We start from the raw sequence: 576,716 nt of genomic DNA on the forward strand, positions 1-576,716 counted from the left end.
GTGATGTTTCTAATCAAGTCTTCTGTACATATCTAGGCTGCAGAGGCCATTGTAAATGCATTTTTGGATACATATTTTAACTGCAGTGACAGTTCTTTATTTTCTATGTGAGACCTTACTGGCTGTTTATAGAAGTGCATGTGCATGTGTTTGAGATTTTGCTGCTGTTTCGCACCAAACAGTTGTATGATGAACTGTTGCCAACCTCAGATATTTATTTTTTAAAAAAGCTTCAAGTAGCCTTTCTGCTCTCCTCAAGTTTTACTGCTTCTTCATAACCTTTGCCAAAGCTCTCTAGAGCTCTTATAATTTTCTTTATCCCATTTCTCTCTTTCAAGTGTTTAATTATTTTTGCTCGTCTTTTCTACTTATCATAGTTTCCTTTCTCCTGAGGGTACAGGTTAGGGATGAGTTGCCAGATGGCCGTGCTTACACTTGAGCATATACTAATTAACCCTAAACTCTTCCCATTTCCCTTCTGAATCCTTTCCCTCTGCTGCCTTTTCTAATCAGATTTTATGCGACACCTCCGGCATGTTTCCCAAACACATTTGGTTGCAGACCCCATGGCCATTTTCCCCTGCGATACTTTCACTTTCTGAATCCCGTTATAATTGCAATTAGATGCCAGAGTGTATGTATTTCTCTCATGGTGTTGTCCATTCACTCTCAATATTTCTACTGATGTGGTCTGAATTACTTATATTTCAATTAAATATTACTCCCTCCTGAAGTATCATAGAACAGAATAGATCTGGAAGGGTTTAGTCAAGTGAAGTTTTTCTGGAAGAAGGAAGATATAGAAAATGAGGAGCAATATGATATCTCTCACTAGTATTTTTTAAAACATAAAATTACTCTGTGTACAGGTAGAGTTTATGATGTGATTCATTAACTTTTTTTCTCTCTCAGACATTCTCAGGATGTTTTATAATGTTCGGCTCATTTTTGTTCCTCTGTTCACAATATTGTGAATTGGCAGAATTTCAAGGAAAAAGAATTTTATTCTAATCACATAGTACGGAACATTTACATTGGTTAATGCCAAATCTTCCTCTATGCTGAAATGAAATAACTAGTTAAGGGAAAAGAAACCCAGAAGGTACAAAATTGCATACAATTGTGCGATTACTAGAGAGAATTCACAGAATTGTGATAGTCCAGTATTTTAATTTCTTTAAAAGTATTCCCAAGGGAAAAATTATTGATAAAGCTCTTCACTAAAACATTGTAAATGAAGAAAATCAGCATAAGGCTTATTGCTAATTCATTTTCATGGGAATCAATGAACATGAACATCTTAAACAAGAGCCCCAAAAAGATGAATATGTTTTTGTTGTTTGGAATAAAAAAATCTCTATGTAATAAATACTTGAGAATGTGGGAAAGACATAAAATAAACCAAAATATTCAATTTAAGGATCAGAACACAATAGCAAATTCCATTTTCAGATTTCTTTTCCAGGGAGGAGGGGGCAAAACAAACCTGGAAAATTATAAAATCACAGATGATTTTATACTACATTAATTAAAAGTCAGAGACATTTTTGCTTTTTCAAGGTAAGATATTTTATACCTAATTTCACTATTTGATTCTAGAGTATAATCTGTAAATATGGCATCATTTCAAAGTTGAAAAATGAAAAATACTGATGTTTTAATATGTTTTTAAAGCAAGTGTTTAACCCCACATTAGAGAAATTGACACTTAATATAGAATCTTATGTTAGCACTAAGTTCTCAGTTGTAGTAAAAATTTTAAGCACAAAAACCTTTTTCACTTTTTGCTCCCCAAGAACACGCACTGTTCCTGCACTTTCAAAACTGTACTTTTGATACTTCATAGGTAATGAGCACAAACTCTACCAATGACAGTCCAAATCCTCAGCTGTGCCATGCTTATCCTGTAGGTTTCCAAAACAATCAGATTAATAATATTATTAGTGATAATATCAACACTGGTGTTCTCTCATCCATCAGGGAAAATTTAGAGCAGTTTAGTGCTGTGGGATACTCAAGAGTAGCTCTGAACTGTCACCAAGGCTTTTTGGCAGGTGTGGTCCTGATGAGTCTCTTGTACATCAACAAGGTCCCAAGAGCCCAGTTGCACTCCCCAACTCCTCTTTTTCACGGCAGAAACTAGATATCCCTTTAGGATAACTTTTAAATTCCTTCAAGCATTTGAAGAAGTCAAGAAGCAGAACCCAGATTAACTGTGTTTGTATAAAAGTAGCTTTTCTGTTTGTATAAAAGGTTTTCTGCTTAAATGTTTTTGCACTGGAAACCATAACATGGGACAGGTGATGATCTGCTTCGTTCAATTTTACTGTGTTGATAACATCCTGAAGCACAAGTTAAAAAATGAAAAACCTAGCCTTTGAAATCATGGTTTCCATTAAATTTGACCTTGAGTCCTTGCAAACATGGAGAGATCAGACTGTGCCAGCGGCAGCAACATTGGTACGGCACCAATACTGTGAATTTTTGTAGTTAGCAGCCAGTCTGTCCTAAAGCATCCCACTATGTGTTCTGGGCCTAAAAGTCAACATCTCAAAACATTGTTCTGAATCTGGCTTGGTTTTGGCCTTCCTTCCTGCCTGAAGCCACTCTGTAAACAGTGTTATCACTGGATCAATCTTGTCTAAAGCCCATCTGCTTGGAGATGCTGATGTGATGCCAGTGCTCTTGTAGTTATCAGCTGAAGCAAACTGGCTGAAGGTGAACTTTCCAGAAGTACTTTAAATCTCAAAATAAAAAAAATAAAATCAGGACTAGCCATTTAAGATACTTCAAAACCAAAAATGTTGTTAGAAACCATTCACAAGTAGTTGCTCCTGGAAATAGCACAGTATGATCAGCAACATTTGAGAGTAAGGAGTAAGCCTTCCTTTTGGCTTTGAGACAGTCACAGAGATAATTGGCTCAAGCACAGATCAATCTCCCTATCTGAAGGAATAATAATAACTTACAATTTCATCCAGGAGAATGAAGTTCCTCTCAGCAACCTCTAGAGTCAACAGGAGGGGTAACGCAATCCAGATTAAACACTGAAAGTGGATGAGTGAAAGGTTTATTAACTGCACCAAATTTAGCCTGGAGGAATCCCATGCATTTGTTTGACATAATATGTCTACACATTGATTGAACAAAAGAGAAAATTAACAGAGATGACAGCTTAGTTCACAAAACCACTAATAAATTCCTTGTCCACAGGATGTTGAATGAAATCAACAGACTCCACACGCTGTATTTATTTAATTTGATCCTTCTTTGATCTTCCATCCCGAACACTTTAATCCCTAACAGATTTTCTTTCTTTATATAAAATCCACAAGAGACAGGCTATTCTGTGCAACATTGTACTGCATTTATCATGAAGCTTAGATTTGTGAGTACCTCATATTCTTCTGTGCTTTTTCAGCACAGAAGAAAAGATGTAGGAAAAAAATATCTGAAACAAATATTTTGTGTGTGTGTATGTGACTTAGTGGTTTTAGCAAAATCTGTGTTAATGTCATCTTTTTTGTGCTATGAAATATGATTGGCATAGTAGAATAATTAAAATATTAAAAAATGCAAAATAAATTAAAAAAAAAAAAAAACTTAAGAAACTAAAACTAGATCTCAACAGTATTTCAAAGAGTGCCCCAATTTGATACTTGTGTTAAATGAACATAATAGTAGAAAACAGATGCCAAAGTGGAACCTGCCTATGGATAAATCCCAGTAATGTCATCTGAGTGTCTTCCAAGTAACCAATGGTCATAAATTGTTTGCAGAAAATAGATAATTGCTAAGCCTTCAGAAGTACCTTAATAAAGAATATCCAGGTCATGCCAGCCAGACTGCGAGCTTCAGATGTGCCTAACAAAGTCCTTACTTTCAGTGATAAAAAATCAGCCAGAGTGACATGTTACAGATAGGCATATCTCTGAGCATATTCTCTAATTCAGTAAAGTCTGGTTTTCTTCCGAGGACAAGTTTATTTGTTCAGTAAGATAACCTCATATCTGTTCAAAAAATACCCACAGAATGAAGGTATTACATAAACATTCATCTGGAGACTAATTGAAATAGTTATCAGTATTTGATGTGTGATACCTGGTTTTCAACATTTAATTCTATTATATGCTGTAAAAAGAATACGACAGATAATAAACCCACATCAGATTGTTTTTGAAGGCTAACAGTCAATGACTTGCCTTAAATGCCTATTACCAGTTTGGCCACTGCATTTGCTTCCTCCTGGATAAGAAAAACTCAAGAAAAAAGCAGGTTTTATTCCTTTAGCTCAGTTTTCGTACTGTATACCAATACTTCAATTATATGAGATTTCTCTTATCACTCCCAGTGCAGTCCCTGACATATGAAGTGAGCTCAGTGATAGGAGTTTTAAACTGACCATGAGTTTTGATATTTGGATTAAGTTGCAGTCTTAATCAGAACAGACTTTATCAGAAGTCTCAATCTTTCTTCCAGCCTTTGCAAGCCAAGCCTGCACCCAGAAATGCCATGCCCTGCAGTATTCATATTGCCATCTCCATTTCTCATCACTGGTGGACTCTGCACAGGCAATGTGGAGTATGTACTTGGAGCACAAATCCCAGTATGGCACGGAGATGGGAAGTGTCAGACTCAGCACAGGAAGTTATTCAGCTCAAATGTAACGTAACGCAACGTAATGTAACACAATGGTTCAGAAACTATATGGAACTTCTCTAGTCAGGAATATTAGGTGAGGCATTTTACAATTCCATAGAGTCAGGATCAGCTACACACTGGTATTTTCACTGGGACTGTTGTTTGGTACCAAGCAAATCAAAGACATAACAGCCCCTCAGAATCTATTTAGCAACTTTGTGACTGAGAGGTTTAATGCTGCAAATTCCTTCAACATCAGTTCAAAAGAGGACAGATGTAACCCAAGTACTATTACAGTAAATCAGTGTGTGCCAATTGTCTTTAAATAACTTTCTGTTTCATTGCATTATACTATCCCTGATCTACTTTGTTTTCTTCATGTGCCTACAGCACATATTTAGTGCTCTTTACTACACCATAAAATTACTTTTTTTGAAAGAGCATTTGATATGCACTTCATTTTAAAGTCAGCAGCATTTGAGCATTCTTGAAACCACATACTTGTTTCATGATGAAAACAAAATGTCGATAGTGTCATCTTTGAAAGGCAGGGAAATAGGTCTTTCATTTCACCTTGTTGAGTATATTTGTAAGTGATTTAAAGCTACACTTGATATATTCCTATTTTGCAAGGAAGGTTGCAAGAAAACAGGATTTATGAACAACAGATACATGATACGTTATCACAAGAAAGCAGTAAAATCTTAACATACTTTTCAAACAATGCTGAAAGACTTGGAAATCTCTTCTGCCTTTTACATTCTGAATTTCATGTCAAATTTTTGTGAATCTAACTGGTATGATAAACACCTCATGTTTATATTCTCATTTTAATCTATGCAATAATTAATGGTGACATTTAAGAAACTTGCATCAGGTGACTGAGTATTGAGCAGTTTGATCTCCATTGTTGGTAGATAAAAATACACAAATATTCCAGCAAAAGAGGATCAACTATGACACTAAAATTTTTTGCAAACATCATTACTAAAGCATTCTGCATATAAGGCAATATAAAAGAGCACACTGAACCTGCAGAGCCGGTTTCTTTCTGGAACACATCTGTGGTTATTTAATATCTCTGCTCCACATAACCTTCCCTGTCCTTCAGAAAGGGATGGTACCAGCTCCAAGACTATGGTAGGAGAACATTCTCTTCTCTTTTTGATTAGGGATTTACTTAGGAGCAAAAATGTGATCATTGAAATAGTGGTGGAAAGTAGGTTCATTCTTTTCTCCTTTCTCATGCTGTTCAGCTTGGACTCAGGTATCAGAGAACTATTTATTCTTCAAACAGTGCCACAACTACCCAAGTAGGTTAGAGGAATATAAGCCAAACTGGCTAGAAGCAATGACTGGTATTTAAAAAAAAATCATCATTTCAAAAGTTTTCACTGAAAAACTGGTGCACACTTTGTCAGACTGTCATCTGCCCAACCTGTGTATGAGTACAAGGAATCTCCTTTCACTTTTTCCTATCCTTACCACCTATGGATCCATCCTCTAACCTACTTTGTTTTGATTATATATGAGCTTTCTCATTAGACTCCAGAATCTAATTTCTCCTCAAATTAAAGCAAAGCTCAAAGAGTGGAATAAATAGCATCACACATACTTCATATGCACAATGTTCTTCCCAAACATCAGTATGCCAGCCTGGGAGCATTCTTATGCTATGTATTGTTCTCAAAACCCTTCAGATCACATTTTAGGTATATTTTTTGTCTTCACTTTGGGCTTAAAACCAAAAGTTTTCCTGAAGAGGCCTTTCCTAATCATTGAGGAGAACAGTCGTGGTAAGAATCCCCTTTCCTCCCCAGCCTGATGCCACTGCTGACTGCAGTTACTGCACAATTCACACTCATTAACGTAAACAGCCCACTTACCTGTCAGAGTTTGTACTATTTGCTCCCCTCCTTTATTTACTGTTCAAGAGAAGCAATCAAGGGAAGCTATGAATGATGAGGTTTAATTAAGCTGCAACTCCATTAACTGAGATCCCGCAGGAATTACCCAGCAATTACTCACCTGCAGCCGGTCATCCTTCCTTCTGTTGTTTCCACTCAATGAAGGGAGCTTCCATTGATCCCCCACAACTCAGTCTGAGCTTTGCTTTTCCATATGTTTCCTTCTACATGAGAAGCTTGTTGCTGTAGCAAATCTCTGCCTCTTTTCTGTACCTCCTGGGGGTGGGATTTCTCTTACCTGGCATTAGGGGTTTACAGAGAAAGGATATAATGGGAGTCTGAACTGGGTATACGTTTTCTTTGCCGTCAAAGGAAAGAATTGATCACTCCCAGGATGAGATGTGTTTTGTTTAGATGCCTTAAATTTATTCCCAGCATACGTCTTCTCCTCTTGGCAAGACATTAATGTAGACAATGATTGAAGGTATAGTTACAGACATCTGAGTCAAAGAGGACAAATCCCCCTTTTAAAGAAACTAGTCATTATTCATTAAATACCTAACCTGTAGTAGATGAGGCTCAGACTGAGCACTTGCCATGAGGTGATTCTCACGTGCATCCATCCAAAAACAATCCTGAATTTGGAGAGTTAACAGCTGACTAACTTCAGAAATAAATTTATTTACCAGATGAGGACATCTTTCATCTTCCTTAACCTCAGAACACAATATTTAGGGGTTTTGAATAATTTCTAAATTTCTTTCAAAAGAAATGGCTAGATAATTTATAGCCTACCTAGCCTATTGTCTTCTTGACCCAAGTCAAACCTGACCCAAATTTGGATTTGGAGACTCCTTTTTGCCTTGGCTTTTGTTCCAAACCCTTAGATTTGTTTAGAAGCCTTTGTCTGAAATATTATCACCCTAAATCTTTCTCTGTCCTGATACTGCACTTTAAACCTCAAACTGATTTCAGTCCTTTTTAGAGCCAGCAGTCAATGACCCATCACCTTTAAATTCTTCTTTCAAGCTCAGCCAAAAAATTGCAGTCTCAGCTCAAGAAAAGTGACACCAAACTGCATGAGCATGAAACCTGATTGTTCTAACTCTCTTTTTATGCCAGCCAGCAACAAATCTGTATTTTGCAAATAAATTGTCTGGGTAGATGTCTGCTGTGCAAATGCATTACCTGAAAATATTAGCCAAATATAATTACTGCGGATTCTGCACTTGCAGTTGAGCTTGCACAGCTTAATGAATAACACATGATGGTCCATGCTTTATCTATTATCGTGATTTCACAGTGGTGATTGGAATAAAGATTATTAAATGAAAATACTTTTAATAATGATCATTTAAACAAATACAGAGGTCAGATCTTCTCGATCTTTACAAGGCTTGTTTGTGCTTTTTCTGGAATCAGCAGGAGTTTTGTGACAAAATCCCTGAGATTCAGTAAAGTTTCGAATGAAGCCAGATTAATTTTTCTATCTTCTGCTAATCACACACCAATTGAGCATTATTGGGGTACCATGCATAACCTGATGGTATGACACAGGCTTTAGTCTGGCACACCCCAACGTGCCACTGTAGGGACAAGAGCCAATGCTTCATGGAGGAAAAAATGAGTCTTTGTTGCTCTTGGAGTTATCATCATAGACCTGTACTGAGTCATTTCTGGAAAACAGTGTCAACCATGTCAGCAACACCACTACAAAATGCTGATTTCATCAGTGGTGTAATTTTCAAATCATCACAATGTTTATGAGGTGCTTCATTGTACTAAGACAAAGCTTGTGGCCAAGAATCATATAATTTATTATTAAACAAATAATCTATCTATCTATCATCACTTTTATTTGTTAACATCTGTGCATCTTAAAACAGTGGAAAAAGAATGTTCTGTAAACCTTTGCCATATGCATTCTGTCCACAACCAACCTTAACAACCAATTAAAAACCCCTTATCTCCCCAAAACACAAGTAGACAGTCTTGTCAATAAGAGACGATTCATGAAAGCCATTTGCCTTACACTGTTCTTCAGAGAAACTTGGAAGGATGAAAAGATGCATCTTACAAAGATTTATCTGGGTGATAATGGGAGAAGAGAGAAATCTTTCTTTTTCAACGTTCTAATGGAAATCCAGCACCATTTCCTTCATCAGTTCAGAATTTTAAGAGAGTACTCAAGGGTTTGTCCATCTGTGCAGAGCACACAGTAGACTGGAACCCAGGGGTCTATTTAGCAGAATCTCTGGCTCAGTGGCACTGGTAAATGACCAAAGGTCTAAAGTAAAACTAAACCCAGTAAGCATAAAGAGCACTGAGTTTACAGGGCTTCCCTTGAGGCTGATTACCCACAGCACATCCAGATATTGTGAATGATGCGCCTCTTGAAGCTTTCCTGTCCGTCTTTTTCTCATAAATAAAGATGCTGAGTTGATAACTGGAGACAGATTTATGTATTTTGGTTCACATTTACAACAAGTGCAAATTTTTAAAATGTGTTTTCATCCTTGTTTTGAAAAAGGCTAACCATGGGCAGAGCCTAATGCTTCCTCTGCTGAAAGGTTTCCATGGAAAGATTTAGAAGGTAGCACTGAAGGTCATGTCAGGCTCACATTGAGGAAATGCCTTTTCAAAACCCTTTTCTAAAGAGTTTTCTTTCAGTAAATGGGAGCATTTTTAGCTAAACCAACCTGAGTAATTTGTACAGACAGAGGTCACTGCAGCCACTTTATGCTTTCAGATTTATTTCAGTTTTGAGCAACTGTGCAAAACACCTGCTTCTCTAGTCTGCTGCTTTAACTATGAGATGCCCTTACTCACTTTGAATACTGAATTAAACAAGGAAGATCTGCCTGCTTTGTTCACAATAAATCTTTCAAATACTAATGTTTGCAGAAATAAAGAAGAGTAATTATTCTTTATACAAATGCAAAGACTGTAAGATTGCTTTAGTCTGTCAAAACCTAAAATAAAAAAAGTTTTAAAGAGAGATGTTTTTGCAGCATGGGCAAAATCCTTGTTACATCAAATGTGAGTCTGTTAGTCGTAAGGTGGCTGCCAAGCCAGTTTCTGTCTTTAAGCAGAAATCCTGAGCAAACATCCCTATCAGCTTGTCTGTGTACTTCATCTTGCTACACAGAACAGGGAATCTAACCTATCACTACTCCAGCTTCATTATTGCTGGGGACAGACCAGAGCACTGCAGGGCTCACCATGTTGGGTACAGAACCCTCTCTTCCCCTACTGAAAGTGATGCCTTGGAGATGCTACCCAGAACAGACGCTAGACAAGGTTAAGAGAATAAAATGAGTATTTATTAAAGGTCTTCCACAGGTGCACCTTGGGCAGTCAAAAGCCTCACAGAGTCTATACCCAAGATGGAAATGGTCATGAGTTTTTCAGACAGAAAAAAAGTTTGCTCTATTTACAAGCAGGGTTTAATCCTCCAATTACAACTTCAGGTAATGAAGTCATAGTCCCCCAGTTTGCTTCCCCTAATTCACTTTTGTTTATACTTTTTGGGGCCTGAGGCAATAGTGTCCTTGGATTTCAGGCCTAGAGGAATTGTTTTGTCTGATCAAAATGTGAAGACAGTTAACCAGCATGTTATGTGGAGTTTAGAGTTATTCACTAGTGCAGTACAGTATTTAAAAAATATAAAAGCTAAAACCTTAAGGCACAAGAACAACACAATATTTACCACAAGACTGGAGTCAAACCTGTGTAGGCACAAACATCAGAATGCATTTTCCAGGTATGGCAGCTTGGTGATGTTTTGCTCTGAAATTATTTTCTAAAATGACCAGAAAATAAATCAAACACGAGGGTTTTTTTGGGTGGTTTTTTTGGAGATTGAAGGGAAATTCACAGCTGCAGCCCCTTGTAATCCTAGTGGGAAAACAAGTTCCATATAAACTGAGGGGTGGATAATTATGTGCTGCCTAAGAAAAAGAAAACTGCTCCCTCCTCGAGCTTATTTTGTTAAGAACTTAGGTACTGCTAGTGGATTTCTATCGAGGCAAAATTATGGGAAACTGGGAAAGAGAAACTAGAAGGGAGAAGCTACACAGGGGTTTGTATATAGGAGCAAGAAAATATGTCAAATGAATTTCATAGAATCATAAAATGTTTTGAAGGGACCTTATAGATCACCTGGTTCCAACCCCCCCCAGTATGGGCAGGAAATCTGGCTTTTTTCATTTCAAAACAGGTGTTTTGGAGCTTGTGAACTAGTTATTTAATGAAAGAGAAAACAATATGCCTATTAAAGAGGGATTTAGAGTGATACAGGAGAGTCAACGGATTTCTTAAGAAGAAAAACTGAAGTGCTTTAAGAGAAAAAATAGTTTCCTAATTATGTTTCAGTAGATAAATATATGGAACATAGATGATCATTGTTGTTCCTATAAAGCAACAGCAGCAGACACAGAGATGAGGTAAAACTGCAGGGGACTTCTTAATGGTGCTTGAGACTAAGAAAAAAAAAAACAACAGCAAAACAAAAAGAAAGAATCCATTTGAAAACATGCAGTGATTGGAAAGAATATGAAAATCAGATTCCTCTTAAACTGTGATTACAGTGACAAGAGGGTTTTTTCTAGGACATGCTCCCCCATGGTCTGCTCTGGAGGTGGTCAGAAGTGCACGAGTCATGCTGAGGACAAAATCAAGCTGGCTTCAGGTTTGAAAACCCTGAGATATTCCAGGGCAGAAAACTCACATTAACAGTTCAGCCCCAGCCTGGATGGAAAGTAAAGAAATTTCTTGGCTGAACAAAAAATGAGGCAAGACACAAACTCAAGACAGTCTAGTCACAACAGCTATGCAATTAATGAAAGAAATTTTAACAAAGGTTACTGTGCTCATTTTAGGTTATACATTTTGAATTCACAGAATAAAAGGCTGGTTGAGGTTAGCAAGGACATCTGGAGCTCATGTGGTCCAAGCCCCAATTTAAGCAGGGCCACCCAGAGCCAGCAGTGCCCAGGACTGTTTCCAGACAGCTTTCCAGCATCTCTAAGGGTGCAGAACCCCCAGCTTCCCTGTGCAACCTGTGCCAGTTCTCGGTCACCTTCACAGCAAAAACTCATTTCCTTGTGCATTACCAGCTCTTGTAGGTGGTTTGGCACTGGACATGTCTTTAATTCCAGTGGTGTGATATACTACCTTCAATCAACTCTCCATGCATTTTCCTTCCAGAACTGAGTTTTCACACCTGTAAATCTCAACAGCAAGTCCTACACATAGCTTTAAAATTGGGTCGTGGGTAGGGCCTACTGCTTTTAATTGTCTTTTAACCTTTGTTGAGCTGCTTCATTTAAACTGATGTCACTTAATTTGCCTCTCCAGCATTACCAGTTGGTGGGATTTTATTTAGCTTGCATGTTTTGGCTTTTTTTGGGTTTTCTCAGAGTTGTTTGGGTGTTTATTGTAACTTAGTTGTTCTCTTTTGTGTGGTGAAAGAAAACATCCACATCACAGTGATGCAGCACAAATGATGGGCACTGGCCTTGAGGATATCCTGGCTGTGCCAAAGCAGGCAGGATGTTGGCTGTGGCTGTGTCACAGGGGGCTGGTGACAGAGATGGGCCAGGACAGATATAAGAAGGCTGCTAGCACTGCTAATGGCACAAAATCAGCTCTCTGCTCCAGAAAATAAGCTTTCTCACAGGACAGACAAATGCAGCATGCTGGGAAGTTGCGTGTGAGGACTTGTGCTTTTACAGAAAAGGAACAGACTCACAGCAGGCAGCTGACCTACATTTACAGCTGAAGAGGTAGAGCTGACCCACAGGGAGTTGCATCTAACCTACCAACACAGAGGGAGTGCTACTCAAATGGACTGTGCCTTTTAAAGTGCCAAACGGAGCTGGAGCAGCTGCATGGGGACAGGCTTTGTTCCTGCTGCCATACATAAAAAGCAAACAAGATCAATACTTAATTACTAAGGATTATCTGTAATTGACAATACCCTTTATGTAAGATGAAGTTTGCACAGTTTCCTGTGCAATACACACTCCTTAGTGACTAACAAAGTTTTGTTTTCCTTTCCCGATCTCATCTAAGCAACGCCAGCTCCACTTTTGTCCTGGTCCCAGAAAATGGATCAGCTGCTCCAAGGTAAAAATTCTGTTCAGAACCAAAAAAGCTCTGCTCTATTCACAATTTCAAAACAAGACTATTTTCATAAGCATTATGTTTAGTGCCTGTTTAGAGGTTTGATGTGTTATTGACAGCCGTACAAGTCAGGTTATGCAGATGGAAGAGATGCTGCCTTTTTTAGGTACAATCAGCAGTTCATTTCCTATCAAACCATTTTCCCATCATGTTGAGCACCACCAGAGCATTACAGATATTCAAAAGAATGCTTCATTGCAGATTTTTGCTATTAAAAAACCCCCAACTAAAAACCAGAAAAATGTAAGCAATTTCTGAACCAAGGGGTATTTTGTGGTCTTTTTTGTTGTTGTTTTTTTGTGGGGTTTTTGTGCACTGTAATTAATTCAGTGTCCTGGTTTGGAGGACGGGTAAGAAAAAGAAAGAAAAAGGCAGGAACTCCTCCTGAAATGGAGAGTGAAAATCTCCTCCCTCCAATTTATTATCATTTGGAAAGTAAGGGGCTCAGGCAAAGATACGGGTTTAGGAATAACAGTTCTTTACTGATATATCTAAAAGACAAACAAAAAAATCAACTGTGGAATTCAGCGACAAAACAGAACAAAAACTCAGTCCCAGTTCCTTTTCCAATCACAGACACTCTTCTCCTCCACACGGTCCCATGAGGACCAGGGCAGGGCCCTCACCAGGGCAGGGCCCTCGCAGCCGCGGCAGCAGGAGCAGGAGGCGGAGGTGGAGGCGGCAGGGCCGTGTCCCAGGTGGGAGAAGGGTGAAGGAAAGCTCCGCTCACCGTTCGGGTCCCGGTGCTCAGCGGTGTTCTGTAGGAGGCTGCAGCAGAGCAGGGCTCTCTCCTCAGCGTTCAGACGGTGAGTGTCCCAAGGGAAAAACAACCAGCCTCTGAGCCCCCAGACCCTGCCAGAGATTGAGGGAGGGAGACAGCCCCCACCCATCCCTTTGTCTTCAGCAATCAAAAGCTTGGAGAGCCCCCAGCAGACTTCCTTAGTATGATAATGGGAAAAGTTCTCCAGAGGAGGAAGATTAAACCGCCCCCAATCCCCAACATTCAGTAATTACTGAATCAATACCAGGTACCACATCTAAAGCTTTAGGAAGGTTCGAACTCTGTATTTTCTAGTGTTATTTAGTTTCTCTTATGGATTTAAAAGTTACCTTATGAAAACTCTTCTTGCAGAAGGAAAGTTTGTAGTGAATAGCATAATGGACAGGAGACCAGTAATTTCCTTGGCTTTTCCCAAACCACTAGGGATGATTTCCTATCCTCCCATCTCCTTGCTGCGTGTGTACAACAGCACTGTTGAGCTTCTGAGGGGCGAGAAAGGGGAGCTGTACCTTCCCTTAGACCCATGCATGACCCATGCATGACCCATGTTAGACCTGTGTCGGGATTTGGGTGGGCTGCTGAGGAAAGGGCTGAGGGTCAGCAGCTCATCGTGTCACAAATCCAACCCCAAAGAGTTTGAATCTCTCACACTTCTGGAGGATTATTGTAGGCAACTGTTAGCCACATCTCCTTGTTTTGAGAAAATTTCCTAGGGAATTCCAGTCAAAATTGATGCATCTCTGTAAGAAGTTTGGGATTTTGTAGGAGGTTTTCTTCCAGCTGATCTGTGAGCTGAGATCCTGCAGGCTCTGCCTGATTAAAGACAGAAGATGACATCTCTCTGTCACAAGGTTACATGATCATTACAGTGCTTTTCTGATTATTGGGTGGCTCTCTGAGGATGTAAAAGGACAAACAGCCTGATTCCTGCTGAATCCAAGCCCAAAATTCATGATTCATAGGAGGTTTTAGCATGGTAAAAGAGACCAACACCTGGCATTGTAATTTATAAAGCTTCTCCCTGACAGGATTTAACTACAGTTTGCCACCAGCATCAGCTACCTGCTTTAATAGACTTGATGTGTCATTTTTGCCCACACAATTTCTGCAAATCATGAGCAATGTTCATTTTGCCATTTGACGGCAGAAAGCCCCAACCACACTGTCTGCTGTGTGTCAGTCTAGTCACAGCAGAAAAGCAGGTTTTTCTGTAATGGTGACATTTGGTGCTTGACAGAGGTGTGTTACCACACAGTGGAACTACAGGATCCTCACCTTGTCATAAAAACTGAAACAGGCTACATTGTAAACCCCAGAGGTGCTTTCTGTGCTAAAACAAAAGTTTCTAAAAAGTCATCGTGTAACCTCAGCTATCCTTTGCAGAGGGAATATAAAATAAAAAGAAGGCCTGTTGATACCTCTAAGCATAATATTTCTACTTTTAAAATATATTAACCACTTTGCAATTTAGATTTTCTGGTCATGCTTTGATTAGAAGAGAGGTGAGTGGCAGGTGTCCCCTGGTAAACAGGAATGTCCACACCTGATGTCCACAACAGGGCAGTTTTAATACTCTGTACACAGTGAATGAGAATCTGCAAGAAATGAGCTGTAAATACTGTCCTGTAGTAGAAAGTGGCTTTAGAAATTTTGCAAAGTGACCAGTTACTTTCTAATTTAGTAGTATTGCTGATTTTTTGCTGTTATGGGCACTCAGGCACATGCTGTGATTCTTGGGGTGGTCCTGTGCAGGCTCAGTCGGGCTTCAGTGATCCTTGAGGATCCCTTCCAGCTCAGGATATTCTGTCATTCTGTGCTTGTATGTAATCACTGGAAAGAAGTTTTAAAGAGACAATTTAATACCACTTGAAGAACACGAATTCATAGTGTATTAAGTTGAAAAATGAGCTGTGAAAGGTTCTAACAGCAGGGGTTTGGTTTCCATAGTAATTGGATGTACACAATAGAATTGTACTTTAAGAAATTACCCATAAGATTGTCGTTTCTGTGTTAGCTACATCGCTGAGACTCACTAGGCTTCTTTAGGAAAAAGAACAAAAAAACCTCAGAGGATTTCCAGGCTTACTTGTCACCCTGAGATAAAAAAAAAAAATTCAAGTAATTTCAAAGGGAGCTTGAAGAATGCAGCAATAAAATGAGAAGTATTGGGCAACCATTCATATTTATTGTAAGCATAAAAAAGATTTATTTTCTGTATAATCAAATTCACACATAAGCATCTGTTTCTACTATTGTGTTCCAATAAAAGTAAATTAAATGATGTCAGAATTGATGGCTTTTCCTTCCGAAACAGATAACAGCCACAAATGAGTCTATGGAAAGGAATCAAACTATGGGTTCAATTTATGTTGTTTAAAGAGAGCAGGAAAATCAAGCAGCCATGTAAGGACAGACTGTGATGGTAACTTTCCTTCATTCCTTTTACACTAAAAACATCTTTAATTATCTTCTTTATGATTTTTTTCTGAGTCTTAAAAGATTAGGAACGATAATGTAAGCCAGTGGCAGCCAAAGAATAGAGAAAAAAAGATCTCTTGTGAAGGGAAAGTTTCAGACATTGACAAATCTCCAGCAGCTCCACGTATGAAAGCATTTTTAATCTGGGCTGCTTCTTTGTGCTGCGCTGCCAGATGAGTCATGGATAGATGGAGGAGTTTGTAGTGCAGCAGACATGAAAACTGTTTCTTATAAACTAATATAGGAAATTGCATACAGAAATACTTTATTTAAAGAGAGACACACAAAAGATTTGCAAGAAGCTGTTCCTGCTATCTCACTTCAGCCTCCCCAGGCTCAGACACTCCTGCACTCCCCGCAGCACCCCAGTGATGCACTGACACAACCAGCACAGGAACACCTTTTGGGGCTCTGCACCCAGTGACTGAATCCTGAGAGAAGACTTTGTTTTCCTTTTTTAAAGATTCCTGCCTTCATTTCTATTCAGCCTGTACGTGAAAGGACACAGTGGCATCCCTCAAAAATCCCTGGGCTTGCGAAGAATATGGTTTTGTCTCATAGCATTTACTAAACTTGTTGTTTGACTTTGCAACCAAATGTTATCAAACTGGAAGTTAAGCATTTCTGCACCTTGTTTTTTTCAAAGAGAAAAAGGCTTAAACTTTTTAGCATGTGTGGCCCAGTCAGATATTTATTGGCTCCGTAAGAAAAGATGAAGTTCAAGCTCTAACCAAGTCAGCAACAGACCTTTCTTGAATCAATAAAGTCAGACTTTTCCTTGGACTCCAGTTCAAAGTCCATTATCGTGTGAGAGTTGAAGGAGCAGGTGGAATCAATGACTTGGGGCTTGGGACTCCAGACCACAGGGATCCAGAAGATTCTGTTTCAGGTATCTGTCCTTGATATTTGGCTCAGTAGAATGTCCTGCAAAGGGCAGAGAAGGAACAGTAGTCTGGAAGAGCCAAGGTGGGATCAAAACCCTGGGACAAGGTTGAAAGACAAGAGCTGCTGCTGGCTGCCTCTGCCACTGCTGGGACCCCAGCAGGAAGACAGAAACCAAGATCGCTTAGACAAATAATTTAAGATGTTAGAATGAGTTAAAATATCAACATATTATAGCTGTTATTTTCAGAAGGACTTGGCCCCTGTGCAAAATGAGTTGACCTAGGATAAAGCATGAGGCTGTGTAGTGCTACTTTTCTCCTGCTGGTTAGGAATCAGAGGCAGAAAAGACACAGGGGATCTCTCAGCTCTCCCAAAGTGTCTCAAATGACCTCAGAGATCTGCTGAAAGGACATTGCTTATATTTTGATCAGATTAGGCCTGATTACCTCTTTTTGGCAAACTTTATAATTTAGAAGTACACCAGCATTTGTTTACCCTGTCTGTGGCCTCTAATACAAAAGAAATTCTGACAATTCTGTTCTATTTATCAGACAGTAGCAACAGCAAGAACTGAAACTGAAATTAGGAGTCAAGTAAAACCCCATATTTTTATGCAATGCCAAAATGTGTCTCCTTAAATTTTTAATTCGTTCTACTGCCATGTTGGAAGCTAACATTGAATAAAATAAAACAAAACAACCTGCAGTAAATTATTTGCAAATGAAAGATCCAAAGTATTTTTTTCTTCCCAACAAAAGGCAATAAATGGAACAGCTGCACTAAGTAATAAAGAACAAGATACTTCTAATTTATGGAATGTTATAAAAACTGTATTCATCCGGTTACTCTGGGGAAATGGACTGTAGTAATAAATATTCTTTAAATATAGCCAGGAAGGAAATAGAAACTGACTTAAAATAGAAAGCCTCACTATATAAACAGTGCTGAATGATGGTGTCTAGATCCAAAACAAAACGTTCCAGTCCCTGTGAGACAAATGTAAGACTGACTCATCCAAACCACTGATGTAAGAACAGTTCTATGCCACATGTGGGAGAACACTACAGCATTGTGTAGTCTCCACCTGTAATTTCTGGATGTTTAAGATGTCACACACATTTCTCTTTCTTCAGTACTTTTATTAGTACTAAAGGTTACTTGAAGTATTTTTGACATTTGACTCACAAGACAAAAAGACACTCCCCAGGTCACAACCCAACTCTGGCAGAGGTAGAAATAAAAGTCACACTTTACACATAATCCCCATATCAGCAGTTTTCCATAGCTGACTGAGATGATCTTTCTCAAGGACACCAAATCTTTCAGCTCCTGAACAATTTGAAGTGCATGGCTTGAGTCCTCAGGAAGGGCTGTTTCACTGTAGAAATCTGTCCTTGTAGACCTCTTAATGTAAACAATCTCTTCCTAAGCTGGGGACAAAGAGCTCATTCTACAGAAAACAAAACTAGAGTCAGTAAGTTGCTATTCATTTCTCATCCCTTCTCTAACACCATGAGATCCCTGCTGCAAAGCCTGGTGATGGTGTTTTGGGACAGGGACACACACATTGTTTTATGCTGAAAGAGAAAACTCATTGAGATGGCTTGCGGGCAGTAGCCTTAAATACTCTAGAGAGTTTGAATAGTTTTGGAAATTTTTCTGCATAGGTAAATACAGGGAGAGAAAGGACCATGGAATTAAAGAAGAGATAGCTGTGCAACAGGGAAATGAAAGCACAAGAATATATACATTTATATACACAAACTAAATTTAGCTTTTAATAATAACAGAAATTTAAAATAACTTTTAGGTACTTAAAACAGTAACACAAATGTATTTTCCTGTTCATCAAGCAAGGCAGCACATTGTACCTGTGAAGGAGGAACCTGTAGACAGAAAGTTGATCCAGTTCCCAAAAATGAGAAAATTTAGCTATTTAAGTAATTGCTGTTTCTCTAAAACATCATAGTGATCATTGTGGAATCTTCATTTGATGGCTTTTATCTACTGTTTCAAGGTCAGTATAGTTAACTCCAGAAATTTCCATAATCTTCCCAAATCTTCTTTTCTCTCACTGTAGACAACAGCCATGCAGTCCTATTTCCCAGGCAATACCTTCATTTCCCCTTCTAGGTCACAGAGATTTTTATGCACCTTAATTCCAAAACTGAAATTTTGCCGGAAAATGGAGCTTTTCCTAGATTTCCCAAGGCAAAAAACCCTTTTCCAGGTTTTTATCTCTTTACTACAATTTTTTTCCCTTTCTTCACTCTGAATTCTGCTGCAGGATTGTTTTCCTTGCATGGCCTGTTGGTGTGACATCTGTCTCCACATGTTTTACTGCCTTTCCCACTACAATCTCTGCTGGCATATACTGGGTGTCTAGCCTTTCCTGGTCCCTCCCAGGCCAGCTCATCCCTCCAGCACAGCACACTCGGCACAGCTCTGAACCATCCACACTCCCTCCCTCCATCTCCATATCAGATTTTGAAAGACACATCACCACCTTGTTTATCATCCTTCTTCCTTACTGAGCTCCCCAAAATTTTGCTAGATCACCTCATTGTTTATTCTCAACTGCCCCATTTTTACCACTCATACAGATTCAAGATTTTTTGCTCTTGATAGGAGTCTGCCTTCAGGCATGCGAAGATCAGCCCCTGTCTTATTGACAAATATCTTCCTATTATCTTGTTTACTCTCATCTATCTGTCAACATCCATCATATTCAGCACTCATATTCTTAGAAAATTATATTTTTCAGCAGGTATTGTCTTCTTCTGCTCAAGAGATCAGTACAGTTGTGTATTTTAGGTGTTCTTCCCCTTCCCAGAAGAGCTGGATGAGTTCACAGTAGGTCACATAAGTTGAATTTAATTTCTCTCGTTAGGAAAGGGATCAAGGAGCTTTAGCACAGGATTTTTCCAACTGAGGACTACAGAAACAGGGATAAGAAAAATGTAAGAGAAATTGAAAAACTATTCATGCTAAATATTGATTATTTTATAATCTGAAAGCAACATGCATTTGTTCAGGTTGAGAAAAAAAAAAGATGATCAAGCTGAACAGGGCTTGGAGCAACCCGGTCTAGAGGAAGGTGTCCCTGCCCATGGCAGGGGGTAGAAACTGGGTGAGCTTTCAATCCATTCAAACCCAAACCATTCTGTGATTCTGTGGAAGGTGAAGGAACGTGGTCTAGTTTAGAGCTGAGGAGCAAGGATTGCTCTTGTACCAGGAAGTTTTGTGTCAGCCCAGTGCCACTCACAACAGGGAAATACAGATCAGGCACAGCCTGCAAAGCTACACTTTCATGAGCATGGTTTCCCTCCGTCCTTTACCTATAGTATGCAATTAACATTTCAAGCTAGACAAAGCACTATCATTTTGATAAGAAGGCTAGATAAAAAAGGGATAAAATATTTATTTTAAATCTGGATTTTGTTCCAGTTATGTTTTTATTCATGACTTGTGTTTTTTAATTACTTTGGATTACTATCTCAAGAAAATGTCATACATCAATCCCTAGAGTCTTCCAGCTAGAAATCTGAGGGCGTATCTTGAAGGCAAAGAATTGAAATCCACACTTGCTGTACTATGCTCTGTTCAATATTCACGCTGAAGAAAAATCATCAAACAAGAAACCTGATTGTAAAGGGGCAGATAAATATGTATTCCCAAAAGAACAGAAATAATAATACAAATTTGAGCTTCCTTTAGCAGCAATTTCCTAGGAGACATTTCCTAAAACGTCCTAGGATTTTCCATCTCTGTAAACTCATAGGGAGTCACCATCAGGCAAAGGCTGCAGAACTAAACCTGTACATTGTAATCTTAAGTAGCACAAAAACACAGTGAGATGCCAGTTCTTTCCAAATGCAATCCCTCCATACAGCCAGCTGTGAGAGTGAGAAACCTTCACTTTATGGAATTTAGAGTGCTCTTTGTGCTCTTCAGGAAGGTCCAGCAGAGAAAGGCACACTCAGTACTAAATCACTGAAACCAAGTGCTGAAAATACATAGTTTTCAGTAGATGAGAGCTAAGCACAACTGCATAATCATCCAGGAGACCTCTAACACCTATATTTAATCTTTTTCATTCAGGCATAAAGCTGTAAAGCTATATATCTAGATCCAACATGAGCCCTTAGTAGTTACAGTCAAAACTACACACAAAATACTAATCATGAAAATCACTTGAGTTTTCCAACTAGTTATTATTTCCATATTTCACTATGAGATGTTTCAAGTGAATGTGATTTTTTCTTCTCCTCCCCAGGTCTAGATATTAGATATGAATTCCTCACAAAACCCCAGAGACATAATTAATTTTATAAGAAAAGAAGTAATAATACAAGTAATAAAACCATTAGTGAAAGAAAAGGAACGTTATAATTATTGTTTACAATATAGGTGCTCTTCACACACAGGAGTCCTCTCAACTTCTCTACAAAGAGAGCTATTTTTTATACTTTGCTTTTGAGAAAATATCAATTTAGTTGCATAAATGTAATGTTCAGGTCTTGCAAATACTTATTTGGATTTTGAAGAGATGGAAAGCAGAAAAAGGCAGGCACTCCTGGGAAAAAAGCTCAGCTTGAGGCTTGATCTTTTAAATATATCATCAAAAAGATTGTGGTAACAAAATACGGGGGAAAGAGGCCGATGACTAGTGTCAAATGCTGTCCACAAATCCTGAACTTCTCAAAACTTACCCGGAATTTTAAGAGACTTGTTAATGTCTTTGGTTAAACTCTCCTCATATGATTTCTCCAAGCATCTTGCTACCAGATAGTTTCACTGAATATTGAAGACTTTCTGTACTTACCAGCTGAATCTCTTGGTACTATGATGCTCAATTACTCCTACTAGTGATTTGTCGCCCACTTCTACATCAGGCCTCCCACACAGACATTCCCAAAACAAGCTAATAAGTGCAATGAAGAAAAGCACCTTATGCCTTCATATTTGTGTATCAGTTTGATTGCACACAGTAGAATGTTCAGCCCCAGAGCTTAAGGATTTTATAATCACCACAGGCATTCTATTCAGTGCAGATGGAACTCCTCACTTAAACCAGACAGGTCCTGTGCAACGTTATAGAACTGAACCTTTGCTCTCTGGCGGGGGGAAGCACTGAAAACCATTTTTCCTGCAAGGGCTCTCTCCCACCACCTTGCCTGCACTCCCTGGAGAAGGCACATCCACTGCAATAGGGTTGCCCTGACAGCCTCTGCCAGGTGAGTGAACATTCAGGAAGGAACCAATTTATATTCAAACACCTGCTACAGATTGCATTCTGGAAATGCACCATCCAGAACAAACAACTGGATTGTTCATTAAAGTCATCTGATTGCAAGCACTTACCTTTGTGTTCACAACAAAAGAGAGAAAAATAAAGAAAAGCTGTTTTTTTCAGTCCTTTGTACCATCATCTCTTTCTATTAGAGTCTGCCTATTGCACAGGGATTTTACCATTATTGGTTTCTTTGACAGGTATTTCTATTGCTTTTCATTTGAAAGGAGAAGGTGGCTAAAAATTAAATGAGTTGTTCATTTGATAGTCACCCCTGCTTTGAGGAAAGGTTATGCTTTCTTTGGATTCTTTGATGCTATGTTAACGATGCCTTTTCTTCCATAGGATTTGTGCATAAAAGCCAAGCTCTTGGAGAAAAAAACTGGAAAATAAACCTTCTCCAGTCCACCCCTCCCATGACAGTAATTTAAGAAATAACAGTTTTAAGATAAAGTTGATTTCTGATAACAAAAGACCCACTGTTTAAAATTGGAGTCTGAAACTCTTAGCAGATGATTGACAAGAAAAATGCTTCAGAAGAAGGATTGGTCATATTGGTTGATGGGGACTTACAACAACGAGAAATAAAGGTGCAATCATAAATCAAAATTACTCCACTAAGCTCTTTCTGGGCTAGAACCATGTTTTCTTTGTTTGTATTTTGTTTTAGCTATTGGGGCATTTAGACACAGCAGGAATGTAGGCCATCTCATATGAAATTGCATCCTAAAAAGGAAAAAAATCAGCCAGCTCCTTACTTCACTCATCCTCCGTCTGTGATGTAGATGTTCTGAGTTGTGGTCTGTGTTATATGGGTTGTGTAATGGTTTTCCCCTCTCTTATCTTTCATCTATTGCTGCTAATAGAATCAAGTTTACTTGTGCTTAAAAGAAAATAAGTTAGAGGAATGTACAAAGGGCAACAGAAATAAAGATATGCTTGGGATTAGCATTTATTATTTCTTGAATGTTGCCTTATTCAGGAATATGTTTATAAGAATTTGTAGGTAATAACCCAAGAACAATGTTTTAGATTCATATTATTTTTTTTGCTAAGGGATGATTTCATACTCAACAAATTACAGAGCAAAATATCTAACGACTCAAAGGTGTCAGTACCTACAATCTCATGACAGATGTAGAATTAAGATGCATGATTAAGTTCCTTGCCTAGAGAGAAAGGACATATGCTAGTTGCTTTTTAATTTTTCTGCAGCACTGTTCACCAACTATGAATATATTGATCAGAGAAGAGGCAATAAATGTCACCCAAATTCTCCCATTAATTTTCATTGCTCTTTCTCTACTCAATTGTTATTCAAAATATTAATATGCTGCATGCATCCCCTACCAGAGTATGGTGGGTGGAAGACCACTGAGTAATAGAGATGAAAAATAGGTGAAAAAATAAACCAAAGAAGTCAGAAGGTGTTAATACCAACAGGCTGGACAAGAGGCTCTGGAAAAGTCTCTTCAGGAATAGTTTGGGTGCAGTGCAGCAGCAGCATGCACAGAGTTACACACCAGGTAAAGGCCCTGCAGTCTTCTGCCTGGGGAGCTGACCCTTGCACTGACTCCATTCAAGCTATGTTTGCTTTTTTACTGATAAATGAATGTTTGGATTCACTACAGATTTCAAAACGCTTGCCAAGAAATATCTTTATTTTAGGAGGTAAAAGTACATTTTTATAGTTCTTTGTATGAATAACTCCTAGAAAATTTCGCTCAAAAATACTTTTGGGGGGAAATCAACAATGACTGAAGAATTATGCGGTACTCAATCCCTGTCCCATCAGCCCATAACTAGCTATATAACTAGCTCTGAGACCTCCAACTTGCACTAGCACAGCTTAGTGGTGATCAGTGTGTAGGATGTGTTTAGGCTCTTGAGGATACTGCAGAGAAAAGTCTCTCCTTTGGCAGGACCTTCCAGAGTGTTCCAATCACAGCACAAGGACAATGAGTTGAAGCCAGCAGGAAGTCAAACTCCTGGAGCATATTTTTATTTAATCAACACCCTCTTCCCCTGGAGCCGAGCAAAGCTGGATGCTGCTCCACATGTACTTCTGAGCCTCAGAGACATCTGGAGAGCACATCTGCTGCAGAAGACAGGAACAGCTGTGTGTCTTCAGCACACCGGAGCAAGGAGACCCCCAGAGGTCTTAAATAAGTGTTGAAAAGCAGACCAAAAAGGCCAGTTCTCAGGGCAGTCCATATGCCAGGGTCACAGGGGACAGGAGCAGCAGATGTTTCTCATGCTCCTTTGGGATCTCCCTGTCCTCTCTCCTCCCTTCCAAAATACTGACACTGCTGGAGAGACAGGAATCTGCAGCTGCATGTTGTCCTGTAGTTTGTGGTTTGGATAATCAACATTCATTGACTTTTTCCTCCAAACTCATTTGGTCTCCTGGTTCTGATCATCCTTTCCTCCAGTTATGTTCTGCCAAGGGTGCTGACATGGAAGGTGCTGATTGTTCCTGAGCCTGTTGTAGTCCTTACAGTTTTGAGAAGGACTGGATGTACTTCCAGTGCCTGTCCTAAGCTGTGAGCCCAGACACTACACATATGGTCCTGTGTGATTATTGATGAATTCTAGATAGGTCTGGAAAGCTACAGCTTCAGCTTAAACCTGAAATATAATTCTGATAGCTGTTTACAGAAATAATCAACAAACATAACAAGCTTTTTCCTTAGCAGAAAAAAAACAAAACAAAACAAAAAAACCCCCACCCATTCTATTTCATCCAGTTTTGACCAGGAGTTAAAGCTGTAGTTGTTTGAAAATTATTGTTTCATCTTTCTCAGTTCTTTAAAATTAAAATGAAAAGGGTGGATGACTGTAGGAGCAGAAAACATGGCCTGCAGCAGATCTGAAGTAATTGAAACCATCTAGCCTTGAATATAAGAGATTTGAAGGAAAACAATGATAGCTGTAAGATAAAGAAAGCAAATTATACACCATGACATGCTCCACAGCCATAATATATGTTTGTTTTGATAAACATTTTTTAATGTATGATTACAGTGACTTTTATTAAAATAAGAAAACTACCATTTGGGAGGGAAGAGGGGAGGAAATTGATTAATTGTATCTTATTTTCTCCCAAATATCTAGATTTAAGAATCAGAAGCTGCATATAGCACAATGCTGACACATTTGTTTGGAAATTATTTCATAACTGCTCATCTCACCTGAGGTGGGGAAGGGGTAGATTTTATCACTTAATTGTATGCATGAAACATCACTCAAAAAGGCTGCAAAGATGCAATAAAAGCAACAGAATGTTGAGAAGTGAAGGGAATAAGCTGCAGAAGCCCAGAGATTATTGTGAGCCCTCTTCTAGTGGTACCTAACAGTACCTCTTTAGAAGTGAGGAAAATCTCACTAATATAAGTAGGGTGTTGCATGACAGTCAGGCCTATCACTCAACATGACTGATATTTTTTTGTTACCTATTCAATTGCCATCATTTTCAGAAAGGACCTGGAAGGGGGAAGCAAAAAAAAAAGAAAACTAAGATTCAATATATTCAAAAGTTAATCTATATCTCGTGCACATCCAGTCATCTTCACCTCTATATAAAGGTGCATTTTTAGTAGGTTGTTCACCATTCTAAGGAATCATAGAGAAACATATGATCATTAATCAACTGAAGATACACCTTCCATTTGAGACAGACATTCAACAAGCCTTCTTCAAGCCAAGCAAGCATATTTTATCACTTTATCAGTAAAGTACTTTGTTATTCCTATGAAGTTTTTAAATTATTGCATTTCAAGTTCTTTTTCACCAAGAGAAGCTGAGTTAATATCACCACTGCAACTACAGAAGTATTTAGTAGCTTTATACTTCCACTTGTAAAAAAAAATGAAGGAATAAAGAAACTGTAAGTGAACCAGTCATTTTAGCTCCAAAATGGAAAATTTAGGTACTTACCTTGAATAAAATCTTCACGCTTGTACATGTCAGTTAAGTCCCTAAAATCTGGAAGAAAAAAGACCACAGTGATATTTTCAAAACACTTGCAAAGAAATGTAAGGATAATATTTCATTGCTATAAAATCAGCAGCTTTTCAGTTACTTAGAAAATACTAGCACAAGTAAAGGTAGCTGAATAATCATGAGAACCTGAGAAGTAGCTGGGTTCTACACACCTCTTTTGTTCACTAAGGTGAAGTTCAAATAAAGTAGGGGAGAATTACAGCAATTTCATGACTATAAGGTGCACCCTTTTGACTAAAACTTTGATCGAAACTCAGAAGTGCGGCTTATAGTCTGGTGTGCCTTATATATGGACAAAGTTCGAAATTTGCTGACACCCAGAAGTGTGCCTTATAATCCAGTGTGCCTTATAGTCGTGAAATTACTGTAATTTACCTGGAGCGTACATACAAAGCTGAACATTCCTAAATATAAGAAGGTGATGGTGTCTGCTGTATTTCAGGCTTGAATCAAGGCTTAATGCCCCACTGGCATTCATGGAACTTCCCTGATGATTGCCCTGTCTGCAGCTGTAGAATGTTGCCTGCATCAGGATCCCAACGTTTCTGTCCTTACCTGGCAGCTCTCAGTGCGTGACAAATATAAATTAGCTTTAAGGGCACTTTCTATTTATCTTATTTCTAGTAAAGAACAGAGCATACATGGAAAGTTCAATCACCTCCTCTTTTCAGTAACAGCAATATTTTAATGCAGTATTTGCCAAAGGACATTCCCACAGACACTTTGCACATGAGCAATCCCACTTAGCTACTCTCTCAAATGCACCAGCACTTCCTCTCAGCCTAAGTGATGGATGCGGTGCAATCTTTGTTCCCTCCAGTGTGTTGCACAGGAGAGGGAAAATGTAGGAAAGGGGATGATACTCACTCAGCAGTACAAGGTGGATTGTGTTTTTATAACTGATTAGTATTGCTCTGCCATTGCATTTCTCATTAAAATCCTTTTCTTGAAGCTAGGTACAATTTGCAGCATGTTTTCCACTTGTTTGAGCTTCAAGCTGTCACTCAAAAAATTAATTTTAGCTGGGTTCATCTTTCCATCACAATTTTTTTGTCACAGTGGTTGATTAATTCTATGTCATTGTTTGCTCTTTTGCAAGATTAATTGCAGGATGGGAGAATAGATGACTTTCTGGTGAGGGAATATATGAAGTGATTGTAATTCCACAATGCTGGAAAGCAAGTTTTTCCTCATCTGACTTCAGGCAGCAAGCAAATGATATCATGAAACTGGTTTGGTCTGTTACTGGATCAATAACTGACCCAAGGAAAGACTTTGTCAAGCTTTTTGTTTAAGTTCCATTTAAAGTCTCCAAGCTCTAAAAGTGTGAAAAATATATCCTGAGCCCTGGAAGGAGACAAACCATGTTCACAGCCCAGACAGACTGACCAATGACGGACAGGTCTAGCATTTAAACAAGTATTTCCTCTGGAGTTGTGTCGGATTTTATGGTAGGAAACACTGTGACAGAGGTTTCCCCAAGTGGGGCTTCTGCCATTCCAGCCCAGGTGAGGTGGCATCTCCAGCTGTAATACACTTAGGACATAGAAGACTTACCTGAAGTAAGGACAGGAAGATGGTTTTGGGATGCTTCTTTCAGTCTGTAAGGACACAAAATAGACATTATTTTGTATTCAGTCAACTTTTCATTGGCTCCTTTTAGTATACATTTATCTCCCCACAGAGCACATCTTCAATGCTGTATGATACCCTCATGGAGCTCTTTTCTGTACAAATTTATTTATTCAGCTCTTATTCCATTTATTCTGCTTACTGATCTTTTCCAAAAAAATACTACCCACTTCTTAGACATCTGAATTCATATTTCTCTACTAGTTTTTCATTTAAGTTTGAATATAGTCTTTTTGGTCCTCATTTACTCCTTTGTATAGAGAAATAAAAAGTTTTCCAGAAATGTCTCTGTTTCCCAGATGTATAATATTGCAACTGCTTTTCCTCTCCTTGAAGGCAAGGAGAACATTCCTCCAGTTTCTATGAGAGCAAGTTTAGGCACTGCTTGTATAAATTAATTTCATGAATAACGAAGAATGAATTGCTTTGCATCATAAGGCATCTAACCCAAAAATTCATGGTGCTGCATAAATGCAGTCTATTGTCCATAGTCTGTGAGATTTTTACTATTTGAATTAAATCTATAAATACAGATTGAAAGTGGGTTTTCAGTGTTCAGCAGAACTGTATAAAAAAGGAAAATGATTGATATTTTAAGCTTTTGTCAATATTCCCCAGTCAGCTCTAGTTTTTTGAAAAAACAAAGTTGGGTGTGCATTGCCAGGAATACTCTTTTTGGTCCCATGACACTTGTGAGCAAATCCAGTAAGACCGGTGGGGACAGTTCAGGTAAGAGAAAGCTATAAAGTGCATCACTTCACTGGTGTTAAACCCTCTAACGGAAGTCACAAACAACCTGGAAACAGCATCTACTCAAAACTGCCTTGAACTGCATGAATATATGAATATAACCTGAATGTTAATCTGAATTTTGCAAGTCTCATCAAAATAGATAATGAACACTAAAAATACCTATCGCTCTGCAAAGACAGAGCTTTGTCTATAGTAATTATCCTTTTTTCTGAATTTAACCAGAAAAAAATTAACTTAATTTTTTAAAGAATGCACTTCAATCTTGTACTTTCAATTTTTAGTCTTAGAAAATTGAGTTGCACATTTTATTCTGAAAAAGACCTTCACTATCCAAGAAAAATACAGTGCACTGTTGGAAGCATGTGCTAGTCTTTTATAGTAAAAGCTGACTGTAAACAAAATCCACCCCTTCCCAGAGGATAAACATAATAAAATATTTAGGGTTTCGGTAAACAGCATCAAACTACTCATGCAGCAATGAGGGAAATGCACTGGAGTGACTCGATTGAGCTACTGGAACAAGTGTTTTGCATTGGCTGTGTCAAAAGTCTTCCCTCCATGAATCCTGCTAGGGGAGGATCCCTGTGCAGGAAGAAATGATAACTGATCACATGAGATTTGTGTGCCCAGAACACAGGGAGGAATAAAAACCTAGAAATAAGCATTGTAGAAGTGTAGTCACCTCCCTACCATGCAATTGCTTCCTGATTTATGTGTCGGGATTGCTTTAGGAGTAGGGAATGCAAGCGCCAGATCAAAACCCTGCAGTCTGTCAAGTTATTTGGTTTACTGTTTTCCATATTCAAACTTTTCCAATGTATTCTGTTGTATCTTGTGAGACAAATCTGCCTCCTAAAATCCAGCCTATAGAGGAAAGTAAACCTGGTTTGACTTTTCCAGGTAATAAAAATATGTGTTCTGTGGGGAACTGATGTACCCATTTGAGTGAAATCATCACTGACGTTACAGCATCAGGCCTATGATTTTGAAAGTCTGGCTCTGGGGACTTCAGAATTTAACAGGAACTACATGACTCAATCCCATCAGGAAAACCCCACAAGTAACTGGAAAATTTCAGTATGTCCTGGTTTGGAGGACAGGTAAGAAAAAGAAAGAAAAAGGCAGGAGCTCCTCCTGAAATGGAGAGTGAAAATCTCCTCCCTCCAATTTATTATAATTTGGAAAGTAAGGGGCTCTCAGGCAAAGATACGGGTTTAGGAATAACAGTTCTTTACCGATATATCTACAAGACAAACAAAAAAAAATTAGCTATGAAAATCAGCGACAAAACAGAACAAAAACTTAGTCCCAGTCCCTTTTCCAGTGGCAGACACTCTTCTCCTCTGCACGGTCCCATGAGGACCAGGGCAGGGCCCTCGCAGCCGCGGCAGCAGGAGCAGGAGGCGGAGGTGGAGGCGGCAGGGCCGTGCCCCGGGTGGGAGAAGGGTGAAGGAAAGCTCCGCTCACCGTTTGGGTCCCGGTGCTCAGTGCTGCTCTCAGAGCAGGAGGCTGTAGCAGAGCAGGGTGCAGGGCAAATCCAACCACAGAGAAACCTCTCTCCTTGGCGTTCGGACAGCGAGTGTCCCAAGGAAAAAACAACCAGCCTCTGAGCCACCAGACCCTGCCAGAGATTGAGGGAGGGAGACAGCCCCCACCCATCCCTTTGTCTTCAGCAATCAAAAGCTTGGAGAGCCCCCAGCAGACTTCCTTAGTATGATAATGGGAAAAGTTCTCCAGAGGAGGGAAGAGTAAGAGAACAAAGCCCCCCCAACCTCCAACACAGTATTAAAAGTGAAATACTGCGGGAGTAATCTCTATGTTCCTTATGTCCAGTAGCAATGGTGAAATCACATCCTGTGTGGAAGAGGTCAAAGAAATATGTGAGATGTTCTAATTTACAAAGAATACTCCTTTCAAAGCTGCTTTACCCGTAGGAATATTTAACACATCCCTCTCCATCATGAGCACTCCAACGCCACACTGCAATGCTCGAGGAGGCTGAGTAATTTCTGCAATTTCTCTTCAGTCCCAGTTCTTTCAGCTTTCCCGCACCACAGCAACGTGTCTGGGGGAGAATTTGCAATTTGTTGTCACAAGGCAGCATCTGATAATCAAAATGTCATCTTTGCTGTAGTCAGCAAGTCAGGAGATGAATTAATGAGGCATATCATATGAATAAAGAAGAATGCATAGCTTAAAAAAACTTACAGTTTTCTTTTCAATTAAAAGCTTTTAAGTATTTATCAAGGCATCAGGATTTCAAGAGAATTACTCAGATGTTTAAAGCTTGTTATTTGTTTAAATATCTCACAGCATGAGGAAACTAAACTTAATGAGCAAATTTTACTCGTTCAAAATATGCAAATTTTTTGTATTCATGGGACTCATGGGCATTACACTCAACAATGTTAGAAAGCAGTAATAATGAGGTAGAATTGCATCCAGAAAGAAAATCTCTCTATATATAGCAGTGTAATATTTTACAGGACTCCAGACCATGTAAAAATTAGTATCATTCAGTAAAAATGCAAAAGGAAAATATGCATCAGTAAATGAACAAAGGCTCAAAACAATTTACATTTTTACATACCTGCAAGGAAGTAGGACAGCTTTATTAGCTGCTATAAGGTAGCAGAAATAACTGCAGATTCAACTGCCTGGTTTTCTGAAACTTGTCAAAGAGCTTAATAGAAAGATAAATGAGAACTTCAAGCTTTAGGCTTCAAATCCTTGGGATATGTCAAGCTACATACTAGACTTCATCCCTAATACAGTCTCCAAATTCAAAATGAAGCCATAGAGTGTGATTAAAGGCATTTATTTTGCATCCTAAATTGAATTCTGGTGTTCTGTTCAACATACTTGACTTCTGGGAAATCCTTTGTGCTTTGAAATAATATTGCACCTCATATCAGACCAAGCTGCCTTACTTTTCCCAAAAATGTTTTTAATTTTTTTTTGCAGCAGCATAGCGGTGCTGACATTTCATAGTTTTCTTTCTTGTCAGAAATTGGGATGACCAGATTATTTTTCTTCTGCAAAGGACTGTTTGGAGATTTTAATTCCTCCGTTGGCTCATTTATCAGGGAAGGCATCACCTGCTTCAAATTGCAAGACTGTGATCTCTTGCCAGGAATTGAAGATGTGCAGTACACGGTTTGTTTGGAGACAGCAAATTCCTGGAGTTACATAAACAACATGGATATATTATTTTTCTCTCAAGAAGGCAGTGTGTGTGTGCACACTAATACACATCCCCACACATACATTTGCCCCCATGTTATCTGTATTTGCTGTTAGAATGAGAATTCTGCATTTGTGTAATTGAACTTTCAAAAAGGTCAATGTCTAACAAGAAAACAGAGATCTGCAGTAACCCAGCTCTTGCTCTGCATGGCCACAATATTTGAAGCCACTGCAGCATACATTTTCAAATATCCCATTACCCAGGAAATTGCTGTTTGACTTACATGCTTTTAATCATAACACTTTTTTTTATTGGAAAAAGTCACCACCGTTTGCTTGCTTAAAGGAAAAAGATTCCCAAGCTGAGTCGAACACCTTAAAAATAACCGTGTGCCCCTGGCATTTCAGGGAAAGAAAAGAAGGCAAGTGTGAGACAGAATATCAAGGTTTCAAGTTTTATAAATAATTTTTAAATATGCTCTCCATGATCTATTTTAGAAATGCCAAAAATCCTTCTAAGTAAAAAATGGTTTATATGTATTAGTAAATGCATGTATATTTATATCAACTTTTTAAAATGCTATATTTTGGTTCATCCAGAAGATATCCTTTCCTTCCTTTCCCTGCTAAGAAAATACTCAGTGCACACCTTCTTCTTATGGAGGAAATGAGGGCAACTGACTTCTCTATCCTGCATGTGTCATCCAGGAATTGTTTTTTCCCTGCAGATAGCAATAATTGGTAGTCGTGATTTGGTTTTCTCAGAAAAAAAACCAACTTAATAGCTCTTTATCACAGCTGTTAAGAGCAAGGCTTTTTTCTCCAAACCTTTTGCTTTTTCCTACCTGTGTATAATTATCCACACACTCAGATCAATTTATTACCCCATGCATAAGCACATTCACTCTCGTTTTCCTTTCCCTTGGGACCTTTACATTAGATGACGACTCAGACTGCTCAAATAGCCCAGTTGAAAATGCCCTTTGATCGAATGATGACTCAAGGAGACTCAAAGATTACTTCTGCAGGGAAAGTCAAGGCAAATTGATCAGTGCTGTCACTGGAGAGCAACAGCTCCTGAAGGACTAGATTTAAAATGCATTATCTTTAATGTAATCAAAGGAGCATTTAATTTAATTTTAAAATGCCTTGCAATATTTGTTAGTGCTATCATTTTAGGGTGTTGCAGGGACAAAAGTTAATCACACTGACTAGACAAACACTAATTTCTTTAATTAAGGCTATCTGGCTTTCTTTGTGCAATATTTTTCCAACTTGTTCTGCCCATAAATTTTTTTTTAAATAGTAGGAGCAGAGATGTAAATAATCTTTCATGGTAGAGCTTCTGAACTAATGAGGCATGATGGAGAAACTAAAGAAAGCAAAGAAAAGTAAGGAAACTAAAGAATAGAAATATCTTTTTCTTACCACCTCATGACAAATTTTAGATTTAAATGAGAAGATATTAAACATGTCCATGGCATGGATTTTCCTGAAGCAGATCATAATCCACCCATGGATTACCCAGGCAGCATGAGTGAAATTTTGGTTTGCTGCCTAGCCACTGCTCCCAGAGCCAGTGATTAGGGGGAGTTTGCATCCTTCTGCTGTTTTCCTGTCTTGGCTTTAGCCCCTTCATAGGAGTGCAGCAGGGATGGTGGGGAAGGTCTCCAGAGGCAAAGCCCTTCCCTTGCCAAGTAACAGGAGGAATATGCTAAGAGAGGAGGCTTAGAGCCCTTAAACCCAAACAATCTCCATCCCAGAGCTCCCCAGGCCACAGAGCCCCACACCCACACAGGGCACAGGACACACAAACTCCAGCTGGCTTTTATCAGGCAGGCTTTGAATGCTTGGACTGAGCTAAGACCATGCATTCCCTCTTTTCTTAGGTATTCCCACAGACTCTGGAAAGCATGTTAGCATTAAGCTGGCTCTTTCTTATGACTTTCATTTCTGTGACAGAAACTCATTATCCTTCTGGTTTATCCACTCTTAGATGATAGCATTAAAGAAAAGGAGAAATTTAGGAACTGGTGGAAAGTGGACAACTGGATTTAAATAACTATAAGACAGATGAGGACAGGAAAGGAGAAACAGGGAAAGGATGTCTTGAAAAGTGGAGTTTTGAAGTGAAAGACAATGAGTAAGATTAATGTTATTTTAAGGACCCTCCAGTGGTTTTTTCCCATGTAACAATCCACAGGCATAAAATGAAAATCAAACCTTTAAAACCTTTAAAAGGGAAAGAGATGGAGTCTGAAGAGCTTCTGTACTTTCCAGATATCACAGGCCATTAGACAGAAATCAGGAAGCAACCTGGAGAAAAGATCATAATAATTATAGAGGAGAACTAGGATTGCATCAAGGAAATAATGAATTAAACAACCGAGAGCCCTGACTAATGAGGCCAGGCCAGCTGGCTGTAAGCCAGGTGAGGACACATCTTCCCTGCCCATCTGTAGGATATGTGGTTCCCTAGAAAAATCATTTGCCCCTGTGTTCTGTCTTTCAGTGCAAGAACATGGTGTCCCCTGTGCACATGTAAAACCAGAATAAGCACAGGGAGCTTTGCAGCATGACTTTAGATTTACAGTTGTTATATAAAAGAAGAATCTTTGTGGTTTTTCTTCACCCATATTTTTCAGATGCATTTTTTTCCAAGAAAATTCATTGTCAGTAATACATTTGCAGTACTCTGACTTTAAACAAGTTCTACAGCAATAAATTTTGTTCAGAGACAGACTTAATTTTTTTCTTATTTATTTTCTGTGAAATCTACACTGCATCCCACAAGAACCAGGCTTAAACATAGTAAATTTTAGTGAAAAATACCTATTAAATAAAGCATTTATGCACTAACAAAACATTATCAAACCATTGGCAAGACCCAAGATTTAAGAGATCAATATAAACATTTTCTGGTATTTATACATCTACTTCCCCATAATAATGTTGTGTTTGAAAGTTTTCTCTTCAGTAGCATGGGCACAGAAGCAGTTCTTTTTCCAGGGTGTCAGTCCTTGCTCCACCATTGCTCACCTTCACACCAGCCATCTTCTCAGTCAAGCAGAAAAGTGAAAATGGAAGTAACACTTTGAGTCAAGAAAACAATAAAACAAAAGTTCTCTGAACATGACCATTTGGGTAAAAGCATTTCTGTGCATCCTCCCTCTTTGTTGCAAAAACAACAAAGAGGACATGTTTGGCCTGCTTTTCATTTAGAGCTCCAGCTGTGGGTACAGCTGCAAGAGCTGCTCCCAGAAAATGCACTTGCACAGGATAAAGAGTAGAAAAGGTATCATTTTTAGATAAATTCTTAAAAATGCAGAATCAGTCTCTGGTGTATGTGGAGTACTAGTGCCCCAAGGATAGTTGACTACCAAGAAATATTTAGTCCACTCCCAAAATATGTTACAGAGAAATGTTTTTGGTTTTTTTACTGATTCACCTATATGTAGCTCTAAAATTTCTCAGGAACTTCAGCTATAATGGATTTCTTCTGTCAAAAAGCATTAAAAAGGTTCAACCTGAACTAGTTCTTGGGGTCACTGAGGTGGAAAAAGCATAGACTACCCCAATTTGCTTGGGTTTTATTATAGGTTTGTAGCTAGTCATGCCACTCACTTGACTTGCAATGCTGTTTCACCACACAGTCTGAGTAATGAAAAAGGGATTCAGTCTTCCTATTTCACACAACTGCATAATACTATGAGAAAATAAGGTTAGCATTAAAAAATAAAAAAAAAAGAGAGAAAGGCAGGTTTTCACTAATTTTCCTGCAAGATTTCATTAAATTACACAGTAGTTTCATTTTGAGTACAGTAAATTCACGAATACAAGCCGCACTGAGTATAAGCCGCATCTCTGGGTGTTGGCAAATATTTCGGTTTTTGTCCATAGATAAGCCACACACGAATATAAGCCGCTCTGTCGTTCGCAGCGAGGACCCGCGTGCAATTAGTAACAGAACCGCGGGAGGGCGGGGTTTACTGGCTGAGCTAAGGCTGTGCAGGCTCGGCCCGCTAGGGGCCGCTGACGGGGCCAGGTGGCCCAGCCCGGTGCTGCCGCTCGGGGCCGGCCGCCGCTGCCCCTGGGCTCGGTCACCCCGGGTCGGCGCTGCCCCGCGGTGGCAGGCAGGGACGGAGCTTCCCCCGCTCCTACGGCAGCGGCGGCGGGTGGGGACGGAGCTTTCCCGCGCCCATGGCGCCAGCGGCGGGCGTGGACAAAGCAGCCCGCCTCCTCCCCGAGCCGCGGCAACGGCGGCGCGCACTTCCCGCCCCCCCCCCCGGGCCGCGGCAATGGCTGCGCAGGGCTCCCGTCGGCTCCCGGAGCCGCGGCAATGACGGCGCGGCCCCCTCGCATCCTCCCCGGGCCACGGCAATGGCGGCGCCCCCCCCCCCGTCGGCTCCCGGGGCCGCGGCAATGGCGGCGCCCCCCCCCCCCCCCGTCGGCTCCCCGAGCCGCGGCAATGGCGGCGCCCCCCGCCCCGCCCCCCCCCCCCCTCCTCCCCTGGGCTGCGGCAGAGGAGGGAAGAGAGCTCTCCCGCCTCTCTCCCCGCCCCCCGTGCTGCCTGCAGGGAGCCAGGGCAACACGGTAACACTGTAACAATTGCGAAATGCCGGCTTTTACTGGCCGGTGCTTGGCTCGGCACTCTGGCTGGCACGTCTGGGGTTGTAAATGTCAGAAAATTATTAATATATTAGCCGCACCCGACTATTAGCCGCACTTCTGGGTTTCCACCAAAATTTTTGTCAAATTGCTGCAGCTTGTATTCGTGAAATTACTGTAAAATGATTTCAAGGCTCCTCTTCTTGGGTTGGAAGGAAAACAAAAAGAAATAACTTATATAAGCAACATTTTTTCTCCCTTTTAAATTGCATAAAGCACCTTAACTCTTATCCTGATCTTTTGCAAGTATCTTGAATGTGATGTCACAGAAAAAAAGTGAAAACACATTCATTCTGTACTCTGCAGGCTACTCTGTGGCCTGTAGCCACAGGCAAGTAATAAGCAACAAGGTTGCAGGATTTATTTGCAATAATCCTGTTTCCGTGCCATTAATCACCAAAAAAACTCCTCTCCCCAAAAATCCCAAACAACCCAAAATGCTATCTGAAGTCTGTATTTCATGTACTCAAAGCAAGTACATTGCACCTGATAAGCTGAAAGGAGAACCAGAGGAAATTATTTCTGGAGGCTGATGATTTACAGGTGAGCAACAGCAAGGCTGTCCAAGGGAATGGAAACAAGAAATGTGTTGAGGACTTTAAAACAGAGAAACTGAAAGGTAAGAAGAGGAAAACAGGACATCTCCTCAGTGGGAGCAGACAGAATCTCAGCCAAAGTGGTCTCCTGTGTGCCAGTGGGAAAAAACCTTGTCAGAGTGAGGCAACAAGACCTCAAGGCATATAAATTGCTGGCTTCAATTTGATTGCAAACTCCCTCCACAGCCTGGAGCAAGTCACTCCAGAGGAGGAAAGCTGCACAGGTTCAAATGGCACCTTGGCAGAAAGCCTGAAAACCTCTGTGCAGGCTTCCACTGGATCATTTCTCCTGCTTCCTATGGAAAGTTTTCAGTCCAGACCACAGCCAGATTTAATGTTCAGGTTAGCTGATTATGACTTATTGTGCCCATCACAGACCTGCTCCCTGCCACCAGCTCACCCCAGCGGGCAGTGCCATGAGGTACTTTGGAAAAATAAGATGGATGGCAGCAGGAGAGCAAGCTCTGAGCCAGGAGTAAGAGCAGAGCTCATTTAAGTCTCTCTTGCAGTGTGCTGCAAAATGTGGGAGGGAAGAAGAGAAGGGGTAGTGGTTTAAACTTATGTAAATTTATATTAAATAGAAGGAAGAATTTTTTCACAGTGAGGGTGGTAAAACACTGGCACCCAGAGAAGTGATGGGTGCTGCATCCCTGTAAACATTCAGGGTCAGGTCAGACATGGATCTGAGCAACCAGACTGAGTTGGAGATGTCCCTGCTCTTTGCAGGGCAATTGGTCTAGGTGAGGTCACTCTGATTTACCAAAATATGAGTATTGGTCTAATATCAATACTCAACTGTGAAGGACAAAAGACTCTCTAACAATTTAAAGTTACAAAGTGTGTGTTTATTCAGCACTGGGCAGCAGTGTGGGGTAGCCCCCTAATACCCACTGCAAAATGACAGGTGATTACAGAGTCTATTTATTGACAAAAGGTTCAAACAAATACATATTCATAATACCAGCCCCTCCTATCCCCTGCTTCCTGTGGTAATTAGCTTGAATAGCTGTTAAGCAGCGTGGTTGGCTTCTTGAATTAAGTCTGGGGTCGTTTTTGTGGGGAGGGGTCTCAAAAGGAGGAAGTAAGGTGAGTCTTCCTCCTCTTAACCTTTTCTATTAATGACAATACAAATGGCTTTTGGGGCAACTCCAGTTGTGCAAAGAATGAGTTTCTGGTTGCAATTGTTTGTGTTCTTTGGACCTAACTACTAGTTTCATCTTTTCCCATTGCAAGCACAGCTAAGCAAGCATAAATTGACAGGCAATCAATTATTTAAGTTTCAGGTAACTATCTCAAGCCCAGTTTCTTCTACCTTTTAACTAAACTCCTAATTTCTCTAAGATTAGTGTTTCAACTCCCAGCCCAAGCTATTCTATGATTGCATGATTAACTTGTCCTCAGAAGAACATGGGACAAGCTTGACCTACAGAGGTCAGATTGGAGGAATCTGAACAGAACTTCCTAAATAAAGGTAGTTTATGGTTAAAAAATATTTAAAAAATACAGAAAATCATGAGACAAAAAGGAACAGTGGGAAAGGATTTTAAGAAAGTCACAGGCAAGTAAAATATTTCTTCAGTATTGGACCATACCTAATTGTTTTTTGTACTACACTCTCTTGGGCTTCTGCTGAGAATCCCTGGCTATGTTAAGAAGCAGAGCCTCTGAAAGTCCATAAAATTGGCCTCTGCAATGCAATGTAGAAAATAAAGGAATATATAAAAACAGTAAAGTGAGGAAACCTTCCTTTGGATAGGTAAATACTTTTCCATTTATTGAAACTGATAATCCACTAGCACTCATGGAAGAACATTTCTATCACAAACAAATAATTGAAACAAGGAATTATTTCTGCCATATGGACTGGTCCCCTTTGCTTGGGATCTGTTACACTCTAGGATTAAAAGCAGAACTTCTGTTGAAGCTTTTTCCACTTGCTTTACACACATTTTCTAACACAACAACAGGAAGACCTAGGATGCTTGGTGTTTATTCCAGCTTTAATTTTCTTCACAAATTCTTCATCTCTGTGGCAAATTAAAGGAGCAGATGCCTCCCTGGGAAGGTTTCCAGACTGATTTTGAAGAAAGTGAGATATCCAATACTTGCTGAGCTGAGCTGGGGTTTCTGATCAATGGTAATACCACACACAGGATCAAAGAAGAGCTTGCAGTAAAAAACTGATGTGTAGAGTTGTATTACATGGTTAGGGTGCAGCTGGTTTATGTATCTCCCCATGGAATGCTGCTGAAGATACAAACTGCTGATCACCATCTTTGATTTTCACTCAGATCATCTATATTGCCTTATCTTTCGATACAGCTGAATGTTCTGCTTTATTATATGGGTAAATGATGAAAGCCTTTCCAAAAAATGAACATTTACACATGTAAATGTTGTATGTATAATATTATTAAACTACTGTGTTATAATCCAGAGTCTTTTATACAAAGACACAACTTTTATTTCAGATTTATGGCATGCAAATAACAAATCCAGATAATTCCTCTCTGCTTCCCTGGGCACTGCAAATAAAAAGGAAAATATCAGCTCTTTATTTTGCTTTTAGTGCAGGTCCAAACTAAATGTTGCAGAGCATTTCAAACACAGTAATCTTCATCTATACAGTTTATTGTATGTGAACTCCCACTGATTTTCATGAGGTAATGACCATAAATAATGCATTTGAGGAAATTCAGTTACAAAATTAAACTGATCACTGTTCATCTGATGAAATAAATTCTATCCCTTAAGCACAGGCAAACAAGAGGTTTGGGGATGTGGTTTAATCTCAGCAGGGCTATGTGAAAGCGGATGGAGATGGCACAATTTTTCTGCATAATCAGAGTTTTCAGAACAAAGCTGAGTTTTATTGGGTACTTCAGGCAGAACTACAAATAGATGCTTCAAATGCTACTAAATGACCATTTAACTAACACAAAAAAGCAAAAGTTTGCTGTAAGAAGCCAAAAACCTATTATTTCTAATACCAATAGAAATCTCTTACTTCAATGGCCAATTGCCTTTTCAACACATGAATCCTTTCTATTTCTTGGGAAAAGACATTTCTTGAGGAGACTGTTTTGGTTTTAATCATGTGGGCAAAGCCTGAGGGGAAATTGTAATATAAATTGTAATCATTAATTTTCTTTCAGCTCTAGAATTTGTTACAGTGTGAGATTGGCCAAGAGAGCTTTTATTTCGTCATCTTAACTTTATATTATGGATTAAAGAGACATTTTTTTTGTTGCTTTTGTTGAAGTTATTATTCCTGTGTTCAGGTCAAAATTGCAAATGTGAAGAAAATTATTTATAACAAAATAAACGTTAGAAAAGTTATATTAATTATTATACTTGAAATGTGTATTTTTTTCTCTCAGAAGTACAGTTCTTTATACAATATGAAGCAAGAATTCTGAACTGCATAGCTAGGCTTTCAGCAGAGCCCTAACGGTCAGAATTTGCAGTTCTATAATGTGCTGCTGTATTGAAAGAAAAAAATGAAGCTGCACTTTCATTAGCAAAAATAAGGGACTACCAAGTTCTTGTGCACTACACTTACACCCAGAAAGTGCAGTTCAGGCCCAAGGAAACACTTTCAATGCTGGCTTTTGGAAAGAGCTATCTGATAAATTCAATTTGTAGAAGTGAGAGCTCTCATACCTTCTGAGAAGAACTCTGCTGATCATGGAATTTGAGATCTATAGTTTAATGTAAAAAGTAATTTCAATATAACCAGATTTCCCAATTAAAAAAAGGTATTGTCAAGAAGCTATTTTTGTCTACCAAACTCAAGCAGTTTTTCCATTTTTACTTCCCTGTTATGCCCACTTTTTAATTTGGCATCTGAACTGACACATCTGGCTAGCCCTGGAAAAGAGAAAGTATAAAGTGGGGATGAAGCAGAAGGACACAGCACAGCCAAGAAATCCCATCACTTTTCTCAGGGGCGCACACTGATGCCAAGATGGAAAAAAAAAATCTATCCCATAATAAAATTCTGTCTGTCTTGTCAGCTCAAAAATACTTCTTAAAACATTATCCACTGCCATTGCCATTCTGTACTGCAGGACCCAGGATAATCAAGGGAACCTGAGTGTTAGAGTGAAATTATAGTATCCTCATGTAGCTCTTTTATGCATTATTTGAGGGAAAACTTAATGAAGGACTTCCTATCAATGCAGAAGACCAGGAGGTACTTTCAGAAGTGCACTTCATTTCTGAGATCATGTACTGAGCCCCAGAATCAGATATTTTACAAGATTAGCACTCAGTGACTGTACTTACCTTCGTTTTAGTGGCATTCCTAATGTGATTGAAGCTATTTGTTAAGCATTAGTGAAGCAGCACTCCAGTGCTGTTGCCCCAATGGGATTCTGGCTCTGGGGACACTGTCTCACGCTACCTCCTCCCTTGCTGCACCAAGGAGCCACTGCCTTTCCCAGAGCTCAGCCATCTGCTCTCCCACTGCTCCAGCAGCAGTGGAAAATTCCTTTTTGTCTGAAAGGGGAACTGCATGGTAAATCTCAGTGACAGGATCAGGAAACATCTTAAACCAAATTAGCACGAAGCAAAGCAGAGTGAACAAGTTATAAATTGTATTACCCATCCTAAGTGTCTCTCTGGTCTCAACTCTTGCTCTTTGCTTTTAATCTTACAAAAGAATAGTTTGTGCTATTAGTTTCCACAGGTTGCTTCTGCTCCTTTTAGGAGGAGAAATTCAGAAGCAGAGGAATTGTAAGGAAAATTGTCTCCAACCAGATACCATTGTGTGACCTATTCCAAACTGCAGTACAACCCTCAGCATTGAAATTATTTGCAGAAATAAATCAAATAAATACAGTTACCAACCTCGGGTAGCAATTTCTTCCAGAAAACACATGCCCATCTGCCAGGAGATGGATATCAAATCCTTTGCAAACCTAGAGGAACAAAAACATGAGCCCACTAATGCCATACAGCTCTTTTGAACATGTGTGGTTTTGTTTCTATTTGCTGCAGGACCTCTTCCTCTCGTCCCTTACTCAAACTATTTTTCCTCCTTAATTTACTAGACACAAAATTCCTTCCCAATATATTTTAAATACAGAAAACCCCAACACAGATTCAATGGTGTATCCAATACAATGGGATCACACAAAGACAAGAACTTCATTTACAATCACTGCTTAACACCCAACCATCAACACAACAGGGGGACAGTGCAACACAATGAAATCCATGATAATTACTTGGAATCTGGTAATGTGATCTTTCACTGCCATCCACTTCACAAGATAGGATGACTTTTTGAGATTCCTCGTGTCCTGGGACTGCAGAGGGACTTGTGGAATCGTTCCTCCTTGTCTAACTCAGGCTTTACTGCAGCAAGAATGATGTTGAAAAGATTGGAAGAAACTTCTTGTTACTTGAGTTTAACTTGTACTTTCTCAGCAGGTGTATAAAGGCATCAAAGACACTTTATTCATTAAAAAAATAATCCCAAACTGCAGCTATCAGTGTATTTGAAAATATTTTTTGTTGTTCAGCCTGAAATCCTATTTTCAACTAACTTCTAAAGGGTGTTCTCAGAACTGTCCCTAATGTTCTCCAAGCTATAAATCTAAACACTTGATAACTGAAAAAGAAGATTCTTGGAAATCTGAGAAACACAAAAATGGTGCTACACAAATTAAATTTTCCATGTTAAATCGATGATGGAAAACGCTCACATCCTGCTTGCTATCCTAATTGCCAGGCTGTACAGCTGTGAATAGTGGTGGGAATAATAAGCAAGAGGCACAACCAGTTGGATATTCTTCTTAAGGATCAACCTGTTTCTTCCCCAAGAGGCATCCAACCATTTCTGCTAGCAATACAGAACTATGATGAGCTAGGGAGTTAACATTACTGGGACAGCTTGGAAGGACTTTGAAATAATTTTCAAGAAACACTTTACAACTAATATGAGATAGAAGATGCAGCAAGGGCAGCCTTGTGAGAGGGGAAGCTTTTGGTCTCAATCAGAGGAAGGAGTGAGGGAGCTGTAGTGCTATGCCACACTAAGGAAAGTGTGCAAAAACAGGGTCTCCAAAATGCACAATATGACACTGCTCATCATTATTAATAAGGAACTTTGTCTTTTAGAAACATGTTAACAGTTCAACTTCCCAATACCCACAGTTCAGCTGAGTCCAATTACTGAGGCAGTGAATTAATCTCCTTATGGTCCATTTGCTTTCCTTCTGTAAAAACTGCCTTGGAATTCAATGTTTAAGACAAGATTTGTCTTTTCAGAAACACCCACCCACCACACACTGAGTTTGCCAACAATTAACCAGACAATCTGTCTGTAAAATAGCTAAACATGTTCAAAAGAAAAAAAACATTTCTATTTAAATAAATAAATAAAAAATATAGAACTAAGCAGCATGATTTTTGCCATGTACCATTTTTTTAAGATAACACAGCCTATGTCTTGTGTGTACCAATTGTATGAAAGTTGTGGTTCAGACTCAACAGCAGAGCTTGATCTCACAGTCTCTCTTATATCTTCCTCAAATTAATATTCTTTTTAAAAGTTGTTCAGCAAGTCTGAATAACCTCACGCTTCTATTGATCGCAACCTGAAATGTGAGCTTTCAAATATGGATCTGTGGTTTTTAATTCTGTCCATTCACTTTGGTGTGAATCTCCCAAATACTTAATTTCAAGAACTGATTAAAATTAAGTAATAAAATGAAAATTAAATTCCAACTCACTCATCAGCTATCATGCAAACTGAGCTAAGACATTTTCCTCAATACATTTTCCATTACAGATTTCCTCTGCAACACAGTTACAGAGAAAGCAGCTTATGGATCCATACCAGATTCCAGAAGGTATCACCACACAGGACAGTGTTTGCAGAATTGAGTGGTTTTACATCTTACTGTAAACTAGTCACCATGGCTGCTCTATTTTGGATTGTTCTCGCATTTAATTTCTTCAACTTCTTTTTTTGACATTTGCACTTCTTAAAACTATGCCTGAATAAATCTTCATGCCCTTTCCACTTGCTATAATTAATCACTTTCTTGAACAACTGTAGAAGAGAGCTTGAAAGTATTGAAAAATCTTCCAAACTAGACATTTTGTGAATACCAAAGTTTAAAAGAAAAAGCAACAAACCAAAAAAAGACACAGTTGAGCATGTTTGCAATTCTGTGCTGTAGATATCCCCGGGATGAAGGGCTTGGTCCCTTGAGGTGTTGAGCATGTTGGTCATAAATTAGCATTTCACAGCCTCGGGGTTCAGCAGGTAAACACAGAGTTCAGTCTCACTTGTCCCCAAACAGGTTGTTCAGGAAATGAGGTGGACTGGAACGAAATTTAAAAATTGTTATGCACTTCAGCAATACTAGCTCAAATGATTGCTAAAAAGAGCATAAAGGAATGTATCTTTTTTTAGCTTGGACACCATAGAATTTCTTCAATTAAAATTAATTTCTGTGTTTATTTCAACTCCTGAATTATTGACAAGTGTTATATTTAAAAATATTTTACTTCTGCAGAAGCATATGTGCACAAATCTGCTAGACAGATGATGCCTGCAACATTGCCAAGCAGAATTTTGCCTGGTACAGCATATTTTATTTCTGAAGACTGAAATGTACTGGTCTAAGAGAAGATCAGTTCCAAAATTCAGGGTAACACCACATCATAAACTAATGGCTCATCATAGCATACCATGGAGGCTTCATTTTTCATCTTTCTCCCTCCATATGATATCTATCTGGTTAAAAAAAGTGAAAGAAGAAAAACATTCAAGCCGAGAGTTGTGTAGTTTGGCAACCTGTCATGACCTCTCCCATTGAAATTTACATACAAATAAATGTTTTTGATACTTTTAAATTAAATTGAGAAAATAAATTTATATTTTCCCAGGAAATACAATTTTTCTGGAAAACGACCCCAAAGAAAGAAAAAAAGTAAACCCCACTATTTGTGATGGAGAGAGGAGGACATCTGAGTTTGGATCAAAAGCTGATTTTATTGACTATACAAGGTGTTTACACAGGGTTTTACTTGTATGGCACTTATGTAGGCTTCTGGTTTTGGTAACAATTTCCCTTTGGTTACACATCCTTCATGACATCATGCCACCTGGTAACCTTATCTTATCACAAAGTTTCACAACATTATTTCTTGGCCACTTCTTGCCCAGGGAGCATTTATCTGTGTCCTGTCTCTTCCACAGTTTTTGCTCGATCAGGTCCAAGATACCAGGCCCCTTTACTAATTCCATTGTACTCTCTGTTTTATTCCCTATACCCCACTGCTAAAATTTTATAATCAAAATTACATTTGGAATGCAGTATTCATTTCTGTAGTTTACCTTTCCTGAAACTCAGATCTTCCATGTAATGAACACAGCAACACAAGCAACAAGACAAAGAGATGCAAATTCACTGTACAACAAAAGTTTCCATTAAGGTACCTAAATTCTGAATGAAGCCAATTGGCACATCTTAGGAGAAGGGAAATGTTATACGGAACTCAGAGCGAAATGGTGTGAAAGCAGTGAGTCAAAGGCCCAGTTTGATCCATCTTTCAGAAAACTTAAATACTTTAGGTAAATCAGATACCATTTAATATCATGTAACATTTTTTTGTTTTCCTTTCAAGCCCTGTTTATGTTGTATTTAAGCTTTTTACACATTTTAAAAGTCATCCAGGTGTGAAAGCTTTTCTGTTAATGTTACAAACCATTTAAAACAAGCCAGCCCGAGCCAGCAGCACTGGGTGTTCAGGTGGGCACAATAAACCTTTTGCTCAGCTCACTCTGCACCTCAGCAAAGGGAATGGTTGGGAGCTGCCCAGTGATACCTCCCTGGGGCTGATCCAGGATTCCTGCTCCGAGGGTCAGTCAGGCAAACACATTATCCTGGGGCAGCAGAGCTGTGGCTTCCACCAAATCCACTCAGGCTTCTCATTTACAGCACCCAGATCCCCCCCAAACACTGCTGGATTCACACACCAGAAGTATTTGCTTTACACCAGTGCCTGCTTCCCAGTGTCCCCACCAAAACAGCCTCCAGTAAAATGCATAATAGTCTCATTCTCCATGAAAGAAAAACTATTCCTTAGTCTAACAGGCTCACAGATTTTGCAAACCAGAGCAATCTCTCTGAAGCCAGGGGGGATGAGTGACCTCACACCACTTCCACGGCTGCTGAGGCACCTGGATGATCCTACACCACCCTGCATCGAGTTACCTGCTTCCCCACAGCTGGAGCGTTCCCTGGTGGGGTTTTTGTTGTTTGCTTTTGTTTTGCTTGTGCCTTTTTTGTGAGGTTCTGGTTTGGTTTTGTAAAGACAGTGCTCCTCTTTAAATCCCTCCATTATCATACCTGAAGAGATTAATAATTTCTCCACTAGGTGCAAAATACACTGACCATCTAAATGTTTGTGCCAGCTCCATCCTACCAAGATCCATGCTAACCAAGTGGGAAGGAGAAAGCTCTAGTGGAGAAATTAACAACTTCCATATTGAATGAATGTGTCTCACAACACTTATCAAAGAGGTTGCTCATTAATTTGCTTTCACTTGAATACCCAGATCCTTTAAAACTTCCACAATCTAGTTTTTATGCGTGTCCTGATTACATTTTCAAGTTCTGAGAAGGTAACCTACAGTTTGATGAATTTTAGCTCAACTTGAAGATTTTCAAGAGGTTTGATGCATTATCAGTCTTGATTTCCTCTGTCTTTGATACCAATAGGAGGCAAAAGGGCTTAAGTAGCCAGAGGTACTTGATTTCTGGAGACCATAACCCACAAATGTGCCCATCTCACAGGCAGTGCAGTGAAACTTGACTACCAGCCATGCACATTGCTTTAGGAATATGAGGTGGAAGTGTCTTTGATCAAAAATGCAGTCAGAGTGGGATTTTCAAAATATTCAGCTCTCACTGAAATTCAAACTCTACCCACTAGCTTTAAAGAAAAAAGATTTAGACCAGAACTGAACACCTTTAAAACTCCAAACCTGAAGTGGAAGAATGCCATGTGGTCACTGCTCCCTAAAGTAAAAAGATGCAGGTAAACCAGATTTGACTGGATCTGGAACTACTGGAATTTATCTAAACCCATGCTTGAATCTTTGCTGAGTTTCAAAGAGTTTGTTTTCAATTAATTTGTGATTTTTCCTTACTTCCCAAACGATGAGTTCTGGGAGCAGCTGGGAGTTGGACTGTCATAAGTGTTGTTTCCATAGCATTTCCAGTCTGACTGGAAGCCAAAAACATTAGAAAGCTCATGAGACAGCCTGTTTTCAATAGTTCTCAGGCAAATTTTGGCTGATCCACTATGTTTTGATGACTTTAGAAAAGCATCCAAACTGAGGCATATCTCATAGCCAAGCTAAGACCAAACACTAAAGAAATTTGACTGCAACAAGATGTGATTTCAGAAAGAAAAGGATGGCCAAATATCTTTTGTGGTTTATTAGAAGCATTTAAAGGTAGGAAGAGCAGGGATAATAAAAACAAGGAAATTCTGAAATATAAGATTGACCAATTGTTTTCCAGTTCAAGCATTCAAACATTACCAAAATCCAGACCCCTTACCACACAACAACATTGCTTTGGGCAAAATTAATTCAGGTTTGAAGATGGGGAACTGTGTGCTGGGATCTCTGCTCTGGACAGGATATGTTTGTATTTACAAAAGAAGAACAATTGCTGTTTTCCCCATTTTACCCCAGGAAAGGGTGAACTCCAAGTTACTGACATGATACCAATAACATAGAAAAGGCTTTTCCAGCCATGTACTAGCAAGAGCAAAGTTGAAAATCGACACTCAGGCTTTCTATCAGTAATTCACATTTTCATTCCAGTGATAGAGCCTTTCCTTCAGCAAGTTGGATATGAGCTTGTTATCAGGTTTTCCTTGAGTGCCAAATTGAAGCCATACAAAAATAATAGTTCATTCCTCCAGAACACTTCTAGCCAAGGTGTCAAGTGAAGAGAAATTCATTATGGTGAGAGCTTGAAGCTTGAGCAGTCAGGGAAGTAATGGAATTTCCTGGAGTTGGAATGGTATTGAAGACCTGACTAGAGAGATGAACTGAGAGAAAACTACAAGTTCAGCCTATCTTTGGTCATTGTGAAGCCCTTCTATTTTTTTGTAAGAAGTTTAGAGCACCGGCTCTCTGTCTGCCAGCCAGAGGAACATATGGAAACATGCACCTTTCATACCTCACTTCATGTCATGGACAGACACACACAGCCCTCCTTCAGCAGCACCTTCTGAGAGCCCTGGTCCATCAGGAAGGTCAGAGGGACACTGCTGGGGAGGAGCTTCCAGCAGCTTTACCTCACTGCTCTCCTTGGTGCCTGGCCAGGGATGCATCAAAGGCTGGCAAGAGCCTGTAGCCTTCAGCTCCTCCCCAAATCCCCAAAACGCCTGACCTGCAGTGTGATGTGTGCTCTACTTTTCAGACCCCCAAGACTGCTTTCTCTTCTTTCTGAACAGAAAGGACACAGCTTCAAATAGAGACCTTGCTGCATGTTGTTGGTGGAAGCAGAGCTGCTAGTGCCTCAATAAACAGAGGGAGAATAGCTACAAACAAATAAAAAATTGGATGCATTAATTTACCATGCTCTCCATGAAGTACTGAGTACATCATTTTCTGTAAATCAAAGAGAAGATGAATGCTAAGTGTAATTCCAACTTTGCAGCACAGATATAACAAACTATTTTCTGGCTCCAAATCTCAACCAGCCACCATGCAAAAAAATACATATGCATGTTAGTATTTCTTGTTTGATCAGTGTCAAGATTACTTCCATTTTTTATTTCAAAAGAAACTAAGAAAATGCATTTTTAAAATTCACTGCCAAGCATAGATTCAGTTAGAAGATCAAAGTCCCAATTGATTGCATCCTTCATGGTCACTGCAGCAAATTCAGGGTAGCAGCTGTGTTTGTCACCCTCTCAGAAAGCAGACACGGTGTATTACCAGATTTTAGTTTTATTAGCTGCACCACAGGTCCCGGAGAGACTTCAGCTCAGTTTGTTTTTCTTTCTGCTGCATATAATGCCTCTGGCTTCTGCTGTATGTGCTACTTCATTCTGCATTTGAATTTCTTATTTTAAGTTCAGAAATGTGGTGCTCATTCCCCTGAATGGACTTCAAAGCTCACAAAACAGGACAATCCTTGCACATAAATATATTGATTTTAAGAGCACACTTGTATTTAGGAAGAACACTTGGCTTTCAGGCAATAGCCCCTGCTAATGTCTCATGATCCAAGTAGTGACAGGAATTTTTCCCCATCGAGTATGTGGTTACTCATCACAAGTTGTAGCTGCAAATTTCACACAGCAGGACTCTTTTGTCAAAACAATCCTCTGCTGCAGAAGTCTCTTCTGTGGGAACTCCACAGGGCTCTGAGTACTCTGACATTTCAATCAAACTCTCTCAGCTCACAACTGATTTTGAGCTCTCTGTGCTGAGCAGATTTGCTCTGGAATGGCACAAGGAGAACATTCCTTACTGCTCCAGCAGCTCTCATGGACTGCTGCTCCCAGTTCCCCATCAACACACTCCATGGAAAGCAGTAAGGAGATCAGTACAGATCCAAAGGCAGCTTGGAAAATACTTCAAAGAAATAATTCAACAATTTGCCTGAGCCCACTTGCTTTTCTTCGAATATAAAATATATCCATAAAGTGTATTCAGTGATTTGTAATCTGTGTGCAAGAATTACTGAGGAAATGTACTTTCAGTCTGAAATCAAGGTAATTCCTCTGTTTCATAAAGAATTTCATTCCTATTTATATTTTCTTTACTCCCTCCTGTTATCAAGTCCTAAAATGGATGAACTAACTACATGTCTCTTATTTTATTTAAAGCTGTATTTAATACTATGTCAAACTAGAGTCTAGTTTTAACCAGGCTGGTTAAAACCCTGGAAAATTCAATCCATCTGATTGAGTCTTCCTTTTCTTGTCTCTGCAGATCAGTGGTGTTTCTAGTACAGTTTTTTAACTTTGCAAACTGAAGTGGCATAAAAAATGAGAGTGCAGTTGCCAGTTCTGTGACTTGCTGCAGAGCCACGGTTGTGGAAACAAGCCACTATCAAAAACTGAGATTGGGAGTACTGATTTAATTTGGTCCTGAAGACTTCTTTTTTGCTTTTGATTTTTAGATATTGTAACAGTTATTTTTACAAGGAAAAGAGAAAAGTCTTCAATCTCATAGGCATATACAGGATTGTAGCAGAATAAGGCTTGAAACATGGATTAAAACCTGGAAAATGTATTCCAACATGTTTATTTGGACAGGAGAGATTACTGGAAGTAGCAATGAGATCTTGTATTAGTTTATTTCAACAGAAAAATGTGAGAAAAATGAAGAGGAAAGGAGCCTTAACTTTGCCCATGAAAACAACCTGTATAATTAGTAGGTCTTTTAACACAAAGAACAGCTGAGACAATACCAGAAGGCCAAATACCATATTTTCAGGGGAAATACAATTCACTTTCATTTTTCAAAAGGTTTTTTTTTTAAAAAAAAAAGTGTTACCACAAAAGAGATGAAAGTTACATCAGACCCAGACGTTTTCTTGTAATCACTGGAGAAGTTTTTATAGAAGGCAATACAGCAAGAGTACAGTAATTTCACGAATACAAGCCGCACCAATTTGACCAAAATTTTGGTGGAAACCCGGAAGTGCGGCTAATATTCCGGGGCGGCTAATCTATTAACAAAATTCTAAAAGCTGCCAACACGGAAGTGAGAGCCCGCGGCAGCCCCAAGCCAAGCTGGAGCCCGGCCGGCCCCGGCTGAGGTGGGAAAGCCTGGCAGAGGCGGGGCCAGCAGTGTGGGGGCGGGCGGCAGAGCCTGAGCCAGCAGGGCGGGGCAGGGAGGGCGGCAGAGCCTGAGCCAGCAGGGCGGGGGAGCCCGGGAGAATAAGGGCTAGCAGTGCAGGGGAGCATGGCAGAAGCAGGAAGGCCGGCGGGTGGGGCTGCCTGGCAGCGGGGGAAGCCCAGCATAATCGGGGCCAGCAGCGTGGGGGAGCCCGGCGGTGCGGGGGCCTGCAGTGCCAGCCAGGGCGAGGAAACGCGGCGGCGGTGCAGACGGGAGGGGGCGGCCGGCGAGCCTGGTGGCGGCGGCGGCAGCCCTGCCGGCGGGGCGAGCGAAAGCGGCGCTCGCGAAGCGCCGCCGCCGCGAGCGAAAGCGCCGCCGCGAGCGAAAGCGCCGCCGCCGCGAGCGAAGCGCCGCCGCCGCTCGCGGAAGCGCCGCCGCCGCGAGCGAAAGCGCCGCCGCGAGCGAAAGCGCCGCCGCCGCGAGCGAAGCGCCGCCGCCGCTCGCGGAAGCGCCGCCGCCGCGAGCAAAGCGCCGCCGCCGCGAGCGAAAGCGCCGCCGCGAGCGAAAGCGCCGCGGGGCGGGCGCGGCGCTCGCGAGGCGCGGCGCTCGCGAGGCGCGGCGCAGGGCGAGCGAAAGCGGCAGCGGGGCGGGCGGCGAGCCCGGCGGCGGCAGCCCTGCCAGCCGGGCGAGCGAACGCGGCAGCGGGGCGGTGCTGACGGGAGAGGGGGGCCAGCGAGCCCGGCGGCGGCGGCAGCACCACCCGGCCAGCCCCGCCGAGCCGTGGCGCTGAGCTGGGCCACCCGGCCCCGTCGGCAACCATGAGCGGGCCGAGCCTTCCTGGCCCCGCCCCGAGCCAGTAAAGCCCGCTATGCCGCGATCCTGTTACTAATTGGCCAATTTGTGAAAGCTGCGCACGGATTCTCGCGACGAACGAAAGTGCGGCTAATATTCGGGGTGCGGCTTATCTATTGACAAAGACAGCAACATTGTCGAGGCACCGGGGGTGCGGCTTATAATCCGTGCGGCTTGTATTCGTGAAACTACTGTAGTTTGAATTAAGGTGAAGAAAATCCCAATGCAAATTGACCAAGAACGAGGGAATTGAGATGAACACACCTGATTGTCTTAGAATAAACAGCTCATTATAAATATAATTTCTGACAACTCACTGAGTTATCAAATTGCTTTAAGGATGGCAATGGATATTGTGAGGCATAATACTTAAAAAACAAGTAGTACAAAATAATCTGATTATCAGGCTATCTGGCAGCATAATGACACATGGAGCTCAAATGAAGGAAGAATACTTTTTTTCAGATGAATTTACAAGATGAGTGGCAAGGTCACTGTAAAAGTAAGAGTTCTTTAAATATATAAAGTGCAGCACTTCACCTGAGTTCACAGTTTATAACTCAAGGTTGAAAATCATATAATATTAAGACCTTTAGAATCTTCTATCAGTATCTTGTCTTTTTTTTTATTACTCCTTTTGTCAAGCTGGATTCTTAACGTAGTATTTTACAATAGCTGAGCAAATACAGGCAAGTAATAAAGTGGATTAATTTGGTAATAAGATTTTTTTTGGATTTTCAGCATTGATTATTCAGCACTATCATTAGCAAGCACTTCTTTTCCCTCACTAAAAAGATCATGCAACTCACTGTGTTAAACATAATTTTGTTCCAGTTATTCAATTAATGTCTGCACATATGCAAAGATTAGAACTTCAGACTAATCCACTTTACTGTAAGATTTTCCTCTTTTCATCCATCACCCTTGCAAAATGGGAATCCATATATATCCCATGTCTTCTAAGTAAAATAAATGTGTTTGAAACAGGAAAGTTAATTCAGTTACTGGGATTCAGTCTTCATTCACATTTAGTGATAAACAACATCAAACAACACTGTACTTGAAGCCATCTATATTGTCCTTCATTACTTTTATCATCCTTCAGACACAGGCCAGATCCTCCTAGAACCCACAAAAGCAAATATTGGCAGGTGGGATCACTCATTACCCAAGTGAGCACCATCTCCTGTTCCATACAGGGTGTTTGTTATACAACCCAGCAGCTGCTCACTCGGTGGCTACAGGGAGAACCAAGAGCAAGGAACAGGGATGGATGAATCCTTACGACCACCTACAGATCTTGGAAGATCAAAGCTCATCCAGGCCTGCTTCACCAAAGCTGTCAGTCACTCCACACTTTCCAGAGGCAGATTTGCATTTTAGGATGATTTATTAAGATTTTTTTTATGTTGAAACACATGTCTACTTGAAATCTGAAGATAAGAGAGTTTGCCCCACAATATAGGAATTGTTTTTCCTTGATGAGAAACAGTGCAAAACTCAGGGCAGCCTCTTTGTTAAAATGAAATTAACCAAATTCACATTCCAAAAACTGATACTGAAAGCCTTTAGTTTGAAGTTCTTAATAAGAAATTATCCTTTTCTGATAGTGGAAGCCTATTTCTGAGTACATAGCTCTTTTCCAGTTTCTTCTGTAGAACTCAAGCATTAATAGTTCTTGAGTATATCTTTTATATAACGAGCTTATACATTTTGTACATTTGTTTAAGTTCTAGACTTATTTACATGAATAGAGATGCAGTAAAATGAGATTGAGAAATAAATGAAAGATGGAAAAGATAAGCTATTGGTACAAAGCCTCCATGCAGCCTTCATTTCCTTTTAATTTTCTATGGGTACAATGGCTGCATCCTCTGTTAGTGTTTTTCTCTGCTTTCCACTCCCACTTTATCACATTCTGCACAATAATGTGAGAGTTTTTGTCTTAACTGTGCTCTGAGACAACTGACAGCATGGCAAGTAAATTCCAAAATGGAATGGGTTTGAATATTGGAACATGAGATTATTTCAAAAGAAAGAAATAGGATTACTTTTCTTCTCCCTTCTGACCATTGCTTGTTTTTCACTGCCAGCCTTGGGGTGAGGCTTCTGAATGGAAAATCCCTAGTTCATGTGATGATCTGTTTTTCCACTCTTTCCCTTGTTTGTCAAAGCCCTGAGTGTTCTGCAGTGTTATGTCTCTTTTACGTAAGATCTAGGATGCTCCTAAGTAAGACAGATAGTCTGTTTTCAGTGCTGTGGCATGTGTCTGTTAATGAATAATGACTATGACAGACAGACTGATTAGTAGGTATTTTCTATGTGGGAAGAGGCTGGAAAGGAGGACATTGTGTGGAATAATTATTAATGAAGTACAGTCAGCACCATGCAATGGATAAGGACTGTGCAGGGAAGAAAGGATGGAACATTAAGGGAAAACTGCCCAAAATCTCCAGAAAGTCTGGAAAATAGGTGGTCAAGGAGGACAGATCAAAAAAGGAATAACATGAATGGAAGGCAGTGAAACGTGAGCCAGAGTCACATAAACGTAATTCATGAGCACAAAGAGCCTCTCTTAGATTCTCTGATGCAGGTAAATAACAGAGATGCCAGCAGTACCTCACTGGAAAAATTGTATTTTATGTTTTATCCTGACTGAATTAACGAGCTCACTGTCAGTAGAACCAAAGCCTGAGTCTCATTCAGTCACTCAAATCTGCCACTCAAATACTAAATCACAGTTCTCAGATTAAAGATCTGCCAAAGTGAGCACCTGCTGGCATTTCCCCACTGCTGGTATCAGCATCTCACAGCATCTGCCAAAAAGTCCCAGGCTGAACTACCCTGTCTCAGACAGACCATACAAGAACTCCAATAACTGTAGATAGAGAACAAATATTTGCAGCTTACCAGGAGCAACCTTTCCTATCAATTTAGTCATTCCCAACAAAGAAAATAGAAGAATTTTTCAAGATTCAAAATAACCCTAAGACAGTCAGGTTTGCATCACCTGACACTTGTTTTTTCATGTTTAAGAACCAGAGCATGAAGTAGCTCACCTCTAGTGACAAACACTCATCATGTTATTGTGGCTAATTGTGTTTGCTGTTGTGACCAAGGGACCCCCAGAGCTCTGTGAGGGGCTCTGAGCCCTCGCTGCCCTGGCACCCTGAGCATCCTCACCCAGCCCTGCCAGCACAGGGTCAGTCCAGCAGTGCCAGCACACCCAGGGCACTTGGATCACAGTTGCTGAAAGGCAACTTTTTATTTAAAATGCATGAATACCCCAAAAGAACCTGTGAGCATGTTTACTCATTGAACATCTGGATCATAAATAAAAGATGGCCGGAGAATGGGATTTCTTTGGAGAGGAGGGAGCTAAATGCCTTGCCACTAACCCATTTTAGCATTTCTCTGGGCTGTAATTTCCAGCTCATTTGGTTATCAGCAATCCTCATTGCATCATGTTGAAGAGGCGATTTCAGTGCCTGGTGAAGTTTGATCCTTTTAGATCTGATTTGTGCTGGTTTGAACTGTCTTTGTCTGGTTGGATGCAGTGGGATCTGGTTTGGACTGGTTTGGTCTGGTTTTATCCAGTTTGATCCAGCTGGAATATGTTGCCTGTATATTGATCCTCACTCTATGGAGATCTGCAGAGCTCAGCTGGAAAGAGCTGCAATGGGTTTTACCCATCTGTTTTCAAATTTATTTGTTTTTCTGCTTACATCGCTCACAGTTTTTTCTGTTCCATTTCCTCTTGGTCCCCATGCCCAAATTCTAGGATTATTTTGTTTAATTCAATGAATACATACCTCAGTGATATGTGGAGCCAGGCAAAAACCTCATTTGCAGGACGTAATTTCTGTTTCCAGTGCCCAGTCCTGTCAATCAACTAGTCTCAGGCTTCCACAAAACTCTGTCAGATGATACATTTTTCATGCTATCCCTTCTAATCAATGCGAAAGGAAAAATAATTTTATTTCATCTACAGTGATTCCATATTAAATAAAAAGTTTGTTAAACCTCACTGAGATTCAGCAGGCACAGATAAGACAAAGCCTTAATTAATTTTTCAGCATCAAGTCTTTCTACATCAGATTTATTTTAACTCTTTACCAGTTGAAAACTACCAATGCAGATGATCAAGGAGGCCATAATGCAGTGACTGGTCCTACAAGTAGATGAAATATGATGGGAGCAAAGGAAACTATTTCCCCTCCTTGTCCTATCCCTCCTTCTCCAGACCAAGCTGTTTGGTCCTTTGTGCAATAAAGGATGTTCTTCCTGAAAACTTTCTCACATTCAGCCCCAGCTTCTTATGAAGACTTTTCCTTCCCTGGGTAAGGACCTTCTCTCCTGCAGTGCAGAACACTGTTAATACAACTTTTGTAAGATGCCCTGATATAGTCAATTACATATCAACTTTTCTTTGTTAGATACAGAAAGTTGTCCATTTTAGGATAGTTTTAGAAAAGCCCATGCCACCCCAGAGGGCTTATTGGGGGACCAGAGTGGCATGGGAGAGGAATGAAATGGTGTCTAAAACACCCATAAAATGCTCACTTGTGTAGTCATTCCCCAGTACCTGAATGTGCTGGTTCAGCACATGAGGGCCAAGTGCTTGTGAGGTGGAAGGGAACCTACTCCTGATGTTTTTGCCCCTTTCCCTTTCCATTTCCATTTCCTCTTCTTTTTTCCTCCTTATTCATTTAATCATGCATATAAATTGAAACAATGAAATTCAGTTGTTTAAAGAGCAAAAAGCTGGAAACCCCACTGATCTGGTGGTGTTTTAGTTTATTTGTTAGAACAATATTCTGTCTGTGAGAAAGGGGTATGTAGATAAAGAGGATGGCATGTTCTCTGGAAGAATAGCTTGCTCAGAAACATGGAGTATTCACTGTTTATATTTCATCTGTATATCAAAATCATAAAGTAACTCCCTTCTAGACTTTTAAACATATCATTCTGCCCATTTCAATTTATATCTTTGTCCTAGAAAATGTAAAAGCTTCTGAAAATTGCTGGAAAAAGGACCATATTACAAATAAAAACATCACAAAACAAGATGAGCTGTATTTCTTTTTAACAGCTAATCATCAGTTCTCTCAAGAGAATACTTATGTCTCTGGAAAGAAATCCACTTCAGCTGAAGTAATTCCTCAGCTTTTTAATTAGTACATTCCTCTTCAGGAGTCATCTTTTAACTGCTAATTACTTCACCTGTCCCTCTTGCTTAATTCTTGAAAACAAACCCCTCAGAACTTCCAGCAGTGATGTGCTTTGCTCAGTGACATTTAAAGATAAATCATAAGAGAAATAATAAAACTGACCAGCTCAAAGATTAATTTTAGAATTAATGTAAAATAAATCCCAGCTAATTTTTAGCTCTAATTTTATTTATGTTAATGCAAACAGAAAAGAATAGACACAATATTTCCCTGCAACATAGACTCACTGAATGGTTTGGGTTGGAAGGGACTTTGAAGATCATCTGCTTCCAACCCTTTGCCATGGGCAGGGACACTTTCCACCAGACCAGGTTGGTCCAAGTTCCATCCAACCCAGCCCAGAGCACTCACAGCTGAAGATGGGCTGGCACAGCCTGAGAACCCATGAGAGGCCCCAGGTACTCCAGGACTCTCCTGCTTTTGAGTGCAGCTTCTACCACAAAACTGATGGTCTTTTCAGGACAGTGTTTTGTGCCACTAATTGCTCTCTCTCCTCTACAGCAGGTCCCATGAGGAAGCCTTGCTGCTCCTGGCACGTAGCCTGTGACCTTCCCAGGAGCAGAAAGTGCCTGTACATTCACTAGAAATTTGGCTCGCCCGTGGTTTTCACAGATAAAACATCATTTTAAGTTATCATTTGGGAAACATGAGAAAATTAAGTTAGAACAATATTAATATTTTATGTCTTGTAATTATTCCATTCAATACTGGACAACTCTCAAACACTCTTCACACTGTGCCTTCATATCTACAAGCAAAACAGTAAAGAGTTCTTACACACAAACATGTATGTCATGTTTGAGTAAATATTGTGCTTTGAAAGTATGAGAACTGTAAGCAGCAGGGAAAATAAATTACTTAGAGAAAATGTATATTCCTCTTTTGAACTCCTATATAGGCTGCTTTTTGGAAGACCTAAAATTTGTCTTCCAAAAACTGATTTCTTATTTCTGCACAATAGGCTGCCTGGCCTACTGCTGCTCAATGATTATTTTTATGTGAACTTCAAGAGCATCTGCTTTATTTAAAAACACATATTTTATTTTCTCCTTCATGCAGGAGTTTGCTTTTTTCTCAGCAGTAATTCCATTTGTCTGGTTGCCAGTATCACTGAACCCAAACAAGGCTGTTTATTCTTCTGCAATTTGAGTCACAAGAAGGATAAACCCAAACACCAAAGTGTTTCTGAGCACTGCCACACTAAAAGCTGCCACTTGAGGTATTGTGCACACTCACACAGGTTGTAAGATAAAAATTAGAAACCCTTCAAATCTCTACTCAGAGACACAAGTCTGTGCAATTTCATCTCCATATCTGTATTTGGAGTTATTGTTACAGATTCATTCTTTATACTTTCATTTATACTTTAAAAATATTTTTCTACTTTAAAAATATATGTATCTTTTTACAAGAAAAGTGACTGGACGAGGCTTTCAATTGAAAGAGTATAAATTTAGATCAGACATTAAGAAAAACTTCTTTCCTGTGAGGGTGGTGAGGCCCTGGCACAGGTTGCCCAGAGAAGCTGTGGGTGCCCCATCCCTGGAAGTGTTCAAGGCCAGGTTGGATGGAGCTTGGAGCACCCTGGGATAGTGGAAGGCATTCCTGTCAATGGCAGGGGGTTGGATCTGGATGATTTTTTAAGGTTTCTTCTAACCTAAACCATTCTATAATTCTGTGCTTCTAGGGAAGAGCACATGGCTTCAACTCCAGGGCAATCACCTTTGTTGTAGGATCAGAACAACTTCACTGACTTCACCAATTTTCATCTGAATGACAGAATCACATATCAGGAAATCTGGATAATCAGCCTGATGCAGTGGTATAGAAGGACTTTCAAGCAGAGTGATTCATCCCAGGACTGATTCCCAGGGCTGTGCTGTGTGAAAGGCTTGGCTGGATATGTGCCAAAAGAGAGAAGGAGATAAAAATAATGGACATATTCAATGAGTGTCCTTTTATTTTTTTAAGTCACCAAAAAATACAATAAATATTTATGCTAAAACAATGTTTTAACGGCTTCTGAAAAATGAGAAAATTCCAGTGTTGGGTAACAGCTGACTGCTTCAAATCTAATACAGCTGATCAAGTAAGTTGATGAAATTGAGGAAAACTGTGAAGATTGGTCTCACAGACACACAAATACAAATACAAAAAAAAGAAAGAGGGTCTGTGAAGGAGAATTTCTGACAAAGAAAGTTTGATTTTGAGAGGGTAGAAAAAGAAAATACTACTTGAAACAACTCCTTACTGCAAAGAGGCAACAGCAAATCAAGTGTCTGGTTGATGAAAAATTTGCTGTAGATGTAAGGGATGAGTGGAAGGTATAGAGTCTCCGGCTACCTGGTTTTGTCTGTAACTGCTGATGGAATTTGGTCTTGATCATGGGAGCCTTTGGGGATTCAAGGTGGGCAGGAGCTGCCTCTGGCAATGGATCAGTGATGATTTGAGACACCTCCAAGAGCAGCAGGTGAGGCTGAAGAGGGGTGGATGAGGGTGAGACTTGATCTCAGGGCACGGATCTTTAAGTGTGGCTGCAACAGTGAAACAGCTCCTTGCACCTTGAAAACTGTGAATTTTAACTTTTCTTCAGTCTCTGTGCTCCCAAGAAGTTGGAAACATTGGTAACACCCAACACATTTTCATATATCACAGCTAAGGAATTAACACTACTTAGTAAAAGTGGGTTTTTTTGAAAATTACAGTAATTTCATGACTATACGGTGCACCGGATTATAAGGCGCGCTTCAGGGTGTCGGAAAATGTCCGAACTTTGTCCATGTATAAGGTGCACCGGCGTATAAGGCGCACTTTGTTTTTGGCAGCGAAGATCCGTGCACAACAAAGTAACGAATTAGTAACAGAATCATGCGATCGCGGGGTTTACTGGCAGGTGCTCAATTTGCAAAATTTTTCACAGATTAGCGTGGCCTTTAAACGCAGCCCCAGGTGCCCTCCCCGTGCGCAGGCCCCAGCATTCTCGCCCACCCCTGGCGCTGGCTGGCATGGCTTGGCTTGTGGCTCACACTTCCTGGTGGCCGCGGCTCGCAGCTTGGGGCTGCCGTGGAGCAGGGCTGCCACAGTGTGGGGCTGCCGCGGTGCGACCATGGCTCACAGCTCACACTTCCAGGTTGGCTCAGGGTGGCTGCGGCTCGCGGCTCAGGGCTCCTCCAGCCGCCTGCTCCCGCCCTCCCTGCACAGTAGCCACTGGCCAGGGCTACCTGCAGCCACTTGCTCCCGCCCCACTTCGCAGCTCGGCGCTCCCACAGCGCCGCCCCCTCTCATGGCTCGGCTTGTGGCTCGCACTTCCGGGTTGGCAAATTTCTGAACTTTGTCCATATATAAGGCGCACTGGATTATAAGGCGCACTTCTGGGTTTCGATCAAAATTTTAGTCAAAAGGGTGCGCCTTATAGTCATGAAATTACTGTTCCTTTTTTTCTACTTCTGCTTGACATGGAGCCAAACTGCTCAGTGTCTAATAAAATACAAGCTCTATAACTTCATATAGTTGAAAGAGAAAAAAAAATTAAAAATGTATCAGTACAGATTTTTAGTAGCCTTGCTTTTGAAAGTGAAGCTTTTACATTAATTAGTGTCTCCACATGCTTACAGATTTGGAGATGTCCCAGAAGAGTTTCTAGGAATTGGAAGCCTCTGGCAGACTTTAGCAAAATATAATAGGTCAGAGTAGAAAAGTCCATTAATACCCTGCCCATCCCATTGTGAAAAGAAAAATCACTTCTGTAAATGAATATTAAATCAAGACCCTAAGCAAGGGAAAAATTACATTACCTTCTGATTTCAAATCTTTATAAACAGCATAGAAAGAGGGATAACAAATATCTTTGGCTCAGAGGCATCTCACTCCCTTTCAAACCTTCAAATTTGCATTTTCCAGTCAGAGCCCTTTGCACTTCAATGGCATCCACAGAGGAAATGAACCCGGGAACTGACATACAATAAGTTTCATCTGAATATGTGGAAAAAACTTCTTTACTGTGAGGGTGACAGAGCACTGGAAGAGACTGAGAAGGATTGTGGAGTTTCCTTCCCTGGAGACATTCAAAAGTCATGTGGGGATGATCCTGGGTGCCCTGTGCCAGATGAACCTGCTTTGGCAGTGGGGTTGGGCTGGATGGTCTCCAGAGGTCCCTTCCAGCTCCACCTCTCCTGTGGTTAAGGGACTTAAAAAGCTGGCAGGAGCAGGACACAGAGCACGTTGGGGCAGTAGGTTCCATTACTGTTTGCCAAGTAATTTTCAAAGCCTATGGTGACCATTCTGCTATAGCAGGGGTTTTGAAGAGATTAATGTATCTTCTAAACTAAAATACTGGTTTGTTACCATCCACCTTACCTACCGTGGAAATGAAAATCAGAAAATAATCAAGTACATGGAGACTAATCATCAAGTAAAAGGAAAATGGAATCTGGACAAACCAAAGTGCTCTGGGGCAGGACAAGATAAGTATTTGTCCCCAGAGAGATAACAAGTTGTACTTTGCTTGGTAGCCAGGAAAAACACCAATATACACCAGAGGAAAGAGCCCAATTAAAGCAATTAAAGAAACACTGATCAGGAGTTGACCAAGTTGAAAGCTCTTCAAAATGCAAGCAGTTATGTTCATGACTGATGACATTCCTGTGTGCTGGGGTATTTCCTACATTTTCTCTCTTGATACAGCTTCTCTTTGATCAGTCAGGGAATCGTATTTAAGCATAAATGTTGCTGTAATATACTCCATGCTCCATTAGAAGTTAGACAAGTATTTCTATAGTGAATTTGGGTTAAGAGAATAAATTAGAATCCTATTTCTATGTCTTGTACCTTTCTTACTAATAATTTAATAGTTTTGTTACTAAAACCATAAATCTGGTTGAGTTCATCATAAAGGCAATGTGCGAAAAATCAAAACTAACTACTCACTCAGTTTTGAATTATTTTTAATTTAGGAGAAGGAATTATTCCCTTCCCAGAAACAGGACTGGCTGGATTGATTACCTGTAGTTGCCTCAGGGTGATAGCCTCAGTGCAACCACAATGAGAAAATCCTTGAAAACTCTGCAAACAAGTCTGATTTTGCAATGTTCCAATTTTTCCTTTTGCTTCTGCACACAGAAGCAAAACTTAGCTTGGATGGAAGTTGTTTACATCTTGCTCTAGTACATTTACCATGGCACAGCCATCTGTTTCCAGCCTGCTGGCTCTAATAGTACATCAGGAAAGCACTGACCCCACAGGTTCCCTGCATCAGTCGGGGACAGAGTGGGCTCGGGCTTTGTGCGCTCTGTGTGCCATTTGAGCTTTATGGCATTGGCAGTACTGGGAGGACACACTGTGAAAAAGCCCAGAACTGAATATCCTGCCTTGCTTCAATAAGTAAGGAAAGGGAAGTCAGTATTATAGACTCTAAACATGCCATAAACTCAGTGGGAAAAACCCTTCTGGTGATTTCCCAGGAGGTACGGAAAGGTTGATGCAATTATTCACTTATATTCACTACTGATTTTATTGCAGCTTCTCGTCCTCCTCCTGACTCCACCAAACCTCTCTCTACCCCAATATGAGCCAACCACCAAACCTATAACAAATCCTTCACAACACACCACAGTTTTGAGAGGGATAGTCAGGCATCCCAAATTAGACAACAGAATCCTTAAGCACATGCTTAATTAAAACACTGAGTATTGGGACTTAAATATGTCTTTAAATGCTTTGTTCAGTTGTGCCACAAAGCGGAATGTCACTTTCCAGACCAAATTTCAGCTATCATTTTCTTCCCTACAGCCTTGTGAGCAGTCTCCAGCCAAGCTGCTACACAGGTTCCTTGGAGCACATCAGGGCTTGATTCCCTGCCAGCTGCAGCTGCTGCAGCTTGGAAAATGCCTCTGACTCACATGCCAGCCCCCAAATAGCTTTTCCTGCTCCAGGGCCCTCTTCCACTAATAAACATAAATTACAGGGGTTTGCCTTTAGATTTAAATTTTGCTTATCAGCCTTAAGGAACCATAGAAACACCATCTAAAATTTCCATTTTGGAGCAGTCATTTTCAACATGGAGGTGTTTCTATATCAAACATTGTGCCATGGAGTTTTAAAAGTTAAACAATGCAAATTTTATTACAAATTTATATGTTCTAATGTTTTTTGTAAGCTTCCCTTAAAGCACCAGCCCTTCTGCAGATTAGCTGGGTTTTAACTATCTCTCAGTGTACCAGTGAGTAGTCCTATGTTCCTTAACCCCAGTGCAGCTCCAGTACTAGGGAAAGGGAGGAGTAAACTCGCCAATATTCAACAGTTTGGGGGTTTCTTCTTCCCTGGAAAGAGCACTTTTCTTTTTCAAAATAACCCCTCTGCCTATCCTTCTGCTTGACAAACCTTCTGAAGCCTCAGCGTGAGCAGACTGAGAAGCACAGCTATATCCTCTACACATGGCACGGGTACTGCAAAGTTTCAATAACAAATCCCAAGGCAACTTTCAACTTCTCTTTGAGTATACTACACACAGCTTTTAAGGATTTCCATTAAGCTCATCTAGCAAGAAACAATCTACAAAACATCAGTCACCCACAAGATAAAAACAAAATCAACATAAGTACATTGTGGGAAGCATAATACTGAAATTTGTTTTTTAATATTGTGAATCAGAAGTTGTAAAAGGGAAAAAAAAGGAATAAAAAAAAATTTTAAAAAAAAGACTCAGAAAATGTCCTTTAGCTGTTAAGAAACACCTGTGATTAATTCTGTCAAGGCAGAATTAAGAATTAAGTCCTGGGGAGGGCTTGTGGGATTTTTCTGGTTGCTGGCAGCTCTTGGTGATGCTTTAGGTGGTTCAGGATGGGACTGGGCTCAATACTCCCTTGGATGCTCAGCATGGCACAAAGCCTGGAGGCACTGACCTGCTTGCATGGATGAGGTGAGCTGGCTGAAACTGGTGGGAATGTTTTAAATTCTGATTTAGACATTCTTGAGTTTCCTTTACCTAAAAAGTGAATTATCCTGATTTGTATTCTAATAAAGCCTTGGTTCAGTCTGAGAGAATGCTGATCGTTGCAGGGAGCTGCTGTTGCACAAGGCAGAGTGCTGGCCTGGAGTCTGCTCCCATTAGGAAGCAGTGATGGAGTGAGTGTTGCTTTTAAACAAATATCTTACTAAACCTGATTTAAAACGTTGTGGGAGGACAGTAAGTAAATGTGATCCTGTAATGTGACAAATTTTCAAACTAAATACAAAGTTCTTAGCTCTGCAGGTTCTTATGGGTGTTTATGTATTGTATGCTCTGGAACTACAATATTTCTGAATTATTGCAAGGGCCAACAGGAGAACAAAAGTAATTTTCATGCAAAAAATTACTTCAGTTGGTACTTTGTTCCTTTTCCTGTCATTTGGAAATGATAGTATTGCTGAAAACTGCAACAAATTAATGTGTATTTCTAAGGTGGATGCATGTTTTTAACCATAATAAGGAATGTTGGTTAGTTATTAAAATGGAGGTTTATCAAACTTTATTATATTTAGTATATTTAATCTGTATGAATGTTTGGGTTTCTTAAGGGAGCGAATGAAGATACTGGAGGGTGACTTAATTTTAGGTTTTCACTTTGTTTACTGAAAATATAACTTGAAAGAAACAAAGAATAGTGTTAGGGAAGAACATGGCAGCAAAGGCACCTGTACAGCTGCACCTGTGTGATTGAGCACCTGGAAGTTGCTGCTGAACAAGCAGAGGTTTGATGGCTCAAAATCAACACCAGCTTTGACTCGAAGGAAAGGGCTGGAGCAGGGAGGAGAATGCTGCCTTCCCCCTCTGGGCAATGGCAGGAACCTTCCATGGAGCTCTCAGCACATTATCATCACTTAAAGGGAATTTGAGGTTTTCGAAAGAAGAAACAGGTTTTGGAAAATGGGGTTCTGGAATTAGGCTTTCCAACAGGAATTTTAATGTAAGTTTAATTTATAGCAGCAGTAACACAAGTTGGCTGCTTGAGGCCTGGATTCCAGGGCCTTGGAGATACCACTTGGTTCTGTGTTCCTATGTTGCTTTTTCCAGGTGCAGGGCAATGAAAGATCCTGACTACAGCAAAATAAGGAGAAAATTAAATAGAATAATATTCCTCTAATTGCCTATTTTAACAGGCTCATGTAAAATGAGAGTTACAAAAAACACTGTTTTCTTTTTTACTAACTTTGTTGGATCAGTGTGGGAATTATTCATAATTGTAGATTAATTTATTAAACCCTCCAAGTAATATGTTGTAGCATTCATTGATAATGCTCAGATGAGTGAGTAAATCAGAGGGTTAACAGCCTGAGAAATGTTACAGCGTTTGCAATGCATAGCTGGTGCTAAAAGCTACTTCACAAAGCAGCTGGTGAGGATACAATGATGCTGCACAAGAAAAAGATTGCTATCCAGCTGTCAACTGTCTTACATGTTTTCATCCATCAAGAGCTTTAAAGGGGCACCTTCCTACGCAGCTGTAATTTAAGCCTCATAGCTGTGACATCCTTGGTCCATTTTATGCAAATATGAATTATCTATATGCCAAAAAACTCTCTTGATCTCTCTAGTGTGATCTTGAAAATTGAAAAATTCAATAGATCTTTCTATCCCAACTACACAGATGCATATAGGAGAGCATTTCCTGGCTAAAGAGTTCCCCTGAGTAGTAAATATCTACCATTCTTTTCTTGGGTTTTGTTCCTTGCTTTTGCTTTTATAGATTTTATCACAGTTCTTACAATAAATCTTGTGTGCATTTGCAACAATAGCTCTGCAGAGAGATTGGTTGCTCCCTCTTTTCCAGCTATTCCAATACTCAGGATTAGATTGTTCACAGTTAAGAATATATAAAATGCGCTTGCTTATTTTTCGTACTGTTGCTTTCATTAAAAAGTCTTCCTGTTTCATTTTCTCAAAGCTTATCTCTGAAAGGCATATTTTAAGAGTATGTCTACTGTCATTAAAATAATACTTTTTGCAGTTAAACATAAATCTGTAAGTCTGAAAATATAAGACTATTAAGACTAAAAAAGCTTGTTTTATCTCTCACAGCTTGTGATGTTCAGTTAACCTGCAAAGGCTTCAATAGCAATCAGGGAATAGTCCTAAGCCAATTTTTGGTTACTCTTGCAAGTGTTTTTAGCTGTATTTAAGTATTTAGATAATTTAATATGTGATGTTGAACAGCCATAATATCTGACTGAGGCCTGCCAAATATTTATTGAACATACTGACTTCCTTGATGGTAAATATTCATGAAGTAGTGGTAACTTGGATTCATGTTTTAAGATTAAAATGAGTATTAAAAGCCAGATGTTGCCTTTCAGTGAGCTGTTCTCTGCACCTTCCAAGGAGAGTGATGGAGCAGAACCGAGGCAGCAGGAGCAGGGCTGATCTCTGCTCTGGCATTTTGAAGCTCTTGCCATGAGTCTGGATGGCATTTTAAAACATGAATTAGCTGCAGAAACATGAGCTGGATTGGGAATAAGTGTGTAATGCAAGTTAAACGTTATTGCCACTGCATTCCTAGCCTTTATGCCGATGCTTTTCTGGAATGTGCTGAATCTCTGCCACTGTTGGGTGTGCTGGGACCCTTGGCTGGAAAGGAAGAGAACAGGAGGCTGGTCCCAGCCCATCCTGGCTCATTGAGGTGATGATGTTCATGCCAGTATGCACAGGGGCTCCACCACAGTCTTCTGTGGCTTAGTCTGATGTCCACAGGAGCTGGAATGCTGAGATAGACACTGAACTTTGGCTTATGGTCAGCCCTAATAATTGACTTTACTTTGAAGGGCCACAGTAAATACTACCGAGTTTATTAGTATTGACCTGGCTGCAAGATCAGTGCCTGTGGTTCAGCTGGGAATGGTTTTGAACAAATCTGTGTGGCCCTGCATGTATTTTATAATACCATGTTTAATGAGCTGTTCATTCTGTTTGTTGCAACTATATAAAACCAAATATATTGTCTGCTCACAGAACAGATAAATCCTAGTGCTGTTTTCTCTATTTAGTTGACGCTGCCTAATAGCAACACTCGGCCCTTGCTGTCCAGGTGTGTGTAGGAGTCATTCAGCCAAATTTTGCATTCTGTTAACATCATGTTTCTTGTAAATGTTTTCTGTCATTGTTGCAGCTCTTGTTTTGTGGACTTGTGTCCATGCTGATACAGCCTGGTGCAAGGAACACCAATTTACCTCTGTTTTGTGTTCATTAGTTTCTAGATCTCTACTGCAATTCGCAAATGCATTCCAACATCACTTTTCCACAGTCAGTAGTTCCCAGGTTCTCTTGCCACTTAATTGGAAGCACTCTTGACAGGAAGGACAGATATGCCTGAGGAAGAAGTAGTGTGTAGGGGAGAGTGTTCAGATAAAACTGAAATTAATAAGCAGATGAGTTTATGATGCTCTTGAATAAAGTGGCTAATCAATAAAACACACTTTAACAAAAACACTCATCCTTTTTAAGTGCAGGGACTTGTCTGTGGCGGGAAGACAGAAAATGTGTGAGAAAATTGCTTTTGTGGTGTTAACAGGGCTCTTACAGTAAAAGTTAAGGTTTTAAAGCAATCTTTGAGACGTATTTTCCAGAAATGTGTTGTAAATATTTTGCACTTAGAACAAGAAAAATAAGTAGGGATGGTTATAGGATGTGTTGTTTGGAAGAATGTTTCTTTTCCACTACTGGTTTGGGGTACTTTTATGCTTTGGGTTTTTTTATTTTATGCAAAACAGCCTAAGGGGCCACAGCTGCTACCAATTTACCAATTGGACAGGCTGGCATTAGGAAGGGTACACTGCTACAATGACTTTTTTCTTTTTTTTTTTTCCTCTCTTTTTAAAAACAAATATATTTTCCTGACTCTACATTCAATACCATTTCTGAGACCCCCAAGCAGTCTCTTTCTCCATGCAGAGACTTCCTTACAGCTATGCTATCAATGAAAAATGTGACTTCTTAAGTGCTCATCAAGTGCAGTGGATGTGAGTCCATGCAGGCTGTGCCATAATTCTTAAATGCCATTTTGCAGTCTTTATTTCCCTTGGTATTTATATTCTAATCTTTTTATTCCTTGCAGCCAAGCAAGGCAGGTTACTTGTTATTCCAAAGTTATCCAAAAAACTAACCCCTTCTGTGTATCTATCCTTCATTCTGTCTGTCCTGGGTTTTTCTTTGCAGTGAGACAGATTCTGTTTCCTTTTTACATTGTTGACTTTGTTATTGGCTATGAGATTCAACCCCAAACTGTAGATAGCCACTATAAAATAATATCCTTAAGCAGCTGTAAGCGAAGTGTGATTTCATTGCTTGCCTGTGGTGCATGCTGCTCTCCCCATGGGGTTTTCCTGGTATTGAGAGAAAGTTCCCTCACAAAAATGAATTTCCTTTGCAATCTCCTTGCCTGTTACACTCATAGCCATAGAATTGTTTAGATTGGAAACGATCTCCAAGATGCTCAAGTCCAACCATTAACCTAACACTGCTAGGTACAGCACTACCCCATGTCCCTAAGCACAAAACCTGCTTGTTTTTTAAATTGCTCCAGGAATGGTGAACCCAGCACTGCCCTGGGCAGCCTCACTTGACCTCACTTTCAGTGAAGAAATGCTTCCTAACTTCCAATCTAAACCTTCCCTAGTGGAGCATGAGGCTGTGTCCTCTTGTCCTATGAACACCCAGTTGTTCAAACCCCAGTTTTCATGGAACTACAAGGGTAAATCATGCAGAGTCATGCATGTGTTGTTCACTGATAACTTCTGCCAGGAAACACATTCTCCATCATTTTTTTTTTTTAAATTTCCATATACTTCCTGAAGTGGGCTTTTTATCAAGTATGGAGAATGTGGACAATAGTTCCAAAGTGTGAGTTTATGGTAGCAAGGACACATTTGTCAGACTACGTACTGTGACATGTGGCCATGGCAAGCAAATGCTTGGGATTTGGAGAAGCATTGCTATGGGTTTTACACTTGATCTCATTTCTGATCTTCCTGTGTAATCAGTATCATGGCCTGCAACTCTGAAATCAGCATTCCCAGGAAGGAATTCTCTTCACTGAGGCATCTGGTGGTTTTTATCTGCAAGCAGGAAGCTGGCCAAACTCATAAAGCATCTGCCTTGTTAGTCCTGCTCCTCTGCCTCCATGGTTAGTTTTATTGTTGTCTGATGCCTTTCCAGATTGGTTTAAATTTAAAATATTACATGGAACACGTTTCAAAACAAGATTAAAATGACAGTATGGTTTGGACTTCATCCTAAAAATACTTGTTTTCCCTGGTCCTTAAGGACACAGACTCTGCTCTGATTTGTTTGCTGCCCTGGGTTTCAGATCCAACCTGGGCATGAGAATACCTCACGTGGATACAACTCAGCAGCAGGAGATCCCTCTAGGCTGAGACAGTTTGGCCCCAAAGTAACATGAGGCAGTGCAGAACCAAAGCTGGAAAACAGTTTCTTCTGTCATAATGTGTATTTTGCTGTACCTTTTGTTTATACTTTAAACAATAAACCACCAATAACAGTGAGACGGACCCATTTCCTCTGCCACTTTCCTAATCATTAATGAATATTATCCAAGGAGCTTTTATTCCTGTCAAAAATATTTAATTTCTCATGTATGGCTTGGGACATAGTCAAAATGGGAAGAAGTGGAAAAACTACCCCAATGCCTCCCCAAACTACATAGACGTCATTTGTGCCTTAGTGGAATAATGCAAATATTTGGGTGACCTTGTTTTTCCTTTATTTTGTTGAGGGAGTGGATCCCTGCAGCAGCATAAGTGTTATTCCACAAATCTTACCTGTTGGAAAGACCCATTAGAAAAATCAGCTCTATATAAGCATAGTAAATTTTGAAGCAAGAGAATAAAAGTGACTGCAGTAGTGTCAGATGGCAAAACTCCCATTGTTTCAGAAGGATCAATATTTCAGTAATTGGTCCTCCTTCTCCATAGAATGAGAATGGAGGGAAAACATGCCCATGTGGGAGAAGTGGTATATATGCATAGTATAGGTGTTACTCATCAAATTTATTTAAAACTTCTGATGAGCATCTTCCTATTTCCAAAAGTGTAGTCTTGGTAAAAGCAGGAATTTTTTGTAGGAATTTTGTCAGTTTTAACTTGACATTATCCAAACAGGTAATTTCTAGTATTTTTCAAATTGTGTGGGAGCATAAGCTCAGCAAATCTGTACAATGCTAACATTTTATACACCTAACTTTTATGTGCTGAATATTGGAGATTTAAATTTATTGCTGCTATTTCAGTGTTTGGGTTTTTATTTTTTTTTTAAATGCATCCAGTCTGAGGCTACCTTGCATGGACTAAAGTAATTCCACTTGTTTTGCTGCTGGGACTGAGAGGGAGACCCGTGGATCTGGTGCAGTCAAGCCTGTCTCTGTGTCACTTGCTCCTGAGCCCCTGCTGGTAAAGGGAACATTTTTTCCTTTGCTGCAATGTCTAAAATGGCTTTTCTCAGCCTCTTATAAAAGGAGCAGGCTTTTATCACATCTCTTCTTGACCCTGCACATTCCCAGAGGGAAGCAGTTTCTTCTCATGGATGGCTGTTACACAGAGCTATAAAATCACATATGGCCACATTCTGCTACCACAGCAATGTGTGCTTCCACCATGGGGTGCGTTTACATGAGACTGGCAAATTTCTACTAAATCATCACCTTTGCTTAATCCAAACCTGCTTCCAATTCCAGTAATTAATGTGTGTGCACTGAGCTGAGGAATACAGGGGGCTGTGTAAATGAATGTAAGGCATTTGCAGAGCACCCATTCCAGCAGGTTAAATGGAATGTGTGTAGGAAATATTCCCTTACACCTGCTGCATGGGAATGTGGTGTTCAGGCAGATAAAGCAGGATGACTGCAATCACCCCTTTGACTGCCAGGAGCATGTTATAGATGGATCTGTCTTGGGAGTTTAAGCACAAAAATGAGACCGACTTTTGTGGCTATTGATTTTGCTATTTGCTTCACCAGTCATTTAAATGAGTGTGGAAGGGAACTCTTGGGTGTTACACCGCCAAGAAATAATTTCCATAAAGTAATTCTGGTTTGTGTCATTACTAGGCATCCTGACTGCATTTCCTACATAGGAATTCAGGACAGAGAGAGGTACAGGATCAGTGTGCTTATTAACCTTCTGGCTTTCTAGTCTATTATTTTCTGAACACTGTTTTATAACATACTTTATGTAATTAGTGCAAATCCTCTTATAAAGACTGCTCTCCTTGCAACAAGATAATCCGAGCCTGGAAGAAACACTTAGGGTTCTGGCTTCTTAAGCCATTACACCTTGGATAAAGAAATTGCTAGAATTTGATGGGTCCAACTGATGACAAACAGTCTTCATTTCCATTCCTTTTTTCTCCTCTTCATAAAAACTATTTTACTTTATCACCAGAGCGGGATTGGAGATGCTTGACCACACCTGGCACTTCTGAGGCTTGTGTCAGGAAAATGGTCTGCCACTGTAAAAAGCACAAATTTGCAGGATCTGTGCTAAGGCCAAACCTTTCACAAAGAGAAACCTCTCTACCTGCCTGGTGATGTGCAGCATAGAATACAGAAATAACATAGGTGAGACTTTAAAGAATAAACCTGCTGAGCCAGAGAGGTACTGAAAACTTTGACAGAAATCTATTCTGTCCCAGTAGGTCACAGTGCACTTGTAGAGTTTGTAGTGTGCAGAGACAAACAAATAACCTGGAGCAACCAATTGCCTAACCTTCCCACTCCCTCAAAAAACCTCCTCTTCATTCAACCAAAATTACAGTAATTTCACGATTATAAGCCGCACTGAGTATAAGCCGCACTTCCAGGTGCCAGCAACTTTTCATTCTTTGTCCATACATAAGCTGCACCTGATTATAAGCCGCACATTACAATACAGAGTGTGATAAAAGGTATCTGTTCTATCACCATCTGTTGAGGGTGGGGGCAGTGATCCTTATCTCAACAGCAGATACTCTGCTAATGGGCCATCCATTGAAACCAGGTAGGGCATTGTTCTTTATCTTTTCACAACCCATCCTTCCTCCAGCCAGTCATTTTCTGCTCATGGCCATTGAGTCCCACTGTGTGACTGATAAAATTACTGCATCCCATTGGGAGTTGCTCCAGTCAGGGGGAAGAGCCCAACATCTCTTACCAAGATAAAAACAGAGGTTTTGGGACACTAAGGGAGCCCCTTTCTCCCCTGGACTCCAGAGGAAAACCGGATTTCTCCACATCACCACTGGAGCTCCGGAGGGAAACTGCACCTTGTACAGGAGCACTGCTCCAACTGAGCCACATCTGTCACTGCAGGAGGATGCAGCCACCATGGAATGGGACCGCTACCAACACCCTGCCTGACGGGTGTCAGGTTGTACTCTGACTTTGTCAGGGTTTGCAGTTTGTTTCTTTGCAGTACAGTGTTTCTATTTTAATTTCCCTAGAAGGAACTGTTATTCCTAATTCCCATATTTTTGCCTGAAAGACCCTTGATTTCAAAATTATGATAATTTGGAGGGAGGGGGTTTACATTCTCCATTTCAAAGAGAAGTTCCTGCCTTTCTCAGTAGACACCTGTCCTCCAAATGAAAACAGCAACTTTTTGTTCTTTGTCCACATATAAACTGCACCAGATTATAAACTGCACTTTGGGTTCGGACCAAAATTTTAGTCAAAATGGTGCGGCTTATAATCACGAAATTACTGTAATTCTGGTGAACACGGTTCATGCGGCAATGTACTCGTAATTGCGGTGATTACCGTAATGTAACGTATATTGCCGCGGTTACCGTAAATATACTGCTGCTGTCACCCGAATTACCGTAATTACCCAAATTACTGCAATTACAAAAATCGAGTGCCCCCACAACCCCTCCCAGTCCATTTCAGTGCCCCCATAGAGGTAATTATGGTGATAGCGGTAATTGCGGTAATTACGGTAATTTTTGGACTTACGGCTAAATACGGTAATAACAGTCATTACGGCGGTTTTGGTAATTAGGGTAATTCAGGTAATTAAGGTAATTCCAGTAAACACGGTAGCTGCGGCAATATAACTAGAATTACGGTAATTGCTGTAATTTACAGTATATTGCCGCAGCTACCGTAATTTGCCAACTATATTGCCGTAGCTACCATAATTAGCTGTATATTGCCACAGCTACTGTAAATGCGTGTACACTGCCTCAGCTACCGTAAGTCACTGTATATATATGCGCACTCTACCGTAATTACCCTAATAGAAGCGCACTCTACCATAATTACCCTGATATACGTGCACTCTACCACAATTACCGTAATAGATGCGCATTACCGTAATTAACCGTATATAGGCACATTGCCGTAATTACCCTAAGATACGCGCTCTCTATCATAATTACTGTACGATACGCTCACTACCGTATATACCAGCATATATGCGGACTACCATAACTACCCTAATATAAGCACACTACAGTATTTACCAGTATATATGTGCACTACCTTGATTACCCGTGTATATGCACCGTACCGTAATTTACCGTGTATATACGTGCTGCCGTAATTTACAGTATATAACCGCAGCTACCCTAACTCACAGCATGTTGTCACTGCTACCGTAATTTACAGTATATTGCCGCAGCTACCGTAATTGTGCGTATACTGCTGCTACCATAATTTACCGTGTATTGCTACAGCTGGAGTCATTTACCATGTATACCGCTGCTGCCACCCAAATTACTGTAATTACCCAAATTACTGTAATTACCAAAATTACCATAAATACAAAAATTGAGTGCCCCCACAACCCCTCCCGGTGCCCCCATAGCGGTAATTGCGGTAATAGTGGTAATTACCTTTAATTTTTGTAATTACGGCTAAATATGGTAATAGCAGTCATTACGGTGATTTCAGTAATTATGGCCATTAGCAGAAAATGACTGGCTGGAGGAAGGATGGGTTGTGAAAAGATAAAGAACAATGCCCTGCCTGGTTTCAATGGATGGCCCATTAGCAGAATATCTGCCGTGGAGATCAGGATCACTGCCCCCACCCTCAACAGATGGTGATAGAACAGATACCTTTTATCACACTCTGTATTGTAATGTGAGGCTTATAATCAGGTGCAGCTTATGTATGGACAAAGAATGAAAAGTTGCTGGCACCCGGAAGTGCGGCTTATACTCAGTGCGGCTTATAATCGTGAAATTACTGTATGTACAATTCTGAGGCAGTTAGAGAATATTTTCACCTATTTAGTAAAAGACTAATTAAATTCTTTTCGTAAACGAGTGGTTTCTGCATATCTGTGTAGAATGAAAGGATACCTTGACTCAGGTGGGTATGATAGCAGCAAAATAAACATGTGCTTATTTACTCAATAAAATTGCTGGCAGGGATTTTAAATTCAAAGGCTCTGTCCCTTTTGACTCCATCTTCAAAAGAGCATTAAATTGCATTGTCTCAAAAATATGTGATTACAGTTTCTGGACTAGTTTTCAGGTCTTTTTAAGATCACAAGGATGCAAAGAAGTACCTAGAATGTTAATTTTCCTATTACTTGGGGAGCTACAACAAGGCCACATTGGGAGATGTAGAATTTAAGTGCATCAGAGGCTCTTTATGAAAAATTTTCATTGATTTTTAGCTACATATTCAAATATATTAAAATTAATATCCTGGACTGCCTTGCTGTATTTTACTTGCCTAACTTCTACACAGTCTGAAAGTAGACTTTTTCCTACCTCTACATCTTTTTTCCTGTTATTGCAGGAGATAGTCTTGATGTTTTTCCTGCAGTTCAAAAGCATGCAGGGTATGATCTTGCATTTATTTTGTGAACAAAATGTATTTGAATGGTAGAGGAAGGCCAAGTCTTGTTTATTTAATCACATTGTGTAAATGGATTTCAGAAAAGCTGAATGAGTATCAGTGTAAGTAGCATAAGCCTTATTATCAAAGTTTCATCCACCTCACAGGACTAATTTATCTATTCATCCAGGTTTTTGCCTGAGGAGGGAAGATTAGAAGAAAAGAAAATTTAGTAGGAGCTAGTCTCCTTTGATCACACATTTTATGATATATCATATATGCTACAGCATTTTAATGCCCTAGGTTTGCTAAAACTCAATAAATGGCTTCAATTTACAGGTGGCAAAGCAGGCAACCTTTCTGTGGAAAAGATCAGTGAATTGAGTGTATGGTCATATGCTTAAATATAACAGATGCAGTAAAAATGCACCTCTGATTATGGTAGGCTTATCACGAATCTGACTTGTAATCACTTCAGAATAATTTGCCTGAGATTTTAATGTTAAAATTGAGGTGTCCTGACCTGCAGGGTAAAGAACAACAGGTAAATGACTCTGGTAGTCACTCCGGATTGTTAGATTGGATGTGAAAAATGGCCTTATAGCCCAACCCAAGCTTCTTCTTTTCTGTTAAGCCCTTGAATATTGTACAGGAAATTCTTGGAATGGAGCCAGCTACAATTTATTTGGGTTTTTTTAATGACCAGCTCAGCTACTGAAATAAAACCATAGAAGTGGACAGGAAGACATTAAACCAAACTTCAGCTGTGAGGTAAACTGTTGGGTCTGCCAGGAAACCAGAAATTTCTTTAGGATGGATACCTGATGATATATATGTACAATATTGTCTTCTTTTCCCAGAAAAGAGATCTGTATTTCCAGGTTCAGCTACTCTTTTAATAATTAACATAAAAACATGCCTTTTATGCATGTTAAAATTGTCCTTCGTTGTATCTTTTCTGAAGGCCAAATTCATCAGCATACTGAGATGTAATTGGCAAAAAATATCTGTAATAGATGCAAACCTTGTTTTGCATAAATTAACTCATACTGATAAAGCAATTTCTTGAGTGTCTTGAGTCCCTTTCTATTAGGTCGAGTTCCACACATTCTTCTTAGGGTCTAAAGTCCACTGTTAATTTTTATTCCCTAGAAGCTTTTGTAGTCACTGTCTGTCACTGGACCTAGCTATACAGAATTAGCTCTTTTAACCTTCTCTAATCAGTCAGTCTGGCTCCATCTACCCCGGTACTCTCTGAGTACCTCCAGAGTGTCCATCTCCTGTTAATGAGGTGAACTACCACCAAAACTCTTGGGAATGACACTAATTCCTTCCTGATTGCTAGCATGACTGTCTCAGTTTGAAAGACAGGTATCTGCTAAGGAAGGTAGCATAGCAGTTTCTCTTGCAATGGAAAATGCACACCACCTCCCTATGAATTATTATAATTTTGAAATTAAGGGTTTCTCAGGCAAAGATATGAGGATATGAATAACAGTTCTTTACTAGTATGTATAAATACTAAAAAAAAAACAACCTACAATTTAATAGGAAAATTTGAAATAAAATGCAGTGGTACAAAAAAACCACTGACAGAGTCAGAATACAACCTGACCTTGTCAGTCAGGGTGTTGGTAGCAGTTTGATTAAATGGTGATTCCAGTCCTCTTGCAGATAAAGCAGTGGTTCTGTAGAAGGGTGCAGTTTTCCTCTGAAGGTCCAGTTGTAGGCCTGGTCTTCCTCTGGGAATCCAGTGGAAAAAGTCTACCTTGATGTTCCAAATCTCAGTTTTATGTAAGTAGGAAATGTTTGGCTCCTTCCCACCCCTGGGTGGGTCATCTCCCAATGCGATGATGTAATTTTATCAGTCATTCAGTGGGACTCAATGGCCCTTTAACAGAAGATATCTCCCTGGAGGAAGCATGGGTTGTGGAAGAGACAAAGAACACTGCCCCACCTGGTTTAACAGTTGGTAGTAGAATACATACTGCTGGTTACATCTTGTATTGCAACCAAAGACAATAACCCTTTGTGATGTGTTGTACTGGTACACAAAATGACTGTGAGGAGTAGACAAGTGGGAAATTCACACACAGCAAAAGGTGTGTTACTTGTGATAGATCTGAGATGGGAGAGCTGATAATTCTGACTGAATGATGATCAAGTGTCTCTTGAACCATTAGGCAGTCTTTTTTTTAATCTACTCTAGAGACCAGTCCTAGAGGCACCTGCAAGATAGAGAGCATCAACATATTAAGTTTAACTTAATAATTAATTGAGAAGCCAGCCACAAGGAAAGAGAAGTCCTTACAGTCCTTGGTGCTCAGGAGATCTTTGATTGTGCCTGAACATACAAAGTTTTCCTAGGGATGGAAATGAAATTTCAGTAATTGAAGAAAAGTGGTTTTAAATTTGCCACTGGCAAAATTTTAGTTACACTAAATTTAAAACTACTTCCTTGCTTGTCTTATATTTGGGGTTTGGTAGACTACTCACCAGTAGTTTCCAGTAATTTGTTAAAGTCTCCATTATATTGTATGTATTAATGTCCATTGTCTTTTCCATAACATGTTTTGAGTGAGCTTGGAAGAGTAAGGGTTCAAGGCCAGGCTGGATGTGAGCAGCCTGGCCTAGCAGAAGATGTGCCTGCCCATGACAGGGGGTTGGGAGGGGATAGTCTTTAAGGTCTCTTTCAACCCAAGGCATTTTATGATTCTATGATATGGTTACATTTAGATGTTAAATGAGCCTGTTCTTGTTTGGTGGCAATTTAGCTGAATCCCTTCTCTTGTGCTGGGACAGTTCAATCTCAGGGTATATGTTCAGCTGGCGCCTACTATGGCACGTGCTGAGTGCCTGTTGATCCATCAGCATGTCAGCTCAGGTAAGAGTGAGACAGCTGTACTCTGCAATCCACAGAATTCATAAAAAATTGTAAGGAAAAATGAAACTGCTGAAAAACCCTGACATCTCCCTCTGAACTTTCACGGTTCACACTGAAGGCTTGGGGATTCGTCCATATATATATATATATATTTATAAAGGGGAGAAGGGGAAAAAAAGTAATCTGAAGCTCTTCTGGCGTGCTGGCACTGTCTGTTCCTGCGTTAGCACAGCCCTGATGGGTTGGCGAGGTGCCTGGAAGGAGCAGGCAGCTGCCTGATCCTCCACAGGCTCCGTGCTGGGCAGGGGCCATGCCTGCAGCACAACCTCAGCTGCTCTGGCACCCCAGCACAGCAGCTGAAGCAGAGTTCATGTTTAAAAAATATTTTACTGTCGAATTACAGTTAATTTAAATAAAGTCTAGCTGATCTTCTTTTGTCCCTGCTAGTCTGGGGAAGGAAGATCATGAGCCATTGAATGGTGCTCTGTGCAGCAGAGCTCAGCTCAGGACAAAGGTTGTGGAATCTGTCTCTTTTCCTGCAGTTTGGATCATGCTACAACTTTTTTTTTACCCATATCATTTTAGAGATTCACTTGTATATCAGTGAGATTTTGCTGTATGAAGGCAAAGCACATGCCTATTTAATTTTTGTTATCTAAATTCCTAGCACTAGTATTCTCAAGACATTTTGCCTAGACAAAACAAAGATTTAAAGCATAAAGCAGCATTTATGGCCTATTTTCCAGTATTTATAAAATTTAGTAAGCATACATGCACGATGAATCATGGTAGTGTCTTCTACAGACAAAGCTCCCTTGAATAAATACTTGATGCATAGTCAAGCAGAGCTCTGTTTATGCAAAGCAGAAAATACAGGTACAATGGTTTCTGTCTTAAAAGGTAATCCTGACGTAAGACATTTTAGCTGGCTGTTTGTTTTTAATAGCAGGAGGGAGAAAAGAGGTAGGATTTTTAAGGAACACAAAGCAGGGTTTGTGTTTACATTCAATAACACTGATTTTATATTTTGGGGTTGGGAAAGGCTTGTCTTGCAAAAGTAAACATTGCATACAAAGCTGTAATAACACCTGAAATAACACTTGATGTGGCTTACATCAGGCTGGCTTGAAGAGTACATGCTTCATTGATTTTCAGAGCTTATTGCTTGTAATATTTCTGCACCACACTCATTACAACTCCTGGCTGTTATCGGAGCAGGCAGCTGTGAGCTGACAATAACATCTGATGCTGCAAACCCCGGCTTGAGAGAGATTTACCCTTTTCAAAGTGATTATGTAGATCAAACCAGCACTTTTTCCGTTTGGAATTCTCTAGCAGTGCTCTCATATAACATTTCTACAGTATCTTATTGCTCATCTGAAAGGCAGCTTGTTCCAGGCATAAAGGTTCACATCTGTGCTGCTTTAGTAAGAAAAGAATTGTGGGGAGGTTGATAATAAAATTAGTACTGCCAAGAACATTTTAGAGTATTACCTGCAACCTAAACCAGTTACCTGGATGTTTATTTATTCTGCAGGTAAATACTAGCAGGGTCTGGGTTTTTTCTCTTCTGGACAGTGATTGACATATTTTTCTACATCAACAGAATCTGGATTATGATCTAGTTGGAAATTGAGCTGAACTCCTCTTTTCTATAAGAAAAAACTTTCCCTGTAAGTACAGCTACCACTTCAGTTCAATCAGCAATCTGGAGGAGTGAACTGAATTCTTGTGACCTAATTAATAAGAAAATGTATGTTAATATAGGGATAGCCCCATAAATCTGTGTTGGTCTGCTGCTGTGAGTTATCTGGCCTTTGAAGGAAAACAGATACATATTTAAAACTCTAATATAAATAATACATATTTGTGTAATACATAATTATGATCACATACACGACATGTAAAAATTTATAAAAAGTATATGAACTCTATTATTTCTGAAGCATGGGTGCAACTCTTGTTTTTACTGATTGAGGTTCTGGTATTATTCAGCTTGGAAAATGAAGGCAGGCTGGTTTAGATTGCCTTGAATCAATATAATGGAGAGTTATGTATTCTAAGAGTAACAAAGAAAAATAATCAGTCAAAAATTTCTCTGTTTCTTTTTCCACTATTGCAGGTACAATATTTTCCATTAAATTAAAATTGTCACTAACAAATTGCTGTTTAGATTTAAGATGCCAGAGAATGTATCTGACACAAACAGCAAGAAGGAAAACAATGCCCACATCAGGAAATCTATAATGAAGTGAAAACTCCAGAAGGGCTGTCATGGGCAGCCTCAGTCCTGAGCACACTTATGCAGAACCACCAGAATCAGTCCTTAGAGCTTGGTAAAGCATGTGGCACCTTTATGCTGAGAGGCTTGTGCAGACAACATCCCAAGGCTGCCAGTCCCAGGCTGTGCTATCTGCATGAGAGGGAAAGGATTTTTAGCCCTGGATAGAAATCTCTCATACCTCCTCTCACAAAAACGCTTCTGTCATTCACTGTGCCTTGCAGTGATGTGTGGTGAGAAGCAGCAGTAATTCATCAGGCAGGAGCTGCCTGTGGGACACAACACTGAGTTGTCATTGTTTTCCCAGCTCTTAAAAACCTGTTTTTGTTGTTAAAAAAGTGGTAAAGATTGATACCAGCTGTCAAGTCAAGGTGATGTAAAAGCAGATATTTTGCCTAATTCTCTCAGGTTGTTCAGTTACTGAATTTCAACCATGGCCCTTTGCTTTCCTACTTGTGAATTTCTCTTATTGCAGCACAGAGTTCTTTGACACTCCCAGTTCATACCTGTGCTAGTCCCTAGTGACACAGTCCTGCCTTCTCACCTCGTTGTTTGGCAGTGACTGTAAATTTGAGTTAATACCTAAGGGGGGACAGCCATGAGCTAATTGGCTTTATACTTTGCTGCCAAGGTCTTGCCAAACTCCTCTTAACACAGGAATTTCTGACTGCAGCCATCAGTGAAGACCCACCTCGCCCTGGCTGTGGTCAGTGATGGGCAGTCACCAAGTGGGTAGCATTTCCCTAATTCTGCACTGGTTAGGATTTGACAAACCCTCTTGTGTGGATGGTACAATTCCTCCAAAGTCATCTTCTCCTGGTCCCTGGAACTTGCTATAATAGATAAGGTATCCTAGATACCAAGGTTGAGCCAAATTCCTTAAGATTTTGGTCACTCTCCTAACACTTTGGAAGATAATTGGTCAGAAATTAGTTTGTGTAATTGGTCAGTTCACCTTTAGAACTTCTCACTTAGATTGGATGCTGCTCTTTGTATAAACTTTTATTGGTTGTAGTTTGAATCCCCCCTGAACTTATAAATATGGCTGTCTGCCCTTTGTTCTGAGAGAATCCTGCCTGACTCCCTTCCCATGAAATAAAGGTTCTTGTGGAACTCGTCAAGTAAGACCTCCGGTCTTTCTCTGCTGGCTAATGTGAGCTTTCTGAGGGATAGCTAAACGATATTAGCACTCTCTGGTCCTGGCAAATACTACCAGAGACCAAAAGAAAGTCACATGCTTAGATGTTCCAAAACTTCCTCATTTCCATTAGCTTCTTGAAGGGAAGAAGATGTGTGTTCAGTTTACCCTGTATATACATCACTGTTCTAGAGAAGTTGAGCAATTTTAAAGTCTTTTTTGTAGCTTAGCTGTACAAGATAAAGGGTTTTATTGTACCCTCACAAATATTCACATATCTCTGTTTATACACATGCATGTATGCATGCTTTGAAAGGGTAGTGTTGAGGACCTACCCATTTATACTGGAAGCCTTTTGCTATTAAACTTGATTTCTTTAAGGGAGAGGGGAACTGAAATGTGGTCGACATGGTTGCTAAATATAACTGCTTCTCAGAGGCACAGTTGTGCCTCTAGTTTGTAATACCAAGGAAAAGCTCCATGTCAGACTCCAGAGCAGCAAATTACTGCAATCATTTAGGTAAATAGGCTGGTTCTTTCATTATAGACAGTTTCCTTGCTGAGCTAGATGTACAATATATTTATTTTTTCATGAATATAAATGTCTGCTACTGATGGAAACAGTCAGCTGTCACTACACCACAAATGTAAATTGCAAACTGATGGTTGAACAATTAAGATCTAGTGCACAGAGCTTATTGCCACTGGAGAACTGTAATTGAATTCCTATTGCTGTCAGACAGGTTGAAAATGACTGTAATGAAGAGCATCAGTTTTCTACTTTACATCTTGTTGTTTCCCAGCCAAGGAGCATTGGTGTCACAGAGATTCCCACAAACAAGTAATTGAACAGAGAGCAACAACTGACAGAGGAATGCTACCTGTCATTAAAGAGGAAAGTACAGTAAATTCACGAATACAAGCCGCACTGAGTATAAGCCGCATCTCTGGGTGTTGGCAAATATTTCGGTTTTTGTCCATAGATAAGCCGCACCCGAATATAAGCCACTCTGTCGTTCGCAGCGAGGACCCACGTGCAATTAGTAACAGAACCGCGGGAGGGCGGGGTTTACTGGCTGAGCTAAGGCTGTGCAGGCTCGGCCCGCTAGGGGCCGCTGACGGGGCCAGGTGGCCCAGCTTGGTGCTGCCGCTCGGGGCCGGCCGCCGCTGCCACTGGGCTCGGTCACCCCGGGTCGGCGCTGCCCCGCGGTGGCAGGCAGGGACGGAGCCCCCCCCGCTCCCACGGCAGCGGCGGCGGGCAGGGACGGAGCTTTCCCGTGCCCGTGGCGCTGGCGGCGGGCGCAGACAAAGCACCCCGCCTCCTCCCCGGGCCGCGGCAATGGCGGCGCGCGCTTCCCGCCCCCCCTCCTCCCCTGGGCTGCAGCAGAGGAGGGAAGAAGAGAGCTCTCCCGCCTCTCTCCCCGCCCCCCGTGCTGCCTGCAGGGAGCCAGGGCAACACAGTAACACTGTAACAATCGCGGATTGCCGGCTTTTACTGGCCGGTGCTTGGCTCGGCACCCTGGCTGGCACGTCTGGGGTTGTAAATGTCAGAAAATTATTCACATATTAACCGTCCCCGACTATTAGCCGCACTTCCGGGTTTCCACCAAAATTTTTGTCAAATTGCTGCGGCTTGTATTCGTGAAATTATTGTAATTAAAGCTCTTTAGCTTGATTCCTGCATGTCCATGGAATCCAGGGATCTAAAGTCCTTATCTTTCCCTCAGTGTTCCTGGCTGTGCTGGTTTGTATGCAGAGTGCAATTAGTGATCAGCCAGCCATGTACCCAATACTGGGTGATACTGTAGATAATTGGATAACTTGATACGGTTCCTCTTAATACAGAGCAAGGTTATGGTTGTGTGACATATGAAAGAGGTTTTGAAGCAATCTTTGTTGATGTGTGTGAAGGTGGAGGGTTTTTTACTAGTGACTTCTTTAAAATATTCAAGGTGTGCACATACACATGTTCATGGCATCTTAATGATAAGAAATCTGAGTAATCTCTGAAGTGAGCTATTAAGGAAGATTAAATCATTACTTACAACATGCATTAGTTGGTGCAAAACTCCTGCTTCTTACATGGATATTTCTGCTTCTGATATTGCAGGAAAAAGTATGAAATGGGGAGTTGTCTAATATTTGTTTCTCTGAGTTTCCTTTTTGGGGAGGTTATAGCCTGTAATGAGAGTGTTCTGTGCTGCTCTGTGGAGGCTTCCCTGCCATCTCAAACCTGAAATGGGTTTTGTAGTCACCACTGAAGGTGCCTGGGATGTCCCAGCACTCCTCCTTTAGCCATGTCTGAAAGCAGAATGTTTGCATCAGCTGGGCTGTTCCCTGTGTCAGGAGCTGGAAAGGGATGGGCTTCTGCAAGGCCTCCAAAAAGTTTGGGAGTGCAAAACAACTCACTGCAAGCTGTAGCACATGTATTGGACAGCTAAGGTTAGGCTGTAGAAGTGTTCTCTGTGTTGAATGTTTGGAGCTTAAGCTCTCTGACAACTCAGTAAATATCACCATCAGAAATGCTCAAGAGGTGCTGCACCCTGTAAGAAAAAGGGAAATTTGGTCCAACAGGGTCACTCATACCACGTCTTCTTGATCTGTACCAGCCTTGATCCATCTTGACCTAAAGTGATTAAACAGATGCATGTATGAAGATCTTGTCAGCTGCTGTAATTTCAGAGAACAATTGACTTTGGAGAAGTCAGCTTTCCTGTAAAAAGGGACTTTAAAATTTTTTGGCATCTAAAATGGATCAGAGAGTCTATCAAGGGGATAGGGCTATTGACGAAGCATTTTGCTGTGAAATCTGTTTGGCCAGGCCTGTCCCTGATGTGGCAGCAGCCTGGAGTTGTGCCTCACACAATACAGGTGAGGATCCAGCAGTATAAAAGGAAGCACCTGCTCCATCTAAGCAGCTATAAAATTTTTGTTAGACTGTGTTATAAAGGCCATATGTTGTGAAACTTATTTGAATTTAAAATATTGCTGCTGTAATTCTCTGTTTAATTTTCAATTACCCCGCTCAGCATGATTGTGCACATATTCCAGTGTATTAAATGTGAAAAGAAAATGAACATTCTGGAATATGAGCAAGAACATGCTGCAATCATCTGAATAGACATTTTACGATTCAAAATAGTGCAGTAGAAAAATAAAATTGAGGGTTCTGCACAGCTTTTATACCTATTTTAGGGTCTTCAGAGGTACTGCATATATTCTATATGTGAGTGTACATACCCCACAATAAAAATGAAGACAAAACAGCAATTTTTCTGCCTAGTCTGTAAGCTGCGTAGCTCAGATGATGATGAAGGAAAAGGAAGCTTAGCCAGTCCAACAGAAATTATTCCTGAGTTTGTTATTTTCAGTCTCACGTAACACGAATTTCTTGCTCTTGTGATCATCAGTGCTCAGAGCTCATTAGTACCCTGGTTGTGGCTGATTCACGCACTTAGTACAGCAGTGAATCCTGAAAAGAAAATTGCCTGATGTTTACTTCAGTTTCCATAGTGGAAGTGTAAATCCATCTGGATGTTGTAGGGGAATTCTATTGTTACATTGAATATTTAGTACTCCTTAATAGAATTCTATGCAGTATTTATTATTTCTCTAGATACCAGCAGTTGGTGGGACAGTGCAGCTCTTATTGCTTCAAGAACCATTAAATCAAAGCAGAAGAACAGCAGCTCAAGACAGATATAGTTTTCTTTAAGGGACTCCAGTGCTGTAAACATTGTGCTAATGCAGAGATGGCAGTGACAAACAGCTGCCTTTTGGCAAAACCAAGCCAATTGCAAGCTAATAAATGTTACACCCCAGAAGCTAAATAATTCATGGTATTGACAGAAATTTTCTGTTCCATGAGTCTTTTCAGTCCAATGGAGTGAGATGTGAATAGATCTGAGGAGCAAGATCCATCTCCTCTCCTATTAAGAGGTTATTGTATATTAATAGAAAAATGTTCCCACATACAGGGTTTCCTAGTGCATTGTATTATGTGCTTGAAAACCACATAATGTAGTCCTCGAAAATTAAAACGTTCTTTCTTTCATGGAATGGTTTCATCCCTGATGAATACTAAAAGTCTAAGCTTTGCTTCAAGTAACAAAGACCATTTTCTGTACAATGATGAACGATTTCTGTACAATGATGAACGTACTCAGAGTGGGTCATTTAACAACAAGTTACACACAGACTGTACACTTTTCCAGGCTAATAGTTTTATAACCAGTAATTGCTTGATTTTGGTGCCTGACATCTCTCATTGAAAAAGATCTTTGCTCACGCTGAAAGAATACCAGGATATCTGGAAAGCTCAGCTCTTTCTGGGCTCCTGTCAGCTGTGCAATATATTCCAGGCTGGTGACACCTACCTTGGCAGCTATGGCTGGGGAATTTGAAGCATGTTGGGAGGACTGAGCCCATTTGACAAGTGATCATGTTATCCTTTACCTAATGGTATTCTATACCAAAATTAGAATAGACCACATAGAGTAGGAAAGAGTTATTGAGTAAGAAACCCACTTATTCCAAAAATACTCATTCTTGCTTAGACTGGTGATTTTTCAGTAAAAATCAGAGCAGACAGCTTGTGCTTGCTTTCTCACTGGGCATCTGCACTCACCTATAACCTTCTGCTTCCATGGACACTTCTGTATTTTCTGGTGTCTTTTCCTAATTCTGAGCCCTCCAATGATGCACGGAGGGGATATATGGGTGAAATTGTCTGGTAACACCAGAGGGAAGGTTTGGTATGGAAAGTATTTAAAATGGCTGATTGTTGTGCTCTTCATTCTACTTTTAGCACTAAAAGCTGTTTTGTGCCAGCCAGCCTTCCTGCTTTATGCTCCTGTGTTGCTTTTTTTCTGGAGAACACCAGAAAACCAAAGCAGTAGCAGCTGGGGGGTAATTGGTGCAACCTGAAGAGTGTCCATTTCCCATGGTGTGGCCCAATCTCTGTGAATAAAATAAGAAAATAATTCCTGTTATGAAAGGATTTGTTTTAACTCCCAGTTCATTGGATTTGTTCCACATTGAAATGACATTTCATGTGGCCAATTTCCAGAAGCACTAAGCCAAGCTTGCCTGCACACTGCCTAACCAGGAAAGATCTGTGTGATGAGGTGTGTTGATCAGATGCATTGCTGGCTGCTATGTCAGGAAAAAAAAAATCTAGCACAGAAAGAAATGAGAGCTCCTTCCTGAAAATGATATCTTGAATGTCAAAATCATGTGTTTAAATTCAGGTGGTTTTTGTTCTAGGCCTAATGACAGATAATCATCCATTTTATTTTCTCATAATAATTCATAAAAAGGCTTCAGAATTGCCAGAGGTGAGGTTTTTTTTCTCTTGAATATATATAGATGGCTCTAAGAAGGGAGAAAAAAATCTACTTTTGGAGCATTTCTCTACAAAGACGAAGACAAAATCTTGTGGATTATCCTTACTTCAGTCAGAAAAAAAGCCATTAATACTTCCCATGCTCTTTTTCTTTTCCTCACCAGATCTTTTTTCTCTAAAGGGAACTCCAACACTTGAAAACAAGAATAACAGTAGTTTTCAACTTCCATGGTGCAATTTTTCTATAAAACTAAAAAAATAAAAATTCCTGAGCTGTTTTTGTGGTTAGACTACAGCTAGAGCCACATTTACGAGATAAAACTGCCAGATCAAACAAACAGATTCAGCTGTTGGTGCTGGATGAGCTCAAATGCTTATTGACATAACTTGATATTGACCCCAGGAGAACAATTAATTAAATGGCCTCAGCAGTGAGTGCTGAAAACATTATCTGCAATGGATATGTCCTTGTTCTGTGTTTGGTCTAATCAGCACAGAGAGCAGCTAAGTAAATATTGTTATCTTCACCACCTCCATCTTAGTTTAAAAACATGTGAAAAGCTTGCTGTCGTTTTTGTCACCACTGATTTTTCTGAGAAAGGTTTTCAAATTCATATTTAGAGCCAAATTTTCTTTTGCCATATGTGCAAAACCACTGACATCACTGCAAGATTGATATGAAGGAATGAGCGAGATCCCTGCTTGTAGTAAATTTGTTTATTGGTTTTGTGACCAGGAAAACTAACATTCAACTTGACTGCCATGACAAATTCAATCCACTTTTATGTTTTACCAAATATTTTAATTCTGATTCTTTCTGCTGTAATTTGAGTGACTGGCTCAGGTAGGCTCACAGTTGCTAGAAGAATCTGTTGCATGCAGGTGATGTTTTTTTGTGAGATGAAAAGTGCTGTTATCCCATGGAACATTTTCCCCTGAACAGTCAAAAATGCTCCCCAGGGAGACTGGATACACTGGGTTCCTATGGATGGAAGCATGTTAAGTGCTTCCTCAGCTGTGGTGACAATCCTGCAGCTGTTGAATGAAGCATGCAGAAGGTACTATCCCTTATTTATAACCATTTTTAAATACAAGGCCTTTAAAAACAAACTCTGCAGAGTTTCTAGTCATCTGTCTGATCACTTTCCCCTTTTTCAAAGGTTTCTGGATGTTTTAGAGTCTTTTCTAGCAGCAACAGCAATGGAAGCACAGCAGTGACCTCAGACAGGTTTAGAAGTGGGAGGGCACAAATTCCTAAAATTTACTGGAAAAAAAATAAAGAAAAAAAAAACAACAACACCACAACCCTAACCCTAGATCTGTTACCCACGAATGAGATGAGAACACTGTTTATTGTAAGATAGGCTGGCATGTCCTGAGTGCCTGTGCTGTGCCTGCAGTACTGAATGGAGCTGTGCCCACTGTCCCAGGCACAAGGCATCTTTAGACATTCACCAGCCAGTGGAGCTACTTGGGGTTCTGCAGGGGGCAGGGATGCTGTGTCAGTCCTGCTGTGAGCACTCAGAGATGTTGGGATGCTTCTGTCACTGGTAATTAACCTGGAAATTCAGAGGCTGGTGGTAAAAGCAGTTACTTGTCCTGGCACTGAGCTGCCCAAGTGTTTTAGAGGCAAAAAAGAACTTATGCTCGAAGTCACTACAGCAACCCTGCAGCCCCATCCTTCCCCAGAGGGAGGCAGGGCTGGAGTGTGTGCAATGCATCGCCTCCTCTGTTCCAGGGGTGACAGTAAAGCATCCTGTGCCAACAGCACGGGCATCCTTTGGGGAGGGATAATGGAGGGGGCTGTGCTTCTTTCAGCTGCTAATCTCTCTCTGCCCTGCCAGTCTCTGTTCGTTGCTGTCTCTGCCAGCAGGCAGTCCTATGTCTTTGCCCCAGCAATAGCTGCAAAATTAACTTTCACATATCCAAAACAGCTTGCAGGGATTTATTCTTGTAATTTCTTCTGACATTATTGGAAGATGCATGATTGAAACTTAGCTCAGTGGCCTGAAATTGTCCCTGTGGTGTTTTCACCTTATCCTGGCACCAGTGATGGCTCAGCAGAGCCAGGGCTGTCGGAGGCAGATGGGCTTGAGGGCAGGGAAGTGACCTGCTACTTCTGCTCATCGCAGACATTTCTCATCCTGCTTGCTCTGGACACACTGAACATGAGAACCTCTTTGCAAAATGATAATTAACAAAGCAGGAGGAGGAGTGAGAAGGAAGATGGATGAAAGGGAAGGTGGAGGAGGAAGGACTGGCAGAGCTTGAACTGTGGTTCCTTGATTTTATTCTGTCCCAGCTTAGTTCTGTATTTTCTAGTATAAATTGCCAGTGAACTGCAGCACATGCTGTGTGGCCACCTCCCCAAACAGCTGTGGCTAGCTAGAGAAAAGTTGCATAATTTCTAAGGCTTTAGCCTTTCATCTATATTTTTGTAAATATAGAGTCAGGAGTCAACAGGGAATTCAGAAGCACCAGGACAACTCTTAAGAAAGATAAAATAATTGTCTCAAAACAACTCTGCTCCTCTGCCCACTCACATGAAGTGCTTGTATACTTCTTTGGGGGAAAATAATATTCTTTCAGCTACCTCCTCTGCCTGGGAAATATGTGCTGCTGCTGCCTCAGGGGTTGTTCACAGGAGTTTTCTGTCATTGCAAAGAACAGGCAACACAACTCTGAGGAAAGCTCAGAGAGGATGGATAATCTTTGCTCTCTTGAAATAAAAAAAAATAAAGGACTTTGAAATACCTCATTCCCAAGAATCATTTCCATTTAAAATTTGGCTTTTTGATGTAATTAAGATTTCAGGAAGAATTTTTTTTCCCAAAAAGAACATAAGAAAAAAAATTCCAAGTAGTTTCTTTCCCTTCGCTCAGTAATAAAGATGAACATTATCATTGTTTCTAATTTTGAAGCTGAATTATAAAACAGTACTTATATGACTGTTACAAGCACTGTGTACATTATTAACCATCTATACTATAACCAGTCTATATTTTTGTAAGGCAATCCCTTTGCTCCCATCACATCATCATAGCAAAAGTAATTTCAGACTTAATATTTGCAATTGTAGAACAAGAAATAAGAGGGTTTCCCTCGTGGCTTTAAACTCTACACCATCCCTTCCAGAAGAAAAGGCACTTTGTGCCTGGAGCAGCTCGGGAGGGGTCAGCTAAGATACATTCAAGAATTGTTTTGGGATTTCTCCCATCCTGAGGAGCATTCAGCTGCTCCCTGTCTAAAAGGGTCTCTGTGTTACCTGCCTGGTGACAAATGCCTGTCACCTGTATGTGACAAATTTCCGTATGTCCTGAGGACATAAAGGTGCCCTTGCCATCCCCATCTAAACTGCAGTGGAGGTGTCACCTCCAGTTCCCTCCTGCCACCATCCAGGGCTGTCACATTCCTGTCTGTTCTGGCTGGTTCCTGTCACATACTGGCGGAAATGGGAGGATGTGGAGTGCAGTTGGTGATGCAAAGTTAGGCATTCACTTTTAGGATAAAACTTGAGAATATTTTCAGTCAATTGATTCTTCTATTCTTCCTCTATGAAATCTTTCACTAATTTATCAGGGAACCAAGGAAAAGTGGTAAAAATGCATTAAAAAAGTGAGACAAACCACAAAGTAATGAATCATAACATTAATCTAAGGACACAATAGATTCCATAAGTTAGAGACAGATATTCTTCTCAGAATATCTTGCTGCTATTTTTCCCTTAATATAATAGAATATTTGTGTTTAATTATCTGTGGTGATAAGTGAGATCTGTGAGAGCTATTAGAGAGACATTATTCAATTTTGCATTTACCCAGAAAGAAGATAATGATACCAATTTCATGTACATGTTCCTGTTTTGTAGCCCTTTTTCAGGGCTATTTCAGAGTTTTCCTTTGGCTTTACACCATCCACTGTAACATAAAGAGCAATCATTTCCAGAGATAAGAAATTATCAAGCATAAAGCACTGGAGCAGAACAAGGCAGTGGCAGTGGTGTTCTGGCTGGTTAAACAAAGAACAGATTAAGATGTTGGAGTGGAATGATGTATTTTAAATGTATTCACAGCATCATAGCTTTCATGGACTGATAACTGTTTGTGGTCACTTCACTTCCAGAAGTCACTTCTTGCTTCTTTCTCACAGATTGCAGCCTGATTTAGTTTTTTTTTTTTTTTTTTTTTTTTTTTTTACTGTGTGGTGGCTCAGGCAGCTCTGGGCTATAGTTGGTTCCTTCACTTGGAAGTAAAAAAAACATCCTAATTATTTTCTAGGTCTGCACAGGGTGGAATGGAAACTTTAAAGAATTTGGCATGTTCCAAAGCAGAAGATGAGGTATGCAGTGCTGCAGGTGCCTAGTGGGTCTTGAAGGTCAGGATCTCATTTGTGCTGTTGTATCTTAGCACAGTTAACAAACAATGTGTTTGGAGTGAGAGCAGGTCAGGGATCACAGTTCTGATACCGAGTGTTCTCAGACTGGATTTTTTTCACTAGTTAAGGCACATCCAGTTCTGTGACAGCTACTCCTTGGAATACAACACAGCCTAATTTTCTAAGCTGTGAAGCAAACTGTCACAGTTTGGGTTCCTCCCACCCTTCCAATCACAACACATATTGTATTAGCTCAGGCATGATTCACACACTGAATGTTTATGAGCTCCCTCTGAGTGTGTTTTACTGAAACAAGCTTTGACAGTTGCTAAAGATTTTCAGTGGTAAAAATATATTCTTTGTGATTCAGGCTGTCCCTAGGCTTATTAGAACAGCAGAGCAATATGTGTGTCTTGAGATTTCCCGGGCAAGAGGTGTCTTCCTCTGAAGAAACAGCTCAATCTGCTAAAACTTCTTTTACAGAAATACCCAAACAATTAATATGTTTGTTTATTACCATAATTCCCACAGTAAACAGAACCAAGATGTTTTAGTTGACTTAGTTACTGCTCTGGAAATGCTAAACAAAACCAAAAGTCTGACTCAAACCTTAAGGTTGGAGTTAAACCTCTCTGAATCCTGGGAGCCCACAGCAAGGTTTGCTCTTGTTTGGGAAACTCTCCAAGCAGGAGGCTTTCAGCCTAATACAAGGGCTTGTTTCCATTTTCTTTTGCTCCTTCTGTCATGAACTTCTGTATTTGCTCACACTGTATTATATCTGGCCCCAGGAGGAGCTGCCCAGGCCATCTGGAAAGCAGCTTCAGTTTCACTTTTCATTTTAATAGCAAAATGTGAAGGTATTGCAAGTTATGTGATTCCTGTGCCCGAGTTCTGTTTGTGAATATCTCTGTATACAAAATCTACAGCAGTACATAAACCACTTCTAGTCTTACCTATAGCCCCAGCACCCTCTGTGGAGAGCTTGTGTCAATCTCCCTCTTATCTTAAACTAGGAGATCTTTGGGGCAATGATTTTTCTCACTCTGGCATCATTTGTTCCCAAGTATAACACAGTTTTCGGGCAAAAGTTATAGGATAATGAAGATAACAGCCTTAGAAGGAAAACAAAATTTCTTCTCATCCCTTTTTCACCATCCTGTGAGGTTATTATGGCCACCCATTGCACTGATTTTCCTGAGTTTTTACTGGCAGAAGTGCCAGCTTTGCATCACTGCTCTGCCCCAGCAGCTCCTCTGGCTTTGCAGATCCACCCCCCAGAGCAGTGAGATGTGGATCCAAGCAGGATCAGTCTTTTGTAGACAATGGCTCACCTGAATTTGAAGGAAAATGTGCATAAGTGTAAGATCAGATATCTGTAAAACTCTTCCACAGTCTGACTGTCAGTGCTGTGGAGCTTTTTATATATTAATCAGTGTCAGAGGAGATGATCTCCTGGTCTCAGGAGAGTGAATGCAAGTGTGAAATTCAGTGATGCCCTCTCAACACATTACAGAATATTGTACAGAATATGGGTAGGAAATTAATTTGGCATAAACTGAAAAGTTAATCAACTGGTCTTGTGATTTTGTGATGTGAATTTTCCCCTGTGGTAATTCTGGCCAGTTACTTAAGAGATGGACTCAATGGTCCTTGTGAGTCCCTTCCAACTCAATATTCTGTGAACTGTGCCCACCCAAAATAGGTAACAAGACCTGCAGGACTGAGATTACTGTTCTAGCATGGATTCTGTAATGCACCTCTTGCTATGCACAAAGGATCCCACAGATCTTTATCTCAGTGGCCAACCCCAATTCCTGACTTCTGTAATGGGATAAGCTTCCACAGAAAAAGGTTTTCTTTGTCAAAAACGATTTTTTGACTCTGTACATCTACCTGTTATAAACTGTCACTCTGACAAGAATAAAATTCCTTTAAATCCCAAATGCTGTTGGATTACTGACAGCCTGAACTCCTAATTTACCTGTCACCCAAGAAGAATTTCGTTTCAAGATGAATGTCTGTCACTCCTGTGTACTATTTCATGTATGAAAATCAGGGCAAAATTTCAAAAATAGCTGTTAAATCACAGATTAATAAATTTCCACTTCTCTCTGCAGTGTTACAATTAATGCTCTTTCTGGACTTATAAGAGGCTGAGCTCTGCATGTTTCTGTAGAAAGGGGCACTTCCAGGTGATCAAGGTTTAATTTTAACCAACATGATGCTAATGAGCTGTTACCCCTGAATGGGGAATAGGAAATAGAAGAGAGAATAAGGAAAAGCAATAAAGGATCCTTCAGCTAAATATAGTGTGGATTTAGTCCATTGAACTGAAGAGTGCAAACAATTAGTACAGACATTCAGAATATGTGACAGCTTCTTTTCTGTGCAGTATTAACACCAACAGCTTTATCTTAGCAACATATGAAATTTAGTGTTAACAGCAAATGTGTCACTGAAGTAATGTATTCTAGAACTAAAGAAATTTTAAAATGTAGATTTTCAACAGAGGGGTAACACAATAGAAGATGTGTCAGGGAAGCAGCGCAGCAAAGTACTGCTGCACACATCCCATATTCTGAAATCACATATGCTAGATAACATAATTTTATTTTCATGCATGTATCTAAAAACTAGCAAAATAAAACAGACTTATAGATACATGGGGGTAAACGGGGCATAAAATTCAAGCACCAGTCTGGGACAAGAAATTCTGCTTTGTACTACTTCAAGTATTTTTAATAAATGCTTGTGTTGAGGCTGAAAGATCTATAACTTTGTATACTTGGTAAAAATCCCATGTCATGATATAGAGGCCACCAGAGAATGAATAAAGACAATACAACTAGGCCTTTTTCAGACCAGATGATCTTGCTACTGATAACACAATAATTAGCAAGTGGATAATTATTATTAATTAATTTCAATAGGATTAATTGTGTTGTAACATCATCTTATCTCCAGATCTAAAGATGAGGTTGTGAATATGATCTGCTGAACTCATCAGTCTCTTTTAAAAGCTGAAATGTCCTCTGTGCTTGCAGAAGACAACAGTTAATTTTCAAATCACACAGCTGGACTTCTCATACCAACAATATCCTTACCAGACCTTTTATAAACCTTTTTGGTCCAGGGAGCTGCTGTGAGTTTCTGACCTGCACTGCCCCTGCCAGCCTTATCAAATAAGAAAGTGTCTGGGACAGAAGAGCTTACCTTTCCTATTCTTTCAATTATAAGATGCAGAAAGCAAGTTAAATGAGGTGGGGGAAGGAAATAGGGTTTGTTGGCACCTTCTTGTGTAGGTTTGAACCTGCTTTGGTAAGAAGTCATTTGGGAAATGATTGCTGGTGGCTGCATAAACATTGCACGGGCTGCTCTGCTCAGAGGCTTCACAAACTGCTCCCCAGAGCTCCTCTGCTCTGTTCTTCCACTTCAGAGCTGAGTCACCCTGTTAGTGCCCTGAAGGAAGGTGTTCACCATTCAGGAAAACAGAGACTCTGTTGGAGGAATGATGCAGATCTTCATCTTGCCTTTGTAGTCTGCAAAGTCTGTGCTGTATCTGGAGACTGCAGTAGCTGCTCTTCCTCAGAGGGAGCTGAAACCACCAGTGCCTGTGTTGCCCTGAAGATGTGGGTGTTATGAAGCAGAGAGCTTTGCATTTGCACCTTATTTTGGAGTGTGATGGAGAGTGATGAAGTGTCTTCTGTTCTTTCATTTCAGTGAATCTTCTTTTCCTTGTGGGAACTTACAGAATATTCTGCACTGACTTATAAGCCTTGTCCTTGCTTGGCTTTCTTCTGCTGGAAATGTCCTTAGTCATAAAAGATAAAAGCTTCTCTGAAATATATTAAACTATTCAAATCTTATTACCTGTTTTCATCCCTCTAGCAGTAGATTTTTAGTACTGAATATACTAAGCATCACCACATGTAGATCTATAGACTCTTGCTGATGGTGAGAATGAATTGAATTGTCTTTTCTTGGCAAAGTGAGAGAAAAACAGGACACCTAAAGGCCCAGCCCAGAGTGAGTATGCTGTGCTGATAGAGTCACTGATTTCTGTGAAAATGAGAATTATTTCTGTGTATATAAAAAAACCTGGTCAATGTGAAGGAAGATTCTGCACTTTGCAGTGAGGATGTCTCCACTGAGAGGTCTGTGTGCTTTGCTGGCTATTCCCTGGGTGATTACAAGCCCTGAGACAAGCTCACCCCGGTGAAAATCCCACGTCTTTCAGACCCAGCACTCAGTGCAGTACGTTGTCACAACTTCCCTGCCAGCACAGGAGGGGTCCCATGTGCTTCCCATGCAAGCAGGATGCCCACAAGAATGAGGGCACACAACAAAAAACACCACTGGGAATCTGTCTAACGAGTCCTGCTGGTCTTCTGCTGGCCTGAAAAGCAATGGTGCCAAAAGAGTGGTACAGTCAGGAGAATTGTCCTGGGTGGAAGAACATGTTGTTCAATGCAAATGTTCCTGCATGAGGGAAGCAGTGGGAAGAAATGAGCCCACTGTGTACAGAGGATTGGAAGGAACTCCCTGTTAAAAAACATTGCAGTAGAGGCAGGGAGAGAAATTCCTTTCTGCCCAGGTAGGTAAGGACAAGTGCATGCCACCTTGAGCAGCTCAAAAGCTAATGAGCACCCCAACTCACCTAAAAAGACCCCAAACCAACCCCCCCCAAACAAAAACCCCAACTATTCAGCTTTAAGCATTACTCACTGCTCAGGAGCAATCTGGCAGACCACAGGCTGGTTTCATCCCTTGCCATCCAATGTGAACCTGCTCTCCTGGAAGGCTCATACACATCCTAGGTAACTTTCTTATTAAATAAAACGTAATTTTTGCTGAGTTTCTTCTTTGTGCCCTAGTTTTCACTGAAGAGTACCAGCCATTCTGAAGGAAAAGCCTCTGTATTTTCCCCCCTTGAAGGTCATATCATTATATCCAGATATTTTGTGCTCTTTGACATTTTTAATGAGTAATGCTTGAAAAGGCTGCTGGCTCTGGCTATTGTGTGAAGCAGGATCTGAGACTGACATTAGCAGAAAAGCTCTCAGTCCAACTCAGGAGTGATATTGCTGATGTGCCTTCCACATAAGGTGTTTTATGCCTTATTCTTACATTCAGATTGATGAATTTTCTGAGATTATTCCCTCTGGGCTAATAGCTACAATTTCTTTGTACATAGAAAATTTAAAAGGAGTAGTGCATTTGATTGATTTGTTCAGGAACTAGGTGTGATTTTTGGGAATACATTTGAAGTGTCAGATGTTGAAAGCTAATTGCATATTTAACTGCTGAGCTGCACTGGGGTTTAACTTTAGGACTGAGGGCCAGATGAATCACTAGGTTCACATGACTGGCTAAATGCTAGCAAAGCAATTCAGCCATTTGTTTAACTTCCACCTGATTTTGTTCATGGTTGCATTTTTACCTTCTTCCTGCCCCCAGACATTCTTCCCTGTGAACAACCTTGCTAACATCTCAAACTGAACTTTGAGATGAACCAAGTTGTCTTGAGAAATTGTGCCTGCCACATCTCTGGATGGGGCTTTGAGCAACCTTATCTAGTGGAAGGTTCCCCCTCCCATTGTCAGAAGAGTTGGAATAGGTGGTCCTTGAAGATACTTTAAAACCCAAACCAATCCCTGAGCCCATGCAACTTAAGATTTTACAGAAAAGTTGTTATCTCCCCAGACTTGATCTCCTTGTTAACATGGTACCCAGGATGCACACTGTCATGGCCTGCCTATTGACTGTACAAAAATCTTGGTAAGAACTTTGTTTTGGTAGAAATTTAGTTTTAGTAGGCTTATGAGTTGGGGTGGCAAGTAAATTGTGAGCCTTGAGGGGACACTGCATATCTTCTGTCCCACAGTGTGTGGAGGCAATGGACTCGAGGTTGATTTTCTCCTGGTGAGATCTGGCCTAGGATTGTTTATTCACCTGCTTGTCTTCCCATCTTTCCATGACAGCCTTTCTGTTCCCTGATTGGTTTTCTTTCTAATTTTTCCCTGGGTAATTTTTCACTGTTGTTTTTATCACTTAACCTGAATGTTAAAGGAAAGACTTTCAAGGATTGATATAGCATACTTGACTGTGTTTGGGGACAGAAGAATAGGCTAAACATAGTTTGAGAAATACTTTCTTGTCCCATCTTTCATCATTCTATGAGTTTAAGACAAAACTGCAATTTCAGTGAGACTTTTCATGGGTCAATAAAAAATGAATTGAATTCCCCATCTTTCCCTGCAAGAAAAAGCATTAAGCTGTAAAATGTCACATCCTGATTAGAATGCCAAGACCACTACTGTCCGTTTCAATATTTGCATGAAATATAGCCCACTGTAATTATTTTCCAGAACAAATACTTGTTAAAAAAACGCCCTCCACCCTTAACGCAAGAAATTCTGCAGCAATTCACCCAGTTACCAGTGGCTTTATGTTAAATAATTCTCAATTATATTCCAGTATTACCAAATGTATCATACTCTTTTATATGTGAGGAAAGTGAGGAAAGCATTGCAAGTGAAGCTGGATGAAAATACTTTTCAGTTTATGTTGCAAATCTGTAGCTGGTGACATAGGTGTGGCTATGTGCCTACACACATCATGTCATTAAAAAATTGCATTATTTAGTATATTTGGTATTGATAAATAGATCTGCAATTAATCACATTCTATTTCATGCAGTTACTTGTTTGTCCTTTGTTACAGGCACATTATGCCTATATCACATATTTTTAGCTTTCACATGGCCCATTTTATGCATGTAATGGCAGAACAGCTTAGGAACTGCAGAGCTGTGCAGAAGGGTCAAGTGTAGAACTAACACCATGGCAGTTTTCTGTCACTGCCATGTTTTTGTCCCTACACTTCTCTTTCAGGGTTGTACCAGATCAACCTGTCTTGAGGAATCTGTTTTCTTTTGAGCTGAATGTGATCAGTGCTTTCAGGCAATTGTCCTACAATTTTTAGTGCTCTTTCTGCATTTTTTGCTTTGATTTGCTTTCTGAATTAAAGCCACTTTAAATACCTGTGATTCAACTATTTGTTATTTAGCAGTAATATTCATTCTAACTTTTGCAAATCTTTTTACTTGTCTTTTGAAGCACTTCCCTTCAATTCTAGACTTCTACAGTATCAATCTTTCAGACAAGGCAATGCCTGTCTCCATGGAAGGAATGCCTGTTTTCACTCCAAGAATCCAGCTAGGGAGATCAAAAAAGGATTTAGCAGTTTTTGGCAAGAAGTCTTGAGAGCATCCAGCTAAGAACCCCTGTGCTATTGCAGAATTGGGAAGACAGGTTCACCTGACAGTGTTGTGGGGAGCTGAGCAGAAGAGGGGAGAGGAGGAATCTCCTCCTCCTGGCTGGCTGCTGTGAGTTGCAGATAATCAAGAACATTCACATTCACAGCACTGGTTAACATGAAGAAAAGGATGTTTCAAGAATCAGTCCTGTCTGCCACTAACATTTGCTCTCTCCAAATTCCAGGAAATAGATTAATTCAACCTTTGCTGATAGATAGCACGAGCCAAGTCTGTTATGACACATGGAATAGGGGAGCAGATGCCATGCTCCCATTTATAGCAAGGAGAAGAATAAAAAAACAATCTCCACAAATTAAAAAAAGTGGAAGAAAGACCATAGCAAACACAAGCTCCTCTAATCCTGGACCAGCCCAGAGCAAAAGAGCTATGGGTTTGTCTTCTTGCTGAGGATCCCCGGAGCCAGAGGGACAAGAGCAGGAACAGGAAGGGAGCTGCAGGGCTGTCTGAAGGTGACATTCCCCAGGGATGAAGAGTTGCTAAGTGTGACAGCATCAGAGCATTGCCCTTGTGAGCTGAATCCCATCCCCTCTAAACAAGGAGTAACATTTCAGCTCTGGGTTGAGGAAAAGTTCAGTTCTCTTATTGCGTGAGAAAACTGGACCCAAAAATATTTCTAGTCAGGCAGTCACTTTCCTCAGCCCACCTTCCTTCAGGGGCACCCTGGTCATGGAAAACTGAATTGATGCAGAGCCCATAGTAATGAGCTGTGATTGTTGCTACTTGTTCTCTTGCCTTGTGCTGGCTCTTCAACTCACTGTGTATCCTGACTGTCATCCCTGAGCTTTGCTTCTGTTTTCTTGGCAATCATCATGATAATTATTCATCTCTTTCATGCACATTGCACAGACTCCTGAAATCTCAAAATAAGACACCTCAGTGATATGAATAGGAGGCATGTAGGTAGGTCCTGTTCTGCATCACGCTCCTGAATATTTACAAGGTAATTTCAAAATGAAAAATAAGTGCAGCTCACTAATGAGTTATAGCTCAGTGTTTCCTTGTGGATGTACACTTATAGATACATATTCTGCCTGTTGATCACTCAGGAAACATGCCATGTGCAGGGAGGATCAGCACAGCAAGGTTCAAATGTAAATAAGAAAGGCAATGTTTAATAATCTTTATTTATTTGTAAAAAAATAGAAGAAAAACTGCTCATTAGGAAAAAAAATCCAAACCAAACCACACCAAACAGTCTTTTCCCTGCTGATGAGTTTTCTTCTTAGTTTCAAGCTTTTCTGATGGAAAAATAAAATAAGAGGGAAGATTTTGTAGGCATTACTCTCTCCAGGGGAGAGTGGTTCAGAGTAGTTTTACCAGAATGATCTACTAATGAGACTTTTGCCTCAAATTCCCTTTCCTGAAGAGACTTTATTCTCTCATCCTGAGCCCTATGAAAAGGGACAAAACACAATTACAAATAAAAGATAAAAATCACAGCAATAATAATCCAGGAACTGCCTCAATCATGACAAAGCTCTGCTGGCAGACGCAGAGTGACTTCAGTGACCTCTTGAGCCATGTGTGCATTGGAGGTGTGTGGGAGCTGCTCCTTCATTATGGAGCAGATCAGAGAGGTGATGTGAAAAACTCCCCAGCAGCAGCTGTCTGCTTAAAGAGTGGGAGATGAAGTAAGAACTATCTGGCCTGTATCTTCCCTTTTAGACTTCTTAATGGTGCTGAATTCAGTGTTGTGGAAAACCTCTAGGCACCCTTCACTCTGCATTACGTTTCTTGTCACTGAGTTACACAGCTCCTTGATCTGCAGCCCTGTCAGGATTTCGTGAGGAAATCTGGGACTCTGCCAGCTGCCCCCTGAGGCCACCCTGCCGTGGAGCAGCTGAGGTAACACACCTTGGGGCAGAAACTTGTCCTCTCTGACTCTGGCACTGGCATGGAGCAACACTAGGGGCTGGGTGGTTTGGGAAGATATTCCTGACCATCTACCCAACTTTGTACCAAGAATCACTTTCAAGGGTGTGTGGCCTGGTTTTGGTATAGAAACAGAGAGGCAGTGTCTAAATTAAAGGTGAGCTAAAGGGCAGGTCCTCTCCCCACAGCAGCCCAACACTGAGTGGGATGAGCTTGTTTGAAGTTGCATCTGCCAGTCCATGGGCTCTGCTACAGCTCCCTCTGCCAAGACAGCACCGTCCTTCCTGGCCAGAGATGTGGTTTGGGCAGTGCACAGGTGCCCCTGCAAAATGAATGATTCACTGCTTGTGAGAGGGTGTTGGGAGTTAAACCAGCCTGGTGAAGCCTCGTCCAAAGCAGATGCCTGCCAAGGGTGGAGTGGAAATCATTTGTGTCTGGAAACAGCCGCCTCTGTGTCCAGGGCCAATTTGTTTCAGATATCAGGGGTTTGCCTTGCCAGTGACTCAGCCTCTCCCTCACTCCTAGCTACTCCTTGTATTTTCTCATGGCTCTGTTCTTTCCCTCTAATAGAGAAGTGGACCACCTCCCCAAGATGATAAATAAATAAATTTATTGTGCACTCTACCTGTGTAGCAGCAGCAGCAGCACTGTGGGAGATGCTATTTACATGAACTTCATTAATATTTATAATCACATTTATAGAGTTGTTCAGCAGGAGGCTTGATCAAGTCAGTAGTATGTCTGGAGATCAGTCTTTGGTATACTACTTTTAATGAGAATAATTTGCATTTTATAAAGTACTTGAGGCAGCAAGTTTCAATGCTTTTTCTTGGTGTTTGGGGAAATACTTGGATTAGTGGTTTGATTCCATGTCCATTTTCACTTGCAGTGACAATGAAAACATCCAAATCCAAAGAATCAGGTTGACAGGGATAATATAAGAATATGCCAAAAAATAAAAGGGACATTTTCCTTGTAATCTCTGTAACGTGGGTAATGCAGAATTAGAGTTGGACCCTGATTCTTTTGAGTGTCTGCCTTTCTCTTTGTCATAATCCCTGGGGATAACTAGGAGGGGTAGTTGGAAAAGCCTGGGGGTTTTCCTCTTGTGCATTTAAAATAAATTTTCCCTGTTAAATCCACTTTTCCCTCCTCACAAAGATTCGTGCTCAGGCTGCTCTGGTCTCTAAATGTTCTAATTTCACCTGCCTCCGTTTGTGTGACTTCATGGACCCACTGTTCAGAACCAGGAAGTTTTCAGGCCCATCAAAGGCATCCTTCTGCCACTGCAAAAAGCACCACATTCACTTGGCTGTGGTTATTCATAGGCCCAGCCTCTCCATAAAAAGTTGAAAGGCCAAGGAGTTAATAGATGCAGAGCGACTTCAGCTGAAAATGGTGAACAGAAATAGATCCAGGAAAAAAGCACATCAGAAACCTCTCTCAGTCATCTTGACCTCTGGGTAATTTGAGGGAAGGGATTTATAATCTTTCTGTTCTCTTCTACTGGCAAAGACATAGAAATATGCTATATTTAGTTATATGCCCCACTGTTTCTCATTATTTTGTAGCTTTGCGATTTATTTTAGCCTCAAAATACTTTTTCTCCAAAAGAATTACCATTCTACCAGCAACAGTATTTTACCTGGGCAGCTGGCTTGGCCAGGCCATGTCTGCAGTGGGATCACCCTGATGGTAGTGGTTGGCAGCTCAGAGAATGGCCTCTCTGTAAGTGGTGTTACTGAGGAATTAACAACCAGGTGTTACCAGCGACACCAAATCCCTGCTCACCTGGAATCCTTTGTGCTACCTGTGCTTCTTGTGTATCCTTTGAATGTTGTGGCACATTTCACAGAGCAATCTGCTGCCCAGGTCCAGCTCCTGCTTTGGCTACATCATTTCATGTTTTGAGTTTTGAGCCAGCTGCTTTGCCATAAAGTAGGATATGACAAGGGCTTGTATCTTTTCTTATACTTAGTGTGAGCCATGAACTTTTGGAGGTACAGTTACCTGAAGCCATTCTCAAAAGGTCACTGAGCTGCCATCTCATAGCATAAATGTTACAATGACTTCACTATTTACTAATAGCAAAATTACAGCCAAATTCAGTGTGTATGTTTATGGTTTTAAAGTTCTTGACCAAAAAATCATGGAGATAAGGGTTACCTTATATTGCTGTTTATATAATCTGGTCTTTTAGAATGTGTGTCAATCTATGGCAAAGACATTGCAATGAAATGATCTTTCTTTAATTTCCTTCCCACTCAAACCCTTCTAGGATTCTGTGATATTGTGGAGACTAGAATTGTTTCAAACAGCTGTTGTAATAACTCTTTTCCGGATAGGCATTTTCTGCTCAGTTTCTTTGTACATTTTGCAGTCATTTCAACAATTGTTCAGCAAAAATAAACGAAGGACTCATTGAGGGATGACCTTTCAGAGAAGAAAGGAGGAGGAATAAACAGAGGATCTGTGCCTGTAGGTGCTTGCAAACACTGAAACCTTGACCAAGGATGATTTAGAGCCTGGTCAGGGTTTATGTAAATGCTACAATTCCTTTGCATTCATACCTCAGTGCTTCTTCCCTTCCTCAGGAAGATATTTTTCTGCCCAAGGTCATTAATCTCCCCACACAGTGTACTGTAATGCTCAAGATTTGTTAATACTTTTGGCAGATTTGCTTGTTGTTCATAAGCATATATTGAATTTTTACATAGCAGCTATTTGTATAATTTCTGTAACATGCCAGAACAGCTTCCAGTTAGTGTCCATAATTTTCTGACTACCTGGAAGAATTTTTTAAAAGAAGGAAAGATTGAAAAGGTCTAACCAAAACATCATCTACAATTTCCTTCTCTCTTGCATTGAAATTTATCCTCTTGCTATTTTGGGCAACTACTAATGTACATACTAAATATTTATCTTCATGATTTGGATAGTTTGTTTTGAAGTTTGGAGTCTGTTAGATATATTGGGGTAAAACCTAGAGCGTAATTTTAATGGCACTCGGGATGATCATTCCAAGGACTTTCCAACCTAACACAGAACTTTTCCCATTACATTTGCTGCACTATTTTGTGTTCACTCCTCTTCCCTTCCTGCCTTTGGTGCTGAAAGGCCACTGGCTATTGAGAATCCCAAGGGAAAGTTGATATCTAGTGTGGGTTTAGTCCTGCAGCTAACTGAACCTGCACTGAGGAACCAAACTGCTGCCCAACAGGAGGGACATCTGTGTCCCTCAGCCAGACTCTTCACTAATTAACCCATACTCCCTGTTGATAGCCTTTGTAAGAGGCTTCCAAATCTCCCTTTTAATTGCATATTTTCCTCTATTTCTATTATTGATTTATCTCAGTTTATACTTCATAAAACAATTGGGTATTAATGGATACTCTGCATTTCCAGCCATACTGCAGGCAGTCCCTGTGCAACAGAGAGGGGATGTATTCTAGGCTTTGAATTCCAGTGTGGAATCACACTTACTGTATTCTGGAAACACATTTAATGTGAGAAATTCCAGTTTCTATGTGATCTTGTGGGAACCACCTCTATTCACTAGTAAAATATGATTAATGACATTACCATTCCAAATGCAAAATGTGGGCATTTTCTAACAGTAAAGAGTCATCAGAAGGAAAGTTTTAGACTTTCTTGTGATGATAAACAAAAATGAGCTGTCCACAGGAAGGGAATTATGATAACAGAAACAAATGTGTGTTTATAGTTGAAATGGAAAAATTAAGGCAAGTCTTAATATTTTATTTATTTTCAGGGTTTCACAAACGCAAATTACTAAGGGACAGTGGAAAATCATAGATGCACCTCATTAGGACAAAAAAATTGTATGTAAATGTGAACTAAGACTTACTGTGAAATAAGGTAGATTTTGACTGCAATGCATTGCAGTGCTGTTGTCCACATTGTTAATAGGATGATTGAACAGTAGTCACAGGAAAGAGTTTCAAGATCAAGGTTTTTTGGACAAAACTTCTAGAAAAGCTCTTTCCATTAATACAGCAAGATGAGAGAGGATATTATCACCAAAGTTACTTCTGCACTAGTACAGTAGTTTCACGAATACAAGCCGCACGGATTATAAGCCGCACCCCCGGTGCCTCGACAATGTTGCTGTCTTTGTCAATAGATAAGCCGCACCCCGAATATTAGCCGCACTTTCGTTCGTCGTGAGAATCCGTGCGCAGCTTTCACAAATTGGCCAATTAGTAACAGGATCGCGGCATAGCGGGCTTTACTGGCTCGGGGCGGGGCCAGGAAGGCTCGGCCCGCTCATGGTTGCCGACGGGGCCGGGTGGCCCAGCTCAGCGCCACGGCTCGGCGGGGCTGGCCGGCTGGTGCTGCCGCCGCCGCCGGGCTCGCTGGCCCCCCTCTCCCGTCAGCACCGCCCCGCTGCCGCGTTCGCTCGCCCGGCTGGCAGGGCTGCCGCCGCCAGGCTCGCCGCTCACCCCGCTGCCGCTTTCGCTCGCCCTGCGCCGCGCCTCGCGAGCGCCGCGCCTCGCGAGCGCCGCGCCCGCCCCGCGGCGGCGGCGCTTCGCGAGCGGCGGCGGCGCTTCCGCGAGCGGCGGCGGCGCTTCGCTCGCGGCGGCGGCGCTTCGCGAGCGCCGCTTTCGCTCGCCCCGCCGGCAGGGCTGCCGCCGCCGCCACCAGGCTCGCCGGCCGCCCCCTCCCGTCTGCACCGCCGCCGCGTTTCCTCGCCCTGGCCGGCACTGCAGGCCCCCGCACCGCCGGGCTCCCCCACGCTGCTGGCCCCGATTATGCTGGGCTTCCCCCGCTGCCAGGCAGCCCCACCCGCCGGCCTTCCTGCTTCTGCCATGCTCCCCTGCACTGCTAGCCCCAGTTCTCCCGGGCTCCCCCGCCATGCTGGCTCAGGCTCTGCCGCCCTCCCTGCCCCGCCCTGCTGGCTCAGGCTCTGCCGCCCGCCCCCACACTGCTGGCCCCGCCTCTGCCAGGCTTTCCCACCTCTGCCGGGGCCGGCCGGGCTCCAGCTTGGCTTGGGGCTGCCGCGGGCTCTCACTTCCGTGTTGGCAGCTTTTAGAATTTTGTTAATAGATTAGCCGCCCCGGAATATTAGCCGCACTTCCGGGTTTCCACCAAATTTTTGGTCAAATTGGTGCGGCTTGTATTCGTGAAATTACTGTACTCCTTAAAGTAGGAGAAAAGGGTCAGAGGCAGTGATTGGGAAACTTAACAAACCCAGCCTAGAAATGTGATGGGTGTTTTTATCAGTGTGCACCATCAGCTCCTGGAACAACATGCTGAGGTTGTTAATGCCATCTCCTTTTTAGCAGGGTTTTGTCTACAACATTTCAGCTCTTTACCAAACCATTATATGACAATAAGTAAATATTTTGGTTGCTAATCTATTAATACCATCTACTGTGACCTAAGTGAAGGGAAATGAGAGCCTTCACTGCTCAGATTTGAAGGAGGTGTATGTTGGGAAGGGGGTGAAAAGTCTAGGATTCATCTGGGAGAAACAAATGGGGAGATACCAATTAATATTGTCATCTGCTGTTTGGCAATATGGGGGTTTTTGTTCCTTTAATCATTAACCTGTAAATCTACAAATCAGAATGAGAAACAACATCAGTGCAATTAGAAAGTAGTTCCAATGGAGTCAGCAGTGCTAAATTGGCTTGCCTAAATGCTGAGGAAACGTGGCCCTTGGGGCAGGGCTGAGAAGAGCTCAGCTCAGGGTTTTCACTGTCAGAGTGGGTGTTTTGTGTCTGCTTTGCATGGAGAGGTCACAGCAGAAAGGCATTGTGATACAACACCATAAGTTAAGGAACATTTAAAGGTATCTGAAAATGAAAGCAGCAAAGCTGCAGAGAAATTTGGGTGAATGTTTCATTTGATTCTCATCACATTCATCTAGTTAACACAAATAAGTATTTTTATAATCAGGGTTCAAAGGTGACAAAAGAGAAGCAAATTGCAGTCAAAATGGGATCATTTCACTGGTGACACACAAAACCTTGAAATGCTGCTTGACTTTTATAGGAAGCTGTAAATCAGGTCTGGATTACTTGAAAAGTTCAAGAGCCCTAGAAAATATTTTAGCTAAATGCAGCTGAGTTTTATGATTTGTGCTTTTATGCACTGAGCTCCGAAAATGAGCAGTGCCATGAAGTTATTTCAGAATCTCCCTAAAGCACAACACTGTACCTGCCAAAAAGAAAAGTAGGAACCGATGATGTTTCATTTGTCATCTTTGTAGATGTAGCTGTACTGTTCACCAGGGTGAATGCATGCAAAAGACACAGCATTGTAAGGGCTGCATAGGTATTCCCTATGAAATTTTAAAAGAAGAATCACAGAACAGATATTTGTCACAAATTTGTCACAGGTTTTCATCACAACTGTAGAGTTTTTAAGGGCATTGTGTACTTGGTCCTATATAGAAAAGCAAAATAAGTAGCAATACCCTTGAAATACTGGTATTATTACTTATTTGCAATTCGATAATATAACATTAACCATTCCATGTCAAAAGGGGGTCAGGGAGTCTAGAAACTTAGCCTGCAATACAAATATGCTGCAGTGTTTCTTGACTGCTTTTTCTACTTTCTATAGCAGAGGAAAAAGGGAAGTGTTATATCATTTATTTACTTTGATCTATTAAGAAAAAGGCCTGCCATAAGAAAATTCAGATTTCATTTTACAGAGAAACAAGCATTGCTACTGAACCACAAATAAAAACCCTATAGCAATGCCCTGATTAACCTTTAATACTTTTTAAACAAACCAGCTTGGTTTGGAGCAAAGGGCAGTTTCTTTTGCTGCTGTCCTATTTATAAACTTTAAAGGCTTGCAAAGCAACTGACAAGCAGAGATGAAAATCTGAAATGTGCCTGTTACAACCTGGCAGTATTCTCTCTTAGGTTTTAGGAAATTTGAACAAGAACCAATTTTAAGTGCTGAAACATTTTGTGAATTGATACACAGCAGTGATGTGCTGCCTGGTAAAGAATGCAAAAGAAGGAACAGGTTTCCATGCCAGCAAATGTGTCTTTGGCTGTACCAGAGAACGAAGTGTACAGACCTTGACTATAATTTATATTTGCCACGAGACCTAGAGATGTCAGAAGACATCAGGTTAGTCAGGACAATTCAAATTGAAGCATTCATACTATGCTTCTTTAGCCAGAATGTCTCAAGTGGGAGAAGACGTGTTGAACACTTCAAAAAGGAGTAAAATTTGGTTTTATTTCACTGGCAGCTGTACATATCATTTGCAGAAAAATCACCAGCAATGTCTTTGTTAGCTTTATGTATTATTTGCAAACAGAAATTCCTTTAAAAATCCTTCATATTTTCTAGATCATCATTTATGCCAACAAGATTCCCCCTTGACTTAAATACATGCTCAGTCTGGAGGAGAGAAGACTCAGGGGGAGCCTTCTAGGTTTGCACAACCCCTTGAAAGGTGGGGACTGGTCTCTTCTCCAAAGACATATGACAGGAGGAAATTGCCTCAGACTGTGCCAAGAGAAGTTTAGATTAGATAATTCAGAAGATTTCTTCACTGAAAGGGTCATTAAGCATTGGCACAGACTGCCAAGGGCTGGAGGGAGTCTGTGTAACAGATGTGTAAATGTGGCACTTGGGACATGGTTTAGTGGTGGCATTGGGAGTGCTGGGGGCACAGCTGGACTCATGATCTTAAGGGCTTTTCCAGCCTAAACAATTCTGTGATTCTCAGATATCCTCAGCTGTACACAAGCATTTGGTCAAGAGCCCTCTGGGCTGCTGCATGAGGCACAGAACCCAGGGTGGGGATGAGTGCAGCGATGGGCTGCAAGGCAACAGAAAGCTGTGCAGCCTCTAGCACAGAGATTTATAAAGTCAAACTTTGGTTTAACAGGTTATAACGGCAATTACCTCTGTGGCAGGGAATGACAGGGCCTATATAGAGAACTAATCAAATAAACAGCACGCGCATTTCACAGCAATAACTGATTCGATTTACAGATGTGTTTCAGGAAACTGAACTGAAAGGTTGAAATTACAGTGTCAGTCATTATTGACTTTGGCATTAACTTGCTGGGATGCAGAAATTTGCTTTGTAGGAAGTAAATTAAAACCCACAAATGAAATTAATTTAATTTGTACTACCTGACCAGTAGACTTTATACTCTGTCAAGATGTGATACAGTGTGTACTTAGAGGTAATTTTTCACATGGTCATTTGAAGGAAGGGGAGCAGCAAGCAGAGACTGGAGTCAGTATTATTTTGAACCATGGTGCTTTGGCTTTAAGTTCTAGCCACAGGACAGTTCCAGCTTATAGGAACTTGTGCTGGGCCATGAAATTTTGGTATGGAAATAAAGAGTTTGAATAAGAGCAGATGTGATTCTGTTATGGAAGCGTTCATGGCTGAGCAGAGCACACTGCCAGGATCCTGTGTCTGGGAGCTGCAGCCTCTCCCATCACCAAGGTCTCCCTAAGCCTCCCCCAGGAGGGGCTCAGGAGAGCTGACCTTTAGACACAGTGTTTCAGAGGTCACTTCCACCCCTTTCTTTCTGTGATTTTATAAGGAACTTGCCTTTATGAAGAAAAAACAGCTACTTTATTCTGGGAGACAGACATCCATATCCTGGGGTGGAGACGAAATGTAATGTCAGATTTGCTGTTTCTCTTGGTGCATATTCTGCCTGTGTATCTGCTAAGGCAGACAGTGAGGCTTCTGATGAAAATCCAATCCAATCAGCTTTGTGACAATTTCCTTTTTTCCTTCTCACTCCTTGCATGTCTCTCTGTCTCCTTTCAATACTCTGGCAGCCCTCCAGACTAGAAATTTGATGAAAGAGCAGAGATGTGTTGAGTATTGGCAAGGTTTCTCATCTTTTCCTTCTTGTTCTCTGCTTGCTTACCTTCACATGAGCAATGTAAAACCATGTCTCTGATTGGGGTAATGAGGATGTGATATCCTGTCAGAAAAAGTGGATGTTATTCAAAGCTTCAAACCATAAGGGTATCTAATGAACAAAGAGCAGTAATAAGTGAGTCTTCAGACACCTCTGAGCCTGTCACACGAGTAAAGCTCTGGATATCATCATCAGTTTCCAGTACTGAAATAAATGGAATTATTGGACATGTCCCTGGTTCCTCATTATAGGTTATGTCCTTTTACTTCTCAGGAATTAAAACATCCCTTGGAATCTGAAACCTGCTCTGAAAGTTGACTGCTTAGTGCTGTCAAACCTTGCAAAATCCAAGACAGGTTTGTAAGTATTTTTGTAAGCCCTGGGATTTATGTAAGGTAGACATGAGTAAGTCAAGTGCACTTGCTCCCTAGGCAAGTGTATCAAATTCTTTCAGGTCTTGGCCTCTTATCCTCTGTTTCTGACATCTTACCTTGGACAGTTTTCTCTGCCAGATATGAGTTTGAGAAATAACTCAGATGTGCAGAAAAGCAGAAATGTGCTGCTCCCTGCTTCCACAGAGTAAGAGGCAGCTCTTGTAAGCCAGTTCCAGGTGGTGAAATGCAAGAATGCCCAGCTTTGCTGTAATCTTCCCAAAAGAGAACACAAATGAGAACAGGACCAGTAGGCCACCCTAACCCTCTGCAAATCAGTTGGAGAGTGAGTTCCTCCAGATAAATTCTTCACCTCTACAGACTCAAATGTCTTACAAAGCCTATAGAATTTAAACCTAAGCTGTGTGGAATAGCTGCTGATATTGAAATACTTCACAGAGGGGAACATTTTTAGTTGCAACTTGCTCTCTGTCCAGGTACATTCAGCAAATGGGTCAGCTATGCTTTTGGCTGTACAGGTGGGGAGATCCAGGCAGTGGTGAGGGGCTGAGAGAAGACCTGGGGGATGATGACTCAGTTTTGAAAACCTATAATTTCCTTCCTGAAGCTCAGAAGTGGAAATTCCCTTTCCTTAGTGGTGATGGATGTCATAGCTGTGCCAAGGAGACAGCCCTGGTAATCAGAATATGGGGAAAGTCTGTGTTAAAGAGCTTTCCCTCAGGTCAGCTATTGATTGCTGAGCAGGGAGGGCTTCAGCATTCTGCCAGGCTGACATAGGCAGACCAAGTCTTTTCTTCTTAGCACAATTTAAATAAAGCTTCAACATCCTTTCAGACCCTCTTTAGGTATCAGAGACATTATCCAGCAGAAAACAAAAGCTGCCCATGCCTGAGCAGTGAGATCTCTCACATAAACTCCAAAAGGAACGGCTGATTGTCTCAGTATTTAGTTTTCTAGTCCCTCATTTGGGCTTTCTGGTGCCCAAGAAGAGTTGTTCCTGCTGCAGCCATTCCATAGCAGAGGCATTAAAAAGTCTCTTTGTTTCTTGGCTCTCCATGTGTACAAAACTTGCAGAGACTTTTTCTCTCTGGGATAGCAACATCTCTGTCACACATCATTCAAGGGAGAAGAAAGCAAAGCGTAAAGGCTAAAAGGCATAAAAAAGTGAAGTATAAGCAGGATTTCATTTAACAATAAGACAGCTATTTGGATTTTGTTTTGTGGGCTCATTGAAAAAAAAAGTTCTTGGTTAATTAATGCCAGCAACAACAAAAACTGGTCTAAGCATCACAATGATAGAAATTACAGATGAGCTTTCCAAGAATAGAGATCTTCAATTTTATTGATAGAAGACAAGATTGACTTTTTCATAAATGACAGAAAAATTAGGATTGACTTAAAGATTAGTTGTGCTCTCTAGGTATGCTTCTTCTCAAAAGAGAACCAAAAAAACCAAATTACTCTATTTTTCATGTTTCTCTTGGTCTTGTTGTCCCTTAAATACCCTGTTCCTCCAAACCTGGGCAGCTTTAACCTTTCTAATTCATGATCTCCTCAGCAAGCCTTGTCCTCAAAAGTTATCAAGTGAAATGTCACATCATATGATGTATCTGAGATTTTGGTATTCAAAGCTTTCATGAGATCTGGGAACCTTGAAGAAGGAGGAAAATCTCATCAAGAAGTAAACAACATATGTAAGAATAGAAACATTTCTGGTTTAAAATTTATACTTTAAATTACTTCATTATTATTATTGTTGTTGTTGTTGTTGTTTTTGTTACTATTATATTGTATTATTATAATAACCAGTATGTTGATCTCTCTCAGAAGTTTATTTGTAACTTTCTGACACCCAAGAAAAGGCAGGCTGGTTGACTATTATACATTTAAAAGTTTAGTGTCATCTATGCAAGTTTCTATGTTTTCCCTCTAGTAGGGACTATCTCTTTGGAAGTATTGCTCATCTTTCCCAGATCTTCAGTGTAGTGTGATACAGTATGAGGTTATATGGTTAATATTTTGCTCTGGTGCTCTGTTAAACCTAAAATTCACCTTAATGAGACATCCCCACAGCGTGGCTTATAAACAACCTACTTGCCCTTTTTTAGTGTGGCTGGCACACAGTAGAGCCACCTGCACTAAAATACAGGAAAGGCAATAATTATAACTGAGCAAAAGCAAACATCCTTGACAATCCCGTAAATCTGAGAAGTCTCATGAGGATAACAGAAGGCAATGAAATGAAAGGGTAGCTCAAAGCTGGAATGAAATTTGGAAGTTTCTGAAAATGTGTATAGGCAGGCTCAGAGCTGGGATATAAATAGATTTGCTGTCTGCCTTTCTAGAAACCCAAGGGAAGGTGCAGCTATACTTTCCCTTACTGCCAACTCTAGAGCTTCTGCAAAGATGGAAATATTTCTGTGTGTCCCTCCCAGATAAAATATTGCAGAAATAAAGTAGAACTGTAGATTTCCAGGCTGAAACACATGTGTAAGATCCTGAGGCCCATCCTCTGCCTTTCTGGATGCCCATGCTGCATCTCAAGGCATCATTGCTCCTTCAGAAAAATAGGGATTTTCCTTATCACACAGCTCCCCATCTCCCAAGCAGCTGTGTCCCAGAAAGCTTTGGCGAACACTGGCAGGAGATAAACCTTTCCAGTTGATCCCTGTCTGAGCAACCTGCCCAAAGGAAATCCAGAGTTCATCTGTGCTGCAGAAATTGCTGTCCCCAAACTGCTGGAGTTTGACCTAAAACCCTTCTGGCCCCAGGCTCCCTGCTCTTGGCACAATGCTGCTGTAACTGTGTAGTCTCAGAGGGGCCCCAGATCAATTCTGGCTTCACACAGCAGAATTGGAGAGTCTGAATATGAATTATCTGTTCTGGACCTGAAACCACAAAGGTTTTATTTCCTGAATTACAGGCCCCTTATGGAACATGGGAGAGGGCATTTCATTGCTGTGGAATCTAGAAAAAGGAGGAGAAAAATACTGTAGTCAAACTTCTGAAACCAGGGCAAGGAGTAGAAAAAGCCAAGTAGAAAATGTTGTCTTGCCTTTATGATTGTTACTAACAACTGTGGGATCACCAGTTCCATGTTCACTGGCAAGAGTGAAAACCATTAGCTAAAGCATCCCACACCATTTTGTCACTGCCCCTTCCAGGCCTAAGACAGGAGCAACATTTATATCCAAAAATTGAAAGATTCACTTGCTAGCAGTATTAGTGTGTGCCAAAAACTATGAGATACAAAAAAATTGATTCAGGGATATTCTGCCAGGAACCCACTTATTCAGGGTTCAAAACCAGTTTAAACTGTAGTCTCAGGCATTGTTGTGGAAACAAAAATCATTATCAATGCTTTATACACACTCATGGGATTTTGCTTAACTGAGGTATGGTCATGGGCATTCAAAGAGGGTTTTTTGTTATTAAACAATAATTTTTTTAATATGGCTTGAAAGGAGATTATTGTATGAAATTGAGATCAGACAACACGGTAACAGAGTGGCCCAGGGGCACATTCCCAATTGTGCTGCCCAGCCACCCCTCCCATCATGCCTGGATCCTTTATAAAAGGAAAGACAGAGCATTTTAGTTGACATAGTGTTTACAATAAGGAATTAATTTTTCAAACACGTATCCAGCACTTAAAAGAGTCATTTTGATTGCACCCAGGGAAGTGGCTCCAGATGGATGTGCACTGCCCACTGCAATTAGGATCACAGTGTGACTGCTGGCCATTAAATGCAAAATTTTAATTTGTAAAGATGTAAAGGATGTCAGTCAGACACTTCCTGGGTAACCAGCCTGCTACTTTGTGTATATAAGCACTGAAGAAAACCATTGTATATGCTATGAAGCTTCAGTGAACCCCAAGGAATAATTTAATACATTATTAAAAATCCTCAAATTCAGAAGAAGAATATTAACTGTGTTTGGGGCTGAAGTTGAATATTTAATGAATAGAAGGGAGGAAAACAGTTCTGCTAATAATGGAATTTCTTATCTCTTGGTTTCACATACTTCAAACTAATTTAAATAATTAGGTAAAGGTCACTGTCTCTGCCCCGTGTTCCAGGTGGCAGCAGCATTCGGTTTCAGCTGATTCTGTGTAAACTGACAGCAAGTTGTTGGCTGAAACACTTTTAAATTATTTCTTTAGTTTAATGGAAATTCATCTATTCATTTGATTTCTAATGAAATAACTGAAATCAATGTTTCACCTATTTGCTTGTGTGCAATTTCAGATCTGTATCATTAATATGACCCTGTATTTTTTCCCATAGTTGTTCTAACTGTAATGTGGCCAGCACTTCAGGGTTATCTCCTCTATTCCTGCTCTCACTAGGACACACAGAGGGGGCAAGAAGTTCTGCCTAGAGGAGAATAGAAAACGTGCACAGCTTAGGAAAGATTACTTCTCACCTTTACCCTGAGAAAATGACTGCACTCTGAGCTAGAGAAGCTCAGAGTGAACTGGATATTTGGAAAGCATCAGAGACACCATGTCAGCATCCTGCTCTGAAATGTGCCTGCTCCAGGATCAGGGCTGGGGCTGTCACCAACCCCTGGAGCAGGGGCTGTGCAGAGGTGGACGTGAGCCCTGGGGAGGATCACAGCAGTTCTTCTGCTGACCAGGGCACCATCCTCTGCTGCTCAGAGAGCTCTCAGAAGAGCAAAGGGCAGGGACTGGCTGCTTTCCATCTCCAGGGAATGCTCTGCTCTGCTCTGGAAGGTCATTCATTAATAAGATCACTGCCACAGTGACACTGTTAATAGCCTTGGCTCTCACAGGACTTGTCAAGTTTCCTCCTTTCCATTACTTGATTCAGTGCAAGAGAGTAATTTCTGGTACTTGCAGAGCACCTTGAAAACCTCCCCAGGTGCCCCATGAGTGCACTGCAAGGGGACAGCCACCTCACTGTGAGTTACACAGGGAGAGAGCAGAAGGGCACAAGGAAAGGACAAGAAAGTACAAAGGACCAACAGCAGCATGCCTGTGCTTTTCCATTTATGTCTGGTGCAGGAAAGGGTCAGATCTGAGGAATAATTTTTTGGGTGGAAGAAGTTCAGGAGATGGCAGAATTGGGTGTTTGAGTGATGAATGAAATGTCACTTAGCAGGGAAGCACAGCATTTTCCAGCACTTGTTATGTCTGGTAAGATACAGAAGTAAGCAGTGACAGATTCCCTGCACACCCATTCTTCAAGTGCTGAAAGATGATCAAATACACATCTCTGCTTGCTATGAAGGCCTCTCAGAACTGAGGAAATTATTGCCCTGCTCAAAACACCAAAGCACAGACAGAAAGCTCTCTGGGCAACACCCCTAAGCACCTACTCTATTTGAGGATTTGTGAGTCTCTACCGTCCATTCCTCTGACACAATCTGCATCTCAGGCCACTAGCTGTGGGTTAGGCATGTGTAAATCGAGAGGTATTGCTGCCAGTCAAACTGCAATTTCAATTTTTAATATCGCTATTCCTTTTGCAATACTTTTTCTTTGCATACTGAAAAACCATCGGGAGGGATTGCAGCCGCTGCTCTGTTTTGTCTGGCAGGATGATGGTGCCATCTACTGCTCTGCCCACCACTACCATATCTGAATTCTGAGACATTAGCCTGGAGGCACCTTTCCCCTCCTAAACCTCACAGGACAGAAACACTATTCTGGCAAGGAATATGTCCTTAGTAGTTGAGAAGAATTTAGCAAAACTTAGCTCCGCCAAATTTCTCCAAGAAGCAGTTTTTAAGTTTATTGGGGAAAAAATATCACCAGTAAATTAAAAACCATTGTCTTACTGACTGGTATGTAGGGGTATGGACACTACTACCTGGCTGGGATCCTACAGTCACTACTGTACTCCCAAAACCATCACATCATAGAATCACAGAACTGTTTAGGTTAGAAAAGTCATTTAAGGTCATTAAATCCAATCCTTACCCAGCACTTCCAAGGCCACCACTGCACCATGTCCCCAGTATCCAACCTAAACCTTCTGTGACACAACCTGGGACTGTTTCCTCTCATCCTGTCACTTGTTATCTGTGAGAAGAACCCGACCCCCACCTGGCTACAACCTCCTGTCAGGGAGTTTTAGAGGGTGAGAAAGTGCCCCCTGAGCCTTCTTTTCTCCAGGCTAAACACCCTCAGCTCTCTCAGTCACTCCTCATCAGACTCGTGCTCCAGACCCTTCCCCAGCCCTGCTGCCCTTCTCTGGACATGCCCCAGCCCCTCAGTATCAAGGTGTCCCTGCCTCAGCAGCTGCCAGGATCAGTGTCTGAGTGCAAACAGGACTGGGGAGTCTGGATTTGGTCCTGTCAAGCTGTGTCTTGGTCATGCTCATTGCCACAGGCCACAGGGAAACCTGTCGGGTGCAGTCAAGCTAAAAGCAGCTGGCTCCTAAGAAAAGTCCTGGAGCTGTAATGCCACCCTGCCTTCCCTGTTAAGTGTTAAAGCCACCTCTGAGAGCTCTCTTGAGGAAAATGGCACTTTATGGTCTGATGAAGAGAATTCCGTGCTGCTGTAGAAAGATGCCAGTGTCTTACCGTACTTTTTGGATGTTCCATTAGCTCTGTGATTTTTGCATGGTGTATTTTTATCCCATTGCTGTATATTTTTAGCCATGCTTCCATTTGCAAGTGACACATAGTATGATAGCTGTCATTACAAGAGCACTCCTGTCTGCCTTTCAGTTAATCATGCACTGTCCCCTCTAACATCAGCCTTTAATGTCTCACTATGGTACCTGGGGCTAAAAATAACTTCCCCTCCTACTTGCAATGTGAAAGCTGCTTAGTGCAGAAGCACCAACACATTTATTTAACTTTTGCAGTCACCAGATATGATGCTGTATGTCAGGTCTGTCACCAGCCCTCCATCCCACGAGCTGCTTGCCCGTGATGCTCAGGAGATTGGATGCATTGGCCACCATACAGGCTGCTGACTTAGATGGATGGTTTAGTCCTGTAGTTCTTTACAAGAGTCCAAAACAAAACATGAAAACAAAAAATGAAAACAAAAAAACCCTATATCTTTAAAAGATACTTCATTACCTAGCTTCTAGTGATAGGGTCTGTGTTTACATGGCAGAAATCAGTGTTTATGTGTAACCTTTGTATTAAAAACAGTAGAAAATAAAAGAAGTGCAGAATCATGTGAAAGTATTAGTGACAGTGGAAGAAATTTTTTTTGTCAGTAGGCCTAAGCTAAACATTTTTTTCCTTCTATCTAGTCTGTGCCAGGGGTACCTTGGATGCATTTGCAATTGGATAGATTTCCAGGGGATAGCATGGGAAAGGATTTACACAATACTGGAAAATTCAGATGCATATGTAGTTGTGAAAGTTCTTTACCACTGAAGTTTCCTTCCTTATGCTTTCATAAAGCTATACAAAGGCTGGGCCTCAGTGGAGCTGAAAGCTCAGCCTGGGACGGGGTGATCTCTCCTCCCTTGCTGAAGAGAGATTGGATTCATTCTTCTAAAGCAAAGTCAGCTGCAAGAGATTTCCATAATCTATAATTTGGTCTGACTGCACCACTTGTTTTTATAGTGAGTGTGCAAACACATCATCAGTTTTTGCAAGAATTTGACAATGAACAACTGTTCAGTGAGAACAGTAATTTGTGCTTTTTCACAAAACTTCAGGAAATAAGAATCTGAACAAATTACCAACACAGATCATTGCCTCTGCCAGCACATGAACCTTCAGCTATTTGCTTGTCAGGCTCCTCAGGAGCCAGAGCAGTCATCCTCAGGCATGGTGCCTCTACACAGGCAGTCTTGGAGAAGAAAAAGAAGGCAATTAACTCTCTGGTCTGAAGCAGGGAATTCAAGGAGATGTGTGGAATGCTGGAAAAAAGGCAAGTCAGAATGTGACCAAACACAGCAGTGCAGTGCAGTGCAGAGCAGCAGGTGCTTCTTACACCTCCTCAGGCACCCCCCAGCACACAGGCAGGGACTCCTCTGCCACAGCCAACTGCTTTTCTGGGGCTGTATCCAGCCTGCTTGAGTTCAGCATCACAGCCTTAATAATAAAAAAGTCTTTATTCTGATTCTTTGCAGATTAAATACTCAGACTGTGTTTCATAATGTTTCATAATGTTTCCTTGTCTTCTAGACCATCCATCACCATCTACATTGTTACAGAATAATCAGTAATCCTTGGTGCTGTAGTAGTTCTGTGTTTTTTGTCTTATTTGTCTTCACACAAAGCAAAGATTCTGAGTTTCTATTTCATTTTGATCTCTAAAACCTGAAGGAAAAGCAACCAAGTCCCTTAATTCTTATATCTCAAGCAATTGTACCTGTTTAGGTGTTTCTTTGCTTTTCCTTCCTCTCCTTATTAGCCTCTGCCCTTCCTCTGATTGCTTCCTGCACAGTTGTCTGCAGTCATGGGTAAAGCACTGCTCCTATTGCTCCAGGGGTTTTGCATTTGAAACTAGGTGTGTGAATTTGTGATTGTTTCTCCCTAAATTTCAGTTGTGCCCATCTAACTTTATCTTTCATAACTCTGCATTATCTGTTTATTTCTGGTTACAATTTGTTGATAGCAGCTATTCTGTCACTGGCCATAAATTATTTTACTGTTGTTTCAGTGGTGCTGAGTACCTATGTAGAATCAATACAGCTGCTGGGCAGCTGCTGAAAAGGCTGTCTATTGCTGTTGTGATTAATTAAGCTTTGAAAACTCTTAGAACAAAGATCTGATTACAAATTTGAGAATTTATAGTTGTCTTAACATAACCTGAAGGGGATCCTCAAAGGGATTTTGCAGAGTTGCTCAGAAAGACCTAAGGAAAATCTCTCAAGACTTCCCACTGCAAAGAAGAATTGGGATAGCACAGGCTCAAGTGGCAAAGAGCCAGACTAGGTCATTTAAACTGTAGTTCAAGTATATTAAAGTAGGGCTTCAGGGCTCCTGAGATACTTTTCTAGGTGGTGATGGTGGAGTAGGAGCTTCTTTGAGGGGAGGTAGAGTGGGCATGAAGATGGAGCCAGTCGTGGCTCACAGGGGCCTTGTGTCAGTGAGGATGCACTGGGGGCAAAGGGGAATTTTCAGACTTTCAGCTAAGTCTGGATGATTTCTGGTTTATGATATTGCACCTGGACCCAAGTCCTGAGTATTTTAGCAGCTAAACTGGCAGCTGGTGAGTTCATTCTGAAATTTATTTTCAGTTGAAAATTTTTATTTGTCTTCATATATGTAAGCATGTTAGACCATGGTCTAGAGACCAAGTAGTCTGCCTGACCCCTGTCAGTATCTAATGTTGAAAATAACAATTAGAAAAACTATTTTAGAATGGGTTTGTTTTCCACTGCTGCTCAGTGTTGCACATATCATGTGTGTAAGCATACAAAGAGGAGTAAAGTAAAGGCAAAACACACACGTTAGAGCCAGCAGTTTGCAGATACCTGGTTTACTGAAGGAATTCAGCAGGAACCCCAAAGAGGGCACTGTTGGCTGCCTTAAGGCTTCAAGTTGCAAAAAGCTCTTTTTATTTACAGCAATTTCACGATTATAAGCCGCACCTGATTATAAGCCACACTTCCAGGTGTCGGCAACATTTCATTCTTTGTCCATATATAAACCGCACTGGATTATAAATCGCACTTTCGTTCGCAGCGAGGATCCACGTGCAACTTTCACAAAGTTGTCAATTAGTAACAGAATCACAGGGTCACGGAGTTTACTGGCTCAGCTTGGGGCCATGCGGGCTCAGCTCAGTGCTTCCTCTCGCGGCTCAGCACTGCTGCGGGGCCGCCTCCCCCTCGCGGCTTGGCTCGGGGCTGCTGTGGCCACAACTCACATCTGCCTCTACAAGAACAGCCTCCTGACATTTGGCCAGGTAACTAAAGGGAGTGCTGGAAGCCTGTGCCCAATAGTTTTTACACATTGCTGTAACAATTAATGAAAGTGTTCCTGCCTAGTTCTAGTCAGTGATAAACAAGTCTGCCTCCTAAACTCTGAGCCATTCTGCTCCCAAACTCTGCTGAGCAAGTAGGAGCCCAGCTAATGCTCTGCCTGTTTAAAATTACTAAAGCAGAGAGTCCCCGGCCATGTAAGCACTTGGTCCCAGTTTCATGAGTTTTTTCACAGCAAGTTTTGTGTACAAAATTCAGGACCTCCCCCCTGTATCTTGGAGTCCTGCCCACAGCTGCCCAAACACAGGTGAGTTGAGGGCTGCACAGCACAGTTTCCACACTTGATATTCCTAAATAAATTCTTCCCTGTGTCTAAAGGAATCAGCAGCCAGATAACAAATACAAAACTAAACTCTTCTTTTCACAGCAAGTTCATAAGCAAAGATGAATTTTGCTCTCAAATTAATCATTGAAATACAGGATGAATACACAAGAAAACTCTAAGAATATGAATTGAATTCAAAGGCTTAGCTGGATATGTGTCCCAAGAGATGCCTGTGTGTGGGAGGAAAGGTCAGGAGAAGCCTTTGCAAAAGATCCAGATCAAAGAGCTCTCCCTTGCTGACAAATCTGGTTGCATAAAGGACAGCCCCTCTCTCCGAAGTTCAGGCCTCTGAAGTTGTCTTTAGATCTGTGAAATCAAAGGCAGTTTATTGATCATATGCCTTTAGATCACAGTCATTTCCAGGTCATCACCATAACTTTGAGCAGGTGAAAGTGAATGGGAGAATTTCCTTAGGTCTGCAGGGGGGAGACTTGTTCATCTGTCTTGGTAGGGCAGTCAGTGCCATAGCTGATGCCTTTTTGGGACTACTTAAAACCAGAAGCTAGACAAAATTAAGAGAATAAAAAGCAGGTATATTTATTGAATATTGAATATGCCTTCAGGTATATTTCAGTCAGGCAGTGGCCCCCCCCTCCCCACCAGGGGCTGCATCCAAAAATGGACAACAAGGTCATGGGGTTTTATACTTTTATGTTGGGTCCATTTGCATATTGGGGGTTAATCTTCCAATTACAGCTTCAGGTTATGAAGTAATTTACCCCAAGTTTACTCCCCCTCAACTCACTTTTGTTTGCATTTCGTGAGGCCTGAAGACAGTGAGGTGTTCTTGATTCCCAGGCCTAGAGAGGAATTGTTTTGTCTGACCAAAATGGGAGAATAGCAGCTAACAGTCTATATGGAGTTTAGTTGTACACAAAAGAATTACAGGATTACAAATATATGAAAAATACAAAAGCTAAAATCGTAAGGCATCATAGCCAGCTCTGCTGAAAAGTTCCTGTAATGAGCTGGCCAAGCCACAGACCTTTCTTATGCAAATGTTACCTTAAAAGGGTGATTTACTAGAGGCTGTACCTTTATCTTCAGATAAAAACCCCAACACCTGTTGGAGATTATAAAGAATGTATTGCTATGCCAGATTTCTCCTACAAACCTCACCTGTTCCAAAAGCACTGACTGTCCCACTGCTGGTGTTTCCTTTGCCCTGCCTGCCCGAGGTGTGACTGACACAAACACCCTCAGCACAGCAGGTACCCCCATGTTCAGCCCCTGCCACCCCTGGGCTCTCTGAGGATGTCACAGTATGACCCCCCCACACAGCCCAAGGGCCATCCACGTATATCAGAGCTTCTTCTACATGGCAGCATCTTCTTATGCAGGTTAAATGTCCTACTTATGTTCTTTTTGTTCTTTTTCTGCACACATAAGAGGAGGAGAAATGCTAAAAACAATTCACTGCTCACAAGAGTCCATCAGTCCCTCTCTTGCTCACTGATGGTGCTGTATGAATCTGTGAGTGGTAAAGGACATTCATGTGTGATTTGATCCATGACTTTTGCCTGTATATACACTTTCAGCTTTGCAAGACACCAAGTCCACAAGAAACTTCATATCTCCCATGTCCTGTAAATATTTGTCCTTCCACTATACCTTTGCTCCTGGGAGACACATTGCTTTTGCTCACCTTCCTTTCAGAGGTAATTTCTGCTCCTGCATTTTAAAAACATGCAAAAGAAACATGATATCTTTGCCTAGGACATGAATAATATGTTTTCAGCTTAATTTAGACAGGAAAGCAGTGAAGTGTGTAAAGAATCACTCGTGAGAGAAAAGTGGAGGATACAAGGAGTTTTGAAAGCTAGAGAGCAGCAGAGTTCCAGCAAGAGAAAACCAGCAGGAAAAAGGAACATTACAGAGGGCAGTGTTAAATGGAAACCTGGCAGGGTCACTGAATCAAGTGAGCATCTGAGATTAACAACAGGCTAAGAATTAATGAGGCAGCAGAGCTGTCCTCAGTGAGCAGCAGCAGTGCCTCACACTTCATGCATTGCCTCTTGTGCTCTCCTGCTCACCATACCTCATCTCCCATCGATGCAGAATCATTTTGCAAATCTATATTAAATCCAAGGAGAGAGCACTTAATGGACAATGAGTGAGGTCATTCCGTCACTGAAGCTACAAAAGCCAAATTTCACAGTCCTGAATCCTGATGGTTCCCAGATGGGATCTTGGGATCCAGTCAACCCAAGCAAAAATCTAGGGAAATGGCTGGTATCTGGCAAGAAAAATATTTGACATGTTTTCATCCTCCTGTCCTATGGCTCTTTGGTCACTGTTACTGTTTGCAGAGGACAAGAAAGGCCTGAAGCCATTTTAGTCTGGAGTGATATTCTGTAGGGATTAGTCTGAGAAACTACAGTTTTGCTGGACTGAAAAACAGAATTACAGCTGTACTCCTCAGGTGGGGTAGTTTAGATTTTAGCATTTCAATATCGCCAAAAAGTTAAATACATTTTAAATTAAATATTTATTTTTTAAAAAAAATAGAATGTGATCTACAGTGAGCCTAAACACTTAAATGTAGTCAGATTTAAAAAGAAAAAAAAAACCCAAAAACCAACTGTGGGCTTGCTTACATGGGTCTAGCTGATAGACAGGTTGCTATGATGCCTTGGTTACTGGCAAAATGTGTGCAGACTGATTACAGTGTCATGTGTGAGCTTCAGTGAGAAAGTTTATCCATGCTGATTTAACACAGTCCATCCCTTGCATTCCTCCCTCCCCAGTGTTTCTCTGTGTGCTACATCCCCATTGCGTTAGAATTTTTCAAAAAAGTTTTTTCTGAGCTTTTTATATAATTTTGCTCTATCTTCTTCCTGCTCTTAAAAAACCTGACAATTCTGGTTTGTAAAGAATGTAATTCAAAGTTGATTTAGCAGGGCTTCAACCCAGGCACCATGGGGTGGATCCAAATGAGATGCAGCGGTAAAAGGTATATCTGAAACAGAGAGAGACAAACACATTTATTCCAGGAGCTCTCTCAGCAGGCACAGGTTGGGACAGTTCTTTGTATCCATAATCAAGGGCTCACTCATGTTGCTTTCTAAGTCTGCCATACATTCCTAGTGATTTTAGTAGGACAAATATCGAAAGCTTCTTGCATTACCGTACTATTTAAAAGAAAAAAATAAAAATATAGATGAGAAATCTGTTGTAAACCGTAGTCAACTACACACCAGAAAATAACTCATAGTGTTAAAAATGGCGCCCCCAATTCAGTTTCTGAAAACTCGTGGTTTAAGAGTGGCATGAGTTTTCTGTAGATCTGCACCTTCCTCTGATTCTAAAATGCAGAAAGAAGGAGCACAGTTGAAGCCAATCCTCTGCTCCACACAAGATGCCCACCAGTCCTTTCCCTCCTGCCTCTCTCCCGAGCTCAGGTCAGAGATGTTCTGTAACTCATACACTGAAGCCATGGAAACTTTTAACCAGGCAAATGTAGGCAATTCCACACTACTGCCAACAGAATAATTTACCAAGAATTATCAAGGTTATCACCAAAGCCTGCTTGATCAAAGCCTCTATTGAGAAGTGCCTGTGGTGAGAATGAAAACACAGATCAGAACTAGGTTTTAAAGTAGTTATTTGCATATTATTTGTTCTGCTGTTACACAATAGCTCTTGTAGTCTCACACGCTGGGACTGGAGCTGAGTGGATTCCTCTGTTCATGGGCTGTATCTAAACCCAGAAGAACCATGGTGATAATCTGCTCTGATCTGTGACAGAACTCAGCACAGGAACCTTCCTCTGTTTCTGTTTTAGCTCTCACCTCCTATCTGAGATGTATTAATCTAATTTCCATGTGTGGGTTCAGCTTGTTTGGTGGTGCCATAACTGCAGGCTGCTTACTGGGGGAAGTTAAACAGGAGATGGCTGTGCAATCTCAATAGAAGATGAAACAATAGACTTCAAGGATTTAAGATGTTGTTTCCAAACTCAGAAAACCTCCCAAATTAATTGTCCTTCACATTTGCTCTTGTTAAAGGTTAGAATAATCCATCCCCTTCCATTGCTGTAACCTAGCACACTGTTATCACTCCTAAAACCTTATTAAATTTCAAAATATGATTAAGTGGATTCTTGAGGGAAACTGATGTGGGGGGAACTGGGGTGGTTTTTTTTCTCCTGAAAGGTTAAAATATTCATTTGAGTCTCAAGCACACAGCTTATAGGAATTCTTCTATTTTGTGGTGGTGTATGATACCCCGAGGCATTACATATTAAGAAAACCTATTGAGCTCAAGGTTTTAATAAACACTAAAATACTGCACTTGTGAAAAGAGTGTTTTTTAATCGGTAATTATTCCATTATGATAAGAGAAGTATCACAGTGTTTCAACCTGCCTTTTTTCCAAAATGCTGCCATCAGACACAGTGACTTCTTGAGTCAGCTGCAGGGAGCTGTGAACGGGACAGCAATTCTGTCTCATTAGCGATGGCAATCATATGAAATGGGATTTTGCTCTGGATCCAAAGAAGAGCAGAAAAGGTCAACATTTGTGAAGGAATATTCATGCATTTGTATATTTTGCTCCAGCAAAAAAGGAAGTGTTGTACTTCATGTCTTTCATCTGAACTTCTGGATTTTATTTTTAAAGGAAATCCAGGGTAAATGGCCCAGTTGTGGTGAGAGTGTGAGAGTGATGAGTGCAGTGGGTGGGACAAGGTGCTGGCATCTGGCACTGAGTACTGTGGGAACAATCAGGGAATGGTCACCTTGCTTCTCCAGCTGATGTGAGAGCACACAGCTGCTCCAGTACACCTGGTTCCTAATTATCTACAGGCTTTCCCCCTCTTTTTTTTCCTTTTTTTTTTTTTTTTTTTTTTTTTTTAAATGAAGGCAGCGTTCAGATCATGTGGCTACTTTGAGAATGTGATATCTGTAGAATCCTAGGCTAAAGCCTTTGCTTGATGTGGATGTTCTTGGGTGGCTTTTTGAACTGCTTTAAAAATCAGAGTGAGGGCTATTGAGCTGAGGGAAAGAGGAGAAGTTGTTCAACCAGCACCTCTAATACATTCATGAGCTGCAAGACAGCTCCCAGAAAGAGATCATTTTGTGTCAGGGGACACCAAATGAAAGGACAAGATCAGGAACATTGCTCAGGATATCCAATGCCTTCCTTAATAGCCAGCTGGCCTCCCTCCAAGGAGACTCAGACAGCTGCTTTATCTCAAGGCCAATTTAATGCTCAGAACAAACTTAAATTTGAAGTATTCTCAGAACAGGGGTAATGTGAGAGGACTGAGTGCATCACCAGCACCATTTCCAGCCTCTGAGAACCACCTGCATGCTGCTCACAGCACAGGCTCATTTGAAGGCACAGGGGACAGGCTGTGTGGCTTCTCTAAGATTCCCTTGGTGACAAGACGTTCATGAAGAAAAATACTGCACTGTGGTATAAGGGAAACAAAAGGGAGAAGAGAAAGCAGTTCATGTCATCTCTGCTGTTTAAGTGCTGCCCTGGTACTTTAGCTAAATCTCTGTTTTGGAAAACACTTGACTTCAGAGTGACATATCCGGCAAAATTGCAACAATTAAACATTAAGTACATAACTGCTGTTCCCAGTACCCTATATCTGTTCTTGATGATAAGCATGTCTGTTTGCTGCCTTTCCACCAAGCCACATATTCCATTTCTTAAAATCTCCAGAGTTTGGGGCTATTCTGTTATTTACTAAGTTATTTATTTTGATGTAGATTATGCATCTTCAGAGGGTGTATTTCATCACTGCTTCACAACTTGTTTGACACTTTTCTTGTGGCATATCTGTCTCCTGAATAAGACATCTCTGACATAGGCTGCTATAAATCATGGATAGAAAAAACAGAATCAGGGACAACTTCTCTAAGGGCAGTGACACTGAAACCCTCTGTGTGCAGGTTTTGGATAAAGATGTATTTTTAAATGAAGGTAAAACTGTATTACTTCTAAAATGCAATGACATCAGTTGATGAGAATTCAGTCAACATTTATTCCATAACATTAGCCCCTGAGCATTTTATAAGTGCATAATGTTTTAGGACATCCATGTGGTCATGAGCCAAAAGCTGTGCTGAATTAGGAATCAAAAAAGTCCAACTGGTATATCATTATTAATCTCTAATTCCCCATCTTCAAGGTGTAACAGATAAAGAATCCTGTGTCCTGAAATTGCATTTGACAAGTGGAAGGAAAATGCATGTCAGCAGTGGTAATGAGAAAGGGAGGCTGAAGAGGGAAAGGATCTTGCACATGAAGCATGTTAAAAACATTTCAACTGAATAAATGTGCATGAAAACTCCTAATACACCAGTATTAGAGGCAGAAGCCTTTACATTCGGAGACTTTATGAAGTGATTTGGATGTCAAAAAAGAAGTGACATTTAATATCCGCTTTGCATAAGTGTTAACAACTGTACAAGATTCAAAAAATGGGAAGTATGGTCTATTTATTTCATCTGGCACAATATGTTATAGTGCAGTAATTTCCAGAGTAAACTGTACTCCAAGAATGTCAAATTTATCATCTTGTCACCAGAATGTTACTGTCCACCAATCTGAGACCCAAAAGGCATAATCAGAGCTGTATCTAAGGAGAAAAGATGCAAAATTTTTTAGTCAATACCTGTCAAGTAAATTTGGTTTGAGAAGTGGGACTCTGTCATTTAATCCACTCTTCAAAGTACACATACAGCTAATAGAACAGAAAATGCACTGCTTCAGGTTTCACGGGGTTCCTCTTCCTTTTTGGAACAGCTCTGGAAAGTGCTGAAGGGTCTGGTTGTGCAGCTACTGAGTGTAACCCCCGTGGAAGAGAACAAGCTTTAAATTAAAGCTGCATTTGGGGAAAATTAACACAAATGAACATACAAATTAATGCTTGGACGGCTCTGGAAAGGAGATGATGTGTGTGCAGATATTCTTACCCTCCTCCCATGTCTGCCATTTCACTCCTGTGATTGTGCTGACTCCTGGATGCTGCACCAAGCCCCATCCAGCTGCAGGCAGGATCGTCTCACCTGCTTGCTTTTAGGGAATGAGAGGATCTCACCTTGAAGCCAACCTTGCACCCCTCCTAGTTACAAATGTGACAGTCACTGTAATGGCAAACTTCCCATGGAGTTATTTCCTGGGCTGCTCTGCCATTTTTTTGGTCTCTGTAATTAATCTTGGGTTTAGCTGCTGTAGCTCAAACAGCAATCGTCCTTTACAAGATTACACTGAAAAATTATTTAACACTGTATTACACTGAGCAAAGGGTGATACTAAATACAGGCAAGTATGCAAACATTTCAGTAAGCAGGTAATCACTGTAGCCAGAATAGTATATTTGCTAGAAGTTCTGCAAATATTTAGCATTTAAAGGTTGCTGCTGTTATTTTACAGCCTTATAATGTCTTACCAAATTGTACTCTCCTAGCCTGAAAGCTAATTTTTTCTTCAGCAGAAGTCAAGGATGCAAAAATTTAGTCGGCTTGGATAACTTGGTTCTCTGCAGCTATGTGTGGTCTTTTCTGTGAGCGAGCACTTCAAAGCTCTTCATGAATGATGCAGGATAATGGAGTCCAAGTTGAAAAGGACTTCAAAAGTTGTAGAATACTCTGTCAACACAAATCCTCCACACTGCAGGATTTTTATAATGACTTTTTCTAAAGAAACTAATTCTAACCATTGAAACATCACCTCTTGTAATACATAATCTTATAATTTTGTGTGACAAGAAAAGAATAGATTATTTTCCTCACCATTTTGGTTTCTGACTGCTTATAATGACCAATTCTGACTTACATCAGCAGTAACTTCAGTGTGCCTTCTCATACAGAGAATCAGACATGCAGCATTCTGATTCAGCATGGTAGTAAGAAAATGGATTTTTGACTTCAAATGTAAAAGTAAGCCTTGGGGTTCCCAGTCCTACATCCCCAAATGCTTTTTCACAACAAAAAATATTATCTCTTGAGACAGATCCCCTGTGTTGAAAGCTGTCCTGCAGCCACATCTTCTCTGAAACGTTAACAATTTCAAACCCATTTGTCTCAAAAAGAGTTTGGATCTCCTAGAAAGTCCTTGCAATACTTAAACTGAAAGTACATTACTTGTTCCATTAGTTTTTAAAACTTTTTAGTGTAGATTTTTGACAATGCAGACTCCTCAGCTGCCTTTAATAAAACACCTTCTGAAGAGTTGTCAGCTGGAGGCATTGGTAGGCTTTCCCAGGTTTAATGTCATGATCTGATAATGACCAAAGGCTATTTTCCCACTGGAGCTCTACAGCCAAGATCCCAAAAATGGTATTGCAGGGCTAAGAAAGGCAAGGAGGGAGTTCTTGCTCACCTGCACTGGAGCAAACCAGGAGTAGCTCTATTAGTGTCAGTGTACCTGCATCAATTGGGAACTGATGTAAGGAGAAAATAAACTTGTGGGTTATCTCTCTACCACTGCCCTTTAATTTGTAATGCCAGAATTATCCACAAGTTCTTCTAATAATTTCTTTTCCACTGAAGATTAATGCTAAGGAATAGGGTTCAAGAGAAAAGATTTTTATCCTGTAAGGCCCTCAATGCAATTAGAGTATTTTTTTGTAGGGAGTACTCTAGAGGAAGCAACATGGATTATTAGAGAGGGCACCAGATTTGGGAACTCTGTTAATGGGGTTGACATTAGTCTCTTGCATAGTAGAAAAGTAATTTTCGTTCCCTGCCCCAGCTTCTTCATGCAGACTGTCTGTCATGAGGATGCTCCTTGGCTTCCTTCAGTCCAGCACCCGTCCCTCTTATTCTGAATATCTCTCTCCCCTTGTCCTTGTTATGGTTTAAGCCATACAAAGAATAGTTTCTGAAATAATCTGAGAATCAAGCTCCCTGGAACAGCAAGATATTTGGGGATTTTAAAAAACATTAAAATTAAAATTCAATTCGGTTGCCTTTCGGTTTTCTGAGGTATTAGAAGTTACTGGTATGGGGTTCAGGGAACCAAGTAGTTTAGAAGATAGAAATTTGCATTTAAAAATAATGACAGCTAAGATTCTCAGGGGAGTTGGGAATGTTTAAAGGAAAGTACTTTGAAGCATAAGAAATGTTTTAAGAACTGAGAATTTGCAAACTACACTGTGCTTTTCTGAGACACTGTGCAAATTTGCTTTTTCTTTTCTAAAGATATCTGTGTCTTACTCTCAGAGGCCAAGCTGTGCTTTAGATTAACACCTGAGTATTCCTAAACAGCTGGTTGCAAATGAAGAATCCTCTTCTATGTCCCCCACATATCCCATACACCACAGCTTCTTGGGAGGCTGCAGGTGACTCATTTACCTTGAGGCCACCCAGTCCAGCAGCACAGACATTAAAACAAGGGCATGGAAAGGGCATGGAGTGACAGAAGGTAAAATGGCTTCAGACTGACAGAGGGCAGGGTTAGATTAGATACTAGGAAGAAATTTTTCCCTCTGAAGGAGGGGAGGCCCCAGCACAGGTCACTCAGAGCAGCTGTGCCCCATCCCTGGAAGTGTTCATGGCCAGCTTGGACAGGGCTTGGAGCAACCTGATCTGGTGAAAGTTGTCCCTGCCCAGGGCAGAGGCTTGGATCAAAATGATCTTTAGGATCCCTTCTGTCACAGATCATTTTATGATTCTAGGAAATCAGCCTAAGGGCAAACTGGAACCTTAGCAACCAGTGGCTGCTCGCACTGATAATTTCCAATAACAGTTTCTCATACTCCCAAAGCTGTCTTCCCACTAAGAAGTCTGCTGGACTTTCATTCTGTGCTGTTTTCCAGGTGTCCTTTATAGGATTCTGAAGTCTTTAGCTGCAGGTCAGGAGTGAGTTTTATTGACTCATCACTCTCTGTGACATTCCTTCCATGGGCACATAGGTGGCTGTGGATGCCCAGCATCAACAGCAGTCTAGATTAAAGACATGAAAATATTCCATGAAAAGGGACCAACCTCTGATCATTTTGATATGGTCTCTATTTTTCATAACAGTAAGGATTTGGACAAAAAAAATCAGTGCTGAATAGATGGCTACAGAATCTGATAACTTCCCCTACTGCTCTATTTGAAATGGGAGCTGGATTTCTTTTGTAAGTTAGAAAAATAAGCATGGTGTATAAGCATTCATATGTGTAAGGAAAGAAGGAAGATATGTGATTACTGAGCAAACCTGATTTTAGCAGCACCAGGTAAATTAAATGCTAACATACATCTTTTCATCCTAAATCGCTATTTAGGTAAATAGTGAATCCAGTAAGGTTAAGGTAATTTCACATCCACCAGTGGCAGATGGAACCAAAGGTTTTGATGAGGCATCTGAATTCCAGCTGTGCCAAGAGTGGTTAAGGATGGTGTTAAATTTTATTCCCTTTTTTGAAAACTGAGGAAATTTGAAGGCTGAAAGACCTGATTGTTTTTTAGGATGTAAGAAAACCAAAAGCTGCAGAGCAGCAGTTGCAGACATTAATTTGGGTTTGTGCAATTCTCACAAATTCAAGGAGGTTCCTCAGTCTCCCTTCTTGGTGCAGAGGGATCTGTGGATGTGCACAATCCCTCACTTTAATAGGATGGGCTTTTAGTAAAACAATGTGGTGACCTGAAGAGAGAAAAGCTCCAGGGAAGCTGTAAAGTGCTGAGCAGCCTCACTCACAGTTTTCTGTTTGGCCATCCCACAGGAAGCTCTCAGCACTTTTTATTTGAATCTCTGTTGTGAATCCCTGAAGACTTCATCAGAATGAAAAAAAGAAAAAAAAGTTACACTGCTTGTCACACTCATTTTTTTTCCTGAGAGTCTCTGAGGGATAGAGTGTCTCTGCAAAGACAAAAGTAGAACTCTTCCTTTGTCAAAAAAATAGTCCAGAAAGTTAATACCTTTATCTCAAAACACAGAGTACTCAATATCTCTAAGAGTTTTTTTTAAATTTATTTTTAAATAGGGCTATGCATTTCCAAAGACAGGCTCCTTTTGTGTGTGCAAAGGGCTCTTTCTCTGCTGGTGGAATTTACCATGCATAACCTTTCTTTCACATAATAGAGTCCCCCAGGAGAACAGGTCTCTGCTTTTGGAACCTTCAGCTCCACCAGCCAATTGAAGGGTCATCCTGTTCTGAAGGGACAGATTTCTTGGTCTGCTCAGCTCTCCCAGTGCGACAAAAGAAGAAAGGACTAAGCAGGCAGGTTCAATAGGTTGGATTGTAATGTCAGGGAACACACCACCTTATCCATGGGAAACCTTAGCAGCATAAGCTGTGCAGATTTAAAAAAACATGAAAAGGTATTGCTCTAAATTATTAGAGTGAAATAAATTTGTAATTTTCCTCAGTCAGCTGCGTTGTTTCAATGACTAGGTTACAGGAAAGGTCTTCATCCAGATCATGAGACACTGTACAGAAGAACCATATCTAAATGGGGATTTCAATTATGCAAAATATATTTCCCTTTTTTTAATAGATCACTAAAATCTGATATTAAACCACTCTGGCACATTAAGGTCTTGCCACTACTTAGAGGTAGAGGATCCAAGGGTCAAGTTATTCTACACATGCTGCAGTCTACAGAGATTTCTCTCTGGATTTTCACAGGAACAGCTTCACTCATGAATTCAGAGTAAGAGGGTGGCTCAGTGACAAGGATTTAGGGAGCATCTCCCAAAAGGTTTTAGACAGACCCAAATACACCTGCTCCAAGCTACCAAACTGAGCTGTCTTGCAGAGCCAGACTGGAGGCTGAGCCTGAGCAGATCCATCGTGACTCTCAGCAGGAGCACAGTGCTCTGCTCAGAGAACAGCCTGAGCTCTAACAACCTCAGGGCATGCTGGCTGAGGGAAGAAAGGGCTCAGATCATCAGCTGCAGAAATGTCCTGAGAGAAATGGATTCTAAATCAACTGGGAGTGAAAATACTTTGTGAAGTACTCATGAAAATCCCTACTTTGCAAATGCAAACACTTTAATAGTGACTCCTAGGGTCTCACTCGCTCTCAGTCTTACTTTTCCTTTAAAGTGGGAAGTCCCATCCTCCTCAAACATATTGAAAAATAAGGAGCTCAACCGATGTAACAAACCAGGGAATTCAGAGGAGGTCATAAAGGAGAGCATGCTGCTGCAAATACCATAGTCCTATTAAGCTCCCATTAAAATAGAATTTCGAATTACGATATAATATTCAAAAGTAGTAGATGAAGACATACAGTTTTCACACAAAGTAGATATGACAGTGTTGCACAAGGCTGCAATGTCTTTACTTATAAAACTCTATAGTATGTGGAACTTGGTATTTTCTCCCACAAACAGTGAGATTTTAGTTCATAAGGCTGCTTCTAGGAAGGCAAGTCACGAGATGTGAGTGAGCCCACTGCTGCACAGAGGGGATGCACTGGAAGGGAGTGTGCAGGTCAGGAGCTGTTTTTCATCAAACTGAGCAAGCTGCCCTCTGAGGTGTTTGATGTACAGCTGGGAACCGAAGCTAGATTTCCAGTTGTCCAAGGAGGACAGTACTTGAGCAGCAGATAACACCAGGCAGAATTACTTTCTGCAGAAAATATTAGGTCATGGTTATTCTCTCATCCTGCCTGAAGGACATGTCTCAGCTGAGCTTTTCAAAGTTAGAAAGTTTATGGCTTAATTCCTATAAATTAAAATATGTTATGGCAAATTCAAGCAACTGGAAAGATATTTAAAATCTTGTGGTTGCCTGCTTGTGTACCAAACTTAAAGAAATGTATTTTATTTAATATGGACTTTTTTTGTTTCCCAGTGCACGATCAGATTGGACGTTTTCTGTGCACTCCAGCTTTATGGAGTTAATCAATGTGGATGTTTGGATGCTGAACCTCATTGGAAAGTGTCTTCATTTCCTGTTGCTGGCAGAAAGTGGAACTAAGGCCCTGATAGTAAAGGACTAGAGAGGACTGGGTTTGGGACTATCCAGCTCTACAAACCTTAGTCCATGACCATGTCTCTAATCAGGACAAAAACTTAAATACACAAGATAAATATTTGTGAGTGACTAAAATTTTGTTTTGCCCCTGGGCACTGCTCCAGACTGCTCCAGTTCCACAGTGTCCCTGGCTGAAGCTGGCTCCACGGCATCCCTGCAGGGCAGGCTGTGCATGGGCAAAGAGCCAGGGTGGGGAAAGAGATGATGTGATTTCTACTTCAGGCTTCATGGTGGCAGAGCAAATATATACTTTCTACAACTTCCCAGTTCAAGATTGTTCAAACAAATAGCTGCAGCTATTTTATCTTCCTCTAGCTTCCCAACAGGATACCTTTTTCAGTCAGAAGAAGAAATGTGCATTTCTAAACTGCAGCAGGCTTATCCCTCAAATGAGGTCTGTGTGATGACCTTCCTCTAACTGGATCATTTTTTGTGGTATTTTCTGCAGATTGCAGCAGGTAGCAAATAGTTTTAGTCAAAGCTTTCAAATACAGTAATTTGATGTTCCAGATGGTGCTGTATGATGTTATTTTGACTTTGCTGCTATATTATTTTATGCTCTTTTTGAAAACTAAGTACATCATGGGAAAAAATTCTCATTAAATTATTCAAATATTTTCTTATGAGTCTATAATTCAGGTAAAATGTGGAATGAAAAGAATTGTTGGAGATGTTATTTTTTATCCAAGAACTATGATTTTCTAATAAACATAATATTCCTTCCTGAAGAAGATACCTATTTATTAAAAAGAGCCATTGTTTGCTTTTCAAGGTAATGTCTTGGACTTTTGTTTGCTTCTTAGGGCTGAATGAATAATGTGTATTTACAGTCACTGTGTATAAAGCTGCATTATCTTTCATTACTCTTGCAGCCTTTCTAGGGTGTTAGGTTGGGAAATGTATTGTAATTAAAAACGAGGAGCTGGCTTTAAAAAATAGTTATCCGTGGCTGTGCCTGGGAAAGAAACATTATTTCCTTTGTGACAAAAGAATAATAACCCTGGCAGATGGGTTGCTGCAGAGCTGGAAGAAAAGCTCTGTTAGAGTGGGACTGACAAAGCCATCTGTGCCGAGCAGGAAGTCCTGTTGTGGAGGTAATAAAATGACACTGTTTCAGTTCAACTGGTTCCAGATAATCCCTACTTTAAGCTTGCCTCCTGACTTGCTAGGGAAATATAATGGTGCCAAGATATTAATGGCTCTTCTAGCTTATTGAAATGACCTTGTTGTTGTAACTTCAGCAAAGATTATTCGAGAATTGAGTATCCTGCCCTCTTCTCTCTGCTGGATTCTACCAACACCTGAATTCCTTGGCATTAACGTGGAGCAGGTCCAAAGAAGTTCTGTTGTGGTCATGGCTGTGACAGCTATAGATGCATCACACTGATACAGGAGGAGAGGAAACATGCCTGTATTTGCAGAGTAGGATGAGTCTTTGAGGAGGATTATCCTGAGCAAACTTCTCAATAGAACCTCGAAAGAATATTTCAATTTGACTTTTGTTTTGTTGACTATTCAGTGTTGTTGACTATTCTTAAAATAGAATATTGGATTTCCTACCAATCATTCCTCCTTTTTTTTTTTTTTTTTTCTCCTTTCTTTTGCTGTGATTTTTAGCTGATTTTGCCAGGGTGGAAGGGATATAGGTTTAAGTATTATGGCCTCCTCTAGCCTGTTTTACAAAGCAGACAGATTGGAACTCCACTATTTGCTCTCTTTATTTTTATATTCTTTTTTTTTTTTTTTCTTTCTAAAAAAGTCCATTTAAAGGAGGTGAAGCAGAAAAGCTTATTTCAAAAATAATTACTTAGAGGCTTTCCAGCCATGTGAAAATGAATAAAATCTAAAAACCTAAATCTTCAACAGGGAAATGCAAAACCATTGGTAATAAGCCTTACCTTGAGAAGACAGAAAGGTGCAAACCAAAACATGCAGATACAAATCCCGTGGTTTTTTCTTGAGGAGGAAGATGATGCTGAATTCCAGACCTAATCAGGATGCTACTCTTTAAGGACTGGTACAGTCCAACCCAAGCAAACTGGAGCTTGTTTCTGATTTGATCTGAGCTGCAGCTCTAATATTTGGTTTAAAGGCAAGCTATCAGCAGGGCTATTGATGCTGAGATCAATGCTGGGATTGAGAGTAGCAAGAGTCTTACAATAAACAGCAGGGATTGTTTTCCCATTTTTGTGGGACTGAAGTACTATAAAAACTTGCAGACATTTTCATGGTGAAACCTGACTTCCCCTGGCATTCCAGTCTCAAACCTGCTAAAGATGTAAACCTGGGCATCCTCCTGAGCTTGCACCCAAGGATGCTCTTTGGAAAACTTTGGTTCAAAGCATGTGGGCTTGCACATTTCTTTTGTCTGAGGCTGTGTATTTAAAGGGAAAACCACCCTCCTTGTTTGATTCCTACCCAGGAGATACTGGTATCTAACAACTCACTTCTAGGGGAGCAATTATTCATAAAAGCAATGGGTTCTGGGTAAAAAAGCTGGTAGTTGATTAATTATGCCTTTCTTCTGGGTTTGTAAGAAGGAGCTGGACAGGGAAAGGAGAGTAATATTTCACAATTCACTATTTTCATATGCTGGTGAGAACAAAAGAGCTCACAAGAGTACTTGAGTCTCACTAAGCTAAGTTCAAAGTTTTTGCTTATAGAAAGGGAACAAATGCTTCAAGAGCACAAGAAGGTTTAGCTCTTTGTTTTCCTAATCTGTTTTCTGAGTCCAGATTCAAGTTTCTTTGCTTTGCTTTATTGACCTCAAAATTAGCAATGGTAAACAGACCAATATAAATCACCTTGCAAAGATTAAGCTCTTTCACAGTCCCTCTCATAAAACAGCTCTGGGGAGTCATTGCAGGAGTCTTTGTAGTCAAATAAGTACCAGGCAGCCTTGGTTCCATGGATGAACAGAAACCACATTGTTATTTAATGGTACTAGCAAGGTTAATTAACAAAGTGAGATGATTAATTCACTGAGACATCTCAAGTAAACACAAGAGTTTGAGTTTAATCTCTGGATGTGCCTCTACTGCTAAAGCTATTTTATTTTTATTTTAATAGGGAAGAGAGGGTAGAGTTGGTGTTTCTGTCAAGAATGTGCTTGACTCAGCCAAATACATCACAGTGGCTGTTAAAGTGCTTTAGATGTTCTGTCCATGTTGTAGCATTCACAATTACTGTTTTCAGAGTTTGGATTTACAAAGGGTATGAAAAGAAATTTACAGAAAACTTAGATCTATAGCGTTCTGTTTATGTTACTATCATTGCACCATTTCAGTGAGGAACGTAAAAACTTAATTCTAATCAGTGCAAATGGTGCCCCCTCAAGCTGGTAATAGGTGAGCTCCAGCTTCCAGGTTCCTGTCTGCCCCAGGATGCCAGCTGAGTCCACAGAGGCCCCATCAGACCCTCCTAGGTCAGACATACAAAAACACAGGCTGGGGTTCAGATGAGACATGGCATGACACTGTGTCAAGGAAAAATTAGTTTTATAAAATGTCAAAAGAGACTGAAATGTAGTGAGAATAAGTCCTTGTTTGTTAACTCCTCTGTCTCAGCAAGGTAGTTACTGAAGAAGGTGGGAGCCTTTTCTCTTCACACTTAATTATAATTCCCCTACTGGTACTAGAGCTGATGTGTTGAAGCAGATATTAGTGTTTCAGTTGCTTAATTATTTGCTGCTTTGGGGCCTGACCTTTCATTGCATCCAACACAAAATTAACAGCACATGAAACACTCACTGATAAATCTCAGGCTTTAGGTACTGACCTAAACCCACTGACACTGAGCCTGGTTTTAAGACCCTCATCACCCAGTGACCCAACAGTCACTCTGCACATACTCCTGCTCCAGTAACTGTGGGTTATTCTGAGAATAGCAAGCAAAATTTCAACAAAATCGTGTTATTTTGGAGTACAATAGGAGCTGATTATCCATATATAAGTAATGAAAGTTTTCATTTGTATGGAGGATGTAAGACAAAACTCACTGCTAACAATTGCCTCTAACTGAGGAATAATTAGTCATTATTGGAGCCTTAAGAATAAATTGGACTCTTTAAATACAAATGTCTTTGTATTTTAGCTCAGTCCCAAATAATTTTTTTATTCTCCTTGAAGGGCAGCTTAGCAACCATTAAGTATTTTCTATTCCTAGAAGATAAACCAACATATGAAATGCGGTGTCAGGGAGTCAAAAACAGGAGGTTAAAGTGACTCTTACTACTGGGGGAATGAAAAGTAATCTTTATGTTCAGTGTTAATAGTCCCTCTTTGCCTGCTTAAGAGACCTTCTGTAGTAAAACCCATTAAACAGGTGATAACAGCTTTTCAAAACAGGTTGAATTAAATGTTGAAATTTCAAACTGTGTTGAGCTTCTGTTTCTGACAGAAGAAAATTAAGTGGAAAATGAATAAAAACGTTAAGAAACTACCTTATACCTGTGAAAGTGCTAGGATGGGAAAATTGCTTTCCTTTGTTAGTAATCAGTCCATGGTTCAGCTCCTCAGAAAGGGGATATTTCATCCACAGTACAGAGAGTGGGCAGAAATATCCCAGCATTGGAAGAGCTATTCTTGAGGGAAGGTTTTTAATTGTCTTTGGCCAAAGACCCATCACTGTCTTTTGGAGCAGGGAAATTATTTTTTTAGTGCCTTCACCTTTGCTTACAGAGAATATAACACCCTCCTTCTGTTCTACCAAACACTCTCCATTATAGCAATGTGAATGAAATTTATAACATTCTGAGCTTCACAAAGTTAGGCAGGCTGCACCCAAGCCAGTTGTCATTATTCTTTCAGAAATAATACAATTTTAAATAAATGCAGTCCCAAGTGTTCCCTTTAGTTATCGCCACGAAACAATGCAGGGAAATGTTGCTTGCTGCAGCTGACATGAAGACTGATGGTGGTCCATTGAAAACACTGCTCGCTTTCTTAAAATGCAAATACCTGCAGACCAGATCTGAAAACAGCTAATGAGCAATTGCTCTTGGAAATATATAAGACAGAAAATATTCCATCCTGATCTTTTATATATTCAGAGGCATGACTTCTGGGTAATTCACCAGAGCCATAACTCACTATATGATTCATTAGATTTAAAAAAAAATATTTGTAGTTGTCTTAAATAAGATGAAAAATGCGCAAACTATATGTGCAACTCCAATGAATCTGCAGTAGATGAACAAAGCAGACTTTCATGCTCTTAAAAAACTTCCAAAAATGATTTAAAAATTCCCAAACCACAACACTCCAGCACAGGGATGTCCCAGTTTAGCAAAAGCTTTCATAAATGGTTTGTCACCACAAATGTATCTGTTTAATTCTCAAGTAAATCTTCTGCAGTAAATTGTCAGATCTTGTGACTAAAGACTAAAATAAAAGCACAACTTCTGAATAATCATACTATACATCTTAGCTAGTCTACCTAAAATATTTTGCTTGACCAAGCACGAAGAGTTTTTCTGACAGCTTTCAAGATTCAGAAAAACTTCAACATATTATTAAACTACATTTAAAGAGAGAATAATCTTGCTCTAGTTCTGAGTAGCTATACAATAAACTTTCAGACATTGCACAGCAGTGGGAGATTTTCCAAAGCACAGACTGCATCATGCATTGCTCTTTGAAGACCACGTTGCTACATCCATGTGCAGTGTCTATGTAAAGCCACTGCAGCCTGTGCCTGGAAAAATCGAATGTTCTGGGCATCCAGTACCCTCTTCTGAAGAGATTTCACTTTAGAAAATTCAGTGTTTTGATGGTCAGATTCCTTTTTCCGGTTTATGGGTTGAATTTGCCCCCATTCAGATTGCCTGGGAGCTAAGCACCAGGATTGCTGAAATGCAAGACAGAAGCTTGCAAAGGTGTGTGAGGAGGAAGATATTAAAAAATGCAAAACAAGTTGACTCAAAGTTCTAAAACTCTGGTACAAATAAGAATAAATGAAGGACTGTACGTTTTTTACGGGAACCTTTTTCTGATTCCCAGTGTTAATTCATAGAAAACCAAATGTTCTAGGTTGACATTCTTTACTCTTTACTACATTTTTTATATATGATTTGGACTGAAATCAAAAGGGTGCTCTTTTAATGACAACCAGCAACCTTCAGCTGTACATCTACTCAGTGCTATAATTTTGGAATTATACCAAGGGATTACAGATAATAAAGTCAAGTTTTTATTTCAACTAACAAAGGTTTAAGTTATATTTCTGTACTGTGTTACACCACTGTCTAGAAATGGAGACAAAATAGTAGTGAAACAAAGAAAATGGTCAAAGGAGTGCAGAGTTCTGAACCAGTATATCTCTTTCTTCTTCTTATGTGCACATCATCACAGATATGTACCTTTTCTGGGCAGTGTTTCTGCAGAGCTAAAAGGCTTCTAGATTCATCTTTGGTCCACATCATGCCACGAGATTAAAGGAATGGGGTATAAAGATAAAGAACAGGAATGACTTATACACTCCATGAAAGCATTTGGTTTCATATCATTGTAAAAAGTCTTTTGATTATGGAGAAAGGATCTAATTTCACAAGCCTTTCATGTAAATAATTCAGCTCTAAGAAACCATGCCAGGCCACTTTCTTTTTGATGCTTTGCAATATGTGCGCAATAGCAATCCTAACAAAGCAAAACTTCTTGTGCCTTTGAAAGCTGCTGACAACTCTCCAAGAATATTTATAACTTGCCAAGTAGCCTGAGCCTGTTAACTTTATTACTAAAGTTTTTATTTTCCTAATCAAGATTTGCACATTTCTGACGAATCAGCTGTGTTGCTTGCACTGCTGAGACTTTGAAATTCCCTCCTTTGCTTCAAAGTGGACACAAAGAGACTTCAAGGTTTCCAGCAGGTAAAAGGTCAATTCCCACTGTGAGTCTGTGGATTTGATTCCTATTTCAAAGCACTGTCGATACCCCATGGATAGGAATATTCTGCCTGCTGCACCAAGTGCCAGAGACACAGAGAAAATGGATAAGTAAATGCATGCAGGTGCTGAGTAACATGTCCCTGTGTCAATCCAGGCTCTGTTCAGATACTCTTGTACAAATAACATCATCCAAACATGACAGAAACCCTGAAGAGTACACAATGGAGGGAAGCCTGTGCTATGGGGAAGGGAAAACAGCTCAAAGGAGAACTTGTTAGGTCACCATGGGATGCCAAGAAAAAGATTTGGGTTCCTGTTCTGACAGATCATTGTAGAGTATAGAAAAATAAAAAGCTTTACTGTGAATAAAGAGGCCAAGAATTTAATTCTCAGGCTCCTACAGGAAAGACAAGCCCTACAGGAAGACTGCATTTCTACATGGTCCAGAGCTGAAATGTTCAGGTTTTGATCAGCAACTGAATGCTTTGACACTGCTTTTTTCATGATAGGGCTCACAGGGCTTTGGTCCCTTTCCTGCTCACTGTGAAATAAAACTGTCAAATCTTGAAAGCTGCCATGAAACAGAATGTGCATTCTCCCAGCAGCTTTGTCTGTCATTGACATGAATATTTCTATGCTACATACAGAGTGAAACAAAGCTGACAGATGAAAGGATAAACCTTCCCACTATATTTTCCTTCAGGCTTTTGTCCTCACTTATCCTCACCTTTATCCCCTTTCACCCTTAGGTTATCATATAATATTGTATAATTTCATACCATATTGTTTCAATATGTGGCTCTTAGAGTCAGGGTGGGCCAGAGCATTTGGCTGATTTAGAGGCTGGGTGCCTGTGCAGCTGCAAATCTCTCCTGGCACCACTCCTCACTCAGACTTGTGGGTGGCTCCCACTAACCTTAAGTGAGAAAGGGTTGCTTAAGTGATGGGTAATTTAAGCTTCCTGGGTTGACCTTGAACTCAAAGAGACAAAAAGAACAATTCTACAATGTGACACCAGTCGTGGTTGGGAGGGAACTGCTGGCGTGTTCAGCTGGCTCTGAATTGCTGTACATGGGAAAGGTGAGTCAGGCAAGCCAGGAAAGCCAAGTCAAAGGCTCAAAAAACTGCCCATTTCCTTCCTGATGTTCATTCCTACTAATCACACCAGCTTTTCCTTTAAGCCACCTTCCTTATGTGTGCACTGTGTTACATAGAAACCAAATGATGCTTTGAATCAATTATGTCCATGCATGGAATTTGCAATATTTATATCTTCTGTTATATATTCTTCCATTAGTTAGGAGGGTCCAAGCCAGCCTTCCCTACTCCTCTCACGGTGCTGCTGCACTTTTCTTGTGACTGAGTCCATTCTCCTGCCTGCTTCTTGGGAATTTGACTTCTCCACCTTCATGTCATTATCTCATGCTATGCATTTCTACTTAATGTGGACAGTTGTGCATTGGCATCTAGGCTGTTCCTCATTACTCACAGTGAAACCTTGTAGCTCCAGTAACAGACTACTCCTGGGTTGGAAACAGAATTATCTTACTACATATTCCTACTCTTTTTCACTGCTTGTTTCCTCAGGACGAAACTTCATTCTGTTCTCAGCTGAATTTTTCTAGCAGAATCCTAATACAGGGATCTTTTGATTTGAGATTCTCACAATATGATTTTTTTCCCTGGTGCTGCACAGTTTCGACTTCCATAAGTTAGCTTTAGTGAATGCAGTGCTTAAAATTCCAGCAATTGTGTTAGCTCTCTTGGTTATCCATACATTGAGAGAGGAACTCTACAATTTCATGCATAAAAAGACACAAGTACCAAATTTAAGAGTCTTTTTATTGATCTAAACATTGAGGTGTACCTGCCTTACAGAAAATATCTTCAGGCATGTGTGACTGCCTGGTAATAACATGGCATTCTCTAACAAAAATACTTCTAAGCTGCTGTGTGATTTACGTGCACATTTTTCCTCACACACTGCAGTGAGTCTGGACTGTGTTTTATAGGACTTGGCACAAAACAGAGCTATTAAAAGAGCAAGCTAGAGAGCCCACAAGGGAAAGGATCTCTGCTCTGTTCTGCCTAGAGAGGAAAAGAGCCAGCTCTTGCCATGGTGTATGCAGCACACACAGGTCTTAGCTCAAACACTGAGACATTGATCCTTGTTGACTCCAAGTATGCTGTTATGTTGTGCTCTTCAGGGCTCATTCCAACTGTTTTGTGTAATTGGACAGAGTATTTGGTCAAGGTAAAGGCTGGAGAATATCACCCAGCAGCCCCAAAGTGAGAACCAGGCTCAGGAGTGGCACTGGGGCTGTGCCTGCAACTGAGCAGCTCAGTTGTACTCATGGTTTCCCACATGGTCACTCCTTGCCCACTGGGAGACCTCTGGAATTCTGACACACAACCAGGAAGCAAAATACCAGCTCTGTAACAGCTTGGCTGCTGCAGCAATCCTCCAGTGAGTGCTGTAGCAGGAGCTCTGATTATACAGACATTGATTTAAAAGCAATGAATTTTGGGGGGAACTGTCTCAAGCCACTTATTTGACCATAACAAGAGTTGATAAGAATGTGTGCCTGAGGTGAACAAGAGAATGTAATGAATAATCTCCAGACCCCACTGATCTAAGTAAATAATAGCCAGAGTTGTGAGATGAGCTAACAGCTTCAGACTGTCTTTTGCTGCCCAGTTAGGTGAACTCTGTCCATCTTTCCCTGCATTCTTTCTGGCAAATGAAAGACACAACCTGTGTTCTGAGAGTTGCTGTATGGGAGCAGAGGACTGAACACTGGAAGTATGAATTAGAAATCTGAGTGGCAAAAATACTGAAGCAACTCAATTTTTACTTTCACGGGGTTTTTTTTGTTTGTTTTTTTTTTTTTAGCAGAATTTTTTAGATAATACCAAAGCTGCTCTTTGCTTTGCTAATGACAGGCTGCATGAAGAGAGGAGCATATCATAAATCCCAGAGTGTTTCTCATGGGGTATCTCATACAGTGGGCCCAGAGAAAAGATCCAGCTCTGTCTTCCCTGTCTTGATTGAAATGATGGGTCTCAGAACTTGTCTGTGGGGTAGAGGTTTGAACTGGAGCAAGGATATCATTTGATACTGTTAGATTGTGGTAACCATATTGTAGCAATTCAATAAACATTCCCTTTAGTCTCTAGTTCTTGAATAATCTGCACATAAGCCAATAGAACAGGTTTATAGGTTTATCTCCTGACAAAAAAAAAATTGTGTACAAACACTCCAGGGCACAAGTACTTGGGGAGGGGAGATGATAGATCTTTTTGCAAAATGTCTTATTCCATTCTGTTGTGTCATGGATCCACATAATGATGGGTTCAGGTTTTTTTTTTTCCTCTTTAGAAAAATGAAATAAATTTCTGTGGATCCTAACAATGAAATTTACATTACAATGCATGGCCTTTATAACCTTGTGCTCGCAGTGTTCCAACTTTCCTTGTTCATAATAGTGATTAAAAATCTCACGAGCATACAGTATTTTTGGATATTAAAAGATTTTATAAGAGGAAAATATTAGATTAAAATCTGAAGTTAAATAGCATGTTAGGACAATTAAATACACAATTCTCACTAACATCTTCCTGTTTGGTGTATTGCCTCAGGTTTCATTGCTTGTGATCAAAAGATGAATACAAAGTTCAGACAGACGCAAATAGGTCATCCTCTCTTGCCTGGCAGTATCAGTATTGTGCAGCTGTAGTTGAGGTTTGCAAGATCTTTAACAAAAGTTCATTTCTCATTCAGAACACAGACAGATTTGTGTTGCTGAATCTCTTTCACATCCACTCGCCACACAAAAAAGCATGTGCTAAATTGAGTTCAGCCCATAGCAACAGTTCTTCTGATAACCTTGGAATGCAGACTGCATGGACAGAGGACACTTTTAGTCTTTAGGAGGAATACTTATTAAATAAACCCCTGCTTTTATAATAAATGCCCAATTTTAATAAAACACTTTCAGGCATTTTCTTTCAAGTAACCACTGCATTTATAGAGCCAGGTGCTCCTCTTGCTTTTATCTCAACACTTCTAGCACAATCTCAATTTATGGTTTTAAAATTTTTGCTTTCTGGCTTTTGTCCATCTCTCTTTATAATTGTGCTTCTATGTTTAACTCCATGCTTGCCATCAGGAAATCACGAAAATTCAGTTGTCGCTGCTGTTTGGATGTTGCCATTTCAACTGTTTAATTACAGTGCTCCTGGGACTTTCTTTCCTATTCTTTATCAATCTAATCCAGACTTGATTCTGAGGAGAAGTAACAGTGAGGAGCAGCAGAACTGAGGTGAGATTTCACACTTCTCTCTCTGTTTTCTGGCTCTGAATGGTAGGATACTGTGGGAGTCACATAGACACATTTCTACTTCTCCTTCCTTTTCCTCAGCACTTGCATCATACAGCAAAAATCAGAATATTGTTTTTCTGGTCAAGCTTTCTAACAAATAGAGTTCAGCATTATGGATGTCTGCTGGAAGGATCCTGGAGCGGGCTTACACTCTTTCCTTTTGTTCAATACCATGTGCCCTGCTCACCTTCTAAGTATTTTTCTTTGTCTAACAATGATGATGAAGCAGCTTCACAAAGGGAGATTAATGGGCATTAGGTGATACTTGTCTGTGTCCTCTCTGGAGCTTACCCATAAGGCTGGCCTGCAAAAGAATCCAAGAAAAAACAGATAAATGCTTTTTCAACAGATTATCATCTGCTCTTACTGGATAGAATAAAACAACATAAATAAAATGCTGTATCACACAAAACTTTCAGATGATAAAAGGTGGAAAAAATCCCATTAAAGTTGAGTGTACATAGAATATTTTTAGAGACTTATCTGCCACTAGTTTCATGGCATCATAGCTGCATATTTTTATCATTGTCCTAAACAAAACTCTGATATGTTCAATTACCAAAACCACTGAAGATATTTTAATTTTACGCCTCTGAATTTTGTCCATCACTAAGTTTCATCCTGTTCTTCCCTTTGGATGCACTTCATTTTCAACACAACACATTCCTATAAGCAATAAGGTCTTCCTATCATCTTGCACCTTAGTACGTTGTGATCCATTCTTTATGAGTGCTCTGCATACCTTTGCTCAGAAATCAGTTATGTTAACTCTTAGTGAAGTTAGTGTTTCTTATCTAAATTGCCTCCAAGTTCCTTCTGGGGTTTGAGGGCTTGAAGTAGAGAACTAGATCTCCAGCAGGTGTAAATCAACACATCACTATTGATTGTAATTATGCACGATGTCTTCTTATTCTGGCAGATGATCCAGCCTGGAATTGTAGTACAATAGATGCCTTGTGCATTTCAAGGAAGAAGGCACATTGTTTTCTCCTTGGAAGTATCCAGCTGTGTTTCTTCTACCATTTTCTCCAACAGCAGCATCGCAAAGGGCTAACGAGAATCTTCTAAATCTCATCCTTTAATAGAAGAGGTGTTCTCATGATACAGGACAGCTTCTTCCGGAATTAACCTTCCCTGGTTCATGATACAGTCATAAGCTGCCAAATCTTTATTCACACAGTGGTGGATCTGAGCCCCTCAGATAAAGTAAAAGCCTTTAACCAGTGTCTCTGGGATTTAGCTTGGTCCCTTCTCTTCAAGCTGTGATGAAGACATGAGGACTTGATGAAGAAATGCTTAATATTTCTTCCTTAATGGTAAAGAAACACTGTGGACCCGGACATGATTGAATAAAAGGCTGGTTCTAAATCCCTGCTCTGACAGAAGACAAGCCAGTATATTTCATGAGATTTATGTGTTAATTAGACACTCCTTCTCATCAGCCAGCCAGCCTGAGACAGGAATTGTGTTCTCCGGAAAAGTGTCAAAATTTTTCTTATTTGCTGTGCAAAGTACACCTGATTTGGTTGCTAAATCTGATGTTTATATATAAGAACTGACACGCAAAAGCATAAAAGTATAGAAAAGTTAAAAACAACTAACTACCAAAAAAATTGATGTGGTTCTCCATCTGAAAAGACAAAACAGGAAATAAATCCCAAAAATCCATTTAAGTTTGATGCTTTTGTGCTAGAGGAAAAACATTTGATAAAGCAGCATAAGTGATAGCAAAATTAATCAGCTAAAATTGTTTTACAGTTAGAGATGACAATTACAAACAATTTATAGTCCTGATTAAAATAAACAAAACAAAAGAAACAAATGAAAATGAAACTCTCTTCTTCAATCACAGTTCATAGACAGAATAAATAAAAGAAAAGAGAACTTTGTTTCCCTCCCATGAAAGCAAAAAAAGTTGCACTGTTAGTTCCTTAAACATGTTCTTAAAGCAGTTTGTACACTCTGGGATACAGGGGTAACTGAAAAGTGATGAAAAGAGAGAGTAAGATGAGAGAGTACTTAGATTGGCACCTCTCTATGATGAAGTGAAAGCTGTGTTCTGTTCTCTCTGGTTAATGTCTGCCATGAAATATTTGTACTCCATATACTGGGATCATATTCTGGGCCTAATTGTTATAGACTCTAGACTTAATAATAAGTTAAATTCTGCAATCTGGTCTGATTATGTGCAAATTCAATCTGACACGGTCCTAATTTGAAATATGTAATTAAAGGTCATATCAGCATTTCCTAGTTTCAGAGATTGATTTTTTTCCCCACCCTAACTCAGCTACTCAGACATTTTAAGGAAATTTCAAGGAAAATTTTATCTAGAACAATCACATAATTTAAAAACTGCTTTTCATATTCATATTTGAAGAGCAATGTTGACTAGAAAGAGTATAAACAATGACTTCAGGGAGGCTGTTTTCATGAGTAAGACTGCAGCCTGTAAATATGAGATCTGGAATTAGACCTGACTGGCAATTTTTTAAAATGCACAGTCCTGTCCATAATGATATTCAGCACTTGCTTTGACCCAGGTTTATTAAATTTATCATACATAGCTGCATCACAACAATCACTGATGGGGCTGAAAACAGGAGATGGTGAATGCTAAACTGTGCAGCAGAGCTGAATTTTGAAGACAGGAATTGTGTTTAGGCAGATGTTTATTTCAGAGAGTAGCTTTGCCATTCAACAAGCCAGTGTGTGTGGGGAGTGATGCACAGCTGGATGGATGTGAAGGTGCCTGCTGAGCACTGCAAGAAGGTACAGACTCATGCTGGGAATGAGTGCAGTGATGCTGTGTAAAGAAAGTCACAGGATACTTTGAGGGGAAAACTGTTCTTTACACGTGGTAGTGGCAATTCAAACCCATGAAACCTGGGCTCCTGTTGCAGAAAACTGCGGTTCTGCAGACCATGCTTCCTGAGTGAGAACCTTCCATAAAAGAATTATTCACTGCCTACCTTTGAAAGCCTTGGACAGAGCTGAACACACCTAACTCGGCCACTAGAGGACCCAGAACAGACCTAGCAGAGTTCTCAGCAAAATGTTACCCTCACATTCCAGACTGACACCGAGTCCCACTTTCTTCCCGTGGGATGAAACACAAGGAAAATGCCATCTAAGCAAGAACTGCAATGCAAGACCAATGTCCAAAGTAACAGGGAATTAATGCAGTTTTCTGAAAGCAAAACTAAGCAAATAAAAAAGCCCCATATGTTATCTCATGAGATTGGAAGAGTAAATAAATGCTATCCAGGGTTTACAAATCAAGAAAAGGGCATAAAAAACAGGCCATCAGCATTTCTGCTGCTTATCTGAGCCCTAAGCAGTCAGGCTATCTAATTCAAGCAGTAAGGTTTCTCTGAAGATATCTCTGAAGGTCTTTACTGAATTTCTGAGCTGGAATTACCTAAAATTTTAGCTCTGCAGCAGAATCTGGAAGAAGGAAGTCACTAATGGCTGGGCCTCAGACTGATACTGTATCATGCTTCTTTGATATTCAACCTCAGCATAACATTTTCTAAATAAAAGGGCAAGTAATTCTCCCTCCTGCTAAGGAACAAAGTTGCTGCAAAGATGGAAGATGGTTTTGACTCCTGAGCTTCTTTTGATGCTCTGCTTCTCTTAAATACCCCACCACAGTGGGAGGGAAAGAAGAAAAGAAAAAAAAGAAAAAAAAAGAAAAAAAAACAGGGAAAGAAAAAAAAGAAGCAAGAAAAAAATCCCTGAATTTGCCTTTAAGTTTACCCACAAGGTCACATCTATCTTTAAGTGCTTTGCTGAAATAACTTCTGTTTTTAGGGCTCTGGCAAGGACTGTCTCATATTTTATCTATGAATTCTGAAACTCCTGGTTGATGTTATAATATAAACACTAGTAATTATTTTTAATATTAAGGCTGAAGATAGCAGTCAGCTACTGGAAGCAGACTGTGAGGCTGCCCTTGACCTGAGAAGTTTACAATCTAATTAGGAGTTGAAAGTGGTCTGAGGATCAACAGTCACACATCTGCATACACATATATTGTTCTCCTCAGTTCCCCAAAGAAATGCATAAATCTAAATCAGCACTTCATTTAAATCTGCATTTAAAGAAAATTAGATCTTGCAAATAAAGCTGAGTCTGAGGGGAGCAAAACACACAAGTAGGATTTCCCAAGTTGCATGGAAAGTGGAGAATTAAGAACAAATATACTCAAAAAGTTATTTTTTTATTAGGCAGGACTTTTTCTCATAAATTAGACAAAAATCAATGAGAGTGAAATAAGTACTTTGTTATAAATTTCCATCTTTAGCAAAGGTAGACTTTTAAATTAACATCAAAGTCCCAAAAGACTCATATGGACAGATGCTAGGAAATCTTCTGGAACAATGATCTCAGTGTGCTTCAGACTTCACCCTGTATGATGAAGCCTGTGAAATAACAGAAAAATTTTAGCTAAAAAGAGCAATGTAGAAATATATACGTAGGAGTATTTAATGATGAAATAAGACAAAAAGCTGTACATTGTTTTGTTTTAATAAGAAAAATATTTAAAAATGCAAGTAATGAATGCTATACAAACAGTGGAGAATATGTGCCATGTAAAAGGTCAAAATGACATTCTGCCATCTTTAGGGTTTGCCAAAGATGTGCTTAGATGTTGCAATCCTCATGATCACCTCTATGGCAACCTTGGACATGGAGGGGTCTAAATTTAGGGAAAAGCACATTGTTAGAAAGTGTTGTCAGAGCAGGCTGCTGATCTGGTGAAGTAGGCACAGTGTGTGTGAGGAACCTCAATCAAAGCAAACCCACCATCGAACTTCCATCTCAGCTGCAGCTCCTGCATGGCTCTGTGGCTCCTGTTTCCCCAGGAGCTCACCATTCTCCCAGCACAGCATGGCCCACATGTTCTCTCTTCTACAGACCATATAAAAGTAAAATACAGGATAAAATAGGATTTTTCCGTGTGAGGTGATGGGCACTTTCTTTGATACCAAAATCAGAAGTAGCTAAATGCCAAAGATCTTAGCTCTGATTATAAGGGAGAACCATATTACCATGAGAAGTCTTACATATATATATAATTAAACAACTCAATGTATTGGATTTCAGACTTAAAATATCACAAGAAAATTATGACCCAGGCTTTGATCCCATTGCTTTGACTTAATCCTGTGCCATTGTAAAGTTTGGTTCTGCCTCAGAGTTTGGGAGCAGACTCTCAACCTTTTGGGTACGTATCTGGAAAACAAAAAAGTTCATCCAAAAGTTTCTGCTATTTGGCTTAGTGGTCAATAAATTATGCAAGAGGTGAAGAAGATGTGACCTCCTTTTGTGTATGGAGCCTTGGAGGTATTTATTCATTTATTTGTTTGTGGTTACCAGGAAAATCTTTTCCTTTTAAAGTGTACTTTCACAGAAATTGCTGCCATACCCATCCTACATTAATATTCAGGATCTGCACTCATAATCCATTGCTAAGCAACACTTAACAAAATTGATCTTGCATTAAGCAAGCTCTAGAGCTTGAATAATACATTATTTCCTCTTTCTGCTTAAAATCAGAGAAAACCTTTGGTTGCGTTTTGAATGTCACACTATTAAAACTGCATTTTAAATACAGATTTTAATTGCTGGGAAAGTCCATTTGGATTAAGGATTGGATGCAAATTCACCGTGGTACTCTTTAATGCTAAGAGTAAATAAATTGCAAAAAATTGTTCAACCCTTGAAGAATATGGAAAAACTGAAAAATGGAACACAGTGTAATACAGAACAGCCATATCTCATTTTGCATTCCAACACATCCAGTTCAATACTCTGTCAGTTTTTGTGTGTATATCTTAAGCATCTCTGTCACTGTTTATTTATATTCTGTATTAAGATTACACAACTCTGTGCAGTTATATGCTGAACAGAGGAGTTTGTGATTCCCATACATGAATTTTGTGTACATAGGAAATAACCATGCCTCTCTGAAGTTGTCTGAATGGTTGCTGGAGATAGAATTCCATGCCTTGAAGTTGCTAGAAACTACCTGTTTTGTCTACTAGCCCATTTCTCTGCCACTGCAGGATAGTTCCCCAGAGTATATTCACCAATGCCTTAATCATCCTCTTCTTAAGAGTCTCAAGCAATGCCTCCTTTGGGAGTTCTCTGCACAGCCTATTAGTGCTAGACAGTGCTTATTTATATCCATCCTGCATTTATTAAGCTAGTCATTCCTGTCTCTATTCTTGCAAGCCCCTGCTACACCAGTGCAAGATAGTGGATGAAGTGATTACTGAAGGTATAGGGGTTGGGATAAATATGTATGATTCCACTTCCACAGAATTATTAGCTATCTGAAAACTCTAAAAGTTGAGCCCTAGAGAATATGAATTGATTCATTTTAATTAGCTCACTCTTCATTCAGTAGGAACTAAATCTGAAATACAACCCCCAACAGTATCCAGACAAAGGGTTAATTTACTGGCATCTCTTATCATTTTTGCTTACGCTCTCTCAGGCTTTGCCAAAGTGTCCAGTATCCACACTGCAACACCTGGGACTGATGTGAGGAACTTTGATCAAAGGCTTTTCCAAGAATCTGTACTTGGCATTTAGGAAGTGTATGAGTCATTTAAATGAACAGAGAATATAAGCTATGTATCATTTTCCCAAGAGGTGTTTTTGGTAAAATTAACCAAAACACTCCATGCTCTTGTCTGAAGGTTAGGGTTTTTTTCTTATTTGTGTTCATCTGTGTAAAACTTTATTCTGTGACTTAAAGAGGGAAGGAGTTATATTTTTTCTGTGCAGTTGAGAACAATTCATTACTCAGTGCTTTCCCATAGGATCTTAAATAACATTTTGCTTTTGCTGAATTGTACCCCATATGCTTCCTTGTCACTGTGTATTTATTAGGCATAAACAAGGGGTTGTAGAGTCCTTGCACTTTGCAGGGAGCACAAGAGTTTGCATCTACCCCTAAGAAGGAAGAGGGAAGCTGACACAGTAAGCCAGCAAAAGTAAGGTGTGGATATCCTTTTGTTCTTCTGTCTGGGTTTCAGAGGCAGGGAAGCCTTGGGTGAGAGCTCTGGGATGCATCTGGGACCTAAACCATGGTGCTGGTTTTCCACCTTCTTCCCCTTCTTATGTAGCTGTGCCCCTAATGAGTGCAGCTTTAGATTTTGAACATCCAACAGGTTTTCCTTCTTCTATTGAATAAAACATCAGCAAGTGATTAAGCTAATTAGATTTTTTTTTTTTTAATATGAAGTCTGGAAAAAAAGTCCAGTCTGTCTGGGCAGGCTCTTTGTTCTTTTGGCACTTTCTCCCAGCAACCCTTTAGACTATGAATGATGAGAAACACTGGGCAGGAATCTGAAGCCACATTTCAAAATAATGGCTTAATCTGAAGCCACATATACCAAGCAGCTTATTGAGCTTGTTGATATTTACATATGCAGAAAAATAAAATGAGACATAGGATTACCTATTTAATTGTAGTTTCTTGTAATGATTTAATGATACTGAGGAGGACAAAATAATATAACAATTTCTAGACATTGTTGCTAAATTCTCCTGTTGGAAAGGACAGCAGAGGACAGGCAATTCTTTTTATGTGGCGTCAGTGTGCTGGTAATTGTCTCCTAATGTGCTCTTTCACTCAGTGTGGTCTCTCTTGCTGGCCTAGGTGACAATATTTAATAGCACATGCTTCATTTGAGGCAAGACTTCAGACCTTTTCTTAGAGTTTTTAATGTCTAAAGTCACCTTTGTGTATATCTTCATGCATTTTTCTATGAAGCCTTGGGGAGTCACTATCTTTGCCTCTTCAACAATTTAATAATCTCATTTTTAAAAGTATATGGGCCAGGAACATGCAGAGCTGACTTGTGCTAATAGTATTAATTTTTTTCTTCAGGGGAATCTCAGTTGTATATTACGAATTTGCAGTTTTTACTTCATCTGAGGTCAGACAGGCTGGTTTTATGAACTGGATTCAGAAAAACATATATATTTAAGCAGTACACTTTATTCTGTCCAATATTCTGGAGTGTGTGTATGCAACCAAGAGCCCTGCACTTGTAGATGAGGAAAAACAAGCTCAAAAGATTATTTTTCAGGTGCTCTGGGAATGGTAATAAATTTTCTAAATTTAGTTTGAGCTGGCAAAATACTTAAGTGAAGTGTTTACTCTGACTGACATAAAAATATTACTTTCCTACCGGAAAACTGTTGTTAGGTGTCTGCAGACATAATGGTCTCCAGAGTAAGAGAACTGACCAGTCTCTTTTTCCTTTTTCTCCTTTTCCTTTTCCTACTCCAAGGCTTGAAGCTGCCTCTGAGAATCAGATTTTCAGAACCCTCATGCCAGACCTGGGACATCAAGTCCACAATCCTCAAATTTCTTAGAGCTCCCCTGGCTCCCAGCAGACACTGAGGTCGATCCTACCCACACCTCTTCACTTCTTCCAGCTAATGCCACACCCAATGCCTCTCTTCCCTCCCTTCCCAAACTCTTAACCTCAAACACTGGGGCTTTCAAGGGATCTGGTGGTTGTGTGAAACAGTATTTGGTTTCCATAAGGGTCCAAGTTATTGGCAAAGAGAATTCTCAGCTTCCCTAGAGAGTTTAAGCTTCACACCTAAAATGTAGCAACAGGCAGAAAGAAAATTGTTTGCCTGTGTTATCCGAGAGTATTTCATTCCAGCACATCTTCACATTATCCCCCATAGGAAAGCACTGAAGCTAAAAAAACTGAGGAGGGTTTATGAGTGTGCAAACCATTATGGTTCAGCTGTGGTGCATCTTTATTGTCCTCATCTATAGACATCAATACTTCTATTTTCTTTAATGAAAAGAAGGTTTAGCAAGAGCCAGAATATTTGGTACAATAAATCCTGAGTTCCAGTTGTTTCCACATTACTCAGCAGACTCAAATCTGACGATAACCATATGCAGCTGGGCTGATGCCAAGCCTGGCCTCCGAGCTGCAAGATGTTCTGGGACTCCTTGTCCATCAGGCAGCACTGGCTCCATGAGCTGCTGGAAAGCTGCTGCTTTTGTAAGGATTTTAGTACGTGGTTATATGAGCAAGGGAAAAGGGGGAAGGGAAGAGTGAAGCTAAAAAAAGGAGAAAGGGAAGAATGGAAAAAATTATTGTAAAGAACCATAAAGAGCTCAAAATGTGAAGGATATATACGGTTGTGTTAAAGATCAAAGAAAAATTCCAGCAAAAATGGGGAAATATGAGAAAGTTTAAGGAGGAGAAAAGAAAATACAACTACACTTAAGTCTACTTTAGCATTAACATTAATGCAAATCTAACATGTAGTTCTACCATTAATGATGCTCCATCTTTCATGCAAATTTAATTTCTGAAAGCTGACTGCTAATGTAAGTAGTGTTATTTATTGTTGTTTTCTGCTGTGGTGGGTGGCAGATGTTCAAAACAGATCTTACTGTAGTAAATATTGAACAAACCCACTTTATATTCCACATGTTAATCTCCAAATCTCTGTTTCTGTTCATATATTATAGAAAGGCTTAAGGCAACCCTGTAAGACAGCTTGACAGTGGCATATCATGGCATGACATTTTCCAGGTTGAAGAGAGATACAAAACTTCATACCAGTGTTTCATCGCAGCTAAGTAAAAAGTCTGAGGACAAATTTAATTCTAATGACCTTTTCCATCTGAAAATGAAGGCTGCATTGGCAGAGTTAACTCTGGCATGAAATGGGGAAAGCTCTTCACTGCAATATTTATGTTAACCGATTTTTGTGATGTAATTCCTAGTAAAAGTTCCAGTAGTAATAAAAGCCACTATAAAATACGGTTGCCATTTTACAAGATACTTTGTGAAATGCTATAAAATTACTTTTGTCATGATCACCATACCCACTAGAAAGATAAAAAATTGAAACCATTTGTCAAATATGCAGGGATTATCTTTCTATTAAATACCTAGTCTTTAAATTGATGAATGTTCTGATGTGACCCAAAAAAACTGATTCATGTCAGTGAAGTTTTTTTTTTTTTGTGTTATTCTGTGGGTCCTGAGGAGAGTAATCACAAGGCCTACCTAACATCTAATGTGCCTCTGGTTTTGTAGGCTCTTTCTGGAGCTGATAACATCCTTCACGAAACAATTCACAGTGGCTAGGACAGACTTCAGCTCTAAGACATCATTCAGAAAGACTTGTTTCTTTTTCCTTATGACAGAGGAAATTGAGGCTTAGCCTCAGAAGACACAAACATTGTGAATACCTGCCTCAATCTCATTTTTCAGTTTAAGTGTGACCTTGTATTTGATTATACATTTTATGTGAACATAAGTCCTTTCAATTTTAAATGTATTTTTCTCTTCTCACTTCTAGCCAGATGTGGGCAAGACAGCTTCGCAACTTGAGAAAGACTTACAGCAATTTCACAACTATAAGGTGCACCCTTTTGACTAAAATTTTGGTCTGAGCCCGGAAGTGCGCCTTATAGTCCGGTGTGCCTTATATAATGTACAAAGTTGTGAAATTTGCAAACCCGGAAGTGCGAGCTGCGAGCCGAGTCGGGAACCACGGGAGCCGCGACCACCAGGCAGGGAGACGCCAGGATGTGGTGCGACCGCCAGCCGGGGAGAAGTGGGGGGAAGCGGGGAGAAGTGCCGCCGCCGCTGCTGGCCGGGGCGAAGCCGGGAGGCAGCTCGGCCACGCAGTGGCAACCAGGAGCCATGAGCCGTGCCAGCCGGCGCCGGGGGCGGGCGGGAGTGCCGGGGCCCACTGCACGGGGAGGGCGCCTGGGGCTGCGTTTAAAGGCTACACCGATCTTTGAAAAATGTTTGCAAATTGAACACCTGCCACTAATTCGTTACTTTGTTGCGTGCCGCGTGGCTCCTCGCTGCAAAAAAAAAGTGCGCCTTATAGTCCAGTGCGCCTTATGGTCATGAAATTACTGTACCTAGAAAACCACCTTCCACTTTTTTATCTGATAAACAATTTTACTTATTAATTTTTTTAACTGTTCTTTTCCTTGAATTATTTTGTTTCTAATACTGTCTACCATAAACTGTGTTCATCTTTTACTTTGTCCAGGACTTGCCAGTATTTCAACTCACTTTAATATAGGTTATTACAACTAACACACACTAACAAATAGATCGCAGAACATGATGATCTTTCCAGATCACTGGATGTTTTTTCTTTCAGTGAAATCACTGATATTGGGGTTAAGTGCTTCAGAAGGATGAAAACATGGGGGATTGCACCAACTGCACCAACTGCAATGTCACCAAAGTAACTGGGGACAGTCTGCTAGAAATGCATAACTCTCTTGCCATGGGGCACACTCGCAGCGCCTCTGGTGGAAAGCATTTAGCAAATTCTTGCAAAATTCCACGTACTGTTGCAATAAAATATGGCTGTTACATGGAGCAGAGGCCAGGAGCAGAGGCAAATAAAGAGGTCAAATCAGAACCTGTATTTGTAGTATTTTTAAAGAAGAATTATGGCCTGTTGTAAAATGAACAAATGTCTCAGGAACTTTGTATAAGCCACCGATCACTTATTGCACAGGTTAAACCAGGGGTTTTTTTTCCTGCACAATTGCCCAGCAGAGCTAACAAAGCTGAATCTGCAGTTCTGAGACTCACAGGAGGAAATAAAACTCCTGTCTATTAAAAGGATATGGCAATATATGGAAGACACAAAGGGTTGTTAAATAAAGGTCTGTCCCACTGCATGCACCTTTGTAGTGATATATTTTAAAGTCCATTTAAATTCCAAGAGCTGAATTTTCCTAATCCAGTCATGAAGGACTCTGGTGCAGTAAAGAAATACACTTTAAACATTTGTCACTGTAAAGATTTTCTTTCCTTTGTGAATGTTAAAAAAAAAAAACAACTGAGTGGAATTGTGGCTCACAAGAGAAGGGAGAAAGCCATGAATAAAAGTCCACAGAAGCTTTTAGTTGCCACTACCAAGGCTGCAGCCTCTGCCTCAAGAACTATGGAAGCAATCAAGGTGGTGAAAGTGTGACTCTTGCTGCCAAATATAAATGGGGGAAGTAAAATCCAGGCTTCTCTGCTATTGCTGTGGACTTTACCTTGCTGAGTACACAGCTGCTGGCTATGGGCTTTGGAGTGAGACCAGGTGAAGGGAGCTTCAGGGAAAGCAGGAGTGCATGACTCGGTTTTCCAGTCACCCTTGGTTTGTGTTTCTGCTGCTGGTAAGCCTGTCAGTTAACTGAGAGTTCCAAAGTGCCCTATTATGACAACAAAGACATTCCTCTGCATGGGGAATTTAGTCTTAGTCAAGATCTATTCCTTGATTCTTGTGTGTGTGAAATGCTTTTTGCACCAGAGGGCTCTGCTTCCAGAACAGACCAGGACACAGCACGGAGAAGCTGGCAGGGTATGGTTGTTAACACAACTTCTGATCAAAAGATTTATACAATTTAATTATCAAATAATATCCAAAATCAATACTGTGTCACTTTTTACTGCTGTAATAAAAAAAGAGAAAAAAAAACAAAACAAAAAACAAAAGAAAGGTTTTTACCTCTTCAGTATTTCTTCTAACTTGGAACAAAGGAGCTGTTTACATCCAAAATACCAAATACTTGAGGCATCCACAACAGGGAGATCTGCAATACTGTATTTTTGGATAAGAATTAGAGGCAATTATAGCACTGTCCCAATATAAAATCCAGCCAACAAGGGTGTTTCAATTCTAGTCATGGATGATAAACAGTGTGGAGGTGAAATGCTGCAGCTGTGGAGTGATGGAGATTGCTATCGGGATTAAACGGGAAGGCTGTGTTTTACAGGATCAAGAAAGATTAGCCATGTGTTGAATATGGGATTATGAAGTAATTAAATAAATGAAGACACATTTCTGATACAAATTCTACATGTAAGAAAGTAATTACTCCCTTTATATACAATGTTTCTGCAATTTATCATTCAGGTCTGACTGGCAAGCAGAGCAGCCTATTTCATACTCAGCAAAATCAACAGTACTGAGGTCACCAAAGGACTGAATCTGGTTCACTGTGCTAACAAGTGTGTTTTACAGGGGTGAACTAACTGCTCCTATAAATATATAATGGGTAAAACTCCTGCAAGTTTGGGAGGAAAGAATGTTCTGCTGGTTTTTACCAGCCAAGTCTAGGAATTCGTGAGTTGAAGAATTGCACAAGGGAGAACTGCATTGGTTGGATCTCCAGTGGGATCAAGAAAGACAATTAGTGCATCTATGCACAACTGCACTGCATGGTGCATAAAAAATCCTCAAATATTTAGCAGGTAATGGGGTTTGTGCCTTGTGGTGTAGAAACACAGTGGTATCTGGGGTGAAACATGACTGAAATGGAACTATGCAAAGCTGAATGGTCATGGATTTCTGTAAGTGAAATCTCTTAACCATCAGATTTAATATGGTGAAAGATCTTTAATGTCTGTGCAGAAGAGACAAATTCTCTTTTGTTAAAAGCCTCACAGAAAAGGTCCATACACAATAAACTGAGCAGTACCCTGTTAATCTAAGTAAGAAGGGAGGAAGCTTGTGTTGACCCTGCCAGGTGGAAGGTATATAAACCTTATCTCCCACTGAAATGAACAGTTTATAGGACAGCCTGTGCACAAAAGAAAGATATTTGAGAGGAATATGTGCCCTGGGCCAGCTTCAGCAAAACAGTACAGTCCATTGTAGAAGGGAGGGGAGAGTAAGGCTTTTAGGTAAGGATTTACATCCAAATCTGCATGGCTTTGGTTTGGATTTCTTCTATTTGTTGCTTTTATTGGGTTATATTTTGCCCTCCTGCAGGCATGTAGTTTTCATTAAATTGTGCACAAAGGGGAGGATTCAATGAGGGGCACTTACATGCGTATGTTTGTTCTCTGCTGTTAAAATTAATAAAACTTCAGAGTTTTTTTAAATGCCAGAGGATTTTATTGAGGTAACATCATATTTGGGAACTGTATTTGAAATTAGATTTAGAAACAGATTTGTATCCTGCGTTCAGTGCTCAGATGCCGCAGTAAAAAAAAAAAAACACGACCCTTTTCATTTATTACTAAAAATGCCTAATGTGTCTGTCAGGAAATGTGGAATTAACCTTATTGACAGGTTTCTTTGGAGAGAAAAGGCATTATTTATATGACAGTTTAATGAACCATATTTGAAAAATATCATATGGAACAGCAGTCACAGCTGTATTTAAAATGACCACCAAAAGTATATGTCCTCATTTTCAGGCATCATATGATATATCAGCAGATGAGTTCCCTGATGTAGGAAACCAGCCAGCCCCTCCTTCCCGTGTCCTCTACTGACAACCAAGAACCTTCTTTTTTATCCCTGGAGGAGGTCTCCTCCTTTCACCCCAGTTCCCAGACCGATGTAGGTCCCCTTGTATGTTCCCTCCCCGCTTTTATCAACAGGAGCTGGTTCTCTCTACACCCTTCTGCTGACCTGGGCAGTGTCTGACATTATCTCCAGTGCAGGAGCAGAACCTCTCCGCAGTGTGGGATGTGCTGGGAGCTCCTTCCCTGAAGATACCCGGGATGACCTCTGGGCTTTGGAAATGTCACTGCTTCTGTAAATTGCAAAACCACCGACTCAAGACAGTCATACCATTCCCAGGGCTTATGAAAGTGGTTGTTTGATGGGGGTTTTATGTTTTTTAAGGACACTTCTATGTCTCTTCAGACTGCAGGGGTAGTGAAGACTTCACTGACGATTTCTCCCAAGAGATCGTGCCCAGATATGATCACAGGCACTCTCTCCAGGAATTCTTACAGGGCTTCTCCCACCATTCCTTACAGACCCTATTCCCACGAGTCCTCACAGCCCTCCTCTCCAGCTATTCTCAAAGAAACCCTCCCCAGGTTCCACCGAATTGTTCAGGTTGGAAGTGACCTCTGGAGATCACCCAGTCCAGCTCCAATGCCAGAGCAGGCTCACTTGGAACAGGGAACACAGAAACGTCTCCAGGTGAGTTTTGAAGGTCTCCATTACAGGGACACTCCACGCGAAGTTCTTTCTCACGTTCAGGTGAAACCTGCGTTTAATTTACGGCCATTACTCCTTGCCCCATCTCTGGACACCACCGAAAAGAATCCTTTGCGGCATTTAAACGCTTTCTCTCCTATTTCTGTTCGACGCCGCCACCGCCTCCCGGGCCTGCGGCGGCGCTGCCCGCGCTCCGCCCCCGCGCCGCAGCGCGCCCCGCGCCCGCCAGGGGGCGCCAGACGGCGGCCGCGCCCGCCCCGCGCGCGCTCGCCTCACGGACACGGCGGGCTGGGGACCCGCCACGGGCAGCGGCTCCGCGCGGGCTCCGGCAGCCAGACGGACGGACAGACGCAGAGACAGCCAGCGGCACCGCCACAGCTACACACAGAGCTCCCCGGCACTGCCACAGCGCACACACAGCGCAGCAGCACCGCGCACGGCTCAGCGGAGCCGCGCGGGGCTCAGCCAGAGCGCAGCGCGGCACGGGCAGCAGCAGGAGCGCAAGCAGCGCGGTGCTGGGAGCTCCGGCCCGCGGCACTGCCCGGAGGTAGGAGCTTCCTCTCCGCCCTGGCCGCCAAACTTCGCGGAGCCAGCGCTGGCTGCGCCCGCGGGGCGCTTGGCTGCGGTTCCTACCGCCTTGCTGTCGTCCCCTGGCTGCTCCCTGCCCGGCCCCAGCGGCCCGTTTTGTTTTTATTGTTGTTATTATTATTGTTGTTATTGATGCTGTTCGCCGCCCCTCCGGGCTGGGCGGGCAGGTCTCGGCAGCTCCGCAGCCAGAAGTTGGCGAGGGGCGAGTGGCCCCAGCTTGGGTCCCCTCAAAAGTTCCGTGCCCGCGGAGCCGCTGCTGCCCCTCGCTGCCCCTGTCTCCGCTCCTCTCTCCGCTCCTCTCTCCGCTCCTCTCTCCGCTCCTCTCTCGTTGCAGATGTCGGGGATGCTGGTGATCGCTGCCTGGTGCTTCCTGCAAGTGGAGAGCCGGCATCCTGAGATCATCACTAGTAACAGCAATCATGGCAATTTCCTGGACAACGACAAATGGCTGAGCACAGTTTCGCAGTACGATAAAGACAAGTACTGGAACAAATTCCGGGATGTAAGTACTTCTCCCTTTAACGCATGTTTCTTGTTCCTTTGACCGTAGCGTCCTTCCAGGGGGCTGCTGGCTGCCAAGAGCTGTAGGTAGAAGAGAAATGCAGCTTGGACAACCGGTTGCTGTCTCTGTGAAGGATGTTCAGAGCTGTTTGGGAGCTAGACAGACAGTTCTGGCATTCTTGATTCACCCCATCGATTGGGGCAGCCTGGGCTCCGTGTCAGTCTCCCTGTTCTTACGGTCTTCGATTTTCCTCTGGGGAGGAACTTTGAGTGAAGTTTCGGTGCTTGCTGCTTAGAAGTCTGGTTAACTGAAAAATGAAGGAATGATGTGTGTGTAAGAAGGAATACTTACCAGTTCAAGCCACAAGGTGGTAAACAGAGAAGCTTTTTGTGTCTGCAGTTTTTGTGGAAAGGATTTTATTGTCAATTCTGCTTGTAGAGATTTTTGAGGCTTGTATAGTGTTGGAGGAAGCAGTGCTTTGGCTCTTGGTTTTTTTGGGTATTTTTTTTTTTTTTCTGCAGTCTGGAGAAAAAGGATATCTTCAAGATGTGTTATGGTGTGTTACCTGTATAAAACAAATTAATTTCTTAAGCTCAACGTTAATTGTAGACTTCCCCTAGTTTGAATACAATCATATATTAAGTAAATGACAGCAGAAAGGGAAATGCAACCTTTTAAAAATAAAAGTAATATTAAAGTTGCTCCTTTTACTTCTGCTGTCTGTACACTGAAAAAACTCTTTTGGAGCACACACAGAAAACCCTGCTTCAGTCTGCCCAAGGCTGTGTGATGGAAGCTTTACTGTTCGTGTTGATCATGAGCACAGTGAGGTTAAATGTTCTTTATTGTCTGGGATTTGTACACCATGGCCACAGTGAGACTCTAGCAGAGGGAAGACTAGAGCTGGGTAGCAGTTCTGGTAGTACCCTTCTGTAAGAATTGGTTTGTTTATTCAGGATTCCTGGTTTTTTATAGGATATTAACAAGTCAAACTTTTATGCTCTGCTTTTGTCTCTGTGATCCTGAAATTGTAACTAACTTTGCAAAGGGGAAGTCAAAGTGTTGCAGTTAAATGTGGTGTGCCCCTTCTTTGCTTATTCTCCCTGTGTTTTTCTGTAGTTTTGGTCATCTCTGTGTGAGAAATGCTACTCAGAATCTCAGCATAACAAAGTGTGGTCTTACCAATGGTATCAATTAACAGCTATCTTAGAGTGTGTCTTCACATGCAGTCATCAATCATCTAATGGGACTGCTGAGGTCTCATACAGAAAAGGGGATTCCACAGTAAATATGGATTCTTAGATTTACCAGACTTCAAGTAAATATCTGGCTTGGTCTTCTGGGGTACAGAGATTAAGGATTTCACTTCACTACATCCCACTTGACGTGAGAATTGAGCAGCATTTGAAAATGGTACATTGAATGAAAGGCTGACATTAATCTGAAAACACTTCTAACTAGACAGATTTGCTTCCCTTTTTATGTCATTATTGTTTTCCACTTCCCTCTTTCTTTTATCTTTAAAACTGGAGTCCTTGCAACTTCTTTTCTTGTCCCCTTTCCCAAGAGACAGTCTCATAAGTCCAGAAAATAGTCCTGTTCTTGTGGAAAATATTAATGAAGAATATCTCTCATATTTTATGATTTCACAACTAAGAATGCTTTCTTAGACCTCCTGAAAATGCTGAAAAACCCCAAATAGCCTCAACACTTATATAGGAAGAATCATTCTATGGAAAACTTAAACCAACCTTAACCAGTGGTCGACCAAGCAAAAGCAAATGGTATAAACTTCTTGCAAAGCTTAGGTATCTTTCTATCTGGCCATTTTAATGGTTTTATTTAATCACTTCAAAACTAGCATGTTATGTATGATTATTCATTAAACCTTTTATGGAGCAAATTGACAGGGACTACTAATCGTCTCCTACTAAGCCTTTTCCAAAAATAAAATCTAAAAAGCTTACAAATGTAATTAAGCTCTAAATTACTTGGCTTCAACCAAATTGATTTACTGGATCGTAATCTTCGATGAAAGGTTCTGTGTCTGCAGATGAAGACGTGCATAGGTAGACTTGCTGCCAGCATAGCAGGTGTAGCAGTGGCAGCACGCTTCTTGCATGCAGAGATGTGGTTAGAAGAAATCTGGTCCTTACTTCATGGCTGTGCTGTTGAGGAGAGATTGTTAAAATATTTTTTAAAACGTTTCTTAAAAGGCTGCCTGATGAGACATATCATAATTGTTGTGGATGGACTAGACCAGCATTTTGTGGATAAGTGTTGATTTCTATGAAAATTCTCTTCCCTCTTCCCCTCATTGACAAACTAATAAACTAATTTTATAGACATCACGTCTACATTATATTCTCAGTGTAGGCTTTGCACAAGAGGCTGGAGTACAGAAATGGTGTTGCAGTTAAAACTTTCTTGAGTCTGACACTGCAGTTACTCCAGGGCAGAAGCCCTGCTTCATACCTCATAAATCAACAGAGGCAAGGTTGTGGTAATTAGCACAATTACCTTTAGCTGCTGTCTGAAATTTATGTCATGTTAGATAAACATATTTGCACAAATATTTACATGACTGTGCCCTTCTGTATGGTGGGGGGAAACACTGAAGGTGTGGACCTGAGATTTGATGCGTTTGGGTGTGGCCACTTTATGTGCATCAGCACAAACATCTGCACACAGAAATGTGCATATAAATCTGTCATAATGTTGCAGTACTGGGTAGGTTGTTTACCTAGAAAATGTGTAATTGAATATAAAACTTTAAATTAAGCTTTTCTCAACTTCTTCAGTTATTCTTTTCAAAATCAATTGGTTGGTCATCGTTATTGAGCTATGGGCCAATATGGCCTAATTTGAGGAGAAGCTATTGATTGACTTTTTTTTTTTTAGCATGATCCATATTTCTTTTGGGCAAAGGCAGCATGGTAGTTGCACTTATTGTCTCAGCAGTCACTTCTTTTCAATGCAAAGAGAGCACAGAAATACACCTCATTTGAAATCTGCATTACAGCCACAGAATCATGTTAAGTTTTTAAACGTGACTGAATTCAACAGTGTGAAATTTTCCAGAGGGCTCAAGGCATGGTGTCTGAAACAACAGTTTACAACACAATCTTCTCATGTGATTTGAACATAATTTGTTGATTAAGTTCTTCATTTTAAAATCAAACAGCTTTAAATAAATAGTCAGACCAAGTGACTGATCTGTTGTGAAACATTTGCTGTTGAAAATCTTTTATGTTTTACATCTGCCTAGCATCAATAATGGTGTAATGTCTGTGGTCAATCGGAACCTGTTATTCCAGTCTGTCTGTCACCCCTTTTCCTTGTCTGCCATGGACTTTGTGTGATACATGACAAATTCTTAGCTGTGTCTTAAGTTGCATTTTATAGCTGGGGATAATAGTATTTTTCTTCCTCACAACTGTATGTTGAAGCTGTAAATAAGAAAGAACAGAGCTCAGAATCTGTGGTAATATGGAATTTATTACTCACCTAATCCATATATTGAATGTGGCTTGGTACATATTTAAGTGAACTAGTAAGTTTCTAAAAAGTGAAAACTAAATCAATGTAATTATTACTGGAAAAAGAAAAAAAGTAAGAAAGGTGCACTCTAGGGAGGACCTCCAACTATTTACCTTGTGCAGATCTGAGGTTTGGAAAAGCAGACATCAGGATTATGAAAGTCAAATTAGACCTTCTGATACCATGAATCCAAGTATCAAGGCCTCAATCTTTTGATCAAACCTGTTGAGAGGGATCCTTTGGCTTGAGAGGAACTTCAGAATAGATTTGGTAGCTGAATGTGAATTCAAGCCTTAGGAAGCATTTATTGTTATGGGAATAGGCATACATGTTATTGTACCAGGTCACACTGCAGCATCTCATTGTGTTCATAGAGGCTTGGCACAGAGGGCACAGAATAAATGTCATTTTAGTGTTAGATCTGTCTTTAATCAAAATTATACGAATGGACTAATTCCATTACTTCTACTTGGGGCTATGTCTACTACATTATTAATGCTTATATATAAAAAGGTAATAAGTTCAACTAGCCATGGATTAAACTGCAAAAAGGAAGAAAAAGGTTAAATGAACTAAGAGGATCTAGTATAAACCACACAAGGAATTTCTATGAAGTTGAAAGCTAAGAATCTTGGCATGAACTCTGGTTTCAGTGCATGTTTATGCATGGCAGGCTGCCAGACCACGTTCTGAGCATTAACTAAGCTGTTTCTCTAAATTTTATTGCTTACAGAGTTTCAGTTCAGGCTATCATGTTAAAGCCCCATGCATTTTATGTCTGGAGATGCTTGGAGACTGTGCAAGCCTAAGAAGCAAGGCATGAAATGTCATCATCTTTGTGTTGCTCTGACTTACTGGGGATAAATAGTTGCACATATTCATGCTGAGGATGGTTATCAATAGATTAGATAGATACTAGACTTCTGACAAAAACCACTGAAGGGACAATTTTGTCAGCTATTAATGTGCATCACCTTTCTGAGCCTGCAAATTCCTCCTCACACCTGATCAGAAACAAATACAGGATTAGGAACTGGGGGATTTGTATTGATCCAGCTTTGCCACTGATGATTTTTGTCATTTGGGCTGGCTCTTCGCACTTTTTCACTGGATTTCCCCTTGCTGGCAGTTGCCTTTCTCTGATTTTTTTAGCCCCAAATTAGAAGTGTGGTAGTGAAGCTTGATAGCAGGGACTTGGAAAACAGGACCAGTACTGAGAAGGGTTGGAATACCAAGCATGCAGAATTGGAAGACCTTGGGAACTCAGGTAATAGAAATGAAATGAAATTTAAAAGTACAAAGTGGAAGGTCGTGGAATTGAGAGCTAATACAAATTTATTCTGGGTCCTGGCAGCTCAGCTTGAAATAGATGAGAGGGAAAACCTGTGTACTTTCATCGATTTGCAGAGTTATTCTAAGTTACAAAAGTAATGCTACTCTGAGGAGAGCAAATATTTTGTAGGAATGCAGAAAATGAAAGATTTCTGCTTCTATTGAAGAAGTAAAAAATGTACAATGTATTGTAGGAACCAGTTAATTATGAATATTGTGAGCACTTCAGATCAGTAAAATTCGTGAAAGATTTTTATGGAATTGGTGATTCAAAAGCCTTCCAGCATCATAGAAGAAAAGACTCTGTTTTAAAATAATATATTAATTTACTCACGCAAAAGTCATTACAAAGGAGTAGATTTTCTTCAGTGGATTGTGTCGAGATGACTCAACAGATAATTGTTGACAAAAATAATCTCACTGATAAATTTAGGGGTGAGGTTATTGCTCCACCCACAGTTGTGTTTTAAAAGGTTATCTAAATTAGCATTTTTTTTTTCCAACATGCAGCTTGTATCTTAACAAAAACATATTATGATGCAGTGAAGAGCAAGAGAAAAACCTGGATTTAGGGACTCTAAAGGCCTTGGGTTTTTATATCATGTGCCTATGAGATTTAAAGGCCCCTGCTGGATGTTGTCTTGCTCCTTATCCGTACAGTGTAGTGGAACCTGATCTGTGACACCCAAATATCTCCTGCTCTGATGGGATTTTTGAGGTAATTTCTGTAGACTGGGTTCTTTCTGCTCTCCCTTCCCTGGCAAACACCTGCCTTCTGTGGGTCTCACTACCAGGGATTTGATATCACATTTTCTTTTTTTTTTTATTTGTATTTAGGTCTACAGGAAAAATTAAGTATTTTTTTGCCAACAATTTATTAACAGAACACGTCTTTTTTCTTTCTTTACCTCAAATGTAATCACAGGTTTTTCTGTGATGCAGTTATTGGTACATTCAATAAATACATTCCTGGAGAAACCATTCAGGTCCTGCTAACTATTTATAGTGAATTTAGTCATAAGGAAGGTTACAGTACACTTGAAGAAGATCTGCTGGCTGGGTAATGGATGTACCAAGTGGCTGGGTTGTGACAGGACACAGGCACCTCAGGCTGACTTCCCTGGAGATTATCATTCCAAGCCCACCTTGAGATTTAATTGAAGGTGAAGACTGTGTGTGTGTATTCCAGTAGATCTGCAGTACAACAGAGTTGAAATGTGATTTATAAGTCTACGCAGGCACTCCTAGCATAGGTTGTCTCTTAGAGCAATTCTTACTCAACAGAGAGACAAGGCTGGAATATAAATGTGTTCCAAAAGTACAGCTGAGATGTACTTGCATGAAATTTAAAAGAATAGGAAAACACAGGACTGAATCTGTGCAAGTGTAATGCATAATCAGCTTCTTACAACAAAGAATATATGCTTTCTAAAAAAGCCCTTCTGAAACTTGACACTTTCCTTTTGCAGTGGACAAGGGGGAAAATAATGGCATTTATGTCAGAATAATTAACTTAGAAGGTACAGAGAGGCAGCTTTTTCTAATTAACTGACACTTATCCAGCTTCCCTAGGAATTACCTAAGACTCTAAAGTTAAGTAGGTCAGTACAAAACTAGGATCTTAGTTTCTGTATTATGTTTCAAATTATAACTACTTTAATAGTTTCCTCACTTACAGAAGTATTCTGTAGAATCAGAAGACTTCAGAAGACTGCAGTCACAAGTCATATCCTTACCATGAAATTCTGTAGATTTAAAGTTTTCTCCAACATGTTTTATGCATTTTTAGAGTAACCATTGTTGTATTCTACTGCTTGCCCGTCCTGTCCTCCCCCCCACCCAGGTGGATTTCTTTTCCATAGGGACTTTTTAAAATTCAAATCTAAATTGTAATTTTGTCAGATTTCTGAGAAATTCATGAAAGGAGAAAAAAAAAAGGAAAAGAATGCTTCACAAATGAGCCATATGTCAGTGTAATATAAAATGAGTGGATTGAAAATCATTATAGGAGGCTGAGTTCTGATATTGGTTAGTGTAAGAACTGCTATCAAGCTCAGGTATCTATGGGTAAATGATACCAGTTTTATTTTAAGTAAGTTGTTCAGGGTTGGGGTCAAAAAGACCAGGTCCATTATTCTCAAGGACCAAAAGTTACAAGTTAAAGCCTATTTATGATACCCTGTTTTGACCATCAAAGAGATTATCACCTTTTTTTGGAGGGGTGGGTAATTTCGCGAGTATAAGCCGCACCTGATTATAAGACGCACGTCCGGGTGTCGGCAACTGTCTTGGGTGACAATACAGAGTGTCATAAAAGGTATCTATTCTATCACCATCTGTTGAGGGTGAGGGCAGTGATCCTTATCTCAACGGCAGATATTCTGCTAATGGGCCATCCATTGAAACCAGGCAGGGCATTGTTCTTTATGTTTTCACAACCCATCCTTCCTTCAGGGAGTCATTTTCTGCTAATGGCCATTGAGTTCTGCTAATGGCCATTGAGTCCTACTGTGGGACTGATAAAATTACTGCATCCCATTGGAAGTTGCTCCAGCCAGGGGGAAGAGCCCAACATTTCTTACCAAGATAAAAACAGAGGTTTTGGGACACTAAGGGAGCCCCTTTCTCTACTGGACTCCAGAGGAAAACCGGATTTCTCCACATCAACCCTGGACCTCCGGCGGGAAACTGCACCTTGTACAGGAGCACTGCTCCAACTGAGCCACATCTGTCACTGCAGGAGGATGCAGCCACCATGGAATGGGACTGCTGCCAACACCCTGCCTGACGGGTGTCAGGTTGTACTCTGACTTTGTCAGGGTTTGGGGTTTGTTTCTTTGTAGTGCTGTATTTCTATTTTAATTTCCCTAGAAAATAACTGTTATTCCTAATTCCCATATCTTTGCCTGAGAGCCCCTTGATTTCAAAATTATAATAATTTGGAGGGAAGGGCTTTACATTCTCCATTTCAAAGAGAAGTTCCTGCCTTTCTCAGCAGACACCTGTCCTCCAAACTAAAACAGCAACTTTTCGTTCCTTGTCTGTATATAAGCCGCACCTGATTATAAGCCACACTTTGGGTTCGGACCAAAATTTTAGTCAAAATGGTGCAGCTTATAATCGTGAAATTACTGGTATTTGCTTTATCCTTATGGTTTTAACCAGGAGGCTAGAAATATGTCATTCCAGTCAGTGTGTCTCTATCAACATGTGTGTGTTTTGAGGGTAAAATGCAAGCCTGTCTGAATTTGGGGTGGAGCAGCTGAACTGCTTTTACAGGAAGTAGGACATAATGAGGAAAGTGGAGCTCAAATATGACATCTGGGGTATGAAAACCTTTTTCTTTTAGATAACATCTACTTATGCAAGGACTGTTTGATTATTCCTTTCCTTACATAACCCAAACTGAGATTTGTCCGAAGAAACTGTAGTGAAGTGTTGGTTATGTTGAAGCTGATGGCCAAATTGTCCAAGTCTTTAGTGAGGCTTGAGTTTGATTTTTGTATTTCTTTTCTTCCTGTTTTCTTAGACAGAGAACCACAGTACATGACAGACCAACAATGCATTAGTCAGTTCTCTTTGCCTTTTGGAGGACATTGTGGAATTGGAAAAGCCTCAAAGATCAGTCTGGTCAGCATAAATAGAAGAAGCTCCCTCAAAGTCCCTGGAAGAATCAAACTATCTGAAAATCAGACATCTATAGTCTACAAAGTACATATTTTATAGATTTTAACCAAAACAAGAAAGCAGAGTTGACCCAGAGTAAAATTAAGGTACTACCTCCAGTGTGATTTTCTGTATTTCCTCCACTTAACTCTTCCAGCTTTAGAAAGGGACTTACTGCTGAGGAGTTACCAAAGTCCTAACTCTGAGTAAGCACTCTGTCATCAGCTAGATAACTCCAACAGTTATCATTGGGGGATTTGCCGTAGCAGGTTGGCAGCTAAAATTGAATTACATGTTTGGACTGAACAGCTAATGTCTAATGACTTTCAAGGCTAAGATATGATTCAAAATTCAGTTTACAGATAAATTGCTAAGCTACTCAATAGTGGCTTTGGCAGGGAGTAGATTGGTCTTTATCTGTCACTTCTGTGACTTGGCTTGTAATCCTGGGTAACAGAAAATCATTCTCATTAAATAGGTACATGGGGACATCAATTAATTCTGTGATCTTAGCTGTCCTCTTAATGAACTTTGTGTCATAAATTTACTTCACTGATTGCTTTCTCCCAGTTAGATAGAAAAATGCTTTATTAAAAATTACTGTGAGAGTAACAATTTTCTGATTAGTTTCTGAAAAAGGTTTCAATATATTGTGGCTTACAGTTGAGTTCTGAGTGACACGGGGATTGATAGAGGTAAGTGATACTTGTCTGTCTCTGCAGGTTGCTTTGAAATTGTCTAATCAGGAAATTCAGCTGTGTACACAATTCCATTTGAAATTGCACAGCATAAATTTTATGTGGGTTTTAGCTTGGAGATCTGTCTTCATCCTTCCTTCCCTGGGTTCCTTTGTCAGTTCAGAAGTTTATTCCAGTGCTGTCTTCTAGTGTTTGTGTATTGGCCTTTCTGGCTTTCTCTTCAAGTTAGAGAACTTGAACCTGGACAAAAGATTGAGGTAGAAGAGTAAAAGCAGCTGCAGTCGCTGGAACTCCGTGGGGGGATGCTTAAATTTTAGGGAATGGGAGGCTGGAAATTATACTTGTAGTGTTAAGAAAAAAATGAGGCTAAGTTGTTTCTTCAAGGGAGCAGAAGACAGTGCTTTTAGAATAGTGTTTCTGTGTGTGCTAGGGATATTGAAGTTCTTGGTAGAATTTGATTACAACTGGTAAATATTTATAAAAATCAGTTTGAGAAAATTCAGAATTCCCTGGCATTTCTTGGTGAATAACCAGAGTATTGTACTTTAACATTTGATTTATAGAATAACTCTGTTAGTCCTTCTGTCAGTGTATGTGCACCAGTGCCTGCTCTGCAGCCAGTGCAGAATGTAGCCCTGGCTCTAGCAGGGTTTGCCGAGTGTCCATCGCCAGCGGCAGGGCCGGGCCGTGCTGCCCGGGACTGGAGCCGCTCCCCTGCCCGGAGCTGTCCGGGGCTGGAGCCGCTCAGGGCCCGGCTCGGAGCTGTCCGGGGCTGAAACCGCTCAGGGCCCGGCTCGGAGCTGTCCGGGGCTGAAACCGCTCAGGGCCCGGCTCGGAGCTGTCCGGAGCTGTCCGGGGCTGGAGCCGCACAGGGGCCCGGCTCGGAGCTGTCCGGGGCTGGAGCCGCACAGGGGCCCGGCTCGGAGCTGTCCGGGGCTGGAGCCGCACAGGGGCCCGGCTCGGAGCTGTCCGGGGATGGAGCCGCTCAGGGCCCGGCTCGGAGCTGTCCGGGGCTGGAACCGCTCAGGGCCCGGCTCGGAGCTGTCCGGGGCTGAAGCCGCACAGGGGCCCGGCTCGGAGCTGTCAGGGGCTGGAGCCGCACAGGGGCCCGGCTCGGAGCTGTCCAGGGCTGGAGCCGCGCAGGGGCCCGGCCGTGCTGCCCGGAACTGTCCAGGGCTGGAGCCGCACAGGGGACTGGGCTGTGAAATGCGAGTGAGGATCCTTCCTCTCGCTTGAGAGTCCTTTGTGTTTTTTGTGGCATCCTGTACGACATGGGAAAGCACTTTTCTGACATGGTTAGGCACATGGGGATGTATATCTAGATTAGACAGATGTGAAAGCAGAGGATAAAGCTGGTTCAGAGTTATCCATCAAGCAAATGCCAGATATAACAACAAAATTTATGTCGTGCAAGTCCCAGGACAGTGCTCTTCTGCGGAGCGATGAACTGCACTGGAATACAGAAAGACAGAGCTTAACAGGTCTGTGTGGATATATGTGCCACTATCTGACAGCAGTGTTTATTGGCCCAGATTCATTTCTTGTTTGATAACATTGACTTCACTCAAGGTATATAAGGGATAAATTTTGTTCCTTTTTTTTAAAAAAAAAAAAGTAAAGTCAGGGTAAGCAATTTTTATGCCAGCTAAATGTTATTTATTATTTATTTAATGCTAGGTGAATAGTATATTGGAGGGGGACTAGGTATTTCCTGTTAAAGCAGAGATATTAGGCAGAGTGGATTTCCTGTATTTATTTTATTTTTATGTTAGACTACATCTAGTGACACTACATCTACATAAACTACATCTAGTGAAGCTCAGGTCTTTTACATCTACTGATCCTTTTATAACTTGTGTAAAAAAAAACATTGTTTCAATAAAAGTACACCAGAGTGCTGCATCCAGCAAGGATATCTATAAACGTAGGTATAATTAGTGGTTTAAATACAGAATTGTTTGCAGTATTCCTTAAGCATAACCATGAATCTCTACAGTACAGTTCACTCAGGACAGCAGCATCCAAAAGGAAATCGTGCCACATTTAATTAGAATAAATATAAACTGCTAAAATACTGCATACTGTCAGTTATGCATAAAAGTGCAGTTATGCAGCATGAAGGAAGCTGGTAAACCAGATATATTTGCTCATAAGGAAGCATATAGTGATTCAGATCAGTGACCACAGATTTATTAGTCTCTTCATGCTTATATAACAAAGTTAAGTTGGATATAACAAGACACTTAAGGGTTTATTTTCATTGGAATATGAGGCAAGATGGACTGAAATGAGGATCCTTATGTGACACAAATGTCTGTTTTTATATTTAGTCTCCTTTTCATTAAGCCTTTGTCTCTTCTGATGAAGTGCTTTCTTTCTTATGCATGTCTCTTATCTTAATAAGTTAAAATGCTCAGCAGAGGAAATGTTTTGTGACTTGTAATGAACTTTTAACCTGAGATGAAATGTAATCCTTTTCCCCTGGAGATAGTGCTGTTGGAGATTGTGAGCAAGCATTTCTTATCTGTGTGCACTGCCTGTAAAAGAGAAGACTGAACACAAGTACAAGAAACTTTAATGGGTATAGATCAACAATTTTTGAGCATTCACGAAAAGCTACTATAAACAATTTTAGAACCGTGATAAAATAGATTGAAACTTCCCCTTGTAAAGTAACATATGGCATCACAAATAGTCCTATCTCAGTATGTAAAGGAAAAAGAAATCCAAACAACTTCTTATGGACCATATTTTGCTATCAGTATTTTTTAAAGTAACTGCACAACCTTAGCATCAGTTTCTGTTGAGATACTGCATCCACACTTTAATGGCAGAATATGTCCCTGTGTAATCAAGAAAGAGCAATATTCTATTACAGCAGGGCAATGTACAAATACAGACAGATGTGGCATGTGCTGCAGTTTCCATTAGCAAAAAAAAGAAGCTGCAAATAGGAAGCAATTTTGAAACCTGCCACCATAATTGCAAACCCATTACTGATATATCAGGGATGGTGCAGTTGATGTGTTCCCTCCAGAATGATGCAAAGTTGTCTATAAAATTTGAACTCACTAAGGAGAGATGTGGATATAAAATAAGATGCTGTAAGATCCTTAAGGCATGGCTGATTTTAAAGCTGAAACTCCCTGAAATTAGGAGTTAGTGAAACAGCAATGATGGAATAAATGTGTTTTCTTCAGTTACTTCTATTGTGCAAGGAAATAAAATAAAACTAAAAAAAGAAATGAAATCAAATAAAAGGGCCCCAATACCAAAAAAATCCCAAACCCCCAAAGCATACAATCTGTGTCAGAGGCAAATGAATGCTGGATAATTTAGTGAATCCAGATAGAGGAGTCATGACTGAAATGGAGACATGCTCCATTAGGTGAGAAATCATGTCTGGAACAATCTTTACTAAAACCCAGTAATTTCTCCTCATGGAAAATACCTGGCAGAAAGAGGAAATGAGAACATGACATGTCTGCATGTATAGCAAGTAATGAATCTATAAACACAGAGAGAATGAGGAAAAGGTAGACGAGGAAAACCATGTTTCAGTTCATTAGAGGGAATTCCAAAATGGCAGGTTGATGATGGTGTTAAGGATACAGGGAGAGGAGAACAGGAAAGGGATTTAGGAAGGATGCAGCTGAAAATTATTTACCTGCTGAGCAGCATCCTGGGTGACTTGGGCAAAGAATTCTTGTGAGCAAAGCTGCTGGCAAGCCCCACTTCAGATGTGTGTATGAATCTGTATGGTTTTAAGCTTGTCTTGCTGAGTATACACAGTGCATTTTGGACTCTGAGCAATCACCAATGGCCTATTGCCAGATGAGAAGCTCTAAACATCTTCCCTTCTGTGGTCTTCCTACTGTGGGACTTGTGTGGTGGGTGGTAATGCTTCCCACTTGAGATAAACAACAAAGATGCATGGCAGAAAGAATATATGTACTTTAATCACATTTTTTTCCTTGCAATGTAGTTGTGGATATTGTAGCATTCATAATTAGCAGAGGAACAGATGGTAAAAGCTTGGTTTAAAACAGAGCATCCATCGAGTGATCATGTGCTGCTGCAAGCTTATTTGGGAAGGAGTTTGTTCTCTTGGATGATGCTCCAATACAGTGGTGCAGGAGTAAAGTAGGAAGATAATTTCCTAACAGTTAGTATAATTCAGTGTGTAGGATATATATAAAAGCATGGAAAACGTTTAAACTTACAAAATATCTCCTGGATGTTCATGTCTTGTGCTGTAAAATGATGAATTTCAATCTTTACTGTTCTGCAAAGCTGTTATGTATGAATTTATGTCTAGGGGAAGTGCAGCAAAATGTCCCTAAGATTTCCCCATTCCTATATATCTGCACAGCAGGGAACAATTCAGTTGTTCTGTGCTCAAATTGTACTGTAGCTTAATCAAAAAACACCCCCAACAAAACAAATAAAAAAACCCTGGATATGTATTTTGCTTGTGTGCTTCAAACGTTAACATGGTGCTGCAATTTTTCAAAGCTGGAAAACATGAGAGGATTTTGTCACCATTTCACCATGACACTTGTTTCACTTGGAAAGCCATAGGGCAAAACAAAGTGGTTTCTTTTGGTTCTTGTAATCTTTTTAGAAGGCAGCGGTAGCCCGGCAGGCACAATCACTGAGATATGTATGAGGTAATGTTGGAAATGATGAGATTCTGAATGTACAGGCTGATTGATTAGTTGTGTGATTCCATGTTCCAAATTCAAAACTTAGAAATATTTGATTTTAAGGAGAGATAGGAGCAAGGAGAAGGTTGCTGAAGAGAAAAATAAGCAAAATCTGTTTTTCACTGATAAAATAGAAAACACAGTATTCTCCATCCCAAAGGAACTGAATGGGTTATTGCTACCATCCAATCTAGCTGAGATCACGTTTTCTTTTTTGCTTTTATCTTTTCTTAAAAAAAGATAAACGAACCCCTGTTGAGATGTTTATCTCTGTGAGATGACCTGTATTTACCTTCAAGTCACAATGAACTGGATATTCTCTTTCTCTGTGGAATTATATCACTCTTTCTCCCTGTGGGCTCTATGGATGCAGAAAAAAATATTTCTATGAGAACAGTAGTGCCATTCCCTCTATATATGTTATATTTTGGGGGATATCTGTAATAGCCAATGAAATAATCTTTGATAACTTCTAGTTTTCTCCAGATGCTGAGCTTTAGATTTAAATATATTGTGAGCTATGTTTTCTTTTTCTTTCGTGAACTCCCAGTATCTCCTCACAGTAAATAGTTCACAGAATGTAGTAGTTTTGTGTTTGCCTAAACATCTTTCTAAAATTTTCATCTTCAATTTCCATGCAAAACCAAGTAAAAATTATTTCATTAATAAAATTAAAGTTTCCAACTATACTGGTTTCTGCATTGAAAAGATTGAATGAATTGTTAGTCCTTATTCAGTTCAGCTGATAGGTTTTTTTTTGAATTCATGAATGTATTTAGATCATGAAACTCTAGGGATGGAAACACTTCTGTGTTGATTGTACAAAAACTGAGAGGTCACTGGGGCCTGTCATTTTTGCAAGGACTGCTGACCAGTATAAATTTTATAATACAAATAATTAATCTTTATCTCCAGTTGATGTGGTCAGTAGTAGAACTGAATTAAAGTACTCATGTCAATATGGGGTCTTTTGTCTTTTATGGGGACAGTCCCTCTGCCTTCTCAGTGTGCTGCTCTTGTTAAGAGTAGTTTGCTCAGTCTACAGACAAACTTCAGCTAAGTTTATTGAAAGAACAGCACTTTCACAAGGTTTGACTTTTTCTGGGACTCCTGTACCTGGCTTTCCTTCTGCAGATCCCATAAAACCAGGTTTATAAGTAGCCTCTTCTAAGTTAGTTGAAGTACTTTCATTTTAGGAATTATCAAAACAGTCACAACCATCTTAGTATTTAGTTACAACAGCTACAAAAGCAATACCATTTCACTTGCCCCATAGCAGAATTAAGCCCAAGCTGTTTGAAACTTTAATCAGAAAATCTTCCTTCACCAAGAATTTCCAGAAATGATTAGCTTATTACAGCCACTTGAGCCAACAGGCCAGTGAGTGGTAGGAATTTTGCCCAGTAGAGTTCCACTTTCTCCCTTGTTTTTGAAGCTTTCAGTGGATTTTTAAGATGTCTTTCTTCATAGTGATTGCTGAACAACACTTCAGTGGCTCTTAATTGCATGTTCATGGCTTCAAAAGATGCTTTTTAATTGCTGAAAATATGGAATAGACAGAATGATGCTGTATCTATCACCCAGGGTCTGAAGTCAATGCAGTTGTGCTGCTCTAAACTCCAGCTGCCTTCAGGAACTGAAGAATTACATGGTGTTCCCCAAAATGACAGGGCTTACAGCTGCCTGCTGGGTTGGGAATTGTTCCTCCCTGCTTAGACTCTAACTTGCACTAACATGACTGTGCAAAAAGCTGAGGAAGAAATTAAGGCCACCTAACCCCCCTCTCCTCATGCCACCAGTAGCCCAGTACTTAAAGCTAGGTATTGAGTGACTGTGGATGGTTGGAGAAAGCATGGGGGGCATACCTCAGGAATGCACAGAGAGTGGGAGACTTGACCTTTGTTTTGAAAAAGATCATTCAGTGACTGCTCAGCAACACAGCATGAAAAACATGCTTGGTATGGTGCTAAAGAAAAACCAATGAAATCCAATGACAGGGAGTAAATAGCATATTGTTAACAACTGGGAGGAGTGACAAAGAGGGAAAATAAAAAGAAATTTCATAAAGCAAATTTTCATTTGCTGCCTAGGGAGTGTTTCTTTGTGGGGAAGGGCAGAATGCAAGTTGTTGCTCACTTTTGTGCAAAACACTGTTTTAGAGTGAATTCCTGATTTGGGGGAACTGCTGCCTTTCTGAACTTTCTAACAAGTGCAGTGTTAAATCAAACCGTGGGATTTGCACCCTGCTGTGATCATGCAGCTCTTTCTCCTCCCACCTCTTTTCCATATGTCAGCAGCAGTACTCAGCCTTTGCCTGCTTACCTCGTGAGTGCTGCAAATCGTTTCAACTGGGTCTATACACAGAGACCACAGAGGCAGGGCATGGTTGGTGACTTCTTTTGTATTCTGGCATAGAACACAGCAACTACCCAGCCTTCCCTCCATGTCTTCCAGTTCATCACTCCTTGTAAATGTGACACTGATTTCACTTCTGTGCTTAGTTAAGAGTATTGCTTTTATCTTTTGCTTTCACATGAACACAGTGCACAAATAGCAAATGCTAGATTGCTGTGGGAATAGCTCCTCCTTCATTTCAGCCTCATCATTTCTGTTACATAAATGGTTTTATTTTTATTTTCAGCTTCCACTGTCTGAAAAGCAAAGCAAAATATATGGATTTTTAATCTCAACAGTCTTTTTTCCCCCTACTAAATATGAGAAAAATAAGTCTGTTTTTCAGAGATAGACCTTAGATCATGCTTCACAATTTCATGACAAATTCCCAAAAGTGAAGCAGTAGGAGCTGTCACTGTAATTTGGATAATAGAAACAATAAGAAAATACCAGACTAAAAGTCGTGTTCAACCTCACTTAACAAATGAAATGACAAACTACCAGCCAGAGTTAAAAAGAATATCCAATATCCACAGACTCTGCTTTTATCCCTGTACCACTGGCAAGGCTTCTAGATTGATGCCTGGACATTGATAATTGGCCAGGATATGGCTGCCCATAAGTGGGAGAGGCCATTAAATCATTTAGACTTCTGGCAATTTTATGCCAAGAGAGCACTGGGATTTCTGTGAATTTGTAGTGAGCAGTGACTGCTCTGGAAGAGGAATCCTAATGTGCTCAAGATCTCTGTGGAAAGGATCCTCTAGTATTTTGAGAAGTTCTGGTAGCATGAAGCACTAATGGCACTATTACTGATATTTTGAGGGCAAAAATGCCTGAGTTCAAAAAAAGATACAATCAACCAACCCCAATTAAAACTCTCTGGCAGTTTGTTTATATGAAAATTATTCACACACTTATTTACAATTACACAAAGTATTGTTTAAGATTCAGAGTTTTATGCCTAAATATAAACCTGTTTAGATAAATTTTACTGTTTATTCTCAGAGAAAAAATCTATAGCATTTTCTTCTGAACCTCTATACACATTTTATAAAGAAGTAATCTATAAAATGAATTTACCTTGTTTTCTAAGAGTTTCTTTGTCAACAAAAATATATTCAGAAGCAAAACAGGCAGCTTTTTTTACTGTTCTCTTTGCTATCAACTAGAGTAGACATGTTCTATGATTCTGTGATGTTGTTATAGTTTCTGTTCAGAAATAAGTGATATTCCGTCTGCTCCTCTGCTGTATTTTGTAGTGAGTTAGGCTGTGTAGGATTCCCTTATAACATGTTGAACTCTCCCATGGAAATAATAGACCGTGATAGCAGAGGCCAAACTTTCATGATTTCTGGAGTTATGAATTTTAATGTGATACTTATTCTGAAGAGTCTTTGACAAGGAAAAATGGATGTTTCCTTATCTCAATTTTGAAGTGTGGTGTAGAGAAAGTAAAAATAATTAAGTGCTCTTCATTTTTTCCTTCTGGTGACCAGCTTTCTGACTTTTACCCATTTGGTGACTATTTTATCCTCAAGCTAAGTCCCTGAAAACCAGATAGAATATCCTCCTGTTTCAACAAGGTTAAGTCAGTATTTCTGAAAAGACTGTTACTGGTATAGATTATCCTTCAGGCAGTGCTCTCTCCCTTTGGAAACTCTGCACTGACATTTAAAATCCTGTATTTGATGTATTCATCAACAATGTAGGGATAGGTGTTTCCTGGAAGAGATTTAGTTACAAAATATTTTGGTTCATGTCCTAGATAAAGAGCTCTTAGTAGAATTAAAGCATCTCAGATTTTCAAAATAGGTTCTTTCTGTTCTTTAAAGCTTCCTGCTTTTTCTCTAGGTTCCCAGGAACTCTCCTACTCTTATTTATCTCTGAAGTTGATTTTAAGAAAGAACTCCGTTCTCAAGGAAAGAAAACATTTTAAAGGGTTTCTCATAATAATCTTGCTAGTAAGGCATACTTAAAAATAAACTGCTTCTCTCCTTCCCTCTCTTCTGGAGTGAGCTGAGAGGACAACAGCTGAATCATCTGTCTGAGTCATGCCAACTGCTGTCATTGTTTGATGTAAAGATGAACTAAAAAGCTGTTATTTGCTTGGGAATATTTTTATACTTGACTCACTTGTCCAGTGAAGGGGAGAGGTTTTTTTAGTTTTGGGTTTTTTAAAAAATCATTTTGCCTCCTTTCACATGGAAAATTATAATGAAGTGATGTGTCATTGCAATGGCTATAAATTCTGCTTCTAAAAAAGCTTTATAGAAATCTTCCACCTCAGAGCATCTTCAGCCTGAAAATCTGGCTTTTTTTCAATTGTACACAAGCTCTGTGAGGCCCTGTGCAAACAGACCCTTCCTTGAAAATGCCTGGGCGTGTGCAAACACCTTCTCCTGCCCAGCTGTGTGCTGCCTGAAATGATTCACACATGTCTAGATTGTCCATGCTCTCACCCTGATATCTTAACAAATGATCCTCAGCTTCATGTGGTTTTGCTTTTGCTTTCACGCTGCTTCCCCTCCTCCATCTCTCTTCTTATTGTCTCTTGGTTTATTTTTCTGTGTCTCTTGTAGTTGACTCTGCATCACCTTCTACTCTTTCTTCACTCTATCATTTCTGTTGTCCATCCTCTATTTTTTAAATGTTAATCTTTCTCCCCTCCTTTTATAACAGATATCTTTACTATTTTCTTCTGTTAAGTCCAAGTTCTTCCAAGTCCTGTGAGTTTGCTACCAAATATTGCTAGACAGTTATTCATGGTAGAACAGAGCTGTTTTGTCCAAACTGATGATGATGTGTTCAGCATGATTTTCATCTTAAACCTGGCACACTGAAAACTGGTGTGTGTCCCTGCCCAGGAGTTCCTGCATTCTGGGACTACTTGAAAAGTACTTGAAAGAGTGAACCAGTACTGAAAAATGATATAACCTTGGAAGAAGTGCAGAGACTGCTTCAGAGTTCTAATTTCTCTAGCAGTCTATCCAACTTGTAATTGTAAGCATTTATTTAAGCTCTCTAATCACAGCTTCACCAAAAAATGTGGAATTTTTCAAAACTGCCTAGGTGAAGGAAAATCTCTACTTCCAATTGAAGAGACTAGATAGGAGATGAAGATAAAACTTCTCTTCATTGCTATGTCTACCATAAAACTTAACATTACTGACTAAATGACAATTACTATTTTAATATCTCTGAAACAAGTAACGGGTTGAATATATTTATTACCTAAGGAATCTAATAATACAAATCTCACATGAACTGGAAGGCCTAGCTGTCCAGTTTTTGTGCACTTAATTTCTTTTCTAGGACCCACATTAAAGAAAAGTGCCATAGTCTCTTTGAAGTGTAGTAATTTTGAAATCTATTACAGTTGATCTCAAAATATTAAAGGAAGAGAACTGGTATTTCTGCTTCTGTAACCCTACAGTATCATTTCTTTATACTCTGGAAGATGGAATTTATGTCATTTAAGCTTTGAGGCTAAGCCCAAGTACAGCACTCTCCACTGTGACTTGCAGGCTGCACTATCATATTTTTTCCTCATCTACCCCTAATCAACAGGACAAACTTCCTTTCTGAGATGTATCTCTCTCCAAAGTTTGTTGGTATGTTTTGAATGCTTCTCATATTTTGGAATGCATTGGATTCCAAGGGAAGTTTAGAGATACCAGATTAGAAAGAGTTTGGATTCCTGAGAAAGCAGTGTATAACTACCAGATCAGTACAATCTTTCCAGCAAGTTTAAAGCCTGGCTAAAAGCGTTAATTTTTCTGTTAGACAGGAGATCATTAACAAGTGTGATTTTGTCTGTCCTGCAGATAAATTGAACAGAGCCTCTTGGAATGCCACATAAGGGAAAAACACTAATGTAAAGTAGATACAGTCATTTAACACACAATATAAAGGTATTGTATAAAGCAAGTTGCATTATGTGAAAGACCCATTTGAAACCTGAGGTTAATGTTTTATATTGAGTATTTACCATTTTATAGGTGCTACAAAAATTAATTTAGTTTGTAAAATGTTATGCTCTCTTTCAGGAAGACAGTAACCTGACCATTATTATGTAAAATACTATGGAATTAAATTGCATGATTTTGATTAAGTCAATATAATGTTAGCTAATTTCTCTAGCCAGAAGTACTAAGGAGACAGCATGGCTATGCTATAGTTTTGATACCTTGCTGGAAGCTTCAAACAACTTGTTGTTATAATGAAGTTGTGAAGTCCTCACCCTGATAAAGCTTTATCATGTTCAGATTGAAGATACTGCTTCAGCATATTTCAGAAATGCAGAATAACCCCCCACCTGGTTCTCTTATCTTCATGACAAACCATGGTTTCTACTTATCTGATCTCTTGTGTGTGTCAAAGCAGTTTCCCTGAGAGCCTGAGAAAATTAAATGTGAGGCAAATCACTGCTTCTCTGAGTTCCACTCCATTTTTTGAAAGAGCTACTGAAATTGGTGGCATCCTTCCACTTTACCTGTGTACACGGTGTGTAACCACGGGGATAAAAGTCAGTCCTATTTCCAAAAATGTTAATGAATCATTATTTTCACATTTGTGCTTAGCCTCAGTGCAACCAGCAGAGTTTTTGTAGACCCCAGTAAGCTGTTCAAGCAATTGAGCTCCTCACGCTTTGAAGTAAAAGGAATACATGACCTTTCCCTTTCTTTTTACTGGTTTTATCAGCCAGCTGAGTACAAGTTATCTTTCTATCCAGTTGCCTTTTGACAATTTTGCTTATGATTCTTGTGTATGATACAGTAAGGTGTAGCAATCTGTGACATCAACTGAAGTTTTAGAACCAGATTCCTTGCAGCAGTCTCTTCAAATATGTCTAGTTATCCATATTTCTTTCTGCATGATGGTTTTTCTGATGTAAATAGGAAAACAAGGAAAAAAGGCTAGCAAGGAGGTGAGGAGAATGCCTTCCTTTCATAGGGGTTTGAATAAAGAAAACTGATTATTCATAAGTTCAGTATGAATTCTGGTAGCTGTAACAGATATGCTAACTATTGCTGCCTAGAGAGGCTGATCTGGAACAGAGACTAGACAGAGCAAAAGGAATGAAATAGATATTTGTTGGAAGCCCTTAAAAGGATACAACTTGGGCAGTTCAAGAGCCTGGCTGGGGCTGCACCCAGGTTGAATCCAAGATGGATCCCAGTCACGAGTTTTTACACTTTGGTAAATTTTGGTTCACATTGAGGTCAATTTTCCAACCACAGCCCCAGGTTATGAAGTCTCAGCCCCCTGGCTTGCCCCCTTTCCCTTGCTGTTGTTTATGCTTTTTTGGGTACTGGTTATCCTTGATTCTCTAGCTAGGAAGGGATTTTTTTTGTCTAACTACCCTGTGAAGAGAACCTACTAACATCTAATACAAAGTTTCAGAGTTACACACCAAGCAGCAGAGAATCTGAAAAATATGAAAGCTAAAACCCAAAGCATCACTATCAGTTCTGTTAAATATTCAGACAGTGCTTAGAGTTGTCAAATCTGCAAGTGTTTAGGTGTTCAACTTTAAAGAATAATGATGAATTCAGTGGGCTGGTTTGCCTTCTCCAAATTAGAGTATGCTGTAGCTGTTTGCAGGATTTATGTATAGTGATGCATTTCATTAGCTTATGGTTGAATTTTGAGCCCAAATATCTAGCTTCTTAGTTACAAGTTTCAAAATCTGTTTGCCTTCACTGGAAAGCTATTTATTTTGCAAAAGTAATTTAATCACTCAGTCCTGATAAGAGGACTTTGGTAATAAGCAATCAGAAATGCTGTGTTTTTGTGGTGGCTGTATGTTGATGTCATAAAGTCACAAATACATTACACAAAAGAATATGTGTGTTTGAATCCTGCAAAGAGTATTGATGAAAATCTTCTAGTGACTGACTTATTCCTAAGACTTCATAAAGTTGTGAAATGCTTTACCTGCCTTTCAAAGGCAGCTGTCTGCAGGGTAAAATGTAGCAGCTGGTCTTATGTGCTGGAGTTAACCCAACCTGACCCTGCTAGGCTTGGAATCTGACAAAATCATAGTGGGAGGCTGTAAGGCTGCAGGCAGACCTGCAAATAAGCAGTATAAATTACTGACAATTCCAAATAAATGACTAAGTGTTGTAGGAGATATGGAATGTGCCATTTTGTATTTTGTGGGATCACAAAATGTATTTTATTCTTTTCAAGCTGAGCTTGTGTTCTGTTTTAGTGGGGTTGATACTTCTCTATGAACCTGCTTCAAGGGTTTTGATTATAGGTCCATTTCAGAATGACAAGGTGACATTATTTTCTTTCCCCATTTCGGTGTTGTTAAATTCTGAGTGCTGGCAGGGCTCAAAGATTAGTCACTGGGACAGATTTGCCATTATTTTCAAGCAGTCTGGTGACATATTGGTGCTCTGAAGCTTTTACTTTAAACAAAACTAAACCCACCTTAGTGGTTGTCTTAGCTCTTGTTTCATGGTTGAACACTTCTCTAGCTGATGTGCAGCTGCTCTCAGCTGCTGATCAAAATCAAATCAAATGCTTATTCCTGAACTTCAACCTCTCCCAGCATTTTTAAATTTTTACCCACTTATAGATGTTAGTTATTTGCAATTTTCAAGTGCCTGTTGTTTAAAGTTGAAATTGTGGTCCCACTCAAGTCAGTTTAGTAGGGTCATGTTTTCTACATGAAAATGTTAAACATTACATATTAATTTAAAGCTTCTTTCCCTTGAAAGACAGGAAAAAATCCTATTAGAAGGAGCCTATTTTTCTGCAACATGTCTGTGCTTCACTTTCTAAGTTAGTGACCTCAAGCAAAAAATGAAGGGGTATCGGCCAAAAAATTATGATTTCAAGTCAGAGCACAAGAAAGCTGTTGCAAATGGATTTTAGAATTTGTTGACTAGCACAATTCAGGTTGTAGAAGAGTCCCAAAGTGCACACTCATATATGTCATGTCCAATACTGTTACAATATAAACAAATAAACCATGGAAATAGTCAGAGCTTCTAAATAGAAGGGGGAGGGAAAAAAAAGTCCAACCCTGAGCTATCTTATGTGTCACTTTGTTTATAATTTATAATGTTTATAATATAGTTTATAATGTGTGCTAACTGTATAAGGGGATGTGAGGATTATGATTTAGCAGTTTAAATCTGTTTAAATTTGCAGGTCTGATTTAAAGGGTTTCTGGTATTTCTACTCAATCAATCTGTGTGTCTATTCTGTCTGTTCAGTCATTTGTGATACAGTCTTCTCTATTGATTTTATTCCCTGTGATATTTGATATGGCAATTTTTCCTGTTAGCATTTAATCTGATAACCTACTGAATGTGCCCCAAATAAAGTACTTTGCCCTGCTTCTATTTGCATACAAACTGGATTAGAATATAAAAGCCAGAACTTGATTGAACTGTTGTTTATTCTTCATAGTCAGCTCTCAAACTTCCCTTGGAGAAGGTTGGTATGGGAAATTTGAAGCTTTACATCCAGGCTTCCTTAAGTTGTGTTATACTCAGTTATATACTATAGAAGTTTATCTTTCTAATCTTCTTAAAAATAAATGTATATACATTCAGATGTGTAGGAAATATTCCACAAAAATAGTTTTGTAATGTCAGTGATTCATACAAAGTATCATTCTCTTTAACTGTGAGATGTGCAAATACACTATTTTGTTTTTATCTCTAAGGTGTGACAGGAAAGTAATGTAAAAAGTATAAAATAAAAAACCTTTAATTCTTGTATCTTCTGGAAATTCTTGTCATGTGTTTGGTTCATTTGTGAGGACTTAAATCAAAATCTCTTGCTCAGATTTCCTTCTTCTACTTTATAGGCATTCTTATCCATGAGAACAAGATGTTGCCAGTGACAGGAGCTTACCAGTGTGGCAATTGTTACATTGGACCAACGGATTTGGTTTGATGTATTTGATTTCAACAGCTGAGCAAAATAAATTAGTGGTGAGAAGTTTATGGTCAGAAAATTCAGTCACTTGTACTTTACTGGACATCAGCAGCAAGGGAGGATGATAAAAAAAGAAATAGCTGCATTTTCTTCTCTCCCTACTCAGTGTGGAATGAGTGCACTCAGGTTTTGGTCTGTGTAGCACTATCTGGTGGATGGTTCCAAATAACAGCCCTTGAGTTTCACTGGGAGTCTGGGGACCTTAGGGAAAAAGAGGATCATGTTAAGAGGATGGACAGAGTGGCTGTTCCTCATTTACTGATCTTAACTAGATCTAACCTCCATAGGCCATATCACTCTAGCTCTAGATTAGATTTTTGTTTTGAAGTTGTTACCTTGTATGAAAGGAGATTTTTATTTTCCAATTAAATATTAGCATTGATGTTAATGAAGGATGCTACAGTGTTCTGAAACACCTAACTTCTTAATGTTTTCCTTTTTTTCCTTCCTTTCCGTGTATCACTCTTTGATTTAAGGTGGCTATTGATTTGTTATACAGTCGTCCTTGTTGTAAATAGATAACCCTTAAACATCAGATACGAGGGCATGAGTGTCACTTCCCATTGCGCAGCTCCTGCTGTCAGTAACCAGGAAACGTTTCCTGCATTGTAAAGGATCCTCCAATGGATTTTCTTTTGTTATAGAAACTCTTTGGTATTTGTTGACAATACTAATGACAATTAGCATGCGTCTCCGTATCAGTAGACACTGATAGCCTGTCCCCAGGGCAGCTGGCATGTTTACCAGCCCTGGAGATGAGGGTGTGAAGTGAATCCTGGCAGGAGGTTGGACCTGGATGAAGTGCAGCTTTAGAACGAGGTAATGGAAGGAAAATACCTTATTATTGCAGAGTAAAATCAGGTTCTTGCCACTTTGAAGTTCTTCTGGAAAGCATAGAGGTGTGCAAGGAGAAATCACTGATGACCTAAGACAATAGGAGCTGGTTCCTTTCCCATAGGACATTCTTGTCAAAAGTGATCAGTGTTTCCAAGGCATTTCCATGGAACAATAACTTTTCCATCTAGTTCCCCTGTTGCAGTTAGGCCTGCTGCTGGAGGTAGGATTTTGTTATATGTGAGTGGGAAGCTGGAGTGGGAGTTGCTGTCTGAGTCAGTGACTTACTGGCTGGTTACCTGAGAGACTCAGTGCTGCTGCAATTGGCGCAGAAAGACTTCCCAATAAAAAAGGAGAAGGGATGTGTAGCTGGCTGCTTTCAGTGAGAACTCATTGCAAACTTCGTCACTTTTAGTCTGACATGCTGAGTACTTGCTGACCTTCAGAGGAAATAGCAGAGTTCTTTCTTTTACAGAGATTCTTACAGAAAAACTTTTCCCTGGGAGGGCTTTTTCATACACATTTTGCTTCTGCTTTGAGGCCTGATCTGCTTGTCACATCATGCATGGATGCTGCTGCTTTAGGTGGCTGATTGTGTCATTGGCAAGGCTTTATATGCTCAGAAGAGATGCCCTTTCATGTCTGTCCTTGGGAGTGTCCTGCAACAACAAATGGAACACATCAGTAAAATTTAACTCTTACTGTCCATAGACTTTGATGACAAAGTAAACCCTGGAGAGGAATCCAGGCTCATCTGCTAAACGTTTTCTAATGCTCAGGAATCTTAACATAATGCTGATTAATATGCTACGTATTTTCTAGTTTTGCAGAGCATGTCACAAGTACTTGATCTAGGATCATATTTCGCTTTTATTGCCATGCAGCTAGAAATATATGCCAGCCACTTAATTAGAGCCAGCTTTTAATGAAGATAATGAAAGGAGCAGCAGTAAATGGAGCAGAAGCAAGATTCAAGTATTGCTTAGTGCAAGTTACAGGATAAAGGCTTAAAAACGTCCTTTCTAGGTTCTTGACAGTGAGGCAGTTCTGTGCAAGGCCAGCAAGGTCGAGGTGTCTGCCCCCTATAATAGCCCGTTCTAGTCCAGCAGAGTGTTGAATCAGTCTGGAGATGTGTGGGGCATAAGGAGAGTCTCACTGTATCCCCTCTCTTGAGCATTGGCTGAAGACTCTGAGATGGCAAAAGAATTTATCCAAGACATTTGGTCCTGAGCAACAAAATTTTGTTGTCGCCATACTCAAGGCATAGAGTGTTTTTATATTAGAGGCATCAAATGAAGAAAATATTAAATCAATTAAAATAAATGCAGCACCTAGGAATCACTACAGAGAATCCAAAGTGCTACCAACAGACTGTTTGTGGTATCGTGTATTATGGCAGAAAATCAAATGTATCAAAAATGCAAATTCAAAGCATATGAAGCAACATTTAAAATAATTTGCAACAACCGATAGCTGAAGAGAAATAGAACTGTGATTGCTACAGCAGCAAGTGTTTTGCAAGGTTATGGAGCTCCAAGAGGAGAGCAGTTAAGCTGTAATCATTTTTTTTTAATCAGAGACAGATTGGCAAGACAACTCTGAGCCCAAGGGCTCAATAAATGAAACCCACAAAGTTACTTGAATTTTGATAGGAGTTTGGGTAAGTGGCAGCATTTTACACATACATTCAGAAGTGAGAGGATGAATATTCAGTTTGCATTCAACCCTGAATGCTCTGGTTGTGTTTGGAACTGTTCAGGCAGTGACCCCTTTAATTCAAGGGCTAAAATCTGCAAGCCATCACCATTGGCCTATTTTTTCTTTCTTGTTTTAAGTTTTATTTGTTCTGTTTGGGTTGTATAGTGGGGTTTTTAATTTGTTTGTTTGTTGAGGCTCCTGTTTTGTGGTTGGGCTGGGGGAGTGCCAAATAGAACATCACACTGTTCTAGGTGTATTTTTTCTTGGTACACTATCACTGGGTGCATCCAGGGAAAGGTGCAAAGTTCATTGAATCTACTAGAGAGAAAATTGTGTGCAAGCATTTAGAAGATTATAGGGGCTCTAGTTCAGAGTTAATATGGTGTATTGTTTGTTCATTAATCTATCTGCACATAGAAGAACCCCTCAGAAAATCCTGATGGACTGTGAGGTCTTCAGAAAGTGAGTCTGGGAAATATAGTAAGGTTTTTTCCTGAACTGTGCTTTTCACTACAACAATGACAATTTTCAAAATCTTGCAAGAAGGCACCTCCCTGATACCTTTTGACTTTCATGTAAAATTCTGTTTCTTCACAGTGTGCTGATTTTTGCAAGGTTGCTGTGAATTTCTGTTCATTCATTACAATTGTAGAGTGTGAATAATGATGTATTTGGGATGTTCAAAAGGCAGAGGAAGTCACAGAGGAATCTATGGACTTCTCTAAAGCCTGTGGCCCCACTTGCACCGGATTATTTGAGAAACTTAAGAATACGAGGTGTGGGTGAAAGGAAAGTGAAGAGGGAAGTCTGTCATAAAAAGAACCTCCCCTGTTTATTTCTGGGAAAAGTCCTAAGGCAAGAAACATTCTTTTATAGTCAAGTTTGTAAAAAATGCAGCACAGAACTGATAGTGTTCTGGCAGAGTTATTCTGAGACTAAGGACAATATCCCAATTCTCATCCTGATAGATTTAAATATGTTGAATAGAGGTATAAATATTTTCCTATTTGCAATGTTTTTTCACACATAAAAAATAAAGATTGATTCCCATTTTATTTACAGGTCATTATGAATTCCTTTTAAAACAATGCATGGATCAGCAAATTCCCTACTTGTAGGCTACCGTCTGTAAGTCTTACTGGATCTATTTAATTAGATTTCCATGCTCCATCTGTAGCAATGGAAAATGCAAATAAATAAGCTTCATGATTTCTTGTGTATTGTAAATGTCACACAACTAGCTGCTGCAGAGCAGATAATTCCTTTTGTAATTGGAATTTCTATCATGAGTTGCTCCCTCATTGATAGCAATTACGGCTTGGTAAATAATTTTATATAATTGGGTTCCGTTTGGATTACCTTTACCAACAGGTTAACATTTTTTAATCTTTTTCTGATGTATCTTACTCTCTTTTTCTTTTCAGTTACATTTTAGGTTTTCCCTAAACTGACTTATTATTCCTTTATCGAAGCAACTGAAATAACTGTGATCTGGGAGAAGGAGAGACAGAAAGAGATCTGTTGTGACCCAGATGTAAGTTGAGCTGAGTTCATCCCAAAGTGTTCCATGCTTGTGCAAAAACTGGAGTTTCCAAATGTGTGGCACTGGATGATAATCTGTCTTTCATTAAAAAAAACTAGATTCAAACAACAACATAGGCAATATCTGGAAAGGTGATATCTGCGTTTCAGTCTCTAGTTTCAAGGGTTGGTTTTATAGTTCGAGTTTTTCAGTGCTTATAGATGAAGTCCTTTAATTATTCAAATTATTCTGGGGGTCTCACTGTATAGCAGCTGCTGCCAGAAGCTGAACACCAGTGCCTGGCAGGATTCACCAAGATTTCATTCTGGTCTCTGTCTTCAAAATTTTGGGAAATAGTTGAAAATATAAGTAAGTACTGTGAATGTTCTGAAGCTGAAAGGCAAACAGCCCCCTTGCAGGTAAAATCTACACATCATTTTGAAGTCCCTTAGGTGACAGCTTGATCTCCAGATTTCTGTGACTTCCTGGATTATGAAATTTAAATTCACATATTTGAAAATAACAAGCTTAAAACACGGAAGTCTGTGGAAGATATCAGTTGACTGTGTTGTTTATTTGGTCAAACACTGACGTTTGAGGCTTAACTTTTTTTTTTCTTTTTCAAGAGTGATTTTTTTAATAAAGTCACTACATGAAATTTCCAAACTGGGACCAGATTTTCCTTTACACTCACACTGAGCTTCAGGTGTTGCCCCTACCATTAAAATGAGTCCTTGAAAGATCAGGCACTTTGATCCCATTCTTGGAGAGGATCTCAGAGCTTTTTCACTGTTCTTGAGACGTCTTAACATGTCGACAGAACTGAAAATGTACTTAACACCCTTAATGAGGTTGGAGTACTGGAAGACATTACTCTTACACCTCGTGCTTTCTCTGCAGTCACAGAGGGTGTTTCTGCTTTGGGAATCTGAAGCAGAGAGATGATATAACTTTTGGGTTTGACATTTTACTGGGTGAAGGGCAGAGCCACGAATAGAATTCAGGTCTCTGCAGTCTGGTCCTGCTGTCTACTTGAGCCTGCTGTTATAGAGTCTTTGCTGACCCAGCTGCAAGCAAATTTGGGGACAGACAAATTTTACTTAACTTGAATATGTTCTTCTTGCAACTGCAATTAAACCATTTTTCTTTTGGCTAATGAAACCCACTGCATCCTACTGTTACGTGACAATTCTGTCAAGCAATGGAAGATTTGCAGTGATACCTGTGGGAAATGTTGCATTTATTGAGTGTTTATTACAAACTCCTTGCTGTAATGGAAAATTAGGAAGCATGGGAGAATGCTGAATAGGTCTAAAAGAAGGAATCAGACAAGTTGTAGGTAAGGAAACGCTGACCAGCTCTTGAGAATTACCACTAAAGCACTTGGAAGGCAGTTCCAGTGTGTGGGGGAGACTGTGAGTGCCCAACTGATCAAAGCTGATAAGACACTGCTACCTTGGCAGGATACTGATTATAATATAGAAACTTGGCTCTGGATTCTGCAGTTTCATGGCTTGTGAGCAAAAAAAAGGTGCAGTGGGATCAAAAACCCCAATGTGCTCAATAGCTTTGATTTCCAGGGCAGGCTGTTGAATAAAAAGGTTAAGGCAGACAGTTTTATAAACGGCAATATTACTGGCTTGGTTCTTATTGTATAGGCCACACATTAATCTCACACCATGGGGAGCATTAGTGCAGCAGTCTCAACACAGTTCTTTTGTAACAGTTCTGTCTTTTCCAGTGATTAATGAATTTAACATTAATCTATTATTGCCACTGGGAATTGAGGGGAATCAGGCATATACAAATTATCAGTTTCCAAAACATTTCTGAACTAGGGATTATTTGTCTTTTGAGGGGTCATTTTATTCTTTCATTGTTTATTTTAAATATGTTGCATATGATTTATTGTGATTTATGGAGCTGACAAAGACTGGATTATTTGGAATATAATGAGTAAGATGTCTATCCATTGAATAGTAGCTTTTGTTGGAAATAAACTATTATGTTTTGGGGTGCTTCTTAAGAAGTGTAATTTTCCTTCTTTCCTCTTGTGGCATTTACTTAATGATTTGCAGATTTATTTTAGTAGGTACATTTTTAAAATTATTCTTTATGTAAGCAACTCAATATCCAATTGTTTCTTTTTTTATTGCTCACAGTTCTATACAACCCAGTATATAGAAGGAATTAAAATACTCTCAGCCTAACTTGCTCTCATTTTTTATAAGTCAGTGTAACTTCACTGTAATAACAAGATTAATAAAATCTCAAAGCAAAATACTAAAATGCATTTCTGTTGAATTTGTCTTGGCTATTAGCCAAAAATTTGCTGCTAAAACTCCAATAATCCTGCATTTGCAGAATGAAGTAAACCAGGTATTTTTCAGGGGCTCAAAAGATCCAGAGAGTATGTTTTCCTGAAATTGTAATATACTTTATTATTGTTGCATATTTCTGAATTTTCTGGAATCACACAGAATTTTCATTATTAATATGGGTTCTGTGTTAGCATGGAGAAAGAACATTATGAAACTTCATGTGAATGTCACCTGGCAAGTAGTGTCATTGAGTGATAATATGAAAGCCTTTGAATGTGCAGAAAAAGCTGAAGTTCACTGGCATGAAAAGAACATCCATAATAGTTAAGCTCGTATCTCCTAATCCTAATGAATTGTTACAGAAGTTACTGAGAGGGAACTGCATGTTTTTCCAGCAGTGGCTTAAAGGAAAATATTGATCAGCATGGATGATGTAATGTAGTATATTAAGACTTTTGGCATGTTTGGCTTTAGGCTGCTTTGCTTATACCATGGTTTTAGCAGCATTCAGGCAAATAACAAAAAATGAAGATCAATAAAAGCATTAGAAATAAATGTTATTCTCTTGGGTGAAGTAATCCATTGTGCTGCACCTGAACAAAGCCCAGGTTTGTAATACAGTTAATTTATAAGCATGATGGGCTGATTGATAGAGGAGTTGTCTCAGATATCCTGCCTTTAGTATTAGAAAATCAATTCTCTGGATGGGCTTGTATAGAAAAGAAGCTTGTGATATGGAAATTTCCAGTAGTGCTGTATAAATACAGTGCTGTCTTCTGACCAGCCAGTGCCATTTTACTGTGTATTTCAGGAGATACTGGGTTTATATGCAGTTCAGCAATAACACATTTGTGTCTAAGAAGCCAGAAGAGATCCAGTTTTTTGGAACTGGGACAAACATCTCTTAAAGAAGTGGGAGCACCTGGCTCCTGTAGGGAGCAGTTGCTGAGGTGATTGAACCCCAGATGTCCAGGCAAATGGCTGCAAGGCATATTCTTGGAAGTAATGGGCCATGAGGGCAGTCCCAGAAATTGGTTACACATCACAGACTCATCTGACATATGTCTGTTGGCTATTTCTGTATATATTGAGCATTAATAATTCACATATGTGAAGAGTTGTGTATCTGCTTTGCCTGAGAGGTTGAAACCTTCCCACCTAAATGGTGTGGTGATTCTATGATTCATGTCCTGATACAGATCTGTTCAACCAAAAGGATTTGGGATGGTTCATTTTTGTATTTTTTTCCTTATTTTTACTGTGTTTTACAGCTGCCAAATTGAGATCAGATAGTGTTGAAAATTTTAATGGTTTATGTACTGGCAATTTATGACTAATGAAAGCTTAGGTTCTCTCTTACAGAAGGTGGCTCTGGAAAAGCCATACCCCTAGAGGACCCTCAGGCAGAATTTCTTCTTGTTTCAAGTGAAATGGGGGAGGGGAGAGACATGAGGCAGAGGCTTCATGTTGATGGTTCCTTACAGCTGAAATGTGTTGTCCTTGCTGAGTGGTTGCATGAACAGTTGTGATGCCTGTGACTCCTGCTGAGCTGTGCTCTGTGGGAGTTGAGACATGGTGTTCTTTTTCAGTGGATGTGGCTGTCAATTTCTATGCTTCATGCTTATGTAAAGTACGGCTTTTAAATATTAGGGTGGGTTTTTATTTTTCCCCTATTTGCATGATAGCAGTGCAGTTCTTTCAAGCTGGTTGAGGTTTTTCTTTGTAGTTATTTCTTTGAGGGGAGAGTCAAGAGTATTCCTGGATTGGAAGACTGGATTGTCTAGCAGTGGTCAGCTCTGCTGTACTCACTGTCCAGTGTTTCCTGCGTTGGCATGCTGGAGTGTCTGGCTGTCAGGGCAGGCAGCTGGGGGGCTATGCTCTAATACCCTGACCAAAAGTCCTGTGGTTTTGCTGAGTTTAGCCATCAAACAGCAGCATTCTCGTGGAACACATGGGCTGTTTGAGTGACTAATAGGATTGAAGGGGAGAAGAAAGGAAAAAGATGGTTTCCATCACAGTTCATTGGGCAAAGGTAATGGTGTGAGCCCTGACAGACAAGAGATCTGCTCTCTGTGAGAAGTCTGCCTCAGGAACACTGAATTTCCTAAAAGGCCATGAATTAAAATTGTTCTATTGCTTTGCTGGGTAGCAGAGAAGCCTAAGATTAGATGAACTACATTGTGTTATTCTGAAATAATGTTCTATAATGTTTTGTTTTATTTAGTGGAAAACACGCCTTTTTAAGAAGGTAATAGTAACTTCAAACCCTGATCACTCCTTGAAGGAGTACAGGTTCTGTAATATGTGGTTGAAGTAAAATAAATGGCCCTGTTGAGGATATTTCTCTCAAATTCATTAATTAGGAGTATGAGAATTGCTAAATGTTTTTGCAAACCAGGAAGATGGAACAGCTGTAACATTTCAGATAGGCAGGACAGAGAGACCAGAAAAGGGCAGAGGAATAAGTTGCCACATAACCATGTGTGTGTACAGAGACATGAGAGCCTCATCTGCTTTCAGATTTGAATCAGTACAGTAACAAAACCTGCTCAGCATCCACTCAACACTAGCGTTCTATATTTTTTCTCTATCACTGTTTCAGTATGTCTGATAGGGTAAAAGACTTTAAAAATAAACAATAAATTAGTTGAAATGGGGAAATACTTGAATTCATTAACGTTCTGGACTTCCAATTGTTCTGGCTCTCAGATTGCAGTGCCCTGCTTTTTGTTCAGAATACCTTTTTATAGCATTTAAAATAACAAATAAATGTAAATAGTTCACTGTAATATTAGTCATATCATTGGATTACTTAGTTTGATTTATATAGTGCAAGCTAAAGGGTTGCTCTCATGTGCCCATGAATTCATTTCTAGTCATGCTGTTTGATGTACAACACAGCTGCTACTGTGTTACTGTGTTTTCCATCTAAGTGAAATCAGTTTCTCCCATGTACCTCCTGATTAATCAGCCTGTACACAAAACTGAAACCAGGCTGTAACTAAAATGTGCCATCCTAGCCCATGACTGGATGAAGAATGTCCTAGTTTTTATCTCAGGACTGGAGTAGGAGCTGCAGGTTTTAAGTGTGACTTGAATGGCCGTGTTAAAGCCATCCATCACATCTTTGTATAGATACAAATTTTATTCCACTGTCTTGGCTGTTTTGGACCTATTATGGGGGTGATTTCCCAAAGAAGGCAAACATGCAGGTATTTCAGTCATGACACTGAGCAGCTCACAGAGGAGGTGTGGCTCCATCAAGAAGATTCTCAGGGATTTAGAAAACTTGTTTTCATTGTACATCCCCTCAGGTTTCCTGTATGAACAAAGCCACTAAATTACAGCATATCCCAGCTTCCTGGCCAAACACCCTTGGAGTGGGAACTTGCCTGGAAGGTTGTACAGACCCATATAGTGGCATTTGTGCAGATTGCAGTGGTCACATGCTGTGGCCCCATAAGTACCTTAGATGAACTTAGGATATTCCTAGTACTTAGAGTATGGTTTCCTTGGGCTGTGATTGACTCTAATTCTCTGGAAAATTCAGTTTTTCCATAAGCTAAAATATCAGATGTTAAAAGTGCTAGGACTTTTCCCTGAGCTTTCCTTTCCATACTTGCTTCTCATTATTCCAGCATTCCCTGTTTATCATTCCACAGTTAGCTGAAACAATTGTGGTTCCAGCAGGAACACCTGCAGTGATTAACTGAAGAGCCATATGTTGGCTCAGCAGGGCAAAGTCACCTATAAACTAATTTTTTTTTTTTTTTTTTTTGATGGAGAGGATGGATCTTACTTTCAGGAAGCATCTTGTATGAAAGGATGGTGAAAATCCCTCTCCAGGGGAACTGACATCAGTGTCCATGCTGCTAGGCAAGCAGTGCAATCATGTTTCAGTCTTGCTTTTTCATTACAGAATTCTGCCAGGCTGGTGATCTTTCAGGCTTTAATAGAGCAAAAGATACGCTTTAAATGCAATTCATCTGATCCAACCTGAGCAGGCTGCACTATAGTTGTACTTCAGCCAACTGGTTACACTTGTTTTGCAGCCACTGGAGTGAAACGGACAATTAATTTCGGATGTGGTTCATCTGACCTAATTTGGATAGCTGTGTTAGCATGAGATGAATGGGGCCTGCTTCAGCTTACTGGGCTAAAGGAAACCTAGCCCAGCTCAGAGGGATCCTGCCTTACAGGTCAATATTCAGATATCTTCTGATATGGAATCTTTCTATACTTTAAGCTCAATCAACACATTGTCCTGTACAGAGCAAGTTTTCTTATGGAAATGGCACTAAATTTTACCAAGTCAGTATCTTTAGGCTGCAGAGTTTTTAACTTTCCTACAGATATTATAGAATATAAATGACTGCAGCTGGGGTATTCAAGGCAGTTGGCAGCATGGAAGAGACTGGTGCCAGGTTATAATGCTAATAAATCTTGTATTTCATATGCTGAAGTGATTTTCTCTCTGAAACATAAATAATTTACTTATTTTGCAAAAGAGGACAAAGAAATATACAACTCCAGTGGGAAAAGTGAAAAAATGTGGCCTTCCCTTTACAGTAATAGGATATTCTTAACAAGTAGGCCACAGAAGGAAATATATTGGGAAGGGAATAGAGATAAAACATTTTCTCCTCTGTTATGCCCTGGTGACCCATGAGTTTTCTGATACAGATATACATGGGAACTTGGCATGTAAAAATGGACGTAATTTTCCACTCTAGAGCACAGAGGGAAATGACATTCTATCAGGTGTGGGGTTCACCTGTTATTGAGCTGCTGTGAGTATTGCCAGCTGATAACATCTGCAGCTCAAAGGGCTGCATTCACTCTTTCCATGGCAATACTGAAGCAAAGGAGCAAGAACCTGAGAGTGCCCGAGAATTGCAAAGCTGCAGACACTGCACGTGTGGAGAAGGCAGTGGGAATGTGAAGTTCTTAAGTGAGACTCAAAGTCCAGAGCTGGGATGTCAAGGGGACAGTGCTGCTCTAAGGAGAACATGGATTAGGAGCGCAGAACACAACCTTACCCTTGAGGGGAAGATTATCCAGCTGGGATCTGAATATGACACTTCAGGACTGCACCTTTTTCACTGTCAGTTCTCCCATTTTGCTAATTTGAAGATGTTGTCCATGGACACATTAGTTAACAGTTTTGTTCAGATAATACTGCATTTCATTCTAAGAGCAAAGTAGCTCTAAAATTAAAGATTGTACCTGCTGGCTTTTTCCTCTTTTATATGGTAATGCCATTTGGGGAAAAAATAATCTTTGGTATTTTCATGGATTTTTGCAGAATTACAATAATAGATTAGAAATGAGAAGCTGGCTTAGAAAAATATACTTAAAAAGGGATGGTGAAAAGTAGAATTCATTAATGTTATAATCTTTCTGTTCATATGCTTTGTAAACATGAAGTTTTATGGTTATGTTCCATATTTCTGTGCCATCTGGAGTGTAAGACTTTCAGAGCAAAAGTTTTTTACTTATTTTCATCAGTGTGTCAGAAATTTGCTTTAAATGCTTCAGGGGGAGCAGTTTTCTGTAATAATGAACTTGAAAGTGAGCTCTGACAGAGTCCCCCCTTTGTCTAATAAGTACAGTTCCATAATACACTATATGCAATTGCTGCTTAGAATTTCAGAAATTTGAGTTTCTAATGTGCAGGATGCCATTTAAAAAGCAGCTAACTTCTACCTAGGACGTTACATGCTCTTTAATGAATTATTTCACTATTTATAATTCCACCTGAAAAAACAACACATTTTGGCAGTAATAGCTTAGAATATTTTTAACTAGAATCCTCGTTCAAGTGTATTCTACTCCCAGTTTTTCTGAATGTCTGGTTATATATTTGTATTAAGAAAAAATTAAATGCAAAAATAATTTGCTAGTGTTCTAATGTAAATTAGATTGAACAATCAGTCAGAAACAGCCATTCAGAAGTTGTTCTTGTGGAGAAGGCCAGCAAAGAATTATCATGGGGCAGTGTACTGGAACGAAAACGCTCAATTGAACACATTCCACCACACAACCAACACTTAAAAGAGTGCAAAGTTAAATCAAAGTTACCCAAATCAGTGGGTATGCAGGTTAGCTGGTTTGTCTTTGAGGCTCCTTCAATGCCTCAGAATTGTTAGTATAACTATCTAAAAGTATTTTTAGAGGTAAGTTAGTTGTGCAGTCAGCTTGAGTGCCTGGAGACTCACTGTGTATGTAACAGCACCAGACGCTTGCAGAAGGGATCCTGCCTTTCAGGTTAGTATTTTCTTTTTAATTTCCTAGTCCTAGAGTTACTTAGTTCCATTTGACTCTCATCTTTTATGTGTTTCAAGACTGTGTAGAAAAAGTTAGGAAGCCACAAGCTGGAAGCTGCTAGGTTCACATATCTTTTTCTTAATGCCATAATTTGTGATTTAAAATTTTTTGTTGGTGATTCTTCGTGAACTACTTTTTTATTTGATAGCAGCTACTCTCTTATTCTCTGAATGTTTGGAATTATTAATGCTTAAAGTACTCTCTGCTGGCACATAAAATATTTTTCATGAGACAGTGGGATGGCTTTATCTGTTATATTGCATATAGCATCAGCAAGCAAAGCAATTAAAACTTTGGAGGTCTTTTGCAAAAGTCGTACTGGATGCTCCTTGTACTGACAATCAGAGCATGTTTGGGGCAAGACTGCTTTGAAAAATTTTGTTACAGTCTCCTTAATATCAAACACAAAGGGAGCCAAGTGGGGAGTAATGTCATATTTCAGTTAAAAATTTAAATCCACAGCCTAGAAGCTGAGAGGGAGAGTTAGGTATCACATAATCTGGAAAAAAAAAAATTAAATAGGACCATTAACTGACTGAGGCTGCTATACCAGGTGGGAAGGGAATTCCCTGGAGACAAAGGACATTTTTTTTGATCCCTGAGAGTTTTCTACTTATCTCACAATACACGTTTCCAAACTCTGTTATTCTGACAGGAAAACTTCATTCTAAATGGACAGAATGACTTGCAGGAAAATTTGAGGAGGAGGCTTCCCTGCTTAGGGAACCATCTGGTTCACAGTTGGAAGCTTCTTGCTCTACTCTCTTTTGTCTTTAGCTGCAGTGACTGTTCTATATGTGTCTCAACACTGTACATCTGATAGCTACTGTAAACCAAACAGAATATAGATGTGTGAAACTTCTCTCAGAATTTTGATTTTTTGATCAAAATATTTATTTTTAAGGTACTATTTGAAAGAGTACATTAGATGGCATTAATTTAATGATTCTGCATTTTGGATTATTTTTTAACTGCATCATACCACACTGAAGTATTCCTTTGGGTTATTTTCTCCTCTCTACATTCAAGAGGTTTGCTTTAACAGGCTCTTTAAGCCACAAAAGTAGCATCCTTACGCCTGTGAGCAGCCTTACTAAACCTGGCAGCTGATTGCTTACTTACTTACAATGTAATGGATTAAAAAAACTCAGAAAGTAAAAAAAATCCACTTGCTTCTGTGCAGCTCTTCAAAATCTTAAATAGCCTTTGAATGTCTCCAAAAGCTGCTTTCCTATTTTCTTGCCTGATGCAATTGTATGAATTTAATTTTTTTTAAAAGTACTGTGTGTAATGACAAGTAAATTATAACCAGTGAGTGAGGCGAGTCTACCATGACCTAACCTTTTTTTTTCCAGCATAACAGATGCAAACCTTCATTTGTGTGGTCAACAAATAGAGCTATTGGGCTCTCTCATGCTCTCACGCTCTCTCTGCTTAAATAAAATTGAATTGTGGTGAAGAGAATCAATAGTTTAAATACTTTACTTAAAAGCAATAGGGAGATCAAAAAGCAGCTTGATAGCAGGGCAGACACATTGAGTGCTTGGTGCTCAGTCAGTCCCAGAGAGAACCGTGGTGGTATTCCTAGAGCACCCAGGTACAGCAGAACAACAATGACATCTGCAAAGGGACAGCTTCAGAACAATTTTTAGAAACCTTACAGTTCTGAGGATATTACAACTGGAATCGAATTCTTCCAAGGCAGAAATCCCAAACTTACTGAGAAGATGAACAGAACGAGTAAGTTAGGCTTAGTCACCAGATGTGGATATGATGAAAATGAGAAGGGAGTGAAGTGTTTGCTGGCAGCTGATAGCCCTGATTTGAAGACTTTAGAAGACTTCCTTCTTGTGTTCTATTTTTGTTGCACCATCTGAACAGCTGTAAGTGATGGATTTCTGTTTTGATTTAAAAAATCACCAATCCTAGTTCATAATTAGGGGTTTAGACATCAGATACCCTCTAGGTTTGTTCAAGTGTTGTTCAGAAGAGTCAACTGAACCTGTGACTGACTCCACTTCATTCATGAGCAGTTATTGTCCTTAGATTCTCCATAATGACTTCTCTATGGATCACTTGCTGCAGTTGCACTAGACTTTAATAAATTCAATCTAGAAAAAGCAGAATTATTGTAAATACTTTTCAGGATCAGGTTACTAAGTAAAAGTGAATATCTTAGTTCAGTTTCTGAATTTGAAGAGGAGAAATCAGTTGCAGTGAACCCAAAACTTGGTACGGGGCATTGTTTTATTTTTTAGAAAATCTATATCACACCATAAATTAAAAATCCCTCATATTGACAAATTGACGATATTGACAATATTTTCATATTTTTCATGTGGAAAGCTCCTTAGCTTTGTTTCTGGGTTTTTTGTTTGTTTGGTTTGGTTTGGTGGGTTTTTTTTTTCTTTTGTTCTTCTGTTGATGAGTCTTGTGCAGTTTGTAGTGGTTGCTTCAAGAGCACAAGGATTGCTTAGCATGGATCATGGTCCAGTTGGTGAACACAGTGCTTATATCTGCTGTGGGTTATGTTCTGGTAACTTTACAGCTTGTCAGAAGGAGGGAGAGAATTAATGCCATGGATGCACGTTTTGCACTGAACTCCATGAATGTGCTGACCATGAGGACACTCGTCTTGTGCAGCTTCAGCTCAGCACCACAGGAACACCTTCTCTAACGAACCTCAGAATGGAGCCTTCCTGTTTTCTAGTGGCTGAAATTTTAACTAGTTGTTCAGGCAATTTATTAATGTGCAGCCAGACTGGTAAATGGTAGGCTTGGAAGACTGGCTGCCTGTGAAGTGAAATAATAATAATAAACCTCAGATTATTAAAGTTTAATCTATTTTTTTCCTCCATTGATTTCTTCTGGCCTACATTTGCCCGGTAGGATATGAGAAACTATCACGTTTTTTTATTTATCCCTAATTGTATGCTGATCATATCAATATCACAATAACTGCAAAAGGGGGTTCTGGGTTGTGCTTCTTGAAAAATTATCTTATCTGAATGGAAATTCTGCCTGAAACTGCTGGATATTATCTAAGAGCACAAAGGTTGGATGAAAGTTTTCCTTAATATGTGCTTTGGTTAAAATGAGGATGAAATAGGACTGTTTTGTCTGATGTTAAAGTTGTGTGAGGCAAAAATACATTTTAAAGTAACTTGCAAAAATACTGTTTAGAAAACACAAGAAGTCAGTCATAAATTCAGTATATAACGTTCCTGCTAACTTGGCTGTTGACTGAAGATGAATGGATCTCTACCAAAGCAATTTATTAGAATGGTTACTGGAAAAACAAAATTAGATCATTTATGACCAAATAAACATCTTTGATAACAGATGAACAGTATTAATGTAGAATTCTATAGTAATATAATTAACTGTATTTTTTGCTGTATTTGTAAGTGGCCTGTAGCCGTTTGTAAGTCAAATCAGTTTGGGGTTTTTCTGCAATTAATATGTTAAAGTGCAGAATTTATCTGATGCAGTAAAATGGACAAGCTGTTCAGACTCACTGTTTGTATTTCAATGGGACTAGAGGCAATTCAGAGATCTGTTCTCAACTAATTTCCAGAATTCAGTGGCAGCTCTTGAAAAGTGACTTAGCAGTGCAGTCTCATTCCTACAGATCATCATTACAGTCCCTCTTAAATCTTTGTCTGATGGAACTGAGAATAGAAGTTGCAGCTGAATAATTAAGAAGTCGTCGTAAGAATACCTAAGAGGGGTACATATATATATATAAATATATATATAAGTAGCTTTTAAAAAGTAAAATCTTGTTAGAGCCCATCAAGAAAGCTGAAATAATTTGCATGTTTTTCCAGTAGAATGTGTCACATAACTTCTGAGAAGTATTTCTAAAAATATATTTATGTTGGCTTGCAATTAAACTTGAAATGTTGATGTAGCTGCAGCCTGTGCTACAGGCAAACCATAAAACAACCTTGGTGTGTGTTGTTCAAGGGGCAATTTAAAAAACTGCTAGTTGAGTATCAGCATATTGCTGCAAGCTCCATGGGATGTGGATTATTCCCATAATAGGGGAGAACAGTAAATCTGAGGATGCTTCAGAAATACAGAGAAGACAGCAGCCTCTGTTCATAAGAAGTTACCATACCCAGGGCTAGTGTTTCTAGTCTAATACTTCTAAGGGCCTTTCAGATTTCCCTCTCTTGCAGTGCTTCAAGATTTTCTTTGCCACACACCCTTTTGTTCAATAAATTGCCACATGAGCAATAAAACTGATTTCTTCTTTGTGTGCACATATGCAAATAGACCATTGAAGGAAAGCAGGCTCCATGTCTTATACCCCTATCTGTATCCATATCTGTACCTAGATATCTTATGGCAATGTGCAATTTCAAGGTTTTTCAGTGTTGAACTTACAACTTCAGCTCCTAATGAAATTAAGAGTTTTCCTACCTGAATTTCTTACCTTCTGTTGAGTTGTACCTTTGATCTGTGGTTTCATTGAGTTTCAGGAATGGAAGGATCTCCCTGAGGCAGCAGTTGCAATTTTTTCCTAATGAGGGCAGTATGTCATTTACCCTTTTACACTTGGAAAACGCTTGGTTTCCCTGAACCTTGGCTTTCCTGGAGGAGCTGAGCCATGCCTCATTCTCTGTTACTCACAGCAGTGAGACCTTACTTCCATTTGACATAACAAAAGTAAATTCAATTCGTGCATAAGTACCAAACCTTAATTATAGCAAAGTCTTCCTTGACATGTGTGGGAGTTTGGAGGCACAAGTGACTCTGCCATATGATGGGTGTATATGCTTTTTTAGCAGTAATGATAAATGCTTCTTGGAAGTGATTTAACATGACTTGAAACTATGTATAGGTATCAAAGTTGTATGCAAATTATGAAAGAACAAGTAAAATGATACACAACATTAAGTAGTAAGATGATAGTATTTGTTTTGGCTCATTTAAGTACTGTTAAGAATCCCCAAATAGTTTTTGAAAACATGTTCATTTGCTGAATCCTCTGAGGGAGCAAAACTTGAAAAAAGCCAAACCATTTGAAATGTGTCGGGCACAAATGACTGATATCTCTGTCTGCCAAAATTATTCAGGTTCATTTGACTTTCTGAAATGGGGCTTCTGCAGCAGTGTCTTACATAGGAGATGATTAATAGAATGAGGAAAATAAGGAGTGTGGAAAAAATTCAAAAATTATTTCCTTCTGTTGTGTTATTACAGGGTTAAAAAAATTCCAAGACATCCTACAACTGTTAGAAACCATTTCAAAGAAAGCTTTTTGCCCTACAAACAGCTTCATGAAAAGTAGGCATAAAAAGACATTGCCATTATAGCAGCATCTTTTGAACAATAAGTCTCTCTTCTTGTACATTAAAATCTCAGAATCACCTTCCCTTATAGTGTGGGAATTCTCTGTCTTTGAGGTAAGGATGAATCTGTGCTTTTTTGATCTATTTCATGTTTAAGGATATTAACATATATTCAGGATAATGAAAACCATTTCAAATGCACAGAGCATCTTTGTTGTCATCAAAGGCTGATGTTATCTTCCTGCTGAAGTCTGCAAAACCAGAGCTCTTGAATTTAACAGAGCTCAGAGATGTGCTTGTGCACTTAACGTTGAATTAAGAAGGTTCTTCCTTGCCATGTTGGGCTGCAGCAATTTTTGGTATTTCTTGTTTTTTTGGAGAGATGGGGTTTACTTAGATATAATGCTTATTTATTTTCTTTCTGCTACACAGGGACTCAAAGCATGATTCCATGATATAAATTATAAAGTTCTGAGGTCAAGGTCATGTGATACCTACATATTTATTTATTTATTTAAATATTTTAAACTGATGGAGTTTGCAGTTTTCTTTCTCTGGATCCTGTTAGAGTTACATAAAGAGCTTTGTGTTTTAGCTAAGCAATGCTAAGAAGTTTTAGCAGCTCAGAGTAAACTTTAAGACTTGAATCTGATTATCAAATTGTCTTAAAAGTGAAAATTCAGTACCACTCATGCTTTGTTCCATTACTTTTAGGGAGATTGCCTTGCTGTTATAGGTAAAAATAAAATTATTTACGCAGACAAATCAGGTGTGCATCATCCTCCTAGTTTGCAAAAAGAGCTACACATCACATTATGTAAGTCAAAAAAGTGTGAGAAGCTTAATCTCTGTCAGTCAACTTAATATTTCATCTTAAACCATGTTTTACCTCTAATCTTAAAGCAGAGTAGTAATCCCCAGTTATAAAATATTGTTCCTCACCAATCCGTTCCAAAGTGCATTCCACTGTTTTTTATTCCTGTTTTTTAAATCAGGAGAAACTAAAGCACAAGTGAAATTAGCTGTCTGAGCCCTATCAGCTTCCTCCTTGATGCCATTAGACTTTGCTTATGATTACAGTTCTTTGTTTAGAAGTGTCTTTATTAAGACAGTCATCTTCTCTTGTACTCACACCACAGTCATGGTCATCCCTCATTCTGTCCTTTCTGACTGCAGAGGTGTGGGGTAAGTGGCTTTTTCTTCACTATCACAAATGAGCCACAGGGCTCATGAATATACACAGGGGGCCTTATTGTACTCTAAAGCAATTTTAGCCTGAAATAATTCTGTAAGCCCTTCTGGGGTTGCTCTTGAATTGAGCAGGGTTCTGTGGAGAAAGCTGGTGTTGTTAAGGAGATGAATAAACCTCAGTGGGAGCAAAGAAGACATTGACACCTTACACGAGTGCACAGTGTTGCTGATGGCAGCTGTGACATGTGCCAGCTCTACAGAGTTTGGCACCAAAGGAAGGACCTTTTCTAACGTGAAGGTAAATTGTACCTCTTAGGAAGAGCTGGGCTGGGATGGACTGTTACAGGGAATAAAGCTGAGTTAGGTGTCTCAGATTTAATATCCTAGGCACCACTCTAGAACTTCAGCTCCCAGAGAGATGCGAGTTAACCTGCCCCTGGTGCTGTCCTCATGCATTTGTAGTGGTTTGGTGCCCAGTCCAGCTCAGGTGTGTGTGACTGCTACAGGGAACACAAGTAGTTAAAATATGTTGCATAAACACACTCACCATTTTGATTTCTCTCAGTTCATTGTACACTGTAAAAGTGAAGATTTCTGTGGAGAGACCTGGGGCACTGTAGTCAGCCTATTGTGATAATTTGGAGTGTAACATTTTTTTAATTAGTCCCATGTCAAAGGAAGGGGGTAGTGCCTTAGACATCCCCTCTCTGTCTTGCCAAGCTCTTACACAAGTCCTTTAGTTCTGTCAAACCTAACAGGTTGTCTCCATTGTGGAAGAGGGAGAGGGTTTTTGCACTGTGGGGATGTGATTAGTACAAGCACTTTTGCTCCTGGGTGCCATTTAATGGGAAAAGGAGTAGCAGGTGCCCCATCTTAGTCAAAGCAAGGTTTTGCACATCACACTGGCATCCACGTGTTGGGTTCCTCAGATTCGTGTACAGCCTCCAGGCAAAAAGAGGTCTCTAGGGTCCTGTGTGCTATGAAAGGTTATGTCTAGAATGGTTATTATTTATTTCTGTATTCTTTCCAGCTTTTAACACCATAGTGCTTCTGCACATTGTGATTCCCAAGGTATAACTTGATTCTGTGCTCAAGTTAATGTACCCAAGTTGCCAAACATTCATTTCATAAGTAATACTCAAGTGCTCTATGAATGCTGATTTTAAAAAATCCAAATCAACAACTGTGGATCCTATCTTTTCCTGATGTAAACTGATGTCACTTAGAAAACATATAATTCAGAATATTTCTGTTTGGAGTCAACAGGGGGTGAACTTAATAGCTACAGATTGGTAGACACAATTACATGGAACCACTAGACACTTTTGTAAAGGCACTTTTAAAACATTCTCCAGTTGAATTTGAAGGATGTTTGTGGCAAATCTTTTGAAAGGGTCATTGACTGTACAAGGATGAAAGTTGTGGGCAATCAAGTTCTGTAATTTGTTTCTGCCTACTGAAGAAAAGGGCATATGTTTTTACAGAAGTTTTTGACTTCTCATAGTTTTGATTTTTATCTAACATACAGACTTTAAAGGAATCATTTTATTTTGGAACAAACACATAAAAACATGACAGAAGACTATTTGGCATAAAATAAATTACCAAGAATGCACAATCTCAGAATATGTGCTTGTGAAGTATATGGCACTGTTTAGAACCTGAGCTTCAGTGTTCATCATAAACTGATGATTTTACTGGATTTGATAGAATATTTCTAAATTTAGAGTAGACATTCATAGCTGGTGAGAAAGAACATGCTGTCTCAGATTATTTGGCTGAAGATGGGGTTAAAAAACAAGTCTGGGGTGAAGGGGGAGCAAGTAACTTGCTTAGCAAGTTGTTGCCAAGCTGTGACCTACACAGCTGTTTGTTTGAGAACTTTTGCCCATACTCTAATTTCAGAGATGACAAATGTGAAGCAATTAGCACTGATTCATGCTTGTAAGTGCTACTTGAGAGTTCAGTTGAAGAACTGTGCCTTTGTATGATTTTGTGTAAGTGGTGCTTCAGCATATTTAATAAGGTCAGTTATAATACATGTTTGAAAACTGCATAAATGCAATCAGGAAAACATTTCTGATTGCATGAATAATAGTTGTTGCATATGATTAAAATGCAGTAAATTATAATGGGATATAAATTGAGCTCTAGAGACATTTTTACACTAATAAACTTAAAATCTCATGTATTTTGACTAAGTGTTCTGATTAAGCAGGCATTTGAAGAGAGTAAGGAGGGAATACCCCGTTGCTGAAAAAAAGGCACTTGCAGATGTCATAGAACCGATTTCTAACCTGAGTTGATGACACAGACTAGGATGGATGGGGTTTGTGCAGCTAAAATCTAGGTTGTGCTTAGATAACCTATTTTATGAAGAGGTTTTAAATCAAAGTACAATAGGGCTGGCAAGACCTTAACGTTATTTGGTCATCTCTTTTGCTCCAATACCTGTGCTTTTCCTGGCAAATATTTATCGAGTCTGTTAAAATACTGAATATTCCTACTGTCTGTTGTTCCACAGCTTACACACAAGCTTTGTTCTTCTTGACTTAAATAAGATTTTCTAGTCTCTAGTCAGAACATTTCTGCTGGAATTTGATGTGATTGTTTCTTGTCCTATTTACAAGAATATAAAGAATAGATACTTCTCACTGCATTGATCTTTAGGGGACTGTTTCTTATCTTACCTGCGGACTGCATGTGTTACAGGTTGAGAGGGCACTGTATCCAATTTTCTCCATTTCCAAAGTCACTTTGAGTTTCTCTCACTGCTGTTCTTTTAGTGGATGTTTCCATGATACTGTTACATTCCTCAGCTTTCACTCCTGGGGCGGTTTCTAAGGGCCATTGAAGAGTTCAGTGTTCATGAACAAGTTAGTATTTCTGGTTTCTGGTTCACTTAAATTTCTTTCTGCTTAAAACTGCCTGTTAATTGTGTTGCCCATATCATTTTGATGTGCAGAATAAATGGGAAATTTATGTTAAAAACTGATTTCAGGTGTTCTGCTACCTTTAAAAAACCAAAAGAAAAGTCTGAAGTTGCTTGAGTCTCAGTGAATTTTGGGGAGAAAAGTCTGTAGGACTTGAAGGACCAGTTTGTTAGGGGAGAAGAATGTAGGGATGAGGATGATGAATGTGGTTTCATAGATGGATGAGAGTTTAAGGAACTCTGGAGAGCAATTGGCTTTGTGCTTAACCTCTAATGGAGGAAAATTGCATTGTCTGAGACTGAAACTCCCTTGGGTTTCTCATTCAATTCCACCCTTGTACTCTCTGGGCCAATAAACAGATAAAGAAGAACTAATAAAAAAAAGAATCAGGTTAAAGAAAGAGTCTGTAGCTGCTACTGCAGCTGCAGTTAAATCCTTTCCTTGCATCATAGATTGCTCCCAAATAAAATCATTCACTCTAAGACTATTGAAAAGACAAAATCTTCTGGTTTTTAATCGTTGCCTGCTGAAGGCCTTGACCTTTGGCTGTGCTGAGGCAGGAGGACTTTGAAGAAAAATGCAGATTGGAAATAAGTCTACCTTCATTTTGAGGTGTGTTCCCTTCTTCAGTGCAGGAAGGAGCTGCCAGCAAGTTTCTCAGAGCCACTCAGGTGGCTCCAGGTCTCTTTGCAGCCACCACACATTAAGATGGTGTTGGGAGTTCTTCATACACTGGTTCTCTTCCTAAAGGCCTCCTCTGCCCTCTGTTAGCAGAACTGTACCTTCCCTGTCTGCTCTGTAAAACATGAAGAGATCCGAGTTCATTCCTGGTTGTTTGCATTGACCTAGTTATGACTCTCACCCACTTTCTGCCCTTTCCTCAGTTAAAAATATACATTATCTTAAGAAAGTAAAACAAAACAACAACAACAACAAAAAACCCATATTGCAAACTGGCACCTGTACGCATATATCTAAGGGCAAATAAAGCTTTGTATTTTGCTATTTTTATTTTTATTCTTACATTAAATTGCATAACTACAAGCCTTTGCTTAGCTCGCTGTATTTTCCCGTGCTATGGTATGATGACAAAGCAAAATGTAATAGAAAAAAGTTAATTAAAACAGAAACCTTTAAGTTAGAATGAGTTTTGAGTCAGGCTTCTAAATGTTGCAGTGTGTGTTTGAGACACCAGTTCCCCGGGGTACCTGCAGCTCACTTCATTCTGTGGACAGCTTAAACGTTATGAGGTCTGGCAGTTCTTTATTTCACTGCTGATTAGATGACCTATGAGCAGTGTAGCATGTCACCCTTGCATTGGAGAAGAATTGGCACTGCCTGTGGAGTTGGATTCAATTGTTGGGATGTATGAATGTCTGCTTCCAAATGCTTGACAGCGATAAATAAAGTGCAAAGTTTCTTAAAGAGAATCAATGGTAAGATGGCAGATGCTATTTTCTTTGCCTTTTTTTTTTCTTGGGGGTAGTGTGGGGGAAGTTGCATTTTCAAAGTAACAAACATCATAAAGGCTTGGGGAGAGTTGATGTGGGATTCTGAGAATCTGGTTCATCCCGTGGGCCTACTGTTACATGTAAGTTGCACTTGCTAAAGTAGGGAGGCGTTTAGTTTGGGGGTTTTTATTTTTTTTTATTCCCCGTTAACATTTCAATGCAATTTTGGGTGTGATGTTACTTTTGGGAGGGTTTGTTCTTGTGCAAATGTGTCCTCAGATTGAAAACTCTCTGAGGAAGAAATGAGAGACCCAGCATCTTCAACAAAATAGTCCTCAAAGCCCCTCTGAAAACTCAACTCTCTTTTCAAACTCTCTTCCAGCTGTTCTAAATTTTTAAACCATAAGACAGTCATGCTACTCATGCTATGCTTTTATAGAATAAAAAGAAAATCCCACCACTACCAAAAATAGAAGCTATTGATATGTCAGAAAGTGTTAATGTAAACCACCTACTAATGTACTAAATTTGGTCTGTTTTAATTCTCCCTTTTCCCCTACTCCCCCACCATTTTCGAGCAGTTACAGGGTATGTGTCTGTTCCTTTGCAACTCAAGTCCTGATGTAGCTGAGAAGTAGAGGATGGACAAGCACATAAATGGACCTAGTGGGCCAGTTTTCTGTAGAGTTATGTGCTCACCTAATAATGAAAGTGTTCATTTTAAACACCATTTCCCCAACAAGTATTTCTTATATAAATATATCTCATTGAAGACTCCCGAGTGAGTTAAGTTTCCATAACCTGCCTTTGAGAACAACTGGCTTGTGAGAGAATTTTTTCTGAGTTCCAGAATCAATACCTGAAAAAGCAGTCCTGCATTTTCCTGTTCTTTGGACTTTGAGGTCATTTAGTTCTTTCTGTGGTATCACTGAGTGCCTATTAAATTGAAGTTCAAGGTAGCTAGATAGGAGGCAAGAGATAAAGGAAAAATGTGTTTTAAATGCTTGATCTACCCTGGCAAATTTTCTTGAAAAAGACGTGCAGAGGCAAAATACCTTCTGATTGGTGGGTGTCTGTAGGAAGCAAATGGAAGGAAACCCTTTTCATCACTTGCAGATAAATTTAGCTACAACATGAAAACATACTGTAGGGGGGAGGGGAAGAGCGAATGTATGTTGAGAAGTTGAAAGGCTATTAGGGAAAAAAAGTTATTCTAATCTAAAGAGTACAAAGGAAAGACAGTTTTTTGAAGGTTTCCAACATTAGGTTACACACTTCATTTCTCTTACCAGTAAGGCATATAAAGAGTGTATTAAATAAAACATATCTTATTATGGATTTTAACTGTTGAGTAAGAAAAAGGATTATTTTTCATATGGGTCAACACATAGAATTATTTCTGCTTTTGCTAACAGCTCAAATGTCTTTTGTAAAAATTTTGCCATAAAAATTTGCTGCATATATAAATAGAAAAGGCTTATATGGAAGACTGAATCCAAGTGATTAAATGGCAAATTGTTTTGCCTTTTTCTAATAATGGAATAAGCTAGAGGCTTCAGAAAATGAGGGGGGAAAACAGGTTTTAGCTCCTTTTATAAGTAACTACTTTTCTAAACTTTATCTTAGTCTGTTTACAATTTCATCTTGAAAACCACAAGTCCATTTAACCCAAAATCTTCTCATGGGAAAGTATCTGTTTCCACAGTAGTGCTATCAGAACAGGATGGGATTTCACCTCAAGCTGTACTGAGGAAGACAGGTAAGAGAAGAGCAATGATTGGTATCAGCTCAGATATTTCGTGCCTACCTCCCGTCCTTCCTCTGACTCATCAGGGTAAAGGATTCAGGCTGTTTCACCAGAACCTTCTCAGTGGAAGTTCAAGTCTAGGCAGTTCCATGCTTTTTATCTGTGTGTGTAGATCTGCCTCTCTGCAGCCCACCAGGCTGTGGTGATGGTCCAGTCAAGATATTTGTCTTTCCCACACTAACAGCTGCATCTGGTTCAGGGGAGAGAACAGGTTGGGCTGGAGGAGCAGAACTGCCTCAGCAAACATTGCCATAGAAAGAAACCTCTCTCAGGTTGGGCACTAAATGCCAAATCTATTTCTTCTTGCAAAGAACTGAAGCCAATGCTGCTGTCTGTGCAGTAATAAATGCTTCCTAAACTTGGTTCCCCTTGTCTCAGAGCTCTTCAAGGGAGAGTGACTCTCAAAGAAGGATGAATTTTCACCTATGTCAAAATGCATTCTTCCTCTAGCCATTTTATTCTAGTGTATTTTAATGTGAATATAGAAATATGTTTTTTTCTCTTCTTGTTTTGTCAAAATTCTATTTAATGTGGGCTTTTGGTGGAAATAAAAGCTATTTAGTTATTAAATAGAAATGTCAAAGAAAGAAAATCACAAAGTGTTAAAAAAACAGGTCAGCTTTGGACCTTTAGGAATAAAAACAGGCTTTAAAGTTCTGAAATGCTGTCACAAGGTTTTGCAGCCATTTTTGCTCTTCAGAAAATTCTTAATACCCTCCTCTTATCACTTGCTACAGTTTTTTCAGCTCCATTATGAAAGCTCATGGAGGCCAAGGGATGAGTGATTTCGCAAGAAGGTCATCCATCAACTTGTTCTTCACTCTCTGTAATTAAGCTAAAAGCACAGTGGGAGGCTCATCTTCATACTCTGACCTTCCTGCAACAAGGGAGGTTACGAAATAGCAAAGCAAAGTTTCTTCCCCAGTGTAATCAAATTGCTCAGATGAGGTTTATGTACCTGCAGCTTCTTACCAGGACACAAGATAGAGCCCTAAACTGGCAGGTTCTTGTCCTTGTAATAGAATGAATATATAAAAAGTCACCTTTTGGCAGACAGGTATTTTTCAGGGACATTTTTTATTTAGGATTTTGTTATCTCTCATTAGCAAAACTCATTAAGTTGAGCAAGAAGGTTTCTCAAGGATGGAGTAGGGAGATGACATGGAGCTTCAGAGAATGGGGCAAAACCCAGATTAGTAAAAGACCAACAAATAGGTAATGAGCATATTAATGAAGTGCATAGGCAAGAGTGAGCAGGAGAAAATGGGTATACAACTAAGGCTGCCAACAGTGAATAGAAACTGAGAAAGTAAAACCCGTATAGAAAATAACAAATGGAGAGCCTTCTGTAAACATCCAACCAACATGTGTGGAAATAGCAATTCAAGCAGATTATTAGATAAGACACAGTGGTGGTAGTGGGAAGCAAGTGAAGCAGAAGAAATGCAGAGTAACAGATTTAGAATTTCAAGGTTAGATATACCTCCATAATTACAGTGTAGATGGGGTTGCTCTAAGTTGGTTTCTGGTTTACCCATCTTCCACAGTGAATTAAATTCTACTTCTTAAATATTTTCACATCTAAGGGCATATTATATGGTCCATCCTTGAATTGTGTGCACTGAACCACACAATGCATTGTCCTTCACAATTTTCAAAGTAATCAGAATCAAATCCTTATGATTAGAACCTAATGATGACAAGTTTCTGAAGGAGTAAAAAAGCTGGGGTGGCAAGCACATGACGCAGTGAATACAAGAGCAATCGTCTTCTCTTGGCAGAGAGGGTGGTTTGCTAGGCTCGTGTATCTCCCTGTGCACTGTGTGTTCTCTGCTCTGTGTTTCAGCTGTGTCTGGGGTCCCTGACCCTCATCTTACTCATGCTGCAGTGATGTACAGTAGTCTCTCTCTGTCTTGGTGTGTCTGCATTCTGAAATGTAGTTGTCTGGTAATTGACTCTTTTATGCTTTGCAGAGATGGAAATCTACTGCTAACAATTACCTTTCCTTGTTAAGATTTAGGGATACTGAGCAGTGGAGGATTTTTGTACAAGGTTATTCTTTGTGAGGTTATAACACACTTTAATAGGTTGCAATTGTTTTTACCAGAAGCTGTAAATATTAGAGAAAATTACATACACTGTAACTTTTGCAGGCTGTTGAAACAAAATTATAGGAGGAAGGGTGTAGGAGAATGCCTCCATGGGAGATGCATGTTCTGGGTAAACAGCCTAATGTGAGGACAGGACTGGGATATGTGGATTGTTTCCTCAGCTATGGTATTTGGCCCGCTGGGCGACCTTGTCAAATGTGTTGCCAACTTTGTACCTTGGTTTCCTTATCTGTGCAGCTGTAACAGCTTCACTTGCTCTGCAGTTCCTGTCCAGGGCTGGAGCACACTGTCCTGCTGCTCCCCAGTCAGCTCAGTGCTCCCGGCGCCTTGACGCGCTGTCTCCTGCTGGCACTTTCTTTGTCCAGCAGTTGTTGTTGAAGAAAAGGTATCTGGAAGTCACTTTTTTTTTTTTTTTTTTAAGACTAATGATGTAGATATGTCCCAGTTTGCAAATTGGCTAGACAGCAGTCGCTACTTATTTTTAGTAAAGGTCCGGATCTTCAACTTAGGTGCCAACATGCATAAACAAACACCTATCAGGATTTCAAAACTCAGTCTATATTTCCAAACAGTCCCAGAAGCTTTCTCCATGTTTCCAGTTCCCTACCCATTTATTAACTCCAGTTTATGAATTCAGTTTTATTTAAGAAATTGATCTAAATTTGGCAGTGGTGTTCTCTTTTTGGGATGCAATAATTAAATGTATGCATCTCTTAGCACCTAACATTCATTTTAAAAATCAGGCCCAAAAAACCAGATTTCTAATGCAATGTTTAAGGGCAAGAAACTGAGGGGGCAGAACTGAAAACAAAGAACTCTGAGGCCATAAAGCAGAACAAAAGGAATTATAGAAAATACATATTTAGCATGTTTGTTCTGAAATATTTTGTTGAATAAATTTCAAGAAAGCAGATAGTAGATAGATTCCAAAACCCATTGTCTTCCTTCCCATTATTTTCCTGCCCTCTTTTTTTGTTTTCTTTTTTTTTATTTGGAAGAAAAAGCCATGTCCTGTATATAAATATCTGAAACAGTTTTTATAACAAGAGTGGACAGATTGATAGAAGGTGCAGTCCTTGGAGAATATCTGACTGCTTTTTCCTTGCAGCTGTTAGCAATATTTGTCACTCAGATGATAAAGCTGTTCACTGGCGGTTGGTCGAGAGTACTTGACACTATTTTAATAAACATTGCATATTTCCCCTGTGTTGAAGTGGACTGTTTTAATCTGATGGGAGAGGTATTTGTTCCAGGCACAGGAAGGGCCCATGACAGTGGTGCCAATGTGCCACTTACAGTAATATAGTGATGGACTACCAAGCCAGTCTGATGGACTTTGAAGAAGCCAAAGCACTTATTTCTCCAGGGATTGGCTGATTATTCATATTGGTGAAGTATAAACAAAATACAAATTAAAAAAAGTGAAAAAATTATCATACTAATTTTGTTTTTAGACTTCTTATAGGATTTCAAGAGGAAAAAAAAAGATGACAAAACAAAAACCCTGAAAATTGGCATAGTTTTCTTGCCAAGTGGAATATTTATAAAAGGAGATGAATAACATTGAAATATAGTCTTCATCTTTAAATCTAACCTCTGGAAATGGCATGTCCTTTATTTTTTTTATTACATTTACCGTGAAGCTTAATTAATAAATATAAACTCATATGTTTCTGTAGCCTCTGTCTAGGAACCAGGCTGAAAAAAAGAGATGAGTTTTCGGTCTAATACAGACATAAAATCCCTGTTTGCTGTTTCTGTGGCAATGGAGATTCATGTTGAATTAAAGTGACCAAGTAAACATAGCTTGAGCAAGGAATTTAGCCTAATCTGTGGTATTTACTTGGCATAAGGGAATAGCTGATATCCTGATGACATAAGCAGGGCAAAGCCAGCAATCTGAGCTCTATTTTACCCGTGTAATAACACATACCATTAAATTTGGTGGCTTTACTTGGGATTTAGTGTAGAATGAGATTGTAAATCTTCTAAAGAAGTGCAAATAGATGCAATGTTTTATCTGGAGCCTACAGAGCTAAACTTTTTCTAGGGAATGTCGAGATCCACAATCCTCAGAAAAGATGAGGGGAAATAAATAGATGATGGGAGGTTGAATGTGGAAGGGAGCAGGACTGGAATACTTCAGTGGAAAGGGGACAAGTTAGGAAAGGAGCCCCTTGGGATATGCAGGATGAGAGGGGATTTTTGCTGAAAGTTGGGGCTTGGACAGCAGCTTCTCAACAGCTCCGAGGTGTGTGCTGTGTATTGTGCACAGACCGTGGAGGAGAGTTTGAATATCTGATACCAAATTTGATGTGCTGTGTCTTCCCTCCTTGGAGCAGTGCATAAAGCTTGTCTGCTTGCTGCAGCCTCCACAGTGATGTTTTGCTTCTGCTCGTAAAACAGTGATCAGATAAGTGAGCATTTCACTTTTCTGACCTAGTGGTGTGGCCTTACCTTAGAGCTAGCTCTTAGTGGTGTATGAAACAAGTAACTGGGAAGAAAAAGTGGCAGTTTCAGAACAATGATTGATGCAGAGTGTTAATGTGGCACAAACAGGAGGTATGCCTGGTTCCTAAGCAGATAAGGAGAGAGAAAGTCTGGCTGGGAATTACTGCTGCTTTTTAAATGTTTATGGTTTTTTAAGTTGCAAGATGTTCTCTGCTTTTCTTGATACTATTTCCACAACTAACAGATAAAGTAAGGTACTGTGTGTCTTAGATCTACCCATTTCTGTCCTAACAAGAAAGTACAGGCTTGTCTATCACACAACCACCTTGGCTTCAAGCCATGATAGCTGAATCCTTCCAGTTAAAAATCCTTGACAAGCCTCTGATGCAGTGTTTAATCCTAGCTTTGTTTGAATCATTATTGTGTATTCTATATTTCTGAGACTCATGATTATAATGTGAATAAAGCTTGTGAAGAAGTCACTTCAAGGTTTTATGGGTTTTGGCTACTGATGCACACGACAAATAACTTGGTGGAGAAGAGCAAGCACAGTGCCTCTGTCTAAGCCTGGGGAGTGCTCTGGCATCATGAGGTGAATCCCACGCTGGTATTGCTGCAAGGGATCTTCAAATCCGAGCTGGCAGCTCCCCTTGTGCGAGTGCTCCTAGCACAGGCACCGGAGGCTGCATCTGCACCCTGATGTGAACCCAGCTCACTGAGACTGAGCTCAGGCCAGTCTGCTGGAGCAGAAACAGCTTGTCATCCTCACAACTTCATAACTTGAGGAGAAGAAGCAAGCTGGCTTTCAGTTACTTGAGTTACCAGATTTTTTTTTTCAGGTTTTTGGATGAAAGGTTGAGTTTTCTTCCTTGAGGTTTCTTATAATTTAATGTTCTATTCAATAATTATTTCCTTACAAAATGGAGGGAGGTGAGGGCAGGCAGAGACTTAGGATGCTGTAGAGAGAATATCTGGATTGTCCAGAAGGTGAAAAATACAGTTATGACACAATAATGAAAAAACAAATCTGTATTTCAATACTACACAAACTATGGAGTAATAAAACCTACCTACTGCACTTGATGATTCATTGGATTATGATCTAATAGTAATAGAAATAAATGGATTTCCAGACCACTGTAGTAAACTTAGTGGTTTGGGAAGGTTAGGTACCTTGAGATGAGCCCACACATGTGTGTATGTTTGTATGAAATTCAATTGCTTACTAACTCCTTTGGCTTCAAAATTAGCAACACAAATCTAAGACATTTCCAACAAGTAGCTAATTCCAAAGATCAAGGATTGCTCCAGCATCTGAAAGTAATTTGCAAGGTTTTCTTAGTGTGTAACTCCTACTAAGTGCCACCATGTGATGCTGAAGGATGTGACATCACCCCCGTTTTAAACACTTTGGGAGAGGGAGATGCTGCTTTTGAACACAACCTTTAAAAAGCCATGTGATGTGCAAGGAAGTTACTTGAAAGTCAACTTAAAGAATAATTGCTGAGGTGACTCTGAGAGCTGCCATTAAACAAAGGATGAGCACAAAGCAATAAACTATTTGGATCCAATAGCTTCCATGAATCTGTCTCCTTTTAAAGCAACTATTGATCTTCACCATGAGGCGAGGCAATCAGTCACTCTCTCACAGTCACACATATGCATGCAAGCAGCAATTGTATGGGGCATCCAGTTCCCCAGAGCAACATCTGGTTTTGGTTGTGGGGGTTTTGGTGATTTTGTTAAATTTAATTAGAGCGTTTCCCAAATATGATCTCTTAAAAAAAAATTTCACCACACAGGTGTTTTATAGGCACTTTTTGTTCTTTAAAGCTTGTGAAAGCTAAGGCATAGCTGGGAGGCTAGTTTAAAAGAAAGATTGATTTTTAGGAAGGTTATTGAAGTCCTAAATGCTTAACTGCTTTATTTCAATTTGATTATATTGAAATCACTGGGCTTATCCATTGGCCAAGTCAGAGTTATTTGCTTTTAAGAAAGATTTAAACATTCTTTACTCTGTTGTCCTTCAAAATACATCTATATTCTATGTTGATGCAGTCTCACTTTGTGGGAGCAAGAGACAATTAATTATCCACCCAAATCATTTAAGCTAAAGACATTTTAGTTTCCAAGCATCCATTTTAAAAAAAAATCCACCAGAAAAACCTAACCACTGAGGTTAAGGGTTATGATTGTACTTCCACTCAAGTGTAATCCTTTTAGCTGGGAATGTGTTCTTTGACTATGCAGACAAACTGGAACAGGATGTATCTAACAATTAGCTGAAAACCTTGTTGTATCCATAATGCAGTTATATCTCCATACAACCATATATCCATGTGGTTATTCCATATCTCCCTACTACTGTGCTTGCAGTGGAATAGGCCTCCACTTACTATTGTTTTTTTTAATTGACAAAATGAACACTTTTTGGGGTTGGAATGCTTGCATATATCTTGGGAGCATTGACAATCTGTTAAATATTTACTGCAGTATATTTAATATGAGAAGAATTGTTCTCTCCAAGTCATGTTTCAGGCAGTCAGAATTTTCATTCTTGTCATTAAGAGTAGCTGACGTGACTCAGAGAAAATGTTTTAGGAAGAAGGAGTGATCAGAAAACACTGAGAACAGCACCTTGTTTCTGAAAACTCTTCTGCATTTCAAAAAAATAATATTTTTTGGCTATTTTGTGTTCCATGCACTATAAATTATGGAGTCATAATATATTGAAAGGTTTCTTGCATAGTTATTTGCACTGAAATCTTGACTTCCTGTAAATCAAAGATAAAAACAAATTTAAAAATGAGTGTCTAATAAAGCTATGGCTTTACTCCAAATCATAGAATCATGGAATGGTTTTGGTTGAAAGGGACCTTAAAGCTCATCTAGTTCCAACTCCCTGCTGTGGGTAAGGACACCTTCCACTGAATGAGTCATTCCATGTTTTTCAAGACATGTCTGAGTAAAAACATTTCTTTTTATAAAATGATATCTTAGACCATAAAATAAACTTTCCATTTTGATGGGGCTTTTTTTTCTTTTCTTTGTGTGTGAATGAGATTTTCAGATTTTCCTTAGATCTAGAGTTGCTTTAGAAGCACAGGGAGTTTGTAATGTGTTGCATTGTTACTGAAGCTTCTAAATAGATCAGTGATCTGGAAATTCACAAGAGCTCTGAACATATTTTTATTCCTTGTGTGTAAGAAACACATCAGACAGACTCAAGAAAACTATAATTGATTTTGCTGTGCTGATAATATTAAAGCAGCACAATTTTAAAACAGTCCTTCTAGTATTGGAATCTGTGAACAAACATTTGAAACTTTTAATATTTTGGAAGCTTTAAGATAGCAAAGGATGTACAATGCCTAAACCTTAGCTGGCATAAATGTAGAATTTGATCATCAGACACTGTTTTAGGGAGAGATTCCAAGCCCCAATAGCATCCTTAGAGGGGATGAGGTATGATAAGTAATTGCTCATTTTGCAGCACTTTTAGAGGTTATTCTCAAAGCTGTGTTTTGTATTTTTGTGTTCTCTAAACAACCGTCAAGGAAAGATACCCATCAATAAAATATACAGTCAATGCTGACCTCAGGTCCCCTGGCTTCAATAAGACAGCCAGCTACAAACTGTTCTAATTGAACTCTCAACACCCAAGGTGTGCTGATATCAGTCGTGTCGCCTTCTGCTGAAGGATGATAAATCATCTGGGTGAAATCTCAGTTCATTTAAACAAAGTTATACACAGGATTGAATTTTACTTTCTGGGAGAAAAGGGTTGTATCAGTAAGAATGGATTTCAAGCCAGAAGGGTTGTTCTTTGGGCTGTAAAATAATTTTTCAAAGTAAAAGCCTTGGAGAATTTAAAATACAGGGTGAAAGTCTGTGGGAGGCTGTGGTGAGGCAGGTTGCTTTCTCTAATAATTGTTTCCTCTGCAGGACACTTGTATCCCCAGGGAATGTAGCAAACACATAGACAGGGCTTTCAGAATTCAGTTCAAAGACTTCCCTTGAATTTCCCTTTTTCGTTTTTCCTATCGGAATCTATTTTTTAAAAAATAATTTAAATAAAATGCATTAGGGTTTTGTCTTGGGGAATTCTATTTAATGTGCCAAACCCTTTAAAATAGAAATGTTAAAAGCTGATCTTCAAATATGGTCCAAGAGGAGATCCAGCATAGGAAACAAATGCACTGTGGGATATCTTCAGTGTACACCTCCCTAGAGACAGCTAAAAGGCTGGAGTTTGGGAAGGACATGAGGCAAATATACTGTAATTAGCAGCAGTGAGGACCAGAGGTCCCCATGTGTAATTCCTGATGGGGAAAAATCTGTTCAACCCTTTAATCCCATTTCACAGGATTAAAGGTCATGATTTTAAATAATTTAAATTTACATTTAATTTTAAAGCTCTTGAAAATGAGATGTAGCAAGAGAATTGGATAAGGTGCTCTATACTCATATTTGAATTCTAGAGACATCCTGAAAGAGGGTAAAACATTCCTTCCTGTGCTGACCTAACAAAGGGGCTCAAACCCATCCCTGTATTTACTGTCTGATTGTTGCTGGGAGTTGTTCCTCTCTTGGAGCTTTCTTGCTGTATAATTCAGAATTGATCGAAGTAAAAATAGTGGGCAGGAGAGGCCATAAATCTAAACCTCTGTAGGAGATGAGCGTATTTTTTAGAAAGACAACCAAGGAAACACAGTGAATATGCCCAGGAGAAGTCCTGCCCACGTGCCCAGTGCAGGATGCAGGGCGGGAAATGCACCACTTGTGTCCAGTGTGACGCAGATGTGACACGTCCTGGTGCCTCCTCATGCTCGATGCTTTGGGAAAAGATTAAGATTTAGGGGTGAAATAGGCACATTTATACATCCTGAAGCAAATAATTCTGAAGATTATAATAATTTTCTGAAGATTATTTTTTAATAACAATCTGAAGATGTTTCAGCCATCCAGGAAAGGGCCCTGTGCTCCTGACCCAAACAGGACAGTGGGATGCTCTAGCACAGGGAGACTCTCACTGACTCACAGCAGGTTTTGTTTGTTTTGTGTGAGGGCACAGCAGAGAACAAAATTTACAGGAAGCCTTCTTTTGGGTTATTTCAGACAATATTGGCATTAACTCTTTCATGTTACGGGTAGGACCCAAGACTGTGCACTGAGGATTTTTTGATCAGAAATCCCTCACAATAAAATAGCAATATGTGCAACTTCAAATGTATCATGTCATGAGTAGCTAAGTGCTTCAATTCTAATATCCAAACTTAGATTTTGAAGTGGTATTTTTTTATTTATTTGTCTAAAAATGTGAGGAAAACTTTTTTCTGCTCTAGCCTCCCATTTTCATCCCAGAACAGCAGGAGCTGAGCGAGATAGAGTGGTTCTCTTGAGCGCAAACAAACCAGTAGCTACTCATAAATTGAAGATAAGGATGTAGTGGCCAAGACAAATAAAACTCACCTTATCACTGAAACTTAATTTCTTGAACCAGTCTTTTTTTTTTTACAGTGACTTGGGAGGAATATCATCATTGCTGAAAGAAATTATTTTATTGGGGTATTCAACATTTTTTGACCCTTTGATTGAACATTTCAACCACTAACTTAAAAGCTGTGAAAGAGTCACAGAGCTATTTCTATATTCACTGGACTTGTGAGTTGTCAGTGTGGGGTCTGCTCATAGACTGAGAGATGAAGAGTTTTATAAATGCAGGTGGTCTAACACGATAAAATATTAACTTTAGCACATACCTTAATACATTAGTTATGTCTTACATTTACCATTAATGCATTTAGTACATTAATATATTAAATTATATTAACCAAGATAACAATAACTAGAAGCAGTTCTTTCTTTATTACTTAAAACTCTGGATGACCCTATTAATTTTGATTAGATGTCATCCGTGGGTGTCTGTATGTGCAAGGTATGATGGAGGAAATAAATCAGTTTTTAAGACAGAAATAGCCTATACATAAATATAGATTGTATGACTATTATTTGATACTGTGTATTAAGTACTGTTTTTCTGTTACATCACATTTTTACCCCCATTCTCTATGAGCTGCACAGATGAAGAGGAAACTAGCATTTCTCTGCCCTGATAATCATAGAACTGTGTGTTTCTGCACTGTGTTTTGGGCAAATATTTTATGCAGCAATGTTTTCTTATCTTCCAGCAAAGACCAGACTATTTAAGGAGAAATCAAATCTTTTCTGGGTTAGTGTTGAAAAGCAGAGAACGCAGTTAGGCAAAGATTAGCTGTGTCCTGCTAAAATCTTTCACCTGGTTACGGACATTTAACCTTCATATCCCCAGAAGGTGAGGAGATGTCTTGTGATGTATTTTATGCTGTGTGCTCTCTGACTCCTTGGTTAACTCTCTTAAACTTCCAAAAAAGAAGTGTAAATATTAATGAAAGCCCATGTTACAGTCCATTTGGGCTGTCTGCCAACTTAGCTGTCTAGCTGGCAACAGAAAAAGTATCAGCCTGCCCTTTTGGATTAATCAATATTTAAGCATCTTATGCAAAATGGAAAATTTTCTACAGAAAAATAAACAATTCCTAGGCAAAGCAGGGATCTGCAACCGGTCAGAGAGTGTCTTTAACACCCCAGTGGGAATATACCTGCTCTCATGGACTGACCCCTTACCTTTGCTTCAGCTATCCAGCCAACTCACCAGAAAAGCTCAAGCCTCCTGCAATCTTAGTTACTGGCATAAATATCATGATCTAATTTGGGGGTTTGTTTTGGTTTGATTTTTTAACTGGAATTTTGCTCAGGGTTAGCTGTGTTTTGCTTTTTGAGTAGTTCTGGGGTATGGAAAGGTGGGAAAATCCATCCCTTAGTGGCTACTTTGAAATGTTGTCTCCTTTTTAAATTTTATATTCTTTTTAAAAACTGTCGAAAATCCCAAAATATCATGTTCATAGTTTCTTCTGTCTTCAAGAATTCCTAAACACCAGCTTCTTGACTGATCGATAGCAAGAATTCAGTTCATATACCCAAGTATGACAATTTTTAAATCACATCTTCGATTCCTGTAATGAAATAATTTTTCAGACCAGTTTTGACAGTGCTGATCTGTGCTGCTGTCACTACCTGCAGCTCAGTAGCAGTGTCCAGAACTAATGCAGTATTTCCGTGTCATCACAGCCATTCCTCACTCACCACAGCAGCATGAATGAGAAATAGACACACAATAACAGTCCTGTCAAGTGATAACCTTTGCCTTCGGTGAAATCCTGGCATCCCTTGATCAAGATTCTTCCCTGTCTGAGTGTTTTGAGTACTGACCTCTGGAATAGTCCTTGATTACCATGTGTCAGGGTAGCACAGAAGACTTAGCTTGGCTTTTCCCCAGTTTGATACTCCTGCTTTCTTCAGAGAATCTCTACAGAGTAAATTATCTTCTTTCTGAAGTGTAACAAAAATGCTGCATTAACTCCAGTGAGTAGCTAGAATTAAATTCTAAAATACTTTGTAAAATTTTAAGTAGCTTGAAGATATTTGGGCTTCCTAGAAGCTTGCTACATTTTTGTCTTTTTTCTTTGTTTGTTTGTTTTGGGTTTTGTTTTTGTTTTATTGTTTTTTTCTAACTGTATCAAGTGAACTAATTAGTCACAGAGTGAGGAATAGTCCTACAATTCTATCAGGCTTGTTCATTTTGCTTGCATCCCTTGTCAGCTGTGGGCCAAATGCCAAAACCTTAGACTCACAGGTTTGGAACTGGAGAAAATAGATAAGTACAATGTCTGCACTGCTAGCTAGGTTAGAATAAGCAAATATTCACTGAGCAGCAAATTAATGAGGCTTGGTTTCCTACAGATATGGGCCATGTGAAAGCTTTTCCAGCTTTCATAGAGCATCAGGTGTATGAATAATATATGTGTTCATACCACAGCCTCTCCCTGAGTATTCTATTAGAGACAGTTGGAAAAGCTCTCTTCTCATCCATTTCTCCTGTTGGGATATAGTTACATGTGACGTCCCCTGCTCTTTCACCACACTTAAAAAATTTAAAATTTAAAACACATTTAAAATCAGTCTGTGTATTCAGAGCTTGGTGTCTTGTGCACAAACCCCAATACAGAAAGAATGTTTAAACACCATATCCTTAGGAAAATATTCATAGCATATACACTACTTAGTGTAGCTCTGAAAAATGAGGGAAGTTTTGATTGGGTATTAGGGAAAAGTCTTCACTGAAAGAAGTGTCAAACATTGGAAAAAGCTTCCCAGGACAGTGGTGGAGTCACTGTCCCTGGAGGGATTTAAAAGAAGTGTAGATGTGAGACTTGTTGTAGAATGGGAGATCTGCAATCCTGGCAGTGGCTGCACATGGTCTCTGCAGCTCAGATCCCAAGATGTTAAGCTGTGATAGGTGGACTGAAGAGCTACAACAAAATGCCCAGGTAAAACTAAGGTTTTCAAGTCCTTTTTGGTGTTTCCCCTGAAATAATGGCCTTACCTACAAGGTTTTCTTCCTTCTTTGTTTATGGCAATGAAGTTCTCCCACAACTCAAGAGCCTTTGTTGCCCACACCTTTGCTATCTTCTCAGCGTCCTGCAGAATAACCTCCAGAAGCAGCCACTTTCTGCAAATTGTACCTTACAGTTGTCTGAGCTGTTGAGTGGGCTGAGAATGACTTTGGTTCCAAGGAATTGGAGGAATAAGAACCTGCAAAAGCATCTTTATATATTCAGCTGACAGTGCATATTGTTCTGCTCTTTGTATCAACTATATCATGTTTTATGTTTGTACCACTATTACTTTGGTATCATAATTGCATTTCATGAGTCTTCACTCTGGTGTTATTAATGGCTATCACATTGGCAAGTTAATTTGGATACAGTTATTTCCTTCTTCTAATACAAACAAGATTTGATTAATGACAAACATTAGGAATATACAATGGGCCCATTATTGCAGTTGTGTGTTTGCCAGCATGTATTGATGGCTGGAAGAGGCATTGTGGTTTTTTTTGCTTATGCATGCATTTATTTCACTTGTTTTAAATAACAGAAAATTGCTAAAGTAGGGAAGCAGCAGTAGAAAAAAGTGTTTAGAGCTAGTGATTAAGTTATGTGAGTCTGTTACCCTTCAAGGTGTGTGCAGTGAATATGGACACAGTTAGAAAGCCTGGTTATTTCCATAGTGTTTTAGAAGTTCAGTGTTGTTCCTTTTCTGAATTTGTGCCAGTGTCAGTGATGGAATATTGATGTTCTAATGCTAATACTCACTGGTACCTCGTGGGCTGAAAAGCTATCAATGACAGCATTAATGTAAGTACAGAAATAGTTGTTCTGCCTGTTTATGGAAAGGCTGAATTATGAAAAATAAATGGATTGTTTATATCAAGGAGGGTATGTGGAGCTGAAACTGTAATCTTTCCAGTTCAGCCCACTCCTCTACCTTCACAGCTCTCTGACAGTTAAATCAAATTGCACTGCTTTTATGCTTGGTCTCTGTCCAACCTTCCTCCCACCCCCAGATATCTGGGTTTGATTTGTAGGAGAAGGTGATATATGCAGAAATCTGCCTGTGGAAATACTTCAAGTGTTTTTGGTTTTGCTTTTTTTAACAGGAATATTGCTAACTTTTAATGTTGGCATAAAAATTGTCCTTATGGTTTCAGGGAAGAGAAGGTAAGGATAGGCACTCATGATACCCCTTCCCAGTGTTTCTGATTGGAATCTTCAATAATTTTAGGAGAACAATGAGGACTTGACACTTTATAACATCAGTACACCCTCTGTCTCAGCAAGCACTGACCAAACCATTATAAGCAAAATAAAAAGTTGTGAATATGAAAAGTGGCAGGGATTCAAGGAATGCCGCATCTCTGTTAATTTTCTGTCCACCACACAGCCTTAAAGGTAGAACGATGATACTGTGTCCCTTTCTGCCATGAATATAAGAGTATTCCAATAGATGCTGGTAGCTACTGCTCAATAGCCAAACTGAGTGAGAACATGAGGATCAGGAACACTTCCCAGAGTCTGCATGCTCACTTCAGTATGTTCCTGCAGCACTGAGGCACGAGTTGAATCCAGTGTGCAGAGAAGAATAATAATACATATGTAAATTCTAGGCAGTGTGAATTCATGATGTGTTAAGGAGAATTAGAGAGAAATGCAGAGGATCACTTTCCAGGGTCTTCTGGCCAGGGACTGTAGTTTACAGACACTGTGCAATTTGAACAGCCAGACTATTCTGATGAGTTTGGTCCTTCAAGTATATAGAAGTATTGTGCTGGGTGCTATTTTCTATGCAATAGTGAATGTTTATTCATTGTAAACCAAAACATGATTTTAAGCAAAGAAAACACTCTTGTAATTTCAGTCCTCTTAAGTGGAAAGGCAGCTGGGTTGTTCTCTTTGTCCTTCTTGCTCAGAGGTTTTGCAGAGGGCTCTGAGATCACCCCTTGGGTGTATCCTTGTAGCAAATTACAGAAATGCCTCTGTGCCTTGAAAAGTACCAAGAGTAGCTAAGGACTGGTCAGTGCTACCTGGGCTTGAGCAGTTCTCAGCATCCTCAAAGGAGATCCAGCTGATGGAATAAGAGGCAGGGAGCAGAGTTATCTCACTCAAAAGTTTAATCAGTGCAGTTCCTTATCCAGGAGTACTCAGCTGTGCAAGTGCTTGTGCTGAGACAGGGGAGAACTGGTACAGGGAAAAATAATGGCAAAGAGGGTGGGCCTGGTGTTTTTCAGCCTATGTCAGGTTCAGGCAGCTGTGAAAATGTGTTCCTGCCACTAAGGAAGCAAGTGTTGCCATCCTTCCCAGTGCAATGTTGTCTTGCAGTGCCTTCAGCCCCACTCCTTGTATATTAGATAGGACCCCCAGGTCTGAAGGAACTAAACAGAAGCAAGGCCCTTTTAAAAGCACAAAGCATCATGCATAAAGAAGATGGAGGATTTATTCCAAAAGTTATGGCATATGCTTAATCTATTTCACCTCGGATGTTATCCAGGAATTAGGCTGTCAGTTTTGGCTAATCTATGGAGGTATTGATATTATGAGCATCATTCTGCTGTCTCAGTGCTTACATATCTGTTCTATAGTGGGGAAGAAACATCTCTAATTAGTTCAATTTATGGCATGAATGAGTTTAGGAATTATTATACAGTGGATGCTTACTTAAGGGAGACTTAATTATTCATTTCTACATTTGGGTAACAGTAACATTGCCTCACCAGAAATACATTCCTGTTAAGCTTATAAGTATTCATTTCTTCCACTGAGCTGCATAAAAGCCTGATGGAAGAAAAATCTGATGCAGACACAGTAAATTACCGTGCTCCCACCTCAAACTGAGATTGAGTTTAGGAATGATTAATGTGCTATAGATTTCTATAGCAGGTCAGAAGATGCAAAGAACATTATCCCCTCATTCCCACCAGGACACAACAGCTCTAGTGTTTAATATGTTCATCCACGCTTTGTCTGTCTCAAGGGTACGAATTTGGAAGCCAAAAAGGCATTTATCTTTTTTTCTGTGTAGAGAAGAGGGAGGATGACAATTAAATTACATAATGGAAAGGCTAAGCCTCTGCAATTTGTATTTGATCTAAAACAACTATTATCTAAGAAAAATGGATCAAATTCTAGTTTTGGTGATGTCATTACAACCCTGCAGTGTTAACTAGACAGCATGAGTGTGACTGAAGAACCTTTTTCTGGGTTTGTTTCATTGGGTGTCTACAACTTAATGTTACTGATTAAGAGAAAATCCTGAGAATTAAATGGGTGGTTATTGGGATGAAAAGACTGTTTTCTCCACACTTTAATTCATGATGTCTCTCTACTGCTGTGTTGTGTGTATTGTGGCAACAGCTTCCATTATGTTTGCTTAGATAACCTAGATTTTGAAGCAGAATTAATTTTTCACTGCTAGATTAATGTGCTTCACTTCACATACCTGGGACATGTCCTGTCCAGGGAGAGCTGGAAGTGTTCTTGCACCTGTGTGACAGTGTTTCCACAGCAAACTGAGACTTCTGTTCCTGTTGGGGCCTTTCTTTCTTTTACAAGGTGATTATCTATAGGAAAGTTGGTGTTCTGTAAGAACATCACAAAACCTCGGAGGTAGGTTATTCTGATAAGAACAGCTGGGTGGGTTTTCCTGAACAATTAGTTGGGTTGTATGTAGGCAGGACTTCAATTCAATTGACAGACAGCTGCTTTTGTAAATATTGGAGAAAGCATTAACTGGTCTTTTCTCAGAATACCAAACTTTTGTGTCTCCAGCCAAGTTTTCCAGGTAGTTGGTATTTGTACAGTTTTGTTGGAATGGTTTAAATTATATGTCAGTCACTGCCCCTGGAACATGATGTTCCCTCTATTAGCAATGATTCCACTTCCAATGCCCAACTTTGAATCAGGCATGAGCAAAAGTCTGAAAGCCAAATAAAGCTGTGTGTGAAGTACAACAGAACTCAAATAACAAGGAAAACTGAAGTGGACTCAGCTTGAAAACCATTTCAAAAAGAGTGGAGGACCCATTTGGAAAATCTTTTTGCAAACAGCTCACTTGCTCCCACATTCTGGCCCAGTCAGTGCAGAGCAGTTAATCTCCAGAGATTCTGAGCTGTGTGCTCGTGTCCGTGCTCCAGAGAGCTCCCACATCAATACAGGTTGTGCTGCCTGCTCCAAAATACCCTGAGTGTGTCACAGGCCTGTGCCAGCCCAATCAGCCAGTATTGGATACAGGATGAGTGCCAGAGCTCAGTGGCCAGACTCTGGGGGAGAACTGTTAGTTTCTCTCAAACATTTTCCACAAAAGAAAGACATTCTCCTAGACCAATATATGTTACATGTATGCTTTCATTTTTTCAGAAGATGCCCTTTTGTTATCTTTATTTTTTCCAAAAAAGCCATCCCCACAGACCCAGATTTTTATCTGCTCCATTTTACATGTCTAATTTTACTCAAGAAATATATATTAAAAAAGCTAAGGCAAATGCAGAACATACCTGGGAAATATAATCTGCTAGCCTGTTTTTTCTTTCTTTTTTGCTTTTTTCTGAAGGAAAAGAGTTATTGCTGAAAATTATTTCTGGACTGCTTCATGGTGAACTCAGACAGCTCAGAGTTAGTATGTAAAACCAGCCTCAATTCACCTGCTTTCAAGGTTTAGTCACCTCTCCTCATCTGGGTGTCAGCAAATCTGTTCTATGGGAATATTTAGCTGCTTCTTGAGCACTGCAGTGCAATATATTCACTGTTCTGTCCTGGTTTATTTGTTTTAAGTAAATTCTCTTATCTTGCTTATGATAGGCTAGTCATCATCAGAAATTATTTCTGATGTTTGTAGATCAAGAGTGGATGCTCCAGAGGAAAGGGAACACGATGTTGTCACATTATTTTTGTTGGGAAATAAGTGTCTTAGTTGTTATCAGATGTGATACTCAAGGTTGTGTTAGGATCCAGTCATTCATGTTGCCATACCAAATGATAAAGCAAATTAATATCTTTTAAAAAGTAAAAATAAATAGCCTTTTTCTTTCCCTTTTCCAGTGTTCCTCTCAGTAGCAGACAGCAAGCAATTGAAATGAGTGGCGTTTATGGATGGCTGCAGAGGCTGTCTCCATTCCCACCCTGTACATATCCATCAGCCTCTCTGCAGCATTTTCCTGCAGTAGCAGGGGAACAGACAATCAGCCCCATCCCAGTGGAGTGCTCTGGTGGGACTATGGATTTGTGTAGGCTTGGAAATGCACTGGAACAAGAAGTCTTTTTGGAACTTGAGCAGTCAGAGGCATTTTATGGGAGTAACCACCCCCAGCAAACACACATATTAAAACCCTTGGAGGTTTTAGAGTGAAAGGAAATGTACTATCTAATTTTTGGTTGTTCTTTAAGAGAAAAATGGCTTATTGCAAAAAATTAAGTACCCATTAAAAAATTTGCAGACTCTACCTTACCTAATCAGACTTCCTTACATCATCACAGCAACTCAATTTAGAATACAGTTGAACATAAATTATATTTTTTTAATCTGTAAATCCCTTTCAAAAGCAGAATCAATCATCATGCCACTCCACAGCTCCAGTTGCTAAAGAGAATAATGCAGTAAACAAGCAATGTTAAGAGGTTGTTTAGCATACAAAAGCGTAGGTCATCACACTTCAAACAGAAGAAAATGGTTTAAGTAGAATTGGGTATTTTGTGTGCTTATATGAATTTGACACAGGAGATGAGAGGTCCCCAGAACATCCCCCAGATTCGTTCTGAAATTTTTTTTTTTTGAGTGATGAGCTAAAATAAATAACATTGACATATAAGGCAGCAAGTACAGCACGATTCTTGCTTTGGAAGGATTTTTCTGTTGGTTGTACATCCAGGCCTGCTCTATCCATCTTCCATCTCAGGATTTTTTATTTTGCTATGCATTCCAGAAAAGCTAAGCATACTCCATGACAGCCAGGAGAATATATATGATGTATATAAATAAAGCAAATATTTTAGCTGTCAACCTGCTGAGCTGCAGAGATACCTGTCGTAGCTCAGTGCTTAGAGGTGGCTCAGAGCGCTGCACTCCAAAGAGCCAAGCAAGTTTTGACATTTTAAGAGATATATTGAGAAAAAAAACAAGGGTCATCTCTGGGATTTTGAAGGGTATTTTTGGGTGTTGTGATTTCTCAGCATTTGGATTTGATAATCTTAGCTGCTGAAACTTGACTAGGTCACTTTTGAAGGGAATTAGCTGCTCCTGAAGGACTGTTTCCCAAGTGCAAGCCTGGGAAAGGAGGAGCTAGTTTAACTGCTTGAGGAGAGAGCTGGGAAAGTGACTGTCAGAAGCAAGAAAACTGTTCATGTATTTTGGCCAGCCATGTGTAGAGAACAGTCAAGCAAACCAGGCAGAGGGGGAGCAGACAAAGCACAGGCCATGTAGATGAGTTAGGGAATAAACAAAGGCCAGCTGCTGCTTTTCAGGGAAAATGATCAATTTTTACTGTGGCCAAGCTACCTTTGAATCTCACCATGCTGTCTGTGGAAAATAAGGCTCGAGATCAGAGTTGTGTGGACAGCCCATAAAACCATGTAGCCAAAAACTTGGATAAGGGATCAGAGCCCTTTCTCTTTCACTGCATTCCTCAGTGCTCCCACTTCACTTGCCCTTGGGGCCAGCACAGCCCAGCCCAAGCTGCCCAGGAGATGTGCCCTGAGGCAGGGCTGTGTGTGTGTGTCCACATCTGAATTGCTTTCTGCAAAGCAGCAATGGAGCAAAGCACCATTGCAACCTTCACCTTCAAAGAGGAGCCTGACTGTTTAAATAACACATGGGAAGTGATGGTAGATTAGAACTTGGAGGGTTTCTTCTTAATGAAATGGAATTTTAATCCATTAAATGAAAAAATATACAATGTTATTGCCTAAATAAAATGGACTGAAAGTAGATTTAGATATTATCAGTGTGGAAATGCTGGAATTGTAATAAATTGAGAAGGTTATTGTGTTTTGAGTTTACTGACAGTAAAGTTGAGGTAAGTCCAGGGGATGTATTGTAGCAAATGTCCAGCTTTCTAAGGATAAGTTCTAGTTTTCACAGAACCACTGGATGATCAAAACTTCAAACAAATAAACTACATTCTAGTTTGGCTTTCTCTAGAAACTGATGTTGTCTGGCTTTGAAATATAAAGTAGGAAGCACTCCATTGTCTAGCTGACAAGTACTGTAGGTACAAATAAGCAATTTTGATCAGAATACTGAAAAATATGTGAAGAATCTGAAAGTGTCAGATGGTGAAGATTGTGAAGATGGTGAAGAAAGGCAAGTTTGTGTGAACACTCCCTAAATAATACATTTCTGGGAAATTCCTTCAAATTTTCTTTCATTATAAAGACAGGTAAGAAATAGGCATGTAACTTTGTTTTACTCTACAGCATAAGCAAGTCATGAATCACTGGTTTTGCCAGTGCTGTTGCTGCAGATGACAGAAAGGAATCTGTTATGCTTAAGCATAGAAAGAAGTGTTATAAATTCTCAGCCATGATTTTCCATTATATATATATATAGAAAGAAATTAGGTGTTATTTCTTTAGTCTGTATTCTGCTCTCATTTCTGTCACTTTTACATCTGTACAAATCTGTTAATTTCAGTTCACGTACTCCTGATTTATATAATCTGTCCCTGAGTGCAAAGTAAACAGAGAGAAATAGGTAATTAAAGATATCAAGGACATTTAGGAGAGAGAAACTCTAGTGACAATCCATCAAATGCATTGGGACAGACGGTGAAAAATCATGGTATCTCAGTGACAGCCAGAAGTGAAATAGAAGGCAGAATAGGAGTTGTTTTTCTGACATAAAGAATTGCCAGAGTGAGAGATAGTGAGAATACATTGGAGATGGGATTGCAGAAAGCCAAACATCCAGGCTAAGCTCGTAAGTTGGGTGCACATATTGAAGAACAAGCTAAAGATATTTCAGTGAAAAAAGGAAAGGGAAAGAAGAGGGTTAAAAGTAAACTGTCTTTTACTAAGAAATGTAACATGGATGGCTGAGAGCCATGGGAGAAATTCAACAGAACAATGAGAGAAAAGGAGGTTTAGCCTGACTGAATGCAAAACCAAGAAGAAAATCTGAGCCAAGGTGAAGAAATGCAAGTAATAGGAAATCTTTTAGGTAGTTGCATACTAAAGTTGAAGCAATAAGCTCAGAACAAAAGCAACTGCTAACAATCTTCAGTAAACACTCCTTTTGTTGCTGGAGTTGACAGCAGTTGTAGAGAAATCTTTGCAGTGTTTGTAAACCATAGAACTATTGAACCTTGCAGAAAGAAATAAAAGATGTACAGGTAATAGTGCAGTTCTCTTTAATGTCAGTGCAAACCTTCGGGAGAAAAGCTGTACAACTGAAGGGGCACTTAGAATGAAGGTCTTAAAATCCAGAATTCTGAAAATTTTTGATCAATGAATTTTTGCCTCCCTCCTTATTTTGAAATGTTGATGATTTTTTTGAGGCAGGAATGTGAAATTAAGGATACAGAACTAGAGACAATGAGATGTAAACCAGTCAGTGGAGGCAGTTTAAAGGGAGGCAAAGGGCTGCAGCTGAAAGTAATTGCACAGATATGGTAGCCAGGAAAGCCCACTACACCTTACAGTGACAAAGAGTCACACAGAATGTTGAATACAGTTATTTTAAGTTCTAACTATATTGATTTAGTGTGTGTTTTTCAAAAATCAAGGCTCCCTTTTTTTACCCCATTTAAAGATATATAGAACAGAGGATTCTACTGAGCCAAAGCACAGCCAAATAAAGCAGTGCTGTTTCCTGCAGGGATGTTGGTGTGGGGTGTATGTTTATTCATCCTTCTGAGCAGATGCGAGATTCATTGTGGCCATTTTCTTCAAGCTCTTCATGCTCTTGTCATGATTAATGACACTTCATTTTTGAAAGGATAGTTGCCAGTGTATAATGGTGCCTTCCAGCAAATTTCAGGATCTACCAGCCTGTCTCAGAGGTGAACTATAGATGTAATCTCAGAAGAGGGTCTGCCATAAAGAAAAGAATGATTAAAAAGTGCAAAATATGGTCCGTTGGCAGATGGCTCTTGTGGTTCCTGCTTGCCCTTTTGCTACTGCATTGTACTTCACCTTCTGGATTCATCTCACACTGGGTCAGACTTTCCCCTCACTTTCTCTTCAGTCAGTATTACTGCTCATCCCACAGCAGTTCAGCTCACATGATGTAGATTTAACCATCTTCTTATTTAATCAGGATCTGTTTTAGTCCTTGAAGGTCTTGAAGTAGAGAGCAGTGAGCACAGGGCATTTCTTAATTAGATTTAAGTTTCCATCCCCGTCTACCTCAGAAACAAACCTCCCACTTGTTTCCAGTCACTGCACTCCTTGCATTGCAGAACACATGAAATGGATTCTTTATTGATGAAAGGAGAAAACAAGATGTGTTTGGAGACATGTGAACCTAAAAGCCAAGAGATCAGTGCAGGGGATCAGGCTGGAGCTAGTCTGCTGCAAAGTGTGAACTTAACGAGCAGAGCAGATGTTGGATCCTCAGTGTGAATTATCCCAGTTTCCAAATCCAATCCCCAGGCACCCTGCTTTTGTTGATGTGGGTGTCAGAATCTGCACTGTAGGAGCCTTATGTGTGTATCTGCTTTCCTTCCATAAGATACAGCTGCAAACCTGCTTGTGCAAATTGCCTCTGAAGGGTCTGGTCCTGTCACATGAGTGCTTTTCAGCCATCAGATGTTCTCAATTTTCTGTTAAGAAGTGATACACTAAACCATAATTTGCATTTTATTAACTGATTGCAGCATTCTCACATGAAAACAAGCACATGCTGTTTCCTTCAAACATCCTCAGTGTCTCAGCATGGTTAAACCACAATTTTCTGAGGACTAGACAAGCTGGGAGTTCTAGAAGAGTGTTATATAGGGCAGATTTTTCCAGTCCTCCAGCTAATATTAAAATTCTCTAGGATATTTTTCATTGATCTGGATTTTTTTCTCTTGAATTCAGGTTGCAGTTTCCCTCACAAACATTTCTCAAAATACTTGGGTGAAAATGAGTTCACCTCTGTTGAAATATTCTTCCTGCTCATATTATGTTTGACTGAGCTGACAAATGGCTTGACAGCCTTCTTGGAATCTGCCAAAATACAGTGTCAGAAATGACAATGCCATGCAAGGTAATAATCTAAATGAATGTTGCTGCAGCTGAGCAGTCACATTCCTGACTCTCTATAATTCAGTTAGAACGAGGCAAGTCCCCAGATGTTTATTTCTTAGCAATTAGAAAAGTTTGGGTTGTGTTTCCCTATTAATACATGATTATAATTCATATTTCATGGTTAGCTTGCAACAAATTTAACACATTTCAAATTATTCCTTAAATAATCGTGCTTTATTTATTTGTTCAAACTCCATTGGATCTAGAGCTGCTGTTATTTGGTTTCTCAGAAATCCCAAACATACATGAATTAGAAGTTTCATAGTGTTTGTGGAGATGATTTTAATCTTGTTGGTTATGGAACGTTAGAGGGTTTGAAGTGTAATTTCCAAATTGAGCTGTCTGAGAAAACCTACAAATAGACATTACAGCTTTAATGCAGAAATGATCTTCTCTGCCATACTAAAGCATGTCTCAATTCCAGCAATATTTTAATGACACTCTATTATCATAGAATAACAGAATGGTTTGTGTTGGAAGAGGCCTTAGAGATCATCTCATGCCAACCCCTGGAATGGGCAGGGACACCTTCTCCCAGAACAGGTTGTTCAAAGCCCCATCCAGCCCGGACTTGAACACTTCTAGGGATGGGCCAGCCACACTTTCTATAACTTGCCAGGTAATTTAGTGTTTTATATCTTGTAGTCCATGTTTTCAGAGATCCTCAGCACATTTCTTTAATTCCATATCCTGTAGTTGCAGCTGCTCTCTAAAGTACACATTTCCTTTGATTTTATATCTCTAAGGTTTGGAGATTAGTTACACTGCAAGTTTGAACTATTTTCTCAGTTAGAATTAAATAACTAGTAGTACTAGACCTCAGGTGTAAAATTACAGCTGATCAAAATGCAAATGTTCTCTTTTTCTTAAAGAATTCTCTGTGACCTTCTGTATTCTTCAGATGTCCGTCAATGCTGGATTTTTCAGGTTCTGTTCTTTGCTGAAATGCTGTTTTGATTTTCTTTAGACCCATTTCATGAGTTAATCCCTTCAAAAGTCAGCAACTCTAATGTTTTGAGATCAGGAACAGATTTCTATTTACAGCTGAACAGTTCAAAAACTTTGAGATCTGGGAGCTCTATATTCTCTTGAGCCACAGGCACTTGGTTAGAAGGTTCTTGAGATTGGCAAATAAAGTCTTGCTACATCTTTCTTTCTCACGTCATTGTTCACTCCATGCCACACTACATTCTGACTTTCTGTCACTGATGCAGAGGTTCATGTTCTGGCAGCCTCAGGAGTGCATTATATCTTCCTGCAGGAGACTCTTTCAGATGTGCATCCTTGATCCCAGTGCATGCTACTGGAAGAAATGAAAGGTTACTTAGTTTTCTCAGTTTTATCTGAACTTACCTTGAATGTGGCTTTATCATCATGATCACAGCTGTAGAAACCTAATACAATATATATGTCCATATGTCCTACTTGTAATTTATCCTTTTCTAAAGCAGCTCTGAATATGTGTCAGTAATTGATATTGAATGTTGTTTCTGGAATGCCTCTGTGTGAAATTCCCTATGTACATAATTACAAATCTTAGATAATGAATCAAGTGCCAGTGTAAGCATAAATAAAATTATCAAAATTTCTGAAAACATGTAACACCAGTGAATTATCTTTGAAGCTTTCTGCTCCCTTGTTTGACATGATTCTGAAACAGAGGGTCCAAGTATATCAACATAATGGGGTTGTTATTGACTTCCAGCTGACATTATGATGTAGGATTTGCAGCAGTACTTTTGGGGTGAGCAGTGCTGGGGTAGGTGCTTAGTGTATGAGAGGTCACTGCCTCCCTCCCTCCTTGAGGGAAACATACTGACATGGAGTGAAATCTTTATCCAGTAATGCTGGAGTTCCTTTGCTGCCAAGGAGTCCTCCTAGCAAAGAGAGGTCTGTAAATTAGAGCACCTTCTTCGTTGCAAATGCAAGATTTCTGTGGCTTAAAATGCTCAGCCTGGATCTGAAGTTGCCTTTGGACAGTGTTCTGAGGACTTCTTAAAAACAGCAGCCAGGTGCTCTCTTCTGCTAAAATAAAGTAGGCTCAAAGGTAGTGGAAATCTGTGCTGTGGACACCAACAGCCTTGACATTTGAATCCCACTGGAACAATTACTGCAGTTTAGCTATCTGATGCCTGAATCAGAGTATTTTGTTTCTTTGGCCTTTTTAGCTTACTTTTTTTACTGTTGTTATTGATTACTTGAGCTGAGTCCTTTGAAATACTATTCCAAAAAAACCTGTTTCTCTACAAAATACTACTGCTTCAGCCAGATGGCAAGTAGCAGTCACTGAGGAAAGGTAACTTGTCATTGTTACTTTACAACTCACACAGAAAATTAATTTCTTAATATTCATAAAAATCTTATTTAATCAGAGTAATAAATTAATGAGGAACTGTCAGTAAAAAAAGTTACATTCGTGTATCTCCAGTGATTTTTCAGGATATGGCTAGAGGTAACACAGGTCTGTCAGTAACAAAAGAGCATCATGAAGAACTCTCCTGAATGAAGGGACTTTGCTTGTGGATGCCCCATCCCTGGAAGTGTTCAAAGCCAGGTTGGATGGGGCCCTGAGCAACCTGGTCTAGGGGGTATCATCATGGGTTGGAACTGGATGACCTTTAAGGTCCCTTCCAACCCAAATCATTCTGTGACTGACGACAGAATCAAGCAACCCCAACTATTATGGACACTTTCATGACATGATAACTTTTATAAACTGAGCAAGGTACTTAAAATAAACTGCTGGGTGTTCAAGTTGTTGGTGACAACCAAAGTGAGGAGCCTTTACCTGAGGGGGAGCACCATTTCTGTTTGCAGCAAGTGCTGCAAATTTTTCGCTGATTTGCTCCCATCAACCCACCCTCAGTTTTGCATAATGATTTTTGATGTAGCGTTCTTTTTTATTTTTTCTTAGAATGGATAAAATGTCAGAGACAATTAAGAAAATGATGTTATAAACTGGAATGGAAACTGCACATTTGTAATGGCTCACAGGGTTTCTGATCTAAAATGTGTACAACCGTCTCCCATACTCAGCAGCTGGTTATGTCATGGGCTGGTTGCCCATGACTGCTTCTTCCTGATGCAGTTCTAAGAAATTTCAAATACTGGCTAAAAACTGACTAAAGGGCTACAAAGTTGTCCTTTTCAACAGCAGCACGTTTGATTTCACCTTTTGCAAAGGTTTCTTCAACAATACTTGGAACTAGATTTTCCTTGAAACTACAAATGAAGTACAAAAAAATGCCTCTGTGCTCCCAGGGATAGTGCATTGCTCATAATCCAGTATTATTCATCCAGTCTCTTTCCAGTCATTAGTTATGCATTTAAATAAGTATTTGAAAGACTTGGGACATTGTAACTAATTTAATTGTCTCTACAGAAATGTGTCCCTAAATATCAAAGTTAGATAAGTTGATTGCATTCAACTGCTGTTTATTGCCTTGTATGTTTTGACCACTGGGATTTATATATCTAAGTGGAACATCAGTATTTTATGCATAAATTTTATTTTCTAACTTTGATATTAGGAGAATTATCACTTTATTTCATAATGACATTATTCTTATTATGGTAAATTTTTTTAAAAAAAATCACATGGCTCAGAACAAATTTCTGAAAACTTGTAAAATAAACGAAGAACTAGCAATGTACTTAATCATTATGCAAATTGTTATTTGCTGTAAAGCAATTCCCATGTATGAAAGCAGTGGTAGCATTAGGCTTTTTTATGTGGGTGTTGTTATCCAGATACAACCCCATAAATAATTAGTTAAAAAGAACTAGTGATTGTATCAAAAACAGCTAGTGCAGGTGTACTGTCAAGTCTAAACAACAAGGGTACTGAAAGTGAAATCACATTGCCAATGGCTTTATAACCTTCAGGTTAATGTGTTTGGCTTTCAAGATGCCTAAAAACAATTCCTTTCTAAGCACGTAATTTGAATTTTTTACTGAAAATTAAGATGTGGAAAGAGTTTAGCAGCTCTCCTTTCAAGGTTTTCAATATTACCCCTGTTGAGAATATGATTTATTAGCAATACTATTCTATCTATAGAGAACCTGCAAGGACCATTCCCCAATAATATTTGCAATTATAAACTGAGATGAAGGCATGGTGGTTTTGATAAGTGGAAAACAAGCCATGTGAGAAAGCATCATTAGGCCAGGTTGCGACCTGTGAATCTTCATTTCACATGCTGGGCACTTCTGTTATATTTGTACATTAGTTGGGACCTTGTAAGGCTCACCAGAGCCAGTGAGTTAACCTGACTATCCAGCTGGGAATTCATGCCTAGTTCAGAGATCAGAAGGGATGCTGCTTTGAGGAATTGCATCTGGAAGGAGAGGGAATATATTTTTGTTATCTCTGGCTCTGTTTCTTCCTTGCTGTCTGACTGGGTGCTGCTCAGCTGGGGAAGGTGGGAGTGGACAGTTCCTGTTCCAGTGTTCAGTCTGGCCTTAGAGTTGTGGCCCCTATGTCAGCACAGCACATCCAGCCCAGCAGGGATCTGCGAGTCCATCCCTTGGGAGTTTTGCTTTTCTGGCCTTGTGAGAGCTGTCCAGCCTGCAGCATAACCTGCTCTGACCAGCAGGACACACTGAAGTGTGGAAAGCTTTATGAATGTGAAGTTAGAGAGAATTATTTAATTCAAGCAGGGGTGACAGGCTCTTTAACACGTTCTAATGAGAGGAAGAGTTCAGACAGAAGTGCATTGCAGTTCTGAAGTTAGTCTGCCAAAAGGGAGAGCAGAGAATAATAAAACCAGGGCACTTTTTCCCTGCCACCCCACCCCAATTTTAGATATTTCAGCACAGACCAGCACAGATAGTTGTGTGATTGTCCCAGCCACCCAAATATATCAGCTCTATCAGCCATGTGTGCTGGCACAGGGCTGTGCCACAGCAGCTCTGTCGCTGCTGGCTCACAGCTGGCCCTCATTCATCCTGCTTGGAGCACAAGCCGTGAGCATGAGCATCTGTTTGCCCTCAACATTGTAGACATACTTTTGGATAAACAAAGAGTGGTTTGGGGGTTTTTAAGAAATATTTTTGATTCTTACTATATTTGTCTTTTTACAAAAAAAACCCATAAACTAAATAAACCAAAAGCCCCCCTGCCCCAAAAAAAAACAACAACAAAAAAAAAATACAAAACAAAAACAACCCACTGCAAAACTCAAGACAGCAGCAGGAAGATTTTTATATAAAAGCCCACGTGATTGAGTTGTAGAGAATGTCAATTCATATTCTAGCTGATATGGGCTCAGGGGTAAGGAATATATTTTATTTTTTCCCAAATATTTAAATTTAATTTTTAAAATTGTTACCACCCCGGTGAATGATTATGAGTATGGGTAAGAAAAGTCTATGCTGAAAGTTTCCCCTGCCACTTTCTCCATATTGCTCATGGAAACTTCTAGAAAAATCTTTCAGCAAAACAGGAGAGTAGCAGATCTTTCCTAATATAGCAGAAAAAAACCCAACCAACCAAAAAATACCTTCTAATTTTTGAAAATAAGAAACCCAGTAGGTATTCTGGGCCATTAAGATGGCCAGATGAAGTTGGTTTTGCACACTAGTGGTAGCTGAGCGAAAGTCTGTACTGAGAATTTGAGTCTTATGAGAAATCTGAGATTGTAAGATATGGTCAAGGATCTTTTCAATACCATAAATATCTGAGGATTCATCAGGATATTTACTTATGAATTTTATACTGTTATTAATAAACCACTGTTAATGTACTTGCCATTATATAAGAATCTAATGGGAATGGTTATACTTTTATCAATTCATTACATTTTTATTAATGACAGCATTTTAGGCAGGTCCTGACATCTGCAGACTTTTTATTACATGTGACACTCCCATGGATTCTCTCAGTGTCACCACTTAATGTTGGGAGCTCTTTCAGTAAGCCAGGATATTCCTGGCCTTTCTGGGACATTTCTCCCTAGACTGAAAGCTTTCCCATACAAAATTTAAAACTAAATATCTCCAGCACCAGCATTACTAATTCACTAAGCTAAAGCATCCTGTTTGGATGCAGTTCTCTGGTTCCTGAGAGAAAGAACAGAATTGGTTAGAGACATCTTAACGAAGAGATCTCACTGGGCAGCTTTGTTCACTGAAGTACTCAGTGGGTAAAATGCATTCTCTTCCTCTTAAGCAAATAAGGACAATAAATAGATAAATAAATAAATAAATAAATAACATGTGATTTGCTGACACAAGATATTTGCTTAATACAGACAGTAGGCTTTGAGGAGATATTTATGACAGGCTGGATTGACTTTAGCAAGCAGCAGCTGGTGCTTTAACACTGCTTGGTGTTGGAATGATCTGCACTGCAAGGTAGAGAGGCAGAAAATGCAGCTGCATCTTTCTGGAGCTAATTTTAACAAAAGCAATGAGCTGGTAATTACCACTTTTTCCAGCTGGTCCTTATGAGGTAAACGATTTATTCATAGATGGAAGGTGGAAGAGGGAAATACTAAGCAGGCTGCAAAGCAAAGTTAACAAATGTCCCTCCTGGAGGTGCTTAGAAATTTAAACTTGTGTTGGCTAGGAGGGGCTGGGGGGGTCTCTGAGAGTTCTGGGGTTACTCGTTTGTGTAGCAGGTTTCTCAGGAGGGGTCTGTGATGAGGCTTTCCTGATGATTCTGTACCTGCAGGCTCCTCCAGGTCTGAGGCATCCTCCCAGGCTTTGGGGGAGCTAACTGAGCTGAGCTGGTCCATGTAAGGTACAAAATCAGGGGAATGTTTTCAGTCAGCATCTCATTTCTTCCTGAGTCATACAAATAAGTTATAAGCTCAATTAATGCAACAAATATAAATATTTATGAACCCATTTAGCTAATGTTTGGCTATATTTATAAATAAGAGCATCTTGCAAGAGCTTCTTTTTGACAAGTAAATAAAGTGTAGAGAGTGTTTGTGTGTTAAATTATCCATGCTTCATTAACTCTTCCAAAATATCAAGTCTTAGGTAATAACTAAATTCGAAGTGACAAAAGAGTAGGATTAGTGGGAATAACTTTAATACTTAAACTCCAGGAGAACAAGAAGCTGTTGTTTACTTTTTTTAGTTGGTAGGGAAAAAGAGGATAAATATGTTTGTTTTTCCCTTTTATTTATTTATTTTTTAATTCTATTGTTATTGTAGTGATAGAAGGGATAATAGGAGAGAAGTGCAGTCTCATATTGATGTCCTGGTCTTAGGGACAATTTCTGTTTGCTGATTTTTCTGAGGTGACTAACGGGAAATGTATTAGACCAAGGTCTACTTCAAAGCTTGATTTTTTTGCAAATCAGAACCCAACCTATGGTTTCTGATTAATCTAAGGGTTCTGATGAATAAGATTTTTGAGAGTTCTGACTTGTTGTTCTGACTTTTATAAACTTTTTGTGAACATGCCCTTTGCATACTTAGTTTAAGATACGATCATTGTCTTGATTGACTTTGCTGATGGCACATCAATCAAGTTGGCTGAATTTGACACCTACATATTGAATGCTAAAAGATCATTTTGGTCTTCTTAAGAAACAACAATTTATTATGCATGATGTGGCAAAATGGATTTTAGAACATGGTGCTAGTGATGCCAAGGTCACTGTTTTGATCCCCATGTGTGCTGTTTGCTTAAGAATTAAACCTGATGATCCTTGTCAGTCCCTTCCAGCTCTGTGATTCTGTGAAAATATGTTAATTGCTCAAACTAACATAATTAAAATGCAATGAATAACTGAGGCCCAAGTCTAACAATTTATATTTGCTTTTATTTTTTTTCTTTTGTTATGTTCCCAACTGATTCATAAGTTAGATATCCTGAGAGTAAAAAAATCTAGAAGGGTTCCATGATACTAAATGATGAACAGATGCAGAACTGCAAAAGCAGCTCCTATCTCATGTCTTGCAATTTAATTGGGGTGGGGGAAGTCACTGGTGAACTTCTTTCTGTGTCAGGGGCCCCTGGGCTCCCTGCCTTGCTATCCCAGGCTGTTGACCACCTCAGGCAGGCAACAGTTTTTATAAAGGGGCAGAAAAGAACCTTGCCAAAGGCCTTACCCCACACCTAGTGAGAACAGAACTCTAGATATCCTCAAGAATTGCATTGGGCCCGGTTTGACAGGAGTGGAATTTCTTCTCCTGAAATTGGAAGTGGAATATTTAACCTGGGAGGTGAGACTTGGAGTCCATAAGGAGCCAGTTGCAGAGGCCAATCCAATCCATCACTTTTCTATAGCACTGAGTTGAGCTAAGGGTCAGATCCAGCCTTGGCTTGCAGTATCAGCTCTTCTCTTTTCATGCATGATTTTATGTGTGCAGAGTCCCTTCAGTTAATTAAAAGATAGACTTAGTCATATGCAGTCACTGAACCATGGGCAAAACCTTCAAAGTGTGAATTCTGTGGAAGAGGAAAGATATTTTTAATTATTTGTTCATCAAAAATATTTCTCAGTTGCTGTCACCTGCTGTATTGAAGTGGCCCTGTGCCTGGTTTTGCATTCCCTTCTAAGTCCATCCAATAAATAGTCTTTAAAGTCAGCTAGGAATAAAATTAAATTATGTCTGTCTTATACCAAGTATGTACAGATGAGTGTGTGGAAAACACTTTCTGGTGTTTTGCCTGCCAAAAGAGAATGAAAATGCCTTTTTTTTAGTGCTCTACAAGAAAGAAACATATTACTAGAATGGCATTTAGCTAATACTGCAGCAGATTAAAAACTAGGTCATGGCAGCAGAGGTGGAAAGGGCAGAAAAGAAAGAGAGAAAATTGTTCCATTTGGAGGTGAAGGTCATCTGAAATAAGTGATTTTACATTTAAAAGACCACTAAGGAGATAATTGATGAATGTTAACCTAATTTTATATTGCTTTATTTCATTCTTATTTCTTTTCTCATTTGTAATGCTTACGTGTTCAGGAAGTTGAGGTAGGTTTTTTCAATTTTAACTTGTAAATGTCCATAGAGTAAATAAAAATATTTACAATAGATCATAATTCATTCTGTATTTTAAACTCTTATGAACATCTATTGATATTGTTATAAATTAAATGCATTGATATGTGGTAATAATTGTGTTAATGTTGATTAATTAACATGTTAATATGAAAATTGCATGTTTCATTTGTTACAGAAGGCATAAGGGTTTTTAGCACATTAGTATCAATTCTAGTAGAACACTCAGAAATGCATAGATTTCTATCTGTCAGGAAGGTCTTTTACTGAATAGGAAATATAAATCTCTTTCATCAAGTCGATAGTATTTATATCTAAATATATATATAAATATATAAATATATAAATATATAAATATATAAATATATAAATATATAAATATATAAATATATAAATATGTAAAGATAAATATATAAATATATAAATATATGTGTGCTTCTTCTCTGTTGGAAGAAGAAACAGTGAAATGGTGAAATTCCTTCAGAGGCGATCTGAGTTCCACCTTCTAACAAAAGTCATTTGGGAATATTGTTATAAATCTCAGCCCCTTCCTGAGTACTGGCACAAAGCTCTGGCTGTTTCTGAGTCAGAGCTTGAGGTGCATATTTAAATGTGACACAGATTGTCTGCTCACCATATCCACAGGGTGAGTTTCACCTCTATGGTGCCATAACCCTTCAGTCTCAGTTCGTGCTGGTATTGATGCTGAAGTGAAGCCCAGGTGCTGTGTTTTGTTGTTGTGGTTTAATCCAGGTACTCAACTCACACCCTCACCCTCCCCATTACCTGGGTGACATAGGGAGCCGAACTGGGGGGGGAAAAAAGGTAAACCCCATGAGTTGTGATAAGAACATTAGTAGTAGTAGTAGTATTGCTAAAAGAGAGATTAATAAAACATAGGAAAGGCAAGTAATGCCCAGTACAATTTTCACCACCTGCTGAGCAGTGCCCAGCTGCTCCCCCAGTACTGACCATCTCCCCCCAGCCAATTCAACCCAGTCCATATTCTGGGCTTTAAGGTGTAGAATATGCCTTTGGCCACTTTGGGTCACTTGTCCTGGCCATTCTTCCTCCCAGCTCCTCTCTGAAGAAACCTGGGGAACTGAAAAGTCTTTGATTTGGAGTAAACACTCTTTAGCCACAACTAAAACATCAGTGTGTTACCAACATTATTCTCATCCCAAATCAGCACTGTATCAGCTGCTAAGGGGAAAATTAATTCTATCCCAGCTGAAACCAGGACAGTTGTACAACTGGCATAAGTTATTTTGAACTGCTATTGACTGTATTGCTCTAATGTATGTATAGTCATTATTTACTCCTATGAATAATAATGGGGTTTATATATTGAAAATCTCAAAGGTTTTCTCTATTCCACCTTTTAGGGCTTTTTCCCCATATTTTTTCTTGTGTATTTTCTATGTTATCACACTGTGGTTTCAGGCACGTTCTAAAATAAGCATAATTTCAATTTTCAAAATGGAATACTAAACAGGTCTGCATGAAGGAGAAAAGGAGGAATAATAGATCTACAGAAGAGATGGCTGTGTTGTAGGTATTTTTGTGAGGAAGGTGCATTTTTTGTAAAATATTCCTTTGACATTGAGATTGAGATAAACCCCCTTTCCAATCCTTATTTCAAAACTGGTTTCATATGCCACCAGCATAAGAAATCCTTGTTGGGAGTTGAATTATTTAACAGTTTCTGATGCTGAAAACCCAGCAGCAAAGCAACACCTTGGAAAAAATGTAAGCAGGCAAAAAAAGAGAATATTTTGTTGCTGAAGAAAATTCTGCAATAAAAGCTGAAAAACCAACACATTCTGAAAAGTGATTAATGCTAGGTGAATTTAGCAGTACATCATCATCAGTTACAAAGCACTGTATAACCATGAGGGGGTTTTGTATTAGCAAAGCTGTGAAATTCAAAGGCAAGCCTGCTATTCTATTTCTGGTGCCAAACCCTGTACTTGTGAAGAAAAAAATATGGATACTTTTGATGTATCTGAAATAAATGATGGGTAATAGTCTTCACTGTTATTGTGGAACATTATCACTGTCCATGAAGTCGGTATGACACTGAGTTTGAACATATTGGTTAAAAAATCATACATTTCCTCCTGCTAGTCATGCAGAACAATTTGATCTAATCCTGCTCCAGAGCAGGCAGAGAAGAGCAGCAGAACAATCCAGTCCATAGTGTTCTGAAAGGAACATGAAGTGCATCTCCTGGTGTTCAGAGTCTATGGAGTCCTCACTCCTGCAACAGCCTGTTCTGAACCCATAAAGTCATGCTGACTGCCAAGTCTCCAAAATATTCCGGGTTAGGGTGACTGGATAGCCATGAGAGCGTGTGAAATTCGGTGTACTGGAGATAAATGGTAAATGAAGCCCTATGGAAGAAATAATTTAGATGTCTTATTCACACAGATGGGTTTTTAGTTACCACCCTGGCAGGAAAAAGAAATCTCGGTGTCATTCTGGACAGCTTGATGAATACATCTCTTTAGTGGCATCCCTCAGGAAATGAATATGGTATACTGAATATATTAAAAAGGAAACAAAGATTAATACGCAGAAAAATATGACCATGGTGTAGAAATTTTCTATGCTCCTCACCTCAGATAGATAATTCTGTTATCACATCCTCTCAAAGAGAACACAAGTGAGATACACAGAGTGTGCTGAAACTGATAAATCAGTTGGGCTTAACTCCCAGTTCTTCAGCACAAGGGTTGATGGCACTCTGAAGCACAGAAAACTTTGCCTTCAGATAAATATTTGCTAAGTACACAGAATACAGATTGATCCAACACATGGAAGAGTTTTCTATTCTTTCTGGAGAGAGTCTAGTTTGCAGCAATCATTATTTGGGTAGGCACTTTGACAGTCCCTGCTTTCTCCAGTGTAAAATCCAGTGAGAATTGTGCAGAACAGAACCACAACACTCACAGCACAATGATTTTTATACATCAGATTTCAGAAAAAAAATTAAAGTTTAATAGTGGGGGAAGTGACAAAAATATTCATTGCAAGTGCTCCTGGAAGTTGTACTATTGGAGTGCAAGGTTTGCTGTATTGCTCCTGTATTTCACAGTGGTGTGACTAATGTGTGTCCACATGGGTGTATCTTTGAATTTACTTTGCTGATCTTTCACCTCATCAGGATGGTGTGGATCATGTTATACTACCTGAAAAATATGTTCTTTCATGTCAAAGACTGTAGACTAACATGAAATAATACAGAGTTATTATAAAATATTTTAAAATGGACATTCTTTCAACAGCAATCCAGAAGAAAAATTCAAGGTGCTGAATCCAAGGACATTTTTATCTTTAATTTTTAATCCCCATTTACTATTTTTTAGGACACAACCTGTTGATAGTCTTATCTGATTGTTAGAATTAAAACACAAGTTGATTCATTTAGTTATGTAAAATAGTTCTGAAAATACTGATTGTATTTTTCCTGAGTTTTCTTTTTCTTTTTTTAAATTCCCATTTAGGATGATTATTTCAGGAACTGGAATCCAAACAAGCCATTTGATCAAGGTAAACTTAGTACACATTTTGTGGTTGTCTTCTGCTTTTTTGTGATATCCCCATATGCTTTATGCCTCTCTTCCTCTGTCTGTCCTGTGCATTAGTGGAGAGCTATATTCATACTTACATCTCATTCCCAATTTAGTCACAGCTTGAGGTGGTTTATGTGGAAGAGTTTGACTCATCTTGGTATTTTTCACCATGTTTTTTAATCCCTATCCATTCTGCTTTATATTCAATGATGAAATGTGTGCTCAGAGAGATTCTCTGTAACCATGAATCTTGGTTTAACATGCAATTTAAAACAGGGATCTTCACATTCATTTTCTTTCATGTTAAAGGCTTTGCTAAATTAATGTCATAAATGTACCTACTGCATTTTCCAGCACTCAAGGGGCCAATTTTTCGAAACCAGCTGTAGTGCATGAATTTCAGGGCTGATTTTAAAAGGAAAATGGTGTTGTGTATATGCTGCTGTTTGAGATGACGCTCTGTAAATTATGTTTTGCGCTTTGTCTTGGTGAGTGTTTAAATTATGGCAGTACTTCAGATATTTCCAGGCCAGCCACTGAAAGATAGGATAAAACCCCAAAACTCCATTCTAATTGTGTCCAGGATAGTACTGAATACAACAGCCATAGCGGGAAAAGAAATTCCAAACTCAAATGTTTAGGAAAAAAATGCTTATTGAAAAGCCTCTGAAGGAGCTTTTGAAAAATTTGTTTTATGTCTATTTCTATATTTCATTGCCAAGCATGCCAAGCATGTTCCTTGTATATTGTCTGTAGCTCACAGGAATATAATTTGGGTTAGAACTTAAGATTATAGATTCTCTGTCTTTAGGGAAATAGACCTTCAGTGTCACAGGAAAGGCAAAGTTGATGCTTTTGTCAAGACACATATCCACAGAGGTTTTCAAAGGCATTTGAGGGATTTAGAATTACAAATCCTATTGACTTCAAATAGAACTTATGCTCCTACCACTTTCAGAGGCCTTGTGACCCTCTGTCTTCCCAAGAGGAAAAACAAAAAGGTAAATCTTGGCAAAGTATTGCAGAGAGATTTTGAACTGACACACTTTAAAACTGTTCTGTTTATTGTGTTCCTGAGATGTCTGACTCTGGGCAAAACCAGGAATGCTTGTAGAGAATCTAAAGTCACACATGGATACCTTGAAGGGATATGTTAGATGTCTGTTAAGATTTCTGTCTCTTTGTAAAGAAAAGGATCATTTCTTTTTCAGTGTGGAATTTCTCTGACACTTTGGGTGTCTCTGGTCAGGAAACAATGCAGACTGTAGGAGGCAGTCTAAGGGTGCTCTGCCTTGCACAAAGATCTGGGCACTGCTTTTTTCTCACTTAAATCTTACAAGTGGGTTTTATTTGGCCAATAGATCATCCTTTTTGACAGAGGTCACTACTCTTGGCTGTGGCAAAATTCACCCTGACTCGAACATTAAAAATGGCCACTCAAACATTTCTAAAGGGATTTATTGCACAAAAAAAAATGTTTGAAAACTGTTGATTGGTTTAGTTACAAATACACAGAGCATGTGGGTCTTTAGTCATTGATCCCAGTGTTGTCACCCAAAAAATGAAAAGAAATCATATGTTGCTGCTTTGGGCCCTATGAGTCAGATGCTGACAAGACTAATCCTCAGTTTACATATGCATATAGGTATGTGTATGTGTGTGAATGTATACATGATATATTTGTGTGTGTATAGAGGGAGTGGCATCAAAACAGAAACTGCAGAGAGGAAGGAAGGAAAGGAAGAAAGGAAGGAGGCAGGGAGGGAGGGAAGCTTTCTCTTTCCCTGACATTGCCACCAGAGCTTTAATTTCTGTAATTTTCCACAGAGAGGAAAAAGAATAGTCAGAAGAATTTGTCCCAGCTCTTTTATGCGGCATGACAATTGTTTAATCTGTTTTTCCTTTTTCATTCTTCCTCCCCTGGTATTTTTCCCATGTTGTTCTGTATGGATTTAGGGAGTTTAAGTGCCCCTTATGCTCTTGTACGGTTTTCAAGATAGAAAAGCTTTCATTTTATATTCTTTGGGATTCTGATATCCAGAGAGCTTGTGCAGATCCTGTGGTGAGGAGCCCTAGCTTGCTTCTATGAATTCAGTAGCTGTTCTGTGTTCTTACCACACAATTGTTATTTTGGGAGATATCCCAAAGGCTTCTTTTAACCTCACAAGACCAAGATTCTTCCTAGTAACTGAAGAGAAAAAAAAAAAAAAACAAAAAAACCCACCAAAACTTCTCCAGTGGGTGAATGAAAACATATTTGGAATTTTATAGAAAATCTGAAAAAAAATTTATAAAAAATCTGAAAATCTGAAGTCTGGTATCACCATGCTAAAGCTCTTTTGTGCAAACACTGACTTTTAGGGATAGGTTTAAAAGATTTTACTATTAAAAATCCACTTCTCAATTCTAAATCTAAAATCCTGCTTGAATATTAATTGTCAAGTCTTCATGTGGAGCCAGACTGAAAGAGCTGGAAGGGCAGGGTTGGAAGTAGCTGAAGGCAGGACATACCTGCCAGAGGGATCTCACAAAGGCAGCTGGAGGATTCCATATGTTTAATAGATTTAAAAACCAACAGTAATCAGGAGTTTTGAAAATCAGCAGAGTTCTGCTTCCAGGCTTGTACTTCATTTGCATCTTTTAAAGAAGTCTACTGCATCCAATCTTTTCTAACAAAAAGCTGGCTTTGTTCAGCAGGATGAATTATTTAATTGTGCATTGAAAAACAATAGCAGCATAATTAAGCTTTCTGCTTTCTCCTTGCAGTGTGGAGAGAAATACCTGAATGTTTGTCTCAAGAAAAGAAATACCTTGTTTTTTAAAAAGTGTTCATGGCTTTCAATGAAATCACCTCTAGAGAGTGACACGAGATATCTTTGGATAACAGGGAAGTCAACTTGAATGGTACAGCTGCAACTCAGAGGGCACTTCAGTGATCAAAGGTTATTTTCAGCTGAGCTACCAGCCCAGCTTTCTATTATTTTTAATCCAGGAGAAAACAGTACAAAAGTGAGCATCCTACTGACAGAGCCAAGCTAATGAAGCCCTTGGACTGCAGAAGGCAGCAGAGTTTGTAGCCTGGAAATGATTGCTGGTCATTAATATTGAACTCGGTTCTGTCACAGTTACAGAAGCAAGAAAGCAGAAGAGCAGAAGGGGCAGGTTAGTCAGGTACTTGAAATATGAATCAAAGAGTTGGGTTTTTTCCTGACAAGGTCGTTTGAGAGTTCTTAAGGAACTTGACAGCATACTTTCCTGGTCTTCTTCATCCACTTCGGAGAAAGAAAAGGAAAAGGGGAAAACTGTAGCATAACTCAAGTGAGAGATTTTGATGTGTGTCTCATATTCAGCACCTATTCAGACTTGCCAGAAAATGAACTCATTAAGACTTTTTGGACTTTTTGTTAATTGAAAACTGTTAAATTTTAAAAAAATAAGTTTAAGTTGCTGAAAATTTCTGCTAGAAACCACTCCTAAAATTGCTGGAAGCAGTTTGGAAGGGTGTCCTATTTGCCATATGACATTATAAAAGCATCTCTACCCAGAATATAGGAGCTGTGGAAGTAATGGGGTACACTTTGTATTGCAGATGCATGAGCTCTGAATCAAAACATGTTCAAACATCGAGCTGCCATTATTTTTAACAACACAGCTGTAGAAGGATGCAAAAAGAGGGGTAAAAATTTGATTCTGTGTAATGCTGATTTTTTTCCCAAATACATGCTCAAAACCATCCACCGAGCAATGGAATTTTCTGTTCCAGGAGGTGCAAATTTCTCCCTTTCAGTTTGGATTGTCACATTGTCAGATGATTGCAGTGGATGGAGCTGGCCTGAGTCCCCTCAGCTCTGCCTTCAGCACTGAGGCACAAGGACTGGCTAGAAGCAGGGTACAATTTTGCTCATTGCTTGGTAGCAATAACAAATATTCCAAGCTTCAGGGAAAAAAAGCTTCTGATTAGAAAAAGTCTGATCTTTCCCCTTTGTCTTCCAACTTTTGTCTTTCTTTTCACTGTCCATTCCCAATCCTCTTCTCCAATAACTGAGAAATCTGAACAGGGATGTTCCTTCTCATGGCTTTCATTATCTGCCCTTGGAGACAGGGGAATACAAAAAAAGTTAAAAATTCAAACTCCTTATTCCATTGTATTGTGTGAAAATCTTTATCTGCCTGAACTGGACTTATCAATGACTGACCCTAATGTCAGACACAGTCATACAGACTTGACTATCATTATTAATTACAGACATGTACTCATTTCAAAGAGCTCCCCTTGAGCACTGATGAAAGGCTGAACTAGCAAAATACCCTCACGTTTGAAGAGGAAACACTTCTTTTGAGTGGATTGAGGCCTCCAATATAGCATAGCCTGATTTTCACAGCCCAGCAGCCCTGTGAAGTGAATTAGCCAAATTTAGAGCATTACATTTGAAGATAAATGTGTTAGTGTCAATGCTTCCTCTCCTTGTGCATCCTACCTGTGTCTTTCCAGTGTTCAAATCACAAATCCAGACTCCAGAAATGAGCTTCTGCAGCTGTGCAGAAAAAAAGTTTGCCTAAAATTCATAAGCCTTCCAAAACAAAAGGAGTGAAAATGGGAAGCCTGTGATACAGGAGGAAAAATCATAGAACCTACAATTAGTTTTGAACATGTAATTTTCTGTTAGCCCAGTTAAGATGTTCTTTCAGAAAAGCCTGAATAAATCCCTCACAAAGACATGTTTAGCACTGAACACATCTCTAACCACAAATATATGTTAGTTTTATAATAGATGTTTTCTATTACAGTGCCTCAGATGGCAGATTTCAATTGAATAACTTATTTTGCAATTTATTTTTTGACTGTGCTTGAATTAGTTTTAGAGGCTTATTCATAGTGCAAGTGTACATGAATTATGTTTGCAAATCTTCAGTAAATCAGCCAGTTTTAGAACACGTTAACTGAATCAACCAAAAACAATAGCTGAGATGCAGCACATGAAGTATACTGTCTCCCATCAAATGCATTTCAAGCACATATGGCTGCTTATCTCCAGGCAGATGCACGTAGTTCTTTTTGCATTCTAGAAGCATAATATTAAATTCCTTAGAAGCTTGTAAGGAACCAATTTTGTCATTAAATATGGCACGAGAAGTGACAGCACTGGGGTCCTTGTGCGTGATTGCATTATGGCTGATGTGCTTTGAGCAGAGACAGTGATCAATAGGCTGCTTGGCTGGAATTTTATTAGCACTTGGGGAGCACTTGTTAGTTTTGTCAATAATGGTGCTGGCTTGCTTTTAATATCTCTTACTTCATTCACTGTGAAGCAGACTTGATTTTCAGAAGGGAATTCATGCCCTCCCCATGCTCATCCAGCTTCCATTGATGTAAGGGCATTTTTGGGGAATATCACAGAATACAACCCTGCTCTGTTTGGCATCTCTCAGGGAGCAGAGGTCTCCTTCCCTGTGCTTCAGTTCAGTATACAGGAATTCATTTTTGGTAACCTACCTAGACCTTTAAAGATGAAGTGTGTGTAAAATACATGCCTGCAAATCTTCCTTCCTTATTTGCTGCAAGAGAAACTCCAGTGCATTATCCAAACTTTGGTTTCCACTCTGATTTAAGAAGGCCAAACCAATGAGTGGAAAAGTCTCCAACTTTGAAATGTTATTTGACTTAAATATTGGATGGTATGGCAGCTCCATGCCAGAGTGACCCTTGAATTACTATCCAGTCAGAAGAGTAATTTGAACAGTATTTAAACATGTTTATATGCTTGTCACTTAATAGACAATTACTGTCATTTGGGCCTAGCTGAAAAACAGGAACTCCTGTGGAGAGCAAAAGTAGAAGGCAGAGTGGCAATGGCCAGAAAAATGCATAAGGGAACTTTTTTAGAAAGAGAAAAGCATCAAAATAAAGACAAGCTGTTTCAAATATAGATTTAAATAGACTAAGAATTAGAGGAACTAAAATAGGGATAATTAGCATTTACTCAATGTAGAAAGCACAAATGAATTATCCAAAGGCATGAGCTTGGCTAATGACAGGACTATTAATGACTTCAGTGACGAGAGATTGTCTACAGAGAGTACAACTAAGTGGACCCTTAAGGTTGAACAGGCAGTAGCCCCAACCTAGAAAGCCAAATAAAAAACAAGATGTTTGGGCAAGAATTTAAAAATAACATTTTTTACAAGTGTATTAGAAGAAAGAAAAAGAAATCAAGAAAAAATGATCACTCAGTGAAAAGAGGTGCTCAGATAAAGGTGCTGCTGAGGAGGTCAAGGCTTTGACACCTGGCTTTGCTTTGGCTTTCACATAAAAGGGCTGCTAAGACATGGGGGCAGCTGTAGTTATCTTCAGCTGAATAAGTAAGATTCTGGACAAGGAGGGAAAGGACAGGATTGGCTGAAATAATTTTACTGACACTAAAAGTTATCCTTGAAAAGTTATGAAATTGTACAAGATTGGGAAGACAAGCAACATGTTGTTATTATCATTAAGGAAAGGAAGAAAATGGGAAAATGCATCCTGTGACTTAAGCCTGAAATCCTAGTATAAATTTATAAATTTATATCCTAGTATAAATATTTAAGCAAATATTTGTTAGCATCAATAAGATAAGGGGGCAAATAAAACTGGCATGGATGTCAAACTGAACTCAGTATCTTCTGTGACAATTACAGGCCTTGAGACTCTGGGATAAACTTGCAGCATCAGATATCTTGACTTAACAAGGTTTTTTACATTGATTTCCATTACTGCCTTATAAGTTAAAGAAGTGTTGTCTAAAAGAAATAGTTATGAGGTGGATACAAAATCTGTTGGAAAACTATGTTCTGTTAGTAGCTGTCAATGATTCAGTGTCAGACTGGGAGGATAAATTGAGTAGAGGTCTCTGTGATCTCTTTTGGGTCCAGTATTATTTATCATTTTTTAACATTTACCATTATTTACCATTTTAATTAAACTATAGATGTTGAAATTAGACTGTCAATTAAATGTAGCACAGAAATAAAATACTCAGTCACCTTAAGAAATTTAAGAAATGGTCTGAAAACAAATGCTAAATTTAGTCTAGGCAGATGCAAAGTTCTTAGATAAGAACAATCATCTGCACAAAACAGGATGGAAACCAATCAGTAATAAATTTGGAGCAAAGGGCTAGGGGATTATAATGGATTACAAATAGAACATGAGTCAACAATGTCATTCTGCTGCAAAAGAAGGCAAATGTTGCACTGGCATGTGCAACCATGAGTCATCCTTCAGTTCTAAGCAGTGCCAGTAAGACCTTGGCTGGAATACATTGTCCAGATTTGAGTTACCAGGCTTCTTGGGTACTATGAATCAACTGGAAAGTACCCAGAGAAATGTAACAGGGATGATCAGAGTTGCAGAAAATATCTTCTTCAGAGGAAGACTGAAGAAGAGGAGCAAACCAACAAAACAGCAATAACAAACCAAAATAACCCACAAAAACCCCAAAACAATGTACAAATCTTTTTTTGAAATACTTAAAATTAACTGCAAAGTGGAGGGCTCATTCTTTGTCCTTTGTGGATACAAATTTTACACTGCAGCAAAGAAGATTAATTTTAGCCTTCATATTGGCAGCAATATTTAAGCATTGGGAGAGATATTTTAAAGAAGATGTCGAGACTCTGTTGAAAGGTGTTCTGAAATATGTTAGGTAAATGCTTTGCAGATAATGACCCATGGGTAGCTGGTCTAGCAATGGAGGGGGAATGGAACCAGCATTCTTCCCAGAATTGCCATTCTATCCCTGTGATTCTGTGATTGTATTTTGATTAATGAGAGCCAGCTAATTCCATTGAAAGCACAGAAGAAATGCTGAAGGAAGTATTTCTTAAAATAAATTTCCAATCAAAGCAAAGAATGGAAAATAAATGAACAGTATCCTTGATAGATGTTTTGGCACCACCTGAAAAAATTACAGGTTTTTGTTTGAAGGGAGTAATGTTCATTGACTGCAAGATAGGCACTAACCATGGTTGTCATGGGTTTGCAGAGCTCTGTGAGTGTAAACAGGGACTGGCAAAAGGAGGCCCATTTTCTCTGACTGCTTCTCCCTCTCTCTCTCTCTCACTTTCTCATATATTCAGGAGGACTTCCTAGAGATGTAGTATTTGGTGTTAGTAGTTGTTTGTTGTTTTTTTTCTCCAGACAGGAATAAAGGTTGTGACCTAACCCTAAGGTTAAAGATTTGGGTGAAAATTACGTGTTATGTGTTCTTTTTCAGGTGATGTCAAAGATGTGATGTTGCATATGTATTTAGGAATTAAATCTCCCTCTGCTGTAAACTCAGTGCCTAGGTCCTCAAAACACTAAGTGAATCACAGCTATTTTACTTCCTCTTCTCATTGCTTCAAATTAAACATATTTGCATTAAATAATATTATTTCTTCTCTAAGCTGATTGTTTGCATTCTAGATTTGCAGCCTTGGTCATTTGGAAAGTTACTTTAAACTCAGAACTGCTGATGCTAAGCAGTCCACGGCAAGATGAATAAAATAAGTTTTCAAATATATTCTGATGCTGTTCTTCACTAAAAAATTCCCTAAACATAGTATGTTGAAAGTTAGTTTGACAAGTGTTGCTTAGTCATTTGATCTTATTCTGTCTTTTCTCTCTGTGTCCTGTTTGCAATATATCCATGGACTTCACCATGGACACCTGTTTGTGTTTAGCAGTTATATAGCCCATATATATATGTGTGTGTATATATATATATATATATATTTATATCTGTGTGTATATGTATATACATGTGTGTATATATATATAGCCCAACAGCTTTGAAAGGCTTTTTAAATTTACATACATTTCTTTGAAGTGTGAGGACACAAAAGTTGTATCTGAAGACTGAAATTTTACTTCTACTGCCTTCCTTGTAAGATCTGTTTGAGAGTTTCTACTGTTTTACCCAGGCAAGATCGGTAGCAGCATTGTTTCCTTATGGATGTGCATCCTTGCACTGCCTCTTCTGCTGTAGGAGGATGCAGGCAAATGAAGTGCTGACCCAAAATGTGGAAGTATTCAATTCACTTTAACCACAAGGCAAGGCAGTACAATAAAACCTGCAATATAAGAATGTTCTGCTCTTGGGATAGCTTTAATTTATATGCTGAGCAATCCAATCAGTCTCTCACTTCCCATCTTATCTGTCACAAGTAAACAGAACTCTTGATAACTGGATGTACAGTACAGCAATCCTAGGGATCATTGCACATTACAACCACCTTTAATGCAATGTAAATAAGTATTACTGTAATTATTTTAAGTGATCTGTCTGTGTTCCTGGAGTTTTTCCTTTATTTAATTGCTGGGGGTTAAAATTCATTAGAAGAAGCACACATTCTCTAAGAGCAAATGTATCTTTGCTGGGAAGGCTCCAGCATTGGGGCTTGTTTCTTTCTTCAGTGGAGCCCTTGCAATGACCTTTCATATTTAAAACCAGTGAAAGGTTGCTGACATAACCAGAAGTCTGCAAAACCAAAAGGGAAGAACCTCTGCATTTCATGGTGTTAATTACAGGCATCTAACAAAAAACGTCCGGTTCTCTCTCAGCAGACCGTAAAGCTGCCTAAGGATTCAGTGTTAGCTAAAAGAAATCCAGTGGCCATGATTTGTTAATCCTGTTCTCAACTCTAGCATATGGTTATAGTTAATTCAGTCTAACCCAATGGATTTATTTATCCTCAAAATCCAGATTATGTTTAGCTATCCTGAAGAAGATAAAAGTAAAACCATGAAAACCATCTTCAAGAAGAGTAATGAAAAGCACAAGTCTATTTGAAAAGTACCATCAGGATGTTAATATGAATGATATATCCAAGTATCAGAAACATAAATATATTGGTTGTGATAGTTTAGACATAAAGAATATTAATTAATTATTATGTTTCTCATCTTTAGATACTTAATCAGTAGAACTCTTAAATACGACATTGGTATGTGCTAGCTATAGGCTGTCCTTAGTTGTTCCCTCTCCTAATTGCCTGACATAGCTCCTGGGACTTGATATTTAGGGAAACATTATTCATTTTCCTTATGTCTCTATTTCTAAGGTGCTTTTTCATGAAGTGGCACTTCTAGTGTATTTTCCTGCACAGGGCTGTGACAATAACATTTTCCCAATGCCTATAAATAAATTAAGTATACTGTGGCTTGAAAGAGAAATTGCTATCAGCTGGTGTTCCACTACCTACAAAACATTTTATCTTCTTTCAGTTTCTATTACTTTGCTCTCCCTCGATTTTGTAGGGGAAGCTGTGTTCCCTGTTTAGTGTCATGTGGTGCATTTGTGAGCAGCGTGCTTGATGCATGGAACTATCGCAGGCGCCCGGTGTGGAGAGCTCTGCTTTGGAAATTGCATTGAAGATGAACTTTTTGGCAGATGGAGATGTTGATATGATTTGGATATAGGCCTGTTTGTATCAGTCAGTCAGGTACTTCATTTTTTAAGATGGAAAAGAAAATTAAGATTGGAGATGAAAGAGGAGAGAGAGGCTACCTGTCTAGAGGAAGCAGAGAGCCCAGAAGGAGGAATGCACTCCAGGGCTGTATACATGACTTTTATAAGAATGCAACAACTTATCTTCTTCATAGGCTGCAATTTTAAAGAAAGGACATAGTTGTTTAACTCTCCTCATCTGCACATTTACTCAAAAGCTGGAGTAGTTGTTCAATTTGTGGTTTAGATTAGGAAACCACTTTGAGGTCTAGCTAAGCCTGATTACCCTTCAGTGGGCTAAAGTTAGATGGGACCAGGTGCAAAAAGATGCACGTGGGGCCTCTTCTAGGCACTGATCTCAACTGAGACACAGCACATGTTAGTTATCCACAAGATATTTGGAAATTGCTTTATCCACATTTTCTGAAATGATAAAGAGCATCTAATTCTGCCAGGTTTTCAAATGAAGACAAGAACTTGGAGGAAATATGTGAGATTAAATAACCATGACAGGTGTCCCTTAACCAGAAGGTTTCTCCTGGAACAAACTCCTCATCTTTTGTGTCATCTCTGTGTAGGCCAGAGTATTTGAAAATTACCCAGTTTCAGTGGGAAAAAAAGGATGTGTTGGAATAAAGGCTTCAGGAACCGGAAACTTGTGGTAGTGTCCCTTTTACTGTTTTCTTTTGAGTTGGGAAGGAATGAAGAAGAAAGAGAAAGCTGAGAGAAGCAGAAATAAAGTATGCAATAGATGATGTTGAATGCTTTGAAAAAGGATCAGGTAGATTAATAATGGATTTTTTGTGTGGCAGTCCCTTGGCATAGCTGATTTTTGCCTGCCCGTTAGTATGCTGTCTTTTTCGTCAACGTAGTAGAGAGAAAAGAGTTTTTTGCTTGCTTTTCTGAAATAACAGAAATTCTGTAATCTCTACAGGTTTTAAATTATTTTTATTTTTTAAAATTAAAATATTGAATCCATACCCTTGAGACCTTAGGATAATGAAGTTTTTATCTCACTTCTAGTTAGTATTCAGTAAAAGGGAGGATGGGGTTTCAGGAGTTTGCTGGAGCAAGGCAGTACAAGATGGAAATAGAGCTTTTTATGTGGTGGAGAAGGCAAGGAGTGAAAAATTAAAGGTATATCTGGAGCAAAGGTGTTTTTTGTGAACAATTTTATTAGTTTTAGGGATGTCTACATTAAATTCTATTTCACTATCTCGCTCCACGTATTTGTTGAGTACATTGGCACAACAAGAAGTTTCAAAAGGAAACTATTAAAGATTAAAGTCTGAAATATTTACAAGCTTATTTTAAGGCCCTAAATAATTATGAGAGGCCATTCTTATATGTTGGCAATTTCCTCAATGATAAGAACACTTAGTTTGAGAAATTAATTTTTGGTATGCTGACTAAATAAAAAAGTTCATTAAAATCTTTGTAGAGTCTGTAGTAGGGAACTAATTACAATGTTTTTTCTTGTATTTCAATTACGGTAGATGTAAATTAACAAGTATTTTAATGAAACTTGGTAACATTTATTTTCCACCAAATGGTGTGAATTTAAGTGACATCTCTGACACATAAAGAGCCTAGGGTTGGATATGTGTGGTAAATGGATTTTATTTTAATTATAATATAATTTTCCTGTCTTAGCAATTAAAGTTCCATATTAACGCTAAATCTCTAAATTCATTAATTCCTTTGCATTCTTTTTTTCTTTGGGAGAGGATGTACTAAAAATTATTTTAAGCTTATAAAACTGGACGGCATGTATGGCAAATAGATTTAAACTGGATTACCAAGGGGCAGAACACAAAGGCAGAATTACATCAGTGTCAAATTCTGCCCTCAGTTACATGCAGGCTCCTTGGTGAAGTTACAGTGATTTAAATTTGGCTGAGACTTGCATAACTTGAATGGAAAATGCATGCTCATTGGGTATTTCTCTTTTTCAGTCATTCTGATATAAACCTGGCTACTGGGCATTTATATCATGTGCATTTTTCTATCCATGTAAACGTCATTACATTATGGCAATAGCTGAGCAAATTTGGCCCAAATTAGCTGCTTCTTAAACTTATTGGTTAGCTTGTGGATTTAGGTAATTTCTCCTCTGTCAGAAAAAAGTACTAAGGTGCAAAAGCAGTGTTGATAATGTTGGTAGAATTGTCTAACACTTTGGGGGGATTAGAAAGCCACCTTCTCATCTCCTGCCTTCCCTTTACAGGATAGCCAGAGCAGTGCTCAGACCCCTGCATCAGTTCTGCCAAGGGTTTTTGTGAGGGGTGACCAGCACCCTGTGGGCTCCTTGCCTCTCTCGTGTGTGGGTGGGTTAATTGTAGTGTCTGAGGTATCTGACTTCATTCTTCAAATGCTTATAAGGTCATGGATTTGAAAGAATTCTCAAAGTGAATAAAGCAGATGAAGCAGAAACATTGTGTATGCATCCCCCATTTTGTGATTTTGCCACTCAGTGCTGTTTTCTAGGGGACAATTTCATAGCAGAGACTGAAAAATTGTCAGTAGTCCAAACATGAAAAAATGAGCATGTGACCATATCTGGCTTCCACAGTTCCCTAGAAAATATGTCATAAACAAGGAAACTGCAGATCCAGAGGGGAGTGATGAGCTCAGCATGGTCCTGAAGTCTGACAGTTCTGTTCTTCTAAACGCTGTCTGATGCTGTTATGTGCTGAGTCCTTCTACTGAAGCAATTTCACACCTCATCTGCTAGAGATGAAAATGGCAGGGAACAAACTATAAATCCAGCTAAAACTTAGTTAGTAGATATATCATCCTATCAGAATCTTTTCATAGAAATTATTAGTTCATCACTTCCTCAATCCACTAAACTTGCAAAGCTTTGGAAATTACATCATGTGTCATTATCAAGAAACTCTCAAGGAATTAAGTAATCCACCTCTTCCCCCAAGGCAGCATCAACCCTGTCTGCATCAGTTCTCAGTTGCCTCACTGTCCACAGTCTACCCAGCAATTTATTCTGGTATTCTTAGCCATTGGAAATTTGTCACCTGAAATTTCCTTTTCTGCAGTTCAGACCTTTGAATTGAAAACTTACGTGTGATGTGCCATTGACATGACAAACAACTGGGTGTCACCTTAAATTTAGTGTCTTTTTTTTTGTATGAAGACTCGTTATGTTTCCTTTCAGTGCTGTCTTCTTAACCACAGATCCGTGAGTTCTTCCTCACAGATATTTTACTGGCCTTATTAGTCTCTACCAAACAGATCAGAATGAGGTATTTCAAAAGCAAGAGAACAGATACCAAGAAATCAAGGTTTTGGGAGCTAGAAGGCCATCTTCTGTGGCTCATGGTATATGTGTCCTCGTTCCAGGTGGGATGGAATTAATTTTCTTCCTGGTAGGTGCTTTATTGCTGTGGTTTGGGTTTAGGATGAGATTAATGTCAGTAACACACTGATGTTTTAGCTGCTGCTGAGCAGTGCTTACTGCAAGTCAAGGAAGGACCTTTCAGCTTCTCACTCCACCATCAGGGAGGCTGAGGGGCACGAGAAGCTGGCAGGGGACACAGCCAGGGGACAACTGACCCCAGCTGACCCTAGGGATATTCCAGACCACATGAGACCATGCTTAGAGTATAAACTAGGGGGAAAGCTGGTCAGGAGCTGCTTCTGAGAAGCTGGCCAGGCATCAGTCAGTGGGAGGTGAGAAGTTGAATTTTGCATCACTTGGACAATACCACTATTATTATCATTATTACTATTATTATCATCATCATCCCTTCCTTCTCTGTCCTGTTAAATGTCTTTGTTGCAACACATGGATTTTTCTCTTCTTCTGAATTCTCTCCTCCATTTCACTACCGGGGCAGTGGCTGTGTGGAATTCAGCTGCCACAGTGACATGCCTGTGAATTTCCATATATGTGTGGAACAATCTGCACATCCATGGGCACAAAGGTGAATGTATTTGGTGCTGTCTTTGCAAGCAAGCAGAAGCAGAGGAGCAAGAATGTTACACGGTAGGATTTGAAACAGCACTTTAACATTCATGGAGTAGTTCAAAAGAGATTCTTGTCACATCTTTCCAAGATACAACAGTCATTGTGTAATTGTTATAATGGAGAGTTGCTGATATGTTTTCCAGGGATCACACCAGATGTTTTATGAGTCCCAGTTCCTTACTTCTAGTGCATGTGGACATTGGAGGGTGTGTAGGTGGGTGTTAAAATCTTAATTATGCAGCCTGTTGATAAAACTTGCACATGCAATTGCAACTGTAGCAAGGTTAAAGCAGCGCAGATAAACTACATTTATAACATTCCTCTTCCTCACTTTTTCACCCTGTGTATTACACAATGTGTTGTGGGTCTGTTGGTTGGAATGTGTTCTCTGCTGTTGGACCTGACTGTTGGCATTATGGGGTTGGCAGAATTGCCAGAATCAAAAGTTTGCTGAGATTCTTTAGCACCTCTGCAAAGGTCTGTGATGCCAAATGTAACTGACTTCAGGCTTGGGCAGGTACTGTCACTCTGTATTCCTCTTTCCTTGTTGCACTTGTTTTGTGTGCTCTGGATGTGCAGAGAACTGAGGCAGCACTTCATGTGGACACCCTGCTCTGGAGCTGCAGGCGTGAAATCTGGAAAGGTTTTCCCAAACTGCATTAGAAGTCACTGAGACACATAAACAGTATCAGTCTAATGGAATGAGCAGGCCAGCAGAATATTGTTTATTATGACTGTTCATGATGTGTTTGACTGCTCTAGTCATTGCCATGCTTGACCCAGCACCTGCATTTGAACAAAATATATTTGATCTCTCTTCAGTATAAACTTAGTTGTGTGTAAAGTTAAAGAGAACTTGGGCATTTCCTTCTTGCACCTTGGATTTTATCTAGGATTGTATCTTCCATAAAAAACACAACCCAGTGTTTTTATTTCCTATACTTTTCACTACACCTTCTAATTTTCAGTTTGAAACAAATGATGTTTCCACATTGTTTGAAATAATTTCAGCCTCATTGCTTTCATCTGGTCAAATAATCCTTTAATCCATGCTCACAACCAACTGATCTTTTATTTTTTAATGTTCTTCTTAGTGGATGCCTATATTATGCTATGGTAGTGCAGATAAAGTATGATTGATCAGTTAATCAAATGAGAGTTATTACTGGATCATTAATTCTGGCTACATAGATGATTAAAAGTACCGATTTTTACACCTAGGGCCAATGGTATTTTTTATAATACGGATTTAGAATATATTTATGCAGGCAGAAAATTGAATCAGCATTGCCATCAGTGCATTAAATTGCAGGATTTTATTAGAGAAGAATTCCCTTATAATATAACAGTAGATACAGATATGGGGCGGGGGGAGGGAAAGCATGAGAATTATTGTGAAAAGTTTTGCATCTTTAAATTACAATTTGATCTTTAAAATACTGTGTGTGCCCAAAATCATTCCTTTTGCATGCTGGATATCACTCCTATGTGATTTATGTGTTCTCAGTGTGCACACCTCTCTCCCTGAGTCATGACATGTTCCTGATGATTTGGTTTATATGCTTTGATTTGTGCAGTCCTAGTATGGTCTCCTGGATCAAATTAAATAAAAGGAAGGAAGGTGAAAATTCCGTGCTATGTGGAGGACTGGCTTTTTTTCTACATTTTAAACAAGTGAAAATTCAATAATGACAAATAATAACTTTTACTTAAACCTGACTCAGGACAGCAATACTCTGATTGAAGAGTCTGCACAACCTCTCATTCTGGCCATGCTAGAAAGTTTGCAAGACTGGTCTCTAACTAGGAATCCTGCCTATCAGAGAGAAGGAAATGTGCTTCATCCCTGCAATACTCATAGAGTAGTGATCTGGCCCTTGTGATCATCATTTTTTTCTGCCAGATCATAGCATATCTGTTGGGAAAAGTGCTTTTGCAGACAAACTGTTTAGTAGGTTTAGTTAATGAAAAAGTAGGTTGGAGAGCAATGGATTGTGTAGTATAAATTCCTTCTGGTAAGGAAACTTGGACTGCTGCAGCAACTTTAAAGAGGTAAGTTATAAAAGTAACTGCCAAAAGTTAACACAAATTAATTCAAATTGGAAATTACTCTCACATTTTTAGAGAGTACAGCTAAAATATGCACTTTTGCTCTAACAGAAAACAACCACAGAAAGTTATAGAAGATTATTTAAATAGCCACTACTGGAATTTCTCATAACAATGCAGAGACCATGAGACAAGATGGGCTAATAGTTAATTATATCCTTCACATGTCTGAAGGAATATCTTCCCTAACTCCATTAGAAATTAGATTGAGAAACATGAAATAAAATTTTGTTTTCCTGCTCTAATGTCAGCTTCTTGGGAACCTGGGATGAGATCATATAAACTGAGTTTTAGCTCCATGTGCATGTAATTGGAATAATAAAATTTTCTTTTTCCTGTCCTCCCCTGCTTAGTTTAAAAGTTCATATGCATGACCTCCATGAATTGTGTATTCTACATTTCTTTCCTGGGACTGCCCTCCTAGTTTCAGTAGAACTACTCATGGGGAAAAAAAGAAACAGTTGCAAAAATTCTCATCCCTTCTCTTCCCCTGTAGTCCATCATCTTTCTCAGGTTCTGCTGCCTTGATGGTCCCAAGTACCAAATCAGGAGTCCAGGTTCAGTGTTCATTAATCAGTGTTCAGTAATGATGTAGTTATGAGCTAACAGAAGCATGGGAGCAGGAGCTGAAAACAGCTCCTGGTGGTGAAACAGTCACTGGGAACCCAGTTGCCATTTAAGAGTCTTCCTTCTTCCTTCAGCCACCTGCTCACCCTGCCCTTTACTGATCAGTACCCACAAGCTTCCATAGAGGATGAAACCCTCCTGTTTGCCCCACATCCCTTTAGGGACCATCATTATTCACTGCCAATGGTCCTTCAGCTCTTTCAGCTTCCTGCCATCGCACTGTCCCTTGTGGCCAGGTGGACTTTTGTAAAAGCTTTGAGTTTGCTCATGCAAATTCTATCCAATTTTTTATTCAAATGAAAGAAAACCTTGCTCTTCTGTGTAGCCTTCAGCTACTGCTTTCTGTAAACTGATAAGAAAAAAGTGATGATATCTTTTTGACACTTTGTTCTATGTAATCCTGCAGGATCTAAAGTTCACATGCCCAGTATGTTCTCAGGATGAAACACCAGCTCTCTTTGAGTCAATGGGAATTTTGTCATCTATCCTAGTGGAGGCAGATTTTCAACCCAGATGCTTACATTCTTTTTGGTTCTATTTACTTCAAAATTACCCATAGAGATTTTTAGAGGATGAAAGGGGAGATGGTGTTATTTGGGATAAAAGACAGAATGCAGTAAAAAAGAATGGTTGGCTCATCTGAACTACTTCAGAGACCAAAAGTTCCTGTTGAATCTCAGGACAAGACTTTCTTAAGTCCATCGATTTTTTTTGTTTAATTGGGTCTGGGTTTTGGCTTAATTTTCTTTCAGAATTTCTGTTGCATTTTCCAGTACTGTATCTTCTGGCTTCTGTGAACTTTGCTATTTTCTCTGCCTTTTAAGCCTTTTCTTTCATTCTACTACTTTTTACTCTCTCCATCCCAACTATTATCTGTTTTCTTACTGCTTCAGCTTGGATCCCTCTCACTTGTGAAGTGCTGATATGTTCCTCATCAGCAGGGTTGATTGGTCCCATTAATGCTTTTCCAGTATCTTTTTTTAGGAGTTGCTGTGTGATCAGAAAGGTCAGATCAGCCCACATGTTGTGGGCATCTGGTGTTTTTGCTAACATCAGAAGTAATCAGAGGGAAAGGGAAAGATAAGACCAGGGAGCAGCAAGATGCTTCCATGACTGTAGGGCAGCTGGGAATGGTGAATGAAAGGTTTGCTGTCAAACATTGCATATCTATATGGAGTCATAAAAAAAAATACTAAAGTCAACCTTTTACTTAATGAAGTCAGAACTGTATAGTCCAGGGCAAAAAAATGTTGGTTATACTGAGTTAAGAAAACACAATGAGTTTGTTTAAATATGGTCTCACACAGTTATGCTCAACCTGGTGACTAGAAAAGCAATTAAGGGCAAAGCATCAGCAGGGAGACCTGCCAGAATGAAAATGAAACTGAAGATTACTGTTGTTTACCTTCAGACTCTCTAACTGAAGTTATTTTCTGTTGCTTCTACATTCAAACACAAAGACAAGAGCAATTTAATCTATTTTATATTTTTTCAGAAGCTCCTGATGGGCATGACCATTTTTCCAATCTGCCTTATTTGCTCATAAAGAAATAGAAAAGTAGCCAAAATAATATATTATTTTAGTACTTTCCTTCAGTTGCAAAATTTAGCCCTTACAGTTTCTCTCAAAGTTTCTTTTTATCTTCTCCACCTAATTGTCACTCCAAACATCATCTAAAATGAGGAAAGTGCTCTAGATTTGCAGTATGCTTTTTTCTGTGGATAAGATTTGGTTTATGATTTTGTCATATTAAGATGTGGTAGTGTTTTTACTTTAATGTACCACTGAGATGGGATTAGAACCAATTTTAGCAAAACTAGATAATTAAAAGAAGTAAGATATTGCCTGAAAGTTTGGAGTAATTTTTGCTGCTAGAGTCAATCACAGGAAAAAATTATTTCTACTATAACTGCCACACACTGATTGCATGTAAATACATGTAAGTGTCCTCATGCACTCCCCAGAACCTCTGTCTCACACTTAGAGTATCTAAAAATGACCAGGAGAATGAGGATGGGTTGTGTTCATACTCAGACTGAATGGACTCCTCAAGGACAAATCAGCACATTTCTCATTGTGCTTTTTTACTGAAAATCTGTAACCCAGTTGTCTCTTCAGAATTCAAAAATTCATTTTTTTCTTTCGGTTGTAAAACTCTCCAACATAAAACTATCTCACCAGAAACAAAGCCCTTACCTTGACTTCCTGCTCACCATATTCTTTCCCAGGGAGATGGGGGATGATTTCCCACTGCTTCCCCAAGGAGAGTAATTCAGCTGCAGAACCTGTGATCCTCCTCTCCTTCTGAGAGCTCATATAACTCCAACTGTTTGCCCAGTCTAATCACAAACCTCTGCAGAAGGCAGCCTGATTCCTTGTGAAGATTTCTCCAACACCTCACCAAAGCCCCAGCACTGGAATTTGTCTGTTGTTTCTCATTCTGTCCTCACAGAAATGGAGAACAATCTTCAAGGATAACTGCTTGCTTTATGACAAGTATTTTCTCATTTAAGACATCTCATGACTCCCTTGTCGAGTCTTCCCTTTCTCAAGTAGCTCAGTCTATTTCCTTTTTTCATTTTCTTTGATGTCATATTCAAAATTTTATCAATTTTACTGTTCCCCCCTGAATTCTTATCCTCATCTTACCCTCTTATCCTGTGTTTCTTGTTTATACTTTTACCCAGACAGAACTGTGTGCCATCTGAGGGTATCAACAATGCTTAATAGAGCAGAATAATCATCTCCCGTCCTTTAGTTAAGATTTTCCTTCTAATACAGTCTATTAAAAGAGTTTACTTTTGTTGCAGCAGCTTGACAGTTTTGATTCCTATTCAGCCTGCAGCTTGTTGACACTCTGGGATCTCATTTTGTATTATTTCTACCTAGTCAATCCCCATTTTGTGTTTATTGCTTTGATTTCTGCTTTGTGATGCTACTGCTTTGTATTTGTGCGTACTGACTGTTGCCTTATTCATTCCTCTCATTTCCCAAGATCATTTTTAATTGTAACCTCCAGAGCATGACAGCTCCTTTCCTCATTTCTGGGGCTTGTAAGCCTGCTCCCCATTCCATTATCCCAACAGTTGGGCTATGTTTTTTAATCTCAAAATACCTCCTCACTTAACTGAAACACCCCAATTAGCAAAATGCCCCTTGTGTGAAGACAGACTAATGTGAAAAAAATAAAATCAACTCCTCAGATGCCTGTGTTGGTTTTAGCATATTTTATGCTGGCTGGGCAGTTTTGCTTGCTGGTGTCAGGGGAGTGAGGATGGATGTTGTCTGTTTAGCAGTTGCTCTTAGTTATTCTGTATATTCCACATTCTCTGAGGGCTGAGCCTCCAGAGGTGCCGAGCCTGCCCAGCAGCCCGGAGGGAAGGAACAGATGTAGCAGCTTCACACATCCGAGGGAGCAGTTTGCTGAGCCAGGGTAATGTTTGTTCTGTTTGGCAAAGCGATTATCAAACTGGGCAAAACCCAGGAGCCTTGTTCTCACTGCTGGGAACACAGCATCCTTCCTGCTGGGAGTGCCTGAACCTAAATCAAAGCCATTAGCTACTAAGTACAGACAAAGTGACAACAAGAAGTCAAGGTGGTTTTGTCAGATTCTTTTTTCCTAGTCAAAAGCTGAGCTGCTGAAAATTTTGTAACATGGAGATATTTCATGTAAGGAAACTCAGCTTTCTGAGGCTGATAGCTGCAAAGGAATAGAACAAGAGCTGCAAGTCCTGTCTGAGTACACATAAGAAATTTGGGAGTGTGGGTTTTGTCCACTGCCTCTGTGTCTGTGCTGCCTGCAGGAGAACTGCTGTGGCTGGAGCAGTCAGCAGGTTGAATGTGATTGTTGGAGTCAGAACCAGCCTGTGGCTGTGCTGGGATTGGCAGCTGAACCACTGGACCCCCATTTCTGTATCAGCAGGGACAAGAATATCCTTTGTGGACAATCTTTCCAGGTTTAGAGCTTCTCCATGTTAGCAAACTTCCAATAGAGAATAGTGTGATAAATAAGATCAAATACAACTATGATGAAGTAGATAATATTTCCAGCAATATTTGATGTTTTTCTTTGCATTTGCCAGAGTTTTTTCCCTAGTTCTGAGCATAAGGAAGTCACGTCTGTGCTCCTCCCAGATGTTATCAGGCAGTCTCTCCTGGGAGCTGGGAGTGACAGTTCTGTAAAATGCACTTTGATCCCATGAGGTGTCACTTCAGCCTGTACTGAGAGCGAGGTGTAGATGGTATGTGTGGTAAACACTTTAATTTGGTCAATAGTTTAATTTGGTCTGTAACGTAATGACATTTGAAAGTATGTGCTGGCATTTCTGCTAGGCTGCCTGCCATCATTTTTGCCTTGACATGGCAAATAAAGGCTTACTAACTCAGGAAGGAATTAGCATGAAACATGTCCATCAATCTCCATAAAGAAGCATTATGTAGTAGATTTTATTAACTCTGGAGTAAAGGCAGAATAATTGAACAGAAATGTGTGCAGCAACTGATAGGCTTGTTTGAGAAATTCTCAGTGTTGCTGGTTTTCATTCTTTTTGAGCAGAATTTTAATTCCAGCTGCATTTCTTTTGTTATCACTCCTCAGCCTGTGGACAATACTAAATATTTTATTTTGAGAAGCTTTTCAGAAAAATCCATGTTTCTTACTCCTCAAAAGGGGATGACTGACCTGAAATCAGATAAGGTGCACAGAAGATTCATTCTATCACCCTTGTGCTGCAAAGTCACTTCTAGTTCAGCTGGCTGTTATTAGCACTATCTAGGAAAATAGTTCACAGCATCCTATATTGATAGTAGTAGATAAATGTTACACTACTTGCACTTTAAAAGTTCATTCAAATTTTAGAAGCATTACTAGTAGCTGAAATATCCAACAACAGGTATGAGGAGTATCACTGGAATTGATATTGCCTCTGCAAAAAGATTTTGAGAATCTGCTGCAAATTTGCCTGGCTATTATGAACACATTCTATTTTATAGCATTATATACTACTGCGAAGCATGTACACTTTGGAAAATTGGACATAAATTAGCCTTGTAAATTGTTTCATATCTTGTATTAAATGAACTGCTGAGAGTCTAATCAAAAAAGCATGGACATAAAACAGATTCCCATTGATTTCAGAGGTCCTGGGTTCAGATCCTACGTGTGTGTGTTTGTAAAAGTCACATAGTGAATCCATTCAAGTTCCAGAAAAATTAGCTTTCCTCAGTTGCTTAACTTTTAAAGCTCTAGGTTTGCTTATTAGTTAGGTGCAGGAATGCCTTGTGCATCATTATCACTCTTCCTCTCCATGCACAGTTCCTGTTGACTGCAATAGGAGTTTCCTGCTTGGAGAGGCACAAGGATCAGCCTTAAAAAGGGGAATGAGCCAGAAATGACCGACTCAGTTTTCATTACTGAGAGTGCCTTGCTCAAGCTTGGTGACTTTTCAGTCATTAATTACAACTGTCAGGAAGTAAGACTGAATTAAGGATTTTTCTGTTGCTTCTAAGATGTTATTTTACAAGTTATCTTATAGGTTCTCCATTTTGAGGTCAAAATGTTAGTACCAATTGCACATTCATAACGAAATCATTGAAATTACCAAATTTTGAAGAACTTGGGTTATCACTGAATTTTTGCCTCATTTTGAGTTCTCTCATGTTCTGCAGTCCTACAGCTCCTTAGCTGAAATCCACAGCCTTGACATCAGAATGAGGTTTTTAGTAGTTTGAGTAGAGATCAATGATTTTGTGACACACTTTTTAGTGAGATTAACATTCTTAATTTACTTAAAAAGCTTATTCAGTCTCTGATATATTACAACAAAATTACTCTCCTCTATCTCTAGAAGTCTCTTTATTTCACTGAGAAAGCATCTTTAACTTCAGGATAAAGGAGCTGTGTTAACTTTTATATATTGCTATCCACCACCTTGCCATGATTTGTTAAAAATGCATGCTATGCAGAAAAAGTGTCCTTTGGTTGGGAAGTATCCTAATATTTAAACTCCACAGATTTTCCATATCCTTAGTAACTTGCAACAAATATCCTATACAAAGCTGAACAATGAAAAGACAAAAATAGACAAAAGTGCATTAATTCTTCGCAGTCAGATCATTAGACATGTGGCACATGAAACTTCTGATTATTAAATCCCATAAAAATATATTTCATTTGCAGCTCTTTCTTTGAAGTACCAGAGGCCAGATGCATACAGCACTAATAACATTCAGTTATCTGTTACTTCAGTTCAGCCCATCAGCTTTATGTGGCACTTTGTAGAATTCTTCATTAGTGGGTTCAGGGCCCTGGATGAAGCAATGCTGTGACCACCTCTGAGTTTTCCCATCAGCAAGTATAGTAAAGAAATTGCTAATTGCTTTTGTGAAATGCTTCATCTTGATGATATGCACAAGTAACCATTTAGGTATCTAGAATCTCAGCTCTCTCACAGGAGAATTCCCTGAATTGTTAAAGAGACATCTTTCTTTTTTCTTTTCCATTTTATTTATGATTCAGAATCAAGATTTCCATTTTTATTTGTGCTCCTGATGCTTGGTTTTGCTTTGCTTGGTTTCAGTGCACTGATATTTTTAAGCTTGCTTAGGACTTCTACAGTCATCACTCATATTTGTGTGTCTCAATGTTTTCCTTCCAAACACTCACTATTGCTTTCTTAATCCATCCTTGTTTTGTTCTGGGAATGATAAAGGCAAAAGTCACTTTACTGGTCAGATCACTTACGTCTTCATTTAATTCATCCTAAGTTAGGTTGCCAAAACTCAGCACATAACTCAGACTTAGGGTCTGCAGCAGCTGAAGGTTTTCTAATTCCTGATGTGCATAACCTTGTTCTCTTTCCCAACCCTGGCTGTGCATTCCTTCAGATCACTTCGACTTTATCCAGCATGCCTTGATTAATTTTTTTCTTAACTTTCAAGTGAATCTACAACTTCTGTCTGATTGGTTTTCTACTCAAAAGCCCTGTGGTGGTTGCTAACACAAGCCACTACTGAGTGTAGTAAGTTAAAGTAGAAAACTCCAGTCTCTGGCTCAAATATTCTTGAGCGTGAGGCCAAAATTGGATCCAACAAAACCAAAACCATTAACATTAGAGAGGAAGATTTAATTTGAAGTAGTGATTGCATGGCATCGTGGATTAAATAGGTCCAGTATTGAGACAGAAGTATTTTATGCAGCATTTGTAGGAACAGCTGTTTAGCACTTTTTTCAACTCCAACTGAGGAGCTTCCTATGCATGGTAGCATTTGGGGTTGTGTAGTGAGTGATGTGCAGAGGTCTAGCAAGGCTCTTGCATGATATAATCATTTGTTATAAATGTCATATTAAAAGAAGTACTTCTTAGTCATGTAGCTATAATTTTCCATGCAAATTCCCCACATTCATCTGTGTAAGTTGTGCTCTTTCTTTCTTTGGTTAAAGGTTTGGGGTTTTTTATTTTAAAGTAAGGCAATTTTTTTCTAAAATCTGGAAGTAATGTGAATTTTTCTTAAATCACTTCTGGGGTATGATATGGATTTGAATTGAAAAAATATTTATAAATACAGATATCTTTTAATCACCCCAAATATAACTGTCATCTCAAATGCCATGTAACTCATGCATAGCCCAAGTGGGGCTGCCTTGTGAAAGGTACTATGGCTTGATGTTTACATTTCTGGGTCTTATAAGTATGGCTGTTAATTTTTTCTTTTCTTTTTCTTCTTTCCTTTATAGTAGAAACTTGAGAAGTAGGTCTTTTTCCCAGTGATACAGCTGAGGTCAGGCAGGCTAGTCCAGTTGAATGTGTTAAATATATTATCAAGATACAGCTCAAGTGATAAATATGTAAATACATCAGTTTAAATAGGTCTGGGCAAGGAAAATTAGCATCTCCAAGGGTGTTTCCGGGTGTCCTCTAGTGACCAGAGCTTCAGAAATGGGCTCTTTAATTCTTTAGCATTGGATTTTTTTCCTGCTGTATAACAAGGGCAGCCCGAACGTGGGAAAATTCAAAGCTTGCAATTTTTTCATTGCTCATAGAATTTCAGGTAAAGTAAAATGAATAAATAAAAGGCACTCAGGGAAACAGTATTTGCATGTTTTCTAACTTGGGGACCAATTATCAAATTCAATACCATACTGTGTATTTATCTGTGTATATACTGTACTGAGTTGTACAGCTCAGGACAAAATAGGAGGAACATTTCTTGGATAAACATTCTAAAAAAATCCATTGGAGGTTTGATGCTGTGTTTGGTTTGGGCGTATTGACTAAACCTGAACAATACACTTTTTGTTTTCCCTTTTTGTCTTGTGCTCAATGTACTGTAAGTGCTTCTTTGGAATCAGTGCAAAATGTTCATTATTCTTGTTCTTCCTGTGCATTTTGCACAAATGTATTTTGCATTTTAGATACATGTCAAAATTACTTCCCTGATTTGAAAAATGAGGAGATATTAATTTGTCATTCAAAGATCTGATAAGCACAGTGTTGAGGACTGGAAAGCAAACAGTTCCAAATTTACTATGGCAATAATAAGTGGATTACATTCACATAGGAAGAAGATTCTCTACTGCCACTAATTTAATCTGGAGTTTTTTCTTGAGTGGAAAAGAGATGTTGATGTTCTACTGAAATCTGCTGCAAGACAGGCGCATCATTATTTTATAATTCTCCAGTAGTCGAAACCTTTGCACTGAAAGAGTTCTGGGGTTTTTCTTGCTTATTGCATAGGAATAAGAACTCTCTTCATTAAAACTGTACAATATAGTGAAAAGAATTTTTCATTATTCATAAAAAATGACTGGTGACCTGGAAAGCTGCCAGTGAAATGAGTGATACAATGGGACTCTTCATTTTTAAAAGTTTTATTTATATTTGAACTCCGGCAGCAGCCTTTTGCTGAATTGAAGTGTTAATACACATAATACATTTGGCATGACAGAAGATCATCTCCAAACCATAAATTGGTTGCTTAAGAGCTACGTTAATCAAGCTGCTCCTCAGATTTGATTGAATTAATGAAAAATAAAGGAAACATAAATATAAATCAATGTTGAGAGGAAAAAGAAGCATTATGGACAACTTCAAGTTGTTTGTAGAGAGACGAGGAACAACCTGAGATGACTGCATAAGCTGGTTGTCAAAATAGGAATAAGATAAAAGCCATTTGCATCTGTTCAACATTTTATTCATCTGTGTTGCTGGAACTGTTTGTTCAGGTATATTAAGGATGAAAATGTGCAGACCAAATATTTCAGCAGGGAGGCAGTAAAATTGTGAAGCCTTGATAATAACTCTGGGGAAAAAAATTATGTATGTATCCTGGCATCTGCTTTTTGGCTGCTATCAGTCTTGTTGATTCCATGTTCCATGGAACAAAAATTTTTGTTAGTGGTTGTTTTTTGGCACTAGGAGAAAGTTGTGGAAGCTTAAGCAGCATTAAAATAGTTGTTAATGAGCTGTAAAATCATGAATGGGCAAAGGCAAAAAATGTCATTACAGGAAAATCTGCAATATTTTGCAAACCTGAAAATTGATTTATTCTATTTTCATCACATGCAGTTAGTTAATTTAAAATGTCTTGGGGGCACTTGGATGAGTAGGAGAGAAATTATTTTGCTTAACTGCCTTGACCATTGCTATCAGCCAGTAGTCTAGAGTGTAAATAGCCTTCCCAGCAAGGTCTAGGACTGCTCCAGAAATTGCCACTGCCTCGATGGCAATCAGGCACTAGGAGGTAGGGCTGTGTTTTGATATCCTCAGGCCACTTGTGCATTTTAACTCCCTTGAATCAGAGCAGGATTTGAGGATGATCAAGTGCTGGATCTGTCCCAGCAGTCACCCCAATGTGGAGCTCACGCTCCTCAGGATCAGAGTTACAGCTGCACTTCCAGTGTGTTCTCCTTCCTGGGGAGCAAAGCTTTGCCCAGCAGTGCTCAGGGAATCCCAGAGCCACCTCTCTGCACAGGTGAAAGATCAGCTCTTGAAAATGCTGTTCATTTTTTCCTTCATCTTACTCATTAGTCAAGTTTAGATGCATATATGACTCTACTTGTTTACAGGAGAGATCAGAATGATTTTCCCAGAAGTTCAGGTAAATTAAGGCTATGTTATATTAATTTTGGATCATATGAAAAGCAACAAAACTTTTCTCCTACGACTTCTTAAATTATGTTTTCATGTAAATTGATGCAGCACAGCAGATGTTCTCGAGTAATGCCTGAGAGGTGCCTGTCCTTCAAATTTTTAGGATGATATACTTAATAGTTCTGAAACCCTATAATTTCTTCTGTTTTCCTTGGAAACCTTTCTTTAAAAGCTACTGCTGGCAAATTCTCAAACTGTTCTTTCAAGTCTCATACAAAGTAGTAAATGTCTTTGATATGTAATAAAAGGATCCAGCATATGCATATGCAATCATATTAGCCAAGCTAAAAAGGATGGAGCTTTCACACCTTATGTCTCATCAGAAGATCCCTGAGACCATAAAATTCTTCATGGGGGGAAATTGTTACTCAAGTGCTTGATTTTGATGGAGGCTGTGATCTGTAGTCTTGAATGATAATCACTCTCACTGAAATCAGCAGGAGTATCAATAGGCTGAGATGCAATATTCTGTAGGAGCTATTCTCTGCACAACAAAATCAAGTTTTACTTAGGATGATGGAGATGTTATTGATAGCTCTTTCTGTCATTGTATTGGGCATAAACCAGCAATGGGCCTTATTTCCATGTCCTGGGAAATGGCTGTTTTCTCTAGCTATGCAGAATGGACATCAGAAACTGGGCTTTTTAAACAACAGTTTTTGTAATCACTTTACTCTGTCTCTCTTTAAGTGCAAATAACTTCACATGTTTTTAGAGAAAGGCTCCTTATTGCTTCATACCCAGTTTTGATAACAAATTTTTGATATTTTTGTTCTTTGGATGAAGGCAAGATTTGTTGAGTGATCAAGTGATTGGCATCATATCACTCCTATGTCCAAGTAATGCTATCTTTAGCATCCAGAACCTACCATTGGAAAGGAAACATATTTTAAAATGTGGCTTTTGAACTAATTACACACATGTGCAACCACTGGTATATTCCACCACCTAAAATATTTCTAAATTTTGGACTAGGAATGGGTACTGTGATTCTCCTTGGAAGGTTCCAAATACCTTTGTAGTAATTTCCATACTTCTAGCATTGAACTCCAGCTAATGCAATCAACCCTACCTGGCAGCCTTTATGTCCCAGAATCAAGATTTTCCTTTGTGATGTACTGAGAGGTAAGCAATCACCAGACCCGTGGAAACCTGACAGTTATGTTAGACTGCACCACTTTTAGAGAAGAAGGTATAAATATGCTTTATCAGTTTTCACAGATTTTAAACGATTTTGTGAGCTACTTATCTTTCCTGATTTTACTTCGGGAGTGAACTAACTCATTTCTATAGCTGAATGGTTTTGACCTAACAAATTAATGGCAAGCAAAATAAAAATAGGTTAGATTAAAGATGCCTTGCCAGATGATTGGTAATTGGCTGCTTTTGTGACAGTGACAGATGAAGTGTAGGGACTTTTTTGGCTGTGGTGTATGTTCTGTCAGTATGTGCAAACCTCATGTTTGGAGAAACATTCATTCAAAGCATTTCAGGAGAGCTGCAAGGAGTAAATAGTTAATTAAGAGATAAAGAACCTGCAGATGGTGGTTGACAACATGGCATAATATGTGGGTTCTGTGTGCCACAGGAAACTCACTGGAGTTTGGAAAAGGGCTTTCTGTAGCATCAATTTACTTCTTTCAAAGGGGGACATTATGTGAGGTAGTAATCAATAGGGAGTATGATAACATGCCTGCCAATGTTGAGAAGAAAAATTCTCAATGGAGAGAAAAGAAAGCCTCACTGTGGCGTGGTTTTGATGCTTCTTATGCTGAGGAGAGAACATAATGTTAACAGTGAGGCTACTCCTACAGGTACATATGAACAAACAAACCAGAAAGATCAAACAACACTAATGGAAAAGTACCAAACCCCAGCCTGTGGGCAGATGGACATGAAACAGGGTTTATTTACTTTTGAATATTCTTTGGATCACAGTGGGTGCTGTATGAAATGGCAAACAAAACGTGAGCAGAAGTGCTGTTACACAGACCACCAGCAATAAGCCAGCAGCAAACAAAGGGATCCACAAAGAGCACTCCAGGAGTATTTGCACACCACAAAAATGTCACAGGATACTCAAGCCTCTGCAGTCAGGGACCTGAATAAACACTAAAGTACTATTTAGCTGAGCTGTACCAAGTGATTGACTCATGCAATTATCAAATCTCAAAAGATGAGTTAATTCCTGATAGATCAGTAATAAGAACAAAAAAGAGATCAAATGAGCATTCAGAGAATCTATCCTAAGTCTATCAAGATCTCTAGGCATTTAAAAAATTCTAGTCATTGGGCTCACATTGAATGCAGGATAAAAGGAGCAGAGATAATTCATTAAGTTTGGGAATTAATGAAAACAGAAGAATTTAAATAAAATTAAAGCAAAAATAGAAATATACAATTAGTAGAGAAAACACAATTGAACACCTATGGGTAATGGCAGAAAATAACATGAGAATGAAAAATAACCTGCGTGGGGACTCTTGCTGTAATGGCAGTAAAACAAAGCAAACTCGTAGATGGAAAATTGAAGAGACAATACATGTTAGCAATTTAGTTTGCTGATTGTCAGCCAACAGATACAGATGCTGGAGCATGTCATTTGAGATTAGTCTGGCAGGTGGACAAACATCAATACTGAAAACAAAAAATAATAACAATAATAGTGTGCAAGGAGCTGTGTAGAACTGATGGTATCATGTACAAAGATGTAGAAAAACAGTAGATTCCAAATTTCCTAAGAGAGTTTCAGCACAGAGTGGCCAGGCACATGAGGAGGCCAAATGAGAATTTAATTGTTAAGAACTGATTTGATCAAGCTGTGAGGAACAGAGACATCTCTTGGCGTGCAGCTGCTGAATGAATCGGAATTTCAGAGATGCCCCAGTTGCCATCCAGCAACAGCACTTCTGGTCAAGATCCTTTTCCATTTAACCTGTCAACCAGTGGGCACATTTCTCATAAAATCACTAATACATCCAGGAACTAGAAGCAAAAACTAAAATTATCTACTGAAGTAGGCTCTTCAGTGAGAATCAATTAGCAGCACACAAAAGGAATCCGCAGCAGACACCAGACTCTCCAAACGCTGTCACCAAAGTGCCAACTATAACACATTCTCTTGTCATCTGAGGAAGATTTCCCTAGATTATTGCAACAAATTGCCTGTAGCTTATACACAAGGCTTTGTCTAATGTGGGCACTTGAAAGTAGGTCCCCAAAAAAACCTAGTGAAAGAATGCTTCAGTCTGAAATAAGAGTGATGAAGATAATCATATGGGGGTTTTTATCATAATCAGTACATTTTTACCTGAGTTATGGCAGTAACAGTATAATAAAGTGTTGAATAAATAATCTGGCTATGATATTCATGCTTGATATTGCTTTTTTAAATAAAATGTCAGAAACTGTTCTTTGATAACTTCCCAGCAATGTATTATATAATATGCTGATATCCTTAAGCAGCAAGTAATACACAGGAATATCAAAAATGGTAACTGCAGGAAAAGGGTTTTCAGGTGTAGAATAGACATAGGAAAACATTTCATGTCCTTGTGTACATGAGCAACATCAAAATACCAAGCTTCAAAGAATTATAGCAACTCTGGTAGTTGTTTGGACTTAGTTATTGACAATAGAGAGTCTGCTAGTAAAACTGACGTGAAATAGTTGTGGTTAACCAGTATGTATCTTCTCCCACTCTAGGAAAAAAGGAAACCTTTCTCCTTGCCCTACTGTGTGTCCATACAAACTGTTTTTTCCTTAAATACATCTTGATGAGTGAAAAATGAAACATGAGAACTGTGTCACTATAGATAATAATAGCTTTAGTCTGATGATATCACGGATTAAAGTTATAAAATGAAAAATATGTATCAAATCAATATCCCATAGGAACTCTGTGGTCAGATTGCAGGAATAAACAGGTAAAAAAAGTCAAACATTTCAAGAATGAGAAATCAGAACTCATAAAATGAAAGCACTAAATCAAGAGTATAATGTTTTGGTTTGCATTCTCCCATTAGTGTGTTTGCACTTTTAGTCTTTTTCTATCCTGATCTGCTTGCAGGGTTTATTTCTATAATAGTGGCTTTTAGTTATGTGGTCCACAAAATCCCTCAGGAATTTATGGGTTACTTTAAAGGAGTCAGGAAAAGGGATCCACAGATAGTAAGCCTGCTGCTAAAAGAGTTAAATTTTCTTGCCTCCACTGTGGAGCTTTCTTGTTCATCTGAAAATCAAAGACAAGTGAAAATTGATGGTATTACAGCTTTGCTGTTCTCTGGTAGCACAGACAAACTGTCAAATTCATGGATTAAGGGAAGTTATCTGTATTTTCTCACTTCTGTGATTATGCTGATCTCTCAAAATATTTATTTTTGCATCTCCTCTAACTGACTTCAGCATTAATTTCTGTAAAGGCATTTTATATAAAGTAATGTAAGTTTAGCCAGGTTCAGTCAAACGTAGCATTTTGTAATTTTCTTCCTCATGTAGGAATAAAAAGTCTCTTGATACTTACCTGAACAAATGGTTTTGAAAATATCCCCTGCCTGTTGTAACAGTCTTCATTTGCTACTTCTGTAAAGAAAATTGGGTATTCCTCTAGCAATTTGAGGAAATACAAAAGATATTTCCTTACATTTCAAAATAATCATCTCCACTTGTACTGCTTATTGCTTGGTTCCACCACCCCCTCGCCACCAAAACTTTTGAAGTCTTTGGCTTCAAAAAATGAAGCATACAATAAATCTGGATTTAAAAAAAATAATGCTATGTTGCTGAAGCTTGGTGGGTTTTTTTAATATACTTTGATAATAAGGACTTTTTTGTCACACTTTCCTAGGGTTAATATAACACTTTTGGGGCCATGTCTGTTAGTGATGAAGTGCATTGACCTGGCACACATACAAAGAGATTTTGAAATACTGGACATTTGTATTCTTGCCCTCTTTTTAAAATATAGGTGTCCTTTTAGCCTTTTTTTTTTCCTTCTTTCCAGTCCTAAAATCCGTAAATACTGAGGTCAGTGGTTCAAGTGTTGCTAGTGTGAATGTTACATAAATCACTGGGAGATGCATGACTGGTTTCTGACAGCCTGCCTGCTTGGGTTTTGCCAGCAGGATAAAAATGTTTGAAAAATTTGGGAAGTTTGCTTTAACCTCAGTGTTTGGCCTTTGGCTCTGTTGTGGCACTGTAGGTTTGCTGGGAACAGAAGAGAGGAGAATTTGGAAATCTTTATGAATTTTTGCTGCCTTCTTCCACTTCATATGATGGGAGAAAGTCAGCCCAATGTATTCAGCTCAGGCTGTGCTCCTCCTCTGGTCTTTGTGGTCTGTGAAGTCCTTCAGTACTCCTTATGCTGCTGTCTGCTCCTTCCCCTCTCCACACTATAAATGTTGATGTTACTGCTGACCATCTTTGCAGAAACACTGAGGAACAACAATGTGCTCACCCGAATATCCATACAGAAAATAGACATCAGTGTGTTACAAAAGAACGATTTTTGTCTAGCAGTGAGGTTTGTTCTAAAAGCTTTGGTAAAATTCTCAGTGGATTATTTTTCTTATACAGCAATATACTCTTGGGATCTAGTTGGTTCTGCAATTACTTTACACCTTTTCCTTCTAGGGAAAAAGGAAATAAGGATTAGTGTAATATGGTATGACAAGTTGATTTCATTCTTGTGCTGTTTAAGTGATTGGAATTGTCAGATTTTTCTGACTTTAATTCCTTTTGAATAATTTCCCTATTTTATCCTTAAAGTAATTTCTTTCTTTTCTATACAATTGTTGCACAATAACCTTGAATATTTAGGGGCACTTTTCTGCTCTCAGGTATAAAACTGTAAATCCACAGTAATGCTGCAGAGTTTCAAGGCTTTGCTTTCAATTTACACTGGAATGTACAGAGTCCTGGCTCTTACAGTAAAAGTAAAGGAAAAATAAAAAAGCTGTCCTTGAAATTTTATACAATATTAAAACCACAATCCCAAGGTAGCAGGAAATTCTGCTGCCAGCTCTGTGGGTTTAGATAGGAGTGTGTGACTGGATCCTCACAGTGTAAAGGTCTTGCTCAGAAGAAAAATTCCTCCAGATTGTGAGCATCTCATTGAAGGAATTACAGTAATTTCACGACCATAAGGCGCACCGGACTATAAGGCGCACCCCCCGGGAGCCGGCACATTTTGCAACTTTGTAGATCAGATAAGGCGCACCGGTCTATAAGGCGCACCGGGTTTTTTTTTGCAGCGAGGCTCCGCCCCCAGCTCCTCCCGCACGCTTGCTGGTCGAGGCCCCGCCTCAATCCGGCAGCCATTGGCTCCCGGGCCTGCCTGTACCCGGCAGGGCCGGGCTATGCCCACCGCCCCTCCGTGCAGCATCCCCAGGGCCCCGCTGTTCCGGGAGTTCCCTGGCGCTCCGGGTGACCCAATGCCGGCAGGCTTGCCCCGTGCCGCCGCTGCCCCGATTCCAGCTGCTTGCCCCCTCCCCGCGTGGCAGCCGCTCCGATTCTGGCGGTTTTCCCCCTCTCCGCATGGCGGCCGCCGTGCTTCTGGGGGTTTTCGCCCCCCCCGCGCGGCGGCCGCCGTGATTCCGGGGGCTTTCGCCCCCACCGCGCAGCGGCCGCCGTGCTTCTGGGGGTTTTCGCCCCACCCGCGCGGCGACCGCCGTGATTCCGGGAGCTTTCGCCCCCCCCGCGCGGCGGCCGCCGTGTTTCCGGGGGCTTTCGCCCCCCCCGCGCGGCGGCCGCCGTGATTCCGGGGGCTATTGCCCCCCCCGCGCGGCGGCCGCCGTGCTTCTGGGGGTTTTCGCCCCACCCGCGCGGCGACCGCCGTGATTCCGGGGGCTTTCGCCCCCCCCGCGCAGCGGCCGCCGTGCTTCTGGGGGTTTTCGCCCCACCCGCGCGGCGACCGCCGTGATTCCGGGAGCTTTCGCCCCCCCCGCGCGGCGGCCGCCGTGTTTCCGGGGGCTTTCGCCCCCCCCGCGCGGCGGCCGCCGTGATTCCGGGGGCTATTGCCCCCCCCGCGCGGCGGCCGCCGTGCTTCTGGGGGTTTTCGCCCCACCCGCGCGGCGACCGCCGTGATTCCGGGGGCTTTCGCCCCCCCCGCGCGGCGGCCGCCGTGTTTCCGGGGGCTTTCGCCCCCCCCGCGCAGCGGCCGCCGTGATTCTGGGGGCTTTCGCCCCGCCCGCGCGGCGACCGCCGTGATTCCGGGGGCTTTCGCCCCCCCCGCGCAGCAGCCGATCCGATCCCTGCGGCTTTCGCCCCCCCCCGCGCAGCAGCCGATCCGATTCCTGCGGCTTTAACACCCCCCGCAAGGGAGCCGTCCCAATGTCGGCGGGCCGGCCCCGCGCGGGGGCGGCCCCGATGCCGGCGGGGGCGGCCCCGATACCGGCGGGTCCGCCCCGCGCGGGGGCGGCCCCGAAGCCGGCGGGTCCGCCCCGCGCGGGGGCGGCCCCGATGCCGGCGGGGAGGCGCCGATACCGGCGGGGGCGGCCCCGATACCGGCGGGTCCGCCCCGCGCGGGGGCGGCCCCGATGCCGGCGGGGAGGTGCCGATACCGGCGGGTCCGCCCCGCGCGGGGGCGGCCCCGAAGCCGGCGGGTCCGCCCCGCGCGGGGGCGGCCCCGATGCCGGCGGGACGGCCCGCGCGGGGGCGGCCCCGAAGCCGGCGGGTCCGCCCCGCGCGGGGGCGGCCCCGATGCCGGCGGGACGGCCCTGCGAGGGGGCGGCCCCGAAGCCGGCGGGGAGGCCCCGATACCGGCGGGTCCGCCCCGCGCGGGGGCGGCCCCGAAGCCGGCGGGGAGGCCCCGAAGCCGGCGGGTCCGCCCCGCGCGGGGGCGGCCCCGATGCCGGCGGGGGCGGCCCCGATACCGGCGGGTCCGCCCCGCGCGGGGGCGGCCCCGATGCCGGCGGGGGCGGCCCCGATACCAGCGGGTCCGCCCCGCGCGGGGGCGGCCCCGAAGCCGGCGGGGAGGCGCCGATACCGGCGGGGGCGGCCCCGATACCGGCGGGTCCGCCCCGCGCGGGGGCGGCCCCGATGCCGGCGCGTCCGCCCCGCGCGGGGGCGGCCCCGAAGCCGGCGGGGAGGCCCCGATACCGGCGGGTCCGCCCCGCGCGGGGGCGGCCCCGATGCCGGCGGGGGCGGCCCCGATACCGGCGGGTCCGCCCCGCGCGGGGGCGGCCCCGAAGCCGGCGGGTCCGCCCCGCGCGGGGGCGGCCCCGATGCCGGCGGGACGGCCCTGCGAGGGGGCGGCCCCGAAGCCGGCGGGGAGGCCCCGATACCGGCGGGTCCGCCCCGCGCGGGGGCGGCCCCGAAGCCGGCGGGGAGGCCCCGAAGCCGGCGGGACGGCCCTGCGAGGGGGCGGCCCCGAAGCCGGCGGGGAGGCCCCGATACCGGCGGGTCCGCCCCGCGCGGGGGCGGCCCCGAAGCCGGCGGGGAGGCCCCGAAGCCGGCGGGTCCGCCCCGCGCGGGGGCGGCCCCGATGCCGGCGGGGGCGGCCCCGATACCGGCGGGTCCGCCCCGCGCGGGGGCGGCCCCGATGCCGGCGGGGGCGGCCCCGATACCAGCGGGTCCGCCCCGCGCGGGGGCGGCCCCGATGCCGGCGGGACGGCCCGCGCGGGGGCGGCCCCGAAGCCGGCGCGTCCGCCCCGCGCAGGGGCGGCCCCGATGCCGGCGGGGAGGCCCCGATACCGGCGGGTCCGCCCCGCGCGGGGGCGGCCCCGATGCCGGCGGGGAGGCCCCGATACCGGCGGGACGGCCCGCGCGGGGGCGGCCCCGAAGCCGGCGCGTCCGCCCCGCGCGGGGGCGGCCCCGATGCCGACGGGCTCTCACTTCCGGGGTGGCAAATGTTGCAACTTTGTAGATCAGATAAGGCGCACCGGACTATAAGGCGCACTTCCGGTTTTGGGGGGAGATTTTAGTCAAAAGGGTGCGCCTTATAGTCGTGAAATTACTGTAATATTTCTCCTTTTTCCTTTAGGCTGATTTCTTGTGAACTCAAAACCTCTTCAATTAGTATATTTATTACTGTACCAAAGTGATTGCATTATACATTAGTTCCGTGTAGGAAGATATATTAGGGAAATACACTGCTTTTATAAAATATATCTATTTTTAGTATGTTTTATTTCTGAAACTTTGAAAGGTTGCATTTATGTTAAAATTACTTTCTGCATTCCCTATAGGGGAACAGTCTTTTCCCAAGATTTTATTCACATGACAGATTTCATGGCTTGACATGAGCAAGTCATAATCTTCTGGTACGATGGTTACTGCTCCTCTCTTCACATGTGCCTCCTCTTAAAATTAAGTTATATGCCAAAGAAGATAAACATTCACTGCTGTTTGCAGTGAATAAATATTCCTGTTAGAAAAATTTGCTTATGGCTTTTGGAAGTCTCTGAACTTGTGTTTAAATGGACACAGAAACCTTATTGCCCTTTAAGTTAGGGAGCTTGAGTGATATAATGTCAAGAAACATTCAGGTTCTTTGCTTTAAATTTGTAAGTTCTCTTGTCTGGAGCCACAAATAACCTCCATTTCCAGGGCTGTGAGACCAGTTTATCATCTTTATAGTTCTTAAATTTAGCCAAAACAATAAAAGCAAGATCCAGGAGGAATTTCGTGTGCTGCCAAGTGACAAGAGCATTTAGTTCCTTTCTAGGCTCTGACAGTGGTACTCCTGGATGACAGAACTGAACAGCACCAGGTGTTGAAAAGCCTCTCAAGCTTCTCATTTGGCCTCTCACTTTCAGTATTATCTGCAGGATATTTAAATAACTTTTTTAAAATTTGAAAACGTATCATTATACTGTATTTTTAGGCATCTTTTGAAATTTCTCTCTAGTGTTCTTCCCCCAACCTGTCAATTTGATTAAATTATTTAGAAAGAATGTAATAATAAAGATGATTCCTCAGAATCATGTGAAATGGGTTCTTTTTCTTATGCATATTTTGCAATTGGTGTTTCCCATTAAATCCCATGATGGTGTAAAAGCTTTATCAATAATATCTATATTAACTTAAATGTTTTCAGACATCTTATCATTAAAATGAAAAAAAAAAGGCAAATCAACACTTTCATAATTTACTTTTTCAACTCTGTTTAAAATGCATTTCTGCTGTAACATGAAAATAATAAAATTCAAAGCAATACTTGGAAAAGCCATGAATAAAAAATCTGGAGTTAAGAAAACTTCTCTTGCCAGAATATGACACAGAATAGGGCCTATTTTTTCTCTTGGTTTCACATACTCTGGGAATAGGAAGTTTAGCTCAAACTCAGTAGCAATTTTTCCTGAAAAAAGATTTTGTTATCAGGTCCCAAAGTTTTGATTTCACCTGATGATCCATCAAGGTTTTCAGCAAAACATTCTAGCTAGAGCACAAATAGAAATGTGCCAGGGAACTTTTAAATGTATGTGGATGTGTGTGAAGTTTATCAAACATTGATAAGAAAACTAGAAAGAAATCTGATAAGATTACTCAACTTTTCTTCAAACATAGCTACTAAGTAGAATGGAAAGAATTTTCATTAGAGATTATGCAGTTGCTCAGAATAACTCAGCTATAAAGTAGCTCTAATCAGTTCTTTGAGAAAATAAAAACCAGGTATCATCAGTTCTTGGAGTAACACAAACCAGGTCAGGGAGAACTGACTTTCACCCCACTGCTGAAAGCAATCAATTAGTCAAGTGCTTTGATTAGTTGATGAAGAAACACCTAGGTACTGAATATGTATGGATTCCTAAATCAACATCCTCAGATCAGTAGATGATTTCTTTCAAATCACTTGTCCAGCAAGGTTGAGTGGTTTACAGTTCATGAATATACATTTGTCCATGCATTTATACATGAAATCCCTGGTTCTGCGCCTGGACCCTTGAGTAGGAGGTGGCTGTTCACAGTCAGTCTGTGATAATAATGTGTTATTTATTTTATTTTCCATTTTCCTTTCTTGTTTCCAACATATTCAAACACAATCATTTTAATGTGTGAGGTTTCTGCAGTCCTTTTAAAAATAGAGCTGTACCTAAACAGGAACTCACATTTAGCAAAAAGCTTTGAGTGTTGGCCAGGATGGTCACTTCATAGGTGCCTGTGCTTTTCTTTAAAATCCAAGGAGTCATGGATAGATGGGCTGCAGAAATTTCTGCCATGGTTTGTGCCTTCTGGGTGATTTGTGTAGTTACTCACTGTTCAGTCCTGGTGTGCACAGGCAGTGCGGCTGCGGGGCGTGGAACCCACGGTGGGAAGTGATGGGAGTGGGGACACTGCCCATCCCTTTACCTTTCCTGTGCACTCTGCCTGCTCCTCTCTCACTCAAAATCTTTGCCCTCACAAAAAGACAACTCTGAAATCTGCAGACACCATGAAAGTGTTGCACTCCCGTCTAAGCTCTGAGGAGCCTAATGGTGCCAGCCTTTCAAAATGTTGACCTGGAGAATTATTTGTCTCATGTTGAAAGAGCAGTCTGGTACCTGCCAAGGCTCTTATTGGTGCTGCATTTCCTTCATCTCTGAAATGAGATTAATTATATCTTCCATATAGCTGAGTTAGGAGGGTTTTAGGATGTTCTGCTGCAGTTCAAAAACCTGAACTGCTCCCTCAGTGTAAGCACAGTGTGTCACAGTAAGTCCTTACTTCTGCTTTAGTCTCACACATTTTAAGTGTATTTCAGTGAATGAAAGCTCCTGATCCTTTCACCCATCTGGTTTAACTGGGGCTTTATACTACCACAATCAACATTACATACCATTGCACAGCTATCAACATCAAATTTTAACACCAATTAATTTCAAATGATAAAACCTGAATTTGGCAGCAGGTTTTGGATAAGATCATGATACAGCTATCTGGGACTTTTTGAATAAAGTGAAATTATTTACAAGAGAAATATTAAAATCCACACAAAAGGAAATTGAAATACTATAACATTATATTTTTGTAAGCAAATGCTACACCGAGAGTACTTGAAGTTAATTCAGAAACAGCAGGGAGCCTCATTAATGTTATATAATGCAGATAAGTATGTCTGACTTCACAGCAAGCATCTTTTCTTTTGGGTGTGTTTATGAGAACTGTAGCAATATTTCAAGTTTTAGTTGCAAATATTCATTATCACTATTAACTCCATGAAATTATTAGTATTCTATTGGTTCCTGGTTTGTTGCCTTGTTCATTAAATTCTGAACACTTATAACACACTTGTCAAGCAGAAATGCCCTTTGTACATGGAAGTGACAAGCTGACAAAAGAGTTACATGATGATTTAAGTCCTCACTTCAATGCAAGTAAACCCCAAAGGAGGGGAAAAAAGCAATCCCATGTCAGCAACTGTAATAGATACAAGCCCAGTAGATACCCCAGTGACACTCCAAAGGTTTCAAGACTTGCCAAAGGAGCTGATTTCACAAGAACCTCATTTGGCAGCGAAATTTGTCAAGAAGGGAATAGATTTTTCATTGAAAAATCAACAGAAGCAAATTGGCAGTAATTTTTGAACTTGTTAGGGTTTGCCATCTGAGAGGAGAAAATTAACAAAGTCTGAATGTTTCATCATCTTAAAACTGAGTGTTCCATTGGCTTATTTGAAAATCTGGTAAATTTTTTCCATTATGTACCATCATTGTTAAATAATACTGATTATTATTGTTAAATAATAATGATTATTATGTATGTATGAGAATACATAACTATTTATTTCACCTACATAAAAAATATGAAGGTAACATAAATATTTAAATAATAAACCAAAAGAACCAAGAAACTAAAAACTGAAACCTTGAAGCACTTTATCACCTGGGGAATAAGAAAATCTCAGGTTATGTTGTAAATTTTAATTTATTCTGAAAGAATTCAGTTAGTGATAGCTCCTCAGAGGATAAGTGCATTTGGTGCTTTTGAAAAAGAACTACATTATGGTTACAGAACTCATTACAGTTGCAGCTTTGATTAAAAGCTTCTTGGATTACTGAATAAGTTAAAGGTGAACAAGTTATTTTCAGTAAGACTCATGAAGGCAACATCACCACATAGTCATGTGCATCTTGCTATGCTTTGAAAAACATAGAAGTTTCCAACTTGAGTCACAAATCTTCCCCCAATGTTTGATATTAAATGGTATTTGTCACAGTCCTTCAGATTTTTTTTCCTCTTGCTTTGAAGAGAGCTTTGATGAGTTGTAGCAGTCTCTGTCCACAAACCCCTGAAGCACTGGAGGCTTCCTGCAACCTTACAGGAAAATCAGGGGGCCCATCCTTAAACTGGTGAAGAAGACTGTTCCCCTGTCATTTCCTTTATAGTAGATTCAATTATTTGCTGAATGAGTTTTTATTTTTAGGCTGGGAAAATGCCAAGCTCATGTAATATATACCAAGAAGGAGAATTTTTGTCCATTACCTGTTTTATAGTAGAGTAGGCAGTAATTGCCTACAGTGTAAGATCTCACAGACAGTTTGTTACTGGTATGTTTTACTGAGATATTTTTGTGAACTATACAACAAGAAAAACGACCTGGGAAAGCATTTTTGTCTTTTTTTGGTGTGTTTTTGTCTTCTAGAGGAAATGTCCACTGTGCTACAAAAAGAAGTAAATTGTTAGAGTAGCTGTGGGGAAAAAGACATCTCCCATATTCACTGGGGAGTTTAACTTTGGCATGAGGGGAAGAGGAGCATGCAACAGGCATTGGAACAACAAAAATTAAAAAGGAATGATACATGAAATTTGAATTTTCTGTGCAGGTACCCTGTATAATGCAAGTTTGCAGATAAAAGAAAAGGTTAAAATAAATTCAGGGGAAATGTTTGGTTTAATGGTGTCAAGACTAACATGGAATCAAAGTTTTTTTTCTCTTGATACTACAGTTTGAAAGTCTCGAATAACTATTAAAATTAATGAATTTGAAAGTACTCCTGAGGAAAGAATCACCTGTGGGTGGAATTTTTGCTTCCTTTAAGAAAAAAAGGTTCTTAGCAATTTTAGTACACCTAGGAGAACAAACATTAAAAAATGTCAGTTTTACTTAACTTCAAATTCACTATTTCAGAAAATAATGTTTATATGATAAAGCTTTTTCCAAAAGTCACAGAGAATGAATTGTACCATTTTTCCCCATGGTGCTGTCAGGTAACTGTGATTTGTGGCATTTGTTTCAGCTTCAAGATTCCATAAACACTTATCACTGAATGCAGCTGCTTAGTCAAAAAGATCTACAAAGCAAGGAAGCTCAGAACAGAAAATGTTATGGACCTTCTGGTATTCAACCTCCTGAAATGTTTGAATTATGGATAATTCCTTCCTCAGGATTGGCACTCTGCTGCCTCCTGTTTATCCTCTTATGATATTTTAAGTTATCATCTAATGAAACAAGGAGATTTGATTTAGAGAAGAGTCAGTGCACAGAGGGAGCAGTGTATTTCTCTCTCCAGAAATGGAAAATTGAGCAAGGTTGGCCCATTGAGCACAGCCCTGTGGGAGCAGAGCAGGTGTTGCAGGAGCTGGGAGACTGTTTGGAAGAAAGGAGAGCCCCACGAGATGGATTTGGTGCAGCAGAATCCCTGAGGGCTGGTGCCATGCTTCAGTTTTGTGATGTTCTTTAGTGATGAAAAGTACAAAGAAGTATTTCTGCTTGTTCCAGAGGTGTGTTCAAATAATGTTGAGGTGCTCATGCACGGGAATATACATTTTAAAAATATGTGCATTGGATGATGACCTTGTATAGTTCCAGTTTAGATTTTTATCCACCCATTCACTGTTGTCCAGGCATGGCTGGAGAACAATAGAACTTCTCAAGCAGCTCATACAAATCAATTTTCAGTTTTAAATGTATTCCAGGCTATTCTGTTTGGTCCAGAGCAAACCATTTGTTTCTACAAAGGAATTTGTTTCACTAAGCATTTGAAAAGCTGAACCCCATCACTAGAGGATAAATGGAGATGAATCCATGCAGGATTTGAACACAGCCCATGGGCCCAGTGTTGACAGCACATCAGTGCTGGTGATTTCAGAGATGCCACTTCATCCAGATCTTGATTCATCTAACAATTAATTAGCATGAAAAAAATAACAATAAAAGCAGCTGAAAATAAAGCACATATCTCAGAGGCAGATTTCAGCTGTGGACTCCCAGTGTGTTAGTGATAAAATGAAGTTGTCTTCAGGGAATTAGGATGCTGATGGAGAGGAAAATGTGTGATCATTTGTAAGGCAGCAGCCTGCTCAAGACTTGTGTAATGGTTTCCTTATTCCTGTAGAATAGAATTACAGTAGTTTCACGAATACAAGCCGCACGGATTATAAGCCGCACCCCCGGTGCCTCGACAATGTTGCTGTCTTTGTCAATAGATAAGCCGCACCCCGAATATTAGCCGCACTTTCGTTCGTCGCGAGAATCCGTGCGCAGCTTTCACAAATTGGCCAATTAGTAAGAGGATCGCGGCATAGCGGGCTTTACTGGCTCGGGGCGGGGCCAGGCAGGCTCGGCCCGCTCATGGTTGCCGACGGGGCCGGGTGGCCCAGCTCAGCGCCACGGCTCGGCGGGGCTGGCCGGGTAGTGCTGCCGCCGCCGCCGGGCTCGCTGGCCCCCCTCTCCCGTCAGCACCGCCCCGCTGCCGCGTTCGCTCGCCCGGCTGGCAGGGCTGCCGCCGCCGGGCTCGCCGTCCGCCCCGCTGCCGCTTTCGCTCGCCCCGCGCCGCGCCTCGCGAGCGCCGCGCCCGCCCCGCGCCGCGCCCGACCCGCGGCGCTTTCGCGGCTCGCGGCGGCGCTTTCGCGGCTCGCGGCTCGCGGCTCGCGGTTCGCGGCTCCCGGCGGCGCTTTCGCGGCTCGCGGTTCGCGGCTCGCGGTTCGCGGCTCGCGGCTCGCGGTTCGCGGCTCGCGGCGGCGCTTTCGCGAGCGGCGGCGCTTTCGCGAGCGCCGCTTTCGCTCGCCCCGCCGGCAGGGCTGCCGCCGCCGCCACCACGCTCGCCGGCCGCCCCCTCCCGTCTGCACCGCCGCCGCGTTTCCTCGCCCTGGCCGGCACTGCAGGCCCCCGCACCGCCGGGCTCCCCCACGCTGCTGGCCCCGATTCTGCTGGGCTTCCCCCGCTGCCAGGCAGCCCCACCCGCCGGCCTTCCTGCTTCTGCCATGCTCCCCTGCACTGCTAGCCCCAGTTCTCCCGGGCTCCCCCCCCCCTGCTGGCCCGGGCTCTGCCGCCCCCCTGCCCCGCCCTGCTGGCTCAGGCTCTGCCGCCCGCCCCCGACACTGCTGGCCCCGCCTCTGCCAGGCTTTCCCACCTCTGCCGGGGCCGGCCGGGCTCCAGCTTGGCTTGGGGCTGCCGCGGGCTCTCACTTCCGTGTTGGCAGCTTTTAGAATTTTGTTAATAGATTAGCCGCCCCGGAATATTAGCCGCACTTCCGGGTTTCCACCAAAATTTTGGTCAAATTGGTGCGGCTTGTATTCGTGAAATTACTGTAATTTGTCCTATCAAACACAAATCAGTGCCTGTCTGTTACAGACTTCTTTGTGATTCTTCTGTGGAATCATAGTTTAACGTGTAATGTGAATTTTGCAGGACATGGAACTCAGTTACTGTAGACATTTGTGGTATTTCTGAAAAGCCCAACATGAACCATTATTTTAAAAAAAAGTCAAAACCCCCACAGAGTATATTTACTTAGAATAAACTAATTGTTTTCATAGTTCATTTTTTCTTTGGTATTGCTTTGGTACTGCTTAGAAACACTGATGCTATGGCCTGTAGAAGTAGCAGAAAATTTTTAGATTACTGCTGGATGAGAAAGGAGTTCAGTAATTTTAGGAAAGGAAGCCATCATCTCTTGGTGGATTAATTTTATTTTTTCGAGAAAGTAAGATTTTTTTTAAGGAGAGTGTCATCTAAGTCATATCCAACTGCCCTTCTAAGAGAGAACTAAATTTTGGCTGTTAAATCTTTCAGCTTAATAAAATATGATGATTTTACAGTGCCTGTCACTGTAATATATATAATATATATAATATATGTATCACACTTTTATATTAAATATTTTTGAAATAGACAAGAATGGTAATATGACCTGTGCAGAAATGAAGTTCATTTACCATATCAATAGGTCTGAAGCTTCCTCAGGACAGAACCCACATTTCAGGGGACACAGTCCAATGCCTGAAATGCAAAATCGTCCTTCATTCCCTCACCAGCTTTTCCATGATATATTATTGCTGTTTTCAAGAAGGAAAGCAAAACAAAATAAAACACCACTTGCAGAAAAGGAACTGAAGATATGTTATTTTCTACTGAATATTCTTTCCATTTGTAAAGGATTTTTAAGCTACTCTGCATTCCAGTTTTCTCCTGTTAGTGCCACTTGAGGTATATTACTATTCTATCCTATGTGTGATGTCAGTAAATAAATCAAGAAAATATACCTAAGTTTGGGAGCTGGGTGAAGGATACTGTATTTTTACTTACTGTACCTCCTCCTATTCAAGTGTCTTTGTCCTTTGTATTTTCTTGCAATCTCTGCTGAACATGATCAGAATTTACATTTGCTGCTAAAAAACAGCTGTGGTGCCAAGTTCCTTTTGGGGCAAATTTTTTGGTATTTTCATGAGTGTGCTCTCCAGACCACACATATCCCTGGTGTGTGTAGAGTTTGCAGTGAGCCTTCACATGGCATTTTGAGTTCAGAGGAATCTGTATGTGAATAACTAATGCTGTAATGGACATATTTTAAACTATACTTTAAAAAAAACTCTGCTGTGTTTTAAATATCAGTATAATTTTTTATTGTTCCAGTTGGGACAGTTTACACATACTGAGTGTGTGTAGAACCTGTTGGTAGGGCTGAAGTTTGTGTTTGAATTGGAAAAGTCTTGATCTGCTTGAAAAATGTTATGCTAATTAGGAGAATACCATGTATAGCTGTTGCATATGTGAACAATCTCTTGGGGCAAGTTACTCCAGCACCATGGCATTGTATAAACATTTGGGAGGGAATGGGATTCCATAAACCAAAAACGATTACATGACTGCAATGCTACTTATGATAACTTCTCCTTAGATCTTTGATCTTATTCTACCTATCTTGATCCCCATTTTTTTTCTTCAACTCCCACCTTTTCTCTTTTCCATCTGAATAGTACTTGTATGGCATTGAACACCATCATCTCCTAGATAATAATCTGTTATCACTGTGTTTCAGCATCAATAGAGGGATTGAAAAACAGCTTTAGCATCTCCACGTGTTCTGTCAATGCAATGGCTCCCACTGTGCTTAGAGCTGGGTTTTACAAGTGCAGGAGAAGGTGCCCCTTTGTGAGGCTGATCTGAAGCCCTGGCAGGCAGTACAGCTCCAGGCAGAGCTCTCCAGTATTCTTCTGCCCTTGCAGAGCACCATCAGCTCTCCAGGGTAAGGCAAGGAAAGGGGTGACTGGCTGGGTATAAGTGAATTGCTTTGTCCTCTTTCTGTCCCGACTGGGCAGCTGCCATTGCCTGGCTGGCACAGAGTCAAGTTTTTATATCCCCAGGAATCTCTGTAAAAAGATTGATCTGTCATTTCACTCAAGGTTTGCAATACAGCACTCTCCAGACATCTGTTTTCACAGCTACACTCAGAAATAGCCTCTACTGAGACATTTAATGAAATTCAGTGAGCTATTTTAAAAATTACAACAAACATTGAGCCACAACCCTTGGTTATCTGTGGGATACGTTGTAGCTAAGCAAGTTTGACTTGACAGTCATTCCCATAATACAACACAGTGCTGTAGTAGATACGGAGGCAGGAGGGTTTGGAGGTGACAGGTTGGGAGAGGTCCTTGAGCCCTTCTCTTGAAGCAGTCAAGGACTTATATGTCATTTCCAAGCTCTTAGATATTATCTTTTACAGAGTATGCAAAGACTAAAGGGCTACAGCTGCAGTAGTGCCAGCTAGGCCAATATTGTATGTTATGATATTTAATGCATTTTTATAGACTTTGATTCTCCAAAGTACTGCTACCTCCTTGGGGATGCAAAGTCCTCTAATGTCCACTGACACAGATGAATTGAGGCTTGTTTAGCCCTCTGTGTTCTCTTCACAAGAGCCCTCAGAACTCTTTTGTTGCTACATTCAGTCAAAGCATAGAGTTGGGACTTTTTATATTCACTAGTGTGATCAGGTCACTCCTGGTGTTAGAGAACAAGTTTCAAGCACTGCTTCTGTTTTTGCAAGTGCCAATTACCATAACGTCCCTTTGTTGTAGGTGTCTTTTTGTCTGTTCTTGAAATGCCATTAATCTGCCTACTCCACTTCAATGGATTAAAAAGAGACAATCAGTTAAAGTAATTGAGTAATTGAGACCATCATTTCATCATCTTTGAATAGGGCAAAGCCTGTGTCCTTTGCTGTAGGTCCTCGGGTAGCATGGTATTGTCAAACATTACATCATTCCAGAGCTGCTTTGTCACATCACGTGGGAGGAAATATTCTCCAACACCATGAAGCAGAGAACATTTTTAAAATGTTTAGGAGTACAGCAAGCATGTAATTCCTTCTACCTCAGAAACCCATGGGAAATAAAAGATGATGGAAGTCACCAAAAGAAGAGGCTATCTTGTGCTGTACGTGTGCATATTTTACTATATAGGAATATGTATTTATAGGTATTTTTATTTAAAAATTCTCAGGACTTTTAATCATTATACATCATAAGTGAACAAGAAAATGTCATCTTGGGCAACAGTTATCACTGAATTTCTCACTAATACTGGATGAAACTATGCCAGCTGTGCGTCAAAAAATTTAACTCTGCTTTGTATCTAAATGGCTGTTGGCAGCTTTGGGCCCTTATAATGCTTTAAAACTGCAAAATTACTCTCATTGCTTCTCTCAGAAGAAACCAATTTGGGAAGAGAGTTATTCATGTCTGCAGTAAATTGATGGTCCTTGCACTGGAGTGGATGGAGAGTCATGCTTGTGAACTTGCAGGATAGGGAAGCCAGAGGTCAAGTGGGGATGACAAACATGAAATGGTTTAGGGCCATGAGACCATTACTAAATTTCAAGATTTTAATAGCAGTTTTTTTTCTCCTTTATACAAATTCACATCAGGTACCTTCCAGGTTATTTGCAAAGACAAACATCTCATCCTGAGCCTCTGATACAATCAGTGCACAAGTGTGAAAGCAGCTGGGGGGGAATGGCAAGTGGCATTTTAAGGTGCTGGTTAGACAAAAGGCTTCTTTTACCTCTATGTCCCCATGGGGGATGCAGCAGCAACTCATTTCTAATCCTTCTTGACTCATTTCTCACTCTTCTCAGTGTGTGAAGCCCTTCCTGTTTGCTCTTCTCTTGCAGTAGACATTGGAGAAATGATCTTCCAGCGAGACACATCAGTTGCAAAAACATCTGAGCTCTCTTTCATGTCTCTAAAGAGAGGGGAGAGCTTGTGGTCAACAGCCTCAAAAGGCTCCAAAGAGCCCAGGCAGCTCCTCAGCCATAATGGGTTTTTAGTCATATGTTGTAGCTCTGAGAGCTCACTCTGTTGCCAAAAATCTGTGCATCTTCTGTAGCTGCCCATGAGTTTTGCTGAGTAGTTGGGGATTCTGTCTGTAGCTCTCAAGTTGTTAATTTTTTTTTCATTTTCGATTGAGTAGATGGGCTTTGTTTCCCAAGTGCTTTGGGAGAGAAGGTTTAGAATACTGCTGCCAGTATTTGTCCACTCCTTAGCTACTGAGGTTACAATTTCTTTTCTTTGCTATTTCCAACTATCTTGATACATGTATATATAATATATGTAAAATTAGATAATCTTTAAAGGTTTGGGAATAAAAAGAAAAAATTACTGAGAAGAAATTGTTTTTTCTCATGTCACCAACAAGATAACCCAGAAGCAGCAATGTAAAACATCAAACATTGCATTATGGAAGCATCCTATATTAAAAATTCAGGCAGGGGGAATTATTTATTTTGAGATTCAGTTTTTGGCAAGATTTCCTGATTAGCAAATTCCTTGTTAATTTGTGTTATTGAGCTTGAGTTTATCTTAAATATTACACTTAGTAAACCATCTTTGTTATAACTTTGCCTCTAATTTTTATCATGACTAAGGCTTCACAGTGAGATTCCATTTTTTTTAAATTTGAGAAATATTAGATATATCTTGTAAACCACTAAGGGCAAACAAGTTGTACAGTAAACTATTTCTGATGACAATCTGTAGTAGTTGCTCAGGTTGTCAAGAGTCGATTATATTTAGGTAAATTAAGGTTTAAGGCATATTTTATTCATCTTTAAAACTATCAAAATGCATTGCCCAGGCATTCAAGTCATGGCACTGTTCACATTAACTGTATTTATTCCTTTTATAAATATTACTCAGAGGCCTGCTAAGTAGCAATATTGTGCTCTAATGAGCATATGCATGCTGCAGAGCTTTTAGAGAGATTTAGTTCAGTGATTACAACTCCTTGATCTGCCAATCTGCACATCAAAAGAAGCTATTTTGTTTTAATACTCTGTCTACCAATATTAACTTCACAGAAGAGGTGACCCCCACATGTCAGTATGTTTTAAAACTATTTGGGGATTATATTTAAGCCACTGTAACACTACTGTCTAAAGGCACCTCAGCATCTCACGTAGCAAAACACCCACAGATGAAAGGCAGAGAAGATAAAAGGCAAAGAGAATTAACTCTGGATATCTAATGGGCCCCATTTCCAGTCCAGTCTCCCAAAAAATATCTAGCAGGCACAACAGGCTCCAGATGGATTGGCTGCCATACACATATGGCTACAAATAACCAGTGCAATGTCTTGGGTTTTCCAAGTTGGGTTCCTGGCTTATGGGAATGGGATGGCTCACAGCTGTGACACAGAAACATAAAGAGATCCCAGTGCACTGGCACATCTCTTATAATAGTTCAATTTTAGATGGCTGGCAGTGTTTGCTGGTTTTAACTAAACACTGCAGGGATAGGACTTCTTTTCCCATTTCATGCATGTTTGACATATGTGTATTGTTGGCCTTTCCTGGGGTCTCCAGTTGTTCTTATGAATAATTGTACACCCAGTGAAACTTAAAACTTTATTTTTTTTATTATATTACTCTCTCTCTGAGGTTCAGTTTTGCCCTTTGTGTAAGTCAGCCACCTGCACAGCCTATTTGGGTTTTAAGTCAGCAAAGGTCTCTCATGTTGGCTGCAGGAAAATGGGAATTTCTTTTCTAAATTACTCAAACAAGTTCAGTGTCTCCTTTCTCACAGGGGTTTGAGGCAGATGGATTAGGAAAAAAAAAAATTTAAAAATTGGACAATAAGCAAATAGGCAGGAATTTGCTTCATACACAGCACTGTCCTTTGAAGGCCCCTTCAAAGACACCTTCAGAACCAGAGAAACTCTCTACAGCTGCAGGCAGCAGGGCCAGCAGGAATAATGCTGAGAAAAGAGAATATTCTGCAGCAGAACACACATGGATTCTTAATGTGCCAGTGAGGGGTTTGGGGTGCCAGTGGGTGCCATGTGTGCAGAGAGCAAGTGAACCAGAAAGGAGCCACACACGGCCACCGTCACAGTCATCCATCACAGCCACCCAGCACAGCTGCACACACCTTCCCATTAGGTCTTCTCCTGGGCTTTCACAATTACCAGCTTAAACCTTGAAATATTTAAGCTTCCAAATCCTTTGTGTCGTTAATTATGATAATTCTAGGTATTCTTGGTGTCTGCATAAATGCTCAATCCTTTGGGGACCTCGTTAAGTTATTCGCTTTATTTCACTTTCCTGTGACAGTGATGCTGCAGTTCTGGTCAGTCTGGAAAAAAAAGCCTTTTTGTCTGTGAATTTCCATACAACAGGCAAAGTTTTGAATTCTGAGAAACTGAGCAAAGAATTGCTCTTGAGCTTCTGTTCATGTGCACAAATGTCAAGTTTGAAGAAGGGCATCTTGCACACGTGGAACTATAAATGGACTGGGTTTTTTCCACTCCAGGGAAGCTTGTTTGAACATCCCAGGGGAAAATTTGCCTGCTGTTTTAATAAGACTTGCCTGTGTTTTGCCTTAAGAGCAAGAAGTGTTGATACCAGCCTCAGTCCTAAAGCTTTCTTATGAAAGGCAATACATAGGGCAGTGGAAAATCTGCTGCACTGCTGGTGCTATCATGCTGAGAGATCTCTTCAGTGTTTGTTTACCACCTGCCTCAACAGAGGAAACAGCAAATGGGGCCTTTGTTTTCAGTGACAGCAGAGATGGTGCTTTAATGTCATCGCTGTCTGTCCTGCGCCTGACTGGCTCTGGGAGCCGGCCGTGCCGTCAGGCAGTGGGATCCCGAGTTTGGGCAGGAGGAGCACTGCTGAGAGAGGAACAGCTTCCGTGCCAGGAGGGGTGGCACCATGCCCACCTCCTTCAGTGCATTTCAGGTTACTGAGCTTGATCTTAAGGGCTTGAGAATGAGCAGCTTTGATGAGCCATTGCTTTCATGCCTTCTTCATATTGATTATGACACTGCCTTGACCAGGATACCAAAGCTTTTGGGGACAGAATTGAGAAGAGGATCTAAGAGAGAGACAGCTCCCCAGTTGTGATACCTGTTCATGTACTGACTGACCTGAATCAAGGCTTGACACTGACTTGTGGCAGGTACCATCCAGCACCTTCCACACTTGCATGTTTCCCACTCCCTCAGGAAATGCAGAGTTGGGTGCTTGAATATTTCAGTTGTCATTGCCAGAGTTGTGACCACAAGAAAGCTCCAGTGGTTTGAAACTTGGGCATTTTGTCTGCCATATTTTATCCATCTGACAACCTGCTGCTACATAAAATATAGTTTGAAGTACAGTACATCATTAGATGATTTTACAGTATTAGAACCACCCAAAAGCTTTGTTGTAGAAGATAACTAGTAAGAAATTATGAGGAGATAAAGGATGGGTGGGCAGAGAAGGATAATGAGTCACAGTCAGCAAAAAGTGTGAACTGTGGTAGTTTTTTGTCATTAATATCCAAGTATATTCCTGTTGCTTTTCTTCCCCAGGCATGAGAAGAAGACACTGAAAAGATACGTTTTCAGTGCCAGAGGTTGCCAGACAGTTACAGCAGTGCCATTGATAAATCAAGGTGCCTTGATTTCTGAAAATTCTCATAGAAATGAGACTGATTCCAAAATAAGCCATGATTTAAATGGTTGGTTTTCTCTTTAGTCTGAAATATTCAAAGGAGGTTTTTGTAAGGGCAGATTCATTTTAGTGCTGATTTGAGGCTGTTTTCAAACTTCATGACTGCTGGGAAGAGTACTGAACTTTATCTTAAATTTAAGCATATATAATACCACCAAGTCCCACAAACACACTCCTCCCCTTCAGCCTCCTTCCTCTAATCTATTGTTTCATCAAGAAAGGTAAGACTCATGGAAAGTAATTACTTAGTGTTTAGCATCCCTATTAGTCATGACCCACCAGAACAGGTATCACCAGGTCACAGCAAAATTCTGTAGTTATCATTTGAGGTAGCAAAGTGGTCTCTGGTTTGGGAGTTTGGGTTTTGTTGGGGTTTAGTTTAGTATTGTCAAAATTATTTTTGCTTTATATAGAATTTCAAGGCTATGGGCTGTTTTTTATTTTGAGTCATGTCCATATTCTGATCCTTAATGTCCAAGGTGATATACTGTGGTATATCTTGAAACCTACTACACCATTAATTAATCAGATAATAGTCCATAGGTGAGATCCATGGGTTCATTGCCTAAGGCAAAAATACGTGATTGGGAAGACAAAACTAGGAAACAGTCTGGCCTCAGTTTTCTATTGAGATTTTCCTTCCAGCTAATCACATATGCTATTAGAGAATTACTTGCATTCAGCAGGAGATGGTTTTAGACTATATTGTATTTTAATAATCTTTTTCCTGGTGTTAGCACTGCCCTTACCGTGTCCCTTGCAGTTTGTCTGTGTTCTGTTGCTGACAGAATAACTTGCAGTTATTGTCTCTTATATTCACTTCCTGAGGAGGAAACAGGGTGTCAGATCTTGTAGTAATTTTTAATCATTGTGTAGAATCATTTCTTTCTAATAAGGCAAGTGATTAATTATCATGCCCTTTTTATCAGTGTAAAGCTTGCCAGGGGTGCACTCACTTTAAATTACAAGCTTTCAAGGTTTTCTTTGGTAGAATCGAGCATACTTAGAGAGACAACCCCACAGTTAGGCAGCCTTTTTCTCTGTACAAGCAATAATTTTCTCTTCCATTATTGTTCTTTTTATTTACAAATGAAGACCAAATATACACAGTGGAATATATACAAAAATAGTAAGAAATTCCATTACCCCAACAATGAAGAAAAAATTGACATCAGAAGCTTGATGGAAATGGAAATACACTATCCATTTGCATGATTAGAGAATATGAGCCCTTTGTAAGCCTAAAATAAATTAAATACCAATATGAAATTAGGGATATGTTTCTCATGTATAGAGAGTCCTGAAGCAAGATGCTTTTGTCTTTTCCTAATAGCCTCACTTCAGACTCAATTGTTATAGATTACTGTGGAGATGGAATGGAACTGTGCAGTAGTACAGGAACAAGGCAGGAGAGCAGTGCCTGAGAATCCAAATAAAGCAGCAGGAATCTTTACAGAGAGACTGTGAAACTGCTTTATGACAAGCCATATTGCTTGCTTCTCCATAAGTCTGTAGGAAGGTTTGGCAAAGGAGTTGAGGCAGTAGCAGATCCAGAAGTACTGAGCATCTCCAAAAGCAGTGTCGCTTGGGGTGGCCACAAATCCATCCACAGCAAAGTCCTGGTGTTCCTCATGCTAATTGAAATTTCCATAGGCACATCAGGTAGCCCTAGAACAGTTCTCTCCTAGCCTGTGCCTAGGGAAATAAAAACATATGTGCCCCTTACTGCTTTGAGAATTTTCAAGTGGACTTGAAATTGTTTCCATCTGCCTTCTGTGTACGCTCTGTTCCTTGAGATGCCCCTGGTTTAACACGAAGCTTGATGAGCTCTTTAACCTGCTCAGTGGGAATATCGACTGTGCTTTTACACTGTGCTATGAAAGATGTTCTCCACAGAGGGAAAAAACACAGCCGTTCTGAGTGTTTGCATAAATATCAGAAGGATTTGGAGGGACACAAATCTCCAGCAGTAATCATATTTTTTGTTGCTATTAGTATAACAAATTAAAAATCCTTTTCCTGATACGATTTTTTTTCCCAAAGGGAACTGATGATGCCCTTAAAAACTCTTAGTGTGTGAAGCAAGTGCATAAATAAAAAGACAACAGGAGAAGGAATTAATATTTATACAGTCAACATTCAGGGCATTAACGGGTTTTTTTTTTTATCTATAATTAAAATAACCAACAAATAATGAACTTTCTTATTGAGAAGATATTCTTGGAGATAAAGCCTCCCACTAGGCATGAGGATATGGGGATGCTTCTGCTAATCTTAAAATCTTCTGATCCTATTTTGGCCTCACAAGAAGTTATCAGAAGGCATATTTCTCTGTCTAACACACTTTGAAGGGATCATTACTTAAAAACTCAGCATTTCATAATAGAGAAGAAAGTTTAGAATTTGATTTTAGTTGGAGATATGGAAAATGTTTTTTTCTGAAGTTTACAACTTCTTTTTGAAGTGTACCATTTGTCCTGAATTTAAAATATGTGTCCAGTCACAGTACTTCCAAGAGGACAAGTGGTTTTTGAAATGGCATCGGCAACACAATTCACTTTCTATTGCTTCCTGTACTTGATGTCCATTGAGTTAATTGTATTCAAATCTGGCCATGATTTATTAATGCCATGTGGATTCTAGTTTACCTTTTTAATCCTAATTCTTTCTCCCTTTGATACTGGTTCTTTCACCTTTTATTCTTGTGGATAAAGTACTGTGTGTACAAGTGGTGTTAGTTCTTTTTATGAGTTTCTGTGTAGGGGTAGGGAATTCTCTCCAAGTCCAGCAGAGTTTGCAGTTGCAGGAAATGTTGCTGTCCTTGTGTGTTTCCCAAGCCCCAGAGCAGTGCCAGGCACCACACTCAGGAGTTGCTGCCCAGCCCATCTCTGCAGTGCATCAGCAGGATGAGGAGCAGAGCCTGCATCTCTGCAAGAGCTACTCTGTGGCATTCAGGGCTCTAGTCACATTTCTGTGAATATACAGGGATTTTTCTAGTCTACAGCACAAATAAAATAATCCTCTCTTTCATCTTGACACCACCAGTCCTTCAGCCAGCCAGGATAGGCCACTGCTGGTAACAGAGGTCTTTCTCATGTGCAGTTGCATCCAGAAATGTTCTACTTGTGCAAATGCAGACTACGACTTGGCTAATTCATGATGACAGAGAAGCACATTTCAGTGAACTGGCACAGAAATGGGAGCCAGGGATACTAGAATTCTCTGTCTAGTTTTGCCTTTTTTCTCCATATTTCCTTACCTAAGACTGATAAATTTCTTGCTTTCATTTTCCCCACAGGCTAAAGTGCAGCTGCTGCAATTTTATAAGGTTCTTGAAGGATTACTTAAGACATTTAAAATCTTCCTAAGGTGCTAATAGTGTTAGGCTGTATCTACCAGAACAAGCTACCAGTTCTGATAGATAACTGGAGTATAAAAACTCAGGTTAACAAAGTCACTGTAACTAATATCGTCCAAACAGGGAATCCATAATCCTGCTTACCAGGCTTATAAACCTCAACACTCAAAAGATACATGCAAAGCCAGGCCCTTGATTTCAGGTACAGGGCTTCTTTAACAAGTAGCTATGGTACCTGTTGATATATTTTAGGATAAAATTCAAAGCATGAGTGCTTTTCGATTTTTTTTTTATGAATAATGGACGATAAGATATCCCCCCTTTCTTCTTGTCTAAGGAAAGCACTTTTAAAATTGCTCACATGAAATGGCCAAAGGACAGATTTTGTGAATTCTTCACAAGTAACTTATATGAGATTCCCTCTAGTTGAGGGGGGGTTTCATGGTAATGTTGTTAGTAATTAAATATTCTTAATAGCAATACCTCAGTAACATAGGAGCTTGCAACAGTTCTGTCTCTTTTTTTCCTGTATGGAGTGTTGCAATATCCTTAGGGTGTATCATCACAGCAGCAGCGATTAATCTGTCTACATTTCGGTGTCTGTTACTATGGATCTGATTGTCTGGATTCTGTTTCTCATCTGTACAGACAAATAGATACTCCAGGGTGTAATTCAGCTCCTATTCAAAAAACAAGTCAGAAGAGTGGTTGGGTTTTAGATGCCTACAGTGTGGGACTCTAATGTTAAATGAGATGGCTTCCCACCTGGTATGTTTATGACTTGACATTTCCACATCAATATAATTTCCCAGCTGGTAGTTGTCAAACACTGGGGAAGTTTTGATTTTTTTAAGATTTAAATAGAAGTGTGAATGAGTCAGATTTAAGTGATATAAATGTTTCCATTTCTTGTTTTAGTCTCCCAAATGGAGCAACTTAGACTTTTGTCCCTTAGAATTTTACAGACTGCAAGGAAATGTAGAACAGAATGTATTAGGTGATTGCACTCCCTTGCATGAAATGGACACCAAGTGTTTTAGATTGCTTCAGCTACTAGAAAGAATGTTTTAGTTTGAAAGTGTGTTACTGAAATGGCAATTCCCCTCAGCACAAGCAGCCCCTGCACAAAGAAGCTCTGTGTCATACCTCTCCATATCACAGATTTCTCAAAGCAGGCATTCAGCCAAAGACTTCGGATAAGAGCGTGAATTGGACATGTAGTCAACTGTCCTTGGTAATGATTACCTCTTAAAGAATTGTAATCATTGCAACAGCTTAGAACCTTGAAAGCCAAATTCTGGCATCTTTTAATTGCCACGTGTTACTATATTTTCATGTATAGGACTCATACATTCTGGAGGGATAAAAACTGGAGACTGGGCAAGAAAATCTGCTGACTTGAAACCTCCTCTTGTATCACTATTACATGCAAGTGAATGCCATAGAATCTAAACTTGCTCCTTTTTCTTAAACATAGCCTCAGCTGTACAACAAGAATATTCATAGTTGGTGTAACCTGGGCATTTCACCAACACCTTACAGCAATAGCATTTTGCTTACAAGATAAGAATATCCAATCAATATATTTTTCCAGGTTTTTAGCTAGTGAATATTCTAAAAAGTCTAAATGCCCTGCTGCATTGGAAATTGCACAATTAGAAAACTGACCATGAGAATGTTAATTAGGGCCATAACCTGTGTAATTGCTCAGGACTGGCCACACATCCTTAGAGCCTCTTCTAATCTGAGTTGCTTGGGAACTGAAAGTTCAATTTGTATTAATGAGGGACATCATTTTTTCTATTGTACGACAAGATGACAAAGTGTGTATTCATTGACCAGACTACAGGTAGGATTATAATCACTTCAAGGCTCTCAAAACAGCAATTTGGCTTTACCTGCCACAGCTCACATCCATGCCAAGGTTCCATGCCTTCTGTGATTGATGCCTCTTTGCAAACCCGGTTTTGTAACATCTCCCCAAGCCCACACTCCTTTCCCAAGAGTTGATGTGGCCACATCCTCTACTGCAGTTCTCCCTTCTACTGCATCAATACATCTTCACATGTTGCAGTAGGAATCTCTTCAGCTCATTCCTCTCATTTCCTCCTAGATTTCTAGGCAACCTGTTGATCACTTGGATTTTCAGTGATGTATTCAGCTAACAGCTGGTTTTGGTTCTTTCAGAACAGTAAATTCAAGGCTAAGAGAAAGGCATTGTTGGTGCTGTTTTATACATACTGTACCAAATTAAAATTCTAATTATTCTGTAGATTCAAGATGATATTTCTTGAGCTCAGTAGAATTCTCTGGATATGTTCACATGATCTTCAGATACCTGGTTAATTCAGTTTAAGTTAAATTAAACTGGTTAAGTCAGCTGCTGTCTGTAGCTGAACTTCCCAGCCCTCAGCTGAAGCAGCATAGGGATGGTGTGCTGCTCATGGTGTCCTGCAGTGCAGAAGGATTTATTCAGTTTCCAGGGACAACTCACACTTCTTTTCATCTGCCTAGTGGACAGATGGGGCTTTTGATTCCTAAGTGGCTTAGGATACTGAAGATTATAGATTTCACTAGACTGAACTATTTAGTTACATCAGAAATTACTTGTTCTCCTACAGTCTGAGAATTAAACTCATACTGAGATAGAGATTCTGTTTCTTGCCTTTGTACTGTTTGCAGGGCCAACTAGGAAATGTAATACCATTTGTATTTGTTCCCTCTTGGAAAAGTAACTTGCTGGATGCTAATTAATGAAATTCCACTCACACACATACCCACCACACCCACCCCAATTAAATGTCAGCAAAGTTTCCCAGTTCAATATTTCGAGGCAGTGCTGATAAGATAGCATGTCAAGTTTTAATAAAAGGTTGTGTTGGTAAGTAAATTTAGCACTTACTGACTCCAGCTGGCAAAACTGGGGAACAACTATATTTTCAGAAAGTTAATTGGACAATGAATCCTCTGAGTTGTTTCAAGATGAGAAAGCCTTTCCTCAAAGCAGAGGATATAGCCTAGAGTTAAATTAAATGCTGGCTACAAGCTGAATTAGCAAATGGGATCTGGGCAAAACTCTAGAGGGGAAAATTAGAATTATTTTATGTCATCAAGCAGACAACCTGTGGTTAAAGTACCACAACATACTGACATGCTGAGAAACAGCATTTATGGGGTACTTCAGTTACCTTTGCAAACTCTCAAGTAATGTGTGTGCTAGAGATAGGAGTGGGGTCAGTGAGCTCACAGAAGACATAACAGTCAGAAAGAATCTCTGGTACTTCTGTCTCTTAGTACTTCTCTTTCTCTCTCTCATGCATTTCCAAGAGCATTAGCTGATTGATATTTTTTAGGTCTGGGCTTTTTTTCCACTGGAAAATGCACAGTTACCGGTACATGAAGCTTTCTGTTCTGCACATAGCATTAAGTGCTCCCTGGGGGCTGTTCGTGTAGGAGTTCTCTGCCAAAGATTTGCCTCAGGAGTCTGTAATTCCTACAAGAAGAGCACAAATCTTTATTTCAGAGTCATCACACTGGTTGATGCTTGTTCACATTCTGCTTCATTAACTGTTTCTCATTTGTTTCCTTCTCTTGCCAGGCCACTTAAGCCAGATCCCCAGTGTACCCCCATGAAAGCCTTTACCAGTTTCAGGCAGAAGACAGATGGCCTCATGCCCTATTCCCTCTCTCTGCCACGTACAAATTTTAGCTGGGATGCTTCTTTCAAATGTTACCAAAATACTGAATGCTCTCTAGCCTTTCTAATAAAACAACAAGCATTATGACTTGGTTTTATATTGGATTAAGAAAATTCTTAGTGCTAGAGAGGAAGAAACTTGACGTGGGAGTATGGACACAGCTTGAGATGTCATTAATGGGTAGCAATACTCTGTTAAGGATTTTATGTCTTTCCCCACTAAATCTGAGGCTATGTGGTGCCTATTCTTACAATTTGACCTAGGATAGTTGATAATAGCACAATTAAGCTCAAGGAAATAGTAGAAGGAGTCTAGAAGCTGTTAGGTGTTGACAGATAATGTAACTCTAATTAAATGTGTAATCTGATGTGATAAAGTGGCTTTCAGCTGATCTTGGGGAGGGCCCAAAGCTTCTGTTCTGATAGACAGCATGATCAGTTGTGGGTTTCTTCATCTCCATGTGGGACCATTTCAGACAGTATAAGGGTGTGTTATATGGCAAATCCTCAGCTGTGGTGTTGGACAAACTTGAACATAATTTGGAAGCTATGTACATTATCTAGATGTTAGCAGTCATGTGATGCATTTATGATTTCTTCTTCCTACACTGCTTGTGTGTATGCACGTGTATGAATGCATGTTGCCATCTTTACATGAATTTGGGGAAACTGGTAAGTGAAGCATGCAACAAATCCTCCTCTTTATTACTTAATTATCTGGTTGTAAGGCCCAACATTGAGCAGTTCAAGCAAATAACAGAGATGTGAATTATTCATTACAGGAGAATGAAATATTATAGCTGTTCCAGTCTCCTTTTTTTGACAGCTCTGTCAAGCATGAGACACAAAGATATTGGCACTGTAACGGCATGCAGAGATGGGGTCATTGACCCAACCTGTCCCTACTGTTTGGTTTGGTTTTTATCTTTTAAAACATAGTGGGAGCAGTGATATACTGCTCAGCTATCAGCTCTGTCATGGTGGCAAGAATGTTTGTGTCTACTGTTGTTGTATTTTCATTTGTTACTTTCTGGTGTGTGTTTATTTCTCATATGTGTCAGCAGTACAATTTTAATCCTCCAAGTGACCAAGGCTACTGTGTAGATGAGCATTTCCCTACTTTCCTATTGGTTCTATCTTATGAGTCGTTTAACATAGCCCATTTGAAAGCAGAAAGTGAAATCCTCATCCCAAAGAAGGCAGAGCTTTCACTGTTCTATGATAATGTCTAGTGTTTCATCATTAAAAGATAATTATCTGTAAAAATATGGCCATTGGCAAATTTGCACATTCTCTGATGGAGGCATTTAGTACTTCCCGTGCAGGTAATGGCTCTTCATGGATGATGACATTTCTGTAGCAATTTTTAATTGCCACTGAATGCCAGCAGAGGAAGTTGTGGATAAACAGCATTTTAAAGGATCAGCTTTCCAGCTGTAACACTCTGGGATTTTAAGCAGGATGAATACTTTATTTCAGATTACTCACAGGAAGAAGCAACTATAAATTTTTTTTTTTCATCACAAAAACTTGACAATCCACTGTCTGTAAAAATACACTTCACTTCTCTGTATTTGTATCATGAGCCTGTCAAGGTTCCTCTTCATCTGTTTGATTTCTCAGGCTTCAAGGGTCAGTAAAGCCTTTTAGCTGAGCCTTTTGGCTTTGTCCTGCTTCATTCCAAAGCCAAATGATCCAGAAATCGACCTGAAAACATAGTTAAGTGATGTGAAATTTAGACATACTAGCAAATTATCAGTAGGAGAACATGCTGAGTTTCAAATCATCCTGCAGCCTGGGAGACTGCTAAGTTAATTAGCTTGATAGGAAACTTTAAGGAGGAGTCAGTGAAACAATCCACTGGAAGGAGGAAAGAAGGCTATTTCTTTGGAAACAATGACATTGGCAGTTTGACACCTGCTGTTCTGAAGTGTTTGCCAAGCCCTTGAAAAAATAAAAAATCAGTCTGTATATTAATGTCAGTATTCCACCATCCAGTTCAGCAGACTGGGACCAGTAGTAAGGGCTACACACTCACTAATGGCCATGTCCCACATAGAATCTGCTGTGTTCAAGAAGCCCATTATGCCTAATAAATATCTTGACTGTTATTGTCTGTTCAACTCACATTAAAAAACTTCCTATGGTAGTCTTTCTTTAGAGAAGAAAAAAACAAATCACGAAGATTTGTGGGCCATTTAAAAATCTATAGGGCATGAAATTGATACTATGTGAGAGAGAAAGGAATTCCCTCATTAGGTCTTGCACATTAGTACAAAGGCTGTTACTGTAGTTTAATCTGAGTTTTTATGATAGTTCCTCATAACTCATTTGTACCAGGCATGCACATGGAATAATACACTAAAATACTGATATTTCTTTTAATTATATTTTCTCAACATCTCTACTTTTTTTTTATCCATATGTACTGTCTAAGCAAGGGATGGTTAAAGTGAGTAAATACCCTGAACTGAAACGCTGACTCCCTGCCTCCAAATTGTGATGTATAACATAAAGGCTCTCTAGAGAATTACAAGGGCAGAATTACATTTTTACTCCTTTGTTGATAAACTTAATGGTACCCAGCACTGAGGCTGCCTCTGTGGCAGCAGCTGAAGCTGATGTGTCAGTGTTGCTTGTGATGGAGTCGATTGGACTGGAACTTAACTGCTTCTCAGGGTTATTAGTTTGTTCCCCACCTCTGGATCTCAGGATATCCCAAGTGTTGAAAAAGGGTCAGAGCACAGAGCATGAAGCTCTGTTATTTTTTTCCCTTCTGCACTCCTGGCATGCTCAGATTGTCTTTAGTCTTTGCTCTGATGTGACTTTGAGTGGATAAAAATTTTGAGTTAGGCTTTCTGTCAGCATGTATATCCTGGAAAATGCTGGGAAATCAGCTGGAAAATGATCTTACCCAAATTATAAATGTAAATTCAGTATTCATGTCAGACAAACCCATTTTCTCTGAACAGATTTTAATGTTTGACTATGGCAAAATCAAGCTAAACTCATTTTCCAGTTCAGTGTCAGCCCAAATATAATAGGGGCTTATTGCAAACCCTATGGACTAGGGAGGAGGAATAAGAAAGGAGGAGAGATATGAGATATGCCTTTATTGACAGTCTTTCTTACTGAACACCTTACTCCAACCTCTTCTGGAAGTACAGAAGACCTCTTTGTAGTGATGTATTAAAATGGCAATTTTCTGACTAAAGGAAATAGAAATATATTCTGCAAGAGAAGCAAGGGAATGGATAAATTATGTTGCAATAAAATTTATGTCTTCTCAACATCATAGAAAATTTATATAAATGGAAATTTTTTATCTCCTAAATACTAAGGTCTCAATTGTGCTATTTCTGTTTCTGATTGTAATTTTTCTACAAAGATCTTGTTTGGAATCAGAAGAGTATTTGGGCAAGGCCTCCAGATAAGTCTAGAGACAGATCAGACAAGTTGACTCTGGAAATATAATATAATACATATTGCCTGAAAGACAGTCAACCCTAGTTTCCAATTCCATTGTTATTTTGTGTTTGAATTATTCAGCTTTACTGATGCATACGGTTCCTTTTTATTAGAACTCAGTTTTACCTTTGTTCTAATAAAAAAATAACATGTACATCAGGAACCCTGAATAATTCAGTCTGACTTCATAACTCAGGGAGCTTACCCTTTTCCAAGGCATTTCTTGCCTAGGTGTTCCAGAAATCAAGCAATTCTCTTTTGAACAGTTGTTCCTCTGTTGTAGAAGTCAATTTTAGCTACCATGCTGAGTGCAAGGTTACAGAGCTTGCTGTTGTATTGCCTGAGGCAGCTTCAGCTCTTTCTCTGTAGGAAAAGGACAAAACAACATTTTAGTTATTCCACACAGTTACTCGAGGAAGTAACTGTTCAAACTTTAATTCTTCATAAAGGGTCTTCTTTCAGAATTGTTTTAGCTAAATATTGGCAAGAGAAAAAGCATTTATCACCTGTCAGATGATATCTTCATCAATGCATTTTTTTGAGAAACATAAAGCATTTTAATTAAACTATGAATTCCTTGAAAACCTTCTAAACATTGGGTTTGCATGTTTAAAAATCATTATCACTTATCAAAAGATATATCAATATGCCCTGCAATGCACTAAGGAGACAAGAATTGTAGCATTTGTCAGAGAACTATATAAAGACAACTTTGATTAGCAGCAGCTCTCTAGAGGTGATCGTTTGTTGTTAAAAATTAATTTTGAGGTCTCAAAACCAAGGTAGGAATTTCAGGTTCTATTAATTAAATATTGGATTATGAGATGCCAGCAACTAAATTGTAGCAAAACAAAAAAACAAACAAACACAAAACTGTAGAAAGAACCCAATCCTGGCTTTTTTTTTTCCTTCTGTACCTAAATTCTGTAGTGTGGTACAAGTCCTGTGACTTCATCTTTTCATCGCTGTCATTGCACTTGACACTTCTGAACTGCAGTGCTAATGCTCTTCCTTGTGACCACTTTCTGTCTTCCAGCCCATTTGACAATCTGCTTTTTCCACTCCTGAGGTTACCTGCTAATTTTACCTTTTCGTCTCATTCTGTGCAGAAAAGTCACTGATCTCCCACTGTGTAGAGACTCTCAGTCTCAAAATTTATGCCTTTAACACAATTCCAGCAATTACTGATCAATTCCAGCAGAATGCAGTTAATTTTTACAAAATGATTTTTTAATTTAGAAATTTTCATCTACATTTATTTCACACTAGAACTTCTATCTTGCACTTTGGAATGAGGAATGGTATCAGCTACCGGTTTTCCCAGAACTTGTATCTGTTAAAGTCATGCTTGAAGAAGGAATTCTCTTTGCTGTATTTATATTCACTATACTTAAGAACCAGGCAGGATGAGTGTTTGTCCTTCCACTTATTTCCCATTTAAACCTTTTCCAGATATCAATTATATGACTAATTGATTATCCATAGAGAAGCTTCATCCTTTCCTGCTTAGGTAATTTCTCTCAGAAGCAATGAAAATTCCATTAGGCAACAATCTATTACACCAGTCAGCCCCAGCCAATTTACACTTTTGATGTTTTTCCTGTTTCTAGAAAAAGTACAAGCCCTGTGCAGCAGCAGCAGAAGCAGCACTCATTCATTCAGGTTATTTTTGATTTGGTCTCATGGCTAAAATCCTCATAACTTAATAATTCTAGTGGTTTCTTCTGACAACAAATTCTTTTCCTGTAAACATACAAATCTGTGATTTTTCCATTGCATCCCTAATCCAGAGATGTTCCACTAACACTGCCCATCTTGCAAGGTTTTCCGCAGTGGTATCACCTTGGCAGGAGGTGCTTCCACATGACAGTACTGAAGTTGCTGTTTTCATAATGAAATCATTCTTTCAAGAGCCTTTTATTTTAGTATTTGTTTTGCTCAGTGCACACTAAAACTAATGTAATATGGAAACAAATCTTCTGCTGATGGAGAAGATGAAGTGTTTTTCCCGCATTTCCATGGAGACAATCAGGCTGCCATAAATGAACATAAACAGCTCTTGGTTCTGCAGAGTCTGGCTGTTCTGAAACCATTCCCTTCCAAGTCATTCTCAGGCTGCTCTGCCTTGGTCCTGTGATGCCTTCCAAGAGTCCCAGGCTGATTTCTAGACACTGAGTTTTGCTATCTCCATTTTAAATGCTGAAAACGATACTGAGGCCAGAGTGACAAACTCATTTATCCCAAGGGATAAAAAAGGCAATGAGAGAGCAAGAAGACAATGTAAGGGTGACCTTTCCTTGCTGGCCCCTTGACTAGGACATGCACTAAGGTGCTAACACTAAGAAAAGATGCAAATTTGGGAATTCTTCCCTGACATATTGTTTCAAAGCATGTTATCAGTGTTCTAGCTTATTTATTAAGTAGAAGATCACAGAAACTTAGAATGTTTTGGGATGGAAGAGACCTTAGAGATCATCCAGTTCCAATGCCCTGCCATATGCAGGGACACCTTTGTCTACACCAGCTTGCTCCAAGCCCCATCCAGCCTGACCATGAACACTTCCTGGGACAGGCTTATAAATTTTATATGCAATAGCTGGTAATATTTGGACCCAAATTCTGTTTCATTTATCCTAGAAAATAAGCAAAGGAACTTAATGGAAAAAGTAGAGCTTTCCTTATTTCCAGAGCAGAATGTCTTGCCTCATTTCACATTTAAATACAGGCATGTGTAGATAGGCAGCAGCCTGGCTGAGAATTGCTGTAATTGTAGCAACATTGACATTCAGTCTGTCCACAAATAGAGCTACCTCCTCAGCCTTTCAGAGAATTCATACCCAGAATTTTTATTGCTTGCTTAGCTCTCTGCAGTACTGTGTTAGAAAAGACTTGTAATTATGCACACTGAAATACTGATCTCTAAAACCAGTTTGGTCCTTATTTTTTACTATTTGCTGATGGCATCAGTATTAACAGTGATGCAGTTTTTCTTCTGCATTAACTCTAAAAATAAGCTTTAAAAGATATGCATGGTGTTCATATTTTGAAATGAGATTTAATGACAAAAAAAAATCTTGAATAATAAAATTTGATTGGTTAAATATTTTCCTCTGTGAAAAATATAGAGGAGTTCTACATTGTTTCAATTTTTTTTCTAGCCATAATTCACAGTATTAAACTTCATTATAGCTTTTAATCAGAAGTGGAAAAGGGCTCAGTATCTTATGAGTTAGCTATCTGAATTAAATCATAGCAGTTTTTTACCCATTATATTACTACCTCAGTTAAAGCATAAATTCCAACAACCTCTTAAGTACAGTAGTTTCACGAATACAAGCCGCACGGATTATAAGCCGCACCCCCGGTGCCTCGACAATGTTGCTGTCTTTGTCAATAGATAAGCCGCACCCCGAATATTAGCCGCACTTTCGTTCGTCGCGAGAATCCGTGCGCAGCTTTCACAAATTGGCCAATTAGTAACAGGATCGCGGCATAGCGGGCTTTATTGGCTCGGGGCGGGGCCAGGAAGGCTCGGCCCGCTCATGGTTGCTGACGGGGCCGGGTGGCCCAGCTCAGCGCCACGGCTCGGCCGGGCTGGCCGGCTGGTGCTGCCGCCGCCGCCGGGCTCGCTGGCCCCCCTCTCCCGTCAGCACCGCCCCGCTGCCGCGTTCGCTCGCCCGGCTGGCAGGGCTGCCGCCGCCGGGCTCGCCGCCCGCCCCGCTGCCGCTTTCGCTCGCCCTGCGCCGCGCCTCGCGAGCGCCGCGCCCGCCCCGCGGCGCTTTCGCGAGCGGCGGCGCTTCCGCGAGTGGCGGCGCTTTCGCGAGCGGCGGCGCTTCCGCGAGTGGCGGCGGCGCTTTCGCGAGCGGCGGCGCTTTCGCGAGCGGCGGCGGCGCTTCGCGAGCGGCGCTTTCGCTCGCCCAGCGCCGCTTTCGCTCGCCCCGCCGGCAGGGCTGCCGCCGCCGCCACCAGGCTCGCCGGCCGCCCCCTCCCGTCTGCACCACCGCCGCGTTTCCTCGCCCTGGCCGGCACTGCAGGCCCCCGCACCGCCGGGCTCCCCCACGCTGCTGGCCCTGATTCTGCTGGGCTTCCCCCGCTGCCAGGCAGCCCCACCCGCCGGCCTTCCTGCTTCTGCCATGCTCCCCTGCACTGCTAGCCCCAGTTCTCCCGGGCTCCCCCGCCCTGCTGGCTCAGGCTCTGCCGCCCGCCCCCACACTGCTGGCCCCGCCTCTGCCAGGCTTTCCCACCTCTGCCGGGGCTGGCCGGGCTCCAGCTTGGCTTGGGGCTGCCGCGGGCTCTCACTTCCGTGTTGGCAGCTTTTAGAATTTTGTTAATAGATTAGCCGCCCCGGAATATTAGCCGCACTTCCGGGTTTCCACCAAAATTTTGGTCAAATTGGTGCGGCTTGTATTCGTGAAATTACTGTATTTCAGAAGTGTTTCACAACATACAATGCAACTTCTCTGTAAGCATGTTAAAATGTATGTTTGTATTAATCTGAAAAGGGAATGGCATATCTTTAATTATGCATAAATAATTTCATATATTATTTTCTGAAGAAGGTATAACCTGGTTTGTTTTCATTGGCCTTTGGGTAAAATAATTTGTATTAAATTAAATCCCACTAAATAAATTATAATTCGCTCCAGTGTAACAGAAAGCAGAAATAATCTACATCAGTTCACAGGCAAAATTATATCCAGCGTTTCAAACTTACCATGCGATTGTTAAGAGCAAGCATTCAGATATCTCAAAGTTAAATTAAATATGCTTTCTTCTTTTTCATTTATTTATTATGGTACAGAGTCTTTTGTATGACTTTGACATTATTAAACCTTTCTGGTTTTTATTTTCAGTATTTTTATAGCAGCAAAGAGAATAAAATTTTTCAGGCATTTGGAAAGAAAGAGAGAGCTCTGTTCTGGCTCTGGGATATGGAGGTTTAAGGGAATTGGGGGTATCACAGGACTCAATTCAATGACAGATTTGCAAAATGCAGCTTCAGCTTCTTACAAAACTTAAATGTGACTTAGAATCCTTTGGCAAGGTGTCACAAGCCAGCCCGATCTACCAGTGTAGAGCTCCCAGTCTGTCTCTCTCTTCCTCATCCTCATTTGCCAGGAAATGGAAGGTGAAAGCAGAGGGAGGGGGTTTCATTCCCAAGAGGGCTGGCAGGGCTGGCAGACACCAGAGCAGCAGGGCTCTCCCAGCCTGCCTGGGCAGGGAAAGGCTGGAATGGGGAGATCACCTGGAGAGCCTGGGGACAGGGACTGTCCTGGCAGGAGCACGGAGGGAGCTGAGCCACGGAAAGAAAAGAAATGGTCACGGTCAGCTCTGCTCCTGTCTTGTCCTGTCCTGAGCATCTCTTACAGCACATCCTGCAGAGCTGGGCCCTTCCTGCTCCTTCCTGAGCATCTCTTACAGCACATCCTGCAGAGCTGGGCCCTCCCTGCTCCTTCCTGAGCATCTCTTACAGCACATCCTGCAGAGCTGGGCTCTCCCTGCTCCTGTCCTGAGCATCTCTTACAGCACATCCTGCAGGGCTGGGCCCTCCCTGCTCCTTCCTGAGCATCTCTTACAGCACATCCTGCAGGGCTGGGCCCTCCCTGCTCCTTCCTGAGCATCTCTTACAGCACATCCTGCAGAGCTGGGCCCTCCCTGCTCCTGTCCTGAGCATCTCTTACAGCACATCCTGCAGAGCTGGGCTCTCCCTGCTCCTGTCCTGTCCTGAGCATCTCTTACAGCACATCCTGCAGAGCTGGGTCCTCCCTGCAAGGCAGACACAGGAGTTTCACCATGTCCTCCCACTCCACCAACTAAAGATTAGAGCAGTGTTTTGGAGCTCTCACTTCCATCCCAGGAAGTTTGAAGCTGGACCACCTGGGGGTTTTGGGAAGTCTAAACTAGAAGCTGTAGAGCTGCTGGCATTAAACCATGCCAAAGCCCTCTGAATCCCAGAGGATGGGGTGATTTTTATACCCCACTACTTCCTGGAATTAATAATTGAATGTAACATCTGGCCAATATCTTTCTGTCAAGGGCCTTTTTTAAGTGTGTTTTGCCTTCAGCTTACTGGGATATGCAGAAACACCCTCGGGTATGACACATGCAAGCACAAATTATCCCCTAGTGGGAGTGCTTGGAGCGGAGGGGAGCGTGGTGGCACTGCTGCAGGATTGTACTCATAGAACTGATGGGGGAAACCTTGTGTGTTGGGGAAACCTTTACCCTGAGAGCAGGAGGGTTTTTTGTTAAAAGGGCACCTGCCCTGAGGGCTCTGACTGATTATCACACCCATCAGTGGAAGCACATTTCCTAACTTCCAGTCCTGTCCTATTTCTCTTTTCTTCATGGTTTTTTTTTTTTTTCACTGCATTAGATTTCTGTACATTCGTCAAAAAATTTAATTTAAATACCAAGGGCTCTTATCCCTTGCTTCAGAAAGGAAATCTGCAGAGTCCTTTGAAGCATCTTCTGCCTTGGATGGCCCTCAGCAATGTCAAAAGCAATTACATGTCAGTTATAAAAAGCGATTTTTAAAGTGCCTGTAAAAATTAAAATAGATGTTTCTGTGCACTGTATCTGCATTTTCAGCCACTCACATGTTAGAGTGCTGCAAAACAAAGCTGTACAAAAATACTACACAGGGATGGAGCAAATGCTGACAGTTTGAGATGTTATTGCCTAACTGCCTTGGGAAATTCCATTTATTGAAAATAATTCACATACATGTTTGAAACATTCAGTAATTAATTTCCAGCTGAATTGATGTCTGTGTCCAAACTGCTCTGAGAAGAGAAAGACTTAAATATCAGAACTGGCGTTGGAGGATGTGTTCTCTCCTAAACTTGGGGGTGGGCTAACACAAATTTTCTCCCTAATGAAGCTGAATGATTTATGCCAAGATTTGCAGAAGCAGAATAAAACCATTGATGTTATTTACATTTATATGGTGGGTGGGTCTTGTAATCTGTTGTTAAATAGTACTTTTAAGACCAGAATTATTAACAGTATCAACTATGAGATTAAATGTTACACTCAACTTCAACAAAAAACAAACTCTTCTGAATGGCTATAAAAGTCTGGAATTCCATCAGTTCCTGGGACATGTTGTCCATTCGAGGGGGATGGAGTAGTGCTGGATGGAGCCACAGTGCCAGTGTAACCACAGCACATGGATGGCTTCCAGTTTACCACTAGAGCACTGGAAACCTACCATGCCTTCACAGACAAGTGCTCTTTAAGTTAATATGTATTACCATGATCACCTTAGAAAAACAGCATAAATTCATCATAAAGCTGATGGGAAGGCTGTGGTGTACTTCAAATAACCAAAATGTTAAATCCAAAGCTGGTCTTAGCCAGCATGTGTTGAAAACCTGTCCTTTCCCTAGCAGAAATAAAGAGCAGCTTGTGGGAATTTTTCTTAACATGTTTCAGCTGGCTTAACGGCTCCTTCACATTTGCTCTGTGATGGTTTTCATGGAAGCATAGAGTAAAATTCCACCAAGGCACTACTCAGCTGCCTCAGTCACTTTCTCTGTGGTTGCCACTCTGCTGGAAGCGGACACACGATGCTGATTAAAACCTTTCCTCCTAGGTCTGAAGGATGATATCAGATGCCATTTCAGCTTCATGCTGAGTGGGAAGGAAGAGTCAGAGCCTTCTGTCCACTGCTTGCCCAGACCTGCTCATGTGTACAGCTTTCCCATTCCTGCCTTTCCCTTCCCAGCCAGGAACTATGCTTTCATTCTCCCACCTGCTCGTGGAGTATAGCTGGAATCAGTAACACAGAATGATATTGAAATGCATGCATATAATGTAATGCATCATTTAATTGACTTATTTTTATTATCAATCTCTTTTGTATTAAAATACCAACTAGGATCCTTGCATTGAAGACATCAGGTCTCATTTTCCATTTCATCATACCTCTCCCAGCAGGTGTTCTTTTCTTATATAGCCAGAACAGTTCCAAGGGGATTGCATAAAAGCAGCTGCTCTTGACATTGCATTATGCAGGAGTATTTTGTCACTAAATGATCATGCTACTTATTGGCAGGCAATTTTAAAAACAAACCCCTTCATATTTACATAACACTGTCTCTTTTTGATTGTGCAGTTCATTTTAGCTTCACTAAACAGCTACATTTTGAAAATACTCTCTTCCCCCTAAGGAATGGTCATAAAAACAGAATCAAGCTCATAAATCTTATTGTGAAGTAGTTGTAGTTTCTGCAGGATTACATATCCATTGCTGTGAGACACTGAAAGTATTTATTTGTTATCACCCTTTTAAAGTCAAATGTGTGAAAAGCAAATTCGCTCTGTTGTGATTAACATGGTGACCCACCGGCACAACATATGGAGCTACATCCTTACAGACCAACTTCCCCCTCTGCTGCCATTGACTGAACTAAGATCTTCCTGCAAGTCATAAGTCTTTTTTTATTGTGGTAATAAATAAAAACATGAAATGTAATAGAAAAGTATCACAAACACTGTTGGTAGGTCTTTGTCCAACACTGATTTATGTTGCAAAACCACAGTGCTGGTGAATGGTGCAAGGAGGGGAGAGGAAAAGTGAGTTCAGTCCATAAGGGAAAGTTCTCTGATCTGCTGTGTGAAGTTGGGACAGAAAGAGATTTGGGATGCAGTTGGTGTTTCTTGACCTTTTGGTACTGGAAAGCAATGTCACCATATCATTAGGAGGTTTTTAGGAGGCTGATGCAATCCTGCAATCCCTGGTGTTTATCATCGACCAATTATTTTGGTCTCTGTCTGAGATTAGATGAGTGAAAAAAAAAAAAAAAAAAAAAAAGAGGAAGGCTAAAGGACAAGAATTCTGCACTTTTATTTACTTCTGCCCTTGCAGTATCAATTCAGGAAGAGACTTCTCAGCTCTGAGTACCAGGACAGCTTCCCAGAAAGCAAATGTCAGCAACAGAAACCTCTGGGTGTGAAGTGAGGAAGAGTGAGATTCATGAGCCAAGATGAAATTTTTCCGATTTCCTAATTTTTTCCAAAATAAAAATCTTCTGAAAATGATTATACTGAGATGTCCACTACTGTATTCAGACAGCTACCTCCTGGGAGACCCAGTATCCATGGGAAATGCTCAGGACAGGAAACCATGGAGCCAGGGTTCAAAAAATGATAGGGAAGGTGTCTTAAATAGGTTTTCATCAAAGAATTTTTGCCCAATTTAATTCCAATACTGGCTGGATACATATCTCCCTACATAAATGTTGACTGAATGCTCAGCCACTCTAAAGTAATTAATCATATCATATCAGACTCAGCCTAAATAAAAAGTGGAAAAATGTTCACATCTCAAAGCCAGACTTAAAGTATTTTTGTTATTACTGTGCAGCCAGAGCTGAGTGCAGACTCCCTGACATGGAGAAGGGATGGCTGTAGTTTTCCTTTCAAGTTGATAAAGTAACATCTTCTTCTCACTTTATTTATTTATTTGTACTTTTAGCTCTTCATTTTCAAAGAGTTCATGCTCATTGCTTTAGGACAAAAAGAACTGTAATGACAAATATGGTTGTTATGTTTCATCTTATTCCCAAGGGTGTGTTCTTCTTCCAATGAGGAGCATCTGCTCCTAGTCATGTAGAAATCTGATTAACAAAGCAAGATCTTTGATTAGCATATTTCAGAAATTGTTTCTTATTACAAGTTCTCCTTAGGGCTTGTGTTGCTTAGCAGTAGAACAACCTTCCAAATGTATTTAACATACAGAGGAACTTTGCAGACATATAAATCCCTACTTTGAACTTTTATGTTCATATGGATCATGCATTCTGCATAAGTGGGAAAAAAATCTCAAGAAATAACAATCCACATCATGGAGGTTTTTGCTGTCTTCTGACAAAGTCCACAGTTTGGCCTGTATTTAATAAACTACTATTTTGAACTGTATGTAAGGACTATTTCTAATGAATAATAAATGATGTTTCTATTACATGTTCCATTTAAGGGTTTTCAGAGGTTTTCCACCACTGGCCCCTTATATTAGGGAGGCTTTTGATGCCATGGGCATTGAAACTAAGGACTGGATATGAACCTCAGTGCCATGGTCTAGTTGAAGTGTTAGGGCATGGGCTGGACTCAATGATATTGAAGGTCTCTTCCAACCTAGTGATTCTGCAATTCTGTGATTCTGTAATTCTGTGATTCTGTCAATGAAATGCAGCACCCAACGCATCAGTTGCTTTATTTATTATTGTCAACATTATTATTGTTCTCAGATTTTAGAAGCAAGCCACCAAGGCATAGAAAGTTGAGGCATGATTATTTGTAAGGAAATGGTGCTAGGATTTCTAACCATATCTTTTCCCATTGCTTTCCTTCCTGATGATTATTCAACAGTGTTTTTTCTTTTCAGATAGACAATTTTAAAATTGTAAAATATTTGAAAGGTGTGTTGCTTTTACCAGAAATATATAATGTGATGCTATTTCAGAACTGCATTTTTATTGCCTTAGAAGACCTAAAGAGTTCCTGAAATGGACTCACCAATTACAGTAAATTTTAATGTGAAAAAATGCAAAGTATTGTAGCTGTGCATGATGTCACATAGACCATGTGGACATAAATTTTGCTGCTTATTCATGCCAAAATACTATTGACTTTCCAGGCTAAACCTACATCCCCACTCCTCAGGTTTTGGCTGATAAAACACTGAGCACAAGGCCAGGCTGTGCTCGCCAGCAGCCCAGTGCTCCTGGCAGCTCTTAGCCCTGGGCTCTCGGCCAGTTTGCATAGTGATTTTTGTTGATGCAGCATTTTGCATCAAGGATGTTTCACCAGCAAAAGCAAACAATGTGCATGGGCTCCAGCAACAGAGCAAGGCCAGCTGCAAGTGAGCAAAAGTTCTGGTCATTAAATTTGTGTGTGGATATGACCTTTGAATTACCTCACCACTGAAACAGTGATGTGGTGACCCTGCACACTCCAAGTGGCGCTCACTCATTAAACGCTTTGCAGAAGGAAGGTGTTTCACTGGTTTGCAGTTTTTCCAGGTAGACAGCCAGCTCAGGAAACTGTGGCTTGCCATTTAAATCCCTGTCAAAGATCTGCCTCAGTCCTTAACTGGGTCTCCAATGAGAGTGAGGTGAGAGGATTAAGAAGGTGTCTCTCACTGTTTGTGTTCTGGGAATGTAAAGGGCAGGGAACTGGATACTTCTTATCTGTCTTGGCTTAAAAAAGACACCAAAAGGCAACAGCAAAACATCCCTGAAGAGCCTTGACAGCCTTTGGTCTTTCCAGTGGGACAGACCCTGGCTCCTCAAACATTGCCTATGTATTTTCCTAATGGCAACACATTGAATAGCAACACATTGAATATTGCTGCCTTATTTTTTATGGTGTAGGAAACAGATGGTCTTTTCTCCTTCCTTGTTCACTTCACCTCTTCTATCAGTTTTAATGGTTTAAAAGAAAAAGCTTTTGCTTTATTTTTACAATTCCCTCTGTCTTGCACCAAAGGCATTCCAGTAAATACATATGCACTAGTGAAGCTTAATTGCCCATCACAAATGTGTAATGGGTGTTAATGTGGCAGGATCTTGTAGCTGTGGCTGTTTAACCCAGCACAGAACAGCTGCAGCACTTCAGACTTGAAGGAAAATAGAAGAATCCTCTGCTTGTTGGAAATACATTTTCTCTCAGAGAAATCTGGTACATCACAAACTGAAACTTCTACTTCAAATAGTCTCCTTTGAAAATTTCTCTGATTATTCAGTAGAAATGGGAAATGGTTTTCATAAAGGGCACGTAAGAGCTTTATACCATCCCCAAAATGGAACCAAGAGTTGCCCATTTCCCAGAACGGACCAAGATGTGAGGAGGGATGGGAGAGGGAAAATGGGATTTAAAGACATTGAAGAGGAACAGGAAGTCAAATCCACAGCCACAGAATGTCCAAAAAGAGCTGCTCTAAAAAATCACTTATCACACAAAAGTGAAATTTCTCTGTGTGACTGGTATGGCAGGGACTTCCCTTCTGAAGTGTTCATATAACCATATTTTGAATACTTGTAATTCATCTTGGCAGAAAATGTCTTATTGCTGGTTTTTAGAAACCTTCTTTTGTAGAAGAATGAATTTAGACAGATACCTTTCAAATGGGACAAGAGCCTGGACATATTTGCTCACCGTGCTGTCTCATCCCAACTCTGACAGCACTGCTGGTGATGCAGGTTCCTGTTTGAAAGCCAGAATTATTTTGTTGTTATTGCTGCTCTTCTACTCAAGCATTTTAAATACAGGGGATGCTTAGCTGTAAAAATTAAAAATAATCTCTAAAAGAATTATGCCTGTTTTACAGCATCTGTGAAATTAAATTTTTTACCACTCTGCATTATATCAGTTATTAGTTAGCTTCCAAAATACCAGTCATTTTGTTATTTGAGTACATTTTATCCAAACATAGCTTTTCTGTGAAATAAACCACGATATAGATTGTTAAACCAGAACTTCATCCCAAAGTCTCATGTCTAGTGTTAATGTGAATGCCAATTAGACTCAGATCACTGTTCAGTAATTAATCTTTAAGCTCTCCATCTTTCTATGTAAACTTTCTATGTAAACTTTCTATTTGACATGCAGTCTGCAAACAGCAGCACATACTATAAAATATCAAAGTATTTGTTCACGTGTGGGAGTGTTCGTTCTATCCAGTTGGCCTCTGCCTGCCGAGAGAGACCTCTGCATGCATTTCTCACTTTCTCTTCTTAATATGTTTGATTTTTTATAGCCCTTGACCCATCCAAAGATCCCTGCCTGAAGGTGAAGTGCAGCCCACACAAAGTGTGTGTCACCCACGACTACGAGACCGCGATTTGCGTGAGCCGCAAGCAGCTGGTGCACAGGTGAGGAAACTTCCCCTTGCTCGAGGCTTTTGTGTCTGCCACAGACATCCACTGCGGGAGAAGTAAAATGAGAAAACTCCAAAATTGATATTAAAAACCCCATAATTTTACTACATTCCTTTAAAGTTTAATTTCTGGTTAGAAGAAAAAAAAAGAAAAGGAGACAAACAGAAGTTTTGTATTTATAACTGAGACTGTTTAAAAGATGACCCAGAATATGCTGCATCCTGTGGTGTGGATTGCAGAAGTGTCTCCCAGTTCTGGGAAGGATTTTTGCCTCCCAGAGAGCAGTAATTATGCATGTTTTAAAAACTGAAAACATGAAATATGAATACACTGTGCCAGAGAAATCTACAGTTCCAGCAACTTAATTAGAATTAATTAACAGGACATTAATAAAGATTTTTTTTTAAAATATATCAAACTTCTGCTTAAATTTGCTAAAGAGCTGTAAAGTGTTGGTGGAATTTTATAGAGTAACTGCTTGAGAAGTTACATAACTACAGAAATCTCCAGATCAGATTGCTGAATGACTGAATTAAGAGCAAATGAACTAGCTAACACAAGGCCAGGATGTTCAAATTAGACCACAGAACTTCACAGAGAGAAGCTACAAATAAAATAAAAGCTTACTGATCATGGGTTGAGATATGTTACAACCAAGAACTGAGAAATTTATAAACAAATGTTGAGTAAAAAATCTAACTTCACCCTATTTTGGAAGAAGAACTAGTAGAACCAGTAGGGAAACTAGAGTTGAGCATCTCCAGGGCGTGAGTCAAGACCCAGAATTAAACTGGAGGAATCAGCCCCTCCACTTGCCAACATACATACAACAGAATAAATTGTGTACTGCTGTAATGAGCAACTCTGAATGCTTGGTCTGCACTTTAAGGAAAATACATTGTCTTGCTTTCATTATGTTTGAGTGATAAATCTGGGGACTGCTCTTCAGTTTCTCTCTCTGTGTATTATGGAAGAAAAAAATTGCCTATAACACAGCCCAGGTCCCAAAACATTGCTGTCAGCCAATATTGTAATTCAACAAATGTTTAAGCCAAACTAAATTCAGGATGATCTGATTCCCATGTATTGCATCTCATCTTATCTCACTGTCACCTGGTTGAGGGAGCTAATCCCCTCAATTCTCTGTAAGAAAAATTTGTCTTTGATTGATAACACAAAGTTAATGGTGTAATGTGTATGAGGCAGTGTGTGCAGTATTTCCAGTATGGAATGATCCCTGGAAGGAAGTTAGGAGTCTGCTATGTGCAGTTCTTACATTCTAATGATATTTTTGGCATTATGTAGTTTATATTCTAGTTAGGATGGATTGAAACCTGGTTTAAATCCTTGCATTATATAGTAGTCCTTGTGATATACAGACATAGATGTTGAGCCAAATGCTTTCTGAGCTATTTCCAGTATTTAATGTCTCCAAAGTAGTCAAAATGTTCAGAGGAATGGTGCAGAGGAACTGAATATCCTTTCTTTGCAGAAACCAGGCTGCTTTTCATGTGATCTCTCCATGATTCCTGCACTGCCTGAAGCTGTTTCAGCAAACCTTTGAGTAGCACTGTGACTGAGATGAATCGAAAAGTATTGAAAATTTACTTTGAAAATTCTCCAAACAATTTCCAGCAAGTTTTGCAATGTTTAAAGAACTACCGTTGATGTGTGACAGTGGCACATATAACCCCACAGTGATTTTATTCTCCAGGTACCCAGCTACCTTGGCCTCAGAGGGTAGATAGGCCAAGGAGGCAAGTAACCAGGACAAATTGTCTCTTGATTTGAATCAGTGGAGTGACACCCCCTGAAGGTTGTCATCTTTAGTCCCACAGCCTTCTATTTTTTTCTGTGCCTGCACTCGCTACTGCTGTAATTCTGACTCCAGTCATATTAAAGACTGTGTTAATCAGGAGTAAACACATTAGGGGTGGAGTTGAACCTATTTAAAAGCAGCGAAAATCTGAATATATTAGCGTGGGCACAGGTAGTAACAATTACCAAATAACACGGTGCTGTTGTGATTGTTTTGCCCATTCACAGTGCTTTTGGGTGTGCTCAGGAGCATTTTCCATTTCATGGACCATTATCAGCTTGCTGCAGCAGCTTTACACACAGTATGTAGGCTCAGCAAAAAGTAATCGAGAGCAACACCTTTGTTATTGCTCCCAGAGCCTCCCAGGCTGGGCTGGTTTGTGACACCCAGTGCCTGGCTGGCTGGAGAGCTGTGGTTTTCCAGGCATAGTGTGCTGCAAACTCTGACATCACCAGTGCCAGCACAAAGCCATTCCCATTTCATTTCCTTTCTGCTGGAATGCCTGCTTTTTAAACCACTGCAGGAGCTCAGTAGCAGGAGAGAAAATTGAGTTGCATGGAAATGTGTTATTTAAGCTACTCAGACCCTGCCCCAGGGGCAGTCTGGCCTCTCCTGTTCAGCAACCTCCTGCTTCTCTGCTCCTCCTCCCCTCCAGAGTCACTTCGTGAGCAGCCCTGGGTCTTTAATCATGGAATGGTTTGGGTTGGAAGGGACCTTAAAGACCATCTAATTCCAACTGTCTGCCCTTTGGATCTGCTGATACAATCAGTTGGTTCCCCAATTAACTTTGCTGTGTTTGTAGATTTTTTTTTCCATTTTCTTGTTCCTTTTCATACTGATTCTGAAAATAATTGGTTTTCATTTGATTATGTACAATTCAGGCAAAAGGACATAGCCCTGAAGAGAAATTTGCAAAATGGCATTATTTGGATTCCTGTTGGTATATTTGTCCATGTTAATTGTTCGTGCTTTATTTGTATATATTTTCTTGAAGGGCCTATCACAAGCAGAAAAATGGGAGAACTCAGACAATAACAGGGAAAAAGCACTGGGTAGTTTATTAATTTTCTTCTCTTTCTCCATGGGCATTAACCAACTAAATTTTTCTAGTAAGCTGTTAGTACTTCAGAAGTTAAGGCAGAAGATGTCTGAGAGGTATTAATAGAGTTTTGTCAGCACAGCCTCTAAGGCATTTACAGTACAAATGGGACAGTACATTTAGAGAAAAGGCAAGACTGAGTTGTAATTGAAGAGTGTGAAAAAGATAAATTTGGAGGTACCTTCTTATATGCTGCATAGTCCTTGTACTAATGATAGAGTCTTATGAAATCTTTTGGATGGATTAAAACCCCTTTCAGTTTGGACATCTATGAGGAAAAGTCTTTATTAGTTCAGTTTTGCATGAAATGCAGTAGTTAATATCTCTCTAAGTTGTCTCATGCATTCTCAGCCCCATAATACTTTGAGCCATTTGTCTCTGCTGGTGCTGATAGCGCAGCGGATGGGAAGGAAAGATGTCACTCTTGGGCTCTTTTCAAAAGAACAGAATGAGAAGAGAGGATTGATGTGAAAATAATGGGCATATTAACATGTCCGTGGTTTGCAGCTTTGTTCAGTCCATTTGACTGGCAACGACCAATTAGTTCATCACTGCAGTGTAAGTCACAAAGATAATCACACATCTTCTCTGCTTCTCTGCTGTGCCTTAGGAATCCAGCTATTTACTCACTATTTCTTCAGGTCTTTTAGGGATAGTGCTGCTGACAAAAGAGTCTACTATTGAGTTTCTCCTTTTTTAAATTTTTTTTAAAGATTTGGACAAGTTCCCAGATAAAACATCTGTTCTTCTAAATTACACATCAAAACCTTGGTCTGACCAGCATGGCAGTGTTGGCAACTACACTTATCCACAAGGAGTAGACAAATCTCCCTCTCCTTCTTTACAAATCCTGTAGCTGATACACTATTTCTGTTCAAAACAAATCAAGTAAAACGTCCCTGTATGTGGAAATAGAGCATTTTTGTAGCATTGCTCTGGTTTGCCAGTGAGTGCTTTAAATTGTATCCAAAAGGGGAGGCAAAGCAATCACTGCCAGGACGTCAGTGACCCACCTGCTTTGAAGAACTGCTGGGAGCATTACAGAAAAATCTCTGACCGCAGCAAATGCACTTTTAGGGATTTACTGAAAAGTTGTGAACATAAGCAAGGGTTTGAAACAGTGCTATTCCTCAATGTCTATGATTACATCAACAATCACCTTTTAAAAGGTGCTAAAATAGGGCCTATAAACCCAGCCCTGTTGTTTTGCTGTTTTCTCTGACTTGTGTCTGTGTTTTCTTTGCTTCACTGCTAAATGCTGATGAGGGTTCCTGTGCTGAACTCCCACATTCCCAGTGCCTGGGACTGATCTCACGGAGAGCTTGGTCCTAAGCTCATTTAATTCTGCCTGATTCATGTGGTAATGTTTATCAAAGCCTGAGAAATCCATAGGAGAACCAAAGTTGGGCGATGATTAATTATCTTTGGATCAACTAATACCATCAGTTGGTTGCCCAGTTAACCTTGCTGTGTTCACAGCTCTTTTCTATTCTCGTTTGATTTAACACTGATTCAGAAAATAACTGTTCATTTTTGTATCATATACAGTTCAGAGGAAAAAAGCCTAGGCCAAAGGATACTTTACATGGATCACAGAATCTACTGAGTTGGAAGGGACCCATCAGGAACATTAAGTCCAATTCCCAGCCCTTCACAGGACACCTCAAGATCCCACCATGTGCCTGAGAGAATTGTCCAAATACTCCTTGAACTCTGTCAAGCATCACTCTGATGCTGTGACCACTTCCTTGGGGAGCCTGTTCCAGTGCCCAAACTTTTCCTGATATCCAACCTAAACCTCATAAATATCATAATTATTTTTCACATCTCCAGTGGTCTTGGTAAATTCTGGGATGAATTCCCAGTTATGAGGGTTTTTTTACTGCAGATTTGTTTATGAGCATCAAGTGAATTATTTTGCTGATTAATGTTTTCAGAATTAAGGGGAGAAAACTACACAGTTCAGAGTAAAAAGAAAATCTTTTGACTATTGTTTTGTTATAAAAGAAAGCCATTTCAGATAGGTTGGATTTTTCCGTAAATGACAATACAACAATATTTACACATCTGCAAACTGATTTGAACTCTCTAAATCTGACTTTTCCTAGGGGAAAAAAAAAAAAAGAAGAAAAGTAATGTTTTAATGAAAAACATTTTATCCACCTCTAGTGCTGAGTATTGATTAATCTACTGGCATAGATTTTTGCTTCAGAAGAAAGGGCATTGAAATATTTGATTAAACACACAATCACAAGACTAAACGGATTACATTAAGTTTCTTTCAAACAAAGCTATTGTACTGGGGAAATTGCCAGAATTTAGGCTTGTTATTGCCAAGGGTAGCTTTGATAGAATCTTGGAGAGTTAGTTTAATCCTCAGTGAATGAAAGTTCTAGACATGAATTGAGTGGCTAGAGTAAATGTTTGTTGTTTGGGGTATGTTTTTTGTAAGTTGTTAACTCTAGTGCATTACTCTGTAAAGACTGTTATTCTTACTAATATCCAATCCCTCATGGTACATTGCACAGTTTAACTGTGGCTCATGCTGTTCGTCCACAAAGAGAAATGAGAAGCAGGAAAATCAAGGAGAGAGGGGCCTTTGAGGTCACAGCCAAGTGCAGTAGATAATGTGATGTGCAAGGAGTGTGCAAGTTATGTGTAGAAGTCCTTGGAGGAAACTTGAAAGCTTTTAAAAATATTTCATCTCCAGATTGCCTGACAACAAAGGTACCTCTACTACAGCTCAAGAGCTTGGGATTTTGCAACAGACAAGTAACAGACACATGGAAATAATGAATGTTTGTTTTGTTATGGAGTCCAAGTTGGCTTTTAATAAGATAGAGAGCACATGGTGTGATGTGCCATCAATCTGTAAGTGCTCAAGGGGACCACTGACTACTAAGAGAGAACAGCATAAGAATCTGGCACTATCCTTTATTCCCCATTACAGTTATTTCTAAAATTTTGATTATGAAAATTATGATCTAAGCATGAACTCCCAAAGGTTAATAGCTATTTCTCCAAGACAGTCTCCATCACTAACTGCCCGGGATTCAGTCCAAAGATGCTTGAATATTGGAACAGCACTCAATGGTTTTAAAAGCAGATATTACTCTACTGAACAGGATCATTTGTAAACTGTAGGTCTCCCTCTCAAAGTAGTCCATTTCTCAGTTTCAGCTCTGCCTGCATTAAATTGCTTTTAACTGAAGAGACTATGTGGAGAGGCTGTGGAGGGACTGGCTTTCATCCCAGGCGCTGATATGAGCTCATTCAGTTCCCAGCCTTGAGTGACCTACTTGCTGCCAGGGGTTTCTGCACAAAAATCCTCCATTGATTACTTTCTGGAGGAAGCTGGCTATGGTCTGTCCTCTCAACAGATGAGAATTCTTGTTCCTTTTAGGCTGTTTTCTGGATTTCCCAAGCTCTAGGTATGCTGTTGACTTTGGTGTATTTGAAAACTCAGAGGTAAGAGACCCATGAACTATTCACAGATTTACAAAAGATCCTTCCTTGACTAAGTACTGCAGTCATAATCATCTTTAAAGCTGAATTCAGACTGGATTACTGACTCAAAGCAAAAAGAGCCCAAATTTTACACCATGCATTTTGGTATTTTCATGAATTTCCAAACTTCTATAGAAAAACATGCACATGAAAAGCCATGGTCAGGCAGAGCACAGCTATCTCCCATGGGAATTGAACAAGACTGTACCAACAGCCTGGACTTTCTGCATCCCAAGGCCAGTTAGCCACTCTGTCTGTCTCTCCAGAGAGCTGGTTCATGTGCCATCAGGTTTAGAGTAGTGCAAGGTGATGGACTCTTCCTGGACATGAGTAATATTTGAAATATATGGTAATGCACAGCTCTTTTAAAATTTATAGATTTTAGAGTGCATCCTCATCCCTGTGTGCACCGGCCATGCCAGTAGATGAACTTGTTCTTGCTGTCAGCAGGGGATTTAGGGTATTTTACTCAGAGGCACCAGGCTCCAGGCTGCTGGGTGAACATCTCACTGCTGAGGTCATTGGCTTTTACCCTGCAGCTCCTGTCTCACTGTGCTCTGCTTTGCCCTGAGGCTGCTGCAAGCAGGAGGGAAACACAATGGGTACTGAGACAATCTCCTGCTTTGCTGCTCCTTTTAGACCAGTTTCAGAGCACTCACTGAAACCACCTGAATACTTCTGGGTACCTTTGCTATCATCAGAAGATTTTTATATTGAACAGAATGAGAAAATAACGTCCTTTTTTCTGCACTTTAATTAACATTTATAAATAGTTTTTGCATTTAAAGATACTGTTATTGAATGGGTTGAATACCTCTTTGTAATATTCCCACTCTTAATATTTCTAGTTGTATGCTTTTAGCAGTATATAAAAATGGTCTAGAAGTGCCTTTTTGGATCATTAAGTCTAATCCCTCTGCAAAAGTATAAAATAAACTTTTTCATAAGCCTATCAAGTTCTGTCTGAAAGATAATAAGGTTTTTTTGCCTCCTGTACTCCATTTGGATGAATCTTGAACATCTAAACCTTTCTTGCTGGAAATCTGCTAATATCTGGCCTAAGTTTATTCAAATCCAGCTAAAATTTCTGGAGTTTTCCTAAATGGTTCCTCAGTATTTATTTTGAAATAATTATCTTCTGTGGTTTTGCTAGATTTGGCAAATGTTCATAGTCTTTTCTTATAAATTAATCTCTCTTAAAAAGACATTCCTCTTGCCTCTTTCAGTTTTCCCTTGTAGCAGAGATCGTTGGGTTTGGCTGCTGAGATCAGTCAAGAGAGAAATCCAAAATTATCACTTCTTGCTGTTTAAACTCTTTTTACATCTTTGGTTTTGCAGTGACTCTGTGTCATCAAAAATATGTTAGTATTTTAATTTCTTAATCTTTAATCTTAATTTCTGAAATTAATCCCCTCTTTTAAATGGCTGGTCTATCCATGCCTGCTTTAAACCTCTGATGATTCTTCCACCAACCCAGCTGGTGGAATGTGTGCACCTTGGAAGTCCACCCTTGCAGATGGACTTTCACCTGACCTTTCTGGAGAGCAGTTCTGGCTTTGATGCTTTGTGATCTCTAAATTGATATATATTGTAAATACATGTGCAGTTTGCTGCTTTAAGCACTCCCTCATAACATTCTGTATTTGTTTCATCCTTAATAGAAACACACACTAATTACTTTTCTCTGCAATGTAACAACGTTTTTATTAACATGATAACAAAAAGGGTGCTAAGAGTTTGAAATAAATGCCATACCTAGTTCAGCATTACATATAAACGATACAGAGCTCTGACTACTGTGTAAGCTAATGCATAATGATGGAAAATGCATGTGTAAAAGTTAATGTGTGAATGTAAGTTTGTGCAGCAGATTCATGGGAAACACAAGCCAGCAGGAAAACTTAAATATGCAAAAGGTAAAATAAGGACATCATCATGTTTGTTCTTCAATGGTTCTACTGTCTCAGTGGCTTCTTTTGGAGACTGCAGAATTGGTCATGTATAAACCTCTTGACATAGCTCTTATCAGCTTGTTAAGAGCCACCATCCAAAGCTAAGTTGGCATCCAAAAATTTCCTGTTTCAGATATCTGGAAAAAGGCAGAGTTAAAAGTTCAGTCACCTCCTCCATGGTATTTGTCTGTTCCTGACTTGGCTTGTGAGCTGTTGATAGCATAAGGGATGTTGGCTTTTTTGTTGTTTGTAAAGCTCCTCTTGCTCACTTTAAAGTGAGCAAGAAATGAAAACAGTAATTGGTATAAATGTCATCTGCTTAGCAAATGTCACAAGATTTGCCAATAAAGGAATAGTGAACAAATGAATGAAATTGGAAGGGATTCACTGCCTCTGAATCCTCGTTCTCTAAGAAGCTGTTAGGCTTTGCATATGGAGTAGTCTCATAATTCTTGGATTTTCAATGCTTTTTCATCCATCTTCACACATCATCATCACTATAATTAAATAGAAGCAGGTTGGAATAAGAGGATGTGGGATCCAGGAGGGCAGACCCACAGCTCTCTGGATTTCTTTCAGCAGCACTACATTTGACCATTGGTCCTGGTGTTCACATGTTTGTGTTTTTGCTTGAGCTGTTGTCTGACTTTTTCTATGACTACGTTAATCCTCACATAACTTGGAATCTGCAATATTTTCGGGTTTACCACAGCCCAGTAAGTTAAGGATATATTTCCTGATTCACCTTCTTTGTATTTTTTATAAAAATCTTAACCATAGAATCGCTGGAAGCAATTTGTGCTAATATTTAATATGTGCCTGTGTTTTTGCTTTTTTTATCCCTATCTTAAATCTGTTGAGTAATCCAGTCAGTCATAAATTACTATTTAATGTTCACGAACGACCTCCAATGCACCAAAAATTATTCTTTGTTTATGCAATAATCTGTTTACTGAAGATTCTAAATTTATTGCTGGTTTTTGCTGTAGAAGCCTCAGGACATGAATGTGTTCAGTGGAAGTCTTTTTAGTGCTAATAAAAGCCATGCTTTTGTAAGATTGGGACTGATGTTTACAGTAAAGGAATTTTATTAAAGTTCTTCTCCAATTTCCAGCATCCTGTTATATTGGAAAAAATGTTAATCATGCAGCATTTAAAATCTGCCTTTTGGTAAATGGCATTATACATTACAATTGTAGTCAATATTACAAACAATATACTTTGTATGAAATTTGCAAATTAGGCCTTAAAAATATTGGATTTCATTTGATGCTGGCCAGTTTGCTGCTTTTCCAACTTGCTTGTGTCTTCTGTGTGATGCAGACTCAATGCAAACAGCTTTTAAACCAACTAAAATCTGATCTTTACTGTTTGCAAAACAGTTCTTACTTTTACCTTTGCACTGCTGAGATTTGCCAGTTATTGCTTCTAAAGTTTTTCCCTGGCAGTGAAAGGCACCAATAGAACAGGCTGAAATTCTGATCAGTTGGGTCAAAGTCTTCTGCACCTCTCACTTTGAGTATTCACAGCTTCCTACCCACATGTAGGGCTCTGATGGGGGGGAAGCTTTGGCTCCTCCAAAGCTGAGAGTGGTTTCCAGCAGAGTTCTGCTAAATTTCACATCTCCTTCAACATCCTTCATTTCAGGCACAAAACTTCACTTGGAAAAATGATGGAACCATATCCAAGACCACCCTAAGGAATTCATCAACAAGCTTTCATTTTTGAGTTAAAGCTTGCAAAATTTTACACTGTGAAGACATTTCCGCAGAGGTTTGCCAGTTCCAAACTAGATTAACAACAAAGACATGAATGTCAGCTAAAATATGAAATTGAAAAAGATAGTCTCGTTTGATCCCTTTCAGTGCCATGCAGTTCCATCTAATGGCACTCTTTTGAAAGAAATAGCACATGAAAACAATAAAAAGGAGCTTCTTGCATCAATCATTTTCTTATTCGGTCCATGTTATGTTATCAAAATTAACTTTTAATCTTTCACTTCCTGCTTCTTTAATATTTCAATTTCCATCATTCTCTTTTCATTAACAAGCTTATGATTGTCTCCTTAGTGCTCTGCCAGAGCTCATCAAGAGTTCTACCTACAGATTTTCAATTTAGTCATTTTGTATCAGATTACTTCATCCAGTGAACCACAGATGACATTATTTATGGACGTAAGCCACCAAAGTACAGTCTGTTCAAAGCTCTGTATGTAGGCAGTACTAAACAAGATTAGAAATATTTTTGCCTCTTTAAATATGTTTGCCCAGGTATCAGTGTTCTACTCCCAAATTACTTATAGAAGGGTGATGCTGAGCCATTCACCTTTTAGGCACAAAGAGTAATACCTTAGCACACTTTTGAAAGAATAATGCTTCTATGAAACTATTCTATGATGTGTTTTATCTGTATATTCATTCTAAGCTGCTTAATCAGCTATAGCATAGAGCTGTCTAAAATAAATAAATAGGAAATATATCATGATAGATTCCATTACATTAATGGAGCATAATTATCATTAAATATTTCTACAGATCTGTGTTATTAAATATTTGTGAAATAGCAGGGGCAGGAAAGATTAACAAGTTTTCAAATTAGTTAAGAGAGAATTATTAAGCCTTCATTTTGTTATCAATTATTGCATTTATATTCTCTCACAATTAAATCCTGAGAGTCATTGCAAGTAAATACAGAATGTTCAGTAACTGTAATTTTTTAAAAAAATCAAAATTTCTGGCACATTCCACAAGGTTATTTCCTACTCCAACTAGTGGTTAAAAAAATTAAAAAAAAAAAAAAAGATGAAATCTTGCACTGCAGTCACTGCAGTCAGTGTAAAATTGCCACCTCTATGAAATCAAATATTGCAATTAGATAAAGTACTTAAAACTGTGGGGGTTTTATTATTCTTGGATTAGCTCTTAACTTTGTAGAATTATCTGTGTAGCTTTTGCTCAGTTTGCACTCGACTCCCTGCTGAGATTTTTTTTTAACATTGAACATTTTGAGAAAGTGGAAATAGAAATAAGTTCAAAATGAAAACAAGCTTTCAGCTTTAAGCATTGAGTAGATATGTTCTGGTGTCTTCTGAAAAAATGGTTTTCCTGTCAATTCAACAAAACATTTTCTAGCAATGTAAAGAATAGTTCTTGACAAGAGAGTCTCTCACCTCAGAAATGTGAGTAGGATGATAAAGAGACCTTGAATGTAGAATGTGAAAAGAGAGGTTCAAGCCTTGTCACTCAGGTAGAATATTCTTCTGGATCTGCTGGTGAGTGGTTATTGACTTCTCATTTCCCTGAAAGTCTGGAGGTTTTATTCCTTTCCTTTGGTGTTAACTGGAGAAGATATTTGATCTCTTTATTAATTATGCCAAATTCACCCGATGGTTATGGCACTCAGCTGGCACTCAAGATTTACTGAGTCTCTACTGCTGTTGTAAATAAAATCCACTCCCACAACTTTCCAGCACACCTTTGAGAAGTCAGTCAAATCAGAATGGTGCTGTCATCACCTCCCATCTTCACGGAGTGACAAATTTATCTCATGTTAAGCTAGTAAAGAGAGTCAGGAGCATAGCTCCAATTGACTCAAGTGTTCAATTATCATTTGCATCTAGAGAAAATAGAACATTATCTTTCATTATTATTTCTGGAGATAGAGTATGAATTTGCTCCTGGAAAAGTGTTGGGAGATATTTTTTCTCCTCATTATTTGGAAGAGATCCAGAATTGCTGCTTTCATATTTTAGTTCCAAAATGATAGCTATTAAACACACTGTATTATGGTTTGTGAAAGATGAAATCCTTTGCCTAGGTCTTCACTGGTTTCTGATGAATGCCAACTACTAAAAAAACATCCCCAGTCTCCTTTCTTTTCCATTTCCTGGGACAGTATATTTAATAAGCAATCATATTGCAAAGTAGACTTTCCCAATAGCCATCAACTTATCTTTTTTTCTGTGCCTGTGAAGAATAGGCAATTTCTATCATTATCTCTCTGCACATTTTTCTGGGGAAATCAGATGCTTCAGACTGTTCGGAGGACTTGCTACAACACCTGCAGGATTCAGGAAGAGGAAAACTCACAAATCTTGTGAACACTTAGTGATGTGATCACTCTAATTACTGCAGTGTTTTGCTTACATTTTACTTTAACTCCAGCAGCAAAACTTATCATGAAATAAACATTATCTGACAGTCACTGTGCTTTTCTCCTATCTAGGTCTTCACTTTGAAATGAAATTATTTTCTCCCTTAGTGAGGGCTTATGTTATCTCACACATCTGAATGAACATCCTCCTATACAATGTCATGCAGTTTTAAAATAAAGAACAGTTTTGTACCTAGAGGCTCTTTACAACTGTGTCAAATTTCAAAACTATGTTAATTTTCCAAAAAAGAAAAATACATGCAAGGGCTAAAACATGCTGTGCATTTCATTGAAATCTCAATTATTTTCACTGTATTTTTATTTGTCCTTGAAACCTAAACTGCTGTACAGCCAGTTTTTTTTAATGGGGGCATGGAAAGATGGTCACAACAGTTTGGATTTGGATTAGAAGAGTTTTCTGCTACAGCCACAGTTCTGACCTAGACTGAATCAATAACCTGTAAATTTTTCAAGTAGCAACTCTACTAGAAAATAATAGTTTCATAAAGGTCTTGCTGAACATATTTCAAGTATTGAAGTTACGTCACTTCTGTAAGTAAATCTTTACAAACTTTATATTAACATTGTTCACATTCAAATATAACATATTTTGTTCAGAATTGACATTCAGCCTGTCACCAATGCAGATTGCAGCCTTATGACTTCAGATTCTCTTGCAGTTTTGTCAATTTTTCATTTGTTTCCCTTTATTTTCTCTCCTTTCACTGGCAAAAAATTTGAGCCTTTCAGGTTTTTTTTGCTTACTAATATTAGTAAGAAAAAATAGAGTCTACTTAGTTTTGTTATTGCAACTGCTACTGTCAGCTTTATTATGATAATATCTAGGAAAATATTCTTTAATATGTGTGGGGAGTGAGAGTTGGGAATTTTGCTTCACTGATTTATCTGGTCTCTAGCTTTGATCACCATGCAATCCATCTTCTTTTATCTTCTTTTATAAAACAAAAAAAACCCCATTCTGACTAGCTGCTTGTTACAATCAGTGATCCTCAACTGTGGAAAACTAATTAACCTTATTAATAAACATAATGTGAGTTTTTGTTCATTTATTTAATGAGTTAAAAATTCAGGTGAACAGAGTTGGTTAAAAAGAAATGAAACATTAATGAAGACTCAAACCTGCTCCTCTAGTCTTGCATCCAGGCCCTTGCCTTGCAATTCAGCAGATAGAAATACAGGAAACTTTCACAACCTCTGCTTCTTCTTTCCTCTTTCTATCAATTCTCAATTTGTACCTTATTGGCATTTAAATAGATGGTTCATGTTGAACAAAAAGGACACTTTATAGTTTTGTTGCATAAATTATTCTGCCCATTATTCATTGCCCTATGCTGTAATGTGTGTGCCATTAGTCTAGATAGCTTTAAATGTCTTTCAAGTTCTTTGACAGATTTTTGTAGTCTTAGCTACCCCACTTTACCCAGAGCCCAAGACTGCCAAGCTGAATTACACCACGGTCATTCCTGCTTAGTACCTCATCCATAGTTAATTTCTTGAGCCTCTGTGTTTTATCTGTGTATAAATTTTTCATTTGCAACAACACTTTATCTTAGCTCAGAGGTCTGGGGGTTTTGTTAATTAGTTCCTTCGTTCAGAAGGTTCAGAAATTTTTGCTTCATTTTGAACCAGCTGCTTGCCTGTGTAACAGGTTCATAATCCTTTTAGAAACTCAAATGGATGAAACACAATGAGAGCTTTTTCATTTCATAATGAGTTTCACCCAGCCCTGTGCAGCGCTCCAGAAATGCGGGTGCTGAAATGGAAACGCTGCCCTCCTCACAGCCAAGGAGAGAACTGCTCTGACACTGGCACCTCAGCATCACCATCAAGATGAGATAAACTGGTTGCAGATGCTTGTCAGGAAATACAAGCTGAAGTTTCACTGCTGCTGATATTCAGTGTTTAGAGAGCCCTCTGCTAAATTCCAAGAAGTGGAGAAAAAAATGAGGATCAGTAGAGCGTGAATCTGAAGCAGTTATCAATAAAAAAACCTGCCTTACAGCTGCTATCAGGAAACCCTCAGAGGAAGATTTAACCAGCCTCTGGCTTCCTTTAGATGGAAGGAAATGGGCTGATGAAGAAGGTGTCTCAGAGCATGTAAATTAGTTTTCAGCTCTGGAAAGAAACAAACTCTTATTTTGTATTTTACCTTTGCAAATATGTCTTGCCCTGACTAAAAGTATTATTTACTAACAACCCTAAATGTAAAAGTAAATTTATACCCTAAGTAGGGTACAGACTAAAAACAAGAGAAGAATAGATTGTAAGAAAATGAAATGGGAGAATGATTGCTTAGATAATCTGAAAGAATTTTAGGAAGATATAGGACATAGCTAAATTCATTATTGCCTCTTGGGCATGTGGAAAGCAGAAAGATAATATGCTCTGGTTTGCAGCTGGGAAAGGGAGGATATGTTTTAAAGAACAAGTCCAGATAAAAAATGTGATGACAGGAAAACAGCAGCTGAAAAAGATGATGTGAGAAGAAATACAGGATATTTGGTCTTGACATAATGAGCTTCTAATGTGGACAAGATGTACTTGAGAGGAAATGGCAATAATAATGCAAAGTAATAGAAGGATAAACCAGAGAGCACACTAAAAGTTTCTCAGACTTCCAAGGACTCAAGTGTAGAAGGGTAAGAAGAATAAACTATGAACAGGTAAAGCATCAAAATAACATTGAGATACCATTTAGAGAGAATATAATACTTAATATGATGCATCCTAGCAGAGAGGAAAAGAACAGGCAGGAGTAGATGAAGAAATAACTGCTGCTCCAAGGGGCCTCATTTTTGAGGTGGAAACATGCAGAAGAAAGTTTCAGAAATAGGAGGGAAAAAGTGTGAGGAAAAGGAGATTGAGAGGGAGGAGGTCAGGGCAAAGCAGTCAGGCTGAAAGATTGTAATCAAAATGTTTAAATACAACAGTGAGTAAGAAAGGGCACTCCAATATTTTCACAATTTTATAAAATTTTCCTTAAAATAGCTGACCAGATCTTGGGAAAATAGGGCTAGAGGAGTTAAAGTCAGCTGAGCCAGTTAAGTAGAAGATAGACCAAAGTTTGTAGGATTTGAGAAAAGTGTTTTTTGAAGAAATGCAACAACATTTGGGGAACAATTATAGCATTAATTTACAGTGGTAAAGAATTAGTGCAGCCCTTAGGTTTCTACCACAGCAGCAGAGAAACTGTGGAAAGAATAAGAACGGAGTCCAAGGACTCAATAGTGAGTAGCTGAAGTGAAATTTGGGTGGATAGAAGTGATGGAAAGTAAAATGGCACATCTTAAACCAACAACTCCCAAAAGTGGTTCCTATGTAATAACTCAGCAGCAAAGTTTGTTGTTTGGGGTTTTTTTGGTTTTTTTTACAAAACCTGTTAAAGTGCCAGGTAATGTTATGCTTTCTATCCAAATATGCCATGATTAAGTCTTACTTTCTCACACAGTAAAATCAGCTTTTGAAGAAGCAGCTATAAAAGGCTGAAACTATCAAAAGTATAAATTAGTGGCTACATTGATTTTAACACCACCTTAACTCCATGGCAGAGGGGCCTGTGGAGCTACATGGTCAAAGAAAATGGGAAGAAGGGATGGTTTGTGATGCAGGGGTTTCATGATTCAAGGTCACAGCAAAGTGAGACCTTAAGCACTCAGTGAAGTACCTCATGAAATGTATATCTTGCAGTTTCTGCAAGTATGTCAATTGAATTCATCTTCAAATTTCCCCCAAAGGTGTGTTTCACTGTGTGCTGTCCCTATGCTGGATCACGTGCATTCAGTTTGTGTCATAAATTAATGTGATTATGTAAATCCTGTCCATCAGCTGGGACCTTCCTGAAGCTGTAGTCACCTTTCATTAAGACACAGCCTGATATAAGATGGGTTAAGGCTTCTGATGGGCTCATTTGAGAAGCTGGGAATGGTATTGATATTATGAGCTCCATCTCCAGCACCCAATAACCAGACAGACAGCAATGAATACGGTGAGGAATTCAGCAGAATGTTTAGACATTCATAGTACTGAGCTCTATAAATCAGCAGTGCTGAATAAGCAACAGGGGCATTAGCCTATTTAGATGCTAAAAAGGATGGGATTTTAAAATTACTCAGCTCCTTATAGTATTTATAACTGGTTTAGTTTGCATGCACTTCACTAACATTCATTTTATTCTGATATAGGAAGCTGCATTCTGATTATTTCCTCGAACCTACCTTGAATAGTGGATTTTGACTACACTCTGGAGGTGGCTTTGGGATTGATTTTTTTTTAATTGTCTGTTGTTTGACAAGCCAATTCTATTCAGAAATCACACATGAATTCTTAGGTAATCAATGCTAATTGTAAAAATCCTCAGCAGCTTAATCTGCTGTATCTTTCTTGAGAATTTAATAAGCCTATCTCATAATAAAATGTGTCAGAAGGGGCAAATATTTTGCTAGCACAGCTTGTAACTGATTGTTTGAACCATGGTGCCAAGTATTCACAGAACAGGAGTACTGTGCAGTCATTTTTAAACAGAAACGTTTGATTTAGTGCCTTAAGGGCAAGAATTCTTACTATATTTTTAAATTCATTTACTTTCTCATCCCTACCAGCAAAATGTCTTTTTTTTTTTTTTCCTGAGGATTGCATGTTATTTGCCTTAGGATAAGCAAAAGCAACATAATGAAGCAGAACGCAGCTGAGCTGTCTGAGGATGCTTTGGGGGGACAGTGGTGATTTTCTCCCTTGTAGTTGCAAAGTAATAATAAGATTCCTGAACTTTTTTATACTTCAGGAAAAAGGAAAGAATAGCAACCAAACTCTCATATTTTGGGCAGTAGGGCCTTTTGGAATGTAGAATTAAGGGTTGTGTTGCACATTGGAGTAAATAAGACTGTGTTATACACTGAGCCAAAGGACATGGAGCTGAGCAAAACCCCAGGGTGGGTCTGTCACCTCTTTCAGCCCATTTGTTTGTTCCATCAGTTCCGTTCTGCCAAACAGTGTCTGGGGAGATATGAGACATCAGAGCTTTGATGGTGCTAAATTTCACAGACCTCCACATTTGGCCAAGACTGAGGATGGTTTGAAAGCTGTTCCATCCTCAGCTTCTGGGCGATTCATCGGTCATGTTGGAGCTTTAAAGTTTTATTAAATGCTGGCAAGAAATCTGCCTTGAATTTTAGCTTACTAAGTAACCTGCACCTGTGTTCTCACAGCTATGGTTATGCAGGGTTCAACACTGGCACTAGAAATAGGAGCTGGAGCAGGGAAATGGTGGGAAATGACTGCTCTGCCACGTTTGGTGAAAACAATTTTGAACCTGTCTAATTGCATGAGACAAGGCATAGTAAGGGAGGATCAGCTTTCCTCCCCAAACAACCTGACAGCTCAGATTAATCTCACACACCAGCAACAATTTAGCTTCCTTGGAGATCTTGGGAAGTTCTGCCAGCAGGAGGAGGCAGACCTGATCAGTGCATTATTTTAATATCAAGATAATCAGATCCTGGGCAGAAAAGCTTCCTTTATCCTTTTAAAATGTATTCTTCTTTGGTAATGGAGCAAAAACCAATAAGCTATCCTAGAAGGAAAGAAAGAGGGCCAGTGCCAAAAAAATGCCATTTGCTGCACACTTCACCATTAAGTGCTTGGTGCCAACTTCTTACATCTCATCCAGCATGTGAAATCCAGGATTGGAGATTCCTGCAAACTGAGGAGTGATGAATAAGATTTCAGCTTTAATTACAAACTTCCTGCTATCTCCCCTCCTCCTTTGAAATTCAAGGCACTTCATTTTATTTTTACATAGTTTGGTGTCTGAGATTCCTTTTTATGTTAGTGGAAAAATAACGATGAAAAAGAAAATAATTCTCTTATGAAAATTCATGAGAACAGGCAGAGTTTAGAAGCTGTGTTATTTATTCAGGAGAGCACAATGACTTTTAAGAACACTGGGATTTTATGTTTGTGTGGATTTTTTGCTTTGGTTCTTTTCCTTTGTGTACTTTGCCTGTTTTCATACCTGTGCAGCTGTTGAGCATATGTATTAGGTCTAAAAGTTGAAAATCATTTAGAATTTAGATTAAAAAATGAATTGCCTATAAGCACAATAATCTGTTAGCTAAGACGTAAGTGGAACTTAGAAACCTCATTTTTATGTATTGAAGTACTCAAAGGCAAAAATCCCTGTGCTTCTCTACTGGCCTTAATAAACAACCTTATGATTTTTTGTCCAGGAATAAGTAAAGCCAGAACTAACATCTCAGAATGATACTTGTACTGAGACCCTGACACTGAGTAGAGTTGTCCTGGCAATTTAACAGTATCCATATTTAAATGACATATTATATCTGTTTAGACACAGACCTTGCTGCTTTCTGAGTAGCCTTGCTCAAGTAGTTGCATTTGATGTTCTCTGACTGGTGTTGCTGGATCTCAAAAGTCACCTGCAGCAGCTGCATCACCTCAATCAAACTCAGTAGAGGTTTTTGGGTCTTCTCGGCCCTCAGAATCTCTGTCAGCTGTTCCCAAGTAATTTCTTCCTTTAAAACACAGAGAAAGTTAAAAAATAAGAAGATTCCTTCAGCATGCAGAACTGATAACCCTGAGGACCCTGGGCCCCCAGAGCCTTTGTTCTCTTTCCAGAGTCGGTTGGCAGCTGGACCTAGTGGGATCCATGCAAGAATCTTCAGGGCATTTTCCCTGCAAGATGTCAGGGGGTGTTCTTGCAAAGCATAGACTATACAACATCTTTCAACCTTCCTCACATCCAGCTGACAAGTTCCTTCTAGAATATTGTTTATTTTATAATTACTTCTTACTGTTGGTAAGAAATAGAGGCTTGACTCTTCCTCTTCCCTTGGAAATACATGTTTTTCATTTCACTGGGATGACATCTGGTACACTTTCACTTCAACACTTGAGATTTTTGCTTTAATTCTTCTGTAAAATTGTCATCTCTATCTTCTGAGTACCCACTGCTTTCTGGGAACACTCCAGTGGCTACTGGTTCTCTCTGCAACAGACTTAATTACTTATATAATCTCATCAATGTCATTGTTTGAAAGAATAGCAAGTAGATTATCCATTTACTGTGGGGGACCAGTCTTGAACAAGATTTATTCTGCCAGAAGAGACCCCAGCCATCACCAAGTCCCATTAAAACTTTTACACATCTACAAATGAGCAATGGCCTTTTTATTTCTTACGGCTCTTTTAAGCCAGATCTTCTGGGGAGAAGATATGAAGGCAGCAAGAAAAACTAAAATCATTTAGGTTATTTCTTAGAATACAGAAATCAGGAAAAGTGGTACTTAGTACAGTGGGATGATGCTGAAGTGCAAGGCTGCATGTTATTATTCTTTGTATCTGAAAGTGTAAAACCCAGCTAGAGAAATTGCTGTAATCATGTCTGTTCTCATTTTACAGTGTTTCTATTAAATAAAGAGTCTATATCAGATTCAATAGCATAGTACCTTTTTTTTTTCAAGGTAATATGTGTAAACTGTTTTCTTTGCAAATCTTGACTGTTAGTGAATGAAGGTATACACAGTGAAAAATATGTGAAAAATATGAAAGGTTCTAGAAATGAGGCCAAGCTCTTAACTCTAACAGAATACCAAAATGATAAAAAGAGAAAACATTGCCATTAATACTGGCAAATTTCAGGTTTGTCATTCTTTTCCTTGAGAACAAGAGAAACAACTTATGCAAAAGAAAGATAAAAACAGGCAGGCACTGCTAGCTTTATCTTCAGTGTGCTAAGCTTCCTTCAGGGGGACATGAACAAGCTATGCATTAGGCATGGAGAAGGCACAGACAGTATATTTTAAACTGTTCCCACTGTGAAGCATTCCAGCTTCAGGAAACCATTCAAGTCTGCTGTCAGAGCTCCTTCCAGCTTCTAGTACCAACTCTGGTTCATTGAACTTTTCATTTTTGTTTTAATAGAGTTTAAAATAGTTCTTTGTGACTTTTTGTTTGATTTGAGGTCCAGAAAGAAAGAAGGATGGATGGAGTTAATCCTAATCTTGAGGAATGTCTCTGTGAGAGCCATAATTGCAAACTCCAGTACACAACTCACAGACCCCCAAGCACAGGTTACCTGGAGAATCCTTGCCGTGGGTGGAGCCTCTTGTGGGTGCCCAACTCAAACCTGCCTTCCAGGGAACCTGCAAACCCCAGATGGTGACATGGCCGTTGCTTCATGGAAGAAGGCTCTGGAAGAGACTGTTGGGAAGAGATGGCCTTTGCTGCCACCAGCCCAGCTAGGAGTGGCAATGTCAATAAAAGTTCAATAATACCAGTTTATCAGCATGAAATAATTTGATTTTGTCAAGTCAGTATTTTGTACATGAGGCCTGTACAAAATATCCTAACCAGCTCAATACTGTTCAAATAGGATCTGAAATAAGTAGTTGGATGATTTTAAGCCCAGAAAACACGATAGGTGTAAGTAATTTACAACATGAATTGAACCAAATGTTATAGTTGTGTAACATCATTGAAACAGTAAGTTAAAGAACAAGAAGAGACAGTACCAATCTCACTATTTGTTTACCTGATACTTTCTGTCAGAAGACTGTGTAACTTATTTGTTGGGGTTTTTGAGAAACTTTCTGCTGTTATTTGCAGCAGACCTTTGAAAACTCACCTAACAAAAACTCATTTGGGTAAAATGTCCTTTACTTGTCCAATAAAATTACCAAATAAGTTCTGAAGTCCTAAGGAGAAACTTCTGTTTATTGTCTGTTTCATCCTGAAAGTTTTTCAGGACTTTCAAAACAACAGCCTGCCAAAGGAACCTGATTTGTGATTGCATTAAACCTGTTGATGCTTAATCTGCTAGTTTCTTTTAGGTGCATTTGGGAATAACGGATCTCAAGCCAAGTAACAGACCCTCGATGTTGTACATTTTCTTCTTAATGAAAAGTTTGAACATCTGTCAAACATAAAACTCAATGCAAATAAATTATACTGTAAATGTGGAAAAAAAAAAAAAAAAAGAAAATTGTTATGAGAAAGATACAGAGATTCCCTAAATAACTCAGCTTTTGTCATCCAGTCAAAGGTTGGTCAGGAATTAAGGCTTTGCATTTTTGGGTTTCGTTGCTGATTTTTTTGTTGTTTTTTTTTTTTTTTTAATCTGAGTCAATTTAAGATGCTTTGTTTGACAGACTTTTGCTGAATCAAAGGCACAGTTCAAGCTCCCAAGCAGGCTCTCAGCACCCAGAAATGATGCTCCCAGCCAGGCTGGACAGGGCTGGGTGATTACCATTCTTGGGGCTGCCAGCTGCACCCAGGTGGGGCTGAGCTTCTGGTTCACCAGGGTGCACCTGGAAGCCATAAAATCTTGAGTGGAACCACTTTTCCTCGAGCTGCTGAGGTCCTTTTTGCATGGCCAAGGCTTTGTGCTTGGAAGCTGAGTGCTGATGTGCAGGTGTCTGTGGCTTTGGGGCTCTGGCTGCCCCGAGCTGCCATGTACTGTCCTGGCATCTGGCTGGTGGCATCTGCAGAGCCTCAGGCACTCTCCCTGCTCCTGTGCAAGCCAAGCAGATGCCAGATCCCTGGATTGTCACAGTGTGGTGAGCAGTGTGTCTGCGTGAAGACTAATGACCTTGAGTCACTGCGCATTCTCCCTGCGTGGAGAATGCTTTAAACTGCTGAAATATCTTTATGTATTAAAATACCAAGAAGCTGAATTCTGTAAAACTTACCAATTCTATAATTCTTCCACCTTTTGGTGCATTAGTTCACCAGTCTGCAAAGCAAAAGCAGGGAGGGTTTGCCTGTAAGTCTTAACACTTGACCAAAACATTCATGTGTTCAAGTTTCTGGAATAGTGAAAATAGTAGTAGATCCTTTCAATTCCGAGTCTTAAAGCAGGATTAAAGCTGGTTGTCAGAAAAAAAGAGGAAAAAAAAAAGTCCTAATTTGCTTTGGCCTGGCTTGCTCCTGCCACATTCATTCTAAACCAAGATGATTAGCATAGCAGAGCATTCCCAGAGTATGTGAATGTGCACTTCTACTGAGAGGGGATTTGCTGGCTGGCTGCTTATGGCAGCCAATGTTCTTGTCTAGGTTTTAATTTGTTTGTATGTTTGATGTGTTGTTAGGAGTTATAGGATTGAAAAGCTTCCAAAAGTCCTATCCAGCCTCTCAAAATATGACTGGAGAAAAATGCATGTTTGCTTTTGGAAAATTGATATTCCTTTTACAAGACAGGTGCTCAGCTGTGGTTTTGGTGGGGATGTGGAATCTGGGTATCCAGTTAAAATTTCAGCTGTTGCTCACTTGGCCAAGCTGACAAAAATTACTTTTGACTTGCTTCAAATACAGTGGCACTTTACACTATCGTTTTGGAAAAACATGCAGCTTGAAAAGAATATATTCATTTTTGAAAGCCAGTCTGTTTCTTGCAACAAAAATGGCTGCTGTGCTACCAGTTCCACATGCCTGCAGGAATGAGGGAGCTGCAGATAATTCTTGCAGCACTCCCTGCCTCATTGCACACATTATAAGAAGTGTGACTAAAATTGTTTCATCTTTGTTTCAAAATAATGAAATGCTTTGAGATTTACTCCGCTATACATTTTTGTTATTAAACATCACTCTTTCAGAGACTAGACTTCCTTTTACTATCAAAAGAAGATCCTGAAGATTAATGTAAAGAAGGAAGAGTAAATGTTTCCTTCATTGTTGGCAGGTGAAACACAGCAAATCGGGCTCAGGGGAAGCCGTTCTTGTCCCCAGCTGAGGGGAGGCACCAGGCTTGGTGTTGTCTTCCAGGCAGCTGCTCTGAGACCAAAGCTCAGGCCTAAGGCTGTGCATGTTCTTTATACTCTCAGGAAAGTGATGGAAAGGGCCACCAGGCTCGATGAACTCATGGAATGGCTTAAAACATTCAAATTTAATTTTTTTGGTTTTTTGTTTTTTTAAGCAATGATGGGAGAGGGAAAACATCATGAGCTCCAGAAGGATTTTCCAACAGGAATTGGCTTTGCAATATGAATCTTGAAGGGATCAAAGAAGGAATAAATAAATTAAGAGCAAGGGGGTGTAAGTCTGTGCAGAGATGGACAAGCAGCTCTGTTTTGAGCGGACTTTTCTTCTAACGTTATAGCGTAGAATGCCTGATGTAGTGGTCAAATGCTGTACAATGTGTTTTATACTTGGCACTCAGACCTTTTTTAGTCATCAGTCTAACTAAGAACTGCAATGTATTTAATTTTGATGAGGTGCTCGTTAGTTCACTCACTCCATCATCCACGCTTTGTGGCTGATAGCTTTGATGATGATGGCACTAAATCACACACTTTCAGTTTAGCATTTCAGCATTTGACTGTTGAAAATGTTGAAGATGTTGTTCTTAACAATTTTATGTATCGCAAAAGATCTATTTTTTGAGATCTTGGAAGTCAGTGAAAAGCCTGCTTTATGCTATAACCTTCTGCAGTGTCCAGACTGTAGAAATTCCTTTCATATTTGTCTCCAGATTCTGCTCATCAGTATCTACAATAAAACATTCACATGTATTTTTGACTCTGAGTTTGTGCATTTCCAGAAGTGTAGGGCTGTAAGTAAAGTAAATGAGGAAATTTTCCTGTCAAGCTGCAAAAAACAAAAGCACAGTAATTTCACAACTATAAGGCTCACCGTATTATAAAGCACACTTCTGGGTGTTGGCAAATTTCCGAACTTTGTCCATATATAAGGCGCACTGGACTATAAGGCGCACTTTTTTTTTGCGGCGAGGATCCGCGCACAACAAAGTAACTAATTAGTAACGGAATCCCATGGAGTTTACTGGCAGCTGCTCAATTTGCAAACATTTTTCACAGATTGGTGTAGCCTTAAACGCAGCCCCACGCACCTTCCCCGTGTGCGGGCCCCGGCACTCCCGCCCATCCCCAGCGCCGGCTGGCGCGGCTCCGCATGGCTCAGCGGGCAGCTTGGAGCGTGGCTCTTGCAGCTCTGCTTGCAACCCACACTTCCGGGTTGGCAAATTTCTGAACTTTGTCCATATATAAGGTGCACCGGACTACAAGGCGCACTTCCAGGTTTCGATCAAAATTTTAGTCAAAATAGTGCGCCTTGTAGTCTTGAAATTACTGTAATTCCTGTAATCCAAAGAGCTCAAGAAAATAAGATAATCATTACATTTGATAACAAAGCATGGTTGGGGGCTGCAGAGAAATCAGTTACTGTGGAAAACTGTAAATAAACAGTTTGTACAGCCTCAGCATAAGAGGTCAGTTCCACAGAGCTGCTTTTGGGGGTTCAGAGCCGAGTAAGCCCCTATCCCCAGCATTTAGCACCTCGTGTATTGGTACCTTGGTGAGGCAGAATGCATCTGGAACAGGGAGTCTTGCTCTCTGCATTGAGGAGACTTCTTCAAAATAACAAGGAAATTAAATACTTAAATACTTGGATTCTATTTTCATAGTTTATTATATCATGATTGGATTCCTTCTGTGAACTCAATCTTCTTAATAGTACTATTCATCTCTGGCAAAGGTTAGACTTGAGGGAAACTAGAACTGAGATGAAAGAATGGAATTTATTTTATTTAGCAGCTGAACGTGTCATTACATCAGAGTTGGCATTGTGTAGCAAATTGCAAGTTGTAGTGAAATTGCTTTAAAAAATATCTGTATGTATTTTTCTAAAACTGTGATAAAGTCATTCAGCAGCACATTGAAATGCATTTCTAACTGAACTGTTATATCATATCTTTTTTTTTCCTGTGGTACAAGAACAGATGGCAGTTATTTTTCTTACCAGTCTCCAGCAAAGCTGCTGCAATGCTTTGCCTTCCCTTGTAAATACTTTCAAGTGAAAGAAAAGTACACACCGCCAAAATGAATCTGCATTGTAACACTGGATTGGGGTTTCTAAAGCAAACTTTTAATCAGCTTACAACATTAGGCTGGTGATAATTACTTAATGTCCTATCAGTCAAGTAGTTCATTATGACAGGAAAATGAGCCATTAGAATCAATGGCACGTTTTGCAATAAGTTTTTGGAGCAGATGTCTTTCTTCATAGATGTTTTTAATGCAATTCCATGACTTGAACACAACTGCAGTCACTCCCCAGGGGCACACATTGGTGGATTTGGAGATGCACTCTGTGCCTTTTATGACATATATGACATTTATGGCATTTCTGGGGGGACTGTGATTGATCTGAGAACCTCCGCTGATAGTTCAGTAGCTGGTGTGTCAAAAGGGCTCCTGCCTCTACAGTGACAAAAGTGTTTAGTGATTCTGTACATTGTTATAAGCACAGTATAAATTGCAATGGTTTTTGAAGGATTTTGTTTTAAAATCATTGCTACCTTAGCACTAGTTTGGCAGCTCTGAGAAGGCCCAGAGAAAATGTCCCTAAGTACAACCTGGTGTAATGTTGCCTGCATCACCAGAAGTGCTGTGTAGCTCAAGAAATGCGGTTCTCTGAAGTGAAATCATTTTTAGTTATAAATCTAAATGAAACCACCAAGTGTTGTAAATCTAGGGCTGCCTACCAATTTATGACTTTTTAGATTGCCTGCTGTAATGTGCCTTATTATGAAAGCATTGTTAGGAGCTGTATTTAATTTACTTGCTTTAAATTATGGTTTAGTAGACTTGGCAGAGCTGGGTTAATGGTTGGACTCGATGATCTTAGAGGTCTTTTCTAACTGAAATGATTCAAAATTTATGCTGTACTGAAAATCCATTTTTATTCAGCGAGGCAGTAATTCTTCTGTTACATACAAACTTTTCAAAAACCTTGCTGTGTCTTTTTTTTTCAGCCTTCGGCAAAAGAAAGGCAGCTTGGCCCAGAAGCACTGGGCTGGAGCAGCCAACATAGCCAAGTGCAAGCCCTGCCCCGTGGCTCATTCCAGCGCTGTGTGCGGCTCCGATGGACACACCTACAGCACCAAGGTGAGCTCTGCCTGGGGCCTCAGCTCTGCTCAGCAGGGCTCAGCCGGGGTGTGGGGCGAGGATGAAATACCTCTGGTTATCAGGCAGCATGAAATTACACTCTTTGTTAATGCAGGAATGTTTTTTCGTGTAAAAAGTGCTGATAAATGTCGGTTTTTCCATATTTGACAAACAGCAAGTCAGAATGCCAAATCACATTCTTCTGACTTTCCTGATTCATGTTTCTCTAAATAGCCTGTTCTCTTAATGAAGTAGAACATTTTTAATATTGATGATGCAACTGAAAAAAATATAATTTGATGAGATTGGCTTGTTTAGACAAGAGGATTTGGGGATAGTTCTTTCAAGACTTGGTCTTCAAATCATAAAATAGCTTAGCAGAATCATTCTTCTGTGATAGATTTATTTTTAATTGTCTCTTTTTTCCTAGACTGCATGGGTAACATATAAGAATTCATTTACCCTGTGGTTTTAATAGCTTGTGTGCCAGATGCAGCATATATGGTACCATAAAAAAATTCCCATAACCCAGTGGGGATAAATTGACTCATTGTTATACTGAAAATACGATCACCTTAGGGCTTCATTCAATAAAAGAAAATGTCTTCACAGCCATTCAGCATTCCAGATCACCCATTAGCAAATAAAGCCTTCCATGCCTTGGACACATGTCCCAAAAACAGCACTTCAGGCACTGGAAAATATGTTTTGGGGAATACCCTTAAGGTTCTCTTATCTTTATGCATGCAAAGTAATGTTTGACAGCCAGTAAAACTACCTTTTAAAATCCAAAAATAGCCTTCTCAAAAATACAGAAAACAAACAAACAAACAATAAACAACAAAAAACCCTGAAAACAACAAACAAACAGGAAAATAAAGCTATGGGGCAAGAAAATTCTCTGCTGTGTTGTAACAGCTACATTATTTTCTCAGCTGAGCATCTTGAATTCTCCACTTATTAATGGACACAAATATTAAAATGCTGCCATGCCTTCAGCTACTCTCCTGTTCTGGCTGAAGGATTTGCATGGCCAGAAGGAGCAAATGAGAGCAGAAACTCTCATCTGTGCACACAGATTGCAGGAAAAATGGCCACATGTTGCCTTTTAAACAAGTTACTCTTTAATACTCTCTAGGAGTGTGTATTGCAGTAATTTAGCTTTGATATTTATGGTTAAGATGGGCTCATTTCAAAAACAACTTTTTCTGTCTGAACTCTTGATTTCATAAGACATTCTGTGCTAAATAGATTTCATTTCATGTTCTGTCATGATATTTACTCATTTTTGTTCATCTTACCTGAATCTCTGTTAGCTCCAAATGGGTTTTTTGCCTTCTCTATTTCCGGCCATAAGATCTAACTGGTTTTCATCAGACATACTGCCAATGTTATAAATTCACCAAGCTGTTGTGATTATGATATAAGCCTGACAGCTACAATGAAGACATGAAACATTTCCTGGTGCTGACATGTTTGACTGTCAAAGAGATACTTCCCAGAACTTGCCTCCTTGGGTTTTGGGGTTTTTTTCAAATGAGATTTTTTTAAAGATTTATTCTGAAACAACTTTGTCTCATCATCATTTATTGTATGTTTTGCTATCAATTGCTCCTGTCCTAGCAAAATTTATTTATTTTTTTTTTTTTTTAGAAGATGAATTTTGGTAAATGAGCTGAAAATACTTTAGGGAGAGCATTAAGTAAAATAGTATATGTTAGTGTCCTAAAAAAATAACATTTTTATAATCAGGAATGATCATGGTATTCTGGTATCTTTTACAAAAAGAACATGCTGCTTCCCTCAAACTCATGTTAGAATTCACCAGACAGTGTGATCCCTTTTTCTTGCCTTCGAGTCACTAAAATCTAAGTTTTCTCAGTATTTTCTTTCACATGCCAGTGCTGTTGGCAAGTATTATTCTGGCCCTGCAGTGCTGTCATGTTCTGTGAGAATGCAGCAGGGTGGACTGCTTTGTGCAGGGATGTGTGTGTTGGTCCCTGGCTCTGGTGCAGACACAGCAGCAGTTGATCCATGCTGGCTGCAGGTGGGTTTGGCCTCTCCTGCAGGCACAGAGAGGCTGAGGTGGGAGCTCTGGGCTCCCAGTTCCTGGCCTGGCAGAGCAGTTTCAGAGGTGACCTGGGGCTGCCATCCCACAGCACCTATGTTTGTACCAGGGATGGCCATTTCCATACTTAGAACTTTTATCTGAGAAAAAAAAAAATGAATGAAAAGGAAAAGACACAACAGAAGTGTGACTGACTGATCAAATGCAGATGAAACTTGTCAATAAATACCCAGTAATTCACATTAAGAAAATACACATGTACTAAATATACATCTCACAGGATCTCATTTAGCCATTAGAGCCTGGAATAATTCCAGAATAATTCCAGGAAACATTGGAGACCTAGAGGCAAGAATTTCTTGACAAAATTGGGGGAAGTCAACCAAATTAACAGTACAAGAGCTATAAGGGAAAAAATGACAAAAGATAAACTTAAGTTCATTTTTGAGCTTACTGGTTGATGTAGACAGAGGTTCAGGATGTTAATTCAGCCTTGCAGGTCCACCAAAGACATGGAACCCTTCATCCCCACAACTAATTTATTGAGGGCTAGTCAAAGGAATCCTTTGTCTTTTTAATTTTCCATTGGAAATTATTCAGTGGTGTTGATTTCCAGCACAATGACAAATGGTAAAATGTTAGAAATTATGAAAATGCTATGCCCACACCTTGTGCTACAATGATTTAAGTGTCACCTAAACTATAGGAGACACAAGGTAATAAGAACTTCAATGGCTCTAAAGATGATTTAGCTTCATGTGTAGGAGTTGTACTGCTTTAAAAAATCTCACCACCCTTTAGGCATTAAACCTTTTTGGTTCTTTTTCTGAAATCTTGGAAACTTGACCTGGATTATTTCATCTTCTATGCACAAGTGCTAAAGTGGAAATTGATAAACCTGTTGGGCTGTAGTGTGGGGTTTTGATTATTCTAGCTTTGTTTTCCAGATGACAAACTAATTCTTCTAAGCAATGATATTCTTCAGTTGCACCAATAATTCAGCACTTCTGCATGATGAAATTTGAACACAGATGTGGCCTGTATGTACTCAGTCCCTGCACCTTGTTTTCAGCAACTGAAAAATTAGTGGTTTTTGTACTTGCAGAATTTGCTTGTATTTCTGGAAATTTTATAAATTATCACCCCTTCCTGTGAGCTTTGAACTCTAAGAGGCTTAGGTTTATCAAAGATTTCACTGATTTTTTTTTTAAAGTTACTGCTTGAAATGCAAGTGTTTTAAAATGTACACCATCTCTCACATAATAACTTTGTACAAAGAAGTTTCCTGGGTGTAACAGCTCCATTTAATATTGTGACAATACAAAGCATTTCCATAGGTTATTACAGGCAGAGTTTTCAAAGCTCTTTAAAGTACTAATGAATTAAGCTTATGAGCTACATAAGCCCTGTAAAGAGCTCGATGTAATTAGTTAATGTTTTTGTGAACAACACATTAAGAAGAATAACTTTGTAGATGTCAGTTTTGCAGGAACTTTAATTAAGCTTGTTAATAAAGCAATTACCTGAACATGACAATGACTGTACTTAACTAGTCAGAAAATGAAAATTAGGATGATCTTAAATTACAAAATATACCACCTCAATGACTAATGGTCGCTTCAAAGATGGAAAGGTACATTGGCATAATTATTATGTTTCTAATTAGGTACATTGTTGTTCTGCAAATTTTAATTAAATCACTGTGAACTAATTAAGTCCATGATCATGTCTCTTTCTGTTTGAAAATGTAAAAATCACGTCCTATTGTCACAACATTAGGTAATAAATTTGATATTAAGGGATGTACAAGAAAAAGAAAAAATTTCCAACAATCTTGAAACAGAAGAAAAACATAACGACCAAAATAATGAGACACTATTAGTTAAATGTGTGCAATGTGAAGGCTGCTACATTTAATTAGGGCAGATCTGTATGCAGAAGCACAATTAGCAAATACTTGTCAAAGTGTCTAAGTGTTGAGTATTCAGTGCAACATGGTTTGTTTTTCCATAATCAAACTATTGGCTGGACTACCTGTCCTTGAGCTCTGGGGTGCTGCTCCTCAGCTTTGGTTTTGCACAGCTTTTCCTCTCTGTCATTGGTCTGGGGGTGTCATTGCCCTCTCCTGATGGAAAACAGGATACTTGACAAAGACTCAGCCAGCATTAAGACTTCTTGTGTGTCCAGTTAGATGAAGAGTTAGGTTAAACTCTCTGCTAACTTTTAGCTATGGTCTGGTTTTGTAAGGGAAAATTAAGGAAATAAGAGAGGAGGTGGAGGAAAGTGAGACATAATAGTATATGATTAAAGAATTCCATGGGCAAGAAAATCAGGTCATCCTTATGCATCTTCTCCCTGTATGCATTTTAAAGATTGTTGGTAGGAGGTACAAGAATAAATTATTCTTTCATATATCTGTGTGTGGAAATGGATAGATTTTATGAGATGTGACCATTCTGAATTAACTTGCTACAGGAAAAAGATTTTTCAGCATTGTAAACACTTCCTTATTGTAGTAGCAGATTTCCAATATTATCCCTATTTTTTAATTTGACTCCATGTGTTCCAGGGGAGTTCCTAACTGCAGCAATACATCTAATACGAGGCTTTTAGCACTGCTGGCTTTATTCTCCCAAATAACCACTGGGAGAGCTGGAGTTGGCCTGATGTTGAGTATCTTTGTACATCTCCTCCTTTGACTCTGGCACATCTGGCTCCTGCATTCCCACGAGGCAGATGTTCCCTCAGCCTGTGCTCTGGGCCAGTGAGACTTGAGTTGTGTAATCCAAAAGCTGTGTGAAGCTGTTATTGCATAATCAACTCCTAAATAATAAATGTTGTCTCTCAGAAGGCAAAACAGGCAGAGTTCTGTGCTGTGCATCCAGGGCTGCACAGTTTATTTGGCTTGAAGCATGAGGTGAGCAATGTTTTTTGATCAAGTGCTGTGTATCCTAAAGACATCCTGTTGTTTATATGGTGTTTTTCTCTGCATGCTCTCTAGGAATGAGCAGAAAATTGAGAATAAGGTAGATCTGTGTTCTTCTGTACCATGTAATCCATGTCAGTGTCTTAAGTTAAGTGTAAAGGGCATTTTTGCATATGCTTGAAGAACAGCATTTCTCTTTTGGTCAATTAATATGCTTTAAAAATATGTTTTCTCTGCCTCCTACAGTCTTTACAGTGATGCCTCTTAAGGGTGTCTTGGGCACAAATTAACAATCCAGGACAAAGAGCCATGCTTTCCCCTGATTGGGGTAACCTTTGTTAAATTCTGAGGGAGCTGGGAAGTAACACTTTTGAACTCTGCACACATAATCATTCATTTCTGCAAATTCCTGAGCTTCCTTTCAAACCCCATTTAGTTTTGTGTTGAAGTGAAGAAGCTTTTGCTTTTCAGTGGTGTCAGATAGTAAATTCAAAATCCCAAACAATGCTCTACCAATTTTATATCCTAACTGGGGAAAAAAAATAGCCCTGCATAACCACTCATCTGTGCACTGCGGCTGCTTCTGTGACAGCTCCCAGCTAAAGCCCATGAATATATACATGTTTGCAAGGATTTTTACCTGGCATAATATGAATTGTGAGAACAACCAAAATAGAGGCTTCTGCAGTGACTCAGATAGAGGAGGAAAGCGAAGAGCTCTGGGCAATTTTTACAGAGTAAGGGCTGCTTTGTCATATTGCCAGGTTTGAGATTCTGTGAATTAATGAGAAACCGCTGTGGTCCAGGACATGATGTTCTTTCAGAGACTGCTTGTTGCTATCCCTTTAGTCTTTGGAGGAAGAGTCTTCATGAACACAGTTCTGCAAACAGAGATTGGGGGAAAAGGTAAAGACAACAAAAAATGAACAAAGAATCCCTTAGATAAATCTCTTACAAAGAAGGTACTGATTCTTTTTGTTGGAAACTGGCCACTTAAGGCTCTGTTAAAGCCACTGGTCAGTGTTGGAAGAAGATGGGGGTTGCTTTGGTCCTGCTGAAGCCTGGTGATCTCTTTGCTCCTGCATAAAGGCAGGACAGAGAAACACTGGAGGCATTCTGGGAACAGATTAGATGGATCACAACCTGGTTTTGTTTTTCCTTGCTATAATATTTTTTAAGAGAGATTACTTAAAATTTTCATTGCTTTAAATTGTGCTGGGGTCAGTGAGGAAAAACGCCCTGACAGAATCCAAAATTTATCCAAAGTTGTGTGTCGAAGTTTTAGCAACCATGAGTTAAGCAGGCTGGTCTAATTGGGGTATGCTGATGTTTATCTCCTTTTTCTAACCTTGCCTAGCAGGGAAAAGATATTTTTAGTTGTTTTTCCATATTCTAAGGTTTCTCAGTCCGGAATAATTTAGTCTTGCACAGACTGGGTTCTTTGTGATTAACAAATTGTGTCAGTTTTTAAATCCATATTTTCTCTTTAACTCCCGAATCTGTTATTTTGCCGTATTAAGGCTTGTCAGAGTTGAATGTTTTAATTCAATAAAATTTTTCAATTATCAAGTCAAGCCTAAAGACTCTGAAGGAGATTACGATTAAACATCTCTGTTAGGTGGGTTGCTATGAGTGGTAATTGTTCCTTCATATTATTTTGGTAACTTGACTATAGAGAAAAAACTGCTCCAAACTCCCTAAAAAAAATCCTTCTCAGTGTATAGCTGCAGAAGTGATGTATAAATACCATGCTGGGAAAGGCAGTATGAAAACCTGTGCAGAAATAAACAACCTTCAGGTTTCAACCCACAGCTCCCATCGCTGAGGGATGGGGAGAGGTGAAGCTTCAGGGAGCACAGGGCTGTTCCTCTCACATCCAACTCCCTTAAATTCTGTACAAGTCCATTTTCCCAAATGGTTCTGATAATACTCAGAGCTCTCTAAAGCACCTGATCGTGCTCATGTTCTAGTGCTGCAGAAGTGCAGGATTTTGGCCTGGTTGTCTTGAGTTTCACCAGTTCTCACACAGCACAATAAACCCTAAATAAATTTTAAAATAAGAAGTCTACTCTTTTTGCAGTTTTATGCTTTTTTCTGTTGTGGTCATTTAAATTGACCAGACTTCATTGATAGGATTCATTTACATGTATCCTCCTTAAATAGATTAGATTCATGTTTACCCACTAAATGTCTCTAGATCCTAATAAGACATGCTGCATGATAATGTAGCTCTTCATATTTTCATGTCAGTTGTTACAAAAACACCAAAAAAACCCCTAGGAAAGGACTAGGACGATATGTGTGGGGGTGAGTCATACATGTCTAAAATATCTTGGCCAAGTTATCCACAAACAACAATATTTTGTGATTTTGTTATGGCAATTACTAGCACACTAAAATAATTTTAATGCAGATTTATGTTTCATTCTGGTTTTGGTGTTTTGTGGGGAGTCTGTTTCTTTGAAGGGAGGGAAATGACACATTCACTTTAGCAAGGGTTAATGCTGAAGAAGGGCAGTTTCTTGCAGAGAGTTGGATCCCCCTGCTTTTCTGATTTGCCCACATATACTTTATTCAGAAGGACAAAATAATGGTTAGAATGTCACTGATTTTTTCCCCTTCCTGTTTATGAATTTCTGCATTGTTTTTATTTAGGCACCCAGGTAAGTGCTGCCAATAATTAGAAGGCTGAATATGTAACACTCCTGCTGCTGGCTGCTCATTATTCCAAAAAACTCAGAAAAACAATTTTTTCTAAGGAATGTGTTTAAATATATGTGCTGAAGTCTTACTGAATTAAATAAGACTGAATCCTATTAGCATCTTGAAAAACGCAGTTCTGTGCCTGTTTTAGGCTGGAAGATGTAGGCCTGTCAGCTGTATTTCACACAGTAAATGAACACCTTGTGTAGAACATCAGTTCTCTAGATTGTACAAAAGTTTATGGTTTTTCCTGGTGTTAGTTGTTTTGTGGCTGAGCTGGAGGAGTGTGTTTTTACATCTCATTATAACATTTTGTTAGATTTATAAAAAGTATTTGTTGATGAAACGTATCACCAACAATGACTTTCCCCAAAGGAGGAAGCACTAGAAGTTGTTAAAATAAAAGAAGAACTTGGGGTTTTTTCTTTTCACATGTGTGGAAGGAGGCAGCACTGAGTGACAGAAGACAATGTCCTTATTAATAAGCTTCTACATTAAAATTACAGCAGAAGCACAGGGAGAAAGAAGCAGCAGTGAGACAACTGTGACTTGTATACTTTGAGTTACTGTGTCAGTGATGATAAATGGAGCAAACAATAAAATTTGACCTGTCAGGTTATGCTTCTGAGGCTAGAAGCCTTAAGGCATTTGTAATTGGCTTCAGCCAGTATTTTAATGTAGGTGGTTTGGAAAATTAGATTATTTGAATGATACAGGCTGGTTTGCATTTTTAGTATTCAAAAGAAAAGACGAGAAGCTCAAAGGGACTGAAGTCGTAAGGCTTGTTCTTTGTAATCTGCCTGTTGTGCCTGTATAACAGAGCAGACACAGGAATAGTTTTCAGATGAGATGTTCACAGTGTGTAGAATATGAATTCTTTTAAATGATTTTGTGGGGCATAATTCTTAAACAGTGTGTGGGAGGTGCAATGCACATAGTTTCCATTACACACATAAATCTCATTATTATCTTCTTTATATTCTACATCATGCTCAAATGTACCCCTGTAGTATAACAGGACTAGAAAACATTTCTTGTGGTTGACATTACTCAGGGATTTGTCAGTGTGGCATGAAGTGCTTAAGTGAACACATTTCTCATAGCTGAAAAAATCTGTGCAGTGTAAATGCACAACTAAAGTAGGTTTTAAATAGCTGTGCATGAAGTAATTCTATCATATTAAATATGTTCAGTTGGTGTTAGAAAGAAATCACATTGATATTATGTACATAATGGTGAGGAGATATTGTGATAGTTGTTGCAAGTAGAATGATGTGCATATTTTCCAGTGAAAGCATTTTATAGTATAATGTCAGTCTGAGCTCCCAGAGTTTTCATCAAAATCAGTATTCTGAACTTTCACTGAATCTAAGGAAAAATTCAGAGAGAAATGTCTCTTCACCCTCAAAGTATTTGTACCCTGGGCTGGAAATCAGCTGAGAACCTGCCCAATGATAACTTGTGTGTTGACAGTTCTTCCTGAGAAGATAGAGAGTGGCTTTGGCGGGTGGAGGTGGTGAGATGTATGGTTTTCTTTGGTTTGGTTTTGGTTTGGTTTGGTTTGGTTTGGTTTGGTTTGGTTTGGTTTGTTGGAGTTTTCTTAAAGTGAAGTGGTGGAGGTGGGACAGAGTGCTCCAAATCATCAGAATGTGGAGTCAGCCAGATTTCCTTTTGGTATTGCTTTATGGATTGTGCCATTTCTAGAGGGCTTTGTCCTTTCCTTCAAGGGCTGTTCAAATCCTCGTCTCCATTTTCCCCTCCCTATACCTCCATGTACTCTGCTTTAAAGTTGTTTACTCCTTCCAAGGAAAGGAAATGGCAGGAGGGAGTTATGATTGTGGAGGGGTCCTGGGAGCATTGCAGAGGATGTCAAAGTTGATTTTGGACTGATGCTCTTAGGAGAGGATCTGTAGGAAGGAGAAAAAACAGTGCTGAGAATATTATAGTGGAAAGAAAAGACATAAGGAACATGAATTCATAGAAAAATTTGGCTCCATTTCACTGTTTGCAAAAAAACTTGAACAAACTGGGCCTGTGCCCAGTCACTGGCAATTAGATGATACAAGTGGAATTTTTTGACTCACTGAGGGTTTTCTTCCCAGAGGTAATATTACACAAAACAGAAGCAGAGAGCTCAGCTCTCTTGTATTCCCTTCATCCAAGATATTTTTATCATAAGTAGAGGAGAGCAGAGATGAGAATTTAAAATACATGTAGTCATACTTTTTAATTTACTTTTTTTTGTTTCCACATTCTTTGGATTGTTCTCCAATGACCTGTACTCTTATTTTAGCCATTTTAATGTGTTACAGAGAGAAATAAGTATGTAAGGAGAAAGAATGTTATATTTTTGATGTGATCCTTCTAGTTTGCTGTAATGTAATCCTAGTATAAGTGGTTTCTGCTGCAAATATACTTTTATTATTTTTCCTAGGAGGAAAAGGTGTATGTTTTGTTACATGTGTTTGAGAGTGGCAGATATTTTCTTGCTAATGCAAGTTATGTCTTCGTTGTTGTTCAAACTGAGACAAGAATGTGAAGTGGGTCATTTTGGGTCTTGGCTACACTCACTTTTTCTTGCAGGAGATCTTGATGAAAAGGTAGGGAAATAAAGGAGAGATGGAAGTTTCCACGTTTAGGTTTCAGCAGTGCTGGTTGTGAGATATCAGTATGAATTGCTACAGCTGGATAAAGCTGATATATCAAAAGTGCTATGGTAATTTGCACTGTCAGGTAAAAACCCCAACTTCTTTTTAAAAATGACTGAGATGCTGGAAAGAAAGGAGCATGTATTTTAAAAGGAAATGTCTTTTAAAGAAAAGTTTCCTTTGGAGCACAGGCAGGGTAAGGAGCCTTTAGAAAGTTCAGCAGCTGAATGGAGATGGTGGTGGCTTTCTTCAGTAGCCACAGCCCTGTGTTCATCTGCATTGCATGACAAGAACGAGCTTTAAAATGTAAGGCATTATTAATAGAATAGCAGAGGCTTTCAGAGGGGAGATGGCAAAGTTATTCAAGCTGTCTCTTCCAATTCCTGTATAGGATGGAAAAGACAGGAAACTCCTGTAGGATGCAGCTCTAATCTGGGTTTCTGCCCAGCCTGGCAGAGTTAACCCTGCAGGACCTCTGCAAAGAGTTCTCATGTCCTGGGGCACTACATGGCAGCAGCAGCACACAAATTCTCCCTGCTGGATTGTCTCTCCTGCAAATTATATCCACCCCTGCCTGAGCTCTTGAGGGTGAACTGAAACTCCTGATGGGGCTCAATCAGCAGGGGAATATTTTTGTCCTATTCTTGCATGACTGTCTGCAGCTGTGCACCTCATGGTTCTTGAAAATTGGCCTGCAGTCTTAATATTTTATGTTGAGACACAGAATTCCTTTTTGTGCAGACATGTAATCACACCATGTAATGTATCTTGTCTTCCACAATGTACTATTTGGTTTTAGGTGAATCTTTTGGGGTTTACTTTTCTCCATTATACACAAGTTAACTGAAGTGTTAGGTTAGTTCCAGCTGACTGGAGAGGTGGAATCTGGCTATTTTTAGTAAGTCAGTAGCTGTCCTTCTCCCACATGTGGTAAAGCACATCTTTCTCACACCTGCCTGGCTTGGAATGACACAGCATAATGTCCATAAAAACCTGGTTTGGCTGTGACTGTGCTGCAGTAGCTCTCTCTCTCTCCATCAAGCTTAAGGTAGAGATCAGATCTGAAGACTTGAAGCCCATAGTTGAATTTCCAGTAGCAGATCCAAACAAAATTACATCCTTGAAGCAGCTCCCCCATGGAGTGTGGGATGCTCTCCCCTCACTTTGCAGCTCCCTTTGGAGGCTGGGGCAGGGCACAGCACCTTGAATTTGGGCACGTGCAGGTGCCAAGTGCTTTGCTGTGAGAGGATATCCAAGCATGGAGATCATTATATTTTTATAGCCAACAGTAGCACATGGGAATGAGAGGATCTGCCAGTGAAATAAATAGAATACTAAAAAACTGATTGTGTCTCAACATGTTTTGTACCTCAAATAATCACTTATTTAAACCTCAAATAATCACTGTATAATCACTTATTTAGCTTCTAAAACCAATGGTGTTCTCACACCTGCAGTCATGTTTTGATATAGTGCAGAATTAACCTGCATGACTTCTTGACACAGGTCATAATCAACGGCCAGTTCTTGGGTTTTGTGGGCCACTTTTTGATATTGACCTAACTCTAATAGACTTGTAAATGGAAGTCCACAAATAAAACTGGCACAAATTGTTACCTACTTCTTTTAGCTGCCTCTCCAGAAGTAACAAATCCAATTAATCAATGAGATTAATTATCTGTGGAAAGGATATCATTACCAGGCAAAATCAACACCAGGACTATCTTCACATTTCAAGCAGGATATCTAAAAATGTCAAATCGAAATCTGCAGAAAGTACAAAATAATTAATTTCATTCACATGAGTTCTTACTGGGGACTGTGGATGCACTGTTTGAAAAAAACTGTCTTATTAAATACCAGTTAGATTAGATAAACTTTTAAAAGCTTCCTATAGATAAAGTCTTCAACTTGTTAATGGATTTTTTTCCTCTTAACTTCAGAATTTCAAGTATTTTCAGGACTCTCTTGCCTTTCACACCACTGAAAAGCTGCTTGCTGGAAATTCCAATTCTAAAACTCTCTGTGTTTAACATTCTCAAGAGAGATATGTCAGAGGCATCTGCCACCCAGGTGGTGATTGCTGCAACAAACTGTGTGAATTGAAGATATTTACCAATGAGAATGTAGCCAATTTAAATTTCAGGGAGACTGAAATGAAAGGCTCTTTCAGCTGCTCTGCTGCACTAGGCTGGGGTAGGCTCTGGTTTGAGCTGGCGACCAAACCTGGCACCATCTGATGATGCACATCATGACCAACTCCAGCTGAAATTGGTATTAAAAGTTTTTCAAAAAATAAATAAACAGTAGAAAATGACTGGTCAAAGCTTCTGTGAGGGGATAGAAGAGGAATGCTAGCCTGTATGAAGACTTCTATTTTCAAATCTGAAATCTGTCATCATAAAGCTTATGTAGAAGGGTTAGGGCCAGAAGTATGTTTTATTACTTAAATCTATCTTGCACAAGCAACACTGAGCAAGGAAAACCCTTTTGAGTTATATAACTCTTTGATGGGATGCCTTAAGGTCTTTCTTTTTAAGCCAGTAAATTCTAGACCAGTAATTTAAAGACTGCACTTTTCCTTAAATCTGAAAGCATGTTCTAAATCCTGTTGTATTTGGTTTGAGCACTTGCCTGATAGGCCTGATCCCATATTTCCAGACAGAGTGACATCACCTGCAGGCACTCAGACTTGCATTTTGACATACATTTTGCCTTCTGTGAGGCAACTCTCCCAGGTGATGGCTCTGGGTGGGAGGCAAAGAATGTCACCAGCCAGAGGTGAAATGGGCTGAACAGGAGACAGAGTGAAGATTTGGGGTCCTGCAGGAGGCACCACCATGTGTGGTGGCCAGGGGTGTGTCAACCCTTAACCCTTCAGGCACAGCATGCTCGGTTTTGACCTGCTGAGAGTTGTCAGTGTGCCTAATCCAACAGGCTTTAACCAGTTGATCTTGCCAGACCCTGGAACTGCCAGCACCTCTGCATCACAGCTGGAGTGGGACTCTGCACCCATCCACAAGGGAAGGCACAAGCAACCTTTTTGGGTTTTCACATGCACGTCTGGTTTGGGTTTGATGGGATATCAGAGCTTTTGCTAGAGCTGTTGTGTAGATGCTGGTGCTTAACAAAGGGGTCAGGTGAGGACACTTCAGTCTTCAGAGATGTTTGTGTACTTTCTTTGCAACAATAATTTTACTTACAGCAGCAACTGAATCCAGTCTTGCAGCTCTAAGTGTTCCTGGTGATGCCAGAAGATATGGGCTGCAGGCTGAGGGCAGTTAACTGTTATGTTTTCACTTAGCTGTTTCTTTGGACCATATAGTGTCTATAAAAATAAAAAGAAGCTGTTCCTTGGGAAATGAAACTAGGAAATAAGACAGGTAAAGATTAATTCAGGGGGCGTTTATGGACCAAGAATGTTGTGAGCTTATGTGGTCATACACAGAGATAGTTTTTGCTGTCAAACACAATGAAATATTAGATAAATAATAGATTGCTAAAATGAATAATATACAAATCAATGCCTGCAACAAGAGGCTAGGATTAAGAATACCTGAATATGATCTGCAGTAAACAGCTTCCATCTGGCTAAGAGCTCACAGCATCAAAAAATACATTAACAGAAGATGTTCTCTTGCCATTATTCAATTAGCTCTGTGCAATTAGCAGAAAAGGCAGTCAGGATTTTTGGGGCACAAAGGCTGTTGGTTGGAGCCATAAACTGAGACTCTAAAAGTGCCCAATGCACCACTATGAAGGTAATGCTGTGATTCCAGGGGTATTTGCCATGGATTTGCTCATTGATGGTGAAATACAGGTTGATAAGTTTGTTAGGTTTTTAGTCAGCTTTATCAGGTCACTGCAGTGATAAAGTATGAATGATATAGGGGTTTACATGAGGCAATAGCTGTAAATCAGGCATGAAGGGTGAAAAATTCTCATAGATTTACAGGTGAGTGTGAATCATACTGTGGTGATAAATTTGGCATTATTATCTAAATTTCACCTCTGTTGATTCCGTTAGAACAGTTTTCAGATATAAATCATAACCACAAAATAGTAGGAGGTCATCTTGAGCAACATCCAGGCTGATCTGTGACCAAAGAATAGCAATTGTATTGGCTGGAAAAGTCATGTGAGAAGAATTCTCCATATATGTCTGTATGAAACAACCCCACAGGCAACACAGCATTTGAATAATGGTCAGCAATAGTTTCCTGGTATTTCAACATTAAATCTCATTCATTCTGGTTTTCTATTGGTTTAACTTAGAGCATTTCTTTTCTGTAAGTAGACAGTTGCTGTAAAGTTGGGATTTTTCTTCTCTTTATAACTAATCTAAAAATTTACTCTAAATCTAGTTTTTGTCATTGTTTCCATTTTCTTTAATGGGAAGTCTTTTGAATTCGTGTTTCTCTTAATGTATTCTCGTAAACTTTTCTGTGTCCTCTGTGTGAGTGGGCCCACAGCACAGAATGTAAAAACCTGGAGTAAGTCTTGTGACTTTCAAAGCACTGAAGCTTAAAAACTTCTGTGAAGTGACTTAGAAGAAAGCTTTCTGCATTACCCACAGTCATCTCCACAATGATGTGATCTCCACAGTAAAACCCGGTTCATCAGTATCTAAACTGTCACCATGTAATTCTTCTTCAGAGAAGACACTGCAACTTCAGCATTTTATCTTGCAGTCTAACAGTAAATTGAGTGACCCACTTACAGCTACCTTTGGAAGAGAATCTGAGATGCAGGCTGACACTGGAACTCCAGTATTTTCTTCCCTTGGGCAAAAATCCTCAAGACTAAGCATACACTGTGCTTTAAGGGTGGCAGATCACTCTGTGGGATTTATTGCTTTACTAATATGCTCAAGACATTATCTGTCACTGTAGGAGCTGGGAGCACTGTCTGGAGTTTTCTGTTCATTGTTCTTCTCTGGCTTCCTTATTTTACAACTTTATCTTTGGGCTGTATCCTGGGTTAAGGAGAGAATCAGTTGCCACCTAAGTCTGACATGCTCCAAGCCTTTTGTTTCCTCTCTGTCAACAGTCATTTCCCTGCTTCTGTTCAGCTCCAGGATGCCACTTTTACAAATTTAAAAAGCTCATCCTTTGACTTTCCTGACAGGCTCTTCTGGATGCATGGTTTAAGTTTTAGTGACTTCAGTTTCACCTCTGCTTGCATAATTTTGAGACAGTGAAGAGAAAGGAAAGGTCTTTTCTTATTCCTGCTTCCCTCTAATCAGGTGCTCCTCTTGATTTTGGTTTTTCTTTTCTCTCTTTATTTTGAACAGGATCTGTATCTGTAAATGGAGTCAGCCCAGGCCCTGCCCCAGCCTCCTCAGAGCTGCACTAAACAACCAGCCATTTCTCTCAGTGCTAAAAATTATCAAAAAATTGTCTCCACTTCTACCCCCACCTCTATTTTCATTTCATGTCAGGCACAAGACACTTGGCTATAAAATCAAAACATTTTTTAATACAGGTTTTATGTTTAATAGCCAAATGCTTCCCTCTTACTGAGCATCATCTTCGCTGTGGGAGCTGGTTGAAAACTGTGGGATGAGCCGAGCATCATTACACAGAGGATATGCTGTGGGTATAAAAAGCAGCAATGAATGCAGGGAAAGCATTTTCCTTAGCATATCCAGGAGGCCAGGAAGGAAAGGCAGTTTTATAATTCATGTTGGGTGCCCTTGCCGCTGATTGTGAATTTAGTCTTGATCTTGGCAAATCAGTCACACTTAAAGAGTGACAAGGAAATGTAGCACTGGTGACAGCCTGTATTGTGAATATTTTTAAGGTCTTGGCTAAAGCATAGTTCTTACCCAAAATATAGGCTCAAGGCCTTGCTAGACAGGCACTCTTGTCAGGGGCAATTGTGACAATCTAATCTTTCTTAAATTAAATGTTTTTTCCATCGAGGGAGTTGTGCAAATCCGTCACGTCCCCTCAGTTTCCAGCCGTCAGCCTGGGCATTGCTCGGGGATGGATTTCCTTGGTGATCCTGTGCACAGGGCTGCAGTTGCCTTCTGCACACTGCTGTAGTCCTTCAGCATCAGTCTGACAGCACACTTCACCCATTCTCATCTCATTTTTAAACCAAATGATCCTGATCATGTCTCCTTCTCAGCACCTTGATGAGGGGAGCCCTCCCTGCTGAGATGAGACACCGAGAGCAGGAGGATGTGTGAGAGCGATGAGGCTTTCACCCATCTGGCTGTCCAAGCTGTGGTCAGATTGAGAAGGGGCTGGTGCCTTTCCTGAAGGATGGAGGCCAATTCTCACTGACTTGTTAAATGCCTCTCCATGGCAGTAAGGGCTCAAAGCCCCTGCCAGGCTCTCCAGGGCAAACAAGTGGGTGCTGCAAACATGAACTCTACAGTCATTAAGTGATTGATTTAAAGCAACACAGCAACTCTTTATTTCTGATATTTTTCTCATAGCACCTTCAGTCAGTGTATCAAATACTGTCAATCAAAATTTTTACATTATTTTCAACATTTTAATATAATTAATTCTTCAACATGTGTATATATGCATCCTATTGATTGTGAACACCTAAAATAGGTCAATTTATGCTTCTATCTTCAGCAAGAAGATATGTTGACCTATCAAAATACTCAGTCTCCATAATGTTCAAGAGAAAAATATCACTGCAAAAATGGCAAGTGAAGTGTCAAGTGCTGAAGTTGGTCCTTCTGGCACCAGTGCAAAGGAAATACAAGGAGTGCTGTGAGGGAATGAGTCAGAAGTTTGGGAATCATGTAGAAACCCCGCCTGAGAATTAAGCATCTGTTTCAGGCATTAAATGTCTGCAGGTTGGGCAGATCAAACGTCATTTGGGCACTTGTTATCAGTCATTGTGGGCATTAATTCTGAGCTGCCATCAGTTATCAGCTGGACTGGCCTCACTTTCCTTGGTTCTTTGGAGTGTTGGACCTTTTCCAAACCCAGATGACAAAGGCAAGTCTGTAGTGTCTGTCCAAGGCACTTTGCAGTGATTGGCCAGTGCTGCCTCTAGGACCCAATTTTCCAGCCTCTCCTCTGAGCAGGCACTAATGCTGAGCTTGAAGTTTCAATTGTAAAAGCAGGACTTGGACAAAGATACCTCAAGTCCTTCCATTTCAAAAGTGGCATCCTTGGCTGTTCGGGTACTGTGGCAGAAGCCACACACAGATTTTCTTCTACTGCAAGAGTTAATTTTGAGGCTCAATATAGAAAAACTCAATAAACTGGTTCCAGAAAAAAAACAGTCATCTCTGAATTTGGTGAGGCTTCAGTAGGAATTTGAAATACAATCTGCAGAGGAGGTGATGAATTGTCATTTAGAAATGTTATTTCTGAGTTCTATTTAAGGGCATTCAGGAATGCTGCAGACCTGTGAGGGGGGAAGAAGGAAGGTTTTGTCTGGAACATCACAAGCAGCTGCAACCAGCTTTGAGCTCAGCCATTTGGAACAAATGGAACATTCACATAAATGGGGGATAAGTGCACACACCAATAAATGAGTAGCTAACTGGTCAACAAAATGGACAGTACTAGACATGAGAGCTTTGCTGTGTTATTCTAGGAAACGGCTCTTTCAAAGGGTATTTAAATAAATCTCTTGCAGACGAAAGCAGTTCAAATATCAATGGTGTGTAACTGGTTGTTTGATACTATGTGAAAAATACTCATTGTCTAGCTAGATCTTTGGTTCTTGAACTGTTTATATTTTAGGGGAAAAAAAAATTTAGTCTAATGGGCTGAATCTCCTTCAAAAGGGTAAATTAATTTTTCCAATGTTTTTCATGGACTTCTGAAGCACTAAAATATGACTTCAAACTGCAGTTTTACTTAGCCTTTTGTGGGGGTAAAGTTTAGCAGCAACATTCTTGTGTTCTTTTTTGTTCAGTCCTGTAATATTACACAGAAGAAGAAATAGATGGCATTTTCCAGTGCCAAAGGGTCTACTAATATTAATGAAGTCATTGTACTTGTCATGGCAGGAAAGCATTTTTAATCTTTTGGAGCCTTAGAGTTCTTTGGGAGATAACATCTAAGTTTTGCTAATAAGTTTCACTCATGCTTGATGGATTTATACTGGCAAATAAAAAGATTTATGCCACAAACCTCATCTTCCCATTGGCCATATGGAGAGTGAGAATATATTAGCCCCAATATTTAGTAATTTTGCTGATGTCCAGACTATGACTCACGCTACAGTTCTACTTTATGATTTTCTTCAAGTAAAATTGTTGGATTTTACGTTGGTATGTTAAATAGAGAAAAACTGAGGAGTTTTGACCTGTGTGGTTCGTTATGTGCAACTGTTGGCAGAAGGGAGGGGGGAAACTTTTCTAAAACTCCTGTAGCAATTCAGCTGTAAGGCTTAGGGGCAGCTTTCACAGAATTTGTGGCTCACGGGCTTTTCCAACTTGAAATTGTTTGGTTCCAACCATTCCTTTTGCTAGGAGACAACAGTTTTATTACCAGTCCTAGTGCCATTCACTGCCATGCTGAATTAATGCAGGCACAAGCTTCAGGCCTGCCAAGAACCCATCCAGCAGTCTGAAAACCATGGGTTTGTGAAGAATGTTGACATGTTGGTTGATTTACATTTAAAGCAAGCAGTGGATTCTGACAAGGCATCTCTGGGCATCTGACACAGAGTCTGAGCACTATTTTGCTTGGTCAAGAGAGGTATTTAAGAAAAGCAAAGCTGCCTTATGAGACTTAATTTTCAGCAGCTGGGAAATAAACAAAAGTCTGAAAAGAAACCCTGTATTTGAGAGCAGGTTTAGTACTCTTATCTGGTTAATTGGGTGTTGTCATCTCTCTGGATTTAAATAGCATCGCTCCCTTCGAACATCCCATTATATTTTCTGCTGGTGCAAAGCATTTGATATTTCCTGCTGCAGGATTGGCTGCACTTGAGCAGTACTGTGTCTTTATACCTTTATACTTACACAGGGCTTGGATGCCTTTGTGGATGAAAAGAGTCATATAAATGGTAATTTTATTGCATAATTGTCTTACTGAATATTTTTCAAATTAATATTTAGGAGGATAGATGTAGTACATCAGGCAATTAATCATTCTAGTCAATTAAACAACTTTGGGGTTTTTTTAAGGATTAACAAGTATTTTCTGGTGTTTATAGAACATGCAATTTTTCTCACACAAAAAACCTACTTGAATACAAATGTTTATTCCTTGTATTGCATCAAGGTTGTGTCTTCTCATTAGAAATGCCCACAAAGTTATAGAGTTTTTTAAGAAATTTACTGCCCTGACCTGTGGTAAAAGTAGTATGTTACTCATAAAGGGTTATATTTAGGAGATATATATGCCATAAAATATTGTATTAGAATTACAAAAATGCTAAAGCTTTGGAGGAAGTTCTGCAAGATTTCTTCAAAGTCCATGACCTTTTCTTCTGCTCCCTTGGGGACAGATGCCAGTGCTATTCAGACAGTGTCACTTTTGAACTCACTGGAGTAGCAAAACTGAAACAAAACATGTTGTAAACTAGAATTTTGTGTTTCTTATTATGTGCTTCATTAAACTAGAGGATTTTTTTTCACATGATCGTTTGTCATCTCCATGTCAGATTTCTTGAAAAACATGTCGAGTTAACAGGACATGTTTAATGCATTCCTGACATAAAGGTTAATGAGAATTCAGAAGGCAGCAAGAAGGAAAATAATTCATAGATGAAAACTACATGGAAGCAAAGTAAGTTGTAATTTGGCTTGTCTTAAACAGTGGTATTTACTTATTCTGCAGTGAATGAAATTAAAAATATTTTGAACAATTCCCTCCTTTGGTAATACCCAGTGCTTTCTGTCAGTTCATAGTGCAGAAGACCTAGAAGGTGGGTTGATTTATTTTGCCAAAAAATGTTTTGAGATGAGTCAGCCTGCATGCTTGGAAGGGAAAAGGATTCAGTATCTGCCTGTATGATCAAGGTCTCATGGCTGAGAATGGCAGAAGGAAAAGTGGAAATGAAGGCCAGTATCTGGGTCACATCCTGGTGAGAGTGGGTGCTGGTTTGTAGCTGCTGCTTTCTCCCACCACTACCCTTGTTCAGCCAGCCCAGTTACTCAGAGGACTGAGGAGGGCATGGGACAGGGCAGCCTTTGGCTTCCTTACACTTAACCCTGACACCTCCAGAACCCGCATTTTTATATGGCTTATGGGAAATTCCCAGAAGTTCCCATGCCTGTCCCTAAACCTGCAACAATTTTCACTGAAGGGGATGATCAAAACATAAAGCAACAAAGTTTGAGCAGCTCTGTGTCCTTGAGCTGCCTGTGGCTGGCGACCTGCCCCGTGCCGCGAATGCTTTTGGGCAAGAACATGCCCTTCGAAAGGAAGTAAGCAATAAGTGAGGATTGCAAATTCTTTTTGGGAAAGCTACCAATCTTGATGATGGTAATCACAGGTCTGCTTTTCTAACTTGATTAGAATCACAGTTGTGACTGCCAAATCAAACAAATTGGCATGTGACAGTCGGAGCTTAAAAACCCATCAATTACACACACTCCTGCACTGAGGACAGCCTGATTGCTGCTGGTGTTAGTTCCACTTGCCTGTTGTACATTTGGTGTGTAAAAACAGTATTATTTTAAAAATCCTTTCTGTAGTCAAGGTCAAAACAGGAGAAAATTGTTCTTTACGTGGTGAGTCATCTGATACAGTTCAAGCTCTGAAAGTTGTGTTCTCGACAGGAAAACAAGAACATCTTAGAGTTTATTGTGCCAACTTGCAGCTCATTATACAAGCTTAAATACAAATATCATTTGCAGTAATTTAGTTACCTCGCTTGTTCCAAGCTCTATGCCTGCATTCAGTTAACCTGTAAAATTCCTTATTCCTGTATTCCAGCATGCGATGTAATGGTTGTAAAAAAACAAAAAGGTGATTAGCTGCTTTTGGGCAACTGGCTTGTAAGGGACACATATTCCAGGATTTTTTTTCCCCTAATGCATGGGCTTGAGAGGGACCAATGCCTGAGGTGCTTCCAAATTGTGGTCTTAAATGATCTCTGACTTTCCTGAGAGGTGCCAGCCTTGTCGCATAGGAGAAGGACTTTTATTTTTTTTTTAGTTTCAGGATTCATATTTTGAGCTTTTCCTAGCAAACAGCTTATTTGAGCCATTTGAAACATCAAAGGAGGTGTTTGTTGGCTTGGGTACATCTTTAATTTAAAGCAGATTTATTAAAGGCCAAAACAGGATAATACTGCAAAAGGATTAGCTGTGGTTACTTGATTTCTGAGCAAACAGACTAATTCTGCTTCCTTTGTATGGGTGTCTTTCACAGCAAGACCATTCAGTGAGCATTGGACTAGGACTGGGGTTTGTTTTTTCCTATTTTTTTTCAGTTTCTTGTTGTTTCTATTGTGTTCTTTAGAAATCAGAAACGTTCCTGAAAGCTTTAACTTCAAAGCTTAAGCCTGCTTACTCTCCCTTGGTTGCTATGCTCCAAAAGACATTCCTAAAGCTTCTTTGCTAGTAACTGTCAAATGTTTTGTTTCAACGCTTCTCTTAGTATTGGAGATTCAATTTGGCTTTTGTTTTGATTACAAAATAAAAATTCTGAGAAGTCAATTAAAAAGCAGACTGGCATTCTTAGGATTTCAGTCTTGTTGCTAGTCTGAAAGCAACCAGAGCAGGATACTGAATATTTAATATTTGTACTTACACTTCAGATTTGCCCTGTCTGTAATCAACAGACAAAATCTCTCTCTGAGACATGAAAGTTTGCTGGATGCTGTACATTTCATACATCTGTAACAAGGAATTAACACTGCTGGGGCCACATCATGCTCAGTGAAACTGGGGCAAACCTACTGTGAACTAGCTCATCTAATAGGTGTAATGAATAGGCTGGGATAACTATTCTAGAGAAGAGGATTGGCTTCCTGAAATCTATTGTCAGGGAGTAAGGAGCTACTTGGGAACAGAAAAACTCAGACTGTCTTTTACCTCTCGCATGCAAAGTTTGATTAGAAAAAGATGACACGTTTCAAAACCAAACATGCATGCTGGCAAAACTGATGTTTCCAGGTTTGCAGAGGGACTTCAGGACATGATGGTATGATTGGCCTATGACTGGCAGCACAAGTGTACTCCTAAATTTGCTGCTTACTGCACCACCAAGTTGTCAAACAAGCCAGGGTGCTCTTTTACTGTACCTTTTCCCCCACCATTATCCATAAAGAAGTACAGTGAGTTCTAAGAAATACTTGCTAGTGCAGGATGTACAAGCTCTGAAGCCCAGAGTACAGCATTTGGTCTGACCTCTGTTCTCTGTCTCTCCTGGGAGCCCCCCAGACGTTTGTCCATACGGATTATGAGATGTTTCTAGATATTTTCACCTTCTCCCCAATAATTTTATAACATGGGCCCTGGAAAACACAAAACTTTGTGACCACAAAGTCATTGGATGATTTGGGATGTAAGGGAATTTAAAGAGCATCTTGTTCTAACCCTTCCATGGATGGGGACACCTTTCACTAGACCAGAGCCACATCCAACCTGGTCTTGAACAGAAATGGGCAAAACAGCACTTCAGCTGCTACTCAGTATTTGTGGCAAGGTTGCTAGAGAAGAAATGAGCAGCATAGAACAAATTCAAGACTAATTCACCAAAATTTCAAGAGGGGAAGCAGGTGTAGTAGCAACTTTCTTCAACTTTGATTTGTAAACTTAGATGTATTGGAGAGAGGGTTGAGCTTATCCTGATACTATCACAGAATCACAGAATTCACAGAATGACTGGGTTGGAAGAGACCTTCAATATCATCAAGTCCAGCCCATGCCCTAACACCTCAACTAGACCATGGCACCCAGTGCCACATCCAGTCTTTCTTAAACACATCCAGGGATGGTGACTCCACCACCTCCCCAGGCAGACAATTCCAGTACTTGATCACTCTTTCTGTGAAAAACTTTTTCCTAATATCCCACCTGTATCTCCCCTGGCACAGCTTGAGACTGTGTCCTCTCATTCTGTCAGTGCTGCCTGGTGAAAGAAACCAACCCCACCTGACCACAGCCACCTTTCAGGGACTTCTAAAAAGTGATAAGGTCACCTCTGAGTCTCCTTTTCTCCAGGCTGAACAGCCCCAGCTCCCTCAGCCACTCCTTACAGGGCTTGTGTTCCAAGCCCCCCACCAGCCTCGTTGCCTCCTCTGGACGTGCTCAAGTGTCTCAACGTCCTCCCTAAACTGAGGGGCCAGAACTGGACACAGCACTCAAGGTGTGGCCTCACCAGTACTGAGTACAGGGGAAGAATGACCTCCCTGCTCCTGCTGGCCACACCATTCCTGATCCAGGCCAGGATGCCATTGGCCTTGGCCACCAGGACACACTGCTGGTTCATGTTGAGCTGGCTGTTCACCAGTACCTCCAGGTTCCTTTCTGCCTGGGCACTGTCCAGCCACACCATCCCCAGCCTATAATGCTGCAGGGGGTTATTGTGGCCAAAATGCAGGACTTGGCATTTGGATTTATTAAACTTCATCTCATTGGACTCTGCCCATCCATCCAACCATTCCAGGCCTCTCTGCAGAGCCCTCCTAACTTCCAATAGATCAATACATGCTCCCAGTTTAGTGTCATCTGCAAATTTACTAATGAAGGACTCAATACCCTCATCCATGTCATCAATAAAAATATTGAACAGGACTAGCCCCAGCACAGACCCCTGAGGGACACCACTGGTGACTGGTCCCCAGCTGGATGCAGAACCATTCAGCATCACTCTCTGGGCCTGGCCATCCAGCCAGCTCCTAACCCAGCACAGAGTGCTCCTGTCCAAGCCATGGGCTGCCAGCTTTTCCAGGGAATGCTGTGGGAGGCAGTGTCAAAGGCCTTGCTGAAGTCCAGGTACACAACATCCACAGCCTTTCCTGCATCCACCAGGCGGGTCACTTGGTCATAAAAGGAGATCAGGTTGGCCAAACATGACCTAGCCCTCCTAAACCCCTGCTGGCTGAGTCTGATACCCTGGCCATCCTCTAAGTGCTGCATGATAACACTCAGTATAAACTGTTCCACAACCTTACCAGGCACTGAGGTCAGGCTAACTGACCTATAATTACCAGGATCCTCCTCCCCTCCCGTTTGTGAGTGGGTGTCACACTGGTCAGCTTCATCTGGAACCTCACCAGAGTCCCAGGACTGTTGGTAAATGATGGAGAGAGGCTTTGCAAGCTTATCTGGCAGCTCCCTCATCACCCTGGGATGGATCCATCTGGGCCCATAGATTCATGAACATCTGAACTGCTCAGCAGTTTCCTGACTGCCTCCTCCTGGATAACCAGGAGACCATTCTGCTCCCTGACACCATCTACCATCCCAGAAGGACACCTATCCAGAGGACAAGCTGTCTTCCCACTAAAGACCGAGGCAAAGAAGGCGTTAAGCACTTCCACCTTCTCCTCATCTGCAGTTACTAATTTTCCTCCCTCATCCAGTAAGGAACAAAGGCTGGACCTACTTTACCATTTTTACCTTTAACATATTTGTAAAACCATTTCTTATTATCTTTTACAGAAGTTGCCATTTCTAGTTCAAACAGAGCTTTGGCCTCTCTTTTTTCATACAGAAGTCCTATATCAGGACTTATCCAGACTCTTCCTGATATTCAGTCCATACAGTCATAAGTGGTCAGAATCCCACCCCCAATCACATCCTGTAGGGCATCAGATATCCCAAAAGTAACTGTAAATATAGTACTAAATACTTTGCTATTACTGATTGATAGGGAGAGTTGATAGATTTTTGGGATGCTAAGATACTGCCATCATACCAATTGCCTAAGAGCCTTCAGGGAGCATGCCTACCCTTTATAGTGGTCACCAGCTGCTGCTTTTGGTCCAGGTATGGACAGATGGGTATAGGAATGACTGTGTAGATGGAGCATTGCCTCATCTGAATTGGTGTAGTCACCTGGCATAACTAAATTGCTGTGTTTATAATGTGATTGACTGGGTGGAGACCCTGTGCTTGGGGATCTGAATGTCTGGCGTTCCTTCTCTCTGCCATATGCAGGTGGTTGTTTAGCTGGTAACAGGAGCATCAGTGTGTGCACAGAGCCACAGATCGTTACCTCTTGATTATGTTCCTGTTATCTGATGTGTTGTCTCCATGAGAGATATTAAATTGCCTTTAGTAATTTGAAGCAAGTAAAAATGACAAATCATCATTCTCGTGTGATCGGTAAATGGCTGCAGAATGAGAATGAGAATGCATCTCAATTACATGGCAAGTACATTTCAAGCAGCATCGATCACTCCAAATCTCCAATTGTTTTTCTGTGATTTTCTTTACTTTTAATCTAAGATGGCTTTGGTCTATTAAAGGGGGGAAAAAAAGTAGCTTCGTTCCACTCTGAATAGTGCTATTAGCTATGAACTCTCAGCTCATGATTATAAGGAGTTAGAATAGGGAATAATTTCATAGAGACAAAAGCAGTGCAATATAAATCTAGAAATGAAAGAAAACAAATGCAGTAGGTAGGAAAGTGATTTTTAAAGTACATGTCTTGAGATACAGCAGACTAGTGTACTGGAAAGCAAAAACTCCCATGTGCAACTAGGAAATGCTCATCATCAGTGACCTGTCATGCAAATCCTGCAGGGAGACAGCAGAGTAGACATTTAACAACAGGAAAAGCTTTTGTGACTGAATACAGAGTATAGAATATGGGATTGGGTGACTGTTCGTCATCTCCTCAGTACCTCAACTGCATTTGTGCACAAGAACCAGCTGGTACAGCCCAGGGTGTGAGCATGACCTTGGTACTCAAAAATTGTCTCCAAAATCAAAGTGCCATAGCCTTTGCATGGTATGTAACAGGAGGAAGATGGGAGGAGAGCAGGGTTGTTTGCAGATTTAAGCCTGGCTGGTGCTTTGTGTTAAGTCTCAGCGAGAAGGGAGGAGGAGTGTCTTTATTTATATAAGGGACCAAAGTGCTTTGTCTTCATTTCCTATTTAGCTTTGTCTTCATTTCCCATTTAACTCATCATGATCTCATCAGCCAGTGAAGGAAGAGCTGAAATCAGCATTGCACAAATGTTTCAGCTTATGAATTGATTCTTCTGTCAAGTTTCAGCTCTGTTTGGTCTGTTCTTCTCCAGTAAGGACCCAAATTTCTTACAAGATGATAAACCAACTGAGATATGCCCACACACACCCCTTGACCTAGGTATTTCCAGAACTGGCATCAAAATTACTAATAAAAACAAGTTCAATTTTTTTATGATGCAGTAGATTTTGGTATTTTCCTGCTTGTTCATAGATGGGGAACCATTTGTTTTCATTGTCACATTGCATTAATAAATGGTCCCTTGAATGTCCTTCACCTACACATCCAGTATTGTGACCTTGAAGGCCATATCATCTAGCTCATGAAATCAACTGTATTTTTTTAAATTTTCTGCTTCACATTGAGTTGATTGCCACTTGTTTCTTGGGGCAACATGTTTTGTATTAAAACAGAATTTTGTGCTTCAGTGGTCTGTCCGGAAGTCCCCAAATTAGCTGATTCTGCTCTGTCTGTAAGGGCAGTTTGCAGCAACACGAGTACATGATCATTTGCTTCGTTTGCAGCCCTGCCAGTCAAACACTGAGATGGTTCAACATGCCTACAAGCAGTCATCCTACCAACTCTTCAACCATCAGTCACTTTGGAAAATGTGACTTTGGTTCTTTTTTCTTTTTTTAATAAAGTCTTCAATATTTACCTTATGAATTATTATTTTTTTTAATTTCTTTATTTATTTATTTATTGAGTCATGGACTCTGCTTAGGAGCAGAGCTGACCCTCTACAGAGCAATCAAGCTCTATATTTTCTAAAATCACTCTTTGTTTTTAGCTGATGAAAAGAAGGAGCTCCTTCTGTTCTCCTCTTCCTGAGAAGTTGAAGGCTATTTTTAGAGAGGAGTGTACAGTTATAATTATAATGGAGAACCACAAAATATGCAATTAATGCCATACTGAATTGCATGATTGCTGCCAATTGCAACTCAGCTTGTTCTTTTCTGAAGCCCAGGAATCAATTGTTTCTTCTTGGAAGATGAACCTTCTGACTTTCCTGTTGCTCTGAAGATGGTTCTTCACAGTTTGAACTTACGCTGTAATAATGAAACACATGTAACTTTCTGATTGTATATGGCTAGGATCTAACAAAGAAAGCAGCTAATTTTTTTAATAATTAAAAAGCTATTCTTACATTTTAAAATCTAAAACCTGGCAATTCTAATCTTAAGGACCTGAGTCATGTGCTTGGAGCACATGCAGTTGCTGATGTGCCTGCCTGACTTATCCTGGTATTTAAAGATTGCTGAGGTCTCATGCTTTCCTTCTGTTCCCTGGTAATTTTACTCAGAGGGCAAAGTCCTGCAGCTCTCCCTCATTAGAGCTGCAGGATTGCAGAGGGCAGAGCTGTGCTCTGTGTACCAATTTCTGGAGCTTTGCTGTGTGAGACCTTCTGGTGTTACTGCATTTGGCTGCATAAATCTGTTCAGCCCATTTAATATCAGTGGCTTGGAACCTGGGTCTCTACTTGACCTCCACCTGGAAGCTGTTCTTGTTTTCTAGCAGATTGTGAACCACCAGCCTGTCAGCTAAGTGTGCAGAGAGAGACATTCCCAAATATTTGTTGTTTACCTGAGGTATAATAAGGTCACCCCTTGCAGAGAGGGGAAATTCTGAGCCCTAACAGTTGTAACATCTGGTTCAAAGCTAGAGTTAGCACACATTTTTATAAGGTTTTAATATGTATTTACACAATAGATTGGTTGTATTTATTAGAGTTTATTCCACCACTGGTATGCATGCATAACTCCCATTAATATCAACACCAATTATGTATTCTCATAAAGAGAACATAGCTCCTAATTAGAGATCCAGGATTTTAAGATATCTTTGTACAGCTTTTATTGCAAAGATTAAGTGTTGTATGCTTGCCTGGTAGCTATTTTAACAGGGAAAAAATGGTGGGGTTTATTATATATATTTTTTTTCCCGCCTCTCTTCTATTTTTGTTGCCATAGCACGAGCCAGTCCCACCCTGGAGCAGTGCACGTGCAGGACACCTGGCAGTGGGGAGCTTTACTCTGTGAGCAGAAGGGTGCTCAGAGAAATGAGATGACTGCACCAGCTACCAACAGCGTTGATGAGGCCATGGAATGGCCATTAATGCCACCACAAAGCCTGCCCAAATGGTCAGTCCTGGGGACAGAGCTTGGCCCATACTTTCAGTGCCCACCCTGCAGCGCTGTGTCCCAGGGCAGCCCTTCTCCTTCCAACAACCAGGACAGGGGAGCTCTGCTTGTCAAAGCACCAAAGAGGCAGCAGAACCCAGGGCAGGGAGGGGAAGTGCTGAGGGACCACACAGCCCTGTCCTCAGCCCAGAATCTCAGACTCACCTCAAGACTTACATTAGTGTCTGTTTTATTAATCAACACAAATTCATGTGGTTGACTGCTGTCTCTTAATCCTTACTTCAGGATTTCAGGTTTTACAGAGCCTGAAAAGTTTGGAGAATTTCCATTAAAATTTAATGTTTGTGTCCAGCAGGATGCAATGGGAGTGCACCATCTGACATTTCTTTTGGGATTTGTAGAAAAGATACTGAACCTTTTTTTGTTGTGGCAAGTTTTTAAAAACCCACACTTGATCTGAGTTCCAAATATTGTATTTTTTTTTTCATCTGATGAAAACTGGAAGCAGAGGCTTATAAAGAAAATAGTGATAAGAGTCCCAGCTAAGGAAGCAAAGGCAAGCACTGCTGTAAAGCTTGTAAACAAACAGCTTCTCTCAAAGGGGTGTCTGAATTCCAATGGATTCTAATTATCTGCTAAGACAGATAGGTAGGAAACACTACTGATACCAAGAAACTCTGGACTAAAAATATATACATGCTATAATTTTAGGAAATTTTAGCTTCTGCCTGTGGCAGCCACTGGGTAAAAGATAAGGTAGAAAATAATGAGCTTTTGTTATTTGTATGTGTAGTTTCGAAGAGACATATTGTGAGTGAACAAAAGATGCACCATAAAGCAAACACTGCGCTGAAATCATTCTTGGTGAAAATGTAAAAAGCTGTAGGATGCTAAAAATGCAGTGTCTTCCAGGCAAGAACTGTTCAACAACAGGTTTAGAGACACTGCAGTTAATAAGATGTAATATCTCAGGAGTTTAACACTTAATTAGTATACTGTAAAATTTAACCTCCTGTTTCAGTGCTCACTCTTTCTCAAATGAGATTTCATATTTATCTTTGTCATGTATATTGTCTGCTAATTCCTACATACCCTCCTGTTTAATTCATATTAAATTAGTGCTAGAAGCAACAGAAGTTTGGAACCTAAAACTTTCTCCTGTATTGGCGTGACTGCAGGAAATTTTCACGTATAGATATTTGTCTCGTGAATCAATCAGGAGCTGGTCTTTGATGATCCTTATGAGTTCCTTCCAGTTCAGGATACTCTATTATTTGATGCACTAAGAACAGAGAGGGTCTCAGAGAGCCTCCCCTGAGGGATCCCTGGGTAAAGTGCTCTACCCTCACCCACTCTTGGAGTTTGCAGGGGGGTGCCCAGGATACTGGGGGTGCTCTGTGTGTCCTCTCTGTGCCCCATGGGCAGCAGCAATGCTGGGCACACCAGATGTCCCAGGCCCAGGGGCATCTGCAATGGCATCTCAAGTGCACTGCTCTGCCACTGAAAGGTGCTGCCAGGGCTCGGATGGGCTGCTGCACCTGGCTGCATTTTAAGCAAATCCATGAGTTGCTTGTGTCAGGATGCAAAGCTCTTCAGAGCTGGGCTGTACCAAGATATCCATGAACACATTCAGTAGTCAAATATACACCCTTGCAGGAAAGATCACAGTAATTTATTTCACTGGATTACTTGCTTACAGGTTAGATCAAAACCTGGCTGCCAGAAGTCGAAAGGCAGAATAAAGGCAGAGATGCACTGTTTTATTGTATCATTAAAAAAAGAAATCTAGATTCTCCTCCAGCAGGGACTGGAGGCTGTAGACTAACAGACAAGAATAAAATAGCTAGGAATAAATTTTATGTAGCTATTTTCTTTCTCCCTCAAATGTGAATGCTTATGCAAAACACATTGCTGTAGATTCACTGACAATAAAGAGGGAATCATTATACTAGTAGTGGATTCTCAGGGGAACACTTTAACCAAAACACACTCTGCAGTAATTTCCCACATCTTAGTTGAATAAATTAATTTATGAATTTTCCATGAATATGTTCAAACATTTCTCCCCTCATATACTTTATTGATCTCCATATACATTTAGCAACAAATAACAGAGCTGCTTTTCCATTTGCAGTAAAATAGTTTAAAGATGTTTATGTGGGCCTTGGGGTTCAGAGTAAACAAATGCAGTTCACACACCAGGGAGGCTGCAGAAAAATATAAAGCTTGCACGACTGAGGGAGCTCTACTAGAGCAGCTCAGCAGAGAGTTGAGGCATATCCAATCACATCACTGGCAAAATGAGTCTCCTGAAATGAGAGGGACCAGCCCCAAACTGTGGAGCTGCTCCCACTGAATCCTGTGCACAATCATTGCAAGGAGCTTTGTGACTCATGTCTGCAAAATGTATAATGTCCCTTTGGTGTGAAAGACTGAGAGTTTTTCCAAGTACTGTGTATCATTTTATTGTCCATGGTCTGGAGAAAGCCAGCAGGCTCCTTAAAGGCTCTGGATCCAGTGGCAGAATAATCCAAAAAGTCATTATTGCGCTATGAGATATCCTCTGTGGCCACTCTGCCTCTGAATATCACTTAGCAAGGCTTAGGCAAAGTCATAAAATGCAAAGTTGAGCTACTCGTGTAGGTTATTACAGTGAGTAAGCACACCATCACATGCAAAGTGTTTTCCTTTAGGGAAGGAATAGTTACATACAGTGATTAGGTGTTGAAAAGCAATTATTGTTGTCCAAATTTAATATTTTAAATTATGGAGTTCTTGAATCTTCATCCTCCAAACACCAAACATCCCAAACAAGCATGGTGGGAATATAATATGGCTAATTATGGGTACAAACTTACCCACATGTGACTGCAGCATTGTGATGTTCAAGCTGGGCTCTCCTCCTTGCCCTCAGATAATACAATACCTATAAGGAATTTCTTTTTTTTTGTTATAGTTAGCTCTTCAATTGTCATTTTTATCAATCATAAGAAAAACTTGAGGAAAAACTTGCCTTGATGTTTCTAAGTATAAAGTTCTTCCTTTCTTAACTGCATGTAATAATGGGCTTGAAATAGGCTGGTGCCATCTTAAAGGTTGGTATTTGAAGTATAATTGCTAATGCTTACATACATAATTTACATTTATTATACATAATAAAATATGTAAGTAATTGATGTTCTGTAAGGAATTAAATTATCAACTCCAGCTGCAGGAAGAAGATTTATGTCTGTGTTCTCAACAACACATTGACTATCAGAATATGCTGCAAAAAGTCATTGCCTTCAGGACTGCACTTGGTGTTGTCCTTTCTCCTGTTCTCCTTTCCTTCTGATGTGCTCTCTTGTCTTTGTGCTCTGTGCAAAGTGTATTTATGGAACAACCAGTTGAAAAATAAATACCTATAATTACCTTCAGTGTTGCAAGTAACTGGTGAAAAATGCAAGCTAAGCTTGCACACTTGCAAGTTTGTGTGTAGCCGTGCATTTTCTAAATGAGAAGGGCAGGACATCACAGAAAGCATAGAATCACCCTGATGCATTGAAGCTGAGGATGGTGGGGGGATAATGTCAACAGAATGGGACAGCAGAATGGTCTCCTGCTGGGCAACGACAAACTCTTTTAACAAAAATAAACGCAGGCAAAGCCAAGATATTTGCAGGAGGTGTTTATCTTGTAACAACATCCTGCGCTGTTCACTTGGCTCCCACTGTACCAGAATGGCAGAGGATGATGCTGTGGGTTTCAGGATAATGCTGTGTGTTTCAGGGTGATGCTGTGGGTTTCAGGGTGATGCTGTGTGTGTTTCAGGGTGATGCTGTGTGTTTCAGGATGATGCTGTGTGTTTCAGGGTGATGCTGTGTGGTTCAGGGTGATGCTGTGTGTTTCAGGGTGATGCTGTGTGTTTCAGGGTGATGCTGTGTGTTTCAGGATAATGCTGTGTGTTTCAGGATGATGCTGTGTGTTTCAGGGTGATGCTGTGTGTTTCAGGGTGATGCTGTGTGTGTTTCAGGGTGATGCTGTGTGTTTCAGGATGATGCTGTGTGTTTCAGGGTAATGCTGTGTGTTTCAGGGTGATGCTGTGGGTTTCAGGATAATGCTGTGTGTTTCAGGATAATGCTGTGTGTTTCAGGATGATGCTGTGTGTTTCAGGGTGATGCTGTGTGTTTCAGGATAATGCTGTGTGTTTCAGGATGATGCTGTGTGTTTCAGGGTGATGCTGTGGGTTTCAGGATGATGCTGTGTGTTTCAGGATAATGCTGTGTGTTTCAGGATGATGCTGTGTGTTTCAGGGTGATGCTGTGTGTTTCAGGGTAATGCTGTGTGTTTCAGGATGATGCTGTGTGTTTCAGGATGATGCTGTGTGTTTCAGGGTAATGCTGTGTGTTTCAGGGTGATGCTGTGTGTTTCAGGATGATGCTGTGGGTTTCAGGGTGATGCTGTGGGTTTCAGCAGTGGCTGTTGCCCAGTGAGCTCCAGTTGCCCACTGCATCCTCCAGGGTAACACCATGGTCCAGGCTCTGTGTCCTTCAGCTGTGTCAAAACACGTCATGTCCCACTGTGTAAACATGTTGGCCTGCTTTTAAATGAATCATAGAATTAATCTTCAGTAAAACTCAGATCAAAGGGATTTTGCAGCCCAGCATTCCCCTTTTCCTTGGCAGGGGGCAGTCCCTGCAGGGAGGAGGTCCAGCCTGGGCACCACAGGCAACCCTCCCCTGTGTATCAAAATCCCTTGGATTCTGTCTCATAAAAGCAGTGCTTGAAGAAGACAAGAAGTGGAGCTGAATTTGGTTCATTAGATATCAAGCCAAAGAAAATGTTTGTGTTTCTGGTGCCCTGTGCTGTTTTCTTTCACTTCATTTTATTATTACATTATTCCAGTGTCCAGCCACTGGTGCTGCTGGGCACAGAATGGGGAAATATCCATGGGGCAGTCACTGAAGAGAGGGCAACTACACAGGCACAAAGCTCTTGGAGGAAAGTCAGAACTAAAATGTAGGTAATGCAAATAACAAAGGTTAGGAATAGTCAGTTATAAAAGTATTTTCAGTTTTGCAATCTATCCAATGCCATTACTGATAACACAGTTTCTCATTTAGACCATAGCTGCTATTTTATATCTTGTCCTAATTACTATTCTTCCGTTTTTTTAATGCTTCTAGTGCAAGATGGAGTTCCATGCATGTACTTCTGGCAAAACCATCACAGCTCGATGTGAAGGGCCCTGCCCCTGCCTGCCAGGACCTGAAAGTTTAAAACACAAGATGGAGAAGACTGGTAAGTTGAGTTGTTAATGAAATCATGGCAGATAATTTGACTCCTGCCATGATCTTAGAAAAATGTAGGAGAGACTTTTCTTAACTGGCATATTTTCTATGTAAGGCTTTCTGAGAAAGTGGTAAAAGGTACAGCTAAGCATCTTCTAAACAGGTGGTGCTTTCAAACACCTTAACTGCTGCAAAACTAACTCCTATTGAGAGGGTCTTATAAGAAAACTAAATTCTGGCTAATGAATCTCAATTTTAAATGAAGATATTTCAAATGGAAATATTGAAGAATTGTAAAGGAAAGAAAAGAAAATGTACTGCTTGATGGTTCATTATTTTGTGAGTTAAAAAAAAAAGTAGACTGTGTTAACTAAAAAGTCATTTAAAATCACATGTGAATTACCATTTTCATCTCTATTGTTATTCATGTTGCCATTAGAATTCAAACATATATTGACTGGACAGGTGTGTCTGTGTTCTTGTATAAATCTGTTTCAATAACAAAGTCATTGCAAACAATACTGTGTCAAGCTGAAGGCTGGAGTCTCAGCACAAATGGCCCTTTTCCCTGCCAGCTCTCTGGTGAGTTCTCTCTGCAGTCTGAAAGCCTGGTGAGCTCATTCAGTCCCCCAGGTCTTTTCCAAGGAAGCAAGCACAACCTGTCCCAGTGACCTCATCCAAAGGGTTCCAGTGGCTGAAAGCAGAAGTCCAGCAGCAGGAGGGGAAGTGTCACAGCCAGGTTCTAAGAGTTTCCTCCCTGCTATGAGGAAAGCCTTTGGAAGGAAAAAGTTGATTTCCTGTGGCTGTGGTTTGTTGGTACAAGTGCAGGTGAGCTGGCACAGTTAGCAGGAGCCTAGGTTTAGGCTTGGTTTTGAGTCCTGTTGTCTCTCTTCTCAGGATTGCAGAAAGTTTAACTCACTGACTGCTGCTGGGCTCCTGCCTGTACTGGGAGCTTACAAAGCTGAAGTGGTGGTTAGGTAGGGCTGTCTCTGTCATGTTGTGAAATGTGTTTATTTGTCTCGTGCATCACATGGAGTACAACAAACAGGAAATTTTAACAATGGTCTGTTGGATCCAAAATATTTGTGAACCTCTCCTCACTCTTCCTCCTCCCCACTGTGGACATGTTCTACAGGCAGCAGGCACAGAAACAGAGAAAAAAATGTTTAAACAACAGTTTTGTTTAGTTCAGGCCCTGCCATCTCAGCTGAAAGCACTGATGATCCTTTGGTGGTTCTCCCTGCACATATTGTGGACTCCAGCACAGCACCAGTTTTCACATTAGGCCTCCATCTACTTTCTAGAACAAGTGTTACTGTAGCCTACAGTTTGAAAATTCAGGTTTAATATAATTTTTTGAAAATTCCAGATATTTTTCTGCACAGCTCTCAAACTTCAACCAAGTGTTGTAGATGGCAGTGCTCTGAAATCGATATATAACTGTACTATTGCTTTGTGTGGCTTGAATCTTTTGGTTGCAGAATGCCCACTGATAAATTGCCCTATTCATATTTTCTATTTCTTGTAGTCCTTATCAGGCTACAAGAAATATTTCTTTTTGTCTGCCCTTTCTATTTCTTTGCCCTTATCAGAAAGAGTATCAGATTAATAAATCTTCAGTGACATTTCAAGCTTACAATTTCATTCACACAAGAGAAAAAAGATTCTAATAACCCTTATCTTGATAAATGCAATTTGACAGGGTATATGTATTCTAAAGCCCAGGCTTTTGTTTTGCCTGTCTCAAACTTTAACTCCAGCCAACAAAGCATTAATTTAATGAATTGTGTGATCTGCACAGCAACTTTCCTGAGGGCTTTTTCAAGAAGCCAAACTTGAATTAGCAATGCTCCTGCCCTTGCCCTGGTGACAAGGCTATTATTACTATTAGTATTATTATTATTATCATCATCATCATCATTATTAACTGAAATGTCTGCAAAAATATTTGAAACTGAGAATCCAATAATCAGTAACAAAAATGCTTTATAACTTGCTTTTCTTCTGATCTTTGAATGTTGCAGTAACATTAAGTTAAACATTTCCTTTTTCTTGCTCAGTCTCCTTTCTCCAGACATTGTCTTTTCAGCTGACCCACTGAGTGCAATGGAGTCTCAAACTGAATATTTCAAAGTTTTTCAGTCTTCTAACAAAGTGCTCCCAGGAGTTTCCATGAGAAAACATGAGTAAATTCTACACACCAGCATAAATTTTATGCAGGTGCAATTTTAGCAGCATCTGGACAGGGATTTGGAATTTTGTGTATCTGCTTGGGGCCCAGCCAGCTTTCCATAGTGTATGAGAGAATTACGAACTGCAGTTGCTGGCCACAAAAAAATTTCCAGAGTGCGCTGTTGCCTTTTATAATTTCCATTTTCTGCTGAACAAGGATTGTCAGATGGCTTTGGAGAAATAAGCCCTGACCAGTGGCTGAGGTGACACAGCAGTGCTGGGTTCACAGCTGGATTCAGTGACCTAAAAGGTCCAAACCATCTGATGAACCTGTGTGTGAGATGGGCAGGTCCATTCCTTGACAAGTGACTCCCAAAACCTGGCCATGTCAGCACTTCAGTGATCTCCTCTTCCTGAGATTGCCAAATCTCTTGAGTTTGGAACTTCTGTCTAGAATGTTGGTTATGTTGTGTCTTAGGACTTTCTCTAGTGTTCACACAAAATTATATTTCTTTATATGCTACAATAATATCATTAATATTGCTGAATTCACCTAAAAATCAATAGTTTGATTTCTCACATTAAAATTCATGTGAAAAAGCTCTGCCAACCATTGGGATTCATTTTTGCTCCTTATTTAGTTGCCAGGCTTGTGAAGTGTAATGTTAAATAGAAAATTATAGAGAGCTAAACCTCATGCCTTATACAGACATGCCAGTGGAAAAATACTAAGGAGAATAACAATGCAAGTGCTTCCAGCAAAATGGAAATGCAGCTCTTCAAGCTCACATATCAATGTTTTTATACTGATTACACAACAAGGTTAAACATATGTGGTTGTGAACTTCCAGTTCGAAGAATGTTTGCATTAATCTTTACACATTCATTCAGTCATATTCAAATATTATTCCATGATCAATTACTTTGAGAAACTAAAAATTTAAAGGAACATTTAATTTCCAAAGCAGTCTAATTCTAAATGTCGTGACCTTTTTTTATATGCTTGTGAATAAAATTGGCAGCAGCATCAAAGAAAAGCAATCTAAGTGTATGTGCTCAGAGGTAACAATGGACTGCAGTGCCTGAGTCTTATTCCTTCCTCCTCCCTGAGCTCCTTCGAAAATATCCCAGCTTTGAGGATGAAAATGAAGACTAATAATCATGCTAAAAATTGGAATTCCTTTTGCAGTGCTAACTGCTACTATGGAGACATTAATAAAATCGCACAAATGCAAGCAAAAGAAAACTACACTAGAATTATTACCTTTAATGGCAAATAACAACAATAAAATCTTTCTACCATAAAGTTAAATCTTTGAAGAGATGGCAGGATCATGTTCTTCATTTTCTTAAGTGGAATTTCGAATCAGTGTCTGAGAGGCAGAAAACAGGTCTCTGTGAAGGTAGTAAAGGAATATTTTGGAAAAGAAAACAAACCCTAATGCTTTTTACTCTTTGCTGGTTTAGGCCCATTTAGATTCCTTTGATTTATCCAAACACTTGATATGCTTCATAATTCACAGCAGTATCCCAGCTTTACAATATGCTTCCATGATAGCTGCTGATTTTCAACTTGGCTACCCAGAGACAGAGGTTGAGCTGTAAACTGCCCTGAGGTTAGCTGCCCTTCCAGAGTGTGTATGCCCTTTGATTTAATTCTGTAAAATGAATAAGGCTATAATTTAACTAAAGAAAAGGACTAGAAACTTGCTTTAAATGACAGGAATTATTTAAGGCACAGAACCTTGTCTGCTGGTGGTTCTCAGGTACCTCTTTGCAATAGTAAAGAGAACAGAACTTATTTTTAGACCAAATGCAGCTTCCAAAAAACCCACCATAAATAACTTTAGATAAGAAACAAATTGTTTCAGTTCTTCAGAACCTCCTGGCAAAGGGGGAGATTATTCCCTGAAATGTGCTGTTCATTCTATCCAAACACCAACACAGTGCAGTGACTGGGGTGTCTCTTGGCAGGTGTGAATTCGTGGTTGCAATAATGTCATTCTGTCAACTTCCCCCGTTGCTCTGTGAGTGCTGTTTGGTCTGTGTGAGTGGTGGGGGTGCTCAGGCAGGGTGGTAAATGTTTAACAGCCTGTCAGGGCTCTTTCTGACCACAGCCTTTCTGTGCTTTCCAAGTGCTGTACTCCCAACACACCAGACTTCATTTGTTGCCATTAGGGTTGCAGAACCACTGGAGCATGAATGGATGCAGTAATTCAAAGTAGGTTTATCCCTGTCTGTGCATTGTGTGCTTTTGACCTTGCAGAAATGCCCAAGGCAACTTCTAAGGAAATTCTGTTATCTTGATAAGGGAAATTATAAGGTCAATAGGCAGAAGGAAATATATTCAAATATGCCAAGTGTTGTTTAAATTTCTAAGGAGAACCAAGGGAACATTTTTAAGTTGCAGGAATAGGTCTTGGCAAGCTTGATCAAGAATCTACATTGTTTAGGCTATGAATTGTAGCATTTAACTACCAGCCCTATTGGGTGTGATGGATGAGAAGGTCTAATGTTCCTTTCCTATATATAAAGAGCACTCAGTGCATGAAGTTCATTTGAAGAAATCACAGTCTTGTTTCCCAAATGAGTTGTATCATTTCTTGTGTCTGAATGACTGACAACTAAAAGAATTTAAAGTCTTGAAATCCACTTCCAGCAAATATTTCAGCTTCAAATTGCTGTTCACAGGTTTTCATAACTGCAAAGTACATAATTTTAAAGTTTATGAAGTATGAGTCATGAACATGGTGGATTTTAAATTGGTGCAGATTCGTCAGGAAATGTTTCCTTTTGTGACTTTAATTTTGAAAAAAGGCTCTTCCTGAGGCTGAATATCCAGGTAGATTTTGAAGTCACTTACTTGAGTCTAAGACTCTGGGAATGATGAAACGAAAGTATTCCAAAATTAGGGTTAGCTAGGGTTTCAAAGTTTTAGTGTATCTCATGAAAACTAGGTGTCTTTTTCCTCTGGACTTCCTCAGTGAATACTAGGTTTGTTAGGCCTAAACTATGCAGTATCTGCTATTTGTGCTCCAAAATTTTCTGTGTGAACACTGCAATTCAGTTTTTTAAATTTTTTGCATGATGAAATTAATTTACCCAAGTAAATCTGAGTTATATAGTTTCTGTGAATAATAATTACTTTTACCAATACAATTTTTCTTGCCTGCAAGCTTTCTCACAAGCAGATCAGTCTTTATTCCAAAAGCATGGAAAAGCATCCTCAAAGCATGAAAGATCCAATTTTTTTCACTTCTGCAACATACTGTTTGTAGTAGTGAAGTAAGTGACTGGACTAAATTAATATTTGACTAAAGAAAGTGAGGAATCAGGCAAGGACAGATACCTCTGCTCCCCATGTGTGGCTGTTTATGTCCCCCACTCTCTTGGAAGCAGAAGCCAAGACCTCCAAGACTGAGCCAGCACAATCAAGCTCTTGCAAGCATCAGAAGAAAGAGCAAAGCAATTGTGGCTGGGGGTGGGTCCTGGGTTTTGTTCTGCTGCTTGACCTCACATGAATCTTTCTTTTGTGCACATGACAAAAGCAAGAGCTGATGGGGGAAAGGCCAATTATTGAATTCATGTGGTGTTTTGCCTGTTCCCAAATACAACTGACTGTGACTGTATAATTAGTCAACACAAACTGTGAATTGTAAATTTTATCATTGAATAAACAAGTCTAAATTTCTCTTGCACCAGTATATGAGCATCGTATTTTAGCATGTAAGTGCAAACAGCCATAATGGTATGATTTAAGAGCTCAAAGCTCTGCAAAGGAAGAATACAGAGAGATTTCAAACATAGTATCTAAAAATCACTTTTCAACTTGAGCAAATACTATTGGATTTTTCACCACGATTCAATATGCCCATACTGAGGTTCTGCATTATATGTATGAAGTATTCATACAGTGGAAATGAAATGCAAATTTTCAGGTTGCTGTATTTTCTGACATAATTGTGTTGCAAAGGAAAATCAGCCCAAAAAACTTGTTTAGGCCTGAGAGTAAATTCAGGTTTGGATCTCTGGTACCTCAATGCTTTTTTTACCAAGGAGTATGAATTAAAACATTTTTTGTGCTTTCAACAATTATGCACAAAAAGCACTCAGGTGCCTATGTGAAGCCTGCTTTGACATGAACTTGAAAAGGAGACAGAATTGTCCCCTGTGGAAATGCTGTGTTTTGATCTGGCTCTAAGGTTTTGGAACTCTGCACAGAAGCATTGATTGCAGCAAGCCCCAGACAGATAACAAGTTAGGGACGATACCATCCATTGACTAGCTGTCACTTTTTTGGCATGATCTTCTGTGGATTTGATCAAATTTACAGCAGGCTCCAAAATATAGCAGACAGCATCTGCCTTAGAAGCAGCATTGACAGAAAGGAGGAGCAGGCAGCACTCGGAGGGTGTTGTTCCCTTTGCTGCTTTCAGGTGCTTGCTGAGAGGACGCTGAAGGTAGCAGCAGCATCCCTGTCAGCAGGATTTACCCTCTTGGTAAATGCATCTCTTTAGCAAGCTTACATGGCAAGAAAATAACGTTGAGCCAAAATTCCTGACATAATTTTCGAGGTTGAACCAGGACATGAGACATAATTCCTCATCATTGCTAAATAAGGACTAATCCCAGACAGCAGCAGGAAATAGGAACTGCATAAAAATAACTGTGTTGAGGTATAATTATATTAAAAACAGTAGGATATTCTTTTTAATTCTTTTGAAATCTTTTGAAAGAGAACTTTAAAGGCTGTGTTAACTCCCTGGCAGCTCTCTGTGACTGAGTCAAGTCTTTATGTTTTCTCAAACATTTATAGCTGTATGTTTGCCCAGGCTTAGCAGTAAATACAGGTTTCACCCCTTTCCAGGAGTGGTCACCTGCTAAAGTAGAAATAATATTGAAAAAAGATTTGGTGTAATCAGTAATCATGTAATCAGTAGCTGTGGACTGCTCAGTTCCCCATTAAATTCAATACAGAACCCAAATCTAAATGGGCCACAGACCCCAAGAGCAGTAGTGTGGCATCTCCTGGATCACTGACCCTGCAGACAGCTTCCCACCTGGACACCTAAAGGATACAGGATCCCAAAACCTACTAGGATACACAAATCCACAAAAACAATAAGAGCAGTAAGAGACAGCTCAATGGTTGTTGATTTCATAAACAGTGTTTAAAAAAAATTGTTTTAATGGCTATTGATCTCTTTTTTTGGCATAAAGAAAAGGTTAGAAAATGACAGACATAGTAAACATTTTGTGTCAGCAAGTAACAATAATTTTCAGACAAGAAGTAATTTGATTTTGGATTGCCAACAGAAAACTATTGAAGTGGCACACTGTGTTAATAGAAACACCATCTAGTAACAGCAGGTGTTTGTGTGCTGATACTGATAATTAGAGCACTAAAATTTCTCTCATCATAAACAAAATCAAATAAATAAGACTGATTCCATATAGTTTTTTCTTGTGGGTATTGATTTGTGCATTTTTGGGAATATTTCCCTGACATTTACTCCAAGGAAACATTTTTAAAATCTCTGGAAAACTGACAGTGAAATAAATTATAGTGCATGTCACTGTGGTGTTGATGCCTTGGAGAGGCTATGTAGGACAGAGGCCAGTCAAGGTAAAGAGAATAAAAGTGAGTATTTATTAAAGGCTTTCCACAGGGGCACCCTGGGCAGTCAAAAACCTCACAGAGGCTGCACCCAAAATGAACAATGGTCACGAATTTTCCAGACAGACATACATTTGCTCTATTTCCAAATCAGGGGTTAATCCTCCAATTACAACTTCAGGTAATGAAGTCATAGTCCCCACTTGCTCCCCCAATTCACTTTTGTTTATGATTTCTGGGGCCTGAGATAGCGATGCCTAGAGAGGAATTGTTTTGTCTGAATAAAATGGGAGAGCAGTGGCTGGCAGGCTATGGAGCTTTAGAGCTGCACACTAAAGCAGTACAGGAGCTGAAAAATGCAAGAGCTAAATCCTAAGGCATCAATGCTAAGATAAAACATCCCAGGGGGCTGGGGGAGAAGATAAACCTTTTTAGTAAAATGTGGAAGAAAAATAAGACTTTTTTTCTTTTTCAAATACATCTTTTTCTAGTTTCTTGGTTATCAGGGGTTTTTTTCTTGGTATCTTAAGGACTAAATTCCATCTTTAGATACTCCAGTGTAAATCTGGAATAGTTCCATCAATGGTGTTGAGCTGGTTGCTTTTGGTTAAGTTATTCTGAGTGTATAGAGGTATAAATGAGTATAGCCTAGAGATTAATTGATCATTCCAGACAGGTTGTAACTTTTTATGCAGCATTGTGGCAAATTAGTTCTTGGTTTCTTCAATTTCTAATTCCTTTTTAGTGCAAAAGAAGGGAGATGGCATTTGTGATATCACCACCTCATTCCAAATATATATCCTTGCATATTTTATGGCTTCCACTGACCCAACAGGGACCTTTCTGCATTAATTTTCCTCTGAAGAATTGCATTTTTTTGTAATTCAGTTTAATGGACTACATGTAAATCAAAATAATAATGTTATCTGTTTTCTCTAAAGCAGCAGTCTTAGATGTGGACTAGAATGAGAATCTTTACTAAATTACTAAAATCTGAATTATTTGGCACAAGTCCATCTCTGTCAAACAGGACTCCAACATCCACATGAAAACACTAAAATATCCTGCAATACAAAAAAATAAATATTGGAGAAGCTTTTAGGCAACCACCTATGCCCCAAATATTAAAATAGCCATGCTTTAACTTTTAGTAATTTTTTTTCAAATACAGGGTCAAACTCTGAAGACTGGCTTGGTCAACTCAGAATTGTGGAATTGCCTTCCCTACAGGTGTCCTGATACAGCCTCTCTGGAGCAGTCTTTGGGATTAGTTTGGGCAGCCAAATCTCAAATTTGGAGCTGAATTATAAATCCTTACACCCTGCAAGCATTTAGACAAGCCTTTATAATAGTTCTAATTAATAGTAAAATACAAAGTGCCTAAGCTTACATCTAACCAATACTCTGTGATGATTTTCAAACCCAGTCTTATCTACATTTCTATAATATTGTATTCCAATTTCATTAATAGTTTAGAAGGCTGTGTTCATGGGGAAACATTTTCCTTTATGAGAATATACTTTCTACAGTGATATCACTGTGTGTTTGGATCGAATAATTTATAGTCTTGTCTCCATCTTGCTTGTCTGAAGGTGATTTTACTATCATTGTGACCTATTTTCCTATTTGTTTACAAAGATAGTTGGGGTTCAGGTGTTATCAGGCCCAGACAACAGGCAAAAATTGTCCAAATTGTAAGTATGGTCTGTAGCAGTAAGTACTCACTTATCAGGAAACCCCCTGTCAGCAGGAAAAATGAAAACTGGGTAAAACAAAATCATGTCATTGTCATTTTGAACAGCAAGTTGCCTGTTATAAAAGCCTCATTGATCATTCACAACTGAAATTGTGAGCTCTGAGTTCTTGAAAAGGTTGCAAATGTTCATGGACAGTTTAAGATGCAAAAGAAAAAGCAAAAGGGATAGCATCTTTTGAAGTATCCTGGGCATCTTGGTTGACACCAGCAAAATTAGGCTTCATTTGGGACTGTGAAGTGACAACAAATATACATATCTCTGTCTTTATCAGAACTTTCCAAACACTTGTGGTACATGGTTGTTTATCTCTGTAATAACTCACTGTAAAAAAGCAATGCCCACATATTTCTCAAGTGTGTTGCATCCTCTGTTAATGTTATACAGCAACATTCAGGTGTGGCTAAAAAATAGTCATGTACAAAAAGGTGCCTCGTTCTGTTTTGTTGTTCTCACAAAGGGATTAATTAGTTCCTTCCTGAGTTTTGCTTGGTTGAAATGAAACCGAGGAAAACACCAGAAACAACTTTGTCTCCACAAGCCCCAGTGCCAAAGCACCAGTATAGCACATTTCTGGTAAGAGCTTATGAAAAATCCTGAAGTCACAGGGACAGTTTGCAGACTCTGAGTTTCTCATGCATGAATCCCAATGTTTGTTTCCAGCTGATCCCATCCCAAGAAGGGGATTCTGCAGTTTCAAAGTGCAGTGAGGATGGTCTGTGTGAAAAAACAGCCTTCCCTCATTTGCAGTTCTTTCCTCTGAGCCTGATGGGCTGCAGAGGCACTTGAAGAAGCATCTCATATATGAAGCACCTTATCTCTAAATTAGATTAGTGCTGGGCAGTGGAGACGTACTTTGAGGAAAATTGCCAAAGGCACAAAACTAACCAGCGTTATGAGCTATATATCATGCTTCCCTTTCATTCTAAATATTGACACTAGCATTCTGGACCTTATAAATACAAAATCTTTCATAGAAATCTTGATATTGTACATTTGAGAATATTACATAAAACTTATGTATTAATCACTTTCCTCAATTTAGTAAAATCCCATGAGCAAGTAAGGAGTTCTGAACAAAAAAATATATAGATATATACAGATCAGAATTTTTAAAACACGGGTTGTTTTTACCAGCAAATATAAGTCTTAAGTGTTTTGATTTATTTTTTAATTGTATGAGGAGTATGCTATATAGTGTATAGAGTAAGTGCTTTTGAGAATGCTGTTACCCCAAAGGCAATAAATGATTAAAATAGATTTTTCAATAAACAAGCAAGTGGAAGGAATTGTTATCTATTCAGTTTACATTGTGTCAAGAAGTCGAGTTGTCTGCGAGAAACACTGGACAGTATTTTACTTTTTTTTAAAAAAAAATTTCCTTTTTGTATTTTCAGTTAGATGTCCTTGAGAGCTGGAACGATAGAAATGGGAATAAGTTCGTTAGCACAAAGTGCATAATTATACACTCGGGGGTCTAATAATATGAACATCTGCTTTTCTAAGTGCTCTTTGGTTAGAAGTGTCCAGAGGAAAGGCCTCAGTGTGCTGGCTGGTCACAGAATAACTGTGAGCAGCTATGAGCTGTGAAAAGATTTACATAAACCTCAGGGATGTCAGGAGAAGCATATCCAGAAGTATTGACAATACTTTACAGGGCATTGGTAAGACTTTGTCTGGGGCTTTTTTTGTATATTCAGATCAGCAATGCTCTATCAGAAAGAATTCCAAGATGAAGTAGGAGACTGAGTGAGTTTTTCACTGTTTCAGTCTAGAGCTGAGCCATTCCTGCCATTGACTTCCTTGTGCTTGATACAAAAACCAAGTAAAAAGTCCTGTTTCCTAAAAGTTAAGTCTACAGCACTACTGAAAAGATTGTTACAGCTACTCTGGAGAAGCTAAAGGGAGAAAGAAGCCTGGTATAGATATTTAAATGATGCTGTAAATACAGCTTTAAGTCAATTTTTTCAGTATGTATTAAGTGAAAAAAAAAAGAAAAAAAAAAACATTTTTACACATAATTTTTTGGATTTTTTTCTTCTAGTCATGTAGTTTAGGATATGAAATGAATGAGGAATTTGAGGAAAGGGGAAAGACATCTCCTACCTGTAAGGGATTTTGGAAAATGAGAGCTCATGGCAGCACTTCACACTGCTGAGGTTCTTGCATTGCAAAGGCAACCTTGCAAATGTCTATCCACTCACACCCAGGCTGATTTTCTCTCTCTTTCTTTTCCTCACTTATTTTTGAAACATGTCTGTTAAACATCATTGGTTTCTATTTTTTCCTTACCATTCCTAACACAGTAAAGGAGGTTGAGGAGTTTCTGTTCATGGGCTGCTGTAATTTCCATATGGTTTTGCAAGGCTGTACAAAGGTGATGTGTTACTGCTGAGTCTTGGAACACGAGGTATTTGGCTACATTCTTGTGACAAAGAATTCATAAAACAGAATTTATGTGGTGCTTTATGGAACCAGCTGATTAACTGCAGCCCTCAATAAAGGAAAGATGCCATGTGCAATTGAAGTACAGGTATAAAAGAGCTACAATAAAGAAGATGCAGGTGAAAACAATATATTAAGCTCTTGAGAAGCAGATTCATTGTCAGGTCTTTGCGTTTCAGAAGAAATTCAGGACCTGCAGATACGTGGTGGTGTTATTTCATGTTGTCCAACAGGACTGTTAAGAGCAAGGGTTTGGAAATAAACTCCTCCTGACCTTGGGAAACTGAATTACATTAATGTAGTTTATGTTTTAAGCAAGCCTGGACTTGTGTGTTACACTCTAAGAAATAGTGAAGGCCACAAGGTTGCTCCTGCATTTAACTTACTATACAAAGAGATTATTTTCTTATTTTATGGCATACTGCTACCAGGTTCCAAACATGTTTCTGTTTGCTTGGGTATAATTTTTATCAGCAGATGTCACAAGAAGTGCTTCTATTTGTAAATACCTACACCTTAAGTTTGTAAATAATTCCCAATAATATTGCAATTATTATTGGAGCTCCAGTTTCTGAAATTGGAAATTTTGCAGATGTAGATGACTTTGAGGTTCTCTGTGGTAGAGTCACTGTGTATATAAAAGTATTGTTAGGCCAACTTACTTTTACTAATGCTAAAGGCAGTGCTCCTCTAGCAACTATGATAGTGAAAAATACTGTGGTTTATTTCTCTTGGTGCTCCAAATACCTGAATATGGATTAAATGTGTTGCATTTTTGAGTGATGGAATCCCTTAGAAAAGTGTTGCATGAATTTGGACTGAAATGCAGTTATTTTTCAAGTAGATAGTCAGGGGGGAAATTTAGAAGCTTGTTTCACTGGTATGAAAAGGCTCTGAAAGTAGCAAGAAAGGTTTTCATGAAATAATGGAGTTAGAATTAGCAATAAAAACTGTGAATATTTTATCATGTCCTTGCTGAACATCTGTCCTAAAGGAGAGTTAACAAATTGGTTCAATCTTTCTTAAAAAGCAGCCAGAAATGCAAATGTTAGATACTATTATATTACAGCTTAATATTTTCAATGATAACAAGACAAGCTTCAGTCTGCTCAGTGTTAGAGCTTTATTCTTGGCAACATTTTGACCAGTTTATTTTCTTGCCCTAATTCAGATGCAAGAGAATAGCAGTCTCCAAGCTCTTCACAGGCTTTGAGTAATTGCCATTTGTTTTTGTCCTTCACCTCTCTACTCTCTGAAAACAGATTGTATTCCACAGCAGGGTTTCAGTGATGAGAGGTGAAGTAAACCCTCCTCTAGCAATTGGATGCTTTGACTTACTAAAGTCACTGCTGCTTGAAAGAGAAATTGGTTTCCCATGAGAACATATGAGCAATAAAAAAAAACCAGAACTGTAGATGAGTTTGTATAAGGGCACATAAAATCCAAATTCCTGGCTGTAAACATTTTTGTGAGAAGCAGAAAACTGATTCACTTATTACTAGGGTGGCCATTGTATTTGTCCAAGGCATTTTTGAAATCCAAAGGCTTTTAAAAGTGTTTATTTCCCTGAGGAGACAAATGAAGGATTCTGTAGTGCAAGTCAAGTATGCCAGCCTTTAACAAGATTATGAGAGTCTTTTCCATGGGTCTCCAGTGTGAAAAACATCCTTAGCTGTAGGTCACAATGAATAAGAGGAGAAGAGATCCAGCCAGCTGGCTGGTTTTATGGGCAGGTTGTTAGACTGGCTGTAAAGGACTGGTTTCAAATATAGACCTGCAAAGCAGTTGGGTGCACACGTTCTACTGGAAATCCTCCTCTTAATGCTCCAGGGCAAAGCAGTTGCAGTATGCAATACTTTTAGGAAATTTATTTTAATAAAACAGAATGCCCTGGACTTCTGCAAATGACTTATTTTCCTCCTTCAGAATACCCAGATACAAAGCAAAACTCAACTTGCTTTATTTCACAGACGACTGCTTTGAGTCCATATCCCAGGCTCTATATCAAGCCTGAAGAGTGGCATTGATGCCACAGTGATAAGTGCTCTGTGTCTAAACAGGGAGATAAGGCTCAAGGATGCTCACCTGCTAATTCAAGATAATGAATTAAATAGAAATGAGATGTAATTTTTGTTGTTAATAAGCCTCTTCTCCTGTTAGTAACATGCAAATCTATGCAAAATTATTTGTTTTGCATAAAGAAATTTAATTGGAAACGTGCCACGTGGCCTAGCTACAGAAAATCCTTAACAAATTGCATAATTTTAATATCCCTAAACACAGTCTAGCTGTTTGGATATGTTCTTAATTCAGTTCCTCTTGCTGTTGTTAAATACTAACCAACATTCTTGTTGTGGGCACTTTAACACTTTGTGCCATCAAACCCCTTTATTTGAGTTGTTTATGCTCTGTGCTAATGGTAATGGATTCAACCTCACATTGCCTTGGGGATTCACTTTAATGCACAGGTAAACAAATGGAGAGCCAGTTCCTGTGACACACTGCACACATCAGGAAACCTCCAGCAGAGGTTTAAAGCTCCAGCTTTAGCTGCTGTACTCATCTTCCTTCCAAAACAAGAATTACTGTCCTTCATAGAAAAACATTTCAGTTGGATTGCCTGAGGACTCTTCCAGTTTTTTTGTGTAGACACTTACCTTGCTCCAGGGACTATTGTGTCATGCACATGCTTTTAATTTCTTTTCAAATTTTGAAGACCAACTTCTTCCTTACTTTATTTAATGGCTGTCTTCTGCTGAGAAGTGTTAAAATAGTTTGCAGAGCCCATCTGCCCTCTTGCCAAGCTGGAGTTCTCAGGTTCTCAATGTGGCTGTGGCACTTGCCAACTTTTCCACTCAGAGCAAAGTTCTTCTACCTTTTCCCATGCATTTGAAATATAATTTAGGAATAGCAGACAGTTTTTTGTGAGGCTCTGTGTGCCCTATGGATAAATTCCATATTTGTTCTCTTTCACTCTCCATTTGATTCCACACTGACTTTTGTATGTGGCTGTCTTATCTTCTGGCCCTCTTCCCCAAAACTAGTACTGTACAAATAATTGATTTTTCAGTTTACAGACTGGACTGAAGAGTCAGGATTTGAGAGGGTAATTCTTCATGCTAAAGTAAAAGACCTTTTAAAAAATTCTTTAAAAAATGAAATCTGACAGTTTTTGAAGCAGAGACATCACTTTGAAATGAACAAGCTAAATGTCAGTATTTCAGTGATTCAGCTTGTCAATCCCAATTTGTAAATTATTTTGATCATATCACATTACATTTTCTGCAGCACAGAAACTGTATTCCAAATAATAGTAATAATAATAATAATAATAATAATAATAATAATAATAATAATAATAATAATTCTTTTATCCCAAGGAGTGAAGTAGCATCTCATCATATTCTCTATTTTCTTTTAGCGATTATTTTGCTTGTAACTCTGCTTGCTATGTAAGCTTTTGAGTTCCTGGTGTACTTCAGACACTTAGTCATTGCATTGGTACTTTAGTTTCTTGTTCACATTTTTGATCTATCTCAGCTCTAAATAGTGAAAAAAATCATGGGAATTTGAAAGAACTTTCTGGAGAATAACAACATTCTCTTAAACAGCACTGGGTATTGGCCACCATCATAGCACATTAGGCAGAATGAACCTGGTGTGACCAGCCCATATTCTTTTATTCCTTAACATCCTGTCCCTCAGCCATTTGTTCATTTCCTGGGTCTCAGGAGATGCCCATTAATCCTTCCTAGCTCTGCCCAGGGGGAACGTGCTCACATGGTGTTCAAATGCAGGTTCCAGTGTCCTTGTCACTGGGCTGAAATGGAGCCAGCACAAGGACAGAACAGCAAACTTCCATTTCTCTCCTGCACTGAAGTGATTTAAGGATAGTTCATAGTTGCTCTGTGCATTGTCAGTGTTGTGACAGCTTATCCTTCCACATCAAGGAGACATAACCAGCTCCTGCATCACCACATCAGTGATTCAAATTGCTCCTTAAATAGCATTTGCTGGTCTCTGTTGAAGTACATGGTAATCAGTTCCACAAAGCTGCACTGATGATTCTCACTTCTCTGTGCCAGAAATTACTCTTGACCATGTTATGAAAGGAAATAGATGGCTTTTTTTTTTACTAAAGTGGTTTGAGTACTTAACATACATAATATACTGTAAGTGCTATTATCATTACAGAAGACTTTTATTTTCTGTCTTTTCATGACTGTGTAACTTCAACTAGACTTAACATTTCTCAGTAGTCATGGCTTGTACCATACACATAAGTCTGGCATAGGTTGTAGGGAATACAGGAAATACATAGGAAATACCCATTTTCAGTGGAGTTCTCCATAGAGGAGAGTTGTCAGTTGGAAAATCAGACAGCCTGCTGCAAATCCACCGAGCTCCATTAAAGTCAGGGCTGATTTGTATCAGAGGGACCTGTCCTGGAGCTTTGATGTCCTCCTCCTTTCAACAAAAATAAAGCCAGTTCTGAAAGAGCAAGAGTTTAAAGCAGTTCAGCTCATACCAATTTGTAAGGATCTACATCACTATTATATATGTTTACAGTTCTGTAAATGTTCTGTTCTTAGCAAATTAGAATTATGTACAGTTTGTTGGTTCCCATAGCTACACTAAAGATGTTAACCACTGCTAACATGGAATGTAAGAGCAAACACACTGTTAACAAATGCAGGATTTGTGCATGAATTAAAAGAATTATTACCATGTTTCTCTTCTCATCTCACACCTGAATGTCACCAGCCTGGGAATTATGCAAGATCATGTTTTCACTTTTTTCAAGAAAAGTGTCTTTTGAAGCTTCCTGAATGTGGTTTAAATACCTTTGATACTTGAAATAATTGTTTGGTTTTCAAAGTATGCTTGAAATTGGGAAAGGTTGCCAAGTCCATCTACTAGATAGGATTAATTCAACTCTTTTCTGTATGAAATATGATATGGTTTGCATTGCATATTTTTCTACTATTTAGTCCATGGCAGAATTTTCTCACTCAGTACAGAGTGTTGTTGTTGTTTTGGCTATGTCAAGTTGCAGAGTACAGAAGCCAACAGTTCCATCATATTTCTCCAAAGCTGCAGAGCCCAAGAGGCAGCAAAATTGCAAAGGGTGAAGAAAAAAACCTCACGTAGGCAGAGCAGTTGATGTGTGCTCTCCTGAAGAATTTAATTCTGGTGCAGTCCCTGGCCCTGATTTCCTTTGCAATGGTGCCCATCTTCCTAAGCCAGATTTTTCACAAAGGGTCATTAGTTGCATCTTCTAATTTTCCAGTTTCCTGATTTGAAACCCTGAGGCCTGCTTTGCAGAAATGCTGAGCACTCACAGCTGAAGGAAATGGTCAGTTAATAGTTTTCATATACCATGGAAAAGCAAGTCCTCAGTACCTGGAACTAGAGATCCAAACATTGACTAGTAATACCCTTTATATATTTCTATTGCTTTGCTTTGTAATTCAAATTGCTGTATAATAATCCCTATGAATGGTATAGCAGCAGCAAACAGCACTGGTGATTGATTAAACACTTCAGCTTCTCTTCAGAGTTTAATTAATCTTAGCAGCTCTTTACTGCTTTATAGGCTACAAAGCAATGGAGATTATTGCCACTTTAGAAGGGAACAGAGAGGAACTTCTCTGCATGTTGGTTGTGGCTGTTCCCCTTTCTGAAAGTCTTCCCAGACATCAGAGCAGAAAGTTAACTTGCTTATGAGTTTCCAGTACATGAAAAACTTTGCTCCCCCTTTCTTAGGATGAATATAAAGGATGTGAAGTTCGACCTTCATGGGAGGTTTGGAGCCAAACTCAGCATTGTCTCATGAGGTGACCTCTCCCCTGCCCTCACAAAGACCCCTTCAGCCAGAGCTGCACATCTCTCTGTATAACAGGATTCCTTCTAAAATCTCATCACAGAAGTGTTTTCTCCCTTTTAGATTTTGATGGTTGTTGTTGCTCATTTCTAAGCATTCTACTGTAAGAAAGCACACTATATAAAATTTTGTTTCTTTATACTATAGTGGCCATCATATTTTTTATTAATCATATGACACCTCTGTTGCCCTTCCCTTCCTTCTGTATATCCATGAGTGTATTGTGTGGACACATTATCACTCCATGTGATATTTTGTACTCTTTGCCCAGCCCTTCTTAGAATTTCTTTTTTTTTTTTTTGCTACTGACACAGAACTCATTCTAGAAGCTGACCTACTTCCTTAGCCTGTCTTCCCATGCCTTTTCCTGGGAGAATTTTGGGCCTGGCTGTGGGACAGTAACTCAAGGCAGCACCAGGGCCAAAAGGAGATGCTCTGGTTTTAGTGCAATCCATTCAGATGATGGGTCACATCATCCCTGTTTTTCCATGCTCTCCTTGCCTCGATAGATTGGCTTCTCCCTGTTTTCTTTCAGCACTTGCAATCCCCTCATTTCTTGCATGACCCTGTATCCCTTTGCAGCAAATGCCACTGTGTAAAAGAATAAGAGAAGATGATTACCTGGCACTTCACTTACTCAATGCTAGGTTCACTCTTGATTACTTTTAAGTTCCATACAAAACAAAAAACCCTAAAACCATGGTAGCAGGAAGAGGATTAGCATTGGGTCATGACAGACTATTTGGGGCTCTCAGACCTTTCAAGGGTGAAGGGTGACTAGAGTCCTCCACATCTACATCAAGAGTAGATTATTTTACACAGCATAAATACATGTGAACTACTGGCTGAATAAAATTAGGGGCTATTACACACCCATCTTACTCTTTTCCCAAATTCTTGTCACTGGCTTAAGAAGAGTCATTGTCTATCATTTCCTTCTCTTCCTGCTTTTTTTCTGGGCTGCACAGTAAGAGAACAGAATATATATAACCTGTAAGTCACTTGCAGTATGAAGTTAACCTTTTAAAGATTTAGTATTTTGATTATTTACCATTCCACCTGTTCCTCTCATATTACCAAGACAGCCAAGGAACAGGAGTGACCAGGCAGTCAAATTGTAGAACCGTGAAAAGGTCACATTAGAAACTGTATAATGCACTTAGTGCATATTATTCTGCTGTCTTTAAAGACTTTATGGGGGATTAAAAACCTCCCTCTTGTGACAGAGATCATAATGAGAACTGAAAATGTCACAACATAAATTGATTTTATGTTAATGTTTGTAGCAAGAATGAGAAATTATTCAAATACTACTTTTTACACTAAATCTGCTGCAATGTTGCAGTGTTGTGCTGCTCCAGGTTTTAGCATTGACAGCATGTTCAGGCTTGGGCTGAGGACTGAGCACTCCCCATGCAGGAGCTGCACTCATCTCATCTTGTGCTTGGCTTGTAGCTACAGAGGGAAAAAAGAACCTGAAGGTGCAGGCTGAAGGAAGCCAAGCCAATAGTTCATCACTATAAGCCTAACTCTATCACCAGCACAACTGCTCCTAACTGGGCTTGGAGGTGAAAACCAAGCAAATCAAAACCAGTTTCTCTAGATGTTATGCAACTTGCTAGTGTCCATACAGTCTTGCAGGAGAAAAAACAACTCTGAATTTAGTTTAGACTATGCTTTAGAATAAAATGTGGATGTATGCAGTTTGGGTTCAGGCCTGCATTATTTGCATACTTTTATTATCTACTTTGGAGAAGGAGGGACTGGCACCCTCCATATGTGGTTCTGGGGATGAGAATAAAATGTGCACAATGATGTGGATGATCTGATACTGTCCCAGGAGAACTGGGGGAGTTTCAAGTGAACAAGTCAGGCAGATACTGCAGTGGTAGTGCTGTGTTTTCATCTGTCTCTAGAAGGGATTAACTTCAACAGAATAAGCACAAAACCACTTTCACAAGCAGCCTTACTATATCTGTGTGATACCTAGTGCTATCAACAGTTTTGAAAAACAGGTTGGTAGAGTGTAGCTCAAAGTTACTGGTTGCTGTCCTAAAGCTGCTAGTGATCTGGATTTTACCCTTTTTTGTTGTTCTTAGATGGGTATTGAAGCATCTTTTCCAGAAGAGGCTCACTAGTGTTTCAGATGTTGCATACATATCTAGATAAGGAGGAAAAGATTAATATCACTGCAACCTAATTCTAACAAGACATCAGGATAGTTTTCCCTAAAGCACTTTCTAACCACTTACTCTATTAACTTTCTGTGAATTCCTTGAGAATATAGTATTGGGTTTATCTGCACATGGAATCAGTCTTGAAGGAAGCAGATGTGTTGTTTCCTGTCCATAAATAACTTCATACATAAATAAGCCTTACTGACACCCTGCAAGTATTCTGAGAACATGCAGTAAAAAACCCCACAGATTTGCAGAAGAGATTTTTAAAAGCCTAGTAATAAATGACATACTTAAGGAACTGACATAGATCTGCTACAAGAAAAATAAATGGCAACAGCTAACAGTGAATAGAAGTTCCCTCTGAGATTTGCTACCTGTATGAGAAACAGTATGAAAGGGGACAAGGTAGGCAGTGAGATTTCAGAAGTACCTATTTAAGGATGAAAGAAAGAGAAAATTACTGGAGTTACAACTTTGGAAATGGAAAATGTCGTTTCTTAACATAATCAAATCACAAGTCTCATATTTTGTTGGGTTTTTTTTCCCTCACTGTTAGCTACTGGAACTTTGGGAGTCTAAATTAAAAGGGAAAATGGCAGACTTCAGTTGATTCTCTCAAGAACTACTGGCATTATCCTTAAAGATGTAACATTATTTTAGTTGGAAAATTGTGGGAAATGCAGGCACAGAGAGCTCTCAGGGCCTTGTGCATACAGGCTCAGAGATTGAGAGGGATACAATGGTTGACTTAAGACCTTGGAGAAGGCTTGGAGAATCAGAACATTTAAGTGAAACAGACATAAAACAAGAATATAAGTTTGTTATTTAAGTAGAAATATGTTTTAAGCAAAGAGAAATATGTATTATGTAAGCAAAGCAGTATATTAAGACAGTAAAATATTTTAAAGTTTAACAATAGAATCTGCTATAAAGTTAGTTGGAAGTTTAAGATGTATCAATGTAGGTTTGTGAAGTGTTACATGATTGGATGAAAAATGATGCATTGTGACAAAACCTTGAAAAGCAATGCAGTTCATGATTGGTGTAAAAAGACACTAGCAAGCTTTGTAGAAGTGATTGGCTGAAAAACTAACATAAGGCACTGTAACTAAGAATTAAGTGGCTTCTGATATTATGGCATTGGATGTAACAGCTTTAATGTGTCACCCTTCTATGAGACTGACACCATGAGGTAATAAACCATCTTTTAAAACATCTCTCAGTTGCCCCATCTCTTATAATATTATCCTCAAAGGTTTCACTGATTATTTTAGTTGGAAAATCATGAGAAAATTAGAAGATTTTAGCAATGTATGGCATAGCAATAAAACAGAGCAGAAGGAAGGTCTTCATCTCCTCATCCCTCTTATTACATCCTCTTTCCTAAGGTGTGTTACCATCTTCCAACGCACCTCAGTCTCTTTGTTTTTGCATTCAGTCACTCCTTGGCTGGCTTACAGGAGCTCTGTGTGTCAGATCCTGCTCTTACAGGTGCTATGTGTGTCAGATCCTGCTCTTACAGGTGCTCTGTGTGTCAGACCCTGCTCTTACAGGTGCTCTGTGTGTCAGATCCTGCTCTTACAGGTGCTCTGTGTGTCAGACCCTGCTCTTACAGGTGCTCTGTGTACCAGCACCCTGCTCTTACAGGAGCTCTGTGTGTCAGATCCTGCTCTTACAGGAGCTCTGTGTGTCAGACCCTGCTCTTACAGGTGCTCTGTGTGTCAGGCCCTGCTCTTACAGGTGCTCTGTGTGTCAGACCCTGCTCTTACAGGAGCTCTGTGTGTCAGATCCTGCTCTTACAGGTGCTCTGTGTGTCAGATCCTGCTCTTACAGGAGCTCTGTGTACCAGCACCCTGCTCTTACAGGAGCTCTGTGTGTCAGACCCTGCTCTTACAGGAGCTCTGTGTACCAGCACCCTGCTCTTACAGGAGCTCTGTGTGTCAGACCCTGCTCTTACAGGAGCTCTATGTGTCAGACCCTGCTCTTACAGGTGCTCTGTGTACCAGCACCCTGCTCTTACAGGTGCTCTGTGTGTCAGACCCTGCTCTTACAGGTGCTCTGTGTACCAGCATCCTGCACTGTCCTCTTTTCCCAGCTCCCATGTCTCTATCCCAGCTCTGGCGCCACCTGACCTCCTGAAAAAAAATGATACTGAATGTGTTGTGTGCCACCAAAACCTTCAATTCATCACCAGCAAACTGTCTGAGCACATACAGATTGGCTCTTTCCTGCCCCACATCCATTTGTTTGATGCTAACTCTCTTCTCATGAGCACAAGGCTTTTGAAATGGATTCTTTGCAGAAAATGTCTGTTTCTCTTCTATGTATGAGCTGCTCCTGCTCTTCAGCCCTGATCTTTCATCCTATTTATATAATCTTCATTGTACATTATCTTCATCTTAACTACATAAATAACTTGAGGAAAAGATCATATAATACATATTATTCATTTTATTATAAATATTCACAGATACATCTGCAACAGATTATTTCCTAGTATGAGCTAATGTTCTTTTCAGAATGAAGGCATGCCAATTAACTAAAAAAAATTTTACATGGCTTCAGCTTCAAACCTGATGCAATTTTATCTGACTTTCATCTAATTTTAATTCAAGAATTTGCTTGCCTGTGCAAAGTAATATCCATTAGTTTCTTCCCATTATCTCTACAGCCCTGTGAGTAATTGCTGCTGTCTATGAGAGAGCATGTATTAATATTTTGTTAGACAAGATTGTAACAGGTGACTTTTTACTTTGAATTTCAGAGACTCATAAATGTGATAAAGAACAACTTTTCCAAAAGGCCAGTCTCTTTAAACTTCGGGCCCATGTAACAAGCAAGCGGGACTCTTGATTTATAATATTCCACATAGAATGTATTGTGATTAGATTCTTAAAGATGATGAAATATTGCCATTAATACACAAGGAAAATAACCAGAACTTTTTTTTATGCAGAGCAAAGAGATCTGCCCACATCATGACATTTGGTGCCAGGCTTATTTGCACCTAATCATATTTGTTTCAACGAATGGCAAATAAAAAAATTACAAACAGAACATTTTGATTTAAGCCTGTGACCTTCATTCCCAGAAAATCTCAGTATTTTCTGCTAAGAAGTTTATTCTCTGGATGGGAAAAAAGTGGATTAATGTGCCAGCAGTCAGCAATCTGTGCATGTGGATCCCTTCAGCTTGTAATTGTTATTAAACTGGTTCACTGCACCCTTCATGAAGAGTAGAGTCTCTTGGTAGCAGAGTAAATAGACCTCTGTTTATTCTGAGAAACTTGTGAACTACTGTAATTCATTTCAGATTTATAGATTCACCGTCTTTAAATTGATGTTGTTTTTTACAAGGAAACGAACAGCCAATTTTTTTAACAAACCAGTGCAATTTAATTCTTACAGAATTTATCTGCCTGTGGATCAACAGCATAACACAATTTTAATTACACCGACCACACTTCACTGAATTCCCTCATTCTGTAGCAAAGCCTTATCAGAGTAAAGGTGCATGAGATATGTTGAGCTCTGTTGAGCCCTAAGTCACAAGGTTTGCATTCTCATCATACAAAAAAAAAAAAATTAAAAGAGCCAGTCATTTACACTTCTGTCTTGGGGGAAGCGACACTTACTATTTTATAGAGAATTAATGGAAAACACAAACTACTAAATGCTTTTGTGGTTAAGAAATCAAGTGCAAAACCATCTAAAATATATGATTAGAGAAAAAGGAAGGAAGTGTTGAAGCAGATCAGCAGCACTAGATTGAAATAATTACTGTTGGTTGTTCATTATGTATTAATTCACAGCTAAGTGGATTTTACTATTTTCTTTGCAGCACAGATATAGTTCTCTGCTAGTAAGGCTTTCTGTCAGCCCACTCACACTTAACTGCAGTGTTTTCTGAATACATAGATATGAATTCCTTGCAGCTGCCTTTGTTGTGTCTAAGAGGAAAGAAACTACTGAAAGGAGATCCCATCCAATGGCAGAGAGCTGCAAGTGCTGCCCTGTGTCCCTGTAAATGCAGCAGAGCTGTTTCCAGAGTGGGGGAAAAGGCCTCAATATCAGTATTTTAATGGCTTCAACACAATTTTCCCCACATTTAAAATAAACCCGTGGAGAGGAATTATCTGAATCAAGAACTATTTTCCTTATTGCATTTAAGTATATTTGAGGTGTTTTTAATAAAAGCTGCACAACCTGTTTGCTGAACAGCCTTTCACAGCTCTTGAACCTCTAAATCAGCTCAAGCAGAGAAGTGGAAGTGGTGATTCCCATCTGTTCAGGGCAAAATTGAGAGATGGATGAAAAGAGAAGCCTGAGGGGAAGACGTGGCAGTCCCTGGCCTGACACCAGTCCTGCAGGCAGCAGCAAAGTCCCCATAGCTGCTCCTTGGAGATTTAGTTTTGTGAGAAGGCAGTTTGGGCATGATAGTGGCACATGTGACTTCAGAGAGTTCTGTGGGCTCAAAGCCACTGGGGACATAGAAAACAAATCTGAAGCAAAGCAGACTTTGTTAGTTCTGTCATTTAGACCACTATTTAATTTTTTTTATATAATCATTAACTGATGGTGGTAGTTTGTCTTTCCATTGTATACTAGAAATAGCTGAAAAAAAAGTCATTTCAAGGAGTTCTTAGGAAGATTTAGTCAGTGGTTTTGATTTGAAATGCATCTGTAAGGGACTAGAGAGAAGACAATTCGAAAAAAAGATCTCAGTCAATGTGCTGTCACCCACCATTCGTGCTTCTTGGCATCTCTTGTAACATCTCCAAAGTTTGACAGCAGAAATGGTGCAGTACAGTCCTACAGTACTTTTCAAAGTACAGATGGGCCAAGCACAGATGGCTGAATTGCATCCTGTGCAGCCTCTCGCTTAAACAAATATAGAATAATTTCCCTGACACTGCTGGGGTGTTTTTCAGATTTACATTGAACTAAATCATGCCATGAATTTTTGATTTTTCTCTTTATCATCATCCATCCCAATTAGTGAGTTTTCTTTCTGACACAATGCCAAATTGTTATATTCATCTTCATATCCTTTGCAAGATACATTTTATGCATCTGGAGAGGGTTATACGGTTCTCTATTTTAGGACACCTTCCTTTTAACAATTTCCTTGCTTAGCTAATAAAGTAGTCAGATATTTGCTATGCCCATTTCATGTAAAAGGAATTAAAATATGGTTTCTAAGCAAAAAGTTTACAACCTACATAAAGCAATGGGAAGAAATAACACCAGCACTGCTAATTAAAAATATGCCAGCACAGGTCAACAGTGTGTGCAGTCTTACAGTCAGTGCCTCAGACAAGAATTGTCCTGTATTTGTCTGGCATCATGCATTTTTGTAGGCATCATGTTAAAGTTGACTTTCAGAAGTCTCTGAACATGACTTTGCAGGTGTTTACAGACAGTTTGTGACAGGTATGACAAGAAAAGCTGAAGATACTTGTTTCAAAATTTAGTGATTGGATAATAAAGACTGTCATCGTTTACAGAGAGAAGTCAGTGATAGCTCAGTAGAGGTGTGATTAGAAGTGAAATAGAAACTGTAAAGGGTCTCAAAACTGAGACTTACAGCTCGTGTATTCTGTGTAGGGACTGGGAGAACAGTGGGAAAATGCAGGGAGCAGAGATGCATGCTCAGCATGAGCTGTGTTATCTTTGTGAAATGGTCTTTGCAGAAGTGTTTTGAAAGCATATGAAGAGAAGGTGGTAGGACTCAGCAAGGCCAGAGGAAAGGGCATGAGAATAGGCAGGAGGAGAACTGATAAAATCTGCTTACCTATGAGAATGGATTGGAATGATGATTTAAAGTATCATTTACTGACTTTGCACAACATTTAGGCAGAGATAAGCTTGAGAAAGCCTACAGCCCTACTAAAAGCATACAGAAAAAGGGTGGGGGAAAATCTGCAGTAAAGGGGTTTGAATGCTGGAGAGGAGCAATGAGGAGCTCAGTTCTGCCTGTGGGGAATGTAAGCTGACAATTGACATTTGTGAAGTGTATGAAATTTAGACAAAAATTTCATTTTGATGGGAAGAAGTCAATCCATCCTTCTTTCATATGTGTGTCTTGGAAACTGAACTTAGTTTGTGGACAAAAAGGGGACAGAGAACGTCTCCCAGATTGCTGCAGAGAGCAGGAATGGGACCTGCAAGAAGACAGGCAGAAAAATGTGGGAGGCAGAAACCTGGGAGAACAAGATTCTTGAGAAAACTGCACTGAGAGTTGGAGAAATAGAGGAAGAGGGTTTGGCATGAATGTTGGCTGGACATGCTCCATTTGGAATGGATGAATCTGTCTTTGCTGGTGTGCAGCATGTGGATGCTGAGCTGGGAAGGAAATTCTGGTGGTGCTTTGGAACAGGACCCAAGGCACCAGAGAGGGAGCTGAGTGAGTTGCCAGACAATGGTGAGATCACTGGGATTTATGGTAGAACTGTAGTAAGTAAAGAATGATTGCAACATTCTTAAAGTGAGAAGTCACAGCTATTCCTGTACTAGAAAGCTTTTATTCAACAGTTTTACAAATGTATTCTAATGGCAGGGACAATGTCAGAGCTGCAGCATTTGCCCAGGTAACACCAATATAACAAAAGATACCTTTTTTTTTTAAATTTAGTAAAATATACCAAGCTGTTTGAAAGTAAACTGATGGTGAGACCAAGAGGAAGGTGGATGTCATTTTCATTTTCTAAACAAGCAGAATAATGATCTTCAGAATTCAACACAGCAGCTATTGAATTTTTCATTCTGAGATACCATAAAAGATACGGATATACAACAAACACAACTCCTACAAAAGAAACTAGGTGAAAAAAGCTCAGTGAGATGTGGATAACTGAATTTCCTCTGACAGAAAAGTGATTGGCAGATCAATAGCCAAAAAATCCAGCTCTTGAGAAATACGTGAATATTCAGCTACAACTCTATTGCAGATCACAGTTCATTTCTGTGAGTCCTTCCACCCTTCATAGGAGCTAAAGAATGAATTTATTAATCTTTGTTGACCTACAGACCTCTACATTTATGTCCTAGAATACAGATTTACTTTTGAAAATCCCGAGTTACTGTGCATGCATACATATTCCATCATGCTGTGTATACAGTGTAACATATGGAGAATTGATATGAATCCTTTTCCCTTTAAAAGTGCATAGAGAGGATACTGAAAGGGGAAAACAATCAGTTCTTGTTCGAAAGCAGGTCAGCTCGGGAGCTGAGCAGCCAATTTGTGAGCTGTGAGACACTGCCAGATGGAAGGGTTCCCTCCCTGACCCTGCCAACCCTCCTCTCCTTGTGCCCTGGTGTCAGGTCACATTCCACATCTCTCACCTCAAGGAAATCCAAAAAAAGGTCTGTTCTTTTATTGGGCTTTTGCTGGCTGGCTCAGAGCTTGGCACAGGCTACCCTGGCACTGAACTTCCTCCCCACTAAGCACTTAATTGCCACGAGTTGTGTTCCCTGCACACTTACAGCTGTGTCCTCTCACCTCCACCTCGGTGGGATCTTCAAGAAATCCTTTAGACTGATGATTTGTGCTGCTACCTTGTGACTGTTGGCTGTAAATACACCAGTGCCTGAGTTCCTGTCTCCTGGGTTTCCCAAACACCATTCCTCTGACACAGGAAAATATACAGACTTGTTTTCATAAAATGTGAGTGCTTGAGATTATTTTTGTTTTAATTACAGCTGAATTCTGTTACACAGTAAAAAGACCTTGTAGGCTGAGTTAATATTTTCACTTAATAGTTTTGACAGTGCAATATAGTACAATTGAAATAATCAGTTTTTCCCGAGTTTCTGTTACAGAGATTTTTGAGGGTCTCACTTAAATCATCCTATTTGCAGACTGATTACTAGGGAGGGAATGCATCATTCTGGGTTTAAATTATCTTTCTGGGAACAGATTTTAATCTTTCCTTTTTTTTTTTCCTATGCAGTCCTGTGGATGTATTCAACTCTGTGTTTTCAAAATGTTTTCTATTTTTGTCTGTTTAATGAAGCATGCCAAACATTCCTCAATTTTTGCAATTTAGAAATCTGTAGGACTAATTTCTTTTCCTGCTATTTTTCTGAAAGAAGGATTAAGGATTTGCTTGACTTTTTTTACTTTTTCCAAAAAGCAGAGTCTTTCATGCTTGAGAAGTTGTTTCCTATGCTTGTCTAGCATTGATCATGATGGGTTACTTAAAGAAAACAACTTCTCAGTTATGCAGTGCTGGGATTTAGAAGTCTGGCAAAGGGTCAGATCTCCGAGGGACCAATCTGGTGGGACAGGCTGTGCTCAGAGCTGCTTGCTTTCTAACGCAACACAGCCATGTTTCATTGCTGCTTTCGAGGAGTTAAATGGTCTTTTTACTGAGTCCCCCATGAGGATCCTGGCCATGAGATCTGGAGCACACAGGGCATTTTTCTGCCAGCTCAGCCCCAGCTCCTTGGTCCCAGGAACAAGCAGGATGTCAAAGCCATTTCTGTGTCTGGGTCCAGATGCTCTCTGCCCAGGCTATGTGCAGGTACTTTGAATCAGGAGCACAGGCACCTGACATTAGGGCTTGGACTCTTTCACAACAGCTATAGAACTAAAATTTGGATGATTTAATGCCTGACTTGGGGACAGCAAAGTAGTTATCCTGCTGAAGGTCACATTCGATCACTCGAGTCATGATGAATATGAGAGCATAAGACAGCTCAGGGGAAATCTTCTTTATTTTTATGAGACAGTCCAGGATCCCACCACACTTGTGGAATATACAGGTAAAGGGGTGTGCAGGGAATTGGTTCTTTTCCCCATGTCTTCTTTAGTAGAAAATAAAAAGGATCTATACACCGTATTAAGAAATCCAAGGTGTATTCAGCCTGGAGAACTGCAAACTCTGCTTTCTTTGGCACTGTGTGAAAAAGGGACAAGAAGGAAAGAGAAAAGGAAGGGAAGTCTTTAATCCCTGTGTGTGACACTACTTAGACAGGTACTTTCCAGGTTAGGTATCAAACTGTCACTGCCACACTCAGTTGTGGTCTGCTCCTTTGTATGCAGTTCTGGTGGAACTTTCACATTTTCTCTGAAGAGCTGGTTATGTAACAGGACACTTGCTTTCTTATCCCTCATTCCACAAACTGTTGCTTTTCAATCAAACCAACAACAGCAAAGGTCAGGATTTCTGCAGTAACATTAGGTGGGAGTGCAAAGGGAGAGTTGGAACAGAAGCTGGAAGCCAGACCTGAGCCATGGCCAGCTCTCCTCTTCCTTGCAATGTATCACCTGTCCATGGATGAGCATTAACATCCTCTGTGCAGCATCTCTATACACACTGTTGGGAATGTGTAATGTTGCTCTTAGTAACAATATTCCATTCCTTTCTATCTCACAGTTGTCAATAAATCTTCTGTTAAATGAATCAGGCCTTGTGAACTTGTACTGGCAAGATTGATTTTTGCATGATGTTTCTTTAGGAAATGAATTAAATCTTAGAAAGAGAAATGTGTGCACAGTGGCAGAGAATGTTTTCACAGAGAGAGTATGATGAATAGAAGGAAAATAGAATACACATGCTTCAAAGAGCACATTCTTGTAATGATGCTCAGTACTAATATGATCTGAAGTAAAGATGGTAAGATCAGAAGCTTTCAATGCAAAAAGACTACCATTTCCTTTGAAAGCATTATTTACTGCAAAATCCTGAGATACTTTTAGATATACATTGAGTTCTTCCATTGTAATTTACCTAAGTCCTTATATTTTTTTTTTTGGCTTTCCTCTGTATCCATCAAAATAATTGGGCTTTCAGCAGTGCTTTTTACAGACAGAGGGTATGAATCCAAGGGTGATTTTTTCTCTTTACTGCATGCCTTTACAACAACTGAAGGAGGAAGATTCTTTTGCATTATTATGTGCATGGAGGCAGCTCTGTGAGCCTGTGAGAAAGAATGATTATGTGTCCTCTTCACCTGTTGGTACACAGATACTTAAATCCAGTCTCCTGTTGCTGTCAGGGAAAGCTTCAGGAAGAAAAAAAATTCCAGTGACTTCTCCAAGATTTTCTTAACATTAACAGTGCTTTTCTATGATCAGTCACAGAAAGTGTAGCAGGGAATTATTTTTGATCCTTAGCACTGAGGCTAAGGATCACGTAGAACAGCCTGTGGTTATTAGCTCACAATGAAATGATGAGACTTTGTTTCCTTTATGGGATGACTGCTTTTCCTGACAGTGAAAGGGATAGTAAATGGTGCACTGAAGTCCTCTCATCTGCAGATACTTTAATGTCCAGGAAGTTGTGGCAAAATGGGAAAAGTACATTCCAACTCTGTAATGAATTAAAAATTGAAAGGTATGGAATGTGAAATGATATCCCTGCATCCTTAAAGAGCACCAAAGGAATAGTGAAATCTAAAAGGCAACTTTTGGAGGAAGACTAAATAATATATACTAAAATTCTTTCAACGTGTGACACCCAGAACTTTCAGCTATCCATGTAAATTCAGAACCTTGGAAAATCAGATGCAGGCCCATAGACTAATTTAAATAGTATGGTCTTCATGTACTGAAATCTGGGATTTGAACTGGACAGTCTGATAAATTAAAAACCTAGGCAAAATACTGTTTTCACTAAAGGCTGAATTCCTGGGAGTTCCCAGTTTCAGAGTTGCCACTGGAAAGCTGCTGATATTTGCACAGTGTACAGCCTTATCCTGCATTCCAAATCCTCAGTCCTCCAGGATGCCTGGCTGGACTTTTTACAAGATTTTCTAATTGCAAACACTGAGAACATTGATCCACAGCCACTCTGATTAAATAATTACTCTGAAGAGCACTTCTGTTGCCTGGCAGGGGATGGGGCTGGAAGAACCAACCCAGGTCTCCATCCAGACCCCTGCTGCTGCCCCCCCACAGAACATTTCTCTTTTCTCACTCATTCTTTCAGCAGGTACAATCCAGGAATTTAATTTTCTCGAGAATGACCAAATTTTAAATTAGATTGAGATTATTTTGACTTTGGCTTAAGCCATCAGCAAGTCAGCATCTAGGCCTGGGAAAGGGGGAAGGGGGTTGGGTTTCCTTTCCAGGCAGCTTTTTCTCCTATTCTTTCCTTTCTTTTGCTCACAGACTTGCCTTTGCTTTGGGGAGATGATAATAATTGTATGTGCAAAAGCTTCCAACTGCCCTACAATACCCTACTACCCTGTCAGCCTGGCCAGTTTCAAAGTTTTCTCAGCCACAGCTCCAAAAATGTCTTTTTTTTTTTCAAATCAAAACAAATTCCTTCCACACAAGTAATTTTTATCTTTGGAATTGCACAGCTTATGGTTTTCATAATGCCACAGGAGGGTTTTGATCTCATTTGCTGCTTTTCCATTATTTTGGACAATATTTTAATAGTGCAGATATTTTTAAAAATCGGGACATTTTCAATAAACCATATCCTCAAATACACAAAACTCAATCCTGCCTCTAAAAGACTGTAAAAATACACAAATGCACATCAAGAGCTGAGAAAAGAATTGACATTTCTTTAAATGATTCTTCAAAACATGCATTGGTAGGAGATCTTTGCAGCTACACTCCATACTTTTTTGAAGTTATTGATTCCCACAGCTTCTAAGTGCCAGGTGCTCATTAGTAAGCTCATCTCATATTTTTCTTTGCTCTGTTAAGTGAAGTTTTGTAGCTACATGAGGTAATACAGTAGGCAAATAACAGACAGTGAGTATTTTGAGCTGTTTTTATCTACAGCTTTCTCTGACACTCAGCTCATTTTAGCTATCCTCTTTTTAATCCTGGAGAAGTTTGTTTTGTGCTTTAGCAGCAGAAACAGAAACAGAAGTCAGAACAGTGTCAGTGGCCACCTCAGCCAAAAGCACTGAAGTTTGGTAAAAAACTGAGCCACTCCAACACTTTGCCAGGTAGATCCAGGCAAGTTCCCAAGCACAGGTTCTGTAAGGGAGGAGGTGTTTATTCATTTCACCCCCAACCGGGGTCCTGTCCTCTGGGGAGTTTCCACAGTCCCTCTGCTCACACCACACAACAGATTTGTCTGCCCAGAAGCCAAACCCCTGCTTGTGATGCACTTTGTTGTGCATCTGATGAGAAGTGCATTCTAATGCCTTTGTTAATGGGATGCACTTGAGCATTGATGAACCATCCCAGACAAGTGTGTTTGCTCACACACCAACTGCTCTTTGCTCCTGTTAATGGCACTACTCTGGTGTACAAATGGCTCCAATAAAACCTTAGTCAGATCATAAATCTGTGCAAATTTGGTTCTCAATATTCAGGACCGTTGTATTTCCTTAGGGTGAGTTCTGCTTCGCTTGGCTGTTCCCTGAATGCTGGGTCACAGTGCTGCATGTTCTCGTTTTGTTCTCGTGCTGCATTTCTGCATTTCTGCCTTTGCAAGGTGCACCAGTGCACAGATAGTTCTGATTTCCTGTCAGGGGATCTTTGCAATCCACAGGGGAGCTATCTTGTCACATTTGCACTTTCTTATTGCATTTCAATCAGGTTTCCCAACAATTTGCTGGAGGAATCCCTGTGGGACACCTTCAAATTCTCCTAGCCACATGCCGTCCGACACCTCCTTATTTTCTCTTCTAGCGTTGCCTGTGTTTTCTCTTTTAAGAATAATTCACCACATGACCACACTTTACATTAATGAAGCCCTGGTGGTATCAGATGTGATGACATTCTGTAGTGAACAGAGAAAATAAGCACAGGGATATACTCAGTATAAAGTAAAAATCAGCTGATGTGCAAAAAAGTTAATGAGGGGGAAAACCAGCTTCTGCTGCATGTGCTGACTCACGAGTATCTCTCTCTCCATCCTGCTCAAGCAAATTGGATTTACCTCTCACTTTTCAAGGGTCCCTCAGGAAGATAATAAGGATGGTGGGTTCCAATAAAAATTTAGTGAATCTACTCAATTGTTTCCCCCTTTTTTCTGTTTGATAGAGCACCAATTCCTGGAAGAAGGAGTCTTTCCCATTGATTCCCGGGTCTCTGCAGGCTTCAGGCAGTATCCAATATCCCAGCAGGGATTCTGTGCAGAATGTGGGGTGGGGTGGGGTTTTTTCCCTGTGAGAAAGATCAGTCCTAGTGCTCACTATCACTCTGGAAATCCCTGTGCTAGATCCACTCAGGCTGCACAGTGAAAGTCCTGCTTTTGCCTTTCTGTACAATATTCTGCAGTTTGTTTATTCAGGTAGAGCAGTGATCATTACTGTGAGGATGGAGAGCCCAAACATTACCTCCAAAACAAGCATATCCAACTCACATGGCATTTGGATCTTGCTGCCCATAAATTAATAACTTTTCACATTAAAGCAAACAAAAAAAACCCCAATGACCAGCTGGAAGCTCCCTAATTTTAGATTTGAACGAGCTTAAAGAGATGGAGTAGTGTCAGAACAGAATTGTGTAGAAGTAGTTTTATCCCATGAACCATCTTCATGTGTTTTAAAAGAATGGTATCAAATAATAATAAATATCTTTTTACTATGACACTTAACAAAAATTATCTATTGCCACTGGGTTTTTTTTTTCCAAATTCAGAGTAAGTCTATCTGTGATTGCACAAGGAACTGTAAAAATTAGAGGTCTCTTCTCATTTCATATATAGCAATGTTTTCAACTTCTTTTTGAGAAGTGGTGCATGTGCTTATGCTTCAGCATAGGCATTCTGTGAAATCACCCTGTGTTTTCACTTTTTTCCCCTATATATAGTCTTTTCATTTTTAGTCTTGGCTCCAACTGGACATAAATAGATTTGCCCATTTCTTCTCAAATACTGTCAAATTACTAATTTTACTTCCTGAATTTTCCTCTTTCCAGCTCAAGACCATTTTCTTTATGGAAAGTAGCAACTGCCCTTAACATCACCAGCTCAAGTTATTTCCAACTACTGTAACTCAGAACATTTTTTACTGAAGATCACAATCTAAAATTTCTCTTTGTTCAGCTAGTGGAGCAAAACAACCTCCTGGAAGCGGAGTTCAGCAGGTTGTCTCTAACATTTTCAGCTGTGGCTTTGGAAGGTCTGTGGGAAACAATTCCATTTGAAGTCCAAATATACACACCATGGTAGCCTACACTCTTTGTCTAAGAAACAACTGTCCAACAATTCCTTCATTTTAACCACAGTGAGTTTTGTTTCTACTCTTAATTATTCTTCCAGCTTTGCTTACTTGTTACTCCCAGTGCCTTGGAGTGGAATATCTGCTGAGCTGTCAGCAGCAGAGCCAAGTATCTGTGCAAACCTCCCATGGGCCATGAGCTGTGTGTTTTCTTTAAACACTGCTTTAAACTCAGAGCAGTGCTCAGTTTTACTGAGAACTCCACACTCTTGCAGAGATTGGCCAGGGCTGGACAGGCCAGGGCTAAATCCAACTGGAGTATCTTCTCTGAGATCTGCTGAGGACATCTGCTCAGGGTAGAGTGTAAAATAAAACAGAGGGAGAGAGGGAGGGAAGAAGGAAGGCAAGAAGGGAGATGATGACTATAAAAGCCTTTTTTTATCCAGAGCACTGCATGAGCTGTGGGAAAAGTCCACTCAGTCAGACATTTTTATTTTTTCTGCTTTAGTTTTCAATTGTTGTAACTCTATTCCACCTTTCAGGTGTTATGATAGAATTGAATGAGGGCATTAGAGTGAGCTGGCAAAGTAATTTTGGGAGGCTAAGAACCATGCAGGAGATAACATTTTAATTAGTACCTGACATGGCCAGAATGTCACAAGGGACATTATTCCCACAAGCTTCCTGCTTGGCTCTGACTGTCCCCCCACCATCACTATAGTTTGGATGTATTTAAAATAAAACTCCAGGCTTCTTAATCACCTGGCAAACTTTCCAGGGTTTCCACAATTAATGTCAGCACAAAAGGAATAGCAGTAAGTACCAGGAAAGCAGATGTACGCTTTGCCTCCAGCGCTAGCGAGGGAGCTTTGTAGCCCTCAATCTTCATTCACACAGTTCTAGCTGAGCTTTGTGTTTTAAATGTGCCATTCTAAAGAAGCTTCAGATCAAAGCCTATTTCATCTTCCCAATAACTGAGCTGCTCCTGTAATCATCTCAAAGTCTGAACTGCAGGATCTTGGCGTCTGGGGCAGTATGTATAAGACAAGGCAAAACAAGTGGCAGAAGGATCAGAGGTGGTTATCAGCATAGGTGTCAACCCTGTGGAAGAATAGCCAGTGAGTGCCAAAAATGCAGCAAGACAAATATATCCACGTGGAGCTTTTTCATGAGGTGTTGGTGACTACAGGAGCAATTTTACATGTGAGCTGTTCATTGATTGGACCAGCAAGGCATGTTTGGAATGCACTACCTTTCTTCATAGTAATAGCAAACAATCCATTCCTTTCTACTTCATAAAATTATTGGCATAATGCTTCATTTTTTATTGTTATAAGAAGTTGCCTGAGGCCTCAATGAAAAGAGCAAATTAGAGCATTACTCCTTCCAACCACGAACAGTGAAATATTTGTGAAGGCAATTATCACCAGAGTTGCACCACCAAAATATCACATCTAAAACACTTGGGAGTCATCTACAAGTCACACAGATGTGTGTATGTTTATATGCATCTGTGTGGAGTTGGATTGGAAGTGGAAGGTTAGCACAGCCCTGAATTTATCTTGATGCTTAATTTCAAACCAGCACTATTCTGCATTTCTGGGAGCAGACCTAACCCCTTAGGCAAAAAGATCCTGCAATTTTTTTAACTGCCCTTTTTTTATAATCCACACACGTGTGGACACAATTATGTCAAGGTGAAATAGGATGGTGACTCACCTACAAGAAAATGTAATGTTTGTCAGAGAAAACATGGTTAAAAATGCTGCATTTTCTTTTTTCAAAGCATGCAAAATACAAAGATAATATAAAAATTAGTACTTGGAACAAAAGATCCCCTGTCACCCTCCATGCTAAGGCACATACTTGGAACAAAAGATCCCCTGTCACCTCCATGCTAAGGTACATTTATATCAAACCTTTTTAAGAAGTGTTGCCACATTGTTTTTTAATATGTTTTACCATATAATTTTGTTGAGTTAGTCTTCAAATGTACAAAAATGAGTTTTTCCTCTTCTGAATTGCTGAAATAATGCCTGTCCTATTTCTAACTGGAGGAATATATCACTATTGGGCAGTGTCATTTAGGTTTGTGCTATATCACATTTTAATCAAAACCAAGTGGACTTGTCCTCCAGGCTCACAGGACGAATGACTGGGCTGTTTGTACCACTCACATCTGCTACCAACAGAGCTGATTTCTGCTTGTGAGCCAGGCAGCAGGCAGGGCTGGATTCCAATAATTCATCCACTACCTCTTGTTCCTCAGGGAATAAAAAGCATCTCAATCCATGGGCTCTCTTGCAAAGGTTTCTGTTTCTTACTTACACTTTGTGGCTTGTCACCTCAAACACAACCCATTGATTCTACTACACAGCAGCACGTTTGTGTCCTTAAGCAGGTTATTAAACAGTAGTGGCATGTCCCTGAGCTGAAGATTTAATTTGCATGAGAAGCTCACTAACTTCAGTAACTAAATATGCATTTTTTTTTAAAGCTCCAACTTTTTTTTTCTTTTTGTTATTTCTCTGCATTTGCAGTTTCTTTCCTTCTGCAGTACAGAAACAGTTGAAGCTGTTCCATCTCTCAGGGGTGCATCCCTTTGGCCTTCAGGGCTCCTCAGTCTCTACCTAAGAGACTAGCTAGTATTATATAAAAATAATATGAACCCAAAGAACCAGTTTCTCCACATGTAATTGGTAGGAATGCAGTACTATTTGTAAGAATTATTATTAGAGTAAGAACAGTAGGAGTAAGAAGGCAACAGACAGATGCCAGAGAGATGACAGGGAAGTCAAATGACACAAAACCTTTTGTACACATTCTGTGAATCTGGTTGCATACTTTGCTTGTTGGGAAGTAGTGTAACATACCACTGTAACTTGTTCCTGGACAATATGAGCTTCATGTTTGCCACAGAGTGCCAGAATATTCCAGCAGCAAGTGAGACACCAGTACAGTCCTGCAGCAATGTGCTTCCTAAGTTTTAAGTTTTGTTTAGAATTCACTGCAGTAGAAGTTGTGAAGCTTGGGGTTTTTTATTTTGTTAGTGGATGGAGATTTTACAATATTGCTTTGCTGGGCTGGAGTAAAAATGGGATGTGATTCAGTATTGATTTAATCTTATACATCTACAGGTAAGTTCAGTTTTAATGCTGATTTCTATCACTAAGTACTATTGAAAGTCCCTATCTGAGAGTGAAATTAAATATTATACTGCTAATTTTCACCACCAATGTATATAGATTAGTATCTGTAGAGCTGCAAAAGTCCATAACAAAAGCAGGCCCATAAAAGCCTGAGCCTTTACAGCATGCTAATGGCTTTCCATTAGCTCAGATTAATGCTTTCTGCTTGCTGAAAATAGGTATTTAGCAACAGTGCTTTCAGTTTGTGAGGAATAAATAACTGCTGGACCAAGTGCTTCACCCTTGGGAATAAATCTGCACTTTAGGTACTTGTTAATAAATCACTTCTGCAGGATAATTTGTCACATCAGCAGATGCAGACCTGAGGATGTTGTTGGGTCCAGCAGCTGCCCCTGCATCCTCATTGCTGAGACTCAGAGAAGGGACAGATTCTGCCCTGCTGGAGGTCCCCCTGCCACCTGAGGTGCAGGGGCTGTGCTCTGGGCTCAGCCTGGGGACTGGGGACACCCAGCCTGTCTCTCCATCCCTGGCTGGAGCAGCAGCCATCCCAGCCTGCTGCTCTCGGGGAAGCCGTGGGCTGGGAGCAGATCATCAAAGCCATCAGCAGGGAAGGATCCAGGAATTCATGGTGCAGGAGGATATGATATCAGATGGCTGCTAAAGCAGAACCTTTGTTGGCATCAATCGGTTTTTTTCACCAGGCAGCACTGGCAGAACCAGAGGACACAGTCTCAAGCTGTGCCAGGGGAGATACAGGTTGGATATTAGGAAAATGTGCTTCATGGAAAGAGTGATAAAATACTGGAATGGTCTGCCCAGGGAGGTGGTGGAGTCACCATCCCTGGATGTGTTTAAAAAAAGATTGGATGTGGCACTTGGTGCCATGGTCTAGTTGAAGTGTTAGGACATGGGTTGGACTTGATGATCTTGAAGGTCTCTTCCAACCCAGTCATTCTGTGAATTCTGTGAAAAATAGCAAAGGTAAAGAACTGTGGGTTGTTTCTCTTTAAAAGGCATAGAAATTGAATTGAAGCCAGGGTCTCTTTTGTTGACAAGATACACACAGTGAAAATGCTATTTACATATGTTTGCACTTGGGTCTGTTTCACAGCACCAGAGCTTTAAATGGTTGTTGACAGTTGACTGGACAGATTTCAGTTTGAGAGAGGGGCTATGGAGAGGTTCCTCCCTTGGTGATTCTCTTCAGCCTGGATTTTTAAATCAGTGCTTCAAGTCATGTCAATATCCATATTGTTTGCAAGCCCAGTGTTCTCTCCTTATAAATCTTCAAATAGCAAGAGACCCATTATCACATCCATTCCTCCTACAGCCTTGTTCTTCTCATCTGAGAAATGTGACTTGAAACTCCTGTTAGTAGTGAAGAGGTACATTTGCACTGCATTTTTCATGAAGAGGGTTCTTAAAAATGCTTTATAACTTCTACTAATATAAATTATTATATAAGGATCTCAGATGAGGGGCTCCTCAGAGCTATGCTTTCTAATTGATATATAACTAATGGGCCCTACCACCAAAAATAAAACATTGAGTGCTCTGGTTCCTGGATGCTAGAGCACTGACTTTGTTTGTATGAATCTCCTGCCCTCTGAATGTCAATCCACTTTGAAGTGTCCCAAATGTGCCCCAAACCAAACAAATTCAGAATGAGTATATGCCTCTGATAATATTCAAATTAAATAAATAAAAATGGAATGCAGTTCCATTGGGTAGAAAGGCAGAATATTTTTAACGAGGCATGGTAGCATTAAAATAAAATTTAATATAAGAAATGTAAAATAAAAGGATACTTCCTCTATTTTAATGTACAGGAGAAAGTAAGATTGAGGGCATTAAGTACTTGAATAGAAATTTAACTGAAATTTGCATTAAATATTTGAAGTCTTGTCCAGAAATTTATTATTCGCTCCATATTAATAGCAAAGTTGGCTCCTGTTCGACTCATGAAACAGAATTTATTCTAGTGAAGAAAGACTACAGTCCTAAGAGAGAACCTCAACATCATACTCACTGTGGAATCTTCCTTAAGCAACCTACTTCAGGAATATCTCCGTTATTTACAGAAAAAACTAAGCAGAATGCAGAAAACTCCAGGTCTGGGCTTACTGTCAATCATGCCTCAGATCAAATTCCAAAGGAAATCTGCAGGGGTTTTGGTCAGCAAAAACAAGAGCAATAAATTCACCCAGGGTTCACTCTCAAACACCATCCTCAAAAAAGAAGCTGTTTCTCAACATGGCTGAAGTTCCAGACATGGAAAATCTGTAAGGGCTTCATTACAAATGGCATTTTCCACACCCTGACATGTTTGATTTGGCTCAGTTATACAGAGGAGTTGTTTCAAGTCTGATTTACCATTAATTACTTCTGTTTACCATTAATTAATTACTTCTGTCCCACCTATGCTGTGCATTCAATCCTGGTTTGTGTTGCAGTTTAAAAGCATGGATTCCAATTACCCTAGTCAATGCAGTTTATACCAAATGACTACTTTGTGAGCTTTATTTTAGGGACTTTATTTGGCCCTGGGGAGTGCTGGGAGAGGAGGTGTGTGCTCCTTGTTCCTGCCCTCCATGCAGGGAGGGAGCAAATCCAGTGTCCCTCAAAGCATTTGGCTTTGGGCTGCTGTGGTGTCTGGGGTTGGCTTTGTGTTTGGAAGTACACAAATCTTAATCAGGAAAATGCCTCTAGAAGGTGTTTTCTTTACTATAATTTCTTTTTCGTGGGCTTTGACTGCCTGTGAAGCTCAGTGTACCTGTCCAGAAGGCACAGAGAGTGGTCAGGGGGGCACAGGAATGCATGTTTGTAGTCCAGAGTTCCAGCCTTGGCCTCCTAAAGGTGACATGTGCCACAATGATTATTTAATAAGCATCAGGTTTGCACAATAAAACTGTATTACTCATTTCTTGGACAAATGAATCCTCTTTTTATTTTCACCCAGCTTGGAACAATAAGATAGTTTAGTGTGAGTAAAAGGTAATGTTAATTCAAGAAAGTAAAGTGGTAAGCTTTTTCAGCAAGGTAAGCCACTTTACAATTAGTATTGCATTGTCTTCCATTTATTTTACATTGATGGGATTTTTTTTAAGACCTGATTTTTCCTTACCTGGACTCAGCTTTAGAGGGATAGTGTTCTTTGTATTTTTGTCTTGTATAGGAAAGTTTATCAAACTCTTTCAGTGTTACCCATAAAAAAAAAAAAAAAAGGGAATATCTTTCTTTTTCTCCCCCCTCAAATTTAGAAAAGCTATAATTTCTATTTTTAACTTCAAAGTTATTCCTGTCCCAAACTGAAGTGTGAGAACAAACAGATCCTCAGAACAGCTGTGACATATCAGCAAGTTCCTTGTCATTGGAGCTGTGAGTTTAACTTGGGAGCTGTGGGACCCAAATGTTCTTCAGTAAGGTGGAAGGAGGGATACTATAATGTGCAGCGAGATGGAGAACACTTCTTGTGACTGTGAAGGATGTCTGCCTCTATGGCATAAAATCTTGCTCTGTATTTCAAGAAATGTCATTTAAAATGTAGAATGAGTCCACGGCAGGAATAGTAAAATTGCCTGAGCACGTGAATTGTAAGCACTAAACATGATACAGAAGTAAGAAAAAAAAATTTTGAGACAATCTCGTGGCTAATGCAGCTTTCTGCCTTAAAAATATTTGCTTCTGCTGGACATTAATCTCTTGGTAGAAATTTCTGGGGAAATTAGACATTTCTCAGTAAAATTTGTAAGAAAATAAATGTTTTACCTATATAAGAAAATGGAATTGACAGCCTTCAGAGGTGGTAGAGTCTCACTTCTAGTTCACTGGAACTAGAGCAACATAACATTTTTTTCTGTATATAAATAAGTATATGTATTTACTGTTATGGTGGTAATAGCCTTATACTATGTCAAATGTGTTTATAAATTATTCCTAGCATCTTTTTCGAGTAGCATGTCTAGAAAAGGATGTCCCTCCTCCCCATCTGTTTGACTTATATTTTTCTCTGAAATCCTAAAAGGTGGAAACATTTAAATTAAATAGTCACATAGCTCTAATTGCTAACCTGCGAGGAGCTCTGCGTGGCACTTCTTCCATCACCAATTGTGTCAGCTTCCAAGGAAGTACTTGAGTACAATTTATAATTCATAATGACTCACACTTTCTTTTTATCTTGCATCCTTTTCCCTGACCTTCTCTTTTTCCTTCAGAGCTCTTAATGAGGAGAACTTTACATCCATAAACACAATTTTTCTAATGGACTCTCTGGGGAGAGGTTTTTCCCTGGTGCTCCTGACTCAGTCTGGTGTTTTGTTCTTTCCTAGCTTGCACAGACAAAGAGCTGAGGAATCTGGCTTCCAGGCTAAAAGACTGGTTCGGTGCCCTTCACGAGGATGCCAATCGTGTCATCAAACCCACGAGCTCGGAGACGGCACAAGGCAGTAAGAAACCCCTTTCCTACTGAGCACTGGGTGTTGTAGGAGCTGCCCAGCCTGAGAGAACTGAACTGAGCACAGCTGTTGGTGCTGACCCTGCCAGGCAGGTGCCAGTGGATAAGCAGCTACCTGGGACCTGATCCTGCAAATAAATGCTGCTTTCTGAAGGAGCTGCAGTCCTTCTGTCCTCTCTCTGGCCCAAACTGCTCTAAATCTGGCAGTCAGAGACAGAGAGACTTTCACAAGTTAGTCAAGCAAATAACTGTCTGAAGGTCATGGAGATCACTGTATGAATAACTGAAACTGCTCAGGGACTTTGCTCAAGCTCTGGGGTTTATTAATAAGGTGTGGTTTGTGTCTGTATAGTTAAATTCCATCACCTTCCAATTCAACGTGGCTACATCCAAATAATTTCTTGGGGTTGGACTCTGGTCTCTGCTTAACCACAGTTTTATGGCCAAGCATTTTCTGACACAATGTCAGTGGCATGAAAGCATAGGGAACATTATTCCAATGTTGGAAAAAACTTACTTAGGTTTTACTTTAAAATTTCCTGCCAACAGTTTATGTAAGGGAAAGAATAATTGAAACATCCACATCTAAGCCATGGAGCTAGAAGAGTTAAATGGTTGAGAAAGCTGGAACCTGTTGTGTCCTAGGTATTTAATAACACTATCTTTGCCTCCTTTGATGCTTTTTTTTTTTTTAAAAATAGGAAGAAAATGAACAGTCTAGAGGACATTTACTCTCTGTGGGTTAAGCCAACATGACTGATTTTGATGTCACTTAGCCACCAGGGAGGGGAAAGATTCAGGTAACAGCATTAAAAGAGGTCATGCTCATCAGAGAGCAGATGGGAATTCACTTTCTGTAAGGACTCATTAATTCTTTTAAACAGTGTGTCCCCAAACACGTGGGCCCTTGGGTTGAAAAGCAGCTTGCACAAGTTTTATCTCGGTGTGTGCCTCACTGTCATTTCACTGATTCTCTGGGATGAGCTGTCTAAAGCCAGGGTCCAAACCCAGAATTTGAAGGGCTCAGTCAGCTGCTGCTTTTATGGCTCTTTTCACCTGGTGTCCCTGCAGAGTGACACCACAGAGGCTACAGAGGCACTGGAGCAGACCCAGCACATCAGGGTGGGCATTTTCTGTTAGTCCAGGTCTTCACAGCCCCTCTCTTTAGTGCTACATCTAAGCTGGGGTAGCAACAGATTGCCTCTTCCTAAACACACAATATACCACAGGCTATATTGCTCAAAATGATAGTCAAACCCAGTAATTTCACCACATATCTTACAACTGTGGTGAAACAAGTCATGCTCTGTGTAAATGATCATTTTTAATGTGTCCCTTATTTTGCACAGTACTTACAACAAAGTCAGTATCTTTAAAACCATATGTCCTACTTATTTCTGAAACAGTGCTCCAAAAAAAGATATTCTCATGCAGAGGATCTGAACCACAGTGCAAAAAGCAACTGGATGTACAGCTAATCATGGCTTCCAGACGTGAATTTATTTCAAATCCCATGACAGAAAGCCTTATAGGCTTTAAACTTTGAAGTCCTTTAGGCCCAGAATCACAGGAAATCTCATTTTATCAGATTGTAAAAAAGGATGTTTTCATGCAGATGATTTGTGACAGCCTCATGTTGACCTTGCCAGAGGCCCAAGACCAAATACAATCCTAAAGGTGTTGAGTCTTTTTTTTTTTTTTTTTTTTTTGCTTAAGCATTTTGAGTGACAAAAACATTCCTGATAATTCTGCACTGTTTGTTCTGATTCACAGAGGAGCTGTTATCTCTTTTTAGTTTAGTTTGATTCCTGGCAGCTTTTATTTGAAAGGCTGCCTGATGATCGTCAACATTTGATCTCAACAATGTTAATTTTTAGACTCTTGACTAAGTTTGGCACATTTTCTTATTTTCTTCTATATCAGTTTAAAAAAAAGAAACTTTATGAGTTTAGATGCCTAAGCCATTTTTGAATGCCACAAAACTTGGGCTTGTTTCTCTTTTTGAGGTTTTGCAACAGTATTCATGAATTAATCTGCATGTGCCAAATTCTGCAGCTCCCATTTTCTCTGGTGGCACTGAAAATACTCCCAGGGTGAGGACAGCAGTATTTGGCTCTCTCCAACTTCAAACATTTGTAAAAATGAAAGACACCTTAAACAGGGCTCAGAATTCAAAGCAAAGTTCACACACCCAAGCTGTAGAAAGGAATGCGTGTGAATCCTGGCACACAGGGCACACACAGCTCTGGGAATACGCTCTGATGTACGCACTGCCCTTTTCTGTGGCTCTGCATGTGTTACCCTCCTCACCACACACATCACTTCATTAAACTGAACTGGTTTGGTTGTGCCTGCAGAGTTTGAAAAGGCGTGAACATCCTCAAAGTATTCCATTTTGGATGTGCCCCCGTGGCAGTAAAAGGAGCAGATGGTGGGATGCCGTGACTGTGATGCCTCGGACACGCTGGCTGTCTAGAGAAGGTCTTCCAGCAGAGATTTCTCTATGCTACATTAATTTTTCAAGATGTTACTGTGACTGTAAATAAGCATTTTGAGTGTATTATGTTCACCCCCAGGTGAAGAAAAGAGCAAGCTCCTTTTTGTTTTCTTTGTAACTCTCTTGAAAGGCAAAGGATGAAGGAGATTATTGTGTTTAGATTTCAAACCTTCTTTCCCTGAGCTCTCTGCTCCCAGAAAAGCACTGTGGGCCAGGTACTTTGTCTTCTGAAAGCTTTGTGCAATTAAAATCTCCTCAATAAATGATGTAAGAAACTCAGGGACATGCTTTGACGTAGGGAAATAATAAAACTAATTATGTAGCAAGATCAGATTCAAATTGCTCTTGAGCCTGTTGATAATTCATAACATCCCCATATTGTATCCAGAGAGTCTCTTTGGTTGGAGTGGGTGTTGTTTTTCTTTTACTAGAGATCTATGCAATAGAAAGAATTTTTTTCTGGGGAATATTTCTTCTCCTCCTTCTTTTATTTTAAGTGATGGGGGAAATTAGGTTAATTATACCCCTGTTAATTTAATTGTAGTATACTTTAATAAAATAAAATAAAAAATGGCTCATATAAGTCAGCTCTTGAAGGGAGAAAATAATTCTTTCATGCCAGAAGGTGTGTTTATTTTTAATAAGGATTTTCACCTAAAGACTTTTTTTAAATTTAATTCCATTTTAATTCAGAGGAGGTGGAGTGTTTTATGTGTTAATGGGATGAAAGACTTTTGCATGTAGGTCACCAGCTTGATTTCCTTTCAGTTCTGTAGTGAATGAAAGTTGTCAGGATGCTGAACAGCTGTCAGTTGGAAAGAGGAACAAGATGGTCTCAGTCCAGGTCCTTGTGAGCAGGTGTCCAAATGAGAGCAGCCACCACCTCAGGTGACATTAATTGGCATCTGTGTTGGCAGCCTCTGCCAAGGAACCAAGAGGGGTGTGGAGCCTGCACCATTCTCCCACTCCCCACCAAAGGCACTGCAGCACTGCACTGATGAACAAAAAGATGCAGAGAAGTTCTCACTGAGGTTCCTTATTCTGGGTTTGTTGTGCTGGAAATCCAGCCTGTTAACCAAGCACTGAATTCTTTACAGAATTACAGTATATGGTTTATTTCATCCAGAAAATTGCATCATATTTATAAATAAGTATATCAAAATACTCTAAAAATAAGTTACTTCATTCAATATCACTTGGCCTCACCAGGCTGGTGGGAGCACAGTGACCTCCCAGTGAAGGTAAGTGACCTTCTAAAGCCATTTTCCATCAGCTGCCCTGGTTATGCCATGAATCAGAGCCTGTGCTGAACATTTAGGGGACATTTGGCTTTCACTCTTGGTGCTGGTGCTAAGAGCATCCAGGGTAGCTGGGTTTGGGCTGCAGATGCAATGTTGCAAAACATTATTTATGGGCAGTACCTTTTACCAGGAGACAATATGAAGTGGAGCCACTATTTACCTTCAACGACATGTTGTTAATTAAAGAATTAGCTTTCTGCTGATAATTACCATCTAGTTAAGGACTTTCTGTCACATCTACCACTTCAGTATTTCAGGACTTCCAGACCACATTGTCTGATAATCCAGCACTGCTTAGTAAATCTAATACTTAATAAATCTAATAATAAATACTATATATTTATTAATATAAATATATTTTCTTTATAATATATAATACATAATAGGTGAATTATTAATATATATAAATAATAAATATATAATACTTAATAAATCTAATCTGGAACTCTGGTCACAACAGTGAAAGCTCCATTGTTTATAAGAAATTCTAATCAAAACCTCTTCACCTCATGTAATTAACTGTCTGTCACAGAGCAGCTTTGTACTCACAGCAGTCACTTCTGGTGATTTGCTCAGACAGATCCGTGCTGAGGGCAGGCTGGTGGTGTACCCCCATTGTACACACAGGTGGAGATTTCCCAACAGAGAGGAAAACAAGACTCAGAAATAATCTATAGGCACTGTCAGGGGCAAGTTCATTCCAGAATCTCCTCCTCTCTGTGTTGATCCCTGTCAGTTAAGAGATGACCTTTAGAGACCCATCAGGGCTGAGCAGCACCTACCACACTCACTGATCATGCAGCACACCTTGCAGTTACTCATTTTTGTAGCAGTAAGTGCCACCATGGCGTGTGAAGTCCATTGCCAGAGACACTAGCTGTGCAGAAAAAGAGCAGACATTGGAAACTAACTCTTTTTCTCCTGAAAATTCAAACTGCAATAGCTGGAGCTGATCCCAGCCCACCATGCAGTTGAATGATCCATCCCTGCCTGATTGATTACTTTTAACCTGCCCTGGGGTGGGGAATGTGGCACCATACACCTGCTCAGGGCAGGACTGTGCTCTCCCCCTTTTGTTCTGTAAAGGCAAAGGTGAGGAAACTTAAATCCTTTCACTTGACAAAAGATTGCACAGTGACCAAATCCTGCTTGCTTTCTTCAGGTGACTTAAATAATTGAAGTCAATATTTCTAATTGCTTCAGCAAGGCAGGCAGCTCCCCCCTACATCTATTCACACAGCCTTGTTCTCTTTCACTGTGCTCAAACATGATTAGATAATGTTATGGGAGATAACAGCATAAAAATGTGATGAAATGTTCAGTATGATTTCTCTCTTCCCTGCCTGAGCTGCCTCTAGCCCTGAGGAAATGGCGTTACCTTTTTCCTTCCTTAGAGAAACATCTATTATGAATGACACAAACCTTCCCATTAGTTAACCCTTCTGATTGTCCCTCTGTGTCACTGACAACCTTCAGCCACAGCTGCATACAAAAAACACAGCTTCCAGCAAAAAGCCCAGCTCTCCTTTGGATTAATGCCTAAAATAGCAAGTAGGGTGCAAGCTTGGACAAACTGTCAGCGTGATTCCAGCAACATCTCAGCTTTCACTTCAACAAAGCAGCATCCTGAAAGGGGCATGTACTGCAAATAAAGCTAAGCTTAACCTCTTTCAGTGAAAGTTGCAGCCAAGGAAAAAGCTCATCAGGCTTCTCTGTGTGGCCCAAAGCAGAGTGAGCAGTGCACAGGCAGGTTATTGCTCACAGCTGGAGCAGTGTGAGCACCAGAGACCAGGGGTATCAGGAGCCCTTTTTCCCTGCAAATCCCAAAACAATGGATTCATGTTCCTAAGTCCTGGTGGAAACCAATACCCTTGTTATCAGATTTATAATCTATGTATTATAAATATACTTCCTTATGTTGTAGATAACTTGGACTTTAGTCTAAGCATTGAAAAAAATACCATGACAGTGTGGATTTATGGTGCCCCATGCCACTGTTTGCCTGGAGACTGCAGGATACTGGAATGTGTATCTCATACACACAGTGGGTATCTATATGCATGACTTGGGCTTTCTGTGATAACCACTGCTGCTGCAGCAGTCTTTGAAGAATCTGGGCTATTAAAATGAATGATGGTGATGGTTTCCAAAGCGCTGGAAAAGCAGAATTCTGTATTGCTGCAGAGTCCTGGAGGCTGCAGGAAGGAGTGGTGCTGGTACAGCATACAAGAGCATGGGCAGCTCTGTGCAGCTCCAGCTGAAGCAGTGCCCTCCCTTCAGAGTGGTGTAAGGAGCAGAGACACTTCACCTCCTCTCTCCCCCTGCCTCCCCCATACAGCTCACAGTCCAGATCAAAGCAGTTTGTTGTCACAAACCACAGATAGGCCTTTGAAAAGTGAAAAGCAAGGATGAGAGGTAGAAGATGACAGCACAGCAGGAAAGAATGTGATCAGGCAACTAGAAGTTAGTCTGGGAAACAAGATTTAAATTGCATTCAGATTCAGTCTAGTTTGAAAATGTTGTGGATGCAGCCTTTTCTCATCACATTTCAGTTTCCTGGAACTAGGCCAAGACACTTGGACTGAGGACTGAAGAAAAAAAAACGGCAAGATTTTTTTGAGTAGAGATAACTTTGAATTACAGAAACCAGTTCTGAATCTCAGCCCTCTCCACCCCACAGCTCCCACTGAGTGTGGACAGAGTTTGTAACTGTGCTTGGGCTTTAAGATTTACACAATCAGTTCACTTGTAGTATTTTGTTGTGCTTTGGGCAAGCAAGTTCCATGTTCAGAGTCCAGCCAAACAAGAAAAGTTGGCAAAGCTTCACCTAAGCAGTGGTCCCTGTGCCAGGGGCACGCCGGGGTTCAGCTGGGGAATATCTGCCTGTCTTCTTACAGGATTTGACACCAGCATCCTACCAATCTGTAAGGATTCCTTAGGCTGGATGTTCAACAAACTTGACATGAACTATGACCTGTTGCTGGACCCCTCGGAGATCAGTGCCATTTATCTGGATAAGTACGAGCCGTGCGTCAAGCCCCTCTTCAACTCCTGCGACTCCTTCAAGGACGGCAAGCTTTCCAACAACGAGTGGTGCTACTGCTTCCAGAAGCCTGGAGGTGAGCTCTGCGGTTTGCAATACAAGGAGGAGCTGTTCTGGCTCTCCCTGTGTTTCAGGGCCTGCTGTAGAGTTTGCTCATTGGCAGGCAGGTGTGTTAAAATTAAAAAACCCTTTTCCCCAGCACCAGCGTGAAGGACGTTGTGGAACCATGTTTATTGTCACAGATGAACTATATTAACATCCCTTGATCATTAAAGCAAACAAAGTAGTAAGTGTCAGTGTACACTCTAGAAATAAGCTCTATTGCTGACAGAAAGCTCAAGAATTTACTCTTTATTAATGCAGAACTTAGCCAATTAGCAAGTCATAAATCAGAGAGAGCTGGCATGATGTCAGTTTGGAGAAAAGAGGTAGAATGGTTTAACAATTAAAATGGCCCCCAAACAGTACTCTCAACTACAGTGTGTTGCCTTTTTTTTTTTTGCTTTTTTTTTAATTAGAGGAGCTAATGACATAAATTTGTTTTGCAGTACAGTACCAGCATATGGGCTTCTCTCAGTCCCAGGTGTACAGTAGCCTACATTTCATGTCAGCAGTGAAGCCAGTCATTACAGAGTCTGTCCTGTACCATCTGGAAACTGATTCTTATACATTATATTTTAGGTCTTCCTTGCCAGAATGAAATGAATAGAATTCAAAAGCTAAGTAGAGGGAAGAGTCTGTTGGGTAAGTTCAATTATTTGCTATTCATTTGCTCAACTAATTAAAGCTTCTGTGATTATTGTAACTTTATATGCAGTAATGGTTTTTCAATTAGAGACTAATGTTTTGAGTCGGGAATATGCAGCACCAAACGTGGGCCTGACACTATGAAATTAAACAAATAATGAGATAGCAGCACACAGAACAGGTGTCAGTGTGGCAACGGGTTCAGAACTAATTTACAGCTCTCCAGAAATGCAAAGCTTGTCTGCACAGAGCTTAATACTGCCTTCATCACCTCACAGGTCAGAGTAAGTACAGGGAGGCTGCTTGGTACTGAAGGCTCCCATTTTTGGAGAGTGACTGAAGGTTCATAGCCAATGTGTTCATGTTCTCTTCCAGTTATGGTGCAATGCAGGCTTTCCTTGGGGTTCAATTTTGCCTAATCACTCTTTAAAATATTTCAGTATATTCTGTGTATATGTAAACAGGAATTCATATCACCTCATTTTGGGCAGCCTGCAGGATGCTTCATGCTGTAAGATGTGGTCATGCCTGTCCCTTTCTCTCATACCTATTGGGAGCCTGAATTGATTCATGACTTACATTGCTCTGATGGATATCTAAAATTAGGTTAAATAAATCCCCATCTGGCATTTTCCCAATTAATTGCTAAAAAATCAAGTTGCTGAACTGAAAACATTTCAGGTGACTAATTCCCTACCCTAAAGTCACCCAGTGATGTGTAGCCTGGTGTTAGTGTGCTGGTGTCTTATCAAAACTTGAGTCCCAGCACATTTGTGCACACAGAGTCCAACCCCTGAGGCACAGCAGGACAGATGAAAGCCCCTGTTAAGAGCAAGCCCTGCACTTCACCCTTGAGGAGAGTGCTGACCTCAGCCCAGCTGTCAGCCCCATCGTGGAGAATGTCAGGTTCCCACAGCATCAGCAGCTGCAGCACAGGGTGTGCTGCCTGGTGCCTCCCAGCCTGGTGTTCCTCCACACTCAGCACCACAGCCTGCAAGCAGCTCAGCTCTGCCAAATCCTGCCATTCCCAGATGCCACTGCCATTTGGACTCAAGGTTCAGGTGCATTGTGAACAATCCTAGCCTGGATTAATTGGTTTAAATTAAGAATAAACATTCCTAAAGGCTGAGGGACTGTGGTTTAGATCCATCATCCTTTCATAACAAGTTGGTATGAAGATCAAGGTGTTTCAGAGTTACAGCTTATAGCTGTGTGAGCAAAGGGAGGATTGATCACTTGGGGTATGTGTACTCCACTCACTAAATATCCTGCATTTGTGTTCCAGGGAATGTTGTGGCAGAGGAAGTCACAGTGTTCTCTGTCTCATGGGTGTCATGATTTTCAAAGCCACCTAAAAGAATAGGAAGCCCAGTTCTTAATAGATAGCTTTGACTATCCCATATTTATTTTATGGTTTGCTGTTATTTTCTATGTGCAATAAATGTCATCTAGGTTGAAACATAAGTAGTTTATTCTGGTGTGTGGGAAGAATGATGCCTGGGTTGCAGGTAGTTCAACATGCAGGTGGTTGTAGCACATGTCACTGGGATCTGATCACAACAGCAGGAGTAAAATGACAAAGTAAAAGCACTAAGAATGCTCCCTTAGCGCAGATAACTTCTAGTCAACTGTATTAATAAAAAAAAATAGAAGAAGAATGAAAGTGGTGAAGCTCAACAAATCAAGGTGTCAGGCACAGGTTGTTCCACATGCTAGAAAATTATAATATAAAGAGGAACTCTTTGCTTCACCTACCCTGAAAGTCTTCCTGCATAATGACACCTGTCTGGGAGATTTTAATTTGATATCAGAGCTATTTATACAGCAGAAAACATTATCTTTTCTCTTCACTGACAGAAAAATCATTCAAATGGAAGCCCAAACATACATGTGACTTGTAGCAACAGTAAGGTTGGAAAATAGAGACAAATATTTTCAGAAAAACTAATCTTTAATTATTCTCTTTCCTCCTCTGACCCTGATACAGAGAGCACAGCACTTACAGTCTGGGCAGTAACATGAAGAATGTTTTTGTTAACTTGTATCCATTGATAAAAATGATGACTTTTGATATTTCCTTCTCTATATATTTTTCAAAACACATGACAATTGCAACAAAGTACTTCAAAGCCATTGCCATTAGATATGTTGAATTTGGAGGCTTTCAAATGAAGTCTAGCATCCCAGGAGACTGAATTAAAAAGTAAACAGCACTATTCATCTTTTCCTGCCAGATTTATCAGGAGCACAATTAACTGCAGAGACTGTACTTTTAGAGCATACAACTGTGCAGCCTGATAATGCTTCTCCCACACCACTAAAGTAATAAATTTCTGTTCCCATCACTGTTTTCTCCTGTATCAACCCTGTGGATTCAGCTAATATAATAGCTAATACCAGGAGCTGTGTGCTGGCTAGCACTTAATTCTGACAGGCTTTTACCTGTGTGCTTCACTATCTTTAGCATATAATTATTCTTCTCCTGTTCTCTAAGGAAGGGGAGTATTATATAGATAAGGAAATGATGCAAAAAAAAAAAAAAAAAAAAGAGGTATAGGTCTGGGTCCATAAAGAGGAAACAGATGCAACAGTGCTGTTCAAGTTTGTGTGGAATAACTAAACCCTTCCCAGGACAATGGGAGATGGGGAGGCAGGATTCAGTAGCTTCAGGCAGTTTGTGGGGAGTGACTCATATTTTGTGGGGAAGCACTGCCTGTGCAAGAACCTCTGAAGAGGAAAGCTCCAGATGTTCCCTGGTGCCAAACCCAGAAAATGGTCTGTCTAGGTGCCATGTTCCAGGATAGCAGAGCTTGTAGCCAGCTTATTTCTAATGAAAACAGGCTTGATTTGTGTATAATTCACAGGAAGAATCATCACATTGTACAACACTTGTTCCCAGCAACTCTCTGTCCTCTCCAGATTATCACCTGCACCTGACACATTGCAGAGGACATGCTGCATCTTCCCTCTGATGGTTGGCAAATACTGTGACATTAGTATGCACAGCTAAATATTTAAAGCTCCAGTGTTACATACCAATTGGCACGAATTTCCCATGCAGAAGGAAAAGTACCTTCCACTCTTCACTGTGACCCAAAGTGTGAAGCTATTCCACACACAGTTATGTTGGCAGTGAGCCTAGGCCATCATTTATTTTTAAATCTTTTAAAGCTTTTATAGGTGGCATGGAACATTTTCATGCCTTACAAAAAACAGTGAAATTATGCAAAAAGGCCTGTTTCAAAGAAGGAAAAGGTTTCATTGCCCTAGGAAAAGAGAAAGCATGAGACATTTTAAAATGCAGAAGCTGTTCTCTGCTCACCCTGTAATGCCCCTGAGGTCCCCCTTTGATCCTTCCCTGGAGCCAGATGCTCATCAGATATAAAATGGCAGCTCTAGTGACAAGGGTACAGCTATGCTGATTTATACCAGCTCCAAGTCAGCACCTGAGCACTTTTCCCAAGGTTGTGTATGGTATGATAAACACCTGGAGTGCTTATCAGAGACAGGACATGAGCATAAATGTGAAAAAATAGCTTTCCTAATCAATATGGAAATGAAGTTTTGAACACTGAGTGCTACCTTACAAAAACCTGCCAAGGCAAATATATACATTTGTTATTAAAACTACTGTCTTATAAATACTAAATATGAATTTTTGATAGTTGTTAGCATGCTTACATTGTACATGAGCATAATGGTGGTACCTATTAGCACACCTGCTATAAGATCATGCTTTGGCATTATTTAAAATATTCTCTCTCATGGATGTGGTCTCCAAAAGTGATCTGATATACAAAGATTTCTGCAGATGTTCAAAGGTTTCTCTTCTCATCTCACAGATCTGTATTAGCAGCACTCAAACATTATACAAGATCTGCAGAACAATGAGTCTGGATATTGAGATTCATTTTGTGATGTTCTCTGTGTGCATGAGACTGTGACTGACTTCCACTTTTATGTCTTTTATATAGGAAATCTGGTGTCATTTGGGCAGCACCTTCTCATCCATTATTTCCTGTGAGAAATGTAGTGGAAGTGGCCCCTTTGACGCATGTGCTGTCTGAATAGATGCTACACATGGAACTAGTTAAAAAACTTTACTGAACCACCAGTAAATCACTGGTATCTTTGACAAAGGAGAAAAACACTTTCTCAAAAATCGTTTGAGACAAGAAATTTGGGGGCAAGGGTGTGTTTATGCCATGTTTCAAATTGAAGCAATTGACAAAGACAGGAAAAATGAATGTACTGACCTCCAGTGGGAATAAAGCTAACTCATCTCAAAGGACAAGAGGGCTTTTCATATTGAAGTACATTTGCTGTATCTGCTGAAAATGGTGGGAACAATAATGTAAGCTTCTCCTGAGAGTTTCCCTCTCTGCAGAAGCCAGAATGAACCACACTCTACAAGGCTGAAATATATTGGTTTTATTGTGAGACAAAACTTGGGCTTCAAATCCAAAGACTTACTGATTCAGATCCTATTGTCCCTCTCTCTAAAGCCTGTGCATTATTTCTTCTTTTATGCATGAGAACTCTAGTAAGTCAGGGGATGTTCCTGAGATTAGTATGAATTGCAAGCAGATGGCAGATACCTTCCAGGGATAATTACAGTGTTGTGGAAAGACTCATGTGATAAACACTGAAGCAGTGCAAATGGAGGGAAATGCAGAACTAATGAAGTTGGGGTAATAATCCAGTTGGGAAGAAAAGTTTAAAAGCAGGAGTTAAATGTGAGAAGGCTCTGTGGAAATATCAATCATTCAGGGACAGACTGAACCTCTCTCTAGAACTGTGTGACACCCTCCTCTGTGTGCTGGATATCAACAAACATTTATACATTGTGACCAGGGTGTCTGAAAAGAGTTAACCAGAAATAATTTCTTCCCCCTTTCAGGCACCAGATAATCACATGTATTTCCTTGCTAACATTGTCAAGATCTTCATGTATATAAGTGCTAAGTTCATAATACCTCTCTGTGTGTTTGCTGCTGCAGAGGATTGCATTACTGAGCACACCTTATATTTTATTCAGGTGCTTTCATCCCCCGGTGCAATGAGGAAGGTTATTACAAAGCCACGCAGTGCCATGGCAGCACGGGGCAGTGCTGGTGTGTTGATAAATATGGGAATGAGATAGCTGGCTCCAGAAAGCAAGGCACAGTCAGCTGTGGTGAGTAATGATCTGCTTTCCTCAGACAACAGGCGAATTAACACTGCTGTAAGCCCTGCCACTGCTGTACCACCGAGTGTGATAACAAAAGGGACAACAGGGAAACATGAGTACCACAGCTCAAAGTGCTCCTCTGTTTTCCTGTTCACACTACAAATGGGGCCCTCATGGGTCCTTTGGACAGCAGGGGTGCAGCACAAGTTAACAGGCAATAACCACTGTTGAGACATTTTTGCTACCAGCCTGCAAAGTGCATTTAGTGATATAAAAATTAAGGGACTGGGGTTGTTCAGCATGGTTATTAAATATATTATTCTGTATACTCTGGAATGCACATCTACTGGAACTTCATGTGTAATGCCTTTCCAGACAAGGGAAGCCCAAAATGTGTAAAATTGTATATATTGCAACCAAGCCAAATAAAATTGCTGACAGGGCAAGGTAAGTGAAATCACCAATTAGTTGTTGTGCCCAGACAAGGAAGATGTCACCTACAACCTTTCTGAGTGCTTCAGAGATGGTTGTGAATGCAACTTTCTTTTTTGAGAAGGAACAGAGACCTAGAAGGTCCAGAATGCCCAGAATCACATCACAGATCTTGGGTTCAAAAGCTACATTTGCTGAGTTAAGTTTATGCACTCAAATAAAACAAATTTTTGTAATTTTTTTAGCCTGTTTTACTGAGCTGTGGTGGAATGAAAGTATTTACAAAGAATAATGAATTTCTGGCCTGCATGTGAGTGGTCTGGAACCTTCCAGTCAAGCCTGTAGGAGGAGGACAATGCATAGGGGGTGTTTTATGCAAGAATTTTTTTCAGAGTCAATTGATATCTATTTATTCCAGTTTAAATTTTAGGGTTGTTTCATGAATAGCTAAACATAACATTGCAAATGACAGTGGCTTGCATGAGAAGGATAGTGATTAATGTGGAATTTGGTGTTCTGTGAGGAAATGACCTTTCCTGCTCACTTGTTTCAGAAGAAGAGCAAGAAACCTCAGGGGATTTTGGCAGTGGTGGATCTGTTTTATTGTTGGATGATTTGGAAGAGGAGCCTGAAGCAACAAAAAAAGACAAAGAAGGAAAACTGAAGATTCATGTAAGAGCAGCTAATGAAGATGATGAAGATGAAGATGATGATAAGGATGATGAAATTGGTTATATATGGTAGTGCCCATCATAATGAGGACTCACATTTTGCACAATATTGCAACTCACACCATATCTCTGCAATTGTATCTGAGAATACCTGGCACAAATATTCCCTCTCTACTGAGTTTAATTTTGTATAGTCAATTTAATTTGGATGACAACTTTTTTTTCCAGCAAGGACTGTTTGGAATACAGCTTTTGTTCAGTTGGTTTGGGGGATTTTTGTTTTATCCACAGGGGCAATGAGTTTTGTTTCAAGACCATTTTGTGTCTTAATCCTCACTTGCACCACTTAGGAAATCTATCCTAAAAAATTCTGGAAGGGGCTCAAAAAAAAAAAAAAAAAAACAATACAAAGGCTTAGAAGCCCCTCTCATGTCAGAGAATTTGTCTCATAAATTGTTGCCTGGATCATATCAGAAAAAGTTTTTTTTTTCATGAAGAAGGAAAAGTAGGTGCCTCATTTTCTAGTCCATGTTTATAATGTCCCAGTGAAGAGTAAGTCTCTTTGGACAGTGGCTGCCCAGTACCAGGGGTTTAATCCAGAAGAAAACCCACTGGCAGGACTTTACCTTGCTCCCATTCTCTGAGAATGAGTCCAGCAGGTTTAGTCCAGCTCACACTGAAGGCAAAACTCCCACGAGGGCACAGACCAGCTCACTGACACTCTTTATTTGATAAAGGAACATGGCCTTGATCTTAAGAGATGCTAAGAACCTGCAGCTGTCATGGACCAAGCAGGGGACAGAGTCCATCTGCCTTTCAGAGGGGAGAGTATTTTATGCATTTGTAGCACCATAGCCACCCCCAGAGCTGTTCCTCAGCTTCTGTCTGAGCTCATTTGCTCTGGGAGGGTCTCTAACAGCACACAGGCAGCCTCTGCTCCCAGCTCACACAGACCTGTCTGTTCTCCATTTAGCAACCCTCCTTCCAAAGTTAGAATGCTGTCAAAGACACAAAGCCTCAAAAGTAACTGTCACTTATTCAATGCAAAGATACCTGTTTAAAAAGGCAGCTTTAGCTGGTGATATTTCGAAAGTATAACCCCTTGGCTCAGTGTGATGCTGCACACTTGTAATACACACTCCTAAAAAAGAGTAGTATTAAAATCCAATCTTTGATTCCCTCGATACCTCCCATATATTCAAAGCTCTTGTGTCAGAGGATATTGACTTTACATTTTTTGCAGTGTCCTTTCCTATGGCAGTTCTCAGATGCAGTAATGGGCTGTGTTGTTATTTTTGCTGTTTTGTGAAGCAGTAACAGCAACTTTAACCCCACTCTTGCATTAGGATGCAGGTGTATTTTAGCAGTGCCTGTGGTTGGCCAGTGTTATTTTGCAGAATGGTTTTTATAACAAAAACTAGTTCGATTTTTTTCTGAGTTAATGGTGGATATAGAGGTGGAGACAGCATTGAGTCACAACATGGTTGACTACATAGTCAGTTGAAAGCTGAAAAATACCACACAGGTTGGCAGAAGTCAGGTTTTTAGGTACATTGGCCTGGGGATGTTGGCTCTCAGCCCTCTCCAAAGCCAGTGCCCACCTGGCAGCCCTCTGGGTAGGACCTCTGCTTTCAGACATGATCAGAAGTGGAATTCCTTTCAGGTACCATGTGCTGCAGGGGCTCTCCTGTTTTCTCCTCTTTTATTTCCTATTTATCCAGATTAATGACCTGAGAACAAAGAGCAAGGCTGCATAATCATTATTAATGCAGAAGGATGTGTAAAACCATGAGGAATTTGTTGTTTCACGCCCCTGCATCCTCCCAAAAATCTGCCATCACAGTCATTTGCAAAAGGCCTGCAATCTGCCCTGCCTCCAATAAATCCCTTTGGTTTTCCCATACCTTTAGAAAAATAAATTTAATAATCATTTTCCACGAGCTGCACTGCACACAGACACACACAAACATGTACACACTTTTTCTATTTGCCTTTCACAGAAATCCTGCCAACTTGCAGGAGTAGCAGATAACCCAGAATTTCTGTCTCCCTAAATATGATTTTGTGAAAAGCAATTGAACATTGTCAATAGGTTCCTTCTCAAATGTCCTGTCTGGTTTTCCTCTGGTATTTTCTTAATTAACCCCATACTCTCTGGGTCTGGCTCTGTGCAAGACCTGCCTGAGGCACAGAGCTGCCATTTCACTCTGACATAAATCCAAACTCCACAATCAGCAGATTATGCTTATCCTCCTGACTGGACTTGTTCTCCACACAGAGCCAGGGGGTTTTGGCAGTCCTGTGTGCCTCCACAATGGCTTATCCTGGGCTATGCCTTACATCAAAGGTCACAGAGCAAATCCCTTTTCCTGCCTAGCACCTCCCCAGGGTAAAGTCTGTCAGTGTAAGCCCTTGCAGGCAGTACCAGGTCTGAGGTTGCAGGGGGCTGTCCCATGTAAACATGCAAGATGGTTAAATTAAAGCTGTTTAATAAGCCTTTAAAAGTGAATGTGAACATCTTTGAGTTTACATGTGGCAGACGTGGCAGCACCACGCACTAGTGGTCTCCTGCTGTGATCTTTCACATGCCATGCTTCCAAATCAGAGCTGGAAGGGTTTATCTCTAACTGTAAACCAGTGGCTGTCTCCCAGACTCACCAGCTCAAACATGGGTGGGCCCCAGTGAAGAGCCCATGCCCAGCACAGAGGGCAGGAGCCCTGGCTCTGGGGGGCTCTCATGGCACATCCCCCTGCACCCAGAAACACACACAAGTGCACACAGCCTGCTGGCCTGGATCCAGGCAGACCCCCCTCTCCAGGTGACCTGTTTGACTCATGCAAGTGTTTTTCTGACTCCAGCCAGCATGGGAAATGTGCCATTTTATGGGCTGGGGTAGCTGGGGGGACTGCAGGACATCAATGCCCCATGCCAGGGGTCCCACAGCCTCTCATGCTTGGAAGGGCAGCTCAGACTCTGGATTGCTTTGAGAGCAAGTTCCTAAATCCTGCACAGCTATTTAACAAAGCCCTGTTGTGATCCACTGGTGTCCTCCCATGGTGGAGCCTGTATATATACATATGTATATCTCTGTGTGACTGTATATATACATTAATGCACAAATATGTGTGTGCATATGTATGTGTGTGTGCAGTCTGGGGAGATGCATTAAGAAACTCTTCTATTTAATGAAATAGTGATAAAAAAACCAGCGATTCTACCAAGAACCAATGCTCTTCCAGATCAATCCCCTTCCATTCTTCATGCTTTGTAAAGGATTTAATTTGCTTCCAATTTAATTTAATTCAATCCCTTTCTTTTTCTCTTTTTCCTTTTTTTTTTTTAACAAAGCAGGACTTACTTCCCATCTGAATCAAGTCATTGACCTTCCAAATATTTTCTCATTGTGAAAAATGGAATCTGAGTTGGCCCATTCTTTTTGAGACACAAACCAAGTGGAATCAGATTTGTCCCATTCTTTAGAAACACAAATTTTTAATCTCATTTTCTTTTCATATTACAGTCTATGAACAGTCTACTGTTAGGTCTTGCTTTATGTTTCTTTCAACTACTGTAGTTAAATCAAAATGTTGAGTTCAGATTTCAGCACAGTTGGGTTTTTTGGGTCATTACTGGCCTTTGCTGTGAACACAAAGAACCCTCTTTATTTTCTTTGCCTTTTTTTAAGCTGTTCTGTGCGATTATTTTAAACCATTTGAAGTGTTTATTTAATATTTATTCTACAGTTTATATTGAAAATGTAAAGTTTATATTTAAAACAACACTGTTTGTTAGTGAATGCTTCTCTTTGCCTCTCCAGCCTAGTCTGTTAGTCTCAGTGTACATTTCTGGCATGGGAATATTTTGATATTAGGAGTTTTGTAGCCTTTTCTCCCTCAAGCAGCAGCTGACGTAGATCCAAGGTCAGCACCTGACCCAGACCACCAGGTCGCTCAGCTTCGCTTCCTCCGTTTGTTGGCTTCTCTGGCAGTCCCTCCTGTAGCCATCCTTTCATCCACAGACTGCTTTGTACAGTTACTACACATCAAAAAGCCCTTTCTACAGTAGGTGGGTTTTGGTCTTTTTATACTTTTCTCAATGCTGTTGATGTCTGTTACTGTTCAATGTGTAGATCTGTAAGGAGAGATCCAAATATTACGTGTTTCAGTTCGATGTCCCTACTGTAGATGGATGTAGACTGTCATAGTAGTAGAACTGCATAGTAAATTCTGAATGCTTTTTCCATAAGGAGTTAAGTGGAATGTGAGCATTTTGCTACCTTTGGTTAACTGTAAATGCTTAACTGTAGTCTGAAATAGTTGCATTTTTGTCTGTCTCAATAAATTTTAATTTGTCTGCGACTCCTTATTGCCTGTCCTGAATTTTATTAAACTTAGGGGATCAAAAATATTGCACTACCTTGAGTCAGCATTTAATCATACATGGAAATGGATGCTTCTTTATATTTGCTTCATAACTTTTACCTCTATTCAATGCCAGCTGTAATCTGTGGAGTTAATGCAAGGTCTCCAGAAACCTCTATTTTAAAAGAAATGAAACCAAATGGAATGGAATAACTGTACCAAAATCAGAACTTTTCAAATTATATTAAAATTGATTTTTAAGGAATTAGCAAGGGCAGAGGGGGAAGCTTTCATTTATATTTCCTCTCCAGATTGCAAATTGTCATGTTTATGTGTCTGTTCTGAAGGTATCCAGGGCAATTCCACAAACATGCAGTGGCCATTATCTACAGGATAAACGAAGACAAAATTATATTAAATACAATTGGTGGGAAGCCATCCTCATTGAGAAATATCTGTCTCTATAATTAAGTTTAGAGCTCCTCTTTAATATTATTAACCAATTTAAACAGCCAGTATTATTGCAGTGCTAATTACAGAGTTTAAAATGTTATTTCATCACCTTTTCCCTGTATGTGGAATATTAGAAAACAGAAACCTATTTGCAGGCATTTGCACAATTGTCATCTCATCAGCTATGCACTGATAATGTGTCTGTCCATACACCATTGGCTGAGTTGGGCCATCAGGGGTAAGAACCTGCCTGAAATTTTGGTTCAATTGGCTGCATTCATTAGTTTATTTACTGTGGGTACCACGCATCACTTGCAGTACATTGCCTTACCTGACTCTGAGAACAACTGGGTTTTCCCTTTCCCAGACCACTCTGAGACTCTTTGAAGTGTTTGATCTTCTGTGCTGAAGTGTCTCAGCTGTTCCAGATGTCAGATGCTGTGTGTGGCACTGAGTGTTGGGAGCAAAGCAAAAGAAATCCAGAGCTTAAAGGTGTGTGAGATGCAAATGAGATTTTACTTGTCAGAAAGGGTCGATGATTGGAGCTCTGTTTTTTTTTTAATATTCCTTCTAGCTTTCAAATGGCAGCACATTGCAAGCTTTGTTTTGTATTACACATGCATAGCTATACACACACACCACTCCTTTTTAATTACAAGTGTGTGTATAAATAAATATATAAAAATATATATATGTCTTTAGATCCCCCTGGGAGTGGGATATCCATTGGAGTTTTGGGATATCCACTTCTGGGAATTCCTTCTATGCCTCATATAAGGTTCAGCTTGTGTTTTATCACCCCTACTTTGCTACTCCCTCCTGTAACAACTTGTACTGGGCTTAATGTTGTACTTGGGTTTCATACATTAAAATACTCACAGTAGATTATTATAGCCCTCCTGTCATGTCCTGATAAGCTGCACTGATATTAAGTTTTTCCATGACTCTGTCCTCCATTTTCAGAGAAGAATCTTGGACTAATTTCCATGAGCTTCCTGCCACGAGATGCAGCCTTTGCTTTCCCACTGATACTGAAGAGTGTCTGTGGCTGAAATGTTGCTCCAGCAATAGTAAAAGATCATCTGGGGTTCAAGGTGAAATGTCAGCAGGGCCAACTCTTACCTGGAGGATAGTGGAGTTCATCCATACCAAATGTTGGACTTTGCATCCTCAGTAAAATCTGCCAGGCTGGGCAATATCAGAGGGGTCATACCTCTGCATGTAAAGGAGCACTGAGGACAAAGTTACAAAAATAGCCCTTTTTTCACAGTTTTCCAAGATATACTTTCCTTATCTTACTAATACTACTTTGCAAATGAATGCTTTTCAGTTTGTTCTGTGAAACTTCTAATGTGAGATGCATCCTCCCTCTCTCTCACTTTCATTTATATCTTCTCTTTCAAAATTTTATTCTGAGCTCCCCAGCAGCAATAGAACAGTAGCATTACAGCCTTCACTGATGATTAGCTTAATTTTTTCTTAAATACTGACAGTCAAAGGGTGAGATATTAAAAAAGAAAAATCATGTCACAACAGCTTTGCACACTGCACAGCTTTTTGAATAGATTAAAAAGAGGCAGAGAGCTATTAATAATCTTTTGACTTTCTGAACACTCCCATTTTTGGAATGAGACCAGCTCTTTTAGAGGGGATGAGGACACAGAAATGGTTTCATGTAATCTTGGAAAGAGAAGGAAAATAGTGAAACCAACAGATTTAAGTGTAAGTTGTGAATGAGGGGGATGGATACCCTGAGCATGGACTGAGAGGTCATATCCACTTCTTCCAGCACTGAACCTAATTTATTCCAGTGGAGAATTCCCAATGACTGGAGCAGCTTGGGATCAGCCCATGAAAACCCAGAAACTGTAGAGGCAGGTTTCTGCTATAGGCTGGGCTGCTTGAACTGAATCCCTGGAAACAAGGCTGTAAGCACACAAACCACACAGTGGCACTCTGGGAGGAAGGGAAGAGCAAGACCAGAAGCAAATTCTGATGTTGCAGCAGTCTGTCAGCCCAGCAGAGAGGGAGAGGCATGTAGGAGCTTTGATGGGAGCATTCAGTGCCTCTGCAGTCGCCCTCCCAGCTGTAGCTGTGCTAGAAACCCCTCTGACAGCAGCCTTAGAAAGAAATACAGTCTCTGGCAGCCACTGCTCTTGAGTGTCAGCCTCCTCCACATATCGCTATAAATTCCTGCAATTCCATGCTTAAAGGCTTGGGCAGAGAGGGAGTTTGTAAAGAAAACTTAAAATGCAGGGTCTTTGCCAGGTAGTAACTGCCTTTTCTCATCTATAGTTACTCAATAAGAATCATTGCTGGAGCATGACTCTGCTTCCATTCCCAGCCAATACATTTGCAATCTGGCCCTTGAACATGGGAAAATCGACCCTGGAGCATATTGCTAAAGCAAAGGTCCATAAGCACATTGGTTTAAGCTTTGGAAACCCATTAGCTCTGAAATCATTTGGAGGGTTTAATAGACTTGCAGATTTGACACCGATTTTTCTGTATTGAGTATCAAAAATTTGTTTAATGCAAATATATTCGAGTAAAAGTCTGTATAAGTAGAAGCCCCAACACAGTTTTGCTCCATCACAGATGTATCAATTTATCACAACTGCAAAGAATTGACCCTAATAACTACTAGCCTAAAGTAAAATTAAATAAAACAGAGACTGTAACAAGATGTAGGTTTTCACAGATTAATGTAGGCTATTGAAATACTGAGGGTTACAAGGGGCTGTTACAGGAGATCAATACCCCCATTGCTTTTGGTACTGGTCACGTAGGAATCCAACACCTGCAGTGAGCCTTGGTGGTTGTTAGAGACCCTAAAGCTGCACTCAGCCCTGCAGCCCTCCTGGAACAGCAAAAGGAGCTGGGAGGCACATAAACAACAAACAGATTTGCTGAATGCCTCCCTCATCATGTACAGCACCAGCCAGCTTGGAAAGGTGGGCACTGAGCAGTTACACAGAAGGAATTACCAGAGATTTGTTTTGGCAGGCAGGAGACCCTAATTTGGCTCAGCTGGCTGCAGTGGTGGAGACAAACATCAGGCTGGTCGTTAAACTACCCAAAATAACTCTGCTACTGTCTCAGAGCAGGGCTGTCATCCCATCTGGTCTCCAGCCCAGTTCCATCCTCTGTTGGAATCATTCTCTCCTACTCATTCTTCTGTAGGATTTGGGTTTTTTTTCCTTTTTTTTTATTTTGTCCCCAAGCCTGTGTATTAATTAAGTCCCAACAAAGAGCTGTATCATTGTAGAACAGGATATCGGATTGCTCATCTGTTTTACATAATTGATTAATTAATTACTTTGCTAATTGAGTGTCATTCAATGCTCTGTTATAGTGGAGCAAGGCTATGTCCCAGGCCATTCCTTGTAGGGCTACATTAAAATCAGGGCATTTATTAACCCAGCAGGGCTCCTGGGCACTTGTAGAGATGCAGAATTGCTGGGTGAGCCTTGCTTTCACCTGTACCCAAAATTTCAAACCTTCTGCTGGTTTTTCCTTTCCACACCCCCTGCAGCAGCTCTTTGCAGGCTGCCACTCTTGCTTTGCTCCTTCAGCCCCCACTCACACTGCACCACATGGTGCAGCCCCACAGCCAAATTTAGTGACATTTTCTATCACTTTTGGGGAAGGGTGAGTGCCAGCATGGCTGTAAAGGAAAGTGGCAAAGCAACCCTCCCCTCCACTACTTGAAAACTGCACCTTGAGCTCTTCTCAAAGGCACTGCCTTAGATATGCTGTGTCCTACATCTTTTCTTGGGAGACATCACAGCTGAAATAAGGCAGAACATGATGGATTCTCTGCCATTATATGGAAATGGACTTTCCATGGAAATAACCACTGACAATATTTTGCATTTTAATTTCATTTCTTTTCTTCTTATTACCCCCTAGACATGGAGCATGATGTATTTTTACCACACAATATTGTCTGCCAGCCTGCAGCAAGGTGGAGGTTGCAATCTTTGCCTAAACACTGTTCCTGAGGGTGCTTTCCAAATGAGCTTCAGTCTTAGACAGCAGCAAATACTTTCCTTTAAATCTGTCCACTAACAAAATTTTTATTCTAATCCTAACCCACTGTCATTTAATGTGACATGAATCCACTGCAACTGGGGCTGTTCAGCCTGGAGAAAAGAAGACTCTGGGGAGAACTTAGAGCCTCTTCCTGTACCTAAAGGGGCTCCAAGAGAGCCAGAGAGGGACTTGGACAAGGGGCTGGAGCGACAGACAAGGGGGAATGGCTTCAAACTGAAAGAAGGCAGGATTGGATTAGTTATTGAGAGGAAATTCCTCCCTGTGCGGGTGGTGAGGCCCTGGCACAGGTTCTCCAGTGCGGCTGTAGCTGCTGCATCCCTGGAGGTGTTGAAGGCAGCTTGGACAGGGCTTGGAGCAACCTGTGACACCTGGAGGTGTCCCTGCATGGTCTTTAAGGTCCCTTCCAACCCAAACCTTCTGTGCTTCTATGATTCACCAAACTTTTCAGGGATTTAGGGCACCCACAGTGGGCAGGAGAGCAGGACCCTTCCTGCTGTGGTCTGGGCAATCAGTGAAAGATGTCCTGAGACAAGACAACCGTGTTCTGAAACAGCAAATGAAGGTCTGCCATCCCTCACCTTCATTTTCAAGAGTCAGCCAGGAGCCAGGGTGTAAATCCACCAGCCCTCATCCATCCCAAATCTCTTCAGTCCATCCTCTGGCTGCTTTATACTCTCAGCAGCAGTGGCTGAGCTCATCCCTGATGCAGGCTGCATCCCCACTCATGCTGAAGGGTCTTGGCATGGTCTGGTCTTGATGATAATTTAATCCCCAGGATCTGGAAAGGATTTAGGACCTGGAAACAGAGATGGGATAAAATCCTCCATGGTGGACAAAAAAACTAACTCAATACGTGCATCTGCAGAAGCTGGGAACCGAGAGTGTTTATTTTTAAATAGCATAAGGATTCCTGAGATGGGGGGAAGGAAGAAAATGCAATCAAGGGACAAGTTAGCCTCCAAAAGTGCCCTCTGAATGGCTAAATCAGGAAGGAAAAATGCCATCCCTTTTGTTTTTTAATCTGTCTGTATTAGTGTGAGAAAGGCTGAGGACATCACTCCTGCCAGGATTATTTGTATTTTGGGGTGGAGGAGGGAAGTGGGCTGGTATCATGTCTTACTTCCACACTGCTGATGAAGGTTTTGAATAATGAGTCCAGGGGCTAATCCATCGTGTCTGCCATTTCAAAGTGCCCTGATAACCTCATGTCTTCTTGTTTTCTTCTTAAGGCTTTTGCAGATTTGCTAACACAAGTTTTCCCTGAAGAAGGATCACTTTCCAGGCCTGAAATGCTCTGATTATTTACAGTTTGTCACGCTGTAATTTATATTTATTGAATGTGGCTTTTATTTACACGTGTTCATTACTTTCTTATTTTAGTCGTTTATCCTGTATGTCCCCACCCTGCTTTTTCAATTATTTCACATACTCACAGTTTATCAATTATATTGCCAAGATACATTTAGAGAGAATAATTTGTTTCTAATGCATGATTTTTTGACAGCATGATTTGTTTTCATCTTTGCATTGAATCTTAAAATGACAGTGACTCTAGGGCAGAGAATACAAAGTTGTAAAGCTTTTCCTCTGAAGAGTTGTACTCACACATGCAATGTGCACATTGCATTGGCAGCATTTGCTGACCCCCTCATCAGCTCCACCTTGGTTCAGCTCTTGGTTCAGTTTCCCTTCTCCCAGGGCAGTGTTAGAAAGTCTTAGAAATTTTAGGTGCTCCCTTAGTGCTACTGCCCCACCAAGCAGCATTTTTGGGTCGCTTTGGAGGCTGCTAAAGCACCTGCAGTGGGCTGGCAGGGTTGCTGAGCCTTGAAGATCTCAGACATGGTGTTTGCTCGCTTTGGAGCAATCTTTAATGACAAAGATGACAGGGTCTGCCTGCCCCATCACTGGGGGTGGCTGGGAAACAAATGGATCCTTTCTGGCAAAGTGCTGTCATGAAGAGGCTCTGTGCTCTGGTGGCTGTGTGTTTATATTCAGCTCTGTGCTTAATGCACTCAGCTTCAGCCTCGCTAGTCCCTTTGCCTATTAACAGCAGTGAGGGGTTTTTCCTGCTGTCTGGCTTTTGCTTTCAGAGCTTTACAGGCTGGCAAAGGAGGAGGATTGGCTCCTCAGGGTTGAAAGCCAAAAAGCACAGACCCTCCCAGCATCCTGCAGGGAAGTGAGCAGTGTGCTTTCCTCTCCAGGACTCACTGCCTGCCTTTATCCATTTACTGAGGCAGCCTGGCCCCTGCTACAGTGCTGCCTCTCCAAAAAGCTGAAGCAATAACAAACATTAGCTAGTATTTGCTGTCTAAAGGTTTCTATCCCAGGGCCAGAGCTTGGCAAGTGCAGATCAGCTGCCCCCCATGCCTGTGTAAGCCACCACAGCACTTTAACACAGCCATGGCACTGTACAGCTCCTTGGGACAGCTGAATGTGGGGGATGTGCTGGAAAACACTTTGGCAATGTTGATCCATCACTTTTGCCTTCTCTCCGTGCTCATTAGCTGCCAGAGATGAGCCAGGCTGAGCTCTGGCTCTCTAGCACAAGGTCTCTCGTGGTTCCAGCAACCCCTAATAAATACTCAGCAATATTAAGCTTGAATTTACCATTCTCCAGCTCCAAGCAGTGACGACACTAACCATGCTCCCAGTTTTGGTCTCATCCCATGACCAGAGGAGGATGAGGGAAGAAGAAAGGACTGCTTTGGGTGAGAGGCTTGTTTTTAGAGCCATGGCACATCAGGGAGGGAGCAGGGAGTGTGCTGGACATGGCACAGTGTGCACAGCAGTGCCAGCTCAGCGGTGACTCAGGCTCAGAGAAAAGCTCTTCACCCTGGTGTTCTGAGGCTCAGCAGAAATTCCTCTGTGGTTTCAGTGCCACAGCCCCAGATCCATTTTCCTACACAGTTTCTCTCAGTGAACCCATACTGCTTCAGAATGTTTTGCTCCCTTGATCCAATTAATTCCACCCAGGTTGCAGGGGAGGATTTACGGCAGCAAGGTCTAAAGCAGCCGTGTCTGACAGCTCATTGCTGAGAGCAAAGCAGGCTCCTCAGCAAAGCCCGGGTAACTGGGCACTGCTGGACCTGTAACCACAGGTGTTGCACTCACCTCCAGGCTGATTTTTAAAAAAGCCATCTAGAAGAGTCCTGAAAGGGCTGGGGAGGAGCACAGGAGATGTGGAATGGTGAGACAATTGGTGTTCATGGCACTGGTTTTCTGTCAGGGAGGTGAAGGTTGCTGGGTGGGTGGGGTGCTGTGAACATTGTCTTTAAAGGTCTGAAAGGTGGAATCTGCCCCCACTCTTTTCACATGTCCCTCCTTTTCCTCCCACCTCTGCCTTGCTGCCTGCAAGGCCCTTCCCGGTGTCTCCATCCCTGGAGCAGGGACAGGGCTCCCAAAAATCCCTTGTGAGCCCAGAATCGTGGGCTGAGCTGGACATTGTGGCCTGCACCTCCAAGAGACACACACCTGCCTTGCAAGATGCATTTCAAAACTAAAACATTCTGGTTTTTTCTAACCTGAATGCTGCATTCATGGCTTGTCAAACCCATTTCAGTGAGCAATTCGTTTCTGAAGATTGAAACTGTCTTTCAAAAAGTGTATTTAAGTAAATATTTGGAGAAGATAAGAAGTAGGAAGAATATAACTCTGAAAGTATTTATGTACAGAAATCAAAGCTTTTCACACTGAATTCAATAAACTAGTTTTATAGGCTTCTGAATTTGGAGTTTGTTATACAAAATTGAGAGGCAGAAGAAAATTTTGTAGGATTTTATAGGAGTTTGTAACAGAGAGCATAATCACTTTTCAGAGAAAAAAGCTGTAAATGTCTTACAGCTTGTATAATAAAATTCCAAATGGGACATCGGATGGGATGTTTAATTTCCAGCTTGGATACATTACAGAAAGGTCATTTCAGTTAAAAGAAATTTATTCATTCTTCGTCCAGGGTTGTAAATCAGTGCAGCTCCCTGAAAGCATCTAATTTAAGGAGAGGGAGATGCATAGACCTGACCTCTATTTTTTTTAATCAAAAGGAATCACAGGAGATTCACTGTCATCCCATAGTGCTCATGAAAGACACTTTGAACCTTTGGCCTTTTTAGGGTTTGAGTCAAACTAGTATTTTTTAAAGGCAAAGCTGCCCCATGAGAGATGCCTACAGTTGCTGACAGGGTGGTGTGGGCTGTGTCTGGGTGGGATTTGGGGGATGGCTCTGGGATGCAAACACAAGCCCCACCTTCCAGCAGCCTTAGGACTCTCACCCACCCTGTCTGCTTTCTTTGAAATTGGTGCAAATGCAGTTGAGAGCATTTCAGGTCTGACAGGGAAGGAGCCAGGAGCAGCTCCAGGCTGACACCTGTCCTCCAGGAGCAGGACAGAGGAGTTCCTGGGCATGGCAGTGCTCAGTGTAAATGCACCACTGCATTTCTTCTTCAGCTCTGCAAAAAATTCCTTTTTCTTGTGCTGGTGCTATTGGGGGTTTTACAGCTATTCCCACCCCCCTCAACTTTCTGCACTGCAAACTCCTGCTTTTCACCTTCAGTCTGACTTTGTAATCCATGGTTGGTTTCAAATCAGCCTTTCAGCTTGGTAATGAATGGATTAACTTTCTGCTTTCTGATGAGTAATAGGAAAAATATTTCTGAATTATCAAAAAATAATTGGAATTAAAATTGTAAATGGTTTCTACAAGGGAAGGTTTTGTAATTAGTTGAATCAGTGTGATGGAAGCTATTATAAATAACAAAAAAATGTGTTTACCTAATCACTGGGAAAGTGCACATTAGCTCTCTAATTAGAAGTCCCTCATGGCTCTACTGTGTACTTTGGACACAAAATAATTTGTTTCATGCTTCCTTTAGCAGGCAAAGGAAACTCCATCAGCTCTGTTTGTGCATGCCCACTACTGTGAAGGCAGCTGGAGCTGAATTGCCAAATTCCCACCTGTTTTTGTCAGCAGGTCCCTGTGACTGTCCAGAACCTTGTCCTGAGCCCAGCCTGCAGGCTCCAAGAGCCCAGCCAGTCTGTGCCAGCCCAGTGCCAGCCCAGTACAGAGCTTGGGTACCACTGCAGGGACAGGGAAGGTTATTGGCAGGTTCAGGCACACCTGGGTGCAGAGGGATGGGATGGAGCAAAACCATGGCTGCTCTGGGCACTCTGCTGGGGCCTTTGCTCCAGAATAAATGCCATTTTCTGTTCTCCAGAATAAATGCCATTTTCTGTTCTCATGAGCTGGGTTGGGTTTTGCTCAAAGTTGTCTGGCTAATTACCCTCGTGTCACAGAGTGGAGACTTCATTGTCTCTCCTTCCACACAGAATGAAGCTGCCACAGGCAGAAAAGAGTTTTCCTTCTAGACACACCTTCTCCTTTAACATACCCCACCTGTTCTCCCAGAGAAGTCTGGGTAACAAACTTCTTATCTGGAGATTAAGTCATACTAGAACAGGTGTTGTTTAATACATTTGACTCATTTTGTGACTAGCAAACACAGATTTATCTTCTCATGCTAAATAGCTGTTTGAACCTGCTGTGTTAAACTGAACAGAAATGAAGATTTTCTTATGGTTGAAGAGATAAATTCATAATGTGAGTGCTGGGTTTTTCAGGATCCACTTTGTGTGATGAAAATCCGCTTAAGTGACTGAAATCAGGAAACACTATTTAACGAGTGAAAACACCCTCTACCACTTAGGGGTGTATGACCTATTTTTTCCACCTAAGAAAATCTCTTTCCTAGATACATTTACCACAGTATTAAATTGTGCAAAGGGAATTCTGCTGCTTTTCATAGAGAGCCTGGAAATTACAGTTTCTGCTCTGCTGTGATTGCCATCCCACCCCAGCACAAATATTCTCCTGCTTGGAGGCAACCAAACAGGAAAGTGCTTGTGTCCTTTTCTTCAGTATCACTTGGTGGGAAGTCTGTGGTTGATGATCACTTCAGGGTTCCAGGATCTCAGAATCAATTTAAATATTTATAGTTTTGAGATGAAAAGAGGGAAAATACATAGTTTTGGGAATTAAGGTATTAGCTTTGTTTATCTAAGGCTCACAGGATTAGCAGCCCCCATGGTAATGCAGCTGCTTTCCTCATCTCCATGTCCCCACCTCCCATGTCCATGCTGGGACACAGCTCAGGCTCTTTCCCATGCTCCAGGCAGATCTATTTTGGATGTGGGGGCACGGTTAACTGGCAGGATTGTCATCAGCACTGGGAAAACTGCTTGGCCCTGCCCATACAGGACATGGAAATGCAGAATCCCCTTGGGTAAAACAAGGAACAGCCCAGGAGATCCTGCTGCAGGCACATCCAAACCAGCTTTACTGAGCAGGAGATGGTCCCACTGCCCTGCACCAGGAGTGATGTTCCTTTGGGAAGGAACACCATCAGCCTCTAGTGAGAGCTTGCTGGTACAGAACCTCCTTTTGCTGTTAATTGTGTTTTTCAGAAGGAACCTTTTAGGGTCATCTGGTCTAAAGCCCCTGCAATAAGCAGGGACATCTCCAACAAGAGCAAGGTTGCTCAGGGCCCCATCCAACCTGACCGTGAATCTTTGATTTCTTTGAAAATGTGCACAATGACACAAGTTGAAACCTGGATGGTAAATACCCAGTTTTTGTCATGTTTTACTAATGCTGTGAGCAGTAACTGCATGTTAATTCCCAACAACTGAGGCTGTTGCATGCAAAATACACTTTGCAAGTCTGGGAAGAAATGTAGGTGCCCCAAATTACTGAAAATCTGAATAAGTTGCTCAGGCTCTTACCTCAGCATTGGAGGCAAATACCATGAAATCAATTTCTGTGCCCAATTTACTCCCAATGACACCTGAACACATTTTAAAGGGTGATTTGTCATTTTTCTCCACTTGTCACATTATTTCAGGTCATGGGACCATCAAGTCAAAAACTCAGGTTTCACCCTCTGCTCCGTAATCCAGAAATGGAAGGTCAAAATGTCCTTTTTTTTCCCCCCCTCAGAAGAGAAACCACAAGTTATAAATAAAAGTAGATAGAGTGGGTAAATCACTGCTGGTTTTCTGTCACCTTAGGCCTACTCTATTGTAAGCACCTCTTTTATTATCCCACAGCCCATGATGGGAAAAGACCATTTCATGTCCAGGGAAAGCGTGGTGTGCCTCATGGCCAGTGGGTGATGGGAGCTGAACATGGGCAATTTATACAGCTCCTTGTTTACACAGAACTGCAGCCTCAGACTGCAGCAGCAGTAAATGGGTATGGGAGAGAGTGACAGGATGATATTTGGTGATATACTGAGCAATTTTGATGTAGGGAGCATAAAAAGAAAGGAGTAAGATGGTACTAAATGCAGTCCCCATGAGATAAAATGATGGAGACAAACCAGTAAAAAATAAATATACATAAAGCAAACAACACCATAACACAAGTGGAGGCAGAAAAGGGGGGCAGAACAGAGCAGCCTTGGTCAGAGGATGAGCCAGGACATGGGGAGCAGAGGAGGATGAAGGCACAAAAGGTATGGATGACCCCAAATCACCTTCACAAGGGTGGGCACGAGTGCCAGAGTGCTGGTTCTGGGGTGCTCACCTGTGTTTTCATCCTATGGAGAGGACTGAGTTTTCTGGAGCAAAACCACAGCACAGTTATTGCTCAGCTGCAGCCAGAGAAGCCTTTATTTATCTGTCCCAAACTGAGCATTTGCATTGTTCCACGTCTGAAAGGCAGTTGTCATGTGCCAGTTTGGTCACTGCCCCCAAGCCCCTGTGCACAGTGCACTGGGGCTGAGGCTGTGTGGGAAAAACCCATGCAGAGCCCTGCTGTGACCCCTCCAGCCAGGACTGTCCCTGCAAGGTCCCTCTGACCCCACGGGAGGTCACACATCAGCCAGTGGCAAACAGTGACCAGGGTGCTCAGCAAGGAGAGCCCTGAACACGGCTTTGTGTTCCAGCAAGGACTTTAAACATCCATCAGTGCTTGTGAATCCATGTTATGTCTAGATAAAGTTACACATATAAAATTGCTGTTATTCATCAGTGAACTCCTTTAATAATCAATTGCTAATTAAGTTCCACTGCCCTACTAGATCTAAAGCAAATCCCTTTCTGAGACTCTGGAAGTGCAGCCAATAGCATTTATTGATTATGCTTGTCAATGGCACTGGAGAGGGAAAGGAACCTTTTTTTCTTGCCCCTTCAGAAGCTGTATGCCAGCAGCGTCTGGAAAACAGAAATAAGAATTGCCAGAATAATTTTTTATTACCTTAGTCCTTTTGACTCTGGATGTGAACACATTTTCTACCAAAATAAAAGTGCCAGGAAATACCTGGTACCTACCCTGACCAAGAGAAAGGTGGAAAGAAATCAGCTCATAAACACAGAAAAGCTGCCTCCTTTTCAACAGCTCTTGAAGTTCTGCTAGAGCAGCTGCCCCAGTGAAATATGTTGTACAATGGTCACTTTTCCCAGAATTTGTCCCTAAAACCCTTTGTTTTGCAAGTTCTTCCAGAGTGGCTTTGCCAAGCCTGACCAAGGTCTGCCTGGGACTTCAGCCTGCTGCCAAACCTAAGTGAACTTTCTGTTGAGACCTGCTCTGTTTCTCTGGTCTGCTCCTTGCCATTGACATATTAAACCCATAAATCCCTTCACTAACAAGAAACAATGCTCCTTACCTATATTTTTCTTAAATTATAAATCTTGCACTTAGAACAATTTAAAACTGACATACAGTTGCTTTCCCACTGCTATCAATCAGAGATGCATTTCAATTCCACAGTGCTCTGGGGACCCAGTAGGTTAGAAAAAGCAAATAGGAAAATAGAATGAATATTTTATTTTTGTTATTCATTGCAATAGCCTGAAAGCAGACCGTGAAATCTGCTAAAAATAATAGGAGCTGGCTGCCCTTTTAATATATCCTTTTTTAAGGTGTCTATTAGGAATCCAGAACACAGCTCAATATTAATTCCAGCAGCATGCCTCAATTTTTTTTTTAATTTAAGCCCAAATTTCTTCTGTGTCAGACAGACTTTATGCTCTTTCTTGCTGATACTTTACTGTGGCTCAAACCTCCTTTAATGGATGTGAGTGTGAGCATGTGAGAGAGGGAGCACCCACCCAAAACCTCACCTGAGTCTCTCAGTGTTGTAACTTTGGGCCATTTTCTGTTGATCTGGGGCTACCTGATAACCTAAAAGGTGCCCAGAAACACTGGGCATAAACCACAGTTTGCAGCCAACGTCTTGTTTGTGACATTTTCCTGAAATGAGCCTTCTTATTCCTCTATATATTTTCTTTCAAAAACCCAGCTGTGCAAAACCATTGCAACCATCAGTGATGCTCCAGGCAAACCATTTTTTTTTTTTTTTGGCTGTATTTCTACAGCAGGAGGTGATTACTGACAGCAGTTCTCTCATTCTTCCTGAAAATCAAGCCAAGTTTCCCATTGCCTCTGGGCATGAGCTTCCCAGCTTGGGAGCCTGTCATCTGATAAGGACAGAAAGAAGAATCTGGTACTTAGAATATGGGAAGAACACCTGAGTCAGTGTTTAATCCTGTACTGCAAAGATGACATTAGATCTTTGATGTAAAATCCCACACATCTCCTCCTGTTTTTACAAGTGAAAAAAAAATTACAGTCACTGTCTTAGCTGGTTTTCAGTTCGTCCTTGTGTTGAATTATTTTTCTTTCATCAGGCTAGTGAACAAGCTGCCTCATGATGTGATCATGTGGGATGTCTCACCAGAATGGCTGGTCAGTAACAGGGAGACACTGAGATGTGGGTACCTGAAATAAATCAAACCTTCCTTAAATCCTGATCCAAAAATGATAGACTGGGAAGAGATTTATCTTGAGCACCAGGAATAGGTCCCAGCCAACTCCAGCCAGAGTTGATGGTGGAGTTCCCACTTTCCTCAGGGTGTGGGCGGTCAGAACCCCTGAGAAAGCGAAGTAACAGGAATTAACTCAAACAGGACTCAAATTCTAGGATGGAACCGTCTCATTCTCAGGATGGACCCAGACCTGAAGGGGCCTCCAGGCCCAGACCCAGGCTGACATGTGGGCAGTGTCCCAAATAACAGGGACAGAAATGCCTCCAGCCTTTCTCCCCACGGAGGGGACACCTCAATGTCCCCAGTGCTGGAGCAGAGGTGCCAAGGAGATTCCTGAGCTGAGAAGGGCTGCAGGTCCCTCACACCAACCAAGGCCCTCCCTGTGCCTACTCCAGGCAGCCCAGATAAATAAAAATGAAAGCAGGAATGCCTCATTTCACCTGACACTGGGAAAAAGGCAAATTAGCTGACTTGAGCAACAATTAGGAGGCAGAACATTTCTCTGGGCATTGCTACAGAAGCTGATCATCCCTCAGAGCAGAAGCCATAATAGCTTTTGAGTCATTATAAGCACTGCACATTCAAGCAACAGTGATTTGCTCCAAAAATAATCTCAGGAAGGCAGGGAAAACAGCATTTATGTAAATAAACTAACCTCACTGTTTGCATACGTTTGTATTGCACATGGGTGCTGTTTTTCCACATCTGAGGAACCTCATATCAGAGAAAGAAAATAAGAACAAAAAGGATTAAACAGCTTCAAGAATATTAATATTTCACTTCTATTTGTGGACACTATTTTCCACCATCTGATACTAGATGCAAATAGTTGCAGCCAAATTCAGTTCTGTGTTTATCAATGCAATTCCAAGTTGATATCCAAAAGCCACATTTACTCAAACCCAATGAAAACTGCATGTCAATCACAATGCCTGTATCAGAACCAGAGCTGGAATATTTTACAAGAAGCTCTGAGAAATTGCCACTCAGAAAAAAAAGTGAAGGTGATTGAAGCTGTTAGTCCTGTGAGACCCTGGCACTGTCCATGGGCACCTCCTGCAACTGCTTAGAACATACCAGTTTTTTGTTTTAAAGAGAAGTAAAATAAGAAGGAATTTTTTTTTAAAAAAAGCTACTGAGAGAAATAGTAGAGAGATGCAGTTCTGCAGGGCAGAGAGCTCAGAGAGCTCACCTAACTGCACTTCTGCATTTTAAGACACCAACAAAACATGCAATTCCAGATTAAATTAATACAGCCCAGTTTTAAAGTTTGTTTGTGTAAGTCAGCCAGAGAACTCTTTTCAGTTGAATTGCTGTTTCCTAAGGGGTTTTGCTCCAGTTTTCTTTGTTTTTACACTTATTTTAGTTAAACTAACAAAACTGTCCCAATGATGCCAATTGTACCCACAAAAAGCTGGATTCCTCATGTGTTGGTACCCTCTGAGGTATCTCTTCTCTACTGCTAGAAAAACAAGCCAGCAATGCACAGCTTTGCCAGTAAAGCTGGAAATGCACTGCTCCTGGAGAGCTGCCCCTGCACTGTGTGCCCAGGGTAACTAACCCCAGCAGGACAGTTTCAGGCAGGTGAATTTATCAGGAGTGCACACCCCACACATCTTCACTGCCCATCTCACAGCTCACCAATGAGAGCCTTGGCACAAATTAAGGTGTCCAGGCAAGCTTTGAATAATTTGTTTCACAGTGTCAAGAGTCCTTGATTGAGGTAAGAAAATCCAATGCCAAGCAAAGCCAAGTCTTCACACAACTCTTGTTTAATGTCCCTCATGCCTAATGTCCCTCAGGGGCTCCTGATGGGCTGGGAGCCTGTGATGGATGAACCTGCAGCTGCTGCAGCCTTTACTCCAGAGACACTCTGCCAGCTCAAAGGTCACCATGCCCTGGGCTTCTCCAGAGAGGGACCATAACCCTTCAGTGCTTGGAGGAAGCAAAAGTGCTCCAGCTCTGAAGAAGAGCCACAGAGGTGTCCTCTCCTTGTAAAGCATCTCCAGGAGGTTGTTTGGCACGACTGGCAACATCACTCAGGGAGGATTTCAAAGGCCTCAGCAGTTTTGGAGAGAATAAAGCAATGCATCAGATGTGAAAAAAAAAATACCCAATAGAAGTAAAGGTGTGCTGGGCATTCCCCTCCTCCTGCATGTCTCCCTTGAAGCATGGCAGACCCTGGTAAGATCAGAGCACATGGAGCCATGGAGCACTGCCCAGCAGCACAGCAGCACTGCCCAGCAGCACTGCCCTGCCTCCAGCCCTGCTCTGGGGTCTCTGAGCCCTCCTCTGGGGTCTCTGAGCCCTGCTGTGGCACCTCTCTGAGCCCTGCTCTGGGTCTCTGAGCCCTGCTCTGGTCTCTGAGCCCTGCTCTGGGGTCTCTGAGCCCTGCTCTGGGGTCTCTGAGCCCTGCTCTGGGGTCTCTGAACCCTGCTCTGGTCTCTGAGCCCTGTTCTGGGTCTCTGAGCCCTGCTCTGGTCTCTGAGCCCTGCTCTGGTCTCTGAACCCTGCTCTGGTCTCTGAGCCCTGCTCTGGGTCTCTGAGCCCTGCTCTGATCTCTGAGCCCTGCTCTGGTCTCTGAGCCCTGCTCTGGGTCTCTGAGCCCTGCTCTGGTCTCTGAGCCCTGCTCTGGGGTCTCTGAGCCCTGCTCTGGGGTCTCTGAACCCTGCTCTGGTCTCTGAGCCCTGTTCTGGGTCTCTGAGCCCTGCTCTGGTCTCTGAGCCCTGCTCTGGTCTCTGAGCCCTGCTCTGATCTCTGAGCCCTGCTCTGGTCTCTGAGCCCTGCTCTGGTCTCTGAGCCCTGCTCTGGGGTCTCTGAGCCATGCTCTGGTCTCTGAGCCCTGCTCTGGGTCTCTGAGCCCTGTTCTGATCTCTGAGCCCTGCTCTGGTCTCTGAGCCCTGCTCTGGGGTCTCTGAGCCCTGCTCTGGGGTCTCTGAGCCCTGTTCTGATCTCTGAGCCCTGCTCTGGTCTCTGAGCCCTGCTCTGGGGTCTCTGAGCCCTGCTCTGGGGTCTCTGAGCCCTGCTCTGGGGTCTCTGAGCCCTGCTCTGGGGTCTCTGAACCCTGCTCTGGTCTCTGAGCCCTGCTCTGGTCTCTGAACCCTGCTCTGGTCTCTGAGCCCTGCTCTGATCTCTGAGCCCTGCTCTGGGGTCTCTGAGCCCTGCTCTGATCTCTGAGCCCTGCTCTGATCTCTGAGCCCTGCTCTGGGGTCTCTGAGCCCTGTTCTGATCTCTGAGCCCTGCTCTGGTCTCTGAGCCCTGCTCTGGGTCTCTGAGCCCTGTTCTGATCTCTGAGCCCTGCTCTGGTCTCTGAGCCCTGCTCTGGGGTCTCTGAGCCCTGCTCTGGGGTCTCTGAGCCCTGCTCTGGGGTCTCTGAGCCCTGCTCTGGGGTCTCTGAACCCTGCTCTGGTCTCTGAGCCCTGCTCTGGTCTCTGAACCCTGCTCTGGGGTCTCTGAGCCCTGCTCTGATCTCTGAGCCCTGCTCTGATCTCTGAGCCCTGCTCTGGGGTCTCTGAGCCCTGTTCTGGGTCTCTGAGCCCTGCTCTGATCTCTGAGCCCTGCTCTGGGGTCTCTGAGCCCTGCTCTGATCTCTGAGCCCTGCTCTGATCTCTGAGCCCTGCTCTGGGGTCTCTGAGCCCTGTTCTGGGTCTCTGAGCCCTGCTCTGGTCTCTGAGCCCTGCTCTGGGTCTCTGAGCCCTGCTCTGGTCTCTGAGCCCTGCTGTGGTCTCTGAGCCCTGCTCTGATCTCTGAGCCCTGCTCTGGGTCTCTGAGCCCTGCTCTGGTCTCTGGGCCCTGCTCTGGTCTCTGGGCCCTGCTCTGGGGTCTCTGAGCCATGCTCTGGTCTCTGAGCCCTGCTCTGGTCTCTGAACCCTGCTCTGGTCTCTGGGCCCTGCTGTGGCACCTCTCTGAGCCAGCAGCCCGAGTGCTTTTGCTCTGACACAGGACAGGCAGTGACACCATCAGAGCCAGCACTGCACAGAGATGTCAGAGCAAGCACCAGGAGACATCTCAGATACCTTCAGCTGCCAAGGGGCTGCAAACCTGGGCTCCTGTCGTGCTGTGGAAGACACTAAATCCCTTGTCCAAGTGGTATCACCACACACCACAGGGATGTTCTTATATTTGCTATCCACATGGGGGGAGGACACACCACAGCTGCTGTGAAGGGCTGTGGAGAACCCTGCAGATTCCTGCAGGATCCTGCAGAGGAGCAACACAAAAATGCAATTCTGCAGCCACAGCATCCTCCAGACTGCAGAGTGCTCTGCTCACAATGGGAGCAGCTCAAGGAGCCACAACTGCAGTCAGTGTGCTTTCACCCCACCAGGCCTGGCTGAAATAAACTCTTGCCAGTTTATTGTTTTCCACCTATCATTTTCTGTTCAGATGGGATTTGCAAATCTGAGATAACTCTGTTTTATAAAGTAAATTGAGTTCTCGCCTATCTACATAATAAATATTAAAACATCATCATTGTAATTTGAGGCTGGGAATGTTTATGTAAAAACATCATGCAGATGTGGTGAAAGGCTAATAAAGCAATGCTAATTATCTAATCAATCTTTCTTAACCTTTGTCTTAGACACTACATGGTGCTCATGCTAAGCCTAGATTCATTTTTCAGGGTCTAAATAATGTAGTAATCATAGATGTAATGTGTGGGTTCATTGGAAACTTCTCTTTAGATGTAACATTGTCAGTTTACGCTGAAAACTGTCTATAAGCCATCTGTTGCAGAAACTGGTCATTATCAATTTCATCAATCTGTTCCCAAATATTGCAGATGCCAGCCACTAGGAACCATCTGTTAGTGTCAAAAAAAAAAGTAACAATTCAATAAGCAGACTATTTGGGGAGGAGGTGGGGAAATATGCTGCAACACTTGGCGCAAAAGGCAAACTTACTAATTGTTGCAGTTTTACTACTGACCTACAATTCGTTTTGGAGTGATGCTGAGCTCATAGATCAGCCATCAGTGGGAGAGGGACTTCCAGAAGAGAGTAATAACCATCAGCAGTGATGGGAGAGGAGAGCTGACACCTACTCCTGCTGTAACATATTGTCCAACAGAGTCCAGGCTGGTGCTGGCAGTGACTTTCCTGAAGTCACCAGTGCACTTGGAGCAGCTTTGACTGATTACCTGCAGCTGTAGTTTAAATAAGACAGTCTGCATAAACAGGCTGAGATTTTATGTTCCTATGGGTCTATTCAGTCTGAGAAATACAGCAAATTCCACATCTGTTTCTCCAAAGACCAGCCCTCACTGCAGTGCTCAGAGCAGCTTCTAATGCCCTAAAATGAAACCCCCTGAGCCCTCCAGTGACCTGACCAGACCAGCAGCTCCTGCAGAGACAGAGCTTCTTTACAGATCACTGCAAGAGTTCCCAAAGCCATGCTGGGCATCCAGCTGGGGTTGGGGGTGTGAGTGCCCATGGTGGGGCCAGGACTGGGTCTTCTCAGAAGTGATAAGAGTAGAAGAGATAAAAGCCATGTTTTGGTCAAAAACCTTTAAATCCTTCATCACTTATACATCTGTAACCTTGCACATTGACCATCCAACAGAAACAGATATTAGCCATCATGATAATGGCTATTTGTCTATCACCAACTTGCTTGGGCCTTGTGCAGCACCTACTCCACCACATTTGCTGGTTCCTAAGATGCCTCTGCTGAGCCTGCAAGCCCTGGGTGGAGAATGATGAGAGATAAAAAGTTTTGTGCAAAGAGAAGCACAGGCTGAAAGTAAGAAGATCCAAGATCCAGCAGACATGCTGACGCTGAAGTGCTGGCCAGAACCCATCTCCCTTGCTAACAATTACATTTTCCCCTTGCTTGTCCTGTACACAGAGCAGCCTGATTTGACAAGTACCTGGCAGATAAACATGTAATGCTGGAATAATAAAGCACAGAAACTCAGAGTTAATGAACTAATCTTGCATCAAGAGCAAAAAAAACCCTTTTGTTTTCAGACACAGCTCTCTCAAGAAAGAAAAGTCCCAGTTTAGTTTCAGTTTGTAGGAGGATGTGCATGCAGAAAGTGCTTCCATTTGCAGGTCCTAATGGGCACTTTTATTTGGGTCAGATGTGTAATTGTCTAAGCAGTTATTCTCTGGGTAAGCTGCTTTGTCCATACAGTCAGCCTTGGGACCCTTTCACCTCGGCAATTTGGGTTAAATCCTTATCTGTCCCAATCCCATTTAGAAATAAAAGACCAAGCCATTTCCTCAGCCAGAATAGACAGTGTCTGCAAAACTACCCTGCCAGCTAATCACATCTCCAGGCCTTGCAATTCCTTCAATATATTCTGCTGGACATTCTGACCACAAGATCTCATAGAGCTGTTCTTGCAATGGTTCCAGTTTGGGAGAGCATCCCTCATCTCACAGATCTAATGCTTCTCATGCCTGTGTATCCATATGCACATGCATATATATACACATATATATAAATGTTCAGTCCAAAGTGTTTTTCCTGCAGAAAGCAGCGTGGAGGTAGGCTGAGATAAACAAGGGAGTGGATTCTTAGGTTAGAGCTCCTACAGCTCCAAGTTCATTCATCAATGCTGTTGGGGAATGAGAAAGTGCAAATATTTCTCTGATGTGTTGGAGTCAGCAGGCAGGAGGCAGCGGGAGAAGCTGATATTTGTAAAAACTTGATAGGAATTGATATAGCTGAGCCCTTTGCTGGTAGAAGGAATTGGAAAAAATTAAAAGCTCAATATTCATATGCTGTGAAATGAAAGCCAGACCTGTGTGGGATTATTACAAATGGATTTGGCTGTGCTTAGGGTTTTCAATTGGGTGTTTATAATAAAAGGTAGCTAAACTCTCTTACTCACAGCTGAACATCAGCATGCAGGCCTGCAAGGGCAACTGACCTTTTTGAATGTTAATTACCTTTAAAAGGCCTGTTTGCCCAGAATTGTCTGAACCAGCTGTAACCAGCCAACAGGGTCACTGAGGAGAAATGATGGATGTCATGAAGAGTCATTTGATATCCATTAAAGGGGAGGAAAGTCATTAAAATATATTGGGCCCAGAGACCTTATGAAACAAAGAGAAGGTAATTACTTTAGGCTCAGATTTACCTGCCCAGACTAATCAATTAAAAAACACCCTGAAAAGGAGAGAGGGAGTAGAAAGAACACATTTTGACATGTCTGCAAGGAACATCTGTCACCAGGGCAGAAGAAAAGGTCAATGCCTGCCCGAGCACTGCTCATCCAGCTGTGCCCAGTAAGGGACAGGGGCTTCAGTGGGCAGCAGGGGCCAAAATCCAGCTTTTTAGAATCATCACAGGTCAGCACACCCTCAGCCCAGCCCTGGCTTTGGCTGATGTGTGGCTATGGGACTATCAGGAGATGCTCAGGCTGCATTAACTAAGCAGATGGAGGTCCCTAATTAGGTGCCCTTGTTCTGCTGCCGCTGTGTCTGGACATCAAGTGCCCTCACAGGGGCTGAGCTGGGGGTAGCAGAGCATTTCTGAAGCTCAAAGCACATCTTCAGTGGCTCAGCAGCTATGTGAAAGCAACCAAGCTGCTTTTTCAGTGTGGCAGTAAAGATTAACTTTGCAAAAACTCCCTGGATTATTCATCATCTGGGGCTCTCCATGGCCAGATGCTCAAGGCAGCAGGATTCAAGCCCTCACAAAAGTTTGCTGGCTTTTTAACACCCTGGTGGCTACCAAGCTCTTTGGAAAACCTGATCCCACCTAATCCCTTTTAAAATGTAACACCAATTTACTTCTCCACCAGGATATGTGCAAATTAGCTCAGCTATGGAAGATGAGCAGGAAGGCTTAGGCAGAGAATTGCCACGGGCACCTCGTACCCCAGAAGTGATGCTATTGATGCTTTCCTGGCTTCACGACCATCAGTGGGCATTTCAGCACATTTTTATCCAAAAGCAAAGTTGCTGACTTTATTCACCGTGCAAATCACTCAGGTTTTTGCAAAATGAAATATCCTCCGAGCCACTTCACAGAACTCCATGTATCTTCCAGAATGAGACATGCTAAAAACCCACTAGTTAATTTTGTGTCATTACTCACTCTAATTAAAATCTTTGTCAAGGGAATCTATTTCCTTTTTTCTATTTTCTACTCTGATGTTGCAGTCCTTGACATTACACTGTGGTCTATAAAGACACAGAATATTAATGCCTCCCATTCTAGGAAAAATATATTGAGTCTGCTCTACTATTTTGACCTTTTCAGTACATTGTATTTTGATTAACTAGCCAGCTTGCTTCTGCCCCACAGGTTTCCAAGGCTATAGGGGGGCAAAGAGGTGGAAAAGCTACCAAATCACATTTCTAATCACTGGGAAGGTTAAAGGGGTGTGATCAAACACCACATCTCCCAGACTGGCTGAGACACAGCCTCATGTGGAGAGGAGCATGCTGGAAACCACAACCAAAAGGCCTCACTGTCATCACAAACACCTTTTCCATCTTGAAATTCTGTAATTTTTTCTCTTTATAGCCTCTGCAGGCACTGTCTTTCCTGAGAGCCAATTAATTCAAGTCACAAATATCTGCCCTGAATTCTTGCAGGTAATTAGCACCACGGGTTATCAACAGGAAGCTGGTACCCACAGGCACTTCAGATAATTGTGTTTCAATATTGGCACATTTCTGCTTACCACAAAAGGTCACTTCAGTTTCTCTTCTCTATTTTCTCCCTCTCTTTCACTAAATGAATGAAAAATCATTATCATTATTTTGAATGCCCTAAATGCTTGGCAAAGGCTTTGGGCATTACAGGACAGATATGAGTGACATGGGCACTTCAGGTGGTTGCAAAATTAGTATTTTCTAATCCTCAATTTCAGATATAACCCTCCTCAGCATACCTGTGAATGGAAAAAAAACCCCAAGTCTAGTTAAATACTCATGCTCCTGAATTAATTTCAAAGAAAAGCAATGGAAAGAATACATAATTATAATGTAGAACAACTATTGGTCACTTTAACCAGCACCTGCAATTTAGGTAAAGCTGTATTTAGTACTGCACAAATTTGGAGGACTTTTTACCTGTTACAATAAATTTTAAAGGGTAACCATTCATTGAATTATATGATTAATGACTTCCACGGATTGAGTATTATACATTAAGGACTATGTAATTACTTTGTAAATATAGGATTATATCTGTCCTTGAAACAAGAAAACAAATTAAATCAGCCTTGCAAAATTGTACTCCCCACTCACAGTGAGTGAGTAATTCTATCGCAAAAAATAAATTACAAATCATCATCTTCTTTACAGAATGGTCACAGTTAAAGGACAAGCTGGGGTGGTGTTTTGGCAGGGCCAGACAATTTCAAGGCGAGGCTGTATTAAATGTTAAATTTCTGTAACAATAAAATCTTCCCTGAAAGAAGAATTTGAGAGCATGCAACAATTTTGTATTTGCCTGGGCTGCTGAATAAACCGTGTATTGGAAAAGAAGTCAGCAGTTGTGCCCTGTTAAGGAGAAGTTTTGAATCACAAGCATCCTGCTGGGAGTGGAGAGGGTAAGCCATGGCACCACAGCAAGTGAAAGCCAAATTTACCCTGCACACACACCCTGTGACACTGAGGTACCGACATGAACCAAACCAATCTTGCAAATTTGCTTTCTGAATTACTGGAGACGTGATCTCATACGGAGTGCAGGAACAACAGGAGTGCTCTGAGTTGCTTTGAGTTACTCCCTTTCTATCATCACTGCATTATTGCACTTAAGAGTTTCTTTATCGTATCATTAAAGTTAATGAAATTTTATAGACACAGAACTGGTGGGTGGTATAACAGGGAACATTAAAATCATACTCTCATTTTAGTCCCTCGCAAAACCAGAAAGCCAACCACTTAACTATTAAAGACTGCAGAGACCTTGAGTAAAGAGACATCCCGGCCCTTAATAAAAACGAAAAGGGAAAAAAGTGACACTATCTCAGCAGAAGAAAGTGTAGCCATAGTGTAATTCCCAGTAGCCTTCAGGAAATCAATACCCACTTCATATGGTAGAAAACTTTTCCTTTAACCTTTATTCAAGGTACAGCAGTACAATCGATGCTGGGTGAGGAGCACTGACCTTCCCCAGTGACACAGACCCAGCCCCGGTGCTGCTGCCACCGCCAGTGCCTCAGGGCACATCACATCCAGCACACACCCTGAAAAAGGGTAAGAGCTGCTTGCTTACAGCCACCCAAGAAACTCACTGCCTGCCTAAGAAATCAACAGACCACTCACATCCAAAAGATTTTTTCTTTCCATTTTTTTCCCCACTCACACCCACCAGATTTTTTTCTTTCCTTTTTTTTTCCTCCCCAAAGCATGCTATTCTAAGAGTCATGGGAAGCTTTGTGCATGCTCACCTCCCACTGTGAAAGGCAGTCAAGTACTTTCTTCCTACAGGAACAGAAGGTCACCTTAGCTCACCTATTTTGAATAAAGATTGTTTTATTAAACCAAATTGTTTTTATTTTTAATGGGGCCATTGGGTCATTGAAGCTTTTTGTTCACAAAACATAAATGCTTCTCACTGCAGTCAACTGCCAAAGCAGAGTGAATATCATTCCCAACCTGACCCACACCTAAAACCTTTAGCAGGAATCCTGCAAAGCAATGTCATCTGCACCTCTTTGTGGTTCACACCTCTGCTGCACCCTGGATAAAAGAACAAGAAATTGTTTGCTCCTGTAACTTAAGGTTCCCAGTAGCCAATCCAGGGAACACACCTCCTCAGCTTAAATTCAGTTTTAAAACCCTCTACTGTCCAAGTGTGAGAGTCCTTCTTTACACATTACCCTTCAAAATTCAGCCTGCTGATTTCAAACTTCATAATCTCACACAGTTCATGGTCTCCTACAGCCCTTGATGTGCACCTCACACACAGCATGCACACCCACACAGGCTGTGAACCCCCAGATCTGCAGCCTCCTGTAAACAGTGGAGTCAAACAACAAAACTCAGCTTCCATGGGACTTCCATGGACCCCCACCCCGTCATGGATTTTTCCCAGTTACAGAGAGGGTGCTGCTCTCTGTTCACAGAGAGGTGACAGGAGTGACCCAGTGCATGGCAACAATCTGGGTGTCCATGTGCTGGAGAAATTCACTTTGGCTTGGTTTTTTATGTGATAATTCCTATTTGCAGCATATCTGCTTCCACCTCCAGCCCTGAGCATCTTCAGCACAGGGTGTGCTGCATCTGCTGAACGCTCAGGTGACAGAGATGTGTGTCTGCACACTGTTTCTTGATTTTCTGTTACTCACACCTGGACAAGCAGGAGGGGTTTGGGGGTGGGTTTGATTTCCTTCTGCCTCCTGAAATGTGTCCAGATGGATGTGCTGGTGATGGTTGCCTTAGAAACCAGCAGAACTCACCGTGCCTGGCCAGGGCAGAGTCTCTCGTGCTGCCAGAGCAGGGAAGAAGCAAGGCAGGTACAAATGTTCTCTCTGGAAAGTGAAAGGTTTTTCTGCTCTGCACACAGCAGGAACTCCACATGGAGTGACAGCATCAGGAGCCCAACCAGCCCCTTTCCAGGGCAGGACATGCAGGTCCAAATGCTGCAGCCAGGTCTGACCATCCCAGGAGGAGCCTCCTCTCTCTCCAGGCAGAGAGGAGGTGGGTTTTCATTAAGAGAGCATTTTATTGTATTAAACAATTTTCCCTCTGTGTTTATGTGGAAATATAAATTATGTGTAACACCTACAGCTGTCTTGATGTTTATATGAAGTGATCTACATATGGAAAGGCTACTACTATGATCATTTGTATTTTAACTATCAGAACAGTATAGATAATTTCAAGCTGTAGTAGAAACACACAAAAATCAATTTTTGATAAATGGGAAGAGGCTTCAGTGGGTCAAGGAGGATTATTTTTGCACTTTTAAAAACTGTACAAGAGAAGTAAACAAAAAATGTTGGAAGCTATTTAAAGAAACACATTTGACAATATCCCTTTAAGCAGGTTTATATTTTATATATATTTATGCTGAAACTTTCTCAGGATATTTGAAATAATATTCATTATTTTTGGGGGGAGAGAGAGAATAGGGCAGGAAGAGGTAAGAAAATATACAAATATTTGAAAGCCAGCTTTAAATACATTTAAGTCCTTTTCAAATGCAGTTTAAAGGTCTGCAGTCTGTGCAACCATTGCCTTCAGTGCCATTTTTGTCAGTTCAGTGCAGTATTCAAAATCCATTTAATGCCATGAAAAGAAGCAGCCTTTTTCATGAATTCTGATTTATTTAATATTGAATCCAAGTCTAACATGGCACAGAAGCAGCAAAAATTATGCTCAAAGCAACAACCAAACTTCCTTTCCACTTTGACAGGTGAACAAGCAGTTATTACATCTCTGCAGAGCCCCATGCAGACTCCATGTAGCTGAGTTTCCCTATTAAGAAATGCAATTTCACTTGGGTGCTGCAACAGCAAAACGTGGCATGTCAGGTCATGGCTAACAGTGGAGACAGAATGTGAACACAGATATAACTAACTTTCTCATTTCTTCCAAGTGCAGCAGTAATAAAAATGGAAATCAAGTCCAAAGCTAGAGCTGTTGCCAAGCCCTGGTGGCCACAGCCCATGAGGACATCGTGCCCACCCCTGTCCAAGCCCAGCATGGCCCTGAGTAACTGGGCAGTGGCAGGAACTGAGCATCCTCCCTCCAGCACCAGGCACACAGAGCCTGCCCAGTCACGAGCACAAACAGAACACACTGTTTTTAGGGGAGTAGGGCAGCACTGCAGCTTTTTCTGCCAACATGTGCAGCAGCTCTTTAGAATCGTGACATTTTTTTGGTTGGAAGACTTTTAAGACTAAGATATTTCAAGATTATCTGGTTCATAAAACCAGCTCTGCAAAGTCCAGCAGCTTCTAAACCCAAGACCAACAAATCCATGCAAGGACAGCTCAGCAGCAACCCAAGGTGCAATGAAACAGCAGCTAAGGGATGCCAAGGCTCAGTAAGTGACAAAGAGCCCTCTCCCCTGCAGGAGAAAACTTGTCCCATGATGAAGAGAAAAGGCTGATTGATTTATCTTGATATCCTGTGCTCTTTAATGAAACTACAGAATGAATACCAGCTAGAGTAGGGATATCAAATAAAGCAATGATTAGATCCATGAAACAAGCCACCAAATATATTGCACTGAGCTCCAAAATTAAGATGCTGACGACAGACAATTACTTATCCTGGCCTCTTTCTGTGTGTGAATTAAGGAGAGTTAACATTAGTTACTTGAAATGGTGAGGATGTCTTGTAATAAATTCATTTTACATGAATTATGCAAAATTATTATTATTTGACTATGAATGTATTTTTCTAGTTTTTGACCAGGAACAAGTCCCCTAACCTTAGTGCACAAAGACAAATCCTCAGATGAAGCAGGGCAGCAGTCAGCTACCTCTGACCCAGAGTATTTGCACTGTGTTTTTCCTGTATAGACACCATTAATTTAACAGAAAAGGCTGTCAAAGGGGCTCCAATACCAAAGCAATAAAAAGGACCCTGTGGTGGCATGGCAAATGTTTGTTTGCAATCATTTGTATTGACAGCATTTGTGCCAGCTCCATATTTTCTCTCCTCAGGTGTTCATGTAAACGTGGTTTAATCCAATAGCCCTGCAAATTTGCTCCCCCAGCTCCTAGAGGCAGCCCAGAATCAGCAGCCCCACAGCAGAGGTTGTGGCTCTGCCAGCACCCACCAGACACAGCCCCAGTCCCCACCCAACACCACATGGTCAAACCCAGCCTGCAGGGTCAGGGACCCCTGCACAGAGAAAAAGGCTGCATTCCTCAGGGAAAGGAGCTGCCAGAAAGTGTTTGCTCTGCTCAGTTCTGCAGGGCAGAGGGAGCAGGGGTACACCCACAGGAGGGATGCACCTATGGCCAGTCCTGCTGTCCCCTCCACCTGCACCTCCTGCATGTCCCACATGGCCTGAGCCCAGCCCCCAGCACAGCAGCTCTGACCTGCCCAGGGCTGACTGCTGCCTGAAATAAGAGTAGCTGTGAAAGGAAAGTGCAGATCAAGTCACACTCACTGGACAAATTCAGGTCCTGAGGCTACAACCTACTTGATGTGATAGGGGTGTGATTTGTGAAGCCTTTTCTCAAAAGACATTTTTCCTGCTGAGATCAAAGTCTCATGCCAGGCAGGGAAGGGAAGCAGTTGCTGATTGTCTGCTGCCCTGCATCCCGTTCTGCAGAGAACTCCAAGTTACAACTCCCTTTTAAAGTGCTCATCTCACTTCCCTCTTCCACCAAAGGCAGCTACAGATATTGTTCCTGCAACACTGCCATAAACACACCCTGTTGCTGAGGGCATGGGGGAGGCAGAGCAAAATGCAAAAATATCTCAATAATAATAGCAATAATGATGATGATAATAATAATAATTAAAAGGATGATTGGGAAATAGTTGTTTGAGTTTGTACAGATCCAGCTTGAAAAATAGGCAGAGGACTGGGAAATAGACTGCTTCATTTTCTTTCCTCAAGGTTATATTCCTCTCTGCTTTATCCACCACCATTGTAATTCTGTTTCTAAACCTAATAAATTTCCCACAGAAGCCCTATTCATTCTAAAACCCATGACTGCTGATTCAGGGAACTGTCATGTTTTTCCATGCCAGCATCAGTTCACACTGTACTAAAAAAAAGCAAGATAAGGACTAGAAAATAAAAGGCAGCATTGTGCTTTTACCCAAAAGAAAGAGGCAGCTTTAGGGGGAGTTGACAGTCTTATTTTGGTGATCATCAGTCTCTGCAATGGGTTCTGTGACCAGCTACTGAAATGCAGGCTGGAAGAACCACAATTTCACAAGAAATCTGACCTCTCTCACACTGAAATGTGGAGATAAACGTGGGGTGTAGCTGTATCTGTGCTGTACTGCCCAGGCTGGGCAGCCTCACCAATGTGGGTGCAGGGGGTGGGAGGAACACAACCTTACACTGCCCCAGGAGCATGGCAAACATTCCCAAGAGCAGTGTGACACTTGCAGACCAGAAAAAGGGGGGTATTCTTTTGCTTCTAGCTTTGAAACAGATGCAGTGTTTGTATCAGAAAGACTTGTATTTCCTTTTGCAGGTAGAGAACCAGATCCTCTTTGCCATTGCACAGCACACCTGGTACCACCAAAGGGAGCCTGGAGCCCCACAGCCCCCCAGCTCCTGCCACAGAAGGATTATTTCAAAGCACACAGCCCTTCAGGCTACCCTGCCCTGGGCTTCCCTCAAACCCTTCCAAGAGGAGCTCAGCAGAAATGCTGGGTGTTTTTTGATCCTGGCATCTGTTCAGGAGTAAGTGATCTGACACCACCAAACTCTGTCATTTTGCCATCCACAGTGGGATGGTTGCACTCCCTGGTCCCACAGGCAGCCTCACCTGCCTCCAGGCACTCCTGGTCACATTTTCCTTTAAAAAAACATTGATTTTGTCAGGTTTCAAACATTTATTTACACTGACTCTTTTTCTCTTGGGTCTGCTCTTTACATGTTTCTCTCCCCTGAACCTGCCGTGTGTCACTGTGCCAAGAGAAATCAAATTAACACACATAATTAAATATTCAGAGGGCAATAGGCTGAACAACAAGATTTGCTGTGTTTGTACACATTTCTTTTTTCTGAGGTTGTTTCTCTCATCATAGAAGTCTAGGCATTCTCTTTGAAGCTGTTTTAATTGGGGAAGAGCTGGCTCTTGCCAGCTGTTAAAACATTGATATTTGCCACTGTTCAGATGCCTTTTGATTTGGTTTGTCTTTTTGCTGATACAATTTGCTAAGCGGCCAACCTCATCTTAATTTATTTATTGGCTCAATTCAAGCAACAGCTACAAGTTAATTACAGTTTGCTTTTTGCAACACAAAATCATGCAGCAAATGTTTTTTTTTATCAATGATCAAATCCTTGGATTACTGTGTTAATTGTGACCTGGATTAACTACAGAGAGTATTCCAATTTAGTAGACAATTTCCCTGGCTTCTTTTTGCAGTCACAAGCCAGGTTTTGCTGGCAGAAAGTAAGGTAAAACCATTAAGTTTGCTCTGGGAATGGCATTTAATTTCTGTATCAAGAGTTCTCCATTTAAATCTGCCACCATTTCTGCTATTAAAAGAAGCAGAGCAGCAGCCCAGGCTTTTTGTAATAATTCATAACCTCTCAGCACCCAAGAGCATGTTACACAGAAACTGCTGCATGATCCATCTCCACCCCCCATGGACTCAACTTTTGTTGGCAGATTTGTCAATCATGTTTATAGGTTCCTTTCTGCTGTACCGTCAGGAATTCTCATCCTATTTTGATTTGTGTCATAAAAATGTACCAGGACTGATATACACCCAAGGACTTTCTGTTGATTTGTTTCTGTCGCACAAGCTATGTCTAATTTATTTATAACTTATCTCATTCTATTAGATCACTTTGTAATCATATTTAATTTAGATTTATTCCCGACAGTTCAGGTTGGCTCCAGGCATTTAATTAAATTTTGCCCTCTTCAGCCACTTAGTCAGTCTAGATTTTAAACGTGATGTCGTTTTCCCTTGGACAGCACTTTTCTATCCATAACCTTTGAATTGGTAATTTGTGCAATTGCATCTTATGTGACATTTTCAAGAAGTCTGGATGCTGTGCAGTGTGAGCACCTGTGAGGAGCCCAGGGAGAGGAAGCCCAGCACCATCCAGCTTCGATGGGCACTACCATTTACACTCCATTTCACTCTGCATTTTAACCTGAAATTGAAACCACCAATTCAAACATGGCAGAAGGGATGAGGTCAAAAGAAGAGATAATAAAGATAACAAATTGTGTTATTAAATTAAAAATTTCATTTGGTATTGAAAGTTCAAATTGAGAATTAAAATCTGTGTTTCTTGAAAATTCCAGTATAAAAGTATTGAATACTCCAAGAATGCAATTCAATTCAGATTATTTCTTCTATTATAGCAGATTGACATTGTTACCCTTTAGGAGATGGACCTGAAAGTGTTTAGAAAAATAATAAAATATATAACTGAAAATTAATATTAGAAAATAACTTTAACTACAATTTTATTAACTACTTTGCTTTTCTTCTCTGATTTCTATTAATAAACAAAAAACCTTTGCATGAACAGGGCTCTTAGTGGTTTCTTAAGAATTTTTCCTCTCTTGCTGATTACTGGAATTGTCTCTCTTCTTCTGCTTATACTGATAAGTTACAGTACTTCAGAGAACACACTTTAAATTTTCTTTTGTCCTGCAATTTGCCTCACTTTTGTTCCTCAGTCTTGAACAAAACCCTGAGTTTCACTAATGCCTCGTCCTCGGTGCAAATCCTCCCCCTTTATTTTCTCCTGCCACTCCATCAAGTCTGATATCATCAAAATGCAGATTAAGACAAGACTCCATAAGAGCCACACACCTCTGTGTGCTTTATTGTAGTCCACAATTCCTAAAGCACTTGGACATCCTGCTGCTGCTTTCTTGCCCACAGCCAGGGCAGACCACACTGCAGAGGCAGCTGGGCTAATCATAATGCAAATTCAGTGATAAACTAGTCACTTAAATTCCATTCTAGATCTTAATTTTTCACCCAGCAATATGATATATGGTGCCAATATAATTCAATCTTCTTACATTTTTCATTAGTTAAATAAATCACATCAAGATAGAGTCCTTCAACCACAGTATTTCACTCTGCCTGCAAATCTCCTTCACACCAGTGCAGAGGAAGCTCCACATCTCCCTTTACAGGCATCAAGGGAGTGGAACCCAAGGCAATGTGGATCCCAGGGATCAGCAGGTGATGGGCATGGTCCCCCAGGTTAGCACTCTGTCTCTGTGAGTTACTATTTCAGAAATGGCATGAGAAGAACCTGTCTGTAAGGAGCTTTCCTGCTGCTGCTCAAGCTCAGGCACTGGGCTAGGAATAATTATACCCTTTCCATAATTCTGGACTTTCTTTTTAAAGCAGAGCAATTGTTTCAACCCTTCCTCCCCCAGCCCAATGGATTCACAGCATCCACAGAAATGTCTGGATCATTTCAGCATCAGCATCCTGCCTTCAGCTTTCTGGGCAGGAGCAGTGAATCCATGAGGACATTCTCCCAGAACTGATTTCCAAAGGGTTAAACAGGGCTCTGATTTGTTGTGTGTCCCAACTCACAGCCTCACAAACCTGGGCCACCCAGGATTTCTCCGTGCTGTTGCTGCTGGGTTTCAGTCTTGTGGTACTCCAAGCTGTTTGAATAAGAGTATTGTAAAAAATCTTGTTTCCACCCCACATTTTTCATGGAAAAGAGCAAGTAAACAATTCCCATGAGCAAACATCCATTGTTTTAAGCAAGGATCGTGGAATGAGCCTCTGGAGGTACAAGCAATCTTGCTATCAGATCAGTCACTTGCACATCTCAACCTTCATAGTGGCCACTATGGTTTAGGGAATTACAATTTTATAAAAAATATTTTTAGCACTCCATATCAAAGTATTTTGAGATCATAAAAATTAGAGACCAAGAAAAATGTATTTCATATCCTTGCTTTCCATTTTTCCCTCTCTAGCAGAGGTCATTCTGCTACAGAACACTTGCTCTCCTACCTCTGGCAGAGCTGCTGCTTGTCACCTTCCTTTCATCATTTATTTTCAAAGCTGCTCTATAAACTTCTTATCAATGCATTTCTAATAATCTTAACAGACTTTTATCAAGGAAAATGATAAGTTTCCACTGTCAAGAGGCCATTCTCTGAGCCTCAAGTACTGACATTTTTTGACAATTTATCTAAAGTCAATTGTCTTCTATTGACTTTTTTCAGCTGCTTCCAGAATGACGACACTTTTTAGCTCTGACAGTTCATTTGGCTTTCTATGCTTTCTCTCTCTTTTGGTTTTTCTCTACCATCCATAAATCTTTTAAAAAAAAGAGAAAAAAAAAGAACCAACCACTGTACTTTGCCAACAATGTCTCAACTTCAAATGTGTTCCATTAATTTCTCTGATTCTGTTGCTCTCACTGCCATCAAAACCAGAAACAACAAAACATTTTTAAAAAGCTGTTGAGGTTCTTATTTGACAGCCAATTTAGGTATGTTTCAATATTTCAGTTTGTAGGATTGTGCAGTGTTACCTGCTCTCATTTCCCTTTGGAATCACCAAATTCTCATCCTGGAAGATGCTGGAGCTGATCCATGAGCCACAGATGGTTTGTACCAAGGGAATCCAGCAAGGGGTGGCTGTGTCCCTTGGGCATCCCCAATCCCTTTATGCATCCAATTCCTCAGTTTCCAGCTGGTCTGAGGTCTGACACTGCACCTTCTTTGCTTCCTGCTCATTACAAACTCCCCTCATGTTCAGCAGGGAGAGATGGAAGCATCATTTACAGCCTTTGCTGAGTTGGAACAGCATGTCTATTCTATCTTCCTTCTGCAACAGACTTTTTTCTGCAGCACAACTCCATTTTCCTACGTGTTCTTTCATTCTTCATACACAAACTATTTGATCAAGCTTTACTCTATATTCTCTGCAATAAACCATTTCAGAATTTATTCCAACCTTATGTTACTGCAATGTCATGTTAGGAAGCAAATTAAGTTTATTTTTGTATCACTTTCTTACAAGACTGTCTGTTCAAACAGAATTTTCTTCTAAACACCCAGGGTTTTATTCTTTTCCAGTTCCCATCACCCTTGACTTCCTTCCTTTCTCCATAGCCTTTCCCTTCTGTTCACTGGGGGCTAATGAGGTCTTTCCTACAGAACATTCTTGTAACACCCCCACACCACAGTTCAGACATCAGAGCAGCTCAGCATTTCCAGATTCCCTGTCTCACACTCACTGCTGAGCCCAGGAGATGCTGCAGAAGCCACTGGCCCAAACCAGAACCCAGCATTGTGGCTCTGTTACCACTCACTGCTCTCCAGCCCAAGAATGAGGTTTGATTGAGGGCCTGATGCCAATTAAGAGAAGAAGGAAACTTTTAATTTGCTGAATAATCTCTTCTACCTTTCCCAAACTTCTCTCACAGTCACATTTCCTTGGACATTTCTGGCACACCCCAAATTCCTTGCAGCCATCTGCCATGGATTTGTTTGTAGCTGTATCCACACTGCTGAGAAATCCCTCTCCACTCCATAAAGGATTCTTTAGGTGTGACTTGCAGTTGCTAATTTTAAATTCATAGCTGTCACCATTGAAAAGCCTTCCTCAGCAACTTCTGCCGTGCATGTTCGTAGCTATTACATCAAACCCTCCTCCACCACCTAAGAACAGAACAAATAAATTCTAATCACATGTACAAACATCCTTCCAATATTTGTCAAGTATTAAATCAAGTCTTTATCTTTTCTCTTATTATTTCCCAGCATACTCTTAAAGCTCAAGAGAGCCAGAAAATGAGAGGAAATGTGCAGAGCGTGCCAAAAGAAAGCAGGAGGGGACTGCACATTTTTGATTCAAGGGAGAAATCAGAGGCTTGAGTGATGGCTGATAACAGACTGGATGAGGTGCCCAGCACCAGATCTGAATCTCATTAAAGTCTGAAGCTTATAACTAGACCATAACCTTTAGAGTTGTATTGGGTGAAAATGTTTATTGTTATCAAGGAAGAATATGTGTAGAATTTTCAGTAAGATGTATGATAGAGAAGAGACTGCCTTTTCTTCACACAGATCTGTTTGGCAGGTGCTGGCACAGCCTCTTTCCATTTTAATCTCTCCTAGGTCTTCATTGTTATTTACTTATTCCACTGTCACAACCCCCCAAAAAAATCAAGATCTGATTCAGGATGGAATTTTTCCGCATTTCTAAATGATTTAGAACCAATAGTCCCTTTTCCTTTTGATAGCAAAGGTGCTCCTAAGAATGCATGAAATCTTTAATCTGCCAGAATTAAAGGTGGCAGAGGAGCATGTCTGTAGTAGGTGGAAAACATTGCAGCAACAGTGGAAGCAAAGACAATCCTTCACTCCCAGAGCCACATTTGCCTCAGTCAGAGCCAGTGTCTTTGCCTGCAGCTCAGCTGAACACACCTCCAGGAGCAAAGCTGAGAGAGAACAAGGGGTGGTGGTCCCAAAGCCACTGCAGAAGCAATAAAATGAGACCTCTGTTTGACAGACTGCAAAGGCAGAGAGGAAATGGGATCTTTGACATGCACAACCAGAAGCCAAACTAAAGCCAAAGCTTTTTTTCCTTAAAAGAAGACCAAGAACACCACACAAAAACACAATCTCAGCACTCAAGATGCAGCTGCACACAGACATGCAGATGCCCTTGTTTTACCAGCTTCAGATCTGAAAGTTGCAAGGAGAATGTATTCAATCTGGATTGCCAAATATATTGCTAGAAACAGCATACAGAGCTGTGAAGAATATGTAATGCTACCAAGAGAATTCCTTCATTTTATCTGAACCAGTCTTTGCAGTTTTCACAATTTTCCTAACTGAACCCACCAGTATTCTGTATTGCACAGAATTAACACACCCATCATGGTTTCTGTGTTCCTGAAATCATTGTTTCTACAATGCATTTGGAAAAGAAGCTCACATCAAAAGCATGTTCCCAGTAGTGTAAAATGGAAACTGAAGAGTGTGGAAGGTGCTATGGTGGGTTATGGATGGGGGCAGAACACAAAGTCCTGTACTGGCCAGCACCTGTAACGCCACACATCTTGTCCAAAAGGTTCCCAAAAGGACACATTTATGGAGAGAAAAGGAGAAAACTGCAGGGTAGAGAGAGGCAGAACCCCCCTCCCTTGTGAGGAGTGGCTTTCCCAGGCAGGCACTGCCCACAGTGACAGAGGAACCAACAACCTTCAGACTGCTCCATCCTCACCCCTCCAGGTGAATCTCCCTTCTCAGCTCTGCAGAGCCAACAGGAGCTGGTCTCAAGTCAGAATTAGTGCCTTTCTCAGGGGTAATGAACTCTGAGGGCAGAGAGAAGAAACTGGGCATTTGAAATGTCAATCAGCACACACCACAGAGGGCTCTTCTGACTATGTACCCACAAATGTTAGGGGCTCAAGACATCTACTAATTACAGGCAGCAAAGGGCACTAGAGCAAGAATGGTAAATTAAATCAACATTTTTTCGAAGGAGGTGTGGATCCAAAGCACCTGACAGTGTAGGGAAGGAACAAGGAAAATGGTCCTCGTGATTAGAATATGCTGCCAATATTTTTAATGAACTTTTGGTTGTTTAAATTCAGCTTTTATATTTGCACATAACATAAGCAAATGAGCCTACTCTGGAAAGCTAAGCAGCCAAATCCTACTAATTCCTGCTAATAACCAATATTCCATTACAAGTTGCTGAAGCTAAAAAAATTAGTGAGTAAACAAGCAAATAAGCTGAAAAGCAGAGTATCACAAGCTGGTTTTTTATGGAAGTTCAATGACTTATAGCTGCTTGTGGAAAGCAGACATGTAATTTTCTACTCTGTCTCATCTGACAGAGAGGAGGAGGAGAGAGCCAGTAGCTCATATTGCCATATCCTCCCCACCAGGGCAGCACTGTGGAACCTGCTGCAAACTGGTGAGCAATGGGAGGGAGCAAGTCCTGGCAGGACAAGGAAAAACTTCAAGAGGCTGCAAATTCAACACCATTTCTATAGGTCACGTTACACAGCCCAAGAGGGGCCTGTTGGATCAAGTGACACAAAGCCATTAAACATTATATTTCCCCAGTGCAATTGGAGTAATGAAACACCTAGAGTTAGATGAGTCTGTGCTGCTCTTGCCTGGAAATATCAAAGCTGCTGCTGCTGCTTGGAAGCTGTGCCTGGATTGGAGGGGGTGAAACGTGTGAGCCAGCAGAGATGCAGAGCCTGGGGCCAGGTCTGCAGCAGAAGGACAGAGCCCAGAGCACAGCAGAAGATAACCAAGTGCAAAGGGGGCAGTGAGGAGCCTGACAGCTCCCACCAGGAGCCTGGGGCTGCTCAGCTTCCCTAAGTGCCCTTGTGGGAGAGCCACATGCTCCTGAGGTGTCATTGCACAAACACACAGCCCTGAGCAGCAGCTGGAGCCAGGGATGGAGAGGATGCTGAGGCAGAGCACTTGTGCCACCCCACTGGCTGTGTGAGGGCAAGAGCTGTGCTCCCTGCTCCCAGCACAGAGCATCCAGGGAATGACAGGGTGCCACATCCCAGGGAATTACAGGGTGCCACATCCCAGGGAATGACAGGGTGCAGAGCATCCAGGGAATGACAGGGTGCCACATCCCAGGGAATGACAGGGTGCCACATCCCAGGGAATGACAGGGTGCAGAGCATCCCAGGGAATGACAGGGTGCCACATCCCATCTGTGCTCAAGTGCTGACAGACCTCGGGGTCACTCCCAGGCTCGTCCCTCTGCACTAAAAGGTCTCATTAGAGCAGGCTGTGGGCTCACACAGGGTAGGAGAGGGTACACACAGGCAGGGGTGGGTACACGGGCACAGGAGCTTCCCAGACACTCACGGCCCTGGAAGACAAAGCAAAAGTGGAAAGTTGGCCATAAAATGAGTTGGCCAGGTTTGATGGGTCCTGAGCAGCCCAAGGTAGTGAGTGCTCTCCTTGCCCATGGGAGGAGAGGGAGGGTTGGAGCTGGTTGATCTCCAAGATTCCTTCCAACCCAAGCTGTTCTGTGATTCTATGGAATCCATGGAGTTAAATGGTGACAGGGAAATGCAAACAAAGGCCAAATGTGCCCAAAGCTGAGAAGCAGCCTCAGCAGCTGTTTGCCAGCTTCACAGGTATGAAACAGCAGCATCAACACCTAGGAGAAAGTTTCCAAAAAGACCATTTTTCTCAGCAATTCCCCAATTAGCTGATTTGACACAATAACCCCCCCTGTGCATCCCAAACCTTCTTTATAATAATGTCAGGAGCAAGCACAGAGGCTGCTGGGCAGGGAGCCTGGGGAGAGGGGAGGCTGCAACAGCCCCACCATGTCCCCCCTCCTCCAAACCCTCCCAGCACAGGAGGGCACATAATTTTCCACTTTCCATTTATGATTTATTTTTAAAGCACCATATAAATCCAAGTCTATGTGAAGCTGTTTGCACAAAAGTGCTGCTTGCCAATACTCCCTTTGAAGAAATATTTCCTCAGATTCCATTGCTGCCAGTTGCCAGACCATGAAGAGCCTGAAATAAGGAACCTTGCCCAGGTGCTGCAGCAGCTACCTGTGGGACACAGAGATACCACCCAAAATTAGAGTGTGTGAGATGGGGAGAGAACAAAGATATGGATAGGTCAAGAGAAGTAGAACAGCTACAGGCAGTTTTGCTCTCCTTCTCATCCATCTGCTCCCCGGGGATACTGTCAAGGTCCTGCCCCACAGCAGAGAGCTGACAAAAAAATAGTAAAACTAGGAAAATTTTCATTTTTAGCTCAGGCTTTTTCTGTTGAAAGGAGGCCTTCTCTCTTCTATTACATTTTTTTTCAGTCTTCAGGATCTGATCAGATCACTTTAAAAGTCTCCCTTTTTTTCCAGGAAGATAACCTCCTGTCACTTTGTTTCAAATGCTTGCATTTTCATATCAGCCACAGGCTACTTCAGGAATTATATATATAAAATAAAAAAATTAAAAGGCACATCCAAAAATATGAGGAAGTCAAATTATTTTCCCTGCTTTGATGTTTATTTGTGTTTTGTACTGCAGAGCACTTGTGCAATATGCACAGAAATGCCAGGAGAATGAGTGAATCCTGTCCAAGTAATCGAGAGGATGAAATGGTAAAATAAACCACTGTGAACTCAGCCCAGTGGCACATTGGGAAATGCACCTCCTGGATCTGCACATTGCCACTTTTTCCCAGCTTGGGTTGTTACCACCAAGGCAAGATTGGCCATGAACACACCAGGCAGGCCTGGGATGTTAATCTGCTTCTTTCTGTCAGGGCTGGAGACAGCAATAGAGGTGGATTTGATACCAAGGAAATATGTGGCTTGTTTTTCTTCAGGACCCTCTGGATCTATAAACTTTAGAACCCAAAATTCCCTCTTTGTCCATAATTTAGAAAATTGGTCCAAAGTTGTGAGGGAAATGTGGAAGAGAGTTCTGTAACTGCACCTTGTTTGTATGAGCACCACACCAATGTCAATCATTCGGCTAAATAAACTTAAGTATTGCAACTGTAAATTGAAATCCAAACCTTGGCTAATGTGAATTAGTGCTGGATTATAATGCTACATCATGATAAGCAGCTTCAAAATATTTCAAGCAGATTTGGAAAGTTATTCTCCATTAGATTATAAATACTATTAAGAGATAACAAGCCATAAAAGCCCAGCACTTCAAAGGGGATCTTCTGGCCATTTTCTATCAGAGGAGCTGAAGGGACATAGTTTACTGTTCTAAATTTGAAAGCAGAAAGCAAATCATGGCATCTAGAATTATTGGTTCCTGAAGTTATTAACTTAAAAGGTTACCTTGTTCACTTGGTTTTTGCTAGGGATTACACATTAGCTAGATATAGCAAGAGATAAAACAGGTTAAGATTTTAGCTCTAATCACTAAGGGCCTTTGAAGTCATGCATGAAATTCCTATAAAGATGTTTTCTTCTCCCCAGAACAATACTGGGGACATGAGAGAAGAGCAGGGGGCTGACCTGGGCTGGGAACAGAGGCAGGAGGCTTTGGCAGGAAAACCCCTCCTGTCTGAGACACCCGAGCACTCGTCCATGTCTGCACAGGACTCGTCCTTGTTAGCAGTTCATGAAATAGGCATTATTGACAGATCCACTCGGGGTTATGCCAGCAGCTATGCAAACATGTATTTTTAAAAGCAGCAACAAAAATGTCCTTCCCAAATGAGCAAATCACAGAGGATTAATGAAATGGGGCAGCCAAGGCCTCCTGAGGGAACACCAGACTAAATTAAACTTGCCATCAACTGATCAGCATGAAGTTTTCTTCTCAGCAAAACCCATCAAAAGAGATTTCACTGCAAAGCACTTCTCGGACAACTAGTTTTTATTAAAGGGCTCTAAAATGTTTTCCTCCTTACTCCAGCAAACGTGTCAAACCCTTGCCCAGTCTTGGTGACAGCATTTGCAGTGACCCAGAGAGGGAAGGGGGCTGGCTCTCTGATTACAGCTGAGCTGTCATGCTGAGACCTATTTTGAGCCTGGGAGATAACCCTGTAGAACAAATGGGTCTGTATTTAGATTGTACTGTCTTGCCACTGATAACAGAGATTTCAAAAAAGTGCTTCATGGGAAGGATTACAGCAGGACCTGTCTGTCCAATACCTCTGTAAGTACAATCCCCTTTCCCAAATTCCCAATGTCCTCCCTATGGGCATCTTGTCTCAATGGCTACAAATCTCTCATATAAACCACATAACAGGTAGTGACACATTTACAGCACTTTTCATCTTTACAGCACGGTGTGCTGGTCAGTTTTTATTACACTTACCAGACAAAGTGCTTTCCTTCGTGTCCACTAGAAAAGAGATTTTTTTTCCCCCCAGACAATCTGTAACCATGCAATAAAGATATATACACATTTTGCCATATTACAGTAATTGATAGAAATAGTTAGGTCTAAGCCCAGTATGTTTCTGCCTCCATTCCCAACTAGTCCATCACATCATTCTGAAAATGTTCTTTTTATGGTGCCTTAGTACTTGACACCATCCAGGCCTGAAGTGCTCCCCCAAGGGTTTGCATCAGGCTCAGAAAGGATGAAAGAATCAACTAACAAGATCAGAGCTGTAGCAGGTTCAGCTTTAGGGGCCACAGCAAGTAAATTTCTAGTTTGTAACACTTGCTTACTCCTGAAGTTATTAATCACTCCCATGCAGTATTTATAGCTGGGCTGCCTGCTTCCCTTTCCCCCAAGCAAAACTGTCACTATTTTAATGCTATAATAAGCTGATTTCCTAATGTATAACTTCAAAGGGAAACTTTCTTCTTGTGCTTGATAAAGTATTAATGGGATAATGAAGCATGGTGACATTGCACAGAACCCCAAGAAGCCTTTTGGGGCTCCAATGCAGCACAGTCCCTGGCTGGCAGCCTTTATTCTTGCAGGTTATCTAACAAAGTTGCTTGCAAGAAGTTCTCTGTCTTCTTTCCCAAATTGTGACCAGGGACTGGAAGTATTTACCCAGCACATTCTGTTCCCTTTACAGCACCCAATCAAGGTGGTGTCAGGAGAATGAGCTGCAGAGGAGGCTCCTTCATTTCCCAGCTGGGAGGTTTAGCAATGAGGGCACAAGCTGGGAAGCCAGAACTAAGCATGGCTTAAAGCCTCCTCAAGAGAGTGCAAAGGAGGATGCACCCACCATCCCAGGCTGATGCTCCAGCCACACCCTCTGCAGATGATACCCAAGGGCACATACAAGCTACAGCCAAATATGCTTCTCCCTTTCAGCTGGGGAGGGTCTGGTGGAGCTCCCTCAGTCAGTGTTTGATGCACAAACACGGCAGTTTAATCTGTCAAATATAACACATGCACCTGTCCTGGGTTTTCAGCACCAGCCCATGCTCCTGCATTGAGATGAATTTGCAGGATCTACACTCAAAACTGCTTGAGGAATTCAAACATGTAGGATGGCTGGAAAGCTGTAAGGGGAGCTGTCAGAGGAAAAGAAAGCTGAAGAATAGCTCAGATAGCAGTTCTTGCTGAGGGCTGGAAGCCACAGGGTGCCAGTCATGGCCAGGCATCTGCATTGCACAGAGATAACAGAGGTGCTGAGCTGCCAGGAGCATCATTTCAGATGAGACCTTCCTGCCTGGTCGTGCCTCTTGGCTCTGATGCAAGGGGATAAATGCAGCTGTGCTCGATGGTGATTTATTCAAATTCCCATTCAGGTCTCCAAATTTCATAGTTTCTTTTTTCAGCATTGCCAAGGCTTCTGTGTAAAAGGAAGATGTGCAAAGAGAACCAGCTCTGCATGTGTGCTGCAAATGCAACACAGGCTGGGCTGAGGTGGAGTGACTGGGTTACACCTTGGGGGTGGTGCTGTGCTATCACTGTGTAAAAGCTTTCTGTCAGATCTTTCACTGCTTTCTATCTCATTTCATAATGACTGGTCTAGCTGCTGCCACAGTGCCCAAACACTCAATTTCAGTTATTTGTCAATATATTCAATATTCAGTTATTTAATCTGAATAGTACTTACATGAAAAAATGGATTCTGTGCTACTGGTGCCATCCCACAGGTTTAATGTCACCCCTGGCTAACCTCTATGAGCATTTCAACACCCCAAGTCATTACTCATTAAAGGAATGTCAACTTCTAGCCTCTGTAATGGGTGCAGTGCCCCATCCTGCTGTGATAGAGACAGAATCAGCCCATGCCAGTGCTGCAGCACCAGCCTTTTTGTGTGGGAATCACACAATCCAGTTGCTTATTCAGCCTCTCACAGAGGAATATTCATTAATGTTTACTGATGTAGAATGCACACACTACATTAGTCACAATCCTATAAGTAAACATGTTTTTCATCCACACTACATTAATCCTGAGCCTATAAATAAACAGATAGAGCACAGTCATAGCCTGCTAAGATACCCCCTGCAGAAAGAGAGTTACTGTACCAGAATACAGCACAGACTGTGGCATTATGAAGAGGCCTCGGGTGTGGTTATTATTGCAAAATAGGAGAGTATTTAAGGGGAAAATTGGGATTTAGGTGGGTAGGGTGGGGAAATTTCTGTACTGCAGTACTGATTTTTGGTACTGTCCCATTTAAAGGTGTGATCTGCTGCCCACAGCCTTGGGTGACACCTTCATAATAAAGCCAGCTAAATAAAGCTTGGTGTCCCATTAACAGCACCTACAAAAGTGGATCATGCACAGAGACTTTTCCATATGGTGAATGCACAGTGCCATCTTGCATTTCCACAGTATCCCTTCTACTTGCCCATCATCCTGAAGGAAAAGCACCATGCTTTCCAAATTAAATACTCACAGGAATGACTTTACCAGTGGCAGCCAAATTGCTGCAAACCAGCTGGGATGGAGAGGACACTGCTCCCAAAGAAGATGACAAGGAAACATAAGGAGGCAGAACATGCTCCCCTAAAGTGGGATTTGAAGCCATTGGGAGTGGATATTGGTGCCTATATAAAACCTGTAAAATCCAGTTCTTAACAATCCACTTTAGACACCAACCAGCAAAAGAAATGCCAGCAAAGGAAAGGAAACAAAAAGAAAAACCATTAAGATGATGAAAAGGTACAGAAAGAAAAACAAAATGGAATTGAGCCCCTTTAACCTCAAGCAAGTGGGCCTGGAAACTTGAAAATAATTCAATACAAGGAAAGAGGAAGGACAAAGGAAAGGGAAGGGAGCTTAGTATTTAATCTAAGTCACAGTTTCATGGGTTGTGTCTTATTCCTTAGCACAGTATTGGGCTAGACCAAACATTTTTGTCTTTGCAATAAATAATAGTTGTGTTTTAACAGGTGATGAACCTATAATTAAGAGCATCGTACAAGTCTCTCTGGCTGTCTGCACCTGCATCTGTACTACCTGAATTATGTTCAGGAGGCCACAAAAAAGAGAGCACTGAGCATTACTCAGATGGTTGGTAATATGATGCATTGGCTATTTTAATTAACTTTCCCTCTGGGAGATGGTTGTTTATACAGAGCACAATAAAGCACATTCTTAATTTTTAAGACTTTAAAGATAACAAGACAAAATTGGAGCAAGCTATTTAGGCTGCCCCTAGAGATCAGAACTGTTGTGCTCCATGAGGAATGGACCAAGTCAGCAGCATTGGAGAGAGAGCACAAAAGATTGCTAAGGCATGAGATTGACTTGATATGCAGAATATCTGAGGCCTGAGCAAATTTCTCTCTAACATTTCCCTTCAAATGTTTTTACTGCATCTTATCCTGTAAAGTGCACTTAAGCAATCAGGGAAAAAAGTTCACTCTCAGCTTCCTTTTCTGGTTTTCCTTCTCAAGAGGGTGTAATCAAGGGAAATGTAATTGTTCATGAAAGACAACGTCTGCATCACATATCCATCACATTTCCACTTGAAAAGCTTTCCAGTGTGGCTGTTGTTTGGTGTGCATTACCTTTACACTCATCATTAATGAAGTTGGTTTCGTTATGAGAGACCTGGAAGCTGTGACAGGGGGTGATGTTTGTGTCCAGAACATCTGTGTGCTTTTGATAGGAGATGCACCTCACCAAAAGCCGACACAGATGACTAACCAGTGGCCAAGGTATGTTGACTTTTGATTTTATTTAACAGTAATGAAATGTAACAAGTGCACCAGAGGGATGCATTTTCATAAGCAGACAAGCAGATGGGTGAAGAAATTTGACTTGCTATAAAAAGCTCATAAATGCCAAGCAGCCTGAAAGGTCCCATGGAAAGAGTTGTTGGATGCACAGTGAATTCCCTCATCAGAGATTCCAGGTTACATGTGACAGTCACTCTCTGGCACTTCACATCCTACAGGTGGTGAGCCTAACACATGGCTGCTGGAGGCTGGCCAGAGGCCACCACTGCCAGACCACATTTTGCCTGAATTCCTCCAGGCTTCCCCCTTACACAGGGTGGGTGGAGCGGGGGTGGAGAGGACAGAGGTTTAAATGGGAATTGCTCATTCAGTTATTTCACTTTGTTGCAGAAATAATGTTTTTCCAATAAATTGCATTAGAATCTCAGAGATTCTCTACTTCAAATGATCCAAAATCACACATGTGCTAGGAGAGAGGTTAATATCAACTTAGGCATTATAAGATATCAGATTAGGCATTACATCAGCCAAGCCACAGCAAACCAAATCCAGGTTCTTCCCCATTTGCACTGCACCAGTCAGACAGACAGTTGTATCCTTTCCATATCTTAAAGTGAAGAAATTCCTAGTTTGATGGAACACAGGGGGACATATTTGTAAATCTGTTTTTGAGTTGAGATCTCCTAAATCTGCTATAACTGCATTGTAGATATGCTGCTAAATTTTAGTGGCAAAAGTACTTCACATCCTTTCTAGTTGTGGTCATTGAATCCATCCAAAATACCCACAACAGGCACAAAGGCAATAAAAATGTCAGCAACCAAGTGGGAGGGAGCAGTAAATGGAGTATTTCTCTTTTCCCACACCCAGTAACACCACACTACCACCCACAGCAGCCCTCAATGGCAAACCCTTCTCATTATGTTCACAGCACACAGAACACAAATTTAACTTATCAAAATCACAATCAATAAGACATTTCTTAAATTACCTAGATGCAGAAGAAAGTAGGAAAATTAATTAGTGCTTATCCCTGGGTGAAGGCTTACACTGAAGGTCCAGATCGATACTTTGAATACAGATGCTGAAAGTCAGTCCCATCACCCTGACAAGAGTGGTGGATGGTGACACTTCTAAAATCCAGGTAGCTCCCTATCAATATTCCATAAGCTCTTTATTGCTCCAGAATGCCTCTTTCAGAGCAGCAATCATGCTTAGCCTCCTTCAGCATTTCCCCATACCAACCTGTTTCTTTGTTGTGCTCGAGTTTTTGTCTTTGGGATTTCACACACAAACTGATTTTCCTGGTTATTTGTGTTCATTTGCAAGAGGCACAAGTCATCAAGAGCAGACACAGATGAGCACTCCACCACTCATTGTGGGTTTTCTTTTTGACACCAACACAGCATAACAAGCCAGCTTGAGAAATGTGTGTTTATAACTGGTCAGCCAGATGGAAAAATCTGATTTGCTGTAAAAGCTTATAGCTGTTGAAAATCTTCAGGATTTGCTGGAAGGACCCAGCTGTGACAAATCATGCCAGGGTACTAAAAACACTGATGGTGCTTTGTCCAACTGTTGTCTCAGCATCAGCTTTCCCACAGCCAAGGCTGCTTGAGGAGGGATGGGATGGGATGGCATGGGATGGGATGGGATGGGATGGGATGGGATGGGATGGGATGGGATGGGATGGGATGGGATGGGATGGGATGGGATGGGATGGGATGGGATGGGATGGGATGGGATGGCATGGGATGGCATGGGATGGCATGGGATGGCATGGGATGGCATGGGATGGCATGGGATGGCATGGGATGGCATGGGATGGCATGGCATGGCATGGCATGGGATGGGATGGGATGGGATGCGATGGGATGCGATGGGATGCGATGGGATGCGATGGGATGGGATGGGATGGGATGGGATGGGATGGGATGGGATGGGATGGGATGGGATGGGATGGGATGGGATGGGATGGGATGCGATCGGATGCGATGGGATGGGCAGTGTGGAACCCCTGGTGCTGAGAAGTGGGCAAACCACAGATATTCCAGGAGCTGTGTCAGAGCAGCCCTTCTCTGCAGGACTGGAGCACATTCCCACCAGCCAGGTTCGTTTGAAGGGATCCTGCTCTGAGCACTCAGAGATGGCTCTGCCATGCAAACCAGGGCACACAAAGTGGGGACAACCACAGGATTTGCTTCAAAAGAGCCCTGTACCCAAACCACAGCATCACCACAGACAGATACACACACAGAGAGCTTTCCTGGGCAAACAGGAGCCTAGGGAGCAGGTTCACAATCAGCGTGGAGTTTCTGCTAACTCCAGCTGGAGCTCAGCCCTCTAGAAACAGCCAGCACCCTCTGATCTCCAAGTCCCTGCCTCAGTTACATCTTGTGAGTCACACCAGCTCTCAAGGGCCTGAAACTACCAAAGAGCAGAAGATGCTTGTGCCAAAAGTTCTCATTTCAGAAGCTGTGTCTTTCAGGCCCCCAGACTCAGCCCATGCTGGAGGAGATGTCCACACCATCGTGGTGGGTTTCAGACCTTGCCAACAGAGACTCCTCTCAGCTATCCCTGAGAGCTCAGTTTCCACAGCCCTTCTCTACACCCCAAAGCCACTGTTTTACTTCCTGCCTGCTGCTAATCTGTTTTGCAAGTACAATTCAAATGAACTTATCTACAGACTACAACATCTCCCCATCATCCTCAAGCAAAGCACACAGAAAATGTGGGGTTTTTTATTTAATTTTCACAGGCAAAACATTTCTTTTGCATCTAAAATGAGATCTGCAGAGACACAAAAGGTGTCCAAAAGCTGCCATGGGCTGTTAGTCCAGTTGAACTGGAGGCATATCTGAGCCAGCGAGCCCTTTCAAGGCTCTGGGAAATGCTTTGCCTCTCCTCTATGTAGTTTTTTTCCTGCTCCAGGCATCCACAAATTTTATCCTGATGGGGGGAAAATGCAAGTCACGTTATAATTTATGTTTTTGTGAGAGGCAGTTTTCATATTTTTGGCTCTGAATCTCTGGAAGCCTGGATCATAAAAGGGTCAAGGCTCTCCAGCTATCCATGCTTGCAGGGCAGGTACTGTGAGAAGAATAAAGTATCTGTTCAATATAGATGAAAACAAGAAATACCCACTCTGAAAAGGCAAAAATAATAAGCTGTGCATAGTCTCACTGGATTTTGACATTGTATTGTGACAGATATCCTTCAAAGCACTCTGGAAGCAGCTTCATCAGCCCTAAACACTTACTAAATGAAGCTGTTGGGGCCACACCTGCATGTCTGCTAAATACCAGGTTCCCTGTTTCATGCCCCAGTGAGAATTCAGCTTCCCTCTGGCAATGTGGAGAGCCCCAGCACGCAGCCCTACACCAAACTCATCATTATCCCTGCTCACTCCTGCCTGTTTTCCTAAGGTTGAGGGAAGGGAACATCACTGAAAAACATATTCTGCTGCTTTAAAACACAGCAGTGATGACTGGAATCCATAAATCAGATTGGAGGGTTGGTTTTTTTTTCCCAGACTTGTGGGACTCCAAGCATAATTAGGTTTTGGGTTTACAAAAAATGCCAGCATCTGTTGCCAGCTCTGTGCATGCTGCCAGTCTGAGGGGACTGCTCCAGGCTCACTACAGCTTTTGTTCTCACAAATAGAGAAAACTGTCAAGTCTGGAGCAGGGCTGCTGGCCAAGGGACTCTGAGACTCACATTATATATGGGACTGGGAGCAGAGGAGGAAGAAGGAGAGGAAGGATATTGAACTCAGAATGCCTCATTCTCTGGTTCAATTTAATTTGATGAGCCTCAGTTTAAATTAAGACAGGGGAAAACTCCCAATAAGAGCTTCTGCCAACAATCCCATTATAAAATAATGCTGGTGCAAAATAATCACAAACATATGCATATCTCTCTCTTTAAAGTCAGTTCCAAGAATTCAGAGACTGGCCAAGCCCCTTGCTGATTAACAAGCAAAGATCATTTCGTTGGATGAAAAAGCTTTCCTTCCTCATTCACAATAGAGAAAAACATCACAGCAATTCCAGCACAGCAACCCCATCTCCAGCAGCCAGGGTGCAAGGGAAGGTTAACAGAGAGAGATCTGTTTGTGCTTCTCCTCCCCTTCCTCAAGGAGACTCCAGGGCAGCTGCTTGGAGACAGAGCTGCCAGCACCATCAGTGGTCATCACATTCACATAGTGCCTCCCCAAAAACTGCTTAATGCAGGCTGTGAAGGCTTTAAAGGAGGCCTATGCCTTTTTTGATTCTTAACATGTCTCTAAGGACTGCTCACCCTGTAACAGCAGCAGCTGCAGGTCACTGCACACAGGATTCAGTGCAAACAGATCTGCAGAACCAGCCCAGAAGCCTCTATCCAAATCCAGCTGAACTTCTAAGTACATTTGGGTTCAAATCCCTTGAATTCCATCTAATTTAGTATTACTTTCTTTTCTAGATAAGCAACTCCATCAGTTTCTCTTGTTTTAAATCTGAAGTCCCAACCTGTTTGGACTCAGTACCTGGATCCTCTCCCTCGGCACGGCGCCTCTTTCCTTTCTCTGTGCATTAATGTGCTGCAAATGCATTGCTCAAGCTTGATGAAGCACTTCTTTTCCTTCTCTGAAGCCCCGAAACACTTCCAGGAATCCTTCCATTATTTTTAAAGTGCTGCTTCACTTTTCCAAGTTAGGAGGAAATTCGTTCCCATCCCAGCATCTCCCACACAGGGGTAACCCATTAGATTATTTGGTTGTAAATAGCACTGATTCTAACTCTGGGGACCATGTTCAGCCAGCTCAAACTTGAATACATTTTTAGGAATGCATTATGTATGAGACTATAGCTATCCAAATGGAGTTAAAGAAAAAAAATAATAAAATCTGAATGTTGAGAGGGAAGAGTCAAATTACCTGCCCTGCCTCATACTACAGCTCCAACACAGGAAATTTATGATGTTAATATGAACAAATATTTAACAGCACAGAGGATTGGCAGGTGGCAATATATACTGTGTACTGTCAGAAAATGAGTGGTAAATTTTCAAAGACATTATCCATCAGGTGCTTCCTGGCCAGGAGGGACACACAGAGCCAAGGACAGGGTCAGGAGCACGAGCCTTTGCACTCAGTCTTTGCTACAGCCACTAGTAAAGAATCCCAATAAAACCAAAGTGAGTTGCCATGCCATGAAACATGAGTCTGCCCAAGGAGAAGGTCAGTACTTCTGCAGAAATAAAGCAAAATCTACCACAAACTGTGTCTAGAACATGTGCAGAGTTGCTGGAGACTTTGCCCTCCTGCACCAGGCTCTTCAGTCCTGCAGGTTTTCTGTCAAAGAACTTTGATGCCAAAAATACCAGGTTTGCAATTATATCATTTGCCTTTTTATTTTCTTATCTACTTTTCAAAAAATGTAGAGGAAAGTAATATTTTAAATAATTTGATGAAGGATTAATTAAGAAGTGCCTTTAACTAAAAAGAGTAAAAAGTCATTAAGTGGACACGTAGAGGGAAAATAGTATAATGATATGCTACCTCGACATGATTAAGAAGTTAAAATGATCTGTGAAAGAAAGGTTGTATTGAAGGCAAAATAATAGACCTATTTCCAGCACATTTCAAACAAAAGGCTGGTAACATGACTTGCCAAACATTTCTGAGATCAAAAGACAAAAACCTACCTCCTGGGGAGTTAAAAAAAAGTTGAAAGGAATATTTCTGCTTGCAGAAAGGAGGGTAATGGACATCAGAAATGAACATTTTCTTCTCTCAAGTCTGCTCCTGACCAGTAGACTGAAACCCAGGAGAGACCATGGGGGATTCCCAGCTGCAGGTTAGCAGAAAGCCACCACACCTGTAATCCCCCAGCAAGCTCATTAGAAAAGGGGGAAAATAACCAAAAACACCCCAACCACAGAGTGCTGCAGAAGCAGGGCTGTGTTAGGAAAGCCTGACACCCAAACCCAAACACCCCAACCACAGAGTGCTGCAGAAGCAGGGCTGTGTTAGGAAAGCCTGGCTTTGCTCAGCATGGCACAGTCCTGCCCTGGCTGCCTGAGGGACAAAGCCAGCACTGTTTGGGACTGAGCCAGGGTGAGAGCAGTGAGTGATGCACACAGGACAATGCAGGTGCCACCTTTGCTCCATGGTCCTGGTAGGGGCCAGCTGAGCAAATCCTCACGGGAACAGGACCAGGGTCACTGCAGGCACTCCCCAAGGCACAGACATGGTCATTGCTTTGATGCTCCATCGATATTTGGTGCAAAATGGTGAGGAGATGAAACATCTTGAGAACAGCATGCAATCCCTATAGTGCCTCAGCCCTGGAGTGCTCCTCAGTGCAAAGGTAATTAATTCCCTCCTTCATCAGCAGCCCTCAGGCTGCTCTGGGGACACAGTCCCTCCTGGTCCTTTTGAAGGGCTAATCTGGCAGCTTTGCCAGAGACCATCAGGACAAAATGGATTGTGGAGTCAGGCTGTAATTGTCACAGAGTTTGGAAAAAGCCCTTCTTCTTCTCTCTCTCTCTCTCAGTCTCACCTTGTTCAACCCTCCAGGATGAGCCACACCAAAAAGACACATCAAGTCAAGCAAAATCTCTTGGGTGTGCTTTTTAAGGGACTAGATGCTGCAATAAACAACAATCCCAGGCCGGTTTGGAAGCCTGCTGGCTCAAACACCCATCGAATTTCATGTGTGAAGTACATGCAAGATCAAACACAGCCGTCACAGGAGCCCTAACAAAAGCACCTGATGCTTCAGGAATAACTGGAGAGCTGCAAGAGGAGCAAAAGGAGGTGAGCATTATTGTGCAGCTGAATGAAGACTCAGCATTGCTTTGTGCATTGCTTGTGGGGGAAGGGCTCCAAGACAATTCACTCTCCACCACAAGCACACATGAAAACCTGTGACTTTTTCTAAAAACAAGAAAACAAAGCATGAATCTTGAGAGTTTTATGAAAGCCAAAGCAACACACACTCAAGTGTTGAAAGAAATAAGCCTTTGGCAGCTCGAAGTTGTAAAACACAGCAAAGCAGAGGCTGTGGTGGCACTTGATAAATCTCCAAATGCTTTGTCATAACCTTGTGACACCGTGAGTTACAGTCTCCAGTGTGACACTTGGAGAAGTGTTGCTTTTAAGACAAAATCAGGAAAAAGAAAAAAAAAAAAAAAAGGAATGAGGTTGGTTTTTTTTAGCTCTTATTAGAGGAGTGTGGCCATCCTGGAATGTTGTAAAGAGCCTCTATTTAGAAAATAACACAGATTTGTGGTACAAACCAAGATTTGTGACATCTTTCATAGCATGAAATGAAAAAAAAATCACCAAAACTCTGAACAGAGAAGTCCAAGAAGTACCAATAGCACCAATATATTCTGAGTTTACTAGCAGATTAGTACTGGATTTACAAAAATAACTACAAAATTATCTAAATTAATATAAATCACAGTCCAGCTGATGATGTTCAGGGATTTATAAGGCAACACAAGTATTTAGAGGGATTTCACCACCAAAAAAAACTTTATGAGGCCACACAGATTCAAAACAGAGCCCTGAAAAAGGACTGGAAAATACACATGTGAAGCAACAAACATGTAAATGAGGATTTCTATAAAGTAAACTGCAATAAAGACCTTTAGAACACATTAGATGAGTTTTAAATGAGGGTAAATATTGTTGCTAGCTTACAGCAAACAACTGATAGGCTTTAGGAGGCCTATGAGGGGAATATAAACTCACTTAGATCTGATGTGTACAAACAGCAGAAAAGCATTTGCTGGCAGAATTTTGTTCATGCCAGCAGGATCGCAGTTGGCAGCTGCACTGGCTAATCTGATCAGTGGCACCTTCATTTTATGCACCCAAAATAAACATTTAGGTACCACAGTTTCCCAAGAGAGACTTGTGAGGCAAAAACTTTGTTTGTAAGAGTCTGATATCAATTTTAAAGTGTTGTTTTTATTTTAATTCCACTCTTTTCTCCAGTCTTCTGCAAGCCTATCTCTGCAAAACTGATGCCATCTTGTGGTGGAAAAAGAACTCCTTTTCCCGAGGTTTCAGTCTCCTTTCATGGCCAAAATAATCCTTAACTAATTCAGTGTTACAGGAACAGTGACTTTATTCCAGAGCAGGAATGTCTCCTCAGGACTCCCAGCCTTCAGAACTGTATTTCTATTAAACTCTAACTGCTTATTGCAGCACTGAGATCAGTTGAAGTGTGAGCTTTCAGAAATTGAAGCTGCATGCAGATTTCTGCCTCATTCAGAACTGAGCCACCAGCCCTGCAGCCACAGCTTTTCCATGGACAGCCCAAGGCTGCTACTCCCACAACCACCATCTTTTATGGAAAACAACTCAATTTCTTTTTATTTGCTGAGTCTTCCTCCTGCAAAGTCATTATTTTCAGACATCTGCACTCCTGCCCTACTTTGACTTCTTTCAAAGCCAGTACAGCTCACAACACTCCATGTCTCTTCTATCACCTGTAGGAGTTTCACTGACTTCTAGATGTTATGCTCACATTTTTTTCAATTTTCCTACTCTCACAGTGTGTTTTCTGCATACTGGCCTCCTCTGTTCCGTAGAGGTCTGGTCTTACCCCACCTCTGGGCACAAAGGTTCTCTCCATTTCTCACCCCACCCTCCTTTCCCAGGGTCACTGTGTTGGGAAGGGTGACAATTTGGATGATGTGCTGTGACAGTGAGCTGGGGGATGGAGTGCCAGGAAAATCAGGCACAGATCCAGCTCCTTGCTCAAACTCTCTCCTCCACAGTGTGCAATTACTGAGCAGTCACTCTCTGCCTTCACCAGAAGTCACACATAGCTACTGATCAAGAACCTGCAGCTCCCCATCACCAGGGACTGTATCACCAAAGACCATCCATTCATCTGCCCTGGCAACACCCTGCCTTGCCCAAGGGTGTCAAACAAGTTCTCTTGTGTTTCAGGTTGCAGAAATGCCAGGCTTTTCTGAGCAGCAAACAGCTAATCAAATCTACCTGCTTTGTCAGGGATTTAATTTGTTGTTCCTTTATTAAGTATTGGATTTTGGTTTATGTAAAAGCAAACAACATGTCATGGTTTGATACTGGCCCAACACCAGGCACCCAGGAGAGGCACAGCTAGGCAGAGGAGAGGGAAAACATTAAACAAAGGGTTCCTGAGTTAAGGACTGGGAGAAAACACTCCAAGGGCAAAACGGGCTCAACTTTAGTTGCAAAGTGAATTTATTACTAACAGAATTAGAGGAGGGTAATGAGAAGTAAAAGAAACCCTTAAAGCACCATTTCCCCCCAGCCCCTCCCTCCTTCCCACCCTCAGCACAGGGAGGCAGGGTGTGGGGTTTTGGTTCATCACTGAGGTTTCCTTCCACTGCCCTGGGAGAGCAGTCCTTCCCCTGCTGTGCCATGGAGTCCCTGCCATGGGAAACAATTCCCCATGAACTTCTCTGGCATGGGTTCGCTCTCACTAGCAGCACCCAAACTGCACCTGCTGCAAATGTGACTTCTCCCACAGCACACAGTCCTCCCAAATCTGCTGTGGCATGGGTCACTCTTCACGGGGTGCAGCCCTCCAAGGACAGCCTGCTCCAGCCTGGAACCAGGGCCCCTCTCTCCTCTGGGTCTCCCACTGGGTCACAGCCTCCTCCAGGCATCCACCTGCTCTGGAATGGGCACCTCCCTCACAGGGTGCAGGTGGATACAGAGATCTCTCTGCATCCCCTGTGGATCCCCAAGGGCTGTGCACGGATCTCTGCATCCCCTGTGGATCCCCATGGGCTGCAGGGCACAGCTGTTTCACCATGGTCTCACCACAGCCTGCAGAGGAATATCAACTCTGGGGCCTGGAGCAGCTCCTGCCTCCTTCTCCCCTGACCTTGATGTCTCCGGGTTGTTTTCCTCACACGTCCTCCTCTGGCTAGAAAAAAGCTGTGTCCTGTTGTAACCCTGTACCCAGATGCTTTTAGAATAGCATGTCCCTGTAACCCTGCAACCCCTGTAAAAACTATGGACTGACCCTCTGCAATGGGATTGGCAAGAAGCCAAAGGTTCCCTCCTACCCTTTCCTGACCCTAGAAAAAACCCCAGACCTTGAGGATCTTCCTCTTTTTCCTCTTCCTCGTAAGCCATGAAGAAATAAACTGAGGAAAGAGCCTCTGTATATCTTATCCTGTTCTACACGATAGCACCTCAGGCTAGCTCTGCAGAGTACAAGGGAGCAGGACTAACCTCAGGGTGATTTATCAGTGTCCCCCTTTGTTTTGACTTAAATATAGCGTCACACAGACACTACCAAGCTCTCCACCAGCCTTGGCCAGCAGTGTGTCATCCTCAGAGCCATCAGGGATCAGCTCTACCTGACATGGTGGAACCTTCGAGCAATTTCCCACAGAAACCTCTCTGGCCCTCCCACTACCACAAACCAGGCCCTGCAAAACCAACACATAATGTTATCACACAAATCTTAATCTTGTAAAGGCAGCCTCCCTTGAATTACTTGATAATTAACCTCTAGGCACAACACTCATCTTGTTCTGTTATGCCTTCATTATCATCAGATTCATTAATTTCATCCTCTGTGTGCTAAGACACTGCATGGTTAAAGGCAGCATTTAGCAATATTTTAGAATCTTGCCAGAGTTCCCCATCCTCTGCTGAAGAGTTTGCAGAAGCAATATTGCACCACGAAGATCAAGAAATTAATTTTTCCTTTAAATCCTTGCTAATAGTTAAATTACATTAATATTAGTACTTATTTGGTTGTAATTCCAATACCTGCTGAGCATAATGAATGGCCTTCGATGGATCATGAAAGAGCCTTGCCAGAGGGTGGCTGGGTGAGCATCTTCCTTCCTGCATGGCTAGAGAAACTGGGATCTGCTGCCATGGGGGTTTTTGACCCCTGGGATAAGAGTTCCACTGGCTGAAACACTCTGGCAGCAGCTGAGTTTGTTAATTCTCTTGCTAGCCAGGGCTCTGTAAGCAACTTGTCTTTATTATTCCATAATCCTTGGCAGTGTTTTGCAATGCCAGGTTGTACATAATTCCTCTATATTCCAATTCCATTTTAAACAAACCCCTTTGGAAGTGGCCAGAGAGAGGGAAGTGAAGGATGAAACAGCCATCAAGGTCATGAGCTCAGAGAAACTCTCCAAGTGATGTAGGTGATGACTCAGACACAGCAAAACCATCATACCAGGGCTGGCCTAGTCTATCCAGCCCTTCCAGGGTAAGATCACCAAATTATCTTTCATTATAGCTATCACTGAGCAAAATAGGGTGTCATACCATTTATCTTTAAAACTCTGAGTAGCACCTGCTTGCAGAGCACGGTTTTGATGAGATTGCCACACCCTTCCAGATACCCTTCAAGAATTATAACACAAAAGTGGAGAGTCTCAGTCTGTATCAGTTTTTTAAAAGCTTCCATATAGCACTATCAGAACAAAAAGGTCCTGCATAAACATAACATAAACCAGATCACTGCCACAAAGAACATTTTTGTGCTCTGTGACTGTTAAGAAGAGCAAGTACATGGCTTATAAAAATAGAAAGAGTTGTACAAGTCCCAGCTAGAGGCATGGTGAGCAGAACAGCTAAGGTATCAAATACAGCAATTTTTACTTCTTTTTAAGATTACTAAATTAAATTTTGTGTTCTAAACACAGTATTTTAGCTTTTTTGTAAATCAATATCTTTAGCAACAGGTAGATATTGATACAACACCACTTTTAGGTGGGAAGTGATACAGATGCCCTGCCAGTAGGTAAAACAGAGAAACATTCCCCTGGCATGCTGAATATATTTGGTAAAGAAAGGAATGGAGTAAATACACATGCAAATTTAGGTAGGCCAATTTAATAGAGGCCTTCAAACTGAAGTGCTAACATTTGTACAGCTTATGCTCTGCACATCTCTCTGTACTTTTAAGCTGCAGACAGCTTCATTCTACAGGACAAATATGAGTTGCCCCAGAAGAGCAGGTGAAGTGTCTCTCTGGACATTGGAGCCCAGATACAGGATGGAAAATATATTTGGTGAAAGAGAGACGGTTATTATTCTAGGATTATAATTCCTGGTTTAGAGAACAAAGGTTGTTCAAATATTTAATTCTGCAAGAGGCAGAATTCAGTATCAGTAACTCCTCAACACCACATGGATCTGGCAATTCAAAGTGTCCAGGACTTTTTTCCCCTCCAGATCCCTTTAAAATCCAGCCTCAGAGATTTGCCATTTACAAACCAGCACTTTCTCGGTGTCTTTGGGAAATTTCTTATGTCTGGCTGGGGTCAGTGTTGAGCTGAGTTAGGGAGGAGGGAGCTGTGCTGGTGTGCACAGGATCCTCAGTGCCACAACCAGGACACCTCCAGGTGACAGCCCCTGCCAGGCACAGCTCCTACAGGGAATGTGCTTTTTCTTTTAAATGAATGAATAAATGAATAAATAAACAAATAAATCATCCTGACTTCCCAGTTATTTACAAACCTGCAGTCACACAGAGAGCTGGTGAAGCTCCCAGATTTGCAGCCACATGGAGAGCTGGTGCAGCCTCCTGCTCTCCCTGCCCAGGTTTTAGCTGGGCTCTGGACCAGCTCCCAGTGACACCTGTGAGTGATGGATGGTGGGCTGGCACTGCTGCAGCAGGGATGAGAGCACAGGCCTGGCTGTGGGCTTCCCCAGTGCAGAATCATGCCCAACAAATTAAATTAAATTCAGCTTTACTGAAGCCTGTGACCACTTAGGAACCATTAAAATGTCAGTTAATTAAAGTTGGATTTAGCAAAGGTGATGAAACAAACTGTCATTTGTTAATCTGTCAAAACTGAAACTGAACAGTTTAGGGGATATTTTAAGGTGATCAGACTATGGAGTAGGTTACAATTTTTCCACATTTATTTGCCTATGTAAAGCTATTTCCTGACATTAAAAAAAAGTCTTTAAAATGTTAGTGAATCCCTCAAGAAGCCACTAATGGGAACAGGTTCCACTAATAATCCTATCCATTGTAGCTACATTATATTTAAAATGTCAAGGAAAAGTATTTAATTGAAAGGGCTCAGTTAGCACTAAAACTAGCTGTACAAATAATCAAATAACTGATCTTGATTTTACCATTTGCTTTTACATTTGCTTGTGAACAAATCCAGATAATCTCTCATTGAAAGAAACAGACCAACTGAAAAGGTATTTTCTAGAAAGAGCAGAATTAGAGGAATCTGCCTGCTTTATTTAAATAGTAATTATAAAATGAGATCACTGCAAAAAGACACAGATTTCAGAACCAAGGACCTGCTCCTTAACAGCCACATTAAAAACCGGTGGCGTATGCGTGTCTCAACTCACATATCTTTTCAAAAAAACTAATTAAAAACATGGCATGGTGTCAAGCTTTTGTGTAAGTCTAACTCTCATTTCCATAAACTAATAGAAGCTTTTCTGGTTCATCAACAAGCCAGTGACAGCACAGGCAATCAGTGCCTTCCTAGGCAGTGCCCACTTCTGGGGTATGATAGAAAAGGGAGATGCTAATAACCTCTGGGGCCTTATTTCATGAGTTTCAACAAAAAAGTCCTCGAGGTAGGAAGCAGAGTGAAACGAATAAGTAGCTCTGATTTTTACTAAGAGTAATTGTTTGCCCTGCAACCATCTGTATCTGCTCGACAAAATCATACTCTGACATGCAGAAATTACTAAATGCTATTTACAGAGCTGAGTAGCTTGTAGGTAAAGGTAATGTCATTGAGACTTGAAATTTAAATGTTGTTTGCATTTGATTTGAATCCCAGAATTCAGTTGTTGGAGAGCAGCATCCACTCATCCTTCCTAGCCACCTGCACTCAAGGATCAGCAGCTTTGGCAGGATTCAATCATTATATAGGAGGCAAAAAGCCAAATTTCTCCAGGCATCTTTGGCAGCCAGAGAGAGACCCTAAACCTCCCTCCTTTTTTCTCCATCAGTAAGAGATGATTCCTGCTTTGAGTTTCTTGAGGAGACTAGAATTAGCAGAGAATCAAACTGTGAAGTGGGGTAAATCATGATAACGTTGTTTAGGTTGGAAAAGCCTCTGAGATCATCAAATCCAACTGCTACCCCAGCACTCTCCAGGCCATCACTACATCATGACCCCAAGTACTACATCTGCACTGTCTTTTAAATCCCTCCAGAGATGTGACTCCAGCAGTGCCCTGGGCAGCTTGTGCCAGGGCCAGACAGTGTTTTCAGTGAAGAATTCTCCACCAACAGCCAATCTAAACCTTCTCTGGCACAACCTGAGGCTGTTCCTGTCATCCTGTCCCTGAGCCCCACCAGTGCTCCTCATCAGACTGTGCTCCAGACCCCAGCGACTTCCACAGTTCTGTTCACAAAACAGTTCAGGACACCCCTAAGAGCTCACAGCCAGCCAATATTAAGGCTTAACTAAGGCTGCAACTCCAAGTGCACAGGTTTTGCCCCAAGAACAATTTGAAGGCTCCCCCACACATCAACTGTTGCTCAGCTCGCTGCAGCTCCAGGCACCTCCTACTAGAAAAGAGATTACAAAGTCCATGGCTTAAGAGAAACAGGCCTTAAAAACTACAGCTTTTAGTCTGCAGCTTATTTTTGATGTGTGCCATCAAATGTGGGGCTCAGGTATGATAACTCTGAAGAGCAGAGCAGGAAGGATTTGTAGCACAGTACTTGTCATCCCAATCTATATGCAAAATACAACACAGGTGCTGGAATCATGCAGTTGCACTGCTTGAGAAGACAATGTTTACATTTCTTCCCCAAATACTGTTTCAGGAAGTCACCCTGAATCACAAAAGGCTCTTGCTAGCCACGCTCATGTTCATTTATTTGGCTGTGCTGACCCCCAGAGTCCAGTGCTCTCTACAGCACACCCCGAGCCAAATCCCATCAGGCTCCTCATCCTCCTTCCTCCCATTGCCACTAATTCAAAGAGATTTTTCCGGAGTGATTGCTCCCACAGCCTGGGGGTGATTGCACCCTGCCAGCAGCAGAGAAAACACACATTTACCCCGCGCTGACTCAAATTGCTGCGTGCGTTTGAAACTGCAGAATTAACTAGATAAAGGGGAAAAAATTACACAGGCATTATAATAAAGCACATAGAGGATCTCATGGGGAAGTTGTCTGATTATATCTAGTATCTCCAGCCACACACCTGGCAAAACTTGAATTATCACTAGATAAGCACCTGCTGGGGCAGAAAGAATCCTTTATAACTGCTAGTTGAGTCTGGAGAAAGCTGATACTATTTTCTAAAATACATTCGTAGGACTTTTTAATTCAATTTTTCTGAAAAAAAACTGTTTGCCATATTAACTATCAAACATAGCAATCAGACATTATAAAACACACAGAAAATAGAGAGGGATTAATTTGGGTTAATTAGTCTTAAGTAGTTGCTGCATAAGAGAAATTGTTTAGACCACAGTCACAATGTTAAAATCACTGTGGCAGACAGCAAAACTTCCCTGGTACAAGAGGACACTGGAAGATGAGTAATTCCTCACTTTTTTCTTTTTTTTTTTTTTTTGAGAGGAACCCCACTTCAATAAATGAAGTGTCTTTCTCTTGCATATAGAGCTAAAATAACATCATTTCCTTTAGCCAAATTCAGGTCTCCTTGAAGATGAGGATTTGCAGATGTTTTCTAAGCAAATTTAAAATACCTACATACTTTTTTAACTTTTAAAGCTCAATGCCACCTTCAGTCTAGGAAAAAAAATAGTTTGTCTTCAGGTAAGAGGCATTTTTCACAACCCAGATGGGAATTATCTTCCCTCTCCCCCCTTCACAAATGACAACCTGATAAATCTCTTTTGTCTCAGTATATCTGTGAAGACAGGATCTTTCTCCTTGGCTGTGCTCCCCAGTGTCTGCCTGGCTCTGCACCACCAGGCTGACACTTGTCCCTGAGCTACAGCAGCAGCTGAGGAGACATTTCTGAGCAGGGACATCACCCCTGAGTCCCCTTTGTCACCAGCATGGGGGACACCAGCTGCAGGACTGGTTGTCATTGACACTCAGGGGACAAAGGAAAAGTGCTGAAGCGTAAAAGAGAGAAAGAAAAAAGTCATAATAAATAACATCCTGGAAAGGAATCAAAGAGAGCAATCACGTGATGTATCACCAGGACTGTGTACTTCTGAGGAGCCCTGGATCAGCAAACAGGCTGATGGCACTGATAGATCACCCCTGCTGGGACAGCCCAGGGGGAGCCAAACCTGGATTCCCACCTGAACCTGCATCCCTCAGCCCAGCACCTTGACTGCATCCTACTGCCAGCAGGATTGCAGTGGGGAGCATCACATTCCTGCAGTCAGCATCTGAGGCTGCAATATTTTGCCATAAACGAACAAATTGAATGCTGGAACTCATTAAACATAGAATAACTTTCCAAGAAGGTGTCTATCTCCAAGCACAGGTGAAGCTAAGAGAAGCCTGCAGTGCTGTATCCTCAATGCATCATCTTTTAGGAAGACATTCCCTGCACTTAGGGGGGATCCCAGAAATTTTTTCTTACAGCACAAACATTAGAGATGCAGAGAGGGAGCACAAAGGAGAGAACACAAGAATTCTCTGTGCCCTAGCACAGATGCCACCAGCACCCCCTGCCAAATGCCCCAATGGCTGCAGCCACCTCTGTCCTGTGTGACACCCAGGCTGAGAACTCTGCCTGCTTTGTGCCTGCCTCTCCTCCTGCAGCTCCATCTCACTCACTGCCCCTCTCCTCTGGCCACAGGGCTACCATGTCCTCTGGGTCCTGCTCTGCCAAATCCCCCTGCATGATTTACATTACAGTAGCTCTCATAGAAACCAGTCCCTGTTTGCACCTGGTGGGACAAGTTTTTTGGGACCAACTGAGTGTATAAGGTATTTCTTGCAAAGAAAAATGGGACAGAGTCTAGAACAGGGATCAAAGCTTCCCTGCACAGGGTGACTGGGGAAAGGCTGGAGGGATGGATACAAGTGGGGCAGCCAACTCCTGTGCTTCAACCAATTGATCACTATTAAGTCATCCAGCAGGTGCTCCTGCTTTAAGTGACTTGCTTCCACCTGGCTTCCCACTTTTATTTTTCTTTAACTAAGATTGTAAAGGTATCAGTCTGATTTTGTGTTAGATAAACCAAGCTACTCCCAGTGTCCCATATGCTTTCAAAAACAGAAGCATGTTTTACATTCAAGATGCAGCTATTAAAAACAACTTATGTAACAAGTAACTCAACTGATTTTTGAGACATAAAGCGCTGTTCTTGCAGGTTTTTAAAACCCTCTATTTCTTGGGTTGCCCATGGGTTCAGAATGGACCATGGTGCACACATATCCTGCAGCATTTTCTCTATCCAAAGTCAAAGGTAAGGGGGATTTAAAGAGCAATAAATGACAAAGTACTGTGGAAAGAGTATAATGTAATGAAGTATAAGAAAAACATTGAAAAGTAACATTTCAATCTCTTGTGGTTAGAAAAGAAGAACAAATCCTCTGGGACAGGCACACATGCTTCAAAGGGCCCTTTTAGAAGTTTCACTGAGTGGAGAAAAAAACCCTCTAACATTTAAAAGCAGTAATTCACTGAGCAATAAGCTTAGCAGAGGCTGTAGAGGTTTGCAGTGAAAGAAGGAGGAGGCTCATGATAACATATTTTGTAAATCAAGGCCAAATCAAATGCATTGAGTTTCAGCAGCTGTGCCAATTAAATCTCATTCAATTTGCTGAACGAGAACGTTAACATTAATCACTTTGGCAAATTTCTTAGAATATTTCATGTCACTGAGTAGTTAAGTGATTTTTGTGCTTGTTTACAGAGCAGAATAACATTCTGTGAGGCAATATCATCAGTCACTGAGCAACTGTGGGGTGCTTTAGGAACCCTGGGTGGTTCTTAGCAATGTTTCAGTAGTGGTCCTTTGCCTCCTAGAGGCTTTTCCAAAAGTATCCAACAGATTTTGTTATTTTTTAACTGTAGTTATTCTCTGCCATCACACAGCACCCTTAGCACAGTCAGAGAACAAGATTCCAGGCAGAGCAGGGGCAATTTTACCATCTGGACCCTCCACAGCCACATCCCACCTTGAACTCACATCACCTCTGCAGCTCAGGGCACGGGGACACAGGGAATTCCTCTTTGGCCTTTTTATTCTTCTGGGCCAACAGATGAACAGGTTCATCCTTGATCAGGTGTGGAATTTTCCATAGCTGAGGTTTCCTGCCCTACCTTTGATTCCAGTTCTGGATGGCTCAGGTGCTGAATCAACATCTCTGCTGGTTAACCTCACCCTGGGTTATTCCAGCATGTGTGACACCCAACAACAGAGACAGGAGCTGCTTCTCTGGCTTTGTAACCCTGCTGGGTGAGTTCCTCTCTATTTTCTTTCCTTTCCTCACTGCAAAACCCTAACCCTAACCCTCAGCCTTCTAGATGAATGAGGCAAGGTGGCAGCTGCTGTTGTACAGCTTCTGCCTGTCAAGGCTGAAATGTAGAGTGGAAAACATGCCCAGAGGTGAAAATATAAGATGCAAAAAGAAACAATAATAGCAGGGAAAAAAATCAGGCAGCAAAATCAAGGTAGTGAGATTTCTCCCTGGATTGCCAAGGCTTTTCTTTAGCTGCAGGTTCATAGATTCACAGATTTATCAGTTTAAACATGAATAAAAAGGAGCCAGCTGCACAAGAGAAATGTCATTTTGAAATGAAGTAAGGAATGATTGCAAAGTCCCCCAGCTGCATAGAGCAACCCCAATATGTCATTCCTATCTGTGTATCAGGTAATTAAATTTCAGGATCCCACATGGTAAATTTGATGTTGCACATTGGTATTAACAGATGAGGGATGCATAGGGAGCATTTCTGGAAAACCAGAGTTCAGTGAGATGTTTTGTGAGCATAAGGCAAAACGAGTTGGGTGACTTGGTTAATGTGTTACTTTATGGTGTTATCAGGAAACACTGAGCCCTAGGTACCAAATTCTAATTTTTCTTGTTTTCTCTCTTCCCAGCTGCATTCCCTAAAAGGTTCTGTCTTCTGCCAATGATGCCCTGAACCAAGGGCTTCCCCATGCCCAAGAGAAATGCTTTTAACTTCCCTTGGAAATGGAGCAGAACAGAGAGGGGGACAGCACCAGAGCTTGGCATCAGAGCAACATCTCAGCATCAGCACGTGTGAGTGCCACTACCCAAACCAAGGCAGAATAACCCCAGGGCTGGTACCTGCTGCAATTAAAGAGGGGACAAATAAAGCCATGTGGAGTGATGAGATTGGTCCTCATTGTCAGAAACCAATAAAGACAAAACAGACCCAGGAAAGTTTCATTAGTCCAGTTTTTATTCAAATTAAATGATAGGGTACTACAGTGTGATTCTCTTTCATAATATAAATATGTCAGTGAAGAATGTTTCTTGAGTTATTTGTCACACTGGATAAGACAGCTGTCAAGAGAAAGTCCTTTGTCCTCCACACTCATGCAAAAAAAAAAAAAAAATCTTTAATTTAAAAAATGAGCTTAAACAGTCAACCAACTTGTTACAATATACTGCCAGCTACTGAACCAACAAAGTCTGGTTTACAAAACCAAAAAATTTCACACCCAGGTAAATTATTTCACAATCATTCATTACCCTTGAGGGTCTTTATACATAAAATCTACAAATTAAAATTTTCAATATTTATTTTTTTATTGTCACTGTAGAGGAAAATAATTTATAAACCCATAAACAAAGATAAGGGCAGATGAAAAGAAGTGAATGAGCCCATATTCAGACCATAATGTCTAGCACTCTCCCAAACACTGCAGCTTTAAGCAACAAATAATGCTCACAAGAAAGTGATTTCTGGGCATGATGTGGGCAAAGGGGGCAACTGCTTTGATAATAGATGAACAATGCATTCCAAAGTTTAAGACTGAGCTGCACTCATGTTGAACCATCACAGTATCTTGATGAACAGCATTTATCTGCTGAGCCATCACATTGGCTTGGTGAACAGGCATCACACCTCGCTGGATATTAAGAATTTTGGTCTCCAAACAATGCAAACCACAGAACAGTATTAAGCTTTCATGGTGGAGGCATGCAAACACTGCCAAGTGCATTTATGCTAATTACTTATTGTACACATCCATAAAAAGACACTGTTTGGATAAAGTGAATGAACTGAAAATTGATTTTAATCACTCCCAATTTATCTATTAGGCAGCAATGGAAAAGATGGACTTTATTCAAACTTGTTTAAACAACAGATTGCTTGAGGCAACTCTACCCTGCATTGCAAGGCCAGCAGGGTGTGCACCACACGTGATGGGGCTGGAGCTCATCCTGGGCTTCTCTGCAAGAGCAAAGCCCCTTTAGGAACCCCAAGGCCAGGGTGCCACAGAGGGTCAAGCACAGGGTGACCCCAAAAACAGAACAGAAGGAGCTGAGCAAAGTGTTCATATTCACAAAGGACCAACATGAGGAAGAAGTCCAAGTTGGGTCTGTAAAGCTTTTACTAAAACTCCTACAATAATTTGTCTGATTTTGGCACCCAGACTGTTGTGGGCAGAGTACCTCTGTCTTCAAGCAGCTCATACAGGAGCCAAGAAACAGAACCACCAAGTTACAGCTTCTTTCCCAAACTACCCAGGAAGCAAACTCATGGCACAAGAAAATTAAATCAGGGTATTGAAATCATTGTAAAATAACCAGTAATCTAAGAGCCTACTGGTGACTGAGGTAATGGGTTTTAATTTGTCTCATAATGTGGAGCCCAATGCTGTCCTTCTAACAATAAAACCAACACAACAGCTATCCCAGATCTTTCCTGCAACATGGCATCTCTAGTGCAGAGAACATAGTCACACCTACACCACAGCCAGCAAAAACCACACTGGAGTGCACGAATTAGATCCAGAAATGTCATTGAAGACCATAAAAAGCAATCCAAAAATCTTTTTAAATTGTCTTATAAAAATATTTACAGTAAAATGTTAGTGCTAATGCTACGTTTTCAATCCTAGAAAAAGGCAATCTGTAAAGGATCTGGCTCAGGTGCTCAAAATGAACATACAAACACGAAACCACACACACCAAAGACAAATTCCAAAAGCATTTTGGGGGTGGGGGGTACAGCTGGTTCATCACACGTTACGGTTGTTTTATTGCATAGCTGGAAAACGAGGTCACTTGACTTGCATAACACTGCAACGTTTGGGAAGGAAGGGAGGAAGTGTCATTTGCCATCGAGGAGAACTGGCTGCAGCTGGGAACAGCATCACTCAGCCCTGGCAAGTCCTAGCCCTGTCCAGCAAGCCACAGCTCTGGGCCAGCACTGGGCAGAAATGCCATTTTACAAGAGCAGAGAATCACCAAAATCTGTTTTCCTTATGAGCAAGCAAGGTTTATGAACAGATGGGGTAAGATTATCCCACCTCCAGATGTACCCACTTTTCACATCTGACAAACACAGCAAATTGCAGCCTTGCACCTCTCTAGCAGTACCCACCAATTTTTATCTCCAGCCCACATAAACTCATAGTCTCTGGATAATATTTGCCTTTGCTCCAGTGAAGCCAGAGGTGTGAGAATGTTGGCTGGGAACTGCTCCCAACTGTTGAGCTGCAGTTGGGTTGCACAGTAGTTTATAGAGGAGTTTATTTAGTTTTATGTCTGTACCAGACCTAGCAAGGGCCACGTGTGCCCAAATGCTCATCCAGCCTTGTCCAGTCACCTCAGCCTAACAGGAGATGCTGCCTTGGACTGAAATGCTTTGTCTGTCCCATCTTATCCTTTCTTCCCAAGCTGCATGGAAAGGAACCACCTTTTGGGCCAGCGAATTGGAGTCTGTCCCAGCTGAGGCCTCATCACCTTCCTTATGCACCATAAAGGTGCATCTCAGGACTCTGACCTGAAGGCAGCTGCAGTCAGGGAAACATTCCTGCTGGGATACATTCCCACCAGGGTACATTCCTACAAGCCTCAATGGCTTTTACAGTAAGCAACACCTCACAGGACAGCAGCAGGTCACACTTATTTTGGCACATTTTGCTGCAGATTGTAAAACTCTAAGCAATGGCTTTGAAGGATATTATGGAAAAGACTAATTATTTTGTATTACTATTTTCAAGACCTCTGAGCTCACATACAGTGGAAGGGTAGACATAGAGTAGTAATGCCTTTTCTTTAGACAGTTTGCCCTTGTTTGTAAAAGCAAGAACATCCAAAGAGGAGTGGGAGCTACCTCACATGAATGAGGAATGCCAGCCCCTCTGCAGGGCAGTGACACAACAGAGGCAGGGGCTGTTTCCCCCTGAACAGGCACCTACCTTACAAGGACTGTGTCAACTCAAATACCAAAGACTACATATTTACAGAAATAACCCACTCCTCTAAAAAAGCAGCACAAGATGATGCAGCTTAGATCCCTCTGAAATAAATTTTTTAGTATTTTTCTTTTCTACTGTCAAAGGTCACACAGAGCAGATCTATAGAGACAGAAACCAGCATAACAACACTGGACAGCTGCCTACAACAGAAAGCCTCAGCTGATCTACAAGGGCAAAACAAGCAAAAAAAAAATACAAACCCAAAGAACAAGAAAAAGAGTAGAGAAAATATTTTTCTTCACTAGTTCCCTTCAGCTGGGGAGCTTCTGGGAGCTCACCTCTCTATGCAGAAGCATGTCAGAGCTTGTAGGGAGACACAAAAAGGTATTTTGAAGTCAAACACAGAAAACTTCAAGAATTTGGTATATAAGCAAGACAGGTCCCTTACATCTGGATCTAGATTTGTCTGTTTTGAATAATCTTACGAATTCTTCATACTAATAGAGGAATGCTTTCAGTAAGGGCAAGACTAAAATAGCAATTACAGTGACAGTAATTAGTTAATCTCCATGCTCTGGAAGCATTAAAAGACTGCAGGTATTTTACTTGGATCATTAATCCCTGCCTGGGTGACAGAGGGCCCTCGCTGTGTGGAATGTCTCTACATTAATGGCACCATAAGGTATTTTTTAACATCTAAATGCTCTATTATGAAATGGCATTGAGATGCTGGACAGAGCTAGAACTGAAGCTTTCAGCACAGCTGAAACGCGTGGGTTGGGAACATTTTCTATTCAAGCAACATTTGTTTCACAGGAGCAATAAACCCCGTGGGAGCAGCATGTGTTGTGTGGGGCTGTGAAGGTTTGTGTGGCTCAGGTGCTGAGACCTCAGCCCCGGGGAAGGCACTGCCCAGCAGGTCCCGTCACGCACAGCACACAGCGTTCATGGCAAGTAGAAAAACCACATGGTGTTTATTTCCACAAGCATTTCAGGGAAACATACAGCAGTCCAGTGGCATGTACACACGTATGACTGAGACAGAGTCACACTCGAGCCAGACCACCCTGTTCCAGTCCATTTCTGCTGTTTTTCTCTGTTGGAACTCAGAAGTTTCCACTGCCAGTATTAAAGTCCACCCTCCAGGCACAAGTGAGTAAGGAGTTCAACCAACGATGTGCATGGAGCATCAGTAGGTAAGAAATCCAGAAACGTCTGTTGTTACTCACATGCCCAAACGTAGCAGTTTTGTTTCACACAAGAAATTCCGTGCCTGCAGTCCAAGCACAGTGTTTATCTCAGGACACATGCCATCGAGAAGAACAGTTGATTGCACCACAGATAACAAGCAACACCTCGTGTCTAGCATGGAACATGTCCCCACAGGGATTTTCACTTGGCTATGCAATCCACTGCAGAGTGGATGATGCTTGCAACGTATCACTTGTCATACTAAGACATTAACAGCAATGAGATGGGTCAAGTCAGAGGTCTGTCATCTTCCCAACACCACCTAGCTGGATCCACTTCACTTCTGCTCCTCACACTGGCTTGATTGTGTGTCACAAGGGTTTGTGAATCACAGCCACACCTGTTGTAAGAACAGACACAGTTATGCTAGGAACAGCTCCGTTGCCATGTGGCTACAATCATCCTGCAAAACCAAAGGCCAGTAATGAGGGAGGTGTCTACCACTTCTGTGACTGACATCAACATAAAACGTTTTAAAAAGTGTAATTAAAGCTTCAGGGGGCACAGCCCTCAAGTTTACAGATGACCCCACTGCTGCCCACTCTCCCATTGCCCGTTTACCTGCATAACTCCTCCCTGTGCTCATGCTGGTTGGCAACAACGTCCACTTGTCTGTGCTGGGGTTGTAGTACTCCACCGAGGCCAAATTGCAGGAACCATCATCGCCTCCCACCACGTAGAGGAGACCATTCACTGCACACACGCCTCAAAGCAGAGCACAGATGGTGAGACACGGGCTAACACACCCCCCACAGCACGCTGCTGCCACAATCTGATTCACTCCCAAACATATCCTTCAACTCCCACTTTTATCTTTTACAACACTGATCAAATACACCACAAGCACACGAATTGCATCAAAAACCACACACAGACAACTGAGCCAACCACCACAGAAAGGCTTATCGTGTTACCTGCATTTCTTCTACACATGTTCATGTCTGCTACTTGCTTCCAGGTGTTTGTCCCTGGGTCGTAGACTTCCACACTCTTCCTGACCAAGGGCCCATCGTGGCCCCCAGTGGCGTAGAGCAGCCCGCTGAGCACCCCGACACCTGCCGAGCACAGCCAGGTCAGCCCCAGCACAGGGACAGGGCTGCACATCCCTGGTTCTCCTGCTGGGCATGGCCTTGGCCTCTCCAAGGCACTCCCAAAAACATGAGCCACATGTGCACCAAGTTCACCAGGCACATGGTCAACCCTGCACCCACCCACCCACCCTGTGGCACTACAGCAATGCCCAGTAATGCCTGGCAGATGTCCCCTCTTAGGATCAGCAGTCTAGTGCCATGACATTCCTCTGCCTTTATTCCATCTCTTTGCACTTGCTCTCTGCCTCCCACCCCACCTTGTTTCCATCTGACTGATATTTTCTGCCATGGGGCCCTCTGCTTTTAGTCTGATTCCCCCTTTCAGGACTTTTTCCTGCTGCCATTGTGTCACTTGACTTCATCCCTTGGATGACCTTCCTCTCCTCAACAACTTAGAGCTCTTGAAGCTGCCACTTGGCTCCTCTCCTCCCACTCCCACCCCAAAACCTGGCAGCACTTGGCACAGATGAGGTGCCTCCAATGCCACCTTCTCAGCCATTTTTGAAGGCCCCTGGCCAAATCTCTGGGAATGACAGGGATCTTAAAGCTACTTCTGCCTAATATTAAGTAAATTAGTTAATTAAAATGTTCACCAATCCATGAGAGTTAAAACTTCCAGCAACATATCTTCATTAATAGGTTCAAAGGCCTCTATTAAAATTAACAAGGTGGGATGTTAGTAAAACAGAAACAGATCTGCACCACATCATTTCAACCATGGGCATTAACCAGCGTGGAGGAAGGAGAGGGTCCCTGCCAGACTGATACAAACAGGGTTTTGACTTGATCCCTGTGCAAGGATCTTTCCTGGTCAGGAAAGGAGAGGACAGGAACAGCTGCTTAGCCAGAGAACAGGCACCACCCAGGCTCAGCAGCTCCATCAGGAGCATCCCCATCTGGGGACAGGCACATAGGTACACTGTCACCCCTTCTCCAAATTATCTTAGCTTGCTACTGCTGGGTTTGGTTTTGACCAGCTGTACCAAGAGGTGCTGAAATCCTAATATGACATTGGGATTCATGGTTCACCACTGGCAAACACATAGTTAATCTCTAACTGCCATAAATATTCACCTTACTGGGCCACATGCTTGGTGTGGATTAAATACTCCAACATGCATGACTTGGGAAGAGCAGAACACATCCAAATGTGTGTCCTGGCTCCTGAGCTGTAGCAGGTGTCTCCCAGTTCACTGGGCAATGGAAAGTCACTTAACTACATCTGAGCCCAGCAGCCTTGGTGTGCAGCACTTGGCATTTGACCATATTCAGCTATTAGCAGAAACTCTATACTTATAAGAAATAATTTAATGACTAAACTAATTTAGCAAGTAAAAGAGTCAGAAACACTCAAGATTTTTCACATGAAACTGCCTCCTCATGCAGTGAGACAGACAGGGCACACAGGGATGGGACATCCCTGCCAGCAGGGGAAGGAACCTCCCAGCTGGCCCAGCAAAACCTGGGAGTGTTTAAAAAATGTGCAGATGTTGCACTTGGGGATGTGGTTTAGCAGTGAACATGGCAGTGCTGGGTTAACAGTGGGACCTGTCTTTTCCAGTCTAAAAATATTTATGATTCTACAAAACCTGGCCAGCACCTGCACATCCCCACAGCCCCAGAGCCTCCAGGGACCTGGGGACACCTGTCCTCACCCCCACTAGATGTCAGCACAGGGACAGCAGCACAGAGCAGTGTCATTCCTGCAGCTGTACAGCAGATTGTGCTGCAGCACCGCTGGTGCCCAGGGGCACTGGGCAGTCCCCTCCAGTCCCTGCTGGAGGAGCATCTGGGGGACAACCAGAGCCTGAGGAGCTCAGCTTTGAGGTGGGGAACAGAAAACTGCAAAGAAATCTGGCAGGAGAGTAGGAGCATTCCTAACAAAGGACTTGCTACAAGGACAGACACTTGTAAAGCAGCACTCAGAGCAGAGTGTTTCCAGCAAAGACAATTCACTAAACTCCATTTCACTGCAGGCACAAAATTCTTGCTGTTTCAACACAACAACACAGGAGATGCTCATTCTGCTCTCCTGGAAGGCTGCACTGGACTAGGTCTAAGGATCAAGCAGACATTACAAACCTCTTCAACAAAACTCAAACCAACAGTATGTCCATATTTACCTCACCTGGAGCTACAAAAAATATACTAGAGTGAGGAAAGAGAGACAGGGTGTAGAGAGCAGCCTCAAATTCCCCAGCTCTAAAGGGAACTCCCACTACAGCTTAACCTGCAGAGTAATTTCAGCCACGAAGAGCAGCCCCCAGGCTTGGCTGTGGGTGACTGAACAATGATTTTAAATGCAGTGGATAAGAGCTCTTATCCCTTTCAGAGAACAATCACAGAGAAGACAAACTGCTAACTGGCCCAAGACCATGTAGGAAATTAGAAACCATCAAGACTAGAACTCAATCCTTTTACAACAGGTCCTCTCCTCTAATCCTCCAGATCAGCAACTCTGGCCAACAAAAAATAAACTAAAAACTAGCTAAGCAGGGACAATCTGAGACTAATTTTGTTATCCTACATATCACCCAATGTGCAGATGTGGTTTGTGTTGCAAAGCACCCACTGGGTGATGCAGGAAGATCCAAAATGAAAAATCATCTGAAACCCTACAATGATAGGGGAGAGTGAGGTACAGCTTGGCTTTCCTGTGCTCATTTGTGTCTGCAGCTGGTGATTTGGAAAGAGAACTCTTTGCTTTCAAGTGAGATGCATCTGTTAGCAGGGCTACTTAGAAACACTGAACATTATTTCATTAATCCAGAAATCAATCTCAATTTGGCAGATTTTGTCAAAGTCAGAAGAGCTGCTGAGAGTCTCCAAGCCATTATGTTTTTACCCTCATGGTAAGGGGGGCATAGACGAGGTTTCACTTGCAAGCCCAGCAATGCCAAACCCCATTTTTCCAGTCTGTGAGCAGAGGTGGTGGTGCCCACGAGCAGTACCTGCGCCGCTGCGCCGCGTGCTCATGTCAGCCACGTAGGTCCACTCGTTGGTGGCGGGGTTGTACTGCTCCACCGTGCTCAGGCACTGCCGGGACGCTCCATCATAGCCCCCCACGGCGTACAGCTTCCCTGCAACACACACAGCCACGGCTCACAGTGCTGCCACAGCCTGGGGGACACATCCTGCCTGAGGGCAGCTCTAGGGGACAGCCTGAACTGCTGGGATAGCTGGGGACACGAGCAAAGGGGGCCCGAGTGGACTCACAAGTGAGTGACTGTTTGTGAAGTGTTAAACTGTCAGCAACACAAGGATACAACACTGCAGCTTCATCAGAAGTCAACAGCCCAGAGGGTTTTCCAAATTACTTGTTGGCCCAGGGGAAGAGGGATTATCAAAGCATGTTCTGTTAATGGAGGGCTCCCCCCGTTCAGGTGTGCTGTCAAAGGCTGTCACAGCACATTAATTACAGCACCACATGAGTAATAAATACAAAATAACTTCTTATAATAATATCATACTGCAAAGAAACCCAGAACTGATTTTGTAGAACTTGGGCCAAATGGAACCCCAGAGATGCTGTGAGCACAGCTGAGGCTGGCTGGTCACTGGTGTCCATTGGTGACAGCACAGGATAAATGTGTTGTGAGGGTCTCCTGGGCTATCCAGCCCTCCCTGCCTCAACTCACTGAAAGCTGATAAACACACACTCACTGAGACCAGAGAAGCACAATCAGATATCATGGGACTGCATCATACATGAAACAAGGCTGATGCTCTACTGTGTCCTCTGCTCCCAGGCCTGACTGATTGTCTCCTCTTGCCTCCCAGTATCATCTATCAGCTTGTTTTGCATTTAGGCAGTTAATTCTCTGGGCAGAGAAGGATTCTTCTTACTAAAGCAGACAGCACAAGGCATTCTGGTCCAAGTCCAGGTCTTTTAGATGCTACCTTAAACAAAAATTTTAAAAGCTCAACAAACATGTAGAAAAATTCTAACCTAAATTTTTGTACAAAACCTAGAAATTATATCAATTCTCAATCCATGACAGCAGAGCCTGGCCATGAATGAACTGTGCAATTCTTTGCACGCACAAGACTCCCACCAGCAGTTATCTTCAGCCTTAGGCTTTTGCATCCTCCAGTTTCTGGACATTCACAAGGCTCCAAGAACAGGCTGGCTCTTTTCTTTCTCCCTCAGGCCCACTCGTGGCCTCCTCCTGCATCCTCCTGTCTCTAGGAACATTTCAAACTCTTATTTGTGCTGTTGGTCCTGCCTGGTATTTGTCAATCAATCAGGTAAGAGTGGTGGTCCAAGCAAGACAAGATCAATTTCCCCAGCTAGCATAGATTATTAGGTATTTTCAGTGTATTTCAGATCATCAGATCAATTTTTGTCACATTCAGATGAACCCTGTGAATTAACTGCAGGTTGCAGCTTGTTCCCTGCACCAGTATGACCAGTTATTGTGCCCATCACATGCCCTCATTATTTTTATCAAGGACTGCAACATATGCAACACTTATTTGTGCTTTCAAACAAAGCAAAGATTTCATGAGTTTCCAGCAGAAAATCTGTCCACAGAAATGCATCTTTCAGGTCCATATTTAATATTTTTTTGCATTTAAGTTACTTGAATAAATTCCAATGACTGACAGCAGCCCAGCACTTCCCAAGCATGAGCCAATTTTGAAAGACATGCTTCTAAATAAGAAAATTTAAGCTAATGACCACTATTTATTCTGACTTTATCACCCTTCTCCTTCTCACATAAACATAGTTCATGTACATTAACATATTTCATGTACTTCCCACTAAAACAGGTCAAACCAGAGCACTGTAAAGCATGGTTTATATGGTTTGTAATAAGGCTTGTGTGCCAAAGCTGCCCTGCACTGCACTAACTGGAAAGTGCTGTGCCACACTAAAGACAAGTTCAAATAAAGCCTTCCACTTGCTTCAGAATAGATTTTGTAAGGAAGAAATGGTTCCTACTTAAACTTTTCATTCTCCTGAGTCTAAACCAAGGTGCTCAGCTCCAGTTCCCTCAAGTTTGGTTCTGACACAGAGGTGCCAGCAGCTGCCACCATCCTCCCAGGCCTCCCACCTCGCTCCGAGCTGCTGCAGCACCAGCCTTTGCTGTCGTCAGCCCCTGCTCATTTAGGAACCACAGCAGAGCTGTGCCTGATGTCAATAAACACAGGTTTTAGTATTCCTGCCAAACCACCAGCTTGGGGCTGTGGGACAAACTCTGTTCCTGTTTCTCTGGCTGAGCAGATTTTCCGTGATGGGTATTCCATCCACGCAGCGTCTGCCAGCAAACAGCAGCCACTGCACAGCAGCACTGGCTTTCACCAGCCAGAAGCAGCCCAGGAAGAATTTGGATTCAAAGAAACCTGCACACACCTAATTGCATTCACAGGAGGCGGGCTGGTCTGATACAGGTTTGAGGCTCTTGGAAAGCTACACATGATTTTTCACCAAGATAAAGAGGAGAATGGAAAAAGTTGCAGCCATTATGTCATATAAAATCAATCTTTCCCAACTGGTCCAGGGAACAGTTCTTGCCATTCCCTCCCACTGCTCTTAACCATTTAGGTTTCTGTTTGACACAATAACATTTGCTTGAGGGAAATGGCTGCTGATTTTCTTACCCTCTACAACTCCAACTCCAACACTGCTTCTTCTTGTGTTCATGGGAGCCACAAAAAACCACTCATTGGTTTTATAGCTATAGGCCTCAACTGATGCCAGACCTAGTTAAAAAGGGGATACACAGGTTTTCTAATTAAAAAAAAAGAGAAGAAAAAAAGATTGGTGTTGCACTTTCATCTGCCTTCCACCTCCTCCCAAGCCCGTAATTCCCACCACATTCCTGCAATCCCACTTCCTAATCCCTTGCCTTTCAGGCTGGGACCAGCATGTCAATGCCACTTCTTCAGTGGCTGGGAAAACTGTTACCCCTTCACCCCTGCCCTGGGACTGCTGCCTCTCCAATGTGCTGAGGACACCAAGGTAAGCAGAGTCCAAATTCCAAGCCCAAAAGCCCCATGTCCTTTCAAGCATTACAAAATGTCCATGCAAAGTTTAAAAATTCCCCCAGACCCTGCTGCAATAGTTAGTACAGGGCTTAACCAAGTGGCAGAGCTTTACAGCAGAGGCAGAGGTGTGAATCTAAACACGCAGCTATGCCAAGGTAAATCCCAGGCACACAAATCCTGTAAGATTCCTCGCTAGTATTTTATTCAAGCTGATATGAAAAATTTAACTCAAACAAGGAAAAATCCCTTTTCAGCCCAGAAAAAGCATAATCATACAGAGAATAGACTGAAAGAACCGTATCACTAAAGAAAATAATAAGGGTGAGGCTCTCTGCAATTACTGACAGGTCAGAACACACACATGGGCAGTTACAACACACACCAAACCCCATTTCTGGCTCTTTCTTTACAGAACCATAAAGGAAGGGCAGAGGAACTGCTCTAAAGCTCTGCAATCCCTGCAGGGCCTCTGCAAGCACTCTCCTGCGGTCAGGCAGTGCCTGGATCCTGCCCAGTGACCTACCCGTGCTGCCATCGAAGCCGCCCACGGCGTAGAGGAGGTCGTTGAGCACGGCGGCGCCCAGGGTGCTGCGCCGCTCCTGCATGCTGGCTATGGACGTCCACTGGTCCTTGACCCCGTCGTACACGTCCACCGTGCGCACCCGCAGCGAGCCGTTAAAGCCCCCCACGGCATAGACACTGCCAGCCATGAACACCACGCCTGAGGAGACACGAGGAGTTGAGCAGAAAACACCTGGGGAAGCGAGAGGGATCTGTCTAGGTGTGGGTGTGAAGGGCAGCTGGGAAGGGCACAGCATGGGCAATGCTCTGGCGTTTTCTGCAGGTTAAAGGTGTTGAAGTGGAGCATGATGAAACATACGTGTCACATGGGAGGTGAAATGCACATAAAAACATGGCAGCGTAAGGCACAGATGGAGCTCGCACCTGAATGAGTAATTCTGTGAGCCAGAGGGAACACCAAATGGTGAGCCACATTCACAACCCTGTCAGATGTTTTCAGAGGAATACTCCCAACTTAAAGATCTGCTCTCCATCACCCACTCCTCTGCACCAAGAGGGACTGACTCAGCTCCTTTGATTTTCACCAGCAAGGAAAACTGGATCCCTGTGGGCTGCCAAGACAGCAATGGGGGAGGAGGAGGGGAAACACTGATGGAGGAACAGCCAGGAGAGAGAGATGATGAAGGAGAGAGCAGCTATGGAGGGCTGACAGGCAGGAGCAGCCCCACTAGAGAGCAGGACCTGAACAAGAAAGGAAAGATGTCTGTAGAGAAAAAAGAGGAAGGAATGGCAATAAGAAAGATCTGCTTGAGGTCAGGGGCACAGAGGAAGCTAAAGGGAGGACTAAGGACATGCATCCAGTGCTGAAGAGGTGCATCAGGAAAACAAAGAAGGTTGCAGTAAAAGTTCCCTTTACCTGCTCTGCATCTCCGTGAGGGAAGCTCTGCAACCTGATCCCACCGCTCCTCCTCAAAATCATAGCACTCCACACTGCGAATGGCTTTGGGTGCTTGCCCACCCACCACAATCATCACCTGCAGAGCAAAGACAAGAGCTAGAAAACCTCAGACATGACCCTGGGCAGCTGCTCTCTGCAGAGAAACCATCACCACAACCTGGTCAAGAGCAGCTGCCCAAACATGTGCTGAAGGCCTCTGCAGAGACACTTATTTCAAGCAATTATATTTCAAGAGGGAAAAATTTCTCTCCAATTTAATGAATGCTAAATATGGCCACCCCATTCACCCTTCCTCACTGTCTCCAAGGTGGGCAACTTGCCCAATTTCCCCTTGAAGTACAAAACCTTTTGGCACCAGAGCATACATAAGACTCACTGCAGAAGTATTTTTAAGTGAAGAAGATTCCAGCATAATTTCCATTGGCAGCCCACTGTTTAGTCATTATCTCCATGGTGGTGCTAAAAATAATCAATGTCGCTTAGAAATAAAACGTGACAGCTGTGGTGCCACCTGCAGGGAAGGTGACACGCAGGAAATCACCAGAACTGTTTCGACCCGGGGGGTCTGGGCTGCTGAAGGATGTGATTTGTCAGCTTCATTAAGGCTTTTGGCTGCCACAGGCATTGAAGCAAATGCAGGAATTAAGCCCTGGTTCCTTACAGGTAGGGAAGAGCTGTGTCAAGGTGGTCAAGGACAACCTCAGGAGTGCAAGAACCACTCTGCCAGGGTTCAGCCAGCCCCAGACTCCCCTACCAGCAACAGCAAGGGGTGGACACTGGTGGGAAAGGGAGAGGACCAGAAGACCTGGGCAGCATGCAATGTGGTCCTGCCCAAATCTGCCCTACCTGCTGCCAGAAGACAAATTGCCCATGGACACAGGTGCCAGGAGCCTGCAGCTCTGCACTCAAGGGTGCCCATGGTGCTGAGCCCCAGCTGGGCACTGCAAACCAACACCTGCACAGGCAGCCAGCCCCCAAAACACTTGCACAGGCAGCCAGCCCCCAAAACACCTGCACAGGCAGCCAGCTCCCAAAACACCTGCACTGATGAGCACCCGGACTGCACCTTGTTCAGCACACATTTCATTCAACCCTCCACAGTCATCAAGAGGGAGGATTTGCTGCCCTTATCACAGCAAATCAGTGGGGCAAACATCACCCAAGACAATCTGATTTTTACAAGGCCAAGGAGCTAGAAACAAGATAATGGGGCTTCAAATACAGATAAAGAGTAGTTGGAAAACTTTAGCCTCTGCAAGGCAGCTGAGGGGATAAGATCATCACTTGAGGTCACTCAGATAAACTCAACTCTGGGCAGGGTTGCTTTAAAAGTAAAGAGCTAGACAGCAATTTAAAGAATTTGAAGAGCATGGAAAGAGTGGCCTGTTTGATCTATAAAGATCAGAACATGATATCAGAAACCAAATTGTGTCTAAATTAACAGCCTGTCTACTAGTTGTGTAACAGTCTCTCATGGCAAGCTGCAGGGCTTCACACGATTACAGAATTAAGGGATTTCACAGCAGACAATAATCCCTCATCAGCAGGACCAACAGGCCAAATGAAAGTTTCTCAGTAACAGGATTGCTGAAAGATCATCACCTCCTTCCCTTTCTTCACAGTTCAAAAGAAGGGAGGAGAGACCTGCAGAAGTTTTGGGTTTGTGCTCATAGGTCATGCTACAAAAGATGATGAGAATCTCTGAAGTCACTGATTTGCTGTTCCTTTTATCCTTAACTACTTTAGTCCTTGAACAAGGGCCATGTCAGCCCTTCATGATACCCCCAAAGCTGTGTTCTACCAATTTCATCTCAGCAACAGCAGGCAGAAAGGACACCGCCACATGCTGCAGAACCACAATTTTTCAATGGACAGTCCACTATCCAAATATCAGAAACAGCACAGATCTCATACACCATCCCACAAAGCAACCTCATTATTGTTTGTACTTGGAAAAATAACACACTGTGGTTTTGATGTCTTGGAATCTCCAAATGCATACTAGCAACTTCAGTGGCAGTCTGCTGAGAAACACTGTGTTAAACTGTGTTTATCTCTGAGGCACAGGGCACAGGGAGTTCCTGGGGTCGTTTTTTCCTTCACTAATAAAGTGGTGGCCAGAGCATCCCACGCCTGCGGATACACGTGGGGAGTAACGAGGATTATTTACTCAGTTGCTGCTTTGAGTCTATTGAAATTTGCTTCAGACTTCCTGCCCATGGGGCTGGGAGCTGTTGTTTCCTGCTTTCCTGGCTTCTGGTTATGAATACAGGAAACAAAGAGACACCTACTGTGACCCTTCTCAGAGTTTCTTAGCAGACAGCAGCAACCTCAGCCAGCCCTCCCAGCACTCCAGCAGCCACTCCACAGCTCAGCGAGCCACCAAACCACTTGTGGCTGACAAAACGTTTCAAGAGCAAAGATACTCCTTCCCCTAAGGGTTTATCTAAGTTTATCCAGCTTAATTATGTTTCCTTGCTGGGCACAGGCAATGCCAGAAGAGGGAGTAAAACACTTCCAAGCACTACCACAGAGTCAGTAAAAAGCAACACAGCAAGTTCTCGAGCTCCTGTGGAAGACAGAAAATGCCATCAGGAACAGGGGTGAGGTGACACAAAGTGACAAACTCAGCTTACCTTTGGCAAGCTAACAGGAGTCCTTGGCTTTGTCCTGGGATTCTTTATTAGTTGTCTTTGATCCAGAGGAAGCAAATGGTATTTCATGGCTTCAATAAGAAAGTCTTTACAGGTGTTGTTATTCTTGATTAAAGCTTCTTCTTCGACTGTCTGAGAACATGCACACACAGCAAAGATCATTTACACTGGCACAGGTCACAAGGAGCTTTATGGAAAGAACATGTAACACAGAATTTCCCTGCCAATGTACCAACATTAAAAAAAATGCAGGAGACAAACACAGACTTCCAGCTCTTCCCAAAGAAGCACATGCAGTAACATCCAAGCTTCTCCTTTTTTGACAAGACCACTCATAAGAAGTGACTATTTTAGCACCCTCTGCCAAATACTTGATGGAGTAGAGGAGAATTCACCAGGAGGCTGGAGAGTAAGTGATTTCTTTTATCTGAGTCAGAATTTTTAAGGAGAGGCAGTATCTTTTATTCCATCAGAAGATACAGATGAAAGAAAACCAAAAGCATGATGGGTTCATCTTGTGAATACCAATTTTATACCAATTGTATTGATTTTTTTAGACATATGATAAAAGCATAGTAATCAAAGAGCCAACCCCTTCTTTGGGAATTCTCAGCTCTTTATCTATGCCCAGATCCCAGAAATTAATTTATGAAGAAAAATCTCCAAGTCAAACAAAGTCAGAGTGCCTCCCCTGCCAGCCACACAGACCCATATGTATGTACAGCACACATCTTAAACCAAAATTATCACACAATATGTGTTTCCATTATGATGTTTAGCCTGTGCATGACAGAAAAAAGCTACACGAGCTTGTAACACCATCATTTCAGTACTTTCAGGGTGAAAAATCACAAGATATTAACTTATCAATGTTTCCCCAAGAGGGACAGCAGCTCTGCTCTCAGGATTGCCCAGCAGGGCATTGGGTCCCATTTACAGGAAGGTTTCTGAAGCACTCACTGATTTCTGAGTCCACTCAGTTTTTACTTTTATTCTTCTGTTTACAGACTCAGCAACAGACCAAATTACCCTTCTCAGACACAAACAGCCAGGCCACTGATTAAGGAGCAACCAGCAGCTTAAGTGCAAGTATTAATGACTTCTTTGCAGACTAACCTGTACCAGGTAATCTCTGGGCAGAAGGGGCAGGCGAACATGCTCCATCAGCTTAGCCATGTGCTCTAAGCGAGATTCCTTCTCATAATTTATCCAAGATATAACTGCTTCAAACACCTACACAGATAAAGTACAATTAAATGGGGAAGAGAGAGCTTCCTTGCAGTCACCCACCCAAAATCAGAAGCATGGTGATTTTAGAGCATGGAAGGAAGGGGGTGCAAGATCTCTATGAAACAGATGAAAGAGCTGTGAGGGCACAGAGCACAAGCAGCAGTGTAGCAAAGAGCTGAGCTGACCACGCATGTTAACAAGCAGCCTCACATCTAAATGTGCTGTATCACTCCCAGAGCTAAGTGCATGTCCAGAACAATCATATACCTCTTGGACATTAGCACTGGAAGGCAGCCAGGACACTTAATGAGCCTGCTGACATTTGCACTGGACATTATTCATTAAATCAGCCACAACAATTACTCTGATAACAGAGATCTCCCTCCTCCAGGAGCCTGGCCACACAGTAAAGTCACTATGCTCATATTTAATCACTGCACCAGTTCCACCAGCCCCCAGAAACCAAGAAGACCTGAGGACAAGTTCCCCACACACACAGGGCAAGCCCTGCCTGCAGCCATGGAGCCTCTGCACTGCACGAATTTCACTGCTAAAAAAACTCAGATACTCCAGCTGGGGAGCAAGGGCACACTGGGCTTCTGGTCTGAACCAAAATCTAGTTTTACTTCCAGATCCAGCTGGTTGAGATAAGCATCCAGAGCTGGAGTCCGTGACGAAGTGCTCCCAACCAGCCCCATGGGCAGAGCCCTGGCGACGCACAGGCGCGGGAGCCGCTCCTCTGTGGGCTCCGGGATGAATATGCATGTGCTTATATAACTGGGAGCCTCACTCTCAAAAGAAAGGCCTAAAAATGTCACTGGGAGTGGGGAAGGCTTCCTGAAACACCCAAGGCAAGACAAGCAGAGGGGCTGATGCAGTCTCAGATGCTGCGCAGCAGGATCTGGATCACTGCAGTGGAGTTTCCTCACAGAGAGAGAATTAAATTCTGACCCATAACTCACATCTATAGGCAGCACTCCCCAAGCATTCTCACTGCTCAATTACACAGGGGGGAGCTGAGCAGAGACCCCATCTGTCCCATGGTTCCCCCAAAAGCATCCCTAGCCCTTCCCTCCAGCATGCCAGGCAAGCGCCCTTGGTTTCAGCTTCCTCCTGGGGTCACCAAATGGTCAGATCAATTTGCACAGATAATTATTTCTTTCTTTCCATCCCTCCCACCACTCCCCAAGAAACCATTTTGTTTGGTCCAAGGTCACTAATTTGACAATATGAAGTAAAAATAAGGGCACCATCTTTCAGTCCCCAACTGTTGGTGGTAAATGGATTTGCAGGAGGCCTTGGCCAACACATCCTGCCATGAAGGAGGTGCAGAGCAGAAAGGGGTTTCTTCCTCTTGGGCTAAACTACATACTTTTAAAATGCAGTAAAGCACCAGCCTCATTTCCTGTACCAACAAAGTTCCTGCTGAACTGTTTGGAATTCAGGACACTGCAATGAGAATTTAAGCAACACAACAGGGAGTGGTGTAATCAAACCACAGCAAAGAGAATAACTACTGCAGAGCCTTTAAGTATTTTAAAATTAAAATAAATAAGCAAACAAACATTTTAACTTTAGCTATGAGGACCTTAAAGTAGAAACTGGGTTGTTGTGAGAGTTTTTTAATTGCAGATGAGTGTGGAAAGAGGATAAAGCAAATGTTTAGCTGACAAACAGGCTTTTCATTAACCTCTTCTGCACAAAGGCTGCAGAACAGGTCACAGGGCTGGGACATACCCAGCTACAGGTCAGGAGGACAGTGAACAAGTCTAAAGGAAGGTAAGGCAAATGTGCACCAGGAATAAGCTGCTTCCTCGCTGCTGGAGTCCACTGCTGAGCAAGGCAAGCACTGATGCTTCCCTGCTCTAAAAAATTCTATTTTTTTGGAAAAAAAAATCAAATTCTAGCACCTTTTGCTGGCTCACATTCCTAATTTCAGAGAAGGGGGAGAACTGCTTTAATCCAAGATCATTTAAAGACCACATCTGTTTCCAGTCCTGCTGTGCCCTCCCTCCTCACACCGTGCCCACTGCAGACCCTGAGCAGCCACTGCTGCTCCCCTGGATTTCCAGCCATGCAGGACCTGCTGCCAGGGTGGGATGCACAAAGCAGTTGCCCACGGAGATTGATTTAGAGCTGAGGCACAGGCTGAGGTAGCAGCTGGCACCTGCATGGCTGCAGCAGCAGTCCTGAGCTTGGGAGAAGCAAATTTCCCACTCTATGGAGTAGAAGGCTAAAAGCCTGGAATATCCCCTCTCTGCATACTGCCTAAGGAAAGAACAAGTCCAGATGTTTTCCCAGTCTCTTCAGCCAAAAAACCACTTGTTAGAGATTCCCAAGACTGAGGACCAAACCTTGCATCAGCTTCTGCTGCATGTCAGCAGCATGAGACAATGAATCAATTACCAGACTCTGTGCAGAATCCCCAATCCAAAAATCTCAACCCTTTAAAAAAATTTCTTTAGCCACTGTTCTGATTTGGCAGGAGACCATTCTTAAGTCCCACTTCATACATCTTTAGTAAATAACAAATAATTATTATTTTTATATGTTTTTTTTAGCTTGCAAACAGTAAAAAGAGCCAATTAGGTCAGGTACAGAAAACATTAATAAAACTGTCTTCCAAGTACTGTACTCAGCTATAGCAAAAAGAGCAAGCAGGGACAACAAACCTCTGCCCTATTCTGAAAGAGCCTGTGTAACTGCAGAGGCTGGTTCAACAAGGGGGACAGAAGAGAAAGGAGAAAGGAGAGGAATCTCTGAATGATGAGGAAATATTGTCACCACTTTACAATTAAAATAGATTTTGGTGCTAGCAGAGAATTTTTGTCATCCTGATGGCCTAGGAATATAAATAAACCAAAATTAGTGAAGATAACTTATTAGGCCAATTGGTATTAGTTGTGGGGTGGCAGAGAAAGGCGAGAACACACAAATTCCTGAGGCATTCCAAGGGCAATTCTCCCTCTCTGATCCTGGCAGGACTTGGCTCTAACAGCTCCCAGTGATCCAGGGATGGCAATGCTCTGGTTCACAGGGTGCAGTGCATGTATGAGACACACCAAGAAGAGGAACAAGAAAACTCCTTGTGAAATCTGGCTGTGACAATTAAGCTGCCAGATTCCTGAACCATTTTGCACACGCATACGCACAGATATACATGTATTGGTATACACACATATATACTTTTATATGATTTGTTTTATAATATATATCTCAAACATTAGCAGATAGGAAGAATGTAAGTGAGGAAAACAGCTTGTCTGTCATGAAGTTAACATGAAACAGAAGCCTACGAGTCTGTCCTCAATTTCCAGCACTTCTTTGAACTGCAGCACATTTCATGTTTATGTTCCATTCTCATCTTCTGCCTCTCTCCTATTATTCAGATCTGTTGTTTTGAACATGCAGCTTATGCTTACATTTCCTTCCACTGCCTTGCATTCTCAACAGTCTTTTCTTTTACAAGTTCTTTTACAGTCAGCTAAAGAAATACTGGGTTTGATTGTGTAAAGCTCAGATGAGGGAAGGAGCATTTTGATTCCCCTGGGCACAAGGCCAATAAAAGCTTTTGAACAATGCTGCACAGGACTGGAAAAAATCGGTTACTAAACTTGCACTTCCCTTTGCAGGCTGCTTGGCTCAGGCAGAGAGGTTCTGCTGTGAGTTCGTGCCATTTGCTGTTTCCCCTCCTGGCCCTGCCCCAGTGGCACCTCACAGCCCCTGCCAGCCCCACGCCTGCAGAAACGCGCCCAGAGCTTCCGAGTTTGCTGGCTCAGAGCAGCAGGGAGCATCCCTGTGTCCACAGCTCACATGGAGCAGGATTTCTGCTGAGTTTTACAGTCCTCTGGGCCCAAGCCCCTGTGTGTCTGCAGGCCAGAGGGGCTAACAGGAGGAGAGTGTGCATGAGGATGTGCAGTCCAGCCAGCAGCACCATCACACCCAGGTCCAGCCTCAGCCCATCCAAATGCAGGCATCCTCTAAGTGCCCTGAAGTTACAAACCACACAATCCTCAAGCTCTCCTGCAGCCTCTCACAAGTGACCATTTACATCTAGGAACATGGTTTGGATGGACTGGCAGTGCTGGGTTAGTGGTTGGACTGTATGATCTAAAATGTCTTTTCCAACCTTAATGATTCTGTGACTTTACCATCTCCCCACAGTGACAATTTGGAGATGAGCTGAAGGACTGGAGGCACATTCCTGTCCCCCAAAACCTGCAGCAGCTCATACAAGAAATTCAGACCAGAGAATGGGGTTGGAGTTCACCAAACACCACAAACACTGGTCACCCTCCTCCCCAGGACTCCAGGCTACAGGAGATGTGCTGAACGTTTCAACCACAAAAACAGGATCAACCAGTGCTTTTTCCCCTTTTTTTTTATTAAAAATGCTGAAGATACTAAGAAAATATTTCCTTCCTTCCTTTTGGTTCCGGGCTTCCTTTTGTTGTTCTATCCAACATGCAACAAAAGCCAATATTCCTCCCCAGCCTAATGAAATTCACTTTTTTTTGAGGTTTTACAGCAGGTATTAAACACTTTACACAACAGCACATGGGAGTTTCCTAGTTTTCCAGAGAGGGAAAGTAGTTGGTTCTGAGCCCCAGGGCTTTTAGTGTGATATGGATCTGAGAGTCATAACTTCCTACAAAGAACAACCAAGTGAAGGTCATTTTTATGTGTTTTTAGGATTCACATTATTTTAATTTTCCTTTCCACATGATCTCTGTAGAAGAATGGCCTGTAAGAAGCATATCATGATAACAATTCCTGCTGTAAGATCTAGGTACATTCCAGCATACTTACATTCACTCTTGCTATACAATTTACTGTACCTTTTCTTCAGAGGAGACTGTAAGCTTGTCACTTGATATTAAACTGCAAACCTGGTCCAGACTAAGGCTAAGAAATTCTTCTCCTAGCATCACCTCAGGGAAGTGCTGCTCTGTTCAACAAATGAAAAGGGGGAACAGAAAATTATAATGAAATACATGTTTTCAGTCAGTGGAAGGACCACAGCATTCAGAGAACAGCTCTTGTCACAGCTCTGAGCACCCAAGACACACAGCAGCTGCAAAGACAGCACAGACAGAAGCCAGCCTCAGAGCAGGGTAAAGAAACCTGATGTTATTTTAAGCAGCACCAGCCCCATGAAATACTTTCATAAATGATACTGAACTTTCTGAAAAGCCACTGGGAATATTCCAGTGGCAAATACACTTAGAAGTGGCAATTGAGACAAGGGCCAATACCCAAGGTAGTAAATAACCTGGCCACCTCAGCACCCACCTTCCCAGTAGTTTTCTCCTTTCCACTTAAGCCTGCAATAGTACAAACTTCTATTTCTCCCTTTTTTGCCTCCAGACCCCTCCATACTGTAACTCTGGGAGCTGCTTGAAAACAAAAAGCATGTCACAGAATATAACCCCAAACTGGAAGAATTATGACTGAACATCATCAAATCTGTCAAACTTTATATCTTGCCAAAAAGGCACATGAAATTATCACTTCCTAAAAAATAATTTCTAGGTCAAATATTTCATTAGCCAGTTGCAGCAATTTCAGTTTTGCAAGAATTTCTTACATATACTGCCAACTTAAACCTGTCATTTGCTAAGTCCCACTTATCTTTGGCTGAATTACAGAAACATGAATCTCAAACACTTTATCTGTAGCAGCTTCTGTCAAGTTCTAATTCTGTAGCTTTGAGAAGCTCAGACTCCTATATCCAAAGAGCTCTCTCTGCAGCAAGATCTGCCTCGAGTTTTCACATCTGCAGTGCTTTGCCTGACAAAAAGCAGCACCACAGGGACATGAGTTGGCTTAACTTCCAGAGAGAAACTTTTTGGAGCCCCTGAACAACCAAAGCTGCTGCTGCAGAGTTGGACTCTGGACTTGCATTCCCCAGGTACAAACCCTCCTTGCTCTGCTGAGGACCAAAACCCCACAGCTAAGCCAAAGGCTCTGATTAAAAATACCAGCATATGGATAAAGTTTAATATTCTGTTATGCTGGAAATGCACATATGATCTAATGAACTCTTTTGGCCTTAAATACTTAAGAGGCAGGAAACACTCCCCACACAATAACCTGGATGCAGTCTGACTTCTGGGCAAAACCTCATATTCATTCATTCTGGACTCGCATCTGGCAGCAGAAAGTTATTTAATCTCTCATTATTAGTTGGAAGCAAGAAAGAATATTTACTGATTTTAATAAAGGAACTGGTGCCTGTATCAGTAAGACTCCTTCACCTACTAGAGTTATCCATTGGCCAGAACTCAGCATTTCTCAAGTAACTGAGCTCATGCACACATGGACTCTTGAGCTTGGGGACTTCTGTCTTGGTTTAAGGCTGTTACATAAACAACATAGTGAAAAGAATTTTAATGGCATTTTTATTAATGGAGTTCCATTAACATTACATGGGCTGCTGTACTAACTGGGACTTATGAAGGCCAATAAAACAACAAAGCAGACTTTCTAATTGCCAAACAACCAAATAAATATACAGTGAATGCACTGCTTGTTGGTTAAAGATTAAACAGGGCCTGGAAACAAGGATAATGAGATATTACAAGCAAGCTTTTATACAATTAACCATTCCTTGCAGGGTACCTTTTTCTCCAGGGGATAATACAGCCAGAGCAGCTGAAAAGGTTTTAGTTTTATTTGCAGGAGAACAGGGGAGGACTCGGTGGATATATTTTTATTCCACTGAGCCTTCTTATGGTCCAATTACAAACAAAACTGTTAAAAAGGAAAATGTTGCAGGACAAAGCAGGTGCTCTGGGAGACAGCAGGTGTATGTGTCCCTACACAAATTATCAGAAAACAGAAAAACAAACTGAGAGAAAACTATTAGCTTTTCCCAAGCAGAGGTCAAGGGCAACTCTGCTGGAGGAGGCTGGAAAGTGCTGGGGAATTCAGAGCTTGGGGCTGGCTGAAAAAGCTTTAAATTTACAAGGTAGAGGAGAAATGCTGAAAGCCATTGCCTGCACCTACTTACTGCAACCAAACACATCCACTCCCAAGTAAACATGAGCCTCTCCTCCCTTGGGGTAAGGGCCATTGCTGCACAGATCAGAGCCTCAGACTGCATGGCAATTTTAGCTGAGTGCTCCAACTCCCACCCACAGGATTTAATTTTGCCCAGTGCCATTTATTCCCACAATGGAAATGTCCAGCAGCGCCTACTGCTCTCCCAGGGCAGGGTCCACAGGGAGGACACCAGCACATGAACCCTGAGCTGGTTCAACAGGCACACTGAGAGCTTGCTAGGATCACCTTCAGGAACTGTTTTGCAGGCTGAGATCCAGAGGATCAGGCTTTTTTACCTCCTAAGGTGCTCCCCTGCGGCCAAACCATATTTCACAACTTACAGCATCACAGAAAGTTGCAAGCCCAGAACTAAATAAAGTACAGTAATTTCACAATTATAAGCTGCACCATTTTGACTAAAATTTTGGTTCAAACCCGAAGTGCGCCTTATAATCGTGAAATTAATTCCCTTCCTGCCCTAATACCAGAAGTCTGAGGAGACCAGTGAGGATGTGCTCAGCCCAGAGCTGCTGTAGCTGGGCTCAGCTGCACACCCAGACCCCCTCACCTGCGTAGGCGTTGGCCTGCTGCAGCAGCTCGGTGCAGGCGTGCACGTCGGCGAAGGCGCGGATGCCAAGGCAGTTCGTGGGGTGCAGCTGGGACTGAAGGAAGTCACAGCAGTTTTTTCTAACATCCATCAGTTGCAATAAACTAGCAGCTGGCAACAAAACCTGCAAAGGCACGAGAGGGGAATGAAAGTGAGCAACAAGGAGTGATTCACAGCTTGCACAAACTGGAGGCAATTCCCATTCAGACAGGGACACATCCCTGTAGGGTTAGGAGAAGGAAGGTTCAAGACTGAGCTCTACCCATATGCAAAGATGATCCCTTTTCCTGTTTTGAGACATGAAAATGGCTATCCTACACTGGGCCATAAGTGGACTCTTCTCACAGCTTCTCCCCACAAGACCTCAAGGTAAAGTGAGGAGAAGCTAAAAGCAACCACAAATGCTCCTGAATTTCTGGCTTTGCTGCAGATAGGTCTTGCAGACAGTTTTTCTTTTTTTTTGGGGTTTTTTTTTTTTTTCCCAGAGGGCTTTATATTATTTATAAACATTGCCATTAAAGTCCATAGCAGCCCAGTAATCCTCAAAACCTTGGAGTTTGTTACTTCCAACAAAACCTTATTGGCTTCTGCAGAGGGTGCCCAAACAGTCATATAAGAGAGGGGGCTCCCAGAAGCTCAAGCAGGTTTTGGGGGCAGCAAGGCTCTTGGGAAAGACAGGTCCAACTATTCAAATCAGCAGCTCTCATTTACACCGACACAAAATGCTGGGGACACTTGTGGATCATGGCTGCATCTGAAAATGAGATACTGCTTTGTACCTCTAAAGCTAGGCATGGAAAAAGGAGACAGAAATGGATGACAAATGTGACATCTGCTGGTAAAAAAACACATTTAAGGCCAGTGAGAAGGACAGGAAGTAGAAAACAAAGTCCATCAGGACATTACAGCCTGTGACATCAGCTACTTCCTTTCTTATGTCCAACAGCAACTGCAGACGTGTCTTATTCCAGCTCTTTCATAGCTCTGGCTGCCTCACACACAACCTTCCAACTGGGCATCTGTGCTCACCATCTGAGCACACATTTCTGGAAAATTATTGCCAACTCAAAACAAACAAGCAGCTGTTAAACAAAACAAAATAGGTTAACAGCATTCACCTCCCTGGATCCCAATGGCAGCAAAGGGATAAAGATGTTCCTCCCTGTCCCTGCCACCCACAGTCCCATTCCACACCAGGGCAGGACATTCACAACCTGCTACAGGTCTTTCTAATCAACTGATGTGTTCCACTCCAGCCCAGCTGTACAGTGGCTGACTGCAGCCCAGCAGCCACTCTAACAGGCAACAATTAAAAAGAAAAGTCAATTAACCTGGTAGCCTGTTTTGGCCCAAGCCTCTTGATGCCAGGAGCAGATTAATTTGTGGCTTTGATTAAGTCCAGATAGCAACGTTCTAGGATTTTGAAACGTAGCTGTGAACCACCTTCTTTCTAGCTGAACCATTTCTGAACAACTGAGCTACATAAGGACTGTGGGTAGCCAAGTCAGACTCCATGCAAATCATCTCTGGCTACAGACCAGCCAGAGCCTCCTCTGTGCATCCCCATCCATCCAGGATGCATGCCTGCCAGTCCAGGTGGGCTGCTTTCCTCTGCTGTCTGGGATGCTGCCTCCAGACTAAAAGGAACTCACCACCACCACCACATGCACCAGCCCCTGCACAAACCAGTGCTGCTGTTATGGCCTGTGCTGGCTTGACAGGCAGTGCAGATGGAGCCTTCAGGAAAGGGATATTATCATACAACATTTCTCAGAAATAGGATATAAAAAGCCTATCAAGAGATGAGGGGATTTTCTCTTTCTTATTTCCCAGTTAACATCTCAACACTCATCTGGTTTTTGCCAGGGAAGGTGAAAAGCAAGCAAAGGATTTCCGTGAGAACAAAGTCTGTTTCCTTTAGAAATAACAAGAGGAAATGCCCTGCCTAAACATGCAGCAGGACCAAACTGCAGCCCCATTAATATCCAGGCAAGTTACTCACATGGGTCTGGATCTGACTCTTAATATTTCAACTCCAATAGCCGTGAACGATTTAGCAAGAGCTGGCTTCTCTACCAGATCTGCCTCCAGATCAAAACCCACTCACTTTTTGAAACTATGTCAAAATTATCTGCTATTACTACTGAGACTGCTTTGCCTAATTTATGTCCAGAACATCATCTTTGGGGTGTGTATCTAGAGATATAAATACATATAACATCTAGCTCACTAGCTGTGCTCTGCAGACTCCATACAAATTTCAAGCTTCACACAACACTGCCTGTGCAATTACTTCCATAGACCTTTGATGTCTCTAAACTAGAAACATCTTTCAACCAAAAGTGCTCTGTATATATAAGGTTCATTCATTAATGCTGAACTGCAGAGGCTGGGGTTGATTCCCTACTGTGACAGAGGCTACTTACAGGTAGCCTTGGCCAAAAGTTAACTTACATCATTCCTGCTCTGCAAAACTGGGAAAGGAGCATTTCCCCGAGGCTGGGGATGTATTAAAGCTTATAAGCAGCTTTGACAATTTGGTCAAATTGGAAGCCATATAAAAGTACTGGCTGTAAGCCTCAGCTGCACATCCAGGGCCACAGCTGGGACTGCACATCTGCCCAAACAGGGAGTCAGCTCCCAGGCACCCACCCACAGGAACCCATGATCAGAAAAACAAAGGGATTTTGTGTTTGCAAGGCAGGTAAAGTACTCAGTTTTAAACAAGCTGCTCTAAACAGCACAAACAGTGGAGATAAAACTACATTAGTGTAATGTGGCCTTTGAGTGCAAGGGTGGCAGTGAGGCTTTATTACACCCCAGCTGCTCCCAGGCAGCACATGGGCTGAACAACAGTACTTCCACTTAAATGCTCCATCTGAGGTGAAATGGCCCAGACAGAGAAAGGTGTGACAGCATTAGGGAGTCAAAAAACCTTATCAGGAGCAGGAGACAGACAAAGGATGGAGTGATGAGAGAGAAAACGGGGGAACAACTGCAACTTGCCTTCTGAGCTACCTTCTCCAACTTCAGACACACACTATCCCTTGGTCAAACAGTGAAATAAAAAAGTGGACACATGCATCAGGCACAACACAGTGCTCTGGTATCACATCCTCAAGTTTCTCCTCAGTTTCCTATTAGGCCAAGCCAATTTAAAAGACTTCCTATAGGTTTAAGGAAGGGCCCCCAACCCAGAGGAGCCAGGGACCCCTTCACCCCAGGGAGATGCATGGCAAGGAGCTTTGGCTCCAGGGAGGGACTCAGCCCTAATTTATTGTTGAAAGGTGTTCTGCCTCACCCTGGGCTTGCACCTACTATAGCTGCAGCTTTTGGACAGAACAGGGGGAAGAGAGATGGACTGACCCATTTATAAACCCTTTATCATCATAAAACTGCACTTGACAGAGAGCTCTCTTTCCTTGCTGAGAACTCCTAAGTACAAAGGGAATGCTGAGGTGCAGAAGCACTTCTGAAACAGAAATATTGCAGCTCTTAGCAAAGCTTTTCTCCTCTTTTCTTGAGACATTTTTTATGACAATTACTATGCCTCCAAAACTGACAGGTTCAACATCTACTTCCTCCAGACAGCTGATTTCAGATTTTGTTCTCTGTACATGAACCATATCTCAAACTGTGGCAGTACACAAGGACACCTCACACACGTGATCTCTGGTACATTATTCCTAACAACTTAATTGAGAAATCAGGTTAATCAGGACTTTTTCAGGGAATCATTACAACCTGAATGATAATGACTTTCTTAATTGGGAGGGCAGCTCTCAGGCTGCCTGCCAGTAATGAAGTGTCATAGGTAAGGCTGGTTGGGACACACTAAGGCAGGACTGTATTCACTGTCTAGAGCCAGAGGTGTTTTCCCAGGACTGCCTAGGACAGGGAGGGGCTGGCTCCCAAATCTCTTCATTCAGCTCTGCCCAAGGACACCACGCAGAGCTTCTCCATCACTGAGCTGGCAGGTTCGATATGGAAGTTGGAAAGCAGGCAGCAATGCAGCCACTTCAGCTGCAAAATCAAGGCCTAATTGAAAAATTCAGGTAATTCATATGTTAAAAGCACCAGCTACCCCACACATGTAGGGAGCAGCAGACCCCGTGCTCTGATGTGTGTTTATGATTTCCATTGAATCAACCCAAGAACATGAGCATCTGTGAAGTTTCTCCAAGACACTTTAGATTTCCTTCCTTTTACAGAAACTGCATGACATGACTTCCTTCTAAATAAATGTATCAAGCTCCACTTTCAAATGAATGAGGTCTTTATATCATGCATATCAAAACTTACAACCAACCTTGACGTGGGTTGCAACAGAGGAGGAACAGAAGGCAGAAGGTGTAGAAATCCCAGGGTGGATTTTCCTGAAACTACAACACTACTGCAATAAAGACACAAATTCTGTCTCTGCTCCAGACCTTCCAAACAAGTGGGAGGTTTAATCCCAAATACATGTTCAAAGGTAAAACTTCTCTGTCATGCATCATCTCTGAGCCCTCCTACTGCTGAATCTACACTGCCCTGAAATCCCACTCTAAGCATGAAGTTCCAATAGATAAAGCATGATTGCATTTGTTTGGGTAATTCTCACCCATGTACCCCAGCAGGGTTAGAAGAGAGTATTACCTCACACAGGCTGAGGATGAGCTGAAAATCCCCTCTGCCTGCACATTTGGGACATAATCTTGAGAAGGAAGTGGATAAACACCTCCAGGAACTCACTACATAGGAGATGACTGGAACTGACCGTACAGGCTTGGCCCCTTGTACACACATCTTCCCTTACATAAAAAAAAACCAAAACAAAAGACACTGTGTCATTTCACTGAACAATCAGCTACAGAAATACGTGCTTAGAAAAAGTGTCTCACTTCCTGAGCCCATACCAAGCCTATAAAAGAAAAAAAAACCAAAACAAACAAACAAAAAAACCCAACCAAACAAGAACAACAACAAAAAAACCGCAAACAAACAAAACAGGTTTCTATTAGAAAAGAAACAACAAAAGAAGTTGTTAAAATGTTAAAAAGCTTCTTGTTGTGAAGGGATGGGCACTGCTCAGCATTCAAATACACTTAGGAACATTTATCCTGCATTCCACTGTATCCTTCCTGTTCATCCTTTTCTAATTTCTATCCTGCTCTCATCTTACTTTTCTCACTGACAAAATAGTGTCTTTTCATTTATTCACAAGTTTTGATACCTTGGCTTTATCTACCCAGTTAATGCCATTGAGCAACTTCTTTTTTCCTTTTCATCATTTCTACAATGACATTACCTGGCACCTGTATCCACAAATTGCTTTTTACAGCAACTGAGAAAATCTCAGGAACTCCTTTAAAAAAGCCCCTTGCCCAGCTAGAGAATCAGAACATGTGACAAGGAAATAGGAGATTCCTGCTGGGAAAAGAGAAAGGGCTGCAAAGAAACACTGCTGAAACAGCAGACAGGCACTACTGAGGTGTCCTTCCAGATGGAGGGAGGGAGGGATGACCCAAAGCTGTGCAGCAGGAGGATGTGGTGACGCAAGGGACCAAACCTGCTCACTTCTTTCTAACACTGACACTGCTAGTTCAGACAAGAGACTACGAGGAGCTGAATTTTTGTTGTTTTTAGCCTTCAGTTCATGTGAAACTTTCCAACAAATCACAGAATATTCACTTCTGTAACCTTTTCTTCTTGCAGCTGAAGGTGAATATTAACCTGTTTATGGCATTTTGTTCAGAGTATAACACCCAGAGACAGGATGGAAATTTCTCTTTCTCTTGGTTTTATGAGACAATTATATTTTTTCCACAAAACATTTTCAGCATGAACACTTTAAACACGTAATAAAATTTAAGCTAGTCAGTTAATCTTGCAGTAGATCAACTTCATTTCTTAGCTTCTATGAATTAATTTATCTCTTGCCTGAAGAGTTAATCACAGAGTGGATATTGAAATGAATGCTGCAGTAAAAGGACCTGCTTTACTAGATTGGGAAGAAACACTTAGTATTCAAAACTTACATTTTTTTATCTTACTGCCTGAGACATGAAAGCCAAAATGTAGCCAGGCATCTCCTTTAACTCCCTGTAATCCCTGGGCCACAGAAGGCAGGTTTTGGCTATGTTTTACCAAAGAGATGGCTGTCTAGCTGCTCAGGAAAGGCCCAGACCTTGTGGGCTGGACAGAGCCTGCTGCAGCTCCCCCAGCACTGCTTACCCCAGGGGCAGCTGGAGCACCAAAACACTCCCTGGGAATGGAGTGCCCAAGCCCCATCCAAGGCAGACTCAGCAGATGGGATCCCAAGTTCTGCACATCCCTTGTGCCAAGCAGGAGCTTCAGGAGCACCCAAGGCCCAGCAGCCTGGAAGGAAAGCACACCTTTCACAAAGCATGTGGGTATCACCTCCATTTTCCCCACAGAAACGGGGACCAGCTGAGGGCATGTGAATGTAATTTCTCCTCCAGCAATGGGAGATCCCAGAGGTGCAAGGAGCTCCACCCCAGCCCCACTGAGTGATGTCAGCTGCTGATGACCCTGATGAGGGTCACAGCCAGGCCAAGCCATCCACAGCTGGGTTTGAGTCTCAGCTCCTTTGCCACAGTGACACCTTGAAGGTCTCACTGATGGTTCTCAGCCCCACTGCAGGGCACTTCCACACTCCTACTGGGTGACAATAGCCAGGCTGAGAGCACACCAAACAGCCACATTTGTAAAAGCAGACAGCAAAGGGGCAAGAAAAGGCCCCCACAGATTTAGGCCGTGAAGGATGGCAAAGGGCTGGGCTGCCAAGAGGACCTGTCTCAGGGGTTTGTCCAAGCTCCTGTGGGAGAAGAAACAGGTCAGCAAGAACCTGCACTCTGCCTGAGGGATCAGAGCAGAAGAGCTCACAGCAAGAACCTCGTTTCAAGCAGAACCAGTCTAATTTTGCTGTGTTAATTAGGTCAACAAAACTGCCTCCAGCATCACTGACACAGACTTGCTCCCCTGGCAATGTCCAAGTCAAAGCGAGGAAGACAACAGGCTCAAGCTGCCACTTGCAAACAAAAACAGAGACCAACTGAAAAACATGTCCACACAAACTCTCAGCATCCCTTGCAGACATCAGTGGCTAAGTGCAGAGCCTTTTTCTTACCACAAATACAAGCAGAGTCAAAGAAAGAGCTTTACCAGCAGCCACAGCCACGTGACACTGCAAAACACTCTCCTCCTGATGACCCTGCTTTATTTGAAGACTACCTTTCAATTACTCTTTCCACTTTTGAACAAATATTTACCTCAGAAATTCAAGACAGAGTGCACACACACACAAAAAAAGGAAGAATGTCCTCATTTGAGCAATGTATTCCATTCAAAGCTCTATGAAACAACTCAAACTACCCAGAATTTAAAAACTAACAGCCACATTCCTCTGCCATGGCCTTAAAACATTTGACTCACTGCATGTTTGAGTCTATTCTGACCTTCGACAGACTGACCCACAAGTCAGCACAGCTTCTTGGAAGGCAAATGCCTGCTCTTGTTTTAGGAGCTCCACAGAAAAGCTAAATGCAACATGACTTAAGTGTGGGGAAAGCACTAAAGTGCCTCAAGACTAAACAGAGGCTGGAAGCAGCTCTTTTCAAGCTCAACCTTTTACTTTCTGCAGCCTGAGGAGATCCCTCACCCCTGAAGAACCTGTGCCTTTGAGTTTCAAGCTCTTCACTGGGTTCTCCACAGGAGCTGCTGAACCAGCCCTACCTGCACGTTCTCCTCCGTGACCTCGATCTCAGCGGTGTAGATGTAATCAATCAGCTTCCTCAGGGTCTGCCCATCAACGTCTTTGATCTCAATCTTCTTGGCCTTGCTTTCAGACATGTCTCCTGAAATTCATTTCAAAAGGACAGTCACAGTTTGCTCTGCAGGACCTTGCTCCCCACGCATCCAGCGCATTCTCCTGGTGTCTGACTACAAGACCGCCTGGCACTATCCCTCACGACTGAAGAACCACCAGTGAGATCCCCAGAAGCCTCCTAATGCCACCTAAAAACCAACTCAAGATTGAGGACACTAGAGTAAAACAACATAAATCAATAAATGCAACAAATTCAATTTCTTGGCAGAAAAGAACCTGCCATGGTTCACCAAACAAATATAAGAGCTAAAAATAAACCTCCAGTGTGTCCCTCAACCATGTCTCAGTACAGGGACAGACTCAAAGTGACTGTGGATGTGTCATACAAAGACCTTTGAGAAATATATTTTTATAAATATTTATTTTAAATATATTTAATGTTTTTAAAATATATATACATATGGATAGAATGAGTGTGTTGCAACAGCTACATTAGGGTATTTTGTGGTATACCCTACATTAAAAGCAATGCAGTGTTATTCTCTTTCTTCAGAAAGAAGCTGAAACCTGCTCAGGAAACCAGGCACACAGGCCAGCAGTTACACCCAGCATGCAGAAAGCTTCCCTCCTAAATTACCCTGCTGTAACCCATCCATCACTTATACCTTGTGCAAAGCATGCACACAGAAAGATGCAGTTCTCATCTCTCACCTTCCCAGCCTCACACCTTTGAATCCAAACTGTATCCCATCTCCAAATCCATAATTCAAAGGCACATGGAACTAGAGCAGTAATTTTCTCCCTGAATATACAAGTAAAGCCCCATAGCTGTGTGTAGCCTATTCCTGACCCAGAGCTTTATGCACACCTCCACACCCCCCATGAAACAGGAGGAACAAAAACATGCAGTGGGGAGGAGAAAGGACTCCCCATGGCCCTTCCAGCATCTCCACACATGGTGACCTCACCCAGGATTTAATCACCAGGACCTCCACAGAAAAGAAAGAACAAACTCCCAAGCAGAAAAAAAATGATAGGTGGAAAAACAAAGCTAAACAAAGGAGAGCATGAAGAAATGTCAATTCTTAAACCTGGGCATGAATAATTGCTACTCTCAGAAATCTGGTGACTCAGTACTGCTGTGGGATTAAGTGGAAAAATATTTCCTGCAGCCTATAGAAGTAATTACAGCCTACATCTCCGTGCAGCATTCCACAAGATGTGGCAGGGCACAGTAAGTGCACAGCACAGAGTCAGATGCTAAAGAGGGCCCAAGCTTGAGCAAAACCTGTATCCTGCTAATTGAACTTTGCTGACTTTCCTGATGTGAATAGGAAGGCAAATAATAGGAGTGGGATGGGACCATGAGTGTTAGAACAGTCAACAACGTCCCAAGAACTAAAATAATATTTGCCCCAAATTCAATTTTTAAAATTGAATAATAAAATGTTATTCAGGGAAGCTCATGAATACAAATGTACCAGTACAAAGAGATAAATGACCTACATTTGGGAGGCCTTCAAAGCAGGTAGGACCTTTTAACTGACAAAATGTCTTCTTCACACACTTCCTCCCGCCCAAAAACCCCAAACAACTCCAGAGATGAAAAGGTGGAGGACAGAGCAGTCCCCATCAGCCCTGGGCTCCATTGGCACCTCCTGCATGGAGAGGGCAAGTGGAGCCCAAGCCCTGCAGGACCCTGGGTGCAGGAAGGGGCACAGCCACACACACCCAGAGATTGATGCAGAAATAGCATGGAGGGACCAATCTGATAACATCATCAGTCGTCATGGCACCCATGTGACACAAGCAGCAAAAATAAAAGCTGTGTGGGCTTGCCCACCCACCAGCAAGCTGCCAGCCCTGCATACTAACAGCCCCCAGTGCCTCTGCTCCAGCACCAGCCCAGGCACCCCTGCAGGGGAGTCCTGTGTGCCTTGTCCATGGGCAGACAGCGTCTGGTGATCGAGCCACTCCACTCGCCATGGGGTGGACAAGTCTCCAGGGCTGTGGAATGGGGAAGAACCTGGAGACACCCCAAGTGAACCAAGGCAGGGGTTGGTGCAGACCAGGAGCAGGCAACAGGCTGTCCCTTCCTCCAAGCACAGAGCCAGGGCAAGCCTCTGGAGCAGCACTGTGGGTAGCTGAGTGCTGGATCACTGAGGGCATCTCATCTCATCTCATCTGACCTCACATCTCTTCAGAACAAAACCCCTACTCCTTAAATCCCACAAAACACAGCTCCTAGGGTGTCTTTCATAAGTCATAAGACTCCAGCCCCACCTGATACCTCAGTCACAGCATAACTCAAACCACTAACATCTCTCATATGTAAGGGCTGTGTGAGAAAGGGCTGCCTCAATGAGGCAGTGCACAGAGCCCGTCCCTGCACCTCTGCAGCCAGGCAGACACAAGGGATGAGGTGTGAGAGAGCAAAACAGGCAGGGTGGCTCTGGGCAGACCCCTGTAGGGGACAGACTTTGCAGACATCAGCCCCTCATGGAGGAGTTCCTTGCCTGCACCACACTCAACCCCCAGCAGTGCCTTTTCTGCTCCCCTCTGCTCATCAGGATGAGAGCAGAGCTCTGTTTTGTCACAAGATAAACTACACTCAAAACTGCAGCAGCCCACGGTGCTGTGTCTACCCAGCACAGCACCCTGCCCTGCCTCCTACACATTGCATTTCCCAGTGCACAGCCACAGCTTTGGCTGTTTCCTAAGGCACAGATGTGCTGAGGGAGAATATGAGTGCATTGGATAACAAAACCACAGCCTCTCACACATGGGGTGAGTGCTTTGAAGCAGCACATAAGACCTGCAAAGGAGGTTTCTGCTTCCTCCTTCAGCACTTCCCAAATTCCTAAGGTATCTGACAGGAGCAGTCCTAGCAGTGTCACTGAAGTATCTGTTACCCTTTCTGAAATGACTGTGTTTTCTTCTAAATTGACAGAAATTACTGTCCCAAATCATCCCCAGAGAATAGTGCCAACAAGGACCAGCATCCAAAATGCTCTAGAAAGCCAGAAGGGAAAGGGACACTCAGGATGTGCCAGTCCCATCTCTCCTTCAGCAGTGGAAGATACAAATGGAAAATGTGCCTACCCATTTTCAGGCTTTCCAGGAATACTTCAAAGAGGAATGGCTAACCAGAGGATACACCATGGCTCAGGAAAGACCCCAAGATCATCACAAGGTCACTCATGGCTCCAAAGTCAGGCCCAGCTGACAGTGACAGAGCCTGCAGAGCAAGCAGCAGGTGAGAGTGGATGAACTGTGTGTGTCAGGGTGGTTCCCACTGTTCACAGCTCCCCACTGATCACTCACTGCTCACTCCTGGCTGCCAGCACTGCTGGGGCACCCCTTCAGTGGGAATTCAGTGTGCACAAGCAGCTCCTGCAAATACCCCATGGGTATGGGGTAAAATTTGGGGTGGATAATGTTGGGGGTTGGGGGAGTTTTTACTCTTTCCCTTGGTGGAGAAATTTTTTTTTCATCACAAATTTTCTGTTGCAGCTTCAAATTCTCCCTTCTGGACCCAAATTCCCAGTGCAACTGAGCCCGAGCCCTTGGCTCCATCACTGCTGTGCAGTGCAAAAAAACCAAGTTACAACAACCGGTGCTGAAGCTGTGATTTTAAACTGTCCCCTTGCAGGCAGTGAAGCCCCATGAACTGGAAGGAAAGCACACACTGTCTTCACAAGAGAGATCCAGACCTTAGGAATTTGGGGATGGCTGGACTGAAAGCAAAGGGAGAGCTGGTCTTTGCCTGACCCTCTGCCCCCGGGGACTTGTCAGGGGGAGGGGACAGGCGGCTGCCCAGGCTGTCACCCAGCCCAGGGGAGCTCCAGAGCCAGCCACATGACGGGTTAGCTGATTACTGTTTAACTCACAGAGTGAGGGATTACACAGCCCAGAGAATTCCTGCATGGAAACATGAGCAGCCCTGCACCACCACCTTCCCACTCAGATGACCTCTAAGGATCAGAGGGTTTTTCCAAGAGTTTTTCTTTATTCAACTCCTCATCAGGAGCAAGCATCACAAGTTGTGCTTGAGATGAGCTCACTCTCAGCTGCTTCTGAGCAGTGTTTGCTCCTCTGCCTCATCACTGCAGCCAGTACCAGCTTCAGGTGCACCCCCAGAAAACATTAATGCTCTCCACCTTAGCTCACCACACTGATAAAGCCACCACGAGGAGTGGCACATCTTGCCTCACATTTTACACCTGAGGTTTTCTCCCCACCTCCATTACAGAAGGGAAAAAAGCTTCACTAACAACAAGCTCTTTCCTGAGAAATGCTGCATTGTGCTTCCAGCAAAATGAATTAAATTTGGTCTAATCTCAAGGCTTTTAAAAGGAAGAAACAAGGCCAGACCACAAGCAAATGAACATGAAACAGGGAAAAAACCCCTGAACCTCATTTATGTCAGAGCTCAAGGACAGTAACAACCATTCCCTGGGGTGTACAATCATTTTCTTTGTATTTGTCAGTTCCTATCCTGAAATGAGAGCAACGAAAAGGAAGGAAGCTGAGTTTCTGACCACACTAATTTTACCAGACTGACTTAAGGTGCTCACTCCCCTCCTTCAGGATTGCCATAGCTTTCTTTGGGGTTCTTTTGCTGACCCATCTGGGCACAGCCTTTGAAGGGCACCTGCTCCAGGGATCAGGTGATCAGAGCAGGAATTTTGTCCTCTTCTTCCTTTCTGTCATTACCAAAACACACTGGACTGCAGCAACTCACCCTGTTAAAAAAAGCTGGGCTGCTAAAACACACTGGGATCAAGAGAACAACAGTGTTATTTCAGGCAGCAGAAAAAAGTGCCATGGGAGATTAAGCATCTGTGGCTGCCAAATCAGTATCGGCAGGACTGAGCCTTGAAACTACAACTCCTGTGCCAGCAGCTTCTTTGATGTGCACCATGAACATTTAGGGCACTGAACACTTGCTGGATGATAATGTTTTCATGATCCAAGGTCTTGTTAGGGGAAAAAAACCTAACCCATAAACCAGTGAGCCAAACCCCAGAGTAACCTCACAGTGCCCCACATGGTATCTGCTCACCCCACAGCCATAAAACCACCCCACAGCAATCAATCAAGGATGACCAGCATCATCCATCAAGTACAGCAAACTGCAGACCCATCTGTAGCCCTTCTCTCTCAAGGAAACCTCCTGCCTGTGCTGCAGCTCCTGACAGAGACACAGCCTGAGGGCTGGGGACTGCAATGGCCAGTTCAGCCCAAACACTGTCTGGTGTCAAAAGCAGTACCTGTAAACATGGCACAAAAATAAGGGCTGCAGGCTGCCAGCACCACCCGGTGAGCTTCCATCTCCACGGTTTCAGCCACAATCACCACATCACACAGGAGCCGCTTGCTGGGAAAACCAGAAAAGACAAAGATCATTTCAGAATCCCCCCTCAGGCAAAACTAACATCACTACAGTCTGAAAAAGTGGAACACCCACCATTACAGACACAGCACCTGAGCTTCTGCCAAATCCCAGGGAAGGTCCTTCAGTACCAGCTCCTATCACTGTTTGCCTACAAAGCAAAGCCTGAATCCTCCTGAGGCTGCAGCCCTGACTGTGGTTCTGCTTTGCCCAGGGAATATAAATGTGGAAGCCAAACAAGGCATACATGCTGCCCAAAGAACAAAGGGTAAGCAGCTCCTTCACCTCTCAAACAAGCAGGGCTTGGAGAAGGTGCAGAAGAGCTTAAAGATTTGGGCATTACCTGGGGCCAGGCTCTAATAGATCTGTAAGACAAGAGATACCCAAACAAGGAAACACCAGCACCACTTTTGTCTTTCCACAGGGAAAAGGTGGAGTGGAAAATGAAGTGATTTCTGCACTTCCTTCCATACTTGTCACTAAACAAAGTGGCCATCAAAATATGTCCTAGCAATGCTAAGTGCAGAGGCTGCCTCAGCCATCTGCCAGAGAGGAGGTATCAATCACTGGAGTTTATCCATGGGCCTGAGGACTTCATTTACCTCATGAATTAGTCTGGGATTAAGAGTCACTGGGATAAAGAACAGGGTTCCAGACAGAAACTATGAAAAAAAAAACCTTCTAAGCTCCCCCACTGACTCATTGTAGAGCTTTGGAAAAGTCACTTCATTAACAAGTGACCTTTTCTACTTGCCCCACGTACGTCCTTTGAGGATTCATTAGTTAATGTTTGCACAGAGCTTCGCAGATGCCGACAGCAAGAAGTGCTCAGCCTCCCAATAAGTTGGTTTAAGATGCTTAAGCATACAAATGCAAACTAAGGGTGTTCTTTCCAAATGTCAGGCCGAAAAAGGATCAGTGGTTGCAAATCTAGATGTTGCCTTCTCTTTGGGAATACTTATCTCCACACTGAACTTTGTCTTCAGGAAACTGCTTTATCACATAAACATACACTGAGTTTCTAATGGATCAGCTATGTCTCTTCTTCTCCACATATTGAAATATGTGAAAAAACAGTTGTGAAATGGAGGGTTATAGTTGGAAAACAGGAAGAAAGTAGGAACTGACAGTCTGTACTCTACATCCATTCCAGTTTGGAAGAGGGAAGGAGAATGAGGGGAACTCTTTAAGAGACTCTTAATGGAACCTTCCTAATTTCTTTTAGCTTATGTAAAAGGTGCTCTGTTCAATTCCTGTTTGGCTATAGTAGTCTAAAGTACCACTCATAAAATTGATTTCATCTGCATTTGCAAACTAAAAATCTAAGTGGCACTTAGGGACATGATTTAGTGGTGGCCTTGGCAGTGCTGGGTTAAGGGTTGGACTCAATGATCTTAGAGGTCTTTTTCAACCTAAACAATTCCATTATTCTATGTAGTATATAGGTTAAAGGCTTAGCAGGATTTTTCTAGACCCTCTGAATGAGATTTCTGGATGCATGTGAAGGGAGAAACTATTATTCAACACATCAATTAACACTGATTGCAGACAGCTTAACAGATCTCAAGCTCAGTGTACATTCAAGAGATGTGAAAACCACATATTCCACAATAGCAACAGGTGTCAAAGAAAAAAAAAAAAAAAAGAGTACCCAGGAAATGAAAACATCATACAGGCGCTTAATGGCAGCTTTCATCCTTCTATATTTTATCCGTACTGCCCAAGATACCTAACCACAAGCACTAAGAAATATTGTCCATCTCCAGTTATTCCCACTATGCTTCAATTAACAAAGGAATAATAGTAGCATAACAGATTTCTGAACATAGCTGCACAAACCTTTAGTTTCAGATCCTTTGCTTTCAATACAAAGAAAGGACCAGAAGGATGCCAGTTAAAAAATTAAAAAAAAAAAAATTTACAGCATACCCTGCTTCATATGATGGTTATGATATTTCCATTTTGTTCCTATGCAACAGAGAACCACTGTCAGATATCTGTGGATGGAAACATTGCCAATCCTTCTTCAGGGAACTACTTAATCCATGGAGAGTAAGTAGCTATTACAGCATCTTTTGATTACTTGGAGTGTGCAGAAGAGCAAAGGGTGTCACTTGCTTTCATCACATCACCTCAACAGTTAGGGAGCACATACATTCATATGTGTGACACACATACTTTCCATAAGAATTCTTTTTAAAACTAGAAGGGTGAATAAGTCTAATGAACTCGTCAAAGAAATGCTCACTGAACTTCTGTCTGGTTTGTGGGATAACAGCCACCAAGAAACAACTCAGGCTGAACCACTGCCACCACCTTGCTGATGTGATGACAGCAGTTTTCAAGGCTGTGTTCACAGCTATTTTTTCAGCCTCTGTTCTTCCTGTACCCACAGCTGTGTAAAGACCAAGGTGTTCTCTTTTAACCAACATCAGGATTTTTCAATTTGTAAGAAGAGAACTGACATTCTCCTGAGTACTTGCCTTTTCTTTCTCCCCTTACTTTGGAGTGATAAGCCCAGACTGAGTGACACTGCTAGTTAAAGAGACTAAGAACAGTACATTAATAATCTTTGGCCTGTAATTATGTGTAGGTGTCTTAATGTCTGTAACGTTCTATTATTGGGTTTCAGACCCTTATCTCAGTTAAGAACATAGTTTATAGCTGAACTTGCTGCAAGTAATAGAAAAGACTAAATGAATTATCATCTATAAACGAAGGCTATGGCTCAGATAATGTTTTTGGGAAGACAGAGGTCTGAGAAAACAGGGAGAGCAGCCCACCACAAAAGGACCATATTTTAGCTTCCTATTTGTTGATTAATCCTCTACATGCAACCATTAGCTGTAAAAAAACAGCACAGACTATGTTCTACGACTCTCAATCAGCACAATTCAGCTAAACCAGACAGGGTGCCCAGTAAGTCAAAAATGTACCTCCGTAATTCATTCATGACCTTGAAAGCCTTTCTCATGTGAGAGGGATTGACTGTCACTGTACGCTGCTCCTTTTCATCTTCAGCTGCCTCAGAGGAACGCGAACTCTGCTTAATGCTAAAAACAGGGACAAAAAAAAGGAGTAGAAAGTTTGATTCAATGGCACTTTAAAAAAACAAGCATCCTAAAACTGCAGCACAGGGTATTAAGCAGGAGTTATAAGTCAGTTAGTCAATTTAGGTTCTCCACATGAAGCGCATCAAAAAATGCAGCTATTTCTGCATGGATGTTGAAAGCCAACTCAGCCCACATTTCAGACAGTAGGGGAGAAAAGAAAAAAGTGCCAAACACCTGAGGACAAAGCCCAGTCTTACAGGCTTCAGGCCAGGAAAGCAGTATAAGTTGAAATTCAAGCCAGAACATAATTGCCTCACTGAATAGAAATAGACTTCAGCACTGGGAACTACAAGAGTACCATGGATTTTTTTCAACATTCATACAGAGAAAAAAAAAGCTTAGCCTTCAATGTCCCATCTGAAAAAGGCAAGTACACAAGACATGACTTGTATCTTCTTTAGGGCTATTAAAACTCCCTGCCCAGCTTTCAAAGCTTTACTGAAGCCACTTTCCATTTCAGAAATAGGTCTATTTATTGCTACTGAAACATATGGAATAAATTATTAAACCTTCCTACCAGAACCACCAGCTACAGAGGCAATGTCAAACCAGAGGCACCCAGCTATGTGCTGTGTTTAACCAGGCCAACAGGTGCCTAAGGCACATACGTGTCCTGATGACTTTGTTGGGAGCATTGGCTCTTTACACACAATCGACAGCGGGTCAATAGCTCTACCTCCCTGGTCTGACAGCCTGTGAAACCACTCAGAGCTAAAGGCTCCCACCTGTGAAAGGAGCAGCACTTTGAGGCAAGCCCTTGTTCTGCTCAGTCCATGGCTCATTCTGCAAATCCCTGGCAGGCAAACAAGAAAGTCAAGGAGGGTTGTCCATGTCAAAGCCAACTCCAAGAGAATGGCAGATCTCAGGAGGCAACTCCATCGCCCCATGTGCCTGACTGGAGACCTTCTCAGAGCAGTTCCTTCAAAGAACAGTCTCTTTCTCCTCCACCTTTGTCCCCTCCTTCCCACCACCTTTCTTAGTTGGGCTGAATCAGGTAAAACCAGCAGTCTGGACAAGCCAGGATCCTGGCTCTCTGGTGACCAGAAGATGATGTCTGAAGAAGGGCACAGATCAGGGAGGTGTGGAAGGATCCTTCCCAGAACACCCCAGCTTCTGTCAAGGTGTTTATGCATGAACATATGTATCTATATACAAACACACTTACACACATTGACTTTCCCTTTGAAAAACACATCATTTACAACCCCTTGGCAGTGTGAAGCCCTGGCTAACATTACACCCTCCCCACTGCCTGCTCCTGACCAGTGGCTGTCACCATCACTGTGTCCCTTGACACCACACTCTGCCCCCAGCAGTTTTTGGTGGGCTGCACTCTCCTTCTTCGAGAAGCAAGAGGCTGAGCAGCAGCCAAGCTGCACACAGCTGAAATCCATGCCTGCATACTGAGCAGCCTCCAGCTTTGTGCCTGAGACAAAGGTTAATGCCAAAAAAACAACCAAGTCCAATGCTTTCACTTTGCTCAGTGAGTGAAATATTTTCAGTGATAAGTGAAGCCACAAGGCTGAGTACAACATCACTCAGCACATGTCCCAGTGAGGGAGACAACTTCCCAGGCTCTGTTACCGTTCTCATTTAATTAGCTTAGTATGGCTGGACTAAAAGAAACATCAGAAAGGAGAATACCTCGTGTTAAACGTTCAGTATTCAAGGGACTGCTACCAGGCAATGACACAAACAGCTTTTCTATCCCTGAAGAAAGCTGAACTCATTCTGTGCCACATGAACTGCCAGAGGTGTCCATGGCCATGGAGCTGTGCTGGCACTTTTCTCTTTCCCATCCCTGCACACTCCAGTGAGGAATCCTCCTTGCTCCAGGGACACGGCCAAGTCCAGCTGAGTCTCAGTGCTGTGTCTATCAAAAGCCCTCATTGAAACTTTAGGCCAGGTGCAGTATGGCCACAGCTTTCAACACCCCAGCATAAATCCTTGCGTTTTAAACAGCTAAACATGTGGCATGATTGAGCCAAGAAGGGAAAAAAAGGCTCTGGAAGTGCAAGTGACTTCATGGAGCTTTCAGGCTCCAAAGCTGGAACACGTACAGGAAGCAAGCAAAGTAAACAAAAAAGAAAAAATCTTAAAAAGAAAGTGAAACTGAAAGGGAGCATCAGGGAGAGCCACTCCCATTGCTGCCAAGGCAGCACAGCTGGATCCCCACAGGACACTGCCCTGGGCAGCCTCACAAACTCCGCACAGACCCAAAATCAAGCCATGCACACAGAAATCAGGGGGCTCTTTAATAAAAACTAACACACTGCTGAGATTTATTTATTAGCTCCCCAGTGCTGGAGACCAAAGATGTTCAAACTTCTGCTGGCAAAAGATACAGTTCAAAGAACACAGCAAGTTTCACTGAAGACCAAAGTAAATGTCAGGTCAACAAGCCTTCATAAAGCCTCACTCCAGCAATGTTTGCCAGTGTATTTTAAAAGAAAAAAAATCTTGCTTCAGGATTTTGGAAAAAGATCAATCAGCTCTTCCTAAAAAGCAGGAAAGATAATTTTTTTAAAACAATCCTAAGAGACATCCTCAGCTTAATTAAAAGGGCCAGATTTCAGAATTTGCCAAAAGCTTACTATAAGAAAATACTGCAGATTGTCTGGTTAAAAACTTGTTTCAAAAAAGATCAAGATATGCTATTTAAAGTTTTTTCCAAGTGACTCATATTAAGAAAAAACAGATTTGAAGAATTAATGGCTAAGAGCCTTTAACTCATCTCTAAGACTGATTCAGCTACCATAGTGTTCCAGTAATGCACAGAGGATGATTTTATCTGGGAGAGATATTTTACACCTCCATGCACATACTCTCAGAGATTACTGACACATTTGCAACATAAAAATGCAAGAATCTGAATGCTCCAAGCAAATGCACCCTGCCAGAAAGCAAAAGCTGCCCCTCAGAAGACCAAACCATTATATTTCACAACCTTTTCTGAGATTCATTCCCCCACAAGGCTAAGAATTATTACATTTGTTACTGTTGTTATTTTAATGGCCAAAAACAAAAGAGGAATGGGGTCTCCTCTGATCAAAGATACCAGCCAAGAACAACTGGACATGCCAGAGCCCCATGATCACAGGGACATTACCCCCACCTTTGCCAAGCTGATGTCCTACTACAGCAGCAGGACTCGTGAGCCAGCTGCCAGGAGCAATTTGTTCTATTCCTGGGCTATTTGAGGCCATGCACAGAGTGAATGGACAAATGATTTAATTTCCCTGGGCCAGATGAACATCCTCTTTACAGACACAGCAGGATGTCCCTAAAATGAGCAGAGAGGCTCTTAATTTCAGACAGTGCAAACCCCACTGCTCCCTCCTGCGTGGCCTTTCATGATGTCCCCAAGAAGAACAAATGAACCCTGATTTGAGGACCCCCAATTAAGCCAGTGCAGCTAATCACCACCCTGCTGACACCATGTTCCTCCTCTCCAGGACCCCCTAGCAGAGCTGGGCTCAGGCTGCCAGGGCTCACAGCCCAGCTCCTACCTGAGCGTGCCCAGAGCCCAGCTGACAGAAAGGTATTTTAAAAACCCATAACCCACCGTTCTGCTGCCTGCATGTATCAACTATAAAGTTGGGTTGCCTTAGTTACCAGCAGTAATTACAGATGTCTTTGTAGATCATATGAAAGAATAAAAGCCTTCCTTAGAGATAAACTGTCCCCTGGCAAGATTATTGCCGTGCAGAGAGCTGGTAAACCCCAGGAACCAAAATCCCAGCTCTGCCAAATCCAGTTCTAACACTGCCTTTAGGGGAGCCAGGAGCTCACCCTGAAGGAAGGGCAGATCTCAAGTGCAGTCTCCTTCAGAGCACAGAAGGGTGAGTTTGTGCTCATGTTTGTGGGAGCACAGCCTCCAGGCTCAGCTCCTAACCCAACATCAACACCACAGAGCTCCCACTCCTCCAAGCTCTCATACTGGGGAGATGATGGACACCAGACATGTCCAGCCCAGCCTCATCCCCCTGTATCACTGGGGGGATCTCTGGGAGCTGCTCTCCTCTCCTGCCTGAGCACCACAGGCTGAGCTCTGCTCTCCTGGCTGGCCCATAACTCCACAGAGCTTCAGTAGCACAAGCTTAGCCCAAGCCTCAGCTGAAATCAGTGTCCTGCATGGGCAAACCAGCACCACTGCAGCAGCTTCACAGCCCTGTATTAACTTAAAAGTGCCTGCTAACCATAGATTTCCAAAGCCTGTGGAGCTTCTTGGAATTGTGGAATATGTAAGAATCATCACCAGAAAATGGTAATCTACAGTTTCTGAGAGGTTTGACATCACTCTGATCTAAAAACCTGACAGACGTCCAGAAGCAGTTAGTAGTCTTCAAAACTTTAAAACAAAGATCAATGGAGACCGAAATATTAGTTTTAGTCTAAGCACAATGAAAAATCATTTTACTTTAACTGGCCTAATTCTGTGTTTAGAATCAACACCCCAAATCACATGACAAATACATTATGCCAAATAGTTTTATTCCTCAAGTCAGGAAGACACAGTAAGGAAAACATGTCAGTGTAATGGCACAGTTATAAAAATCTCAGTTTCTGAATTTGTCTTTAGGTACATACAAAGACAATTAAAAAATTGTGACGGAAGGGATCCACTTACTGAACTGGGTTTTGAGAGGATTTCAGAGAAAAGCATTAAAACATATGGGAGGCAGCACAACAGAAAGGATTATTTTTCTTTTAATAGCAATATTATTTTCCTGTTTTGTTGATTTTTTTTTCAGTGCCTACATCAACATGGAGACATTAGCTTAGGAAAACACACAACTGGCATACAGTAGATCCATAAAAGGGTATTCATATCAAAGGAGACCTCAGGGGGAAAAAAGACTTTGGGAACTAGTGAGAAGAAAAGTCTTTGCTGACAATAATAGAAACAACATAAAATAACTCAAAATATGACAATACCATTTGCTTTCAAAGGCAAATATTGGATTTCTCAAACAGATACCACAGACTACCTTCACTCAAATATAAAACCACAGGTGTTTTAAAATTTTAACAAAAAAATATTAACATTCCAGAGGGTTTTTTTCTAGTCAAACTCAAAAAACAAAAACAAAAACTCAAACTCAAAAACATCTTGCAATTCAGAACCAGAGGATCATGCCTAACTGTAAGCCTTATACAATTTCTCCATAAAACAGAAGCCCCATCATTTTACTATCAGCACAGTAAAAGAAAAGCAGGATTCTGAAGTATTTTATTGGCACATGTGAACGTTTCAGGCAAAAGCTCCCTTGCCCCCAGCTGCTTCTGCTCATGTGCAATGACATGGGCACATGATACCACTGAATGTCCTGGGTGTGCAAGTTAACAGGATATTTGAGTCTGGGCAGGCTTGGGACCAAAGTCAGAGGTGAAGCGAGCACCAACAACACAGGCCCTCACTGACTATGAAAATGGAAAATGTAATGATATTGAAAACCAGGGTGAACTCTTCCATAATGAAAGTCACCAAGTGCAAAATTTGAGGACCAATGTACCCAACGCAGATCAGAGTTGAAATGCAGGGCAAAAGCACAATAACAAGCACAGACTGAGCCTGTGGTGCTCACCCACCAAGGTCATTTTTGAAGAACCTCCTCTCAGGACTTGCTCTGAGCAGCCAAAGCAGCCCCAGCACAGCTCCACACACCATGCCCTTTTGAACCGGAATGCAGGTGAATATTTCCCAGCTTTTCTTGCCAAGAGTCAAACCCCACATCATTACTGCCCACAGCCAGTTCAGGACCGCCTTCCTCTTCCCAAAAACTAGAAACAAAAGCAGCAATTTGGGTAATCATTCCTCCCTTCCAGAGGCAGAGAACACGATGATGGGGATAGTCATTCATGCCCTAAAAACAGATGGTCTGGAAAAAACAGCATAAGGTAAAACAATCCAGGTATTTTCCCAGTGGATTTTTCACTACAGTATCCCCAGAAAAATGCCTCCAGTCAAAATGAGACCATTGCTGGTAGCAATAAAAAAAAAAGCAACAAGCAACTGTGCCAAGGATGATCCCAGCCTGGGGTATCAAAACAGCTCTGTTCCACTTCTTCCAACACAGGCACGTTTATACAAATAAAGAAAAAAAAAAATGAAATCCCATTCCATGAGCTGGCATCTAGCATGACAAACTAAGATTTCAAGGCACTTGAAATTAATTCATATTTGGATTAATATTCAGAGGTGACTTTTCACACCATTATGGGAAGCAGAAGCCCTACAATGAGAAATGTGGCAGGATGAAAGGTTTTGCACATTAAATACACAAACAAATGCAACCCTTGAGTCACAGAAGGGTAGAAAGCTGCCCTTTGGAGCTTGGAAAACAACTCCTACAGGCTGCTGTGAATGTTTTCCCTCAACAGAAGGAAAATTTCCAGAATTTGGGGGTTGTCTCCAGCTGAATTTTCTAATGTATCATATTTAAACAGAACTCCTGTCAAGCCCTGACATTCAGTCCTACCAGCAGGTCAAGCCCCTCTCTGTTCGCCCACCCCTGCAAGGTCACCAGCACAAAAGGAAGCACTCAGCATATCCTATTCTTAAAAAAATATTGTAAAAAACCCAGAGCAGTTTAATACTTAGTTTGAAGAAGCACAAGTAGCTTCTGGTGTGCAAAAGGCACCTGACAGAGGGGACTAATAAGGGCTGAGCCAAAACACTGAACATCTCTCTGGCATCCACGAGGTCCCTGCGCAGCAACAACATCTTTTTTGGGTTCAGTGGACATTAGGTAGACACGGTAAACACTTCTTCACGCAGGTTTTGGAGCAAAATAGCTGCCTGGCAGGAAATAAAGCCCATAGGGCCGGGCTAGCGAGCGAGGGGACGCGGGATGCCCTGCGCTGCCCCACACACACACGGGCAGCGCACCGCCCACAGCCCCACGGGCCGCACGGGTTCACCCGTGACTCAAACAGCAGCGGATACCAGCGAGCCCGTCTGGAGCGGAATGCCCAAGCCGGCGGTCTGAGGTTCCAGGCGCAGGCAGGGCATCAGGCAGGGCACACACAAGCAGGGCACACACAAGCAGGGCACACACAAGCCCAGCACAGCGTGGCGGCGGGGCAGCCGCCCCCCCTCTGCCCGGCACCCTTCCTCCTCGCCCGGCATCCAGCGCCCTGTCCTGCACCTCCATTTTAGCGACCAGCCCCGACCCGCCGCCCTCACGTCCCTAATGACACCCGAGGCACATCCCACGGAAAGCCCTCCGTGCCTGGCTGCGGGCACGCGGGGCCAAGCGCCTGTCATCATGACATTGCAACATGCAGCAGCGGCACGGCAGGCGCCCATGGCAGAGGCATTCCCGCCGGGACCAGCCCCGGGGCTCCCCGCTCCGCATTCCTGCACAGCCCCGCGCCGCTCGCACCCCGGGGAAGGGCATCCCCATCCCGCAGCGCTCCGGGCGCCACAAAGGCTGCCGGCGGTACCCACCTCTCCTCCTCCATTGTGCGGGGCGGCGGCGGGGCCGGCTCAGCGCCCCGGGCCCGGCATGGCTGCAAGAGGCCGCCCCCGCCCCGGGCCGCTTCCTGCGGGAGCGGAGCGCTGCGTGCCGGGCGCGCCCCGCCGCACCGACTGCCGCCGCCGCGCAGCCCCCTCCGCTCCCCTCCTTCCCTCCCTCCCCTCCCCGGCGGGGCTTGCGAGCGTCTCCGGGCAACGGCAGCACCGCCCCGCACCGCCCCGAGAGCGCCCTCCGCACCCCGGGCCCGCCTGGCGCCGCCGGCGCGGCCCCGCTGCCGCAGCCGAGCGAGGCAGGGGCAGCCCGGCCGGAGAGCGGGACAGGGCACGGGCAGCGACAGGGCAGGGGCAGCCCGGGCCGGAGAGCGGGACAGGGCACGGGCAGCGACAGGGCAGGGGCAGCCCGGGCCAGAGAGCGGGACAGGGCACGGGCAGCGACAGGGCAGGGGCAGCCCGGGCCGGAGAGCGGGACGGGGCACGGGCAGCGACAGGGCAGGGGCAGCCCGGGCCGGAGAGCGGGACGGGGCACGGGCAGCGACAGGGCAGGGGCAGCCCGGGCCGGAGAGCGGGACAGGGCACGGGCAGCTCCCGGACGGGGCACGGGCAGCGCCGGGACAGGGCACGGGCAGCGCCGGGACGGGGCACGGACAGGACACGGGCTGGGCACGGGCAGCTCCCGGCCCCGGCATCCTTCCCTCCGCCCGCCGAACCGCGCTGCCGCTGCCCGGGAGTTGTCCTCCGTGTGGCCCGAAACTGCTGCAATCCCTGCAATCTACGGACTGGACAGAAGTTTTGGTGGCTGAACATCCCCAGTGCCGAGGTCAAGCCCGCGCACAGGGCAGCACAGGAGAGGGTCCCAGGCCTCTTAATTCTGCCCGCCAGAAAGGAGGATCTTCCTTCAGTTCCCCAATTTATCAAAATCTTTCTGTCCTTTATGCAATCTATCAAACCAAATACACCCTGCATAGGTAATATGGATTCTTCTCAACTGCAGGTGCTATTTAGCCTAAAGCTAAATTACATTTGTCATTTTTATTCCAATTGACACAAATGTACAGAGTTCTACATAAATCTTTTTTCCCTTTGATTTTATTAAAAGAATTTTTCAGTTGTATTCTGCACCAGTGAGGCCTTAGAGGTTAATTGTGTTAAAGACAAGAAACATTTGCCTTCTTCATTACTCATCCATTCACAAAATGTTCTTGTGCAAAAGGGAGAGATAAGTAGAAGTATCAAGAGATTTCTCTTGGAAGATGCCATTTCATTTCTTTTGTAAATAAAATTACCTCGCTCTCGTATGTTTCTCCTCAAGCCATGTCCTCACCCAAGTCTCATACATCTTTTTAAAACCTGTCAGCAATGATGATTGAACAGATGCTATTGTATCTTTCACAGGAGGGTTTCAAAAGCTTGTTGAGAATCTTAACTACTCATCACCCTAATTCTCCATGTAAGAAAACTTGACACACCTGAAACTTAAAGGACTTTATCAAAGACACATGGGGATTGAGAGTCCTGCTATTTAAATACTGTTTGTCAATCTAGCCATAAACAGAAGAAATACAGATAAAGCCATGAAGTCAAACCTCACACAAAGTTCAGGAAAAATTCCTTCATTTTCCCTAGAGAATCCTGTTAAACTATCAGTTCAAAACCCACATCCTCAAGTACTTTCCCCATGTCCAGTCTTACTCTGTTGATGTACGACATGCAAAACTGCAAGACACAAGTTCAAACCAGAGAAAGGAACTGTATAAAAATAGTAGAATTTACTTTGGAAATGAGGGCTAGAACTTGTTTCCACTGAGTAAATCCCTCAGTAATCATAAAAAGTCCAGATACAAGAGCAAGTCCTGAAACCACTACAAAGTGCCTGTTTATTTTCATTAACACAAAGTTTTTCAATAACAAAATACTAGACTTTCACCTTAAAAATTTTCATCTCACTCCAGTCAACCTGGGAGCTAAGCACCTAAACTGAACCAAACCAGCAATACCTTCTTGTATACTTTGCCCCACAGGCTTGTGTACCACTGGATTCTACAAACCCTGAAGGGTACAGTGAAAGACAAGAGCAAACCAGTGAACAGTCCTTGCTGGAGTGGGACAAAAGCATGTTCCAGTAATCAGAGATTACCTTTACAGCAGCCTTGCAAAATACTTGTGACTTGGTAACAACCCCAAGGCAAAAACTTCTTGTTTGTTTTCAAGTGCAAAGACTGGTATCTTGAAAAAGCATTCAGCTAAAAGGAATTAGTGACACCTGATGGGTGGAATTTTTCCAGCCTCTTTCAAAAATTCCTAGTCTCAAGTAATCAAAAATTACTCCTACATCTAATCTACCTTCAACCACTGACAACCATATAACTATAATTCTCAGAGGAGAAAGGTTCCAACCAGTCCCACCATCCCTCAGCCCACCAAAACCTCTCCAGATTCCTGTGACAATCCTCAGATCCACAGAGAAAGACCAAACTCCCCAATTCCAACGAGCCACAGGGAGACAGGAGAGAAAAGCATTGCCAGTGTCTCCATAGCAGCAAGGAATTTCTTCAATAAAAGTGGCATGAGGGAAGGGAATAAAAACAATCCCTACTAGTCTGATCCAAAACTCGCTCCTGGCCCAGAATCCAGCAGCTGGTTTAATGCTGAGGTTATAAGGAAAGGACACCAAGAGCTTACGAGAATTTAATTGTGTGAAGAGCCCCAATACAGACAACACCTTGTCAATCTCCACAGCCTCTGCAGAAGCCTGAAAGGTCACTTTGCCTCCCAAAAACCCAGCAGAAAGCAAATAGCATCAAATTGGGAAAAATCCTCCCTAGCTCTGCAAGGCAAACTACAAGAGTCCTGAATCACTGGATCATCCAGCCTGAATACAGTGCAAACAACAATTCAGGAATACTTCACTGCCATGTACATACCTGTTTCCAGGTATCTACCAATGTTCAGGCTCCAGAGATCCATATCATTAGCAATTTCCTATCTTTTACAGCTCTCCTGCTTAGTTGCATAATCCCTTCCATGAAATTATTAATCAATTTTCTTTAAAAATCTATGGTTTCAGCATTGAAGAGCTAGGAAAGGTGTAAATAAAACACTGAATTCACAGAAGCTTCTAAAGCTGCATCCTCATGGCCTAAATTATTTTTCATTCTGGTTTTTTTTTTAAGATATAGATATTTAGATAAATATATATGTTTATATATATAAACATGTTTATTTTTATATTAATATATTAATTATATACATTTTAGTGCCCAAACTGATCTCATCCTGAAGCTGGTCCTGCTTTGAGGGTTTTTTGAACCAGATCATCTCCAGAAGTCCCTTCCAAATAAACTTATTATCTAATTAAGTAGATACTAATTTAGACCATATGTTTTCTTGGAAAATGTTCACTAAGGATATTAATATAAGAAAAGCAATATATGCTGGAATAGCTGCCTTGGTAGCTCCAAGGCTAATTGCAGGCACTTGGAGGTGGTACTCAGGTACTGGCTCCCCAGGGACCTGGAGATCTGCCTCAGCAGAGAAGTCCCAAGGCTGATCTGCTGCCCAGCCACTGCTGGAATTCAGGTACAAAACCAAATCAGCAGCTAAACTGTACCTACTACAGCAGCTCACAGGAATCCAAGCTCTCACAAGGCTCAAAAGGATGTTCTGGGAGCCCTCCCAGGTAAGGGCCTTTCCAGAGCTGGGATCAGGGATGTTCTGGCAGCTGAAGCAGTAGGGGGCTCCCACCGGAGCACTGTTTTCCAAAGCATGTGATTCGTAGAGCAGGGGCTGGAGCACCCAGCCCAGCATTCCCCCGGGATGTGTTTTCGTGGAGATGCTGCAGCAGTCACCAGCATCTCGGGGCTGTTGCCCTCTGCTGGCACACATCCCACTCCCGTGCTCCTGCTGGTGCAGGCCAGCACAGTCAGCTTCAGAAGTCTTCCTTCGGTCCTTTGCATAAATCACAATTCTTATAAATAGTGGGTTTATTCCAACAATTTCATAATAACATCACCACCTTTAGGGCAACGACCCCTGACAATCTTCACACCCAGCTGTGTTTCCTGGGGCATCAGCCATTGCCCTGCTCACCCCTCACAGCTGAAAAGAAAATGTTCTTCCTGCTGCTCTCCTGGCTCTTTCCTGGAGCACAAGCCATGGATGTCACCCGCAGTCACCTATGTCACAGGCACATATTTTCTGCCCTGCAGTTATATTATACATTTATCAGAAATTTGCAGGAAGATTTTCAGATAGATTTTATTGTTTAGAATTTAGTGCTCAAAATGAAAAAAAAAATCAGGAAGAAAGCTATACAAATAACTCTTTTGGGTACTGGAACAAAGGTAAAGGCCAGTATTCTAATATTCTAAATGCTACCAAGTCTCTCTGCCTCCTTAGATTCTGCACAGCTCTTGCTATAGGCTCAGAAAAAGACTGAACTTTAAAAAAAAGTTTAGGCAATGGACCAAAACGTTTTTTTAAACTAAATTTTTTCTAATAAGATACAATTTTAATGTGATTCTTCATCTTTAAAATACAACCCTTAATGCTTCCTTATTTCCTCCTGTAGTAAGGGGAAATTATCCATATGCTTCATAGAGATGTATGGCTTAATTAATATTTGTATACTGTAACTTAGAGAGAACAGCATAAACAAAGCTATTCCCATCCAGGATCTCCACACCATAACCCAAGTCTCTTGTTAATGCTATTCCCTGTCCACTCATTGTCTTGCTCTCTTCTTGGAATTTTTAAAAACATTTCATTTCTTGCTCTTTGCAAAAGCCAAGAAATACAATCCACCCTCATACTGTAACATAATGTGCTGCAATATCAACACAAATGAGTGAATCCCACAGATGCCATACACAAAAATTTAGACAGGATTGTTTCTGCAGGCACATTATTTTACCAGAACAGAAAAACCTGTCTCAGGCAGCATATCCTCCTCACAGGTAGCAGATTGACCTTCATTATCTTGCCTGGTATTTTCTGGGTAAACTTCTTTTCCTGTTCAATATTCCATAGTTTATTCAGAGTGGGAACTGTATGTCAGGGGCTTGGCTCAGGTTTCTGTTCACTTACTCAACTTTTGTGGTGTGCTTTTCAGGGCTCAGCTTTCGCATCCTCTCATTCACAGAAGTGCACCCTGTGAAAGAAAAAACCATGCTCTAAAAACTTGCAACACTTTTGGCACAGAGCAGCTCCAGCAATAAAACAAGCCCAGCTCTTCCTTTCAAAGATGATGTTTCTCAACTCCCTCTCATCTGACTCCCCAGTACACCAAAAACAAGAACTCCCCATTGCCACCACCTACATACAAAGCCATTGTAACATTTCCAAAACACACGTGATGCTGATTCATCGCCAAGATCACGCCTGAAAGATTTAAAAGTAAAATTGATATGACACAGAGGAAGTTGAGATTTCTTTTTCTGAGCACAGAGCTGGTGCTGGGTGAGTCAAAGAAAATTCCCATAGCATCTAAATTATGTCATTAAAAAAAAACCCCTGCATTTAAGACTGCTGAAAGTAATGGACAGATGGGCCTAGAGGGAAAAGGCACTGCAAGGGCTAGAGCTCCTTGTGCTCCTGGGATTTCTCTTTTTCAGGAGGCATGAAAGTAGTGGTAGAAAGCTGGGACTACTCTTACAGAACAGAGTTGCTAACCACCCTATGCAAGAGGCATTAGCAATGACAACCCCAAACATCCTGCAGTCCAATAGTGATCGTGGGGGAGAAGTCCTGAACTTGCAATCAGGACTCGAAGGAGCCCTTTCCAATAAACAGAACATTATTACAGCAGTGGTGGAAAGAAACCAAACAAGTCCAAATGAAATCTCACAGTGAAGGACTTTGGCCAAATTTGTTACCAGTAAACTTAAAATATAATTAAAACTTGAAGAGGTACTAAATAAGCACAAGGAAAGAAATGGGAATTTAGCATCAGGAGTCTTTCACAATGCTGTGAGCCAGGCCAGGAAGAGCCAGTGAACCCAAAACCAGAGGACATCCCTTCTGAAGAGGGAGGGAATATGGAGGATGAAATTAGAGTAAAGTATTTCAAAACTCAGCTGATAGTGCTGTGCTTGTATACAATAACAAGGTAAGCCCCCAGGGCCATGCCCTGCCCATGCTGCAATTTGTTCACTGGGGTGTGTGGCTGGGAGAGGGAAACTTCCCACTGCAGCTGGGCTAGGGTGCAGTAAAGAAAATGAGATTATTGATCCACAGAGAAAAAGTAAAAAGCAAATAAACTTCTAGTCCCAAACTACTTGTGCATTTTACCTAGCACTGCTTTAATCCAAGTCTGTGCTGCAAACAGGTTCAGTATTCCTGAACTTTCTTCTTCCCAGTCAATGCCTGCGGTGACTACACTCATGCTTCCTTCCCCCCAGGGCTCTGTGGAAGTGAATTTCCTTACACAAGAGAGAAAGTCCATTGTAAAGCCACAGAAAGCAACAAAAATTACAGAAATGACAGAAGAGACTGAGATGGTATTCATCTTTTATATTGACTAGATTACAGACTAACAGTATGTTGTCGGATGTGTGGCTTTGCACATTTTTTAATTCAAAGAGCATTCCCAGGAGAACAGGGCTTCTGTGAAGCAAACCAGTTGGCAATTCCATGGTACAAAGTAGCGTTTGAACAAATTGAGTACTTTCAGATTCGTCAGCTCATTTTGCTTCTAAGGAATTTTTCCACAATGTTAATCAGTGATTGGTACTTTGATGATGGTGAGCAAATGCGCATCTTGACACATTTCCAGCCAGAAATGTAATTCCCTTCTAAATTGGCATAGATTCCTCACTGCATTACTCATGAAAAGAGATATTTATAGTAGTTTGATGAATATAATATGCACCAAAATTGTACACAGCTCAACATAGCCCTTTAAAAAAAAAAAAAAAAAAAAAAAAAAAGAAGAGCTATTCTTTCAAATCTGTGTATTTTCCATCTGCTAAAGCATTTGGGAATGAAACCGTAACCATCATGCTAAGAGGGTTAATATCCAGATGCCTCAGACAGATGGCATTATTAGTCAGCCTGGGCTTGACATCTAGTTTTCCAAGTTAAGGAGCTTTGGCTCCTTGGATGGCTGACATTCTGAGAATAGCCACTGCTCTAAGCCTGACGTTTACTGTAACAGCAACGGGGCAACATTGCAGCTTTGCCTATAAGACTTTTAACAAAAAAAGTTATACCAAGATTAACCACATTCAGAATGTACTTTGAAAAATGCTGTTGCAGTTTTAGGTTAGGACTCCTACTGGCAAAGGCTGAACCACAGACAGAACAGTATGTGAATTTTGGTTTTTAAGCTGACCAGACCTGAACTGTACCACCTTTTTAACTGTTCAGTCCATTCAGCAGGTAGAACTACAGGAAACAGAAAAATCTGAATAAAGTCTCTCTTGTGCAGTGAACTACAGCTGTACAGCTGTTGTTCTTTCAGGATTCCCACTACCCATTTTCCCAGAGAGATCTTTGTTTCTAAGGGGAATACAGAGTTAATAGGATTAAAACACTGTGAGAGCCATATGAACAAGAGGTATCAGTTCAAAAGTGACTATTTCCACCCATTTATATATAATAGAAATTGGATGAGAGTTCTGTGAGCAGAGAAGGTAAAAATACTAGTATTTGTCAAAGTGAACAGCAACAAGAAAAACACCCAACTCCATCAGCCCCTTTACAAGTCCTAGGATACAGGTAAATAATACAAAATTACCAGGAAAATATACATAGCAGGAAGACTTTCATCTTGTAATGAGAAATACACATCTGATACTCATCGATAGTAGTGCTTACATTACAGCACAAGTAAATACCCATTAAAGGTAAGTGGAAGTAGAGGTAATGTCTGTGTGTGCATATAAATGCACATACCAGAAATAACAGAGCAGTAATGCTTCAACAGGAGACCAAAGAAATGCCCATCCACAAAAGCAAACAGTGCTTGTTCAGGCTAGCTCAAGTCCTTGTGGTGTGCTTGCATTGTGAAATACATTTTCAAGTGAAGCAGGGATACAACTGTTTTATTAAGAAATACAAAAATAACAGGCAGAAAACTTATCTTTAAGGGACACATATACCAGATCACAGAACCAGTTATGCAAAGCATGTTAAATAACCCATTGTTTTGTAAACTATGCCTTTGGCTAGTGTGAAAGATTGAAAATCAGGTGTTATACTTTTAACCACCTAATATTAATCCAAGATATTATCCATACAGTTTGAAAAACCACTGAAAATGCCTTCTTCCAAATAGTTCAGAAAGTAAAAGGTCTGTAACAATGCAAATGACATAAATGTGGTATAAACTGTTGATTACATGATAAACACTAATCCATAGTAGCTACAACAGGTCAAACAATCAGAATCTAAAGGATAAATTGCCTTCTATCAGAAACCCAACCCTCTCACACACTATAGGAGCAAACCCTGTTCTCACAAAACACACCATGTTTTGTTCACAGTGTGCACATCAGAGGGGTGTCCTTCAGGCTATTTCTTAGGGATTAATTAACAATATAATTACTTAAGAGAAACTTTTTCGTTTTAGAATAAACATTCTGAGGTATGCAGAGAAAGGAAGCTGCTCTCTTTTCACACTTGAACAGGAGGTTGAGGTGCTTAGCATCACTCCAGCTCAGACCCTTTTCAGGAGCAGTGGCAATGCCACGTTGGGACAGCAGTATCAGCTGACAGGGTAAGAAACCAGTTTTCTGACCTACACCATCCAGTTAGACCTTCCAACGCTAAATGAAAGCAAAATTTGCTTTACAGGGATCACAGTTGCAGGTTGGGGGGAGGAGGACACACCATAAAGCATTTGAGAACTTTACATTTTTAGCCGTTTTAAGTATTTGTGCTTCACAGGTCTAAGTCCAAAAGTGTAAAGTCTCTGGTAGAGTTCAGGCAGCCCTCCTGTCAGCACCCAGCTGTACACACCCCACCTCCCCACAGGGCTGAGCTCCTGGGAGCAGGATGCGACTGCCAGAGCCAATACTGCAGCCTGGACTGCAGCTGCTGCAACATTCAACACAAACCCAAAAGCTTGCCCAGTTCTGGAGGGTAAGGATTGTCCACCCAAGCTACACTACAGAAGCCTGTAGGACAAGACACAGCTTTTACCTCTCAAGTGTCTCACACTATCAGTGACCCACAGATTTACTGCCATCAAAGCTGTCTGAGCTGTTACCACTGTTCTAAATCACCTTTTCAGCACCTGATGTTAAAAACAAACACATGGGAGGTACTTTCACAAACTTGTGCAAGTATCATTGCACTATATTTACAGGTGTTCAGCATGTTTCTTTTTAATGCAGTAGTAATCAGTATTATAAAACTAAGTTAGGCTAGTTTTATTAGCCAAATAAAACTCACAAGAACAAATTATACTTTAGAGTAGGCATGAACACCCATTACTATTAAAAACTGTATGTACATCACAACACACTGAGTTCACTGACACTGTAGTCTGAAAAGTTTGGGTTTGGGAATTCCATTTTGGTCATGCAGATTACAAAAATAAAACATCTGTGTTTTAAGAGAACTACCACATTTTTACTTTATTAAATGCTGAAAGCAAACTAAGTGCTCTTATTTTCTATTTCTCACAGGTAATATCAACACAATTGAGCATTTGGTCCTGAACAGGTGGCCATTAACTTACTGAGATAATTTCAGACATAGGAACATCAGAACTCAACTACAAACCAAGGAATAGCAAAGTTACTTTATTCCTATCTTTATGACCTTCCTAAAGCAACTGTGAAGTCACAAACTTATTCACATGCCAGCTGTACACCTTATTTCAGCTCAGTTCTTCCTATGCACCTCTATGCAGACAAATCCACCCAGGGCTCAGAAAATCATTACTTTCAAACACATAAGCAAAGCCTTATCAACAAATCTTCTACTACTAGGAACTGTACTAGAAACAGGTTTATATTCCAAGAGTCTTTAATGCCACCAAATACAGATCTGCACTTTTCTATATTCCATGGTATGCCCTGGCATTGCCACCCCTTCCCTGACCTGTGCTTAAAGGACCCTCTCCAATGTCACCTGCAGGGTCACAAGCTCTTGCTCCCAAGAGACCAGGGCCAGAGCAGAGCAGGTGCCACCTACTCAAGCCACCAGAGAACATGGTTAAACAGGTGACAATCTTTTGAGGGCAACACTAGACAACCTGCTCCCTAATCCACGTGCGATTTTTGGGATCAGCTCTTTGTTCTGGCAGACATTAGTCCTACCAGGACTGTTGCATACAGGTAACAGCACATTTCAGCCTAACAGTTCCCAAATTGTCAGGTATCACACACAAAGTCACTTTTTCAAAAGCCTACTTGTTTCTAGTATCAACATATTCTGTCACAGCACATAACATGAAAACATCATAAAGCTGTAGTTGCTACACAAACCTTTAGCTTCCTAAATCAAATGACAAGACATATCACAAAAGTGAATTTAACCATTTCTCTGCAAGTTCTTTAATAAGGTTAAGGCAACTCACCACTGCAAGGGACTAAATCATACCCCCAAACTAACACACAGCCTAGAACTCTGCTGCTCATTTCAGCTAAAAACAGGAAAACTGTGCTTCAAATAAAGTTCAAGGATGACTGTCCAACATGGTTGTAAAGTGCAAAGGTATGCAAAAGGAAAAGACTTCCAGCCCAGTGAACTGAAATAAAACCACCTGAAGCTGTGCACAGACAAGAGCTGGCATTTGCAGTGTTTTTACAAACTCAAACTCTGAAACTTGACTTACAACAATGTATAAGAGATGCTGGTGCACAACAGTGCCTAACAAGCTTTTGAGATAGAAAAATTACAATATAATTGCAAACAGCAAGTTATTTGGAACCTATTTATAAAAGCTCAGCTAAGCCAAAGAGAACCAGTCTCCCCATAAGAGCCATAATGACCACAATCAGGAGGAAACTCAGCTCTCAGTTTAAATCCTGATGATACCAAAAGGTTGTCCCGTTCGTTTAAGCTCATATAGGCAATTAAGGTGATACAGTTTCACTTCTAATTGCAACAAAGTTCATTTCAACTTAAATCATCAAGTTTAGATTGGTAACAAACAGTGACAATACCTTGAAACTTCATGCAAGTCTTCCAGCCCAGAAGCACCAAGCCCTACACATTTAACTTTTCACTGGAATCAGTGGGAATTATATTCCTAATATCTTGCACATCTGGAGGAAAGCAAAAAGCAGTTTTTATGACGCAGTCCCATGAAACATCAGCATTCTAAGAGCTTAGAAACCTGAAGTCAAAATAACTTTGTACTTTTTAAAGGCATGCCCCACATCATATATACTCTCACTCAAGCATATACGGAATTCAAATCTTTTATTTGATATTCATAAACCCATAAACGTTGCTATTCTATATTTCTATGCAGGAAGGCAGTTTTCCCCTAAAACATTATGCTTTTTTAATAAACAACAAACTTTAATTCTATTGCGTGAAAGGGCTACAAATATACATTTTTTTAATCAAGCAGACTACACAGATATCTTTGCTTTACAACTGGCACCTATGTTACTGGTACACTTGCTGGCTCACTCCTCAGAGCTCTTTGCCCACAGTTTTGATCACCACTTTCTGAAATATGGGCAAGCTCAATTATTATTTTTTAAATTACGTGCTGAGGCAGGTATTGCAAATCCATTCCTTCCCCCCCCACCTGATCAGTAGTCAGGGACCCCATCTCGATTCACATGCAGATGTCACTACATTCTACACCAATCATCTAGTGGCATAAAATAACTTTCCAAAGTCTGGTACAACTGTTAGCGAGCCAGTTATACTCCTGCTTTAAGGAAGCCAAACAGCACATCCTGACAGCAGATGGAGCTGCGAGAGCTCTCAGGGAACTTTAAGGAAGGACAATAGTTCCAAGTGAAATCGGTTAACCCAGGGCTAGGAAAACAAATATGCCTTTAATAGAAGGGATAAATGTCGACCCTTTCCTGGAAGGAATCACACACAGACAAACCAAGGACTTGAAAACTAAGCAATAAGAAATTCTGAACATTTTATATGAATGAACCACATGCTTAACACAAACTATTTCTTCAAAACTACACAGTACATACGTTGATGGAAAAGTCTTATAGAAAAAATTGACCAACCATGTCAGCACGCCAAACTGTCTAGTACAAGATGGTGGATGCACACAAACTGCCAAAGTGAGAACGAGTATTTAAAAAACAGACCACATCCACGGATTAGTACTTCAAAAATCTCTGTCAAGTGTTTGAAAGCCACTAGCAAAAAAGTCAGTTAGGACCTTTACTGGCAACAAAATATTTACTACTCTAAGTACACAGAGATTTTAAAGCAGACGAACACTTGCTTCAAACCTAGAAAAGCTTTAAAACCGTACGGAATTGATCCTAGGAAAAAAAATTAGACGTGTAAAGGTCAATGAACACAATGATTTATTTAAAAAATAAAAAACGTAAAAACCATTTTTTCCTCCTTTACAGAAATGTTAAAAGTCAGTCATGGGATCCGAGTAGCTTTTGTAGAAAAAAACGTAGTATCCAGGCATCGAGTCCTTACAACAAAGAACTTCCCCCCAACCCTCCCCAGTTTTAACTCCAGATCAGCAAGACACTTCCCACCCCGCACCCCTCAAAAAACAAATTAAAACAAGACATTTTTCGTTGCTAGTATAAAAACGACCAAGGTCCAAGTAATAATAAAAAAATAGAGTCCATCAATGACTGTAACACAAAATATGTGTATGTGGGGCCCATTCCATCTTCAGAGAGAAAGAAGTGGCACAGGCAGCAGAGGCGACCCTCAGGGGGCATTTAGGAGCCGCTCCCACAGCAGGGAGGCATTTAAAACGAGCTGCCCTTCGGCGAATGAGGGGAGAAACCATTTAGAAGCTGCCCATCGAAGGGAGGGCTCTCCACGCCCCCCCTCAATGGGTATGGGCGCTCCAGCTCAGAAAGAGCCGCCCCCGTAGCCTCCCCCTCCATAGCCTCCTCTGTACGGTCCACTGTTACTGCGGCCCCCCCAGTTGCCGCCCCCTCCTCCACCTCCTCCGCCGCTCTTCATGGGGCCGTAGGAGGACTGGTGCTGGCTGTAGCTGCCGAACCCGCCGTACCCGTTGCCGTAGTCGCCGCCTCCCCCTCCGCCTCCGTAGGAACCGCTGCCATAGGAGCCGTACCCGCCGCCTCCTCCCCCGCCGTAGCCGCCGTAGCTGTTGTAGCCGCCGCCTCCTTTGGAAAGCCCGTTGTGATCCCGGTTGCCTGAGCCGCCGCCGCCCCGACCCCTTCCTCCTCTGCCTCCCCGGGAGGGCCTGGAGGAGCCGCCGCCTCCCCCGCCCGCCTGGATGTCCTCCTTGGGCACGGCCTTCTTGACCTCCACTCGGTGGCCCTGGATCGGGTGGAACTTGACCACGGCCGCCTTATCGGCGGCGTCGTGGTTCTGGAAGTAGACGAAACCGAAGCCGCGCTTTTTCCCGCTCTGTTTGTCGGCGATGATCTCGGCCTTCTCCACGGGGCCGAACTGGCTGAAGTGCTGCACCAGGTCCCCTTCGCCCACGTCCCCTTTGAGGCCGCCCACGAAGAGCTTCTTCACCTTCGCGTGAGCGCCGGGCTTGGCCGAGTCCTCCCGGGACACGGCCCGCTTCAGCTCCACCGCGTTCCCGTCCACCGCGTGGGGGGACGCGGCCATGGCGGCGTCCGCCTCCTCCACCGCCGAGTAGGTGACGAAGCCGAAGCATCGGGAGCGCTTGGTCTGCGGGTTGAGCACGACCACGCAGTCGGTGAGGGTGCCGTAGGCCGCGAAGTGCTCCCGCAGCCCGGCCTCCGTGGTCTGCACGTTCAGCCCGCCGATGAACAGCTTACACAGCTGCGAGTTCTCCATGCTGCCGCCGGTGCCGCGCCTGGGCCTGGCGCCGAGACTCCTCCTCCTGTTCGGGGGCAGCTCCGGAGGTTTTTTCCCCCCCTGCTCCGTCTTGCCGCTTCTTCCCCCTGCGAGCAACGGGACCTCACGGCTGCGGCGGCTGCCGGCGGTGGCTCCCTCGGCGCGGCCCGGCGCCTCCGCTCCGCCTCACCTGACCGGCAGCACAGTCGGGGCGTCCCCGGTGCCGCCGCTCCCCCGGAAAGGCGGGCGGGGGTGGGGGCCAACACAGGCACGCACAAAATGGCGGCAGCAGCTTCTCGGGAGCGCGGCCGGCGACTGGTGCCCACACAAAGGGGCCGCCGGGAGCCCCGCCCCCTGGGGCCTCTCCCCGGGCTGCCGCAGCCAATCAGAGCGGTGCGCCAGCGCCGCCCGCCACTCAGCCCTAAGGGGCGTGGCTTCAGCAGCGATGGACGTGTGCAGCAATCAATGAAAGGGCGCGACCTCCGCAAAAGTCCCGGGGTTCGCCATGACGGACGCAGCGATCAGCCAATAGGGACGCGGGACGCGTTCCGGGTCGCCGGGCGGAGGGGCGGGGCACGCTGCGCCAATGCGCCGAGCCTGCGGCCGGCAGCCAATGGGACGGCGCCTCCGGCCCGGCGCGCGCTCCCTTCCCCTTGACCCCGCCCCCCAGGGGGCGGGGCAGCGCGCGGAGGGCGGGGCGCGCGGGAGCGTTTGAAACGCGGGGACCGTTGGGCGCCCCCCGCGCGCGCCCCCAATGGCCGCGCTCCCGCATGAGGGGGCTCGGGGCCTCCCACAGAGCCGCAGAGCGCGTCAGGAACCCTGGCGAGCTTCTGGCCAAACCTCCCCGCTCCAGTACAGAGCGCATGGCACAGACAGTTCTGGGATAGCCTCCACATCCAGTCTGTCACATCCCGTCTGTACTCGTCACTACACTGTAAAGTTCTTCCTCATGTTCAGGTGAAACTTCCTGGGCATCTGTTTCTCGCGCTGGGCAGGCAGAAGCGGAGCCGGGCCGGTCTCTTGGCACCGCCCCGGTGGGTACGGACGCTGCCGGCACAGCCCCGGCCGGCTCCTCCTCCGCTCGCTGTGTTGATGCCTCACCCCAGCCCCTCCCGACTCATCTGGGCTTTAACCCTCCGCTCTGCCCTGGTTCTGTCTGCTCCCTGTCAGCGATGGCTCTTCCCTCATCCGTGTCCCCTTTCCCTTGGTAATCCGCTCCCAGGTGCCCGCTCTGAGCTCACGGAGCGGAGCTGGGGCAGGCTCCGGAGCACAGTCTGAGGAGCGCTGGGGGCAAGGCGGCTCCGGGGGCTCCTGGCTCTGCACAGCTCCCTGACAGGAGGGGACAGACAGCCTGTGGGCTCCTAGCTCTGCACAGCCCTGACAGGAGGGGACAGACAGCCTGTGGGACCCTGGCTGTGCACAGCTCCCTGACAGGAGGGGACAGACAGCCTGTGGGACCCTGGCTCTGCACAGCTCCCTGACAGGAGGGGACAGACAGCCTGTGGGCTCCTGGCTCTGCACAGCTCCCTGACAGGAGGGGACAGACAGCCTGTGGGACCCTGGCCCTGCACAGCCCTGACAGGAGGGGACAGACAGCCTGTGGGCTCCTGGCTCTGCACAGCCCTGACAGGACGGGACAGCCTGTGGGCTCCTGGCTCTGCACAGCTCCCTGACAGGAGGGGACAGACAGCCTGTGGGACCCTGGCTCTGCACAGCCCTGACAGGAGGAGACAGACAGCCTGTGGGCTCTGCTCCCAGGCACAAGGGACAGGATGACACGAACAGCCTCAAGCTGTGCCCGAGAAGGTTTAGATTGGCTATCGGGGAAGAATTCTTCACGGAAAGCACTGTCTAGCCCTGGCACAAGCTGCCCAGGGCACTGCTGGAGTCACATCTCTGGAGGGATTTAAAAGACAGTGCAGATGTATTACTTGGGGTCAGTAGTGGCTTTGACAGTGCTGAAGGAAGGGTTAGATCCGATGATCTTGAAGGGCTTTTCCAACTTAAAATATTCTCTGATTCTTTCTCACTGTTACTGCTACCGTATCCTCCCCTGCTTCCCAGTCCTCTTTCCAAATTTATTACAGCCTACTCACCCTTAAATCTCTCCTTGGCTCTGAAAAGGAAGTATTTTCTCAGAGAAATAATTAGAGCTGTTCAAGAGTATGCAAGTCCTGTGGAATGATGAATAGTTAGTTAATTTTCCTTTGTTTTCTCTTATATTACATTCAACATTGCCGTCGTGAAAACTGCAGTATTACTTTCAACTTAAGAGAATTTTTCATTAGAAAGGTTTGGGGTTTTTTTGCTCTTACAGCCACTGGAGTTTATGTAAAAAATTAGGCAAATTATGCAGGAGCTAAGAATGGCTGATGTTTTGCATTAGGCACTGTCAGGATGTAGTTCCACAGTTTCCTGAACTGATCCTGCCTTTTCCCATGTGCCAGCCTTGATGCTTCTGCAAACACACTGCAATCCATGTAAGAGGACTGAGACAGCCATAATTTTACTATGGTGAAGGACTTGGGTTTCACCCGCCTCAGCTTTCTGAAACATTTTTTGCATGAGCTGCTGGTGCTGGCAGGAGGGAGGAAGGAGAACTCCAACATCCCCCTGATACAGATCAGCTGGAAATGCTCCCTCAGAGACACAGACTCAAGAGGAACACTGGCTGTGTTGGTTACCCACAGCCCCAGAGGAAATACAGAGAGGCTGAACACGCTTTTATCTCACAGGCTATGATTATCATTAACCAGTAGCATTGATATTTGCAATACAGTAATCTGATTTTATTCAGATTGGATTTTTTTTTTTTTGTTATAGCCAAGTCTATAGTATGAGTAACCTGTTAAATGACAGTGTTTGACAATCACAAGGAAAGTTGTCACAAGTTTACATCCATTTATCTCAATGCATGAATTGACATCATCATTTTATCTAGTTTAAGAAAAGAGAATATCCCATAATGCCACTGAAATATTTGTGGGTTTAAAATAAATGAAAATATCCTACTGTATTGAATAAAAATCTTACCAGAGGCTGTCTGCAAGCTGCACATAAATTGCAAGAAATACAAAGCTATATTTTGCCTACTAATTATTGTAAGAGATGTACAGCCCTTCACAAGATAAATTGTGTCACGTAGAAAATAATCCATGAGTTTTGTGGACCCATAGTAATTTAGAGCAAAAAGGGTGAAAAATTAAGAGGAGCTAATTATGGCCTCAACAGATAACAAAGAAAATAAAGCTTGTTTACAGCACACTTTCTCTCCCTGAAAGCAAGACAGACAAGCAGGCCAAGGAACAGATCAAAGAAAAAAAGTCACAGCTTGTATCAGGAGGAGGAGATGAGGGTCTTTAAGATGTGAGTAAATCAGTAGGAAAAATCAGCCACTGACTCAATTCAAGTGTAGCCCAAGTCATTCCTCTTCATTTACACTTTTGACTGGGTGATTAATGAGAGGACATCACATTTAAGACACACATGCAATGCCTCCTCTGAAAATGCACAAAGGCCAAACTGCACTTGGCCTGGTGTCCTTCTGTCCTTCCATGCACTCACCTTTCCCAGCTGTGAAGTGACCTCGTGTTGTTCACAGCTTCACTCAAACCCCGTTCAGTCCCCACCCTGGCAGGGCTGAGAGCACTGCACACCTCCATGTGCCCTGGCACATCCTACCAGGCTCTGGGATGCAGCTTTCCCAGACAACCAAACATCAGCTTCTCCTGCAGGTCCCACAGACCTTTGTTCCTCCCAGGTCATCCGAGCTGCCTCGGAGACTCCAACTGGGCCTCTCCAATTCCTGTCACATTCACGCCTGCTGAGGCACCCAGTGACCCGAGCTGTGCAGCACATCACCTGTTACACACATTCTGAGGAAGCAGGTGCCTTTCTGTGCTCTCAAAATGCGCTTTTCAAGCTAAGAGAGACACAGGTACTGCCACAGCGTCAGTGCAGAACCAAAGATGAGTCTCTCTGTAAATCAAAAACACTGCAGCAGCCACAGAAGCTTCCCCACAGAAATTTTAAACTGCTTTATTCTGTCAACTAGTAAATGCATAATACCATCCTATGGATATGAAAATTCTTAGGAAAGCGTCATGCAAAAGAAATACATGCTTTTCACTTTATGACAAGGCAGTTGCACCATGATTTTTTTCAATTCTGATAGCAATCTATAGAATAAAAAAAAAAATCAGCAACTGAAATTAGGTGCTTTTTCAGATAAAAGCTCTACCTGTATCATTACCTAAAGGAAATGTGTTTCTCAAACCAGAAGCATTGGCCAAATAATGCCAATTAAATTAAATGTCTCAATGGGACATTTTAATTGGTGTTTTCAGAAGAAGGAAAACCAAATCGTTTTCATGCATACACCTTTCTAGTTATTCAGAACAAATCATACTGCCTAGAGTCCACAGGAGGGCATTGCTGCTTAAGAGATTGAAAACCAGAGACATCTGAGCAGTGCCCTTCCAACACAACTTCCTGTGTTACTATATATTCTTAGTAAAAGCTGATGCAAAATAATTATTAAGGAATTCTTTATATCAACTTTTGTCATTTTAGAAACAACTTTGTCATGCTATTTAATACCAAGATGGAAAAGGAATAATGAAGTTTTGGAAAAGAGCATGAAGGCAATAGAAAAACACTATGAAGTCAGAAGTAATTCATAGGTTATAAATATTTTATCTAAACCCTCATACAAACACAAAGTCATATCTTTTTAACTAGTTTCAACCTCTTTAATCTAGTTACATCTGTGGCTTCCACAGTTGACAGGCCTTGATTTTTTTGAGCAAATTAGGTATATCACTTAAATTTTTAATGAGTTTATGTTGGGTTTTTTTAAATAGTGCAATGCTCTACACTTAGGCTTAGTTTGACCTTTCAGCAGACAGAAAGAATTTTGAAGCTACAAGATTCCTTCATGCTGACTGTTTGCTGGATTAGTTCTGCATTCAGATTGAAGACTGTAATGGTACCACCTTAGCTACACACACATTTCACCCAGATTTTGCTAATGGAGCATAGGTGGGAGCAGTAGGGAATACAAGGGATTCCACCATAATTTCCCACATCACTGAGATACACAAAGGCAAACATTTTTATTATCGTCATTTCAATGAGATATTATTGGAATTTTGGAAGGCTCACTCCTACCCAAATCAACACCTCATGCAGAGTGTAACTGTGTGGTTCATAGGGAGGCTTTTTGTGTAAAAATACAGCAGCACCATGGGCATTCCCAGCCTAGCATCTTGCTTTAGTTATGGCTGCAAAAACTTCTGAAAGATGTACAGCTGTCCCTGAGAAAGCTCTTGGCTTTTTGGCAAGAGTTTCTTTTTCACTCTGTTCTGCTGTTTGCTCTTTCATCTGCATAAACATCAAACCTGTGATCTTACTTTGGAGACTTTCATGAATTACTACTGATCAGGAGGGGTTTTTTGTTGAAAAAAAATTTAAAATACTGAAAGGCAGCTAGATAGAATTTTACCTCCCTACAGTCTGAACATGACACTCCTCAGGATAAAAATCTCGTGTAAATTCAGAGGGGAATAAAAAACTACCCCTCTCTTGTATTTGCTTAATGCAAAATAAGATAACCTACAGATAAAAAGGTAACAGAATAACCCACAGGTACTATTTCTTCAGTTAGTAGTATCAAAGTTTATCTACTGAACAAATTCTTCCCAGAGCTCTTTTTAAGGGGAGTTTGCGGAAGAAAGAAACACGCCTTTGTGAAGGGTGAAGTGGAAAGTCATCAGAGAATTGAATTTGCATCCTTTTCTTTGGACTTAAGTTACCATTTTTCCTTAAACGTTGCCCTGCCTCCTCTTCCCTCTGAAGTTCAATTTCTCTTTTCCTCTTTCATCTGTTCACTCTTCTTCAATAATTCATTATTTTCTTTCTTATCTTTCCTAAAATTTTATAGAAAAGCAGGCCATAATTTGAAGTGATGGAATGAAAGTAAGGCAGCAAAATACAGTCTCAAAAGTCAAGATTCTTGTGAAGGATCAAAGAATGTAGAGATGCTGTGACAGATGTGAGAGGGGAGAATTTTCACTGTATCTTACTCTGAGATAGACCAGGATCCTGAATTTTGCCAAAGGAAGACCTGGAGCCAGCAACAGTCTCAGCCACACTCTGATCTTTTTCACCTGCAAATTTTTCATTATGATTTTCCAATTAAATTAAAATCTACTTGCTTTTTTTTTTTCCCCTTAGCTATTCCTAGACTCCAACTCCTTCTCATTCCACAGAACCTCAGTGGAGTGGGTTTGTGGTGCTTTTGAGTGACTGATGTTAAGCTTTGTTTGAACACAGCAGGAAGAGCTGTGCTATGAAGCTCAATAAGTACCTGCCTGAAATTAGCTGAAAGACATCCATGCTACTCAAAAAAATTTAAAATGAGGTGGTGTGAAGTGAGACTTTCTAGACAGAAAATAGCAGTCTGGAATTAATATTTTTAATCCAGAAAATCAAAACGCTTGTTACGGTTTGAAACATGCTGGAAAATTGCAACTGAGATTAATGGGAAAAACCTTTTGAAAACGTTTTGATTATTTAAGTATTTCTTAATTAACAGTTAGGACACTGAAAGATGTCATGCCATGAGAACAGCAGGGTTTGGTGCTCACAGTGTTATAAAAAGACTCTAGAATGGGAAAGAACAAACCAGAGATACAAATTGTCATATTCCCCCCAAATCTGTGAGCTATTGAAATCATTCATTTTTTGGCAGAGACTACTTTTGGTAAAAATGAGTTGGAGAAGTTCTAGAAAGCTACAAAGAATTGAATCAGGGGTTGGAAAGTGGAATCTATTATAAAATATGAATTTATGCTGTCACACTCCCATTACAATTACTCACAAACCTTATCTGTTTTCCAGTGAGCAAAGTAACTTGGCTGACCCCAAAAATTAAGATGCTAACCTTCCAGCCAGGGAGTTTATTCATCTCCATTTCAGCTCTATGCCAACTGAATAAGATCCAAAAATTAGCCAACAGTTCATGGCATGACACAATTTTAAAAATTAATATGTTTTTATAAGTAACTAGTTTATAGTTATATCAGATTTTTAAATAGTTGACTTTTCATTCTAGTCATGAGCTAATTGAGAATCAAAATTGAGATAAGGCATCAAGGATATTGCAAAGGTGTCCTTTAGAGCTATGCAGTATGATGGAGTGAAACCTAAACTCCCAGTAGTGAACATGAATTATTTTTGTGACAATTATTTCCAATTAGGAAAAAACCTCTGAGTCGTGGAGCAGTGCTTCACCTTACACGTGTACATCTGTGGAGAAGAAGTCCCAGTGCATACTTAGCTGTTGTTAGTTTGGTCACATTATGAGTTATTTACTAAGAATCCCTTACTAGGGTGTTGATCTCTCCACAGAACAGGAAAATGTGAGGGGAGTGTGTTTTTCCTCCATCACAGCGTATTATCTTACTTTCATGGCATTAACCAGCACATCCAGCACTAACATATGAGATTTCCAATTATGCTTGTTTATTTTTCTGTGCCTCTTTGAAGTGCTATAAAGAGCAGTATTTATTAAGGAACCAATAATCCAGGAGAGAGATTTGTGGGTGTTGGTTGACAAGGAGTTCAACATGAGCTGTCAGCGTGTGTTTGCAGCCCAGAAACCCCACCTTGTCCTGGGCTACATCAAGGGCAGCATGACCAGCAGGATGGTGGGGGTGGTTCTCCCTCTCTACTCCACTCTTGTGAGACCCCACCTGCAGTGCTGCATGCAGCTCTGGAGCTGCCATGTGAGAGGGATGTGGATGTGTTGGAGTGAGTCCAGGTGAGGCCAGCAGGGTTGCTGAAGAGCAGGGCTGGAGGGCTGGAGCAGCTCGGCTCTGGACCAGGCTGAGGGAGCTGGGAGTGCTCAGCCTGACAAGGGAAGGCTCCAGGGAGACCTCAGAGTCTTCCAGTGCCTAAAGGGGCTCCAAGAGAGCTGGAGAGGGACTTGGACAAGGGCATGGAATGACAGGACAAGAGGGAATGGCTTTGGAGTGACAGAGTGCAAGGTCAGTGGATTTGGATTGAAATTCTTGACCATGGGGGTGGTGAGTCATTGGAAGAAATCATCCAGAGAAGCTGTGGCTGCTCCATGAAGTCCCAGGTTGGAAGGATCTTGTGACAGCCTTATCTAGTGGGAAGTAGCCCAGCACATTGTAACTGAATGATCTTTAAGGTCCCTTCCAGTCTGTGATTCCATGACCCTTCAGAGATGTTACAGTTCTCTGAACCATCTCTTGGCCAGTCTGCTGTTAAAGAATTCCTTCATGTGGGAAGCTGAGAAATTGTACACGTACCTCTCTACTAAACCTTGCTTTCTGAAGAAGGAGGTTGCAACATGCAGAAACAAGGATTGCTGTACAGTTACATAAGAGAAACAACTAAGCAAAAGCAAAAATTTAGAGTAATCAACCATCAGCAAAGTTTCCTGCTGGCCAAGGAATCATGTAAATGCCAGAGGAAAAGCTGAACTCAAAGGAGTTAAATGTTATTTTTTACGAACAGGTTGTTGCTAATGCTACACAAGTTATTACAAACTTTAAGTTTTAAAACCTATGATGGCACTTCACCCATCACTTAATACTGAGCAATTTAGAAATCACAAGAGCATTGATAAAAAGTAAATACAATTCTGCTGTCTGTCCAAACCTTTTTTGCAAACAGAGGCTCCAGCATTTGGCTGAAAAAAACACAGTGTGATCCCTCCTCTGGAGCCATGGGTCCCACTTAGCATACATACCTTTGACATCAGGATTAAACACACCAGGAGCAGCTACACCCACAAGCCTTTGATGCTGGATATGATCTAATTCACAACAGGTTACAACACAGTTAAACCCACGTGAGGCAGCAGGTTGATACAACTGTAAAACCAATGGATCACATGTTAAAAACTCCACTTTTTCCACAAATTAAGGACTGCATAAAGAATTATATTAGAAACAGAGGCATGTGTAAAAAAGCAACATGGCTATGAAATTTATAAACAGAATCATAACATCTTTTAATTTTATTGACTTACTTGCTTCATAAATAGATAATGCTTTTTTATGGCTTGTTCTTATCTATCACATTGCATGTTCAGGTCCTGATTGACTTCCTGGGGTTACAGTGCAACCAGAAGCAGAATTCCTAAATCACTTTGGCAAAGTTTTGGTTTTATAATAATTTTACATAATCAAACCTAGCAAGTTCTAGAAGTGCTATAGAAAAATATTCACATTGCTTGATTGCAGCATTTTTGTTTAAAATATCAGAATTCCCAGACCACACCTAGAATAAAAAGAGCTGGGTTAGACTAAAGAGAAGGAAGTTTTATGTGGAGGTGTTAAGGCAGTCTTTCTGCAGTCATTTAGGCACTTGAATACCTAATCTAAGATTATCACAGATGGTTAAAAACAGTCTGGACAAGTACATCATGAAGAGACTCAAATATATGAGAAGCAGGATGTTCATCTGGCTGATCACAAAGGCTCTGTCCACCTATTTTATACAAATACTATAGCATGACAACCAACAATAATTTTAGATAATTAGCTCTGAATTGCACTTCAGTACTGCATCTGTTTTGCTCATCCCAAAAATCCTACTGCTTTTTGAAAATAATTCTCTTTAAAAAAACCAGACTGCAATATTAGAAGTTAAGTGGACCCAGGTAAAAATGCAAGAGTTTATACAGCGACTTACCAGATTGCAGGTCCTAAGAAAAGCAGGTTTTTTCCCACTCCATAAACGTTCATTCTAAATATTTAGTGAATAAATTGAATGCTTATTTTTATAAACATGTGACTACAAAACATATGGACTCTTTCTGAAAAAACAGTAATAAAAATTAAGCCCCTTTTCACTATGTGCTAGTGCAGTGTGCCGTGCCTTGCTTTTCAGGAATATTGTTTTTATCTGAAGAGTATAAGCTAAAATACCAATGTATAACGAAAATCTGATTATCTTAATTGCAATAAAGCAAATGATACACTTAATAAGATGTGCATGCTCTTTCCAAGCAGCTCATTGTATTGCTGTTTCAGTAAAGAAAGCAATATGCCATCTGCAGATGTTTATGTATGAAATCCTGCAGAGGGAAAACATTTGAACTACAGAACAGATTAAATAATTGAAAATGAAATTGCATGATAAGGTGTTTGATGGGGTGGAGGGAAGCAGCACAGTGGAGGAAAATCCATCCCCATGACTACTGGTCCTTCCTCCTCCCTGCTCACTGCTGTTTGCCTCTTCTTGGATTCCAGAGCTTGTTTTATTCCTCAGCAGCGTTCCTGCAGCCTGCAGATTGAGTACTGCTGGAAATTTGGGATCTGTGGTTTGTTTCAGACAGAGAAGAAAGGAGAGTTTAAGTATTGCTTTAGGAGACATGGCTTTGCTTGGATTCTTTTATACA

General features: G+C 41.1%; 4 protein-coding genes across 5 annotated transcripts in view; 2 read left to right on the forward strand and 2 right to left on the reverse strand.

The window, feature by feature from the left end:
- Positions 1-158,950: 158,950 nt before the first annotated feature.
- Positions 158,951-440,410, forward strand: SPOCK1 (SPARC (osteonectin), cwcv and kazal like domains proteoglycan 1). Of its 2 annotated transcripts, XM_033072969.2 has the most exons (12): positions 158,951-159,229; positions 159,605-159,772; positions 241,661-241,669; positions 245,203-245,248; positions 320,031-320,145; positions 346,485-346,617; positions 380,351-380,465; positions 422,066-422,182; positions 428,886-429,107; positions 429,713-429,775; positions 434,817-434,954; positions 435,934-440,410. In XM_033072969.2, the coding sequence occupies exons 2-12, from the start codon at positions 159,605-159,607 to the stop codon at positions 436,122-436,124; spliced, it is 1,317 nt and encodes a 438-aa protein (XP_032928860.1). In that variant the 5' UTR covers positions 158,951-159,229; the 3' UTR covers positions 436,125-440,410. The 2 variants fall into 2 exon arrangements, with proteins under 2 accessions (XP_032928860.1, XP_032928861.1); XM_033072970.1 differs by lacking the exon at positions 241,661-241,669.
- A 63,807-nt stretch (positions 440,411-504,217) lies between these two features.
- KLHL3 (kelch like family member 3) lies at positions 504,218-552,422 on the reverse strand. Its single transcript, XM_033072829.1, has 15 exons — positions 552,350-552,422; positions 544,720-544,836; positions 541,662-541,768; positions 536,295-536,416; positions 528,519-528,681; positions 525,745-525,854; positions 520,793-520,909; positions 519,659-519,808; positions 516,981-517,098; positions 516,066-516,263; positions 515,156-515,257; positions 512,503-512,631; positions 509,375-509,515; positions 509,022-509,165; positions 504,218-508,800 (listed from the first exon to the last, which is right to left on the reverse strand). The coding sequence occupies exons 1-15, from the start codon at positions 552,361-552,363 to the stop codon at positions 508,772-508,774; spliced, it is 1,761 nt and encodes a 586-aa protein (XP_032928720.1). The 5' UTR covers positions 552,364-552,422; the 3' UTR covers positions 504,218-508,771.
- An 11,307-nt stretch (positions 552,423-563,729) lies between these two features.
- Positions 563,730-566,605, reverse strand: HNRNPA0 (heterogeneous nuclear ribonucleoprotein A0). Its single transcript, XM_033073314.2, has one exon. The coding sequence runs from the start codon at positions 566,279-566,281 to the stop codon at positions 565,355-565,357; it is 927 nt and encodes a 308-aa protein (XP_032929205.1). The 5' UTR covers positions 566,282-566,605; the 3' UTR covers positions 563,730-565,354.
- A 9,907-nt stretch (positions 566,606-576,512) lies between these two features.
- The window catches only part of LOC117003606 (neuropeptide Y receptor type 6-like), an 8,512-nt gene continuing 8,308 nt past the window's right edge, over positions 576,513-576,716 (forward strand). The window contains exon 1 of the mRNA XM_033073611.1: positions 576,513-576,716. This exon is cut by the window's right edge and continues 81 nt beyond it. The gene's annotated coding sequence lies outside the window, so the exon portion shown is untranslated.

The sequence above is a fragment of the Catharus ustulatus genome, chromosome 15 (genome assembly GCF_009819885.2).
Source record: "Catharus ustulatus isolate bCatUst1 chromosome 15, bCatUst1.pri.v2, whole genome shotgun sequence".
NCBI lineage: Eukaryota > Metazoa > Chordata > Aves > Passeriformes > Turdidae > Catharus > Catharus ustulatus.

Bases quoted from the DNA above. Each gene is read 5' to 3' on its own strand.
- SPOCK1 (XM_033072969.2), top strand. From the start codon at position 159,605: ATGTCGGGGATGCTGGTGATCGCTGCCTGGTGCTTCCTGCAAGTGGAG. The intron at 245,249-320,030 runs GTAAACTTAGTA...GATTTTTTATAG, and splicing joins AAACAAGCCATTTGATCAAG to CCCTTGACCCATCCAAAGAT. The intron at 346,618-380,350 runs GTGAGCTCTGCC...TAATGCTTCTAG, and splicing joins GACACACCTACAGCACCAAG to TGCAAGATGGAGTTCCATGC.
- KLHL3 (XM_033072829.1), bottom strand. The intron at 517,099-519,658 runs GTAAGCTGAGTT...TTTGCTCTGCAG, and splicing joins CTCCTGTTAGCTTGCCAAAG to GTGATGATTGTGGTGGGTGG. The intron at 516,264-516,980 runs GTAAAGGGAACT...GTGTCTCCTCAG, and splicing joins CTCACGGAGATGCAGAGCAG to GCGTGGTGTTCATGGCTGGC.
- HNRNPA0 (XM_033073314.2), bottom strand. From the start codon at position 566,281: ATGGAGAACTCGCAGCTGTGTAAGCTGTTCATCGGCGGGCTGAACGTG.